Source organism: Corvus hawaiiensis, chromosome 17, assembly GCF_020740725.1.
Source record: "Corvus hawaiiensis isolate bCorHaw1 chromosome 17, bCorHaw1.pri.cur, whole genome shotgun sequence".
NCBI lineage: Eukaryota > Metazoa > Chordata > Aves > Passeriformes > Corvidae > Corvus > Corvus hawaiiensis.
In genome coordinates, this window is record NC_063229.1 from 11,869,006 (window position 1) to 12,445,721 (window position 576,716).

Consider the following 576,716-nt stretch of genomic DNA (forward strand, 5'->3'; position numbering starts at 1 on the left):
CTGGCAAGGGGGAATTGTAGCCTGTGTGCAGGATGGAGGACTTACCGACCACCCTTTCAGAAGGGGGGTGCAGGAGGGACACATCCCACTTGAATTTGAGGAAAGGTGAGAAGCAAACAGGGGATTCTGGGGTCTCACGACTTTTCTGCTCTTGGATGGAGGGGAAGGGCTCAGCCAGGGCTGGGAGCCCGGGGGGCTGCAGGGTGCTCTGCAGAGGGGTGGCAGAGGCTGTCAGGTGGCCCCATCCCCATATCCCCATATCCCCATGGGTGCAAACACCTCCTGTCCTGGTGATGCCTGGACAGCAGTTCCCCAGCTGTAGGGCAGCAGGGTCTTCCCTGAGATTTGGCTTGTGGAGAGGCAAATTCAGCCCATGTCTGGTGCAGTAATGCAGGGCTCGATGCTCAAAGGTTGAGTCCAGGTTGGTTGGGTTAAGTCCAAAATTGGTCCAAGATTAAGGTGTGTGCAGCACTTAAGATATTCTCCATAGATCCAGCTCTTCCTCTTGTGCAGGGATCACCTGAAAAGCTGGGCAGGATTTCTGTGCAGAGGGAGAAATGTGTGTATGGTCAGGCATCAAAATCCCACGAGCTCAAATGCCGCAGCACCTGCTCCTGGAATAAGGTTCCCCAAATGTGAGGGGAATTCCCACGTGTGTGCAGCTGATGGTAGGAACCACTGTTATCTTCCAAAAGGCTTTAAGTGGCTCAGGGTAATGGGGCTGTTTATATCCTCTTGGCCTAGGGGAGGTTTGAGCTTTATCCTGCCTTGTGAGCTGGAGAAATTTGTGTAGCTAACTTTCTGATCTTTGGGCTGACTTCCTCTCCTTTGCCTGCCTTCAGGAGACTGTTTCCCTCAATTCCTTCCCCAGCACCATTTCGCTGCACCCTCCTGCCCTGAAAAGATTTGATCACTGCTATAACAGAGGAGAGCAATGATGAAAAATGGTATTTTCTGAGCACATACCTGTTACTAAGGCTGGTATATGGGGGATCCTTCAGCCCTGCCTTTGGTTTGGCTGTGTCTGGAATGAGGGTGTTTTGGCGACGAGATGAAGCCCAGTTAAAGCCCAGCATTTCACTGGTCCACAGCAGCTCTTCATCGTGGACTCCCCCACAAAGATGTTATCCACAGGGCAGGGAGAGCAAGGAGCAACTCCTGGGAGGACAGGGACGATGCCACTTCCTATCTCCCAAGGCTTTCATTCTGTTTGCACTGACAACAGGCTTTTCTTAGCTGTGTCTCTGATTAGAGGTTCATCATGAATTTCCAAAGGCAGAGACCTGCTGCTGGGAATGCCCTTGGACTTCCCAGGTAGGTGCAGCCTCCCTCCTCCCATCTTGCTGGACTTTCTGATAGTGAACCAACAGCCACAGACATTGTCTGTATCACTCTGGTCCATGGGGAAAGCCCCTCCTGGCATTGCAGCCAGGAGCTCTGGGTCATCCTGCCCTCACTGTTCTGGGGCTCCTGACTATGAGCCACATTCAGCACTGCTTGGAACCTTTGCTTTATAAATGAGTGTGGAAAAGGAATGTGAGTGTGTTGCAGCTTCCTAGGAAGTTGTTCTGCAGCCTCTGCAGATGAACTCATGGTCTCCTTAGCTTAAGGCCTGGGTAAAGAACTAATTATTTGGACCTAAGCTTAAATCTGTATCCACAAAGATGGATTTGTGACTCTTGCCAGCTTCCCCTAGAGGATCGCAACCTCATTTTGTTCCTCGTGAACTTCTGCTGAGGTGTAAAATAACAACAATCTTGAGAGCTAAAATCGCTGAAGGATGGATTAAATTATAATGCAATCAGTCCAAAAGACCTTCTGTCTGCAAGGAGCAGCATTAGGCTGTCCCAGAGCAGGCAGCCTGTCAGGATTACCCAGCCCACTCTGGCTTTGTCTCCACCAGGAAACTGCTTTTCCTGGGCAGTGCAATTCCATTATCATCTGCTGAATGTTCCTCAGGAGTCCTGGCATCACCCTGCCCAGGGCAGGACTCACTCTGAGAAGGGTTCTATAAACCCACAACATAAAAAGGACAGATGGCAATGAATATTTTGAGGTCTGCAGCACATTCCTGGGGAAGGATTGCTTCTGACCTGCCATCTCCATGCGGACTTTAAATTGTAACTTGAGCAGAGAGCCCAGTCTGGAGTCTGTTAATATGTGTTTGGAGAGGATTTAGCATAGCAGGGCTCCAATCCCCACTGAGATTTTTGAGAATAAGCTCCTATAAATAACTAGGATGGAGCCCATGGGATGATTTTCAGACATTTGAAATACCCTGGCCCATGGCCTGGCAGCCCTCGCACAGCTTGGGGAGCAGCTGGGAAAGCAGGAGCTGCCTGGCTGCTCCAACCCTGCTGGGTCCTGGCCTGGTCCCCACTCTGCTGAGCCCTCACCCCAGCGGGTGACATGCTGCTCCTCCAGATGCCCCGTGCCACCACGTCTCACTGGCAGGAGGAACAGGGCTTATTTTGGGACTCTGAGCACCTGGTGGGATGCTGGACAGCGACCTCACAGCAAACAAGGCATCCCACAAGTGCCAGTGCAATAGATGTGGAGGTCCTCATGGTTCCTTGTAGCTGGCTGCAAGGCCTCTTGGAGGTTTTATCCCTCTTCAGGGCAGGTTTAAGACCTCTTTTCCTGCCTGAACAAAGGTAACAGGGGCTTAATTACCTTTCTGGCTTTGTTCAGTTTAGCTTCTCTTTGTCAACGAGTTCAGCTGTCTGTGAGGAGCAGGGGGAAGCAGGCAAGGGGGATGCAGGCAGAGCACAGCTGCTTTTGCTTAAGAAACCCTGCTAAAAAGACATCTATTTGGAAATAACCCAGTGTTGCCCTCTGCTCCATGCTCAGCCTGCTGGGAGCCTCTGTGTTGTGGGCTGTGCTCATTAGGATGCTTTGAGAAAAGTGGTCCTTGAGGACCCTGCCCTGGTACTCCCCTGCAGAAGGTAGGCTCAGCCTGGACGTCACCTTTTGTCCATTCACCTTTGTTTTTAGGCAATGAAATGTGGAGTTTCTCTTAAAAAAGCCCTCTTCTAGTGGCTGAAGTCTACAGGCTTACCTGTAGACCTTACCCAATCATTCAGGCTCCCTAGAAGGAGGGAGTCTGAATGATTGGGACTGAGCTTCCATCTGAAGAGAGGTGGCACAGCCAGGGACTTCCCAATGATTGGACATAATTTCCAATTTGGCTGAAGCCTCACTTGTTTCTTTGATAAGTCGAGATGAAAATATTTTGATTTTTGTTGGCTTGTTTGTTTGTTTTTATGGCTGTTTTGTGTTAATTTTTTGGGGGGGAAGAGTTTTCTGTGCTGAAATAGTTTTCTTTGTAAAATGTCAAGTTAAGCAGGTCCACCCCTCCCCCCCCTGCATGTGCAGTTGCCTCAGTGCCACCAGGGTCCTTCTGCAGCTGCACAAGTATAAGAACAAATGGGAGAGACAAGCATGAACAGAAGCAGAACAAATGGAAAGCTAAGATGCTCAGTGAAAAATTTAGAGAAGCATTTTAGGCAAGGAAAAGGTTGTTCCTTTTCTATTTGTTATATGCCTTGGAAGCGAGGCACTGCCTGCTTGCAGGGGGCTGGGTACCTGTAGCAAAGCCCTGCTCTCCATTTGCATGTTTCCTTGCATTAAGGCAGGGAAGATGATAAAATCCTTTTGATCAGAGGCTCTTAAATAGCAGGATTCTCCTGTACAAACATGTTTCCCTGACCTGATGTACTCAGGAGCGTGTCTTAGCCAGGGCTTGGGGGCTTTGCACAGCACATGGCTGTGGTGGCATCCCTCACTGGGGCAGGAGGTAATGAGAATTTCATGTCAGACTTGTCCCAGGTCCCCTGAGCCAGCACGGCCGTGGCACTGCAGCGATGTTTGGTTGTTCTGGGATGGATGTTTGCTCTTGGCTTCATGCCTTTTACACGAGCACAAATGTAATGTCAAAAGAAACCACTTTGGTAATGTAGTTGGAAGTTAAATATTTTATACAGTACTATAGGGATGTGATGTATCGCCTTCCTGACACTGCTTTTTGCCTGAGGTCTGGAATTTGGGGTAATCTGTGGGGCTGGATTCCTGCATCCTCTCCTCTGTGGTGGCTCATGTGCCTTTTTCACAGGGTGCTGAATTCCTTTCCGTCCCTACAAAATGCTAAAAGCAACTCAATCCCAGTTCCTGGTAAAAGGTGAATTCTGATTATCCGGTGGTTATTGTTTGAGCTCTCAGGATCAATAGCACTATGTTAAAGCAAGGTACTCACTCCTTCTCAAGGCACAGCGTGAGAGAAGATTTGTGATGATAAATGTACATCAGTCTGTGAGCTGGGTGCCAGGACCTCAGCTGGGGAGCAGCAAGGAGACACAGGCCAGGGAGTCCTCACACGAATGAAAATTATCTGTATGTCTGATTTGCACTCCATCCCAATCAATATGGTTTTCACAGACCAGGATTAGTTGGGTTGCCCTTTGTACTCTGAGGTAACTCTGACTACTTCATAAAGTAATGAGTTTGGCTATAGATAGCACAGGTTAATGGCATGGTCATTATGTACTCGGTTATAAAGCTTCCATGTGGCCTCAGATATTATAAGTCTGGCTTGTGAAGATTGGGAGTATTGTCAGAGACCCAATTCTGCCTTATTCCTTCTGCAGCCTGCCAGGGATTTTTGACAATCCACTTTTAGCACCTTCCAGCACAGGTAGAGAGAGACTTTATCTCCCTGAAGAAAACTGCTGGGTGAACACTAACTTGTTGGTTTTTATTTGCCAACATTTCTGAGTGTTTGGAGGCTAAAACAGAGCCAGGATAAGTACAAACCAGAGGGGCTGTGCTAATTCTCCAAACCAAGGTAGGTTTGAACTATTTTGAATGACGCTGACTGGACACACCCAGCCCAGCTATCTGTCCTTCCCATCCCACCTCCCAGCTAATCATTGTGCCTGGCTGCCCAGCTCAGTTCAGCAGCTACCGAGTGTTAGATGATGATTCTTTTGCATTTTTATTGCCAGACCTAAAGACAGATTTTTAAAAGTGCCAGTGACAGGCCAGCACCACACCAGGGAAGTCCATGGCACTGGATCTTGCTCACCAAGGCAATCCAGGAGCTGCTTACACAGCGATTTAATGGCTAAAAATGCCTCGAATGGCAGCTGCTGCTCTAAATGCGCCTCCTGTAGGGTCAGTGTGTGTGGTTTGGGGTTCACAGCTCTGCACACAGTGAGAGCCAGGCCCTAGGTTGTGAATTCCCAATTAGCTGGTGGGGGGACCACTTTCCTTTAGCTGCAGGTGGAAATGACCCTTCCTAAAGCCACTGATTGCTAATTAACACAAAACCTTGAAGCAAGGTTTCCCTTCCAGCCCTGTCAACTGAGTTCAGCTCACCAAAGCCTCCAGGCATTTTAGCAAAGGTTTGGGGTCATTTGGGTTAGGCTTGCTTAAAAACCACCTTTGCAAGGAGGTTGATGAAAGGTGTTGATGGAGACGTCTCTCCTCCCCAGTCCTCTGATCACCATCGAGAAGGGGATGCATGAGGGCAGCAGAGGGGAGGGCAAACCTGCCAGCAAGCCCTGGCTTTTTACAAAACCCCAGGGATAGCCAGGAGAGTCTATTAAATTTGTATCTTTAAGTCCTGGCCATGGCACAGGGCCCTTCTCACCTTCTACTCTGTGCTGTGCTATACTGTAACCTTGTACTGGTGTACCCATGCTGGGGACACTGCCCTTGTCACAGCCACCCCCCCACTGCTGTGGCCCTGCTTGCACAGAGAATTGCAGCAAAAAAAGAGAACAAAAATCTGTTCTCATTAAAAAAAGAAAGCAGGGAGGGGGAGGGCGAGGCAAGGAGCAGGAGAGATGGATTGTGCTGGGGCGCTGAGTGCGGAGCAGCCGTACATCAACCATGGCGAGAGGGGAGTGGGGGAAAATCCTACAGCTCTCTCGGGACAAGGGTTTGCTGCTGTGAAACGGTGCTGCTGCCCGTGTCCCAGGGTACCTGTGCCTCACCCTCTGCTCGGGAGCTGCTCCAGCCCCGCTGCTGGTGGGGGATCTCCAGTTCCCAGACTCTCAGGCTGGGAGCACCCAGCTCCCGTCCCCTCTCCGCTTTGCACCGACATCCAAATCCTTAATGTCTCATGAACTCTCTTTCCCCATGCAGATCGGCCCTGAACAGCAGCAGAGGACACCATAAATAATAACTGGAGCTCTGCTAGGTCCATCTGAGCAGAGGGCAGTGCCTGTTGAAGCCTGTCCTCTTTGGGTGCCCTTGCTTGTCCCCATCCTTTCAGTTTATCCCACATTAAGAGGAAATGCTGCTCCTGGAACTCCTGAGTGCTCCTGGCGTGGTGCTGCTGTTCTGGTGGCTGGAAGAAGCGTCGGGGGTATTTTCAAGTGAACTAGTTAAGGGAGCTACATAGCTGGGCTTGGGCTTCCCACAGGTGTCCACATGCCCCTGTCTGTCCCATCCTGGTCCTCTGAAGCGTTTTTGACCCTACTGATAAATAATAAATGCAGGGAAAGAGGCCAAAGCTCAGTCTCAGTCAGCACCAGTACATGGTAGTGCTGGGCAGAAGGGATGTGCACACCGAGGGACTGTGAAGGTGCTCAGCTGCACACAGGACCTCACCATGTCATCAGTACAGCTGAGCACATTTTTCTTTACACGTGGAATGAATTTGCCAGAAAAGAGGCCTTTGGGTTCTTTTACTTTTTAATATAAATATTTTTTGAGCCTAGTAAACATCTTGGCCAGTGATTAATAAAGCATTTCACCTTCCCAATGCCTCTCCTGCCCTCACCCAGGGGCTGTTTTGAAAGTAGTGCAGTATGGCATACAGAGTGAGGGTTGATCTTCTTGGCTAAAAAACCTGTTCTGTATTTAAAAAGAGATGTGGGGGTGGGCGGTGGGGATGGGAAGGAAAGGGCCTTGGTAATGCAAAGGTTTTAGTCTGGAGAACAAAGAAAAGTTCAGTTATTTCATTTATTGAAAAAAATCATAATCCCTGTGTGCTTCAGTTTGATCTGAACCAAATTCTATTTCAAATCTGACTTGGGAGAAAAAACCCCAACCCAAGAGCCTACAATAATAACTGTAATAGTAATTGTTGTTATTTTTAATTTTGGTACAAAAGTCCCTGGATTTAGGGGAGGGCAACTGTTTCCATCAGCTTAGGAAAACTATTCACATGGTCAAAGTTAAGCACGCAGCTAAATCATTTGAGGAACAAGACTTTCTGCAGGCAGATAAGAGCCTAATAACACGATGATGAGAGCCCAGCCTTCCACTGATAGCAGAAACTAATATTTGTGATGCAACAGTCTTGCATTATTCAGTAGTTAAAGATAATTCTAAGAAACAGAACAGCTTGAGAACTAGCAAAACTATCAATAAAATATTCTTAGCTGACTCCGGGGGGAAGTAAATTGCCATGTACAGGATTTGCATTCATCTTAATGTTTATTAAAAATGAGACAGCGCTGCTTTCCACGCGCTTGGCCAGAACAGCTCCACGGATCGCTGGAACTGTGTGTCCTCCTGGCCCCAGTGAGCCCCAGGATCTGCTGAGGCCTCACCAACTCATGGCATGCGTGCATTGGTGTTGGGGTGAGTTGGGGTGGACCCAGCTGTCCACCCAGGGCCTGGACAAGTCTCCAGGGCACCGTGAGTGATGGCTGCCAGCACTAATTGCTAATTGTGTGCCCAGCACTTGCTACTCAGCCCAGCAGCACAGTGTTTGTGCCCCCTCCTAGGGGTGAAACTGCCAGGGAGGAGCAGCCGAAGAAAAGCAGAAATGATGGTCCTGAAGGAGAAGTGCTGCTGTGCACAGCAACGCTGACATGAAGGGTTTGCACACTCACCTACAGCAGCATCTCCAGTTGTGACTTTGTTCCTGCACTTGCAGAGAAGGTGGAGAAATACAACTGGGAGAAGGAAGCTCGGGTTTCCTCTGCAAGCCATCAGCTGGCCCAGGGTGCTCAGTCATTCCTTAAGACCTTTTTGGACCCTTCCTGCTCCCTGGCAGTCAAAGGGCAGTGGGCAGGTGGAGGGGCTGGATGTCCTGATGTAGCAGTCAGGGGTGACCAATGTGTTAGGAGCAAGTAAAGACCCCTGAATATGCTGGAATTACAGTGAAGCACAAAGATCTGGTGCTGCAGGAGTGGAATCACCACCCAACTATTTGCACCAACAGTTTAGTGCAGCAGAAATGGGTTGCTTTGGGATGTGTGAGGAACCTGCACCACCTCATCCATAATCCAAACAACGACACGGGCCAGAGGAGAGCCACGCTCCTGCCTTTAATGAATGAATGCAAATTCCTGCAGGAGCACACAGGATCTCCAAAAACCCCACTGGTGTCTGTGCACCTGGACCCACACCTGCAGCCAGACCGCCCCTTGCTGTCTCACTGTGAGTATAAGGGCCATGAGCAGTGACTGAGCTTGGGGTGGACATACGGGGAAGGAAAATGAAATTTAAAAAAAAAATTAAAAAAAAAATAATAAAAAAGCAAGTGAGACTATTCAAAAGGGGGACTTTATTTTTATTACACTGGAGCCAGGCGTCAGTGCGCCAGTTCAGCTTTGATACACAATAAATCAGCAAACCTGTCACTCAGTTTGGAAACCAAGATTGCAGTGGCACTAAAAACACATTGAAAACATTTACTTTCTTCCCTTTTTTTTTTTTTTCCTCTTTTGTTTTTGGTACAAAAATGGTACAAACAACAATACAAAATATTTGTGCTGTTGACGGTTACAAAAAAAGGTTTCTGAACTGGGTTAACGGACGCAAACTTTTGCTTTTGCGCTTCAGCGTGAATACAGCAGAACAGCAGAAGTCTTCCTTGGGAACAACCACACTCATGCGGGCTGCTACACAGCTTCTCCATCGGAAAGGAAACATGCAAAATCATCATTAAAATAAAAAAAAAATAAAAAGAAAGTGCTCCAATTATACATCTATATGTTGTTGTTGTTTTTTCCCCTATTAGATTTGTAGCTTCAAGCACTAACTACGTTATGTACACTGTGTGTGAACAGTTGTATGTGGGGTTGGAGTGGACTGGAAAGAACTTTTATTTTCCCATGAAACCGAGTTAATTTGCGTGGGAGACACCTACGTTGTCTGGCTGCTGTTTTATACACTTGCATTCGTCGTGACACAGCATTTCCCCCCTCCCCCAATATTTTTTTTTCACACTTACAATGAAGAACTCCAAAAGACATCACAAATAAACGTTCTGTATTTTACCTTTAATTAATGTTTTTCTTTTTTTAGATTAAACAAAGTTGCAATCTTGGCATATTGTGTGGTACAGACGCTGCACTGACCATTACCATTCTTCAATACCTGAGCGTCCACCCTACGTGGAGCAGTTACAGGCGATACAGCCACCTCTGAAATCCCACCTCTAAAGACTGGATTTGGACCTGACTATCCCTAAAAACCCCATCACCATTGTAGAACTGCCAACGGCATCGCCTGGTCCAACAAAGAAGGGAAAAAAAATGGAAAAAAAAATACAAAACCAGAAGCAAAACCATGACTAGAATGTGGGACACCTAGAACAGAGTTGCCTATTTACTGTCATTATTACCTGCTGAATCTCCTCCTTGCCCTGCAAAGCATTTCTGCGACTGATGTGGCTCCCAATTTTAGGCTACACGATAAACAGACCACCAGGGCTGTGGGTCATGTTCTGCCAGGGGTGGCTATGGGTACAGCTGTGACATTGGATCTGCACGGTCCCTGGCTTGGGGATGTGCAATCCTCATCCTTAGGAGGTAGGGAGAGCACCAGACATGTCCGGCCCCAGTGCCCTGGGAACTCACTGTCCCCATCCCTTAGGCAGCAGGGAGAGCTGTGGTGGTGTCCCCTGGCAGGGCTATGGGGTAATAGGGCGGGACAGTGGTGTTTTAGGGACAGGATCCCCTCCACCTGCCTGAAATCAAGTCCTTCCCCACTGCCTTGTAGTGTACAAAGAGTGGGGATCACTTCTTCAGTTAGTGTAATGTTTTAGTTTAGATTAGTCAGGGAACAGGGACTCTGGTCTCAATGCACTAAAGCCTCCTGTGGCTTCTCAGAATTAACAGCAACTGCAGGCTCAGCCAAAGGGTTCTTTGCTCACCACAGCTCCTTTTGAGTCACCATCACCTCCAGCTGCAGCTGGTTGTCACCATGTCACATCAATGAGGATCAGAGGGGTACACAGTGATGGCAATCTTGTCAATGGGACCCCTTGGATTAACGTAAATTTCCTTAGCTGGATTACAAACCATCAGTAATATTAGGAAGCAGAGAGGTTTGTAAAAAGTGATCTGTTTTCATTGCTGGATGTGCCCCGTGCTTACCTTACACTGGTCCCACTGTGAGAAAAGGGGCCTGATGCTGCTGCTGCTGCTTGTGGGGCTGTAAGACTCAGGGGGTCAGGATGCAGGGAGGAGAAAGGGGAAGAGGAAAATAAGGAAGAGGAGGGAGAAGTCCTGCAGAGGGAGACTGAGCAGAACTGGGTCAAAACACAATAACCTGGTTGGTTTGATTTATAGGCTCATGGGATTGGAATGGCTGGATTGCAAATGCTGCAGAAAAAATATCCGCTGATTTAAAAAAAGTTGCCAATGGAAACAGGTTGGTTTACTTTTAATCGCTCAAACAGTTTTGTTTGACTTAGGTTGCATAAATGTTCTTAAAAACCTGAAATGTTTAGGCAAGCTGAAGTCAGACAACATCCCCTTCATGGCTAAGTCGCTCCTTTCACCGCTGGGGACTGTGTGCGCTGCCGATGGCCCGGAGCTGCTGTCCCACACCGCTGCCAGCCCTTTCCCTACCTGAAATCCTCATCCCAGCCAAAGCCACAGAGGATGTCAAGCACCAAGCGCTCTGGAGCAGGGATTGAGCTGTTGCTCCCAGGTAAGTGGTGCCAGGTGGATGGCAGGGCACAGCTCACAGCAGAGACCTGGCATTGTGGGATCCACATGAGCGTTCCAGGAGGCGCACGGAGCTGGGAGGCAATGGCACCAACCCAATGGACGGAGAACCGTCGGCATCACCCAGCCCTCGAGCTGAATCCTTCTCCTGTGTCGGTGATGAGGTTACGGCGACGGACACCAGCAGCAAGAAACACCAAGTGCTTTTTTATTATTCACTATGCCTGTGCCTGGGCAGTTTCTGCAGAGGTGCAAAGCCCCGGTGGTGAAATACTCCAGCCCATGGCTTTTCCAAAAGAAAAGGAGAAGAATCAAGAGCGCCATGGGTAAGGAACAGAGGCTGTGGGACCATGCAGCCTCTGTGCCGGGCAGCTGGGGACAGGCTGTGAGGTTTGCCAAGAGTGGTCAAGAGGAGGGGGACGGCACACAGCAGAAGCAAACCAAGACTTTCATGGTGGTCACACGAGACGACTGAGATCACAACTACAAAATAGGAACCGGAAAAGTGTCACGTGCTGCCAGCCTATGCCTGTGGTGTGACATCCTCACCTTGCTGCTGCCATCAGCGCCGTCCCCCTCCTCTGAGGTCCACACTTTTGCCTCCTGGTTTCCTCAAGAACCCTGGGTGAGAGTGAGTTTGCTCTCCAAGCCATGACAAACTGACCCATTGACTGACCAACTGACTGACCAAGACAAAAAGAAAGATCTCACCCTCAGTAATTAATAACATCCTGGTAATGCTGAAGTCCCCTCGGGCAGACTTTTACCACATTCCACTTCATACAAGACACATTTCAAATGCTCATTAATTTACAGAAATTGCATTTTATAGAAAATATGATACAATGAAATATAAAATGCACTAGGAGCATTTCAAAAATCTATAGAGACGATCTTGCAGCCCAGTTTACCCTCTGAAAGGCGCCCACTCATCACCACAAACTCTCGTCCTCTCATTCTCGCTCTCACGTGCACGCGCTCGCTCCCCCCGCCTCCCCCCCTTTAACTCTTAGCATTCAACTTGAGAATTAATAGAGATATCAAAAAAAGCATGATTATCCCCCGGATAATCACCTTCCAATACTGTGCACATTCTTGGATTTAAAGGAAAATATATCTAAGCACTTTTACAAGTTTTAGCGAACCCACTGCAAAATCGTCTGCAGAATATAAAACACAGGTAATCCAAGATTTCATAGCACATTAATTAAGTGGCTCATAATCCATTAAATGTGGTTTATATTACACATCCATGCAGTCTAAATCATTTTACAAACATTAGACATAAACCCACTAGTCCAAATCAGTAAAGGAAAAATGTAATAAAAAATGCTAATAACTATTTGTTATTGGTTAAACTGACCCTACATATAAACTAGGTAGTTTGCTACCATTTATAATACTGATGTTGAATTATGCCTGGATGCTGTGAAACCTCTTGCTTACTTGGCAATGCTTGAGCATATTAACCACAAGATACTTAACAGGCCCTCGTTGCACTTCTTCTCCAAAAAAACACATTTACTACAGATAGCAGCGCCTACCCATCAAATAGAAAGGACACACATTAGCTGAGTTACACGATGTTGTTGAGCTTTGGCTACTAATGCTCCAAGGCATTAATGTGGTACTAGACTAACTCCATACTTACGGATGGGAAGAGTGTGGGTAACCTGTCCCTGTCCTTCGCACTGCCTTGGCCGCGAGCGGAGCCGCCGCACAAGCCCTGCCTCAGCCCAGGAGAGCAGCACCGGTGCTGGGCATCCTCAGGGATGTGGGACACCACCACCACCACCTCACCCCGCCGCTGTGTCCGTCGCTCACGAGGTCGTGGGAGCCAAAACACGGTGATAGCAGAAAAACAAACAGATGGGCCTTTGGTCATGTCACGATTTACTTTGTAGGGTTTAGGCAAGGGCTGTCGGAGATTCCTGTTGCAATAACCAAAGGCTTTATCAATGCTATAGTTCTATGCAGCTACATTGAGTGTGACCAGGGGCCAGCAGAGCCCCCGGTCAGTATTTTGCATCTGATAACACTGAATTATATACAACATGATGACTAGTTCACCACCTGCTGAGGCTTAAAGATGGCTGTTAAGATTTTGACTCAAAACATCTTTCCCCCCCCACCCCAATCCTCTTCCACCCCAGAATGAATCACCCCCTTAAAAAAACCAACAAAACCAAACGAAACAAAAAAAGGCAAAAAAGAAACAATCTCCACAGTTCCTTTTTGTTAACTCCTTCCCAGCTAGAACTGGCTTAGGGTCACAGGGAGTGCTGCCCAGGATGGTTGTATGTTTGTTTTCATCACTCCTGAGATTGAAGGGAATCTGACACATGCACCAAAAGGCACTTTCAAATATATATATATATATATATTTTAAAAACAGTGCTTCTGTTCTAAGAAATTCAAGTTAAGACAGAGTGCCTTTCACTCTCTTTAGTCATAAAGCAGGTAAACGAGCAATATCCCAGCTGACATTAAAAAAACAAAAAAAAACCCAAAAAGAAACCTGCAGCAGAGACAAGTGTTCATGCGAGACAGCTCAATATTCTAAGAAAAAAAAAAAAAAAAAAGAAAGGAAAAAAAAGGAAAAAAGAAACCTCCTATATCACCACTAAAAATAACAATACAGTCAGCAGGGGATATTAATTAATAAAGCTGCCACATCTGTACAGTTCTTGCTCCTGCATCGGCTCTTTTTGTTAACGTTGTCTGTGGGTTTGTTGTTTTGTTTTTTTTTATTCCTAAACTTTTTTTCTTCTTCTTTTTTTTTTTTTTTTTTAAATTTTTTTTTTTTTTTAATAAGATGAGGTCAGTTTAATCTTCCTCTCCTCCCCCGTACATGTCCGCCAGCTTCTTGAACCTGGGCCCCCAGTCGTTCAGGTAGTCGTAGTCCTGGTCCCCGGAGCTGGAGGAGTTGAGGGAGCTGACGGAGCCGGCGGTGGAGCCGCTGCCCTCGTAGTCAAAGACGAGCAGGGAGTCGTAGGGGGGGGCTGTGGGGTCATTGTCGGCCGCACGCAGGCCCTGGGGGGGTGAACAGATGGTGTTAATGCCCACCACGGGGTTTGAGGGGGTCTGGGCTGGGGGGATGTTTGCGATCCCTGCAGCAAAGCTAAAAGAGAAAAATGAGGGTCCCAGGGCTTCCCAGATGCACCTCTGGGTAGAGACCTTTCAGCTGCCCCCAGCAGAAAACCCAGTAACTCCCAGTGTCCCTGAAAAGGAGTTGTATTGAGTGGCAGGGGAGTTATTTCCATTGTTGATCCTTTTCTGGATCTGGAAAGCTTTCTGTTCCAGCCAGTGTGCCTTTTCTGGGGTTGCCTGTTGAGATTTCCAGCTTAGCCAATGAAACAAAAACCAGCACCCTTCTTCTCCCACCAATATTTTAATTCTGATGATTTTCATTCCTTTAGGAAAACAAAATAAAAAAAGCAAATTCTGCAATTAGGGCAGGTGTGGGGTGCAGAATCCTGGGCTGAGGGCTGGGGAGTGTTGCTACTCCTTGCGGTGTGGGCAGCAGTGTAGGCAGGCCATGGAAATGGCCTCGGGATATGGAGAAAAAAAATTGCTTTGCTGCAGAGCCCAGCGTCAGGAAAAGCCTGGTGGAATAGCCCTGCAATAAAGCAAATGTTCCACATTCCCACCTTCAGAAGCCCTGGCCTTAGCGTGGGGAGATGGGAGCTGGTTTCAGCAGCAGGGGCGTGTGTAAGAAGAGCGAGTCTTCACAAGCATGGATGTGTGTAAATGTGAGTGAAGGATGGGCAAAGGGACAAAGGAAGAAGGGATTTTAATGATAAAAATGAGAAAAGCACAGCAGGAAATGCATGTAATAATAGAATTAAATGGCTGTAACATTTATTTTTCTGGCTTAGGAAATGGATAGCATGCTTTGCCTCGGAGGAAATAATGCATTGATTGGTTTGTAACCACTCCATCACTCAAAACTAAAACTGAGATAAGAAATACCAAATGGATAGATATTTGTACAGGCAGATAAAGGAGCAGTAATCTAACATAAAATAAAGCAGCCCTCTCTGATCTGAGTCTCTCTGTGCTGCAAACTCTTTGAGGCTTTACACCAAACAGAGCTTACGAGGAAGGCACAGACCGCTGAAATAATTACAAGTCCAGGAGCCACAAATGGCTCACTCTGCCCGGGTGCTGAAAAGCATGGTGTTTGTGACACCCACAGGACAGAAATCTTGGGCTTTTTGCTGGTTCAATGCCCTCATTAAGCTAAGCCCTGCATACTTTGCTCACGCCAATCCTTTCCCTGGCTGGCATCAGACTTCTGGTGTGAGCAGTAACACCACTTGGTCTGTGCAGTCAGGGAAACCTGACTTTAGCTGGCTAATCAAGCTTTGAAGATGTGACACAGGACCTCCTATAGAACATACCTCATTAATAAAATCACCAATATCCCCCGGATGTGGGATTACTGGTCTTATAGGATACTGCGGTTCAGCACCAATAGGTCTTTCATCCACCCTTCTGACTCCGGGTGTCTTGTTCAGCACGTGATCCATGGTCTCTGGCTGCTGGAGCTGGCTTAAATCGTAATCCTGTGACAAATGGGAAGACACAGTGTGAAACCCAGAGCTTTTTGTTCAGATCACCTACTCACTCAATGTGCAAACAAGTCGAGGGCTCTAATTCTGTTTCAGCTGAAGTTCGATGGCAAATCTTATCCCTGGATATATAGCACCTCTATCTAAATTACAGATAAATTTCACCTCTGAGTAACTCATAAAACTGACCTCCTAAGAGTGTATCTTATAAATCAGATCAAGTATTTAAATATTTTCTGAATATTTCACACAGCCTCTAAATATTTGGGACAAAACCCTGGCTTTTGTTTGTGTGTGCACAGGTGTATGCATAACTTTTTTGACAAAAGACATAATATAATGTAGAGACACAGTGTTGGTAGACATGTTATTGCAATTACGTTTCTACAGAAGTAAAAACATTAAAATGTGTATTGTATTTATGCATGTAGGCCTTTCAAAGTAATTATGCTCGTTTTGCTTGTGAAAAATCCCAACAGAATAGGTTTCTATCACGAAATGAGAACCAGGTAATATTTCATTAAAAATGTATTCATGTAGGTAATGGTGTTTTGCTGCTCTTCCTTTGCTGTTATTTTTAATGAATCCTTTCTAAAATATTTAAGCCTACAGTGTAGTTGCCTGAAACCAGATACTTCATGTTCTACCAGGAAAACTATCCTTGTGCTCAGACGGGGATGATTGAATCTCCAGGAGCAACATTTATAAATAACTTGACAGCAACAAGAAAAAAAGAAATGCTAATTGTGAGGATTTTTCTGTGGAATAAGAACTTTTCAAGATTTGGGTAAACTCCTGCCTCAAAGTTTGCCACGGCAGCTCTCACTGGGCTCGCCCGCTCGTCTTTGGAGGCCACCTGGACCTCCAGGGCAGGATGTGCTGTAGTGGTTTTGTGGGATCCCTAAGCACTGACCTGGAACCACGCAGTCCAATTCAACAAGCAAAAATAAAGCCATTACACAGTGTACAGTCACACAATTTGCATGAAGATCACATCTGAGAGTGTCCTGGGCTCTTTACTCGCATTTGGTAGGAGTAAAAAACTGGTGACTTCAACGTGAGTGAGCAAACTTTGCTATTTTAGCTGAGGAATTGGACACGTAGCAGTGGAAAAGCATATCTCAGGCCAGGGAAGTTTTCATGCAACACCAGCATCGGTGTCTGTAGGAAGAACCACTGGAGGAAATCTGACATGTTCAGGCAGCCTGTGGCTCAGGGCTCTGTCACCCAGCAAAGCTTTGCCACTGTGCACTTCGTGGTGAAAGAGAAAATCCCCAAATCTCTTTAGACACTTCTCACAAACCATGTCCAGAAATTAAAAGATATTAAAGGCACATTAGAGATGATTAAGTAAATGCAGGGAAAGCCCACGGAAGCTCAAGGCTCAAGCAAGCCAAGGCAAGAGCCTGCAGCCACAGGGCTGGGCAGGCAGTAGCTGCTGGCTGGTTTTATGAAGATCTCTGGTAAAATACACAATTTTAATGACTTAAATAACAGAAATACAATTTGAACATGAGTGTCAATTGAGTGATTTATAGTTCTTCCCCAGGAAATTGCCTAGGGGGTAGAAAAATCCACATGGCACTGGCCTGCTGGCATGGTCCTGCTTGAACAGGAGAGTGTCCCAGTAATATCCTGAATCTCCTGGACCTGCTGGCTCTCACCACACCAGGGAAGCCAATAAAGCTGCCTGGTCATAAATAAAGGAACACAATCCTTTGCATGAATTTTACTGAAGATAATGTGGTTTCTGCCTGTTTGAGAGTACAGACTGCACAGCTGCTCCTTGGCCACAACTCACGGGCTCTTCTCACCTGATCCTCCTCTCCACCTCCCTCTTCGTCGTACTTGAGGATGTTGTCTCTGACGTCGTCCTCGGGGTCGATGAGGAGCTGCTTGGTGTGGCGCTCCTTCTCCCGGCGCTTCATCCACACCACAAAGAGCAGAACCATGGCTGCAATGGGGAGGAAGCTGGGTGAGCTGGGACCTCCTGCAGCACGAGGCCAGGCTGAGAGTGTCCTAACATCTCACCTGCCCCTGCCCACTGCAGAGAACCTCACTGGCTGCTGGCAGGAGGAATAAAATGTTAAGCTATTGAATGGTCTAATTTTTAAAGGACAGATCAGTGAGAGCTGTAAATACTGTGACAGAATCCCACTACAAAGGTTTCTTTAAGATCCATCACCGAGGCTGATTGAGCTGATATATATCAGGAGTAAAACACAAAATCAAAGGAGAAGAAACCAGAAAGTGTGAAAACTGCAGCTTTCTGAAAATATTTGATCTAAATGCTGAGTTTTCAGGATTAGATTTCCACCTTTATTTTATTCAGGGGCATAAAGTAAAGATGGAGGGAAGAGAGCTGCACAGAAGGAAATGGGTACAGATACCCCAAATTTGTGCACAAGGGGCTGTTCCAGCAGCATGGCACAGGTTCAGCCCATTCAGGTCACAAGCCCTGACTGTGACAGTCTCTGCTGTTTACTGCAGTTGGCCAGGCAAGACTGATCTAGGGAGGCTGCACAACATAGGGTCCTGTAATCCAATTTGGCCTCCCTCATATTCTTCTTTGGTCCATGAAGGAGGCTCTTTAGACTTCTGAGATCAGATTAGCCAGGACATTAGCACATACATTTGGCCATCGACTTGGAAAGCAAATCTCAGATCATCTGAAATCCTTTCAAAAAGCAGGGCTAGCTTTGCAGAACGAGGGAGAGCATATCTGGTAGCACACAGCCAAGCTCCTCGGGCATCAGCATTCACATGCCAGGCTTGGCTAATCTCTCTCAGTACAGTAACAGAGAGAGATGAGCAGTTCTTGAATCATGAGAAATTTTTCCCTTCCTAACTTTACCCACAGGAAACACTGCCTCACTGCTCCACAACCTCACCCTCCAAAGGGACACCCTTGTCCCAGGGGCTGTGTGATCCCTGTGAATTATTGCATGGAAGACGACCTGGGAACTCAAATCTCCACTAACATAAGGCAGCCAGATCTTGTCTTCTTCAAGAATGTGTTAAATGTTTGTTTTCATTCTTGTACTCAGTAGCTGCAAATAATGCCATGAAGGATGAAGTTAAGCCTGGGCAGCTGATGCAGTTACACCTCCCACTGTCTGCCCTCCCCCCCCATTCTCCATGCAAGCCCCATGCTGAGCTGCAACGGTGGCAATTTGCAGGAGAAGAGATCAATGGATGGACAGTGGATGTGGGAACAAGTGTCCCACGTTCATTTCACCTGGGTCAACCCTCAACTGTGCCAAAGCAACGCAGCCAACACAACCAAACCCAGGCAGGATGCGAGATCCCAAAGTTCACAGGTTTTAGCTGAGACCAGACCCCGGGCACATGGATGGGCCATCCAGCTTGCAGGAGGAGGTGGTTAGGAGGATCCAGATTCTTCCTCCCAGCACCAAAGTGTTTATACCCAACAGGCATTCAGTGAAGTGAGCGAAGAGGACCAGACAGCTAATTACCGCCATTGTGTGCCAACTGGCGGCCATCCCTGCCTGCCAGCTAACAGAATTGTTTTCAGATAGTTCAGCATTTCTTTAATGCTTATCCTAGATCTATTCAAGAAAGAAAAAAAGGAAAGAATATGTAACTCTTATCTGCAATATAAAACCTCAGCTATTTAGCAGACTATTTGAACTCCTTTTCTCATTGTTCATTTTCAAGTCTCTCACAACAAGATACCTGACTGGTCCACAAAGACAATATTATAATGGTTACCGGGGTTTATCTTTTTATTTCCTTTTTTTTTTTTTTAATGATACTTTTTCATGCACTTGTGGAAAAAACTGTGTCATTAATGCCTTTAGAGCTACCTTGGAAAAAAAAAAGACCTTCAAAGTGTCAATGGTGGATGTAGTGCACTCTCCTTCCTTTTATTCACTCTGCAGAATGGGAAGTGCTATTACTGCTGTTAGAACCATTTTCGCTCTGCATGTAGTTTTCCTTGAAATCTATTGTCTTCACCCTTCACAATTTTTTACTGCATTGCTCTTCTAAATGTGTTATTTGTGCAGCTAATACATCAGGTAGCAAGAAGAAGAAAAAAACCCCTCTGAGCAAAGGTAAAGGCATAAACTTCCTTCACAGGAGCAATCCTGGATCTCTCCCCTTGCTTCTTCTTCCTTTTAGAGTCATCCAACTTTGACCTACTGACTCTAAAATGGACAAATAGCACAAGAAAATCCCCCATCTGCCTTTTTCTAGGCTATTGTTTAGAGGTCATGATATGAAACAGATACAAAGGAGGCAAAACACTGGAAGGATGTAACTGTAAAACTGATCATTGCAAATTACATTTTTCATCACTGATACAGTGCTTTGCAGCTCTCCAAGATAAAAAAAAAAGTCAATTAGAATTACAATGAATGTAAAAATAAGCTTTTGTAATAAAACCCGTAATTTAAAATGGGATAATGTATCTGAAAATGGAAAGAGGAATCTCTTAAATCAAATGTCCTTCAGCTGAAGTTAATTTCAGTCAATAGGATTTTCAACCGTTTAAAATTGTATTTTAGCACTGGATTTATTCAAGAGCAGCAAAAAGAAGACCTGTGTTAATCACCTCTGTGGCTCCAATGCAAACTTTGAGCCCAGGGGAAACAGCAAACCTGCACAGCAAAAGGAGGTGGGGCTGATGAACATCTACATCTTCATCTTCATCGGGGTGTGCGACCACAGTGCCCCAAAATCCACCCCGGCTGAAGGGGGCAGCCAAAACTGGGAACGAAGGGCAGGAACAGGAACAGGGATGCTCCAGCAGCTTGGCTGGGCTGGGAGAGGAGCAGGGTCAGCACAAACACCCAGTTCCTTGCTCACTTTCCATCCTGATCCAGCAGATCAATTACACACCAATACATTCCCACCACTGGCTCGGGATGTGGATGTCTGTCCAGGGATGACCCATTCTCCTAATGTACCATGTCATGGCCCCATTAGGTGACATTTGGAGCATACGTCGCCCTGTCTGCTCTCTGTTTAGATGCACTGGGGGTAAAAATTAAATGTGATTTAGCACCATAACTCCCATTAGCTTTAATGAGAGTCCCATGGATTCACCCTGTGTTTCTTGATGAATATTTACCTCACTGTTCATTTCAGTGCTTGTTTTTATCTATTCCTACTGTGCCAACTCCTGCTTGAAGTTATAATGATAGAATTTTTATTTTTAAGTGTGTGCACACATGGTTATTGGTAATGCTCATGGAAGCTTGGGACTGACAGCATTCCTGGGCAAAAGGGATAGTTTTGCCTTGAGTGAAGGGATGGCCAGTCTTTACCTGTGATGTATCCCCAGTCCTCCAGCGTCCCTGACAAATTGGGGATCCTTCCTCTAAAAACACTCATAATCCCCCATGATCCTCCAATCTGAGGTCATTCAAAAAGCAACGGGAATAACTACCATTCTTCTCTTCCTTGGAACAACCAGAAAAACACAGTTATGCACTGGCTCTGAAAGGGACTAGCCAGACCGTAATAACCAGTGTATCTGGTACTGGGAACCAGTATATCCACAGCCAGCCAGGGACATGAGAGCTATGGGAGAGCCTGACACAGGGATTTGGAAGGGGCCTTCAATCTTTTCCTGCAAAATATGGAGGATCCTATCACACTCACTACTTGCAAGTTGTTGTCGGGTGTAATAATGTTTGCAAAGCTACTGGAAGTCTTAGAAAGACAGGTCTGATGCAGGCAGAGCTCATTTTGCTGATGCTGCAGCGAAGGAGGTTTGAATGCAGATGTGTGAACCACCCCCACAGCCCAAGCTCAGGGATCTGCCCTCTGCATGGAGCGTAAATAATGCCAGCTATAGAAACAGGACAACAGGGAACAGGGAAACATGAAGGAGGATAGATTTAGAGCAGATACTGGGAAGAAATTCTTTACTGTGAGGGTGTGGCACAGGTTGTCCAGAGAAGCCATGGCTGCCCCATCCCTGCAAGTGTTCAAGGCCAGGTAGCACAAGCCTTGGAGCATCCTGGCATAGTGGAAGGCGTCCCTGCCCATGGCAGGAGGATTGGAACGAGATGAGCTTTAAGGTCCCTTCCAACCCAAAGCAGTGTGTGATTTTAGGGCAGGCCCTGTGGTACTCACTCAGTAAGATAATGATGCAGATCAGGATGGCAATGATGGCCCCCGTGCCCAGCCCCGCAGCAGCCACGGCCCCGATGGTGGTGCAGTCGCCGTTCTCGTCACACGGGCACACCTTCACCTTGATGACAGAGGTGTTGTACAAGGGGGGGTTTCCTGAGTCCGTCACAATGATGGGCACATCGTACACTCCTGCTTCCAGGTACATGATCCGCAAACTGAGCTGGGCATAGTCCCCTGCACACCCAGACAGACAGACAGACAGATGAAAGACACTGGTAAAACCTTGCAGCTGCACTTGTGCAGGGTTTCTCTGCTAGAGCCCTCTTCTGAGCCCTGCAGAAGAGGTTATCAACAACACACCTGGCCAGGACAGCTTCAGACCTCTGGCAAACAGTCTGGCCAACAACCAGCCCGTGCTTTGCAAAATACTGTGTGTTCTCACTGCTGCACTAACCTACCTGGATGCCATTTGCAAATCCAGTTGTACGTGTTCAAAACGGCATCAAACACAAATAGGAACACATGGATAATGCTTCCTGAGGCTGGGCTGCCCCCGGCCACTGGGCAGGTTCTACACTCACCCACGCTCCCACCTCAGGATTTTGGGAATCCACTGATGACAGGCACAGCTAGGTAAACCCATTGGGATTGAGCCTGGAGCTGTGAGGGCACAAGTTGTTGCCCCTGGTCTGGCACCCTCTGCCAGACCTCAGTGAGAGGGACCAGCTTTGAAGCCAAAATCAGCCCACAGTTCCACAATATTTTCCATCCTCTGCTGAAACTACCAATAAGCAGAGCAACTAGGGCCATTTGTGGCTGCACTCTGCAATATAAAAATCCTTCACATACTGGTAATCTTCACACTTACCTAGCCCTCCTGGTTCCATGGTAAATTAAAAGGCTGCCTTTATGCAACTATGGTCAGAGAAATGAACATTGATCCTGATTGTGGCTTATGACAATTACACTGGAGGAACATAAGGAAGACTGATAATAGCTTTTTTCCCCTTGGCCATTATGGATGATTTATACTCTGTTCACTACTGATAACTGTTCATAATTATGAACTGCATTAAAAAAAGCCAAGTGCCAAGGCTCTTAGAGTTATGCTGCAGGTCTGATACAAATCATTTCTGATTAACTATCTTGTCTATAATGTCAGCCGTAATGTGCTTTAAAAAATAAAAATCAGATAAAAAAAGCGAGAAAGTTTCGAAGTTGGAAGCCGCACGTGGGCTCATTAGTGAACCAGAGCCCAAATGTGCTCAGGATTGCCTGCCCCATTTACCATTGAGCCGTGTGATGGTCCAGTTCTTCCTCACCGCAGATGGCACACTTGGCAGCTCGAAGACAAAGGGCCCCACGTTTGGATCGATGTCAGCGTCCGCGGCTGTGATGTTGATGACATTCAGGTTTGGCTTCTCGCAGATCTGCGCCTCCTTTGGCAGCAGCTCCGGAGCGTTGTCGTTGATGTCGATTAGGTAGATCTGCAGCGTGCCGGTGCCGCTGGCGGGGGGAATTCCTGCACGGGAGACACGGACCTGTGACCGCCACCAGGGACTGGCAACACCACGGACCAGCCCCTTCTCTGCCTTCCATTCCCAATAAACCAGGATTTTCACCCTGCCTCCCTGGACCTCATTAGGGACATGCTGCACTTTCACGGTCCCTTGCTTTACGTGGTATTATTAAAACTTCCCCAAGCCTCCTAATGTTGCTGTTTTTCGCTCCTGCAGAACAGGAGGTTGAGTTCTGCAGATCTGTAGCCTGCAGCAGTGCCCCTAGACCCTGAAACTACAAGCAGGTGATGCCAAGTTGCTCCTGCAAATCTTGGTAATGGCTGTTTGGAAGAAGAAAAACCATTAGAAAGAGAGCTGACAAGAGGAAAAAGAGGGCTTGGAGGGGAGAAAAACCTACATAGTGTAACCCATGGGTCAGCATTTACTGTAGCACTTGCTGGCCAGTTTTCAGCTTTGAGACCATTACTCTGCTTCAAAGAAAGCCCACCTCTCCATTATGTCCCACACCCAGCCCTAGCTTTAGTGGTGAGAGGTCCTGCTCAAAGCCCACGGTATGAGCCATCACCAGACACATTGGGTGATGCCACTAACCCCCAGCAGCAGTGTTACGTCCCAATACACAGTTCCCCATCCTCTCCACATCTGTCCCAACCAGCAGGGATGTCACAGCATGGCAGTCCTGGTCCTCCAGCCCCTTCTTGATGGAGAGGCACATTTGTCTGACTAATGACCACTTACACAAAGTAGTATCTGCCCTGGCAGGGGAGAACAGCCTTCCCAGAAAGGGTGCAGTGCTTTTCATTTCTCTCCCCACACATTTATCTGGCAGCTCTGTGTTGGCCTGCCCTCTGCCTGCCTCTCTCCTCTGGCAGCATGGCTTCAGCAATTCTTTTTCAAGTTTGTATTTTCAGTTCTGGCCCTTCCTCCCAGTGCTAGATACAAAACTACACAAACCACTTCCCCACCAGGCTTCTGCTTCCTCGGACTTTCCTTCCTACATTCCTTCCTCCATTTCTCAAGGGAGCCTCAAAAATTCTGAAGGAACTCTGGAAATCCTTTTTTCATGGTTTCCACACAAGCTCTTCAATCATGGACTCTCATCCTTTCATCTTGGAAGCATGGGGTAGGTCTCCTTCTAAAACAATGTCTTTTGATCAGCCTTGAAAGCTTCTGGAGTGGCAGACAGCCCACCAGGATACTGGGGCTGAACATGAAAACTGACTTTTGGGACCAAGCAAAGTGATTTTACTGCATCCACGTTACCCAGAATATCTTCTGGGATAAAAGCAAGGCTCCCACTGTAACCTCTGAGACAGACTGAACACAAACCCTCAGTCCTGAGAGACACTAACTGGCACGTGGCTGACATAACCTGCAATTGCTGCACACACAAATGCACTTTTGTTGGGCCATTGAGTATTGTTGGGCTCCGAGTCCTGTTTTTTTTGTTCCTTTGTGCTCCTGAGTGCAGTTCTGGGGCAGTTTCAGGAGAAATGAACAGTAAACAATTCTTTAAATGGTGAAATATTACAAACTATGGCACATTTCACATTATTTCAGCTGTCTAATACGGAGAGAGCAAGGACATAAAGCAGGTACTGATGTATGATGAAGGATCTTTGGACTTTATCCTCAGGAGATGAGGACTGCAATAGTATCACTGACTCCAGTGGAGAAGCTGGTCTGATCCCTGAAATTAAGATTGAAATACTAATGACAAAAGGAAGAGGAATATACAGCCTCCACATGTACGTGTAACTGTTGCATTCTCTATCACTGCCTTTTTCACAGGGCCAGTGTCTGCATTCCCACAGCAAGGCATAAGCCAAGGTTTTCATGCTCAGCCCTCTGCTTCCTGAAACCTGTTGGAATATGATATATTTAAGTTCTCAGCTTCCCTGGGAGATTGGCTGAAACTGGCTGCGGGGTTCAAACACTGCCAGGCTCCACACCTGTGTGATCCAAGGGACTGTCTCCTCGGAAACCAGGTTAAAACTACGCTGTTGATTAGGATTCCCCTTTTGCCCTCCTTACACTGCAGCCAAGACTCTTCTTAAAGACAGTACCTCTGCACTGTAGCCCAGGGAGAGAAAGAGAGCACGTCCAAGGAGTATTTGGCTAAACTTCTCCTTTATCATGTACTGAGAGCAGCAAAAAGAACTTCAAGGAAAGAAGATGCTGCTGCTTCTTCAAGAAAGAGAGAAAAATCCCCCCCAAAACCCTTGACCCAAAGCTTTTCTTTGATGAGTACGTGATGCCGGAGAACCTGGAACTTGGGAGAAATGTGGTAAGAGTCTATTAGCCTAGATGGAACTTTAGCTGTTATCCTAAGCACTCTAGACAGAATTTTAAATAAGGTGTTGCTTTATGTGCATTTTGATGGCTGCAATATACCGGTGATAGATTAATTTTTCAGAATAAAGAGATTTATCTAGGCCCTCACTTTCTGAGCTGCTGAAATGATGGATGTGGAGGCACTGATGCACTGCAGCATCAGCATCACAGCCAAGGAAAGGGGTTAACTCCACATCATGTGGCACCAAGTGCCTGGGATTTGCAAGGTCAGATGGTGACGATTAGGTTGGCGGGTTCAAACTCTACCACTGCACCTGTGAACAGCCTTGGCCAACTCATTTGACCTGTTCTGCCCTGTGGCTTTTGCAGATGAAGACCACTAGACCCTTTCGGGAATATTTTGAATTTCACTGTTCTGGCTGCCTTCATGGAGGGGAAGCTTAGGATGGGGCTGTGGGGTGAGTCCTACCATTCAAGGCACAAGGAAGGGTAAAATGCACTTCTTGGTACAACTCCTCAGCACTGAAACTCTTCCATGAGTTTCCCTTGCCCCTGTGACTCGGGATGCAATGATTGAAGTGATGCATGGAGCCCCAGAGGGAGGAAGTTTTCATTAGCCCTGCAAGCACCACTGAATCTGCTCATAATGGCCATGGCACCTCCAGCCTGAGGGATCACACAAACACTGCCCTGAAAGCACCTGCAGAGTATGAGCAATATACTTAGGTGCTCACAGCCAAGCCCAGACTTAATTGTGCTGCTGAAGCAGGGCTCTGGTTTGAGTGCTCAGCACCCTGGAGGTGAGGGTGGGTGAGGGGGAGGAAGGCCTTCTCCTTGTCCTGGGAAACTCCTGAGCTTTTTCCAGCTGCAAGAATTGAGGAATGAAATACCAGAATGGCCACATTTGGGTGTGGTTAGCAAAGTTCATCAACTCCTCCTAACCAGGATTAGAAAGAGAAAAGCAGGGCAGCAGCACTGGGCTGCTCACCCTTGAGTGAGGCCAGTGCAGGAGTTTTCAGTGCTGACTGGACCAAAAGAACTGAGTGATCCTTAATGAGGAGAGAAGAGCCAACAGGACTTCTCCAAGAGACCTGGGTGGCCTCAGTGGCTTTGGTAATAAGCACATCAGCACTGAGATGATCGGATGACGGCTGCGCATCTCAGGAAGGCAGTGGCCAGGAAGAGCCTGGCTCCAGTGACAGCCACACCTTTATGAAAGCCACTGACTTATTTTTAATACCCTCCTGACATCCCATAAAATTATTTCTGGTTTCCTGATGGAAGGCTTCCTGAATGCTCTGATCAGTGCCTTTGGGAGGATTACCAGGACCGGTGTGCTTGGCACCCCTTGGAGAGCACATCCCTTTGACACTTTTTGAAGTTCAGGCTACACCGCTACACTGAGCTCCCCAAATCAATTTTCCATTTGTCCTCCCTTTCCCTTAATAACGCTCTCCGTATACTGCGCACATTTAATTTACTCCAGCAATTTCCCATCCCACTTTCACATTTTTGACCATAAAAACCTGGGAAAAAGATAACTTATACTGACAACTCTGTCAGGGCATCATTTCTCTTAATGCATCACATTAGAGTCTTATTGAAGCATGAACAATGTGAAGCCTGGGCTCACCGTTGTCAGCCGCCAAGAATGTGGCCTCGTAGACATTATTCTTAATGTAGTCTGACTCTCGATCAAGGACAGCAGCAGTAGTGATCTGACCATTTGTGGCATTAATGTTCAGCCAGTTTGCAGGATCTGACAGCTTAGAGTATCTACAGAGAAAGGAAATAAATACATGGCAGTCTTTTCACTGACATATCCTTAATATTGCTTGAAATACGTTTTTTTCTGGACTCCTGACCCATGATTCAAAGGACCTTTGGATAACTGGTTTTGTTGACAAACACAATGCTAATTGAGTATCCGGTTTTTGACCTTTACAATTATTCAATTTTTCAATTTCTTTAGTTTTAAAGGTTTTTCTTTCCACTAAGTGGCACTTACATGCCTGTTTCCTGCTGCTAGGAGAGGACATTTCCTGACATCTTGCAGATGAGGAGAAATGGGGTCTGCAATGACCACTGCATTCGTATGCCTGAATTAGAGAATGGATTCCTGCTCTGTCCTGCTCCTGACTTTGCCCTTCTGCAAACAGGTTTTTAAAGCCAAGGTTATCCCTGTTTTCTGCCCACCACGAATAAACAACAGTTTGGGAATACCACACCACCAGAGTCCCCTCCCAAATACTCAGTCAACTCACAGCTGTTGTCTATTCATGTCCCATGCAACCAGCTGAGAACATGGTTTGTTTTGGGCAAACTTTTCCTGTGTTCTCCAGATCAGTGTGTTCAGTTCATCTTTCTCACTTGCTTGTTTTCTTGCTTTTATTTAATTCATTGCTTTTGATTTCTACCTCTCAGTTTTGTACTGTTTGAACTGAGATGGACCATAACTATCTGACTGGAAGCTAATAAACGGGCAGACTAAAAATTGCTGAAATGAGCAAACAGAAGCTGAGCTTATTTCATGGGTAACTCAGACCTGCTGATAATTTGATACGATTATCATTAGATACACAGGTGAGAGCACTACTGGCTTCTGGTGAATATCCCTTTCCAGAATTGGGCTGTTTGAAGCAGAAACTCAAAGGGAAACTTGAGCTGCGTCAATCCATGTGAAGAGGAAAGCAACACACAGCTGGCACAAACCGCTGCCAAAGGACAGAATTACATTTCATGGAGCTAGACTCTTTGGGATGTTTTCATTCCAATATCACTGCTGTGAGGCTCCTGCCCTTTGTCTGTTTAATGACCAGGGATCCAGCCTTAAAGCTGGCTTTGTGAATGTGTCTGTGGCTAATGAGGATAACTTGAGGTGTGACACTGGCCATGCCAAGCCGTGCATTACTGGAGATGCTCCTGCTTCCTCATCTTCTATTTGTAAAAACTCTGTTTCATCAAAGACTATTTAGAGACTGAAAATTGTATGCAAGGCTCTAGCAGCTGGATCAGCTCTGCAAAGTGCTTATCATGGATCTGTAGGCTTAGCCTTTTGGGTATCTTTGTTCCTAACTCACCAATGCCAACTGTGAAGTAAAAACTAAAATACCTGTTTTTACATCTCACAAAGGCAGGACCCCAAAAACACCCCACTGCTTCTTGCAACACCTGGGCATTGGCTGTCCTGATGCAAAGGGAGAGAGACTGTACTGGGGTTTGGAAATTAAGTGCTGGTGGATGCACAAAATGTGTGTCCTGGAAGCCCTAGAAAGAAACAACTCAAGTAACTGGCTGTTCATATTCACAGGAAGCCTTACAAGACCCTACACGTGCCCTGTGCAATGACAGGAACAGCAGGCACTCGTTTGGATTACAGATCACCCCCCTCCAGGTTAGAGGGAGTACTCAATCAGAAATGAGTTGTTCTCTCCTCTGAAAACCAGCCTTGGTACAGACATCAGGGAAATAAAGACCCTTCAAAGGCCAATATTTCAAAAAGAACATAAGAAAAATGAGCTTGTTAGTTAGAATGGTCTCTTTCCTCCAAAGTCCCAATACCTGTCTAAAGACAACAAGATGAGGCAGTGAATAAACGATCATTTTCTAGACCAGACAGCTCCGTGCCAGGTGAAATATTTCAAACTCTTCCTGACACAAAATGTCACAACTGATGCAAGTTTAAGTGGTCTCAGCTGTGGTCACGTTGTATACTCAGGTTTTGCCAAAAACACTGCAGCCCTCACAGACTTAGCAGTGCTATTAGCCCTTACAGACTTTCTTAAAAAAGAAACCAATTTCTGTGGATGTAGAAGCATCCAAGAGCAGGAAATGCATTTCCTGTCTGCACAGATGGAGCTGAAATAGTCGTGAAAGTGTCACAAGGGCTCTCATTTTCACCTACACTTTTCTGTCAATTATTTCCTGGTGGGAAGGTGTGTGAGCTGGGATCCTGGACTGTGGATTCAGTCCCCAGTCTGCCCAGGTGGGACAAAACAGAGTGAGTGACACCTTCTTGGTCACAGCATGAATTAAAAGTCATCTTAAGCTGCTTGGATCAAAATCTCACTTTTACAAGGTTAACATTTTGCCAGCTGAATCCCATTCACAGGGAAAGCAGCTAAGGAGGAGCTTATGTTTGGCAGCTGCTCTGAAGAGAAAGGGAAGGTTGGAACAAATTGCACCTACTTGCCTACTAGCAGGCAAGGGGAGCATTAGTGAGATACAGACCAAGTGCCAATGGCCTGTGAGTGGGTGTTTGACTGCTCAGGCAATACTGAACTACTGACACTTTAAAAGCCTGCCTAGCAGCTGTTTGTAACCCCACCAGCCTTGCTCTGAGCTAGCGGACAGCTCCTCTTCCACTGTGCTTTTAAGCCAGGTTGAACCTAAATCCTCTGGAAGCAACACAAGGCATGATTAAAAATCCCAGCCATTCCCTTTGAAAAACCAGGCCTAGCCCTTTCTGTGCCTCAGTTTCCCCCCATGAAACAGAAATACTAACGCTGCCTTTTACCAAACCTCTGTGTTTATGAAGTGCACGAACCACACAGGCCAGAGCACGCTGGGCGAGGCAGCCCTGACCCCTGTAACAATGCAGAAACCTGCTTCATTTGAAGGTGTCACCTGCCCCACTGCAAGCCAGTAACACGGGATCCAGCTCTGTCTGCTCTCCTTAGCCCAGCTGCTCAGAGCCTGGCTTACCTGGAGCAGGGGGACTGTGAGTTTACAGGCGTGCAGGACACTGTGCAAGCACTCGACTGCAGGTGCCACTCCCTGCCAAGCATTTCATTCATATCCCACCAGTCAGTTTGGAAATTAGCTTTCAGCTGTAGGGGAGCCCCTTGGCTGCCTGGTGTCCCACCTTACTGCCTGCTGCATGAAGCGATCGGGATCCACCGCCGAAAACGTTGTCAGGACGGTCCCCGTTGGCACCCCTTCCTCCAGCCTGATTAACTTGTGGTTCGTTGGGAAATACGGTGCTTCGTTGACATCTGTGACTGAAATGGTGACTCCTGCTGTCGACTGGAAGGACATCTGGATGCCACTGGCCAGGGGAGCTTGGTTTGATACCATCACTGTCAGCATGAAAGCTCTGTTCATCTCGTAATCGACTGCCTAAAACAAACAAACAAACAGGCAAGTATAGAGCCAAGCAGAGAATAAATTCTACGTTCTGGATGGAAACTGCAAGATTAGAAGGCAGATGATATCAAAGTCATTGCCTCATCTTGTTTCCTCCTGAACTCAGTACTTTTGAAGGTGTAAATCCAGACCAACTTCAGCCTAGTGGAGGGTTTGGCCTTCCAGTGCAAATAGTTAAAAAAATTCCACAAAGGAAAAACTGCAAACAGCAGGGAGCATTTTCCCTGTGTTTCACTCCAGTGCTAAGTGGTTTCCAAAAGACAACCTGCCTGTGAGAGCTGAGCATCAAATGAACAAACCCATCCAGGGCTGCTCTAATGCAACAGGTGGAGCCTGTTAAGAGGGATGGGACAGGCACTTAGCAGTGCTATTAGCACTGAAAACTGCTGACTATGGAACCAGGATGGTCTCTGTGGACCCGTGAGCCTGAAGGGCTCTTTATTTTCCCTCTTAAATGAGCTTCTAAGTAAAGGTGGAGCGGCCAGGAAAAATCCCTGGTCAGGTTAAGCAGGTGGTCCTTCCAGTGGGACCTCTCATCCTCCTGCAAGGCACCTCGTGGTCTCTGGAGGTTGCCTACAGCTCTTACAGCTGGGTTTTGCTGCTGGGAGGCCACAGATCTTTTCTCAACACACTCATGAAGACAATGTGTCTCAGGAGCCAGACGGAGTGAGAAGCCTCTGCTGGCACGACTGACTGAGCCCAGTATAATAATAATTTCTAAACCATCCCACTAATTATTATGAGGGAAGTCACTAATCATCTGCCAGAGAGGCTTGAGTTATGCAGGATCACACCTCTGCTTGTTAAAAACTGCTTTGCCGTGATTTATAAATTTAGAAGCGTATCCATCCTCTCTAATACCTTCTCCAGAGCTGAGTCTGCAAAGCGCTCACTCAAGGTGTAAAACGCCACAGCTACACCGACTTGGGCAGGGATTTACAGCAGCAAAAGCTGGCTGCCATGTCCTGTTTAAAACCCAGTATTGTCAGGAGGGAAATCAAATCATAGGAGGCTACACGAGAGAAACAAATTTCAGGGGCAAAAGGTAAAACAGCGGAATCTCTACTCAATTGAAGTGCAAATGTTCCCGATGCTAAATGGCTTCCTGACAGGCAGGGCCAACATTTAATAAATAAAAGGAAGCATAAAGATTCCCAGTACACCCACCCGTGCTGACTCACGGACTTGTGCTGCATTCAAAACCAATGCATGGTAAAAGTTCCCATTTAAGCACTATTCAAGGCCTTGAAACAATTTGACTAATGCATTTCCTCAATTTCTTTTCACACCCCTTAAATTTATATTCCCCCAACTTTCTTCTTTTTTCTTTTATTCATGCTGGTCTGTTTGCTAACCTGCTCGCAGGCACTGTGCACCTCCCTCCCCACAGGGGGTCAGAGGCGGCTGGGGGCTGAGCTGAGCAGCTCCATGGGGAATGATGTGGGAAACTCCCTGCTGCTGATGCTCAGGACACACTGACCACACACAACTCTTCTAGGATGTGGCCTGATCCAAAGCAGTGGGGTTTTTTTTTCCCCCCAAAATGTAGGGCCATTCTCTCAGCTTCTTCCTCTTTCTTCTGGGAGCAACAAAACCAGGGCTGCAGAAAAATCGTGTAAGGAGCGGGGCTGGACCAGGATCAGCCACCCCAAAGGCTGTCCAGGAGGCATCAGTGTCCCCATACAGTGTCCACCACACTTCAGTCTGCAAGACAGAGCTGATCTGCCCCCATCTCTCCTGTGTCCATTGAGTTGTATTTCACACAGTTTTGTTGGGAAAAAAAAGGTAAAATCAAGAGCCTGTGCTGTCTCTGCAGTGTTTGGGCTATTGAACCCCATGGGACAGCAGCCCCTCGCAGCCAGACACTGTCCAGCCCTAAGGCAGAACTTCTTTCACACCTTAATAAGCAATTTATACCAGAACAATTCATACCTCTGCTCCCTAGAGCTGCCTCCCTCTGAGGATAACGGTGCACAGAGCACTCTGTGTTCCTCACACCACACTCAGCCCTTCCACCTCCCTGCATCTCACTGAAAATGCTGTATATTGGTCATCTGACGTGGTTCTAGGGACATGGTGGGCTTGGCATTGCAAGGTTAACAGTTGGACTTGATGATCCTAGAAGTATTTTCCAACCAAAATGATTCTTTCATTCTATGACAGCAGGCTCCTGAAAAAGCCCACAGAGCTGCTACATTTGGGCCAAGGACACATGGGACTGTTGCCTACTTTTCACTTTTATGTCCAAGAAGCACTTGACATGAAATTAAAAAGCAGCACTTTTGCAGATACTCCTTGCTGGATGTTTGGTGTCTGATCTGGCTGGGAAATATCCCCCTGGAGATGCTGCACATCCTCCTCCTTCACGAGCACCTCCGACCTGGATGCAGCAGAGCGATGCCGAGGGCTTGCCACGTGTCCTCCTTTTCTTGGGGTACTTTTAACTGAAGTGAACAAATTTGCCTGGTGTTATAGTTGATGCAAATAATAACTGAAGCTTCAGCAGCATCTCCATTATAAATTCACAGCTCTGATCCATGCAGAGTTTATAATAACATTTTACTTAGCTGGCTGCCACAGGGCAGCCACTGCTGCTCTGGGAGATTGTCTTCAGACTCTGCGGTGTCTCATCTGAGTGGGAAGTTTCTCTCTCCCCTTGATCAAGGCTTTCTTTGAAGATTAGGGTCTTGCACAGTTATGGAAATGGTTTGTAAAGGCAAGAACAGAAAAGGGAAATGTTGTACTTCTGGTGATCAGACTGGAGCTACAGATGGGGTTTTGTTGAGGGCAGCTGCAAAATGGTTCCCATGAGCATAATCTGAACTCCAAAGGGAAATCGGGTTTGGATGGATTTCTGGCCCTCCATTTCAGGCCCCTAAAATGCTGATGAAGTGGTGGGATTCTGCACAGAGCCCCACTCCCTGTGCTGTTGCTGTGACTCCTTTGCTTGCAGCAGGAGTTACGTATAAGCGGCTTTGAAGAGCCACGTGAAAATCCAGCCATGTAGGGTCTGTAAATAAATGGTTCATTACTTGACTTAATTTTTTACCTGTGTTTTCAACCCACATCAGTGATCAAACCAGCAAGAGACTGCTCCCACACCACAAAGAACAAGCTCTGACTGGCCACCCAGTCTGATGAGAGTACATCCCCCAAATCTTTAAGCATATTCACTTATTAACTGAGAACGACATATTTCAAAGAAGACGGTGGAATCCTAAGAGTCTTCCCTTCTTCACCATGAAAATTTAATCACAAGCAATTTCACTCATTCTCCTTGCTGCAAATACACCAAAAAGCCCCTCAGCCTGATAAGGCTAGGGAACCCTGGTGCCCAGGGGGATCAGGTGAGGTGATGTACTGAAGACATCCAATGCAATTTCAAGCTCTGGGCTCAGCTCGATGAGATTGGATTTTCATGTGGTTCTCTGCTTTGTGATCACTGTGGGTTACACAGCAGTGGAAAGTCAACACCAGCATCAATGGTGTCTTGACAAATCTGCCCTGCTTTTTGCCTGCAAGTTGTGAATAAGGGATGGTTCATTATGCACAAGTCCTTGTGCGGAAGTGTTGATCATGCAAATCCCCTGTTGTTCACTTTGATGTGCCTTTAAACTACAGTCCTGACACTTTGCAAGACTTAGAACAAGAGGTCCTTCCCTGCTTGCAGTGAAAACGTTGGCATTTCGATTTCAGACTGGCTGCTGATGTCAGTGGAAGTTAAATTTTTGCACTTTACTTAATTGAATATTTTCTGTTTAAGCAGAAAATATACAGTACTTACACACATATATGCAACCATATACACATGTCTAAGCTTGAAGAGGTTTCATAACGTTGCACCAGGTAAGGCTGTCAACCATCATGACAGAGCAGTAAAAAGTGATAAATAAGAGGACCCTGCTGAAATACCATCTGGCAGGTAGGATGATGTCTCCCTTGAAGTTTCAGCAGAGCAGCATCTGCAGACACACACACATAGCCCAAGGGTCAGGGAACAGGACAGGCTCACACATTCCTGCCAGCGTGACCTCATTGGCATTTCACTGATGCCATTTTTCCTAAGACCCAAACTGAGCACATTAGGAATGACTGCAACTTGTTTAGCTAATAACATGGAAACAGAGCTCAGCACAGAGCTATTCTTGGATCATGCTGCTCTTCAAACATTAGTATTTCTACCTATGTTGTTGATTAAAACTTTTTGTAAGGGAAGGCCAGACTTATCAGAAGGTGCTGTCTTTATCCACGCCAGCAGGTATTAATCCTTCCCATGTGCAGTGCATGGTGTATGTTGTGCAGCTCCTACACTTCTCAACAGCCTATGCGTGATGTCTTCGCTGTTTTTTGTAGTCAGAGGGAGCATCCACAGGCATCTTATCTGGGAAGAGCTTCGGGGAATGCTGAAGGGATCCAGTGATGTCCTGGCTGTGTGTAATGACTGCAGAAACACTCACTGGCCTCAAAACTGAAAAAGGAAGCGAATGCTCCAATGAAGATAAAGCCAAGTTCTTTGGAGGCAAGGAAGGAAACACAATTTGATATTTGCTGCAGGTATCTTGAGGCTTCCAGCTCTCCCAGCACATGGAGGGAAGACAGGATGGTGGATATTTACAGTCTGATTTCTTGGAGTCTTTAGACAAGATCCTTGGCTGATCCAATCTGCAGGGTGGCTTTCACTTGAGTGGAGCTGTCCTGAATTGAGGATCTGTCCCACTCGGTGTGTTTATCACTTAATACCTTATATCGCTTAATTTCCTTATAAAAGGAAAATTTCTCCTGCAGTTTTCCTGCCAAACAACTCAGTCAAAGGGAAGATTTCCTTTCCTTCTGAAAATTCACTCCTCCTGAGATCTCTCCTGCACTCCCTGCTTTCACAGAGGCTCACTTGACTGACCCAGGCAGTGAAACACTGCCCTTGATTCACAGCAAACAGGGGCTTTTCTGGCTCAGGAAGGGCAGGGCTGCCCAGCCCAGGCCTGTTCCCTCTTACAGAGCTCAAAGAGCCAAAGAGATGCAGGAGGTGGAGGTCAGGCTCGGGTGCTGGGAATCCCTTCAGCATGTGAGGCTTTTTGAAAGCTCATGGTGTGCTGGGCTGAGCTGGGAAACCCAGAACCAGTGCCATACGCTGGAGGTGAGAGTATTCAGGACTCCTACATGGAGAGAGATGGGAAACAACAGATCCCAGTACTTCCAGGCAGAGAAGGCATGAAAGAAGTGCAGGCTCCTGGCAATCCCTGCAGCTGTAAGGGTGACAAACATGGTGTGCTTTGGCCTCCCCCTTACCTTCACCACGGTGACCATGCCCTCGTTGGTGATGGGGTCTGTCCGGATGGTGAAGTGGCCGGAGGGGTCCCCGCTGATGATGCGGTAGATGGCATTCCAGTTGGGAGAGTGGGGCTGGTCCCGGTCCATCACTGTCAGGTTTGCCACCACAACCTCCACTCTGTTCTCAGGCACTTCTCCTGAATACTGCAAAAGAAAGACAGCAGTGGTCACAGTGGGAGCTTTCTGTCCATCCTCACACCTCCCTCCCCTCTCCCTTCCATCACCATGCCCACTGGGAAACCAGTCCCATTAACGGGACCATGCAGTTATTTGTAATGAGCAACACATCTCTCTCTAAATCTGATTTTCCTATTTTTCTCCTTTGAGTATTTTCCCAAAGCCTAACTTCACCTCTCAGCCCAAAGGAGAACAAACCCACTATCACACGGCTGCTGCACAAGATTCAGCAAATGCTCCAAGGAAACCAACAAAAACCATTCCTGGTATTCTTGCTCAGTTACATCAACCAGAGAGTTAATTGTCAACAGCATGGGAAAATGGCAGAATAAAATGTCTAAATTTTTTAGGATGACTATCTCCATTTATCCCAAGGTATTTTGCCTCACTCAGATTTCAGTGATGCCATTTTATTGCTTCTTCAGTGATTTCACTTCATTTTATTTCTTTCTTGCCCTTGATTTGAGTCTGTCTCATTATTTGAAGTGTTTCTTGTGATTTTGCCACAGCCTTTCCTGGTGCTTAATTCTCTCACTTAGCACTGATTTCCATGGAGCATGTCCCATTCAGGCACATCCTGACACATTAACTGCATTCTTTTCTGCTTTCCAGTCCCTGATTTATCACATGGCTGATCAGGGATCCTGGCCTGTGAATACTTCCAGTGTTTGGGGCTCAAAAGCTGCCAGTAAGACACATTCCCAAATTTTCAACTGTCCTCATGTCTCAGCATTGCCTATTAGCAGCACTCGCAAATCAACACTCTGAGTGACATATGGCAAATTAAACACTGGGGAAATGCCGGGAGCGGCTGGCTCGGTGTCTGCAACTGAAATCCTGGCCCCAAACTGCAGGAGCAGAGCACTTCTAAAATCTGGCCTTTGGTGTGCACAAATGCCAGGTTGTGTAAATGATAATAAATCACGCCTTTGTTAGCACAAGAGTCCGTTTCCCCTCCTAACCCATCCCCATCCTTTGGCATCTCTCCATTACGGATGCTTATATTTAGGATATATTATTCCACCGCTGACAGCAAAAATATTCAGTCTGCCTTATGCTAATGTAAACTTAAATTTGCCCTTTAGTGGTATCCTGAATGGCATCTTGCCCTCTTTTCTGCTATGCACCTGTCCTAAACAAGTTTTCATTAGTGAATGCAGATGGCATCTCTTTCCAGCCATGCCGAGTGGTGGGGAAGAACAGTGGGAAGCTGCAGGATAATTCTTATTCCACTACATGCTGCAGCTCTTCTTTGCTCTTTATTTCCCCTGATTTCACTTTTTCTTTACCCATTCTCTTGCCCAATTTGTAGTCTCTGCAGCACACAGCTTAAGCAAGGGAAATATATGGAAATTTATCAAAAGCCTCTTGAAAAATCCATTAGATTATGTCATATGTACACTCTACTATCACCCTTGTCTGAACTGAAGGAGATTAGTTAAACAGGATCATCTCTTCCTAAATCCACACTAGTTATTGCCCATTACATTAAATTAATGTTGTATGGCACAGCAGCAGTGACAAGCTCATGAGCCCCCAGCCTCTTTTAGGCTGCACTGCCGACAACAAGGTATCATATTGTAATTCCAAAGGAGTTAAACACTCCCTGAAACCATCTTGGATCTTCAACCCAGGACCACAGATTTTTTCTGTCACTCCCAGGCTTATGCCCTGCAGAACCAAATAGAATTATGTCATCAAGAACAAACCATCAGCTGTATTTAACCCATTTAAGAGGGCCAGTCCTATATGATCCCTGAACACCTTTAGCAGGTCATAACCCAGGGGCTGCCAACGAATTTGGGTTACATGGAGGTCCCACATAATGGATTTTACAGCAGCTCTTCCAACAGCCATCACATCTGTTTTCAGCCCACAATGACAGAGCTTACACATTTTAAAATATGAGGTTATGTTAACAATTATAAATACACAAGCACATGCCAATATAAAGCCTGGAGGAAGACCACAGCAGCCTATAAAGCTTTTCCATTGGAGTAAATACCACAATGCTCAGCACATCCTGGGCAATCCAGGAGTTCATCCACTTGTTGTTGACCTCTGTTAGGTCCAGTTAGGAAATTATCAGTCCTAAGCAGCACTGAGAGTGGCTATTGCCTACTGCGCTTATAAAGCAAAATGTTTTTCTGACGAGAACAGAGCACCTTCACTGGAATCAAAGGAGCCATCCAAAGCTATTCAGGGTAAGAAGCAAATCTTGGAGAGATGTGCCATGAAGAAAAGAATAATTTTCATCAGCTACAGATCATCAGCTACTGGGAATTCAAACTGCAGTCTGCCTTTCCTCCCTCTCACACTCCCCCACTATCATTATTATAGGTAAATGCTGTAATGTGTATTGTCCACAATTGTCTTTACCTTTAATAAAATTAAGTAATGACATTAAATTACACCTGCTAAAGGAAGGATGGCAGCTCAAAGCTACCCACACTTCTTTAATGTCATTCCCTCCCCACCCTGGAGTAATTCAGGATAATGAACATCTTTCACTATGCCGCTTTCCAGCATTCCCTCTGCTCTAAGTTCTCTTTCATAAGATTACAATTGATTTTCAAATAAAGAGAAGCATATCTATTCAAACAATGTAAAACAATGGGCAACAGAGGAGCTGCTGGAGTAAACACAAGATTGATAAAGCAGTGCTTGACCTATACCTGTAGCATTTACTCATATTCCCCTGTATTTCATTTAGCTTCACTTTCAACTGTTGCATTTGAAGTTCTTTATTTCCAGAGTGCTTTTTTAAAGACCATTCACAAGGATTTCTATGGCTGATTGTTACACACTTTGCTTCCCTTCTCAGATAAGGATTCCTTCTGAAACTGGCATGTTCTTAAATCCTTAAATTCTGTAGGGTCTTTTTTTCTTCCCCTCCCATAAAAGCCTGTGCTGGCAAAACTCCTTCTCCCACTCCTCTGGAGCTGGCCTCTCTGAAATCATGCCTTGCTGAAAAGGAAATAATTCACTCTGATTTTTGGGCTGGTACTAAAATTGGTTAATCCCAGAATTTGTCTTTCATCTCATTTGGACCTGACAGCACATAAACACACAGACAAATATAATTCTGGAGAAGAAAGGGGTTGATGTAGGGGACAAATGATAAATTCAGACCATGACTTGACTTTGTGCAATAAATCTGGAGTCTGGGCAGTGAAGCCATGCACATCTGAGTAAAACCAATTAGCTACTGCAGCCACTCCTAGGGAGGTGTGGGATTGAGACAGATGAACACAAAGATAATTATTCAGGCTTCCTTCTAAAGGGAGCTCCTTTTTTCCAACGTTCTTACTTTTTTCCCTGGCTGGTTTTGCTAAAAAGCTGTGAAGGCAGAGACTTGTTCGCATGAATGTCTGCAGGAAAGATCTTTCTGTTGTCTCCAAGATTTGCTAATGATGACACAATATTTGTTCCAGGCAGCAGTGGTTTATGAAGGCTGAATTGCCTGGAGAAATAGTGTTTCATGACCTATAGCTATGGATTAACACAGAAGAATAAGGGCATTTCAGTCCTCTTATTAGACTCTGAGCCCTTCCCCTGACAGCTATGGCTGCTGCAAAGTGCTGAATCTTCTCTCTGGGTCCCTTAGGCTGGGAGAAACCGAAATGAGAGTGAGTGCATGTGGTGGTGGGGAGTCCCATCCCTCCCCAGTTCCTGCTGCCAGTCTGCACTCAGGGAGCTCCACGGGCCCACGCAAGCTGTGGGAGCAGGCACCCAGCCTGAATAAAACCTGCAGCTCCTCACGCTTCAGGGCATCCACCCAACCCCTGCTGGCATCCCAGGCAAGGGTTTACCTTTCCTGCATGATATCTAACAAAGATGCTTGAAAAGCAGGGAAATTAATAAACAACTGCGGTCTGGTTGCAGCAATCTGTGTAAAATGGAGGAAAAAAAAAAAAAAGATGAAAATCTCCTAATAAATCATTAATTGTGATGTGCTTGCCCAACTGCAGCACGGAAACAAGCAAATGCCATCCTAATTGATTGCTTCTTATTCCATCTTTATAGGCCTGCATTTTTTATTGTGGGGGTTGAATAAGCCCAGAGGTGTAAAAAACCTCTAGATCGTACTCTGCGTATCTGCCAACTTGATATTTAGATCAATAACGCTCTTCCCCTCCCCCCCGCTATTCCTACTACCGGTAATTTAGCTTTTCTTCCTAGCAGACTAATTGCTGTTTTCTTAAGCTTTACTATCAATTCTGTGACCTTTAATTTCCAATATTGTTTGCTGTAGGGATGACTCTGCTGGGGCTGTGAGCTATCCCAGCCCCTCTGCGCCGCGTGGCTCAGCCCCAGCTCTCGGCTGCTGTGACAGTCACACAGGGACTGACTGCGAGGTTCTCCCTCCACTGTGTGCAAAGGAGACCATGAGCTGGCTCAAATCCCCACAAAACCCCTGTAAAGTCAGTCTTATTTTCCAAGTCAGGCTTTGAGATGCTCATTTCTGGTTTTATTAAACAACTCACTCCTGTGAGGTCTCGAGTGATGAGCACCGATGTCCTCACTCCTTTTTGAGGCTGCTGGGCATGACACCAGCCAGCAGTCTCTCCATAAACCTCTTGGCTGTTGATTTTCCAGGCTCATGACCACAATATCCCCTGCACTGCAGTGTCCCTGCTTCAGCTTCACATCCACGTGGATCTGCTCCACAGTCCATCCATGTATGCATTGGTGCTCCTTCACAAAGGAGCTGCCCAGGCTGCAGGCACTGCCTCATGGTGGTCAGGCAGGAGTCAGCCTTGCCCAGCCCAGTCAAGGAAGTGCATAACAACGAGCTCACCAGCTTCAAAAAGATGCTTTGGAAGTTTTGCCTTTGTCCTCAGCAGTTTGTGCTGTTAAAGCACCTCACTTGCCTGCAAAGGAGCCCTCTCAGCTCTGAGCATGGTGTGGTGGAGACAAGGCACCCACTGGTTCACAGGGAGGTTGTGCAGGAAGTTTGAGCGATGCTCAGCGTGGTCTCCGTGTGCTGGTTTCTTTTTCTTTGGGCAAGTTTGAAAAACAACAGCAAGGCTTAAAGTTTAGCACTTCTGAAGCTGATCCCAGGCTGGAGCACAGACAATCTCTGTCGTGTTCCTGCCACAGGTGACAGCCACTGGCTTTACACTTTGTCTTTATTGGTGTTATTTTTTCAAAATCTCAAGTAATGACTAATTCTGGATCAATATACGAGTTTTACTCTTTGAATGTGAAGACAAAGCTGGAGCAGAGGAGAATAAAGCAATACCCTCTCTTTCAGACACAGCAAAAGAAAATCCTCTCACTTCAGACTCCGGTGTGAGCAAGGAACGTGTAGGTTTCACCTTGGTTCAAAGACTCTTTGAGTACTTGCCAGGAGTTCAGCGCACATAATAATAAAAGGATATTAAAAAAAAAAGTAGTTTGCATGTCTAACAAAGAGCACTAATTTTTTTTTCATTATCAGATGTTACATTCTTTTGATAGTATGAAAAGATGCCGCAGGAATGATGACACAAGACACCATTCTGCTGCAAGATAACCATTTCCAAATAAATATATCTTAAGAAATGAGGTTTGAAGTTTGCATAGAAATTTAGATATTTTATAAAAATGCATTACAACACAAAGGAGCTCTTTACAATGTTCATATGAAAGGTTTAAAAAGAGATTAAAATTATGTCCTTGGAAGGCATATAGCCTTGTCAAGAAAAAAAAATTCTACATTAACCCTGTGTAGGAAAGTTGTACTTTATTTCAAAGGCTATAAAGAACCACTTTAATCAACCTGCTTGACTTTGGGGACTTGCACATCTCACTGAAACTCATGAAATCTGGCATAGTGTGGTTTCCAGAACACAAAAGCCTTTAATCCGTAAACCGACACTCTTGTACATTCAAATCCTGATACTAGCTCCTTGTTAGGAACTAAAATTGTGAATTTATCCAAAATGGGATCTCATCTCGTCTAAATGATGTAGCCTTTGCAACAGTGACCTTTAACAATGGTTATACCCAACAATGAAAGATTTTATGTCAGGAGCCAGTGGAAACAATATACATTAAAATTCTGATCTGATAGCACAGCCCTTTATTTTCCAGTTTTAGACAAGGATCCTTTGAACATTTCATTTGCTCTCTTGTCTAACATACCTTTGTTTTTTGCCTACGGAATGAACAGCAGGAAAAGGTGGCTGATACTTTTCTGCAGACTATCTGATTGTCAGGTATAATTAGTAATGCTCTTAAATAGAGACATAGATTTTAAAACAGCTGGAACAGCCTACAAAGCCTTATTCTTAAAAAAAACCCCTTATATGCATACATTTATATAACAGAACCTTTTTGCACAGACACATCATGGCTTTACAGTGCTTGACAGCCCTATGCTTCCCTTCAGCTGCAGAACCAAAGGCTAAAGTGACTTGCCTGTCTCCTGAGGCAGCCGCAGAATGGGCTGGAGCCGCGCCCTGCGCCGGGGCAGAATCCTGGGAACATCATTAATTCATGTGTTACTTGATAAATCCATTAGGTCAGCCTGGATTAACCTATCGATCTCCCCAGTGCATTGTCACAGAGCCCTGTGATCCTTGCTGAGCTGCCAGGATGGAAAAGGCCCCAGCCGGGAAGGCTGGCGGGGAACTGGGATGAGCTGGATCACAGCACGGCTCTTCCCAGGCTCTGAGCTCCACTGGGGAACCCAAACAGGTTTGTATGGGCTGGGGAAAAACAGGGCAAAAGAACAACCAGAAGCTCTACCACCTCAAATCAAACCACCACTGTTCTGGATACTCTGACCTCAAATTGCCAAAGTAGTGCCCCCTGCATCCCCCACCACGGCACGGGGCAGCTTCCACTGTACTTTTACTCTCTAAAATAACCAGCTCCCTAAAAAGAGGATGCAATTAATTCATTTGTTGGCATGTCAATCCTCGCATTTCCTTCTCCTTCTGCAAACTGCAAAGCAGCAAATAACCACGCTGCTTTGAACAACACTTTGAAAACATGTTTTTCCTGATTTGCATGTAAACGAGAGCAGCAAAAGTTGTGTGAGAGAGCTCAGCTCCTAAGTGAGAAAAATGTACTGCACAGGTCTGGCTCTGTATCTCTTGGTGAAATGTGTCTAGAAGGGGATGTTTCAATTCAGGCACCTGCAATAAAGTTTCATAAGGAAGGGCCTTAAGCTGATAAATCTGGTTTAGGATTTTCTTATTAACTGCCCATTCCTCATAATGAGTTTTTAATTTAATTTTTTTTCATATTTTAAGGCATATAAAAGCTGCTCATGTGCCTCTGGGATCTCAAGATGGGTATTTGGGAAAGGAAGAATTTTGAGAGTACTGAGACTGATTTTTTACATATGCTATAATCCTGGTATTGAGGTTTTTAACAAGTTTCCCGTGCAGCACAGCTCAGCCCTTCTGCACACTAACTCCTGCTCCAACCTCCTCTGCACTGCAATTGAAATCGCTGTTATTCCCAGATTAGTCTCAGAATTAGCACACAGGGGGTTTTTGCGTTTTTTTTTTAATGAGTAGATTGGAACTCCATCATCAGGCACTGGAAGATCCTCTAGTCTGGCCATAAAAAGGGTTCCTGACTGGACAGAGCACTCTTGTAAGGAGAAAGCCACTGAAGCAGGTGTTTTGTTCTAGAAGTGTGGTTTATTCTGTGGTTTAAAGATGTGATCTTCTGCACTGGTGCCACAATGGCCAATTTTTTATGTCCTTACTGATGTTTAAAATATAATGGCAATGTCTGCCAGTGGGGCGAGAACTTGCACTCACAGGAGATTTGTGCCAGGGTTTCTACAGGAAGGGATGGAGTCCCTAGAATCTCAGCATTACAGAATGGTTTGTGTTGGAAGGGTCCTTTAAAGGTCACCTAGTCCAACTCCCTGCCACCTTCACCTAGGTGAGAATCTGGCACTCTAGAGAAACGCCTGCCTGTTTACAGTAACTCAGAGCACAGGAAAGACTAAATTCAATGCTGTGTAATTAATCAGCCTTGCCATGAAAAAGAGGCTTCTCGCTGCAATTTTGTTTTCAACATTTCCTGTGGAATGGAGCAGAGAAATGCAGTGAGAAATGCAGGATATTGGGTCAGAGAAAACATGGAGTCACTCTCTAGTTCTAAATTTAGGAAAGAAAACAATATTATTTCTCCTTTATTTTTTCTTAAAAATTAAAACCTGTTACTGCACTATGCTGAGCAGTAGGAAAAACTCTACCATGCTCAAGAAAACTTTGTGAAGCCTTTCAACCATTCTCTGATTTTAACCAGCTGTTCTCTGTGTTGTGACCCTTTCTCCTATAGCTGAGAAGCTCTGAGACATCCTGGACAGTTAGAAAGTTTTGATAAGAGAAAACTCACTCACAACACTCCCAAATCCTTTGCTAAATCTCCCTTTTTTCCCCCCCCAGCATGTCACTAAAGATTTCATAAGTGAAATGTACTTAATGAAATTCCAGATATATATCCTCTTAAAATGACAGCCCTCAGAAGCAACTGTTTTTAAGGCAACAGAATATTGAAGAATTAAAAACCTGCCGACCCAAGGAAGTCAGCCAACCTCAGGAGGAGATTTATTTCAGTGCCTTGCAATAATGGAGTTACAGAATGTATTTAAATTTCTCAGCCTCACACCAGTGCCTGAGATGCTGTGGACTTTTAAGATCATGAAGTAATCCAGCACAAATGGGTGCTTGCCTGGGACATCTGGCAGACATGGACATGCCACGGCTGTGTGGACATCCAGCCTAACCAGGATTCTGCTGGGTAACTACATTCAGAGGACTGAATTGGGCTCTCCAAGGCCAGGTCTGGAGGAGAATTAGGATGTTTCATATGTAACCAAAAGCAGAAAGAGGCACAAAATCTAGAAGAAACCATTCAAATTTGAGGGAAATGCTACAGGTGGAAAAATGTCAGACAAGAAACGTGGGTAGATATGTGATATAGGAGTATCAGTGTCTGATTTCTCCTTGAAATTTTAGCCTGACTGATGCCCCAGAGATGATGAGAACAGCGTCTGATCCACACACGCTGATCTGGTGGCGGAGCCCTCGGCGATTTCCATGGCAGCACAGCACAGAGTCACAAGGACATTTCCCTCTGAGGTTTCCTTTAGCTCCAGAGATTCTGTCAGTCCCTGTCACACCTCACTGCACACAGGTAGCTCACACCTCCCTGGAACCTCCTTCTCCCTGGACAATTCCATGGAAAGCACGGGATGGGGATGTTGTCTACGGCTTCTCCCTCTAGATCCTGCACAGATTGAAAAGGGGAGGAGAAGGAGGAGGGAAATCCCTGCTAAAGGAGACATTGAACCAGGAGACAGCTCTGCTGCCAGAAGCTGCAAATGAGAGGGCTCACGACAAATGGGGGACAGCGAGCGATGGCTGATGGGCGCTGTTGTGGGCCAGGGGTTGTCTGTGCTTTGATAACATTATATGATATTATAATATTAATTAAAACTTTATAATGATATTATTAATATCATTATAAGATTAATTATAAGATTAACCCAGCTGCACAAACCTGCAAACCAGCAGGTTAGAAAACCCGAATGTTAAATCAATTGATGTGTCACATCTATGCATTGTGACTTATGCCCATGGTGCTGAGGATGGATGTGCCACTCACCCCCTGAGTGACAGCTGCTGAAAGCACTGCAGAGACAGGAGGGCCTCGTGCTGTATGCTCCAGGTGGAACATATGCAGGAAGCACATGGAATCTGTGCTGCTCCTCCTGGCTCTGCCTCCCGTGTGGTGCTGCAGCTCCGACTGACTGAGATTACACTCTCCAGCATGGAGAGGAGGTTGTATTATTCTTGATTTTACACCAAGTAGTACATGTGTCCAATCTGAGAGAGACCAAGAGAGTATTTTTTTATATTCCCCCCCCGCCCTTTTTTTTGTGACAGAAAATTGAAATTTGTAATGAAACTATCATTCTGTTTTTTTTTTTTTTAATCACTGGTCTCTGGCAATTTTAAACTCTGAGGTCTGAAAAATTCATTACCACTAACTTCCATCAAGGGTGTTCCTGAAACCAAAATTACTTAATCAACTCAATTTAGCTTCTTGTGTAGACCTAATTCAGAAAAACTTTATCTTCTTGAATTGTTATTGCAATTAATTTCCCCCCCCCCTTTCTTTTTCTGCAGCAGATGACATTTCAGTAATTAGATATTCTATAAAAATGAGTTATTCATTCAGAATAGCTTCACTTTTATATTTGATTAATCATATTACCACTGAGGTCTGGGTTTTGTCTCCAAGGAAAGTTTAATGACCTCATTTTAATCCTTCTTTTAACCACCAGGCAGGTATCAATGAGGAGAAATAAAATTATCTTCTTTTTTCTTTTCCTCTGCTTTATTTCACAATCTCAAGATTACATTTGATGCTTTTTCTGTGTGATTGACCCATTTACAAGAAAGAATCTAGCTGATTCCAATTAGGTTCAGGGCAGAATCAGGCTAAACAGAGTCTTGAACTGTGCCTTAATGCTCAGTGGAAAGGAGAGGAACCAGAACTGCTTTACCACGTGGCAGCCAGTTTAAAGCTCTGTACATGATTAATTTGGTGATAATTTGAAAATGAATGTACTGAAAAGAAATAAAAAAAACAAAAGGCACTGTAAATTTAGGTTTTGATTAATGGGGTCTATTAGGAAGAGACTTCTATCAAGGCAATCACATTTTTTTTTTAAATCAATGCATATATACCCACACAATGTAATGGAATAATTCATATAAACCACAGTTTATCTGGGAGTAGAAACTTGGATATGATTGATGACTGTTTGCCTTGTATCAGCATCTATCTATGCTTTGGATCCAGCTATATGCACATCTATATTTTGTATTTATACATTTACATCTCTGTATCTGTTTTGCAGACTCCACTAAGCAGTCTCAAAGGTATCTCATCCTTTCTGTCATATGTTACACTGGTGTAAACGCTCAACAGACATCACAGAAGAGGCTGATGCTTCTTTCATTAAGACATGAGGAATTATTGCTTTCTCATAAAGTGAGAAGTATCTTTCATTTTAGATGAAAGAGGTGATAAAATAAAGAACAAAAGTTGAGCATCCACAAGAGAGCAGGAAGCGTGTCCTGTGTTCCCTAGCACTGCACTGAAAGGGCCTCCAGGCACTCAGAGATGCTGTGCCTGTGAAAGACACAGAGCTCCCAGGGAATCTGCACTTGGAGCTGGGGATCACCCTCATTCTCTAACACAATGAGACTGTGTGGGCTTCACCCTTCCTCAGCTCCCTTAGACAGGCTTTGCACCGAGGTAGGGATCCATCCCCAAAGGTTAGTTTGACTCCAAAGGCAGATCCAGGTGTAAATAATTTCGTAACCATGGTTAATCTGTGTGTCTGCAGGTGCAAAGCCCCTGGAATTTTTGTGGTGAGTTCAGCACAGGCCTGAAACAGGATGGGAAGAATGAATATTGTTTCTCCTTGTGCTCTGTTACTGCTACCTCCCAACCTAACATCCTTTATCTAATTCATTGTTCACGGCAAAGGTTTTCACGGGGACATGCAACAAGAGGCAGAAAGCCCATTTCAATTTATAAGCACTGGGGACTTATTTAGGAAAACTAGACTGATTTGTGGTTTTTAAGACTTCACTGACTATATATTTAATGGAAATGCACACAGAATTAGGTAGATGTTCATGTACCCAAATGCTACTGGGCATATTCGATTCACTTGAATATGATAATTTATTTCAGTTAGAGGATGACAGCTCTGTAACAGCCCAGGCTTTGCTGGGTAGTTTGGCTGAGCCTCGTTTTGACTGGAAAATTGCAAGTGAACACAGTCATCTGGGAATTTCCATGAAAGCATAATTGATTTTTAACAATAAAGCCTGTCTGCAGGACTGTACAGAACCCCTGGGTTTGTCTTCAGCTGTAAAACACCACAGTCCTGTACATTCCCTTGCCACAGCACCTGGTCTTTCCCCTTGCCAGCTCTGACCTGTGCAATCTACTTGATTTCTGCCTCTTGTGACAACTGCCTCTAAATTATGCCACAGGCACAGTTTTGATGATTTAAAAATTCTGTATGATCTGGGCTAATCTACATTCAAATGTCACTGCAGACTTTCTGAATGGCGCAGGTGTAGTGACGGGGACAGTGAGATCTGAATGGACATTACATATGCAGCTTTAGTCTGTACACTGGCAAATCATGTACACAGTGCTCAAGATTTAAGCCCTTGATCTTTTCCAGGGTTTAGGAAGAGGGAGGAGACAGACGGACATGTGCCAAGGTCCTGGGAGATAGTAAGCTACCCACTTTCACTAGTTTTTCTTGGATCAGCCTCTTAAGATCTCTTTTTAGGAAGCCCTCGTAGGCATCCTGGTGCAAATTTCTGTCTGCAGGAAATCCCAGTGACATCCCACTCCTGCTGGGTTCTCCCTCCACAGTGTAAGATTAATTTGTAAAACATGAGCATGCATGTAAAAGGGATTTCTCATAACACTCCCATGTTCTGAACGCTTCCGGGTACATCTGCCTATAAATGTGTTTAGGAAACCCCAAGGCAGCCTGACGTGGATACCAATTTTGATTTCCTACAACCATTAAATACCATTTCTCCAAAGCAGACCTATTTGCATCTTTGCATCCCAGTCACTTGGAAGTCACAATCTCTCAGCCTGAAGGAAAAGCTGAGGGTTTTCCCTGCTACTTTGCTATTTTGAAACTCACCATTGAAAATGGAGCTCAGCAGGATTTCACTGAGGGGGCTGGAGCCCACGCAAAGCATTCACCCCACTTGCAAAAAAGTCACATTTTTACAGTTCACATCAGGTATTTCTGTGCAGTGCTGCTCTTGCACAGGTTGCTGCACAGCTATATTCTCTCCTCAAACAAACAACGAACGTGAGAACAAATGCATACGGAACAGGGAATACAATTTTGGGTTATGCTTGTATGCTTTGTTTCCACAATTTTGGCAAGTTTACAGAGCAGGAGGCTAAGTGAGAGCTACACCATTGCTGTGAAAAAGGAAATACTAGTGCCCTTGTTCAAGGCACTGAAACTGGATTACTATATCCAAATTGGGTCAGAAGAATGAAAACTTAGCAGAGTGTGGAGCACAGCAGGGTTAGCAAGAGAACCAGGGAAGGGAAGCTGAAAAGTAGAAGGGGCTGGGGGATCTTGGCTTGTTCTGCCTCACAGAATGATGTACACTAGTAAATCATGGGGGAGAGGGGAGAGAAAATGGGAAGGAAACATCAGAACAGGAGAAGGAAGAACTATTTCTGGTAAAGGACAACGGCACTATGGCAGCGATGCTCTGAGAACATCTTCACTCTCAAATTCCAAAGCACTTCTCGGAGTGGGCTCATTAATATCTCCCACAGTACTTGAGGAACCAGGACACCTGCACAGACAAAGGTCAGACATTTTTGGCAGTGTGGTGCCAAAACCAAGAAGCCCTTTTAACTCGGCTCTCTCTCCGTGTTCTTTTGTTCAGGAAGCACCGAGCTCTTTTCTGAAGATTCCAGCACTGCCTGATCCAGCCCAGCACGAGCCACGTTAACTCAGCCTCACTGCAGCAGCCAGGGGTGAGCCTGGTCTGACAATATTAATTAAATAGGCCAGTTAAAAACTGGAAAGAACTGCTTTTCCCAATGTGCTTGCAACAAGGACTTGCTCCTTCACTGATCAGCCAAGTCCGTGTTGTAACCAGATTAACCTTACCCAGAAACACATCTCTCCTGCTCCAGCACAGCCTCTCTGAATTCAGGTTACTCCAGACCAGCAACTCTGCTTTGAGTTCAGCCAGTCTTTGGCCAGGCAGCCTCTCCCAGGCCAGCAAATGCCACCAGTGCCCTGTGAGCTGGGAAGCATGCACCCATCCTGATAGTCCAGTCCTAAACCTTTGGAGCTGTTCCTAACTGGTGTCAGTGTCAGGCTTAGCGAGTGAGGCAGGGAAGGGGATGATGTCCTAGAGCTGCCTCTTTAAAACAGACTCCACTGGAATTCAGCTTTGGAAGAGGAGATTCTCAAAGCAGTGCCAAAGGGCAAATTTTAAAGTAGCTTTAAATAAGATGTCCTAAGGCTCAGGAGATTAAAGAACTTGAATAGCCCAGTTTCTTTCTTCTCTTTCTTTCTGCACCCCCTCTAATTTTTTTTTTTCTTTTTTGAGAGGTTGATTGCCAGGCAGGTTTTCCCAAGAATCCACAAGCTCAAGCAATCATGAGCACTTTAGCCCTGTGAAATAATATTTCCCTTACATGGGCTACTATAAAAACAAGTTCTGCACAGTAGGCAAATTTAAAATAACTTTTAATTAACATTTCAGACACAGAAGTCTGATCATGCAAATTCATCTGCGTCTCCTCTCTGCGCCTGATTGTTCCTGATTGAATATGATAAAAATAGACTTTGTATGAGTCAAGTGTAGGCATGGATTTCTTTCACTTCTCCTCCCCTCTGATTATGCATTTTCTCAGATAAAGTGGAAATCCTTGGATGGCTATTAACAGTATCATGGGTCAGACTGGAAAGGGCATCCTGCCTGAGAGGAGTTAAAGATTCCACTGGAATTAGAGGTGTTCCTTCTGTGAGCAAGAAAGATGCTTCAATCTTACATAAAACCTCACCTGAGACTATCCAGCATTGTTCTGTTTCAGCTGACTTTTAATCTCTGAAATACCAACACTAATTTCACTGCACCCCCTGTATCTGAGGTGAGCATCTGGCCAGAGGCCACGGATCTATATTAATATGGAAAAACCACAACTCACTTGCACACGGGAGATAAATATTTGAAGGGAGACTGAGGAATTTCCCCATAATTAAGACATGTCAGAGGACATGACCCTGTTATAAGTAACAAGGACTCTGGATAATGGAGGGCACAGTGATACCTTTATCTTACAACAGTAGAGAGCCAGTTTTCCAGTAGAACTTCCTATAGAGCCTTTGTAACACAGTCCAGTTAAAATCTTGATATTTTACAATAGCCGGTGACTTGGCAGATTCAAAACCCACCAAAAGTTCCACAGAATTGAATGAGCACAGCTAAAAACTCTCAAAGAGCCATGGAAAACTTGGGCATGGAGGATTTAAAATACCTTTTTCTATGGCATCTGACCCAGAGCCTGTGGGCATGGGCTGGCTGGGCACACTGAGGAGCCAGAGCTACCTCTCCTCTTGGTCAGGGAGAAGAGCTGCCTCCCTCCATTTATTTTTGCAAGCAACAACGTCACATGAAGAACATGACACTGTGGACAGGCTGATGTCCCTTATCCAGCCAGAAGATTATTCCCTGGGTCACAGTCCTGCATTAAATAATTAAAAATGCCCCAAACAGCTGCCTGTGATGTTTACAGCATTTCAGGGGATGCTCCACTCTTGCGGTGTCTCTCAGGAGACACTTCCCCACTGTTGGCTGCTCTCTGATGCTTCTCAGCACAGGCACAGTTAGCACTGCAGATCAAGGAAACATTCACAAAAAAGAGCTGGAAAGGACCAGAAGAGGCACCTTGTCCTCGCTGTACTCCAGTGCCTTGCAGCTCGATGCAGGTAGGACTGGTCACAACTATCAGGACTGGCCGTGCTGATGGGGACTGGCCTTAGAGTTAACAGCAGACTTGAGTTCCAAATTGTTTCATCCAGAGACTCTGATTTCCTTCCTCCCATGTAATTTCAGAACCCTTTGTTTGAGAAGGTGGGGCTGCTGCTTCTCCTGCCTTTCAGGTCGTGGGCCAAAGAATGTGAAACCCACTGACATCAATTTGCATGGAAGCACCCAGGCATTCTGGAATTTTACTGAGATATCTTCATTTTTGTACCTTTAAGGATCTTCTCTGTGATTTTATTGCTCTTTTACGACTTCTCATCCAGCACTACACTTTGATGCCAGCCCATCAGGTATTTTGGATGTCCATTCACCAACACACCTCTGCAGGTCACTGACTCTGCTGGACATGTCATTTTGGCATTCCTGTGCCTGCACTTCCACATGTCCATACACGCAGCCTCTCCCCCCTGCTCTGTGCTCAGCTACAGACGTGCCCTGACTCTCTCGACCATTGCAGTGGCTGTTTTCCTCTCTCCCATCCCGTTGTTAAATTTTACACAGCAACATTAATTCCTGCTGCTGAATACATGAGCTGTGACACCAGCGTGGTGCAGTGTCCTCCTGAGCTACATTCCCATCCAGAAACGATTAAGTCTAAAACCACCCTGGCTGAATGACAGGTAATTTAGGAGCGCTATAGGGTGGGCCTTCGTATCTGTCTGGGATGAATACAGCTCCTGAGTTCCTCTCATCTGGCAGCTTGCCAAGAGCAAGCCACAGTTTCAGTTATTCAGCCTATTTTTGTTTTTACAGCAGCATCTCAATACAACTATTTAAAATAAAAATATACAATATCTCTCCAAACAGTCCACAGACTTAAAAGAGACCATGGGCTTTCTTACTCTCTGAGGAGCTGTAGATTTCCTGGAAAGTGATTTTTGCTATTTTTTTAGAGGCGTTAAAATGCAGATTAGACTATTTCAGGACAGCGAGGAGATTCAGCTCAGGCTTAAAGAAACTCATCAGCCTGATGCTGTTCTCTCTGCCAGTAAGGGAAAAAACATATTATACTTTCATACTCACATGAAATTCAGCCTGGCTATACCCGGGAGTATATCAAAGATATTTGTTTCCATAGAATCAGAAAGTATTATTGTAAAACACCCTTGGTTTTCAACTCTTTATAGAGAAGTCCCATGTGCCACTGTGTAAAGCCCTTTGGCCCTTGCAAAACTCTTTCTTCGGTGATTGAAATTAGAGAAATAATGGTACACATCAACTCTGCTTAGAGGAAGAGTAGCACTTTCTAATCCATTTAACACAATTCTGTGGGTAATTCTCTTGATGGCTTTTATTCTTTCTAGGTTTAACACATACCAAGACATTAAATACTCAGAATTCACCTGAAAGCAGATTTCCATTATCCCACCTTCCATCAGCTTTGAGAAGCGTTTTGGAAAGCCATTAAAATACACCATATCTGGAGGGATGCTGCTCTGCTGAAGGCACCAATGTGCTCATGCAAGTAACCCTGACCCTGCTCACCCTGCTCCCCAAAACCTCACCTCCCAACCTGCGTCTGGAGACAAGGACCCCGCAACCTGGGTCATGTGAACAACCTGTGCTGAAGTGACATGGCCACTAGATGTCATTCCTTTTTCACTCAAATGGAGGGCAGAGAAGTATTTACCTGGCAGAATAAAGTCCCCCCCACACACCAGGGAGCAGCGGCAGTGTTGTGGTGCAAGGTCCCGTGGCCCCACAGACACAAACCTCCTTCCGGAGAGAATAATCCTGTCCTGGCAGGAGAAAAGACCACAGAGCCCAAGATCTGTGCTTATTTTTATGGCTCTTCATAATTGTACCATACTGAAGGAGATATTTAAGCACAACTTTACAACACAAAGCTTGGAGCATCCATGACGGACACAAAGCACACGTGTGCTGTTACATCCACTGGAGCAGCAGCACAGCCTGGGCACTGATGCCCAGACCTGAACACGTGTTGAATGCTCATTTTGCTGTGACTCAGGAGGAATTGAGTGCCTTTCTTCTCCTTAGAAGCTAGGTCCAAGTCACTTCATTAGAAAATGTGGGCAGTGTTTGGGAATTGAGCATGTCACAGCCCCAAGACCAGCTCCTGATGGAGATGGGAAGGAAGGACCCAGACTCCATAACTGACATGAATCCAATCTGGGTCCACAGGGGCATAAAATGGATGACTCTGCATGACTTCCTTGAGTTCTGTGACACATCTGCAGTTTGCAAGAGTATAACTAAGGGTAAACTTTGGTCCTACGCTAATAAATATTTAGAGACCCTTTGGGATGGAATGAAAATTCGGAATAATATAAATAATAAAACCATTTCTCCAAGGATATTCAGTGACTTGAGCACAAAGAAGTTAGACCTTCTGTATTTGGAAAGATTTGATGTCCATTTAAGATACATCACTTACTGCTTCTTGTTGACCCTCATATGAATACAGACAGGGGGTACACAAGCATTTCTCATTCATTAGCATATAGACCTCTGCACTGCTCTGTGGTTTCTAAATTTACTATGCACATTTCAGTCTACATCATTTCACCTTCCAATTCTTCATTTTTACCTTAACCAGCTCTAAAAATTTTTCATTTGCAATCTCTGTTTTTTCCCCCTTGCCCTCCAGTAATACCTTGGAACACGTGAGAACAGAAGAAGACTGTGCTAATAAAATAAAAGAAAAATGTTTAACTGATTAAAACCAGATGTACTGAAGAATGTCTACACATTTACTGCCAGCACACACAAATACATCTGTTAGAGCTAACAGTGAAATACAAATTTTACCAGCTACCTGTTACCATTTAGAGTACTTACAGCCCTCTTGAAATCATATCTGAGCTATAAACCCCAAATATCTCTCACTGCTCAGGATTTCACTCATAAGTATTAATAACTCTGATATGTCTACAGCCAATTGCTGTGAAACAACTGCATCCTCTTTAGTGCAATCAGACATGGGCTGTTTGCCACATTATTTCAGCTCCTTCAGCACCTTGGCCAAATCGGTCATCAAATAGTTTTGCTGCTTCATGGATCAGTCTTTTCCCTTTTTTCTTTTTCTCCCCTGAAAGCCTTTATTCCACAGCTATCCATCAAAGTTCCTTCTATCTGCCCAACCAGCTTGGAGAGACAGCAGATAGCACCATCCATGAATTCCAAACACTGTGGCCATGCATCACCCTGCTGATGTGTCGATACTCACAGTGCTGGTCGTGAATTCAGGGGGGTTGTCATTCACATCTGTCACTGTAATGATCGCTGTGGCGGTGTTTGAGAGACCATAGTTAAGATTTCCTTCCATATCTGTTGCTTGAACAATGACTATGTACTGCTGAACTTTCTGGAAAGAAAAAAAGAAGAAAAGGAAAAGATGAGAAACAAAAACGTACCCTGTAAAATGCCTTGATTTATTTTCCATGTACAAGTGCGATCTTTAAGCAGACTAAAAAGTTAATTGGATAAAAAATGTTAGTAAAAAAAAGATCAATAAAATTTTCTACAGTGTTTTTGAAGTGATTTTTGCATAGATTGGTGGACATCACCTGTCTCATGGGGAAATAAAAGTCTTATGGGCAAAATTCCCTGGTTGAAGCTGACATCTTCATTAACTTTTAAGCATTTTATGCAACATTAGTTTCTGTCTTCTGAAAACCAGTAAAAGTTTTGTTCATGTGTTTTCACTGAAAACATTGCTAACAACATTATACCCCCCAAATTGACATCAACACTTCCTGGCAGCCCTCCAGCTCATTCTGCTCACACAGTTTGATACCCACAAAGCATTAAAATGCTCTCCATGTTTCAATTCTTAACACAATCTTGGTAAATAAGGAGAATTTAAGTCCAGTATAGAAGAAAAAAATAATTCAGTGCAATAAACAGCAGTTCAGCAAAACTAATTTAAATTCCTGAGCACCCCTGAAACACAGCTCTCAAAGGAAAAAGCTCACAGAGCCAGCCATAAAAATCACACAGTGAAGTTCGAAGGGATGCTGTAAGTCAATGCAACTGGAAAATAAACCTGAATAAAATAGGAGAGGCCATCTGATGTTGCACGTGTACACATCTCTCTGGGACGTCTCTTTATTTAGGAATATCTGCCTGCACCAAGAAAAGTCTCCTGATCTTTACAACCGGCCTCAATAATAAATTTTCATTTAGATCTGCAGAATTTACTATTGATTACATGTCATGCTCACAGAGCACTTTACAGGCAGATAGGAAAGCAAATCTCCTCTCCTGAAATGTGGGCAAAGGGATGCACAAGAACCAGGGAAGGACCCAGCCAAAAGCTCAACATGAGCATGTTCCTTAAAGCTGCAGGTGGCACAACAGAGAGCCCAAAAAGTGTGTAAACCAAGTGGAGGCAGAATTTCATGCAGGAAAAGCTTTTTTGTGAAGTCAAGTGGAGGGACTTTGATGCAAGGAAAGACTAACTACTCCCAGAACACAGCTCAGGTACCCAGGGCTGCTCCTTCAAGGTACCAATGCTACAAGTGTGTGTAAAATGTCAAATGTCCTCTGAAATTTCAAAGGGCAAGAATTAGGTCAATTAGGTCTCTTTATTCCCATATAAATATCCTTGAAGTGCTGTAATTGGCTCGATTCTTTAATTCTTCTGAATTGCCAGAATAAGAGATCTGCATTTTAGCTTTATCTTGATTCCAGGGCTTTTAATTGACCTGCTAAATTGACAAGACATCACACTCAGGGATCCATCAGCACCTTGCAACTGGAATATATTATGGAAATGCACTTTCATTATCTCTTCCTATCTTGTATAATAAAACATGAGGGAGAAACTATTGTTAGCCCTTGTTTTGCCTCATGCAAGAAGGTGCCGTTCATTACTCCATTTGTAAAGCACTGCACAAAGCTGAAATGTCCTTATTAGTGAATGTAATTTCTATTTCATACTTAGCTTTTCCTTCCTTATTCTCTGTTATAGACAACCTGGGAGGCTGATGAATTATTTCCTAACAGGCCAAATACTTTGGTTTAAATCACAGAAGGTTTAAATTACAGAAGTGGGGAGGATACTTAAAAAAGTAGCAGCAATCAGATTACACATAAATGAGAAAAACGTGAGTGTGTGCATGTGTGTGTACTTACAGACCCCAGGTTTACAACAGACTTGTTTTATTTAACAAAGCACCATTCACTGAGCTCTGTAGCACAGTGTTAAATAACAAACCAAAAACCTGCACAAATTCAGAACACTAAATTAAAGAAGTTTAAAAAGAAAGATATCGATCAGATCATAACACCAAAAAAAAAAAAAAGAAAAAAGAAAAAAAAGAAAAAAAAAAAAGAGAGAGAAGGAAAATGGCCAGAATTTAGTAATGTGCCAATGTACCAGCCACAAAGAGCTGCTGTAGAAGGATAGGAAGAAGGAAAGGATGGTATCTCAGGACACCAGAGGCAGCTGCAGCCATCAGGTACACACCACAAGTGAGCTGCTGGGGGAATCCTACAGACATCCCCAAAGTTGCACTGTTTTCCATCAACTGAACACAGAACTATTGTGTTTGGAGCAAAAGCGAATTCTGACATGGAGAATGGTGTGGGAAGTTGTATAGAACTCAGAAATACGAAACCATAGAAACATCTAGGTTGGAAAAGACTTTTAAGATCAAGTCCAGCCATAAAGCCAACATTGCCAAGTCCACAAAAAGGAAACAGTCTGAGATCTGATCTGCCAAACCTTCAGGCACATGGTTGCCATCCACATCCAGTTCCATCCAAAAGGCTCCAGCACTGTGGGCATATAAGGGTTCTCCTTTCAAGTGCCTAGTTTTAGTTTATAACTAATTCAATCTCCAGTGAGATTGGCCCCAGCAGATAACAAATTACTGATTTTTTGTTTTTCGCTAGCTAATATTTTTGCTTTTGTGCATTAAGCTGATTTTATTGAACCATTCAATCAATTTCAATTTAAGCATGTCCTTCCAATTTGTCACATCATCTCCAGGGGCATCTCAGTTTGTTATCCTAATAGTATTATTACTGTTACCACTATTAAAAAAAAAAGGCAGCCTCATGCCCCCAAGCACAAGAGACATTTTTTCGATGGCATTTTGATCATACAGAATAATTCTCCTATTCTCTTTCTTTACAAAAATGACATTTTAAATAGCACAGGGCAGAAGCTACAGTGTAGAGGTAAATCAAAATGGTCCTAACATTTATTATATGTTTGCTCTGACGGTGATGCTGTGGAACTCAAGAAATGAGCCCGTGGACTAAGGGGGTCTAGACTAAAAACCCAGCCCCAATGAAGACTGTGGGAGGTCCCGTAGCAAGTATTTTTAATAAATCTAACAAACTTTCATGCTACAGAAAAGCAAATGTGCTGTTTCTACTTCAGCCAAGGAAAAAACCTCATCTTGGTAAGTGCAGAGCTTTTAGTCTGACCTAAAAACTAAGAAGGGCTTTTGAAGGAAAAAATTATGAAGGAAGGAATAATTAAAGGAACTGTGGCAGATCTAATCTGTCTGCTCTTCTTCTGTCAATCATCTGATACAGTGCCCCAAAGAAACACATCAGCTAAATTCCATAAGATGGGAATTAGTTGAAGAAATTTGTTTAGCTGGTTAATGGGAAATTAGTCAAGGGCTTGGTTAAAAAGGTAGCAGTGCAGGAGGAATGGCAGCTTGGAAGAAGGGCAACTAGATAATAGAAAGATGTGATTTAATAGCACAAAATACAGGATAATTCAGCAAGGCACCAAAAAAATAAAACTTTCCTAGAAGTTGTTTTATTGGGTGTAAGGAAGGAGGGCTGTCCCCACGTCTCACCAGCTCCCTGCTGCCGAGCAAGGCACGAATGCCGCTGGCAAACACCCTGTGTGCTCTTAGCACTGCACATCTGGCAATCCTGATTCCCTGTGCCAAGCACCCAGAGCTCATCGGGATGCTGAGCACAATCCAGGCTCACTGCTGAGCCCCCTGGATCCAACCAGGTGCCGGCACTGAAGAGCCCATCACTGGAGAAGAGCCTGGAAGAGCCTGGCTTGTTTAGTCTAGCAAAATGAAGGCTGATAGCAGATATGATTGCTGTCTATAAATAACATCAGGAGGATAAACACTAGGAAGGCAAAGAAGCAATTTAAATTAAAGGACACTGTTGACACTAGAACAAATGGGTATAAACTGGCCATGAATAAATTTAGGCTGGAAATTAGTAGGTCCTTCACCACTAAAGGAGTGAGATGCTGGAACAATCTAATACAGGGTCTGGTGAGCAAAAACATTCAAAAGAATGTATTAAATTAGGGCTAAATCCCCTTGGCCTAGGTAGGAATTATGACAAATTGAGCTAAAGCAGAAGGCAGATCTCTCAGCATTCTTTGTGTACAAACAACTTTCTAAAAAGAAAAAGAAGAAAACCCCTTTCAGTCCAAATAGCATGGAATGTTCATGTGAAAATGGTTTAAGGCTTAACACTGATCGTTATCACTGAACCAGCCCTTGCTGTTGGCACACACAAAGGACCAGGTGCCCCCAATAAAATTACAGTTATTGCAAGTGGCTCTCCCCATCGAGACAGAGGCTGGCACGGAAAGCACCGGCTCAAATCCCTGGCTGAGCTGAGCACAGTCTTGCTGAGAGAGGGTATAAACAAGAGTAAATCATATTCACAGACAGAGTAGAAAAGAACAAAGTATTTTAAAATCCAGTCCTAGTAATGGAGTGCTACCTGTGATCCCAATTTTCAAATGTGCACGCACAGTATTTGAGAAACGTGGCTATTGCCAGTTTACACAGGCAATTATTATACATCACACACGAGCTGGGGAACTGTGTATACCAAAGTCCAGAAATGCAGTAATTATGTGATTAAATTAATCTGCATTATGGACAAAGGGTTTGCAAAATTAGGACCTTCATTTTCAAAGCTCTGTACAAATATTGTCCAATTAATTACTACTTCCTGAGAAATGTATGACCAGCTAATTTTAGCACCACGTCTGGTAAAGCAAACAAGGTTACCAGGATTTAGGATGTATTAGCAGGAATCTATTGGTGAAGGAGATAGAAAATCTGAATTCTATTTCCTCCCATGGTTATCCTCACATCTTCTTTTATCTATGTGATTTTTCATCTCCCCTTAATTTTGCAACACCAATGAGATGAATATGAGATGTTCTTGTGACTTGTTTTCTCAATCAGTTTTTCGCATGCTAGTGAAGACTTGATGTTCACATTTTTGGTATCAGAGATGGCAAACACACCATTAATAAATACTGCACCAGAGCCTGGAAAGCCAATTTAAAAACAAATAAACAAACTCCCCCACAAGCCTCTGGGGTATTTGATTTTATGAGCTACCTGCGATGGCAGGGCCCCAGGCTCAGGCAGTGCTGGTCTGTCCCTGTCCAGCACGGCACAGTTTACTCTGCTGGGAACAGCCCTGTGCTCGCCAGGCTGCCTTTCTTCCTAGCAAAGGTGTTGGTGTGACAGCCTGGCCTGCGATGTGCTGGTCAGACTCTGTGTATTCCTGTGACCCTCTGACCAAACCAGCCACCACCCAAGTACCAATAAACTCCTCTGTGTCAGGAAGAGCCTCCGTCCCAACACCCACAGCAGTTTCATCCACACCTCCCATGTGGAGGAGCTGTTCCACTCACCTTCAAAAACCATTTTTTCTGATACAAATAGCCAAGCTCAGGATTTTCACTTGGCACTGGAGCTATATTGACATCCACCTTTAACAGGTTTCTCCTGGTGGCCTGATTAGCAACCAGCAATTAAACTTCTTTTTAACACTTTCCCTCTCTGCACCCAGACCCGTAACCTGGGGTATCTCACACCTTAAGGACTCATCCTCTCTTAAACTACTGCACTTTATGACAGTACATTAATGTGTTAGAATTTACACCTTTTAACCCATTTGGAACCACCAGACACACCATTAACTTTTCCAGCTTCTCCCAGGGCGGGTGTTGAATCTCCCACGTAAGGGTAAATGGGACCTGCTCCAGCTTTTAGCAGCTATCTCCTCTTTTGTGTGGCAGCTTCTGAAAGCAAAACAGCCTCTGGTGGTGGGTACAACACCCAGCAACAGTGAGCTGAGCTTTCCTATGAAAGCACGAGGAAGTGCTTTAAAAGTTACCTGAAAGAAAGCGAATATGATCTTTTTATCACACAGAGGTTACATCATCAAAGAATGCCAGAAAGCCTTTCAGGAGTCTACTCTGTTTGGCCTTTTAGTAGCGTGAGACCAAACAGTTCAGTGGCTGCTGCCCAGGGCTGCCTTTCCTTGTGTCATTCAGACAGGGAAAGTGGTGAAGTGGAAACCCTTCCTGCACTAGGTACAGAGCAGACCCCAACAGGCATCCCAAAAGCCTTCCAGCATCCTGGCCACATCTCCCTGGAGCCTCTCAGACAGAAGGTCTGTGAACCAAGCAGAATTGCTCATCCACCTCATCTCATGGTGAGTGCCAGGATGCTGCTGAACAGCTCCAGGAGCAGGGCTATTGACTGAGCATCTCAGCTCCGAGAGAGATCTGCCAGTTGTCAGGGATACACAGGGAAGCTCAGAAATAGCAACTCCAAGCACTGAAAAGCCCTGAAACAAAACCAGAAAAAAAGAAAAAAAAATAAAAAAGGAAACAAAACCTACCCACAGCAGATAAATAACTGGAAATGGTAACACAGACTGGGGATCCTGATGGATCATTTTAATGATTCTTTTAACAATGCCTGGTGCCAGCAATACTGTGCATAGGAAGGGCTGTATTAAACTGCACCAGAGGTGCTTTGAGTGCAATATGCTGCAATCACACTCATCTGAGATAGATACTTTTTTCTTTTTTTTGGAGTTTTGCCCCTAAGGGATTAGACATCAAGCCTGGGCTATCAAGGTTTTGAAAAAATACCCAAGCTGCAGTGGAAAATGTGAGATTTCAATGACACAACTTTTGCCCAAAGAAAGGGGCCTACAAGGAAAATATATCCACCAAAACCATAAAGTGACCCAAACACACCTTGCAGAGGGTTTGCCAGGCTCTGACCCCAGCTGGCCACCACTGATGGCAGCAGCATGTTTAGAAATGTGCTGTGTCCAGGATTAACAGCAAGGTAGGGTTTGTTATTAACCTGATACTTGTTCTAGATTTCAACTTGCAGAGGGTGGGCAACAGAGGCCACAACATTTCTTATCACATATTTCAGCACAGGCATTTGTCAAAACTTGAATGAAGTTACTCAGGTGCTATGAGCTGACTTCAAAACTATTATTAGAATTATTATCAAAATTATTGTCAGAAACTCTGTTATTACAGTATCTCTGTCCTTGGATAATATCAACTTTTCTGTTTAGAAAGACTGTCAGTTAATGAGTTTCTCATATGGTTCTCTCATTTAATACCAACATTAGAATCACAGAATCACTAGAAATGGGCATCTCTCTTTTCAGTGATCCAAACTCCAGATCAGATGTAAGTCCACAAGGAAGTGGGAGAGAAATAAGGAGACTGAGTTACCTGCTTCTGACAGCATGCAAGGGGATGGCAGTGAGCTGGCATGAGCTACAGATACATTTCATTAAAAAAAAGAGATGTGATGAATATCTTGGATAATGTATTTCGATTCTGACTACAGCCACTGTGCCAAAACAGAGGAGGGTTGTGATTAAGGCTGCAGGCTGAAGCCTGGAAGACCTGGATTTCTTTAGCATTTTCCCAAACACTCCCCAAGTGACCTTTAGCCGGTGATTTAATTTTTCTGTGCATTAAAGATATTGAAAATAACACTTCAAAATGAAATTAAAACTCTTTCTTATCTAACAGGGATACTGTGAGAATAGAAATCCATTTGTTGGCTGAAGCACTTGGCCACTGGGATGAGGGAGGCTGCAGTGCTCCCATCTCCAGCCCCTTCCCTCTGCATGGGCACTAGCACAGAGCTGGTGTCCATCTGCATCTGTCAGAACAGGAACCCCCATCAACACTTAACAGCCTTTATGCCTCAGAGATTCCATGTCATCTCACAAAGAGCACTTAAAAGCAGACCTGAGGAATAATAAGCCTTCTAACTTTTGGCTGAGGTAATTTCTGTAAAACCATGAAATTACATTTGGCTTTTCTTGGGTAGGGAGGTGAGCAATAGTTCAAAGTCTGGGTGGTCACACGGCAATTGGTGCTGCAGAGAGGTGCCCTTTGGTAAATACGCCAGCAGTAAATTGATGCTGCTTCCAGGTGGTTTCTGCCACACACTGACAAAAGGAGTGAGTGCTGAGACAGAAAAAACTCAAAATCTCAAGGCAGAGAAGGGAAAGTAAACAACAATCTCAGAAACATTTTTTTTTAAGTAAAAAACAACCTTCTTTGGACTTGTGCAAAGCAAATTCCTCCTACAGCGTGTAACTTCTTGGTGATTACCCAAAGGCCAGGCTTTAGGATAAAAAAATATCCTAGTTATGTCCATTGCACTCTTATAATCCACAAAACCTTTGCTGTCAAATGCTGCCAGAGCAATTTAATAAACAGGGAGAATGCCTTAATGTATTCCGAAACCTGAAAACCACCCATCATTAGCCCCACATGCTGTTTTCCTACTTTCTCTGCTTTAAGCCATTTAGCTGCTACAGCTGTTTTTCTTGTAAGCCTGACTTCTGTTTTTATCAGCCTGATTTGTTTTCTGGTATATCACGCTTGATTAGAAAGAGGAAGAAAAACCTTTCACAATTCAGGTATAACTGCCTTCTTCTTTAAGCTCTGTCAGGCTGGAAGCTTTGAAAAGATCATCAGGAGGATCAGTGTAGGTGAATAAATATTCATAATATTGCTCATTATTTATACTTGGTCTCATTTTTGAAGATAAGCTTGAAATTCCACACTTGTGACACCACTGCTGTAGCCAGACCTTTTTATTCTGAGGAACATGAGGTTTTTTAGAACCTATCAGTGCAGCAACTAAAAAAATAAAATCAATGTAATATATTCAAACCATTTTGTCTAATCCTGTATGGATACATGTGGCATGTACAACACTAAGATCGGGGATTTTAAAATTATTGGCAGTCAGGAGCACAACACAAGTCTGGGGCATCTGTACTGTGTTGACTCCTTATGGTCTGGATAAAATAAACTCATTTGGTGTCATTCGTTATTCATTGCTGAGAATTATTTTAAGAAAATAGCTTGGCTGAGTTCCTGCTGGCTGCATATCATCTGTGCCTTATGAATTGAAGGGAATGTCCAAACAGTGGAGGAACAGGTTATAGACACAAAAGCAGCTGATTTATTAAATTTGGCAGAAGGAAAGGTTAGTGGAAAACAGTCAAATAACAGAGAAGAGATTAATGTGAGATGCTCCCTATTGTATTTCTCTTAAGAGCTGTTTCACCCAGTGTGGGCAGGGTCATGTTGTGTCGATTTGCTGAGGGAGAATGTGATCGACAGCTTCTGGAAAAGAAATTCAGTTTGCTTCTGAAGTTGGAAATAGTAAAGGGGGCTTTTGTCAAAACCAGCTCTGCCTGCATAAGGCTTTGTTTCCCTGACTTGGAAAAGGGCTACATGAAAACAGGTGCAAAGGAAAAGATCTCCAACACTGTGGGAAAATCAACTGAAAGCTTAGCCTGTGAGCGAAGGATTTTTTTTTTTCTGGCTGGAAATTCTGACCCATGACAAGAAACAAAGGCATTTGAGCCTGAGCAATATTTGATCTTGCTAATTTTGTATATATTAATAATGTTAAAGATGTAACACAAAATAAAGACAGGCAGTTGATTCAATACTGTTGTACTATGCCTTGGTGTAGAAGGGCTACAATTCAGACTGAATCTAATGGAAAAAACACTTAGGTCCAGAGCAAAATACAGTGATAAAGTTTGTGATAACTTATCAAATGCTACACAGCTACAATTACTTCAACGGTACAAATCACTCACTGGGCAGGATCTAGGATTAATGGAGGATAAAGTGCTATACTTTTCTGGAGAAGGCATCTGAGCTTTTTTTACAAGCTAATGATCCTGATGTTTATATCTAGTTGTATTAGACAAATAGAAAAGAAAGATTTTTTATTAAACATTGTATTAATGGATTTGAGTGAAGTCACAAATGGGTAATTATGTGTACTCTTACAAAAGAAAGGCCACCAAAATGAAGAACTATTTGCAGAGAGCATTATTAACAGCACAGGGCTTCCCATGCAGCTTCCTGATGGTTGTCAGCACTCACTGCTCTCTGGAGTACAGCATTTGGGGAATGAGAAACTGTGATCCCAGGAAAATATTGACTGTTATATTGACCCATCATGGGTTTGCAATAGCAATTGGCTGCAGGATATTTGGGCAAACTTACTTTTGGGTTCCATTATACCCAAAGACCAAGCAGAGAAGCAGCACGGTGCGGTCTGAACCCCAGCCTCTGGTGACTCAGAGGTTTTGCAGATGCCTTTTGAAGGGTGCCATGGTCCAGCTCCAGTGGGGCTTCACTGCCCTCCAGGTACCTGCTCTCTGCTTTGGAGAGTACAACTCACTACACTGCCTGCTCAGAGGGCTTCAGACAAGAGATAAAACTGGGCAAGTGAGGAACAGGAACAAATGACTTAATGATAAACTGAAAAACTGCTGATAAACGAAATGATTGAGATGCCAGGCTGGCAGAGTGCCACTGCGAGAGCTGCTGTGATGAGCAGGGATGTTTTCCTTCCCATACTGAGCCTGTCAGCCTTAATCAGATCTGCCTTAGCAGAGTCTCTGTTCATCCAGGTGAGACTCCAAAGAGAGCAGTCGCTGCCATCCGGAGGAAAACTGCTCCATGTCAGCGGCCAGAAAGGGTCCGGTCAGAGCAGAACTCCAGAAAAAGCAGGTTGATATATGGAGTGTGAAATTAAATGCCCTGTTTATTAATTTGAAAGAGAAGGGAGTAGACCAAGAAGGATTTTTGATAGTCATAAACTGTCCCAGCTGTATAGGGAGACCTTTGGAAGGGTACCTTGGGCCTTTTGTGGTGACTGTGGATGACAAGAGCATGGAGTAGCAGCCATGAGCCACTGCAATAATTGAAGGCAAAATTTAATTTTCCCAGATCAGGGCCTTAATCAAGCAGCATTTAATTTCTATGCTTTTTGTCATCTAAGGGATGTGCAGGATCTTTGCAAAGTGTCAAAGGCCTTTAGGTGACCAGGAGCAGGTTCCATCGTAGCAGGGGAAATTTTATAAAGGAATTGGCACTGTAGAGACCCCCTTGACAGCCTCCCAGGTTCCTGTAATATGGAATTAACTTCACATTGCCACGAGGTATGAAAGAGGAACTTGCCAACCACCTTTACGTGATGAAATGCAATTCTTGCAGTTACAAAATTGGAGGAATGTAGCATTTTCTTGGCTATTACCTGCAAGAGGGAATTTCAGCACTTCAGCTCTCTCCAATGCTGGCCACATTTCCTCTTAAAAAACATTTATGTAGGGAAGTGATGAATTTCATACAAGAAGCAAAATGACCCTGAATTTAGTAGGCTACATTATCAAATACTCAAAAGTAACAGACTGAAATGAAAAATTGCAAAGCATAATTCTGCCAAGATAATTAATCCTTGTTAACCCATGACCTGATCATATATGATGCTGCTCTGACGAGCTTACTGAAATGCTACAAATAATGCCAGCATATTTTATTTTCTTTGTAGGCATAAATATTGACAAATTCGTACTCAGTAAACTTCTGCAAGCTGAGAATTATTCCTGTTTCTCAAATGGGGAACAGGCAGAGGAATTCAAGCTCTTTTTCCAGAGGGATTCATCCATTTGGATAGTCCGGTTGGAGATGCTGAATGCAGTTTTAAGCCATTTTTATGCACAAAAGTAAAACTGTATTGATTAAATCCACCCTCACAATGTTACTTTCTTTCCCCCCACCCTCAGCTCCGACCTGTTTCTATGTGCAAGACAGTCCTTTTGCTGAGTTGCACCAGCTCCCCGAGCAGCATTAGTCCAAAAAGAAACCTTTTGCATCTGTAAATAAACTGACTGAAAGTTCTGGGCAGCAATTCATTGCTTTATGCTCAGTGACAGAACCAGTCCAAAAATGTAACTGCAGATTTAGGATTTAGGTACATGAAAAAGTTGTTGTGGGACAAGCTGGGGTGTGGATTTACAGTGCTTTTGTCCATCCATAGGATCTGCTTCATGCTACCAATCACCTGCCATAAACCTGAGGTGTCTTATCCCACTTCAGGGTACCACGTGTGAGCTGGAATTTGTTCAGGCTATGTTAGTTGAAAGCAATAGTCCTTATTCCAGTACTGACAATTTCTGGCAATTACAAAGGAAAAGGGACACTGTGGGATAAAGAATTCCCTCAAAACAAACTATTTTTGCTTTGGTTGTGATGTGGAATTCAAATGAAACCATCTCATCTGTGGTTCATGCTCCAAAATCTCAGCTGCCTGTACAACTCAAGGGCAACATCCCCAAAACCGCACTGGCATTTTCTTCAGAATCCAGTTTAACATCTTACCCCTGTAGGAGATTTAGAAGGAGCTGATGAGATTCTAAGTTTAACACTCTCCAAAATACTGGTGAGATGTGTACTTTTGGAAAAGCAAATTAGTATTTCTCCTACTCCTACTGCAGTGTGCGATGTTAAGTTTCTGTGCAGCCACTCACCCAGGTTCAGGTGTATGAACTTACACTAAGTAAATGTTGTATGTGTGATGCTGTATTTCCTCCACTTCTCAGATAAAACCATGCTGAGAAAGTAGAAGAACCAGAAGCTGAGGTACTTCACTGCAAGAAAGAAGCAGGGCTGTAACACCAGGCTCCATGTAGGCGTGGTGAGACCATCCTCTTCAGGCATAATGCAAAGGGATTGAAGAGTCTGGTCCTTGGTGTCTCCCAGAAGAAGCTGGAGGCTCTGATAAGTATGTGTCAAGAATTTCGTGAGATGGATTAACTCCCTGTGGGGAGTAAGTTGAAGTCATAAAATGTATTTAATTTTATCATAAGTTGAACTCACATTTGTGTCCCAGAGTGAAAAGGTTTTATCTCACCCCACTAACGGCAGTGTTTACCTCTCTCTCTTGGTTAATGGGAGCTGTATGGATTTTTTATTTCTTTTTTCTCATAGGAAATGTCAGAACAGTCCAGATTTAGAGATGTATTATCTGGCAGCAGAAACCAAGTGCTGTCTCACACCAGCTGTAGCAGGTCCTTACTTTTAGCCGTTAAGGTCTCTAACTAAGCCATTAGCCCACGGAATCACTGATGGGAGCCTTTCCCATGGAAAACACAACACACACCACAGAGGTCCCATTTTCACCACTCTCTTTGGAACAGAAAATACCATCCTGGGCTGGCACCTTCTTTGGTCTAAACATTAGAAGGTGCATGTCTGAGGGACAGGAATTATCCCAGAGATTCTGCATTGCCTGTGGAGAGATGCCATGAGCCGGGCTCCTGGCATGATGAGAGGGCAGGAGTGGGCACAGAGGGATAACCTGGATGCAGGAGCATCTCTTCAGGCAGTTTTCCCACCTGCTCTCCTGCGTGCATCAAGCAGAAGCCCTCTGCCCTTGGCTGTGTGGGGCAGGCTGAGCACAGGGGACAGACAGGGAATTCCTGCTCTAACAAACCCTCCTCCCTCTCCTGGAAAGCTGCAAACAGGCCTCTGGCCAAGCTCCAGGGGCAGCAGGAGCTGCAGGGATGCAGGGTTTTAAGGGTTTGCTCCTGGAATGGCAGGTGGGGTACATTTGTCTGATGTTGCTTTTCAGATCCCTTTCCAAAGGGAAGGGAATGTTCAGCCCCATACCCAGGGGCTGGGTGTGCAGCAGGACTGGGCCTCGGGATTTTCACCAAAAGGGAGAAAAGCAAACAAACACAATCAGCAGATGGAAACCCTCAGATGGAAGGGGACATACTGGTTATTTATTTAAAGAGCTGTTAAGTCCTAATGGAAATTTTCGAGACCCATTCCATTTAGAACTAGCAGAGGTTTATTTAGCCCATATTTTCCGCTTGTTTTCACTCATTTTTCATGTTAAAGAACATTTGCTACCAGTACTCATCTCCAGCATCTTCAATTGTGTATTCCCCAGCATTACCCTGGTTGCTACAGAGACAACTGAGATGCCACAAACAACAGAAAGCTCTTCTGGTGCAGGAGCAGTGCTCCAAGGAGAGAAATAACCCTGGAAAACAAGCTATGTACCAGCCCTTGCACACAAACAGGGAAAAGGGGGGACATCTATGGGACAATCAATGTGCTGGACCCTAAGTCTAAACAAAGTATTTCCCCAGACCTGCTTCCCTGTTGCCTGTGCTGCTTTTCAAGCTGCACAAAAGCCATAATCCATATTCCTCTAGACTTGATGCCAAAGAACATTTTCTACCCGGATTTGAATAATGTGAATATATTAATTAAAGTTGATAATAGCTGATAATGATTTCCATCAGCAGTAGAATGTTGCTATATTTATCATTATTTATGAGATCACCGTAGCTCACTGTAATTTATACAGAGAAGACTTGAACTAATGTGACTTGACATCTTAACAACTTTTCTGATCACACCTTTAAAGCCACAGAACGTTGTTTTCTCGGACAACCAGATCGTTTCTCAGTATGGAAAGGAAAGTAAAGGGAGGAGATCAAGCCCCCCAGGTTTTGCTTTGATCAGCTTGCCCTTGAAAAGGAGTAGACTTTGAGACTGGCCACAGCACTGGCAAAAATAAAGGGACAATTTAGCATTTGTATTTATTATGAACGTTGCTTTGCAGAACTCAGATGTGGGCTGCAGACAGAAGCAGGGCTTAAAGTAAAGAGAGATGTGGGAGGGAGAACAGAAACTCTGCATCCTGTCCTTTCTAAAATTCCTCAGGAGCTGCCCCCCAGCTTCCCTATCCTGAGCAGCAATGCCCCAGGGGTTTGGGGCTGGCAATCCTCCCAGCTCCCCCTTGGACTCAGAGAAAGAGCATCTCCCCTTAGGCAGTGCTGAGGGGCCCTTCACAATGGGAACTTCGGCAGCAAGAAGCAAGGAGCATCTTGCGAAGGCCAGAGGAGGCAGCAGGAAGAAATCTGGAAGATGTCTTCTGCAAAGTCTTGGGCTGGATGGGTGGGCAAGGACTGGACTCTCCCTCAAGGAGGAAGAGAGGGGATGATCACGCTAAGGAAGCAGCCAAATCCTCACACAGTGGTGGATCAGTAAGGTCTATAACCCTGTGGGGTGGAACTCAGGATTGCCTGGCTCTCAATCTGGATGCAGGAGGCATTTTTCCCGCTGCTGCTGCTGTGCCTGGGCTCAGTGATGCAGGAGCATCTCTTCAGGCAGTTTTCCCACCTGCTCTCCTGTGTGCATCAAGCAGAAGCCCTCTGCCCTTGGCTGCGTGGGGCAGGCTGAGCACAGGGGACAGACAGTGGGGATCCTGGTGGGGAAGAACCTTCCAGAAGAAAGGTTAGAGAGTCAGACACTGAACATGAGGCACTCACAGTGCTTTCACAGTGCTTTCATGGTAGTATAACATAAAACCAGCTAAACTCTGACTTTGAAAATTCTGTTTTATATCAGGTCACTGGCTATAGACATGTGAGTGAAAATTCTGAAAAAAACCCCATCAAAATATCAAAATAAGCATTTCCTATAAAACAGGTCCTAGTGATACAAAATTTATAAAACATGAATTCATAAAATATGCAAACCAGATTCACTTTTAGCCAGCACGGCCAAAACTCAGAAACATCAGTAACTGACAGACTGAGGTCAAAACAGTTCATAGAATAAAACAAGAAAAAAAACCATCCAGGAACCCCCTAATCTCTCAAAGCTGCTGACATCACTGCTTTTGGTTTCAGGACAACAGGAATCTTCTTAAACATTTGTTGTTAAGGTAAATCTAAAATGATTGTCTAGCACAATGTTAATTACATTGTACAGCAATCAAAACAGAGACGCCGAGTCTAATGAATCCCTACTCTCACCTTTGGAACTGAACTGGAGTGTCTTGTTCACCTCCTTATTAGCCCATAAATATTCTAATTAGGAAGCAACTCCAGATGAATAGGATTAGCAATAAGGACATTTTAGACTAGGTACACAAGAGATACTCAAAACTCTCATGTCTTATCTAAGGCTCTCCTGACATTTATAATCATGTAGAAACGCTAAATTTACATAGCTCTGCCTAATTAGACATGGTTGCAATTATGTTTGCGGGCTTCCTTTTTTTCCTGCCCAAGTATAACTTACACTGTCGACACAGGAAGCAGGAACTGAATAGAAGCTCAGCAAGAAATAAAAGTGTTTTCTGCTATTTATTTTTTCCTGGTTTTAATTTGAAATTCATATTTCTAAGATGTTTTTTTTTTCCCGAGTCCAGACAAGTTCTGGCTGTTATGGATCCAAGTCCGGATCATTGTTGCTTTAGATGTAAAAAATGTGCTTTTTAGATCATCAGCATCTCAAGAGCAGGCACTAAACCAGGCCAAATTCTGCAAAAGGTGACACGTTCTGCCTGCAGCAGGTGGGTTGCTCGTGCTCTTGGTGAGAGCAAGAAACAAAGAAACTTGTTTCCTTTGAAAACTGTAAGGTCCCTGAAATTCTCATCCTGCTTATGAATTTTGCTAACTGCCCTGGGGTTTTTTGTTTCAGTCCCTCTTCCCTGCCTGAACTTGACATTTCTACAAGAATCCTGTGTTTATCTTCCTTGGCCTTCAGAAAGCTGGTGGGAAGCAGGTAATCCATCACGTTGTATTTCTGTGCAGCAAATGTTGGCATTATTGGGCAGAGATTTGATAAATGATGTGTACATTATAAAACTGAATTTCAATATATTGTCATTGATGCCCATAATCACAGATGGAGTTCTTTCACCTCAACTCAAATATAAATCAAAGTAAGTTATATGCACTCAATTCAATGTGCTTACAAATTCCTCTTTCAGTACTAAACCATAACCACGAAAACTCACCTGCACAGAGCTCAGGCTGCAGCCAAGGTGGATGGAGATGCCCATACATATAAACCCTCAGGACTGGAATATTAGGGAATTCCCAGGGCAAACATCCACAGAACCTTTCTACTGACTGCTAGATGTATAATTATCTCTACTCCTAAATACTTTGTTTATTAGAAAACCAGCATCTTCTTTGACTCCCACACCATGTTTCTAGCTCCATGCCAAAGATCAGAGAATCACGGAATTATGGAGCAGCCTGGTTTGGAAGGGACCCTATAGCTCATCTTGTTCCATCCCCTGCCATGGGCAGGGACACCTTCCACTGACCCGGGTTGCTCCAAACCCCTTTCAACCCAGCCTTGAACACTTCCAGGGATGGGGCAGCCACAACTTCTCTGGGCAAACTGTGCCAGAGCCTCCCCACCCTCACAGTAAAGAATTTTTTCCAAATATCTCATCCAAACCTGCTTTTTCAGTTGGAAGGCATTAAATGACTCATGCCAGCAGAGTCACACAGCCCTTGGAAGCCAGGCTGCCTGGTGGCAGAGGTCAGTAGCTCCAGGCAGAGCAGCACTAAAGAAAACTGTCTTAAAGACTCCTGAGGAATGAGAAAACAACCAAAGAACAGGAGGAAAACCTCCTGTTTCCAGCTTCACTGCGTGGGAGAGGTGGAAAAACAACAGTTCTGCTCCAGCAGGTTTATAGAAGCCAAAATTAAACAATTAGGAAACCAAGTCTCCTCCTTCAGCAAACTGAAGCGAAGCAGATCACGCAGCAAACTGACCCTTGTGAGCTCTCCAGGCTGTTCCTGCACAGCCCACACTGGGAACATCCAGCAAGGCAGCCCAAAAGCCCAAGTGCAGCCTCCCAGTGAATTCCATGCTCCAGCTCCACGGAGCTGAAGAGTGGGGGTGTTCCTGAGTATCTGCTTCTCAAAGGACGTACCCAGCACGTTTTCTTTGGCCAGGACATCAGCCCCATGCCTGCTTTCTTATCAAGCTTTCTGATCAGGGCTTGTATCGGTCAAGGCAGTCAGATCTGTGAGCTTCTGATGACAGCCCAAGGAGCTGAAACAAAATCAATAACCATAGAAACCCCATCCCATCCCCTGCTCTGCTGTATTTAAGATCAATCAATATGCATAAACGACCAGTGCCAGGCACATCTGCACTAGTTGTGCACATAATCAACTTAGTCTTGTCTCAGTTTAATACAATTTTCCACCATATTAGCAGCCTTTATGATATCCTGTCTTTTCAAATAGATGTGATTCAGAATCACTACATAGTTCAATTGAATTATTGGAGTCACACGCAGACCCACACTCACACCCCCCCCAAATCTGCTCTCAGTGACAGCCTCTCCTCACTCCACTGAGGATGGGATTACAGCCATGTGTAAAGTGTTTGCAAGGAGGTGACATCTGAGGCCACAGCCAGCTTCCACCGATACCTCTGGCAGAAGAATGTGTGTGTGTACGTATATTTAACAGACTGGGAAAAGAAATGAACAAACTTATCAAATGCCATGCTGAAGCATCCATTAAAAACTGCACACACTTTTAATGACTTGGGTGAGGGTTGCTGTTGCATAAATTTATTTAACGTTAATGTCCCTAGTTTGCTGTAAATTTCACACTGTGAAATTACCAGGGCAGTTCTAATGGAGCTGAAGCCTCCAGCTGCACTCCATGATAAAGGAGGAAATAATTATGAATTCCTCTGGGAAGCCAAAGAAAGTCAAAGATCTCCTTCGAAACTGCTCCCAGCTGAGCTGCTCATCAGCCAGCTGAGGAGGTGCAGAGCCGCTCCCAGCGCCGGGGGAAGTGGGATGAGCAGGACGCTCCCGCTGACGATGGTGCTGCCATCAACTGACATTTAATTTGGAAGGATTGAAAGCTGGCGTCTGCAGCAACTTCTGCCAAGAAACATTATGAACAGTCAAGACAGAGCATGGAAGTGGTTTTATGTTCCAAGTTCAGATGATACTGTGTAATTTTACATCTAATCACCTAGCGCGAGACATAACCGGCACACACGGCTCCAAGAGCTCGTGCCTGCAGCTCTGACAGATGCCTGGATCATCAGAGGATGCTGCACCATGTGTGTTGTTCCATCTACAATGGCATTCTCTATAACCCTTCAAATCCAGAGCTAACAGCCTTTGCAAGAGTTTACAAGAGCGGAAAAAGGAAACTCCTCTCTTGCACCCTCCTTAATCTTCTATCCCTACAAATATCTCTCCCTTTCATTTCTGTTTTCCCCTGTTTCTTCTTGCTTCCTCCACACCACCATGAGCTCCTTTGGCCAACAGTGCTCTTCCTGCAGCAGGAGAGCCCACCTGGACAATGAGCAGCTGTGGAACACCTGGACACCCCAGCCCCTGACTCCTCCCCACCACGATGCTCCTTGCCTGGCATCCTCCCTTCCGTCAGCTTGGAATTCAAGCCCAGTCATGAGCAAACCAATCATGGCTCACCTCTGAGTGCACCTCTGAAATGATAAAACAACTCATTCCTGGTAAAGGAATCAGAGAAATGTAAGAAACAAAACCACCTAATGGGGCAGACAGGCAGTATTTATTCAGTTGCTCCTGGTGCGTCACTCATAATAACATCTTGCAGTGTACTTCAAGCTTGTTTCACAAGAACAAATATAATTCTTATTTATAATGCAACAAAGGATAAAGCAGATTCTGATAAGCGATTCTCTGATTATTTCTTCAATAAAAACCGTCACGTCTTTCAGATTATTCTTTCATGTTTTATTCTGGTTTGGAACAGAGACAGAACAGACGAGCATCTCTGTGCCTTGAGTCACTTGGTTTATTTCCTCATTTACAAAACCTGGGGACCTGCTAGAGAGCACTTCAGTGGTGCTCAAGGACTTTTGGACTTCGTGGACTGGATTTGCAGCAGTGAGTAACCAACAGCTGGCTCTGGTTAGCATCACCCTTTATCAGGTAACTGATCTGTGAGATGATAACATGGGCAGAGAGAGTGAGGCCTCGGAGTTATCGCCTCGGATGGTGACAAAGGGCTCTCCTGGAATAGCAAACACCAGCCCTTCCCAACAAACAGCAACCCAAGATGCTGCTGGGAAGCCTGTCAGCAGAACGCCTGCTCAGTGCATCAACATGCACCAGTCATTGGCTTGATGTACCGAAATGGGTTGAAAAACGTGAAATGCAATGTGGTCACCTCTTTGGACTTTCTGCTTGCATTCTAATTTCTCTTCAAAATATGTGCCATATTATTTACTGTGTCTTCTTTTAAGGTAGCTGTCACCATACGACTTAGAAACTCCAAACATACTAAGAATGGGATTTTCTGTGTCAAAATGTCCCATTGAAATTCAGACACCTCCTTCTCACAGTCTGTGCAACACTGTGAAGCAAACAGGGCCCGGACCTTATTGGGAAAAAATCCCCAAACAAATGTTGTGTTTATGTAATGATGTATTTATTTAGGGCCACTTCAATCAGATACAGCTGGTTAGACTTGAAAATAACTGCATGTGAAAACGCAAACAATAATTTATGTAACTTTAAATGAGTTTTTGCAAGATGTTTTGATGCATTTTCCTTGAATGCTCCCCTGCACATCTGGATATGAAGTCTGTAATTTAGCTTTCCTTATTCCCTATGGAAGTTGCATGGAAAGGACTGTGCCTGTGCCCCTCTCTGAACTGCCCAGCGTCTGCGGTCAGCAGAGTAACACAAAATCCATTTCTCAAATGTGTCAGTCAGCCTTTGAAGATGCTGATACTGCAGGCAATGGTCACTCTGAGTTACATTAACAGCTCTTCCTGCAAACACTGGAATTAGTTTTCAGAAGAACATCCCTAAATACCCATTTTGATATGGTTGGATGACAGTAGTGGCAGAGACCATATAGAGAGCTGAAGGGGCCTGAGGATGAAAACTAGTGGAGAATATTATGACAAAGTGGTTTTTCATCACGAGACGCTAAGAGTGAAACTGCTCCCAAGGACGGGCACTTGAAAGCTCTCCCTCACTTGGAATTTATTTTTACATTGCAAAGCAGTCCTTTTTAAAATGGTTTTAATGGTCTGAGCTAGCTTTGACAAAAATTGATCTTCCAAAATGTCAAACATCATTTTAAAAGACCAATACCAATGTGACATTTTTGCATCTATTAAAACAAAAATACTGAATCTCTCCAGATTTTTTTTTCTGACTGGTAATTACAATTTAAAAAATTCAATATTTTGTCCTAATTGGGGGGGTGGAGAAAATGTTGTGGGGCGTTTCCTGCTTAATCAGGATAATTAACATAAATGACTGCTGATGCTTCAATTTCTGATCTGATGGATAGCTGAGAGATTCTCCTGCTTTCTGCTTTAGGGGTTTTCAGACATGTGACCAGGGCCAAAGGAGCTGGGGGTGGGCTACCTGTCCAAAGAACCATCAAATGTCCTGCAGGTTTCCCTGCAGGCTCTTTTTCTAGGGTATTTTGCTCAACTGCTTTGCCAAGAGCTGATACCCTGAAGTCATTAAGGCACCCAGTGCCTCTCCAGCTCTCACTGGAGCTCTGCTGCTCATCTGTAGGGCAGATTTTCTGATAGTGCAGAGCACTGGTAAGGCCTCCAGATTGTCTCTTTATGCTCAAATATGCTTTCTTTCAAACCACATCTAGCTGCTGATTTCCCAGCAAATACTGCTCATTACCTTCTCTGTCAAACATCGTCTTCTGATATCAAACATAGGGGGGGAGAGAACTGCACATAATTTAGAAATCTAGTAATGCATTTCCCATCACACTCCTCTGCATTGCCATGGCCACAAAAAGATGGAATCAGCCAAGATGAAAGCATTTTCAGGGCTGAAGTTTAATGGCTAAAATAATTGCAGAAACATACACATCTTCAAAACAAACCACTTCCAGAATGAAAAATGTGTGGAGTATCCTCTCATCTACTACTTCACATCAGCACAGGCTCCCCTGTGAGCGAATACACACAATATAGGGTAGGGTATTTCAATCACAGCAGATCCCTGTGGTTGGGCCAGCTCTGCTCTGCTGCAACCAAACCACAGGTTTTGCCCTGAGTTCAAGAGAGGAGGATGCTGCTCTTCTGATCACTCCGAAATTCACCTTCAGAAGGTGACCGACTACAGTGCCTCCTAAGAAGGCATTTTATCTGACATGTGCCTGCTTGGGCGGCACCAAACCCTCCCTTTAGAACAGCAGATACCTGGCAGAAAAGCTTTCCACTTCTACAGGAGTCACTTGCTGTTGACTTACAAATCCTGATTCCCATCCTCAGGCAGCAGAAATCAGTCTGGCCAGTCTACCTCTCTTTGGGCATCTGCCCAAACCTTTAACCAATAAAACAAGATTCTTCCCCATAAACTGAGGTGAATTCCATGTCAGGATGAATATGAAACTACAGTCTATTTATTTTTCAGACAGATGGATAAATAAGACTGGAAAAAGCAACTTATTGAACATCTGGATAATATGAGTGCCTGCATTTTTATGCAATTAATTCCCCTTCTCAATTTGAGCCATCAGATTTAAGGTCACTCAGTGACCTGTTCACTTTAACTGAAAATCACATTTATTTTTCTAGAAAGGTCTTTGGAGCAGAAAGCATTTTAAGTGCAAAAAATTAATAGCTTGAATAAAACATGATTGTACTGACATGTACTCTATTTAATGAGGATTTCTTACACAAAGTCTTCCGAATTTTTTAAAAACTGGAATAATAGAGCAACAATGAAAGGAAAATATTTAGCCTAAAAATTGGAAGAAAAATGGTGAGGTTACCATGACAAAAGAACAAACTGCCTCACTGCTTCGGCTCTGCTACTACAGGCTCCTAGATGCTTTAATGTGCAGTTCTGGGAAGAATAGCACACAGCTCCATCCTGCCTGCACGTGACACCTCGCTGGCCTTATCCACAAGCCCTCTCTCAGCCTGCAGTGAACGGAGAATAGCCCAAACCTCGGTACCTGATGTTGTGATTATTTATAGCCAGCCTAGCAATGCTCGCAAGTGTCTAACAAGAACAGTCCTCCCCTTCAAAGAGCCACCTTCTGCCACCTTTCTGGATACTAATTACTATAGAACTCAAGGAAACAGACAGTATTCATGGTGCAGAACAGCAAACGCCCAGATTTTGGTCCCTGTGCACACATTTTTGTATTTTTGGAAGTACTCCATCCTCTGCAAATACAAACTCCATGATCCTGACACTGTTCCAGATGAGATGTACTATAAAACCACTAGATACATCACAATTTAAATTATACTTTACAAAGCATATAACAGCCTCTCTGCTGTTTACACTGAGACCTTTCTATTTTAAGAATATTTCAGAATACAAGACTCTGTATCTGGTCTTCTGACAGTCACACTCCTTTGCATTCAAGCTGCCTTCTTCTTATGCCCAGTTAAGGAAAGTCACTGATGCAGCGTGAAACATCCCATAAACTCACTCATGCTCTGGCAAATGTTTTGAAGATAATATTTAAGTAAAAAAATGTAGCCAAAGATGCTCATAGGAATGAATACTGTTATTAAAAATAGTGCTAGGTCTAGAAAAAAGGAGTTAACAAAGCCTCTCTTTAAAATGCTAATAACAGACAATGGTCTGTGGATAAGTAAATTAGTGGAGCCAGCTTGTGTTTAATTATTTCACTTGACCTGATGCAGATTTAGACAATAATCCCTTTAGAGAGGGGAAGGGGCTGTTGGAAAGTATGTGATGTACCAAAAGAAAAACTTTAAATCTGCGTGAGCTGAGCAGGTAGTCTTCTATCTAAAATTGGAATGATATGCTCTTCTCCACTGTAAGACAAGCTCAAATAGAAAAAGAAATGCAGGTCTGAAGCAGAGAGATTATGCTAAGGACCTGGTGAGCTTTCCACTCCTATACTCAACTTTTTTTCCCTTCTCCCTATTCAGCTGGGATTTTACTACTGAATAATGTATAAACCAACCCACTGTAGTCAGAGGTGGGATTTCATGAGTAACTTGAAAAAAGTGCAACCAGACTGTACCAGAACTCTCTGAACATATTAAAATGTGTGTGAAGAAAGAAAAGGATCTATAGACTATTAGTATATGTGGAATTTTCTTATAGGAGAGGCTCTGAAGATTTCCATATTTAAAGGAAGGGAACTGATTAGGTGGGGTATCAGTCCTGTTCTTCCTCAGACTCTGTGATCGGATCCAGTTAAACTCAAAGCTTTGTTTTATCTGAATAGTTCAACCCCAAATCACGCAGCTTTTCAATTTGGCAACATCTCTTCAATAGCTCACCCAAATATGAATAAAAAGTCATTATAGTTCCACATGTGAGCTAGTACAACCTCCTCCAGAAGCTCCAGCATCTAAATGCTGGTGATACCAAAAGCAAGCCAGGTGTATAAAGAGAGTCTAAGCCAGATGGGAGAAAGAATTAAAAAAACAAATTGGGAGCTACTCTGGCAGGCAGTAAATAGTGTCATAGACACTGCCTGAGTGGGAGGAAACTCTTCAGCCAAAGGGCAGGACTCACTCTTGGTGGAATCAGCTCCATGGGAGATGTAAACTGGCTGCAGGTTTCCATTCACAGTCCAATTCTGAGGCTGGAGCATCCTCCTGTGCACATCTTCAGGAAGGACACAGTGCACTGGGAGCAGAGCTGAAAAACTGCACAGAACAACCAGACCAATAAAAGCAGCCCTACTGCTTTGTTTGATTTTCTTTATTAAAAATGTAATCTGATAGGGAACGAAAGGCCTTAGGACAGGACAGGGCCAAGACGAGCGCAAGCAGATCACACAGCCAGGCTGAGCTCACACTAACTCCCAGCCAAACTGTGCCAACACACTCTCAGTTTGTACAGCTAGCTGATCTCCAGCCCATTACACCTGTGTCCTGATCATCCTCCTGGCGTACCTTTTTGGGAGATAAATACCACGGCTGTTTTGCTGTCTGCTCATAGGACTCTCACAGGTTCCAAGCTATATACCAGCCTCTTTCTTTGGAAAGCTCTTTCATTCTTTAAAAGTGTCTCCTATTATATCCACTTTTTTTTTTTTTTTTCCTACACATGCTATTTTCTTCCAAGGCCATGGCTCAGAGCTCTTCCTCTATCAGTTTTACTAGTTTATCTAGCCATCAGGCTTTTTTAAAGGAAAAGTAATCAAAAAACCCTTTCCATACACTGGAGCTCTAAAACTGATTGTCAGCTTCTCATTTAGAGAGTTGCAGCAATCATGCAGAAGACCAAAAGGTACAGAACATTCCAAAAGCACCCATCAGAAAGACACACAGGCACTGCAATTTGAGGAGCTCGAACAGGGAGACATATTCCTTCTGGGAATTGTGACAAGGCTTCAGAACCCCTGGCATTATTTCCTTCTTATTTAAAACAAATGGTGTGATTTCTGTGACAAGGCTTTGCTCACATCTTTCCCACCCTGCAACAAAAGGCTATGAGGGATCCCTTAAGCAGTGCTGGACCAACAGTGCTCAGAGCAGATTTGAGCTCTCCCCCTCTGCTAACTTCTGGTATCTCAAATTACTGCAAGTGGCCCTCCACTGAGTGCACAACACACTTCCAAAGCACTAAACAGGGTTAATAAAATGAATCTTCTTCATTGATGAGCGGTAGTGCTCCTCACCATAATTTGCTGAAAAAGGTCATTCTTGTCTGTAATGAGAAAATGAAATGCACTGGAATGATGGAGCAAACTCAAATCAGCCCTATGTACAATGTAGAAACGTAAACCAGAATCCAGCATAAATCTGCTGGCTAAATTCAGCTTATGGCTAATCAGCTCTTCCTTTGACAGGATATGCTGCTGTGGAAATGGGATAATTTTATAACTGAATAATTTAACCAGTTTTATCTTTAAGTAATGATTTCAGGCATATTAATACATAAAGCTTCAGTATTTACATTTTTGTTACATGGCTCTGAAAAATTACAAGGTATCAGGGATAACGTAGTATTCAGTGATAAACGACGGGCACAGAGTGGATTTCATCCCTCAGAGTGACTTTGTGCTCCACAAATCCCTGGGATGGCACGTGGCTGACAGGCAGACAGCGAGGGCAGAGCCTGTGGGGCAAACTGCTCCTCAGTGGCAGAGGGGAACTGTTTCCTAATGAGTCAGAAACACATTAGGGCCAAGGCTGGGCGGGACAAGTAAAACACAGTCTGACAGAGGATGCCGAAGCATTTTACCTGCTTGTCCCTGCTAAGACTCCAGTAGTTCATGTCTGGCTTGAAGACATGTTCCACAAGGACTCCCAATCACCATTTGAATGCTGTGAGAAGTGGAAAAGCCACTTAACCCTGGAAATCTGTTACAGTCCTTCATCATCTCAGTCACTGGAAAACCCTTTGGGAGCCTGCAAGTCTGGAAGCTAAATACATGGACTTGGGGTCCAAATTCATAGAAATGGATGTGCCTCACTGGCAAAATAATTACTAATCCCTCACTCTGGTTCTCCTCTTGTGAGTGCAGCTGTGGAGGCATTTTTCTGCACATGTTTTAATGCAGTGATATGGGAAGTTCATCTTGAACAGGAAGATACTCATCGCTCCACAGAGTCTAACAACCTTGTTTTAGTTCTTCTCTGGAAAAAGTAATGAAAGGAACATGAAAACCAGAATCCCTCTCACTTTAAAGAACTCCTGTAATAGATACAAATAGCAAACAGGGTGAATGCTTGATGGTGCTCGTCAGAAGGTGACATGCTTGTAGCAATTCTGCATTACTCCTCCCTGCTCCTTGGAGAAGGCTAATCTGACTGAGGAAAATAGGAACAGAAGCTCTCAGGATGCAGTCAAGCCATTTAGATGTCACTTTCCCTCATTTTTTGTATTCTGTCAGTACGCACACACGAATGACAATCTGCCCAGGTAAACTCATCTATCACTCGTATGGTGTGGGATCCTTCAGCCTCACACTGCAGCCTCAGACGCTCCTCCAGCCCTGCCCAGAGGAGGAGGAGCAGCTTTGCAGAACATCACACTGATATGCAGTGAGGGAAATAATTAACATGGGCCATGGTAATTTAGAACAGAATAATCCCTTTGCTGTATTCCAGGGGTGGATGAAGGATTGAAAGCTGCTGAACTCCACTGTGAGAGGGAGGTTTCCTGGTACAAAAAGCCAGGCTTAGCCTGAGTTACCTGTTGGTTACACTTAGATAATTGGCTGGCTGGAAGAGACAAACCCAGATTAAGCCCACTGTATTTGGGTAATCTCAGACCAGTGGGTGTCCATCTGTGGGAATGTTTCACAGCAGTCTCAATGGCTAAAGTCATCCCTGTACCAGGGCAATGCCTTGATTACTCCCAGACAGCACTTGAATGAACAAGGAGGTTTTGAAAAGCTGTTGCAATGACCTGCAGATAAATGTACCCCAAATAGTTACTGCAGATGGTAAAAACCATCCCTGCTCAGTGTTTGGAGCAGTGTACAGTTGTTTTTTTTCTTTAACATAACATTTCAAATTCTGCACTATCAGAAATGTCTAGTTGCACCAAAACCAGAGTGCTGGAGAAGAAATCAACTGTCTCTGCTAATAAGAACAACTTCTCCTCTTCCCCACAAAAATCCTGCCATTTCATTCATAAATAAAATAAGCCTCTAACTCAGTTGTTGGCAGGCTCTCCCTTTTATCTTTCACTCACTTGAGAAGGACCAACAACATCACGTTTTTGGAAAGCCAAGTGCAGTAATCATAGAATCGGATTTCATGTATTTTTAAAAGCATTTGCAGCAGCAGAGATCCAATCACTTTTAGAAGAAATACAAACACACAGAAATTTGGAAGAAGTAACTCAGTGCTCCTGACTGCCTTAATTTCTCCAACACCAGATGATTGTGCTGGGAAGGGACTCCTTTCTAAGGGACATCTCAAAAAGTTAGCAACATTACACTACAAGCACCGCAGTGCTGAAATACTTATTATCTCAAATAACCCTGGAAGACATTTGAGATGCCTCAACATTTATTGGCCTGCCAGCAGAGCCTGGGATCAACCACCTCCTTTTCTCTCATTCCCTTTTTTTTTTCCCTCCTGCTTGCTCAAAGTTGGTGTTCATAAAATATTTAGGGGAAGCTCTTCAGAGGATGATATTGCCTATACTATACCCCCAGTGCAGGTTTACTGTGCTACGGAGACAGATATTCTGCCACCAGAGAAAGAAAAATTGGTGATGGGGTTGAATTACTGCACCAGGAGCACCATCAGACTGACAGTCTGGGCTTGATCCCACCTGGGACGCTGGGCTGAGTGGAAAGAACGAAGTAACACATGGAACAGAGCCGGTCACTTCTGCAAGGTTATACAGACAAATGCTACTTTTCAGGATGGAAAACAAAAATATGAATGTTTTGCTTTCTGAATGTTTCTGAGACCCAGCTGACCCTTTCTTGCCTCTTTAAATTTTCTTCCCAGTGGAAAAAAATAACCCCAGCTCAACGAAATGAGGAATTCAGATGTGCTGCTAAACGAAGCCGTCAGTTGGGCAGCATCTCCTGCAGTACCACCCACTTCTGCAGCAGCCTGCCATAAATTAAATCAGCAGCAATGGTCCCATCCTACCCCTGAACTTTGCCACAACCCGTTCACCTCATGCATTCACAGCCTATAATCCACACATTTTGTGCTCCCACCACCACATGATCCTTTCCTCCTAATTTTATGAAATCAGCTCGAATGTTCCTATGTTACTCTGATGTTTTCCTGCATTACAGCAAGCATCTGCTTTTAACCTTCTCATCAAAACCTGGCTGTCTGAATGTACTTCTGAACCTCTGATGACCCTAAATCCCTACCATTTTCCCTCTTAGTCCAAGGGATAGGTGTTCCTTTGTTCCACCCTTGGCATTTCTCACCCTCAGGCATCCAGGCTTACATCAGGCTGTTGCTAAACTGTCTCCCTTTAATAATTTTTATGAAGTACAGTCCAATTAACTTTATCTTCCTTGGGGATCCATTCAATTAAGTGCAGTCATAATGAGCAAGTGGACACAGAGCACTGTCACCGTATTTACATCCAGATTAATGGGAACCAGGTAAGATAACTTTAAAGCCATCAGTATTTTAATACTTTGACTTTTGAGTGTGCTATCTTCAGTGTCGGACACATTTAGGAAAGACCAGCACAATCTGAGAGGCTGAGTGTTTAATTGCCTCCATGGTTTGTGGAAATGGGGGTTTAGAAACAGCAGCAAAAATACATGACTTTGTCTTAAAATAGGTTTCTCGCGGGTCAAACAAAACACTTCTCACGACACAAAACAAGCTAAAACTTCCTCCAGTTCATTCTTTCATGGATTGAAGGTAATGTAGGAAAACAGCAAAAAACCAATATTGAAGTGGAGATGCTGAGAACATCAGGAAACCTCATTTAATGAGCATGCAACAGAAATGCTGAGCTAGGAACACCAGTTTCGAAGTGACTTTTCTCCCTTCTGAAAGACAAATGCTGGATCTGGAACATGGATCTGTCGCTCAGATATGGAATAGCTCTGGAAGTTATTTTTACTCCTGTTTTGCATTGCAGAAGCAAGGGAGAAAGGTCCAATGGAGACTGAAAACCTGGTTCTGTATCACCACAGCTTAACTTAATCATGTCTCAGGCACTGATAAATGTGTCAATAAGCATTTTGAGAAATAACTGGTATCCAGGGAATTTATCTTGGTTATAGTAGTTTCAGCTGAATAGGTCAGATTTGTTAACATTTTAATTTACACAAATATGCATTCCAAATATGCATTCGTCTCCTTTTCCTAATGACAGGGAAATGTCAGCAGCAATCCCAAATTCACTTCTCTAATAGCTTCCTCAAGTTTTCAGGAAAAACAAACAAAACCAAGAAAACAATCTGTGGTACACTAATAGGGGTGTTTAAACACAATTTTCGATTTAGATGCAATACAACTTTATGTTAATAAACCAGAAAGTTTTGCCAGTTCCAGATATAATCCTGAAAGTAGGAGAGAGAGCTGGGAATAAGCATGCCCTGTAGCTTCAGGGCAGCCCCAGGATTATGCCCAGAGCTGGTTGTTCTGCCTCAATCCAAGTGTCCCTTGCCCAGTCTTGTACTCAGCTTGGGACACTCAACACCAGATTTTCACATACACTGTGCCAGCTGTGACTTCCTGGACCCTGTGCACAGGGGAACTCACACGAAGCACATGGTTCCCCTGCAACTTTTTAAAATACTTCAGATGCAATGAGAGAAACACGAAAAAGGCAATCATTCTGCCTTATGCTTTCCCCTTAATTATTACCTGCCTCTTTTTTCAGCCGATTTGCTGAGATTAAAGCCTCTCTCCCACCAAGTTATCCCAATCTGTGTTTCTGAAATTAATATAAACCAAGGACCTTTCTCTGCCCATAAAGCCCTACATTAAAATGCTGGGCCTCACTGACGTCGGGGGGCAATAACAGTTCTTTAATTCCCATAAAATCAGCATTTTCCTGCCAGAATTCCAATTTCTCCTCCGAGTACATGGCCACCGTCCCCCCAGGTGTGTCCAGCAATCTCTCTGGCACTTGTTTCTCTGCTTCCGCTGCAAGCCTGCTGCAGGCTCCAGCACTGCCTGGGATAATCTACCTGCTTAAGATTCAGCCAACTTCCCAGCTCTAGGAATAAAAGGAGTAGGGAAAGGTCAAATCTGCCCTAGGCTGTGCTTGCAGAGTCTGCAATGTCAGGTGGGAAGGAGCAGGCGCTGGAGCTCCTCCTGCTCCCCCAGCTCTGCTTCCTGTCTTCATACCTGGAGAGCTCTCTGCTCTCCTGACCTTCTCCTTGGAAAGCTGTTTCACACAGTGTGTCCCCCCTGGGCCAGCTCGCCCTGAAACGGTGCCGAGGGCAAGCCCTGCACTGCTCCCAGCCAGCATTCCCAGCCAGCATTCCCAGCCAGCGTTCCCATCCCATCCTGAGTGTTCCGGCGGCTGCCCCGGGGCTCCACACGTGCTGCTGAGCTGCTGCCGGGGCTTTTATCTGCTCTCAGCAGCTGCCTTTGGGATTCCTCCCCAAGCTGCTGTGAAGCAAAAAAGCAGCCCCAGACCTGGGAAGGAAACAGCACAATCCCTGGCAGGGAATGTCTCCTGACTGGAGCCTGGCACAGCACTCAGCAGTAGGGCCAAAAGTGTGCTGCTGGCCTGAGGGGCACGGCAAAAATCTCCAAGGTGCTGGAGGCTTCACCCCTCAGAGTTTAGGTCCCAGGCCCACATGTGGGGACCCCTGCTTGCTCTGTGCCTGCCATTGTCGCAGGGTAGGAAAGGAGAGAAAGAAGAACAAAGCCGGTGCCTTCTCCCAGAAACGCAGCACACTGGGCTCTCTCAAAATGAACTCTTCCACTGGATGTGTGACTTCTGGGGACTGCCTGAATATAAATATCAGAGCCTCAGACTGTGCAAGTCCTTCTTCCCATAGTCTCTGTGGTCACTGCTCCATGAACAAATGGTCGTTTCTAACATGTAATCGACCGAGCTCCCCCAGTTGCATTGAGCAGGTGACACTCCATGACCTGCACAGTCCAATGGGGAACAAAACCAGAACTGAAGTTCTGGGGTTCTCTCCCTTTACACCCATTGACCCCATCCCCTCCTTCCCACTCACTCCATCCCACCACTGACACTGCATTGATTTTTGTTTAATATATGAGGTATAAATGCTTTGTCCTTGAGCTACACCCACAACCAAAGGAAGCAGGGCTTTGAGAATCACATTATATAGTTTACACTGACAGAGTGTTTTTTTGTTAGTAAAAGTGAAATGTCTCCTGCATTTGGTAAAGCTGCACATTGTAAAATGCCAGAAAGAAGAGGCACTAAAGGCAGAACATCACACAAACCCAAAATCATTGGAAGACATTTTACTAGTTTGGAAATGGCACAAGGACACAAAATGCTGAATGCAGGATGTGTTCCTTTTTCCAGGGATAACATGCAAAGAACTAAGCAAGACAGGTCTAGAAAGGGCTATAGATGCTTGGCACTTTATTGTCCCCCAACAGAAGGGGGAAAAATGACCATTTATTTATCCCCCTTTACCTCCTGGAGTATTTTTACATTTTTTGAGTTTCACAAACTTATGAAAGGAAAATATCAGCTCCAGGAGTTTGAAGATTCTCTCAGGGTTTCATCGACTGATATGGATTAAGACAAAAATATCACATCAAAGCCACGATGCCCTACAGTTGCTGCAGAAGCAAAGACTGTGATCTCCATACCTCAGCTCACGCTTTTAGAGGCTTGGGATTAAAGACAGAATTTGGGCTTTTCACGTCAGCAACCCTCAACAACACCTGGTAAGACAGTTTCAAACTCACCTCCCTGTCGAGTCCAGCAGCCACGGTGACAATGTCTCCTGTCTCGCTGTTAATAGTGAACATGTTTTGTGAGGGGCTCTGTGGGGTCTGGGTGACGATGCGGTACCTCACCATCCCGTTGGCCGTGGTGCCGTCGTCTGCGTCGTTCGCCGTCACTGTCATCACGTAGGTCCCTGGGAACAAGAGGAGAGGAATGATCGGTGTTATCTCATTGCAGAGCAGACTGTGGTCCCATTGACCTGGGGTCATGCATTTTGTTCAGAAATGCTATGGAATAGACATCCCACTTCAATCCAGCCAGCCAGGCAAGGCGAGGATTATGGAAATAGCAACACTGCTGAGACAGATGATCTGGAAGGATGCTGATTACACATAACTGGTAGACAGAGAGAAGTCATGTGAGGGTATCTATGATTAACTTCTAATTCTTTCAGTGATTGTAAGTTTTAGGGCAGCATTTTTTGTCCTGCAATTTCACAGATTCTCACAGGAGATTTTTTTTTCCATCCAATCACTGCATTCACATGCATTCAGAAGTACAGTTTAATACTGGAAAGCCCATCAGACTTCTCAGCAGTTTCAGAAGGACACTATCAACATGCCCATGCCCAGTGTAGGGAGAAACTGCCTGCTGCTTCCAGTTCTTGGAGAAACATCCACCTTTCTAGTCCCTCCTGGATTAAAAAATCCATTTCTGCAGAGCAAATACAACAGCTGCTGCCCAGCAGGACAGAAAAATCAATGATTTGGTATGTGTGGCCAGTGATGTATTGAATTGTTGGTTTGTTTCTTGCTAATCATCAGTATCTTCATTTGCCTTGCAAAAAACAATCCCTACTTTCTCGATACTGTCGGGAGTGCACTGATGCACTGACAGGCTCATTAGCACTGGAGTTTGGCAGCAGGGTGTTTTGCTAAAGTGGGAAATTATCATTATGAGGGTAAAAGATGTTACTTGATTGGATGAACTCCTGCAGCTGCATGGTCCTGTGACCCCCCAGAGTTCGTGGGGCCCAGCTTTACACTTGTTATACTGGTAGGAGGGAATGAGTAGCAGGGCAGGCACACACTGCTCACACAAGGCAATCTGCAACGGTGGATGAATCTAATGATATGAGACCTGAGAGGAGGAGTGGGAGGCAAAGAGAGACAGCGAAACCAGACATAACCTCATTTTGTGATCACCAAACCCAACAGCATCCAGGAAAAGAGGGAAGGTGCAGCTCCAACAGTGTGCATTTGGGAACTCTGAGCCAACGGATCAACTTATGAGCCTGCCATGCTGGAGAGATGCAATGTGGTCCCAGCAAGAACCTGAGCTGACATAAGATGGAGCCACACATGGCTTTACAAAAAGGGCTGAGTTTGTTCTTCTCTCTGGCTTAGATGTGAGCCACTGGTAGACCTGAGGACATGTGGCCACATCAGCATCATGCCCTGTCTCCTCTGGTACGCCCAGGTCCCCAGCCTGGTCACACTAGGAGCTACCCCACTCCCAGTTCAGGAATACCAGAGAGCTGGAGAGCTTGCATCTGTTTGCAAAAGACTTTAAAAGTACCCTGTGCTCTAAATGGGCAGATCTAGAAATGCCTGCAGCATTTTGTACCTTAGCCAAGTGTCTTTAAGCCACTCAACACATACGAAATCCCCCCAGGGACCTTTCCCAACTCTGGGAAACCAACGTTTCTCAGTATTAGCAAGAAGTTTGTATTTTTGCACTTGTGTGTGAAGTGCTTTGCTGATCTTCCATCTGCTTCAATCAGGCTCTTTTTGTTCTCGGTGGTGATACATATATTCCTGTGAGTTTTCTTAGTTCAATAAGAATTATAGATTGAAAAATAAATGAATGTGTAAAGCAAATCTTAATGATGAATACATTCCTGTTTTTCTGCAATAATCCTGATTCACATTTGTGAAATGAAAACAAACTATTCAACAGCTTTAACATTCTCCCGATCAATAAACTTCAGAAGACGGAAGAAACACTGAATTGAAACAAGGCTGTGCAAGCAACAAATTTTCTCTATTTTCTCTACAAGCATTCGTTTTTTGCTCTTTTGCAAAACCAGTTATCACTAGACAGCTGATACAAATAATGAAACCAACCCTTAGATAACTACAGGGAAAATGTACGGGAGAAATTTAAATAGGAAATATGCTGAATGAGATGTTTGATTTGGAATTTATGTTATCTTAATGCATTCAATACTGAAAATATCTCTGAACAGAATGTCAAAACCTAGGGCTAATGAAAACAGAAGCGGAAGAGGAAAACAGGATCTATTTTAGGACGTGTGCAGTCTGAGGATGTATTCCAAACAGGTGGTATTTCATGATGCGCTTCTAGCTCAAATAACCAGCTTTGAAAGTCATTTGGACTTCCAGGTTTAGACAAAGGCGCCCCACAATTGTGGTCCCTCCTCATGTGGGATGTCTCAGACTGTACTGTAGATTCCAAAACTAACCAGCACACATGTGAGATGGTGGGTTCCCAACTCGGTAGGGGAACCTGCTGGGCTGCAACTGTGGAAGGAGGGGGTGGGGGACAGCAGCTATACTATGGATGGAGAGCACAAAAGGTCTCCTTCACTCCTTTCCTGACCTTTTGGCTTCTTTCCTGCAGTGTAGCACTGGACTGAACGTATCTGCTCTAGCAAATAAGGATTATTTCAACAGCATTTGACCTACATCTCCATAAAGGGAGATGGGACTGGACAAATGTCTCTAAAGTCATGAACTGAGCACCACGGAGCTGTACTTCAAGAGGCAATCTGCTCCCTATCTCCTATCTTTAATTTCGATTATGAAACCCAGCCACAGAGAAAATAAAGAGAGGAACTTGGCATTAATTACTATCTTGTAACTTAATAAAATGCCCTCTGCAAAGGGCCCTGTGTGGCTGCAGCACTTTGCAGCACATGATGGAGTTGCAGCAGCCGCTTCCTTTCTGGCTCTCCCTGGGGCTGCCTGTCTGACCACAGTCTGCTGTAAACTGGCTGCTTCTCCCTCTCCACAGTCTGGACAGTGGCTGGTATCTCCTCTCCCTTTCCTATGTACACACTTTTCCCACCTGGCAGTGTTGACTGACAGCATCCCCTGTTCCCCGTGCTGAGGGCACCATCCCTAGGGACAGCTCCCGAGGGATCAGCTGGGGTAACCTACACCACTGTCTATGTTCCACTGGTTTGCTTTGCATTTAGCCTGTCTTTAAGAAAGATGTATCCTCCCGATACCTGCGTGCTGCAGTGAATGACATAAACATAGATCTGTGCACAAGAGTATTCAGCAGAACGATGTGGATATACACAGATAAAGTGTCTAACATCCTCTGGGTGCTGTATAAACTCCTGCACTATACTCAGATGGTTGGTGATGATTTACCTGCAATAAAAGTAAATAATGTCATGCTTCGATGTCCTTTGCATGGAGATACATCTTCATGTAGTTTATATTAAAATAAAGGCAATATATCCCCATATCCAGCCCCTCATACCACACAGTTTTGGCGAATATACAGTGGCAGAGAGAACAGCTCTAATGCACTCAAGGATTGAAGCTGGTATTGTTTGGGTTTAAGTGAGGAAGCACTGATTACCCAATCTGGCCCATGGGTTGTGTGTGTTTTGTGGAAATCAATGTATTAACCACACCATATTTACAGCCCTATATCCTACCCAAACAGAGATAGTAGTTTGTAGTAGCAGTTACTACAGACCAGAAACACTGAGCAAACTCCTCCAAGTCACACTCAGGACCCCCAAACTGGACTGTGCCAATTCTGCATCAGACCTGCTGGTGGTGATGAAGCTGCAAGAGTAGGTTAAACGAGTGTAAACAGGACAAGAGGGACTTTAGGCTTTCAGTGTCTGAGAAAAGCATCACTTTTATTTTTTCTGCTCTTCAGGGCTTGCTCTCAAGCACACCGACAATATTAAACGAATGCGTGAAGTGCCAAATTCAGAAATTTGCCCCAGCCTGTGCAGTGTATCACAGGATGAATACCCTGTGCAGATATAACAGACATATATCTGATATAACCGCATTAAACTACACACCTTGCCTAACTCAGGTATGTAACCTGCCGAAAGAAAACCATTTCTCATCAAATAAGGCACATGGTATGTTAAATAAAATACCAAACCTAGTACATCATGTCAATATTAAATCAAATTTGCTGCATGTTGAACAGCTCTTCCGAGCAGCAGATTGAATTACCATGCACAGCTAGTGATGACAAGATTACTGTGCATTAGCCTTCATTAACTAATGTGCAGAGTCCATATATCACCTGAGTTAAAATTAATGGATGGCATGACGAAGGAGATCTATCAATAAAAGGCAAGACCTCCAGAATCTGTAACTTCCCAATGCATTCCCTTTGATTCTCCCAGAGACCATAACCTCCCAGATGTTATTTTGTCAAATGAGATGGTTTTGTTTCTAACCATGGATAAGACATGTGAGAGAAATGCTTGAAAGCAACCCTTATGGAAAATATTCCCATTGGATTAATTAAGGTTTCCACAGGATAGGCAAAAAAATGCCTTACAGAAGCTGGGAGGATGGAAGCAAAGGGAGATAATTTATATCTGTATATTCAGTTTTGTTTGTCAATTTTAAAATGAATTGCATCTCCTTGAAAAGAATACAAAGAGATTTTGCTAGGTTCACCATATCTCATTCCATCTGTACACGTTAAGGAAAAAGAAAAGCAAAACAAGAGAGATAGCTGCCCTGAGCATGTGTAAGCAGATAAGCACAGTCATAAACAAATGTCCCCCCCCCCAAATCACTGTGGAATCTGAGAATCAGCTCAGTTCTTTGTAGCTCAGACAATCTCAAAGCATCCTGAGGACTGCTAATTCCCCTCACGTTGTCTGCAATCTCTGCTCTCCCATCTATGCAACCTCATTTCTCCATAAAGATGGAGCTTTCAAGAGTTTAAGGCACACAAACAATATTTTGGCGCAGTTGTGCTCCCAAAGTCTTTGTTACAATTGCTTTATAATTACCATTTTTCTAAGCTGGTTTGATATCCATTAGTTAGATTTAATGCATGTTAAAATAAAGAGCTAATGGGCACTTTTCAGGAAGCCAACAAAAAAGAAAAATAAAAACTCCTTTCATTTTGCCCTTTATCCCACATGTCACTGCAAAAACACATATTCCTCTCTGTCTTCTCCTATGATATAAACAGAAAACGCTAAAACTTCACCCAGTTTTTACTGATAATGCTTTTTCTCTATCCAGCTTTATCTCACAGTTTATGTTTTTAAATGGCTGGTAAATGGCTGCAGAATCATTAAAGGTTGGTTAACCTTCTCAGTCTAATTTTGACCTACAAGATACTTAATTTAATCATTCCCCATAGAAAAGGACGGAATCATTATGTGCAGACATGTGGTGATGGCCATATTACATTAGATCTTCATTAACCCAAGTTAATAATGGCTTTGTACTAATGGAAACTTCCCCTTACTCCTCATTTTTTCCCCCCAAATTGGAAAGCTCACTTAGTGAATCCTCTGCATCTGATGCTAGACAGAGAAGACAATAAGAGTTGTTGTGGGAAGATTAAATACTGAAGAACAGTGCAAAATTTACAACATTTCCTAAACCCAAAATTTTCCACTCAGAATAGTTTCCTGATATTAGTTTCCTTCTCCACAGAGGATGGGAATCTCATGCTTCTAACTCATGGCAGGCACGCTTCAGCCTTTAGGTGATTTCACTCATTGCAAGGAGGTCTCGGGGACAGAAGGACACACTAGAAAAGTAAAGGCATCAAAACCAAGTTCCAGTGACAAGTATAATGGGATCCTGAAAAAGTCCTCAGAGTACAACTGAACTTGCTGTAGTGTTAAAGACTAAAGCATTTCATCTAACAAATTTGCACCCTCAAGTCAAAAAAATTTAATGTATTCAATGGGTGATGTGAAACAATTTCACACACTCATTGTTAAGGGTTTCAAACGAAATTGGGTAGCTGACCCAGCAATGGTACTGAGTGGAGTCACAGAGGTGAACAGGAACATGAACAAGACATCAAGATGACAGAAGTGAGTGTGAGTACTGCAGATGTAATAAATTGCAAATGTACTTAAATTAAACTGCATCTCACATGCTCTGGATAAAAAACTAAATAGAAGCAGCACTTCCCTTCCGAATGATATTCCTTCCATCATAACTGATAGCTACTGTCATTCTCTTCAACGTAATTTTTGTAATCATTGGCAAATTTTGACCTTTCAAGCAGCTAACCTAATTCATAACGGATGTCACTTCCTAATTAGCAGAGACATTGGATTCTCAGCTTCAGACAGGGCAAGAGCCAACCTAATGAGAATAAAGAGAGCAAGCAGGTCTGGAGAGACAACAGAGAGAGATGAAGACACTGCTGTCGCCCAGAACGGAAATAAGACCTCCTTACTGTTAAAAATGGAATAAATACCTCCGGAGAGCCAACGAGCTGCACTGACTGCAGCACACACATGGCCCTTGCCAGATCTGAAGATCACTCCCCTCCAGCAGCCTGCAGCCTACTGAGACCCACTTACCCAAGAGAAATCCCACCAGTCAAATATCAGGATGGGCAAAAGCGCATCCAGCCTCTGAGCAAATGGTTCTGGCTGCATAAATTCATGAGGTGCAGCTCGGCTGAGTTCCTGCACATGAATCCTCTCGATTTCCAGGGCTAATTCAAGGAAGGGGGAAAGCATGACTACTTAGGACAAATATCCTGAACATTCCCACTGAATTGTGTGAACAGCACAGCCAGGTTTCATGCTGAACTGAAGGCACGTGTGACTCCAGACAAAATGCAGTCCCAGCTGCACAGAACCTGACACTGAACACATCCTCCACAAGGCTTCAATCCAATCCCTGAATTTTGACACTGTAAGGTAATACAATAGAATATAAAGTGGTGTAATATAATATAAACATTATTACGTATATCATACTATGCTATTTGTAGTTAAAAGGAGGCAGAGAATAGACTATTACAGTGTTCAGTTGTAACTCCCTCCTAGAGTGGTCTCAGACCATGATTTCCCTATTTTTCTCCTTTCGATCAACTTGGCCATGTTTTTTTTTTTAGAGGGAAAACCCACAAGTCTGGGGATTTGCATTTTTTTCTCACACTCCTATAATTCACCTCCTTTCTCTTGGGACTGGATGCTTCTGAAAAGGAAATTAAGAGCACAGATTTCATAACCAGTCACCTCGAAAGAAAATGGAAAGCACTACCATGTGAGTCTGCAGAACAACAATTTCTTATCTTAAAATTGTGCTCTGCTGAGCAAAAGAACTTGAAAAAGAATATTGTATATCCTAAATTTGTGTGTAATGTGTGAGAGAATGGAATCAGGTTGGACAAAGCCATTTTTAATAGCATATAAAGTGCAAGAGTAAGATCAGCACCTGCCCAGAGTGCAGAAGATGGCACTGCCATCGATGAATACATTCAATCTTGGGATGGATCCAGAAGTAATGCATCTAACCTGTGAAGAGCTCTGGGATGAATGGAAAAATCTGTTGAGTCCTACTCTGGCCCTCTGGAATATTTTACCTGTGCATGATCGCTCTGACACATTCAGCATTTGCATTATTTTAGCTTTTAGTGCTAAAAACCAGAACGTGTGGCAGCCCCATCCATGAACCTCCAGGTCCAAGGTGCTCTCTTGAACTAGGACCTTCCTAAATGAAGAGTCTAAAATTAACTTCCCTCCAAGCTGGAAAAAACATATTGAATATTTTGACTATGAGCAGCACTATGGCATTTTTGGAATGGGTTGCAGTGGCAGGAAGAGGGATTCACTCCGTGTCCTATTAATTTTTAAAAATGAAACATCTTCTCTTCAGATCTCAGGCCCTGCCACCCAGCAACAACTGCTCTGTTCCTTCACTGAACAAACAACCTGCAGCACACCCGGCATCTCTTTGTGAATTACACTGTCAGGTTGGAGAAGAGGAACAAGCCAGAACTGCAGAATCCAAATTCTCCCCATGAATATATATATGAATGCAACTATATGCCTTAAAAGATTAACTTCACAAACCTTAAATTGCAGTTTAATTTGAAAACTAATTCAGCCTCATAATTGGCTTTCTGTTCAAATCACTGAGGCTAAAGATTTAAATTCTTAATATTCAGATGACTTTCGAGTTTCTGGCCCCATCTGTGCATTAGTCCATGGTGTTAATCTCTGAGGGAATCTCTGCTGGCATAGAAATAAAATAAACAAACTGGGACACCAGTAGAATAATCAGCTTTTAAAATCCTTAGGTTTTTTTATATACTGCCTATTTTTCATGAGATTTCTTTAACTCAATTTGCCACATATAGATTTGGCTCCTAGCTATTTCATTTTTCACGTGGCATGTTATCAACAATTATTCTATCAGAGTTCCATGGACTCAGGAGGACATGGAGAAATTTTAAATTACAACATTTAACATTTCTCAGGTAAGAAATACTAATATTCCTTTATTTTGGAGGACTCTCTATACTCAGCACTCTTTCACACCACTCCCAAGGAAGGTGGTAGGAATTAACTATCCTACAGAACTCCAGAAGAATGAAGGGGCTGGAGTTTAAAAGAAGTCACTTGGACTTGTGCTGTTGACTTGAAAGGGACCAAGATGTATTCAGAGAGTTAGTGAAGTGGAAAGGATGAATGGGAATGGAAAAGGCCAGTCTGACAAGAACAAATTGTTTTGGAGAGATGAGTTAATTTTTGACAATCTTTCTGTTAAAACAAAATAGATACAACCCAGAGCAAAGCACTCAAGCCGCTGCAGAGCATTTCACATTGACCTTTTCAGAACTGAACGCTTCAGTTAAGTAAGACATCCACATCCTTCCGTGAGGAAGGGTTTGCGGTGGTTATAGCAAAACTAAGCTTCTGCAGAGATGGAAATAATCTTTCTCCATCACACTGTTGTTTTGTGATTAAATTCCCTTTCTTCTTTTATATTTAAGCATTTTCATGCTATCTTATTGAGCAATTTTTTTCCGGAGACTGTAGAGTTTCTCCTGAAAGAGGCCTCCCCAAGGACATCGCTGGGATCCCGCACTGGCCGGCAGTACAAGTTCAGGGGCTGTGCTCACAGCAGGCAGCAACTGGTGCTGTACAGGGTGGAATATCCCACTCCAAGCCCCAGGTCCTTCCTGCTGTAAGGAGCTGGTGTGATGCAGCTTGGAAATGTAGGCTTGGAAAAGGCAGCAGAATCCTCGCAGGGCAGGGAGCGCTGGGCAGCCGAGCTCTGCAACCTGTCCCGCTTTGTCAGTGCTTGAAAGGCAACGCGCAGCTCTGGGAGAGCTCTGCTGATTAAGGCTGCCAGAGGGAGCAGGGGAATTTCAGCTCCAGCTTGCAGCTGCATTTTTAAAACTTGGCTGTGTTCTTCACATAGAGGCAAAGTTCAAAGAGGCAGAACATTATTCAACATGAGTAAAACATGGTCTTTTAAGATACACTTTCAAACAGTGGCGCGTTAAATCAAAACAACTCGTGAAGGGGGAGAGTGAGGAAGAAAGATGGTGCTGTGGAAAAGGAAATCCTGCATCACTACTCCTGTTCTGCATTTTTGGAAGGGCCTGCATTTACACATTTCAATTGCCCAGCTACTTGACCTGAGGCTAGATAAGCTAGAAATGCATTAAACTGTTTTTCCAGAGAGTATCAGAAAAGGAAAGATGCAATTCAGTTTAAGAGCCAGCACATCTGAGGGTGTCCAGGGGGCCAGTTCTCACTACAGAGAACTTCACCAAGAGTGAGCTCCTAATTTCAAGAACACTATGCTACGGCTCAAGACAGCATTTCAATTAAGTTATTATAATCTTAACCAGCAACAACAACCTATTATAATTAATAATACTTGATGATTTCTTTTCTATTCCCGTCAAGGGTTGCTTCAAGGTGACTCACAGAGAGCACGCTCCTCAGGAACCCAGGCTGAGTGCTCTGCAGGCTGGGAAGCCCCTTCACTTAAACCCCATCAGACTGTCTAATGAGTCTCTTCACATTGCTGCCAATTTTTCCAGCTCCTGGACAATTCTGTACATCTGTATTCCAGGCTAAAGCAAACGTGCTTCTGTGGGAGGCTGAGTGCCCAGCAGTGTCACACCGTGCCGCAGGCTGGAGCCTCCTTCTGCATTCCTGTTTCCTTGGTTCACTCTACCCTCCTCTGGCTTGTTCACTGTTGAGTCAGTAGGTCACATCTTACTTGGCCACCCTCCATGCCCTGCCCTGGCCTGGCACAAACTGCGGCTCCCTGCCAGGCTCAGAGATGAGGCCCCGCACTCTGTTCCAGGTCACCACATCCCAGCCCCAAGCGGGGACCAGGCTGCGCTTGGTGGCACAGGATCCTGCGGAGGGACAGCCCTGCCTGCTGTGCACACACAGCCCTGCCTTTGCTCCACCCTGGACCCCAGGAGTGCTGAGACAGCACCACAGGGTCCTTTCGTGCTCACCGCAACGGGATCTGCTCAATTGATCCTGCTGAAGCCTTACCCAGGGCTTTCCCCACCGCTCAAGGTCACGGTGCCCTGCTCAGCCTCTTCTCAACAGCACATTTTTGATGGTCTTGCTCTGCAAAATTTCCATTGGTAGAGCTCGAGCTCCATATGTCCTTTTTTATCTGGGTTTTTTTTTTATTAAATCTGGGCAAGATTCCGACTGACTTCAAACAGCCATTGGCTGCTCATTCTAGCTGCCCTCAGAGTCAGCTTTATTTGGGATACTCTAATATTTTTCTCATTAGAGGTGTGCAAAATTATTAAGAACATTGCAGATACTGTCATAATCAAGTAATCCTGCATTTTTAATCACAGCCATTATAAATGGGCATATGGAAGATGTGAGAAATAACAATTGCACAGGATATCCAGGGAAGCATTTTCAGTCCTCAGGCATAGTTCAGCAGCACCAAGCAGAGAAAAATGAATGCTGAACTCCTGTAACATATAACAAGATTTTTTAGTTTGCTTGAAGCATGGATATTCACACATATGCAGATATTTTTATAGATGCATATACATATCTAACTTACTGTTGAATCAGTACTGAATACATTTTGCTGTTACCTCAAAGAATATGCAGTGTCTTTCATTTGTCAACCGCTGCCAGAAATAATCATGAATTCCGGTCACATATTTCTCCTCTTGCAATGGCTGGTGTGGTACCTCCTTAGTTGTTACAATATTCTGAGGCATCTTGAATTATAAAAAAGTTCCTAAATCTTTGCAAGATCTACCCTTAGCTAAATACACGCTTGTCTGTGCACAAAAGAGGGACACACAACTCTGAAGCAAAGGAGGAGTATGCAGATATTCCCTTTAACTCCATGACCTCTCTATCACTTTCTCAAAGGCACAAGATCATGTTTCTTGCCAAGCACACGGAATGAGGGCCTCCGATACCCAAATTCCTAGGAGGCTCTACAAAAGCAAGGAAGAGAAATTCAATACTAAAATAAACCTTTAAAAGAATACCGATTAAACAGGAAAGAGAGAAAAAAACCCCCCGACAAATACATCAAAGACAAATGTAATTGCTTTTGGATAAAAACAGATTGCTTTCTACCTTCCTGCCTTAAAGGCAAGCACTCCAGCCTGGGATAGAGAATACCAAAAATCACTGCTAGAAGCAGAGGCACGAGTATTTTATAGGCAAAATTATCCTTTTCTGATTTAATAGCTCAAAGGCTTATCTGGATTTCAGACAAGAAGAGGATGCAATTTGCTCCTTCTTTGACAGATGAACAGAGCTAGTTAAAACATTTGGGAACACTTTGAATATTGATCTGTCCTCGAATAAGATGTAAGAAATTTGATTTGCTATGGAAATGTTGTCTCAATCTTCAAACCTTGATATGCCCCAAAGTGGCCTTCAAATGAAAGCTGGAAAAAAAATCCGGGAAGATGCCATTAGAGCCGTCAGCTCAGGGACTTCTCACGTTCCCTCCTCCAAACAGGACCGGGATCAGGACTTTGAAGCTGGGACATCACCACCAAAAGGAATCAGGAAGGGAGCTGTACCTATTCTTTGCTCAGGAATAATGTCACTTTCTCTCCCCACCACGTGTCCCCCACAGCTGCCCATCCCTCACAGTGCTGGAAGACAATCAATCACGACTGTGAATCACCTTGTTAAAAACAGTGCCCACCGGAGACTTCCCTGTCACACCTCTGGCAGCAGAGCTGCCGTGATAAATGTTTACTGACACAAACCAAAGTCACGGGGTATTTCACCCCTCAGCTGGCAAACAACTGAGGAGAGAATCAAGGAAAAATCTCCCTCTGATTTCAGACTTCCAATTGTACTGGTGATACAGAACAGTTTATGTTCAAAGAACGGAAAGACTCATTTTAGTTACGCTCAGCAGTGAGCTAAACCAACCCTGCTCCCATATTGGAAACTGCAGAGTTACATCACACTTAAATAACAAATCAACAATAGAGTTAGAAACAGATTATTAAAGACCTTTACAGCTCTGTTTTTTCCAAGCATATAAATGTGCTCATGTAAAAGTCATCACTTTTCCCTATACTGCTTACATCCTCACTCATTTTTCACCCACAAATTTTCTGAAATTCTACCTCAGGTTTTTCCCCATTTTACCCTCTGTTAGAAAAGTCTGTGGGACAGAGGATGAGTCTGCGATTTCAGTGGGAATACTCCCGCTTCTGCAGGTTTGCATCAGGACCCAAGTAACAAAGTGTTTTCTTGAGACAGAGCCTTTGGAGTCTGACTGGATGCCAGATATTGAGTTGGCAAATGACTGAATTAAATATCAAGGAGGAGGATATTGAGCATTTGAGACACAGGGTCAGTGAAAGGCCACTGCCAGACTGGCTTTCAGTGCTCTGTAATTAGCATAACAGCCCTGTATGTGTGCAATGAGTGTATGAGAATGGCGCTACAGAGCATTACTCTGCAAAACTGCTGCTTTTACAAATTTCACAGCCAGGAAGGGACCACCAGGATCCAGGTTCCCTCCAGCCCAAGTCTGCACTTTCTCTTCATCCAGAAAAAGAGACACCAGATTGTTCTCACCTCCATCAGTCTTCCAGCAAGAGCAGCAAGAGCAAACCTCTCCCTCATCCCCTGTGTTCCCAGCAGAGGCCAAGCCACCACACCAGATGAATGGCTGAAAACCTGTGAAACTTGGGGACTTTTTTTCAACTGTACCTGGTTTGGAGCCTTCATCAACAGATCCATTATAGACTTGGTTGATGAACTCTGGCCTGTTGTCATTCATATCAATCACATAGATGTAAAGGTCAATAGGATTCTCCACCTTGTTTCCATTCATATCCACCGCATGAGCCCGGAGCTGGGAATAAGCACAGTGAAAGCACAATATCAGCAACTGGATTTGTTGCAGAATGAGAGACTGTTTTGCAAGGATTGACTTTACATCACAAATACTTTCTCAAAATTGAATGGAGCCAGTATCTGGCTCAATTCCAGGAGAAAGCTCTGACATGGTTTCCATCTACACTCCACTCACAGACAGTTTTTCAGAGCTTAATATAATAACAAAATAATGTTTTAAAGCAGTGATTGTCAGTGGAAACACTTTAACTGTGGTGTAGTGATACTATCTCCTTCACAGCTCACAGACCACTCTATTTTAATTTTTAAGACATATTGAACCTTGTCTGACGATCTGAAAAGCAAATTTTTGCTTAGTTCCAAATAAAGTGAGGAAATGTTTTTGAGTGAGAAGTTTCTTATGAGAACCTGCAGCCTTTCACACCCATACTAAGAGGGATTTATAAGTGAAGAGATTTCAGGATGACATTAGCAATGTTTATTCTTTGTTTAATCATGGTCTCCAGGAACAGCAACAGCTACCAACCCCATTGCTCTGCACACTAAAAGACATTTAAAAAGTCCCTTTTCTTCAAATAATGGGAGCCCCCATGGCACTAAGAATGAAATTTCCTTAGGCTTGAATAAAATATCCAGTGCTGAGGCATTTCAATAACCAGAGCCACAGGGCTAAGCCCTCAGTTAAACTGGAACTGCAGCTTCATCTTATTAGCAATAACCATCAGTAATAATGCCCAGAAACAAGAGCATCTGTTTTCCGAACAAAAGAGACAGATACAGCATGTCAAAATGAGTAATTAATAAAACAAAGCAATCAACAATAGTCTGGAACAATCAGTAACCAGGTGAAAAAAATGGATAGCTTTCTCATTAAAGGGAACAGATGGCTACTCTAAATGGTGTGTGGCTGAACGTGCTGCCGATGTCGGCTCCAGGAGAACTCCCGACAGTGAGGGAAGAGCTGCACCGCCCTTGAGCACGGCTGCCAGCGGGGAGGCATTGGCTGGTTGGGAGTGCTGCAGATTTTGGCCATCATCCCTCTTCATTTCAGCCCCTGTGAGCACTGCTGAACCTCCACCCTGCCACGAGAGCTGGGGACAGCACTCAGGATGGCCGTGTGACATCCCATGGGGCTGCTGGGCGGAAGAACCAAGGCTTCAGAGGATGTCAGAATCACACAATGGGCTGGGCTGGAAAGGACATTAAAGCTCATCTAGTTCCACCCCTCTGTCACACGCAGGGACTCTAGAGCAGGTTGCTCCAAGCTCCATCCAACCTGTCCTTGAACACTTGCAGGGATGGGGCAGCCACAGCTTCCCTGGGTAGCTTGTTTGTGCCAGGGCTGGCTGGGAGAGCGGGGTGAAGGACAGGGAACACACCTTCTGGTGCCATCCAGAGAGATGGAGGCCTCTGGTCGCTCCTAGCAGTTCCCTACACCATTGGGCTGCTGCTGGGAGTCAGAGCTGACATGCCAGGGAGGTCTCCAGCTCCTCTGATGCATGACAAATAAATGTGCTAATTGCATTAGCACTGGTTCCTGTCTTTCACTCTTGCTGTGCTGGTGATTGATGCAACTTTCCCCTTCATGTATGGTGCTCAGAAGTCCAGAGCTTAACAAAAATAACTGCACACCATTAAGATAGGCTGGATTAACAATTAATCAAGCAAAGAGAACAAACTGCCATGTGAAATGAGCTGGGAGAAAAACATTTTTTTTTTAAAAGGAAGTTAAGCAGCACGTTTTCTTTAAAGCCTGAAGAAGTCCAGCTTTGCTTTCAATATAGGATGTACCATTTGTATTTCATGACTTGCAATGCTCTTAATATCTGCATTTCTTTCCTGCATAGGAACTGCCTTGGCTCCCACCTGTTGAGCTATCCTTCATCATGTCAGATGGAGCAATTCAATAACTTTACAGTCAGAGGCCAGACTGTCTTTGAAAAAAAGTAATTCGGAGCTAAAATTAAAGTTATTATCTTCAAACTGAGGCAGCATTGAGCTCTCTCTTACAGCATTTCCAGCAGCGGAAATGGTTCCATTCAGAGATAAAGCAGAGAGCAAAGCTGGTATCTCCCCCCTCAGATCTGACTCTCCCCCTGCAAATTTTTAATTACATTTGATAGCTTTTGTTTGAAATCTCCAGGAGTAAGGGATTTCTCAGCAATGCACATCTATCTGCTTGTTGCACTCACTGAGCACATGTACCCATCAGCGCGTTACTGCCTGCACTCAAGGCAAAAACAATTCAACAAGCAAGACTGCAGGAATCTCATCAAACCTGTGGTGACATGCTCAAGTGTCACCCCTGTCCTGAGCCCAACACCAGCACTAGGCTGAGCTATGGGAGGCAGGGCAGTGCTGGGCACACTGGTGTGGTCACTGGTGTCCTGACTCACAGCATCTGGGGTTCCAGGAGGATGGCATCCTCTCTCCTGGCTCCTTTTTTTGGCCTGGCTTCAGTGAACATTTCTACTTTTTTCCTTTAGTGCTCGTTTGCATTTATGTGAACAACTCTCATGTGCCAACCCCTCCATATCTTCCACAACACGTTGCTTCTCTGTGGTCAGTGCCAGCCATGGCTGAGGGAGAAGGGAGTCCGGAGCCAGAGGGTTGAATTTCAACTCAGCTCAATGGCAGCTCTTGTTAAAAAGCATTCCTTGTTAAGAGACAATTCCTCATTAGAGACCATCCTCAGCAGAGAGAGCCAAGGAAGGAGGAACTCCAGGGGGGCAATCTGTCTGCTGGGAAACTAGCTGGGTCTCTAAGGCAGATCTATACTACATTTCCCTTCCTTAATTCATCTTCTCCCTTGTTCTCTTGTCCTACTTTTGGTATTCATGAAGCATTCTCAAGCTGGACAACACACTTTGTTCTGGAGTCATTCTTCAGTTGCTGAGACGGGGCTCATTTCTGCAAGGCACAGTCTGAGTCCATGTGGTGCTCCGTGGCTCAGACTGCCATCTGTGCCCACCTGTGACCAAGCCACCTCTGCCACCCCTATTTTGGTGGTAGAGTGATGGAGGGGAGGAAAAGCAGATGCATGGGAGTGCTGTGTAACACTGGGTAAGAAACAAAAGGTGATGGTTGAGCTCTGTCAGACACACACATCATTTTGAGCTGGAAAACACATCAGTGAAAGGTCAGTGAGCATCACCTGGGCCGCAGGACGCATGCCAGACATGGGGCACGCACAAGGATTCAAATGGGAGCTGGTGGGTGGCTGAAGAGACAGTTAAGAAACATTTATAAAGTTATTTTGAAATATTTACATTTTCCCCAAGAGGGAGAACATGACAGGAGTGAAGAAGGAATAAAATCAAATGAAATACCTTGCAAAGGGTTCTGAAAAATTAATACATGTAGCCAACTAATCTCTAGCTGATGCATCACTCTGCTGTACCAGCCAAGGAGCTGGCTCGATATTCTTTAACAAATATTGCTTAAAAGTATGACAATTATTGCTATCATATTCAGCAGCAGCTACCACAGGTCTCTGAGGTTTTCCTACTGACAGTTTCCAGTGTAAATGTAGCTGTTGGCATACAAATGATTTGGTATCATGATTATTGATTACACTGGAGGCTGGTGGTATCTGAAGGTAGTTAGTCAAAGTCAACACAGTGAATTGTGTTAAATATGAATATTACTTAGGCACTAATACTACTAATACAAATATACATTATCAATCAGTGACAGAGCCTTTAAGCAATAAGCATACAATGTCATGCCTAATTTGTGTGCTCTTAATTGTGATTAAAAGTTCAATTTAGAGCATTGTGCCACAAATGGCTGGCATTACTCAACATGGTTCAAAATACTGGAATTAGCTCTTGCATCCCTTAATTTGTAGTAAAATTGTTTTGTTCCTTTGCATTTAAAACAACTCTTTGTCAGTCTATAACCCACCTGCTCTGCTCCAGCCATTTCTGAGGGAGTATTCCATCAGCCTGATGCTGACAGTGCACACATATGTCTGTAACTGGATTAGAACTTGCTTCAAAGTTTCCCTATAATGCATATTACTTGAGTATCATAAGCAATGATTACTTACTGACATATTTATGCCGATGTCTTTTGAAAACAGAGCTGGAAAAACATCTTGGAAAACTAATGTATCAATTTTCTATCCTTTGTACTTGCCAGGCCTAACTGCAGCTTAATATGAAACCGGTGTCTCGATCAGAAAAGACATTCAGAGCCACTAATTCTGTCAGCAGCACAAACGGGACTTGGGGAGCGCAGTTAAATAAGGCCAAGAGAATCCATGCATATTAAATGTCACTACCTGCTGAAACTTATTTGGCATGCAGTGAACATTTTAAGGGCTGACTGCAAGGGAAGATGCAGCACACACCTGCTGCAGTGAGATGGCAGAGAGATGTGGGGAATGTGCCCCATGGCTGTGTGTCCCATGGCTGTGTGTCCATCCCATGGCTGTGTGTCCTTTGGCTGCATGTACCATGGCACTAATGATGCTGGGGTGGCTCCAGGGCATCACTCAATGCCCCCTGTGCAGCTCCACACCACAACATGGTGTTGGTTAAGTGGCTGCAGAGCCCGTTTCGCTTTTCTCTGCTCGTATTTTCAGCTGACTCTGCGTCTGGGATGCCTGCAAGGTCCCTGGAGAGTTTGTGCTCTGGTTTGGAGTGCAGACAAAAACAGATGAGGCCAAAATGCAGCTGAACTTGCGATCACTGGGAGTGCCAGCACACACAGCACCTGGGCAGGGGCTGTGACTCCCAGAGGTGCATACATCTCTGCATACCTCAAGCTTGGAATGATCCTCCCTAAAAGTTCACGAATGATCACAAAAACAGGGGAAATTCTGCTGCAGAACTCCTGATCTAATTAGAAAAAATCTGTTTCACCTTAGGGAGCAAGGCAGGTTTCATCAGCAGAATGGCTTGCTGAATGCAGGGAGAGTTAAAACACTAGTATTTTAAAAATGGTAGTCCTGAAGCAATACAGATAATTATGCATAAGAAAATATGTGTTGAAAATGTGGGAGTTAATGAAACAGAACTCTTGATATGTAGCCTCACAAACACTTGCAAATTATTGTTCTTTCTTTTATAATTAGTTTTTAGATTACCTGGGAACAAAAGCAGCAAGGACAACACTCGACAGTGACAGAGATGCTTAAAAGATTTGGTTCTGTTTGGGCCTGCAGAAAACCTGAAGCTGCATAGGAGCAGCAAGGCTGCATCAGACACAGAGCCCATGTCCTGCTGGGTCAGAGGGACCAGGGGTGCCTTGCAGCTCCACTGACATTCTCTACCCCAGCTGAAGAGCAAAGGTACTAATTCAAGCTAAAGGAAACTACAGCAGATGTCAAACCAGTTTAAAGGCAGCCAAGCTCTCCAGTTCAGATCCAAGCCTACACCTCAGTCACTGCTCTTCCAGCACTCACTTCAAACCTGGCTCCATGTTGCCTTTCCTATTGGTTAGGGACTGGGCTCTATGAAGTGGCATAAATTCATTGACTTCTTCAAACCTTCCACCAGCCAAGACTTTGGACTTTATCTTCTGTCTGGAAACTGGCGAATTTTTTTCCAGTTTCCATCATCGTTCATTCCTACTGTAAGCTTTTGCTCCACTGTTTGGGTCATTGCTTTGTGCATGGTGTACTTATAAATGCTTTGTAAAGGGTTAGTAAATGAACAACTGATGGTTCAAGAAACCATCAATCCATTGCTACTGAGGCTGAAAGATCTAAAGGTCATTTACAGCCACAACTTAAAATGTTCTCCATCACCTTCTACTGTTCTGCTAACAAAGACTTTTCTATCATTCAGTATTACTGTCTCTAAGGTCTCATAACATACTTATCAGTTATTCTCTCTGTAAAATACATCTTCCTGTAACCTTCAGAGTACGAATATGCTTATTTACATATGGATGCCACTAGTTCAAGCTTTCTGTGAGGAACAGAAAGGGCTAGAAATCCTGTGGTATGTATAAGGCAGACTCATCCCGTCACCTTTGACAAGACAAGAATTCAATTTACTGAATTCACCGTGACTGGTAGGTTCAGTTCATTTTTAAGGGGCACAGGGGTTGTTATGATGGAGGACAAAATCTGTTTCATCTCATGTTTTTGACTGAGAGTGTCTGATCGCAGACATCACAGCGGCTCCATCAAAAGTCTTAACTTTTTTATTATTGACTAGACTGTTATAATAACCTGGCACAGCTGAAACAATATCAACAACGCTGAGATGACACACACTTTATCTCAAATATTTCCTCTCCAAAACAACCTCTCTTCATATTTACCTAGGCACGACAAACAAAATAATTGTTCTTGTTCACAGAGGATAAAATAATTTTTCTTCAGATCTCCTTCTACCCAGGGGAAATCTCTTTTTCCACCCAACTAAAGAGGTAATCTATTTTCTTTATCCTTCCACCCCAGCCCAGAAGCTGTGTCAACATGGTTAACTGGATACCTGATAAAGCTGACAGAATGTGCATCTCCGACGGCGCAGTTCGGGATGAGGTGTCAGTGGAAGTGACCCGTGTGCTCCGCTGACATTGGAGCATCCCTGTGAAGGGCTATTACCACGCCAGGAGATGGGGCTAAGGCTGATAGCAATCCATGAAACAACCTTTCACAACCACTCCAGGAGACAACTAAAGCGCAGATGCAGAAAATGTTTGAAATTTTGCCGGGCTATCATGCAAGGGGCAACCGAGTTTTTTAGCAGCTTGTGGGACTGGATCTGCTGTGCAATTACATTGGGCAATAAAGAGGCTGGGATTTATATCAAAACATAGCAAACAATTACACTGTGAGCATTCTGAAGGTAGAGCACTTTATGAACTAGGATAGCACGAGGCACCATCACTTTTGAGTGTAATTAATCTTAATTAATTCCCTGATATTTAATATTAGCCTATATGCGTATTTAAAAACCTATCTGACACACCCCCATCATACTGCCTGAACATCTCCTGGTGAATTAAAGTGAAAAATGACTATAGCAATTACTGCATGTTTAGATGCAGTAATGATTCTTAAATTAGTAATTTCCCAAGACATGCTAATGTAGTGACTGGCTTCTCATGGTTTTGGGTGGTTCAGTCTACCCATAAATTTGCATGGATTTAACAAGCAGTGTGAAGTTCCACCATTTTAAACAAATGACTCTAACTTTGTGTCTGAAAAAGACATCAGTTTATCTCCACTTTTATAGAATCACAGAATTGTTTAGGTTGGAAAGGCCCTCTCAGATCAAGTCCAACTGTTCCTCCAGCACTACCAAGCCCATCACTCAACCATGTCCCCAAGTGCCACATCTACATGGCTTTTAACTCTCTCCAGGGATGGTGACTTCACCACTTCCCTGGGCAGCCTGTGCCAGGGCTGGATAACCCTTTTGGTGATGAAACTTTTCCTGATCTCCAACCTAAACCTCTCCTGGCACAACTTGAGGCCATTTCCTCTTGTTCTGTCACTTCTTACCTGACAGAAGAGACCAACCCCTAGGTGGCTACAACCTCCTTCCAGGTAGTCACAGAGAGTCATGAGGTCTCCCCTGAGCCTCCTTTTCTCCAGGCTGAGCCCCCCAGCTCCTTCAGCTGCTCCTCATCAAACTCACTCTCTACCCTTTCCCAGCTCTGCTGCCCTTCCCTGGACATGCTCAATGTCCTTCTTATGGTCAGGGGGCCAAAACTGACCCCAGAATTTGAGGTGTGGCCTTACCAGTGCCCAGCACAGGGGGACAATCACTGCCCTGGTCCTGCTGGCCACACTACTGCTGACAGAGGCCAGGTGCCATTGTCCTTCCTGGCCACCTGGGCACACGCTGGCCCACGTTCAGCTGCCACCAACCAGCAGTTTGCACTGGTTTGGCTGATTTAGCACGTCCCTTGTTGAACCCAGCAATTCTGCTTTGAGCTGGTGAGCCCAGCTAAAAGTCAAGATGTCTGATGCTCACATGGTAGGAAGCTCTTTCTTCCCTGTCCATCGGGCGTGTCACGTACATCCTGCCAGACACAGGGTCAATGTTGAAGACTTCCATGGGCGGCTGGTCAGCTCCCACTCCGGTGATGCTGTATCTGATATGGATCTCTTTGTCCTTATCGGAACGGATCTGGAGGAAATAACAGAGACAAGAATCCATAAGTTCTGGACAAAAGCCATAAGGATGTTTAAGCACCTTTAGAGATCTGAGCCTGAAGGCTGCAGAGGTGTAATACCACTGTCAATCTTGACAAGGGAGCTGAATGTCAAAGATTTGGCGAAAAGCCACAAAAAGTATATTCCACATAGTTTCAGCTGCTTTACTCTTCTTTAATTCCTGAGAAATCGTTGAAATTGTGACTTTTTGAGTGAGATGTGGAAGACCCTAAAATGCACAAAACCCACTGTTTACATATTACTGAAACCCCAGTCTCCTCAAAGTGTTCAAATTTTTCAGCCATACCCAGAGTCTCCCGGCCATTAATCACTTCTGAAAACGCTGCCTGCAAGCTCCCACATCGTATTCTCAAACCTGGTGACTCTGCACACAAATACTCCCATGAAATTCAAAGAATGGGGCTGTTTGCTCCTCTTTGTCCAACCCTGCTGGCTTGACAAGGACGAGCTGGGAACGCCCAGTGGGATGTTACCATTTCACTTGATTATTTGTTGAGGAAAAGCATGTTTTGGACACTGTTTCTGAAAGCCTTTCCCTCCCTCACCTTGAGAACAACACTGCAAGCCGAGTACAGCACAGCAAGTTCCATGAACCTTGGCTACAGAGCCAAGGAAAAAAGAAGGGAGGTTAATATGTTGTCCTAGCAACCGTGACTATCTCTTTAAACACAAATTTAATTTTCTGATCAAATGCTGAAAGAAGTTCTTGCAACAGCATGACTATTCCCAAAAGAAAGTGCAAGGTACAAATAAATTACCACCCCCTGCACCATCACAAAGTGTCTTGGCACTGTAAAAAGCGATGTGCATAAATTTTTCCCTAACAGGTCTATGAATACAACGAAGTAGTGGGAAGATAATAGAGCCCTCGTAGCTGAGCGCACGCTGGCAGCTCTGCTACGGCACCTGCACCCTTGGAGGGGCCTGAGCGAACTTAGTGGGGTGCTGTGTCCCCCAAACAGCCTCGATCTGGGGAGAGAAGGTCATTTCCCAAGGGAAGAGGAGGCTTTGTTTGTCAGGCAAAGGAACTGAGATGGGGCTGTGGGCTGCTCCACACTCCTCCCATGTGTGACCTACTGCTATTCCTTCCTCTCCTGACACAGGAGGCCGACAAGATGCTGAACGTGTCAGTGCAGGGCAATATCAGATCCCTGGCCCCCAGAATCTCCTTTGATAGCTTTGTCCAGATCTGCTCCTGCTAATGGCTAATCATGTCAGTTATTACAGACACCGCCAGGATTGATCCGTGTGGCACCTGCGCCCCTGGAGCTGCAGGTCAGGGAATAGAGACAATTCCATTTGTCTTCTCTCCAAGGATTCACTGCTTGTTACGCTGTTAGTATTGAGGAAAACTGATTGGACTTACACTGGTATAGTCACTTAAAAGAGGGCCTGGGGACACTGAAAGTGCCCTCATGCTGCACAGGCTGATTTTTCCAGGTTTATGTGGGGCTAGTGGGTATTTGGAAGAGAGACCCAAGTAGGCAGCCACGAATCAAACTTTCATTAGCAAATCTGGGGGTGAGGAAGGGTATATTAAAATCAAGCCTTGCTGCACAGCTGTGGTTTTGGTGACAGCAGCTGACCCACCAGATCAACAGCTGAAGACCACAGCCCCCCTTTTCAGAAGGTCGGCTCTGCCCTGCCAGAGGGAAGGGCTGGAAATGGAGCTGGTGGCAACGTCTGTGCAAATGCACAGCTCAAGTCAGGGAGTTCAAGCTCCAACTCACTGCATCCACACCTGGAGCCAGGCTTAAGGTAAATGAAAACAGGAAGACACTGCTGGACCTCCAGCTTTGAGCCAGAGTGGGGATCCCATCTTACAAATTAAAGACACACAGTTGTGTGTCTTTATCAGTGTGTGTCTGCACAGCTCCAAACAACCTGTAATGTAAATTTTCCCTTAACAGAGGTGGGAAAACCCCATAGCAACCCAATCAAGGCATCTGCACTTCTCCCCAGCCCCAGCCTGGCTCAGCTATGGCTGTGCTTGAGCACAAACACCAAAAAGCTCAGCAGTCACTCCAGGGAACCAAAATGGGAGCAGTTTTAACCCGAATCACAGAAGGGGAGAGCCTGTCAGTGGACATTTTTCTGCTCTATTTCCTGTTGCATATAGTACCCAGATCCCATTGTGATAGAAGCATTAGAAATGCATAGAGGGAGACAGAAACAGGGAAAAGGAGCCTGGATTTAAATATTCAGTGCTAAAGGCACTATATTTTATTTTGGGAAACGCAGATAAACAGAAGCTCTCGAAGAAAGCTATGTACAGTTTAATAAAGTGCACGCTATAGGATGTCCTTGCAGCACTTTTATTAGCATTAATAGGGTCTAAGCTGTCTGTATGTAAATCCTTGCAGATGTAGGAGATGAAATATATCATAAGACCCACACGACTTACCCAATTATACTGGGAGAAATCCATGACCTAATTATACCGCACTGAGCAAAACAAAGATGGGGGAAATATATTGCAAAGATTCAGCAATGACTCGTTACTTGCTGTTAATTGCAATCATAGCACAAGGGTTTGCCTGCTACCTGTACTTAAATCCATCTCCAGGAAAAATACAAGGGTGTGAAGTGTTCAGAAAAAAATCATGTAAGAAGTAGCACTTGTCACAGAAAGTTGCAAAGACCACTGACAATGAACCATAGTACATTTTACTACCAGGGAGATATTTATCACACACATGTTTTTTATATTGGAACATACAATTTTAGCACTCTTAATGAGATTAAAAAAAAAAAAAGATTTTTCAGTAATCCTGTAATATTTTGACCAAAGGTTTCATTTGCCTAATTCCCAGGGTGCAATTTATTAAATCTTGTTGAGAAGAGCATTATCTGAACACAATGCAAGGTTTACTTCTTTTGTTGAAACTGTTCCTGGAGCAGTTTACCATAGTAATAATAATAATAATAATAATAATAATAGTAATAATAATCCCCTCTCTATTCCCAAGGAGCTCAATAGGTCAGGAGTAAAAATTACTGGTTGGGGGAATTTACTGGTTCAGAAGGGAGTTATACTTTTTCCTTCATTTAGCCTGGGAAGTGAGAAGATGGTAACAGATCCATATGATAATCTTCTGACTGGAGAACATACACATGAATTTTCCTTTCATTTATCTCTCCTTTTATAATGCAGTCAAGAGGTATGCAGGGCTCTGGGTTACAGAACAGATGGCACAGGGATGGTTTTCCTTAGCTGCATTTATACATTTTTTACTTGGAGAACCCTTGGAGCTTTGAGCTTCTCCAGTGCCTGGCATGATTCAACTCTGCATATGATGATGTGAGCAGGATGAATGATGATGGCTGATGACTGTCATAAAAGGAATTTGCTTGCAAAGCAGCTTTTATGCTCTAAAAAACCCCTCTGGGATGGAGCTTGGAGTGGATTGATACACTGGTGAGGGAAAATGTCCCAGATCAAAATGCAATTTATGTTGGAAGACGCAATCCCTTGTTCCTATCCTACCTCACGAACACAGGTAGCATTTTCCATGCAGGAACCCTCACCAACTCTGACAGATACAAATGGACCATCTGGAAACTGTGGGATCAGCCACCAAAGCCCCAGAGGGGATCTGCAGCAGAGCCAGGCACCGCACTGCCATTGCCATCCCTCTGCTTGGCTGTGGCCAGCAAGGACAGGATGGCCTTGCAGCCCAGCAGAGAGTGGTTGGAGCTCAAATCATTGAGGCATCATCTAAAACCCAGCAATGGTTACAACTCAGAACCAGAACATCAGGACTCTGACTCAGCCCTTGTTTCTATAAAGCAATCCCAGAAAGAGAAGAAACGGTGCATTTTCACAGATGGGTATTTTCCACTGCAGGTTCTGATCTAATAACTAAAATGTTTGAAAATGATTTGCAACTCTTGAGATAATACAGGGCTAAGCCCTTCCAAGCTGGCCTTCTCCTCTGCAGCAAGGTCTCATTTAGACAGAAGAGCAGTGTTTGTGGCACAGGATTGCATCCTGCTTTTACAGATAACATCTGATGGTTCGTGCATCTCCATCAGGATTTACTAAAGGGTAGCTAAACCATTCCCACAAGCTTTACTGGTGAACAGAATTTCAGGTGATGAGCTCCTCTAAGCTACCAGATTTGAGCACTGTTCTCTCCTGTTCATCCACACCTGTGTGCTCTCAGCATTGCCCTTCTTGCTGCAGGGGTTTGAATTCACAAGCCCTCTCTCTCATCCTGGCAGTGGCAGGAACCACCAGAGATCCCTGCAATGCTCCAAAGCCAGGAGCAGGGGTGGTACGGAGTATGGAAAGCTGTGTGGTCAGCAGATTGGAGGGCACCAGTGAGACTATAAATTATACAGTTCTTGGAGCACGACATTGCCAGAAAAAAGTGTTGCAATGGAGACTGTTTAGAGAGCAGTAAAGAAAATGCCTAGAGGCCCAGGAAATGGGGTGTGTAAGGAAAAGCTGAATGAACAAGGACAACTGAGCCTAGAGAAGAGATGTGACCTTAACAACAGTACCTAATAACCTATACTGGGAGAATTTCACAAGGTGTCCATGGTCTGGGTTCTGCCCTTCCTTGCACTGTGCCTAGGAATGTATCTGGAGAAAGCAGAGCGGGACATTTATTCTCTGTTACATTTTCCTTCCACAGAACGAACCAGAAAATAAATTTCATTCGAAGTTCTCTGTCTTGCTCTACAACATATGGAGTAAAAAATGCCCTTCAAAAACCACTTAGTTTCCCAAATCTCCCATAGAATACTAGGCAACATTTGCACTAACATGACCTGGGGATACTTAGACTTGATTTTTTTGTTTTATAAAACCCATTATAATTATTAATGAACACATAAAATAATGTAAATGATAAGCAGTAAGTGTCTTTTATTATTAAGCTCTTAGCTATTTTGCCCATTAAGAAAACCAAATTAAAATAATTGAAGATTATAATCTGTCATGCATTCAAAATGCTCCATAGAAATTCAGACAGGCAAACATATTCAAAGCCTTTAAAAGAGCACACTTAAGAGTCAGTCTAAGCATTCCAGGATTGGCTCATTAATTTTAGTGGAAATATTTTAATTCAACTACTCTTACTGCTTATTGAAATCTTTGCTAAGGACTTACTTATTTATTTTTAACTGAATTTGCAATATGTTTAGGACTCATTTGTATAAAAGTTCTTAACTCTTATTTCACAGTTGTTTTAGAAGCCAGTAAAGAGACACATCTCTAGCCTTGTATTTCCAAACAAATTACTGTATGTTGCTGAAAGAATCACATATGGTTTCAATAAAAAGATGCAAAAGTGAAGCAGAGAAAAATGAAGATAGATTTGGAGACCCAACCAGGTGAAGGTAACATTTATTAACTTCTGTCTCCTTTTATCACACTTTCCAATGATCACAAGGTATGTCCTAGATGGAAATGAAAAAAAAAAAATAAATAAAATCCAAACCAGAAGATCCTCTAAAACATTTCTGGTCTTCAGAGAAAACAGTCTCTTCTGTGCCTTGCAAAGAGGATGCTTGGACAAGGCAGGGGCAGTTTGTATAAACCAAGCATTTTCACTAACTGCAGCCCTGGGTTTAACAGCAGCTTGTCCTGAAGCGTTCATCCACCCCTGGACAAAATGACCATCGTCTGAGCCAAGTGTCCATGGTGGTGGTGTTTGCAAACAAGGTTAAGTAGGGAAAGACCTCTACTGACAAAGAAAGAAGGGATGGAATCGCCCATTTGTATGTGGGGATTTCTTTCTTTCCTCAGCTGGGACTGGTTTCATCTCACAGATGATTTTTTAAAGGCTTTGCATCTTGTCTCAGATAAACAGAAGAGAAGCAAGGGTGAAATCCATCCTCCTGAAGGCTTAAGTATCCATCACATTTCCTGGAAGAAGAGGTGTTCTCTTTCCACCAAGAGAAGGAGAGAACCAAGGACTACATCTAGACTAGAGATCAAATTTTCCCATGGTTAAGATTCACTGCTGGGAGCTGAAGTTTCTTCCTCTTCTTTAAAATACCACTCCAAAGCCAAACTATGAAACGTTCCCTTTGCCCCAGTGGCTGGATCTCTCCCATGTCAGGTTAGATCTTCCTGTGCTCCAGCTGAAATCTGTGCAAAGTGATTTCTAGCGTATTTATTTTGACGATAAGACAGAACACAAGTCGTGCTCCAGAGAGATTAAGGCTGTCATTTTAAGGCATTAATGTAACTGATGATGCAGCCTGCATGAAAGAAACGAAGCTATGAGATGTCTGAACCCAAAAGAGAAGAACCTCTCCTGTGTGCCTGGCTTGTTGTGTGGTACCTGCAGAGGAGCCCGTTCCCATCCAGCCATTCCCATCCAGCGCTCCTGCTCCTTACCACGAGGATTTGCTTCCTCTGCACGCACCCTGCGAGCGCTTGGCTAAGGTGCTGCACCAAATGTTCTGCTGCTGACAGCTTCCAGCATTTCACAGGTCATTTGGCTTCCACACGGCTCCCTCTGTCCAAGGGCTCCTCTCCAACCCTGTGGCTCCCTTCAGGCCAATTACATCCATGTGGACACACTCCTCTGAAGCCTCCCTATGCCCACGGGTAGCTTTGATAGTTTTCACTCCTTCTCTTGCTTCCAAGTGTTTTGAATTGTTTACCAGGATTTTTCTCCTCTACCTGGATGAAAATGTAACACTGAGCAGATGGAGAACAGCATATAAATCAGGCTCAATAAGGAGCTGGTAATGCAGTGGGAGAGAATTTCTGCCTGCAACTCTGGCCAGTAACTGTGTGACCCCACACATAAGCACAGGATGAAATTGAACTTGTCAGACTCACGGTCTAATTCAAAACTACCATTATTCTGCTTGGGATAAAAGTGAAATAACAATCCTTTTGCCTAGGAAGCCAAATTTTGTACATGATGAGATGACACACTACAAGCACAGAGTACCTGGTGTGCAGCAGTACATCCAGACCAAGGATCTGCTGCAGCTTAACTCTGCTTTCCAACCTGCTGAAACTGCAAAGAATTTTTGTTTTAGCTTGAGTTGTCCTGACACGACAAGACTGAAGTCTGCAGGGCTCATGGGGCCAGTCTGCTCTGTGTTACTCTGCAGCTGGTCAAAGTTTCTGCGTGGTGACTTGAGACTGCCAGCAGCTCCTGTCAGGTCTGTCTTTACCAGTGGAAAACTCAGTAAACTGCAATTTTTTTGCATGGTCTTTGTGATTAAATAATTAAGTAATTTTCATTACTCGCTATTATGAAGGTCAAGAAGCCAAGGTGCCCGTATCAGGAACTGGCCAATGTGGATCATCCACATCTCATGGTAATTGATATGGCACAGTCATTTCTCAAGCAATACGTGCCCTTTTTCGGGCCTTTTGCAGCCTGAAAACTCCACTGTGGAAATGCCTCAGACTGTAGCAAGGCAAGAGAGAGGGAGGAGAGCAGCTCTGATGGGAAGATTACAGAACATCTCCACGTGACCAACATCTTACCACTGCCAGAACCTTGATAGCAGAAGCAACAAAACTAATTTTTACTACTCTTTCCCTTATCTCTCTTACAAGAAAGCAAATTCTTCACTGCAGTGACTGAAGGCATCCCAGTGGAGCTGATGTGCTGCTATCAGGTGAATTTTGGCCCTGAAGAACTGAGGCTGGTTCATACTGTGCAAGATGCAAGGGGCTGATACTGCCTGACTGGGATTTGAAGCAGATGCACAAACCCTCTGCTGTAGAAGATGCTCCATGACAAAAGGTGAGAGGAAATAACCTCTGAGAGTTCAAACCACACTGTTCTTACTCCTGTGACAGGCAAGAGAAGATCATCCTTCATAATCTATTTAAGAAGGGCTACGCACTGTTTCTTTGCAGAGGGTACCATCCTGCAGCACCTTCTTGCAGCTGGCCCCACTGCTGCCTGTGATGGCTATGCCTAAATGAAGACAAAGTCAAGAAAAACAAATCATGGCAGTGGGAATTTGTCCTCATTTCTTTTTGAAGTGCATCTCTCCTGAAGCCTTATGTTACATCATGTCTGCCACAAAGCCAGCCTGGAAAAGAGAATCCAGCACCTTTCTGGGTAAAAATGAGCAGAAAACTTGAGTGCTCAGTGCAGAAGATAAATAAGGGTAGCAAATATTGACCTACACAGGAGTAACCTGATCACTGTAACTAATGATTGAGGCCCTCAGCTGGTATAAATCAGTGTAAACTCAGTGGCTTCAAACAGAGGCATGCTAATTTATTTCAGCTGAAAATCCAGCCCATGGCATTTAAAAATTTAGCTGAACAGCAGAAGAACAAGTGAAGAATGATCTTCACACAACACACAGCAATTTACCACAGGCAACATTCCTCTTGGTAGGACAGTGAGCTTGGACACGGGGAACAAGCATTCAGGGGAGAACAAACACACTTGTGTTCTCAGGAAGGAAGTTTTTCCCAGACTCAAGGGATGTAATTGGTCTTAGTGTGTGTGATCTTTGCTGTTGTAGTGAGCTCTGGCTTTCCCAGAGGCATGCACTGAACTCCCAATGGCATGATGCCTCCAGATATTACTGATCATGGAGAAGTGATGCTGTGGCATGATTGTGAGTGCTGGTCTCAGCATAAAATAAAGCTTTTGGACCTGCCTGCAAATAGCTAACAATGGGAAACAACAATAAAACCCTCCAGTGTGTCTATTTTGGAGAACAAAATCTGCTGAGGCTCATGTTCGAGATGCTACTTTGGGATGCTTGCAGAGCAGGATTTAAAGCTCTGCAGCTCTCAAAGTCTCTCTAAAAAGTTTAATTATAGGAAAAGCAAACCCATTTGTCTGTTCTGTAGGGTGGATTACACGGCACAGCGTATACAGAAGTTATTTCAATGGTCAGTAAAAGGAAACACCAACATGAGGAGGCAGGAAATGAAGCTCTCTGTGCACACGGGAGCAATGCTAAAAGACATCAGTGCAGGTCTAGATTTGATGGTCCTGAAGGGTCCTGTCTAACCTGAGATATTTTATGATTCTGTGATTTATTGCCCAGTGAACAGTGTGAGATGTCTTTGGTCCTAGAACTCATCCTCTTTTGTAACACAGACAAAATACTGAATCCTCCATAACTTTTCCCTGATGGCCAAATTCTGCACACGGATGCACACATACGTTTCCTTCCACAACAGCTATGCTGGATATCCAAGAGCTGTACTCTTCCTTCAATGAACTTGCAGAGCAAGACACCACAAGAACTCTGTGGTCAGGAATGTCCAAGTAAGGTAACAGCAAACAGGCTGACATCAGGCTGGCACACCCAGCCTGCACACCTGGACCCAGCCCTTGCCCACATGTGGCATGCAGGTACACAGCAGCTACAGGACACACTGCCAGGCTCGTGCCAGCACCCCCTCTCCAAGCCAGCTCTCCTGTGCCCTCCCATCACCTTCCCACAGCCCCTGCCCACCCTGAGGGTGCCGCAGCAGCTGCAGCTCCTGCACCCACACCCTGAGTTCCAAGGGTACCTTTCCCTCTGGCGTGGGAACTCCAACACCCATAGTCTGTGCAGATGTGCCTCATGCATCAGGGATGGGAGATTGCCTTCAAGGAAATTACAAACCTGGCTGAACTCTGCTCATTTGGAATGAATTCACAGGGCTGGATTTTTGGCAAGTTTTTTGCTTTTGTTAACTCTATTTCTGTGCGGGTTTGATCTGAGACCCCTGCTTGCTTTGACTTGAATTCATGTTAGACTTATTCATGTGACTTATTGATGTATTTCACATCCACACACTTTTAATGCTAGAGGCAGACAGGCCAGCTTGAGGACATGGAACCATAAATGAAAAGAAAACCAAAGAAACCAGTAATTTCTGACACGTTACACAGCCTTTTCATATCTCACTTCCATTTATGGCACATCCTGGTTTTGGATTTAACTCTCCAAACTCACTAACAGTCCTGAAAGATCACAAACACAAGCTTTTCACCCTCCAAAAACCCAACAACAACAACTGCATTCAAGTCATCAAGGATTTTAGAGTCCAGCCTAGTCTGGGATGCTTACTCTCAACTCCCATTTTAATTGAAGATGCTCTGACAGACACATGGAATTTCTTGTTTAATTTTTTTTTCAGTATTATTAATTGATAATTTAATTTTTGATCTGGTGAATTACATGCATTACATGAATTCACCATCAGTGAAATGACAAGTTTAGAGCAGAATAGTTTAGGTAAGCAGATTGTCAGTGCTTATGGCTGTAAGACATAATTATGTACAGCCAACTGTGTAACGCGCTTGAAAAAATTATAAGCCTAGGCACAGAAATTAAAATTATTTCAAGATGAAGTTGTACAAATACAGCTGCAAAAAGCTGCAAAATCCTATTAATTTGTGCCAACTGTAGTGGGTAGTGCAGGGGGGATCCAGCCCCCACCTCCCTGCTGAAAGAAGTTTAACACTCAGTGAATAAAGGCCTGGGTGCTCAAACATGGCTCCAGAAGACTATTTCAGCTATTCTTTATGTACTCATAAACTTGTGGGCCGCAGCTGGTAACTTGGTATGATGACTCCTCAGCATGTCAGGGCAAACATTAAATGCTAAATTACCATATGTCAGCTTAGGGTGGTTAATAATTCTACTGCATCTTGGACAACTTGAAGGTTTTTCTGAAATTGCTGTCAAATCAAATCTTTCTTTCGATCAATAATGCAGCCCAATGAAATATACCATTTGCGGTGTCGAAAAGAATAGATTAGCAAAGTACTGTAAATGCAGCTGGCAAGGACAACAAACTGCATTCTCTTAGCTAGTGATGCCCAATAAGTACATCAATACTTCCAACGAGAGGACCTGTGTGAGGAAATGGTAGTGTCTGTTCATCACATACCTATTGCTCTGTTCTGTGCTCTTCTGGTTGCCACCAAAGCCCCCTGACCTCGTTTTCCCTGTGGATCTAACAGGCAGCAGGTAATTAGAGCAGCAATATTTGTTTTATGCCGCTGGGTCTACCAATTACAGCCAGGGGAATGAAATAGAGAACGACTGTGAGCATGGAGAACTCGTCTGACCTGCTGCTTGTTTTCCAAGCTGTGTAATAGAGATATCTCTGGCAATACTGAGGATCAGGACTAGCTGGCAACAGCCAAATCAGGTAGGAAGTGCAGAAATCTGCACACTGGGCTTATTTAGAGGGGTACTACCCACCCCAGATCGTGCTGCTTCTGCCACTTTTACTTTTAGTCAAGCGCAGCTACAACAAACACACGCTACTCCAGCAAGTAAAACAGATTGGAAAAGATGTTGTTTCCTCTGTGCATTTGACAGCATTGATGACACATTTCAAGATACTCAACACTAGGAAATCAGGACCAGATCTCCAGTTCAACTGCATTTCCTGTCAAAACACCTGAAACCTAATCAAATTACTCCTACTTTGTTTTCCTGCGCATCTTACTATGGATATGCAGAATATCTGACCATGGGCTCCTGTGGTGCAGCCACAGGATGCTGTAGCACCTATGTGAGCCCTGGAAATGATTTTTCCTTAACATCAACTGAAAGAAAAGGTGTTGCACTGCAGATGGCTTTGCTGAGCAGCACCCAGCCTGCTCCTCGCTCCCATGAGCAGCCCTCCAGGAACAAGGCTGGGAAGCCCTGCTCCAGTTTCTTTTTTTGAAGCACTAACAAAATCTGAGCTCTTACAACATCTCAGTGTTTTCTCCTGCTCTTTGATCTCTTCACTACATTCACAGTCATGTCAGATTTTATAGTTCAGTTGTGAGTCAGAAATATGTTCTCTGGGTCTTACAGATCCATCCCATCCAGCACAGACACCTTCCAAAGCCTTGTTGGAGCCTGGTGACAGCAAGAATGGACCCAAAACACAGTGGTCCCCAACAACCTTTAAAACCATCAGCAGTGAGTAAGCAAAACCCATTTCTTATAGCACATTTTTTGAGCATTTTGATTTTTGGTAATTCAGGCCACTCCATCCAATACCCAGCTGCAGATAGATTTAGTTGTAGCGGTTGTTCTCAGGCTGCAGGGCCCTGAGAAAGTGATGTGAAAGTTGCTGGTAGCAGGAAATTGCCTTCATAATACTTTCAATTTAAAAAAGTTGGTAATGACACAGGGAATAGGTCCTGTGGGAACCAGAAAGGTTGAAAATAATCCACCAGCGAAAGAATTGTGAACTGCTGACTTTGGGCATTTAATTGGGATGGAATTACAGGTCATCTCCCTCCATCAGTCCTGTGCACACTCCAAAGGTGATACTAAAAAGGAACAGATTATTATTATTTCATAGAGTATCTTTTCTTTTTTTAATCAGAGGAAATGAAAGGAAAACATTCTGCCACATACCCAAATCATGCAGCTGCTTTATAAGCAGTGCCTTGCTCTCTGAGCTGGTGTAAACCAGCACAGCTTCTCTTAATTCAGCTTTCTGCCCATTTCCAGTGGGTGCCAGGCTGACCCAGTATTTCTGTGGAGATTAGAGTGGGATATCGCTTCATGTTTATTTCTAGGAAAGCTCAAAGTTGGCTCTTGTGCCTTTGAGGAGCTGGATGTATGTGAGGAAATGATGTTTCTTCAAATTCTAAATCTTCAGGGCTTTTTTTTTTTTTTTTTTTCTTTTTAATCAGAAGCAGGAGGAAGATTTCCTGACCCTCTGAACTATCCCTGGGTTTGAATACGCTACACGGCATGCCTGTAAACACAAGAAGAAAGCTCTTGTGTGAAACTTCTTAAACTGCAGAGGATGACGGACGGCAAATAGGATGCAAGCCAAGGAACATGACAATTAGCACAGAGAAAGTTTTCAGGATTCATTCCATCAGTCAGCACTTAAGGAGGCTTTGAAGGGGGAAAAAGCATCCTTTTTATATTAATCCACTACTTCTGCACTTTCCCCCTATTCCATGGATTTAGTGCTTAGCTGCTAGATATCTATATGCAGAGCTTTATTAAGAGGAGCTGGTTTACTTTTTGAAGGATTCCACATCCATTAGTTCATAGAGAGAAAAGAGGCAAAATCATTTCTCCTGCTGCAATACCCACAGTTTAAATGACGATTTACTGTTCCCCAGCTTTTAGTACTTAAAGATGTGGATGAGAAAAGGGCTAGCATTTCTTGCAATGTATTTCTGGTCATCACCTTGCTAAAGACTTGGTTGTGCCACTGATGATAAAGTAACTCAGTAAAAGCAAAGGGAAAACCCCCTTTTTCTCCCCCTTTTCTATCTTGGCAGACTTCACATCTGAAGAGGCACCTTACTGTTCCAAGATAAAATATTTCTTTTTTCTTTAAAGAGAAAAAGTTCTCTCAAGCAAGAACTTGGGCAACAGCAGGGGACAACACCATGCCAGTATTAATTAGCAAATTCCAAATGAATCATGGTTTGTGCTTAGCAGGGTATGGTTGAAAACGATGTGAACTTTTAAAATGTTGTGTTGAGCATACTAGTTACAGCTTACTTTTTATATATTTTTTAATAAGACTAACAAAGAAAGAGTTGCTTTGGAAGGGCATCTTATTTCCTCCATGGCCCTGTTCCCAGGCATTTGTGCTCTTGCCCATCTCTTTATCTGAAGGTTGACACCCCCCCTTAGCTCATCCCTTTTGGTTTGAGGCCATGACTGGGGGATGGCATTTTGCCTCTAATTAAGAGGTAGCGTGCGGGGTTGCCCCTGCTGTGACCTGAATCACCTAGCAGGGGGTGCATGGTGACATGCCACACTCATCATCTCCGTGCCTCTTTGATCCTGAGTCTCCAGGACTCCAAGATGTGCCTTCCCCACTGAGGAGTGGTGCTCCAGCCCCTCCAGAGCTCTCCAAAACAGCACAGGAGGCAGAACTGGGCAGTGGCTGCACCTGGCAGCAGTGATGGACTCTAATCTTAATTTCAGGATTATTCAGGTTGTGATTAAGCTGGGGCACCTGTCAGTGCAAGGCTCATCAATTCTCTTTGATTTGAAAAAGTCTGCATCTGTGTCAGAACTTCAATTTCAATGCAGAGCTCTGTCACTGTTTTTCCACTCTCTCCCCTCAATATTGAGTTTAAAAGACACGGGAGTTGAGAGAAGAGACTGATGCACAGGTCTGGGGTAAGCAGCCATGGGAGGCTGTGAGCATTCATTCAGAGGTAGCTACAAGGAGAAAAAGATGCTCTTGGCAAGCTGAGAAACGTGAGATTCCCAAGTCTCCTTGTGCTTTCCCTTACCCTGGCAAACAGAACTGACAGTGCACAGAAGAGCTGGGGGCTATTGCAACCTAAAGAACAACTGCAACATCCACTGGGATCCAGAACATTCAGAGCTATTTTAATCAAATTACTATCGATTAGGGACAAACTAGAGTCTACTGAAGTTAATGGACACATTTCCATCGACTTCAAAGGGCTCTGAAACAGCCTGTAACCGAAAACAAGCAAGTACCAAAATGAGGAAATGCATCTGAGTCTCACTCTAATTGCATGAGATGAAAGAACTGTTTCAGCTGGAACTTTTTGAAACTGTTCTGCTCAAGACAGATGTCAAACACCGCAAATGGTCAAAAATTCCGCAAAGCTACCAGAAATAAGGAGAGCCTGACAGCAGCAAGCGTGGCCGGCTGAGGGTACCAGAGACACACAGACAGATGTATCAGCTGTACGGACACTTCTGGAAGACCTTCACCAACTTATATAGGAAAAAATCTCGGCAACTCTGTGCGTGCTTAGATATACATACTAATTTAGTTTTACTTTCCACTCAAATTTATTTTCTCTCAGAAGGAAGAGGTTTTTTCTTCTTTTTCCCTGGAAATGTCAGTGTTTAATTCAACACTACAAATGTAACATTTGTCCTTTTGTCTTCACAGGACCTAATCATCTTCTCTGAGGGATGAATATGAAATCATGACACAAGCAATTTGTTTAAAGTAGCCTCTTTTACTGCCTAGAACATTTTGTTGCCTTTAAAGCTATATATTTATGTGACAGCCAGACAGCCATTAAAACCCACAAACCTTAAGGTCTATGAGGTACAAAAGGGATTTCTTCTTTTAAATTTTGTAAGGGGAAAAAATCAGGCCTGAATACTGGGAGGTCATAACTTTACTGACCTTCACAATATTCGGTTCTTCCCAGAGCTGCTGTAATTAAGTGTTGAGTCAGTGGAAGAAATAAGGGTTTTTTTTTCATATTTAAGAAGCTAAATTGAGATGGCATTTTAAATAGCTTGTTAGGACCAGTAGCACCATATTGTTGTCAACTCCAGCATTACCCTTCTCCAGCTTTTATTCATCCAAGAGCCTTAGGAGGTAAACAGATAAATTCCACTTAAGGTCACTTGTGCCATGCTGGGATGGCAGTGGAGGCTGCAGTGGCTTTCTTGACCACCTCGTACTTGAGAAAATTTGGGGCAGTATTAAAGGAAGATTTTGGGTTTAAATACTTCACCCTGCCTAGTTCCCTCTTCCATCAACATTCAATGGGATGTTTTTCTCAAAGTGTATCAGAGTAAGTACCAGAATCTGCCTACATATATATGTGTATATATGTATGTATATATGTGTGTGTACATATATATATGGATGGATGACAATTCCAGCACCATTACCAATGAGAGAAGAGTACAAACATCCAACAAATATCCAGCTACCAGAGCCCTGATCAACAGCTCTTTTGCTAGAAAACACACAGAAGATTGTCCACCCAAGGCCCCAGTCCCAAGGCTTTCCAGACAAACTGTGGGGAAGAACAGGTGCAGAGCACAGCAGTAGCTGATGGGAGCCCTTTTTCCAGCCATGCTGCCATGTCAAACCACAATGTTCAACCAGGTGAGATGCTGTTCATCCTTCCCTTCATGTTGCTCCCAACCAAGCGTCACCTCGGTGGTCACCTCGAGTGTGTGACTGGAGCATGGGCTGAAGAGCTGCACCCTCCCCATCCCTTCAAAAACCCACAGCTGGGATTGAAAGACATGGTTCGAGCCCCTCTTAATGTCCTATTATCTGTGGATCACTGGCAGGGTTGATTATAACAGTTTGACACGGCTCCAGAGGAGCTGTTACAGTCTATTGTGTCAATAGGTACCCAGGGAGCCTTTAATCTGCAGACACATGTGTAAAAACGGCAGACTAAAACCACAGTTTGTTGGTTTTTTTTTTTTAAAGTTGTTACTGCTAAAGCAGTAAAAAGAAGCAACAGTAATGCTCATTGTAGAAATAAAAGCCCTGTCATTTTTCCCATGACAAGAGCACAAAAAGTCTGAAACCCAAGATTTTCCCCCTTTCAGTTGTAATATAAAAATGATCCAAAATGTTTACGCCAGGAGACAATTTGGAATGACTTGTTTTCCTGCTGAGCTATAATCTTGGTCAGCGGGAATGCTCCTGATGTGACTCAAAATGTATTGCTGCTGTAGTGTGAAGGAAAGAAGGGGTGAACTGTCATAATTCTTAAATTAGCAGAAACGGGTTTTTGTGTATATGATGTGTGAAAGTATGACAGTAAACATGGGGGGAAATTGTTTGTTTTTCTTGGAAACTGGTAGCTGGATTTGATTAAGGAAAGTGTACTTCCATGTTAGGTTCTCATGAGGTTCCTGGATACTGCAGAGACAGGCGTGGTGCGCAGGCACACACAGAGATACTGCAGTGGTACAGACAACATACAATTATCACTTACGAAGTCACAGGCTCCTGCTTTTAACAAGCACATTCTTTCAAAACACTGCTTTGCCCAGTGAGGTCTACGAGATGCCACATACCCAGAGCACAGAGCAATTCCAATTTGTTTTCCCAGAAAATGCTGTTAAAAATGGTTCACTTAATAAAGAATTCTGTTTACAAGCAAGAAGTTAGAAGATGCCTTGGAAACATCTGATTGCTCATTCTTTAAGCAGTATCTTTTTGCAGATACAGTATAATTTTCAAAAAAGGGTATGAGCTGCATAAACATTCAGGATCTTTCCTGAGAACATCACTGACTTTTCAGTCCTATTTCCACTTAGTCCCGACAAAAACACATCCACTGGAAGTTTTGCAAGAGAATAAACACTTATGATGCTAGCAATTAAATCCTTCCTTGTACAAGGGTCTTGATGTTTCTTTCCACTGACAGTCATGACAGAAGAGCACCACCATCTAATGAGAATTTTAATAAAAATTATTGAATGCAGAACTTCCCTTGTGTGACTTGGCACACTTCAGTCCTCAGGTCTTTAGGGGGAAAAAAGGCTGCATTGCAAAGCCCATACACTGGAAAAATATTTGACAGTGTGTTTCAAAACATTATTTAAATAGAGGCTTCTGTTCAAGTTATTAATGCCTTTAATATGGATTCTCATCTCCTCTTCTCTTTTTATTACTTTGTGTGTCTTTCTGGTTATTTAAAGGGTTGTGAAAAGAGCTGGTCAGCACTTCAGAGCTCCCACTGCTCGTCAGCGACAGATGCCGACCATAAAGTTAAAGCCAACACAAAAGAAAAGCCCAACACAGATTTCTTTCCTCTCCTCTCAGGGGAGGGAAGGCAAACACATCCATCCTTCCCTATCCTGCTCCTCCCAGCTTCCTACCAGAGAGCAACCCCGGAGCCAGAACCGAGCTTGATGCCTTATTTTAACTAAGAATATGGGGGAATGAACTCTTTATTAATCACTATCTGACCTGGAGCAGAATGCCTGTCCCATCAGGTAGTGCTAAGAGAAGCCCAGGAGAACATCCTGCATCCTCAGGAGAATCTGCAGGTGCTTGGGCAGCGTGTGCCCCCTCCTCTGGTACCACGCTGCCCTTTCCTCGGGGCAACAGCTGGCTGTGACAGCCTGTGTGTTTGATGGTCTGGATACCACACACATGGGAAAAGGGTCACGGTTTCCAAATCATCTGGTGGAGTAATGGGAGGAGACAGCTCCCCAGCAGCACGAGCCAGAACATCTCCGTGCTCTGACATCGCGTCAGGGCAGTGGGACAGGCACAGGCAAAGCAGTGATCTCCCGTGTCCTGCAACATCTGGTCTTCTCCATCAGACCAGGGGTAGTGTCAGATTGTGCCAAAAGCATCTGGGCTTCTTGTTTGCTTCATCTCCCACACCTTCAATCTGAACTAATTCAAAGCACAGATCAGCTGGTGAATTTTTAGTGATCGTGAAAGCTGGCAGCATTAAACAAACACAGCAGAACAGGACAGATACAGTCCAAATGCAAAAAAACCTTCAGTCCTATCTTCTAATATACCTACCAGGGCAGTCCCAGGCTCTCCCAGTAAGAGTTTCTTATCCTGACAATGCTGAATGTTTATGTAGCATTTTCCACATTAACGGCACAGCGAGGAAATAAAGAGGCAGACGATTCACGTTCACGAGTAAACAATGTACACAAGGAGAGAAAAAGCCCTAATCCATTTGGAGTCTGAAATCAGATCTCCAGAGATGCTTTAGATTATTGCCCTACAGGATGCCCAGAGTTTGTAGCCAACTTAATGGCTTTCCTAATACCAAGATGCTCCTAATGAATAACAGGGCTGGATGAAAAAACTTTTTATAAAGTCACTTACAACTGGATTAAGTGTATCAAGATGTTTTCTTTGATATTGTCTTGTCAGTTCATATCAAGTGACTCTTCCATGCTTTCATGTCAGGTAATTCCCAAGAAATTCATGGCTACAATCTAAAATAAATGTGTGACTTTCAAATCAGTGAGAGCTGAATGATAGGAATTTTAAACTGCTGGGATAAAACTGCTAGCTACTTCATAACACTCATGCTGCTTCCAGATTTAATACCTGCCTTTTCAAACACTATCAATTCACTTAATATGTCAGTGGGGAATCACATTACTTTATTTTATTTTCCTTTCTAAAGATCATGAACCATTTTCTCTTACAGAAATGTACCAATTACCCACATGCCAATTGTCCCAGCCACACTCTGATCTTACAGCGTGGACATTCAGCTCAGGTGCACACAGAGCTTTCTGATGCTACAAAAGAACCACTATGGGCTAAATTCCGGACTGATGTAAGCAGGCAAATTTCTGCTGACATCAATGGAACTGCACTCCCCAACACAGGTTCTGAGTTTTGCCCTCTGCCCTAAGAATCTGACAAATGCCGATGGAAGTCAGAAAGAAACCTTTCATGTGAAAAATTCCTAATTTAAGAAATTAGCAGAGCAAAGCCATGGGAAGAGAGGGTAGAAATAAGAGACCATATTGTTCCATTTGTGCTGGGATAGGCAAATTGTGTCTTACTCTGGCAGCTGGGACATTCGAAGATGGGGAATTTCCACTGGGGCATGGCCAGAGGTGTTGGTACTGCTCCCTGCCCTTGCAGGATCGCTTGGTATGAGGAGCAAAACAGGAAAAAAGGGAGCTAATGTTCAGGAAACAAAAAAATGTTTCCTTGCATCCAAGGAAACACTGAGGGATCAGGTATATGGAGGCAGAGCTTGGCCACTCAGCGTGGCACAGGGGCTGCAGTGTCTGCAGGGCACAGCGAGCAGTGCCAGAGCCGGAGGCCGCGTGGCTGAGCCTGCCCTGGCTAATTGGTCCTGCTGAGGGTTTGGGGGTGTTCTCCAGGGCACAGTGCCAGGCTAATGGAGCTGTGTGGCTGCTGGAGCAGGGCTGCAGCTCTGCAGGGCACCGGCCTGGGCTGGCCAGGCTGCTCACAGTACCACGGCTGCCTCACCTGTGCTGACATATTCCCAACTGTGCTGAAGTGAGCTCTGCCCCCTGTGAAGGTACAAAAGATAAAGGATAAAGGAGCTTCATTATTCCAAAGCTGCATCCACTGACCACATCCCAGAGCTACCAGCTTGTGCTACACCTTTTGCAAGCTCCCCTGGAGGAGGCAGGGCACGGCTCTTTGATGCAGGCAGAGCTGGCAATGCGGGAGCTCAGCAGCAGGTCCCTGCCAATTTATTTCTGGTAATGGATTGTCCCACTGTTCCAGCATTGTTTACACTGATTTATTCAGAGTATATCTGCATATATATTATACCTGCAGCTCTCACCAATGTTGGGTAGATCTTATTCTGCATTGATTGGGATGTGCTGGGAGATATGCCACACGTTGTTAGCACAGAGTATCACAATGTACTTGGAAATCTTTACCTTGAACTTACCAGTGCCTTTCAGCAAGGAAAACTCACCTGTCCTATTCTTTGGAGAACTATTAATAAAGTTCCAGCTTAGAATGTTACCTGCAATACCACTGATGCCAACACAGGTTAAAGACACAAATACTATTCTCAACAGACTGATGAGCTCACTGTGATATCCAAAGCACTGGGGGATATCAGCCAAAGAAATAAACTGTTTTTTAGACTTGAAATGTTTTAGGATTCAGGTGACACATTAAGAATTGAACTGTAGAATCCAGCAGTTCAAAACCAGAAGTGCTCTGCTCCTGGTGAATGGGCATCGCATGATATTCCCCAAGGGTAAGAAAAGAAGGAACAAAACCCTAGCATGAGCCCGATATTGAACCTGGTTATCCATCTCTGTGATAGTGTGGCAGGGAAAAATTAGGGAGAAGAGACGGGAAAGAAATCAGTTGCAGCCGTGTGATAAAGGAGAAAGATCTCACAGTATCTGCAGACTGGGGTATAAAACCTGTGTGAGCCAGTAGGGAAGATATTAATGAGCATCAGACAAATCTAACAGGAGGTATCAAAAGCAGATACCAAAGATGCAAATAATGAAAGAGTGAAAAAACACACAGTAAGAGAATAACGAGACTGAAACAGGTTTTGAATCTCTTGGACACCAAGTAACAATTTAATTAGCACTGACCTTCTAGAAGCAGCCACAAATCTGATTTTAGATAAGCAGGCTGCAGTGCTGGTGCTCATTCACAGAGCAGAATCCTGCTCATCCCCTCTCAGCAGTGCTGGAGACAAGGGATTGAGGGGACAACCTCCTCCTGAGTTTTCTGCCCTTCCTGGCAGAGCCAGGGCCAAGTGATAAAGCCCAGGGCACTGCAGGAGGCAGGGATGTGTTACAGGGATGTGCCACGGCTGGCTTGCTCTCCTACAGCCCAGTGGTTTCATGGCATATTCCTCTTATTAACAGGTTGTGCTAGTATTGATTCAAATCAGTGAGAGCTGTATTGATCCCCCCAAGGGTTTGACTCTTACATTGGAAGAACACTTTCAAAAGACCTGATCCTCCTTATTTTTCACGTTTATTCCCAAGGACGCAATAGGAGAGAGCTCGAGGCTTCCTCTGTATTCCTCCCTTTTACTGCTACACCTTAAAAACCTTCCAAGAGGCGATCCTTGGTTGGCAGCATCATTTTGGGCTGAATTTCTCCGTGTAAAATCAGCTGGCAACCTCTCAGCATGGCTTCCTTGGCCAAGTGCCCTCCAGGCAGGTTGGCAGCCCCTGTGGCCAGCAGCCAACCTCCCAGGGCTCCTGCTTGGACAGGGCCCTTCTGTGTTTTATTGGCCTTCATTTCATTTTCATTTTAATGTGATGGTAAAATTTTTATCTGATAATCTAAACAAGGTAATAATTTTGTGCTATAAAAGTGCCTGTCTTCTGCTGTTACTGTCACCATCGTATATTGGAGGGTAATACTTGCAACATTATACAAAATTGTTATTCTATTAAAATGATAAAATGGCAGCGGTTTTATTACATGAGTGATTTTGGAGGCACTGAGATGCCCTTTACTGCAGACAGGAATAATAAAAACATTATTCACCGACACATTAGGGAACAATCCTGTGATTTTGGAAAACAGTTGTAACAAACAAGTAAGTTATTATAGTGACATGCTCAGGAAACACAGCCCCAAATCTTCTCTACTGTAACTAAATAGTGCTAATAGCCAGGGACTCTGCCTGCTCTGCACTTCAGCACCCTGTCCCCGAGAAGCTGGCAAATCATAAAACAGACACTGAGAATTGTTCATGCACTTTTTGCAATCCCATCTAATCCAGGCCTTTGGATTTTAACCCTTTATTCCTTCTGAAGTCTTAAGGATTTACCATCTGTCGCTGCAGAATCCGTGAAGATGAAGAAGGGGAGAGGATTAAATTAATTAACAAATTCTAATCCTGAAACAGTGTTGGTGATGTTAGGGCTCTTTGAATTCTAATGAGGATTTAAAGTGACACTGACAACTTTCCCATTTAAAAAGGAGGAAAATAATGTCACATCCCCAGCCTCTGCCCACCCCACACAGCATTTTATCCAACAGAAAATATTACAGGGATCATTCAGTTATCCAAAGCACCTTCCCAGCTATGTCTGCAAGCAGGAGCAGAAACCCATGTGCACAGGCCAGAGCTACATCAGGCTGTTGCTTGAACATTGTCAAGGTTCTATATATACTATTATACATCCTCCAAGTTTTTTATAAGGTAATTCTGAATCAGGTAACACAACCTGGTATATCTGACTGGCCAAGAGACAGTTGGAGGATTTTATTTCCTCTTCTTCTCTAACTCCAATGGATTTCCATCCATTGCCACCAAGAACTGCTGACAGTCTGTGCCTGCAGGAGATGAACAGGAAGGTCAAAACAACCCAAATAAGTGTGCCTGAGGTGTCTGAAGTCACCAGTGACTCCAGTCCAATAGGGAGAAAACAACACAGGAAAACAAAATTAAGCAGGGAGAGCTTCAGCAGGGAGAACACAGAGTTCCCCTCCTAATGTGTTTTGGTTTTTTCATAAAAAAATCAAGCATGGAATGAAAATTAGACCACATGAAGAAGCAATGCAGTGATGTACAACACGTTCTCTCTGCAGCAGCAATGTACAATGTACATTAAAACAACAGTCCACAGCCCCACATCAATTTAAAACCCAAGACTTCTGGGGAAAAGGGCAATTTTATGTTGGGAAGGGAATTTCACCAGGGGACCTGGGCCCTTTGCACGGGGAAGCAACTTTATATTTTCTGACATGGCCATGAATTTGGAAAGGAAACATATGGAAAGCAGATGACATATTTCACAAACTGCCAAGCAGATTCTGTGTGGTTTTAGAGAACGTGTACTCCAGGGAGTGTCCACAGCAACTTGATGGTCCTGATGGCCAACATTTGTTTTGCATCTTTATGCAGAAGAAGCAAGACATGACCATTCATCTGTCTCCTGTTTCCTTACAGGTGCACGTTTCTCAGCCATGCTCAGAGGACAGATGTTGCTTGCAAATGCCTTTTTAAAGGAAAGAAAATAACAGGAGGGAGGGGGAGAGCCCACTGGAGCAGCTCAGAAGCTCGGACTGCTCTCTCTCCCGGAGAGCCCCACCGGGCAATGCGGATGTGCTGGCTGTGGCATCGCTCCTCGGAGCTCGGGGTCTTTATGGGAACTGCTCACTACACTGCACACAAAATCAGCTTCTTATTCTCCATAGTGGAATAACAAAGTACAGGATTCATAATATCTAGACACCAGTGGCTACATTTTGATTTCCGAGCTTTTGAAACCTCTGTGCGCAAACAAACTCTTCAAAACAAATGCAAATTTGGCAGTTTATGCAGCAGTGAAAGCCACTTGGGGGGATTAAAGGCTGATGTACTATCAGCTGAGGAAATGAGTAGCCCTGAAACACAGAAATAGAGCTCCAACATTTGTATATTGATCCTCTAAAAGCTAGTGCTGAAAGTAGATTCTGAAGGACACCAATTCTTTCATTTTTAAGACTTTTTTTTTTCTTTCTAAGTAGGAGGAAGCTGAAGAGATTTGACTGCCTGCATGTTGTGAATCCGATTTTCACAAGCAGACCTTGAGTTTTAGAAGCACAGCCTGTAGCACACAAGCTCCCAATGGCACTGTTAATATGTACCAAAACCAAATCTACCGAAGCCAATGGGAGTCTTCAAGGCCCCCTCAAAAATTCAGCATTTTATTTACATTTTGCTGCTTGCTTTAGAGGACTGATTCATGACACAATGTGATGCATTTGCAGATACTCCTCCATCTCTGCATCCTTAAGTGATGGAGTTGTCTGAATCTTGAGTGTTTGTTCTTTACTAAGGATGGCTCACCTGCACATCAGGATGAGAACTTGTAGCTGCCAGTAAGCTTAAAAACATAATTTGGGAAACTACAGAAAAACTTAGGCTACAGCAACCTGAATCCCATTCAAATTAGCCTGTCTCCTTTGAGACAGCCTGCCAGCCTAGCAAGAATAAAAAACAACTTTCCCTTCTGTACGTTGTGCTGCAGAATGCTGTTATCTCTGAGACATTTTGTTCACTTCTTGAGAAGGCCTTATCAGGGAGGCACAGTATGTTAGAAAGCCCAAATAACCATGCTCGCAAAACGTGTGTGGGTATATATCCACTGGCAGGTCAGAAATAGATTTAAAAATACTTCCACATAGCCAAAAGAAGCTGGAAGATGGCTGGTAATTATATGTACATTACAAGTAGACTACACATGGGGGAGTGGAGTGTTAAAGCATTCATATAAATTATACCAATCAGCACAGAAAGGAGGAAAAGAAACACTGAGGACATCAAATATGACACTTCTATACCTGTTACACATGAGTACTAAATCATGGCAAAACAGTGCCTTAGAAAACAATGCCTAAAATGTCATCCTAAAATGAATTCCATCTATAGCTCTGCTGCCTCTCTAAATGCATGTGATCATCGTAATGATTTATGTTGAGGACACAGGATAAATTAGAGCGCCAAAAGACCCTATGGAATGTGAATACACGGGGAGATTCTTCTTCTGGAGGAAAAAAGGTATTGCCAAAGGACTGGGGTACCACTTATTGTAAAGATTTTTTAAATTGTGCGGTTAAATGTGGAGGTTGAACAGCTTCTGGGGTGTAATAAGAAAATGGCTTTATGAAATTTTCCCCCTCAAAGCAGAGCACAGTATACTGTATAGTGGTCCTGGAGTGCCTGACCTACATGCCAGCAGAGCCAGCACGACACTGTTTTGTTCAGAAATCTCCAGTCATGGTGCCTTGGGACAAAGGAATTAGAAAAAGAATTAGGATAATCTTTCCAGGCAGAAGATTTAAAGTCTGCTACAGTTATTCTCGATCGATCCCCAAAAGATTGCCAAGAAGTGTGTATCTTAAAACTGCTGCTAATTAGGAGGTTTTAAGACACTGTTATAAAACACCTTCTGCTTGGCTTGTAAGGGAAACCATTTAGACTTGTAGTATAGAGAACAAAACAGTCATAAAATGTTATTTGTAGCTTCTATTATATTACCATTACACTATATTATCACCAGCATAGTTACATACCTAACATAAAACCATTTAATGAAATGTTTGAACTTTCAGGAGACCTATTGGTAACCTTCTTATTTTCAGCAATGAGGCTGACATGTGTTGTTTGCTGCAATACAAACAATAATAATTACACATTGAGATGTTAATGGGGACAAAACCTAATATTTAGTGCTGCTGTCTGTTCATGACCACTCACACACAGTCCAGGATTAGTAATTTCAGAAGGCTTTGTTGTTGTTGCTTGGATATATAATTTATTTACTTAATTATTATTTTTGTCCTGCATGGGATTTTGAAGTTTAGACTAGAAGCAGTGACAGACAAGCAAACAGGCTGCTCAAATGAAGCAGGCTGCTCTACAAACTGGAGAACTCAATGTTCTTTTCATTCCTGTAAGAATGGAACAACATTTGAAAAGTTTTCATCATCAATTTGCACTTGGTGCAGTGTGGCTGTTCTAAAACATGTATTTGGAATATGCTACATCTAAATGCAGGCTGTGATGTTGTCTGAGCATTGATTTTATTAGCCTGGAAGGATGGCTAATCTTGCCTGGCCAAATCGCGTGACCTTTAACTATTTCTTAAGTGGGAGCTACAGAAAGCCCGTCCCAGACAATTACTTGAGATGTCAATAAGAAAGGTGAAAGAATAATGAAAATGTTTCCCAATTTTTTCATGCTTTTTCTCCTCCTTTTTGTTATTTGCTCTTTCCTCCCTGCTGTTTGTCTGGATCTCACTGGTGAGCCACAACTCTGCTTTTCAGTGTTGGTATCCAGACTCAATTTATGTAGGATGGTTACAGTCTTTGGTATTCACACTGAAAAACACCACAAACCACAACCAGATGTGAAAAACCAGTCAGAAATAATTGTTGCCCCAATAATTGATTTTTTGGGATGATTTATTCTATTTTCCGTTTGCTTGCTAGCAATGGCTCACAGAAAAAGCTTTCTTAAGACTTCTGTAAATGGGGAAAAGCGCTGCAGGTTTAGGTAAACACAGTTACGCCCGATCACAAGGCAATTACAACATCCCATTTCCAGTGAGTAAAGAGGTGCAGGCAGCAGATCTGACTTGACTTTCCATCTGAAAGCTCAGCTGCTCTGATGTCTTTATGTCTCTTTTTTTTTTTCACATGTTTTCTCATGATAATTTAGGATTAGCAGCTTTGAGAATCAAATCGGAGAACAAAGTTTCTTGAGCCTAAATTTAATTCTGGCTTGGTTCTGATCCAATGCCTTTGTACACTCACCAACTGTGCCATACAACATCACTGAGAAGAGGATCATTGAGTGATCTTTTAGGTCCTGCAAGTTTTTTTTCTTGTTGAAAAATGAAAAAAAAAAAAAGAAAGAATTATGTGGCTTCAGCACATTTCAAAATATTTGACTAAGAGTTTAATATTACAGGATTTATCTCTTAGATCCACTAAAGCGATTGTGTCTTAATACTGAATCCCTGAAAACACCTGGTATATGAGGGGACTGGGTCAAATTTTGGTCATGAGAGAGCAGAGAGACTGACAACAGCATGTCAATTACTGCAGCACGCCTGTGACTTACAGCTGTGCCAGCTTTGCTTTAGAAACCACTGGAGTACAAAAAGAAAAGAAAAAGACCATTAACACTAGGGGGAAAAAAAAAAGCACGCACAGAGAGCTGTTAGTCAACTCAAATGCAACAATCTACTGATCAGTCATAAATTCTGGGGCAAACCTCTCCTCCACCCTGAGCCAGTCCACAGACATGTCCCACTCCCTCCATGGCTATTTCCTGCTATCTCTCCCAGGGGTGGTGTTTGCATTAGAACTGTCACTGCAGGCGACAGCTTATTCCACTTTCCCAGTGAAATACTCCTTGAGGAGTGTCTGTGTGCAAATAATGAGGGTGCAGTAAATTCCCACCCCATCTCACCACATGCTCCCATTTGATCTCTGTTAAGCTTTTAGACACAACACAGAAAATACCCAGAACAGCCACCCCCTCCCCTGTGGGAAATGACCAGCCTGCTACAAGATGTGCCCAGGTGTTCAGCTGTGCCAGCCCCTCTGCACACCCCCAAGAGCACCATCCTGTATCCAAGCTCCCTGGGGCCCTGCACTGCTACACGTGAGCTGGGGATGGGTTATGACAAATGTGACACAACTTGATTTTGGGGCAGCTAGAGTGAGGAGGGAGATCCAAGCAGGAGCTGGGAGTCTACCTGGAGGAACATATTTCAAACTGGATCAAGGTTAATCCCGTTCCCAGTGCTCACGCACTGTAGCTCATATCATAGTAGAGAAGGAGGGAAAGCAGCAGAGCCTGCTGGATGTGGTAGCAGGAGACAGTGCTGTGTATTAGGGGGAGGCCAGAGGAGAGAAATGGTGAAATTCAGAGGGAACACTGCTTTCTGTGAAAAGGATTAATGCAAGAAAGCCACGGGTTTAAAATAGCCTAATTGACCCAGGCATAATGTAGTTCACAGTCACATGGTGCAAGTCAGGCAGTATTTGAATGCCTCCTCATCATTTAATATAATATTTCTGCTAATAGAATATTTAAATCCTATTTTATCAAAATCTCATCACTCAAGTGTAGGAGCCTTTTCCATTGCTGGAGCATACAGTGTTATAAATTCATGAAGGTCGTAATTATGAGTGGCTTCAACACTGCAAATGTGTTTGGCAAAGATATTATGCCCTTTCTAAACAAGATTTGAGCGACTACAGCCCACATTTGGAGTTACAGGGTTTTGCTTTTCATGTGCCTTGCAAGAAGCGGACTGTTCCCCTTTCTTCAAGATTCCCACTTGGACAGAAATGTCCCATGGCCAGGAGCTCACCCCAAAACCACCACTGCCACTTCCCCCAACAAGCAGGCACAGAGGAACAACCCTCTTCTCTCACAAAACAGGAGAAGTAGCACGTTCAAATCCTTATTTAGTTCAGCCATTTCACATCTGAATAATTAGTCGGGCAGGAGATCATTTCCCACGATATAAGGACTGATTACCCAAAAGTGCAACTCCAGCGTCCCCAGACCAGCACTGTGGCGGACTTGATGGCCACAGCACAACCCCAGCAAGCCTTCCTCTCTCTCAGGAGGTAATGCTTTTTTATCCCGTTTTCTTTCTTTGTTAGGGAAACAGCTTCTCTGCCCAGGTCTAAACTAAGGACGTTGCTCCAGGATAACCGCTGAGCTCTTGATGTTTCCGGCAGAACGCTCAGGTCTGAGCTGACCTCGGTGTTCCTGGGTCTCTTCCTGGCACTGCCTGTTCAGCTGAACCCCTCTCTGTGGTGCTGGGATTGTTCAAGGCTCAGGTCCAAGCTGGACATCTGAGCATGGCCCACAACACTGCAAAACACAGCACTTGGTACAGATTCCACACAGGCCAGGTTTGCTGGAACTGGTGGTAATGCCAAGTGCACATAACAATCAATGTTTCCCTCTCTGCAACACCTGGGCAATCTAAAAAAGATCCACTTTGGGCAGCTGAGCTGCTCTGTATTTGCATTATAAGCAAGGAGATGAAATTTCTGCAACAGTTTTACACAGGGCTGGCTCTGAGCAAAGGCTGTGGGGTGGGGAAGTGCTTTGGGGGGCTGTGACAAAATCAACTCTGCTCCCTCTGGCCTCATTCAGGGATTTCTAAGGCCTGGAAAATCAGCCTGGCTGCTGTCACTGCTACCCTAACAGAGACTGAAAAAACAGAATTGCAAAATGGTAGTGCCAAAGCCCAGGACAACCACTTCCATGCACATCCATCTCTCCCTGCAGGGACACAGCTCAATGCCTCCTGGGCTCTCCATCCTCATCCCAGCTTCATCCTCTCTCCTGTGGTGGGAGCAACCAGCCACTTGAATCCATCCACAGCCTTGGGAAGCCCTGAGCTGGCTCTGGTTTACTATTCTCCTTACAGGAAGTAGCAGGAATTTGTTTGGGAAGGAAAACAGATGCTTAAGAGAGTTATTCTTTAGCCAAATGTAAAATTATTTTCCGATAGGATGAATTCTCCTTCCATGGGGGAAACTGACCAAGAGCTTGAAGTCATCTGGATGAAAAACCAAATGGAAATAAGTGGCAGAGTCGAGATCACATTCACAGAGATTAAGATGATACATTTTTACAGCCTTGTGCTTTGTGCACTTTTACTGGTGCAGGAATAAAAAGTGGCCATGTGGTTTTCCATGCTCTCCATTTGCTCTCTCTGACCCTTCACTCTACTGGTGCGCATCACAAACAACACCACTTCATTTCATACTCAGGCAACCAAGTTCATCCACCAGTTACATCCCCCTGTATGTGGGGGTACACAAGAACAAAAAATACAAGTCCACATGGTAGCTGAGAAGTTAATGTCTACTATTTAGCATTCCACAGCACACTAACACATCTTCATATTTATTTTACCAAATGTTCCCTTATGTTCAAAAAGAACATAGTTTTTATACAACCCTAATAGCAAATTCCAATGATTTTCCAATTCTACAACTGCTCTAAGACTACTGAAATCAGTAGCAATGTTCAAATGGTTCTAACTGGATATTATTTGAAATGAATTGTCTTATGAATATCAGAAGGAACTGTTTTTATTTGAAAAGGCTCATTGTTAAATAAACTAGATATATTCATACCCAGTAAGATTGCCATGGCACAGCGTTAGGGGAGAACACCCTTTTCATTCAGATCTTAACTTCTGCACGCAAGTGTCAGGTCTGTAACTTTTCTATTTCTACCATCAATGGTAAAATCTGTCGTGAAGCACAATGAAAAAAATCACATTTAAGATAAGAAGATCTGCAGAAGCAAAAGGCAGCATACATAAAAGCTACTGCACTAGATTTTTTCTTCATGGTCATGACTTCTAGGTTGCTTTCCAGCAGGATATATCCTTAAAAGCCTTTTGTTCACACTCTTTATTCTCTTCTTACTTGCAAACACTTAACAAGAATCAAAGCCAACCAGACACACAAAGAAACAGCCAAAATGCTCAGATGCAAATAAAGGTTTGAGATATGTATTTTTTAATAATCAAAGCAAACTTCTTGGGTCTGAAGTAAAAAGTTCTAGAAGAAAAAAACCCTAAATCTTTGGTATCTAGCTATCAATGTTGGGCAAGGGGGCACAGGCTGACAAGTAAATATTGAATTATACAGAGCCTTTTGTTAATATTTATGTTCATGCTCCAGATAGTCTAATAGAATTGATCAGATCTCCACTTTAAGACAAAAAAATATCAGCATACTTTTCACAACTCGTCTCTCTGCTGAAAGGTGAGGTTTAGTGAAATGAAAATATTCCACAGCTACAGCATTTTGCTTACAGGAAAGTGTCCACAGTTTTGAGCTCTTAAGTCACTTCTTGCCAGAGAGACAAGAAAATTCAATCCATGAAAAAAATTCCTGAACAACTTGACTTTTTGACTGAAAAAATGAATACTGGCACCCAGCTTGGCTTCCCCAAACTAAAATAATTTCAAGGTGGTTTGTTATCTTCCCATTGTGAAGCAAACACAAATTCAGAAGCTTGGGAATCTCTTGCTGGATCAGGACGCACGGAACAGGTTCAGCCCTCAGAAGGGGCTGTGCACAGGGACCATGGCACATCCTGTGGAGATTTCTGAACCACCTGTGCTGAGACTGGGAGTGCTCTTGCCACAGCCACACCCCCAAAGATAGATGGAAAACTGAGTGGTGGGATAAAATGATCCAGGAGGGACTTGGAAAGGCAGACAAGGTCTCCATTTAACCCTTTCTTTGTAAGCCACTACCTCCAGCCAGCACTAAGCACAACCACCAGAATTTGATTGTATTATTTAAGTGGTTTTTGGAAGGCTTTTATATTTATAAATGTACCAGAAGAGAATTACAAAGAAGGAAGTGGAAGTTGTTAAACTAACAAGACAAAACCAACACTAACAAGACAAAAACCAACACAACCCACTGAGCTTTAGAAGCTGAAATCAATTGAAGCCTTTCCATTGACTTCAGTGAGCGCTGGATCAGGATTTAAAGAGATTATAATTCTGAAGTTCATCTCTGTTGCAGTTCAGACTTTTTCTTTTGTTTCACATCACATTAAAGATTCAGCATCTCTCTTCCTAATGCTCTGAAATATAGTATGATCTATAAGAGAACAGAAAACAGAACTAAAGGGGGGAAAAAACCCTCCCACACCTCATTAAGATCTAAAGTTTGTCCTTAATGTGTGTATGAACTCAGAATGAGTGTCTAAATGGAGACATTTTTTTCTGCTACAGGGTAAAGTGATTATAAATGTCTCTGTGCAAAAGCTTAGTGGTATTTTATGCAGCTGGCACTGCAGAGTTTGAAACAAATCCAAGAAAACAGATTGTATCTTTAAGGTTAGAAATCAAACTTTCCCTTGCTGGAGTGCACATTTGCTGGTAATGGGCTGGGCTCTGACACCAGCAGCTATGCAAACAGGAGCTCTGCCACTTCTAAGTGTGTTGCTGTCTGTATTCCCTATGGCCTCTGCATCTATTCATTTCACTCCCAAACCATCATTAAATGGACATTATAGAGTCATTTTTTGTAGTTTTCTCCTTTGTGTACTTACCATTTTTTTCCTCTAATACCCATTCAGAAGTGTGCCAGACATCTTTTCCTTAAGCTTTTTAACCTACATTCTCCTATAGACCTGCAAACAGCGGCGGTGCCTTTGTCAATCAGCAAAAGCAGCAGCTTCAGTTTACAGGTAGAAATAACCCAAGCTGCTAAACCTCAGTTACAATAAACCTCATGCAAGAATAGAGATAGCCTCATCCTGCAATTCTTTCCAGACTTTGGAGGTATTTCAATGCCAAGCACGTATTTTGCATATGTTCTTTCAAGACGATTGAATTGACTGTCAAAAGCTTAAGAAACCCTATATCACCATATAATGACATCCCACTTTGCCTCCACTGCTCAACCCTGCTCTCACCCAGTGAGACCAGGCTGCTCTGCAGGACTGCTGGGAACAGCAGGAGCAGGCTGCTGGATTCCTGGGGTAGAGCAGCCCCAAGAGCAAGGAGATTGCTCTCCACCCCACAAGCAATCTGTGCTCAAGCCGTTCGGTGATGTGTAGGTTAAAAACAGCCTCTCGAGGTTCATTTGACTCCCCCGCAGTGGTGGGAGCCACAAAGTGGTCTGCTCTGCATGATGAACTACCCAACGAGTGGCAGCTGTGTTCTAATTTAGCTCCTGACTAGTCCTAATGAATAACCTCATGTACAGCACAGGCCACAGAGAAAGGATTTGTCTCCTATTCCTAGCTAGAGGCAGATGAGGAAAAATCCTATTTTTGGCTACAATTGCTGTTTGATCTTCCACAAGCAGTCCTGCTTCTAATAAAACTCCACTCAACCACGCTCAGTGGGGACACCGTGCTGAACAGCGGAGGGCATGGAAGATGCAGGCTTGGAGAATGGAAAATGAGTCTGCGAACCAGCTGGATTTATGACCCACAGTTTGATCCAAAGTGGTCTGTGGCCAGCAATTCCTGCAGATGCTTTCAGCTCTCTCCGTGCTACTCCTGCAGATGGGGGGAATCTGTTCTTTACAATATCTGTGATTGCTGCTGACAAACTTCGGCTGTGCTGCCACCTCACCCCTAGAACTTGATCAGGCACACCCAGAAGCACATCTTCTGCCTTGGCATATAGAGCAGGGAGAGATTACACTCTTGCAGCACATTGCTATTAGTATTCCTTACATATTTGTAAACGTCTGGGTTCTTGACTGTGTCAGTTTAATACACAGCCCCATGACTAATTTCACTGGAGCAGCTCTGTGATTACAGTCTGAGTCAGCACAGGTACCAGAGTAGCTGCACAGAACCCATGGGATGCCCTCATGGGAACATCCGTGTAGGGTACTGACCTCAGCACATCACCTACTCCAACATAAAACCAGCTCCATAAATTTAAGTTTTCCTGGAATGCATTAAGGTAAAAAACAAGCAGGTTACCCTAAAAGTTTACCCACCTGGCCTATGACCCGGGGAAGGTGAGAGCAAATATACTGTATCTCCCTGCTGGCATAATTCAGACCTGCAATCTTTTGTCACAGATACCTGCTCAAACACGACCTTGACTCTGTTCCTGGCAGCTCTGTGCCACTAATAACTGATAGACAAACAGGCATATTTACTTGATGTTTACCTTTCTCTTTACCTCCCCTGCACAGGCTGATGCTCAGAACCAGGCTACCCGATTAGTTCTGCTCACCGCAGTAACCCTGTGGCCCTCATTAAAGAAAAGCTTTCTGAGAAACTCTATCCATCCCATTTTCTATCATCAGTCCTTTGTGAAAACTGGATTGAAAGCACCTTGGTGGTAAATCTACCTCTCCCAGAGGTAAAATGCAAAGAGCAGAGAATGATGCTCACCAGCAGAGAGAGGAAGTGATTAAAGGACAGAGCAGGAGAACAGAGGATGAAATGCTGGCTCTAACAGGAGATGCTGAGGATAAATATTGAAATTCTTCATTTTCAAAGAAGTGCCTTTGTTTTGTTTCCTGCTTCAAGGAAATCTAGATCACTAGTCCCAAAAGCCACAGCATGAATTAGCCTGATGTCACTCAGCAATCAAAGACAGTACCCTACTTACTGATGGTGGGAACTGCACTGATCCTCCAAATATATTTCAAATATCTAGATCTTCCTGTCATATTTACTATTTGCATAAAATGATATTCTCCTTTCAAAAAAATAAAGGAAAGAATTGTGGGGGGTAGAAAGATTAAAGGCAGTCTGTCAGTCTACCTCTGCCTGGTTTGTATTCTCACTCAAGTGTATAAGTAATGCCTTTGATTGCTTCCACGATGGGGCTGGTGTCACCATGGCATTTGAATCACAGCGTTTTCTCTTTGTATTGCTTCTGTCAGTCAGGAACAATAAAGAACTTTTTTGTTAAAGCCTTTAATTTCACGTAGTAATTACCTATTTGATCAGACAAAAGGTGCTGTGAATGAAAGTCATTTACTTGTTTGATGTGACTGAGACTGAGTGTCACTACAGCTGCGAGACTGTCAGAGAAAACACTAGTGGCTGATTAGATAAGCAGTCCTGCCTGGAAAAAAATGGGTGAAAATGGAATGGGGGAAGAAAAGTCAAGTTCTACCTCATTTAAATACAAGGAAAATGAGAAATGCCTCAGAATATAATTAATGTAATTATCAGAAGATGCAACTTCCCTACAGCTTCATTGAGGTCAACTTTCCAGCTACTGGGTTAAACACCCTCTTCGCTCCCTCTACTCCATCAGCCAAGGCTGATTCACAAAGAAACCAAGGATCTGCTTGGCACTTGCTGAACACCTGCTGCTGTTCATGGGCACATTCACACTGCAGCAGAAATCGCGCTACAAGGACACGAAGAAGCATCAGCTGCTCATGCCAATCTCCTGCTATTCAGATGAAGGTTTGTGTTTGGAATCTGAGGTGTCGTCACCTTGCCAAGATGAGCCCTTAGGCACCTTCTGGGGCACAGAAGGAGTTCCAAGACACAGTGGGGATGGCTTCAGTTTGTGGAGTTCTGCTGGATTTCCCCAATGAATTATAACAAAAACGTGAAAATCTGTGAGGCTTAGCTGGACACTCAGCCAGACCACAGTCCTGAGAACCTCCCTCCCAGTTTCAGTTCTGGCTCTAGCACAGACCCAGCCACAGATGGGAGAGGGACACAGACTTTGTCTTCAGATCTAATGCCCTACCCCACCCACAGTCGTTTGCCTCCCAGGGTCCGTGCTGGGCTTGGGTCTCACCTCTCTGCACAATAATCAGGATTTTACAGAGAGAAGGACATTTTCTGGATGTGAAACTGATGAAATAGAACCTGCAGGATGAATTCACTCTTCTGATCATCTCGACTTCATGCCAGCAAAATATTCATTGCACGGCAGCTGAATCATCTCTTTCCCTTTTGTACACAGAAATATGCACGAGGCAGGCGGCTCCAGCTCCCAAAAAGCTTTTCCTTCCCTCCCCTTTCTTCTTCTCACCCTCCATGAAAGCAGCAAACAAGGGAACTGCAATTTCCAATAGTTCCTTACTGGTAAGTGTGATGCAAGAGCAGGCTAAAATGCAGGCTCTCATCTCTGCTCACTGCTGGCCTCTCTGCACTAGCTGGTTAGAGCTGCACATGTTTAAAACATTAACTGGAAATATTTTATTCTGTTGGATAACGTATCAAACAACATTGCAATGAAACTTTCAAGAGCTTAGAAACTGACTGGAGGTACTTGAGAGGTCTTGTGGACTCCTTCAGCAGCACAGCCCAAAAAAGCCCAGGATGGGTTTTTTCTTCCATAAGTGACTCAAGACAAGTGACTCATGTAGCACAGAGGCTGAATGCCTTAATTTGTCTTTCTACACTCTCAAACAAGGCAGAAGATAGAAGGTAAAAGGGAAGCCCTCAGCTGGCTGACAATCTAATACTGTTTAGTGCATCCTACATGCAAGCCTACTGGAGTGATGTATGCCACGCTGTGGGAAGGCTGGAGCCCCTCTGGAAGAGTCCTTGTAGCCTCTGGGAGCAGGAGGATGCGTCCTCAGTACCTCATATGGAGAGGGGAACCTGTGCCTGCCCCTGCCCTGCCTCTGGCCAGCGCTGCTCGAAGAACTCGTCTGTCTTGGGTGATCTGAGGTGTCCCCTGCCTTGTCTCCACGCCTCACTCTTGGGGCAGTGGCTCTGCTGAATGAAGGGGTTCCTGCACAGGGGTTTCTGTTTCTCCTCAGACTCCATGTTCTCAGCCACAGCTGGGAATTGCTTTTGAGGAGCTGCTGCTGCTGCACCATCTCCCGAGGAATGGCTCTAGCACTACAGACACTCTCACAAAGGCAAAGCCAACACCACAGGGGCAACAGTTCCCTAAAAAGCAAACAGACTATTTCCCTTTACAGGCTGCTTTCAAAATCTAATTTCACAGCATGATCAGTTACTGCATTGGAATGACTTGCTTTCTTATTCAAATAAAATGAACATATTAACAAATAATACTCATAAAATTCACTGGACAACACAATGGAAAGAACTACAATGCATGAGGAACTACATTACAGAAGCTACATCACCGCTTGAGTTAGATGCAATATGTATTAACCCAGAGAGCCTGTATATAGAATTAAAGAAATCATCTAATTTTAAAGTAATATTTTATTCAATGCATCCCTCAGTGCATGTAACTGCTAAGTGAAATGCATTGCATGCTCTACAAACACATCATCACCTTGTAAATAAAATACTCATGATATTAAAACTGATATCACATTTATTAAAACCATTATGCAAAGAACAAGGTTGGGTAGCTGAACTGCTGAAGGCAAGTGCCGGCTCTGGCCTCGCAGATGTGCACACACTAAGCAGCCTGTGGCTCCAAAACACTAATCAGAGATGTCTTTTCTAAAGGTGAGAGTTCATTCAGCTAGAAAGAAATCCACATCTTCCGTGAGAAGCGTAAGGAAACGTGTTGGAGTCTTTGGCAGAGCCATGCAGGAGGTGAGGGGCCACGGGCTTTATGAAAAGTGTCCCTGCCCCAGTGCAGGACACCAAGGCGTCTGCTCTGTTCCACATGAGGTCACTGTAAGAGCATGTTAAACCCCTCACAAAGCTGAGCTATTTGCTTTGATATTGTTTCTTGCTTCCAGTCTAACTGTAAATTTCAACAGTAACATGTTTTGGGATCAGACCATGACCTGTTTTCTCAGGATGGCAGAGGTTGGAGCACAGGGAGGATTTGGTGTCTCGCCCTCACAGCTCTGCTGTGATGGCCTAGGGATGCTACAACCCCCAGACTGAAAAGCAAAGCAGTCACTGATTTGAGAGTCACAAAGTGGATATGGAGGGGCTGAGCAGAGGCTGTGTGCCAAAGAGAACCTGTGCTAAACCAACTGGGTGATGCCACCTTCTCCAGAGCCAGTTCGTGTGTCTCTGGACCATCCTTCTGCTCCCTTGCAGACTGTTCTTGCTGCTGATTCTCTCCACACGTTTTCAAGATGTTGGACAAGTTTTTCAATGCAGCCACCTTTACCATCTTCTCTTTTTCAAAATCAAGCATTGCACTACTAATTAATCTGTAGGGGATAGGTCTGACTGATTTAAAAGCACAGCTCTATTGTGAATACTTGAAGCATATTTTTAAAGGAAAATCTCAGAAATTTACTTTATGCTATTACTTCATTCTAGCCTATGACATTTTTAGCTTTGCACAAAGGATGCCCCTCTGCAGAACCCTGGCAGTTCAGCTGAGTTACACATTATAAAATCCCTCTATTTGTCACTGCCTTCAAGCCTCTTCAAAACGAATCCTGGTTAGGATATGTGAATGCAAAATGCTCTTGTTTCCTAGTGAAATGCTTTGAAACGCGCTGTAGGAGAAGCTTGATTTTACCCTTCCACAGACACAAAGAGGAGTTCTTGCCTTTAAATGTTCTCTCCTGAAAGAAGAATTCACACAAACCACATAGAGCTCAGGCTGCTAAAAAGGGAAATACAAACTCTTCTCCATCCCTTTCAACAAATCTCAGCATAGAACAGAATGAAATGAAGCATACATTCAGAAAAAAGGGATTAAAGGAAAGATGAGGGGAAAATCCTTTTAAATACTAATATTCACCCAAATTAATCTCCAATCACATCACAACAGAGACAGGCCCTCGACAAAAAAAGCAAGAAAAAACCCACCTAAATATTCTCCATGATGGTAACCCTACATCTTTCTCCAATCAGTGTTACAGAAATCTATACTTACATACCTATACAAACTTATCACCAGAATCCCAGTGCAAGCTGTGATTTTGCTACATCGGTACCATATGCTGTGCTCCACATCTGGGGATGGTAAACCTGGCATCTCCTCATTTATTATAAACTGGTTAGAGATCCAACAGGGCTGGATTCTGGGCTAGTTTTTTAATTCTAAGCATGACTGAGCAACAGAACTAAAACATCTCATTTGATAACGCAAGTTTAAACTTATGCACTGCATGCACGAAGGTATTAATGTTTTTTGACTGACACTGTAGAAAATGTGCCTGGACTGACTTTTTCACTGGCACCATCATTAACTGCTCCCTTTCATGAGTCACACGCAATGCCCTGAAATGCTGGGGACTTTCTGGTCAGACATTTCTAATCTGATCAAGAGAACACTGTGACATTTCATATGGCAACACACTGATAAAAGCTCTCTGACACTTCATTATGTAAACAGGTATAGCTGCTAATTAATGAATTACAGTGGAGAAAGAAACTGTTGACAAGGATGGAAACTTGGCCCAAAATCTCCCCTGAGTAATGCTCAATCAAGTGAACTAAGCCCTATTAACGCTCGCTGGCAGGTGCAGCTTTAGCACCTGCTGAAGAAAGTGGATTTTTTGCAATATTCACATTTTTTCTCTTCCCATTTTCCACTTACTAAGAATTCTCGAGACGGTTTTGCTTTGTTGCCATGCAGCTGATATTCTGTATGTGCAACAGCTCCCCACATCAGGCATGGAAGCAAGGAGCTGAGGGTCAAACTGTTACTCTCTGAAAGGGACACGTGGTGCCACCTTCTCGTCACCTCCTGCCATCCGCACACGGCAACGCGCTCAAAACACAGCGGAGCCGCGAAGCCAACAAGCTGTTCAGACACGGCTTGGCTGCAGAGGAATCTTGGGGAAATTAAAGACTGCTTGGATTCTTGTAGAGTTTTCACTGTTTCCATGCAGGAGCGAGCAGGACAAATTTAGGAGGCCGTACGGAAATCTTTGGACGGCAGTAGGGAATACACGTGAGCAGTGGTGAAGTGTTGGAAAGCAAAGCATGAAAACTGAAACCATGCTGGTCCGAATAAGGAAAAATTACTGTCTCTTAATCATACTCCAGGCTGCCTGGTTTTTATGGGATGCTATTCCCATTTAGTTTAGTGGTACTGTTTTACACATGATGAGGATTTCAGAAGCGCAATTAAAGCTTTATCATCAACATAAAACCCAGCACAGTTTGCCCAGTACTAGACTTAAAAAACACTAAGTACTGTACTCTAACCAAGAAGAAAGTGGTTATATTTTCACTACATATAGCTTGGAAACCCGGGGTTGAATGAATATGAGAATTACAAACCAATATTCCAGAAGCACCACTGAACTGTATTCTAAATAAAAGCTATTCAGAAAGTGGGGTTTTTCTTTATCTGCAGAAAATTAATGAAGAACAAAACCTACATAAATATTAAGAATCTTAATTTTGCCAAAATAGAGTCACCTTTTGAAAACTAGGACCTTTGATTATGAGAAGTATAATACTACTGGTAACATTACAGAATGTGAACACTCGAAGCAAGTTTCAGTTTGGCTGGATGTTATTTTTAAAACTAGATTTTGTAGAAAATCTATCAGCCCAAGTTACCACCAGCAACATCTTAACAACCCCAAAGCAAATGCAAAAAACCTAAAGTGGAGGGATTACTTGGGAGATTTGGGAGAGTCTGCTCAGTTCTCAAATATACCCTGGATTTCCTTCCTGACTTTTGCAGAGCCATTTAGGCTCCCCCAGCATCAGCAGCACTTGCATGCCTGCAACTCAGTTGTGAACTGAAGCCTGAGAACACGTACTACTAAATATCTGACGAGAAAATCCAGGTAGCTAGAGCTGTAGATTCAGCCACAATTCCATTTTTAAGTCAGAACTGGAGCCAGAGGAAGAGAGGCTGGACCTTAACGTTGCTGGGTAATTTACTGCTTAATTTCTATCAGTTTCTTGTTTTAGACTTTACCAGGTGCCAGGAATAACTGGTTTTGTGTACTTGTGGTAAGAATGTGCTATGCACTGTTTACTATCCGAGTGCAGTTAACAGCAGCTTGGATTTATACAACATTTTCACGTTTCTAACTAAAGCAGATAACTCAGCAGGACAGCGAGCCAACCTACCCATTACAAAACAAATAAATCAGTCCTAAGATCAGACTTCAAAAGCAAAATGGTAGATGCTCCACGAAAATCTCTGTAGGCTGAGGTTTCCACAGAGCAGGAGCTGAGCAGCTCCATGGCTGCATCCTTGGGCAACACATCATGGTCTCGGCCAGTACAGATTAATGAACAGCAGGAATGGAAATGCTAATAATTAAGAAAAGGTTAAAATGTTCACACTGTCTGAGAATGATGCATAAAAGGATACAACCGCTAAAAATCACTGCAGCGATGAAGAATTTTTTTTTTCAGAAACTAAATTCCAACTGGGAATATATTAAGAACAAGAAGAAATAAATTCTCAGGGTAAAAAACCCAACATAAAACAGCAAGTGAAAACCAGTCAGCTCTGTGGAATGGAGGCAGTATCCACACTACAAACTAAAGCTCCATTCGGAACCAAAAGCCATTTGAAAAACAAATTTAGGGAAACATCCAGACAAGACAAATCCCAAAATCACGATAAAAATCAGACATTTTTCCATATGAACAGTTTGTGTTCAAAGCAGCATTTGTCCCTTAAAACTCTACTAATGTAGCTGTAATTCAGAGCAAGAAACTCAGCCAAATTTTCCAGGCAGGTGTTCAGTCCCACTAGTTATTCCAGCAAATCCTCAGACAAAGCCTGTGCCACCCTCTGCCTCCCAGAGATTCCTCCCATGAGATCTGTACTGGTGGACCAGTCCCATCCTCTCTAGGCACACTAGATGTATTTACACACAGCATTAGTTCAAATCTATTATATATATATAAATATACATTTTTAGGGGTGGGATTTGTTTTATCTTTAGAATTCAGTACACAGTGACACACTAAGAGAGACCACTGCCTGAGAATTGTACCAGACCTCCCATCTCCACATTACTTCATCCTCCAAAATTTGGCAGTCACATCCTGCTACCCATGAACTGTTTTTAGCAACAAAATGTAAGGAAGCAACTTCCTGTAACTAGAAGAAAAGTAACACAACGAAGAGTGATGGCCCTTCTTCAGACAGGGACACTGAGATTTTATCATTGTCTTTTGCTGACTATTGCTTTCATACACTTGTCTGAGATTACAAGCTTAGCCTAAGATTTTATTTTTACACACTGAGTGAATTTCCACTTGCATAACAATTATTATGTGCAAACCACTAGCCCTGAACAAAGAAAACAGCATATAAAGACTTTTCCTTAAAGATAATACAAACATTGCACCAGAGAAAACCTAATAGGAGAACAGGGCCTGTAGAACATGGGTTATCCCCACCTGTACAAGAGATCCTGTCAGCAACTGGTTTTGTAATCACCACAGATTCATTTTCCATTTGCTTGCTGCAATTATGCTATTGAAACCTGCAGGTCTGGGTTTCTTTTCCCTTCCCTTACTCTAAACAGAATTCATTTTTAATGTCTATTGCAGAAGGCCAATATGATATAAAAACCCCAAACATTTCACTACTCATGCACTCTTATTCATAATATCACATCAAATTGCTGAAGTAGTACCATATGGTGCTTGAGCACCAAGCCAGAACAAGTTGTTCAGCTTGTCATAATCTCAAAAGCTGCATAAAACTTAAATAATTTCTCTATGAAGTGGAAGATCTTTGGGTTTAATATAACTCATCAGAAATGGATTCTGAATTTTCCTCCTATTATTTCCCATGTTTTCTCTGATTCACATTCCATTTTCCAGTGCAAGCTATCAGTATAAGTGGCTACAACTATGGGGCTGAAAGGCTTTAAAAGCATCCTGTCCATCCTTTCTTCTTGATCATTCATCATCAAATTGAATGGATAAATAGCTTTCTCAATCAGACAGACATATAATTATAAATAAAAAAAGCTCAATCAGAAAGACTGAATGGAAAAGATTAATGAAATCTCCCACACTTTGATTCAGCCCTTAAAGCAACACCCTTGGTTGTGAAACGTGTACACTTCCACCCACACTGTCCTGTAGGAGAACACAGCAGCCTTTCAAGAAAACTGGAGTGGTGACATTTAACTGGTACACAAATCCACAGAGAGACAACAGTGGGAATGCTCCAGGTTTCACCACAGATTGCTCTGTATTTACATTCTCAGTTTCTGGAGACACCACAAGTCTAGGTGTTTGTGGGTTTCTTATTTTCTTAAAAAATATTTCTAACTGAGAAAAAAGGTTTGAAACTGAAGGTACAAGAGCTAGAGACAGACAAGACTTCAGCCAACCTCACAGTTTTCAGGGATTGTGACTGACTCCTGATCCCGAACGGCTGAGCAGCAGTGCAGGGACCACCTGAGATAAAGGAAACACATGGAAAGATCTCCCTGGGAACACACTACAGCAAAAAAGAAAACGTGAAAGCAAGACCCAAAAAGGTGGAACAGGAGACAAGAACTGGAAATGAGAAGACACAAAGAAGGGAGGTATATAGGCTGCAGAATTGCCCTGGAGGGGAGGGCATTATGGAACTCCTCCAATAGAAGGCTTATTTTAGCAGCTGCTTAATCAATTGAAGAACAAAAAGGAGAGCACTAAATCAAGGAGAATTTCCTAGCCCTTCCTAGCATATATGTTCAAGCCTCATCCCATATGGGATTAGGATAGGCAGGAACTGCAGGCTGGCACAGGCAGTACAGAAACAGATACTGCACAGCCTTTTGCTTAAGAATAAGACAGAATGGGGATATGTCTTCTGGAGCTATCATGGATTGGGAGTTTCCAGAAAAACATTTCTGTAATGGTTACATATGTGATTGTTCTTTTTCTTCTTAGCTGTATGGAGGAAAAGTGACTTGTCACCAGCCCAAAGGGAAAAGGATTTGGCTGCATGGATGAAGACAGGATGCGTTGCATCTGTGGCTTCACAGAAGGAAAGGAACAGCTCTTCAAAAAATGCAAGAAGCACAGAGAATATCCAAGATAAATAAATGAAAGGAATCAGTCCCACTTCTCTGGTGAAAATATGATGTCACAGCTCCCAGGCCCTCCACACTACACAGGCAGTATCAGCTTGGAAGGGGCAGCAGCAGTCTGGTGTCCCTGCCATGGTGGCCCTGGGCATGTGGCAGGATCTGCTAAGGCACCCAGCTATCCCTCAGACCTTGAGGGAATCTCTATTAACAAGGACGAATTCTTTGCTGTGCCTGATCATTCTCTGCACACTGCTGGAGGAAGGAATGGAGCTCCTCCAAGAACTAACAGTATTTTGGGTACAAAAAGGAAACAGACTAAAATACTGAATATGAGCTGCTTTGATGTGACTTGGTGGAGGTCTTCTATCAGCAGAGCCCCAAGGGAATATTCCAAGCAGCCCAGGGGAATAGAGAGCCAGCCTTGCTGGGGGGCTGACTGGCACCAAGAGCTCAGGCGACACAACATTTTGGGTTGATTAAATGCTGAAAGTGCCTTATCCCAGAGAAGAAAAAAAGAAGAAATGAAAAAGCTGTGGTGTGGAATTAGCATCTCCTTTCCAATAACACTACCTTTTTGTGAATACTTAGCTTCTGGAAAACTGATTTTGATATGGCCAAGGCAGACAGGACTTCAGAGGAGGATGCTGAGAGAGAAGATGACCTGTGAGTGACACCACCCATCAACCTGGGCCAGAAAAATCTCCCCCATCAGCATTAACCCCCCAAATGCCTGATGCAGAGTTACAGCACAGATGCAAAGGGAACCTCAAGTTTTCCTTAGTTTAGGATCAGACCATTCAGCATTTACTCCCTTCTTTCAACAACATCCACACTTGGTGCTCAGTACTTATGAATACCCTCTATCCAATTAATACCCCATTAAGCCGCCCGCCCGCGGTGACTTTATCCTCAGACCACTGTATGGCAGCTTTTAACTCCATAATACCCTGGCATTATTTTCATATTAGACTACAAGGGTTTGATCCAAAGCTCATGGAGGTTAATGAGGGCTCATTAAACTTTGAATTGAGCCCTAACTGCTCAGCAAACATGGAGTGAAGTGAAACAGTACGTGTCAGATGAGATGACAGAGGGTGTAGTAAACTTTAAGGCGAAATATTGAATGCTGATGGTGACAAAGGCAGGCAATAGCAGGGAATGTGTGAGAAAGCAGCCGTGGGAGAGAATTATGATTGTGTTACACTCGATACCAAGCAGGACAGATTTGTGCCTATATAAATAGATATGCCTGGTCTGACTCTGATGTGATTTTTGTCATCATATGGTTAGACATAGCATAATATTGACACTATGGCTTTCCTTCAGATTTTAGTTTTGAATATCAGCTGGAGAGTATGATACTAGAGACTTGAAATCAGTATGACTCCTTCCCTAATTACTGATTAATCAAGAGCTAAGGTTGCCTACATAAAGATTCATGGGGAGAAGGAGGAAGTTTCATTAAGAACAAGAGGTTAAAAAAAAAGGAAGGGAGGGGGACATTTAACGACTGAATGGATACAGAAGGAGGAGAAAAAGAGCTGATTTCCTAATAGTATGTTATAACTGAATGTTAAATTTTGTATTCATGTCTAATTAAAAAATTAAAAGAAAATGTGTTAATGCTTGCAGATACCATAGGTTATGGTTCAAAAGGAAGTACGGAAAGTTGTTGGGTTGTTTTTTTCCAGTGACTTCAGAAATACATATATGTTGTGTCATTCGGTCCCTTAGGTGCTCAAAAGACACAGCAGCTGCTGCTTCATAAATTCTGAACTGCCTTTTCCTTTAGCATACAAAAACCTGTACCATAAACATAACACTGTCTGAAAAATATTCGGTAAACCCAGACAGTTGTTCGAAATGCTTCCTCCGATATTTAAATTCCTCTCTTAACAGGAGTTTCCCTGCAAAAACAGATGCTAACGAACAGTGCTTTTGCCATTGAGCTGAATGGGAACACTTTGGAGCAGCATTTTCCTTTTTTCCATGGAGACATTACAGGGTGCATTTCCCATGACTGAAAGAAAACTGCCACCTTGCTTCTCAATTCTTTGCTTTCAAATAATAAATAACTGCTATAATCTTCCATAAAAGACTTATGCTCTGATAATGTCTGATTCTTCTACTGTAATTTCTTTTTGTTAGAGGCAGTTGAATGCCATTTACTGGTAAGTAAATTGTGTCATCACTTCACTGCAAAACACACCACCGAAAATTTAAGCTGGCCCAACATTTATTTTTGTTTTCCAACTCACACAAATCCCTTCCCAGGGCTTGGATTAACTAGCAACACTTTTAAGTACAGATCCTTAATCTTAGTTTCCTCTCCTCTCTCTATATTAATATGCTCCCTTCTAATGATGTTACTTCAGAAATAACTCCAAATAACTCACAGTGTGGTCAGAAACTCTGCCTTTTAGCTGCTGTGCCTTTTTTCAGTGACTTGAAAATATGGAAAATTTGCCATTCCCACTGAATTTTTCATAGTCCTGCAGTAATGGGGGCACTGCAGCTCTGCCTTTTCCACAGAGGAGTTTAACTAGCACAGGGGCACGTGGACTGCAAGTTTCCCTAAAGGTTCAAACCACAGGCTCCATGTCCAATCTTTTCACAACACAATGCATGGCTTTCATTTTTTAGACAGAAAAAACGAGCCCACATAGCTTTTCTTCTTCCTTAAACTGTCCCCTATTTAACAAGAAAATGAGCTTCTTTGCCTAAATAAATGTTACAGCTCACAAAGCCTCGAAGCACAAATAAAAAAAAAAGTCAACTGCAAAGCAGCCCAAAAGGGCTACAAACACAAGCACAGATGCAAAACCCTCCTCAGGTCATGATGTTTTGATTAAAATGAGCAGAGATCACAAGTGGAAGGAGGAGCCAGGAAGGCGACTGTCCCAGCGACGCCACCAGCACGATGGCATTTAGGTGTCTCTTGATATTGCCATGAGAAACTTTTAGGTTTAGGAGTTTACAACTTGAGTCACAGAGGATAAGTCCTGGTTTCCAAAACCTTATTCCCAAAGGGGAATTACTCAGGTAAAACTTTGCAAGGTGAGGGCATGGCCAGGTGGTTTGTTATGAGAAGGGCATGTACATGGCATGACTTGTTTTTTGGCAGTATTTATATATCTATGTATCTACATACACACACATCTCAGAAACTGTGCACAGACCTGAGGCAGAGGAACATTAGATGAAACTTTTCTAGGACATGATCCTGCTGGAATAACAGCCTGTGCTGAGCCATCATCCCCCTGCTGCCACCTCCCCACTTTGCCTCCTGATGCCCAGGAGCAGAGCAGGGATGAAGCACAACGACACAACAGTCATGGAAGGGTGGGTGACCCCTCCAGCAACATGAAACACCACCACAAGCAACACCAAACCCTCTCTTCACTCTTTTGCTGGCTTGCTCTCTTCCACAGGACACCTAAGCTTTGGTCAAGTCCTTGGTTGTCCCCTCCAGCCACCTCTAGCTGAACCCTGTACCATGCTCCAAGAGTCACCTGCCTTCAGGTCCTTCACCAGCACTCATCCCTCATGAAGCATGAACAGCTCCTGCTCTCCCCTAGAGCCTTTTCCCCATGCATCCACAGTCAGGGTCAGCTGTAGTCAAACCCACCTCATTTGTCCACGGAGAGGAAGACAAAACTTCCCTCACCTGTGGCTGGGCCCTGTTCCTTCTCCCAGGTGAGCTCACCTGCCCAGCAGCTGCAGGGGCTCTTGGGGGATGCATGAGTTGGTTCATGGAGGGGAAAGAATTCAGCTCTCTTTACCCAGTGCCAAAAATACGCAACCAAGGTCTACTGGGTGGCTTTTCAGGGCAGGTTCTAATGTCTACTAGGAAAAAAAAGACATATGCAAAGGCTGATGTGTGTGCACATCTGAAAGTGTGCTCTCTGTACACTACTAGTACACTCAGAGAAGTGTAATTAAAATTGGGAATCTAATAAAAACTATAAATGTGGCCAAAGAGGTTAGTACTGCACAGTGCTGGACACATTAATCCAGTAAGGCATTCTTAATGTCCTTAGTTTCCAGTCACCAAATAAATTCTGAAGAGCCACCAGAGTTACTTAAAGGCTCAAATTTAGGCACATACTTAAAATCTCTGCTGAACAAGGGCCAAAATGTTCAGTACCACCATCTGCAGATATCCAAATTGCCTTGGGCAAAATGTTTCCCTTAATATGATCCAAGGTTTTGTTTGTTTGCTTTTTAAGTTGTCTAACTGTTCACATAGGAGAAAAATGTCCTTTAAATTAAGGAAATTAGCAACAAATATGAATGTTATTATAAATATGGTAATTATTAAAAATATGGTAAGAATTGTGGGAAAGGACAAACTGCAAAGAAATGGGGCCTTTAATGAAACTGGTAAACTACTGCATATCCACTCTTTGCTGCCCCATCATGTAGCTATGGCTTACATCTTTCATCAGCCTGCATTAGGGACAGCTGAGAAAGGATTTGGATGGTGACACCTTTATCACTGAAAATCTCAGCTGTTATAAATAAAACAATTAACCACAGCAGTGAGAGCCTAAAATTAGCCCAAGAGTAAATTCTCTAAAATCTTAAAAGCTGACATCTGAAATTCCAGGGTGCTGTATTTAATTCTTCATTGGTGCAGACCATCAAGAACATATGCAATAGTAAGGGAATAAAAAGTGTAGATTTTTTTTTTCTATCTCATCCCAGCCTGCTACAGTGAATTTCAGCAACAGCCTAGCTGTCAAGGTTATATCTGCACCATCATTCTGCAAATCCAAACTCACACCCACACAGCACCACTCTGTCTTCGGGACTCCATTTCAACTCATCAAGGAAGCCAAGTCCCACAGTCACCTAATGTGGGTGATGAGTGTTAAAGAATGAACTCCTGCAGCAAAGAGGCAGATTGCAAGTTCTTTGTCTGTTCCTGTCTCAGCTTTTTTCACTATTAGTGTTTTACTTTGGAAAAGGCATGAGCAAAACCAAAGCTCTTTTCTAAGCAAATTAACCAACCCACTGTTTTTGTGTACACTGTCTTTACAGATTTCCAATAGCTTTCGTGAGCTGTGTGCATTAGCTCTGACTGTGCCTTCCTGCCTTTGCCTGTTCACGTAATGACAACCAGCCCGAATGGCTATTACAGTTATCTCACTTTCTGGAGGGGATGGGAGGTAATGATATGTTGCAATATGTGCAACGGGGTATTATAGCTAAATACTCTTTGGAGTGACTGATGAACTCTTTTGCAGTATGCCTGGTATGACAATTCAAGGGGTAGTTATCCTTCTGTGCTTCCTGAATCTCTTGCTCCTGATGTGAAGCTGGAGCTAAAAGGTGTGGGCTGGATGGGGGTGGTGGTGGTGGTGGAGAAATTGCTGGAGAGCCAGCAGAGAGCAGAGAAGCACCTTTGCATGGCTGTGAAAACAGACCTGCACATTAAGAGACCCAATGCACAGGTGTAGCAGTGAACTCAGACATGGAGTAATGTGACTGAATATAACCATCAGCAAAAAAATTCCGACTACTCCATTAAAACCCAAGTCCATTATGAGATTCTTCAAATAACCCAAGGACAGGCCCTGATGCTGATAACTGGAGAGTGGTGCCCATGGCCATGGCAACAGCTCTGTGGTCTCAAACAAAGCCACTCAGCTTCCCTGCCTCGGCCTTCTATCTGTGAGAGAAAGACCATCATCAGTGATGCAAGCAGGCTGAAAAAGTCAGATCCTGCACAGAAAAATACCTAAGCAAATGCTATATGGATCACAGCTGGACTTCAGGATCTTAAAGATCTTTCCCGACCTAAAAAATTCTATCATTCCATGTCTCACACTTACAGTTTGTATTTAACCAGCAGTCATCAGTAGTAGGGTCCCAAATCCCTGCTAGTATATCCCACTCCTCTGCCACAGGGGATGCTGAGTGACTGCAAAACAGTTTGAAACATCAACCACAAGGTCAGACCACATGTTTGTTATCCCAATCTCCTCCCAGTCTGACATGGTGTACCCCAAATTAATGACTTGAAGTTAATCAGAAATATTATCAATGATTTTTGAGACTTCTGAAATGGCATGCTGATACTTCCCAATCAGTGGGAGCAGTCTCACTGCTGCCAATGGCTTCTGAGAAGCTCAGTTTTTATGTTATGTGGGAAATTAAAAATGGTTCCATTTCCTTCAAGCAACTGGGATGCCGTATTCAAAGGAGATTTATCACTCCCAATCACATGGCATTTTATGATTTAGTGGGGCATTTTTCTACTCACGTTACTATTCCCAAAGCATCCTGGAAAATGGCAAAAACTCAAGGGCAGCTTTTTTAGCTGAACTGGGCAATAGGAGTCCTTGATATCTGTCTGCAAAGTGTCAATCACCTTTAAATCCGAACCTCACTTACGACGGTTCTCCTTGAGTAAGTGACAAGGCCAGTCTGGCAAAATGAAATTCTTCAGTAATACATTGACAAACTCAGAACCACAGAGCACCAAATTCCCCTCAGTCTGGATTTGAATGCATAAATAAATAAGGCTCTTGCATTTATTTCTGCTAGAAGATTGTATTATTCCTTTCTGCAATTATGGAAAAATGAAGAGCACAGGCAAGATTTAGTGTCTGAGTTTTTGCTGCAAGACTTGTGTCAGTAGAAAGGCGTTTGTGCTCTTGGGAATCAAAGTGAGATTCACCCATTTGTGGCAGGTGTTTTAAGCACTCAGCCTAACAATCTACCCACGCATGGCACTACAGCAATTCAACGACTAAATTAAATCTCTGAATATTAAATTAATGATGGAAATCTAAAATATTAATATATTCTAATTGAATATTCTCCAATAAATTATCTAGGCATTCTCAGCAATTTGATTTTACTTTCATTTCTTAAGGAACTTTCAGCTGCATAAATACAGCTATTAAAGCAATTCAAAAAGGGAACATTTTCTGCTCAGACAAGAGAACTCTAAACACAAAGAATCTAAAAATTTCTTTCATATGATTGATTAAATCATAGAGCCCAAGACAGCTGAATCATTAAATGACTGCTTTCCTTCAGTCCCTCTGGCTTTAGCAAGGACAATATAAATTCCCTATGGGTCTGAATACAAGGAAATACAATATGTATAATTACAGTATAGGCTTGAATGCTGTTTAAGAGAATTTTAAATGGAGCATTTATGCTGTAGCTGCACTTTTCAATCCATAATGCTGGAAGTGCGTGTGCACGGAAAGCCCATAAAGCACTGGGCATCTGCTTCCTTCGACCTAGATTCCCAAATGGCACACGCTGGGGTAGCCCCACCAGCTCTGGCAGAGATGTGTGATTTGCATCAGGATCTGCCCTTCTGTTTTTGTGAATGCTGGAAACTGAGAAAGGCATCCTCAGGGAGAATGCAAACAAAGGGATGTCCTTTGAGGAGTGCATATAGCATGGAGTAGGTTTAGGAACTTCCTTCAGACTGCAGGTTTTAAAGGAATTTCAAATGGACATGTCAAGAAAGTAGCGCTGTGTGGTATTTCCCTTTCTCCACTCATTCCGTGAGTCATGTGCGAGTCCTGGTTTGGTAACTCACACACACAGAGGAGAGCTCAATACCAGAGCCAAGACTGTGGCAACACTAACATTTAATGAACCATTTTCCTGCTCATCTTTCTCTCTTTGCTGTCAGGTTGGTTTGTGGTGTGAAACTGCAGTCCAGCCAAGAGCTGTGGCAATCTACATCCTCGAACCAGCTTTCAAAGAAAGGTTGTACCTCTCTAGAGCACCACAACCTGCACAACATCCCATTTGCTCTCTACCCTCTGGGCTTGCTCCTTCTTATCTTGGTCTGATTGTCACAGTAAGGCCAAATCCCCTCATTCCTGAATTTCAGCTGATGATGCTCACAGGGCATCACGAAAGTGAGGTGCACTGAGAGCCAGAACCAGCCATTTTTTTCTCTGAGTGTGTGTGTGGTTGGTAAGGCAAAAGAAACACCTGTTCCTGTGGAGAACAAGGAAGATCTAGGTCTATTTGTAATCAAGGCTGTCTGCGTCTCTCTCAGGAAAAGTAAGGTCTGATGTCCTTTGGGAAGCATTTGCAAGGCCTTTTCTCAACAAACCTTCTCTCACCACAGACAGATGCCATCTGTCTTGCAGCTGGGAGCTAATGGATTCTGCACTGCCAATTTCACAGCAGTGAGCAATGCTGTGATAGAGGAGGCAAGAGGGATTTCCTACAATAAAACTATTTAAAACTGTGCAAAGGCACACGCTGAAACAGCCATGAGGAGCAAAGGAGATGGCAACATTGAGGGCTCGTGGTCCAAGCTGGCAGGGATTTCACAGCTCAGTGTGCCTTCTGTGTCTCCAGCACCAGGATTTCAGACTTTGGGAGAGATGTCTCACCCCTTTCCTGCACCAGGGTGGGCTGTGGCTCACAGACAGCTGGAGAGTGTGCTATCAACTTTTTTTCATATTAAATATTCAATGTCATTGGATAGCTTAAGATGTGCTAAACCCAGCCAGGAGTCCAGCACACAGTTTTGCAGTGCATCAAGAGGAGCTCTCTGCTTCCTGAACGTTCCCTGTGCTGCTGGAAACCCGACCTGACAATGACACCTCCACTGAGCAGCAACACAAGAGTCTTCAGATACATTATATTCTGCCAACTTTCCAAGCCACTTCACGACTTTCTGATTAAATTTACATAAAATTCATCCTTCCCTCTTATTCCCCGTTACACACATCAGGTTATTTCTAGTATTCTTGTGGCTGAGATCACCAGCCCTCGGATACGGGAGCCCATGCTGTGCCTGTAGCATGCAATCAAGGCAGTTTGTGACAGCACCAAGATCCTGTCTTGGTCATCCTCGGGATTTTCATGCTGGTGTAATGAGAACAAGTTGTTTATTATAAGAGATCTAACAGGAAAATAATACATTTTTCAGTTCCATGTTTAATTAAGGCAAGCTGGAAAAATTAGGGTCTATGAAGTGCAAGATGGGAGGCTCTAAGAGCTCTGGAAAGGTCCTGGAGATGAACTGAAAGTTTGGAGCCCTCACAAAGGAGAACAAAGGTGCAGTGGTTGATAGAGGAGCCCATTATCTAAGCATGTCAAAGATGACCAAAGGCCAATTCTGCACATGACTTGGTTTTTTAAAATGAATTATTTTCATGCAGCCCATTGAGATGGACCAAGACTTGCTTTGAAAACTGAGTCGAGATTCACATTAGAAGCAGCTGGAGACTGACTTGTGGATCCAAAACTGAGATTCTTCTTGAAGTTCAAAAGAGGATGAATACAAGATAAGCTAATAGATAATTAGATAATAGATAATTAAGAATTAGCTACGCGTGTAGCTAAAAAGGATGAGTCAGTGAGAAAATAGACAGTGCTCAGCAAGGGTGCAACTATTTAATATATTATCTTAGCTGATCAGTGTGCCTGCATGAGTCATTTGCTTGGAGAAGGAGGGGGATTTCATATTGGTTTTGTATTTTTAATAGGCATTTTTATGGACTTCAGTTATAATAATGAGAGTACCTGACAATTAGTAATGAAATTAGCCTCACTACAGTGAAATATTTCACAGCATGTACAATATTATTCCTACTACAAAGGTGGAAGTGAAGCAGAAGGAAATTAAACCCAAGATTGTCATAAATGTTTCCAAAATAAATAAGCATATATCAATAAATTTTGATAACTGTTTTCTCAGCTCAAAGACAAAAGCAGAATTTACAAAACATTTTTTTATATTAACAAATTATTTTTAGCTTATAAACGTCAGATGTTTATTTAAACTCTTCGAAGAGTAAGTAAATCTTTTCAGCAGCCAAAACTAATTAGAAATTCCTATTATTATTTTTTCAGCTATTATTTTTCTGAAACACATTTCCTAGTTAGTGTGGTTGATGTATATGAACAGACACGGATGTTCCTCTGAAAGAAAAAACCCTGTAATTAACTGAAGGGATTGTTTGGCAGGGATAATGTTTCTTTTTTCTTTTTTTTCTCTAAAAACTTTTTCATTTAACATATTTTATCAGAATGAAATGGTTTAATGAGCAGAGAATTATAGTTGATCCCAGCTGAACCAGATAGAGCTGCCTTTCGAGGTATGTGGCTCCCATCAAGCTGCATTCACCTTTGCTATGATTTAAACTTCATTCAGGCACAGCCATGCTAAAAATACTGACAAGTAACTAATCAACTTCCATAAAATGGAATTTTTACCTTCACAATAGGAAGCAGGAGTAGGAGGGAACCCAAAAGATTTGCCTATGCATTTTAAATTAGTCTGACCTATAAAAACGCAAACAGCAAGTGGTTCTATGAAAATGTACTTCTGGTAGGGTTTTTTGGTTTTTTAATTTTGAAATTTTTCATGCCATCCCTTCCTCTCCTTGGAGGAAGCCAAAACCAAAGACAGCACTACGGAGGGACTGGTTTCCATTAGTTATACCTACAAAATGCAAGCTCAGGCAGGGCTTTCTGGACCAAAAAAAGTTCAGTGTCCAAGAACCAGCAGTAGGTTTGAAGGTCTTATATAAAATAGCAGCGAAAACTGTGACAGACCTGCTTCTGTACAAATGGGATCTGAGCTGCAACTTCACATGTGCACTTCTGGTTCCAGTTTGTGAGCAGATGGACACAAAAATATTCAGTGCCCAGTGAGCAAAAGCATGGGAAATCAGATCAAAACTGTTACCTAGATCTAGGAGACAGCAGAATGCTCCAGGGCAATCTGAAGATTATGTGGATGGAAATAATCAGATAGTGCTGGTCTTTGAAGATGTTGATTTGTCCTATTCTGGATAATTAAAGAGCAAAGTCTAACAGAGGGAGCTGTAACTCCTGATAGGAATCACCCAAGCTTCACATTCAGGCACCAGGAGAAAGGCCAGATGCTGCAGAGGAGCAGAAAACTCAACCCAAGGCTGAAACATCAGGGGTCTCACGCTTAATCAAGCTGCACTCTTTGTATGATCTTCCCTGTCATTACAATGCTTTCTGTATGTCAGGTGAAGAGGAAAACAGCCCTTTGTAAGCCAGTTTGGTTTTTTTTATTTCCCATCCCATTTTTACTTCATTTTCAGTGTTTCCTCTAACATCTGTATTCAAAAACTGCAATGGAATATATTGCTGAAAATCTGGGAGTTCTGCATTTCCATAAGCCAGGTTATCTTTCCAAGGTTACTGGTAGTCTAAGTGATGAATATAAATTCTTCTGTACCTATATAAAATTTATTATTTGTCATTTCCATTAATATTAGAATTTTGCATAGTTGAGTCCTTCTGTTTCATCTCCAGACTGTAGGGTAAAAAGTGCCACAGGGATTTCAGTCCTTATAAATCAACAAATTTGCCATGGTAAGCTGGTGCCAAGTTGTCCTCTCGCTGTCTAGTCAAAAATCAAAAAAAACCAGTAGGGAATAGAAGAGAGCACAAGTTCATTTTGCAAGTACTACCCTTATTTTTCACAGGAATTCAAGATTTATTCTAAATTATTAATTTAGAAAGGCATTTTTGACACATCAGGTTATTCTCCTCTTCAGACATTTCTTCAGCTTAGTAGGATAACACATTAATGGGTCACTCCATACCCAGCACTGCTGACCATGCAAAGACTCCTTGGCTTCCCTCCCTGTTTTTCCAGGGCAGACATAAAACCACTTGCCGCCTCGTACTTTTTTAGTCCTTACTGTACTTCCCTAATTGCACAGAGAAATGACACCAACAATCCAAGCTTATCCAGTCCTTGGTGAATTGGGAACCATGCCCCTTCCTTCCTCCCAGACACAGGCTGTGCACAAGAGTATCAATATGAAACAGGTAACGATGCAACTCATGAGAGTCCAGGCACTGCTTCAAGAGGACTAAATGAACTTCCTGAGAAGGGATGCCAAGGACACAGCACTGCTACTCAAAATAACTTCTGAAATTCTATAATTGTTGCCATTTTCTTCCAAGGGAAGAGCTGCAAATGTCTGCCAAGGAGTTTTTTTTGTTTTTTGGGGTTTTTTTTTTTTTTTCAGCTAATCATTCGGCTGCTCTAAAAAACTGAAACCAGCACCCACAAGAGGAATAGCAACACGTATTTGTATTTCACTAACATTTATCAACAGCAACAATAAATCAACCAAATGTCTCTGTAAAATACTCCTTTTCTCTTCCTTTTCTTTTCCTGTCATCCCATAATCATCACAAAAAACCACATGGGTAAACTTGATCTCAGAGATTATCCTCGTGAAGAAAGAAAGTAGCAACACAGGGAGGCTGCGGGATCCATCTGCAGCGGCGGCAGGCAGCCAACCTCCCCCGGGCCGCCGCGCATCTGTACCGGGACCGGAGGGAGGGAGGGAAGGGCAGGGAAGGATGCGGCGCCCTCATCGCTGGGTGCCACCGAGCCCAGCTTTTACACCTGCAGCCGTTTTTTGGATGAGAGCGTGGGCAAAGTGCCATCCTGGCAGCAGCGCCAGTGTCTCGGGAGGGACTGGCTGGAAGGAGGCGATTAGGCTGCTGTCAGCTGGGGAGGGAAACTGGGGCGAGGCGCTTTGGAGCAGCATGGAAAAGGCAACTATTCCTGCAGGAGGGAGGAAGAGCAGAGAGCCTGTGCTTTGAGCCAGGCTTCACCAGACCCGCCACAAGAGCACCATTGTTATTAGCACTATTATCACTATTTCTTATTTTAACTTACCCGAACCAGCTGCTGCGGGAAGGGCCCTCTGGAGTTTTCTGGCACGTTGATGGGTGGGATGACCCAGTCCCGCTTCTGCCGCCGCAGCCCGTTGGCGCTCTGGTGCTGCCGCCAGGGCAGCAGGGTATCACTCTGCTGCTGAGCCAGCTCTCCAGGCAGTGCCTTCCTTCCTTTGGGCTGTTTTGGAAACAAGAAAGTAAGGCCAGTTAGCTTCTTCCTTGCTTCTTAGGACCTGTCCCAACAGTGATGTAAATGGTCATGTGGAACAAAGACACAATGTGCTTTATGGGCAGCTCTGCTGACACTTTGTTTTCACAGAACCACAGAATCACAGAATCACCTAGGCTGGAAAAGACCTCGGAGATCATTAAGTCCAACCTATGGCCTGACAGCACCTTATCAACTAAACCATTCACAAATATATGGAGCTGTAACTCCCAAGTCAAGATGCCTCCCAGAATGTATCATCTTCATTACACCACCTGCAAGGGCATGCAGCAAAACACTGGAGTAAAGAAGTTGCTGCAAATTTCCTATAAGTACAATTTACCAGAACACAAAAAATGGGAGAGGATTCCTTTACAGCTCATGTCATGGGTCAGATTTATAGTCTGGTATTGAGCACAAGCAGGGCTACAAGAACCTGCAGTCTGTGGTTCAGCAAATTCTGCCACACCAACCCAATGCCAGCCAGAGGAAGAGTCAGCCCCATGGCTGCAAGGGTGCATTAGTTCAGATTCTTAGTGCTTCATAACAAATGATCTTTTTATGAGAGCTGGGTTTTAAACACAAATCCCAAAATATACACCCCACATTGCCTGGGAAGTGTAATGCATCGCAGGCACAGTAAATTTTCATTATTTGGTGTGACTTTGAGTCCTTCTTTGTGGTATTTTTTTAAACTATGGATTCTCTGCATAGCATACTTTGGTGTTGGAAATGTTACAGAGCTATGGATAAAAATGGAAATGGTGGGACCATGGTTTTGACTTAGAGCAACCGGCTCACTATCAGAAAATTTATGCCTTATAGAATGATGAATCAATGAAATGTAGATTTGGGAATGCTCTTCAGAGGTTACGCAGTCCCAATACTTAAATACTCTGTGGTCTTCTAGGATTCCAGCAATTACTTTTGAAAGTCTGCAGAAAAGATAACTAGCAAGGGCTTTTGTTACCATATGGTGACCTGTATTCCCACCAGAAAATGTTTAAACTTTCATAAATCACAAGACTGCAAGAGACATTCTCTTCATTTGAGGTAAGATCCAGTGGGAATACTGTTCTCTGAATTTTACAATTTTCAGCTTTTTTTCTCAAAAAAACCCCCTCTCACCCCAAAACCAATGCCCCAATACACAAGAACACTGCAGGAAAAGCTCTGAAAGCATTTTCTGAGGCTCCTGCCATTTTAAGCCACATTCACTGTTTGTCTTACTCCAAACATAAAAACCCAAACACCCTCCAAGCAGATATCTGTAGGCACTGATTTCAGTGGGAATCATTGCTTCTAGTTTGACGTAAATCCATCTATTAGCACATTTCAGTTCCTGATTGGGAGGCAAAGAAACAGGCAGTCACCTCAAGACTAGGCAGTGTATATGAACTGAACGGTGTATGAAAGTTACACTGAGATGTGACTCCAGAGCTATGTGGACCTTCTCCACAAAGGCTGGAGATGCTGAGAGCTGGGCACAGCAGCAAGGAGCCCATTCTCACTGCTTGATCATGGCTCTGATCTCTGTTACCTGTGGAGGGCAGACATCAGCTGGCTACAAGGATTGGAAGCATTTGTGCCAAAATGCAACTATTTTTACTGCAAACCTTAAAAACAAGCCTGTTCCAGAGCTGAATTTTCACAGAACAAACAAGTATAGTCTTTTCAGTCACACACAGAGGCACATTTCTCAGGTCCTGTCTCACACTCGTGATGTGGGTTGTGTTCACCTAAGTGCTGTTTACACACCTTCAATGAGATCACAACACCATGCTCAATATTTAGATGTTGCTCTTAAAATGCTCACTGAAGTGTGTAATGAACAAAGAAACAGAATCATGGTGTGGCAGTGGGAGGCTTTCTTGGGATAGTCAGGATATTGGTAGGCACTGCTGACCTCTTCCTTCCTATGGGATGCAATCTGCTATATCCAATAGAGGTTCCATTTAAAAAGGGTTTTATTGTCAAGAAAGGTATCTTTTCTGAACACTGATGAAAACAATGTTATCTAAAGAAGACACCCAGAAATGCATGACAACATGAAATACGACTATGAGACATGAGCCACAGAAAAGTGGATATCCCCTATTTTTTTTAATTGGCTTGTGATTCCCAAATGGAAATCCTTTGAGAGCAGGTATTTGGATCAGTTTATGTAATTGGCAAGTGAGCATGGGGACAGATTATGAAAGGATGGTCAAATAATTTGTGCTCTGCTGAGTTTACACAGTGGAATGAGTCTGAACTAAAGACAGACTTGAGAATTAACATGAATCCCAGAGCTCCGTGCATACCGAAATAATTAGTGTCAGCTCAGCAAGGCAATACCAGCCTTTTTAGTCTGTATGAAATACTTGCTGGCAGGTGACTAGACAGTGACTAGCTTGCTTGTCACTCTTGATGATGTTTTCCTACATTAGAATAAATCATCAACATGACTCTGAATTTGATATGTAGAATTTCAAAGCATCTTGCAACAACAATTTTTTTTTCCTTTTTTAAACAACAGTTCTCTTTTATCTTCATTTGTTGACAATGCATTCTCATGACCTTAATTTCTCTGGTGTTGTTTAAATATGTTGTACATGTTTTCTGCTGTTTAAAAGCTGTGAGACAAATGCAGTAACAAAGTCTGGTGAGTATAAATGCCAGAACTATTCAGATCTCTGACTGAAACATCCAAGAACATATCTGGAATAACAGCATCGTCTAACTGTGAGCCCCAGAAAACTCTTCTGTGTTTTTGAGTTTACAAGAATCTAAAGTTCAGCTCAAAAGCAGAGAGTGACACCAAATTCAATTAATTCTAAAATACAGCTTCCAATTCTGGTTTTGCTGAATAACAGTTTTTACTGAGATTACAACTGCTCCTTCTCTCATGGCCTCACTGGCCATATGCTTTCCGGAATCTCAGAAACATTTTTGAAAGAGAAAGTATTCCTCTATCTTTTTTAGTGCCACCAGAACACAAACTGTCCATAGTCCTTCAAAAATTCCACTCAAGCACCTCTAGTGCTGCTGCTTTAGGGTGGTTTCTCTCCCATTGTTTTTGTGACTCTTTTATGTATGGCACAAGGGTGATGGTGTGCAGCACAAGGGAAGGCAATGCATGAAACACGTGCCCAGTGGAAAGTGAAATCCACTCTCCATTCCAAAAATTACACGGTGACATTTATTACTTGTTACAACAGGATCAAACTCCAAACTTTTCTACTTCTTTTGGAGATCTCTTTCTCTAGTGCTAGCACAATATCTGTTTCTTTTTAACTCACTTTCTTTCCCGTGCCTCTGCCTTTCCGTGCTGGGTCCTAAAGTCCTGGTCACAGACGTGGATTGTTGCTCTGTCCCCTCTATAATTTGCTAGCAGAGAGAGAGGGGCAAAACAAGATGCGTTCTAACCTAAGACTGTGAGTCTCAAGGTCTTTAGAGCCCCTTCATGGTCGCCAGCAACTGATGCCTTTTCTTGGTCTTAAAATCAAGAGTCAAACACGGTTAGAAGGGGAAAAAGGGATTTTACCTTGGTATTTATTTTAAGGATCTTTAGGTGAACTACATCTAGGTTGAATGCACTGAAATGCACACTACAATGCACACCCCTAAAAGATCTGGTATAACATTACAGGTCTTACTAATTAGCATATCCACCAAAAATTCTCCAGTGAGAGGCTTGAGTGAGCCCCCCTCCCCAAGGAACCTTCCCCTGGATGGTTTTATCTTAGTTTACAGAATGTGTTCTGGAGAGGACCTTGGGGTCTGGGGCACACTAACCTCTACCTACGAAGCTTCTAAAATGTTGAGTCTCTCAGCTTGACAAAGAAGTCCAAGAATGTAGGCAAAAAGCACTAAGAACACAGAAGTTGTAAAAAGGTATAACAGTGGTATAAAAGAAAAGGCAAAAAAATCTTCATGGCATTACAAACACAGAACATGTGAGCACAGTCTTTGGTAATACAAAGATAACTAAAGGAGGACATAAAATAGATAATTCAGTAATTACGCCTGTCTATCACTTTAGGACACTGATAAGCTAGAGAAAAACAGCTGAGCCAAAACAGATGAAAACCTTCAAGATCAAGGTGAAAAAGTAATTACAGTGTGAGATGAAGAAAAACAATGGGAGAAGAGCCCATGCTGGCATGTAAACTTGTTAGGAGAGTTTGGATTCAGCAGGATCTAATGCCTTAGTATTTGTATTGGGGCCGAATCTTCCAGAGCTTGCTCATGAAGCTGAGCAGTCCTGTGCTGGCTGCAATATTTAAAGCCCGAATTCTGCAAGCCTGGGATTGACACTTGGCTCTGAGTTATCCCATGTCTCTTCCAGTGGGCTTCTGGCCCATAACTGTGACACACATGGACAACACCAATGCTGGCAAATCATAACGCAGCCATTGCATCTTCTGCTGATAAATGCTTCTTTGGAACGTGCAACTCTAATATTTGTTATGAGCAGTTGTAGGGCAGGGGAAGAGCCTCTTGGAGACCATCCTCCCTGAGTTTGATAAGGCAGTCATGCTGAAGAACTGAGGATTCACTGCAGCACAGTGTGGCAGAATCTGCCCTGCAATTCCTCTTGCTACTTTTTTAGTTTGGGGTTTTTTTGGCTATTAGCTGAAATCAATTAAAAACATACTGAAGTCAATCAGAAACCTTTCACTGAGATGGCAGATCAAGCTCTCAGAAAGCAATGGGAGGTTGGAGGAGGTGCAGCCTCACCTCTAAGTATTGTGAGAAGAACTTTCTTCTCCCAGGCTGCTTCACAGAAGGTGTAGGGGTGTCTTGGAGTCCATGTCAACAGCTTCAATGGCCTCTTCCAGGAGCCATTTCCAGTCCCTTTTCAGTCTAGAATTGCCTTTAAGGATGGGGAACACAACCTGCTGCATTCGGAAGAGGACACAGAGCTAAACACCAAAGGGACTGTCAGATTTCAAAACCAGATTTAGGACACCTTACTCCAAACTGGTGTGGCTGTAGGGTGCTTCAACTAACTCCACTTACACTGATGTTGAGAGCTCAGGGACATTCCTTGTCTGCACTTGGCACTGAGAATAAAGGATGAGTTGGAAAAGCCATCTAGCGAGTCTATAAGCTCCTATCAGTGTTGGTCTTGGACTCGTCAGCCTTTCAGTTGCTGGGAGACTCAGACTAAACCCAACCTCTGCTCGTAAAAGAGGTCAAAAAATAATCCCCTGAAAGAACAGGACACGTGGGATGCCAGCAGCCCCTCCAGCTCTATCCTGCTCGTGACAAGAAGGCTACGAGCCGCTGACTTTTCACTAGTCCACAAATAAAACCAGAGTGTGTGAAGAAACACCAGCTTCCACCTTCCGCTACACTTAGCAGTAGCCAGTCTCGCCAGCTGGCTTGTCTCCCCTCCCAGCCAACCTGCCTTTGATATCCGTCAGCCTCTGGCTACGGAGACATCTGGAAGTTATTATCCAGCAGAGCGTATCACAAACCCATTTACATAATATAGTATCATATTTTGTGTTCCTGCTTAGCTGAGCATTTTGGATCACTCTAGTGTTTGGGTAAATAAGCCACCATTCCCTGTATAGAAATAACAAGTGAGTCTTAGGGTACGTTTGGTGGAGATTAATAATTTCATAGAGTTCAACCTGAAAAACGAAATGCTCCAGATTCAGCCCTAAAATATATTATTCTTGCACTTGTAATAAAAAGTACCTGCAATCGAAGTAGAGGAAATAATGCCTCTATTTCCCAGGTATCAAAATTATTTATGATTTAACCTGTTTTATTTATATGCCAGTCTTATTATTTTCATAGGATCTTTAACACTTCACACTACACATTCTTCAGAAAAGAAATAATACTTGGGTTACTTTGTTTCTATGTCACTCGTAGGGTTTAACTGAGGCAACGTGTTTTTAATATATTTTTATCAATACAAGGGGATACAAAGCCACCTTTAGTCCGTTGCTCAAACATATTTCCCTTCATCTCCTATATCAATATACATTTTGAAAACTGGTTCGATTTTCTACCAGGGAAAAAAAAGAATCTATTTAAAAATATTTAATCTGAAGCATTTTTGCTTGTTTCCATGGTAGCTGCGGAAAGGACGGGAGAAAACGATATTTACCAAACAGAAAATAAGACAATGAAAATAGAGCTTAGTTCTTTAACAAAGGGAACATGAGAGCGCTGCAGAATAAACATTTGCATGAGTTCTGTTCGAAGGAAACAACATTTTGCTGACATCAGGGATGGCAGTGGAGGACGAATGAACCCTTTTTTCCCAAAATGCACCATTTCTCCAGTTTTTGATCTTTCAGTATAGAAAGATATTCCATTTTGTGTTCTCATACAGTAGAATGAAAGGGTTGCAGAACAAACAGCAAATTTATTTATTTTACGGTAATTGATTCCTTTTTTATTTAGGTCACTGCTGAATTCGCTGAAGTTGGAGACAGGAAAAAAGTAGTTTTAAAAAGATCAGACTTTTTATTTTAGACTTTAATTTATTATAGCTGTGCTATGTGAAGCTATTATTTAGGAAGTGCACAGGTAAGGAATCCATAATCTGTTTTTCTCCTTATCCACCCTCTAGAACTCTGTGATGACTGTGTGTATTAGCTTTATTTACTAATAGTTGTAAGCTGTGGTAAATTTAATCAAAGATAGCTTCATGTCACATCCCATTACCATCATGGCATAAATTGCCATTCATGAATGATTTGTGTCAAAGAGCTCTGAAAACTATTGTTTTAGCAGCAAGATGTTCCAACATGCACAGCTCTTCAGCAGGGGCATTAAATTAATGTGTTTGCAGAGAAGCCACTAATTGACAATGAGATGGGATTTTGGCAGTACACTTCCACTTTAAAGATAATGAACAGCGTTCAGACACAGAGAAGAACCCCCTCTGCTCCTAAAACTATACAAGTAATTTCTGGTATAAACAAGAATAGAGGGAACCAATCCTGACAGGATATTTCCAGGACCCAAGCAAGCTGTTTGATCATCATGACTTCCAAAAGCAAACAGTGCAATTGCAGCGTTTGTGACCTTTATCAAATCTGGCTACGTACAGTCAAGAATGTTATGTTTGGTTAGGAACTCATTAAACAAAATTACCTCTCTATTTATAGAAACCATACAAGTACAGTATAAAACATTTTAATTAAATCAGCTAGTTAAGCAAAAATTCATTACTTTTTTGTTTTTATCAGCTAGCAGTGGGGCTGCATAGAGTAGTTCACATTAGAGTCAATTAGTAAGAAAAATTGTCAGATTTGGCAAGTGCATGAGCTTCCAGAACACATCAGCTGACAGAGAAGAAAAAGTCTGACTAAAAGCTAACCAAGTTACTGCCCTCAGAGGAGGAGAATGAGCCACGTAACACACACAAATGCATCAGCCATGCCAAAACCTCTTGTTCCCAAGGAGTCAGTGTCAAAGCTCTACATGCCGTGTTCCTTGAGAGCTGAAAAATGAGGCATGCATGCAAATTTAAGGTTGTTAGGTATCTGGCTGGCTTTGCAGGCTTTGGAAAATTTTACCCGATAGAAGTAATAAAATGTGATCAGCGTGACCGAGGAATCAAAATGTTCCTTGGTTTTGCAGGGCTGCAAAGCAAGAAAAAAGGTGAAGAAGAGTAGCAGGTAAAACCAGGGAATTTTTAAATAGGGAGAACACGACACAGTGGCTTGTGAGTCAGGCAGGAGAAGATCCTTTCTTTGCAAAAGGTGCAGCAGGGCCCTTTGTGGGTAACTGTAATTAAATGCTGAGTTAAGTCTGGACTCCGGTGAAAAGAGATGCATCAGCTCTGGGCATAACCTATGTGGTTACCACAGAAGGCTCTTGTTTAAAAAACCCAACAAATACATGTTATTCTCTATGGTCAGAAAACCTAACAAGGTTGGTGAGGGTCCCATGGACACAGGCTGCAGCTAATGCCCCTGGGGCCAGAACGGGGCTTTTCGGGTGCCTGCTGACCAGGCTGGGACAGAAAGTGTTGATTTTCCAGCAGAATTTAACTGAAATTCAGAAATCTCCTGAACTCACCCACACCTTCTGTTGGGTAAGTTATCACCAATTTAAGCTGAAATGTAGCCCAGTCACCAGAGCACTTCAATAGGCTTCGCTTTTGTGCTGCAGTCAGGATGGGCACGGGCAGCACGCTCACTTCGTTACTGAGCAGACACAAATGCCCACGGGATCTCTAAGGGATGGGAGTTTCAGCTGGGAAGGAGAGGCAGAGCTGTGCTCAGACTTATTCTGTGGTACCACACGGATGATTAGAGGCAGCTCCTGGCCAGTGCACTGCTGGCAGGGTTTTAAATGATCTTCCTCTTCCATTCTCTGGAAGAATCACGTATCAAAGCAGGTACATTAGAAATCCATCTGCCTTTGGTGGAATCTTTCATGGCTCCCACAGGTTTCCAGCACCTGTGATACTCTCCTTGTCACTGTCAGGCTTTGAATATTGCAAGAGCCTTCAATGGACAGAAGAAGATGACATCATCCACAAAGCACAGCTCTTGATGTACTTTTCCTCCTCAGTTTAAGGCTTGAACATCTTATCCCAACTAGAAAAGTTCTGATGAGGTTGTTTCCTTGCAAAGCTCCCCACATCAACTTGACCTTTTCACACTCCCTTTGTAAGATCTAATCTCACAGTACTTCTCAGGTAGGATTGTTTAAGAAACATCTAAATTACTGTTGTACTCTACCTTCTAGTGTTTACAAAGAGACACTTCTATCTTCCAGTTAATGTCATTCTCATAATTTGGAGAAGCCATACACAATGGCTTCAGAACCACAAGTACTTCTCAAGAGCAGGGCTATTAAATCACAAAATACTCATACTTGTTACCTGTAGGTTGGGAATAAAGGTGGTAGATCTTGCCACATACTATACAGTGAAAACCACTATTGCAGCTTGGAATTACCTCTCTCATTCTGCACCTCATCTTGAGAAAAATGTAGGAAATATCTGGGCTAGCAAGCTGAGTTCTTCCCCCCCCAATAAAACTTCTAACAAATAATTGAAGACATGGTTCCAAACCACATTTCTTTTGCTTCCAAAACTCAGACTACTATAAGTGCTCTTCATCACAGAAAGAACCAGGAGCAAGTCTACCCCTTAAAAAGCCTGTGAAAAATTTTAATCCCATTTTATTTTTCTAAAGCATGAGGTTCAAAAGATACATGAATTAAAATAATCATAATGAATTAAATGTAACAATACTCCTCCTCTTCATAATGTTTGCAAGTAAAAAGATCACAAGAGATTTAAAAGATCACAGGCGCTGCTGCTACTTTAGCACAAAGCAAAAGTAATTCAGTCTGGTACTTCTCCTCAGTGCTAGTGTGAGAATTTGCCCTTTCAAGTTATCCTTTGGTTATTTCAAGAGGCTCTTGAGAAAAGACTGTTCTTCTTTTTTTTTTCTCCAATTCCAGAGTGCACCTAAGAAATGCTCAAATTTGACCATGAGGACACATTTAATTTATCTCCATTTGCAAGATGAAACTTAAGCCTGAGTTTAAATGCTTTGCTGGGTGGGGACAGTGTTTGAGATCCCACTCCTTGCCAGGCCTTCAGGCCACCCTGCCCTGCTGGACACCCATCCCTGGCTCCTCTCTTCCAGCTGGACATGCCACAGGGTCACTACCTCATCCAACAATCCAGGACCTGGCCTCTAGAGGCTGGGAGGAACCAAAACTCTCCTTCACACTGAGCTTGTTTCTACCAATCTGTCTCAGCTTCCTGGGCCAAAGGAAAGATCCTGGACACCCAAAACCCCTAAAAAAAAGTTTATTTTTATGGGCGTGCCTGCATGAAGTAATTTTTGTCTGTACTCAAACTCATGTTTACAAGCAGCTGTCAGCAGATTATCACACCGGTGAAGGTATTGAAGGTATTTTTAGGATATCCAGTCCAAAATACTTTTTTTCAAGTGGCAGTCAGACTTCAGCAGTTACCAACAAAGAACATGAAATGGGAGGTCAAAAGCTTTGATCTGGCAAGGGCAAGGCACACATCACAGGCAGGAGCACGCAGCAGTCCACAGGGTTTGTTTTATCAGAAAAAACTTATTTCTGCGTAGGCAGTTCAATCCTTAGGACTTCTTTATGTTTGAAGGAAGACAGATCTGGAGTGAATTTCACTTACAGATGGTCTTTCGAGCACGGCTTTGAGCCTGACCCTTGGTATGATGCTGACTGCTTAAGAGCTAAATGCAGCAAGTGCAGTGCTTGGAAACTTCCCGTAGTGGGCTGATTTTCCAAGGCAATGAGCACCTGTGTGTCATAGCTTATCTTGGCTTCAGCACAAGGCAATGGGATTCAGCACACCTGAAAATCAGGCCAGGGAAGTTCACGTGTTTTCACAAACACCACACTCGCCTCGCAATGATTACATGTGAGATGTTCAAATTCACGTAAGTATGAGGTCAGGCAAGTTCAGCAGATGCATCTTCATTATACTTGCACAATTATCATGAGCAGTCTCACTGGTAACAATTATATGATACTAATTTATTAGTCATCCTCTTTCTCATCTTTTCCACTGATCTGATTTGTTAAAATCCCAGTGTCTCACAAGTTATCTGAAGGAAACGGGAATCTCTGTATGTACCCTCCCTGACAGATAAATCCAGGTCTTGCTTCACTGATGAGATACAGAAATAAAAATCATTCCAGCTGCCATTTTGCTGGATTTAGTTACTGCCTTGGATTCCCCACAGAGGTAGTGAAAGAGAACAGTGTCAGTCTAATGACCCAGTACTTAAAATATGCATCAGTATTGTCAGAAAAAGGCAGGATGACAACTAAAACCTCCTTTTTTCAGGCCTTCTCTAGGGATAAAACAGTTTGATGGGGCAAACTCCCATCACTCTGATACCATAGATAACATCTCAATGCAGGAAAAAGAAGGAAGAAAGGAAGGGAACACAGTTTTTCTTGTTTCCTCCAGGTGCCCCCGCTCCAGAGCATCAGGGAGACCGGAGTCATTGGAAGCACAGCTCCCACTGAAACTCTGATTTTCTTCCCTCAAGGGAAGGCTCCCCAGCCTCGTGCAGAGCATCTTGGCTGCACAATAACCCAGGTCATGAATGAGAGCAGTGCTGAATAAGCCTTTCCTTGCCCAGAGACCTTTGTGCTTGTGATCAGCAGTACTTGGAATTTAAAACCTCAGCCAGGTAAAATACCACAGATGATTATTTAAAGGCTTTAAATAAAAGAAACCCTCTGTCTGTAAGAATCAGCTTTTCACATTCACATTGTATGGCTGTGGACTCATAGCTGGGTTATGAAAGCAGCCCAAAATAAGATGAGACATAATAAAACGCAAGCTGGTCTTAAGAAAGAATTGATTTCTGACAGCAGTTCTCAATGTTTTAAACACTAGCTGCAGACCTCATATACTTCCAAGTTTAATTGCACAATTCCCAATGATTTAACATTACAAAAATTTACATATTTCCATGCTCAGAATTTGAAAAGCTCAAACAATGAGAAACTTCGGTTGACATAAACATGATTCAAAGAAAACAGTATTTTGTTTTTCTAAACTAAGTCACTGGCAGCAGATGACTGACATCCTACATGTGCTGAATATATCCTGTACCTCTAAGCTCTTCTGCTGTGAATTCCTCTCTATGCTGTATTTCTATGATCTGGATTTTAACTTTTCAGGTGAGAACTACAGAAAAATAGATGGCTAAATAAATACACAAGAAAATCTGCCAGATGTGCCTTAGACACATGAAAGGACTGCAAATTAAAGAAAACAATCAATATAAATGAGAGGGTCAGAACTTCAGATGGGATGAGCCAACACAGGCAGTGGAGGAAGTAGATTTTCAAGGAATCATGAGGAGGAGCTTGGACTGATGGACACAGAGGGCAGGGGTGGGGTGAGAAGGACAAATGATACAAATTTCTACTTGTGCACATGGAAGGACTCGAGTTTCTGTGACTAAAAAACAGGACGCTCTGAAGACTGCAGTCCTCAGCAATGTCACTGTTCACAAACAGAATCTTCATTTTTAGACTTTTGGTTGAATCAATATCCAATTTTTCAAAATAACAGCATGCACTCTTTGAAAAGAAGACTACACAGCTAATTCCAGATAAGTAAAGCCTGGCTTTACTTTCTTTTCTTCTGGAGCATTATCCCACTCAAGTTCATCTTTCGCAAATGCTGACACAAGCCACAAAGACTTTATATTATTTCATAAACCAGCATTTTTTATCTTTTCTTTTTGCTTTTTGCTTTTCTTCTCTCTTTTCTCTTTTCTTTTCTCTTTTCTTTTCTCTTTTCTCTTTTCTTCTTCCCAAACTTCACCCATAGCCCAGACTGATACTTTCAATTGGAAGAACAGGCAGCCAGACAAGAACAGTAGAATAAACTTTATCTTAAGTATTTATTGTTATGCTGGAATATCACTCATCATCCTCTGGGGTAATTCAGCACTCTTGTGGGAAATATGTGACCTCATTTGCATTTTCTAATTGAATTGCTATCAGGTTCCCTGCAAGACTGAACAAAGAAGTTCCTTGAGTTACTAACATTGCTTGTATTAACGAGAAAAAAAAGTTTACATTCAGGTGTTTGCTGGGGAGGAGGGGAAATGTATGCTTCATGTATCATAAAATCCATTTTTAAAGTATTTGCCTTCTTTTCTATCATTTCATCCTACTAGCATGACACTTTAACATAGTAGTGAACTCTTTCATTACAGTGGTTTTCACTGAAAACTGGCAGGTTTGCCCAGGTTATTCAGTCATCTAAAGCAATCAGCACATTTATAAGGCTGACACTGTGAAAGAGGGGAAATTGTCACTGTATTGGGTCCCTCCCCATTAAAATGTCAGGTTGCATCAAGAGCAAGGCTCAGCTGGGGAATCTGGGGCACAGGAATGGACACCAAACCTGATTTTGCAGTGAAAGCACACAAGGGGAGGACTGTCCCAACAAGAAATATCTGCTGCCTTGGAAGCCCTTGGCCACCACTCAAGTGCTCTCAGCCTGTTCCACAGTTTTTCCGTCTTACATATCCTGACAAGAAAGGATCACAGACACAAAGGATCATTTATTGATGGATTAATCCTCTGTGTTCTCCTGGAAAGCAGCCCACTGCCCCCACTGTGCAGGCAGGCTCACTCCTGGACCCCCAAAACCTCAGCCAGTATCCCAAAAACATCAGTATCTCCTATAACATTTATTCTGTATTATAACCTCCACAATAAACCAAATATAAACCAAATATCTAATAATGGCCATTCCAGGAGGGCTGGTTCTGATGCAGCTTTAAGCCCTGGATATTCATGAACTAAATTCTGATTATCCTTTCAGAGGGGGTTCTGAGGGGCACCAAGTCCCCCATCACGAGGGGCTGCTCTCACTGAGGGCCGTTGCTCATGGAGAGGAGGAGGAACATGGCAAAAGGACTTTTTTTGTGCTGTAGGTGCCAACAGTGATCAGCAGGTGCAGTAACTGAATTTCCTGCCAATTATTTATAATGTCTGGGAACTGTTCAGCATTTTTGCAAAATCAGTCACAAATTTACAAAGTAAAATGGAAATGAATGGATGCACTAGAAGAAAACTGGTCTCTCTCTCAGGTCACCTCCTTTCTCTCCCATATTTGCCATTTCTATATCCCGAATATAACAAAACAGTCTGAAATGTCTTTAAAAATATATATATAGTCTGCTTGAGTCATATTATACTATACTAAACCAAATGTGAAATCTGCTTCTAGTAAAAGCCATAAAACATGTAAGGGTCATGGCCTGAAACATATTGAACTGGTTATTGTAAGGTTTGGGGTTCTTTTTTCAGGACAAACACTATTATTTTTTAAAATAATCTCATAATCATATTTATTTCTTTAGTAAACAAAGGATTATTCTGCTTGCAAAAACCACAGGCATTTAAATAAAACACAAGTCGGATGCCTGCTACAGGGACGCACAATAACACTGCTTATGACCTTGTCATTAGTCTTGTTTTCCGTATTTTTCCAGCCTCAAACTACACTCTAATAAGGCTTTTAGAAAGGAGGGATATGAATTTTAAGAAGCTTAGCTCTCTGTTTCCAACCAGAGTTCAGATTACATTAACATTAGATGAATTTCCAACCAAATATTCTACTGAAACAGAAATGTGTGCTTATTCAGGTTTTTTTTTTCTGCTACATTGAGAAGAAATTTAAAGCAGTATATAAGACATCTTACTTTGTTCCTTCAATATTTAATTACTTTTACAAGGAAGCAATATTTCTTTGGTTAGAAATGGCAAATAGAGTTGACATAACACACAGGGCTTAATTACATCTTGCACAAGCCCAAGCCTTGCTGAAGAGCAGCAGAAGTGTATTTATATGACTCTAAGCCCTGCAAAACCTTAGGGGTCAGTCCACTGGGCAAGTGAGAGATTTAAGTCTGTCCAAGTCCTTTCCTTTTTCTCTCACACGTGGCAAAAATTCTCCCAAACGGCACAGAGTCACATGGTGGAATTCTAAAAATTTGACACAGAAAGTCTCTCCTCCTTCCTCCATCCTGCCCTGCACTCTCTGTCCAAGCACTGCAGAACTGAGGAAAGGAGAGGCCAGTCTTGCTGTCTGGACCATTACTGCCGTGCATTAATCCAAGTTACAGGTACATCCAAGAGACCCCACCTGTCCCTGAAGAAGCCATGGCTGCTCCCAGGACTCATACCTTCATCCTTACTCTGCAGGTCTTCAAGATCCAGCAATAAATCAAGGTCTTGAACCAATTCCCTGCCTAATCCTGCCCAAATGTCACCACCCAACCAGCCCAGCATTGTGTTGTTTGAGTCAGCACCAGATGAGATACCTGCATTTACTCCGTGTAGTAAACGATCTTCAGCCCAGACTAACACTGAAAATGGAAAGGTGAACTGCTGCTGCCAAAAATTATACGGACGAGGCAGGAAAGTGCCAGCTACACCAGGGGCAGACCAGAAGAAATGTGTTTCATGGGGCAGCCCCCAGTTCCAGTGGCTCTGTGCAGCCCACCACCACGCTTCACTGAAGGAACACTGCACTCAGGCTGCCACACAGGGACAGAGCCCTCCTGCTTTTCAGCTGTGCGTATGGAACTAAAGCAGAAAGAAACCATCTGTACCCTTCTGACTGAAACACTGGCTCTGGCTTCTCTCTGTCGGGGTGGGCGAGGGGAGATGCTGGCACTGAGCAGAGGGGACGTTTGGCACCGCAGTGCCACGTTGTGCTTCGCTGCCTGCATCGCGCACGAGCACGTGTCCCTTATCAGGCAGCAGCAATGCTCCCTGTCCTTGCAAGGGAAGGAACAAGCTCAAATCTCCCCTCTGGAAGCTGCGGGGCCATGCAGATTGCTCGCAAGAGTAACTGTGAAAACCAGAGAGATGAGCAGCAGGGCAGAGCTGCCAGTGCATGACTCCAGGCCTGTGCTGTCACAAAAGGAATCTGAACTTACAGCCATCTACAAGATGGTTGACTTTGAGTCTGCACCCTTCATCTGCTGGTTTTACTAGGAGTCAAGAGAGATTATCAGCAGTGAAGTGCAAACATGATGCACATGACCTGCAGTGTATAACAGACAAGTGGTCGCTTTAAAAATACAGAAGTATGAACTTAGAGAACACTTCCTTCACTGGTGACCCTAAAGCATTTCTGTCAGAGAGGTTCAAGGATCATTTGCAAGGAATTTGATGCTGCTCATGGTATTTCCTACTTGGACACTTCCTTATGAAGCACAGACCAGGCAACATGAACACTCCGATACCGCGTGAACCTTCCGATGGTTTGGGGCAAAGGAAGAACAAAGTAGGAAAAAGAGCTTTGAAAAACTCTTACCTTGTGTCCATTGTGTTGGGACTTCTCTGCCACCAGAAACCTGACCATGGCCTCCCATCTGCCCAGGGTCTGGGGGTCCCAGGCGGTCACCATCAGGATCAGCTGCTTGGAGGGCACCTGCAGGTGGTGGGCAGCGTACAGGGTCCCGTCCGCCCTCACCTTGAAGTCCAGGCTGTTGGTTTCATACCGCACACCCTTGTTACCAGCACAGTTATTAAATTTTACTAGAACAGAGAGGAAGAGATGGGAGAAATGTGTGAGATTGGCCTGATAAGGAAAGCAATCAAATACAAGTTTCAGACATTTAATTTTCACTGATGTCTTCTATATCTCTAATAACCATCAAGGAAATGATTTAACTGTTTCTTCGACCTTTCAGGAGTGCTCTTGTGCTTTATCTCTGTTCCCCAGGGAAGAAGTTGTAAGCCATTTTTAAAGTATTTGATACAGTTTCATTAGATCTCAAACACAGCTGTTCCCCATTTCTACAAGTGGATTTCTCCCTTGTCGCCATTATCTTTTAAATTCAACTGGAGTCTATTACCCACGCTGTGGGTATTTTTTTTCAGGAAATGTTCTCCATTTCCCTAACCCTTCAATAACCTACTTACCACATAGCCTATTTGCACATTCTTAACTGAAATTCAAAAGCCCATAACAATTCCATTATCAGAAATATAGAAAAAACAACAAAAAAATTAAACACAGAAATAAAAGTTTAAATCATTCTGGAGCACACATCTGCTGCTGGAACTGGACCCCCCCCATCCTGAGCTGCATTCCCACCCTGGCCAATCCCTCACATGTTACAGCTACTGCAAAAAGGAACTGTTAAACTGTGCGTCATAAACCATAACATGTCATTTGAAAGCCTACTTTGTCAGATCAAAGCTCCCCACTTGCTGATATTTTTATTTTCGCCTTTTTTTTTTGGTCAAAGTCTTTCACAGTCTAGTTTGAAAACTATTTTTATTGGCATTATGATACATGTCACATACATTAGACCCAGAAAAAACCAACCCTATTATATGACAGAATTGACAAATCTGATAGAAATTGAACCTGCAGCTAATAACACAGGAAACAAAAAACTTTCTGCCATTCGAGTAATCCACGGGGCGGAACACATGTGGTGAAGGAAAACATATTGCACCCGTAAAAACATCTCAAGTGAGTGAGAATGGATGCACAGCCCTCCAGCTCGGATTGTTAGGCGGGTTCTCATGCTGAGATGCTCCAGCCTGCCCCGAAATGAGGAGAACCTTCTTGGCCAGCTCTGGTGGGCTTCAGCAGGAGCTTAATTCCTGCAGAAGAAGGGCTGGGTAAGATGGATCCTACCTAGACTGGCTGTGGTGGGACAAGGGATGCAGGGCACTCCAGGAGGAGCTTCTGGGACAGTTGTACCCCAACAGTCCCTTTCCCCTGCACCAACCACAGCTCTGCAGTGCTGCCCTGAGCTGAATTGAGGACGAATTTGGATCTAAATAAAGAAAAAAACAACCACGGCACAGGTGAAAGAAAAAAGCAGCCAGGAAATGGCTCAACCCATCTGGCAGTCAAAGCCCCTGGCCGCATCAAAGTACAGAGAAATAAGGAGCAGACTGTGGCAGAGGAAGGGAAAATCCTTCCCCTCCTTCCCCAGACTGCACCCCACAATAACTGGGGTGCTGTGATCGTGTCACAACTGTGCATCTACAGAGGCTTTCTGTGCTGTGTATTTATTTAGACCACACTGGTATGTTTTTATGTGTGTGGTGGGAAGTGTTACCAAATGCTGCAGCAATTGCTGGGCACAAACAGCGAATGTCACACATTGATTTATAGAAAATAAGATGGATAAAGTTATCTAGCAGATAAAAAAACCTGAAAGCCCTGGATGAGGGTAAGCACACACACGGTTTGGTGGCACCTACAAGAACCGGGACAATCTCTGAGACCTGTGAGGGGAGATACCCCGGACCTCTGGGACCACCCTGCTGGGAGACCACCTTCATCTCTCTGTAATTTCTGCAAATCTCCCCTGCATTCACAGCTACAATAGATACGTGTGAACATATCAAGTGCATCTTCACTTCTAAATGTTATTTATTTTCAGCTCAGCACCCTGGGCACTGTTAGAAACATGGCACATCAGCTGCACCCCTTTGCTGTGTAATGGCCACGCAGAACTCAAGTTCCAACCCTACTCCCCAAGTACCCACGTATCATATACTGAGAGACACTTAAAGAAGGGAGAAAGGAGTGATATGATAATGACTGCACATTAAAAAACTCAGAGCTTACTTTGATTTTATTGAGATTAAAAGAAAGCCCTACAGTGTACCAGTAGTCTGAGAGAAAAAAACCCCAAACCCTTTCTATATGTGTAAATAGCGATTTCAGTATTCAAAGTACTTAAACATCTGCTTAAGACCCAGCTCATAGCTCCAAGATGCTGCTCTGGTGTCATATGTCACTGTGTCGACTTTTATGCTCCATTATCTAAAAATGGCTACCTCGTAGACAAAGTCCCTCTGTGACTTGCTAATTACTTCCATTAGTTTAAAACAAACTTAACTAGAGACGGAGAAAATCCTGAGAGAAATTGTCTGATTTCTTTTTTTTTAACAAGCACCGTCTCTGCTCCACATTGCTCCTCTCAGGTAGCACAGGTAGGTGAATGCTCAGCAAGGGATTAGCACAAGCAGCTCCTCTCCTAAGAGCCTTTAGGAACTGCAAGAAAGGCTTCAAGGACACAAAGATTCCTCAGTTTTCAGTCACTCTGCACAGCACCAATGGGCCCTGCCTCACCTGGGCGGCTCTGCAGGAGATTTCAGCCACACAGGGATGACCCTGCTCAGCTCTGTCAGGCAGAGGAGCTGCTCTGGCTCCAGGCACTGTTCATACACAGCATAGGAAACACACTGGAAATGCAGGAGAGTTGAGCTTCCTTCACAGGGAAGGGCATGGCTTAGTGGTGGGGTTGGCAGTGCTGGGTGAACAGTCAGACCCAATGATCTTGGAAGTGTTTTCTAATCTAAATAAGTCTGTGATCAAAAATCCTAAATTATCCTCTTTGCTGGCCTTTGAAAATAAGACCTTGGGATGTTTACATGACTACTGAGCTGCACTGTTTTATACATATATATCTATATATATACACATATACACAAAGATCCACATAATCTATAAATCTCATTTAGATATATTTATATATAAAATATTTTCCCCAAATATATATGTGTATAAGTTTAGGGGAGAAAAAAAATCAAGCTATTGTTCTATGAAAAATAGCACAGATCAAGGAAAGGAAATCTCACCCATATTTTCAAATTCCATCTCTTACACCTACTCTTTGCTCTTGTGGAGGCAGAAATTAAAATTTCATTCAGTGGCAGACAACTTGTGCATTTTTTTTCCCTTTTTCTCCTTTAGAAATCTCCAAGTCTACGTAATTTGCAGTTGATGCAACTCTTGACTTTCAGATAATGCAATAAATAAATAAATAAACAAACATTGGCTGTGTTTACTAGGCTTAGAACTCTCTGTGGACACAAATCAATCTTTCTTTGACCAGTTTGAAGCCTAAAGAACACTGCATGAATTTAACATTCAAAAGCTGCAGCATCAGTAATTAGGATTTCAGATAAACAGCAGAGTAACACATCTATCATTTTTACAGGATGGTAAAAAAACCCCCAAGTTTTTAAAAAATACGCTGGAAAAATGCTCACTGATGCTTATCGAAAACTTACGCTGAAACCAGCATCTAATGCCTGATGAAAGGAAAACCAAGAAGGCACCCTCATTAACAGGCTTTTAGGTTTAACCCTTTACCCTCATCATTTTTAATTGCTTCTCTATGAAAGGAGGAAGTACAACAATTTGATAAGCTGAAACAGGTACTGAGTGACGGGCAGAGAAGCTGCAGGAGTCTGCAGCAAACTGCTGGGCATCTGAGAAAAAAAAAGGTATTTTACTTCAAAAAAGACACAGGGTGAAAAAAAATTCAACAAGTTTTGCATTGTTCTCTTTTATTATTTAGCTTGTTAGGCTGGCTGGACAGAGTCAAATGATCAAGCCAGGATCTTGAAAGATGTAGGAATACACTGAACTTCTTGCCCCCCAAATGCCTGAGAGAAATACTGAATTTAATAGGACTATAAATGGTATAAACCAAAGAATTCACTTTTAGCCATATCCTTCTGGATTTTCCTTTAACTTCTCCTAGTCCATTAAAAAGTGCCCCCTCTGGCAAGCTGCATAGGGCTGGAAAAGCAGGAGGGATAATACTCGTTTATTAAGATAAACCCCCTGGCAGGACATCATCCCACATTTCAGGACATGGGTCCCTTCAGGACTCTGTTTTTCACCATGGTTTTGAGGATTATCTCTGCAAAAGATGTTTCTTTCATGATGAACTTTAAAGCAGCAAACACACAGCAGTACTTGCAGCAGAATCCATCTGCTTTTCAAGCTGTGTCTCTTGACCAGCTCCCTTACACCCCATGCACTGTGATAAATCTAAGCTGCCAAATCCACCCCTCACACCCCTTCTGTGAACATCATTAAGGTGAGGACAGCTTAACTGCAACCTTTGGGAATTTCTGATGTCTGGGTAACCTGCAGAGTCCTCAGCATGCGTGGAAATGTCCCTCTTGTGTGATCATGAGCAAATCACTTGTATTCCTGCCCTGGAACTTCTGGCCCAACGCTCCCAAATGTCTGCACTCATCCATCTCCTCTGGCTTTTGCAGGGGGTTCAGTCCTGGCCAGCATTCCCTGCATGTCACCACACCAGAAATTAAAAAATCCCAAACATATCCTGTGTGGAGAGGCTCCTGTTGCCTAAGAACAGGCATGAAACCATTCAGTTAACCACAAAAATGCACAGGCACATTACAGCCTCACAAAGTGATTTCTCCATTAAGTGCTAATGTGAAGCAGAGCGTGCTGTGCCTTGTTGGGAAGCTGCATTTATTTGGCAAAATAAGTATGTAGCATAAAATTTTACATGGCCACGTTTTCGAGGCATCCTCTTTATGTTCGTGCAATACCTCTGCGATTCTGTGAGAAAACTGTTTTATAGCAGTGGGAAGCAACTGCAGTGGAGTGAATTCCCCACAGCCACTCTGGAAACCTAGAGCAAAGCTGGGATCTGAGTCCTGAAATTCAAACAGCCAGGCCACTGCCTCCATCACCCAGATACAAGCGAAGAAGACAGAAAAAATCAGAAAGATGGACTTTGAAAAAGCTAACAGAGGCAGATCCTTCTCCCTACAAACTACTGGGCATTTCCAAATTAGTGCAGGGTGAAAAATTTAAGGGATGTCACACAAATTATTGCAATTGTTGCGTGAAATGGAGTCCCATGAGCACATGTAAATACATGATGGAATTATTCTGGGACTGAAATATCTTGTCTAAAACGGCAAATGCTGAAATGGAGGCAAGAGGATTTTAACAGAATTACAGAGTCATGAAGGCTGGAAAAGACCACTAAGTCCAGTCATTAACCTAACCTTGCCCGGTCCACCCCTAAACCATGCCCCCAAGTGCCACACCTACACGTTATCTGAGCACTTCCAGGGATGGTGATTCCACCACTTAATCCTGTTCTACTGCTTGACGACCCTTTCAATGAAGATATTTTTTCTCATATCCAACCTATCCCTCCCCTGTTGCAACTTGAGGCCATTCCCTCTTGTCCTATCTTGTCCTATTTTTTTTCTCTGTATTAAAAAGATGGATGTGTCCAGGTACCACAGGCATTTTGACCATTCAGAGATGGTGTTTCAGCGTTTTGTGGAAATTAAAACTGACTTGAGCCATCACACTTACACACAGTGCTACATCTAAGCCTGGACTCCTGTTTCTATCCCACTTCCACTTATAGTAAATCCCACACTATCATACAATACACAGCCAGATTTGCTTCCTGCAGCTCATTAAATGCTCAGAGCCCTTCTCCTTCTCTGCAAGAAAAACAACACATACATAGGAAAAAATGATGGCTGTAAAACCTGATGGAGACAATGTGTAATTTTCATCCTCTCATTACTAATTTTATAGGTTACATTTTCCACCATGTCCCCATAAAAGATATCAGACTAATAAACTCCTAGTGTCTTTATTTAATATTTATAGCACCATGGGAGAACCAAACTCTACTGGTAAAAGGGAAAAACAGCAATTCAAACAGCTGCTTCAAAGACTAATAAACACATCCCTAGTGATTGAGCTTAAGAGTATACAGTTTAAAAAAATGCTTTGGTACAAAAAACTGTAGGAAATAAATGGAAGGATGTCGGTTGGTATATGAATGTATATAAAAATGTGCATGCTCACACCCTCAGCTGCACAAAGCATTGATTATTCATTAAGTGTTCTTGGAGTAAAAAACAAATATAATGAATGGTTTGGAGAATTAATGAACTATCCCACAGTCTATCATCTGCTGAAAACATTCAGCATGATTTAGCGTGTTCTTAATGTTATTTTCTTGCAATTAATGGAACAGAAATCTGTGGCATTTCTACCCATTTCCCAAATCTCAGGTCAATGTGAAACATTATATCCAATTTTCCAGTGCATTATTTACGATCTCTGAGCTATGACTGCTAATATTTGCCTTACTGAAACAATAGCAAATTATCATAACAATTTACCATATGTAATTATGTTAAACAGAATCTATCTTTATTTATCTTCTTGTAATCTTCAGTTACAGCGAATCCTCCTATTCAGAATATGCAATAATACAACATTCATGACATTCCCAACCTATTACATGCTTGTTAGAAGTGACTCCATGTCCTACTCCACTGGTGACACCTCGGAATCAGCAAACGAGTAGCAATCTGCCTCCAGCAGAAACTCAGGTAGATTTCAAAAGGGACACAGAAACATTTTATGTTTAAAGGCACATTTTGAATTTGCCCTCTTTAAGTTCCAAAGCTCAACCCCCTCCATGATCCATGTGGGGTTTAGGCACACACCAGTGAATTCCCGACTACCTCATGCTCATCTGCAGCTGTTTTGCTTCCACAAAGCCAGGACCGTAGGTCTTATGGGGAAAATGGCAAGACTTTTCTGCGCATAAGTAATTTATTTTAAAAACATAAAATACTTCTGTGGGCTTGATGGGACTACATGGAAAAGTCATCTTTTCATTTCCTGAGCCACCTAAATGCTTTCAGCACCTTTTCCAGCTTTATGTTCACTTTTATCAGCTCTTGCTTGCACAGAATTTCTGTTTCCATGGCCAGAGAAAAAGAAAAGGAACAATACATTTCAACAGACAAATAGGGATCCTTTAAAAAGTCACTCTGTCACGTGTGCAGTCAGCCAGTAGCAATGAGGAGTCATGGGTACATTAAAAAAAAAAAATCTAAATCCCATTCAAACAAAACAAAAATCTAAATCCCAGACACTGAGTGCCTCCTTCAAATTCCCACCTGTGCCATTTTTCATTTACTGGAAGCCAATTCAACTAAAATACATGTTTTTAAGGAAGAAAAAAATGAAGAAGTATATTTCACTTTTGGTTTGGAATTGGAGGGGAGTACAGACCCCTGGAGAGAAGGACTATAGAACATGATAGAAAAGATGAATCACTCTGGCAACAGCCAGCCAGCCATTAATTTTCAGCAAGCCAGGAGTTGGTCCAATTAAGCCAGGTTCCTTTCTCTACATTAACATGCTTTACTCAGTTTTTTTCTGAAGCTAAAACATCAGCTCGAGACCCCAAAGGCTTTTCTATTTAGGATCAATCAATCTACCTTGCTGCACTGTAAAACATACACTGTCAGCTCCGAGGCGAGCTCAAAAAAAGAGCAACGGTAGAAAAATTTGATAAATCGGCATGTTCTGGCAGTTAGTAGAGGGATTCTTCCTACACTGCAACTTATTTTTATCTGATTAGAAACAAGTATTAGTAAAGGGAATATTCCCCTCTATTCTCTTCCTGGTATTTAGCATTGGTTTAAGAGGGTTTTTTTTTAATCAGGTTTTTTATCCCTGATTTTCTACATTCAAGCCAGAAGATTCCTGCCACAAAGGCACAGAGATACTACCCAGATTTCAAAGGGCAGTGAGTTTGAATTGGATTTGCAGGATGTGGACTCACATTCAAGCATTTTCTTCAGCACAGAAACATGAACCTGCATCTATTGGTGCTCATGTTAAAGAAATTTTTCACTGCTTTCCACATTTTTATGCTCAGGGCTTTACTGTGAATATGCAACCTCACTTCTGGGTTTCCAGCACCTGCTCTATAGGATTGCTTTATTTGGGATTTCACTGCCCATTTGAGATCCACTAACTCTCCCTCAGCCTTACTGAGGCATCTCAGGAATGGTTAATTAATACATGAGCCAGGGACTGACGACAGAGGTAAGAAGGACACTTACAAGGTCTGAAGTTCTCTGCTGGGATAACTCAGAGGGATTGCCCTTTTCTTTGGTAAATGCCACAGCAACTCTGCTGTTGGTTTCCGTGTTGTTCTCAGCATCTTTATCTTTGGATAAAAACCTTTCCTAGCAGTTTCAGCATGACAGTCCCCCTCTGTTGCTAACAGCAGTGTAGACAGAAAGCCACTGGGATGTGCAGCTGATGTTCCAGCTTCAGATTAAAAGGGTAATAAAGAGAAGCCTGGTTTGGGTAATCCTGCAAATACCAACTGCACCACACTTTTGTGGCAGATGCTGAGTTTTTACAGGCAAGCATTTTTGTTCTTTGCTCTTTAAATTCCACGTGTCTGTAGGATAGTACTGAGATTCACTACAGCACTAATGAGATCATTTTGCAATTAAAGGCTAAGTAGAAACAAACCTCTCACCACTCTACAGGAGAGTTTGGGTTCTCTGATTAAGCAGCAGTAAATAAACCTGTTTCACTCTTGGTCCTGGTGTACACCAGAGATTAACTCTCCAAACAAGATGGACTGATTGACCCCATGGATTAATCAATGAGTTTCCCAGCTTCAGATCAAAGTGCAAGTTGTGGGAGTTACCTGCAGTAGGATATGTTCTAATTATTATTACCAGCACAGAGTACATAAATCCCAGGGCACTTTATTTGGAGGTTTTACTCTTAGCACTAATGATCTCCACAACACTCTCATGTTTGTCAAACTACCAATGTGGGAAAAAGACTTTAAACACCACTATGCATTTCTCGAGGAAGAACTGCAGGTTTTATGGAAGCTTGGTGTGATCATTATAAAGGGTGGAGCCTGTGTAATGGTAGGGTAATCTCTATTGTAACAGCTGCTCTCCCATCACACCTGTGGGCAGCAGCATCCCTGGACGGAGCTATTGGGAGGCTGGGACTGTACTGGAGACAAACCCCATGTGAGGAGGCATGGAGCCCTCCTGGGCAGAGCAGAGAGCTCAGCCCTGCTGGTATCAGGAACATCCCGAAACTGGGAGCAGTGATGGGAGATGGGCAAGGACACAGCTCCTGCACAGCCACGCCCGCCAGCTCCCACCTGCCCCACTGACAGAACCTCCTGGCCTTGGGGGGCTTTCCTTTCTGTCACACATCTCTTTTCAACTTGCCAGAAGTGTATTTGGAAGACATGGGGAGCTGTAGGAAGATTTTTAGCGAGGAAAAAAAAAAGTGAACGGAGGGCATTTGCAGCCTAGGAAAAGAAGTTGAAAGAGATGCTCCAACCGCAGCTGTGTCAGACAGCCTCGGGCTTCTCTCTCCTCACACTCTTCAAACAAACAAACTCTCAACACCTAGAAACAGAGGCTGCACATGTCAGGGGAAAAAAAAATCAGACACACCAGTAAAGACACTGAACTCCTTACGGACTTGACTTGTGTGTAAACACTGACAACTTTGGGGCTGAGTGTTCTCATCTTCCTCAGCCTGGCTCAGGTGTGAACACACACTGATCCAGGGAGTCAGATCCCAGTGCAGTAAATGAATAGATGTTTCAGGCAAGAATATTAGAAATGGAAGACTTTGTTACCTGGAAGAGTCAAGGCTGGGTAGCTATATTTAACTTGCAGCTGCTGTGCACCTCTGCTCTTCTGCCTGCACAAAAAGCAGCAGCAGTCCTTTACCTTCAGCTCTAACCTACACAAGGCTGCACATTTCAAGAGAAATTAATATTATGTAGAATAAAGCACTGTTTGCTACCTGGTGGGCTCAAGTGCTTTGACATTTGGACAAATTCAGAGAGTTTTATTTACAGACGGAGGCTCTGGGCTCTGTTTCTGGCAGATGATCAGAGGGAGCAGGAGGAGAACAAGTGGCCTTGATGCCCAAACTGCACTTGCGGGGGTAACAAACTCTGGCCAGTGTCAGAGCTGCCAGGCTGCAGAGAGCCAGAGGATCCTGCCCCGGGGCTGGGCTCCAGTGTCCACTGGCTCCACAGGAAATTCACCCACAGAGCAGGAAATTAACTGGAAAAGCAAAACCACAATAAAACACAGATCCAGGCAGGCTGGTGGTGGTCATCACTGACCCAAACAGAACCTCCCGGCCTCTGCAGCCACCCTGGAACATATCCTGACCACAGCATTCCCGCAGCCACAGAGCTTGGCTGCTGTTGCTGCCACCGATGGAGTCACAGGGATGAGGTTTACTGTAACTTTCCCTTTCCTCTTTTACACTCATCCCCTCTACCCCTTCTTACTACAGTGGTGTCCAAAAGAAAGGCTGTCCCCTCACCTGAAGAACAACCTCAGGATTAAACTAGCAACCTTGAAATTTTGCAGGGCTCAGTCCCTTCAATTAAAACCAAGAGAGACTGAAGCCAGTAAATTAGAGAATGTGACAAATGCAGCACAAAGCACTGAAGATCCCAAAAGGTATAAAATTTAGTGTTAAAGTAAAGAAACAATAGGGAAGTCCAAGACATTTCAGAGTGTAGTGAATCAAATTAAATTGCCTGAAATTCCACATGGAATACATTTGACAAATTTCTTTCCCCCTCTTCAGCTTTCTGTTTGAGATGAACTGTCGTCTGGCAGCTTCAAACGTCTGGCACAGCTTCAGCTTCAGTTTGCTGGGGCTGAATCCAAACACGAACCTGAACTTTACCAGTTCTGCTCTTTTTGTAAACATACTTGCTGTGGCTGCCAAATGCTTTCCAAAAGCACACAAAACCCAGAATCCAAAAGGAAAATATTGTCTTGCCGCAATAAAATTTGCATTTTAACACCTATGGGCAGGAGCCCATGGTCAGGCAGAGCCCACCTTGTCCCACATTCCTCCCATATTTTGAAAGGCAATGGTGAGTTGGGGGCTGATGTGGGAGGGATGAGTCTCCCATGCACCCAGTACAAGCCCAGCTCCAGCCCTGGCAGCTCCAGTGACACTTCTCCCTCCAGGGCTGCAGGGGCAGACAATAATAATAATAATAATAATAATAATAATAGTACAACAATTAGCAGTAGGATTCCTCAGACGTGCTGGGTAAGACAAGCAGTAAAATGTCATTAAACACGTGTCACTGATAGAGAAGACTGGTTTAGATTTCCCCAGTGGGTAGCCTCAGAACAAATTCATTTTAAGGTAGGGAACTTCAGCAGCGGAAGAGACGGATATAAAGAGGGTTATGATCAAATTGCTCCTGAGAGCAGATAGCATCAGCTTGGATATATCAGATTTTTTTTTCACTTTGCTTTTAAAACATACTTGGTTTCGCAAAATGCTTACAACACACACTGCTTTGACACAGGAGGTGATTCTTCAGCAGCATTCCACTACCTCCACAGATTCCCTCTTTCTTTCTCCCTTTAAAACCTTCTAAAACACCCAAGCTCCATAAACTAAAAAAAGCTGCAGACAGCTGAACTGAGCCCACCTTTAGGCTGGAGAGCAGCAAATGACAAAAGTGTCTGAGTTCTGGCACAAGACACAAAGGCAAACAGCTGCTGCTAGAAAAGCATATTTTACTGTCCACAAAGTCTCAGCCTCACCTCTGAGAGCCACGTGGCGTTCCACCACTGCCCAAAATAGACAACATCTGGTTTGTACAAACACTGATTTATTGCTTGTCTTCACTCCCCTTGGGTTTTAATTATGAGTAGATCTTGTAACTATTATATTTGTATTTGTTTTATCCATCTAGATATTTTTCTACACTATTAACTATAAACTGAAAGCTCTTTCTAAAAATAGTACAAAAACACACTTAAAATATGCATATGGCCTTTATTAAGGAAATCCCTATAATGAATTTTTAGATTAAGTAAAAGCACCACTGAAACCACTGATTAGCAGGCAAGCCTGCACCTGATTTCACGAACAGTATGAGATTAAGAAGTTTCTTTTTATAACAATAAAATCCTAAAGAAAACAAGAATACAAAACTAAGTGCTGCTCTTAATGCAGTGTGGTGGCAGGTAAAAATCCCTCCTTACTGCACCACTCTGACTGCCCCCAGGGCCTCTTTGGGGCTGTTGAGCCACTTCCAGCGGTCAGGTGTCCTCATTTCAAAGCACCTCCATGGGGTGGCACTTCCTCAGCAGATGGGACAGATCCCCTGGGTAAGGGTAACACAGGAATGCAATTGTTGGAAACCTTCCTACTGAGACTTTTTTTTGGCTAAATTTTCTGTTGGTTTTTTTTTCTTTTTCCTGATAAAACTCTTGATCTTTCTGGGAATAAGTTGATTCAGAAATGACTTTCTAATTTCTATGGTTGAACAGCTACCACCACAACAGAACATACAGTGCAATAAATAAATACCACTTGCAAACTTCAGATTTCTCTGCCACCACATCATCCATCAAAACTAAAGCTGTAAAAAAAATAAAAAAAGGATGTGGAAAAACCCAACCAACCTTTCTCCCCATCTTAAAAAAAGCCTGGAAACTATTTCTGGAAATGTCCTAATGTTTCTACTGAATGACTGAGTCTTCTGAAAATGTTCAGTGGTCCTACACAGACCCTCCACAAGGACCAGCAGATCTCATCTCTGCCAGCCTAACACACCCACTGGGCAGCTCAGGTCCAAGCATTTAGGCAGAATCCTGTCCTACTCATGGCACAGAAGTTTTGGGAATATGATGAAAAACAGAAATTGCCCCAGATGTCTGAACTGCTGAAATTGGAAGGCAAAAAGGGCCGATAGCTGCGTTTTCCCTCCCCCAGTGTCAGCACAGAGCACAACTCGTGTGCTGAAGCAGCTGCAGACCAACAAACCCTCCAGGTAGAGCAACAGGAATGCAAGAAATATCTTGGCTCTGTATCTGTTGTTTAATTAAAAAGTTTTGCATGTAAACAGATACCTTATCCTCTTCTAAATCCACACTGACATCCACTACTCATCATTCTGAGGCAACTGCTAGAGGAAACACGATTAAAAAAATACCATATTCCATGGAAGTGATCTCAGAACTGCCCATCATCAGGCCGTCTGGTCCCCTTTCACACCAGCTCAACTGTGAGAGCTTCAAGCTGAAAACAAAATGTCAGGCCATTTGAAGACATAAAAGTCAGTTATGAGGGCTGTAATTTTATTTTTTAATTATTGATTGAGGGGTTGAAAAAGAAACATTGTCTGGTTGGTATCTTTTAAAGGTTAAATGTGATGAATGGTATCAAGGGAAGTCCTACCAAACTTCGATCCCCAGTTCTTTTATCAGCTACACAGATATCAAGGCTGGGTTGGATGGGTTTTTTTGAGCAAGCTGGTCTGGGAGGTGGCTGCTCAGGGCAGTGGGATTAGAATGAGGTGATCTTTAAAATGCCTGTGCAGATGTGAAGGGCACTGCTGGCATCAACCCCACGAGGACACTGCACTGGCTCTTGTGTCCTGTTACCAACACAGGGAGCAGCCCTTCAACACTTTGCAGTCACACATTTGCAGTTTTTTCCAGAGCAGGCCTCAGTAAGGACTGTCAGCTACCACTGTCAGTGGTGTCTAGCTCAGCGTAAACACTTCGTTAGGAACGTGATGAGATTACACCCTCAGGTTTATTCTAAATACTAAAATAAATCTTTGCACAGAACAAGAATGCACTCATTTGTACTGCAGTGCTATGACCACGGGTTTTAATTTTTACTATTTAATTATTCATCCTGGATCAGGTCTCAATTTAAGCTAATATGCAAACATGAGGGAGAAGGGGCACTTGTTTATCTCAGTTTTTGCCAATTAATTCAAGTTGTTCAGTAATCACATTACTTTTCTACAATGCGATAAGGAAGGAAAAAAAAACAACCAGCAACCATCCAAATAACAAAAAAAGATTCCCTTTATACAAAAAGCAGGATATTCTACAAAATTTACTTGCATGAATAGACTCCAATAAACCAATTAAAATACTCATTTATAGGGATGGCTCATATTATTGACTCAGCCTACAAGGGAAATTTTTCTTCTTTTTTGCCTTTAATGTCTACAATATTACCAGTGAATTGACCTAATAACAGATTATATGATGGAGACTGGCACAAGTTTCCTGAAATTGTCCTGGAAACATGAAATTGTCCTAAATTTCCCTCTTGTTCCATGTGGGCAGTGGTAATAAATGGTACATCAAGCAGCAATTTCATGTCTATGAACTGGTGCTATACTTGAATTAATCAAAACCAAAGCTTCCAACACCCCAAGTGTCTGCTAAAATTAACCACCTACAACCTTTTTTCAACAGAAATCTCGGGAAAAGTTGAAGTAAGAAACAAAAAATATTATTCAGTCCATAATTCATACAGTTTTAGTGGTATTTCTGACCTTTAAAACAAAAAGCACGAACAGCTCACCCAGACCACTGGGCAAATAGAAGAAATAACAAGAAAAGCCAGCAAAGAAAAGAGAAACTACCCAAGAGGAATCCTCTGCAGCTCCAAAACGACAACATTTCTACTCTGTAAAAAAATAAAATGCCATCAAAACTTCACCAACCTCTCTCAACCCATCTCACGATCAGGTCATTACAGGGAGGAGGGGACAGACACTGAGCTCCAGTGAACCCCAACCAGCCACACCAATCCTGATCCGTATCTGTTACCTTAATGTTTTTCTGAATGTCTATAAAAAAATCAAACACAAATGAGCAAATCTTTTTGTTAAATCTGCCTGCCACAGGCAAGTCCTATCTCTCTGTAGGTCTCTCCCTGTGGATGCACCTCAAAACACCATGGACATGGATCCCATGTGGTGAAGATGAGGTCTTGGGAGCACCCCAGGAGCCTCCAGCAGAGCACAGGGATGGAGCTGGGATGGAGGTTGGGATAGGCACCATGCTGATGTGCTCCTTCTGTGTGCCTGTGGCCAGGACACCTGCCTGGCACACACCTGCAGCTCCCTTGGCTTGAAAACCACTCCTTTCCTCCAGCACCGAAGGGACTGAAGCTGTGAAATGGAAAGGTACAGGGGAGCAATGCAGCCATCTGGGCAAGATCCATCCTACCAGCAGCTTCAGAATAAAAAATACAGGCTGTCTTGTTTAAAACACTGTCCTTTGCTCAGGCAGCCAGTTGGGTATCTGTGCCACACACCGCCCCTGTGGAGGGGGATATTATATGTTCGCTCCCTACCCTGTTATTTCTGGCTGCTTAAGCAGCAAAGGACCAATATCCTGTTCAGCTGTGCTCAGTTGGTGCAAGAGAAATCAGTGAGCGATGGCTCTGCTGCTCACTTCCCACACCTCGTCCTCACGTGGAGCTGCTGGTTTTTGGCAGTGATTGATGGCTGGTACCAAGGCCCTGTTACCAGGAACCAAATGGGTTTTTCTTCATGAGCTGCCCGTTATCACGCAAACTTTATGAGCTTTTAGGGTGGAAAGCTTATCCTCTGGAACAGACATTCCCATCTAAAACATCTCCTCCTTTCTCCCGTGATTTGCTGCTCATTTATCTTTACTGGGAAGCTGGTGTATCGGCTAGAGACATCTGAGGCTCTTGTTTCTGGAAAAGCCAGTCACGGAAACCTAAGAAATGAAAAGCCAACACTCCCACCAGCATATTAGCTGGTTTAAGACTACAGTTAATGGCGTGGCAATAATAATTTCACATTAAATTTCATTTACATTTAAGTCACAGTGGACTGAGCAGTGGTGTACATATCCATCAACCAGTTTCCAGTGCCCACCAATAATTAACAGTCTCTGTTCACCCTATGGGGGTGTTTTCCAAATCCAGATTGACATCCACCAGGCAGACTGGCTCTCCAGACAGTATTTCCACAAAAACCAATTTGCACCTGAAACCCAGCACAGACAGCCATTCCTTCAGAGATCATTTAGTTCCTTTCCAAAAGTCACCTCTCTGTTTCTGGGCACAGGAAAAACACTCTGGTTTTGATTTGAAAGGGAGATTCAAAATAAGCAGTGCCAAGTACCTCAGACAAGGCAGGGAATCACTAAAGGATTAATGAATTTTATTCACCTACTACTCAGCACCCCACAGAAGAGCCACAGAAAGTGCTTGTGCCCTTCTCCAGCCTCTCATCCCAGTGCTTGATGGTGACTGTCTCGAAAATCCTGGTTCCACTGGGCATTATCCATTGTCTGGATTTCAACTCAATGTTTAAAGGGGAGACTGAAGGATGAAGGTCCTGGACTGGCCTAAATCATACTTGGTATGGATTCACATCGCTTGGCAAACAAAGCATCACTTCATCTTTTGAAACTCTATCTGGTCTACCAGGGAACAGAGAAGAGCCAACCCAGCCCTGGCCAATTCAGGGCCACTCTAAATCATGAACATCCAGAGGACTCACAGGCAACTACACCACAGCCTCCTAAGCAGGGTTTATCTCCATTATTGGAATTTGGGCAGTTTTTCTGGCACTGTTCACCTGGCAAATGAGAGCCAAAAGATGATCAAGTCTACAAAGAATACTCCAGGAAAAGTGAAGAACAAAACAGTAACTCTATTGTTACATCCTGCTTGCTCCAAGCCTTAACACTGAAACTACACGTTATTTAGTGATTTATTCTGCTTAGTTCCAGCTAGATTACTAAAACATTCTCTTAGCAGCAAGGCAGGGTGTGGGTACACAAGGTCAAATCATGCTTGTTTACGCCACCTTTTAATTTAGCTGATTTGAACTGAAAGGTTTGCTCTGGAGATGAATTACTCCTCAAGAGGTTTCTTTAAAGCAGCGGATTTTAAAAAATTTTGAAAAGCTTAAGGCCTCCTAATACATGTGACTACTTTTCTGTGCTTCTGCCCTGGAAAAAAAAATTATTGAAGCAAAAACTCTGTTTCTTCTAGTAATGAACAGTAAAAGCTTGTCTGGGGGAAAAACCAGTGATTAGATTGTGAATGTGTGTTACTTCCAAACATAAAGCCCTTTTGCCTGAGACAATATAAAGACGCTAAGATGCAATGTTTGATCATTAATTTTGGCTAACACTACACATTAGTGTTGCTGCAGTCTTAGATTTTCTCCTTCTCCCCTGGTTTTAGACAGCCTTAATCATGCTTACAGCTGATCCTAATTGCTGAATCCTATCACTCTCCACCTTCTCTAAAATGCTCAGGGCAAAAGAAATAGTGAAGATTAATGACAGATGTGTAATTAGAAGAAAATGTAAAGATCTTGTGTTAATAATTCAGAAATAATTTGATAAATATGAAATCCTGAAAAGCTCTTGGAGTAAAAGATGATGGAACGAGTGCTGTGGCACAAAGCTGAGCACATTTGTATGTGCCACACTCCTTGCCACTGGAAGGAGGGAGCTCACGCCCGAGTGTGTGGGAATGCAAGGGAGGCTTCAGGAGCTTAATGGGATTCAGCATGGAAGACCATCTGTTTTAATTGAGCAAGCTTATTCGTGCAATGCTTTGCTCCACTAATCTTGTTTAGATTAATGTTAATGTTCTATTAAAAGGTAGTTTATCATCCCACAATACTGAGTTAAAGAGATCCCACTCATGGAAATGTTCTCAGCTCTCATGGAGGCACAGAACTCCCTCATTACCAGGCTATTGATCATTTACAGCACAACTATGAGGCTGGGAACCTTGGCTAGAAATAACCAGAGGTCTTTTGTCCAGTGAGGGTAAAGGCACAGATAAACAGCTCTTATTTAATTAATTTAAAATACCAAAGACCACAGTCCACAAAATAATCCTCAATTATGCCTCTGGATATCTACAGGAATGATAGTTTGGCTAAAAACACCTTTCAGGCTGTAACAGAGAAGTGTCAAACTGGGATGGGTTTTTCTCAGTTACTTTTCTTCCTGTGACACGTCTTCTCACCATAACCCTTGGTCTCTCCTTGGTGTTTGCTTTTAATGAGAAAGCAGGAAGCTGAGTGCTAGTTGGAAGCACACCTATCATTAAAAATGCAGACACAGGGCAAGACAAAAATGTGTAGCAATCACCTTTTGTATATGGATCTCAAAATCCCAAGTTGTAGGAAGCATTATTATAACCTGAAGTTTTGCTGGTTGTTTTTTTTTTTCAAATATGGCAGAATCTGAAAATGAACTCTTGCATCCTTCATGAGTGAGAATAATGCACCTATGTTTTGGTTATTATTTTTAGAGGCTTTATTTTTTAAAACAAAATCATGTGCCAGCCAAGAAATGAATCATTTCATCATTCTTTTGGGGTTGGGTGCTGGAATAGCAAAATGTATTACAATCTACCTATATTTAAAATGTTTATTTTGTACAGCTTCTACTTCTCTGGTGTCTATAACTGCAGCTGCTCAATACCACTGCAGCACAAATCAAGAAATAAAAGAAGCAACAATTGCAGCCCCTACCCCTCCTCCCCAAATTTCAAGTATGGCTTGAAAGAGTCCACTTAAAATTTTTATTTCCTAAGGGAACTTTTTATAATTACATTTTGGACATACGAATAAGGAAGATGAAGGATACCAAGCGAAGATGAAATACATCTGAAGAAATTCTTCACATGCCATTCTAAAAACAATAATCTCACAAAGCAATAATTCAAGGGAGATTTCCTCCCTGAACACCCAAACATGTCAGTCATTAATTACAACTCAGAAAAGCTATTCTGTGATACAAAAACATCACCATTCCTTCTCTGCAAAACTGGGAACCTGAGAAAGGGGAAAGTTTAATGCTTCATCCAAGAAAATCCAGCTGATAAACTGAAAAACACTGCAAGCAACATCAGCTGCTTGTTCTCACACTGGCTGTAGGGATGTCGGCAGCTCCCCACTTTAGCCTGGGGTAGGTTTTAAGCCTCTCAGTAAAACTAAACCTGAAATTAGCCCATGCACTAACTTTTGAAAATCCCACCTGAGCAGCCTCCCAAGTACATGAATTATGTCAGACACAAAGGCAATGTCTCATTAAAAGAACCACACTCTGAGATGAAGCCCTCTCTGATTGGTGTACTCCAGCGAAAACAGGACTGGCTGAGGACACGTGTACGAGCCACAATTTTTCATGGGAATGCTGGAAGAGACTTAAATGAAGACCTTAATTTGCAGAGTGGAATTGTTAATGTTTCCCTTGGAAAGACAAGACGCATTTCTACCTCTAACGAGCGATATCCATCCATAGCTAACGAGCCACACAACCTCCGAGCGAGCGCTGACAACTTCACATGGGAGGCACACGAGCCAGAGATTACACTGGAAAAGTTGATAGTGCTCAGGGTTAGAAATCACTGATTTCCTGAGTACTCGTCAAGCACCCATTCAACGCTCCAGGCTGTGTCCAACAGAAATTACAAGTGACAAAATAAAATTAAAATACCCATCTCTGCCCCCATCTGTTTTCAACATTTTTTGTCCTTTCCAAACAACTTCTTGTGTTGAGCTCCATCTCCCCAGCCTGGCTGTGCTCCACAGAACCATCCCTTCTGCAGAACAACTCTGGACCAGGGATGCAAGGGGTTTGCCTCATTAGTGCCTTGTTTTTAGGGCATTTGCCACATTCTGGGGGGCAGCTGCCCTGGCATAGAATGGGATCTGTATTGCACAAGGCCCTGCATGCAGTTATAAGGCTGCCTCCAAGCACTGTCCCCAAGGGAAGGGAACTGGGAGACGCAGCCAGGCACTGTAAGAAGGCTGGGGCAGAATGAAATTGCATGGGAAATGTGAAAGTGCAGTGCAACACTCAAAAAGTCACAGATAGCAGACAATTCCACACTCTATTGTATTCCATCATCAGCTGCATCCAGCATTTATGTGTTCCATCAGTTTTATCTTGAGGCTGAAGTTACACTGCGCAGTGCAGGGGGGCGTGGACCTGCCTGTCCTGCTGGGCTCTGTGGGAGAGGAGGTATCACACAATCCATGTAAAACCTACCTTTGCACCTTCCCTGAGATTCCCTGGCTACTTCCCACATTTCTGTGTACAGAGGGGAGGGAAAGATGCTCCACCAGCGTCCTTTGGGGTCACTCCCCTGCAGTGACAATGCTGAATGAGGTGCCTGTGGGTGGAGCAGGCAAGGACCTGCACTGACACAAGAGGCACAAACCTAAAATCCTCCTTTGGTCAATAATGCAAAGCAGAACATGACTGGCATTTTTTCCCCAAGAAACACATTCAGGAACCTGTGCCTAAGCTGCACAGGCTGTTAGCCAAGGCTCTGTATCTACACATGACAAATTATGAATTCATCCATTGTTTGAAAGTTTTGAATTCACTGTTGGTGGTAAACTTTTTACTAGAACACACAGATGGTCCTGCCTGATCTTGTTAATGAAAAACTCTCACACAGCTACAAAAACAGACGTGATCATCTGTTTTTCAACATTCTGAAAAAAATCTACAGAGGTGTAAGGTGCTATACAAATGAGAATAATTAGCTTGTGCCATCTGTGGACATTAAAAAAACCCAGTGTCTGTATTCCTGTGTTTTATAATGATAAGCATTATGTCTTCAGCAAAGTACATACTTAATAACTTTTCAATTTATTGTGACCTTCTGCTCCAATTTACTTAAGGAACTATAATACTAGCTGTGCATCACACCTTTTTCACCTTATAATTAGCAAGTAATAAAAAATGCTATTAAAAAGTAATAAGTCTGAAGCTCTCTGACAACTCACTGATTAATTCTTAAGATTTTGAAGTACGCTGGAACATACTTAGCTAAAACATCAATTTTACTCAATTTTCAGCCCCGCTAACGAGTGTTGGTGCATGATGGAGTCTCATAGCTCACTCACACCTGATGGCAGCAGGAATTGTACCCCTCAGTGTTACATGGCTTGATGACAGGGTCACACTTCCCAGGTCTTTCTAATCCGAATTTTGCAATGAGCTGAGCTTTGTCCTTGCACATGCAGTGCTGCTTGTCTGGGCTCTCTGGCAGCACGGGCACAGCACTGCAGCAGCCTGGGAATGGATGCCCTTAGCATCCAACAAGGAACAGCCAATACAGATGAGTGCCTTAGAGGGAAAACAGGAAAAATGATCAGCATCCAGGACTGGATTTCACCTGATTTTGTATAACATCCCCTGGAGGGATTTAAACATGCTGAGGGTGCAGAACTTCTATCCCTCAGCCTCCATAAAAATGAGAAGTGACTAGGCAGGCTGGACTTGCAGGCTGTCCTCGCTTGTTTTCACAGCACTCCCACGGCACGGGGAGAGACTGTCATTATTGCTGCAAAAGGGTCATTTGCACACAGAATGAAGAGCAGGTTACACAGCACTGCACAAGCTGTCCCCAGGCTGGAGCCTGGCTAAGGAAGAGGAAACCCAGCCAGGAGGGCTGAGAGTGGAGCCCACATCACACAGATGTTTGCTGGACACCAGGACCAGATACGCTCGGAGAAGCTGCTCCCCCAGGTTCATTCTCTTCTCTCCCACAGCAGGCACTGGTGTGAAACATCCTCCACGTGCCACTAAGCTCCTCTCTCTGAGGCCTGCACTCTCCTATCAATGGGTTTCATTTCATATTAAGTGAAAGCAAAAAATGTTCAGTGGGCAGCTGCTGATTCCATGGAGTGCTGAGAGCTGGCACGCTGTCACCTCAGAGCCAAGCAGAGTTTGCACTGCTGCCACTGCCATTCCTAGTGCCCTTCCACTCATGGACTTGTCTTACATTATTCCCACAGATAAAAAGGCAGCCAGCTTTCAGCCTCCCAGCTGCCAGGGAAACCTGGTACTTTTCTCAACAGCATTTTGTACACAGAGCTCCAAAACACCCCTGAGCAGTGGGTCAACAAATGCCACGTTTTGTTATTATTTAATGGTTTATCATTACTTTGTTAGATGTTGGTAGCAGACCCCAAGGTACAATGCAAGATCCAGGATGTGCCCCAAACAGCCTGACACCTAGAGAAGATTAAAATACAAAATACATCCTGTGCTCACCTTGTAATCCTAGCATGGACACCTGTAGCTGCAAATATACAGATGCACAGCCCTTGCTCTCTTATCTGTTACGTGTTTTAATACCCGCAAAACCCCTCTCTCTACTTGTATATGGCTTGAAACCAGGACAGGTGAGTGAGGGAAGAGACAGCAGCAATGTAAAGCATTTTCAGTTGAGAAGTCTCCACTCCCAACAAAATTTTGTGGTGTAACTCATTTTACAAAACACCCTGCACTTTCTAGGGTTTCTTTTTAATTTGTACTTTCTGATTTGAGCTACTGCAATACTGACTCACCTACTGTCTTTAAAACACTCATAGATTTACCTAGTACAGATGGTTCAGATTAAAAGTGTGACTAGATCATCTTACAACACCAACTCTTTCTTACTCACTTTGTAACTTTCCTAGGGGCATGGGTGAGTTAGTCAGTCTTTGCTCTCAGTCCAAGGACTTGGAATTTCATCTTCTAAACCTTTTCTTCAACGGACCCATTTCCATTTGTATTTCTGAAATACCTCCAATTTTCCCTCCTCTGATGACATTTATTTATACAGCAATTATCTGCTGAAGGTTGGAGAGTACCTGCCTTTACTTTTGCTGTTGTACTCATTTAAGCTGCAGCCTCTCCTAATTAATTTATTTAAAAATGGTTTTTCTAGGCTCCTATTGGATAGAAAGCAGCATAACTCTACTCTGAGATGACTTGGAAGAGCCTGCATGCATTGCCATCTCCTAAGTGCACTCTGAAGTCAAATCAATTCACAAAGTCATGTTCACAAAATGGGAAATGATAAGAAAAGAATGAGTTCTGTTCTACAAATTACCAGCAATTCAGTGTGGTGCTTTAATGTCATTCCTATTCTTTGTGGATGTCACCGAATGCACCAGGCAAGCAAAATGCTCATATGAAATTAAGACACTAAAATAAATGTTTGCTCCTATGTTGTAAAGAACCTCGTAAACGTCAGAGGTTTTTATTTCATGCACACCACAGCTTGTAGAGACACAGGAAACATTTGGTTCTAATGGGAAACTGATGTTCCTTTCAGTACCGTGGTGCCCATTAGTACCTGTCTGAGCGATGTTCTGCTGCCAGGCTGAGCAGCCCCACACACCAGCTGACCAGGACAGCACACACACATCCCCCCCCCTTCAGTTCTGCGTTGTTTCAAGCGCCAAGGGAAGAGAAATTCTCATACTTCTCAGGAACACTGTGTGTAAAGTCTCGTGTCCCTTCATGCTGTTACTCCATCAGTCAGACAAACCCCTACTCACTGTATTCCCACATACAGCCCTGAGTCCCCCAACTTCCTTCCCTCGCCTCCACATCCTTCATTTCATTCCTGTCTACTCGACAGAATTGTAACTTGGAATGTACAGACAGCTGGGAGGTGAGGAGAGATAGGAAACACATTTGGGGTACAGTGGGTTACTGCAAGTAGAAGAGAAAAGGAGTCTGAGGCCAGTGATTCATTATTCCTTCACTGCTCCACTCATTCCTGAAATTTTGGGGTGTACCAATTGTACTTAGATGAGCTTGGCAGAGTACAACTACCCTGTACTGTGATTTAAGCTGGATACTGCCAGCATAACAAGGATATATCACATTCTCTCAGTATCTCCTGGTACCAGCAATGCTGTAAAAGCCCAGTGCAAACACACCGGGCCAGACTGCCGAGAGAGACCAGCATCTCAGCAGCTCCTGCTGAAACATGGGTTAAAACCCCCTAAGGGCACGGTATCAGAGATGCTCCATTCCCATTACAACACACACAGACACACAGTCATCCTCCAGTGGCTCAAACCTTGCAGTAGACCGGGTAACTTCATCAGGTGATTCAAAGGTGCTTCCACCCTTAAAAATCTGGTTTCAGCCATGAGAAGGCTACAACGGAGCAGCCGATCCCAGGGACCTGTGGAAATGGAGGTTGATCCCTTCTCACTATCCAGGAATTATCCTGGGGAGAAAAGGGGAGGGGAAGTGTTCTGGCAGGAGCTCAGCTTGCTCAGAGGCAGAGTCCCCTTTGGAAGAGGGAAAGGCATGCTCAAGGGGGGTGCTTTTCAGGCTTGGAAATGCTAACAAAATTTTTCTGTTTGATTTTTGCCTTTACACCAGTCAAATCAAAATTAAGGGATTTCCATGTGTGATACTGAACACACACTTTTGCATTAGGGATTTGTGTTTTGTAAATTATACCCTTTAGCCATATCACTAGTCATTAACCTAATTTAAATTTCAATAAGGAGATTCTCCGTTTTTGTCATTAAAATTAACTAGCTCCTCATGCGCAGATACAATCAGAAGGGTGAGGTGAGAGGATATCACCAAGTAAGTCTGATTAAACCCACTTTTTATTCTGCAGCTCCCTGTACTCCCCTGCAGTGATACAAAAGCATCTCCCAAGCGACTTCCCCCGGCTGACGGATAAGGTGTCACAGTATCCCTTTGCAGTGTCTCAAAGGCCACTCAGTGCCTGCTGTTCCTGCTAAGTGCAGGCTGCCGTGTGCTGCCGAGGTTTATACAGACACTCACAAGTGCCTTTCTACACCGGGTTCAAATGCAGGAGGTCATTCCAGGAGTTACCGGTGCCAGCAGCAAAGGCGGTCTCTGGGAACAGCCCTGGTGGCTCACTGTGCCAGCCTGTTGGGAATCTGGTCTGAAGTTCTGTGATGCTCAGAAATTTGCCATCAGAGCAAATTGTGCAGTGACCCCCTCGACCGCTCGCAGCTCCCCGGGGGCTGGGGATGCAGCTGGAGTCAGGTAAAGGAGTGGGGAAAAACTTTATCTGCCCGGAGCCAACGGGATAGACCTTTGTGAAAAATCAGTGAAGAGATGCTGCCAGATCCAGAAACATGTGAAACAAGAAAATGCACATGTGTGGGAGGCAGAGTTGGGATGGGAGAGGTGTCCTTGGGGATTCAGGATGCCCAGCTGAAGCACAGATCCCTCCAGCTCCCGGCACCAGAACACGGAATGTGCTGCATCTTGGGAAGAACTGAGCATCACAAACCAGGACAGAGAGAGGTCGAGTTCCCCCATCAACCTGTGCCCTGCAGCAGAAGCCAGAGGAATTTCCAGGCTTATTTGCCTCGGAGCATATTTTATTCTTTTGCAATTCCTCCTTCCAGAAGTAGCTCTAGAGCCCAGGGTCAGCAACACCAGCCAGCAGTGACTGATAAACTGATTGTTGAGAGCAGATACAAAGACAAGACTTTTTCCAGAAAAAAACTTCCTCTGAACTAGAGGACATGCCAGAAGTGAAGTGACTCAGATTTTATAGGTCCTGATGATGTAGTAGAAAATTAACAAGATTGTGTATTTCACAGAAAACAGGTAGGAGAGGAGGCTGAAAAGAAATGTTATTTTAATTGGATTTTTTTGTTCTTTTGTTATATTCATCACCTCAACAATGCCTGCAGTACTTAAAATCTTCTGGGACTTAAGAAAGCTCCATTTCTTTGATTCCATTCTCATTTGAAACTTATATGAGCAATATTATTGGTATGTAAGAAAAACCATATGTACAACAGCATGCAAAGAACACCCTACACTAACTGGTATAGGGTAAACCCACACCACACAACCAGCAACAGATGCAACACAAGAATTCTAAATTCCAGTCAAATGAATCTGAAGATTAATTGCAAAATCCATCAAAGTACTGTGAGGAAAAGTAGTAAACTCTACATAAACATTCAGGGACTTTTGCAAATTCCTGTAGCCTATAATTAGATTTACTGAAAGCCATCAAATCCGAGACTCCAGCGCAAATACAGACAGTTTCTGTTGTTTTAAGATGCGCACACAGATACATGAAATGTGCCTAATTACCCACAGTTGTTTTGTTTCCCTATTTAATTTCAGCAGCACAAATCCACTCAGCGCTAGAGTTTTGCGTTCATTGGAATAAATAACTGCAAAATCTGAATGTCTACAAAGTTAAAAAGTAAAAGACAAAAATGGAAAATAGTCATAAGCACCTGATGAAGCTGTTTTGCTGGCCAACTCAAGGCAAGGATTGTGGTGTCTACACCTCTCATATAATCTATATCCAGATTCATTAAATTCTCATCTTTACTTTTCTCATCACAGAGAAAAACAAACAAAAGCCCTTAATCCTGCAATTTCACCCAGATGAAGAGCTTGCACAGAGCCCTTCCAGGTACTCAGGCTCTGCACCTGCAGCAGGGTCTCTGAAGTCTGCAGAACCAAACCAGGTCATTTCCAGCTACAGGATCTTTAGGAAGTATCACCAGTTTCCCACAAATCCCCAACCCTCTTTACTGAGGAAGAGTTCTAAAGGAGATTTTGGAAAGCATATTCACCTTCCCATATGCACCCACGTTGCACAAACAGGTTGCCTGAGTGATGAGGAGACAGCAGGGATGCTGCAGTGCAGATCACACCCTGTGCTCCACTCTGTGCTTCCCTATCAAAGAGGAATTCAGCTCGTCAGCATCTGCAAAACAGATGCTGAATCTACACCCAGAACAATGCAAGACTTGCTGCATCTCATATGCAGCTCATGTCTGCATCCATGTGTTGGAATAAATGCATTAGTACCTCTAATTAATGCACAATTATGCATCATTTTAAGACTAAAGTCACAGGATGTTTAAATACACATGGACACTACAGACAATTTAGGAACAAAATTACGGATGACATTCTTCACCCTTAGCTGCTCTATGCAAAATATTTCCCAAATTTGAAGAAAGAAGACACTAATCTGTTTGGTAGCTGAAGTAATTTTAGAATTAAGCAGAACACTTTTTGTTATTGTTGGTACTTGCATGTTTAATTTTAGAAGAGTAAATCATGCAATTGAAGCTTTGACATAAGAAGTGATTATGCTCAAATGCAGCTTTCCATGCTATGATAAAATATGGAGGGATGATTTCAGAGTTCAGTATTTAAATAAAAAACCCCATGAATTTTAGAAACACAGAATACTGTATAACAAAGAGATACTGGGACCATATAATGTAGGCTGAGATGCTCTCAAGCCCCAGAGCAACCCAGGACTGAAAAACTACAAATTACTTTGAGCCATTACAGCCATAATAAACTTCTTCCACACAAAACTTCTGTCTTCCAAAGAAAGATGACTAAATCTCCCCTCTATTGCCAAACAGATCTGAAAAACTGACAATTTCTGCTCCTTTCTTTAGCTCATCTTTCCCCCTTATTTAAAAGAATCAGCGCTGCTGATTTGAAGTAAACTGATAGCTCCACAAGATAATTTTTTATAAAACATTCATAATTTCATATTGCATTAATAGGCTTAACATAATCTCTTAGACTTTGTTGGAAATTAGACCCTAAGGGAATTAGAAGCCTAACTCACCTTGACTTTCCATTGTATTTTGAGTCTAATTGGCTTAGCATCTTTTGAAAATTCTAGTTTTAATTATTGGTTACATTAGTTCTTGAAGTTACAGCCGAGTAAGGAAAGTGAATGAAAAGCTGCTTATCCCACTTTCTAGGCAGGGTAACAACCTTGCAAGCACATCATCTGATCCTCTTTTGGAGCAGCACTCCAGTTTCTCCAGGTTGCCAGATGCTTGGAGCCATGACCAGAATGAAGCTAATCCAGTGCTGCTGCAGAGATGCCTTAAATTTACCAGATTGCATTCCCCTACTGCCTACAAACTTCCCTAGGCAGGTGTGACTTCAGATTTGCCACCACCACGCCCCTCCTGCCACACAAAAAAGACTGGCATTTATTTATCACTGTTACAGGACACCAGGATCAGGCTGTAATTCACTTTTATCCAATATTGATTTTTCTACTCCTTCACCTGACCACAGTTTCGAAAAGAATCAAAATGAGACTGGATCCCAGAGTAAGGTGCAGGCACATCACAAAAGGTTTTTAAGAAACATTATGGGGTTGCCTCTGTTTGTTTTTTTTTTTTTTCCAGAAGCAGAAAGCTCTACGTTAAACCATTTCCAAACAGATGGGATGTAGGCTGAAAGTTAGGAAGGTTTTATCACAGGTAAGAAGTGGATATAGAATGTTAATGTGGCTTACACCTGATTTGTTAAACTAAACATTAAGCTAGAGATCAGGTTGCAAAAACTGGTATGGGGATAAAACATTTTCCTACTTTATCTGCCCAGTGAGAGCCAGGCTGGATCAGCAGGGGCTGAAAGCTGGTGCTGGGCAAGTCCCCTTTGATGGTGGCTGCCAATGTGGAATTACAGCTGGCTCCGACGGGCGGGCAGCCAGGCTCGGCTGGAGCTAACTGGCAACTTCGCAGGCAGTTTCATTTGCTCATAACATGCTAAGCAGAGAAATAATTTGAATCAACTATACATAAATGAGATGGGTTTTAAGCAAAAAGGAGGAATAAAAAGAAGAATTCACTCAAAGGTGCCTGTGCCTTTGGGTTATTACAGCAAATAGCCAGGGCACATATCCATAAATGCAGCTGGAATCTAATTTTAGTCTTGTTTTAAATAATAGCACATTCACATATTTCACTGGCATTTCTCCCAATTTACATCCCAGTAAATTGTACCACCTCCATTCCCTGCCTCCCTCCAGGAGCAGAGTTACCACAGGTCTGGGGCTCCTAAAATCCCTGCAGAGGCTGCACTTCTTGGGTCAGTCCTGGCTCCACACCTGGGAAAATGGATGCTTGCCTAAAGCACAGGCTGTGATCCATATGATCCATATGTACCACGGCCCCAGGGCAGAGCTGCTTTCACAGAAGGGAGGAGAGGAAAGAACACATTTGTCCCTAAAGCTGGCAATTTAAAGCAGTCTCTCTGTTGATAGATGGTCTATCTTTTTGTACAAGCAGTGCTACAAGACCAAGGAGAAATGCATGTGGGGAAGGCCTGTGTTAGAAACCATCTCTGTGTATAGATTATTGCTATTATTATTAGCCTCTGAATTAGATTTCATCCTGCAGAGATGCCACCTTAATAAATCTGAAGATTGTTTTAAAATGTAAACAGTTGGGTGGAATGTGTGAGCCCAGGAGAAAAGCAGAACGAATCTTCAAGCTGTAATGAAAGCAAGTTAACTTCCTGCCTCTTTCCGGCCTTATCACTATCCATGGCACAACTGTTAGTGTGGGGGGCCAGATTTTTGTTGCCATTACAATATGTATCATTGGAGGAGGACATCAGGTTTTGAATGCTCTATACATTTTCCGAATCTGAGCTTCTCCACATTCTCTTATTCCTCTCATTTCTTTGGCTGGGCCACGTGCTCCTCTGCTGGGAGCCTGAGTAACCTTTGTGGAAGTGTGGAAGAGTCAGTCAGTTAACAGGGAAAATACTGAGTGGGCCAAAGTGTGTCCCAGATGACCACATTACACATTAAAATCCCAAATACCTCACTCCTATGTATTGCAGTGAGGACATGCAAAATGTAGGTATAAACACAATCATTTTCCAATATTCTGTGAAATGTAAAATCTTCTGGCCATACTTTCAGAATATGACATTTTAAATAGCAATCCTACTTCCAGAGGCATCTGATTTCCACACTCACTGAAATGAGGCTTTTCACATTTGCATTTCCTATTGGGAATTTTCCCACTGGGTGCTTCTGTCACCAACTTGCAGGTAACAAGGGAACATTACCTATTTAACTTGTTCTGGGTAAGGATTTGAGGAGTTAAAATGAAGACTTGACTATCTGTGTCAGAGAACTGTCCTTAAACTCTGTGCCAGAAACAAACAATATCCTTTGTCCCACTCTCACACTGCACAGTGCTGGGTGAGGGGAGCTGTTACCTGGGGGATGGTTCGAAGGTAGAGCAAAAGGTCAGTCCTGTCCTACTGAGCACAAAATTAAGAGAACAGACTGCAGATGGGCAAGGAGAGGGGTAAGGGAAGAGGCTTGAAAAAGAGGATATATTTTATCAGTATGTCTTTTTTCCCCCCTTAGTTCTTATAAAATGACAATATAAAAGTGCTTTTTTTTCCATCCCTAAATTCCACATTTTCATGTTCTCTAGGTTTTCATTGCATATTTATGTACTGGTTTCCATGTCTGCCCGGTTACTTTGCCTCTAAACTTACAATAGCACAGATCTCCTGAGAGATAAACTGCATTGATCCTAAAATATACAGTTATGAATATAGTTTTTAGCAATATTGGCATCAGAGAACATCTGTTTACTTTGAGTTAATCAAGATTAATATTTTATCTTCTGTCTGGCTGAAACACCCACCTATATGAAGCGACTTGCTTCAGCTGTAAGGATGAAATCTTCAAGCAACATAATATTAAGCACATACCAGATTTCTGACAGGGTTGTATCAGGGTAATAGATGATGAAGACTGAGTGCTTTGCTTCATAGCCAATCCCATCCCAACATCCTGAAATAACTCGGAATCTATGAAAGGCACTCCCAGCCATACAGGGGATGCTCATACAGACAGACAGCGTGGCTTCATGGATACCTTCCAGTGATGTAAAGAAAAGTTGAGTCATATTTGGAACTTTTCTTCCAACTCTCTGTTTTAACAGTAAATATGGCACAAGGCAGCTGAGGGCAGACAGGGAACTCTCATGGCCTCACTGACCCATTTTCTCTCAAGCAGTCTCTGCCAGGCTTATGGAGAATTCCATTAATTCCTCCAGGCAGGTACCCATCATTAATATGGGCAGTCTGGAGGTACGATTTCGAAGCCTGAAATTCCTGCTCTTGGAAAACACGTCTGTTTTGATCTTTCTATGCAGCCAACCAGTAAAAATGTTGCACATATTTTCTGTACCTATCCAAAGAAATTTATCTTTCACACCCTACTTCATGCCATATGTTGGAAGCTGAAAGAATGAAGGATTTAGCTGTCAGTCTCTGAAGGCAGTACAGGCCCTCTTCCAACTGCACACGGCGTCAGATCTCAAAGTATGACATTTCACTTTAGCTTCTGTCAGCACTATCTGCAGTGTATCACTGGTGCACTGTTGAAAATATTCTTGATAGGCAGCTCATATGCGCTGGATAAAGTGCTCATTAATCTTGCCTTTAAAGAACTGAGAAGTTGGGTGGTAAATCCTTAAGAGAACGCGCCCGGCTCCCGCATGGAGTGGATGTTCTCGCTGTATTCCCCAGCCAGCAAAGGGAGCCTTCAAAAAGCCGATTCTGAAGCGGTTTCAGCTCTGTTTGTTTGCTTCAGGTACATTGTTTTTCCTCACAGAAAATCTCCTGCCTCCCAGTGGGTTTTGTGTTGCTGCCCCACTGGCACACGGGCCATGCTGCAGAGTGCCAGCCCCGCCGGGTACCAGCCGGGGGAAGGGTTTTGCCACCCCCACATCCCCCTGCAGTGGTGGCACCTGTGGCTGGTCACCAGCCTCAGGGTACAACCCTGTCTCACAACAAACAGAAATAATCCTCTCGCAGGCACAGTGGAGGTGCATTTTGAAAGAACACTTCTGAACCGCCTCAAGAAATGCATGCATGGGGTGATTTTACAACTTCTCTTCCCCCCATGCTTGAATATTTTGGTGTTTAACAGGAACTGTTCAGTCTGCAAGAACCTGGTTCTCTGACAAATATTTTAAAAATGCTTCCACAAAACAGGGACACTTCATGAAACATTTAATGAAAATATGGATTTTTGCTTGTTTTTAATCCCTTCCCTATTAATAAAAGATCGGGTTTTTTAAAGATTCACTCTTTATTTTTCTCCCTCTGCAACCTTATACAGCAGAAGCAGGCAGTAGGTGAGGCATTTGCCAACAGCAACAGGAAAACAATAAAATGAAACAGAATAATACCCTGCCCCCACCCAGCTTCCCTGAACAGAAAATGTATGATATGAAATTTATTTTGACAAGGGACTATCAATCACTTCCTTCAATTTGTTATTACTGCTAAACTATTTTATGCTTATATTGGCGCTCATATAAGAGAGTCTGGCTTCCTAGTGCAACACACTAAATAGCTGAAAAGCTGCATTTCAAAATAAAGCCAAACCCATGTTTTGGATGAAATCTTCCAGTCTTCCAGCTTAATTCTATCAGGAATAAAAAGCCAAAAAAGAAAACAAAATCTCAAAGAGACCAACCACTCTCTCTCAAGACAGACTTATCCTGTAAGCGATATGCATAATAAAAGAATTGAGTGTCACTTATTTTAGCATTATTCATCATTTTACTCTTCAAATACCCCCACTCTAGGTAGCTATGCTGGTTAAATCCTGGCTTGCCCACTTACCAGTCACTACACTACACAGTCACATAAACCTGCAATGATCAGCCACAGCAGAGCCTGCTGAAGCCTCAAAATCTCTTAATTTCAAACCAGGCTGGAAGGAAAGTGGCTGCACCAACTCCGAGTCTACCTGAGGTCCTGCAGGAGAGATGAGGAGAGATGTTCCGTGATTCATTCACAGAGAAGTATGAATGAATCAAAGAGCTTACCCCAAAATGTTCCTCAGACTCCATTCATGAAACAGCAGCATCCCACTCTCAGTAGTGCCCATGCCTTTTTTCCCATGATAAAGCAAGTTTTGGTCTACATTTGGCTCTTTGCACTTATTAACGTGCAAAAATATCTACATCGTGATTTCATATGAATGGAAAACCCTAAACCATATACACTGTACCAGGGGACCTCTCTCAGCACTAACATTCAGCCACCACCTCTCACAGCCTGGTGTTAACTCCCCTCTGCCAATACCTTAACACATGTACCCTTCACAACCCGTCTGCTTTGGAGAAATCTGGCCGAGGAGAAGCTCTGGCAGTGCCTGTGAGCTGTGCCCTACGGCACACACGGGATACTGGGAATAATCCATGGACAGCAGCCTCTCCAGCAAAAACATCCTTTCCCCTTGTGCCAGCTGACTGACAGCTCAAGCCCTGTAGCTGTGCTGCGGCTCTACCAGGAAAAAACCATCTCCAAGTCTTCACTGAAAAATGCTCCACTTTCATTCCCTTCTTCCCTTCCTAATTTCCAGGTCCCAAGACCATCTGGCGAGAATAATCATTGGGCTACCACAGGTGTCAAATGTGCATGAGTAAAAGGGAATGCTAAAACCACACCTCCCTTGGGAATCCCACTGCAGGGAATTTGGTATTGAGCCACCAAGCCCCTGAAGCCTTTGCTCACCATGAGCTTGAGAAAGAAGGGACACAAGTTCTGAAGGTGATCACCTGCTCAGCCAAACTCTTCAGGATGGAGCTTTGCCATACTTATCACCTAGCTGGGATCACAGGGAAGGAAACACAACATTTCAGGAATATCAGCAGACAGGACCACATCAGTTTGAAAGAACACTTTAAGTGACAGAAAACATCTGCTAAATCCATGTCTCATTATCACCCAATGACAATATTTTTGTATTCTGCCATGTGCAAGAGGCTCAGACCAGCCTGTGAGTGGTACATGAGAAGAAAAGAGTGAGACCTCACAGTACAACTGCTGCTGATGTACCTCCTTACTAAGTTCACAGAATGTCTGGAACTGGAATTTGGAACAAATGCCACTTAGCCCTAGAGAAAGTAGTAACAAACTTGTATAAAAAGTCTTTTAAGCAAAATCTCTTGAAGCCTCAGACCTCTATAATAAATCTTCACAAACTCCATCTTACAAAGGTCAAACAACCAAGCAAGAATTTGACTGATGTATAAATTTAGTGACAGATGCTCTTGTAGGCTCAGCGTGTTTGTGCCAGAACAATTGTTCTGGGCATCAAACTGGCATTTGCACACAGTGATCCCCTGGAACGATCACAGCCTATGGATGCACACTGTGCAGAGACTTCCAACTGCAAATTTGCACACACACCTTACAAAAAGGCAGAGCTTAAATAAATGCCCTCAGCGCTTCGCTCGTGGTGCCTAGTTGTGTATCTACCTACATGGATGGTTAAATAGAGAAGACAGAGCACCAGAAGATGATTGAAGAGTTCTTTGGAAAAGCACCTGTATGGGACTGTGCACATCAGGTGGGTCTAACATGCCTGAGACAATTTAATTGTACCACACAAACCCCGAGCTCTGTGCCATGTTCGAGCGTGTTATCAGCACCTAAGCCATTTGCGGTGGAGCAGAACTGAAGAGTTTATGTGAAAGCTGCTTATGTGGCCAGCCACTCGAGAGTTCTCACTTTAAAGTACCATGAAATAGGCACACTATTATGGGAATTAGAGACATTTCTCAACAGAGGCCAGCTGGCAATCACAGGGAGACCTGGCTGCAACTTCAATGGGATTCTGCACATTTTGTTTGACCCACCACACACCTGGAGAAACCCAGGGTGTGCAGTAGGTTTGGCTCCAGAGGAAAAGTCTCTGTGAAGACCATACAAGACTCCTGGCAGTGCTTTTGAGAGGAAGAACCCTGCACGCAGGGATGTTGGAGCAATCTCTGGATGCTGGGGAACATTTCATCAAGCTGCACTCATGTTTTTGACTCACTACTCTTTTACTTACCAGAAACATTTGGAAGTGTTAGAGTTTCCTCTGTGAAATTTAACTCACAGGGAAGGCTCTCTTCTGACACATCCCAAATTCCAATCAAGAAGCTGTAACTTGCTGCAAGTGCCATAGAGTTTCCTATTAACCTTCCAGTGGCTGCCATCACAACATGTTACAGAGGAGATTCAGCTGCAAACTACCACAACAGGTAAAGCTGGCTTGAAAAATTCTGAAAGAACCTGAAGAATAAATGTTGTGTGACAAAGCTGCCATAAAACATTTTGACTTCATCAAAATAAAACCTTACAGAGGGAATATGTAAACATTTCCAGTCGAAATTTTTCAGACATGCAATCACACAAGACATTTCCGTTCCTTTTCTGGGAGTGAAATTCCAAAACCCTGCTGACTGAAAAGCAGTTTTAAAAACACCTTGGTAACAATTTCACTAGCCCACGCCAGCAGCTGTGAGGGTTTAGGCAGAGGCAATGGGGACCCTCAGCACAGAAGGCTGGGACATTTATCCCTCCCTAAATCTGCTGTGCTCCAACTAGAGCAGCTACTGCCTTATTTTCCACTATGACTCACCACAAATCTAGCACTGAACACAGCACAGACACACTATTTAGAATGTTTGGCATTATTTGTCATTTCTGTGGCGTTTCATATGAATTTCCTTCCAGAATATGGTGGATATATTAATGATGGGGAAAGCTGTTTTAACAGCAATTCAGTATTGCAATAATGCTTTTGTTTCCAAGTATTTTCATCTCAAGACTACAATTTCAGATAATTAAACATTTTACCACGCCTGGGAAACAAGTAATTACTGTCACTTCTATCTAACAGACTGAGGATCTGGCAAAAACCAGTTGCTGACTGAAGTGAGCAGGGAATGAGATGTTGGGAGTTGCTGCACAGGATCAAACCTGGCAGGAATCTCTCCCAGCATGCTGTTCCTTACCTGGGGCAGAGGAAGACAATGGGAAAACAGTGGGAAAAGTGGGGAATTCATCCTGACCCCAGGAACTGCAGATCAGCTCAGTTCCAAGCAGTTTCAAGCTGTCTTTTATTTAGCAAGTGTGGTATTTGGAAGCCGTGAATGCTTTGCAGCCACTTCAATGCCATATTTCCCGTTGAAGATGCTCACTAAATTCTTAGTGTCAGTGACATCTTGTGGCAATGAACTCTTTGCTACAGCATATGGGAAATGCCAGCACGAGGGAGAGGCAGAAGCCCAGGGACAGACAGGATTCCGGACTGGAATGTCCTCTTGTGTCCCTGTTTGTCCCAGGCAAAGCTCAGCCCCCAGCAATCCAAGTTTCTAACCCTGCTCAGGCTACAACCCTTTACACAAAGGGCAATCCAAGTGAAAATTATAGAAGGAATTTTACCAACCCCTGGAACCAGACATGATTTTTCACATTTCTTGTCCTTTGTGCCGCTTGAATGCTTGGGCTTCTGAAGTCCATATGAATCATTCCAAAAGCTTCCCAGCTCAGAATGCAAATTGGGCATAAAATACATTTAAACAAATTGTTTGAGTTCATAAGGACTGAAATAATTTTGTTTTCTCTTTTTCTCGTTCTTTCTTTTGTAGAATGAAAAGGGATTAGTGCATGTCCAGCTATCTAAACTGAGGTTTTTTAGGAAAAAATGTTGACAAAGGAGAATGTATATTTTTATAGCTCTGAAATCCATGCAGAAAATAAGTACTTCTGAGATAAATACCGCAACTTCAAAAAGTATTTGATGAAGCAAAATCAATTTTCTTTAGCTGCATTTTATTTCCTTCTGTTCTAATACTTTCTCTTTTAGACTTTCTTCTCTCATTTCATGTTGTTGGTCTAGTGAGTCTAAAAAAACCCACGAAAAGCCTATAGCTGCTCCACAGCCTGCTCAAGCAAGTGGGACTCTTCTTTACTCTCAGCAAATCTGAGGCCAAGCCCTTTGATAGCCTTAACCAGATGGGTATTTTTTTTTTTTGCATGATGGTTGTTTCTCAAACACTCACAACATTCAGCTTATTTACACATCTTTGCACATGTCAGCACTTTGCTGTCGGTGGCAATTCTGTATCTCAGCACTGCTAATCCAGGTTACTTGCCTGGGATTTTAAAAGTTGGGGAAAAGAAGGATCCTGGCCAGAGAGACACAAGAGAAGCCCAGCAAACTAGAACAAGGTAATTAGGTGTGTTCAGGTTGCTAAAGGTCACAGTAAATGACTCGTTTCCGAAATACGTGGGTGATTTCATCCTAGTGAATGCACAGACTGGTGGTGTAAAGTACAAAAGGCAGACAACAACCAGCCTTTTACAGCCTGATGAGAAAAAGGGTAGGAGAGAAAGAAATTTTAACAGGCAAATGGCACAGCTTTAGATAACTGACAGTACCTCTCAGTATCTCTCATTTGAAAAATTGTCTGAATGGTCTGGCTCAGTGTCTAACACAGATTTTGGGCTCTGGAAATCCCACTGCTGTGTGCTGCAGAGAAACAGAGATGTTCATTTCTAACTGCAGTCTCGTCTCAAAGAACATGGAACGTTCTGGAAAAAGCACTGGACAAAACCAAAAATTTTTGTCAATTACTATTTAAACATTTGTTCAGCCTCCTGCCTGCTCTCCTGATAATTGTTTCCCATTTAGACAAGTAATTAAAAAGCAATTGTGCTATTTTACACGTGTTACCACCAATTTGCTTTTCTACTGCGTATCTGAAAAAACGCAAAATGAAGGCACTTGAGCCTGGATTTAGACACCCAAAGTTCCACCTGAGTCTCCACACCTAATGTCTCCTGTTAGAGAGGTGTTTCTGCAGACCCAGCAATCAGGAGCCAAAAAAACCTAAAGCCATGTGACTGTGGGCCCCTGTGCAAGCAACTTGTTCCAAAAACACAGAATCACAGAAAAGATTGAGTTGGAAGGGACCTTTTAAACACTTTTATCTCTGAGGGCCTAGGTCAGCAAAAGGGTTCCCGAGCTGGGGCATCACTTCCATACATGGTTTCAGTCAACATTAGTTCACTGACTGGATTTAAAGCCAGGTTGCTGATGATTTATGTCATGAACAGGGATAGCAACTTCCTAAAAAAAAATATATATATATATATATATCCATAACCTGATCCAGAGCATCCCTGCAGAATTCAAAGAGCTCAGTCCTTCATCTGACTCAGAGAAGGTTTTATACTAAACAGTTGTAAAATACAGCTTTAGTAAAGTCTCTTGTTGAAAAAAAACCCTCTTAAAAATGGAACTTTTGCTATGAGGTACAGATATCTGAACTAGATAAGGAAGGGTTTCTGAGTGCTGAGGGAAGTGTCTGAACTGCACTTATCAGAAATCATGAAGGAATGTAATCCATCCCTGGAAGGGCTCCTAGCTCACAAAAGGCTGAAGATGAAATGTTGGTACCACAAACCTGGAAGTCCCATGCCTTCAGAAAGCCAAAACTCTGTGGATGCTTTTCACTCATTTCCATGCCAGATCATGTCTGTTTTGCATGTGTTCATCCTTAAACACCAGGGCACCAGCTGGAAAAGCCAGACACCTCCAGAGTGAGAGGTTTGGGTGCCTGCATGCAGCAGGAACCACAGCAGCTGCAGGGATGTGCCTGAGCCAGGAACCAGTCCGCACTGCCTGCCTGGAGAACACTGTGAATGTGTTCCCTGATCCAGAGGGACACAACAAGGGTGACACTTCATCTGCTCAGACAACAGCCAAGATTTGACCAGAGCATCAGCGTCAAAGAGAAACACAAAGTAAACATGTGACAAAGAGAAAAGCAGCATCATTTCCTGAAGAACGCCAAATCCTATGAAGCCACCCACAAAGCCTTTCAGGAAAACTCAGATTCCAGAGTCAAGGCAAGCATGTTAGCCTGGCTCAGTCATCTTCAAGAAGGCAAATCATTGTAATTCCTGTTCAAGGCAAAACAATTTTGAACTCACTTTCTGTCAGGCACCTGAGCACAAATGGTCTTATTTCCAACAGCAGCAAGCACCAAGGCTCTCAAAAAGAAGAATGGGAGCTGTGATTGCTCACCACTGCTGACAATCAGGTGGCTTGTAGTTAAGTGTCTACATCTGCAAAAGAAAACAGCTGGCTCACAGGCTTCATTTTCACTGCAAGTGCAAGCTGGGGTATTTGAGTGCAGACAACAGCCTAACGCCTTCCTTCCAAAGACTTGCAGCCTCCAGCAAAAAATACTAAAAGCCTTGCACGGGTAATGCTCCTATTTGCAATTTGCAGTTGTACCTTCCTAAATATTTTAAAGGTTTGACATCAGCTGTAGGCATAGGTACCCAAGGAGCGCGTGCCTTCTGCACTGTGGGGTCCCACGGGATCCCGGCACCAGGCAGCTCTGTACTTACACTGCAGGGAATACTGCTGACTGAGGGCCATTTGCTGTGCAGGACCGAGAAGAAACGAAAAATTTCTTTAAATAAATTCTTTTAAGTTGGATCCATTAGGCTGGAGCTCACTTAGGCTGTGTATTTTTACTGTATTTGGGGTGGGGCTGTGAGCTGTCAGATAGGCTTAATAAATCTTTCCCCCATTTAGTCCATTTATTTTAAGAATCAGCTGCTCAGTAAAATACAGAGAAGGATCACTTCTCCCCAGGAAAACAGAATCAGCATTCCTTGCTCTGAGATCCTGTCCTTCACGCACAGAAAGAGTGCCCATAAATCCAGAATGGTGGATCTGAGAAGCTGAAATAGGATATATTTGGATGCCTTCCACTCACTGCAGCTATATTTCATAACCACTTGCAGTGCTCACTAAATTTTGACATGGCTGCTCTTGAAAACACACTTCTCATGGGGGGAATAATTAACTGTGCACCTTCTACCCACTCAAGAGGTATCAGGCTGAGTGCACTACAAGCAAGATCTGAAATCTGTTGCTACTGCACTGGAACTCTTATGGAAAGAGAGTTCAAAATTCTAGGCATGATAGCAGTTCAGAAATATTTAAAAACACAACCTGGACCCCTTCTTTGCATTCCCATCAAGATCTCAGTTGCCATGTTATCTCCCTGATCAGTGTCAATGTTTCCGCTTCTTCCATCCAAACGAGGAAGAATTGTTCTGCGAATAGGGAATGTCGTGACATCTAAACCAAGCTAAAGAAGAAGGATACAAAAATTTCTCTTTTAAAAATCTTATTTTTTGGGGAAAAACATAATAATTTCATCACCTACAGCACAACACACTGGTTCAAAGCCTGACCTGAAGGAAAGTGAAAAAGAAGAAAGTGAATGCTGAGAGGGGTGTCGGCTGCTATACCTAGGAGAGAAGGGATTCAAGTAATGAAGGGAAATTGGGACTGAACATTGAGATGGAAGGGAAATTTGTCATAGAGGGGCTTCTTAATGCAGCACATCACTTCAAGGCATGCTTTGCCTCATGAAAAGATTTACCATCTCTGAACGTGTGTACTAGGTGCTTGACTTCCTCTGGCTTTTGAAAAGAATTAGATGCTCTAACTGTCCTCTACGCCTTTGGAAGTTTTCTCCTCAGACCCTAACTAATCCTTATTCACTTCACTTGGTCCATTTCCAGGCTGAAAATTAAGCACTCAAGTGCTTTGCATAGGATTATGGCAAGGCTGAAGTTCCACCATGTGAAACATTTCAAAGGACAGCATCCTGATAAAGGCACCAGGGTGCCCAGCCAATCCTGCTCTTCAGAGCAGCCTGCAAAGAGCAATCCAGCCCCTCTGCTCCCTTTCTGCTTCTTCTATCCCAAAACCCCATTATGTAATGACAAACCCATAGTTTCAAAACAGAGCTGCGGCTTCTGTGGAAATTGAAGTTTTTCCTAAAGGGAGGATTTTTATGCTTTAAGTACAATAGATACTCATGTAACCATGAACCACCATTTTAATTTTTCTTTTTGCCTCATCGAGTACTTACTGAGCAGAAGGTACTACCTGTGATAAATGCTACCTGTCAAGACTTTACTTTGATCATGCTTCAAGAAGGAAGGATTTCCAAATCATTTGCTTGGAAATTTTTAATTCTTAAGTGGGTTGTTTGTTTGCCTCAAAGGAAGCACTAACCTATTTTACATTGTCAAAAATCTATTTTTAAACAAAATTTTCCTTTGTACTTAAAACATTCCCTAAAAATACTTCTTAGGCTCAATTAAAGTGAAGTAGATGTTTAAACCACTGTCTGATTCAGCAGCTCTGTCACTGTACTTATCCACTGCCTATGGAAGGATCAAATCTGGCCAATGGCTCTGTTCACCTGAATTAGGGTGTTGAGTTAATACTGTCATTTTTCATGGCACTAAAGTCCCTCTAACTGTGTCAAATCACAAACAGGAGAGATTTGTAGGTCCTCTGAAATTCTTTTAAAAGTCACAAGCAGAGCACAAGTATTAGAGCCCTCTCACTAGCCCTTCCTATGGTTTATATTCACTGTCAAAAATAAAAGTAGGAGGCTTGGTGTGGGAGGTGGTTTAAAAGGTCACCTCTATAGCTTATAGAAAGGATTTGCTGTGCTTCACTAAGCCCCAGACACTGTGCTTCAATTTTCCCAGTTAAATTTGACTTTGCAGGACTGGGCAGGAGGGGTGCAATTTATACAGCGTGGTCAGCACAAAACACAGCGTGATGCATCACAGGTGAGCACTGCCAGGAGCAGCCCTGGGCCTGGCTCTGCAAGGGACAACTTCGCAGGGGATAAACCAGAGCAGCCTGTTTTCCTTGCAAAATGAAAGATTTGGAAGTGCATTGGAACCCTGAGCTGTCATACTGTGACTGGGAGCCTTTTTATGGAAAAAGGCAAAAAAATAGCCAGGATGGTGTTACAAACTAAACATCACCTGTGAACAGAGGGATCTGAGCACTAATATTGCACTAAGATTTTAATCAGCAGTAAAAGTAATGGAGACTTTGCTTTTTCCATTTGGAGGATGTTCTTTTCCACTCCCTCATCTCCTGTCTGAGGGAATTACTCACAGGAAACACAAGAGCTAGACCTCTTTGTTTTGCACTTGCTGTTCTTAAACTCAAGGATTTCATTAAAATCCTTTCACGTTAAAAAATGGAAAATCTTTTGAGGAAGGGAAAATAATAAAGCTTTTTCCCCCATTTTATTTACAGACACTGCTAAGCCTGCTTAAGCTACTTTTGCCTCGCTGTCTCATACCTCGACAAAGCAGATGTGAAGAAGGCAGATATATAACAGTACAGCACACACAGTAGGGCTGCCAACTGTCAATAAATTTATGAACAGTTTGGAGATCTACAGGAGTTTTCTGAAAATTCTTATTCTTCCAGTAAAAACTGGCAAGCTCTCCTTGATCTTGGCTAAGAAAAAAAAAAATTACAATTTGGGAACATTCTGGTCTACTTACACCTGAAAAAAACCCCTCACACAAAACATAATCCTGATGTTGCTGGATCAGATCAATTCTGCATGGAGCTCTCTTTCAAATTCCTCTGATGTTGGAATGGATAAGAGTTGCTGATATTTAAAAGCAATTGGCAAATGAATTCTGCAGGATACTGAAAACTGAGCAACAGAATGTGAATGCTGTTTTGTTAACCATTAAAACAGAAATACTTTGTTTCTGAAATAACTTACTGACACTGGAGTTTTATAAATAACCAGCAAGAATTACTTTTATGACTAATCCCACAGGATAGTTTCCTTTCCTTTGCCCCAAAACTGGGAAGGTTGGTATTCAAATGCTAATCGGCGCAAACAGCCACGAGCTTCATTTTCACTGATCAACGTGAATGTGCAAGATCTGTGCTTCCAAATGCACTGAAACTGTTCTGCATAACTGGCTTAATATGCATGAAATTATAGGGGCATCCTACAAATTAGTCATCGTGTGCTTTGTACTTGCACCTGTTCCTGTGTCTTCAACCTGCCAATGGTTGCTGTGGGGCCAGTGGGCAAAACCCCACACCTGGATATCCAACACACATAAACCTGGGGCAGGGGTAATTACAGAGGTCAGCTCGTGATCCAAAGTCATTTAACACCCCAGGCCCCAAATCCTACATCCAGGTTTAGTCCCTCTCCAGCTTTATGGGTTGCCAAGGTTTTATTTAGGGAAGTGCAGCAAGAACATTATCAGAGAGGAGCCTTGCCTACAAGTTTTTATTGTAACGGAGTTGAATTTATTCCAGCTGGCTTTCTACAAATGCAAATAGGGCAGCCAAAGATTCTACATTCAAGATTAAGCAGAACTTGAAAGGCAGAAAGTATGTCTGCCTACAATAGCATCTCATGAGGTTCCACATCTCTTGCTATGGTTGAAAAAATAATGAAGAATCTACAAAATGTCCATTCTTCCCAGGAGCTTTCCTGGTCCTAGAGCTAGAAGGAAAAGATTTTTCAGGCTCATGCTATCTGTCAGGCTTCATAACCATTCTGAACACTCACTTCAACCATTAACCATGTCTTAGCTATGCTGTTTCTATCAGCTACTTTTATCAGCAATAGGTGCCAAGGCCAGGAGCATCCCAGGGTAGTGGAAGGTGACCCTGCCCAAGGTAGGGGGCTGGACTAGATGATCTTTAAGGTCCCTTCCAACCCAAATCATTCTATGATTCCATCAGGGATTTAATAAAATCAAACTAAGGAACTGAGGCAGTGTCATCTTCTTATTTTTTTTAGTTTGGGTAATAAACATGAGCCTTTCATAACTGTCTACTTGTGTTATTTTTGAAATGTGTTTACAACATATAAATTTGAATAGAACAAGTGAAATTAACTGTAACATTTCCTAGAATTTTGCATGTTCCCACCTGAGCTGGGGACGGAAGCAGAGAGAGAAACAGCAGACATACAAACCCAGACAATCATTCTGGTGGGGGAAAAAATTTGCCCTGGATAAAGCTGAGATTAAGTGAATTTCTGCAACTGCTGAATGACTTGGGAACTTTATTCACTTTAACGTACTATGAGCTGTCATTCCCATCTTTATACAAAGACACAGTTTCTCAAAAGCAGCTTGCAAAAGTATTCAACATTTTCTGTAATTTCTAGATGTATTTTTCTCCTGTAAAATGATACAGCTGCATGTTAACAGGAATAACAGAGACCTCTTGGATCTCCCTCTTTTCTGTTTGTATGTATTATTTATGGGGAGCACTGGCTCCAACCTTTGCATTTAGGCCAACACTTGCTATTATAAAATATTATTGTGACCTTTTTTGAGTTCTTAACACTATTTTTTTGCAGCTAGCCTTGGAAACTCAGAAAATGCCCTGAAGGCTTTTCCTTGGTCCATGAAATTTGTTTCAGATTTGAGGGGTAATGATTCGAAAATCTCCATTTTGTTCTCTCCCTTTGTCAGCACCGTTTTGGCAGTCTCAGATAACATCTGGACACATGGAAGTGCTGCAGCCACGGCAGCAGCACATTTAACTGGCCTGCAAGGGCTGGGATGTGAACTCATGTCCTGGCTAGGTGCATGGTCCAGGAGGAACACCAGTGTTAGCACATCCTAAAGGGGCTCTCCTCTGTCCACAGGGCCACACTGTGCCCTGAGAGTGCAGAACTTGCTCTTTAGACAGACCCCTTTGAACTCTGGACTTCCCAGTGCCACCACACTGGAGTGTTGTGGATGACTTCACCACACCACAAGATCCTGGGAGCCCGGTGGTGCCTTTTGCCCCTTTGTGCACCGGAACAGGCACAGCGCTCACAGCAGCTCAGCTCTGTGTGCTGGGGATTCCCCAGATCCCCGTCCTACCACCAGCACAGCACCCCCAGCTCTGGCCCTCCTTGGTGGGTCCAGGATGGAGCCACAGCTCGAGCTCCCCAGCCGTGTCCCAGGGGCATCACAGGGGGAGCAGTGGCTCCGGAGCCGTTTCGCGGCCGGTTGTACCCACGACAGGAACACTTTCAGCTCCAGTAACCCTCTTACACTGCAGTAGGGACAAGATGACAAATCTGATTATATTAATGTCCGTTCTTTCACCCAGCTCTTCAGAATTTACAAGTTCACCGTATGCTTTAATGGAAGAACAACCTGCCTTTTTTAGGTAACTGTTGTTTCAGTTCTAATGGATTCAGCCCCTCCATGCGTGCAGTGCCATGTATACAGAGCAGTCAGCTCCTGTATATTCATGGACAACAGTCCTCTTGGCAAAACCCTGAGCTGTGTGCCCAGTGTCTGTCAGGCAGCAGTTAAGGGATGTTTGCAGATGGGAGTTCTCAATTTAGGGGCATCTGTACCCAAAGTTTAAAAGATGCTCAGATGTCTTTTTATTGATTGTGTCCAATTAACATCAGAAGTCTATATATATAAAAAAACAAGGAGGGAGGAAGAAATATATAGATAGACACAGTCTTTAATCTATCTTATAGATAGATTCTCTAATCTATTTTGCTGCCTCACAATCTAAGTATATTCCATTGCATCAGATTTGTAATTTATTATTATTTTTTAGAATTTCAGAAAAGATGCATTATTCAGTTTGCCAGCGAGAGAAAACCCACACCAGGTGCTGCAAAGAGCTACTTAGTGGCACTGTATGTGATTTGTAGGTAATTCACATTAAATTGTATCTCCCATTCCACTGTGTGGTACAAGAACAAAAGATGTGCCAGCAAAAGTGACAACAGAACATCTGCATAGAGAATCTGTGAGCATGGGACGATAAGGCACATTCTTCCCACACAGCTCTTGTGGAAATGTGGGTGACCTAAATCCAGGGTCACACTTTGACACCACTTATGTCAATGGGACATTGCCACCAAAAAGGACAAAAGATGAATTTCTCTATTTCTCTCCTGATTACACTGAATATAAACCCACAAAATACATGGGAAAGAAGGGTGGTGGAGTTGTTTTTCTTTCTTTACATTTTTAGGAGGGCAAAATTACAGATGTGGACTATTTTTTTTTCTCCTGATATGTGGGTGTCAGGGCATTGCAGCTTCTTCTGCACCTCATGAAATACGATTTTGCTCGTGTTTCCTTGACACTGTAACAAAAAGCCAAGTGGGTGGTATGGACTGGATTCCAGAAGTGCAAAGTCCCATTATGTTTTGTATTACATTCAAATGTGGTCTGGAGGAAATGAGAGACTTTATTCTGCAGAAGGGACAGATTTTCACTCCTCAGCCTCAGTGTGCACGCACCTGCACCTGTGTTCCCACATCCAATAACACCAACCTGTGGAGGAACCCCAAAATAAGCACAAAAAGCTGCAGAAACTGTGTGCCATACTAATCCAGGAGGAAATTCTGGGCCATGTAGGTGTGAGGTTATTTAAAGGATTGCCAAAAAATGTCAAAACGTTAGCAGATTTCTTCTTGCACCTGCTAAGTGAGGGTTTGCAAATACCCAGTTTTCAGCACATGTGGAGGTAGAGTTGAGGCACAGGTACATTCTGAGCTGGGATAAACACTGACTTTTTGTTCCTCTCCTTATATGAAGGCAAAAAAACCAGAATGGTATCTTATCAGAAGGATTTTATAGAGACCCAAAGCACAACAAGACAGAAGTAGAAAATCCAGAGCAGTGGAACGGCCCTTCCCAGCATGAACAGCAAAGCCCTCAGCCATTCCAACAATTTTTCTCTGAGGAATATTTGGTCTAGAAAAGCAAATGAGAGACATCCACCCCCGGGTGGGTGGCACCCGCCTCATCACATCCACACTGGGGACTCTGCTGCAAAGGAATTCCTGGTTCTTTCTATCTCCCTGGTGAGAAGGAGGAAGAAAGCAGGATCCCAGGGGGAACGTGAGGAGGAACATTGCCATCAGCCCCCTCACACCCCTGGCACAAGTGGGCCCACGTGCCTGTAAGATCTCAGCAATGGCCATCGCTGCCCCCAGGTGCAGCAAAGGTTTCCAGAAAGCCCTGTGAGCACTGTCAGAGGAACAATCACTGCAAAACTGGAGTATTTTTTTGAGATTACTCCTTTCCTCACACTGCTTTCATCAAATACATAAAGATCAAATAAAGCCCCTAATTACAGTATGTGTATACATGCTGGCTCACACTTAACTAATCCCCATATTAACGAGTGCAGGATTTTAACGTCTTAATTCGAAGAATTCAAGTCTTTCGAGAGCTTTTCAAAAACACCAGCAGTTGGGGTGCCTGATGTTCTTCCTCCTGAGATTCTGTCACTTAGAAGATATGTATAAAAATGCTCTTTCCCAAAGCAAGGCCCCAAATGAAATTTCTGCCCCTAAAACCATCCTTCATAATTTGCATGTAGTTAAACACTTTCCATTTTTTGTCAATTTAAATGTTATTTACAGTACAATGCTGCCTGGTTTTAATTGAATATTTAAATAAATGCTTTCTAATACACGAATGCTCAGTGCCTGCAATAGGAGGAGGTAACCTTGCTATAGAAGATTGTGTCCTGCTTTGGTTTGGAGTTTATTTCAATGATAAAATAACCAAAGGAATGTGTTTAGCCATGTTTACTCATATATAATTGAGAAGGCCTGTATCTAACTTGCATGAAAACTCATCAAATGAAACTGTTTAGGCAGGAACTAATGTGCATAATTGGTCTAAATGAAATTTGCAAGCTGCATCCTGTCAAAACCCCTTCCCTTTACCATATGAACCCCTCTAGCCCACTGCATCACGTGTGCCACTTTTGTCAGGTCATGTGGGAAGGGAATCTTTTGGATGGAGAAAAAAGGTCAGTTCCTGTAAGACAGATAAGTAAGAGGAATAAATTCCCTCGTGCTTGAGTATTAATTACTTATATGTGAAAAATAAACATGTCCCATGAGTCTAAATGATCCACTCATGTTTGTAAATGAGCTATCCATAGAGATTATTCCCACAGAAACTTGTGAAGACCTAATCTTGCAGTCACTGAAGTCAACAGCAACATCTCTATAAACCTCATTATGCTCTGAATTTGTCAGACCCATAATAAAATACTACAGTTTTATCATTGCAGGATAGCATTTCTCAAACTCCAAACTCACTGTCAGTTTCTCCAAGGTATGGATACCCAAATCCATCCTTCCAGAAATGATGATTTCATCAATTCCTTTCAAAGTGCACACACGCACACACAGACACATAAATGTTATTTAAAACAACTGATTTTGGAGGCTGCTCTATCCAAGGCAACACCCAGTACTAATCCATATGGATACATTTTCAGAATAGCTACCAGTACACAGGAGAATATCCAAATTAATTCCTTGTAGTAAAATTCACAAAGGTGCTGTCTCCCTTAAACCACTGTGGCTACAAAATGAGTAACACTTAAAACCTAAATGGTGCCACACATTCCCAAGTTCACCACTGCTCTGCTTGCTGGAGCTGTGCAGATAATTAAAAGACACTCTAAGTTACATAAGAAGATTATTTTTTTAGGAAACAGTACTTTAAAAGCTTCAGTTTGCTTCCCCAGCACTTAGCTATTTGTTTTGTTTCTGAGAAATGTTTTCTTTTAATAAGTGCAGTTTTATATGGATTCTACTGCTTTAATGTAAAACACATGAATATGAATGTGCAGTATTTACAGGAGATTTCCCCCCTGCATGCTGCTCTATTTTGTCATATTGTCTGCAGTAGATATGTGATTTTTATTTTCCCTTTAGCAGTGAGGTAATTTGCCCATGCTATTTGCTCTGTGGGCATCCTCATAACACATTCTGAATTTATTTCGTGATGTCTCCTGAAAGCACTGTGAATCCAAGACATGCCGAATCAAACTAATGAAGTAATCCCTGCACTAACAAACCCTCCCTGTCTCAGCTCTGTTAGAAGCAAAAAGGACGTAAGACTGATCGACAAATATTAAAGATATAATTCTTTTGGACTTGGTCCACATGTTCACAAGATAATGAGACCTTAACAAAGACACAGAGACTCATAGGGAATATTAGATCTGACGTTTCACTTGAGGTGAAAATCGCCAGTGCTCCTAATGACATCTTTTCTTACCAGGTACAAGGAAAAAAAGGACGGAACTGTAAAAACTTGCTTTTTACACAGCACTGATTTTGATCTTATCATGCCAATCTTCATTGAAGAATTTTAAAGTGAATACAATGAAAAGATGGGAAGAAAAAAAAACTGAAAGCAGAACAAGCTGCTGGTAACTCACTAAGAATTCCTTTAATTTTAAAAGCCATGAAACAACCTCACTGATACCCCCATTATTCCCTAATTTGTGGCTGGCTCAGGCCCCTAAGATTTAAAATGCTCTCCAGGAAGCAGAGAGGTTGAATGTAAAGTGAGAATGTGCCTTCTCCAAGTCAACGCTATTTATCTCAAAATACTGAGGGGGTTAAAACTGGTTTACATCAACCTAGACATTTCCATTCCTCAAGCTGCATCTTCAGCTCAGTCTGTGACCTTACAATGCGATGTGTCAAAAAGAAGAGGCATCTGAATCTTTTATTCCAGCTGTAGTATTGCGTCCTGCATACATTTATACGTTTTGTTTATGCTCCGATGTCACATCCCATTCCACATTGGTCACTCAAACACAGCTGCCAAAAGTTATTTTCATTAAAGCCTTTCAATGTGTTGGGAGGGGAAGGAGGTCAGGTTCTGAGATGCCTTCTTTTTTGTTTGCTTGCATTTTGCTGGGGTTTTTTTATTAGAAGAGAAAATATAAGAATGCAGAAGAAAGGAAAAGATTCCCAGACAATACCGCAGAACAAGGGAACGCCATGGCAGATATTCACCCCAGGAAGATAAAAGAGACATTCAAGCAAAAAGTTCCATTTCACCTATTTATTCTTAGCAAGAGATGACAAGAGTTGTAAAGCAGTAATAATAGTAACTTCACTGACTCTGAGGCTTTATCCCAGTAAAAGCAAGGGTCCCCCACTGTAAAGGGTGTAGAAAAAGGTGGTGAGATGTCCTCACAGCTGGATCTGTTCCCAATCCATAGCCAGACTATAGCAATTAGCCCTGAGGGTCTCCACGGAGCTCCAAAATCATTCTTGAGGCTTCATCTCCAAAATCACTGTGCACAATGGCCCAGCCCAGTCACAGTGATAACAACGTGTTTAATTTTAGTAACTTCGTTAATAGATCTGCAATTATGGGCCATGTTCTTTCTTCTCCTCACCCTTGCAGGGAAATTCCGAAACATGGGCGGCCCTATGAGAGAGCTGGAGAGGGACTTTGGACAAGGGCATGTAGTGACAGGACAAGGGCATGTAGTGACAGGACAAAGCAGGCATGGCTTTGAAAGGTCTAGATTCGATATTAGGAAGAAATTTTTCCCTGTGAGGGTATGGAGGCTCTGGAACTGTTTGCTTGGAGAAGTTGTGGCTGCCCCATCCCTGGAAGTGTCCAAGGCCAGGCTGGATGGGGCTTGGAGCAACCTGGGCTAGTGGAAGGTGTCCCTGTCCTCATCACATCGACCCTCTGTCAACACTACCTTTCCCATTCAAAAATAAAGCTCATTGTAAACTGGAATCATCTTGGAGGATAAAAAGGAAGGAAGGACGGAAGGACGGAAGGACAGAGAAAGAAAAAGAGATGGTGAAAGGGAAAAAGGAAAAATGGAAGCAGACAGCATCAGTTAAAAATGGAATCTTTGCACATAGTTCAGCACAGCCTTAACATGACACACTCAAAGGTCTGGGACGTGTTTGATGCCAAATGACCCCAGTAAATCAGGAAGCAACCTTGCTCTCTTTGCCAACACGAGCCTCATGAAGGATGAATAAACATCAGCTGCTGTGTTATTGTGTTTGTGTGCTCAGAGTAATCTTGAGGTATTATTGTGAATCCTTCCAGACTGTCTAAGCCCCTATGAAGGGCATGTTATAAAAGGCATTCATCATCTGCTAAGAAGCTACATCTGGGACATTCCAGCTCCTAGGTAGTCACTAAAACCATTTAACAGGGAGAAATGGCAATCAGGAAGATAATCAACTTGTACCACCCAAGAGAGAAATCACCCAATCCCTCTTCTGAACATTCATGTATTCTTAAAGAGATTAAAATCTCCAGTTGATTATTAAGTAAAGCTACAGACAAAGAAGGATAAAAATATTTTTTAATTCTTCCAGAATATTAAAACACAATCTGGAATGATGAATATCAATAAGAACCCAAAGCAGTTTTATTGGTTATGAAAAACCGGACTGTTAAATGCTGAATTGGAGAGGCTAAAAATCCCCAAATCAATGCTTATTTATAGCATCATTCCCTTGGTAGCTGTAAATAGCATCATTTTCACAGTTATAAAATGCACTAGCATGTGCTCTGATTCATTCAGCACAGGTCATTAGTTAGATCCAGGACAGCAGATAAGCACATGCTTTAAAAAAGGGTGTGTCTAACTCCCAAAACCTGGCCACTGTATACAGTAACATCTTAGTGTTTGAATAGTATCCTCTACTTCAGAAGATAATTTCTTCTGTCTTGAGATAACTATAAATATACAGTTCTTGACAACTGTTGGTGATTCTTAATTACTTTTGTTGCTGTTAACATGCTGGACGTATTCCAATGAATTCCATAGCCTAAAATGGAAGAACTGTTTATCCTAAATTCTAAATTTTTATTGTGAACAGAAATATCGATCTGCCAGCAAGAGCAATTTTATTTACTCAGTATCTGTAAGAACAGGCTTACAGAAGTCATTTTAATTATTAAGTCTATGTTCAGCAGTTATATGTTATGTACAAATCTTGCTTCTTTTGTTAATTTTAACAAAAAAGTCCACTCCGTGCCTGCTGTGTTCTTTTTCTACAAAGGCATTTAAAAGATTAGTCTTAATTATGGGTTTCAAGATACAACGTGGGAAGGAAAAAACCAACAAACACACCAACAATGATGGATGGACTGCATGGCTTTCTGCTAATTTCTCAGCAGGCACAACCCCTGTGGCATTCAAAATACAGACGAAAAATGACTTCTAAAGTTACTGAGAGAAAACTACCAAAAAGTGAACTTATGTGCTGTGTCACAGGCTGAATCTTTGAAATTTCCTGTAGCCATATATCAGATGAGGTTTTTGGGGGGTTTTCAAAGATGATTTTGCTGGTGCAAAGATTTCTCCCAGTGCTTTGCTTCAGTGAATTATGCATCCAATCAGACTCATTTCACTGAGTGTTAAAAAGCCAACTGGTTTAAGCATTTAGCAAATCCCACCAGACATCTGCCTACATCCTTGGGGAACTGAATCCCTCCAGACAGCTGGATGAACACTGAATGTGTCCACACAGCAGTGTCACTCAAATAGGGACACACATGCATGCACACGGTGGGGACAGAAGTGCCCATGGCGCACACAGCCCTTTCTGGACCTCACACATTTGGGCAGATCAGGAATTGCCAACCAGTGAGTCATTTCACACACCTGCAGTCATGTAAATTCCTCCATACTCTAAGGGAAGAGCAGTCACAAACATTAACAAAAAGATGGTGAGGACGGAGCTATGTAAACACTCCCAGCTTTGAACGTTTTTGCTGCTGCTCTGTCCTTACCACAGATGAGCACCTACAGCTGAAGAACGTGTGAACACCCCAGTGGCCTGGTGACAGCTCAGGAAAGCAGCTCTCAGTTTGCCATCCCCAGCCCAGCTCATTTATGGGGCCCAGATGGACTTTCCTCCATGAGAGATGCTGTGTTATCCGCTCCTCATGCCCAGTCCCTTGGAGCCCAGCATCCACCCTGCCTGCTGGAACTGAAAGGTTCATCAGCCCCTCTATTTGTCCAGGATCTCCATGTGCTCATCTTCTCCTCTCTGCCCTTTTTCTCCAGTTCAGCTCAGTCTGAATTTCATTACAGCCTTTCTTTCCAGTGCCTCACTACATCCACATTCATCCACATTAACTCTGAATGGCAAAGTCTCACTATCTGTTGGGAATGCTGACAACAGATTGTTTCATAATTAATTGAAAGGCAAAACCTGGACATTCTCAATCAATGCTGATGGGAATTACTTTGTCCAGCTTCAGTAAATCAGCAGTGCATGGCACAGGGAAACCAATGCTCCAGTTAAATACTAGTTATTTCTCTGAGAGCTAAACATACAATTTTAAATTTGTGCTTATTTTAAGAAACCTTTTAAAAGCACTGCTTCAGTGGTGAGTAGTGTAGACATTTGGGGGTAGATTATATCTGGTTAAATTAGCTAATATTTGCCTTCAAGCCAAGATTACATAATATTATAGTTTCCACTTTCAAAGTCAATGTGGATGTGCAACAGGGATCAGACATCCGTGGTATACAACTACCCTAGCAGACACATGGAAAAGGGGCTCTTCTTTTTACAGCACCCATAAGAATTTGAAGATCAATTTGTGCACATGTAATCACTTTGGTGCCCACGTCTGTGACACTCAGGACATGGTGTACAGTGTTTTGCACCCAAGCTCCTGTTCTACTGGGTACGGAAGAGACTCTGGTTTGGGCTGAGCTGAAATAACTCTGTAGGAAGCTATTCCACAGACATGTTAATGCAGTTTCTATTCGAGTGCATCATGTGAACTGTAACATAGAAATGGCCCTTTGAGATGAGGCCAATGGTCTATAACCTCCTCCTCAGTTGCAGTTCATCCCACAGCCTCTCAGCAGTCAGTACAGGAGGTGCTAGCAGCACAAGGACGTTGCTCATTATCCCCTTAATTAGAGATTACTCTGAGGAACAAAGGTTTATAGTCTGTACTAATCCAACTCTGGCCATCTTTCCTACCTAAGTAATCAGGGCTCTCCCAAATCTTATCAAGCTTTATGTCCTGTAAGACGTAACACAGGGGGATCAGATCGAAGGTCCTGCTATGAATTACATCCTATCCTTGCCAACGGCCAGTATGAGATATTGGAGATACTTTATTACATAAACAAACATGCATATATTTATATATACATCCATGTGAGCATGCCAGTGCATACAACTAGAATGTGCATAATGCATATGAAACAAACTTTTAAAAAATGGACAACTTTAACTCCTTCAAGTGATCCAACACACATGAAAAGCTGCCATCACACATGTCTGCAGGGAAAAACAAGTAAAAGCAGAACCTGAGCAAATGAACCTACATAGTTTTGCAGGTTGGTTATTGCTCCTGTGGCAATGGCACCCCAGGCTGCAGTGTCAGCAGTGCCCCTTAAGCCCTGTCCAGGAATGGCCACGCTCCAGAGCCACGTGTGTTGAGGGGCAGGGAGCAAATAATGGCCAGGGTTTGGAATGGACAGAGAGAAAGGCCATGATGCCCTTTATTATTTCTTTTCTTTTAGCAAGAAATTGGGAAGAAGGGATGTGTTACACAAAGGAATTCAGCACATTTTTTTCATTCTGAGAAGCTGACAGAGCAGCTACATTTTCAAAAGGCATCAACTTTTGTAAGGAACAGAGGACTGAAATGTTTAACCATTTGAAAGGCTCCCTACATCACAGTTTTGCTGCTTATACTCTTGACTGAACCAGGGAAACTAAAGAAGGTGTATTCTCTTAACACAGGTTCAAACCAAACTAACACAGATTTCAACTAATACTTTTAAAATGCTCCCTTTATTCTGTTCAAGATACTTTATTAAAATACAAGTTAATCTCGCACTATATATTAGAGCATTGTACCTAGTGACAGTATAGTAAAGGATCTGTCAGGCTTTTCATTACAAAACCCTATTCTAAGCCACAAAAAGAAAAAAATCCCTCTGGGCTGAACCTTAGAATACAAGAAACTTGAAAGAAATCCATTTTGTGGTTTTTGAATTCTAAGAGTGCAAAGAAAATTGATTTAAAATGTTTAAGCAACTGTGCCGTGCTTATACAACCCAAAAAAAGAAACTTCACGTTTCCAAACAAAATCTTGCTAGTTTATTAATCTCCACCATAAATCAAGCAGACTTGCTTTTAAAGTTAATGTACTCTCCTCAAAATCAGAAATCTTCCACCCTTCCCAAATGTATTCTCTATTAATGAGAATTTGTAGAAATGCTATGTATTTCCCAACAAACTCAGGCAGGCATCTCACAGGAATTATCCTGGATACATCAAGACTGTGCTCAAATGGGTAGACATAAGTGATTTAAAAAAGACATAAAAGAAAATAATAGAAAAGGAAGAATAATGATGACAGCAACTCAGGATATCATATGAAAGCCATCTGATTTCTGCTGTTGAAGGAAGAAGGGATATTTACAGCATGAGTGGCTGCTTCCTCACTGCTCCCCTGTTTTGGAGAAGACTGAGTGGGACTTTCAAAATGTGTAAATTGTGCAGTAGAGGGGTGTGGAGTTTGCTTCGCTGCTATGGGGGTGTCCGTGGATGGCACCTCTGAGGCAGAAGAGCCACAGCAGCCGTGTGCAGCTCACAGACACCACTGCCCCTCACTGCTGGGAGCACATCCAGAAAGGAGCTTTGGGGTCTGGAACCCTCTGAAATTGCAATGCTTGCAGTGGAGAGACATGAAATATTCTCAGCCCACCAGTCTCCAAATGTGGACCCATTTTTGCAGCTGGTGGTGCAGTTCTGTGTGGTAAATGCTCCTTACCATGGCAAGGAACTCAGCTCACCTTACTGGTGCTTTTCCATCACCACCAGCACAAGGCACAAGCCCCACATTTTCCTTCTCCTTCTACCTGCTGAGATTTAATCCAACACCAGCCAATCACCATGCCTGGAGCTGCAGGATCTAATTCACTGCTCTCCTCTGCTGATAAACACAGCTTGCCCCATGGCCCAGAAAAACCCTCTTCTCCTCTTGGGACCAAATGTCCTCCCCTCCTCTCCCTCTGCTTGGACTCGTTTTAACTTTCTGTGTGCTGGAGCCAGCATAACCCCTGCCCTGTGATCAAACTCATCACAGAAGCTGTGTTTGTTTCTTCCCTGAAGTTCTGAACTCCTGGATCGATGGGCAGGTTAAAGGAGGCAGACATTGACTCCTGGCAGGGGAGCCAGGGCTGGATCCTGACTCAGCCCTTGTACTGACACGCTCCTGCTGAACTCAATGGGAGTTAATCCGTAAAATGACTGGCTAGAAATTGAATCAGGATGTCAGAAGTCAGTTCTTTATCTTCACAATCCAAAACCTTTATTAAGTTCTCACTCAACCAAAACTTGGCAAAATCAATGGGGCAAATCTTAAAGCGCTTACTCGGTTTTTACAGCGTTAGGACTAAAGCAAATTTCAATTGAGTAGCAGCTTATTCAAGACAAGACCCAAGAAACAGAGCGAAAACCCTGTGAGATGGCTCAGAAGTAATTTGAAGTTTTATCCCCAATACCTTTTCCTCTCTAAGATGAGGAAAATGGCATATTTGCATCACAGAAAACCTTTAGAGGTGTGCTCTTGCCAAAAAACTTTTGCAAAAACCTTAGTTCTTCCTTCAGCGCTGCTTCCACCAGTGCTGTTGCTCACCCATATAACACCTTCTTTTCACCCCTTCCTACAGCATGAACAAATATTCTTCACGTTCCCTAACTCATTTTTGGGGTAGGAACAGAAAGGATGAGAAACTCCTGGTGAGGCGGATTTATAGCTGCAACTGATGCTCTCGTTTCTGATTTCCATGCCAGATTAGCAAACCATGCTCTGCCTCATTTACCCTTTGTGCCTGTGAATTGTATAGTGCACGATATTGTGAGGGTTCTGTCTAGTTGCATTCCCTGCAACCTCTCCTCTCCTTCCCCTCTGTATGTTAGAATTTCTGTCTGTTGGTGACTGAGATTTTGGACTTTTTAAATTCATCTTTTTTCAAGCTTGTCAGTAATAATCACCAACACGGCCAAACTAAATTCACTGGTACTAAAACTACTTCTAAGCTTTCTGGCAGGGCCAGGATGGAGTAGAGACATGAAAGCACCCATGGATCCTGCAGAGCTGTGATCCAGCTCCCACATTTTAGGTACAGTCCCTAAATCCTCCAGCACAGCATTTCTGCCTCATGATGTGTGAGAAGGCTTGTAACTGGCTATATCAAATTCTGTACCTTTGATACTACACTGGAAAAGGTGCTGATAGAAGTTCAATTACAGAATCCCTTGTTCAGTATGTTTGCTCAAAGGACAACAATGTCTTTCTTCATTTTACAGGTTTATTTTACTGCTCTGAACAAGGTTGCAAGGTTTGGAACTGCTGAAATGGAATCCGTCCTAAATAATCACAAAACGCACCCTTTGAGATTTAATAATCTTGTAGAATAGCAGTATTTGTGTACACCACTGAAATAAAATGGGAGCACAATCATCCCCTGATACCATTACAGGGCTGATGGAAGTCATTCTTGAATTTAAAGGATATTTTATGCAGATAACTCTACTAAGTACATAAGGAATTTAGGCACATAATGTCAACAGTTTGCAGAGACGAGAGTTCATTCTGAAGTGAAGCAGCTCATTTATCTCTCTCAGTAGTGCTCTTTGCACTATCCACTTTAATTTTCCAACAGAAAGGTGAATAATAGAATTATTCAGATAATCCTCCACAACCCCTCCCCTGGTCCCAAAATCAATACAAACTTTGATTTCACTTGAATTCTCTCCCTAATGTACAATGAAGATGTAATTCAAATACTCCCAGGAATGCACACTTCATACAATATGCAGCATTACTGCCTCACATGGCCTTTGATTTGGCATTCTTTTAGCAACCTAGGAGCTGCCTGGATGCTCTTTCCAAAGCAGACTAGGCAACAGGAGCTCTTACACTACCTCACCTTCATTTAGCAGCTGATATTAAAAACCACTGAAAAGACAATCATTATTCTTTGTCTGGTTTCCAATTTATTCTGTAGCTGAAACTCATTCCAGCACAAAATCTTCCATCCAGCATGGAGGCAAAGAACTACTTACAGGTTAAGCTAGAAGGAAATGTTTTAATCTATGGATTGCTTAGTGTTTATACATTTGTGGTCTGACAGACAACTGCTGTCTTTGATTTAAAACAAACAAAGGAGAAAATGAGCTATGCTATGGCACTGTTGAGTTTATTAAAAAGCAGGACTAGGCGAGGCAGTAAATTTCTCCGTGCCCCAAGTTCCAGGATCCTGTATCATGATACAGAGCTATCCTCCTGGCTCGCACTGTCAGCAAGACCAGATGGGTCTGATTAGTTCCAACCCAGAAATACAAATGGTTGACAGTCTGTACGAGACAACAGGGAACAGAGAATTCAGTGAAGTGAAATGCTAGAAACCTCCAATTGCACACAGATATTCGCTGCTCCTCAGGCTACAATAAAGGAAACGCCAGGAAACGAAGAAGTTTGGCCCGCGTTCAACAAGCGTGCTGAGCTAAAAGTAGATGGCAATCCACTTACTGCATGGTTTCCTTTGTCTAATACATCAGTTACTTAAATATAGTTTAAATGCTAAATCCTGGTGCTATACAGACTGGAGCGAGGGGAGGAGTCCCCTGATCAGTGATATGGGCATAATTATGCTCTCTGCTGTCGATGGAGCTGAAAGTCCTTGAGGACTAAGGCAATTTTTTCATTTATTTATTTTAGTGATGAACAAAATCTGCAGAAATGCACACCTCGCACTTACAGACTCGCTTAGGAATTAGAGAAGCAAAATATTAAATCTGCTAAAACTGGTATTAAGAGTGTGGCATCCTTCAAATTGCTGCAGTTCTGCAGAGCTGCTGAAATCCTTCCCTGTGACAGGTGGAATTACAAAAAGTAAATGATAAATTCTTAATAATTGCGGAATACTTGTTTTGTTTCATAAGCTTAAATTACTTTTAGAGTGTTGCACAGGAGGGAAGGCCCATCTGCCTCTGAATAGTCACATGAACATTAGGAGACAGCAATAACTGCAGCAGGATGGATACTTGCTTAGGATTCAGTATATCAGAGCAGGTCTCAATTCCCCATTCTTCCAATCAGTCATTTCCTCCCTGTGCCATCTGTATTCCTGGAGATGCACTGAAGATCAGTGCTCTGTATTTGAGATCACGTAAATACCTTAGAGAGAGAAATATAATAATCTGTTTCAAAAAAGAAAAAAAAAAGGGTGCCTCAAGGACAGCCTGGGTAAGCTCTGCCTAGCTGATTTAGAAAACACTTTAAAGATTCTGATAAGCTCATTAGTACCAATGACTAGATATATGCATTCAAATTCCTGTAAATACAGGAGGGCAACATCATGGATAAGTATCTTCCTTCTTCATTTAATAAAGAGCTCCTAAGGACCACAGATTTCAGGATGTCTGGTTTCCTTCCGTGCTCCCTCCCTGACAGCAGTGCAAAAACGGAACAACTGTTGTTTCATTTATTCTTTCCTGGTAGAAATGGGAATCCAGTTAGAGGAGTGTGAGGGTGACACTGTCAAAATCCCCATCTTTTGCTGGGAATCTCAGGGTAATTTTCTACAATGAGGTTATCCTTCCTTCAATACAGACAAGGAAAGCTGGCACGGAGCAGCTCGAGCTGAGAAGCAGTTGCAGAGAGCTCAAGAGCTGCCACTCCAGCCACCAGATGCCTTTTCACAGGGGCATAAACACTCCATCACACGGTGCTGCACATTTGTAAATGTAATTCCCACTCAATCAGCATGTTAATTCCAGCATGATTCATCCTTTCCACCCAAATAAGTTTACACTGACAGGTTTGTCAGGTACAGAAATATAAAGAATGACTGGATGTGTGGTTCCTCCTCACTCGATACAACCAGATGGACCAACAGGTGAGCAGACAACAGCCTGGGGCCAGAAAAAGGCTTGCAAATACCCCTGCAGTAAGCAGAATGATAACAGCTTATCGCCTTCATTTTTCCATAAATTTTAATGTACACACATGGTTTTAATAGGATTCTTTTAAGAACCTATGGCAAATCATGAAACCTGGTATTTCTGCCATGACCAGCCCCTGAAATGTTGTCAGCTCTACCCAGGAGACAGAGGTGTTACACAAATCCTCCCCAGTTCAGTGACAGTATCTCTGCCAACTTCAGGGATGCACAACCCAGCCTGTGACTGTAAGTCTTGTGAAAATTCTCTTAGCTTTTTGAGGGGCTCCAGCCTCGGGAAAGATGTGACATCATTTCATTGCTCATTAAAAGCAAAGTGGATTTTACTATTCCTCCCTGTCAAGAAAACTTGAAAAAGTCATCTCTGAACGCTCTGAAACTGAGATACAAATATAAACAACGTTAAATGTGTCAGGTGCCTTCACATCACTCTTGAGTTTGGAGGTCTGACGCCTGTTTTCCATCAGCGATACTATGACATGCTTTTTCCCATGCAAAACTGCTTTAAAGTCATAACTCCGCTATTTACCTACACCACTATTGACCTACTCCACACGGGGGTTGCGAGAACGACTGCAAACGTTTCCACAGTGTTTTGAATATGTAAAGTATTGTATATTTTAAATATTATTCTTATTTGCATGACTATGCAAACAAGCTGTATCCCGGATCTCAATCAAAACGAGGCAAATGAAAACCCAACTCTGTAATTGAAGGAAGCCCCACTAACAACAGGAACGTTAATCCAAATGCTGTGCTGCATCATACTTCAAATGGTCAAGTAAATTCTTCAAAAAGAGTAGATATGACTACCTGCATATTCTGCCTAATTATTTAAATGAATCCTTAAGTTTTTTCTGTAAGTGCAGGGAATCTGCCACTCCAGCAATCCCAAACACCACCCCTGAACACCTGTGCTCACACACAAAGGCAGCAGAACTCTGCCATTTATCCCTGAAAAGACAACAATGATTTCAAGATCAAGGGCTTGCATCTAGCACATCAGTCACAGGAAAATATTGTAGAAAAATCTTTTAAAATGCAGAAATGGTTCTTCTGAGTGACATCCTTCCTTCTTTAAATCATTAGGAATGGTTTAAAATGGGCTGCACTTTATTGGCTGCCACTATTGCTATTCCATCGAGTGGTATCAGAAGCTGTTTAACCCTGTCACCCTGGAGGAGGATGAGGTAAGTTCTGCTCTCAGAACAAATGAAAGGCAAACACCACAGGTTAGAGGACATTCATACACAAACAAAAGGCCCTACCCCTGCTTTGGATGTGTGCTTTCTGAGGAACCACCTGTAGGTGTCTAAAGCTAAAAGGTTTTCCAAATCCTGGTATGTTAATATACACGTACGCTGAAGGAAGAATCCTTGAGAGAATTGGTTTATATTGAAATCACAATTTTTTTTTTTACTTTTTTTTTTTTGGTGGTTTTTCTATCAGAAATACAGAGAAAGGCCAGAGATGAACTAGAACCCTGTCTGCAAACTTTACACCTGATTTGCCCTACATTTATGGGTGGCCTTAATCTGGAACCCTGTTTTGGGCCTTGTCTTGAATTATTCAAGAGAGAAGCACTGTATAAATCTGAGTTTAATACAGCCAGGGGGATCTCTCTGCCATGACATCATTACTATCAGCACAAGAGAGGGGGGGCTTGACTGGAATACAGAGATGGAGAAATGCCTGCAAGAATAACAGTAATTATTATAAAAGGTCTTAAATTCAACTGCAGGAGTGCTTGTGGCAAGTAGCTGTAGCTGCACAAAATGAAATGTGCTGCCATAAGCTGCAGCAGCTCCGAGTGCAGGATCTGACTTCAAAGGAGCAGAGCAAAGGCAGGAGGATGCATGGAGATGGGGAACTGGGCTGGGGGCAATTCCCAGTGCTGCTGAGCTGCCTGGTCCGGCCTGAAAAACTTGGAAAGACAAATTACCTCCTCAAAGAGTTCTGATTTATCTGGTTATTTCAGTATGTTCTGATTTGTGTTTCACCCCTCTTCCTTCCCGAAGCGAGGGAGAGAAGCCACAGCTCCATGTGGAGCTCTCACTTCTACTGGCCTCTGCTCATGGGAAGTGAATGTAGGAAAACAAAAGCTGGCACATTGCACCCTGAAGATGCAAAATCTTTCAGGCTACCAGAGAACCAGCTTGGCACCTCCCATTAAAGTGGTCCCATAATACCCAAACTCATTCATCCAACACAGCTCCTCCTGGCTGCAGGGACTCCCAGACACAGTCAGGATGTGTTCTGCCTCAGGTAGATCTTCAAACACCTTTTGTCACAGCTGACACCACACAGGCTGTAGATGCTCTCTTCAGGCTGCATGGGGATTTCTGCACACTAAACCCAATGCCACTTTCTTCCTTGGTGCTGAGCAGGAGAAAAACAGACGGGAGAAAGGAAACACTTATTCCAAGAAGCTACTTACAAAATAACCATGGAACTACGTGCTGGGGAGAAAAAACTGTCACTTGCACTGATCTCCTGAAGCTTCATCCTGCAGGATGAGGACAGGAAAAGAAAAGAGCACAAGTAGGACGTTCAGGAAGAAGCAAAACTGCAGGGCTACACCTGTAGTATCACCTGAGCTCTCTCCCAACAATAACCAGAAGTCCCCTTTGGAGAGAATGAATATAAGTGTCTCCGTCTGGAGCAATCCAAATATTGCATCCAAATGTCCAGAAAAACCCCATGTATAAAAGAAGTTTAACCCTGGTGCTACCCATGAGCTGCCTCTGGTTGTGATAAAAATTCAAATCCACACCTACGGGAAAGCAGGGAAGACAGATTTTGTGTTTGACCTCAACACAGTCACCCACAAGCTAATACTTCTACTTTACGAACCTAACTGCACTTCAACTGCAAAAGAGAAAGATGGAATAATTAAATTTAATTCAGGAATCCAGTACGAGGAACAGAGGGATAAATCTTAATAGGAACATGGGATTAATATCTTAGCATAAATAATAGTCTCAGGAATTGCGTTTTGATGATTCAACAGTTCTGCTATAAATAATTCACATCAATAAAAGAGAGATAACATCAAATTCAGTTGGAACATTGGTTAATCTGAGCATAAAGTGAAGGACTTCACTCAAACTAAAGGACAGCTATAAGTAACTGCTCTGCTGTATGGGAATCAGCACTGAGTATTTTCTGCACATTCACATGCGTTACAAATTGCTTTCCAAGGTTACAAAAGAGTATCTAAGGGGTGAAGAAGGATAAAAAACCTGGCAGTGGGCACAGCTTAAAGGCCTACATTGTGCAACAGAAAATGAGCGCAGAACAAACAAGTCTGCTGGGTGATCCTCTGTGTTCAACGTGAGAAATACTTTGTCATTTCTAATTTAGAAAAATATCTGTGTTCACCTGCAAAGTGCAGTGACAAGGAGGGTATCATTAACCAAGCCCAGGTATCAGGACTTTCTGGTTGCTCACTTCAGTCTGACTTCACAGTTTCCACCTTGATAGCACAATCAGAGAATGGGCCACCCACACTAACAAAACCCCCTTGTTCTGAAAAGAATAAAAAATATACATTAAATAAGCCATGGAGCAAGAAAGTCCAAGGTGGGGGGTGGTGAGGCACAAAGGGATAAATAAATGATCTGTCCAGTCTCATAGAGAACATTGGGGTAGGGCTTGGTATCACAGCCAGGTTTCCCAGGTGCCAGGATATGACACAGACTGCAGAGTAACCTTCTCCCTGTCCCTGGGCTGGAATGTGATCAGCAACAGGATCAATATTAATAATGTATTTGAAAGGCTTATTATTTTTCAATGGTGCTCTTCACCCCAGGGAGGTTTCCAAAGCACTTTAACAATTATTTATATATGAGAGTCAGTTTTCCCAAAGAAATGCAGCCATCCCTGTGATCCAAAGTGGCAGCTGTGCCACAGTGCAAAGCAGGAGGAAAACTGGCTGGGGCCAGAAACTCAGGGAAGGGACTGCACTGACTAGGAGCTGCGGGAAGTATTTAGGTAACAGACTGCAAGATTTAATTACACAAGTTGGAAGCTGGCCAGCAGGCATGAACAAATGTTTTCAGTGTTGTGTTTAAATATTTTAATTTGCTTTTTTTATAGATGTTACTGTAAAAATAATAAAAAATGGAAAAGGGTACTTGTTAGACAGAGCATTCCCAGCAAATGAAAAAAGTTGGTATTTTTATCCCCCAAAACTATGTAAAATATATTAAAAGTTCAACTCCTATTGAGATTTCCTTGAAAAGAGGCACAGAGCCTTTGCTGTAAAACACACAACACCATCACTGGAAAAACAGGCACCACCATCACTGTCAGCAGTGATTTAATTTTTCTATCTTTAACCATAATAAAACCCTCCTTAGGTCAAGGTTGCCTTGACTTCAGTAGATCATGGCTCAGACCCTGTGTCCTTATTTCATTCAGTAACTTTACTTACAAATCCCTTTTTTTTGGTCATCCAACTCCTTCCAGTGCCTTTTTTCTTAACGAGCTGACACTCAGTATGTCAGATTAAAACCCCTCTGTCTGCCCCACCTGTGTCCCTTCACACACGTGGAAGCAGAGCCAAGGTCACCAAGACATCTGAGATCTTAATTAGCACCACAGGGCCCTTGGAGCTGGCCAGCTGAGGTTCTGCTGTTCATCACAGCCCTGAAATTACCTTTCATCTCCCAGGCTTATGAAGATCTGAAACCCTGGATGTGGGCAGCTCCGTGACAGACCATGCATCAAAGGCATGCTACCATGAGAGCCAGCACCAGCGGAACACCCCCATGTATCACCTTGGAAATCCCTGCTCAAAGCTGGATATTTCTCCTCCTGGACCAAAGGCTGTTGTTTCCTGACAGTGCTAGGATGGATTAGCTTGGAGAGAGAGGTTTAGCCTTCTGTGGATTGGTATTAGGGTAATTAGAGATACCTGTAAGTCCTATCTGCATGGAGAACAGAAGTATGCAATATTTGGTACATTATGTCTCAATGACAGATGAGGCTGGGATCAAACAATGCTAAGCATGCACAGAGCCCTTCTTACTGAGTATGGGTCAATAACTCATAATTATGCACAAATAACTTGTGTCAGGGGTGATTGATAGCACTCCAACCCACTCACAGAAGACTTCACGGTTGGGCCAGATCACATCCCATAAATGACTTAAGTAATTTGTTTGCTTTCAATTTTTCATCTCACACTCAGCATCACCTTGACATCTGTCTATCACTTCAGACTCAAAGAACTTCTTTAAGGAAAGCCTTTGTGTGGTGAACTTCATTAGACATCAATGGAATCGTAGCTCTTTAGTGTTTTGAATGTTTTGAACATCTTGGGAACGGGCTTGCAAGGATGTGGATGTGCCAGGACAGCAGTCAGGATACACTTTTAACCGTGCATGCCATGGGGTAATTTAGTTTTGCTTGATACTGCACAGTGTTATAATATTTTATTAAGAAAATGTAAAGACAATACCTAAACTTATAGGAACACATTACCTACCGACAAAACCTAGCTTTTCAAGGAGTTTGGGTATTTTTTTTACTTTTGCTTTTTAAAAAATCTTTTCCCACAATTTATTTCATTATGGCCCATTCTGTGTCTCTGTTCAGTGCTCAGGCTGTAAAAGACTTGGATTACCATAAAAAAGTTTTTTTAGAAATCAGAAATAACAACCTACTTGTGTGAGAAGCAACATGAAACATGTTGTGGCTGGTTCCTCAGCAACAGTACACGTCACATTTTCCATGGATTTGGTGCCCAAATAATACATGCCTGTAATATCCCAAAGTTAGCAGTCCTTTCAAACAAATCTGCTGTTCTAAATACAAACGGAGAGAATTTCTTTCCAGGATCCCAATTTTCAGTGTCTGTCACAGCTGAATGTCCTCTTGTAACATATCCCATCTCCCCTGCCTGATGCACGAGAGAGAAACCTCTGCCACAGGCACTTCCCTCATGGTTTCACGATTCCATGTTCAACCAGGCTTTAGGTTGGAAGGACAAGCCTGGATTTAGGTGATGTCAGCAGCACATGGAAGGTTTGGTCAACAAGACTGCCTGGGTTTCTTCCCCTCCCACCTCCCTCTTTGAAAAAAACCTGTGGAAATCCGAAGTAAAGGATGGCGGAGGAATAGAGGAGGGGAAGCAGCAAGATGAGAGAGCACCCACCTGATCCCTCCTGAGTGCTTCTTGTCTCTGCTGCCTGTCCTGCCTCCACCTACCCCAATCCTGCCCCAAAAGACCCAGGAGATGATGAGACACATCTGTTCCAGCTCCTCCTCCCACCACAGGCATTATTCCTGGATGTCCTGCTCTCCCTGGTGCCACCCCCTGCCCGCTGAGCTGAGGCACCCAGCCATCGATGCAGGAGTGTCCAGAGGTGGGGCTGGGCAGGAACCACAGCCAGGGCACCCCAGGGCCCCCAAGCCTTGGCCCCATTTCAGCTCTGGGCTGTTCCCAGCCCTGCTGCAAAAACACCGCTGGGACCACCTCCCATCTCCCTTGGAGCAGTTGTTTACGTCTCCCAATTCAGACCTGAACTATGAAATATTAAGATGATATTAAGGAGAATACAGAAAAGTCTCTGAAAATAGACCAGTCCTGTAGCCACAGCTTTCACTGTTCTTCATACATTAATCAATAGTTCATATTTAATTAATTAGCACCAAGTTCACTTGGTGATGAAAGTAGAATTTCCATGAATAGGAAAATAAATTAATGTGAAAATCCAGCTACCAGGCTGTTCTAAAGACTCTCTCCCACTGACTTACATGTGATAATAGATGTCCCTTCTTTATATTATTAGGCTTTTTGAGCTTTTTTTAATTTTATTTTTTTAGAGGGAAAAAAAAGACAGGTCTTTTTTTTCCCCACCAGCTGGGCAAGAAATATCTTAAGCTCTTATTGCAGCAAAGCCACCTGTCTGGTTTAGTTAGATGGTATCAGCAATCTGTGGATCAGCACTGACTTAGGAGAACACTGAGGATGCATCGTAACTGCTCCAGACAGCACTTGAGTCTAAAAGTACAGAACATTTACCAATTAGAGAACCAACCCAAAGCATTTATTTCCAACCAGAAATTTAATAAACTGCTCATATACTATGGAGTAAACATCTCTACTGCTGCCGAGCAAAGTATGTTTAATATTCAGAACCTATCTGCAACATTATCGTGTTCTCTTCATTAGAGCATCCGTTTTGTTAATTAGCATTTGCTCATGTGAGTAGTCCCCTTGACTTTAATTGATCCATTTTCATGAATACACAGAACATAATTTTATAGTTAAAGAATTCAGTTCCTAGTGAATGGCAACAGCCGCTGTTCTCGAAGTTTAATTCTTACCATAATAAGGAAATAAAAATGAGTACAACACTTTTCATCAGATAGAAGAGAAATGTGTGTAAGGCAACAGTGGAAACAAGAATGAGTCCAAGACAAGATACCTGGCTATCAAATCCATTTTCCTTGCTCCCTCACCACAGCAAAAAAATGCGGCTAAGAAACACAAAATACTTGGCTGGAGATAAAGTTGTTTCTATTATAATGGCAACTCCTTCACTAGCACTGCTTGTGTTTTCTGAAAAGCCAAGAAGCATCTGCCCTTCAAATGTTTGGAGTTAACAGACCACGAGATGATCTGCTGAGAACTGAGGTTTTAGAAGAAAGAGAAACAGCACAAGCCCCATCTGTTTCCCAAGGATTTGTTCTCAAGCTCTCACTTCTCATATATGCTCTGTGCTTACAGCCGAACCTTCTTGTTTACACTCCTTTTTATTCTTCAAACTAAAGGCTTCAAAACGAATTAAGGATTTTTTTAAAGTATCCTTAGCAGTAGGATGGTTCAAGAAGATTATTGTAGCTGAAATTTGGGAGCTTTCTTTAGGATGGTAATTGAAGATGGAAGCAGTGTTTTTCTTTCAGAATTCCTTATCACATTTCAAGAGTATCAGATTACAGATGTAAACAGAGATAAGAGTTTGGGTCACAGTGAACTCCAGGCTGACAGAGTGGGTGCAGGCACTGTATTGCCTCCATTTGTACAAACCTCTCACAGCCCTGGCTGGAAGTTGTTCCCATTTCACCATGGGCTTTATGTCTTTAATTTTATTCTTAATCCAGAGTCTGAGGACACAGAGCATGCAATCACCAATAAATCTTTAAGTTTATGAACTAAAAAGGAGTCACTTTAACTAACTCAGAGAGAATTAATATGTTTCAGGAAGCAAGGCAATTTAGTGGGCTAATTGCTGTGTATATTTTTTAGAGGCCACCTTTGAAAAGGTGCCTGCAATCACCAGGTGCCTTTAGAGCTTTTTCATGTGACTGATTAGAGCCACAGATCTAATGGGGTGCAAAACCATGAATGAGGAATGCTGCTCTTTCAGATGAACTGCGTACACTGTGACCTTGCCATTCCTCAATTTTCATATATAAGTTAACATTCTTTTAACAATATTCAACAAATGTTGAAAGAGACAGAGCTGAAGTTTTGTGAAATTGAAAAATAGAGGCCTCTTCAGCCAGCACCTGCACCTAATCTGGATAACCCAATAAAATATCACCCCTTTTTTCCAGAAAGGCAGTTGTTTCCCAAGAGACTGACATCAGCTTTGGTGAGACAGCTGACCCAACAGCTGAAACAGCACAAAGGTTATGGTCAGCATGTGAAACCCTTTTCAAACACATCAGGATTTTGATGCTTTAAAACTATTCCAAACCCCTATGAAGAGAAGAAAAGGAGAAAGCAATCTAACGTCTCTTTGAAGATTCACTACAAAGCTATTTCCTTTAGTTTGGTAAAGAGGTAACTAGCAGACCAAACCAGAAAAACAGTTCCTTTCATGCGACACAGATGGATGACCTACCAATTCTGTCACAAACCACATTGTGCTTTGATATATTAACTGTAACATAATATTTATCAGCTAGTGCTACAAATTGCTTTGAAGATGAAAAGACCCACAAACCAGGTTTGGGTGGTTTTGAACACTATTTAAAAGATGTGTTTTGAAAACATTATTTTCTCCAATGAATTCTATTAAAAAAAATCCTGCCAGGATGGCATGGGAGCTTTGGGGGTGGAGGTGAAGGGATGGAATTATATGCAATTAGCAGATATAACCTAATGCACGTGTTCCACCACCTCTTTACCTGGCAAAGTCCCACTGACCACCCTATGGAGAAAAAACCCTGTGGATGGGCACTGCTCCATCACATGGGAGGAGCAGCATCCCTCTGTAGTTTGCAGGTTCTCAACCTGCAGCACAGGGAGGCTGGAAAACAGAGCCCTTGGGTTTGCTCACCCACCTCAGTGGCTGCTTCATGCACAAGACACCATTAGGATTATTTTTTATTACTACATTTATCATAGGTTATGAAATAACATCCCATTCCTTGCCCTTCAGGACCCAAACACTTCAATTACCAAATTCTTTTACCACAGAATGCTGGTAAGGCACAAAGCATTCACTGGGAGAGAAAAATAGCAAAACACAGGAAATTATTTATATAGCCAATAAAGGAAATCAATTAATTCAGTGAGACAGAAGATGGTAAATTACCATGTGAGTTCATGTAGGCAATGGTTATTATCAATAGCCTGTTGAGTAACTGCCTTTGCTCCTGCTAGAGGAGGATGTGACAGGATGTGCTCTATCTAATTTAGACACTTTGCAGTCTGCATCATAAACATATTGATTACATCACTTAGGGGTCAGGTAGACAGACAATAAATCATTGTTCAGCCAATATATTTAGTCCACTGCTTTTGATAACTCCATGAAGGGTTTCCAAATCTCACATGCAATAATTTTACCTGGGTATGTACTGCATGTACTTCAGTTTTTTGGACACCAATATTCATTCTCGCTGATTTGGTTTTTTTTTTCTTTCTTTTTTTTTTTTTTTTTGCTTCATTATCAGCAGAGCCAGACTTGATGGTGTCACTGATGGGGAGGGGGAAGAAGAGGGGAGTGCAGATGTTGCAATCAACTTTATGCTGATGAAGATTTCCTTATCAGGAAGTCTGAGAGACTGCTTTGGTAGGTAGCAAAGTGGGTGACCAAAGACAGCGTGAAATGTGGATTACAACTGAACACACAAAAGGAAGTGGCAGCTGCAGTAGAGAAAGCAAAATTACAGTGAGCTGAAGAATAGGAGAGGGGAAAGTTGAGCTTGCAAAAGTGGTTCTCCTGCTGGAATACTAAAGACAGATCTGGTGGCAATATGAAGACCTCCAAGAATATTCAACCCTTACAGAACTGAGCTTTGCATTGCTGTTTTCTTCCCAATCACAGGAGGGGTGTATTGTTTCAGTGAAAGGATGACACATGTTCCCTATCTGTAATGCCCAAGCATGAAAGTCATTCAGAAAAAGAAAAACCACCAGTGACTGCAGAGGTACCCAGCGAGCCACATGGAGCTCAGTTTAGGCTGGGCTCTCATAAAAGTAAAAAGGTAGTTTGTCTGTCTACTGTTATAAAAAATAGTTAGTAAACTCCTCCCTTGAATTATTTTTAAGCAAAATCAGAAGGAGAATTTTTCTCCTTCCCAGTGGAAGATCTGATTCTGAAGGAAAGACACAGAAAGAAAGAAAAATGGGAATAAAAGCAAGGAAAAGGAGCAAAACCAGGTTGGCTCATACTTTTCCAGACCATTTTCTGGAGAAAAAAGATCTAATGCCCACATCTGATTGTTTCAGTATGATTATTTAGCATGATTATTAGTTAAAGGAGCTCACAGTCCTGGGCTGTATCCACAGCCCTACCAGTGGGTACTGAATGACCTTGCACACACTTTTCTGCCTCAGTTTCTCCAAGTGTAAAATAACTGCACCGATACTGACTTCCTGAAATGCTTCATTGCCTCAGTACCTACTCATGAAAAATACAATTACAAGAGCTGAGCATAATTATCAGTTTCTGAGCTGTCTCTGGAAGGTGGTGAGGTGAATCAGCTGAGTCAGTAATGAAAAGCCAGGTTTCCTCCTCAGGGTGTTAGAGGAAATTGTTACCTGAAACACTTAGGACGTCACCTTCAAAAGAATTCAGCTCCCCAGAGTTCCAATTTCTGGCCCATTTTAGACACTAAGAAACAGCTGCATTTCCAGGCCAGCTTCTCCCACAATGGATCCCAACATTTGCACAAAGGTTCTTCTTAAACTCCCCCAACTTTGCTTCACTGCTGGAAACGGGGACTCGGCTTCTCCTGAGAATCCCTCCATCCCTTGTGAGGACCACAGAGCTGATTTCTGCATCTGAACCTGCATATTTCCACATGGAAAAAAGGCAGCACATGCCAAAATGTTCCACTCTTGCTCCAGAGAAAAGCCTGACCGCATGACAAATGAGCATGGAAATGGCTGTCCTCCTCCTGTGCCTGTTTTAATCCTACAGGCCAACTCTGATCAGGGAAAGCTCCAACAACAAAAATTAATTCTCACAAAAAGACACACGGAAGACCTCGGGACAAAAAAAGGTGTTTTGTGTTTGGTTTGGTTTTCTGTGTTTTTTTTGGTTTTGGGTTTTTTTTGTTGTTTTTTTTTACCACAGTGTCTGCAGGGTCTTTATTTCAGCAACCGTTTTTACCCTGGAAGGGAAATGTAGTCTGGGGAAGGAAGCAGCATTTAGTCACTGTCTGGGTGTACAGGATACGTGCGTGCCCATGCAAGTGTGTAAATCTGATGCTGTCAGCAAAACTTGCTGTCTCCTGACAGACACCCCCCGTGCAGCCTTCAAAACTCCTACAGTCAATCCTCTCACCTGTCAGCCTGAAAGATAACCTGGAGTGCTCTTCCCTTCTCTTCCTCCACGAAAACACCAGCAGAGGTACAGTTCTGTCACTTGGAAATATGAAGATTCTGGGGTTCTCCAGCACAGCCTCTCTCCGAGGGGTTATTTGAAACATTTTTATCTTCCAGCTCGCTTAAAACTCTAACAAATAAAACTAAATGATGGTGTTAATTTTATCTGCTGCTCCATGTACTGCTGCAGTCTTCAGTCTTCCAACTGCGGTCCAGCCTCCAGCGGCGCAGGCAGCGGAGCTGGAGCAGTGGGCTCTGGCTGGCTTTACAAGATGCCTCAGCTAATAATCTGTCAATTTATCTTCCTCCACTATTCTCTACTGCCTTCCACGGGGGGGGGGGGTAACAAAAAATGTTCCCAAAGCCTTTTTATTTTTTTGGCTGCATACGTATGTCTATATAATTATCAAAGCATCACTTAACGTTCGCTAAGACAGATCGCGTCATTGAACAATTCATTTTCAGCACTGCAGCCTGGTATGACTGGGCCTTTTGGCATAATTGAATCCAGACTACTGCTGTCAAAACAGGGAATTTATGAATAATAAATTGATTGTAGCCAGCAAAGCTAAGTCTGAAAGATAGTGGGTTATGTCAAGGAATAAGAAGAAATTTAAAAACACAATAAAGATTAATTTAGAATCAAACCTGCAATGCTTCCATGGTGGACAATAAAGCAAATAAAACTGACATTCTTCTATGACATAACTTACAGTTATGCCACAAAGTGCTTATGCTCACAGACAGAAATAAGTGAAGAAAAAACACCTGCACACCTAAAATGTTAGTGCAAATATGAGATGCAACGTAATAATTCAACACTGTGGATGTTGTCACAGCCCTGATGGTTTCTAGGTTGGGTTATCACAGTTTATAGAAGAGCTAATGTATTTTATTAGATCAGCTGATAAGCAGAACAGCAGCAGGCAAGTGTTCTGGCATGGAATGTGTTTGTGAGATCTCTGAACTTCAAACAAGCACGCTTCAAGGCTTCTGTACCACCAAACGGCAAAAACAGAGATACAAAGGAACTCCACCTACCAAAGAAACAGCCAGAATTAATGGCCATAACTGAAGGCAGAAAGTAAGCTGTAGGGTGAGACTGTCTTTACAGCAAAGGCACTTAGGAGATGGAACAAAGGGTCACAAGGAGGAACATGTTCCCTATCCCAACGCTTTGAAATCATGATGAGCTGCCTGTCTGCAAAGAGTATTTTAACTGCACAGAAGTTACAGGAGCAATGGAGTCATGGGGTAAAATCCTGCAGCCTGTGATCTGTAGAAAGTACTCTGTGACTTCTCAGTCCCTCAGGGCCTTAGACTGTGTTAACCTCTGCCTGTCCTGTGAGCACCCAGGGCTATGCAAGTCCAGGCACCACATGCAGCTCATCTGCTAAGAGGAGCTAATTAAAACAGCACTGCTGGTTCAAAGAGGGGACTCCAGCAATTTCTACATCTCCTGTTACTGCTGTTGTCTGGGAAATTGTTTTCCATTTAACTTTCTTTAGCTTGTGTCTCTGATCATAGACTTCACAACCCCACTAAGCCTCCATTGCTGTTTCCGGATTCCTCTTGAATTCAGAACGAGCCTGATTTGATGATCTTCAGCACTGCTTCAATCATTGTGGAGGAGCGTCTACCAGGGCAAACACCTGCCCAAACCTCCAGCTTTCGACACTTGCTCTGCACGTGCTGGCCAAACTCCCTGCACATCACCTGCAGGTCAGACCACAGGAATGGCAGAGGCATGGACTAATAGGAGCAGATGGTCCTCCAGCTTAATGGTTCCCAGGGAGCCAGTGGACTCAATGAAGTAATCATTAGCAGCACATTATGGTGGTTTCATGACAAATTGTCCTCCAGGAATGTAAAAAGTTAACACAGGATCAAGACCTCTCTTCAGAAGTTTGCCATTAACAGATGGTCAATTATTCTACTTTTAAATAAAATGAGTAATCATAACTGAACTCAATTTACACAAGACACATAGAAAGTTCCATAACTGCCTCAAATTCATCCTTCTCTTAAAACAAAAAGTTCAAATAAGCTAAACAAGAAAAAAATGGTATGACCTGGATCCACCCTTGTTCACACAGCAAACTGAAAGTAACCACTTCCAACTCGGTGGATTTATGAAGATGGGTGCTAAAATAAGAAAACTGCTGGGATGAGGTCTTCTCTGGCAACATTCTGAATAAACAGTACTGATGTTTTAGCTGGGGCATGTCCTGATTCCTAATAACACCCAGGTTTCCAGCCCCGTATTCCCAGCCTGGATTCACTGCAGTCACATCTGCAAAGCACTGTAGAAACCTAGAACACCTACAAAGCTCTACATTTAAACTGTGAATTTGAAAAAAAAAAACAAAAAACAAAACCAAAACCAACCAACTCTGCCATCTGCTAGTAAATGAAACCAGGGGTTTATTGGCAAGATTTTCAATAAAGAAATGGTTCTCAGAACAAGACTGATTCCAATGACAAGATACAGTAATTGGGGCAAACAGATAAACTTTCAGTCATTGCATTGGCTACCAGCCTGAAAACATCTGTGGATTTCAATGCTCAGGTCAATTCAAAGGGCAAAAGTCACAATTTCAGGATAGTGAAAATAGTAGAGGCTTTCTGCAAACCTCTGTTGACTTTGCTAAGAGCACAAACTCTCAAAAAAGGAGACAGAAAACCTATCTATACATTTTTACGGATGTCTGTATTCAGAAAAGAACTGCTCTGTGCCCTGACCTCTTATCATAGCTGGTCTTACTATATTCTTTTTCAATAGTATCGAGTGCTTCTATCATTATTAATAAGACATGTTGATATGACATTAATAAGACAAGCTAAGTTCTCCCCCACAGCCTGACAGAATACAGAGTAGCTGATAGGCTTATGTTCTTCCAGAACTGATGGATTTTCTTATTCCCAAGTCTTTCCCCTGCCAACTGCTCTCCCTTCTCATCTAAGAGGCCTGGAGAGAAGCAGGACAGTGTGGATGGGGGATGGAATCAAATGTTGCACAGATTTATCTTTGCCCACCTGGTCCTCTCTTCCCTTCCACCCACTGTGGAACATCAGGATGAGGCAGTGACAAGGGACTCCGTACCCCACGGAAGAGCTTTGTAACACTCCCCCCCTCAGCAGACTCTCTCTCTAACACACATATGTTTGACTTCACTGAAGAAGTTGCCAGGGAACCCAGCCATGATGGAAAAGCAAATCTATTCAGAAGGAGGAATGACACCTTCTCAAGGAAGGACCAAAATAGGATTAATGCTGGTTACACTTCCACCATCCTTTAGAAGAAGATATTAAAAGTGCTTTGCAAATCAACAGCCTGCAACATCTCTCTTGGATGGTTAAGTACTCTTAATTTTCAAGGTCAAGCCTCACACTGTATCACAAAGACAAAAACTACAAAAGAGTCAAGAAACTCTCTCCCATGCAGAGGATTGTGATCTATTTTTTTCCTTCTTTCTCTGGTCCTGTTTTTGGGGTGAACCTCAAATGTATAGCCATCAACAACATAGAGACACTTTCAAGGAAATATTTCAAGGAACATCTTTTCTTCTCAAAACCAGTTAAAATGTACAGATGAAACCTTATTTTGGATACTGTAATGCTCATCACATTTCAGCCCTTTATGCTCTGCAGCTCTAAATGCTGCTGGTCAAATTTTTACCCTCTTTCACACTGCAGTAAATCTGGGCTAAATCCACTGATTTAGCTGGAATTACTTGTGTTTCAAGCTCATCTCCTAGAGCATGAAAATGTTATTTGTGGTAAAATGAGTTATTGTATTTTTCTCTCCATTAACACTGATGTGTTTCATGTAGCAAATACTGGACGTAGCCACTGTGTGCACCACCGATGATGAGGGAAATCAGTAGAAGATCAGAACTTAATTGTTAAATGATCTTTCAGATTGTCAGAAAATTAATGGAACACTGTGGGCCATGTAGTGCATGCCTTGGAAATCTCAGTGCAAGTTCCCAGCTCATTTAAATAATTTCAGTTTATACATTTAATTTGCTCTTTGTGCAGACATTTAATTTGCTTTTGTTTTGTTTTTTAAAGAAAAACACCACGTATTAGGAATCTTTATGCACGCACATGTACATACACAATTTCCAAGAAAGTGCTATTTTCAAGCAAATTATATGAAATGTAAAATTAACAAAATGCAAATAATATAAACAATCTAAATTAAATATTAAAACAATGCTATATTTGAATGACTGGATTTTATTTTCATAAGAAGCTCAACTATAAAGCATTCTTACCAATGCAACACCCAGCTGTTTGGTGTTTAGCAGCAGAATAACATTATTCTAGTGCAGCTGCTGTTATTGTTTGCTGTATTTCTGCCAACTCGTGGAAGCCAGAGATGTTCGTCTCTCAGAGAGGGACAGCGCTGATGAAAGCTCCAGTTTGACAGATGCTCCCATCAACAACTTTGTTCCTCTGATTGACTACACGGTATTTTAGGCAAATTAACCTGTCCAAAAAAATTCTTTATTGCTATGCTTGTGGCACAGATGGAAATATGAACTTGACAATTCTGGGTATTGGCTTAGCAATTAACTGAGATGTTTCAATAGACTAATGAACTTTCATTCAAAGCATGCTCCCTGTCAGGAGAAGAGACAGGCTGTTGTTTGAGGAAGTGTTACAGAATGTCAAATAGATCTTGACAGTGATGCTACTATGAAATCTGAAATATTAGAGAAGCACAGAAAGGAAGTAATTTAACACCTTTATAATCTCGGGTGATCTGAGATGAATCTTTATTATCAAAGTCTGAAACTCTATAGCATTTTACAGTCCTTTTGCTGTAATTCACACCCTGGATAATAACAGTTCTCAGTCACTACAGCTGTTCCATTTTGAATGGTCACCCGTTATAGAGGGGAAAAGAAAAAAATCAAGCCATCATTCTTCTGTTTTATGAAGATACTAACATCCAACTAAATAATTATCTAAGAAACTATTACAGGCAATGCAAATTATCTGAAATAGTATGGTAAAAGCAGAACTATGCATAATTAGTGTAGACAGATAAATATTAAAATCATTTATTTTCTTGGGGAGAAACAAATGGAAGGTTCTAGGGCAGGCTGAAGAAAACATACAGAAATGACTTAAAAACATGCATTTGATAAACTGAATCGACATTTCTGGAATCCAGCTTACACCATGTATGTAGTGCTCTTAATGCAGTAACACTGGACAAATCTCATCCTTGATGGCATAATTCCTGCACATTTCCAGGATGGGGGACAAGAGGAGCAGGCCAGAGAGTAACATTCTGCTAGATCAGAACTGAAAATCTGATGCTTCTCCCAGCTATATTTTTCAATCCAATTTATTCAACACAGGCAATCTAGTCTTTAATTTTTTGAGAGCTGCATTATATTTATATTTTTGGGGAGGAGCTAAACCTCTTCCATTACAGTCAGGTACCTGACGCTGGGTAAAAACGTGCACTGTGACAAAATATAATCCACTTTTCCTACATACCTTGTAAACAGCTTGAATCTCATCATAAAATATTAAAGCCTAATATTGCAGTTGGTTGCTTCTGAGTATCAAGACTTGGAATAGCCCCAAGCATGTCAAACACGCATTGGAAACGGTACATTTTTGAAGCAAGGCAACGTGTTAACTGATATTCTGCAATATTTAGTCTAAAGAACTTTGAGTGGTTCTTAAAATTCTTGAAACCATTAACTGCTTGATGACCTAATAGCACTAAAATGACCAACAAAATTTAAGTGGGCTTTTTAAAAAGTCGCCAATAAATAAAATAATATGAAAATACTGCTCTGCTGCTGTATTTAATCATACAACAGGAAAATTGCTTCTCCTACTTAATCTAACTGCAGTATTCCCACTGGTTTCAAACTAATTCCACATATTAGCTTGTAGCTTGGACAAGTGCCATACTAGAGTGATTCTTTGAGCTGACAAATTAACAAACCAGGTAAGATGGGCAAACAGCCCTGACCTGTGACTGCCTTCATCTTCCAGGTATACCAAGGGCAAGGTTGGACTTCTGGATGCCACTCACTCGCTGCTCCAGAGCAAAGCCCAACCCCTCCTCCACACAAACAACTGGATAAATCATTTATCCTGACTCCTTTCTCAAACTGTTAGATGCTGCTTACTTCTATTCCTCTTGATGGTCACAGCCACAAGTATCATAATTAATTATGCAGACTATTATTGTACATGACATACCTGTTTTTTACATTTAACCACCAGAGCAAACTGTTTAGCTATGACAAATGGGAATACATGTTTCCAGTGCTCTACTTTTCATTAAAGAAGAGAATCACAGAAAACCAGGCTATTTTTGTTGACCAGAATCAAATATGAATGTTTTCTATCCACGGCCTCATAGGTTCCTCCCAAAATTTCGTGTTTCACACAATTTCCCAACACCAATTTATGAACATTTCTTTATCTCTGGAGATATAATACAAAACCTAAAGCAGTCAGAAGGCAAATATACATTTAAGCATCTTTCAGCTATACGTGATATTCAGCAACACGTTCCTCACCTAAACTGCTCACCCTGATGCCATGAAGATTTTTTGCCTTTTCTTTTATACCACTGCTAGACCTTTTTACAACTTCTGTGTTCTTAGTGCTTTTTGCCTACATTCTTGGACTTCTTTGTCAAGCTGAGAGACTAAATGTTTTAGAAGCTTCGTAGGTAGAGGTTAGTGTGCCCCAGACCCCAAGGTCCTCTCCAGAACACATTCTGTAAACCAAGATAGAACCATCCAGGGGAAGGTTCCTTGGGGAGGGGGGCTCACTCAAGCCTCTCACTGGAGAATTTTTGGTGGATATGCTAATTAGTAAGACCTCTAATGTTATACCAGGTCTTTTGGGGGTGGGCATCGCGATGTGCATGGAGGTGCATTTGACCTGGACGTGTGCACCTAAGGATCCTTAAAATAAATACCAAGATAAAATCCCTTTTTCCCCTTCTAACTGTGTTTCACTCTTGATTTTAAGACCAGGAAAGGCATCACCCTGATACCGCTGAATCAAGTGATGAAACACCAGAGTTCAGAGCTAAAGGGAACAATTCAAAGCAAAAAGGGTTTGGGGAAAGAGACTCAGTGAGGAATTACTCCAGCCAGAACAGGGAAGGTAGGCTGAATCCCTCAAGAGGAACAGCAGCCCTGTTAGTAGCAAGTGGAAGGTCAACAGATAGCCCTGTTCAGAGGAAAAAATAATGGGGATCTCTTTGTTTAAAGGTGGTAGAAGAGCAAAAAACTCTGAGGACGTTTGGCATCCTGCTGAGATCAGTGCAGTATTTGTGTCCCAGTGCACCTGGTTTATATTCTCTAGCACAGGGGCTGGGGAGCAGGATGTCAGGCTGGAGCTCTCCAGAACCGCTCTGTCTGTGAGGGATGTGTCGTTGAACAGGGAGAAGTGGGCAGACGACCTATTGACTACACAGATCAATTCCTTTTGTTCTCCTGGCCCATGAAACTCTGCCAAATTTTAGTGCCAGTAAAATCATCTGAAATTCCCTTTTAACTTGAGGATGAGGTTTCCGGCTCTTTAAAGCAGCCTGCTCTGATAGCAGGCAATGCAAAGACACTGCTGAAAGAACACTGCAGGGAAAGGCCAAGAAAAGTTCTGTTTGCCAGAAAGTGGAGTTGAAAGGCTTGCCTTGGGAACTGTAATCAAACAGCCAGATTAAAGCAGGGCTGGATCTCCTGAAGTCCACAGGAATTCTCAGGAAGGCCCCGCTCACGCCCCGAGAAGACAATGAGTCAGCAGCTGCTCTCTCTGCTTGAAAAGCTCCTCTATTTCTTCCTCCATTTAGTTTGTATCAGACTGAAGATCAAAGAACTGGTTACTGTCACATGCCTGGTACCTCCTGAAGCACAGGGTACGTCAGAGGGCAGAGGAATGAGCTCCATTACACAGGAGGAGAATAAAGGTGGGGGACTGGAGAGGGACTGCTGATGTAACAGCAACAGGGGAGAACTGCAGCCCCACACCTAGCAAACAATGGGACTAAGCCTGTGTGAGGACAGATCCTGGATGCATTCTGTGGTGCTTTGAAGTGATGGAAAGAGAAGAAGGCAGCATTGCTTGAATGAGGAACATATCTATAGCTATATAAACACAAACATATATACATCAAAATATTTACAGCTGTATGCTTTCGTAAATCACTGCGCTGCCTTCAGTCTGCAAAACATTGCTGGTGATTTCAACAGCTAATTACTTGGTATTTTCCCCCTCATTCTCCTAGTTTTTTATTCACTATAAAAATGACAGTTGTAACTCCTATAAAATGTTGATTCAATTCGAGACACTTGGTAAATTTACCATCACCATTTCCAAAGTGAGATTAAGGAACGCCCTACCAACCTGTTCCTGGTTTATAAATAAATTGTACTTCCTGACGCAGAAATTAAATGTGTTGCTTGGGTAAGGTGGTGAACTGCAGCCAGACTTACATTTTATGGAAATCTGTGACAAACAGGCTAATAAGGATTCTTTATTTTTCATCTACCAAGTTCCATCTTTCTGTATGAGCAATATACTATGTAGGAGATGACTCTGAGCTTTTCTCTGCAATAAATCTGATATATTCTCCCTTATTTAACTATTATTTAACTACTGACTGTTCAGAAGGAAATCAGACCATTCTTAAAGCTGAACCCTAAACAATCTTTCTCTTTCATTTTTCACAGCACAGCTTTTTACTTTCTTGAGTCATCAAACTGACAACTACAGTCCCATTTTGGTTGAAATGGTAAAAAGGTGTTTCAGTGCTTGCTGCTGCCCAGTCGTGATAGCTGTGGGTGTAAACGCTTGCCCTTGTTTCAGAATTGGGAGTTGGAGGCTGCATCCTGCCCATCATATTTAATTATCACCAGAAGCTCTCCTCCTCCTCCTGCCTCTTCCAATGATGGAACGTAGCGCATACTACATTGGTGAATTTTTTAATGTAGGCACCATTTCCTTATTATGGTTTGCATTGTGCTTAGCACAGTAGGACTCTGTCCGTATGTGGCATCATAAAACAGTAAGCATAAAATAATAGTAGTAATTATCAGTAGAAAATAATTAGATGAAAAAGACTGTGACCTCCCAGTGACAAATCACATAAAACCCCAGTACATAAAGCATTCAGGATTCTTAAAAGCATCAGCACCAGCAGAAGTCATGCTGGTGATAAAGACAACGCAAGAATCCATGGATGGAAATATTCTAATGCCCTCTGGGAGCATTTCCATCCACTGTAGACACGTCTGTGCTCTTCTGTATTGGGGAAAGACAGGCTCACCTGGAAGCTGGTGAGTCACCCAGAAGGAGCATCTCTGTCCGCACCAACTACACACAGAATGGGGGCAGAACGGGGTTGACTTCATCACCTCATCTGGAGACCAATGCTAAGGGATTGAAGCTCTCCCCTCTGAAAAATGGGGCATGGACTGCACGACAGAAGCTTCTTAAGAAAGGTGCTTTATGCCACTGAACCTGCAATGTTTTGCTCTGAACCTCTGTTAGGCAGCAATGCCGTATTATGAGAGGTTTCTCAGCAATTCAGAAGATGACACATCAGGAAGCAGCGTGCACCTTGCAGAGCACTTAATGTTCAATTCAGACATTCAGAAACAGAATCTTTGAATCTTTTCAGAGAGTCAATGATAAGCCACAGCAGCCACCCAGAGTCCTGCCCAGCATTGCTGGTGATGTCACTCAACACAGCTCCCCTGATTACAATCACAGTTAAACACTAGACTTGAGCTGAGGATCCATCTCATGGTTTCTTTTGTTCAGAGGTCTCTATATACTTATTTCTCATTTTTCAGCCAGGCAACATGAAAACACTAATAGAAAAGAAGCATCCCCACAAAGGCGATAATGAGATGGCAAATCTAGCGATTCTCCTGGAGCTCCTGTAAGCAACAAAAAAGGAGCTGTTTGAAGTAGAGGTTTCCGTCAGAAACACAGAGGGTAATCTTTTAAATACTGCATTTATTCAATAAAAATATTTCAGTGAGGCTGCACAGGCTACATGCTTGCAAGGGAGCCTCTCCAATCCTCTGGGTAATGAGTCCACAGTCACAGCTCCAGCCTGGAGCTCCAGGATCACGCTGCATCTGTTCTACAGACAGAAGGTGCAGGAGGCTTGACTCCAGCAGTTCCCATCTCTGGGGCAGAGGGCATATGTGGCTGTGCCACTGCAGAACAGCTTCCTCCATCTCCACTGACCTGGCTCTATATCAGCACTTTCTCTTTTCCCTGTAATGCCTAGAAATGACCTATTTATTTGACGTGCAGCTCAATGCCTTAATAACTTTGCCATTAGGGATGGAATTTGCATCCTCACTAATGCTTGGACTGTGGAATTATCAAAAATACCATTGAAAATATTAATGATTCTGTCACTGAATGGCACATTTTTAATGGCACCTACTGTATTAAACCAAGTATGCTGTGAGCAAAAAGGATGTTTATTGAAAAGAATGTTTAGTTTGCAAAGCTTGGGTGCTGTCCAGCCTGACTGGCTGTATGCATTAAGCAAATCCCTGTCCAGAGATTACAGCACAATTTCCTCTCATTAGTGTGAAGTGAGTGACATTTTGAACTTTTGTGGGAAGACATGTTTCAAGAAATCAGAGAAGCTGGTGTCTGGAACGTAACCACAGCGTCATTACTGCCACTGTGCTGGGTGATAACTCAATAGCAGCTATAAAAACTGACCTACAAGAGCATCCCTGGAAATGGTTCCTTCCCGGGAGTTACAGCACAGCCTGAAAAATGCACTTTGTAACTTGGTATAGAGACTGTTAACCAGCTATGGTCTCTCATGGCCATAACTCTTCTATCCCTTGAACACTGAGAAGGTGGTAATGAATCTCTCCCCAAAGATACAGAAAATACATCCCTTTACCAACTTCCCTTCTGGCGATGGGAAAGAGATGGTTTTGCCCAAGTCTGTGGGCTCTGCTTTGGGAAGCAGCAGCTGGCTTGCTCACTTCCACTGCCTCAGAGGCATAATTCCCTTCTTCAGCTGGAAAGCAGAAAAAGCTTTCTCTCCTTACTCCCTCCTTTGAAAAACCTCATACACAGAGTGCTGTGAGGGGAGGACTGCTGGTTCTCCACTGCTTCCCCAGAGCCCTGAGCTGCTGTAACTCAGCTGAGCACCATCTACTGAAACAATCGTTTGTTTATATTAAACCTTACTTCAAACATGGTAATGGTATCATTTTATATTTATACAGAGCTATTCATCCCAGAGGATCCCAAAATGTTTCAGCTACTTATGGGCAGCAGCTGTTTAATAGCGGATGGTATGACTGCACAGCAGTGCCGGGCAGGAGCAGGCAAGAGCTCCACATCCAACAGAAACTGCAGGGGGAATTCAGGCAGGTGAAACTGAATTACCCAAATTGCAATTTAGCCAAGACGCCTGGGGCTAACATCTCTCTGCTCACAAAATGTTGCCCTTAACAATTCGGAGGGCACTCATCTGTTGACAAATAGAGAGAAATGTCTTTGGGTATTCATGCAGCTTGCTCAACTCAAAAGCAAATTGAAAATTATAATAAAGCCTGTTCCACATTCTTCATTCATTAAAGCTGTGTTTGTGCCACGTTATTTCTGGGCACATTAGCATCTGCTGGGAAGAGCTCATTAAATGACCATTAGCCTGCTCTCCTCTCCTTCCAAGACAGTGCAGGAGCTGAAAGTCTGTCCTTCTTCCATGGCACCACACATAGAAGTGGCAACAGGACAAGATTTCATTTTGGCAAGACAGATAACAGAGAAAGTTTTTTGTTGGAAGCAGCTGTGAAATAGAAGGAAGAAAGTGCAGGAAAAAATGTTGCTGAATAGCAAGCCTAGGAAAAAATACTGCCACAGTCATCAAGGAACAACTGCAATCACCCACAAAACTAAACAAGGATAGCCTTGGCCACCGATCTACATAGATTTGCCTCAAATTCACAGACCAGTGGTCCATCAACAAGTCAAGAGGTAGCTTAGGGTATTGAAATGGCCCTTAAAGTAATGGTGCTAAAGAAACATTGCTTGGCCCCAGAGTTTTGCCAGGCCCATCTGTAAGGAACACAGCTGCAGCAACTGGAGGCGGCTGCAGAACTGACATAGCCTGAGATCCACAGAGGAAAAGTTGTGGAAACAGCTAAGTTAAGGAGAGAATGAGAAAGAATCAGATTTGACATGGGAAGCACCAAAACCCAAATCAATTTGCAAGTTCTCATGGTTTCCACAGTACAGATCAGCTCTGAGACAAGCTAGAGGTGACACATTTACATTGCTTTGCTCTTCTTTTTAAAACAAATTACTTCTCACTCCTACCAGCACAAAACATAAGAGCTGGAGTTCACAGACACAAAAGTAATATTGCAGCTGCAGGAATGAAAAAATGGGAAGAACCTTCCACTCCAAAAGTAAATAAAAGAAGTTAAGGGCTAAAAATTGTATTTGGGGATTTTTATTTTATGGAAGGCTTTCCTGGTGGAGAGAGTCCATCAGGGCACTGGTTTTATGGCCTATATGAACATCACTGCCTCTTGTCTTCTTCCTCTTTTTGATTTACAAGGAATATTTGATTTACGAAGATACGGATTTGCAAGGAATTACAAGGAATAATAAGGAGTAACAGAAATTGTCATACAGGAACAGGGCATTACAGTCATCTCCCTTCTTATCACATCTGTGATACTCTTTCAAAACATCCAATTTGAAGCAAAGTTCAAAAGAGTCTGTTGTTGGCAGTCATGGAATAATCCAACAACCATCCTCATGACCACTTAGCAAAATTTGCAGATTTACCAGGCCAGGAGATGATGCCTTTCCCTGGATTATGGCTATTTGGTGCTTTAGCCTCATTTCTCAAAGAACCAGTATTAAAGAATCTGTGTCTCTGTGCTCCCCTCACGCACTCTCCTCCAGAAGCTCTGTTTGAGCCCACTTCAGCTGACCTTGCCAGAAAGAGAGATCTCAACAACTTTTTTCAACAAGTTCCAGAAAAGACTGTGTTGAGTACCTCCACCCATGAGAGCTGCAGTGCGAGCTCAGCTCCTGCCAAATTCTCAGGCATCCCCTGGGACTGAGTCCCCACGAATGCCCTGCTCTGCTGCCACAGCACAGGCTCTGGAGCAGGGAGCTCCAGGAGATGTCCCAGCAGGAAACCAGGCTCCAGCAATTCACGTGCTGGTATTTGCTAATCTTCCTTGTCGCAACTGCTCCGGCCAAATAGGTTTGGGAAACTTCTCAATGATGTTGTGTGTCAGCGAGTTCCACAGACTAATTAGACACTGCACAAAGGCTTTTCCTTCGGGGTGCCTTGGGTTTCACTGCCTATCCCCCCCTTCCCTGCAACCCAGAAGGAATTAAATAGTCTACATCGCAGACAGTAATTACTATCACCTTCTCCTCTTAATTGATCTGGCTCTAGTGAGCAATAAGAAATTAAAATAATTAGCAGATATGCCTAGTGTTCCTGAAGCCCCACCTACACTTTGTAGTCTATTTACTTTAGAATCAGCCGGGTCCATCGCTTTCCCTGCCTCACCACATCTGACTCGCCAAGCCTGGAGAAGTTTCCCAACTCATCCATAAAACCCAGCTGAAGCTGCTGCAATGGACGAGTGCTCCATCACCAGCCCTGGTGAAACAGCTCTTCCTGAAGGCTCATTTGGAGAGCAAGGGAGGCTCAGTGCTCTCCTGTCCCCTGGAGAGACAGAGCATTATGGGGAGGTTTTCATGCTGTCAACATTTATACATTTGCTCCACTTCCACAGAGAAACACATAGGTCCAGGTTGGGAAGAGAAGCTAAAGTCTTGGAATAAAAATAGCATATTTAAGGGATTAATTTCAGTTTTGTTCCTAGTGATTGCAGCATTGCATTAATTAATGTTCCATCTTGACTGCTGAGCACGGACAGATTTATTTTATTTTAATAGGAGGAGAGAGCTTTGAGCACCATGTGGTTTTTCCCAAGCACTTGCTCCTCCAGTAGCTAAATGTGGAGATACCACTTAAAGTAAATTGTGCCCTCTCTCAGCTCTTTAGCAAAGAGTCAGTGGTTTTGGTTTTTTTTTAATTTTTCCTTCTATGCACAAATAATCTGCATCTATTGCCCTCCTTTCAAGAAACAAGAGAAAATCCAGACCCCAGCAAAGTTCAATCTTCCCCTCCCTGTACTCTGTAAATTTAGTCAACAATATTAATCCACATCGAACAATTCTGCAGAGTACAACAACAAGCTGGTTACACAGACAGGGATGCATTCGGAATATAAATGAGTTCCTGTTATTCTCATTCTCTTCAAGCCTGCACAGTGCTGAAGAAGCCTGTCTAATGTCTCTTAAACAGAGAAAAAAAAATGAATTTAAAATATTTTTGACTATTCTGCTACTACTATTGTCTGTACTCCTGAAGGAGAGAGTTTCTTGATTTGCCCTCCCTCCTCAATTAAAGGCAGTCATCAAAGATATGCATTGACCCAGTTGTCTTGACAATGCTTTATGATTAAAAGACTCAAATACCTTCAGCTTATCATGCATTTAAACACATAATGAAAAAAAAGAGTAATTTAACATTCTGCAAGTTTGTTGTTTCCTTATTCCTTCTACTTTGAAATTCTTTTATTAAAATTTTTTTTTATTCCTATTGCAATGCTACTAATGAGGGCAACTCCTATAATCATTGTGCTAGGAGCTGTACAAACAAAAATAATGATAGAATATGCTCTTATTTAACCTGCATTCACACAGTATATTCTCCCACCCTCAACTCAACATATTGTGTAATGGTTGGACTAATGCCTATCAGGGAAATGGTGAACATTTGTGTGTATTTAAGTGAAATCAGGTCATAGTCTGTTCTTCCTGCACAACACTCACTGAATTAACACACATTACATTTCCCTGTCTCTTTTTCTCCAACACATCAAGGGATTACTGGAAAAAAAGAAGAGAAGATCTTGGCTACCTTTCAAAGTAGGCTCATCTGTCTGTTTGTGTCCTCTTGAACAGCACCAGGTTGCATAAGTTAATGTGGACTGTACTCCTCCACTCCTGGCTTCAAAGCATCCCTTCCACCAAAGCGCTCATTAGGGAACTCTCCGACCCTTCACCAGTAATCTCGATTCCTTGCTCTCTTCTAGCACTCAATACAAGCAGCCTGCTGCCTTTAACATCCAGGGAAGCCTTTCTATGTATCCATATGGACACAGGAGCGAGGATGGCACTGACAGCCACAAGTGTCCAGTGCCTGCAGGTTCCCTTCCACTGGGTCAGCAACAGATGTGAAGGCAAAGATTGACAGAAATGTTGGAATATTGACTGTGAAATAAAACGAGCTCTAGGGCTGAAGATAAATTCCTTCATTAGAGCCTCACCCTAGACAAAACCCAGTTACACTCTGGCCCTGCAACACTGTACCCTGAAACAAAAACCCTAATGTAACTCAGAGCAGACATTTTCACAGTAAAAGCTGACTGCTGCTGTTATGCTGAACTGTGACAAAGGAGTGTATCTTCTTTTCAAGGCCTAAATATTAAATAGTATTTTCTTTGAAAACTTTGCTTAAGAAAAAAAAAATCCCTTGCTCTCATTTGAGCTAAAAATTTTTCTTGGTGTTTTCTCCTGGGCTCTTAGAGCTCCTTTATCATTTTATTGTAAAGAAAGAAGGAAGAATTATGGTAATTTAATGTTTATTCTTCTTTGTGAACCACTCTCAGCTCTTCTGTATAAATAACTAAATGCTCTTATTAGTCCTAACATACTGAGAAATACATTCTATTTGAGACTTCTCAGTGTGAAACCTATGGCAAACCAACTTCTGTCTCTTGCCCTTATTTTTTCAATAGGAGTCTGGTATTTCCCTCTAGTTTTTATTCACCTGCTGTTCCAGCAGCAGCAGCATCCCTCCAAGTACTAAGAATGGGGAAGGACTATGCTCTTATAGGGATATCAATGTTCTTTTCTGTGATCACACAATCCAGCCCTTGCACTCATTTCTGTCTATCAGCAGACACAACCTGCTCTGCCGGCTCCACTGGGCTGGGCACACACCATGGGAACGTGACAGGAGCTGATGCCACTACTCCTAAGGATACTGCTAGAGATGTTCCCTGGATCAATCATCAGGAATTGCAAAGCCCTGGGAGGCTCACATCACGCAGCCATACCTGTGCCAGTGGGGCAGCCACGATGAGAACTGCACTATAACACATTCCTCTTGTTTTAATTGAAATGAAAGGCTCAGGAAAGATTGTAACCTGACATCTCCAGATATCTGTAATAGTAAGTCAAACTGCTTTCCCCCCCCCCCCCCCCCCAAGTCTGAAATTTTCATGCACTTTAGGCTAAAACACTTTCAAAAGAGCAGAAGGACACTGAGGTTGCTTGTGAAGTCAAGGAAGAGAAAAACGACAGTTCGAATTTTCAATGGATTGAACTGCCCAGTGGAAATCTCTCTCACTTCTCACTAACGAGGTAGAAAGCTGAGAAGGAACTGTGTTCCTCACTCAAGTGAAAGAGAACATGAAAATTAAGTACAGCATCTGCTTCAGCATCGGCTCCAGAGACCTCAGCAAAGAGGAGCAGAGATCAAGCCAACCTGAATTTCAGCATCAGCTCCAAATGTACCTTTCTGCCTTAGGGAAACTACAGTTCCTCTACTGCCTTTTTTTTTTCCATCCATAAAATGATGATGATAATATTAATTACCTGAGGAAGTTAAGCTGAAGTATGGATTTTATTCTCACATATTTATTCCACATTATTACGGCACATTTCTGTAGAACTATAATAGCAGGAACGTTTGAGCTTTTCTAATCTTTACCACACTACAGCTGCATTTGTAAGCACCCAGAGCTCAAATTGGCAAGTATTTGTTCTCTATTCTCATATTGATTTCAATAGGACTTCTGAGCACTAAGTGTTTTCAAGAGCAGTTTACATGCACAGGTCTCAGAGTAGCACATTGTCAGTGAATGGAAAGGAATACACGGTAAAAAATAACAGCTGCAAAACATGGGGGGATGTTCTGTGTCAGATGCAAAAATCTGCAAAAGAAGAAAACTGTTCACAAAAGCTTTTTTTTTTTTTCTATGAAGTATGGAGATTAGCAGACATTAAGCACAAATATGAAATATTATACATGTATCTCTATAAACCCATGATTTTCTGTCTTTCTAAAACTGTTCAGAATGGAAAGGAAAACTACACAAATGACTTGTTGATTGCACTGTGAATCTAAGAATTCTCTAATTATCGCTGACATCTCCTCATAATTTCAGAAGCTTAGTTGTTTAAAAAGAAGAAAATCAAATCCTGACACTAATAACTGTATCTTTCAAGTTATTTTCCTCCTCTCAGTACAGTAACTGCTTGTGTGTGCTAATAGTTCCTTTTTTAAATTTTTAAGATACTTTTACAAACAAATGCAAATATTGATGATGCAAACTCTTAAGAACCGTAATCATTTTTCAGCAAGTACATAAACCTCTGGAAAAGAAAAGAGAAATCTGGGCTTGGGTAGCACATGCTGGGGCCTCTCTGCATTTTAAGAAACTCCCTGTGCATTTGAGGTGGGAAGTTGGGAATTGAGGACAGCCAAGCTCCACGCTCCTGCCCAGCTGTGTCTAAGCCTGGGCCAGATGAACTTGGGATGAGGTCTAAGCTGTCGTGCCAGCACACCTATTTATGAAATCCCTCCTGGCTCAACAGTCTGGGCCAGTAGAAAACGTAACATCAACCACAACCCACACTTCTTGTGAGGCCAGTGGGATGCACGGAGATGTCTCCCATCTTTGGAGAATACAGTTTTGGAGGTCAAGGCACTCTGCAGCATTAGTGGGAATGCAGGGATAATGATAAATGCTCTCTGTCTGGAAAAGAGTTATTTAGTACATGCCAGAATACAGCAGTAAGGAATAGACACCTTCCTCTCTCTGAAAAACATTCCTTTCCTTTCTTGCAAATCAGTTCTTAATAAGAAACTTGCACAAAGAAAGGTGGCAGCATTCTTCCTTTCCACGTTAAGGAGACTAAGCTCTGAATTCTCATTTTGTGGAGAATGTTCCTTTAGAGACATGATGGCTATAAAATTTTTTAAAGAGACATCACTTCTGCATAGCACAGAGAGGTGAATTTGTATTGATGTTTACAAGATGGTGCCACAGAAAAACTCCCACAACTGGGCTGCTGCCCAAGAGAATTAAACGTTCCATTTTTTAAAGAAGACAGTTCCTCAAGAACATCACTGAGGCTGGATCACACAAAGGGGGAATGCCATGAACTCCCAGTCTTCAGGCTGATCAAAATGCAACTTGTGCAGAAGGGGTTGGATGAACCTCAAGTGCACAGCTGCTTGTTTTACAGTTTCATTTTTTACATTCTGAAAGTTTATGTGATCTAATTAGCCATTTTATTTCACAAAAATACATTTTGGCACTGTTGGACTTGGAACAACTCAAAGGCAAGGGGTTTCCTTATGGGGGAGGCAGACAGGCACATGGAAAATATGCATTAGGCTTCCATTTCAGAAACATTAGGATGGGGAAGCAGAGCTGAGCTACACTTGCACGGAGATTACTTCACCGATTTGAACATTTCAGGTGCTATAAATATGTTTAAATCAAGCTAAGAAAAAACTGACAATGCCTAGCAGGAGTACCTAAGCATTATTCCAGCTTAATGAAAAGGCTGAGGAAGCAAGAGGCAGGAAAAGCAGAGTGCACTCAGCCCTGGGTTATCTGCACCGCTGACCCCCAGCCCACCGCGACGTGTGGCAGCACCCGGGACGTTATCACAGAGCCATCTCCCTCCCCAAAGCCCTCTGGTTCCTCATCACACTCTGCCTGCCCTTTCCTGTAGCAGCTCCTCTGCCTCTGATTTTATCTGGCTCCCCGAGAATGTGGATTATGATACTTCTCATTTCCAAGCACCGGTACTGTTAAAGGGTTATCCAAGGTGCGGGTTTTGCCAGGGAAAACACAGCAATTACGTTCCTGTGTCTGTAGCTGTTCAGCAGCACCAACACCCCAGGGAAGACATCCTGGCCACAAATATATCCAAGACATCTGGATAAACAAAAACGTCTCATCTCTGGAGCCAAATGTCAACCAGGCACTTTTTAAAAGCACCGAGATAAAATATCTGCCAGTGCTTAGAGAGCTGATACAGACCTGCTCACTACTTGACCCAAAGCAGCTCTTAAGCAGGAGCTAAGATGCATCTTGCTCCCACATAACTCTCTTCTGAGAAAAACTTTTTTTCACAGCCAGAGAACAAAAATATGCCCTTCCTCCTCTGCCTTATCTTTGTAATGTGAAGGAAAACCACCCAAATTAAAATGCCTGAATTGAGACATTTACCAGGAGGTTTCAAAAACAAGGCAGAGCCTCTTGTTAACATCTTACTCACTGTTTTCATGCCACCACTTGTGATAAAAGCAAAGTATTAAGGCATAAATTAGTCATAGAACAGCTGCATACTTAATACATACAGTCTATTTAACTCCCAGGGTCTGTGTGGATAATCTGCAGTCCTACATTCATCATGACGGGACAGAAAGTATCAGGGAAGGGCTGACTCTCCACAGCTGTATTCATCCAAAAGCAAAGACCCCAGCAACAATCAGGGTATATATGCTGTGGCTGTGAACCCCCACCAGGGATGTGGGATAACCAGTGCTTACTTCCATCAATTCTTGCACTAAAAGTGCTATTTGAGTGACCTGAGGCAAATCATGAAACTGCAGAGCATCTTGAAAATGTTCGAACAATAAGCACTTTGTTTAAAAGGATCTGTGAATGCAAACACGTCTAATCTACTGAAAACCTCAACCTTTTCTGCTTGTCCTTGCTTTAATCCAACCCCCAGGAGATGACATTTAGCCCCAGCTAACAGCAACTGATAATAAGGATAAAATACCTTTGTACTTCAAATGCCCATCTATCACTATTGAAAATATGAATGTCCCTTGATGATGCAAGAAGGTGCATTTGTTTCTCTTACAGTGTTGATGGATTCATTTCTTCTCATTAGAATAGTAAATCTCATTGTGTATCTTATTGCCAGCAGCAACATGATTGGCTCCCAACCTGGATGAGGCCTCCCATGTCTGACAGTGTACATGGATTTGATGAAAGGCAGCCCTTACAGAACAACTGGCTGATCATGGGGAAATAGCACTATCTTACAGTCAAAAAAATATGGCACAGATAATAAATGATGGGGCTGTCAGAAAAATAACAACCTATGCACTTGAACATGCAGATGAGGAAGGGATCAGAACTTCTCCTATCATTTGACCTGCTTTTACAAGATGCTTGTCCAAAGTCACATCAGTGTGCTGGCCCCTAAGTCTCAACTTTCTTGGAAAACACATCAAATGCACATTCACTAAGCACCTTCTATGACCACACTTTAAATACACTTGTTAATTTACCTATTAATCATTTATGCAGGAGTAACTCAAGCACATTGGCACAGAAATGTTGGTGTGTAGTGGTGCACATGCAATATCCACAGGCTCTGGGCATTTATTAGATGTGGTGATGTGCTGAAATGGTTTTTCTACACTGTAATCAGCTCTGCTCTGAAACTTCTCTAGACCAAGGAGGTTCTAATTTTCCTGTTTTCTTTTCATACTTTACAAACTTAACCATCAATTGGCAGTTCTTTGCTCTCTTTCCTAGCTATATTTTTTTTTAGCAAAATTTTCAGAAAGACCATGCAAACAAGCATTTTTTAAGAGACTAAGGATATTTAAAGTGTCGAATAAACAAAACCCTTTTGAGTGAAGAACAGAAAGGTTACTCAGGACAGGGAAACTTTTGCAGGAGTCATGATGTTTTTCACCTGTGAGAAGGGGAGTGGTGATGGGTTACCTTGTATTCCTCTCATGACTGAGTGCTGGAAAAGAGTTGCAGAATGAGGCCAACTTGCCAGCAGAGACAAGACATTAAGAATAGAATTAACTGCATGGGATGGTGTGCCAGGAGTTCAAGAGTCCTGGCCCACACCAATTCCAGCCCCGTGCTTGGCAGGGCAATTTTCAGCACCGAGTCCCACACACACTCCTCAGGCAGCTGGATGTATTTCAGCTGAAGGATGCAGCAATGAAGACTCAATGCCATTAACATGTTACCAGTGGCACTGCATGAAGATCTGCTCTGTTATAATTTAGGATAGATGCTTAATCGATTGCCTTGATTTACTAAGCTTTACTGCTTTCTAAATGAGCAGCAATACATAACACAGTTTTCAGCCTGGTTTTAGGAACCTTGATCATTTACCCCATTAAATCAGAAGGAGGAATACAGGCTGCTAGTGGGAGCATGTGCTGATTTTTATATGCAATTCTCTGACAGCAAAACACACTGCAAAAATGCATTTGCTGTTTCAGCTGACATATAACACAATACTCCGAAAGAAAATATTAGCTTTGCCACTGCTACAGCTACTGATATGTCCCCTCAAATTTAGTACATGCAATAGGCTGGAGGATAAAAACATCCCAAAGATACCACAAGAATTTATAAGTCAATGATCTGCTTATGAGGAATGGAGACTGCTGATGCAAGCTGTGGTCTTACTGATAAAAAAATGGATTTCCCGTAGCATTGCCGATAGCACTGGGAACTAATTGGCCTGAGTTTGCTCCCACTGACCGTCCTGTGCTCATCTGGGCTTGCTCTGGAGGACCCAATCAATCACAAGCCCCAGCTGCAGCTGACCCGTAGGCAGCCACAATTAAAACTCAGTTCCTACTTACTTAAAGGTAGAAAATGAATTTAACCTGATCTAAGTAAGGGAGAGAGTGCTTGAAACCACTCGCAGTCCCTGAGATGTTCTATCACTTCAGACAGCCCTTTTCCTTTTTCAGCAGAGCTTTTCATTGCCTGCAGCCTTTAGGAGAGCTCACACACCGTTTTTGCAGCTGGTTCCTCTCCCAGGTGCAGGCTGGATACATCAGGATGCTCCAGCAGCCCAGGATCCTGGGGATCAGTTACGTGATTTTTAAGGAACTCACTGACTGGCTTTAATCAATGCTCTACCTAAAACTAATTATGTGCTGGTGCTCACAGCATTCTTCTGGGCATTTGACAATTCATTTGCCTATGTGCCACAGAAAAGCAATCCACAAGAAAAAACCCTCTTGGAACAAGCCATGAGTCACAATACATTTAGAGGCAGGTTGAGCACATCCTTGGAAATGTGGACACTTGGATTATGAACCTGGATTTAATCTGGCTCAGTGGTTTCTAAATGTACAGTACATACACGACACAGAAACTGCACCAGTTTAGTATCACCATTGCTCAGACAAAAACTGTACTGAGAACAGCAGGTCAGAGGGAAGTCAACAACAGTTACACAAAAATCCCACCATTAACAAATAAAAACATCTCATAATGGCTTGTATTTACTAGCTCTGTATTTTCAGAGGCCTTTTTCAAAAAATAAAAACAAAAAATTATTTTCAATGGAAGCTGACTTTCAAAACATTTTCCACTATATACTCAGCCAGGTACCCCCAAAATCTCTTCTCTTCTAATGTATTTTTCAGGCTGAGCAGTTTCATCGTTAAGAAAGTAGAACTTCTTTTCTCAAAAGGAATGAGTTAAGGGAAAGGCAAGTCATAATTTCAAGCTGCTCACATTTTTGGCCAACTTCAGATCTCTTTGTACATTCCTGTCTGAGTGCTCCTCCCCACATAGAGCATGAAACACACAGCTGGTCAGGTTAGAGCAAACAACTGAGCAGTCGAGTAAATGGAAAAGTTCCTCTCTGGAACAGCAGGAATTTGCTCTGGATCAGTATCTGTAACACATCTCTTTGACTTAAATACTGCTCATGGACAGTGTTAGCATTTAGGAAAACAGAAATTGGTATTTCAAGTAAAACTAAAAAGATGCTAAAACGCTGGATAGACCAGCCTGTTCTCTAGCTAATAATATGCATTTGTTCAGCCAATAACATGCATTCTCTCAGTGCTGAAATCCCTTCTCCTTTGTAATAGTCTAGAAAAAAATGGTTTCCTGTAAAATGTCACGTTTTTCTAGCATCAAGTGTGTGTCCACTTTTTAGCTCCATAGAGCTAAAACATAAAGTGTTTCCAATCACAAACTTACAGGAAGTAATTACTGTTTAGATACAACAGGACAGGATGACAGCAATTCAATTGTTGCCCAAATCATAAGATTTTAAATTCCATCAAGCATTCATTCTGGTTTTGGTGACAGCTACAGTTGGGCAGAAAGCCCAACAAGGTTAATTGGGCAACAACTCCAAACCAAACACTTACTATAAGCAGAATTCTGTTAAAGTCAAGTTTCTGGGCTCTGTTACTTTCTCTGCAGAGTGAACATCTACACAGTACAAACTGGAAAAAAATGCAAAAGACCAAACACTGAAAAAGACAAATTACTTCAATTTTTCAAAACTGTATTTCAATTATGACCTGGAATGCAGGGAATAAACATCATTTAGGCTCTACTTCCTTTGGAAGAAAAGGGAGAGCAAATACTTGTTGCCTGTTACTTGGGAGAAGAGACCAACACTGTTGTTCTCTGCTACGTTGTACTTTCAGCAGACATCTGGAAAGTTGAAGTCCCCCATGAGAAAAAGGGGTAGGGATTGTGAGACTTCTCCCAGCTCTTTATAGAATATTTCATCCACCTATTCATCCTGGGTGGGTGATGTATAGCACACTCCCACAAGGATATCTGCCTTGTTGGCCTTCACCGATTCTCACCCATAAACTCTCAAACTTAACTCAGCACCGTTAAGCTCTGCTCAACAGCTCATTAAAATGTAAGAAAAACCAGACAAACTATGGGGAAAAAAGCCATCCTCAGGACCTGTGTTTTATAAGATTCCAGCACAGCAGTGGTGAAAACATGAGAGCTGAATTCCTAAGGAAAAGCCTCCTGCCTTTGGACCAGGACCTGGTGCTGCAGTGGCAGCACAGCACAAGAGCAGATGTCTCCCCCTTACTTCCTGCTGCTTCTCCCTGCTTGGTGCAGCCAGGTCTGGTTTTGTCACTGCCCATCCCTTCAGGACAGAATCACCACTCTGCTGTCAGGAAATGCAGGTGAGACAGAGCACCCCAAACAGCTTATGGAAAACACTCCTTTCTTCCAGCCCTGTTAATCTCTCCATTAATGGAATTCTGCTTATTCCACTGTTCTTTGTGCTTAAATCCCTTGGGCTCCCCAGGCACTGACTGCTAAATTATGAAATGGTTTTGAGAGCTTTGGTTAGATGTGCCATCTCGTTACACCACAGCCTTTTATAGGTATGATAAGGGGAAACTCCAAGCCCTGAGGGTGCTGCTCTCCTGGTCCCTATCCCATGGCTCTTTCAGACCATCAGATTTTAAGTAGTATTTGCCCAGAAAAAAAAAAGGGCTTTTTTCTTCCTCATCTTCTTCTCCTTGTTTAAAGTTTATTAATACTGTCACATCAAATCTCAATGCAAAGTGATGCGAAATGTCGTACACTAAAAATAATGTGCTGGAAATGGGTCAGTACTGAAATATTTGCACTCTCTACAAACTGGTCTATTATCTCCTCCAGTTTCAAGCTCTTTTAACCCAATTCTCAAGTATACCAACACGACAGGGAGTTAAATTCTGATTAATTTTAAGAGAAATACAGACAGAACTGAGTATTTAGGTCACTGTTAGTGAAGTTATTTTGAGGGGATTTCATCATTTTTGTGTAAAATAATGAAAATACTTTCTTCTGACTTTTCCCCTCCAGTGCTGACAGCTCCATAAAGCTGACAAGGTGCCCATGAGGTACTCACAGGGAGAGGAGAGGCAAGAGGAGCACGAGAGGAAGAGCACTGTGGAATCCTGGATGTCGGAAGAGACGTTGGGAGGCCATCTGACCCAACCCTCCACTCAGATCAGGGGAAAAAAGGGAGAAGAATAACGGAGAAAGATGGCTTGAATGGCAAAGATGCCTCGGGAAGCAGAGAGGAGAGCTGTCCCAAAGCTGTCACTCATCAGCTGGCAGAAAGGACACAAAGGGGAATGTAGCTCTCCCTAACTCCACTTGGAGAACACAGACATAACACACTAGCTGTGGGGGATTATCAAACCAGCAAATATGTGTTGGTAAGTTTACATTGTTAATATAACCATGTACTTATGTGCTAAGGTGTAACAGTGGGAAAGTACCTCTGCTGTAAGAGATGTGAGCAGTTTACTGAAATAACCACAACACAGTCAGCAATGTCCAAATAGCTGTCATCTTTTCAGTAAATAATTAGCAGGAAGCTGGAGTATTACTCTGGGAAGTAGCCGGCTCGGGCTGTGCTGGGTACTGAACAATGACACCCTCACAGCGAGGACAAATGCCCATTCCAAGTTATTTACTCCTTTACACTACACATGCACATCCTTCGAGGAATGGCTTCAATCCACCTGGCACCCAGAAACGGAGGAAGCAGTGTCATAACATTTTAGAGTCTAAAGTGCAGGCACAATGTGCCAAATTGAGGTAACAGATGGGGATCCAAACATTGCTAAGTGCTACCTAGCAATGCAGCATATGCAGTGCCTGGAAATCATGACATCATCTCGTGAATGAAAAAGTCTTGCACTAATATTCAAATTGGATACTTAATCAAGAGGAAATACAGAGGTGAGCAAGGAGGAATGGTACCAAAGGTAAGAGATATAACAGTGCCAGGAACAAAGATAATCACCCTGGTCCCAGTGAATGACAGAAGCGTGGATACTTTGCAGTCCTCATCTTCCCCCCTTCCTGCTTCAACAGCTTTTGGCACTTGGCTAGAGACAACCTGTGTGATGGTTTTGTGTTGAGAGTTTTGGAAGGGTAGGCTGGTATCCACGAATTTAAGATAGAAAGCTAAGCAGACTTGCAGAATACATCCACCTCCTGGAAGCTAAACATGAACTGTACAATTGGAGGGTCCTCAGCTGGATTATTCTTCTTAATTGTTAAGTACATATCAATTCTATGTGATCTTTTATTTATATTATTTGGGGGGATTTATGATGAAGAGAAAAATTGGTACAGAATCACGAACACCCAGCTTGAAAATTCTGGCCTTCAGTGAGAAGATGAAAACACTTTTTACTGATTCAACTTTCATTCTAAACTCATGTAATTTAATCAGATACGTTCACAGCTAGAATTGCTGCATGCTGGAAATCCTTCCTGGCAACATAGAAGCTACCATTTTACCACTCCACAGATAATTTTCTCATTACATTATATACTACAGTTAGGAAAAGCTCAGTTATATTTACAAGCATACAGTTCAATCACTGATTGTAAAAATATGCATAATGCATAGCTAGCTTGCCCAAGTAATTAATGTGATTATGCATTCAAAGCAGGTAAGTCCAATAATTGGGTTGCTGTGCAAGCTGTGCAAGTGCATGCACAATTCTGCACACCTAATGTTTTGGGAGGTTTGCCCACTTGGGGAGATTCTGAAGTTCTGTTTTGCAATCACAGCCTAGAAAATAAAAATAAGATTATTTCCTGTGCCATAAACTGACCTAAGCACCAATGCTACTTTCCCAATATAATTAAATGTTAAAAGCCTTTAATTAAAGAATATAAATCAGAGTGAATAATGTCAGACCAGAGTAGCTTACCATACAAGCTGCATCCAGTGCTGAGAGTGCACAAGAAGAAGGCCATAAAAATGCCATTCACACCTTTTAATTGGTACATTTGAGCATTCTTTTTATTGCTCTGCCAAACCAGCAATGGTACCACTTCCCTTCTGCAAACATTTTCACTCTCCAAACTTCAATCCAAGTGCTGACGATGACAAATGGTGGCCCCTGCTTCCCTCAAGCCCCATCCAAAACAAAGCAATTCTTTGCCCTGGAACGCCTGAAGCATACCTGGGCTTGGAATTTAATTCTCTTTCATATTGTATTTCCTTCCATCTCAGGCTCTTAGATAGGGATTTTTATTTGTTTATGTATTTTTTTGGGGGACAGCAAACATTATTGGTTCCCTTGACACGGCTGTTTCGTTGCACGCTGAGATAACACGGGGAAGAAGCTGCTGTGGATAAAAAGTGGGAAAAAGAACTGCATTTTTGCCTGCTGAGGGGCAGAATCATCCCTCTCTCTTCTTGTCCTTCCCCCTCTGTGCTCTCTGCTCCCCAGCAGCAAAGTGATGGGTATCTATATATTGCTGCTGTAATAATATATTTATGGATTGTGAACACAGAAAACTGCAGCAGGGTAAATGCAATCAGATTTACAGATAAACTCGAGGCCTCTATAAACCTGGACTTCAATAGAAATTAGAGTGAGAGAGAGTGGGGGGGAAAAAGGTTTTCCGAATCTGAATGCTGAGATTCAGCTTCAGCCCAACAGTATTTAAAAAGATTTTGTTCCCACTTTCTACAAACAGGCAAGCATTCAGGGTTTGCAGCTAACATAGAGGAACACAGCAACAGATTTAGAGCTCGTAAATAATTTCCAACTGTGTATTCAATTTTAAATTTCAGTTTATACTGTCCTGGGTTATTGCGTAAGAGTCAAATACAGAAAAGGAAACTTAAACACGGGACAATACAGAAATTCAGTACTAAAAAATTCTGCAGTAATTATGATGCAAAAAGAAAACAAACCCTGGAAAGATGCACCAAAGACTTGTACAAATAATTTCAAATATAGAACCACTCTAAGGATTTTGCGGTCAAATCTTTAATAAAGAATTCCTCAAAGAAAAATATTTGAATTATTTACTCAGCCCCGAGGAAATGAATAGAGAATAAAGCAGATGAAAACAAGTAATCAGAATGCTTCTTTTAAAGTTGTGTTCTAATAGTAAAATTTTGCTAAATAATGGGAATGAATATCCTCATAGCTGTTGAGTATGCAGTAACAAGTGGGCCAGCTCTCCCTCCAGCCCTGCAAGTACAATATGGGTTTACATCTGGTCTCAAGAAGCACCAGGCAGATCTCAGACAGTTTGGCTGTCAGTTCAGACGAGCACCCAGCAGCTTGGGTTCTTATCCAAGGCTTACTCAACCTACCTGAACCTTTCGGGCCAGCAAAACGGAGCTGGCACTCTCATCAGCACAGGCGTCTGCCTAACATTCCTGGCACTCACTGCTTCCAGTGGGGCTGGAGATACTGCAGGAATAATCCTTCTCTTTTGACATTTCCTATTGTCAGAGTGGCAGGAGGCTGGAAGTGTGGAGATGCACAACATGCAGCATGAAAGAGGAAAGCATTTAAACCACCTGAAGCAGAATTTGCAGGGAAAGCCTGGTAGCCAGGAGCCACATTCTGCTCTTTGTCATCTTCCCATAGGGTTAAAATCACTTAAATATTTTCTTTTTTTTTAGCGTTTCTGATCCTGAGGAGATTATCACACAAACAAGGTGCTTTACAGTGGGAAGTCTGAGGGCCAAATGGTGCCTCTCTCCAGCATCTGAGGCGTGCATCCTACTGTGTTCAAACAACACTGCTCAAGGCACTCAAAGCAAGCGTGGGGCAGAGCCTGTATGGTACCTGGCAGATAAAAGGGCTGGAGCAGCTTCACAAGCAGCACCTTGACTTGCCTTTGCAGCTGGCACAGCAGTCCTGGCTCCCTGGTCATCCACATCAACAGGGGGTGGATGGTGGCTGTGGGGAGCCACCAGGATCTCCACACAAAACTGAGGATGGAAAGGCTCTGCTGCACTTGGGGGAGCAGTGATGGGCTGGGTAATGCTTCACACACCAGCTGATGGAGCCTGCCCTGAATGGCACAGGAGGAGCACATCTCTGGAGAGAGATGGGAACTTAACTGAGGAAAAATGAAACTGCCTGTAAGGGAGGAGGTGGCCTTTTCAGCACAAAGTGTCTCTGAAAAGTGACAGCTTCTTTGTCAGTGCCTCTTATGGTGATACCAATGTACCACCAACCATTTGCAAAGCACCTGTTTACTGACCATAAGGTACATGAAAAAACTGCTCCCCAGCCAGCCTGTGATTTCACACTAATGGCATAATTCAGAGAAAGCTTTCAGACAGCATGTGAACAATGAGAGCTATTCCACACCTATGGACTTTCTTGGTAGTGCATAAATGATAAAGTATCCTTTATGATCAGCTAGGTGATCCTGGCAGGATTGGGCGAACCACCTGAAAAGCTGAAGTAACAGTTAAAACTAAACCTTTAAATGAAAAAAACCCCCAAAACATTCAATGATTTGATTGTGCTGAGAGGACAAGAGCTTTTCCCCTGGAGATGGGAGACAAGATTTTCTGGCTGGGAGAGCTCTGCTGCAAGCAGCACGCATGGCCACTCTGCTGGGCTGGGCAGCCCTGTCCAGCAGCCTGGGGGAGCCTCTGCAAGCCAAGAACTCGCAGCTCTAATCTGAGATCTGTCACCATTCACTGCACAGCCTTGGGCAAGTTACTTAACCTCCTTGTGTCTCAGTTTCACCATCTGCAGGACTAGGCTAACACTGACTTGGCCAGTAGAGAGGGGCATTCAGGGCCTTAATCAAGGGTAGCTGGAGTGATTAAATTCCAGCTGCTCTGTTTGTGGCTGCAAACTCACTGCCCAGCGTCAGGTCCTGGCACTACGGCACATGAGCTGGGCACGGTGTCCTCGGAGGAGGGCAGGCAAGGAAGGCGCTGCCACAGCACAATATATGGGTCAGCATCCTCAAACTGCAGCTGCCAGCATGCTGACTTGGCATCAGCCTCCTCCCAGCCCTTGGCTGAGGCCCACCAGAGAAATCCCATCACTCCCAGCCCACTGGAGAAGGGAACACAGCCAGGTCATGCCTCCAGACGGAGCCCCAGTGAGAAAAGAGTGGACTGCACCTCCACACAAGGGAACTGGAGCCAGGTACATGGTGCCCTGACTGTGATGGAAACACAAAGGCACAGGAGTTGTGCTCCATCTGCCCTGCGGAAGTGCTGCCGACCAGCATCCGAACACCCCTGGCTGCCAGCCCAGGCAGGAGTGAGCACAGCCTCAGCCCAGGCAGGAGTGAGCACAGCCTCAGCCCAGGCAGGAGTGAGCACAGCCCCAGCCCAGGCTGCCTGAGACTCGCTCAGGGCACAGGCTGGGTCAGTCCCACCCAGGAGCTGAATCATGGACCGGGGCCACCAGACAGCACCAGAACTGGAAAACAGAGGGGTCCTGCATGAAAACCCTTCCCAGTTAGAATTTAGTTTTTGCTTATCCCACCATACACCCTCTTTAATCTTGAGCTCAGTGCCTGAATCCCATCAGACTTCTCCCCACTTCAGCTCACTGCATCTCTCCTCATCTTTTTGTTCTGTCAAATACACATCCCTTCTCCATGCATTCCCTCACTGGCCATCAAACAGCCAGAAAAACACAGTCCATCTTTTGGCTCTCTTCCCATTTCAAAGAGGTTTTCATGCCCTTTTCAGCATTCATAGGACTATTCAGGATAAGAGGATCCATATATATATAAAAATAGGTATTAAGTACATCTTGGAAAAAACATCAAGGCACAAGTGATTGCACAAGTTGCAAGGAGACTCTTTTAACAGGAAAGGGAAACTATTTCACCTGCAATCAGTAATCACTGCATCAACAAGACACAGCAAAACAATATGGTTATAAGTCAACCCTATAAATCCACGAACCAACTAAATTTCCAAGATACATGCCTAGAATTAGATGACAGAAAAGTAAATTTTACATAGATAAAGGAATTTCTTCTTAAATTTTCTTTCCTGGGATGGCAGAGGGAGGGTGAGGACAACCAGTCCCGTATGTACCAAGAACCATGATTGTGTTGGCTGGTACCACTGTGACAGTGCATTAGGGGTGTCAACAGCTGTCATCAACCCTTGCCACATGAGATTAAACACTCTGTTGCTGACTCTGAACCCCAGCAGGAGCCAGCCAGAGCTTTGCCAGAGCCAACACCAAGAGAAGATTGCAGTATCTGGCTCTGAGCTTTCACAAACAACTTTAATTCTCCCCACGTCCTGTGACCTAGGTAATAAAACAACATTTAAAACTCAATTAGGGCATCTCAAATACGGATCTGTGATTTAACATGCAGACACTTGTGGTACTGCAGATTTAATATGGTAATGACTGAACAGATGTTTAGGAAATTGTGTACACTGGCAGATGCTGACTGACAAAGGATCCCTGTTTCAGGTGTTTGGCTTCCATGGGTTTACACATGACTGCCAAAAAGTCTGTTCCCTGCTCCAAGAAGAGGAACTACAGAAGCCCCTGTGCTTTGCATCCATGGCAAATTAAAGTAAAAACTGAATCTCTCCTCCATATACAATGGAAGTGACTCAGCTTCCTCTCCCTGTGCTGCACAGGTGCAGCTACCACCACTCCTTGCACTCTGAAGAAGTAACTCCAGACGTGCAGAGGAACTCAGATCAGAGCTGTCTCCAAGTCAGGCAAGAAAACACACAAGCTGTTTTTAAAACACCACATCCTGTAACTGCACTTTCTTATCAAGTGATGCATGCCGCTGGATTACAGGAGACTGCTCCCATTAGGAAACATAATTCAATACAACAAAAGGTGGCAAAATTGAGCCTGGATTGATCAAGAAGATTTAACTTCAAATTGACAATATTGCTGAGCAGCGAGGCAGGGAGCACAGGCATAATTTGGTTTCTGCAGCACCACTCCAAATGATGGCTATCAGTATTCCAATCAGTGGCTGATGGTTTTATTTCCCCCATGAGTTTCTCCAGGTCATCCCTGACAGTTAGAAAAGTGCTTACTCGCTTGGGCTGCACTGAGCAGATGGGTCCTGATCAGAGATTAGTGCCGGAGCCGGGGGTCAGCGGGCTGCCAAAAAACCTCATCCGGGGGCTGCCTATTGCAGTCACCCCGGGGACAGCAGTTTGCTGACCACTACAGACAGGTGACACACTCAGCAATGCTACTGGACATGTCCAGGTCTCTCTACAGTACAGCCAGTGCTCACCTGATATATAATTTATAACCCTGCGACTTTGCTGCCTGGTGTTACAATATCACTCTTGCCTTCAGGTCACTCGGTATAGACTTCTGCAGGAAATGGAGGGCACACAGAGGTGGTGGCAGAGAATAATAAAAACCCAGACCATCCTGACTCTGCCCAGTCCCCACAACTAACATTTTTCAAACCTCAGATCAGCATGACAACAGGCACCTCTTTTCATAGGTTTATTTTTATCCCCCCTCCCCAAAAAAAGGGAAAACAAAAGAGAGTGGAAAGATTAAAAACATCAAAAAGCTGGTGGGGTTGTAGAATGCAAGCTGGTATTTCAGGGCCAGGCTTCTGGGACTATGGCTATGCACAGCATCCATTTTCTTCCTCCTGATGTGGTTCAAAGGGAAGTTTTGTCATTGACTTGATTGTCATGGAATTTATGCACACAAAAACCAGAAACAAGCCCCAGCTTTACAGTTGTGGACTCTCTAAATGGTGCTCATTTTTACTAAAACATGAGGACCAATTCTTGCCAAGCACTGTGTCTGTACTGTTTTTGACCTGGTGTTTTCCCAGTTTCAGTAGGGTTTTGCTGCCACAGGAGGAAGACAATGATAATGTTATGCCGTAAGATCCTAGGGCAAAATCACTTTTCCCTGGGAAAGGTGATGAAGGAACAAAGCTGAGCTGCTTTGCTCTTGTACTGAACACCATTTCTGATACTACTGCAGTACAGCAAGAACTATTGTATGGACAAGAGCCAAGCATAGAGTACATACCATACAAACCAACCACAGGGAGCCCTGCCCTCCAAATCTGTGTCTATACAGAGAATAGGAAAAGAGAAGGGGAGAAAAAAAAGTCGATGGAAGTAAGTTGCTGAAGGTAACCTGGAAAGTCACTAACAGAGTGAGAACCACAGCCTCTTGACCCCTGTTTTAGTGTCTTCAAAGCCATCTGCACCGTAACAGCAAGCGACTGTCAGCAGTCACCTTGTTTCAGGGAGTTGAAAAATAAAGGAAAATATAACAACCATTTTACCCTTCCCAAAGAAGAAGACAATCTTATTTTCCCAGATTACAGCATCCTATAAAGAATGGGTGCATCCTATGAAGAATGTTGCTTAGATACAGTACTACACATACAAAAATAGGTTCCTAACTGTTCTCAAATTATACAACAATATTAGTTTGGGGACACTTTTAAGTCTTACTTACTTGATTCCATTTTAATCTATTTTCTCATATGTGCTTTAATTTTTATATGCATTTAATTATGCGATTCTGTAACAGAACTAAGTCAGATCTCAACCCTACAAACAGTTACATGCATGGTTAACTTAACATACACACAGCCTCACTATGAATGTATGGATGTCAAATTGGAATGACCATGGTTTCATTGTTTCCCATTTATAGTGATGTTTGCCTCATTCATTCCTATTATTCTTTTATTTCGTTGATTTGCTTTGACATTCATGCATTTATTTCCAAGCCAATACAGCATTTGAATGCAAAAGATAAGACTCTTCAGGAATTTAAGGCAATGAAAATGGAAGATCTGGACTTCTAAAAGAGGAAATTTGGGAAGTTATATCAGAGAAGCACATTAAAACCCAAAAAATAACAAAAACCTCTCTTGAGGTTTCTTTTATGGTCACAGCTTGAAATCTGTTTGGAATTACCATGATGGCAGCATAGCTCCTGTCTTTGCAGTGCAGTTTTGGTGTGGCTGATGGATCTCTGAGGTTTGGGTTCTGAACTCCATCCTCTTATCACCTAAGCATGGATACCCTTCAGCATCTGTATTAGGTAAAAATATTCAGGTATATTCCCAAAACCAAAGATAAAAAGGATGTTACACATCCTAGAGAAGCTGCATTTTAATATTGTACCCTACTCTATTACCACAGCAGTGATTGGTTTGGATTCTGAGTCCATGGCAACACTTGCTGCCTCTGAGTCCTAAACCAGCCAAACAGCATCTCCTGATAAAAACCTTCCCTGATGTTTGCTGCAAAATCCTTGTCCACTGCAAACAAACACATCTAACTACATTTAGGACTTCAAATGTTTTCAAGTATTGAGTACTGTGGCTTCAAGCAATTGCACAGCACAATCTACAGCAAGTGCTCAGCAGGATTTCTTTGGAAAAGTACCAATGAACTTTATTAGACAACATGCTGCACTAGCAGGAGCAGCACACGTGGTTTAAAGACTTGAGAACAAGCTCAGTTCCCAAGTACATTCTCAATTTAGGCTTTGTACAAATGTCTTGTTCCCCTCAATTTTGGCGATACTGAAACCTTCCACACTTGAGGCGCTCATTTCTTCTTGCGTCAGTTATTAAATAACCCTGGTCCTCCTCAACACATGGGCAATGCCTCCTGCACACCAGCTCTGTTCCCACCCACTCACTGTTGGTACAGGTGACCCAGACCACCTGTCACATTACGTGGTAATAGCTAATGTCATGTTTTGTCCCAATAATTACCCAGAAACTTGCTCTACTTCAGCGGCAACAACAAATAACCCAAACCCCAGCTCCAGCCAAGGGCCTGCTGTGCAATAAAGCTGTCATATTTCTGTTCAGATCTGCCCTAAAATCAAGTATGTACCTCACAGGAAGCAACAGCCCTACTATGCATGTTCAAATGAATTGTTTAACACACAGGCCCCCGCCAAAAAGTTTTCCTGTAACAAACTGACTGGGGAAGGCTGGATAGATTTTGGATGGGAGGTCTGCTCACTGCTGCTGCACAGGGAACTTCCAGCAAGTGCCAGACACAGAAAATTTGAAACTGATTGGAGGGAAAAAAAAAAGGAGACATCAAAAACCTTCTTGGACAAACACACTGAAGCACTAAAAGCAGGTGTGTGCACTCAAAGGGTGAGGGATTAAAGCCCTATTGCTGTGTGCTAATTGAAGCAGGGCTGGGCTGCTCACTCAGAGTCATTGGGATGTTAAAGGAATTTTTTTCTCTTTGCTTCATCAGATGGTCCTAAGCAGTGACTATGGTTTGTGGGAGAAGCCCCAAACAGTGTCTTTCTATCAGCATCACTAGCTAGAAATTGAGTGGACCAAAGCTACTCTCCACATTCTGCAGCTTTTTGTGACATCCCTGTACTGCCTTTCCTTGCTGTGGTTACTCTGCACTGACACTCAACTCAAGCAGCACTGATGGTTCAGTTCATCCTGAACAAGAACCCCCAAACCTGCGAGACACAAAATTCCCTGTTCCCAGAACTTTCACCTCATGTTGGCTGCAGAAATGAAAAATGAATCATTACATATTTCTCTTTCCCACTCTGAAGGTGAGTTTTTCAAGCCAAACCCCATCATTATTTGTGCATTGGGGGAAGGTTTTTAGTGTAGTTAATAAAAATGTAGGTTCTAAAGCACAAGTTACAGCAAATAGAAAAAAGCCTGTGTCTATGTGCTACCATATACCAGCCAAAGCTCCCATGACATAATACTTGCCACAATTACTACTCTGAGTATCCATCATTTAGATAGACACCTTGAACCTGTGTGCTAGTAACCTTTTAAAACAGGATTTGCTTTTGTTCCTTAATTGCCAAGAGATTTCAAAGCAATCACATTCTACTGATGCAAACTCTTGAGCATACAGAGTATTTACAAATGTTTTTCTTATTCATGAGCTACCTTGTAAGCAAGAATGTGTTTGAACAAGTATTCCTGGAAAATGAAAAATAAGTTACAAATATGATTGTTCATTAATGCCATATGCAATATTCAAAGAGTTCTTCTTTCAAAGGTGTTTTGAGAATGAATTCATTCTTTTGTGTAGTGCTACAAAGATGTAAAATATGCAATACCTAAGTGTTAGGTATTATTATACTACCAGTGTCTAAGCTTGTGGACCCTCTTGGAAACACTCATTTTTGTACATGTGAGAAGAGACAGCAAAAGCAGCTTGAGAAAAGACAGTTGAAAATCTGCCTAGCATATTTTTTCACCCAAATATTGCTTTTAATGTATAATCAATCTTTATGGTCTGTTGCTGCAGGGAAGGTGTAATAGAATCAAGTTTTCATAAAATTGCAAGTTGCTTGAATCTTTCAGAAACAAGATCATAACATTCTTCATTCCAAATCAATATCGATTATTCCTTAAGTTACATATAAATTGCTTTTAGTTGCAGACATTTCATGTCATACAAATGCAGTTAATAATGGGAAATATCCCTTTCACCACACTAACAATGCCATCCTGCTTGCGGGGCTCATCTAGTGAGAAAGGTTATTCCCTTCCTTTCCTCATTTGCTATTTTAAATATACTTTAGCCAACCTCTGTATCCTGTTTTACCCTTGTTACAGCTGATCTGTGCAGAACTTTCAAAGAATAAAGCATTTTGTGACACACAAGTTGCAGGTCTTGACCAAAAGGCCATTTCTTTGAGCTGGTATTTCCCCGCTGAAGAATTGAGCCCATTCTGAAGGCACATCACCCAGATTCTCTCGGCAAGAAGCAGAATCCAAATTATTCACACCAAGGAATGAGTCACAAAGCATGCAGGAAACAAGTCAGAGGAGGAGGCCCAACATTGGAAGTGCTGCATGGGCGGACTTCTACAAACAGCCCTGGAAATGCACACACGGGGTGAAAACATGAAAGTGAAATCCCTGCTCTGTTCCATCTTTCTGCTGTTTCCTCTCTATTTGCAAAATATACTTAAAATATAAATAAAAATTGAATAAAAAAGCCACAACAGTGAAATTTCCATTCTCAACAGACTGGGGATAAGACATAGGGCAAAGAGCTGGAAAAATAAGCCATTTGGATAAAAATTAGGGATTCAGCACATTCCTCCTTGGATGGCTGCTCAGCCCGAATGGTGCCATTCACTGCATCTCTGCTGGTGCTCTGCCACTGCAGTTTTATGTGGGGCCAACACAAGAGTCTGACCATCATTTTTCAGGGTTTATTTCTACAAAAGGAAATACAAAGCTCTCTCTGCCATAAAATGTTTTGCATTATCTTTCATGGCTTTAAACCACAAAATACTCCTTACATTTTATCTCAGTGTTTAATGCTTTTTAAGTTTACATTTGAGCTCTGATGATTAACTTTAAGAAACAAAGTAAACTGCGTGTGCTTTTTTAGCCCCTAAGGACAGTTATTCCTTCAGAATGTAACTGCAAAGATATTTTTACATTGTAGGAAACCAACTATAATGTACATTACAGCTCATTTTCCAACACTGGATTGCATCATAAATATATTTTAAGCTGCTGTGTTGAAATTACAGTGGAAAATTAAAACAAGCATAACCCATATTATTTAAGATGAATTTTACAGCCAAATAAGAACCAAAATGAAACAAAAACACAGTATTTGCATCCAAGAAAATTTGGTAGAAATAACATAAAAAAACCCCATTATGGCTAAAACCTACTTAGCAAAAAAAGTAGATGAAAACATTTGCCATCTGCTGAGAACATGGAACTGGTTTCCCCATTAGGAGCTGCAATCTCAAAGCCAGGGATTAATATCCACAGCAGGGTCACCTCCTGAGGGCCAGAGGAGAGCGGGAGCGCTGCTGGTCCGCAGGAGCCTCGCGGAGCGTGGCGCTGGCACCGCACCAGCACGAGCCTGTCCCCAGGAACCTGGCCTGGCCACACAGGGCTCCTCCTGCTCTCACTGGGCTGCAAGCAGAGCCTGCTAATCAGGAGCTGCAGAGCCAAATGTCAGCAAGGCTCTCCAGCTCAGCCAGGATCGAGGAAAGACAGAAAGTGGATAGAAATAGCTGAGTCTGGGAGTTTGTTATGGTTTGCCTGTTTGGTTTTTTGCCCATTAAATATGGAACATTAATTCACCTGAAGCCCAAATTAATTATTGTGGCTGACAATCCTAACAGGCAACGTGCTGAACTATGAAGGCTGAGAAATATTTCTTTTAAAACTGATGCATACTTGGTCAACATTCTATTCTCCTTTTCACATATCCACAGATATACTTAACAGATCTATAAAAAAACATGATACTAATTACTGCCTTCAATGAGAGATCCTGCTCAGGGTTAACAGTGCATGAACATATCACACAATGTGATTTTCGTGCTTTGTGCCACGTTCAACCACAGGAGAACAGAGAACATTGTCATGATGAGGAGTATGTAATTAAAATATATTGGCCTTGTCTTATATGCTGATGTTGGTACCAAAGACTAGAACGGTAATGAGGACTTTGAGTCTCAAGACACAGTTTAAGAACACTGAGACCTAACTCTGTACAGGAGCTTGATTTTTAAGTTGGTAAATCTGCTTGCTGCTGCAGCAAAACAAAAACCATGGCTAGCTCCAGTCTTTTCGCAGAAGGATGGATTTCTGTCCTGACATCAAACTAAATATTTGTTATTTAATAATAAATTATCAGGGTGAATATTTTTTGCATTTTTCATCTGTGTCCTTAATAGTCAAATATAAATTTTACTTTTTTCAGTTCACTACCTCTAAAATATCTTTGAAAAATGACCAGAACTGGCATTGTCAGGTGTAAATGTCATCAGATACCGGGATTTTACAACAGTGTGAAGTATTACAAAAGATCATAATCAGTACAAAGTACTGTATACATAACAGCCATTTCTTGCCTCCATCAACTGTCTATCTTAACAATTCAGATAAACCATGGAAAGCAGGCAGTGTCTTGGTGGTCTTGCTGCCTTTAAAAAGTCCATTACCACAAGCAGGCACCTTCTCTTTCCTAAAGGAAAATGTTAAACCCAATTCCAGCAGATCCTCAACCAAGAGTTGATAGTGAAAGTGAAAGTCAAGCCAAAGTGGCAGGACCAGAATCCCAGCTTCCTGACAGAGATGCAAATGACCCAAGCAGATGCACTAAAACAGGCCCCAAGGCATTAATGATACAATAGTAACAATACTAATTATGGTGTTTCATGGGGCATTTTTGAGAACATAATATGCACTTCTATAGGAAATTAACTGTTATTCACCAATTAATGTGGTGCTGGGAAATGGGATTTTACCAGTCCTGCTGAAGTTTAAAAGCTGGATTTAAACCTGCACCTCAGTGACATGTTTTCTGAAAGCAGAGAGAGTTCAGACAGATTTGACAGCAATTTTATCTACACAAGATGCAGGGCTGAGTTTCTCAGCTAAGTCGCCTACAGGGAGAGCAGAGAGGGACGGGAATTTTGTCGGGTATTTCAGAGACCGTGTGAGATTCTTCTGTAAGGCTTATCTCTCATCTCCCAGCTAGACCGAGGGATCTAAGAAATCCCTCTCATTCAAATCAAATATCAGTCCAACTCCTATTGTTCCTGCCCTTATTGGAGATGCAATCCCCCTGATAAAGAAGGATGTGCAGTGCTTCTTTAAGCACTTATCAATACTGCCCCTGCAGCAGAGAGCAGGCTTGCCTAGGCTCTCCACCTCTGAGCAGCACACACTGACAGAGGCTGGAAAGCCTGAACTTATGAAAAACAAAGTATTACTGCAAGGCTGTGGGTGGTTTTTAGCTACACTTTCAGTCCACAAAGTCAAATTCAGAGGCTTATCTGAGCAGGGAGTCTCATATCCCTGTCACACAGATGCACAGGAGCAGCGAATATCCTGTAGCAGGGCAGGAGATTTGATCAACATTTCCATACTCATTTACAACCCTCAACACTGCTGATGTTCACCAGGCTGTTCTGAGGCCCTGATTCTCTGATGTCCCCTCTGGACAACATCCTCAGGATGCCCCAGCTCTGCACAATCCCTGCGTGGGTGAAGCAGAGTCCTGTTTTCCAGAAAACTGCCCAGGAATGATACCACCTTAAAAGGTGCAGACACACAGGTTCATCCTTCAATCATTCAAGAGAACATTAATACAAAATCATTTTTGCCTGGGGGCCTTTGCAGATACCAGGTCAAAAGAAAAGTCTGCAAGAAGGGGAGTGGTGATGTCCCCCGCAGTGCCCTCTCCCTCCAGCAGAAGGGGCGAGGGATTCAAGGACACACATAAATTGCCTGGCTTGGGAAGAGAGACCTACCTGTGTCATGCTACAGCAGAAGCACCTAACTCACACATATCATCCTTTAAAAAAATCTAGGTAGGAGACCTTAATAAATTTGTGGCTTTATTAAGCCTGGCCATTCTTTCTAAAGCCCATCCCTAATTTTCTTTTCAACAGCTCATATGTCTGGATCAAAGAAAAGATGGGTTTTAGTGTATTTTAAAAACTGCTGAGCTTGGAAACTGTTCTTAAAAATTACTAACTGTATCTAGCTAAAAAACTGAATCCCTTTTCTTGAAGTTTGGAAACAAGTCTCCTTGCTGCCCCTAGAAATAGCGGGGAGGAGAAACATTCCCATCTCCAAACTTCCACCAGAGCAAAGCGTGCATGGCAAGTAGAGGCTGTTGTGGTTAATTACTTCTTCATGTGCACAGACAGATTGGTCTGGATAAAATGCCAGCACTGCTGACCTCTGCCTGGCTCCTGTTCCCTCCCTTCAGCAGGTGCTCCAGCATCAAGAGGTGCCAGGTCCCTGTGGCAGGGCAGCTCCAACTGCTTCGTCTCCATCTCATGGAAAGCCATATGGAGATGACAAAGCTGCTTCTGAAAATAGCCTGTAGGTACAATAATCTGCCCTCAAGCCAGCCAAACTCAACATTCATTTTTATTACCAGATTTTCTCAACACCCTCTGCTAACAAAAAAGTTGCCTCATCACCTTTTTTCGAAGAACTTTCCTTTTCAGTTCCATCTTTCAGACAGGCACACTAATCATATTCAAGGCTAGACCTGCAAGTAGGATGTAAATCACTTTACCAGCTCAGCTGCCATGTATTTAATAACTTATTAACAGTTGCAGGAGGAAAAAAAGGTGTGATTATATGGGGGGTAGACGAAGAGGGAATATAATTTCCAGGAGTTATACAGGACTTTCCATAAATTTTTACAGTGTTATGGTGGAGGGAAGCCCCTTCATCACGTTGCAGGGGCTAAAACTGGAGCCAGAGTTAAAACCATGTTGGTGTTTGATGCCCCTTGGGCATAGGAGGGAATTGCTGCTTGTAAGCAAGAGTGAGTGAAAGGAAAGTCAGTTTGCTGGGGGAATAAAAAGGAAAATAGGAAAAAAAAAAAGGTTTTGTTTGTCAGACAGAGCTGTACAATTGTCTGCAAATGCCAAGGAGGGAAAAACTCTCCGAAGACATGTCAAGCCCCTGATCCAGCTGTCAGTTGTTCTGGTAGGCAGCAAATGAAGGCTGGCATGTGAGATGGATCCGCACGGTGCCTGCGTGGTGCAGCCCTTCCCACCCTCCACCCAGCCTCCCCAGCCAGAGCCCAGGGAATGTGCTATGCAGATTTCCCTATTAGCATGATTGACCTAATATTGGATGACTCTGTACCCAAGTGCTTATGTGAAATAATAAGCCTGGCTACTGAGCAATTATTAAATACAAGGAATTGTTAAATCCTTGCATTGTACATATTCTAAAGGAAATTAATCATTTTGAACTCTGGAGAATACAGTTTTATAAGAAGAGAAGAAATAGCAAATACACAATAGGGTATTTAAATGCTAATACAGTCAAACAGTTTAAAGCATAGCATACATTTTAATATTGGTTTACGGAATACTAATTATGCTCTCCTAAGTAGCAGTAAGTAGCATTTATTATGATTTGTTGAAAGTATTGATCCAGATGGTGACAACTGCAATTTCCCCTTCTCACAAATATCCTTAAAAATACATATTATCAGATTACCAAGTCTTCTTAAAACATGTTTTTTCTTGGAATATTCTGCTCCAACTATCAGCAGCAGCCTGATACGTTATAGCCCAGAATTATTTCAGCCCAATTACATGAGGTGAAAAGATAATGTTTGCTATCCACAAGCCAAAATTTACTGTCCTTTACTCAAAGCTTTGCATGTTTTTTGCATCTGGTCACACAGTAGCCTATACAGGATGGAGAAGAGTCTTAAACATCCATTCCCTGTGTTCTGTCAGCAGAACTAACCTATTAAACCAAATGGACTGTGCTTTGGGATGCTCTGAGGTGGTGCTGAGCTCCCCACTGACCTGAACATCATCCGTGGGTGGTCAGGCAGCAGGGGCTCAGCCTGAGCTGGGACCAGCTCAAGGCACCTAAACCACCTGTGCAAAGACTACAGAGAGCACAGGCACTTCCACAGCCCAAACAAACCCTTTGTGTCCATGCTCACTTTGAGAAGCACCAGCCTGTGAGCCACCCACTGATTTTAATTAAAAGAAACTCTGCTAAAATATGGCAAATGAGCAAATTCAACCATGCTGCTACTAAATCAAACTTGTCTGGGATAGAAACCAGCACAGGATTTGTTCCCTGGCCTGTATGATAAAGCTCTTCTAAATACATCGAGCAACAGCTGTCACGAACACAAAGCAGCTAATTCTTAAATACATATTTTAATAGTAATCTTCAGTTTGATTAACATACAATACCTGCTGCATTAAATGCAAATTAAATATGCACTTAGTAAATTCAATTTAAAGCTTTTCTGTTTTCTTTTATCTGTTACATCAAAGATAGCAAAAAAGTAGTGGCTTTATTTTTTTCATGTGCTTCAGAAATATAATGTGAATAGAACTGACTTAAAGGGAACATGAATGCGAAAGTAGATTAAACTCTATTAACTTTTACAATTTTGCTGCAGAAATTGTTTCTCTTGATATTTTAATTTCAACTTTGCTGATCATGGAAACAAGCAAGGTCAGGACCTTTGCTGTTGTTCCTCAGACTGCACAGGACCACTTAGCATAATTCAAGCAGTTGTAAAAAATTAGTACTGCACGCTACGATAAATGGGTTTGTGTTTGTATCTCTAATGGAGCAGGATTAGGGTAAAAGAAAGTACCACTTCTGTAGTTCCACTGAAATAAACATTACAAAAGGCCAATTTACACTTCCAAGATTATGTGTAATGACACAATGTTTAAGAAATTATTTCAGTCTAGCATTGTTCTGCCACGTAGCTGTAAGTAGGCCATTCACTAAAATATCCCAGCCATCTTTCTCAGCAGCAACAAATCACAAATGTTTTACAATTTATTTTTATCACTAAAATTAAAGAGAATAGTGCTGTGTTTACACTGTCACAAGGGTAATGTATCATGGCTGAGAAAGTAACAAAAGAACCCGAAACCGATGAAATTAGCATCGTCTTCCCTATTAAAACTCACTGCTAGAAACTTTACAACCCAAAACGTCCCCTTTTATATCTGTCAACTTGATACTAAAAATCCCACAAACCAAACAGATTATAAATAGTCCTCTTGTAATTTGCTGCCTCTGATGAGCAGGTGAAAATTCACACACACACACAGTTTTTATACCCCCCTTGACAGGCTTTCAGTTTGAAACCACAACTTTTCCAAGTGTAAAGTTATTCGGGTACACACAATTAACATGTTATTTTGTGGAAGCAAAATGGCCAAATCCCTTTCCTACACTCCCACTCCCAGTACCTCCTTTTGGAGGAGAAGTTAGTCATGGCAGGTGATGCACAGAGACAAAATGGTTTTCGAGAGATTGGCAAAAAGCTTTAAACTGAATATCCTGTTTGATTATGACTTCATGCAACTGCAAGTCGGTGTGATAATGCCAGAGCCATTCAATCCCAGTGCTGCTGGAATGCTGCCAAAGTAATTAAGGTTGCTGACTTGGCCATGAAGCTGGGAATATACACACAACAATTTTACACCCCATCATACTGTGGTAACGGGTACTTGCACCCACAGAGGAGGGAGAGACAACTGTAAAGTGTGGTCTAAGTCAATGCACAGAATTTTTATCAAGAGCAAACGGCTCTCAAGTGGGAGGGTAAAACCCCTGCAACCAGTGCAGCCCCAAAACTAGGGAAGTGTTTGGGTCTTGAGGAGCCCAGGGCAGGATTTTTTCTTTCATGTATTCACTGGAATGCCCGCAGAAGGAGCACGCACCAAAATATGCTGAGGCACAGCCTTACAAACCTGGGGATGCAGATGTAGGAATGTACACTCAGTTTACGTATCTCCCAGCCCAGCTCCACCTGTCTTAGATTCCTGTTTAAACTTCATGTTCTCCTCCCAAGCACTGATTCCCAGTGAGGCTGTGTAGGATTCACCAGCCCAGCAGATGGAGTGGCAGCAAGCAGGGGTATGGAGGGCACAGCTCCAAGAACACCTCCAAAAGCAACTCTCTAAGTCTTGCAGTGAGCACAGGAGACAAACAAGCAGGTGCTGGGGCAGCCTTTGGGAAGGGCTGCATGAACACAACCCCAGACCCACAATTATTGTACAGCCAGGATTGCTCTGGGCTACGTGACCAGCCAGTCTGATGAGGGGACAGCACAGATCCACAAACACGTGAAGGGGTGGATTTTCAAATGGAAGAGTGCAGAGTTTACAGCAGCAGAGCTCTGCACCAGCCAGCAGCCTTTATGCACCGCTTAATATAATTATCAATATATGGAGGGAAAAAAAAGAGGGAAGTAAATGAGGAGTTGCCATAGCAACTGTTACCTCCAAGGAATGTGAAAGATGTGGGACCACCCTCACCGAGGGAATGTTTTATTTATTGTTTCCTATTTTGAATGTTCAGCAAAGTTCTGCTGCTGGACACTGCTGCGCAGGCTGGCGACCTTCGCTGGGCACCACCTGCATTTCGTTGGTGGGTTCTGCCTGGAGAGAGGCCCCTCATTTCCAGTGCTGACAGGCAGGACCAAAGGCAAACTCTCCCATCAGCACAGCAACATCTGCTCCTAATTCAAGTGCCTGCTGATGGTCAGCACTTCCCCTGCTAAATTACAACATGCCCCCAATTTATAAACTGGCTAAATAACTGTTACAAGGAGAAAGACAGAGCAATGCACTCCAACCTTTGTGATGATAAGCATGTAAGGACCCATGGGTTTTCCTGTTCGTTTGTGGATTTTTAACCAGGCACTGGTTTTTGCCCTGAATCACTATTTCTCTGATAGCTGAATGTCCATGCAAAGTATTTTGAAGCACATGCCTAAAACCCATTTGCATTAACAGGACAAAAGCATGTGTCAAAACATTGAGCTGTGCAGAAACAGTGCCAAAAACATGATTAAGTAAAGCATAAGCTTAAGCTTTGAGGAATTCCAGCCTTTACACCATCAAACTTAGGCACGTGTCTATGTAACATTGCTACTGCTGGACAGAGCTGAAAAATTGGGATTTGGAGCAAGGGGGGAGAATATCCCTATTTCAAGATCCTGCTCAGTGTCCAGGACACAAAGGCACAGCAAAAAGAAATTAACACATAGCTTACATATAACTTCATTAATATAATGAAATATTGGAGGTCATCTTCAGAGAATACAGCAGTTTGCAGATACCCTGCTTTTATGAATGGATCCCACAAGAGAAGGAAGTAAAGGGCAAAAAGCAAGATTTAATAGCAGTAGGAGTAGTAGGAGCAGCATCAAATAACCCAACCTAAAATTCTATGTAGCTGCCTCTACAAAACCAGATTGTGTTCATGAACTCAGAAAATTATTTAATTTCTCATCTTTGTTGAGGCTAAGCTTTGTCCCTGTGACATCAGCAGACCAGTCCTTCTCCATATCTATTTTATTTCCCGTTCAGCTTATGCATTTGCCTATCTATTCCTGCTGTAGTGTCCTTTAGAGATGCACTGTTAATTCTGCCAACGGAGACAACAGGACCTTCATTCCCACTATCTACCATTTCCTTGAATAACAATCTAAGTCATATTTCTAATCCACAGATAATTCACTAATATTACATTAGCACAGTGCCAATGCACTTACATGTAACATGAAATATAAACTTCTAAAAAAATATCAATATTATCACCTGGAAGTAGAAACAAGATGACAATGCTGAAACACAAAATAAACAAAAATTAAAAACCAACAAAAAATATAACTTCCTCCATTCTCTTGTGCATCTCATTAAATGAAGCAGACTGGATTTAAATCAATCAAAGTCTGAGCTAGCTTTAAAAGGTAAAAAGAATGCAAAAATTCAAGCTTACTCTTGGAAGCAGAGACACAGAATTCAAATCACTCTTCTAAAAAAATTCTCGTTTTAGAAGTGTCATGTATTGAGCAGCCGTGTCTGAACAGTAGCTGACAGTGGCAGTGCAACATTCACTTGGTTGGGTTAAGCCACATGAAAGAAAGAAATTCACCCTTACTTTTCTACCTTGAAAAATGGAGATTTCTTTTTTCCTGCCCCACAAGGAGTGTCCTCAGGAATGGAATGGAATGGCACAGAAATTCTACGTGTGTGGAAGCGCACCAGCAGCACAGCCCAGACGGCAACGGCTTTGCCACCAGCTCTGCTCTTCTTCAAGGCAGAGGGAGAGACAAGCAGCAGGAGTGTGAGGTGAGAGGGTGGGAGCAAGGAGATGTTCATTACAGGACACTCACTCAACACACTCTTCCCTCCAGGCACAAGATGGCCAGCGAGGAGCAGTAACAGCTTTCGCTGTGACAGCAGCTGTGGCAGTAGGAGCTGCAGCCTTAAAAAAGACACATCCCTGTTTTCTCTTTTCCTAGTGTTTCCTGTCCTAACTTCCTAGCTTGCTTTGCTGCCAAGGCTAAAATAACATCACTCTGTGCATCACATCATTTTAGAGAGAGCTGCAAACTCCTGCGCTCGCCCGCCAGACGGGAGCTGTGAGCCCACACACGGCGCGAGGACAACTCTCGGAAAAGGGCTGACAAAATGGGAAATTTGGCCCTTAAACATGCCTGAACTCCTGTCTCAGTATCCAGGGTAGAGTGGAACAGCCCGAGGGAGAGGTGCTCAGCCCACTGAGATATGTCCAAATAAAACACACCCAGACCCCTGAGCGAGTACATTTGATTATTTTATCTGAGCAGAGGCAGTGGCAGCAGGAGAAGCCACCAGCACCCTCTGCTCCTCCCCAGTCCTCAGGGATGTGGAAATCAGGATGATCTGCTAGGACATGAGAGAGCTGAGCTCCAGACTTACACAAGCAGAAGGGAAGGTGTGTCAATGACTTTCACATTTTGAACTCTGTGCTTGTGGGTGACACAGAGAACAAAGAGATCCTTCAAGCACAACATCCTTCCACAGCTCTGCTCCTCCCGTTTAGCATCTCACCACTTCTCTCACAAATGCCTGAAATGGCTGTCCTGGATGAGCTCTGATGGAAGGCCTTGTCTGACACAACTTTTTATGTCCCACCCTGACAATTTTTTTTTTGCAAGTTTTGTTGGTTTTGGCCTCTCCTTCCATGCCATTTCAAATAAGGAAAAACAGAGATGGGGAAAAAACTTTAAAGGCATGTCAGTCCAAACAGAGAATCTGCTCTGTTTGCCAACTCGGAAAATCAATTATTCATGTTATTCATGCAGCCAAACTTGTAGGCAGAAAGGGATTGTCAGCTGAATTTCCTGATAGGACACCACAAATGCCGCATTGTCCAACAAACCCTGCGCCAAAGGTACTGACCCCAACTCCAGGCTCCATTAGGGGTGACTTCCAGCCATGCCCATCTCTGACATCTCCAGGGATGGGCACAAGAAACCCTTCCCTGACAGACCCACAGCTCCATTAGACACAAGCAGCCACAAAATCACTCAGGAAGGGAATGAGTGGACCTCCACTTCACCCCACCCTTATTTCAGCGTGGGGCAGAGCTCCAAGGGACTGCAAGGCAAAGCAACACCAGCAGCAGCAGAGAGACTTCCACCAGAGAGGCTCACACAACCACCAGGTCTTTTTGATGTCACACACACTCAGTGACTGATGATGGCAAAAGTGGGTGTGGGGAGAAGTTGTCAGGATTTGATGGTTTAAGTGAAAGACACTTCAAGGGAGAAGAAAATGTTCAATTATAAAAAGGCCCATTTTACTCATGCACTTTAAAATGGCAATAATCCATTTGATGCCAAAAAGAAGAAAGGAAGAAAAGAATCAAAGAACAATAAGAACGATGCTCTGGCTTATAATTGTACTGTCTTCTCTACAAAGTCTGTAGTCCTTTTTCTTCCTGCTCTATCCTGAATCTTCCATAGCTGCAAAGCCCTCAAGCTACAGACAGGTTTCAGTCCAGTAAGACTGTCTGTGGCTCATTACAGCTGAAGATCCATGATGAAGGGCTGAAATATCCTCGAGTTTGCACACTTGAACAACACTAGAGATAAGAACAAACTTTAAAATCCTGGATAATCCTCACTTTACTAATAAGCAATTTTATCTAAATCCTCCTTTAAAAAATCGTGCTTCCCTGAGTGATGCTGGGGGAAGGAAGTTGCCACGTCCAATTTCCAGCTCTATTCAGCCAGTATTAACCTGAGCTCCTGCCGAGTCATGGGGGCTCTTTGGTCCTCCTCATCTCAGCTGCCAGGAGTTTCATCCTCATCCTTTCTCCTGACAATTTGAGGTTTAGCTCTCTCCAGGCTGCCTCCCTATGGTGCCAGGTATCCCACTCCCACTGGTTGCCCTAATGCAGGCTCCCATCTGCTGTATCACAAAATACTTATTCTCTCAGCACCCTTGGGAGGCAAAGTAGTGCAATTATGCTTTTATGGCTCTGAAGCTGCAGAAAAGGAAGGTGAAGAGATAAATTTGCAAAGACACTTTTATTTTGAGGCCCTGAGCTTTGACTAAACAAGTTCATTATTTGAGTACCCAGAGCAAGCCCCACAACATCCAGTGAAACCCCGAGTCTCCCTTGTCTCCATTCACAGAGAGGCTGTTTTCCCACCTGGCATTTTGGGGCTAACACACTGCACCAGGTGAGAATGGATCAGGATTCTTAAAGGAAGCAAAGCTTTATCCAAAATATGACAGTTAATTAATCAACACGTTCCAAACCTTTCACTGAATGCAAAACATTCCCCCAAAGGACCCTCCAGCAAGCATCGCCTCACGGCAGGACACACACACACACACAAAAGAAAAGCATTTTCTTCTTTATCTGTGCCCAATACAGTCTTATGAGAGAACTGCTCCATGATAAGATCCCCAGGAAACTACAACAACATCCACACAAACCCTGTCACAGCCCACAAGCAAACTCTGAGTCCAAGTGATGCACTTCTTCTAACAGGAGGAGGCTAGAGCGGGTCTTGGAGCCCAAGTCCAGAGGACAAATTCAAATAACACAATGCACAAGTTATTAATCCAGAAATGAGCCCAAGAAGCAGCTGTTGAGCTGTGTCTGACTGCTTCAAATTTGTCCAGGCAGTCGCAGTGACACGGCAGCACAGCCACACTCACACATCTGACTTATGAAATCCTAACAGCTCCACGGGGACCTACCCTTTGGAAAGGGGGGGGAAATGGGCACCACACAGCTTGTCCTTTACAGGAAGCAAACAGGGGCTTTTCTAAGGTGAGGCAGGAGAGCTGTGAAATGACTGAATTGTTCTGTGGAGGTATGTGCTGACCTGCAGAGCTTTCAGTGTGTCACTGCAGTGGCAGTGCAGTTGTTCAAATGAGAGCTGGAGCACAACTACAGCTTGAAAACATTTTCATCGTGGAAACTCTGCCTGGCTTCAGTTTTAATTTTGTGCCCTTTTTAGAGGATTAACTGTGCAGCACAGGACCGTACTCCAGCTGGCTCTGCTCTGGCAGAGGCGATCCAGCAGCAATGCGGGACGTGGGATCTCAGCAGGATCTCCTGATGGTGTGGCACATTGTGTCCTCACATGGCTCCTGGAGCTGTGTCCCTAATTAATGCAACCACATCAAAAGAAGTGCACTCATAGGTGTGCAAATGTGGTTGGAAGGTTTTCAGGGTGGAGAACAGCACCACAGCACCTCATATGTGAAAACCTCTGCCTGCCTCTCTCTGCCCCAACCCAGTTAGCTGTAATTGTAATACAGGGGATGAAAGACAATAATTAGTTCTGAAAATAAATTGAGTACAGTTAAACAATCTCCTTGCTGCAATCTTCAATTAAAAAAAATGAAAGGAAATGAATGAATAATTCCTTTCCTCCTCAGGGAATAAGGGAAACCAGATCTTCAGAAATAGGGAGTATAAACAACAAGGCAAGATCTATTCCCAAACAAATTCATCTACAAGGAAAATACATTAGAAGGTTTTTTTCCATTAAAACATATTTGTTTCTCAGCTTATGAACCAAACAGAGCAAATTGCACATACATTTGAAATTCTACATTAAAAATGTGTGCAAACATTTACAATAATCAAGATGACTGTGAAATGTTTGTGCCAAGTGTTTCAATAGCTCTTCCTCGTTTGAAGATGGTTCATATCCATCACATGGGTATTGGTTCCAGGCCCAGTGTTTCAGCCTGAAGTACTCAAACATCATGAGTCAGTTTCCCTCCAAATCATTTCAGTGACTTAAAATGAGACACAACATACATAATTCTTGGGTTCATTTGAAACTACCTTTTATCTTACAGGAATGTACATCACTCATTTTCAGGCTGCTTTTTTCTAACACTAAGAAGGTACAGAATTTACTACAAAAATTAACACATTAAATGTGAAAAGGGCCATGTTCTCACATTTATGTTATTCCATGAACTGGAGGGTTAAAAGACCATTTATGATGAGGGAATCTTGAAGGTCAAGTTTGCTGCTCCTTGATTGTGAAGCTGATTTGAAACCTTCCAGACTCCCACTCAACTTATTTGGTTGCAGGGGTTGAAATCCAGCAGGCAGTGAACCAGCGTCACCCCACGATGACACTGGCACTGCATGTGACACTCTTCACCCTAAGTTATTGAGCTGCCAGGTAAACAATGCTCCTGGCAAGGGGAACAGATCCCTGGAACATGGCATGTCAGGCTGCAAACACACCTGGGCAAGCTCCTATTGCTGCTTAATCTGGGTTATGCCTTTGCACCGACTTCTCTTTTTAACATTCTAACTTGTTACTTTTGCTTATGGCATTTTCTCAGCAGCCATCACCACCACATCTCCTGTCCAGCCTTGCCAGGCTGTGCCACCTCCAGACTGCCAGAGACAGCCACGCTGCCTAAACATGTCAAACAGCAAAATTGTTACATTGCAGCCTAAAAGAAGCTTTCACAAGCTTAAAACCTCACAAGCTTAAAGCCTCACACCCAAACCCCAACACACCACCACACCAACCCTCCAAACAAAATGAAAAAGAAAGTGCCAAAAGCTCATCATGCATAGGAAGTAAGTGAATGAAGAGTTCTGCAGAGATTTTATTTAAAGTCAAATGCTCTCTGTCTCCTTGATAGGCAGAACCCGTGCCTCTATCCTTCCAAATACCAGCACAAACAACATGAAAAGCTGCCCAGATATTTTTCTTTAATCTGAGCCTTAAGACAACCTATTGTCAGTTCGGTTTAAAGCCAGAGAAGCTCAGAATCAAAATATTCCTGCAAAGTAACCATTCTGCAGCCTGTTGGACAGCAGTATTTTAAAAAAAGGAAAGGAAAAAATCTCACCCTTACACTCTCCAGTGTTCGTAGGGGAGCGCTGCATAGAATTGTCACAATAAGTTAATATGACAGTATAAAAGCCAATACTCACCCTGGGATTACACAATAAATAGACTCCATTAAACTACTCTGTAAACTCTCCTGTGAGAAATTTCTCTTTGATCCAGAACTTAATAGGAATTATTTAATCATAATGAGATGGTAATAAAACAGCATCACCTGAATAAGCTATTTTATTACCTGTTTCATAATTAGCTCTTCTTCATTATAATTCTTTCAGATACTGGAAACTATGCTAAGGCACACAGAAAATACAGAGGTGATTGATGACAGCCAACGGGGCTTCATGAAGGGAAAATTGTGCCTGACAAATCTGGGGGCCTTCTGCAAGGGGGTTACTGCCATGGTAGGTGAGGGAAGAGTGACTGACATCTACCTGTGCTTGTGCAAAGCATCTGCCACTGTCCTGCACAACATCCTGGTCCCTAAACTGAGAAGAGATGGGTTTGACAGGTGGGTTTGAGCAATTTTGCTGGGTTACTTTTCCTTACCACAGTTACACAAGGCCCTGCATTGGCACCAAGGAAGTGACAGCAAAATCCAAGAAAAGCAAGATCTCTCCTGAATTTGTGTTCACAACCAAATCCATGGCTTAATGCATCTCTACTGATGATGTTAACACACTTTTCTTTCAAAGACTAAGAAACTTTGGTTGCAACTTCTGTGAGAAAGAGACGATCTTTTGTCTTCTCCAACCTTGTGCCAAACATCAAGTTCCTGCACCAAAGCAGGGTTACATGAGACCTTAAAAACAGCAAATTCATGACACAAGCTTGGAAAAACAGGACACTTTTTCAGCAAAGCACATTGTTGAGTATAACTGGACAACTGTTACTGAAGCTTTCCAAAAACTACCTGGCACACACCACACAAAATTTTACTCACATGAATGATTTCAAATTGCCAAAGTTACCAGTGGACAGTATCAAGAATCTTTAAAATAGCCTTGAAACCTTGAACCCTTAAAAGCCCTGAAATTAAGGGCAAAGCATGTGCATACACTGACCTATTTAAAAAATAATGTGACATAATAATAATAATCCACATTTCTGGAGAGGATTTTTGACCACACAGATTTATAACCAGATGCCCTCACAGAGCATCCCACAATTTTTAGCAACTGTACACCCTGGACAGATGCACATCTCTCAAACAAGACTGAAAAAATCAGTGTTTCACCTTTGGTTTTCCTCTACTCAAAAACTTTATTTAAGGATATGAAATCTTGCCACTACTATGAATTTCTTCTCCCTGTCCACACCTCCCTCATGAGTATTTTCACATAGATGCCGGAAAAGTTAAGAGTATTAGAATAATTTTGTAACACTTTGGTATTGCTAATAATTTCCTTTAGTGCAATATGAAATCCATCAGAGTACTTTTTTTTCTTAGAGCTCGCTTCAAGACCTGAAAAAAGCATTAACAGATAACTTGACAATCCTTTAAATGCTGTTGAGCTCCTAACACAGAATTCATGCCAGAATCCAAAGCCCTGGCTGTATACATGGGAAGTGTTAGGCAAGTTTCACTCCAGTAAGAATGTAATTGAATTAAAACACATCATTTGATAATTTTGCAGTTAGTCACCGAAATAAGCATGTAAGTAATTTCAATTTGCAGAATAGTCCTCTGAGTGGAGTAGTACAATTTGGTAGGGAATTATTTTTAGGAAATTTTGAAAGACAGCACTATTTAAAATCATATTAAAGATGTAACTGAAATTAAAAAAAAAGTTGTACGAAATTCTGTCAATATCTCAATTTGTGAATTAACCAGCTCTTGATATTCAGCTCTACTAGAGTGATTATGGGCTATGGCCAAGAAGGGGCATGTGTGATAAATATCTCTTTTTATGCCTTCATAAAATGCTCTTCTAACATGAATAAAAAAAGTACATAAACAATCTGTGATGACAAATTAGCATTTAAAATTTCTAGGCTATCTAACCTCCTCTGCACGTACTCCGAACAAACACTAATAAAGCGTTCATCTCTACAATGAAGCTGTTTGGGTAGCTAAATAGTAATGGAGCAGATGCTTAATATCAGCCTTTAAGCCTCAAAATGTACAAATACAATTAATTGCCAGCCCAATTTTGGAGGCTGAGTTGTTAGAAAAAGAAGTGTCTTTGCAATTCTGACTGTAGGCAGAATTATTTTTTTGGAGGGGGGGGAGAGTGGTGTATTTTTTTAACATAATTAAAACCTTATTTTTAGCGCAAGTATCACCTTCACTGCTGTTCTTCCCACCCCATCCACTGGTACTGAATTCTTCTTACTGAGATTCTTGTTGTTACATGGAGAAAGTCAGAATTTGAGCAACATGGATTGTCTTTTTTAAAAGGACAATTGCACCATTCAGCTCTTCACAATGTAAGCAGTTTGAGGTTATCAGTCTGTTTGCATGTGTTTTCACTGCACTCAGCACAATGAAACCCTGACCTTAATTACTGGCTATCATCATAAAACCACCACGGTTACTACCACCAGCACTGAGTCAGAAGCTTTGTTTTATACATGATTACTAGCTGGTGAACCTTCCCTGATCAAACTGAGCGGAGCAGTGCTGAAAATAAAATAACCATTTAAAATAAAATCAGTTTTCATAGTCTAAAGTGCTGCTGGAAATAGGACAATATAAGCTGTTCATTCCCGACACCGCTGCTGCGAGTACAATCTATGGTTTATAATTAACAGATATACAATACTTTTCCCCTGCTACTCCTTTTTTAAGCTCTCCTACATTTATGACTGTGCTAATTCCCAGTGGAAGTGCCTACACTGCAATGCTGCTGAAACTCCCCTTGTAGCACAGTCCTGCTAATACACGGCATTGATCCAGCAGCAATTGCTGGCTGGGTGGTAGAAAAGTTCCACACTCCTGGTCTTAATTTCCCCCCTGTGCCACAGGGTACCTGTTTCTGGGGCCGTGGGATGGTTTCTGGGGATGTGTGCAGACCCCACTGCCAGCAGGGATGTGCTCCTGGTACCGCGGGCACAGCACTGGGAGCAGGAGGGTTCAGGGCTGTGCTCCAGCTCTGGCCCCGTTTCCCGTGTGATGCAGACTGGGGTAAAAAGGCCACATCAGCACCAAAACCAAGGCAGGGCAGCCTTTCAGACAGGTCAGTGGACTTTTGATAAGCAAGGACACCACTGATGCACTTGGATCCTTACCAGTTTTTCTGCCTTGTGAAGCCCTTCGGAGAAGTGATGACACCCAAGCTCATGGCAGGTGAAGGAGGGATGGAGAAGGATTATTGTAGCCACACCCCTTTAGGCTGCACATTCTAGAAACAGAATCAACTTGCTACTACTCAGCGTTTGGCCCACAAGAAAAAAAAAAATCAGCATGTTTTAGGGAGATCTCTTCCTATCCCCGCCCAGTCGCACCTCTCAGAGGGAAAGAAAGGCAACCCAGTAAGATTGAATTACACTGTCACATCCATCACTCTGAACTCTATCAATTTCTTTATTTCTTCTGTACAATGAAGAGCGAAGTACACACCTTAATTTTGCTGACACTAACCCTGCTCAGTAAATAAGAATTCTCTATCAATATTTACTTCCCTCTGCACAAGGCAATAAACCACTGCTGGAATTCAAATCTTCCTCGCTCCCTTTCAGAGGTGTCGGTTGCCCAGAAAAAAATCAATCAGCTGTAGCAGTCACTCCTGAAGGGTTCATAATAGCTCAGCTCAGGCACTGGACAAACCTGAAGATTATCATCCAAAAGCTAGTTCGCTCTGAAAGACATTTCTTCTTAAATTTATCACCAGCTACCTGGGACAGGCATCACACCCTGTGCAGTGTATTTAGCAAGGCTCAAGGAAACACCCAGACACCACAAACTGGCTCAAAGGCACCTCCATCCCAACCACGTGGAGCTCTGATGGCCAGAGCATCCTTCCAGCTGTGGCTCTTCAAGAGTCAGCTCAAAACAAGCCCAAAGGCCAGCACACGGCAGGCTGGGGGTTACCAGTTTGCTACCTGGAGAGACAGGAGCAGCCCACAGCAGCAGCAGAGAGCCTACAAAAGCTGCTACAGGCAGCAGCAGGGACAAGGGTGGAACACACAGAAAGCCCCTGGCTTTCAGTCATACCAGTGTTTTGGGGTTTTGTTTGTTAGATTTTTTTTTCCCCCCCATCAAATACAGTTTCCAAGGGAAGCTTTGCCCCTGCCAGAAGGAGGAGGGAGAGCAATTCAATTAATAAAAACAGATTACCTTTTACCAAGTTAAATAAAAGCCAATAAAAATGAAATACCAATGCACATGGCAGATTTATGCTAACCACTTCATTGCAAGGCAGGCACACCTGGGTATGATATTAAAAAAGATCAAATTAAACTTTTGTGACTGCAACAGCAGGTGACAGAGCAGCACTTTCCCTTACAACATCTTGTGACTATAAAGTATATCCTTTCCTTCTGCCTGAGCTCACTTTTCAACCGTCCTAAGACAAGTAAATACCATTTCCTGCGCTTCTCCACGACCTTGCATGTACCTGTGGCAAAGGGGAAGAGGGCTGACACCAAAACCAGTTCCAAAAGCCAGGAGCCGTTTCTCAGGAGTATTTCTGACCAGATTCCAGAGCTACAGCTTCTACTTAATGGAAAGACTTTGGGTTTGCAAAGTGACACACTGCTGCAGCAGAAGTTGTGCTGTAATAATGTGTCTGTAATGAAAACACAAAGCCACGTAAAGGGGCCTTTTGTTTAGACACTATGAACAGTTTGACATCTTCCATCATAGCCAGCACCATGTCAGAATTCTTTTATTAGCAGAAGTCACAAAGATGTAGAAAACAGTAAGATCTCATATTATGTAAATGCTAACTGGGGACAAACAGCTTCATGTCTAACAACAACAGCAGGCACTATAAATGTGGCTGCTTGAGCTGAAGGGTATTTAGCTTATTATTCCTGAAAAGTCATTATTACTTTAACCTTATTTACACACAACATACACCAGCTGAATGCATCACATTTTTGTTCATGCTATGCACGAAACAGTGCATTCCCTGTTCCCCATTCCCTGGAAATGAGATTTTTCACTCCGTACCATGGCACAAGCACAGTCTCCAGGGCTAAGATGGAGACAACCAACCAAAGGCTGCAGATCTGGGACTCAGGAAAACCTACGGAGTGCTGAGAACCAGCACTACCGAGCATGGGAGTTGCTGGATTTTTAGCAACCCACCATCAAACGTGCTGTGACAGCAGCTCCCACAGCGAGTGCCTGCACGGGCGCCCACTGACTTCCCTGGGTGTTTACTACAAGAGTGGGGCCTGAGCATCAAGGAAAGAACCATTTCCCGCCCCCGCCTCGATTTTGTGAAACGTCTAAATTCAATTAGTTATGCTTTCTCTCTTCTTCCACAGCCTATGCAGTTGATTTTACACTGTGACAAATGCAGCCTGGCTTTGAATTTCAGCAGTGAAAGTTGACTGCCCAGATGTGTGCAGAAAGCAAAAAGCAAAGTGATGCAATTGTGGCCAAGGTGAATTAATTTAAATTTTACATCAACACTTGTAAAGCAGCTTTTTAACACCACTCACCTTGGCTTTTCTCCCTCCAGAAAGAAGCACCATTTTAAGCAATCAGAAAATCCTCAATTTCATGTTTCTAGTTACGTACACAACATTTTCTATTTTATATCATCACATCACGGAGAGTTGTTGGAGATTAAGCGTCCGTTTAACTTTTAGCACAACAGCAGGGCTGTTTGATTCCAAGGCAGGATGTCCAAGATAACAAGCTGAGGATGAACAGTCCTTTGGCACGCTGGGTACTTTAAACGTTCAAATGACTTTGTGAACTGTACATGGAAAATAGTCCTGAGGAGGAGGATGATGATGATGCCCAGGGTGGAGTTCTGAAAATCACCACCAACACATTTTTGTCCTACAGTATGCTCCTCCCTCATGCTAAACTTGCACTTGCAATCAGTCCAGCACTGTTGGGACACCAAGCACACAAGCCCCAAGCAGCTGCATTGATTGAGCTCTCCTGCTCACCTGGGTTAAGCAGAAGCAAGGAGAAGTCACATATTTTGGGGCCAAACTGAGAGCAAAGCCAAGAACACAGATCCCAGCAGTTCCCTGACCTTTTGCAACTGTCCTCCTGTTCAAGTGAGCAACTACAAACAAGCACTTTTAGGCCACACTTACAAGCTTTGCAGTACAATTCTCCATTTGCCCTTTTATGTGAGACTTAGTATTAAAAAGGCTCTTCGAAAATTACTTTTGTCTATTTAATTAATCTTTTGCCCATATAAAAATCTTAAAATGATTATGAACACATTCAATTTTACTTTCATTGATTTATCTCCATCTGATGACCTATTTTATCTTTTATAAGGCTCACAATAGCAGAACTGGGTCATAAGGTAAGTGATACAGCAGAGTAATGTACATTTTGGTGAACCCTGTTATTAAACCTCTCATTCCTCTCTGCTCTGTTCCGAATGAAGCCTATTACAGCAATTGGACCTGGACTGCTTGGATAAAGCTCTGTCAATTGGACTGACTCAACCTAATTTTTACAGCCTTAACCCTGACATTCAGTGCACCAAAACCAATCCCACCAAGGGAGCCCCACAGTGCTCCTGCATGAACGTAGATACAACCAAAGTGGCCACAGCTGCAGGATGGAAGGTTTTAGGAAAGACATGGAGAAAATGAGAGGAAAAAAAGGTCCCTTGAAGCCCAGTGGGGAATTTCAGAGCAGAACCTGCAGTGAGGCAGGAGCACTGAAGCTGGACTTTGCAGCTAGAAGTCCAAGGAACTGAATCAGCTACGTAAAGGTCTCCACCACCAGTGACAAGTGTCCTTGCAAAGCTCCGAGCATGGAAACAGCCTGGGATCGTCCGACTTTGGACTGAGGATGAAGCTCAGGAAAATCAGTGCCTGTGAAGGGCATTATTTGGTTTGCTGCTAAGTTCCCAAGTCCCTGAAGTCAAGTGCTGCAGTCTGAAATCAAGATAAAACGAGCTGTATCTACATTGCTGCAGGCTGCTTATCAGCAGCGTGGAGACATCCCAGAGACTCATTATATACAATATACATGAAAGATGTGGAAATAGTTTCTCCCAGTTTATTGTAGTATCAATGTCCTTAGGTGATAAATTCTGTCTTTGTGAATACTATTAAGAATTCTGGCAGGGGGAGCCTTCTGAAGACTTCTTTTTCCAGGTGAGATCCACCTCAATTAACCCAGTGAGTACAGGGGAGATGAAGTATAGAGGCTGCTAATCAGAAGTTGCTTGAATTTCATTTCAAATAGAAATTCATCACCATGGGTGAATTCACCCACTTCAGAGGGCTAATAACATTCACAGCACGCTGGCATCCTTGCACAATCAGACCTTTAAGAGAAGTTGAAGTTTTGCATCCAACTTGATGCTTCACTGGGAGGCTGCCATTCTCCAGCATCTTTCATTGGCTGTATCTTGTATTTTTATATTATTTGTGAACACATTCATCTGCTAATAATAATTTAAAGGGCAATATTTGAAAGTTATCGCTACATTTAATATGCTCTCTCGGTTTAGATGAATTGAATGCTCAGTTGCTGCTGCTGTACCAGTGCATTTGGTATTTAACTTTATGCAATGATGATAATGGACCATCATGGCACTGAAAATGGGATCCTTTTCTTCTTCAGGCCTAGTCACAGCTCACCCTATGAGATGGAAATACAGTATTTTTACAGTAACCACCAGTCTGTCTCCTCTTGATTTACAGACCAGAAACCCAACAAAGTCTTGCTGAACACAAATATTGAGAAATACAGGTTTTCTCAGCGTGCAGCCCCCACAGACTCCAGCATGACCCTGGCTGGTCAGGCAGCACAAAAACAGGGATGTGGGGGTCTGTACCTATGAGGCTCCCTGCCTCTTTTCCTCCTTTCCTGAAAACACTACCAGAACAGGCTTGCATCCATCCCTCTCTGCTCCCACAACTTCTTGCTCTCGATCCCAAGGCTGCACCTCCAGAGCACTCCCACCACCTCAAGCACGTGCAGGGACCAGCAAAGCCTCTTCCCTGAACACAAGGGAAATGTCTTTCTGCCACTTCTCAGCTCTGCTGGTACCACAGACAGAAAGGGAAAAGTTTACTTATCCCTACTTGATTAAAATTAATGTTACCCCTGAACACCACACAGAGGTATTATTACCCAACCGAGTCTTCAAGGAAAGAGAAAATCCCATCAGCTTTATTTTGTCAATCTTTGCAAAAGTCTGTAATTCTTTTTAATACCTTCTGCCCGTTGTACTTGTGGAAACCGTTAAAACTGGAACAGGTCCCCAAGTAGCATGGAATAGCCACAGTCACAGAAGATATTCTGAGAACATGGAAATGCTGCATATCCTCATTTTATCTCTCATTTATGAAAGAGCTTCAAGAGCCCCTCTCTAGAACTCAGTGAAGAGGGGAAAAACCTTTATATTCACTATGCAAGAAGATGAGTCTTGAGATGTAAAACACCACAGACACTCAAGTCTTTAGGGGGACTTTTGGTTTTTTTTTCTTATTTAAAACACTATTTTTTATATATACACTACTATAGACACATTTATATTAGTATACAATATGTATATATTAGGATATTTACATACATTCAGTAGGTAGTCAAAAAGAATTCCAGCCCTAAACTTCAAGAATCCATTCTGTTTCAACCCATTTTCAGGATAAAAACGTACAGCTTTTCTGTGGCAAAACAAAGAGAACTGTTCTCACTGCAGCAATCACCAATTAACAAAATTACCTTTTCACAATGGTTGCTGCCTCATTTACCTTTCACATCCTTAGTAGTGTTGCATTGTCAGACACAAAAGAAAAATGGATGTTACAGGTGTTCTTTAAAACGCAGTAATAATGCATCTCAGAGAACGTGGCAGTTCATGAAATAATGATGCCACAAGGGTTCACAGTGGAGCAGGAATCGTGTATGATCAATTCTAATCTACTACAGGTGTGACTGTCTCTCTTACTTAATAACAGCAAGACAGGATTGAGAAAACAGGAATGTTTTCCATTAGGAAGGGAAATGGAAACTGGCATTTTATGCCGGGCTGGGTTTCGAGGTGGAGACACAACTCTTCATCAGCCAGAATCCTTGAGAAACCCAACCAGTATTGTCATTCTGACAACAAACATTGCAGCCTCTTTCACAGACACAAGAAAGCAAATGCAGTGATTATATTTAGTTTTCATACAAGCTAATGTGTACTATCTGCCGTCAACCTTAACGTCAGGTTATCAGAGTACCTTTTTCTTGTGCAATATAAATAATTAAAAGAAATGCTCTTATCATGCAAAGCTTTACTTCATGTCTCATGCATGTGGTACCTTTCAGATGTGTTTCAACTTGACTAGAATTAAATGTTTCTTTTGTAAAATCCAATTTCTTAGCTGTTTTTAACCAAAGCAGTATCTGGCTGGCCAAGATGTGTCTTTCCAAGTGCTTGCCTGCTCCAGGTTGAAAGCTCCAGCTGAAGGAGGTCAGTTGGGTTCAAGATCAGGGTAAGTAAAATATTTGTATGCATTAAAACAATCGGGCAAACCTTTTATTTGAAAAGGTGTGGCATCTGCACAGTTTTGAGCAATGGCTGGGAATTTACTGGAGGGAGCTTTGAACACAAGAGATGCCCTTCCTCCAGCCCTCTGAAAACTGGGATGTTGGATCCCACACCATCAGCAAAATGCTGATCTGTATTTCACTGTTCAATATTTCATACAGAACAGGTCAGAGCTCCAGGGGAAAACACAGATCACAGCCATGAAAGGAGGAATGGGTAAAGCAAGAAGTCAGGTAAAGAATGGCTAAAGGTGGGTAAGAGGTGAGGAGGACAAGACTGCCAGGAAGGGCAGAGGCTGGAGTAGCAAAGGATATTCACAGAGGTGAAAAGGATGAAACAGGCAGGGAGCTGGTAGTTAAAGATCACAGAGTCCAATCAAATGGTCTCCAGGACATCCCTAATTAAGAATGGAGTCCTTCCTCACCTTCACCAGTGCCAGCCTGGATGGAGGAAGGCAATCTTTCCACTCTGTCTGTGATTTCATTATCTTAAGTGCAGGGGCTAAATATTCACAGCTGCAAATGGACTCTGTGGGAGCTGCAATCTGGTTGTGTAAAGTGCTGTACATTGCTAAGTAAGCTGAAAAAAACAGGTCCAAGTCATCTCAGATTGGACACCTGAAATTAATGGGTAGTTTTGACCTTAATCTCTTGTTGGTCTATTCAATCCTACAAGGTGGGGGAAAACTGGAACTCTCTTAACCTCACACGGAGTTTTAATTCAAAAAAAAGAAACGCCCAGGTGCTTATGATCCAGTCAAGTACTAAAATGATGAGCACTACAGAGGAACCCAAAAGGAAATTAATAGTTTTGTCTCCAGAACATGGTTTGAATTACAAGCAGAAATAAGGCATAGGGGACACATTGATTAATGAAAGGAAAACAAAATATTGAATAGCCTCTCATTAACTGAGCATCCTACTTTCTGTGCACTGAATGAGGCCAGGGTCCTGGGCAGAAATAGCATGAGACCATATAAAGGCTTCATTGTAATGGAGATGCACATAAGATGCAAATAAAGGTTGCACAGACAATCTCAATTTAAGGATTTCTTAAGGTTTGTGTGCTCTGTTTAGCTGCTTTTCTAATATCCTTTAATGCAGGTATTTTTGTGTGTAACAACTTGCTGAGAAACATGCTTTGGGAATGCTGAAAAGGCTGAATACTTCCCCCAGATAAATCAATTGCTAACCTCACCTACACCAGTGCCACTGGAAAGTGTATTTGACACATGATTTATACAGATGCAACACTTTAAACATCCAGGCACGCTCCTGGTGCTTTCTGATCAGCTAATTCAAATAACCACCTATACAAGAGCCCTTTGAATTGACATAAGTGTAAGGGCACTATTTTTACACGACATGAAAAACAACAGTGTCTATTCAATTAGGGAGAGGTGCATGTTTAAAGCACATTTTGCAAACTGTGGCAGCACAGTGTTATATGTACCATTAAAGATACTCAGCAGCAACGACTTCTGAACTTGGTAATTTTCCTCTTAGTATGGTCATAGTAATATACTTTTAAAATGGAAATACATTTCAAAGAAATAGCCCAGAGGTTATATATATGTGGAATATATCACTGAGCTAATCACAGTAAAGTAATATCATAGGCAATATTAAACCCCCAGTGATAACTGCCCCAGGTATTTAAAGTAGCAGTGCAGAAAATGCTGCTGTAACCCAGCCAGTGCTCTATCTGAAACTGAGACTATGCATTTTTCTCCTGATTTAAGCGCTTTATACTGAAACATGCTGACTTCTTCTCACCTAATTTGGTATTATAACTGAATATAGATGTACTCTTTACTTTCCAACTGCTTTCACTTCCTTAGTGGTAATTCCCACAGCTGGTGCTTTAAAAGAGCAAAACCAGGACAAATGGAGGGTTCAAGGCCAAGGCAAGGTGGTGCCTGCAAAGTCTTTGAGGACAAAAGTAATGTGTTTAATTAAGCACAGCAGCCTGTCCACCCCAACCCCTCTGCCCAAACTGATACAAATCAACATGCACTGGGCCCATCTAGACATGTTTTATTCTTTCTCTCAAGGTGAGGGACCAAATGAATTTCACCCCACTTCCTGCCTCTTCTGAGGTTCAGCCAGCACTGAAGAGCTTTAGTTGTGGCTGATTTATGCTACACTTAAACCAGGAATGTAGTTACAAGACCCTCTGTGCCACACCAGCTGCCACCTGCCCTCACGCTCCCCGTGTGATCCTTCAACGAGGCGTCTCAGGAGATAGAAAAATGGGCCACTTGAGTCTGAAGAGACTCAGCACTATTTCTAGAAGCTGGGACATGCTGTTGTGTGGATTTGTTCAAAGAGAAACCCACAGCATTCCCAGGGAGGGGTGACAGGATGGATGCAGCTGAAGCACAACAAGGCAAGCCCTGGCAGTGCCTCCGGCCACGGGCACCATCACCAGGAGGGACCCACACAAACACAAGCAGAGGCAAGGCCCACGGATGGGTAACGTTCCCAAATGTCCAAAGGAGGGGCAATCACTGCTTTGAACAGCTCTGCAAGTACTCTCAGAAATCCTGAAGTGCTGCTCAACCACTGACAGAACAGCCAGGGTGATAAAAGCAGGATCTGTGCCCTGGATGAACAGCAGTGAAAGACTTCAGAGAGTGTCTGAGCCCAGAGAGAACAAGGTGCTGCTCTGGAAGAATGCACACGAACAGGAAAAAACAGTAAACTCTAGCCCAATGTACCACCTAGCTTGCTAAAACCTGTCTGGAAGGGCTCCCCATCTTCCCAGGCTCCTATTTCCCCAACCCAGTCCCTTACCAACACCATCTGCCCCCAAACTATCTGACACTTTCTAGAAGCAGCAAATATTGGGTGGAATTTCTTTGCTCTGGTCAAAAGCATCAGACACTTTCATTTGGCTTCTGCTAGGAACTGAAAATAAAACAAATCTAATTACAAAGCCAGTGTAAAATGCTGATGTACCGCTGCATTATCTGAAAGATGGTTATTATAATCAAGACAGCTCTGCTTTACTCTGCTATCTCCTAATGAGAGACACTGGCAAATGTTATTCCAGATTTTGTGGAGAAGGCACATTATTTTTTACATTTCGTTATTTTTTACTCTTTATGTATAAACTGGATTACACGTACAACCTGACACAAACACCAGCTTTATTGGCTCTGCTTCCTGTGAGTCAAACAGGCACCTCTTGCAAAGGTAAGATGTTTAAAAATGTTTTAATATGATGCCAGTACAGGTATTTTTCTTGTTCAGACTGAAAAGTCTCTTGACTTGCTGCATGAGGAGTGATGAACAAAACTGTTGTGTGTTTAAGCACTCAGAAGCATTTGTCTCCTTAAACAAGACATTATAATCATTCCTTTTGTAGCCTACTAAAATAACATTCCAGAAAAACTCCTCTCTAAATAAGGATAAACAACATGGTGGCTTGATCACAGCAGACTGCCAGAACAATCACACTTATAATCTTAGCACTGACAGCACATTTAGCAATCTCAGTTACAATTACTTGGTCTCATTTCACAATATCCTCGGGATGATGATTCTGAGAATGCTGAGAGAGAACTCAGGAACTGTTTCCAGAGATACAAGCACAACTTGGCAATACAGAACAAGGAAAGCCAAAAGAAGTCACTTTAAAAGAACAGTATTTTTGAATGAAATATCCATTTTTTAAATGCTTATCCGTGAGCATTTTTTCTTGATATCTACTTGAAAGAAAATAAGGTAGAAGTTGGAGAGTTCTCTGCATGATTTGTGAAATGAAGCCACCAGGCTACATTAGAAGCCGTAATACCAACCATTTTCCTAATGTTTAGTCCTTATTTTTATGACACCTATATCTGCCACTAGTAAATACTGCAGCATCCGAGGTTCTGTGTCTCATTTCTGTCCTTTCATACAAGAGCTCTCTCCAGTCTGGGAACCTGATGGGAAGTTGGGAGCGTGATTTGTTACATCAGATCAGAGCAATAGCTCTTACTTCAGTAACAGTCATTTCTGAGATCAATGAAAGCAGATACACGGTTTAAAATAATTTAAAAAGGGAAAATAGCCTGGCATCGTATTTTTCTTAAGCCAAATATTCAAATATAACCAATGAAGTCTGAGAAACATAATCAAAAAGAAACACCTTCTTCTATATTAGAAATGCTCCAAACTGCTGTCTGTGTTGTTTCATCATTTTTTCCATTAAATCAGACACTTCTTCTAAATCAAGCCCTTGGGGAGCAAGAGACAAAAGTGATGAGAATGCAATGTGTGAATACAAAAGTGGAGCATGTGTTTTATAACTAACTCTGTTCAGAGATCAAGGGAAATGTCACTGTTTATAGCCATCAGGAAAGAATCAATGTAATTATATTAGTAGTATCAATTCAGGTCAATATTCTAATACAGACACCGTAAAGCCACAATTACAATTTACATCTGCATCAAGCAGTGCATTTACCTCTTAACCTTATGTAAAAAAAAAAACCAGAACAAAAACCTCTTTTTCCTTCTCCCACACACACACATCCTCATTATTTCAGTCTTGAAACAAGATGTAGCTGAGTCCCTCAGATTAAGTCAGAAAACAACACAGTGCAACTGGATTTGCTCTGAAACCTCAGAGATCTGGGTTCAGGAGTGAAACCAGACCATCAGCTCTTTAAGGCTTTGAGACCTGGATGCAGTAAAAACCTTCACTGAATTCCCAGATTTGGAGCAATTCCCACTTAAAAAAGAAAGAAAATCTAATAGCATTGCACCAGGATATTTTTCTCCACTCACTAACCCAGACACTGTCAGCTTGATGCTTTTTGGGAGGGCTGAATTCCAAAGGAACCAATCTCTGCCATTGTCAAAACAAAGTTCTTTCCAAACCAAACTCTGTGCAAGAAAAATCGTATGCTAGCCCTTAATCCTCTCTCCATGTTTTTTACTATGGAGGCTAAAATCATAGCTATTACACAATAATATTTCTGTAGCACCATCAAGATGGGTTGAGATGAACAAGCACCAGACTGCTTCAGCCTGTCTGCACACTCACAGGCAATTTAAATTAATGTGGCTTTACCCAACAACAACAGAGGAAAAAAAAAAAAACCAACATGAAAAAATGTGATATTCTTGATTTTCCTCTGTTCAGTCTTTACCCATAGTCAGCCTCAAACTTGAATCTAAATTAAAAATGTTTTGCACACAAGTCTACCTCCTCTTCAAGAATCTGCAACGCCCATTAAACATGACAAAATTCAGAGGTAAAAATGTCCTTAAAAACTCAGAAAGGACTGAAAATCTGTGACAGACTTTACAAAAAACTTAAGCATAAGAACTTTACTTGCTCAGCAGGCATCCAACTTTTCTGAATTCAGAGAACTTTCCTGCAGTTTCAAAATGGAGACACTTACCTAGAGAAAAACAAGAACAACAAAAAGTATTAAAGGACACATTAGGCAGAGTTAAAACTTCTGGGAAAGTTTTGCTTTTTAAATTATGAGAGTTCGCTGGACAAACTTTCATTATAGATTAAAATTACATCTCATAAATACTTTATTATAGAAGGTTTCATTGATAAACAGATATCAAGTATTAATATACCATTAATGCATATTTTTCAGAATGGCTAACCAATTTTAAAAAGTTCAACAAAACTGGAAATTGCTGATGCTTATCACAACTTTCTGCAGGGATTTGTTAATACTCTCCATTTAGGTTTAATCAACCCCTTGCTCACCACCTGGTAAAACAAGCCCCAAGCCCAGACTTGTACAAATCCATACACACGAGGCAAGCTAATATCAAAGTAAAACTTAAATATTTAAGGTTCAAATTCAGGGTGCAACCCAATCCAATCATTTTCAAACACCAGTTCCATGTCTGGAAACCTCGTCTCAGCAATGAAGATCAGCACCTTCAGAAACAGGACGTGGAGCAAAGGCTGAGTGCAGCGAGGCAGAGCATAAAACAACAAAAAATTCACCGGGAAGAAGAATGGGGAAGAAACTTGTAGGCAGGAAATACACAAACCAGGTTTAATTATCTGTCAAACCTGCTCATTTCCACTCCTGCCTGTAAAAAGCTTCCCTGTAACTCCAGTTACAGAGCACATTTCACACACCCAAAGTGTCCTGTGATGGGAGCTGGCAGAAATCTGGGAGAGGAGCTCAGTGTGTGTGGGGCTTCCAGTCCTTAATCCTCCCATTCCAGACAGGATTTTAGCACAGACTTAAGTCCCAGTGACTCAACTGGACTTATGCAGGTACATAAAGTTGAACATCAGCTTAAGGGTTACCTGGAAGGAAAGTCTAATGGCTTACATCACTTTCACCCTTGCTCCTCCCAAACAAGGTAATAGTTCTAAGTTTTAGGGAAAAAAAGGGGAAAAAAAAGAAAAAGTAGAAAGTCTGCAATGCTATTTTGATCCTTCTAAGCCTTCGGGACAAATGCTTTACAGACCTTCTAGTCTTACAGAGTGCAATTTATAAAGATTAAAGATTAACATTTATAGAAAAATGCCTTTCCTTAATACTGTAGGGATGCCATAAAAAGTAATACTTTTCATTATAATACCACTTTATAGTACATGAGAGCTTTAGTACCCCACAGGTCTTTTCCTCCTCAGTATCTGGAGGGGAAAGAACACAGATTGTAAAAAGTAGATGCTTCTTTCTTTCTTTTTCCAGCTCAGCAAATATATATCATTACTTCAGACCCTTCAAGGTGAGCTTTGTTGTGAAGAGAGATAAGGCCCAAAGCAGAGGCAAGGCTGGAACAAAATTAGTCATTGTATATGCATTTTTATCCGTTTTGACAATGTAGAATTTTAATGAAGGAATGCTACAAGGATTCTGCTCTGAAACAAGCAGTTTAATTCTCTCTGTAATTCAGAAAGCAAGTTTAAGTAATGACTTTATAATTCTTAATTATCATGGAAGAATCCTTTTTACATTCTCTTTTTCTTCATTACTCCAGTATATCCTACCAGAAATTTAATTTTCATTTTCAGCTTCTGCAATAATATTTTTCATTATTTGGCAAATAAAACACACTACAATGAACAAATTAGAGAGGGGCACATGCATGAAATGGCATCCTCTAGATTGTATTTTTCTGTGTTGCATCCAAGCAACTTTTAGTATTTTGCAGTGGTTGTAACAAGTGTTATTTCAGCCTTTTTTTCCCTGAATGTGACAGCTCTGCACTCAGGGCAGCAACAACAGCCTGGACAGACACCTCTGCCCAGTGACATCCTCACTGCTTTGCCAGCTGCACTACCAGGGACTCCTGGCTGCTGGATCCCCTCTGTCCCTCCAGGAGAGCAGACCAAGAGCTGAAGTGACAGGATGCATTTACAGCTGGGATGAGTACTTGCAAAAGTCTGTTCTCGTTCCAGCTACGAGGGATGAGACACAACCCACCCTGCTGTGCCCAACACAACCCAGCCTGAGATTGAAGCCAGCTGGAGTTGGGAGACTTGCTTCCAAAATCTGGCTCAAATTTCCTCTGTTCTACATCAACCATCCTGCTAAACCTTGAGAACTTTGACACTCAGCTTGTACCCAATTTGGCTGAAACTCCAGTAGACAATAGACAGCAAGCAGCTCTTCATCTCTGCCCATGTAAAAGCTTAAATTTAGTACAATAACATAAAATAAACCCCAAACCCTCAGAACTAATTATCTGCAATATGTATTCTTATTTTTATATGATTTTGGCACTTGCCATCAAAATACCACGCTCATAAAAAATAGATTTGCCTCCTGTACAGATGATCTATTACCACCACTGCTCATGTTATTTCCTCAGAAGAAAATGAAAAGCTCCATTTGAAACTCACTTAGCAGCTGGTTATTCTGCATTTCATACAGAAAGCAGCACCCGTAAAGGTGAAAATGAATAATGCTCCGTTTGCAAAGAAGTCACAAAAATTCAAATGCAAGACTTATCCAGAGCTTTGATACTCCAATCCTCTTAGAGAGTTTATAAAGTAATGCTCTGCACATTGCAAAAAAAAAAAAAAAAAAAAAAAATTCCACCCACTGTACAAAACCAAAGGAAATTCACTTTATAAAAGAAAAACAAATTAAACAAATTTGGAGGCCTGGCAGGCCTGTAATTCATTAGGAGCAGCCCTGGGGTCCCTTAGGAACAGCCTCACACACTCTGCAGAGTACTTAGAGACCAGAATCAGCTGAAAACTTGCAAATCCAGAGAATGGTTCTCTGTTTAATTCATTTTAATGCTTTGCTTGGCTTTGACTGTTCTCTCATATTCTGCACCCAAAAGTTTGTCCTGCTCCTGTCTCCTCACCAGACCAAGCCCCCTCTCACTGTGCAGCCTAGTTTGATCTTCTCCAGCCTCAGCTTCCTTCACCCACGCCAGCCCTGCCCACCTCCTCAGCACCCTGCACTCTGGCCATCTGGATGGGGCTTGGAGCAACCAGGGTCAGTTTTCATGGACCCTGTTTCCCCTGGCATTTCTGTAGAGCATCAGCTCCAACATCAGTGCCTCCCTAGCACAGAGAGTCAGAACAAGCCACTCTGCAGTACAACAACAGCAACAACAAAAAGGCAGAGTGAACTGGATCTCTCTGAATGGCAGGGGTGGGTTGGAACTAGATGTTCTTTAAGGTCTCTTCCAACCCAAACCATTCCAGGATTCTGAGATTCTAGAAATTAAACCACTCCCTGAAGGATGGCCAACCTGGGCAGCACAGACTCAGTCAGCTCCCTGCTAAGGTAACCCAGCCTGTCAGAAGTGAGACTGAAAGTGCAGCAGAGCCAAAAGTAAGTGCCAAAAGCTGCTGTGTTTTGTAGAAAAATTCTCTTCTCAATAAATATTTTTCTGTGGTTTTACAGTTTTATAAAAAAAGGACTGAAGTCCACATTGGAACTTTTTCTTCTTCAACAGAGCTTGACCACAGGCTCAGAAGCGAAGAAACAAACACATCCTCAGACAGCAGGGAAGCTGCTGGGCGTGAAGTTTTATTGAGAAAAACCCCATCAGGGGAAGAAGCTGTGTGGAACACAGCGGACTCGGGCTGGAGACGCCGGCAATAAACATCTGAGCTGAGTTTCCAGTCCAGTGGCAGTACAAATGGTGCTGAACACCCCTCACAGATATGCCTGGTCTGGCTTGAGCCTGTCAGACTGAAAACTTGCACAAGGATTTGTATGCAGCATCCCAGATTACCCTGGAGATGCTGGAGCTATCACAGTGTGGGGTGGATTTCTAAAGCAGCTCGGCCAAGTTTAACAGGCAGAGACAGGAAAGCTTTGGGAGTCAAGACACACACACACGTATCAAAGACACAATCCCCAAGCAAAAGCTCCTATTACACCTTTATGTGCCTACAATATGGAAAACACTAGTTGCATTTTAAATTTTTAATGCACCCCAATGTTCACAGAATTTTTTATTTTTGCTAAAAGGGAGCTTCTAGGCAATGTTGCTGCTGGTACATCTTAAAACACAGAGATGGTACGTTTCAACAACTGCAACGAATTGGGTGATGCATGTCAAGAAAGTTAGACTGCTTCTGGTTGCTGGGGTAAAATAGGTCAGGAGAGCTGAATACAAGGAGACTAACCCCTACTGACAGGAGAAAAATCTAACATTTTGGGTTGTACCCCACATTTTTCAAGCTGTCCTTCCATTAAAGCATCCAGCACAGGCAGGAAGGACAGAACAGTGTGACATGGTATAAAGGTGTTCTGGCATCTCAAATAGGTCATAAAAGCACTGGGGGAAAGCAAAGCTTCCAGGCACCTCGTTCTCAGCCAAAAGGGAATCATCCACTGGAATGAAATGAATTGTTGGGGATAAATGTGGTCAGGGTCAAGAGGAACAATCCATACTAACTGCTCTCATGTCTGAAACATTGTGGAGCACAATCCAAACAAAGACGACCTACAGAGAGGGCTGGATTATATTGAAAACATGTTCCTGCCAGGAAACAAAGCACAAACCAACCCATTCTCTGAACCTGCAGTGACTTGAGGGAAAACAAATAGATTTTAAACCAATCTTGTTCTAACTCCTTAAATTCCTCTTCAGTAACAGTAAAGGCTTAGCAACCATTACAAAAAAAAAAACACCTTGGGATTTTTGTCTGTCCTGAAAGATCTTCAGTCCCCAGAGGACAACCTGTACCAAGACATGGTTAAGTCTAAAAAGGAGCCCCATTCCAGCAGCAATACATTTCTGTCTTCTGTGGAAGATAAAAAATGAGCTCAGGGGAATTTCACTACTGTGTTAAGAACTGACAGTTTACATGTAATGCCTGATTAATTTGTCCCTGAATCAGACTTCTGGTCAGAAATGGGTCAGGTTGACCAGAATTAACTGTTAGGAAGGGAAACGTGGATAGGAGGGCTGAGTGAAGAACTGCAGCATCACAGGGAATCAGTGCCATTTTTCTCTGGAGGAGTGTGTATTCCTCCAGAGAAAAATAAACTACTCCACAGTTATGAGACCACAATGTTCTACCTAACCTACAAAAAAATTCCCTTTCTGCTTAAAGATCTATTAATTTTTCAACGTCCCATTAAAAAAAAAAATAAAAAAAGGGAGGAAAAAACCATGTCAGTCACAAACCCCACATCAGTTTTCACCACCACACCTTGGCAGACATCCTCCCAAGGAACATGCACACAAAACAGACCCCTTTGTAACCACACTGACACTCTGCAAGAGCTGCTCCAGCTGATTCTCCAGAGAGAAATGATACAAAAACGAGCCAAATTACAACAGGACTCTGTACAGCAGGGCAGCATAACATACAATTACTGTAACCTTGCCCTGAGGCATCTCACAGGAAGATAAAAAAAATAGCCTGCATTTAAGTATTTAACAGTTTTCCTTAAGAGAAGAAAAAGAAAAGACTCATTTTCTTGCTCTTTCCAAAGCAGGCAGCACTGGGATGGATTAATCACGCAGAGGGAAACTGAAGGAGGGGTCCCCTTCATGAAGGACAGGTTTGTTGGGCAGATGTTTGACATGGAACACAGTGGATTCCCTCTCCTACGGATAGGAAGGAGGACAGTGCAGAATTGCAGCTCATTAATAAATGAGATAATGAGTGGAGAGAAAGCAGCCACTCCCTTAGTCCAGAAGTGACCACGCTCCAGTTTGGGGTAACTATCAGGGTCTGCAGAAATCGGCTCCCTACAGACTGTTGTCAGGACCTTGAGTTATCCCTGACACCATCCCCGTGGTGTCTGCCCCTCAATCACAGCCATAATTTGCAGCACATCCCGAACCACTTGTGCCTGAGGCAGGACAAAATGGATGGCACTCAGGTATTCGTGTCAACTATTGGAGACTCCACAGCCCATTTCCCAACATTAAGGGAACACAAGGAGACTGGAAAGAGCAAGCAAAGCCTCCAGAACTGGGTCTGCTGAGAATCAGGCTCTGCTATGACAGAAAATCTTGTAGGATATAAGTCATGACATGGACTAATCTCTTAATGAAAATCTAATTTAGTTGTTTCTCCTGGAAGAGATGTGGCATCCTGCTTCCACCAAATAGGAAATGCTCAGTTATTAAGCTGAATTAGCTAATTCTCCCTTGGTACTTACTTTGGTCTCGTTCAATAATATCCCCAACATCACCTTAACAGTTGAGCAACCAACCGAGAGAATGGCATTACTCTTATTACTCTTAGGTACTGCTTAAGCAAAATAAATCCTTTTTTTTTCCCCCTAATTGGTAAAAAGGAACTTATCTCTATGGATAAGCATCACCCTGTCTAGACAACCACCGTAAAGTCTCCGCTATTCCACCACTTCAGTTCATTACACACAGATGCACAAAAGCCTGGGTTTGAGAACATCAGACAGAGAGATGCTCCAGCACTTGGTTCACATCTCTGAGAGATGCCAAGTGAGCCTCGGGAGCAGTTTTGTGTTTGAAGCAGTGACTGTGAGCGCAACCTTCATCTCGTTTTACCAGTACCTCACTGGCACCTCAGATCCTGGAGCAAACAGCCTTAAATACAAGGCTCTGGACGCACAGCAATGCATTCAGGCTTCCTCCCAGTCCCACCAGTACTGCACAGCAGCAGGGCAGCAGGAAGAGCAAGGCAAGCAATTAAATGCTTTTATTGCTGACCAAGTCACAGGGATCCAAAGGGCTGGAGCAGGCAGGAAGCCAGCTTGGGACCCAACAAAATGCAGATTAGGTTTTGCACCTGAAATTCTAAGCAACCATCAGCTGTCAAATAAAAATGCTTGTGAAGGATATGCCAGTTCACTTGGAAGCCACAGCTCAGAACTGTGTTCGGTGACCACAGCCCACAGACTCACCTGCAGCTATTGATGCTGCAATTCAAAAGTGGACCCAAAAAACACACACTTGTGCATGTCAGCCACACCAAACAGCAGGAGGGGAAAAGAGAAAAGCACAAAAATAAAAATACACCTTCTCTGATCCTTTGAATTACACTGATTACCCCTATTTTTTGGGGAGGAGGGGAGAAGGAAGTTTTGATACTGTGTTACTGAGACACACATCCCCTGAGTTCATAGGTGTTCACTGCTAAGGAATAACACTCTAGCCAAAGTTATCACATTAAAAATTAATCTTGCCAGTTTTCCCTCTATAACTCAGCTGCTCTTTGGAAGACAGCTGTAACTACAAAAACCAGCCTGAGAAAAAACATTTACAAACATGGTACCTATTAGCATAGACATCATCTGCTATTATTTCTTAAAAACAGGACTTTCTGTTGCAAAGATTGCCCCACAGAGAAGCTCAAAAAAAAAAAAAAAAACCAACCAAAAACCTTTCCTCCTTAAAGACCTGAAGATGAAGAACCCAAAACTCTGTGATACCTCTTAATGCAGCCCCATCCTCCTCAAGAGCAATTTTATGCAGAAAAAGCCTTTGATGCAAGAGGAATTAGAAGGACAATATTAACGAGAAAAATTAGATACTATTTCATCTCATTGTCTCCAGTAGTGCCATTAATGGCACTTAAAATAATGATAATTCAGGATTATTTTAATTACATTTCACACTTTTTCAGGGCACACCAATGAAGGGCAGGGATGAAGGAGCAGTTCATTGTGGTGGGCACTGTCAGAACTGCCCAGCACCCCACATGAAGGATGCACAAGTCAACTTCTCACCCTCACTATCAATTCCCTGTTGACACCTCTAACTCAAGGGCTGTCAACTTCTAGAATCCTGGCCAAATTCCAGCTGGATAATTAGATTGTGTCTAAAGTGCTTATTTATTCCTGGAGTTTTAATTGGATAAACACATACATTTTCTTTTCTGGATAGCCATGAGTGTTGCTGAGCACTTTTCTGTACTTTCAGAGTTTATGCCACAGTTGGCTCACGTTGTTCCAGGTCAAACCCACTTGATCATCTTCTGATTCTATGCTGGCAAATCGTCCACAGATTTATATCAACAGAAACTCTAAAACTAAAAAGAACAAAGTATTTTGTGCTTCTTCAAAATTAGATCATAAAGCACTTCAAAATCACATTTTCCCCTTCAATGTTTATCAATAATTTTGAAGCTGCTCTATCCTCAAACCTAACAGCAAATTAATTCTTAGTGTACCACCAGCAAATTTCATGCAAAATCCCACAATAACAGAGCCTTCAGTTTGATAAAAGACTGTCATATGCCAGTTTGGTTTTTTCAGATTTCACTTCCATGCTCTAGAACAATGTTTATCTCCAACCATCAGCCAAACATTAATCATTTATATTCCCATACGGACACAAAGCTGGAAGATGTGGCCTCAGACACACAGGCAAGTGTTCACAGCTTTTTGTGGGGTGGGAGGTTGAGAGGCACAGACAGGAATCCAAGCTTCCACTTCACTACTGCAGACTCTGAGCGATGAGTCAGAGTCCTCAGGAAACTTTCTGGACTATCTAAAGAACTTCAGTCCCCAACAGACTCCTAAATTGGATGCCTGTTTTGAGATGTGTCAGTGTCTCATGTTTTCAATTGGATTAATTGGAAAAAGTGTCTACAGCTGCTGGATTTCCTGGGAGGGGAAACCTCATTCTCTACCATTAATTTCTACAGGTCCACAATGTTTTATGTAATCAGACAACTAAGACACTAGTTTCTACATAAATATTTTCATAACTTTGACAATTACTTTAAAATAGGAATAAAATGCTCAATTTGACTGCAGCTTATTTTCCTATTCATAACACATTAGGTATCTTAGGAAATTAAAAATTGATCCTTTGTGCAGCCAGCTTCATACTCATAATTAAAAAGCAGATTTTGATGTACAGTAGGCACATCAGACAGACAATTAATTGCCTTTATACCACACGGTACTCTGTTACAAATGTCTGCACCAAGAAAACTGAAGATACCATTTCTACTGGGCATTACTAAACCTGTTAGAAATACAACTGAGCAGAGCATTTCTGCTGTCCCTCCCTACCCCCAGATATCCTGCTGAGAATATATTTAGCCTGCAATGGCTAAAAACCATAAATGTTGAATCATCATCGTATTCTGGATGATCTTCTTTTAACCTAATCAGCCTAAAGTAGGAACAGTCCTGCTGAAAAGTGTGTGTTAATGTAGCAGAAGCATCATCATGCACATCAGGTCCAGCAGATAAAAGGGCTCTGAGGCACATCATTCTACAGGAAATGAAGCGTCAGTGATGAACATCGGTTTCTCATTTTAAATATTAAAACAGGCCATAGGACTTTGCCCTTTCTAACTGGGACTGAAGAGACAATTTGAAAGGTTAATTAAATGACTGACACATAAGGGCGACATGGTGCAGGATCTGCAAAGTAAGGTCTGCCCATGGAAATACATGGCTTTCAGTGTGCAGGCAGCAGCAAGAGCAGGACCAAAAGTCACATCAACAACATAAGGACACTCGGGAAAGTTGAGGCAAATCCACTAATGGTGTGCAGTCACCATGCAGGAGTCGCAGCACATTAAATCCCAGTGGGAACGCTCCCACGGGAGAGCACAGACACCCCCCTGGCTTTTAGCGCTGCTTTTCTCCTGAGCGTCAACATCCACACGCCATTTAATGTGCTTTAACTTGTGCTGCACACCCACCACAGGAAAACTTTCTGGAACTTCTCAAAGCAAGCAAGGCTGGTGGTTTTACAGCACACATCTCACAAGTGCTGTTTTTGTTTTCTCCACAGCCGAGTTTGCCCTGACAGAAGATTATTGGGTTGTGGAGGCATTGCTGGGCACACAGCAGACGTGATGGAAAGCACTTCAGCTCCACCAGTTCTGTCCTGAGAGCTCTCTGCAGCCCAGACCCCACAAGCCTTAGCTGAAATAAAACACAGCAGAACTTTTGTGTTTTACCTAACTTGGATACAGGACTGGTAAACAGCAGCTGAGCTGGAAACTCAAACTCTGACTGGGCTTTTTTAATATCTGTACCTTTATCCCCATAAAATTCAAAAGGAACTTTACCCCTGCCTGCAAAGGCAGCTGCACATCCCCTGGGCAGCCCCAACCCTGAGCATTTCCCATGAGCAGCACAGACCAAGGCAGGTGCATCACAGGTCAGCCCTTGCAATCACAATTCCTAGAAGTGTGAGTGAATTTTAAAATGAGGCAATTTTGACATTTGGAACTCAAATTTATATAGAATTTATGTGCATGCATATACACAACTTCTCCCTTAGTTTTATCTCAGTATGTATTAGTGACTGATGAATAAACACAAGGAATAATTGTAAGATTTCATACACTTTTACATCACTTATACAAGTGACAGCTATTTTAGTAAGATTCAAGCCAGCATCTTTACAAAACTTTTTTTCTCCCTTCTTTTCTCTAAATTTTTCTCATTTTTTTTAAAAACATGCTGGCCAAGAAACTGAATTCCACACAGAAAAGACTGAGATTTTTCATCCAAGTCATTCAGTAGGGAAAAAGAAATCCATAAATTTATTTCAAGCTTGGATTCCTACTGCAACATCTTGAAATGCTCAATAATTCTATTAAAGCTTCGTAGGTGAGAAATATAATCTGCTATTCTGCTACTAAGGCTCCTCTATTGTAACACAAGCAACAGGAGCAATTCTTTGAAACAATAAACAAAAAATCCACTCAAGGCATTAAAAATAATATTTTGAAAGAGAAAAAGAATTAAATGTTGGAAACAATCATAATTATGTTTTAAAGAGAGGGTTTGATTGCATAACTTCGGTTACCCAGGGCATAATGATTACCAAATTCATAACTCTTCCCCATCAGAGAGAAATGGGAAAGTCGTAATAATCTAAAAAATATTACAGTATCTTTCTCTATTTGGAGTGAATCAATGATATTTATAGCCCCAGAGGTATTGAATTTCTTTTGTATCAAAGAACACCAATAATAATGTACAAGTCCATTATGGAAGTGCATATCAAGAAAGTGAGCACTGTCTAAGATTACAAAAAGGGAGAAAGTCAAAACTCAGCCTGTGATCCCAAGAAAACATGTCAATCTTCTCCCACCACATGCAATGATCAAATAATCTTGCATGTTTGTAGCTCACTGTATAAAAATGGGATGAAAAATGGAGACTGGTAACTATCAAGACATTTTACAGATGGAAAACTTCACAGCCACACTCCACAAAAAAAATATCCTAAGCAGATTAGAGTTGGTTAAAAAAAAAATTTAAAAAATTAGAAATTTTATATATATATATATATATATATAAAACAACAGAAGGCAGCAAAGAGTTTGCATTGATTCTGGAATCTAAAGTAATTCCAAGGTACAAGCACTCCCTAAAAGCAGGATGAGAAAAGAGACTGGCAAAGAGGGAAGCACCTGGCCTGTTAACTGCACAGACCTCCTCAAGAACAATTTTTTGCTGGCAAGAAGAGCAGTTTCACTCTCTGGTTGCTCCCTGGCTTTATTCTCCCACCTCTGAAGAGTGTCCTCAGGCACCATCCAGCAGTTACAGAGGGACCAGTGGGAGTCATTAAAGTAATTAGAACTGCTTGAATGTCAGCAGCAGATGATGCCATGGAGGACAACGCATCCCTACCCTACTGTTAACATGAGATGTTAATTTTGTGAAATCTTTTCTTTTGTGTTCTGCTTTCTATGTTAACTATATAAAGCAGAGCCCAAGAGAAAAGACCTACAAAGATCTTGCCAAGCAAGGTACCCAAACGGGCCTAGTTACCATGGCATTGGCATCCAAGTGTTAGTAACCACAAACCACCGAGCACCCTGTGTTAGCAGGACTTTTAAATACTTAGTACAGCACTCAGCCAACTCAAATAATGGGAATTTAAGTACATATAAACTTAGATTTAGCTCGCTACTTTGGAAAAATCAGCATCTAACTCGATCCCTGTTTTCAAGGATGAAAATAGCACCTCAGCTGAAGGCTATCATGGGCACGATGCAAATTCCAGACGGTGCTAAAATCAAGCTCAACACATGGGCCTCACACCATCCTGGGGCAGCATATGCCACGGAGTCCACCACGGCTGCTACTGAGATTGGAGTCAACCAAGACAAGTTCTTTCAAGTGCTTTAATAAAGGAGAAATTTCCTATTTAGATGAGCAACAGATATTTGGCAGAGCTAAGCAAAAAGTGTTGCTGGTATTACCAATAAAAATTACAAAAAACAGGCCCAGTGTACTTTAGATAGCCAAGGAGAAAGTGTTCTTGCCCCCCAAAATTTTCTGAGTGAAAGCATAAAACAGGCCTATGGAATAGAAGCGGACATACCAAGTCAGTACTTCATGAGCTATAAGCAGCATTGCTGACCCTCTAAAATAATAACTGATTATTGTGCAATTGTGAGAAGTCATTTCACTGTGAAAGAAAAAAGATCCTGGATATCAGAGAGGGCTAACACTTAAATCTATATGCAATATGAATTCATTTTGTTTCTCTTTATACTTTGCTATTCTTAGACAGGTAACGGCTTCATGAGACCTGATTTATTGTCCATGTGTATCAAAATAGGAATGTGCTCTTACGTTTCAAAGCATTAAATGAGATTTACTCCACAGTAACTTCATTCTGCCTTACCGAAGCAGGATTTGCCATGCCCGGCACTTCTGCCACAATAGAAAATCTCCTCCAAGAAATGCAGAGCTTAGTGGAAAAGTTACTATTACCAGTGTCTTGATACTTAATATTGACAGCCCAGGCCAGCCAATGTAACTGGTCTATGACTAGAACTGTCTGGAGGAAAGAATGGATTAGAAGAGAGGAAACAGCAAAATAGAGCTTAAAAGAGGTGAGTGCTGTCCTCAGTACACCCGAGGACTCTCAGCATCCCAGGCTGCACCCCTGTGGTCCCCTCAGCCAAGGCTGCTCCCTGCCCAGTGCCAGGGCAGGAGGGGATGGGCACAATGCCAGTTTGGGCTGGGGTGGCTCGTTTTTTTCAAGATAAGCTATGGGCTGTGGTTTGGAGTTGTGCTGAAAACAGTGCTGATCACGCAGGGATGTTTCAGTCAGTGCTAAGCTGGCCTTACACCACTGAGGCCTTCTCTGCTCCTCACCCCACCAGCGAGGGGGCACACGAGGAGTCTGGGGGGACACAGCTGGGACAGCTGAGCCCGACTGACCCAAGGGGTATTTCAAACCCTATGGGCTCATGCTCAGCATACAGAGCTGGGGGAAGGAGGAGAAGAGGGGATGTTCAGAGTTCAGGCATCTGCCTTCCCCAGCCACCGTCACATGAGATGGAGCCCTGCTTTCCTGGGGATGGCAGAGCACCTGCCTGTGGGAAGTGGTTAAAGAATATCTTGCTTTGCTTGTATGCACAACTTTTGTTTTCCCTATTCAACTGTCTTTACCCACAGGTTTTCTTTCCCATTCTCTTCCCCATCCCACTGCAGGGGACGGCATTAAACCGTGACAGGCACAAACTGAAACACAGGAAACTCAATTTAAACATAAGAAACCACACAATTTCCACAGGTAACTTCCAGCCTCAACAACTTCATGGTTCTGTGATCTCCAACACATTTGTTTTTCACATATATGAGCATTACCAGCACAATATTTAATAACTGTATCCTTAGCTACATATAGATTTTGAATCCAATTTAAGAGAATGATAAAACATCCTAGATTTTAATAGGTCGTCACAGTGACAGTCAGGTCAATACAATCCCTGATTCATTACTCACACTGCTTCCTTCTGTTCTCAGAAAATAAATTGTGCCAAGAGAACATGTGTTTTATATCATTTTAACTGCTCTCTCTGTGTGTGTATATATATAAAGTTATTTCACAACATTTCTGTGAAAGAAAGACTATATTTCCCATATTAGAAAAATCATGGAAACTTGGGGACACAGCTTATAATTTTATTTTCCCAAGGTTATGTGTAGTTAGGTAATAACTGACACCATATTAATGGAAACAAACTAAAATGGCAACAGTAGGAAAGCCTCCACACAGCACACACCCATGAAGTACTTTATTAGCTTTGGCAACTCTTTCAGCAACTTACAGCTGAAGTGAAAGTTCAGATTCTTATTCTGAATGCCTGTACAGTCCAGACCCTTTGTCTACGTTTTGTGTCAGGTGTTGCTCTGTACCTGTTTGCTTCTTGTTTCACTGCTCCATGAAGTTCTGCAACACTAAATGATATGGAAATAGCTACAAAATTATGCAGCTGGAAGTAGAAACAAGCTGTGTCCATCACTTCAAAGATGTGCACTCATGAAGCGATGCTGCTCCATACAAGCAGCATTTCTGTTCAGATTTCCTGTGTTTTAGATACTCAGGGATGGACCAGTACCTACTACAACACACCACAACAGCTGAACATTTTCATCCTGTTCTGCTTACGATCGAAGCTTCTTTTTTCTCCAAATCCCAGATCTGAGAGTTGCATGTTTTGCCTACAACAGGACCCAGCAGCATTTAACTTTACCTAACTATTTTCCTACTAATATTATTTTAAAGAGTTTATATAATAACAAGTGGACTATCCAATATGTGCTTGATAATGGCTCAGGCAACCTCTGACAACAGGGTTATCACATCCGTTTGATAAGCTTCATGGGAATCCATAACATTCCCCTGAACTGTCACCAAAGAACAGGTTGCAAGGGAACGAGGTCTTCCAGAGGAGCATATTATAAAGGCAGCTTTTATGATACACATTAATGGAGGTCAGAGGCAAGGCTACTGTTCTCATTTATGAAGGGAAAACACTAGATCATAATGATGCCATAAGGATGGGGAGAATAATAAAGTCATTTCCCTGGTTCAGGAAAGATTAGCACATTTTACCCAGTTAAGTTCTTTTCACTATAAAAGTACTGCCTAAAGGTGCCTTTAAGTATAGATTTGCAGACAGTCAGGAGTAGGTGTGTGTATCACATCAATTGCAGCAGGTGACTCTTTACCTAAAAGTTATTAGGAATAAATACCCCATCCAGAGCAGAAAATCAACTCAATGCTCATGGCACTCCTTGATTGAGAAGATGTGGCTCTTGAGACCAGGGCAAACAAACAGCTCCAAAAGTGGACCAAAGCCTAAATTACAGTAAGTCTTAATTCCTGGCTTATATTAGGAAATTTTACATGGTACTAAAATGCACAGTGACAGTTCAAGCTTCATTTTGAGGCTGTAGATACAAGCAGCGACCCATGCCTTTGAGGTTATGTTAACCACTGCTAAGTGCGTACTTGTTACTCATACAATTCTTCTCTAAATTACTTAAGATAAAGGAAGCCAAGAAAGAGCCAGGTAGAATCAAACACGATTGCTTCCTATTAAATGGCTGTCAGTTCCACAGATCTCACCAACCTTGGATCAAAGGCAGTCACACTTGGACACTTTTCCTTTAATAGCTTCATTCATGCCTGGGCAGCACTGGGAGTCTTTAGCTGTGTTCTGATGCTATCTCAGCACTTGAATGAGCCCTGCACATTGTGCTGCTTTGCACCCTCGTTCAGTTCTGAAAGAAGCCTTCAGTTGGGTAGAGAAGCACACAAAACTCAGAGAACATCTACTCCCTCACAGGAGGTGGCAAGCCCAAGCTTGGTGCCATTTAAATTTGGAAAGGAAGAATGCAGACGTGTACAATATTTAGAAGACTTCTATAAAAATTGAGCATTGTCAATGAACTGCCCATAGGCCTATTCCCAGTGCTACCCCAGCTCAGAAACCCCATTTGAAACTGGCCACAAGAGCCATTAGAAGAAGCAGGTCCTAAATTGAGAGCAAGTCACCAGCTATTACAGCAGATTAAAGCTGTGTTCAACAGTAAGGTTAAAGCATGATGGCAAAAGTAACCAGGTCACAACTGTGGCCCTCAACCTAGAGCAGTACAACTCCCCAGGAGCAGCTGAAAATTCTTCTTGAAGAAAAGCAGAATTATTGCCCTAATTTAGAAGGGCCCTCAGACTGGCAGAGGTACCTGCCAGCACTGTGATCTCAGCTCTATCAGATAAGCAGACAGGAGAGCACCCCAGTGTGTTCCATACATACACTTTATTAACTTTTACCTAAAGGTATTATAATTTGGAGGCCAGTATGCTGGGTTTTCCCACTTAAACAGGACAGAAAAAAGCCTGTCCCCTAAATATTCTTCTTGGCCATTCACTTCCGTGCCCCGCAAGAGAACGCCCACTCTGCTCCCTCAGCATGCACCCTGCCAGTGCTCCATGTCTATGATCAAAGTTTCTCTTGGATTTCAGTGGGGACTTGGAAGCACAACCTTTAGATGTAAAAGAGTGTTAAAATAAAAAATAAAAACCACTGAACCCAAACCCCTCGTGTTTTGAAGACATACAGTAACTCCAAAGACTTGCCTAATACATGCACCAAATTTTACACCTCCAGGCTTTAGCTTATTAAATAGGGAAAAATGTAAAAATGCATGACCTTGATGAAAGTACCATTCTTTTCTGCTGTGTTCCCAAGTTTCTGAAGTTGGGGGACTTTGTTCTTAGCAAAACTACTTTGGTAGCAACTCTGTCTCCACTGGATGAAAATCTGTGTCATGGAAAACCGACCTAGTTTGGATCCACTGTCCAGTTCTGCTCTAGAGAGAACTCTGATTACACTCAGAGTTATTCTGCACTTCTTTTGAGGGTTGAGGCATTCAAATTAGCTATTAGATCCTTAGCAACGATCTTGCAGCTCTTGTGCTAACTCAGACTAGCAGATGTATCAAGGACTATAATTTCTAGCATTACACAAACCAATTAACCTTTGCCAGCGGTACGCACTGCAGAGAACTAAATATAATAAAACATTTTAAGAGTATTGTTTAATTCATACTCAGAGCAGTTTCTCAGAGGTAGTTATGAAATGATATGCACTGAATCACAGCATGTTACTACGATGTTCAGTGTTGCTCTATAAGGTTCAAATTAGACTCCCTCAGCTCCAAAAAACCATGCCCAAACCCTGGCAGCTGTTTCACCTAGGTTAGCTAACTCTTCTGCAGATAAAGCCAACAAATAAGCACAGAGGGTACATGGAATTTCAAAAAAAATTTAATCTACATTTTAGAGAATCGTTCACTTCTACCCTGAGCACACGTATATATTTATATGTATTCAAAACTTTACTCATTTTTGGATTAACAAAGAATGTGTATCTTTAGTCTTTCAGAAACTGGAAAGAACAGCGGGTAGAAAAGATGTGTGTTTAACAAATGCCATTCTCAGCCTCTGAATTTGTATACAAAGATGTGCATGCAAGGCATTCATGGGATTCTCTGTGAAAAAGACACCTGGCAGTGCCAGATAAAATGTCTTATTGGTATGTATCTCATTGTATTGACAAAAAATATGCAATATACTTAATAGCCAAAAGATGAAAACCATCAACCCTTAACGTTTTCCTTCTGTAAACATCTTTAGAAAACACTGAAATACATCCAGGCTGTTCAAATAGGAGGCTCACACATCCCCAGGACCAGGAGGCACACATTTGGTACGACTGATGGCACACCTCCCCCAGAAGTTACACTGCCTGCAAAGGCAGACTGGAGCCTGATGAACCAAGTGGGTATTTGAGCCAAGAGCTCATTTGAACAACCTGAAGCGTGTATGCTCTCAAAGCAGTGTCAGCACACAACCTAGAGCAGATTTGCCAAAAGGAGATTAATCAATTTCCTCTCTTTAACAAGTAAATTGGTTAAATCACAGTGATATCTTTGTGTCTTACTAAAGGTCTATATAGGATGTCACCCTTCCTTAACAAAAAAAGGTTCTCATCATGCTTCATCTCTGAGTGAAAAACCAAAAGCACTCCATGTATGAACTCCACGTTGAATTGCAGAAAGCTGATTTGAATTTTAAGATTCAATATAAATTATCTCCTGCATGCACAGAACTACACAGAGCACTATCATCAATTATATGGGCTCAGAACATCACGTGGTGAAGTACCCAGTGCATAAATGGCACTTTTGGGTGTGTATGTTTTCCCAAATCAGCCTTGTTTTAATTGTCAGAGGGATTATCTTGCTATAACAGTCTGTTCTGTTTGTTTTCTTCATGTTTATCAGCTATGAAGTGAAATTCCAATAATTGAGTCTATTCAGCTTCCCAGCCCCTCTTCAAACCACTCCCCATCTTCAAAAAACAAACCCAAAAACAACCAAACTAGAGGGGGAAAAAAAAAAGCTTCCAGCTGACCACTCAGGAGTATCTAATCTAACAGGAAAAGGTGAATCCTATATGACATGCATTTTGTGGTTGGGTTGATGGGAAGCCTGAGGGTGCAAAAAAGGCAGACCAAAATCCTTAACAAACCTATAAAGTGAAAAAAGCAACATCTGCCTATGGAAAGATAGGAAAAGCAGGGTCTAATACAGACTGACACATCATAACTAGTGTTTATGTATATTGCCAAAACCATTGCCCTCCGAAATTTCTAAGTAAATTTCAGTTTTAGTCTCTTAATCAGTTCAGCATTCTGCTCTTGTTGAAATGTCTTGTCAAAAGGCATTACCATGACTTAAAAACTTTAAGTTCAGAGGAGCGCTAGAGGAATTTAAGCAACATCTATGAAACATGGCACTTCTCATCTTAATTTTAAAACAGTTTTCACTTTCATGATATGAGGCACTATGTTCTGTGCCCTCAAAATTTACACCACCTCCCAGGGCTGAAATAAGAAAGTGTGTTGAATAATTCCTCTCTTATCACTTACTACTGAAGTGTAAAGTAAATCTGCTGCTGTTCAATAAAATTCCTCCTTGAAATCGCAAGTCTCTCAGTTACTCTTTCTGTCTCAGTGGCATTGAGTATTCCAGGTCACTGCACAGGTTAAGTGAACAACCTCACAAATGCAGAAATAACACAAACTGAGATTGTTCCAATTTCCCCACCGTAGCACTTGAAAAAAAAAAAAAAGAGAAAATAATCAGATCTACCATCTCCTTCCAGATCTGCACCCCGTGCCTTTTATTTATTTAAGATTTTTGTTCTTACAGCCTCCTTAATATGACTGGCTCTGCCTCAAGTGTTCATTTCGAAGGCAACTGCTCTGATCCGCAGCCTCCCCGCTCCCCGAGCATTCCTGTCGGGAAGGGCCTTCTCCAGGGCCAGTCTCATCTCATCAGAGCTTGGTTAAAGCTCTCTCTGATAACAGATTTGCTGAGTTCTGACACTCAGCATTCTGACACTTGGGGTTGTTTCCTCACCCCCCTCTCCCCACTTTTTTCCCCTCTGTACTTTAAGTAGTTCATTAACCCCACATAACTGCCAATTAAGAGATTTTTTTCCTTGAGAAGGAACATTCTCTCTATGAAACCCACTTAATTACAGAAAAATGCACAGCTTAAGTATAATAACCTCCTCTCCTGTTAATTCAGCTGTGGTGAATTTTGCATGCTCTATTTTATCCTCTGGTTATGACATAAGGGAATGCTGAAAAATACTTCTTTTCTTTCTCTTGATTTTTTTTTTTTTTTTTGCTTTAAAATTTTTTTTTTCAAAAGTTCCTGCAAGTTGGGTAAATCCTGAAGGCTTCACTCCTTTAGGGATTATTCCCACAGCGATCAGAAAGCACAACTTTGGGAACTGCTGTAGGTGTGTATTCTAAGAGAATCCACAGATCCCACAACTTTACTTGCTGAATGCTCACAAATACTTTATGTTTTTCTCCTAGACATATTCCTATAGAAAGAAAAGTTCTCTTCCACTCACAGCATGCTCATGAGCCCAGGGAATGTATCCAGGCTGACACAAAGATGTAAGTGAACAGGTACAGGACTTCAACCAAGCTCATTCCCAGTAGGAGGCAAATATTTTAGTATCCTGTTCCCAAACTCCTGAAGAGACATATGGGACTATTCCCATAGCTTAAAGAGACTTTCCCTGTTGATCAGCAGATCTTCAAAGGACCAAGCAGCAGAAAGGCAGGAAAAAAAAAAAGATTCACTTCTACAGAAATATTACTATTTTTGAGACAACTTCACCTATTTGGCATAATTTGACCAGATGCAATGGCAGAAAGGCGGGGGGTTTTAACAAAGCAAAGCTAGTTTCGGTGTAAGAGCATGTTTCCAATACTAGAAAAGCCACTGTTCTTGAGTTTGCTGAGTCTGATTCTCAGCTGGTATAAATTGATAATGTTGCTCTGATGTGGTTCTTTTTATGTCTGCTCTGCTCTCTGCAGTGTTCTTGGCACAAGGCGATTGCGGGGTTTGCTGCATGACCAGAGAGCACACGATTGATGGTGGGAGATAAGCAGAGAAATTAAAACTCATATTTAGCATTATGAACTCTGGAAAGAAATGTATGCAGATCAACAGTTATCAAAATACAGCCTCTAATAATAATAGAAAAAAGATGATACCATTTGAATGCATTTATTCACACACAGAGCACTCATTCCTGTACCTTCCCCTGGATGCAGCAATACAAGGGACAACCAACAGAAATTTTAAGTGGGATTAGGTGTAATACCCTTCCCATTAACTGTTACATGGGAAAAACACATCCAGCTCTTGTGCTGGCTCCTAATTTCCACAAAGCTTCCAGTATCCATCTACCCTGCACAGTTTCCTGTGGAATGACTCTCCCTCCTCCTCACAGCTGCTACATCTGCCAGCAGGTAAGGAAGATTCAAAGTGGTGCTTGGTCAGCATGACCTCACTCAGAGACAAAGCAAATGAGCTGAACACCTGCCCAGCGTGTTCCCTGTCAGCCAGAGCCCAAAGTAGCTCCCGAACTCCAGTTCCTACCGAGCAATGCAGCACACAAATCACCAGGTGGCCCTATTATGTAGCAGTCATTACCAGAGACATCCCAGCCCTGCATAAGCCCCAGCTTTCATGCAGTGCAACGCTGCGTGATTATTTGAATAAAAATGTTTCCCATGGAGACAGCTCCCCGTGGCTTACACCTTGTTGGGGACAAAAGAAGCGATCTGGAGATGCTGTTAACCTCTGGAAAGATGTGAGAAAGCGCAGCTAAAGGCAGAAAAGTGAATGGCTGCAATGACTAATTGCTTAGTGCAGAATCCGCCGTGGTTACCAGCATATAAACTCTGCCTTGGGGCAATTCATTTAGGGCTTTTCCCCCTTCAGAGCCTGAAGTGGGATAGCCAAGATGGGAACTGACCCTGTACACAATTTGTAGGAGGGCATCCTGTATGAAAACAAAAGAATTTGTCATACAGTATCTTCCCAGCCATTTTACTGGCAATAGAAGCAATTTGTTTCATATTTTTGGTAATCAGATTTTAGCTCAATATATGTGCATATAAACAATTCTCACTGTGTATTACAAGTTTAACTACTCTAAGCTTGGATCTTCTACAAAATTATATATGCACATAAAAAAAACCTTCCTATTCTTACATCCCAATTAAAAAGGAACATATTTTCAAGTGCATTATCTCTCTCCTGTGGACCCAGTCACTAAAATGTGCAGCAAAAGCAGTTGGATTTACAGCCCTGGACTACCTGGAGACAAGCATCAAATGACTTCAAAAGTGGCACCAGCACTAGCTTTTTATACTGTCAATTTACCTGTGTGGGTTAATGTGAGCAGTCAGTGCATAAAGCTGAACATTTGTGTAAATCTTTACTTGGTCAGGACTTGGCCAACAGTTGCAAAAGTAGCTGCCATAGTTAACGTCAAGAAATTTTGAAAGGACAGGATTATGCACAGTTAAGTACTTCCTCCTTCAGGCTGTAAAACACCAACAAAAGAACAATGCATCCCTGGGTCTGTCCAGATGTGCTCCCTCCAAGTCACTTGGCACACACGGCGAAGGTGAGCTCATTTCCCCACGATCAGGAGGCACTGATGGAACACAGAGACCACTCTAACTAAAAAGAAAACCTCCAAGGGCCAGAGATTAAATTCTATTTGCCTCAGGTCAAAAGATCTACTGTAGTCCCCAGTGACCATTTGTGTACATCACAAAGCCTTTGCACAACTCAGCAGAACTGGCAGCCACAGGAGGAGACTTCAGTGCTGGAATTCCAGAGGGATTTCAATGCAGAAGTGAGATGTTTTAGCTCAGATTAAGAAAGCTTCTTCCTCATTTGCATCTGCCTGTAGCCTGCCTGTGTGAACCTGAAGCATGTCAGGGGCAGCCAAGAATTGCACCAACACGTAACAAGAAAATAGCAAAACATGAATTTATCATTCCACCCTCTTATGTCAAAGGGTCCCATCAGAGCAAAACATGAGATGTACTTCAGTGGAAAGTCAGGTCTCAAAGTGAGCTTCTTGGATTACCTCCCAAGTCAGAATCTTGCCCTGTGTATAAGATATAAATCACTAATATTCTCTCATGTTACAGTAACATTTTAATTGCATAGCATATTTTAATATACTCAGGTTAGGTTTTAGCTAAGTTGACTGTGTTTCTTGATTTCTTTGTGGTATTTAGCCATTTATTACAAATTGACATGGTTATTTCTCAAAGTTTCATTTGCATATCTTCATTTCCTTGCTTAATATAGACTCAGAATTTGATGAACATCTGCAGATACACAGACATCTCCACATACAGGAGACAGAACCTTAACATCCAATGCAGATGTCAGTGCCCTAACACAAGAAGTAGCATCCCAGCAGCAAAACAAAGCCAAAACAAGTGTCAGAAGAAAATCATATTAAAATTCATACCAGCACTGCCCAGAGAAGATTCAACACTTGCAAGTATATTGGTATTAGACAATACAGAACACGCATTATGACAGAAGTCTTCCCTTTTTTATGCAAGTGCTCCTACCAGAAAAAAAAAAAAGAATGCATCTGTATGCAAGAAGTGGATGTCAATTCTGATACACATGCTTTATAAGAACATAAAATGAAAATGCACTCTGCTTGCTCTGCCCTGCAACACCTGTTAATGCTCCCATCTCAGCAGTTATGAAAATCAAACCCAGAGAAATAACCAATGATTTCCAAACCTTCACTTGAATAGAAAATAAGGTTTCTTTACCATTACACTGTAGTTTCTTTGATTTTTTTTTTTTCTTGAACAACACAAAAAGAATAATGATCCTACCAATGAGGAGCCCTTGTAATACCTGTGGTTCATTAAGCACCTCAAGTTCATGCTGGCAGAAGATACTCAAAGCCATACATGTTATCCCTCTAACAGCACTATCCTTTACATCTCTTTTATTTTTATGAAAAGATATGAAAAGAAATCAGAATCTACTTGAGGTCACAATGATAAGCAACAATACCTACACAAATTAAGTCACACCCTTGTTGTCCGTGCTGAGTAAGGGCTGGAGTGCCCAGCAGGGATTTGATCATGGTCTCTATCAGCCAACTATGCTGTACCCTTACTCAGACATTTAGCTAAAAATGTTTCAACATTGGCCATACTCCAAATGTGGTTTTTTTCTGACTCTGGCTTTACACCCACAAACCACCCAATGTTCACGTTTAAGAAAAGGAATCTTAACATTTGTTTATACTTTGCTCTCTCTGTCATCCCAGGAAAACCATCTCAGTGCACATGAAGTTGCCTGTTCATTCTCTCCCGTATTTTTTGCACAAGCTCAAAACATGATGGTCTCACTCGTGCTGCTGCTTGGAGACCCTGATGGGTCCTGCTGTGGAACAACAAAGTCAAAATGAACTGGGAACTTCCCAATCCCAAAATCCTTCCCTATAAACACAGGCTCCAGCTTGACCACATGAGCTGGCTTGTAGGCGTTGCAAGGTTGGGTGCTCCAGCTGGATAAAGAACTGGGGTCTATTTTTAGGAATACAAGCATGACTTCTTCTTGCACACAGCCCTAGCGGAGTCCTCACTGGCTGTTTCTCAGGCTCAAAGCAGAGTTCCTTAGAAATCTCACCTACAGAAGAGCAAGGGGGAGTGTTGTGCATAAAAATAATTTTAAAAAGTATCTGGCATTAGGGTTAACAAATACAACTCACACTGACTGGTCTGGGAAAACAAAGGCTAGGCCAAGAATACACTGTGGGACAGAACAGTTGTTACATAAAGAGCTGCTCGTGTTCTCCAACTCAGCTAATGTAATGGGGGAAAAGAAAGGAAGTGGAAAATGGTCCCTGTCATAGTGCAGCTTGTCCCGGATAATGAGGCTAACGTGGAAACTTGTAATGTAGGATATTAAAAGCTTTAATTATTTCCTTTCCCCCCAGTCTGATGGCATCTACCTGTAGACATCAAGCACGACCTTTGTCAAACCCATGCCTCCCTCCTCTCGGCACACACCTGCTCCTGTGCTGAAGCTTCCCGAGGAACCCCAGGGCTGGGGACATTCCCTCCTGGAGTATGTGAGGCACGAACACTGCACTGCAATAAAGCAATCCATCAGCACACAGCTCCCACCACAGCTCTGCCAGGCCTCTTAATAAGCTGTTAGTGACAACCACTCCGCGTGTCACATCCACAGTGAAAAGCAAATTACGAGGGATCAAAAGGTTTCTATTTGAACTCGGTGATTCCCAGGAAAAGTCATCATCTCCTCTCCCCTGGACTTAAAGTTAAGTAAACTCAAAGGAATCTGAAGGTTCATGTTTCCTAATGATTTTATCACATGAATTATGGGGCAGGAAAGCTGTTCCATATGCTCCAATGTTCTTATATAAAACTATTCCCAATACAACATTTTCCTCCTATGACTTGTTTGTTGTTGGGCTTATTATTTTTATTTTGCAGTTCATTCTCAGGACGTGCATATTCTCTTTGAATAACAACTTCAAAAATGAAACTCTGCTGTTCGCAGCAGCAATCACAGCACATTCCATTAAAATGGAGCTTTTAACAATATCTGTGATTAAATCAATTTTGTTTGCCCTTTTTAAAATACTCTGGAACTCTCAGAAAGCATACTGTATTCATTTATTTCCAAGCCAATGTAGCAAATACAAATGAAAATAAAATGACATTATATATTTTGGGAGATTAGACATGAAAAAAGCACATGTAATTAACTGTACCTGGCTGGACAGTAAATGACAAACAGCTCCAGCCTGCCTTTGCGTATAGAACTCTTGATTTTCTATTTTGTGTAATGTCTCATAACAAATAACAAAACATTCATGAAAATCAACATTCCTGCTGCATCAGACCCCAGGATTACCTACTGAAATATCTCCTAGAGAAACAATTAAAAAAGCATCTATTTAATCTACTCAGAAAAAGAATATTTTGAATCATGCCTAACTGTTGCAACAGGTAGGTTTTTAAGTCTTAGAAGTAAACTCTGCAGCTCAGAAGCCAAACAGATGTTAAGCCAAAACAACACTACCTGAAATTTTCCCCAAATAATCCATTAATCATAGTAATACAGGAGAGTGGCAGAGAAGTAATAAAATTATCTGTTACAGAACTGATTCACAAAGGAGGAATGACTAACGCATGACCAACACATGACCAGCTACTCTGATTAGTGCTCCTCAACCTGATGGGAGTGGGATCAGACAGCAACAACATCGCAGTAACACAGCCAAAAAAATCCTGTCACCTCAGCTGCCATGAGGCAACATAGCAGACCTTTGCTATAAATCAGATGAATTTGAGTCTTCAGGTATTTTTATTTTAATAACTTCACCAGCAGTGTCTTCTTTTGGAATTAATATATCTGCCTTAGTGGTTTTTAGTTTTCCTTGTAAAACAATGACAGCTAATAGCAAAGCACTGTCATGTATCCTGACTAAAGGTAATGTATATGTGACAGCTGTGTGATCATCAGTAGGAAAGCATTTCCACAAGACAAAAGGAATAATTAAAATGAGCCTGCAGTCCTGGCTTTGGATTTAAATGTTTTAATTTGAAAGAACAATGGCTCCTTGAAGCTCCTTCCCTACCAGCTCTGACAGCCTATCATCTCTTAACCAGCCCTAAGTAACAGTTGTGCAAGTCTGAGCACCAAACAGCAGATTATGCCTGATAATCCTTAAAACAGCACCACTGCTTCCAGGAGAGCACTGGAGATGAACCCAGCTTTGCAACCTTTTGAAGCATTTATTCCACTAAAAAAAAAATCCTTGGAAATGAAGCTAATGAGAGAAACAGCGAGCCTGGATTTTATTTAGGTGTCTTTTCACATGCAGCTACTTGGTGGTACCGCACAGCAGAGCCCTGAGCACCCTGTGTGTGTGAGAGGACTAACACAGAGTCTTCCACTGCTGAGGGGCTCCACTTTCCATCAAACAACCACCCCAGAACTCATACAGGCTCCAAGGCAGTGGGGATGGCACAGGGATGTACCTGTATTCACCTCTGAGTCAGGTGATGTGAATAGCAAAAGATTTGCAACCACAGCCCGACAAGTGTTTGGCATTGAAACACAAGGCTCCACTCAAGCAGCAGCCAAAGCTTCTAAAAGTCTGATTTTTCCATTAAAAGCCAACTTCTCCTTCCTATAGAAGATTCTGCTTGAAAACAATTTGATTTATCTGGATTAACAAATGTTTTAAAGAAAAGAACTTGCTTTTTTCCCAAGACAAGGTGTAAATGAACTGTTTCCAACATGTTGCAGAATTCCTCTCCTATCAACTCTTCTCCTTCTGAAGAGGATCATCCTCCCCCTGATGCTGGTGGCTCCAGAGCCACACAAGCAGGAATCTGCTTCAGATTAAGGGATTCTGCATTTTCCCACTCTCTTTTGAGACAGACGTAGAACGACACAGTAGTAAAAATGGCAATTATTTGCATGAAAGGAGAAACTCCAAGTCCACATCAAAAAATACAAATGTGTGCACGTCCAGAGTGTGTTTTCCACCGAACTGCAATGCAGAAGTCAACACCCACAGGAGCAGTCCCCATGACCACACTGCCCCAGGAGCCAGACTGAATAAATAACATGGAAGACACATAAATTGATCACATTTCAGTGACACAAGTGTCCCAGGAAGAGTTGCAATTCCAAAAGTTTTTGGATCCTGCTTCCCCTGCTTCTCTGCTTGCATCCTTTTATGAGAGAGCAAAACCAAACAGAACAACACAGGTTTTTAATATAGCAGATGTTTCAGAGGGAAAGGTCAATGATTCAATCAAAGATTGAACCTTGTCAGCCAGCGAGGCAATGTGTCACCTGGCTGAAACAAAATAAAACATCCTACCACTGCTGAACTCTCTTTAACCACACAGATAAAAGGCATTCTTTTCCAAATTTAGAATATATGATTCCTAAAAGAAAACACTGCTGTAAATATTTCCTTTAAATAAACACTTTGATTTGACAGACTTACTGGTGGTTAAAAAAAATAAAAACATCACAGGGAAGTAGAAGAAGAAATAACCAATCAAAGTATTTTGCTGTGATTTGGGATTTTGGCTTCATTTAGATGTTTTAACTTTTCTGGTGCCTGAATTATTTATTTCTTCTCCCCTTCAGGGCATGCACACAGTGTTTCAAAAACAGTAAGAAGAGTAATATCTTCTTTTGTTTCCTACTCAACTGAACAAGAACCAGAGTAAGACCTTGGAGAGCCTGGGGGACAGGACTAAAGCAGCAGACAGAGCTGGGAGCCGTGTGGGAGAGGAGGCGCATCCCAAACCAGGGTTCTTTTTGGGTTTTGGGTTTTTTATCTGCATCCTCAAGGTTTCTTTCTAAAGATCTGGGTTGTCCTGCAGGATTTTGGAAGGGGCCTCAGGCACTGCCACGGTGTGAGCATTGAGCGCTGGCTGTGCTTCCCCAACAACAGAACTACCACCAGCTCATTAGAGCCCAACCCACAACTCCCACACCCTTCAATGGGTTAAGATTTCACCCTGAAGGGTTCTGCAGAAGCCAATTTCTCTGGTTTTCCACATATATTGACTAGTTCTCAGGCCAGTGTTTGCCATGGCTGCTGCAGAGGAGAGCTCACTACGATAAACATTCCCCACACGTTAGTGAAATACAGACACCCAGATCTGCAATAAATTCGCACTGAAGGTGATAAACCATAACCACAAGCCAGCATCAATGGAAAGCCAAGTTTCTCTTACTCCAAGCATGACACTCAGCAACTTTTCAAGGGTTCAATAAAATAGAAAACTCTCCCAAAGAGTACTCCACATATGTAATGTTTTCCTTTTGCTGAAAAATGCATCTTATTGATTTATAATGTACTCTCAAGGAGAACAAAACCTAGTCTATAAAAGTAAAATTTAGGAGAAAGCACAAGTGTTGTAAAGGAAACTCCATACCATTAGTGACAGGGATACATATTCTCATATTTTCTGATGGACACATTGTGCTCTAACGTTGTTCTCTTCACATAAATAGGAAATAAAGGACAAAAAATGCAAAAATAAGTGTTAAAGGTAGTCAGTACTTCTGCTGTAACACAATTTAAACAAAGCTTGCTATTTAATAAACTGGAAGCTGTTAAAATACATTTATTAAAAGTGTTACAGAATAGGATGTGAACCTTAAATATGCATTTGAAGAAACCAAGTTGTTTGCTCTTCTTGAAACTGAATTTTTTAAATAATTTACCACATTTTCACAGGACTGTAATCAAGACTTGAGCATCTCCAGAACAGTATTGCTTTTGTTTTTCTTCTCTTAACATCAACTCCTATTTCGATAAATTTTTGTTTACAAAGTGTTTTATTGACCTAAAGTGCAAGGAGTAGTTCAGGATGGGTATGGGAAAAATGTTTTTCATTCTTGTTATTCCATCAAAGCCATGTTTATGTGTGTGCAAAGGAACAAAAATCATCTCTACCTTGGGAAGAGATCTGTGTTGATGTTATTCAAGCCTACACTGTAACTGCATTTGTTCTCATAATAACACAATATAAATGTGTTACTGTGTTTAGCACATCAGCACACCAGAAAGGGCTTTTATTGTAAAACAACCCAGAGCAATGCCAAAGAGTCTGCAGATAAAATAGCCCTGCTACTCATTTCCTAAGGAAAGTTTATTTAAGTTTACAACTGTAGTGTAAAGGACTAGCAAAATAATTACATGTGAGAGAAGGCCATGCTTTCCGGCTCAAAGACATGAAACATCACCCACAAAGCCTCACCCTCTTTAAATACAAATATATAAGGTATAAATCTCACATTGAAGACTTTTTGTAGGAATTTTTAGGTGGTATATTCCAAGATGAGAAAGGTGTAACTCCTGAACTCGCAGAGATCTTGGTATATACGGCCCTGACTGGGAGTGCTTTTAATTATTCTTGATTTATGTTACATGCCCCAGAAGACACACTGAGAATTCTGGATAAGCTGTAATTCCAGTTACTCCTGCCACCCCTCCCAGTCTGTCCAGCCTCTGCTGTTCATGGCAATTCACACTGCTATAGAAATTCTTTAATTTTAACAAGTTAAAAGTCAAGGGTGCATCAATCCAGCAGCACTGCCAAACAGATCAGATTAAGAATGCAAGGAACAGCAGTATCTGCACTTGTGGGAGCACTAGCTTTGCTAAATAAATACAATCTGAAAACATTGCCAAAATTGGAAGCCTTTGAGTCTGCAAGGTACAGGGAAAGCTGATTCATCTGCATCCTCTAACAGGTGAGAGAAATTAATGGAATGCCCCACTGGAAGCAGGATTCCTCTACCAAATGAATTCCACTCAGTGTTTTCAGAGGTGGTTGGTTTGGTTGTTTGGTTTTTTTTTTTTTTTTTTAATTTAAAACATACATTTGCGCAGTTAAATTCCCCACAAACAGCATAAATTTCATAGTTGATAACATCTGTAATTAGACTTTGAAATTCACGCTGCTATTAGCTGGCAAAAGTTTTGCCTGAAAACACCATTTAAGCTGTTCTCATTTTTTCAAACTATCAAATCTGAAAGCCTATTACATGAGATGAATTTTTCTTGAAGAATAAAACTAAATTGAGTTTATTTGAAAGATCAAACTGTAAGGACAAGATTGAAATAAATGTTTGGTTGCATCAAACGACCTGCTCCATAAATCAAGCTCAAAGAAGATTATAAACAGAGAACATGCACCAAAAAACCCCCCCCAGACTCCAATTCCTCAGATTTGACCTAAGAAAATGAAAACCATAAGAAGGAACCTGCATGATTAAAAGCAAAGTGGCTGCCAGAGAGCTGAGAAATCATCAGCTAAAACACATTCCCTTAGTCAAAATTCATATCACGGAGCACTGCAAGTGAGGGATATCCCCAGTGCCAACTTCAGGGGTACAACACCAGAGCCCCATTATTGCTGTATTTATCAGGAGCAGTTTACATCTGACCTGAAGACATGCCAAGAGAACGGGTGCACCTTTAAATGTTCTCCAAGGGCTGCATAAATCAGCATAAACTGCATAAACTCCCCAACAGGAGCTGTAAATCCAAAGCCTCCCTCCAAAAGCCGTGGCGGTGCTGGTGCTTTGGGATGCTGGTGCAGAAGGGAAGCAGGGCTATTTTAGTTTTCATCCATGACTTTGTGCCAGCCACAAGTTTTGTTGCTTCTCTAGCACACTTTGCTGTCTACCTCTTGCTTCTAATGGCTCCTTTTGCCTTTTAGCCAGGCTTTTCCACAGATCCTGATAGTCAGTTAACTTTCTGCTCGCTGAGTAAACTTCCCAGGATCTTTTACAGCACATTGCATTGTGCTTTAATGTAGAAGAGAAATAAAAACACCCTAAATCCTTGTTGCAAATCTTCATTTTATAATCCAAATGAATTTTTCACAGACAGTTTCTCTGTATTCAAGTAAGATGTTGATACAGAGATACTGCACTAGCAGCGTTATCTACTTTATTATGTATGGGTGGACAATGTGTGCTGGTCCAGGAGTTGATCCCAACAGCCCCACACACACACAATACAAGCAGTAAATTATTTACAGGGTATTTTTCCATGGAGTGAAGTGCTTAGCAGAAGAAGTACTTCTATTTGAATAATTAAAAAACCCTTTTTCCTCTCTGCCCTGCAAGGCTGGATCCCAAGTCCTTAGCCTGGACCCCTGTTTCTCCTCCATATGGTATGTTCAATTACCATTTAGTTTTCGAGTGCTAATAGTGGCCCATAACTTCAAGTACTGCTATTCAGAGTCAGTGCCTTTTCCCTGATTAATTACTATGGAGAGATGATACCTCTGGGAATCAAATACATCGTGTGCTAAACTCCAGAATAGACAGTTCTTGTCAATAACACATCCAAGCAGCTTAAAACTTCAATAGCCTGGTTTCTTATATACTGTAAGTGGTGCTGAATATTCAGTTTTATTTCTGTTTCCCTGCCAGTAGGAAATAAAGAACACACTTTTAGCTAAATGAGAACTGAAGTGCATTGGAAGAGTGCTATAAATTATATGCAGGCCACCAAATAAAATTCAATTTTCAGGTAATGTGAAGGTGTAATGCGTCTGGAGAAGCTGTTTTGCATATCACACACGACAGCAGGCAATAAGGAGCGGGGAATGACTAAAACCTGATCTGTCACATGCAACTCTTTGATTGTTCCCCCTACTTTACCTACTCTAATCGCGCTGTTGCAGTGTTGATTCAGAACACGGCGGCCCATGAAAAATGTCACCGTTCTGTCGATGTTGCGGATCCGCTGGCAATTTCAGCAAGCACTGGATGCACATAAAGGGTGATAAGGCACTATATCCTGCCATGCTCAGCAGGTTTTCCATTTCCTCCTGCAATTACACATCAAACTGTTTTAGCTTCACAAGCTTCGGCACTATAAATGGCCTCAAGGCAGAAGTCTGCTCCGCACACTGATGAGTCTATCTTCAAAGCAGAGTGCAAACTCAGGTTTTGGGGAGAGAGATTTTTTTTTTTTTTAAATACCCTTTTTCCAGAGCTTTTAAGAGTTTACTTAGAGATTATACCTACCATTATCTCCGTGTTCTCCAATTAACAGGCAGTTTTATATCAACATTAACTGGAGCTGCCTCTAAGAGGAGGTGAAATCCATGCATACACAAGAGCAAGCCACCGTGTGCACAAGAACCCTGCTCACAGCATGACGTCTCTACATAATGGGATTTTTCTTTAGCTCCGCCTTCTATTTCTTCCTACAAGACTACCTGGAATTCCAGACAGGCAGAAGAATCTGGTTCCCAAACATTCAAAACTTTGTCTCTCACTACAGCAATGCTGCCAGAACTGTATCTTTCTCCTGTTGCTCCATTTAAAGCAATTCATACATTCTGGTATAGATATCTCACACTGATACTAACAGGGAAACAAGGCAATGTTAAAAGTTATTGTTCTCAATCATTCTGGCACTATGATCTGCTCAAATTCAGATATTTAACCATATAAAAGCAGCAAATCCCAGGATGAGCAAAACAACTGCGGTAGCATCCAGGGACTCAGGCAGAGGACAAATCCCACCCAGAAATCACAGCTCTCACCTACTCACACTTCTCATGTCAGCCATGAGAAGTGGGATACTGCAGAAGTCATAATCCCAGCAACTCATGACTCATGAAAAACACACAAAACTCCTTCAGGTGCTGCCAGCTGTAGGACATGCTGGTGGCTTTTCCCACAGCCCATCCCTGGGATACCATTAATGCAATATCGGCACAGAGAGAAGAAACCACCACAGAACACAGTTCTCCTTCCCTACGTGTCCCCCCAGAGTCACACAGCAGGGACCTGAGCCACTCAAATGACACCCTTTGCCCAATGACAGCAATGACAATGAGACGAGTCCTGGGACTGGCCTGAAATAATAGTTGGTTTGTGTGCCCTCCACCTCTGAGACAGCATGACAAAAGGACTGTCAGAGAAAACGTGCAGCAGCAGCTTTAGCCACTGAAAATGAATAGGAACAAACAGCTCCTTGCACACCATAACTGACAGCTTGTTCCTGTGCCTCTCCAATGACCCCATCCGTGAAGAACATGGACCTTTTATAATATGCCTCAGGGTGTATTATCATTCATTCCCAACCTTTGAAAAGCTCAGCTGTCACTGTTGCCTAAAATGGGCTTTAGGATCTTTTATAAAAATAAAGAAAGACAAAAAATATTCTGAACTAATTATGTTTAACATACACTTAATTTTGTTATTAAATCAATTATCAAAGCATTTGCAGGTACGTCAACCCTTCCAACCGGGACTGCAGTGCATCCACTCTAAAACAGGCTTCAGCTTCCTCAACAGCAAAGACCTTTCAGGAGGGAGTTCAACAGCTTCAGGCAGCACATCCAAAGCAGCAAAATCCTTACTCAGATGATCCCACTTGTGACTCCAAGATGCCCCCATTTATGCACAGAGAGCACACACAGGACTCCAAAAACATCAGCACTGTCAACCAAACCAGTTTCACTGCCAGGACGTAGAAGACAGCAAGGAGGGCAGAAGAGGGTGTTCAACACCTTAATAAAGCTTTGAATATTCCTGTGTTGGTAAGTAAAGCACAAGAGCAGTGAACCAAGTCAGTAATGGGCCTAAATGGGAGCGGAACTGCTGGCACAGCAGGAAACTCAAGTCAACACAGGGAAGATTTATTTACCTATTTGATGGTGATCTACACCTTGGCAAGAGCAGCATCTGCCCTGAACGTTTATCATCATTGCTACCTGCATCTCTGACTCCTCCTTTGCCGTCCCATGATGAGATACTTCCTTGTACTCACTGCAGAGACATGTTTGGCATTGATTGCTACATGAACTTAACTACATGCTGTTTGTAATAAAATGACTATTTCCTTATTTCTTGGCATCTTCTCTTAGGTGGCACTGCTACAATACTTGCTGTAATTCTCAAGTGCTGCTCCAGATTGAAATCTCATCCAGGATAGGAAAAACCCCTTCAAAATTCCAAAAATAAACAATTACTTAAGTGTGGCTGGGCAGGCTCTTTTGGTAATTTTTTTTGGCTGTTGTCATTTTTTAACTCTGAAGATATTTGCTGGTACTTCCATTCAGAACTACAAAGAAGAGAATTCTTTGGACGAAAAAAATGGATGAAATTCTGCAACAAGATGCAGATGGAGGACACCAATGTGAAATAAAGACCATGCTGCTATCAATAGGAGGACTAAGTCGAACCAATTTTGTATGTATTAACAGCTGTTTCTGCATAAAATCCATTTGCAAAGAAACAAATCAGGACTCACTAATTAAATACTTGTTTAAAAAAGCCTCATGAAATGTCATTTAACAGGGACTTCTCTAACCAGTGCCAAAACCAAATCCAAACCAATGAGAGCCACACCACCCTGAATGTGTTGAATGTGAAGTGGGTCCAACCTTGTGAAGGAGACCTCAGTGCTGTTTACAACACATCCTCCCACAGGAAAGCTTCGCTGATTAAGGAGAAAAATTAAGCCCTGAAGATCTCCTCATGAAGAGGAGTCCAAACAAGCCATGGTCAGAATTAAGTGGCCTCTACTAAATTTAGATTATATCATCTGTGAATAACCCTGCTCCACCACAGTTAATAGTGTGGTTGCTGCTCCAACTTCTTTTTAGTTGTGGATGTTGGTCAAGTTGGTATCAATCAGCATAAAGCACAAGAGCATCCTCCCATCTCCAGCTTCTCAAAAAAGCTGTATTTTAAAGAGTCTTTAATGGACTATTAAATACAGAGGAAAACTTCACCACGATCACTCACTTAACCAAGGAACAACGAACATTTTCAAGCAAATCACTCACCAAATCTGCATCAGTAAGTGATTTCAGGGAGTAGCTTTGCTCATGTTATCCTAATGTGAGCTTTCCCTGATCCATCTGCAGTATATCTGCTGGAACAATTATGTCAAGCACATGGAAACAAAGCTGGCAGGAGGAGGGGACAAAGAGACAGCAAACCCCACCAGCTGAATGGGATGTAGAGTTACAAAGACAGCACCTACATGAAGCTGCAGAGACCAACTACTAAATGTTCAGCAAAATAAAATGCTGTTTCTCTGCTGTTTACATATTATGATTATTTGAAATTCAAGTATGCTTACAGAACAGTTCAGCTCCTTCAAAGCATCAATTGCAAGAGATGATGCTCAAGTCATTTCTATTACCTTGACACTGTTGACAAGTGCACCACTGAACGATTTTATCACTGTACAAACTCATCATAACCATCAGCACACCACTACTGGTAACGAAAAGCACTTTATGAAGTGCCCTGTGTGAAATCTAAAATTTGATATGGCTCCTATCTGACAGCTATCCTGTATTAAACTCACCTTCTAACTACTGTTAAAGCCAAGCAAGTACCCACGTAGCCTTGGATACCTGCGCTGAGAATAATTGAGCAGATGGAGTCCAGAGAAGCTAAACAACACTGATATTAAGAGCATCTAAGTTCATACAGAATATTTCCTCCAAGTACAACGTGTTATCTTCAGATGCTACATCAGCCCTTTATATGAATCCCGACAGGCAGTGAAGATTCACATGCGGTGACACCTGAAAACAAAAATTAATGCAGGTGGTTTTCCTGCCTGAACGTATGTTCTGCAGCAACGATACACAGCTCTTAATCCTGCTAAGTGCAGCACACAGTAATGCTAGGAAATTATGAGTGCACAGACATCTTTATGTTTTGCCTACTTGGCAATCTATGTTTTCTGTACACAGATTTATTTGTACGTGATCCATATGCATACCATTCCCAGAGTTTGTGTAAAGCCATACTTCAACAGCAAACAAAATAAAATCACTGCAGGTGCGGTGAAGGGCAAAAAAAGGGAAGGCTGGCACACAGTGTAATTCAGACAAAGAGCTCGAATTGAACCTAAACTCCAGGAAATAATAGAATTGGCTCCAAAATCAGACAGACCGCTGATACTCAAAAAGTAGAGAGGCTTTTTTATTTGTGGTTGTTCTTTTTTTTTTTTTAATTATCATTACTTGCTTCTTTCTAGAATAAGCCCCTTTGGGTAGTTTTTGCTACTGAGGAGACATCATGCCAACAAAATAGGCAAAGTGTGGATAGCTCCAGACCTGGCACTACTGGGTACCTCCAGCTGCTCAGTTCATGATTCTTCCCTTCAGGACTCAGTCACCTCTGTGTGAAACACGTTCTTCATCTTAAGAACATCTAATCCACCTAAAGGTTATAAATGATAAAACAAGGAATCAAAACTGAGGTACTGCTGGATGAGTCAGGCAGCGGATCCAATTTGCATCATGCAAGCAAACAAAACTTGGGCAAACTGAAGCCTGGAGAAACAACGACACCTTCAACATGTGCATTTCTTGCTGTTTAATCAGAACTGTTTTCATTTCTATTTTTTGTGTATGTTTGATGCAATTACTGGAAAAGTTTTTAGCTTGTTATGCAGGTTGTCAGAAGAGATGATCTAACAGTGCCTCCTGGCCCTAAAATCTATGCATCTTTGATATATTTCTCAGGAGCTGGTGAAATATTACCCTTACTTTTAAAATGCCTAGGCATACACTTCTCTGGCAATCTGCAAGGTATTACTCACATTTCATTTACTTAATGCTCTATCTTCCCAACAATTTGAAATAAACTTTCTATGGGGGAGGCATGTCAGTGTATGCTCTCTAGTACTTCTCTGAAATTAAATTCTAATTGCAGGGTGTTATCTGCATCAAACTGAGCCTTTTAAACTGTAATATTCAAAAAAGCTAAACAGTCTTGCTGAGATGAATCCTCCCAAAGAATGGCTGGTCCCTGCTTCTGTCCATCTCACTCTGGCTGTGACTGACTGGATGGACTCAGAAGATGATCAACCTCCTGATCCCACTCTCACAGCCAGGGCAAACACCACAGTTTCATACAAATGTGCTTTTTTCTGCCCACATACAGCATGGGTACAGAGACAGATTGGGACTGGGAGTTAAATACAAACTGATTTACAAGGGAAACGGAGAAAAACCCAAATCAACCAACAAACATGTTTTAAAGCTGGTCTGAAGCCTCCATTTATTGAAAAAAAAAAGCTGGTTTGTAATGCAGGGTCCAGTCCCCTTCTCAGCTCCTAATACCACCGCAGTAGGAAATTTGCAAGTTAAAATACATTTCTAATGCACTGAAAACATATGCAAAGCCACATTTTTAAGCCATTTCCTCCCCGATTTCCTCTCTGTGGCAGCTCACTGCTGCACTTCTACTATTTCATGAGCTTATTAATATTGCAGCTGTGCAACCAGAGTTACTATAACCAGGCCCAAACCAAAGCTCCACATACAGGGATCAGTTTGTCAAACTCCCCATGAACAACATCTATAACAGCTGAATTCAAGTTGCCCTGAACACTTTCCTGCCAGCAGCAGGTCTCTGCCTTATTAACTATTGACTTTGTTTCAGAGTTGCCCAGTAAAACTGCATTTTTAAACCTGATCTGCATCAACAGGAGCTGGCCACAAGCAGAAGAGTTTTCTGACTGCAGTACTGGAAATGATGGAAATACTTCCTTCATAATCACAATTAGACTTCTCTTGAAGTTAGGCTACTTTCTGTGATCAGCAGCTTTGTACTACTAACAATGATTTCTTTTTATTCTATACAAACTCCCAAAATATTTCTTATCTGTATCTTATTTTAACAGAACTATGCTACAAAAGATCCATCACTGCAAACATTTAAGTCCATGACTGCGATTCACTTCAAACATAGCCAATGGCCAGCTGGAGGTTTGTGAGACACTTCCAGGTTCCCCTCAGGATTTATGCCTGTAAATCCATTTCTGGCACCTTTCCCACCTTTGGCCAGTATTCATATCCCATAAAAAGCAGCAGTCAAAGGCAGAAGTAGGATGACATCAGTGCAAAATACCTCCTGAAAGCCCTGCTCTGTCCCCATCAGAGTGAATCAAAATGCAGAATTTACCTTACTTAGAATCCCATAATTTTGTAGAGAGACAATTTCCCATCTCTTTTAACTAGTCTTTTTTCCGCTTTGAGTTTACCAACTGAGTAAACAACTTAATTTTAACCTCCTCTATCGTGACTATATTTCATTTAGAACCATTCCTGAACAGATTGTTCCCCTTCTGTATTTTCAGTTTGGGGACTTTCAAGTTGAATGACGGTGGTCAAAAGACATCACAAAGCCTGAAAATATCTTCCCAAGAAAAAAAAAATGGCAATGAAAAAAAAAAAATAGAGGGAGGCAAGAAACAGAAAAGAGATGGGTCTAAAATGGCTTGGGGGGGGGGGGGGGGTGTGAAATCAATCTGCTACAGCTGTGGGTCCAAACTGGGGCCAACAGAAGAGGTTCTCCCTTATCAGGAGGAATATCCCCATAACACCCCTGGTTTTAATACAAAGGCCCAGGCAAAACTTGGTAAGCACAACACTCCCCATTAGAGCTCTTTCTCTATAAAAGAATATCTTTTCTAAAAGAGATGATCCAGATTGTGGAAAAAGCTATACATCTTTTCAATAGATCCTTCTCTTTTCATCATAAAAGCGAGCTCCAGCAGCTCTCCCATGGAATTCACTGTGAAATAAAATTTGCAACCTGGCAGCAGTGTCTGATGAGCAATATACAATCCTTCCTGAAAGGCCCAGGAGGATTCTATTGTTTTGAGGCTTAATTTTCAATTTGCATCTTTAAAAAGGTATGATTTCATCCAAATTCACTGGTCTGCTCATTTATATTTATCTGTAAGAGACCACATTTTAGTTCCTTTGAGAAGAAGCACAGTAAAAAAATTTTATGTTCAAAATTCTAAGAGCACTACTCATATTTCTTGTTTTATTGCAATCTGCTTGGACAGAGATGTGACTAATTTATTTTGAAGGGCCTGATTCTGCAGGCATTCCACAGTCAGTAATCCCTTTGTGTTCAGCATGTCAGGCAGCGAAAAAGAGGAGTTCAAGTGGCAGAAATCGGCACAGTTTCATTACATCAGTGGCTTTAGGCTCATTTACACCAAAAGAGGATAAAGGCCTATACGTCACAATGAAAAATACAGAGATATTTTGCCCCACACTAAACAAGTCTCTTCTTAACAATGACAACCTGAAAATGAACAGCAACTGGAATCAATTAAAATTCATCACAAAGCACTGGTACCTTGCTTCAAACCAAACAAAAAGTTGTGCCTCGCAGCCTACAATATCTCGGGAACGTTCACGCCAGCTCCCTTCAGAAAAGGCTCTTGACTCTGCTTCTATAATGAACATCTTAAGAACTGTAAATGCAACATTAACTGGTGGTAAAACCTTCAGGATACACAATGATTTTGAAAGAGAGCAATTAAACGGCGAGTTATTTTGAACCCGTGTCCCCATTTAAAATATTTTCCCCGTAGCCCATCTGCCAGAGAGCCTTTAAGGCAGACAGGAAGATGCAATGCCCATCCCAGAAACCCGCTATTGCACTAACGCTTCCAAAAGGCCCGCAACGCCGACTATCATGAGCCTCATTAAGAAAATGCAAGTTGTTCCACTATCCTTAAATATATGAGTTCCATGGGCATTGTGCACAGAAATGAGACTGAGTTCCTACAACAAACACAACCAAGAGCAGCACCACGCTCTCCACGCCTGCTGTGAGGCCAGACATGAAGCCAAGGTCCTGCTGATGGAAGCCCAATCCCATCCTGGCCATTTGCAAATTTTTTTTGCATGGAAAGTGTTGGATTTCAACAAAAAGAGAGAAGAAATGATGAGAGAGGCCTTCACAGCTCTCCCAGCAGGAATGAAAGTTTCTCTCTCATTCACAACTACCAGATGGCAAAACAACTTCCAAGAGGAAGATGAATTTTAAGGTTGATATTTTTACTACACATGTTCAATAAAGTAAATAAAGACTGTAAGGAAATTTATGTAACTCAGAGGAGATTTCCTCAGCACACAAAAATTCAGGAATGAATTTAATTGCTGTACCTGAAGAAAGAGGAGAGATTACTAGTAAAAATTCATTAACCTACACAACATTCACTTTATTCACCTAATCAACGTCAGACAGTGGCAGCTATTTTCATCAAACCACAAAATACTCCAAGCAGCACTCTGGGATGAAATCCTCACCTACTGGAAACAATGGCAATGTGATAACTTTGGTCTGGGAAGGATTAAAACATTTGGATTCTGTGTGTTTACAAAGACTGATGAACACGATTCCAGACTGATTTCTATTTGAAAACTTTCCCTCCTCACCTTTGGCATTTCCTCTACAACACTTTCCAACACCTTCATTGGCAATCCCCTTCTGAAGGCAAAGAAAATCAAAAGGTCAAAGCCTTAATTTGTACCAATCGTAGTGTGCGTGACTAAAAACGTACTGCTAACCTTGACACTCCAATAATTGATGGCCCAACCTCATTTGGAAAGCAGTAAAAACAAATAAACAAAATCAAGGAAAATTCACTTTGTGGTTCTGAGAACCACTGTCAGCAGTGACCTCAAAAACCCTGCAACATTTATTTTTTCTTCTAAATCCTGGAAATTAGGTTACTAGAAAAGCCTCCCTTTAAAACTAATAAATACAATACAAAAAATTACACAAAAAATGTTGGAAAACTGGAAATTAGCATATATCTGAAGTCCTGGTAACCAAGAAATTAATAAAGAACTTGAAAACACATCTCCCTTCGCCAATCTCACAAACATCTGGAGACTGACTCATGGGTTTTGGGTTGTTGGTTTAGCACTGGTTTTTTTTTATTTCAAGGTGTTGGCACAACTCTGATGTTATGATTTGGCCAAATTATTCCTTTGGAGTAAAAGATACTAAGGAGAATAAAACAGATTAGATAAACACTATTTTTATATATTTCACTAACTTTCCCAGTCAATGTTGTATTTGTGAGACATTCCACACTGCAAACTTCAAGTAGATCTCTAATGTAAAGGCATTAAATAAGTGAGAATTGAACTAACAGAGCTGAAGCATTCAGCAAAACCTATCACCGAGGCTGCTCCATCTGCTTTTACTTATTTAGGAAACAGCAGGTTTCACATATTTGAGATGAAACGAATGAGAAAACATTACAGCAACATAACTTCCCTCAACTGAAAATATCCACCTAACAGATTTTAAAACAGATTTCTAATACATGTAGGAAGGGTTCCCTGATTTTTTTTTAATTGGCTCAGTAAAGTACAAAGATGTTTCATTTCTCACAGGTTTACTTCTGTAACACTTATTTGTTTAACAGTTTTGCAGCAAAAACGGTGCTGCCAGCTCATGCTGCTTCTTCCCACATAAAGTTGCTAGAACCCATCCTTTAAGAAAATAATAAATGAAACGTGGGCCCTGATGGTGTAAAGTGTTTACACGGGTGCTCAATCTTGCCCACAGGCAATGCCAAGGAGCAATTCTTCAGGCCTGTTTTCCTTCCTGCCTTCAGCAGCCCTCTAACACCTCTGATCTCCTGTGCATCCATCCATGTGCTGCTTCCCACCTCTCTGGCTACGTGTGAGCTGCGCTCCCAGCAAAGTTTGGACTCTCTGACCCAGTGTTCCAGGTGCTGCAGAGCCCATCCTGCCCATGGGATCCTTGGCACTGCTTGCCCTTTCCTGCTCTCCATACCTGCTGTGCATCACCAGCCTCAGCTGTTTGGGAAAACCACCCTTGATGCTGGTGCTGGATGCTCAGTTCTGACCTCCAAATCCCCTGAAATCCATTTCCAAACACCACTACTTCCATACTGCTCCATGCAGCCTGTGCCAGGGCTGCTTCATCAGCCAGACAGCCCAGCCAGTGCATTTGGGCTTCCAAGGCTCCTCTGCAGCAGGGGAATTTGATGATAAAAGTCAAGATATCATTAGTCCTGTGCTTCCCTAAGATAACCATTCCTTTAGTACCATATATATACACACATACAGGCATATATAAATATATGATCTCTCTCAGTGCACTTAGTTGAGCTGCACTGAGTCTTTTGACTTCAACTCAGCATAAACCAACTACAAAAGGTCCCCACTCAAAAAAATCTCATGCATCCACAACATATTGCACACCATGGACTTTTTGAAGCACCCTAATCTCTGACTACATCTGCAGTTTTCTCTCAAGTGAGCTATATACACGTAAGGCACTAAAGAGATGATAAAGGAACAGTAAAACGACAAAACTGGAGGAAAACCATAAAGGAGCAAATTCTCCTTCAAGCCATCCCACACCTGACAGCTTTACCATCTCCCTGTGCAATTCTCATCAAGAATCATCATGTGGCTTCTTTGCAGCTATCATAATTACAATTAAGTTTCAAAGAATTACCTCCAAACCAGGTGCTATCTACAGTTTTAATGTCACTGGCCATTTCTGAAATGCTGAGAAGCGTAAAATCTTTCTGATGTTGAATGTGACAGCAACCCACCATTGTGACAGAGTGTGCTGTGAAAATTAAATAAATTAGCTCAATCTTCCAAAGATGGTATTGTCAAGGATACTGAGCCACTGCAATGTTATTGCCTACATGGAGGGGGAAAAAGGGAAAGCTCACTTTTCAAAGTAAAATGGAATTCTCTTGTTCTTACTGCTACACAGAAGATTGAGTCAAATGAATGGAATCAGGCAAAAGAATAAGCCAGCAAATATCTTCTCACTGTCAAGCTGCCAATTTAAACCAGCTTGACATTTGCTACAACTCCATAAGCTTTCTGGTCAATAGTAAGTGAAAGCAGTACTTATCCCTAACATTTTAATTTTCCGTGGTTGCTAGTCATTTATATATTTCAAGAAAATAATTTTAAAAAAACAACATGAAGATCTCCATATTTTCTAAAGGTTGCCTTCTGTAACGTTCATATTTTACTTTACGGAGCAAAACCAATAGTTGGGACCATATAAGCACTACTTGAGTGGAGAGCACCAACTGATAGAAGTTTGGACCTGCAGTCTGGCATCCCATTTTAAACCAGTCCTTCCACTTCAAAAGTGGGGCTCCTGTCTTTCTGAACCTAACACTGCCAGGAGTGGAACCACAACTCTCAATGCTAGGGTTGGCATGAGCTAAATTAATTTAAAAAGCATGCAGAAATAATTTGCCTACTTAACACATCAAAGCCAATTGAAAAGTTGAATATTTAACTAATGAGTACATTGGCATTTCAGAACTTACTCTACATTGTGAGGAGTTATTTGTGAAAATAAATTCTCACCTGAAAGGTTACGCAGTAGAGTTTTCATTTTATATTATAAATCATAAAATAACAAGCATAAACCTGCAGTTTGTTCCAACAGGGTTCCAATTTTGTATTTTGATCAGGCTGAAACAAACACCTCTGTACTTTGCGACGAGCATGCCATCAAATCACAACTACTGTTCCACACTGATTTTACCACAGCAAAATTTACTATTCAATTTTACTGATCCTTTGACCGTTTCCACAAAGCTATCTGGTTCTAATATAATCTCATAATAAAAAAAGCCAGCAGTGAAACCAAACAACTCTCCTACCTTGATAAAAGCCTCAGCTTCCCCCTGCTTCACAGCATAAATTCTCCCCCAGCCATTTCCAAGGAAAAAACACTACTACTGTGTAAAACTGCACACCAGAAGTGATCATCAAATAGGACTGACCTTGATTCTGGCAGAGCACTCAAAAGGCTGACCAACACTCAAGTCCATACATAGTAAAAATGAAAAAAGAATAAAAAACCCAGGAATTAATTATCCAGAGTTTACAAAGCATGGGGCTAATTACTGGCAGCACACCCATGGGCTGCAAGATGCTCAGTCATGATCAGCATCTGATGGTGCTGGTGAGGAGGATTCTGTGAGTACCAACAGCCCCATGGTTCTGCAGATGGGACAGTAAGGGAGGTCAACAAGACAGGATGAGAAGGAAGTCAGATCAGCCTCTAAATATGTCTGTGCTGAGGTTAAAGCTTCAGCACAGCACCAAGCAGCTGTGAAATGCTTCATTTTCAAAAAATTATCATGTACTTGCACATCTCTCAAACTCTCCATGAGCCATCTAAAGCCTGTGAGGTGCACAGGAGTTGAAACATCGAATGGCCAAACATCAGCTTTTATCAGCTGCACACTGAAGAGCTGCACCTCCCATGCCCCCTGCATATATGAAGGCAATACAACATCATCCAATTTTGTTTTGTCATTTTTCTGCATAACTTAGTGAGTTAAACATGTATTTATCTCCTTTGCAAGTATCTCGCTAAAGGCTAAAGCTTGTGTTTATTTGTACAGACAGAAGATACATTTCACAACTGAAAAACATGTTTGAGGCTCAAACAAATGCATTAGTAACAAGAAAAGGGCAATTGGTTGATAAATGGGAATATTCTATGTAACTCCTTTAATTGATATATAAATTTTGCTCAGAGGAGGTGAAGGGATACAATGGCAAAGGATGAGCTGTACCTTGTTTTTTCTATCCTGCAACTCTATTAGACCATTACCTTGTGTATAAGGCAATTCATTCAGGACTCATTCTGCGGCATTCAGGTTGTCCCAAGACCCATAACATTATTAGACAGATCAGTAATAGGTTAAATTTCATAATAAAGCCCAGAGTAAATTGTGTAACAGATCTGAGACTACAAATTTAACACCAGCAGCTGCTACCAATTCTAATGTAAAACTTAATTTCATTTGGTAACAAAACTGGAAAATATGGGAAAAGAAAGGCCACAGCCAAATAGTCCAAAGGCAACTATTTTTGCAAGACAAGTGATAGTTTAATTTACTGGCCATGGTGAGTTTTGCAATGAAACAAACTGCAATCTAATTACTCGCTGCAAAACAAGAGCCTGATTTGATTTTAGGAGAGGTTCTCTCTAATTCCCTGTTATTGTTTTGTCACTGTAAACTTAGATATTGCTAGAGGGCTAGCAAGTTTAATTTTCAAATCAATCTGTGATTTACACACACATCCTGCCTGGCGTGCATGCTTAATGCGCACATCCCCAGGCAGGACTGGGGCACAAACGTACAGAACTGGAAGAATATCCACCTACCTCATGTCTACACACATGGATCTGGGGGTTAAAAGCAATGATTAAAGAAAGCCCTCAACCACCTGCATAAGGAGAAAGGGAAGAGAAACTCCAGGGCCCAGAGAATACAAAGCACATCAGCAAATAAGGAAATCTTATGCTCTATTTCTAGAATATCTCTTAAAACCAGTATGTATTAGAAATTAGAGCTATTTTACTTAAGTTACAGAAAGTAAAACAAGATTTCTACTCAGAACCATCTCTTGCAAGTGATGTTAAATTGTTCAGAAATAAAGAAGTTTACAATTTGTCTGAAACTTATTTGAAAGCCAAAGAAGAGCTCGTCAGTTCTGTCCCCGCATGCTCCTACTCGATTGCTCTGGATGTGTAAGTGATCCCATGCAGTACCAGCTGCATTATTTAAAGCCATTTTACACAGCTCCCCACACATACACTCTCAGTTTGAGAATCTGCAACACGATTCCTGTGGAGGGCCTCGAAGGTGTATTCTTGGAGAAAACTGTCAAGGCAGGAGCAGAGTCCTTGGCAGGAGTCTCAGGAGCGCTCGAGGAAAGCCGGGCATCCCCTGGGCTCACCCAGGGCTGTCCTGGAGAAGCTGCAGCTCGGCCACAGCTCCCACAAGCACGGAGCAGGGCTGGCATTCCCCAGCTGAGAACAATCCTCCTCTGGGAATGGGGCAGGCTCAGCATCCCACCCCACGGACAGGATCCCACCGGGAGCTCCACGGACAGCACCTGCAGGAGGGAGCTGCCCTGGGAGCCCATCCAGACCAACAGCCCAGGACAACCGAGATTCATGGAAAATGTCATCTTCAAGAGAACGAAAACTGTCTTTTGACTCGGAAGATGAGAACTCAGGGGAGTTAAATTAACAACATAGCACAACATTTTACCAAGTAATAGCACTATATTTTTTCTTTTATGGAGCACTGCTCGGGGCAATATTTAATCTCTTGAGTTTAATGAACTTTTAAAACTACTCAATAAATACTCAAAGCCATGACAAGTACAATCATAAGATAAATTTAGTCCTACTCCAGTGGACTATATCACTTTTTGTTATTAAAAAATGTTAATTTTAATATACTAGGGGACTTCATTTCTATAAAATAAGGTGTCAGGGTTTCTAAACTCATATCACAATAGTTAGTTTTCATTAAAGATGTTAAGTACGTTGTCATTTTTAATAAAAATACATGGTGAGCCCTTCTTTCTGGGCTAATAATAGAACTTTGGATAAATAGTCCTATCCATAAAATGTTCCAGCTCTCAGCAAGGCTTCCTTTAGTCACTATAGAGGTTAAGATTTCGAGAAATTACTTGATGAATTGAATTCATGTAGTAAAAGAATTTGTGATGGACCTCAAAGTGAAGCTAATTATTGCATATTAATGCATTATATATGTAATATAACATTACACACATAACAGTAATGTATTATGTTGTGCCTATAGTGCATTAATATGCAGTTAATATCCATGCTAGAGTAAACAAAAGGACACTACAGCTATAAAAACACTAAAATAAAACAGAGCCACCCTCAGAGTACCATCACTCCCAAATAATGTCTGTAAGGTCTGTTATTCCTGTCCACCTACATCCAGAAGAAAATGCATTAAAAGAATGTAAAAATTTCAAAGTGAAACACTCAAAAAGTAGGAAGCACTAAAACTGAGGTTATGGATGTAGGTTGTCAGTCATCTCTTAACTTCAGAGTGTTTTTATTTAGCTCTGTAAACAGTATCTGCCTGCAAGTGTTCAAGAGTAGCCCCCAATTCCCTGTCTATACCTCCCTGCATCAAGATGGAATATCAGAGAAAAAAAAAGCATCAGGAAGGTTTGGTCAGTGGCATGAAAGTATAAAAAACCAGAATTCAGCATACACTGCCACACCCACACACTCTGCTCCAGACAGAACAGCCAAGGACACCGTCCATGCTGCCTTCATCCATAAATATATCACTCCTCAAATGCCTTTAAAATTGACTACAGCTTTGTATAAATGCTCTGAGTTATCAGACATGAAGTACTAAGTAGTCTTCCTACTTATTTTTCATTACTTCCCTGAAAAATGGAGAAAATCAACTGCTACAATTCTTTTTGAAATACATTTCTGAAAATCTGGGTATTGATTTAACCTCTTTCCTGCCACATTTCTTTCAATTCCCAGAAGCATGCCTTAGTAAAACATCCCTATTAGCTTGAAATAGCAGCCAGGACGTACTGTGAAAGTTATGCAAGAATTCTTCTCATGGTAAGGAGCTCCCCAGATACAATAATGTTCTCCCTGCTTTAGCTTTGCACATATCAGAAACAATTACATATCATCTTTCCTAAAATCAAACTTACTGGCCTCCCCACAAAAGAAAAAAAAAAAAGCAAGATTTTTCTTCTATAGAATATCTGTCTGAGATCTAACTACAAACATCCACTGCCTTGCCTTCAAAAAGTTCTGTGTGGTGTCTCTCAAGCCATACAAGTGAAATTGTACTGAAAGCATCCATGAAAACCAGTCCAGGTTACACAGGACTCATTTCACTGCTTCCTAATTTTTTTCTTACTCTGATAAAGAGCTTTCCCCATTTTTACAGGACACAGGAGGTTGTCATTTTGGTCCACTGCAGGGATGACAGAAGTGCCTGTGCCCAATCAGTCACCATGGAAAAGCTGTTGGTGTTCCCAGCAATGCTCTACCAACAATCCAGAGGGGCCACGCGCCCGCGCTGTCTTCATCACCTGCTATTGTCAGAGTTAGTGCTCTCCAGGAGCCAAAGCCAAGCACTTACACTTGCCCTTTTCCCTCAAATAAACCTCCTCTGCACCCTCTCCCACGTTCCATGGCATTGGTTCTTGTCTGTTTGTACGAGCTGCTCCAACAGCAATGGAAAATGCTGTAACACGCATCGTACCTTGGCCTCTCTCTGCAGCTCTGGGGGGATGCTTACCTTCATTAGATGACCAGATAACTGAAAATTCTGGAAAAAACTTAGGGTTTTTTCTCTGAAAAGGAGAGTAAAGAGCTCTCAAAGGCTGGGACATCATATACTTACACAATTAACAAAATATTCTTGGGGAGAGTAGGGGAATTATGAAAAGACAGGACTTTTTCACCTATCCACAAATCCTGGGTCTCAGAATTAGATTACACAACTTACTTTTCTAATGAACTTCCCCATTCTTCATTAGTTCCAATATTTATATAGGTTCTTTCAAGAACAACAACATAGTGTGAATTTATTGGTCTTCTTTTTAATGAATTCTTCTCTTACAAGGAACCCTACAGAATGAGGTTGCCTTCAGCTCAGCTGCTCCAGACAGCCACTGTACACATTATTACCACCACACTCAACCAGATATGCCTCCTCTTATAAGCTCCTGACACCTTTGCCACTCAAAGCACACCATAATATGAACAAATGAGGTCATAAAAAATGGTTCTGACATATAACTAGTTAATTCACACATTTTGTTCTGAGGGCTGAAATTGCTTTTCCAGTTTTATGAAGAGACTTTAGGACTGGAGAAGAGAAATTGGGTGGTTCTATTCGCTCTTCTCTGATCCCATTACTCAGTGAGCAGAGCTGTCACTGGGAAAGCTTAAACACTACACATATTTACTGTATTAGCCATACTGTACTGGACATTTCATATATAGCTCAAAAAGGCACTTTCAAACTTGCCAATTATCTTTGATGAACATAATGTTATCCAAAGTAATTGTGTACATTCAGTGCAGTTTTTCTAAGGATTTTCTTCTCTTTAATACATTAGAAGGTTGCTGTTCATAGCTGATGATGCAGCTTTGTCAAAATGGAGCCAACACCAACAAAAGCAGAGCACAAAAGGCAAGATGACCTTTCTGCTGTACATGCAGCAACTAAAGTGAAAGAATGAGATAGAAAACCAGACTAGGAAAAGACCATGCAACCAGGGAGAAACTTTACATAGGAAAACTGTACTTGATTTGCCTTCAAACACAGTCACAACCAAACAGACAAAAACTTTATTATTTTGCCTTTTCTGAACTGAGCTACACAAACCCCTTTGTTTGGGGGCTGCAAGGATGACTCTGCAGATTCATCACTGGAAAAACACCCCATCCTCAGGGTTTGCATTCACTCTGATTCTGTTCCATATGCCAAGTTAATTCAGATTTCATCAGCCAGCCCCAGCCCACACACTGCCTCACACCTGAGCTACCTTGAAGAGTGGTTGTGAACAAAAAAAAAAAAATAAAAATCTGTCTTTACCAAGTGAAATCCATTTTTTTCCAATTTCAGATGGAGGTTTCCAGTCTCGTAGGAGTAATGGGACACAACCACTGACATTGTAATTCAATAAAGCAAAAAGAAATCATATCTGTCAGTCCATCTTTGGATCACAGGGCCTCTTACTTGTTCCTCCTAGCTGACCTCTGCAACAAAGCTGTCAGCTTGGAAGAGCTTAATATCTTGAGAAGATAACCCCCTTAAATTTCTTCCCTGGCTCACTGACATTCTGTCAACTAGGAGAAAACCTGGCCCAAATTTGGGATCGCTGGGATTTATTTCAGCTTTCTGAGCAGCATGCCAATGCTGTGTGCATCTGCCCAGGGTAAACTCCCAAAGAGCCTGATCCTACAAACTGTCAGGAGTCCAAGAACTTTACTAATGCCTCTCAGCAGCACGCTGCTTGGAAATTAGGAGAAACTTCTGGGCAGAGAAGGTTTAATTCTCTTTAATTTAAACACATAAATAACGCCAGACTAGAAAACACCAGTGTCAGCCCAGCTGCACCTCTCTGCCTCCAAACTTTACTGGCATACTCAGAAGAACAGGAATTTCACTGTCCTTCCCCAACTGGAGTGGCTTGCAGTCCTCCTGGACCAAAATGGGCAACACCACCACAGATATGGATCCAATTTCAACCTGCCAGAGCTGAGCATCACCAACACTTAAACACACTGGGAAGTGAGATGCAAACTATGGAACCTGCCAGTCTCCAAGGTTCTCCTTGTGCTCTTCAGAAGTATTTTATGTTAAATTACAGCAGTGTATTTGTATGTCAGACCACAACCTAGAAACCAGGTGCTGATAATCTGCCTTGGAAAGAGCTGAGACAGAAACAGCATTTACTTCTTGCACAGGGCTGGAATATCCTGTCCCACGGGCAGTGCACCCATTCCAGCATTATTTTGCTGTCTAATGATGGGAAAAATCTTCTGAGGGAAAACCTTCATTATTCTTAAATTGTTATAACACACAAGCACTACATGAAGTTAAGGAATTCATTTAGGCTAAAAGATGCTGCTACTACTAATTTTAACTACTGTGAGAGAAACTCAGATTTTGGTTCATTAACATTTGGGCAGTCAATTCAGCTACAATCCAAGCTGAGGCTTTTCTTTTCATGTTCCGACATTTCTGGCCTTCTTAAAGCCTTTGCCAACACAATCATTCACAGTCTTAGGACCAGAGTCAGTATTTAGTTATCTGAAGCCCATTTAACCAAATTTTCCACAATCATTTTCCAGTAAAACACAACTTTTAACTCTTCCGCCCCCCCCCCCCCCCCCGCCCCAAGATGAGCATTTTCAATCGCCTTTTACACGGTTGGAATTTCAAACACTGAGTGGGTGCTAAAGAACCAGGAGTGAAAAAACTCCAGGGAAGAGACTAACAATCAACTCAAAAGACATTATTTATTAGAGCATATCAAGTGAACATGTATAATTTGCAAGTTCAGCTGTAAAGGCTGACACCTGCCCTTTGCTATGTTAACAGTAAGGTACAAAATCCCTATCAGCCACACTAATATTGGCACTTAGCATGTTTTTAAAATGCATCTAAATCTAAAATCTGATCAGATTTATTGTAGGACTAGAAGAACTTAAATTTAAACTGCCTGCTGTTGGTGCCATGAAGTATTATTGCCTGTCTTTGCTGTGCACAGACAACAATATGAAGGATTTTGGAGGGGAAGTTAGCAGAGGGTGCTGCATGATGTGCACTTTTTATTGCCTTAAAATTTAATGTATTTCTGACAAGGTGCATGGAAACACCATACATTTTGTGGATCTAAGAACACCTGAGTAACATGATGGTCAGCCTCTGGCATTAGGCTTTGCACACAGATGGGTAGATCATTACATCTCTATCAAGGAATGGGGCACTACAAACTTAAGCAAAGGCATGGGATGAAGCAGAGACAACAATGATGAATATATGAACAGTGTCCACTCAACCACTGAGGCAGTAATAAAGGTATTAATTTGACTGCAAACATTAAAATATGTACAGTAAGATGGAGTTTTGAACAATGCAGTGTGGCATAACCTTAATACAGTACATTAAAATCATTCATTACAATGAATAAATAGCTTAATGAGATTTGAAACATCCAGCACTCTCTGTGTAAGCAGGTGATGAAGTGAAGCCTGATATCAGCACCACTGAACATAAATTATGCAAAAGTAATACTTTTAATGTCATCTATTCACTGGCATTGTTGCTTTTGTTAAATATTCAAGTGTACATCTTTCTGGGACAATATCAAATTAGTCTGTCTTGGCATTTACAACAAATTTCCCTGCAACAGCCTGATTTGCATAAAAGTAAACAGAATAAAACTGTGCACATGTAGTGTGATTTCCTTCCCTTGGTTTATTTTTGTGAGGAAGAGAAATACATCTTACCAGGGCTAGAACATCTCTTTGTTTTGTTGCTTTTTGTTGCTGGTGGTGTATTACTCCCTCAAAGTCAGTTGCCACATTAAACATGGTATTCCATGTGAAACTGCAGGGGTATAAGATGAACTGCTGGAGCACTTTTCCCCCCTAGTAACTTAAACAAATTATTAACAAATCAAGCCATTTTATTTAAATTATGCACCTAACCATGTAATTAGTTAAGTAAAAACCACTTAAAGCACATTTTTCTTCCCATTTTAAACTGTGATGTTGGAGCTGTTCTATGCTAAAGCAGAAAGAAAAGCAATTACTCTAACAATGATTTTTTAAAAGGCTAGTACACAGGTTCTGTGCAGCATAGACAAGGCTGTGGGTTTTGTTTAATGATCACTTATTTCTTTACTGCGTACAGACACAGCTCGGAGTTTTGGATTAATTTCAATAAATATAAAATCTTTATTCTAACTGTTCCAAAGCACTTGTTATTTACATTTGGAAGTGCAGGATTACTCATGCATGGCTGCCTGTCAATTAATCCAATATCACCCTGCGGATTTTCCCATTTGTAATTGGAAAATAGAGCTTTCCTGGTTCTCTGCAGAAACAACAGCCATTTAACTACAGGTGGTGCTCACTGTGGCAGTGCACACATTTCTTCAATGTTTATACAGAAAATAAAACCCCTATTTCCTCCAGAGATAGTAAAGCATTTTGGGGGGTTATTTCCCTGTCTCTGGTATTAAAGTGAGGTTTTATCAATGACAGAAGGCAGAACAGCAGCAATGGGTGAAGGAGATTAACAATCTTCCCAGCATGGCGTGGTTTAACCCTGGCCACGGCTCAGACTCCCCCGGCGGGATGGGGGAGAGAATCCAACGAGTAACAGTGAGAAAATTTGTGGGTTGAGATAAAAACCCTTCTCTCAGTGGTGCCTGAGAGTCACTGATCCCCTCTGCTGAGTCCCCACAAGTTCCAGAAACAGCAGGAAAGTGACCCAGAGCAGAGCGCTCAGCCAGGTCACCCCACGGGAGAGGGTGGCAGGGGATCTGCTGACAGTCACACAGCCAGGCTGCATGAAATCAAATGGAAAAGCTGGTGAATTACTGTGAACGCTGGCTCCCAGAACTCCTACATATTCAATGCAAAAGAGAAGGAATAAAGATTAACCGAGTGTATATTCCCTATAGTGTCCCAGGGAACTTGGGTTTTCACCAAGTTCAAAATCCAGCAAGTTTTACCATAGGACACCTGTTCATCAGCTACAAAGTTGCCTGCAAAAACTTATCAGCATGCCTTTCCAGTCACCCATGACTACTCTCCCAAGCCTCTTGGATTCTTAAGGTATTTATAGCCAATTATTCAGATCCCTTCTTAAGTCATTTCCTACAAAAGATTCACACAAACATCTTAATCACTGGATATCTTCCAGGCACTTTCAGTTTTACGAAATGCCATTACACTAATCAGTCACAGTGCTACAGCTGGTATCAGCAATCATCCAAATTCAAGGGGTTTGGACTCTAAAATACAACAGCTCTGACTGTCTGACTCAGGTGGAGAACTGTCCTTCACAAACAGCAGGTGGGGCATTCACTTTCAAGGCACACACAGCAATATAACATTGCATGCTCCACAAAACCAAATACCATTTAGTGTACAAATTCATATGAAGGAAAAGGGAAAAAAATCTCAAAAAATATGACTCAGCACTAGAAATTTCATTCCAGAAAAGTAATTTTGGGGGAGATAAACCCACAGAGTCCAACCCTGCTGCAGGATAAATAGGTGTTTACTTTCATTCAGTGCAAGAGTAATCTCAACTACCACAACAGCATTAACATCACCTAATTACTCATCAAATGCAGGAGCAAAGCTTGCTGACCCAGCCAACATATTTCTTTTTTCTTGATGTTCACCATGTCCATATCTCTGCAGCACACAGCAAGACAAAAGTGGCCCAGCAGCTGTCACAACAGGGGCTGTGGGCTCATGCTTGCAAAATACCTCCCAACCTGATTACACGCTTCAGCAGCTATCACTTCTCAAAATTCAATAGAAATTAATTTCTCGACAATGAGGGCAATTAAAAGGTCTGCATACTATAAAGTAAGAATACCTGCTGACACACCAGCTATGGCAATAAAGCTGTAAACAAAGCTGGAATGCAGTGATATTAAAAGGAAGACATCAAACTTCCACGGTCTGATTATAGGTCTGTTAATACAGTTAATGAAACAGTTACTGGTTTAATACAGTATTAACTTCAGCACAGCTTGTGGTACAGTAAGTTACACATAACAACTAAATTTTGTCCTCTAATTAAAAGACTTAATGTGAAGTAAAAAAAGAAAGCCTTCATTATATTTGTGGTAAAACATCATTGCTAAAAGGTTCCAAACAATCAATGCAATCAGCAGTTCTGGAGCTTGTTTGAGGCCTTGTTGTCACCACTCAATATGAGTTGCTTCAACCTCCAGCCATGCTTGAAATCTGAGCAAAAAAAACCCAAAAAACAATGGTCATCAAAAAAATATTCTGATAACTCACAGGACCAACTGCTGTGTCTGTGAAGCAGCAATTTCCTGAAAGCAAGTAAATAGAGGTTGCCCGAAATACTTCAGGAAATTCAGGAATGCCACAGTGATGCCTGAACAGGAATGGCATGAGAAGCCTTCCTCTTAGCGAACTTTAATCTAAATTAAACAGTTACCTTTCTAGACATCAGCAGCCAAAATTAGGGAGTAAAACAAAGAGCAGTTTTGTCAGAAATGGGCTGAGAAAAAGCTCCTGCTGACCATCGGAACAAGCTTCTTTTTGCTGACAAATTCCTTGTGCCCTAAGCACATGTAGAAGTGAAAATTCCTACTCCAAATAAGCAGTGCCTGGCTACTGTAACTCCACTGGCAGGTATAATAAAATCAGGTACCTGTATTTAAAAACAGGCCACATGGCCATCACCACAGAGGTGATGTATTTGCCCTTCCTTGAAAAACCTCCCCAAACTCCTGAGTGCTCACCCTGAACATCTTTTGGTTTTGACATACTTCCTCAGTAGCTGCCTGAAGAAAGCTCCCACCATAAGATGACAAAAATAAAGGCAGGATGACAAAGTGCCTTTCCTTACCCCAACAGCTGGCTTTAACTAATTTTCAGTTATTGAACAAGCTTGCACAGGTGTGGAGTGTTTGTGGGAAACTTGGTGGCACGCAGATAAATGAGAACAGCAGCTTCCTGCAGCTCACAATCAGGCAGAGGAGTGTCTGTGCCGGCTGCCACCGCGGCCGTCACAACAGAAACCACGGAGTGTCATCAGAATTCAGGTGGAGTTCGCATTTCCTTTCCATAATCGCTTTATTAAGTGCTTTTCAAGATATCTATGCTGCTGCTCTAGCAGCCCACAGCCTGGATTGTCTCTGGCCACACATTTGAGCTTTAAATCAGAAGAAATTGTATGTCAGATGCAAGTTATGATTTGGGAGGAAATAACCATATTTAGTCTTTTTCTTGGAGAATTGAATAAGCAAATTGAGGTGGTTTTGCTGAGCTCAGGCGGGTTCCTGGCACAGTCTGTCACATTTGACCCATAGCCTTGATGCCACCACAGCTCAACTCTATTTTTTAGTGGAGTTAACCCACAAGTTGATAATAGTATTACAGCAGAGGAAGGAAACTCTGGTGGTCACAAGTGAGAAATGCTCAGAGCCAAAGACCACGCTGGGAAGCTTCAGGAAATAGGAGGCTTAAAATCCATACACGTTTTTTGCAAGTAGTTCTTCAAGTTATGTAAGAAATCAGGCCTCTAACATTTAACCTTCTTGTTGCAAAGGGTCATGAAACAAAGATTTAAACTGCAGTCTAGACTGGAAAAAACACCAGCTGCCCAATAAAAACCCAAAAAACCCAAACAATTTCAGTGTTTAATCTAGAAAACACAACACAACGGTCCACAGAACTGTTTGGGATGCAACTTCATTTCCACAAATGAAAGTGAAAGCATCGCCCTGAAACTGGGCTAAACAGGCAAATGAAAATTTCACTTGCTAAAAATGGGTACAGTTAAAGAGGCAATCTCTTCCCCAAAACCAACTGTAAGTTTACACTGTCTTTAATCTGGTTAAGTGCAAAAATGAAGCAGATTTTTCCACGCCTAGTACCAATGTGTGCTTCAAGACGTTCAACCAGGAGAAGTTCTGCACCAGGGACAGATGCTCTCCTGCCACACCACCTGGCTCAGGCTTGGTGGCCACCCAGCCCCAGGCTCAGCTAAATCCTGGCCCCATTCCTGTCACAAAGTCACTCTCTGAGGGGTTGGAGCCTTTATTCACCAGCTCTCACTCTGCAAACACACACTTAAGCAATAATTAGGTTTGCAAATCCTTATGCTTAGACTTATGGCTTTTCTCAGTCTGAGTAAAGCAACACCTCCAAGATCTCAGGCAACCCTGGAGACCTCAGTAAACAGGACTGGCTTCTAATAATATGCAAGAAAAAAGGAAAATTTTAAGAAATAAGCCTGATGAGAATAGCAGAGTCCTCTGAATAATGAAGTGATGTCAGCTGATAGCAATCATTATTCTATTCCAGAAAAATTCCTTTACAATTTAAATACCACGAATACCTCTCTGCCCACAAAGGACATTCCACACCTGCTTTTTCTGTTCATTTCATTCATCAGCTTTTCAATTTTTCTTACTGAAACACAGACACAACTAATTAAGTGCTAATATCACAACGAAGGACTGGGCAAGACCAAAAGTCTACCTCAAAATTCCCTCAGAGAAAAAGACCTCTTCAGGTGATCAGATTGTGTGAAAATTTAAAAGAGAACTTCATATAAATTAAGAAGCATGTTGCCATTTCAGATCAGAGAGCAGCCCCGTGAGTAAATTTAGCTACTGGTAAAAATCACAGCATTGCTGTAACAAGACAATACTCTGAACTCAGTCATTTCCATTTTCTGCATTGCAAAACCTACATATGAAATGCCAATATATTATTTTAACATGAGTTAAAACAACATTTCCTCTGGTCAGAGAGGGGCGTCTTTTTGGTTTTTTTTTTTTTTTTTTGTTTTTTTTGTTTTTTTTGTTTTTTTTTTTTTTAAATAAGGTTTTGCCTGCTGCCTCAATGCTCCAATGTCAAACAAAGTATAAGATTGTTAAAGATTTCTCCCTTTGGTAGAAGCATTTTCCTCTTATGCCCACCTATAACCCTTGCAGGTACTTTATTATTTTTGACACTTCTACTTCTTGCCAGCAAAATCTGTAACAGGGTAGTGAAGCTGCCCAGCTGGTTGAAAAGTTCCTGGGAAGTCAGGGAAAGAGACAAGGGACACTCAAGCTTTGTCTCCTTAGAACAGGCTGAAAAGCTCTTGATGCAACACTGCCTACTCAGAACTGCCAGAATACAAAGAATACAAAACTTTAATTATTTATTTTACAGAGGATTTCTAGATTAGACAATGAACATGAGCTTTAAAATAACTATCTTTTATCTTCAGTATTTATTGACCCCGTCTGTGTGTGAATTAACTTAAGTTCCCTCCCCAAAACCCACCTTGACCTAAGATACACTTGTAGCCTGGGCAGGAGAAAAGCTGAATCCATTTGGCTTTTATTTTTTATTAAGCTTCCCTTATTTCCATCATTCTTTCTTCTCAAGGGGATATAGACAAATCCATTTTTCTCTCCTTGTTGCTTTCAAAGTCTGAATAGATGTTTCATTAAAAAAAATCATACGAACTGTCGTGGTTCTTGGGGCAGGGGCAAGACAGCAGCAGGTTCTTTACCTGGCCTTTCTAATGCCAAAAACCCAGCACAAAGACAACCTGAAACAGAGCTGTGCCCACTCCATTTGCAGGCACAAACACTTAAATGGCCCCCTTAGCCCAGCCATACATACCTGGACATTCTGCACAAACTCAATTAAATGCTCCAGCGCTTTTCAATATTTTCCCACTTGTCAGTGTAAGGAGATGTGTGCACACAAAAACCTCTGCCTCTTAAGCAGCCTTTTTATCTACTCCCATTACTGCAGTGGCAGTGCTGTGTTTTGTGACCTAACAGCACAGTGCTACAATACGTGGCAATGATGAGCCACACTCTGCATTTCCATGTTCCAGGGTATTAAGGTTGGGTTTAGATTGGAATTTTACAGGTTTCCCCCCGTCCTTAATAGGGAAAGCCCCTTTTTGGAACTTTTCATCTTTGAGATTTTTCCAAGAGGCTCATAAGATATCAAAATTACAAAACCTCAAATCCAAAATTTAGTTTAGACTAAGCAACATGCCAGCATTTTTCTGTCCTTAACAGAACTAGTTCACAAATACCAAGTGAGATCTGACTTGAGGTCTCTGACATTTCCCCCTCTGCCTTGTTTACTAAAACACAGATCTCTTCTGACAGGACTTCATTGGTTTTGCTTTTCTTCTTTCTTTTCTGAATTAAGTAAAATTTCTGCTATGGGCCCTATTGTACAATTCATTCAAACAAAACTATTTGCACAATGCTCAAAAGCTCCTTTTTTAGAGCTGGGAAGCAAACCAAAAAGGAACTAGGTCTGTACAATGAGATTATTAAGGAAACATTTGTCTTTAAACCACCTGAATCCCCAGTTTGCTGCTGTACTGTAACACAAGGCTCATTGCTTTCCCTCTGCCTGCCACGCAATAGGTTGTGGAGTACCACGGGGACTAAAGTAAATTCTTTGTTATGTCTGCACAAAGTAGTAAATGAAGCATGCAGCTCAAACCTCTCCTGCAGCGGCCAGATCCTCAGTGCTTTTCTTTTTGGAGTGGGAGATTTAATGCTATTTTCTTTTCCATATGCTTCATCTTTCAGCTTTAGCATAAAAAGGAAAGGGAAAATCTAAAGGCTTCGTTTCGCACTAACTGCTCCCTTCAGATTCTGAGACACATCTTGATGAAAGCTCATTTGTGATGGTACAAAATCAAAAGAGGAAGAAATTTCACCCCATGAGATGATACTTAAAAGGGAGGGGGGGGGGGGGGGGGAAGACCTTGGAAAAGAAGTTCTTTATTGAGTAATTAGCCATAATCTTAGATAAGACAACAGATCAAAGAACTTTTCTTAAAAGAGTTGCTGTACGAAAAAGGCTTTTGGCAAGGGTTTACAAATAATGCTAGAAAAATTTAAAAGCAGAAACACTGGCAAACTTTTCCACCAAAATTAAAACTATCCATGCAGTTGGTATCTGCTCCATTTCATAATGCAAAATTGGTGTGGGAAAACTCCAGAGAAAAATAAGCTCTTCCCCAAACAGCAAGCCCAAGGAGGTCTCTGCTTTTCCAGGATTTCCAGCACTTACTCGGGACCTGCATGTCCAAGCTAGATCCATGCAGCTGGAGCAGGGGACACAGCCTGGGGGGCCCAGAGCTGGTCCCCACATGCTGCTCCTCAGCTTTAACTTCACAGCACATTTCTTTGCCCTCTCCCTCTGCTAACTTTTGCCACCAGCTTAAACAAGCAAGATTTCAAATCCTAAACAATTAAGAATTCTACATTTTCCCCATTTGGAAGGAACCAAATTACTAGTTTGTGTACCTGTGATCTACACTGCCCTAAGAGAGCCCACCTCACAAGTACAACTTCAATAAATGCCATCCATGAACTACCAGGATGCTCCCATGGGCACTGATATAAACTCTGGAAACACAGCAGGATGAGCTGTGTATAAGCCTGCTGGCCTGAATAAAACATTAAGGGGAAAAAAAAGGGAAAAAAAAAAAAAAAAAAATCACACCCTAAACTTGACATCCTCTTTTCATCCACATCCCTACTACATCTGAGTAACTCCCCAGTCCCAGAATAGTCACGCTCAATTCATGAGCTAACACTTACCGACTTGCCAGATGCTTTACCTCAGATGACAAGTTTTGTTTTATATATGAAATGAAGACTTAAATCAAAACCCAACTATAAATATTTTGATGAGACATTTTTTTGTCACATTGTGAAAACCTAATTAAAGGGCTCATTACATGTGAGAGTGAGTGCTGTCTAAATAAAGCTGGTGCTTGCCCTGGGCTTGTTATAAACCCAAGCTAGAGCATCCACCCCTATTCCAAACCCACACAGGGCTCACTATCCTCTCCAAAGGCTGGGCTGGAGTGTCCCTGATGGGTCTGTAATGGTTTTCCTTGACAAGGAGTTTGCTCAAACCACTGGATTAGGGGCAGCATATTCTCCACTCAGTGGTGAAACAATCCCAGGTTCCACACGCAGTGGAAGGGCTGGGGATACAGTGAGGAACTGAGCAAAATCACCTTTCCCACAAAAATTTTATCTGGACTTTTGAGACAGATTGATGGCAGATTGTTCTAACTCAACTCTTTTCAGTCTTTTTGTGCTGTAATTTTGTGCTGTTCTCAAACATTCAAAAACATTTCAGACAAAAGAAATAAACACATGCACTCACTTGGATGGCAGTGGCTTTCTTCCTAAAATAAGTATTTCTGAAAAGGCATTCACTAATGTTTTGTGAAAACAAAACATTACAGCTGTAATTTGTTTCTTGCCTTTTTTTAATAATAGATTTTTAAATCCTAACTTCAAAAATACTATTATGTTTAAGCTATTATGTTTAAGGGCATGCCTGACCTCCTTCATAAGCGTTCTGCCCCTTTCACACAGGTTACTATTAAGTTTCCAGAGGTGATTTGCAGTTTATGGCCAGGAGTCACAGCCTGTTCAGAGTCACTTACCAGCCATGACATACCCAAGCACCCTTCCCTTGTACAAAAGCACAGTGATACTGAGCAAGCAGTGATCTAGACCATGGATATCAAACCAGAAATGATGAATTTTGGAACATTTTTCCTTCAGATAGATCTTGATACACATTTTATATTTTGTAGATCTATTACATAAATAGTTTCAGCTGTTATTGACATGCTTCTACCGCTGGAAGATTTTCATCAATACTGTTTAGAGCAAATTAATTACCTAAATGTTAAAAACAGGAAATACAATGCAAGTTATGAAACAAGAACTCTTTGATCTGTTTGATTAAATGGAATTAGGAATCCTACGTCTGCTGCCTTAATCTAACTCCTAGAGCACTGAGAAACGATGAGCCAGGCTGTGGACCAATGGGACCAAAGCAGCCTTTAGGTCATTCATTAACAACATGGCACATCTTGGTGGATGCAAGACAGGATTGTGCCTGTGACTGGAAGTATAAAATCTAAAACCAGAGATACACATCCACACAGAATTTTTAATAAAACAGGCTTTGCACTACAGGAATATATTTCCACATTTTTGCAAGGTTTAATCTCACAAGTTTTACTGAAGGAGGTGATGCGAGTCAGGACCCAGGAGTTACCACTTGACATGTCTTGTGGTTTTTAATTGACTATATCCGACCTGAAGTTTCGATTTTTTAAGCTAAAAGGATTCAAAGCAAAAAGGATTTGGCCAGCTGGAGGTGCAAATGTTTTTTGGTGCATCGGAGTATCTTGTACATACACCAACAGGCACAGAGCAGGTTTCTGTTCTGAGTTCCATACCTGGGAACATCAGGGCTTGTTTTGGGCTTTGGTTGTTTTGTGCTCTTAGCATCCAAGCTGTGCACTTCTTCTAAGTGATACACTAATAACATTATTGCTCTTAACGGCATTTTTTTTATTATATAATTATCCCAGAAGCCTTACAGCCATGGAAGATATATGTTCACTGGCATTTAATTGCTTTATCATCACAACTATAATCACAAATGGGGGCCTTCCAGAACTGAGAGCCAAGAGAGGCTTTTACTTACTCAGTTCTACCTGTCACTGTAATAAACACTCCCTGGAAATCTCCCCTGTGCTGTATTTTAAAGTGTTACATATCCAAGAGCCTTATTTATGTATTTTGAGTGGGTGGTTGCTTTTGTACAAAGCTGTTTCCATTTCTCAGGGTGAAATGCGCCGTGCAGGGGGATGAACAAATGCAAACGTGGGTTCTCCCACACAGCTACTCATGGCACAAGCCTGGAGGGAAGCTGGGACCTTCCAGGTGCCAGAGCAATGGTGCTACCTGTGCTACAGGTGTTTGTGCACCTTCCCAGCACAGATGAACTTCCCCCCAGAACACTGCTTGCATCCCACATCCCATCCCACGAGGAAACTCTGTGCAAGTCAGTGAAAGGGGCAGGGGATATTCCTATTTCAGCAGAAATACTGCATGCAGAAAAAAAACACAAAATCACCTGCAATACTTATTTCCATAGTTAAAACAAAGCCCCTAAAAAAAAAAAACCAAACCCCCAAAACCCCTTCACAATAATGACCTGAAAAAGACAGGATTACTTTTAAATTGTGAATGGCTTGCTTAAAAAGTAGCAAACCTGTTTCAGTTCAAACCTCATAATGTTAAAGAGCTCAGTTCTTGGGGTTAGAGCCTATTCTTTGATGCTGTGAGTATCTACTTTTCCTAGACAAGAAAACTGGGAGAACTCTTTTCAAGGCTATTTGAAGGTAAAAGTTATTTTGCATGAAAGCAACAATTAATTAGCACTCAGCAAGGTTCCCTCTACTCTATGCTGTGAAGTAAAAGCAGGTCACTTCTGCAGCCCCTCACACCTGTTACAGGTCACAGATCCTTACCTGAACACAGTATCTTATTTGCTGTTTCAGCACCTCAAGGTTAAAGCCTATTTTCTTTCTAAATATAATAGCAATTAAATATTTTTTTAGCATAACTGTATCAAGGGATGGAATCTGAGATGCTTCTGTTTGAGAGCTGAAAAATGCAATCACTGCTTACAATTTTAAAAACTAAGCATTTGTGCTGTAAGTTATGCTCCAGAGCCCAAGACAGTGTTTGTTCCTCTTCATATCCCTTCTCCTAGAAGGACCTTTAACAGGAGGGCCACCCACAACTCACCCTTCTTTAAGCTCTTGCTTAAAGAAGATCAATTCTTCCCTGTCTTTCCTGACTGAGACAGGGGGCAATCTCCATTTGATTAGTTAGGACGGCTGGCTGGCAGATTTAAATTATTTGTATATCAGTATTGATGCTGCTCCACATTTAGTGTAAATGCAATTATCATTAGGGCACTCAGAGCTATCAACTGAGAGTACTTTGAGGAATGTCAATGCCTAAGCAGAAATAAATGCATGCACATGCACACAGGTGGACTCAGAACGAATCCCCAGGCTCTCTTCCCCTCCTTTGGCCATCAAATTTCTCCTCTAGGCTCTCTGCTCTCATTTTCTCACACTTCTTACTGTACAAGCTACTTGAGAAAAAGCAATCCAATCCGTGTAAGACAAATTTAAACTGTAACCCCCCACCCTCCCTGGAGCTGTGATAGTTCTGAAGTTAAAAGGGTGCTCTGCTGGGATGGCAGGCAAGGCTCCAGTCCTATTCCCACCAACATCCGCGAACCTTGACTTCACCTCTGGGAAGGGACTCAGTCTGGGTCATCACCCCACACCCAGGGTGTAACTACACTGGACAGGAATTGCAAGGCTGATGGAGAAAAAGAGCTGGAAAGGAGAATTTGAACTCTTTGGATGCTGACCCTCAGTGAAGATGCGGCAAAAGGGCAGCTCCAGTCACAGCCCCAGCTCAGGCAACAGCAAAAGTGAAGATCCATGGCCAGGACATCAAACCATGATAGGAAGAGGGAAGGGGGAAGAAAAAAAAAAAAAAAAAAAGATGTGATTTTGTGCAAGTCTCAATGAAGACTCATCTCAATCTCAGCTTGAAGAGGACAAACAGCATTCAAGGGCATTTCTCCCTGCCCCTGCTGACCAAAGGGAGTTCACCAAACTAACACTGGCTCCATGTCTAACTTCTCGTGGCAATGACAGGGGAAATCAATCCCTCAGCCTGGAAAATGGGGCAAGAGCAGTTCCTGCTCCCCATGGAGCTGGGAGGCCAAGAAATCCGAGATGGATGGGCTGCAGGGCTGAGATGGATCACTAAAGGAGGTCAGCGGGCCAGTGCTCCCTGGGGTACAGAGGTATCGCCAAGCTCTTTCCTAAAAATAAAAATAAAATTTCTTCCAAAGAAACAGACCAGCAAAGCCTAAAACTAGATCCCACAAGCTGGATTCCTACCACTTGAATAACCTGGGTGAAAGGAAAAAAAAAAACCAAAAAAAACCAAATAAAACCCACCACCAACAAAACAGAGTAACTAAACCAAAACAAAGACTCAAAGCTTGCTCACTCTGTTCTAACACTTTACTCAGGGAAATGACAGCAAGCCACAAATACAAGATGATTTCCAGCTACGAATAAAAAAAAAAAAATCACCCTGAAAAGCAAGAATTTAATAAAGCCACTGGAGCTTTTTTCATTGCACTATTAGTTAAGATTTTTGAATACATAAATGAGAATTATTTGACTGACAGCCTCTTTATCAGTGGTATAATCAGCTCTCTACTGTTGGAATAAGTCATTTATTTCAACAGTAGAAACATCTATTTTAGCTGTAGAAATATAACCCTATTTATTTCCAATATGCAAAAGTAACCCTTGGTAGTATAAACTAATTTAAAGAGAAAGGCGATTTCTTATCTGCAGAAAGCAGCAGCAACACCAGCAAAGGACAATGGTCTGCATTTTTATTAATGCAAACATTAACCTTCTATTGCCACACTTAGATTTCTAGCCTCAGAACAATATTATCTACAATGGAACTAAATTTATGGTAACCTAATTTTATCATACATTATTTAAGTATCAGGACATTTACCTATTAATCTCTCCTTTTCCCTCCTTAGTGTTAATATTCCCAGCCTGCTTACAACTTTCAAGGGCAAGTCTGCTTCATCACCAGCTGTCATCGTTAAAAAAATCATTTCTTGTATTTATAAAGCAAATGTAAAGTAGTAAGCTCTGTCACAAAAGCTAGACAGGGAACATACTTTTGCATACAGTCATGTGCTGATTCCTACTTGACTGAACACGATCATATTTTTAGGTTCTATAATTAATAGCTAACAGCTTTAAAAGTCTCACTAAATATTCATTATTGGAGGAAAAAAATTGAAAGGTCTAATCCATTTTAAATGGCTCTGACAACTGCCATTAAAGCATCCTCGTGCAGCCTGTCACAGATATTTATATTCAGGCAGCGCTGAGATGGATCGTAGGAGTCCACATCCTGTGTTGTTCTTCCTCTGTTAAGGATAAGTAGAGTAAGCGTCAAGTGTTACAAAAACACCTTACACATTTAACTCCTATCCAAAAACCACTTCTCTCTGTATTTCCAGAGTGACAGGGGTGCACCTTCTGCAGTGGTTTGAGTTGACTTCCAAAGCTCACCTCGTTCCAACCCCCTGCCATGGGCAGGGACACCTTCTACTGGACCAGGTTGCTCCAAGCCCCATCCAACCTGGCCTTAGACACTTCCAGGGATGGGGAGCCATCACCTCTGGGTAACCTGTGCCAGGGCCTCCCCACTCACAGCAAAGAACTTCTTCCTTACGCCTGGTGTGTGTGAAGTACACAAGTGCCAACCTTTCAGGCTGTATCAGGTATCAGCTTTTTATGCTGCCCACAGGGCCATCAAGAGGAGCGGAGAGACAACACAGGAACACAGAGCCACCACTTCATTTACTGCTGCTTGACCAGTCAGCTCAGGCAGAGCTGACTCCACCAGGAGCCTGAAGCTGGCACAAATGATTCTCCTGAAGGTCTAAAAAGATGCCGCAAATGTCAGTCCTGCCCCTTAACAATGAAGCCCATGCTTGCATTTTCACAGCAATTAATACTTTTGCCTTGTTGCTTAATATAGGTTTCCAAAGCCAAGGGTTTAAAAGTTCATTTTACAATTGACTGAGATGCTGTTTGGATCCAATAATAAGCTTTGCTTAACCTTGAAATTGGCTACTTTCAAGTTTGATGAGAAAGCATTATATATAAGCAACACATGATCTTTTTGGTGTATATATATTTTTCAAGGATTACATTTTAATTTTATTCCTTTTCTCATGAAATCACTTGGAAGTTATACTGCAAAACTCAGGCAATGGGTATAGCTCCCATGAATGCAGGAGGCGCAGGGTCCTGGTACAAGCAGTTTAAGCAGCATGGGTAGCTCTTAAAATCAGCATGTTTTCAGAAAGCTAAACTGCAATTTTTCAGACTGAAATGCATGACTGGCAGTAATCCATAATCCTGACACAGTGTCATGGGTGCCAAAGGGCCTCCAATGAGTGCTGCCTTTGCATTTTTAAAAATGTTTTATGAGCTCAAGACCCCAGAATTAAGTATCTTTACTTCGCAAGCAACCCGCCATCTACTAATACTATAGCAAAACCAAGCCAAAGAGAAACAGCCAGTCAAGCACAGAACAAAGGATCTCTAACCCATAAGTAAAAGTCTCTTTATCCCCAAATCCTCCACTTTGAGTCCTTGAGTGTTAAAAGCTAAGAGCTTTCAGCTTCGAGCCCATTACCATTTGCTCTTTTTTATCTGCACCAAATTGCTTTTGTTGCAAATCAACACTGGAAAAAGAGTAAGGCCAACAGATGAGCCTACCACATGTACAGCTGATCCTCACAAATGACCAGGTTTCCCATTAAGGAGACTGTAGAATTAAGCAGTAAGGAGATATTTACAGGGCCAGCAGAAGATGGACTGTTTTATAGTGAATTAGCGCCCCAATCAATTTCCTAATTGCCAGGCCGTGGTGTTTACCAACCTGACTCCAGAATTACTTAATTCCCTGCTCCAAATAAAAACACTTAACAGACTATTGGTTATTTTAATAAGCTGATGCAGCTCCATTTAGCATAAGGGCATGATTTTTTGTTTATTTTCAAGGAATATGGAAGCATGGAGCTCCTTACAGTTATCTTTGTCATTGCCCTTCTGTCAGTAAAGCAAAGAGTAAAGCAAAAGGGCGAGGCTGGAGCAGCCTAATCAGGATTCTTCTTCTCCAAATGCTGTCATAAAAATCAAACATTAGTTTTTAAAGAGAGTTTCTGCTGTGATCCTGAATGGAGAAATACAGAGCTAGTCACAGACAGTATCTCATTAACATTTCACAAGAACTGTGCTCTGGAACAATTTCTCCAGGTAAAAGACGTAGATGATTTTTTAAATAAGGTTAAAGATACAAAAATAATTAAAAAAAAAAAAGTAGCACCATATCATGTAGTCTCCCAGATGGAAAATTTCCAGAGTGGTTTACAGACACCTTATGCATCTTTTTTCAAGCTTTGTAACCTCAGTATTTCTTTAAAAGAGATTAAAATCTCATCACATGAACTAAGCAAGTGAGTGAGACTGAACTAGATCAATACTGCTCCCAACACCCTCTGAAGTGTCCCTCCTGAAGGGAAAGCAATGTCACAGCTTTGTACCAGCCCTGCTGTGCCTGCAGCAGGTGCAGGACACCCCTAAATCCACACAGCACCAGGAACACCCAATAGTGAGTGCATCTGAAGCCCTCGGGCACCTCAGCACGCCGAGGGGCTCTAGAGAGATGTGGAGGAGTTTGGATGAGCTTACAGACAGGGATATTGGTGCCCTGGCAGCTGTAAGCAGCAAGGACATCTCTGCAAACACAGCCAAAGGTCAGTGTGACACACTGGAAACCTGGTGACAACTCTGCACCACTGAGCTCATGGCATCACCTGACCCTCCTTCTCCCGGCCAGGTCTTGCTCTCCAAGATGAGAGTGAAAATGCCCAGTTTTTGCAGTCACACAAAGCTTCAAGAGCTTTTCACAACAGCACAGATGTTCATCATCATAATCCCAGTCATTTTTAGACACTGTGCATACAACAGATGCACATAATCCATGTCTGCAATCTACATTCCCATTGTCTGCATTAACCACGAATCTCAACCTTGCAGACAACCTTAAAGGAACACAAAGGCTGTGAGAGCAGACCCTTCTTGGTTTATCCAGTCAGGAAGCAGCAACCCCAAATCTGTGGAACAGCTTTAGTTTCATCACCACTGCATTACTGAGCAGCAGTGCCATGAGATGACCTCAAGGTGCCACACAACTTCAGTCATTCTGTGATCCCAGATCTCAGAAGGACTGCAGATCCTTGTAAAGGGAGTGCAGCTGCTCAGGGCTCCTGTGGGACAGTTATTTCCACACCTCTGCTTTATTCTTCCAGACCTTCTAAAGCAAGAAAAACTGGAGTACTAAAAAAGCTGTAACTCACAATTCCATTCCTGTAAGTGTTCTCCCACCAACTCCAAGCACCAAAACCTCAAAGAAACCTTGCTTGGTGATTCTGTAGCTCACCAGGTAATGTCAGAAAGAACTGAATTTTACTGTGAAGTGATTGTATCAGTTAGCTTTCAATATTTAAAACCTAAAACCTAACCAAGAAATGGACTCATTCCAGCTTTGGCTCCTTTTCTTATGCCTTCCCTCTGCTGGTATCCATGAGATCTCACAGCTGGATTAGTGCTCCCTTAGTCCAGAGACAGCACATCTTCCTGGGGGTTTGTTCTGTGCCCAGCAATGACACCCCTACAGTGCTATTTCAACACAATACTGTATGAATTATTGTTACTTAATATCAGCATACTAAACCTGGAGCAAACTGATTAAAATTCAGTGTGTGTTACTGCCATTAAACCATCATTACCACCCATCCCTCCCTCTGAGGTTAAGTGTCTGTCCTGCTCTACCTCAGGATCCCTCTAACATCCCATAATGATTCCAACTGGGACATCACACAGCATGTTAATTTGAAAAAGAAGGGAGAAACACTTCAAAGCAAGAATAATGAAGAATTAACAAAAATTACAGACTAAAAGTAAGACAAGTGAGAAGTATTGGTCCCAGAGTAGAATTTATGAGTAGTCCAGCAGCTGGCATGTGAAGTTTCTGCCCATAATGATTTTCAATGTCCTAGCTATGATAAAACTAGAGAAATTAGAGGCAGGCAAGAATAATCAGGCCAAATGATCCTTTCCCCACCAAAACAGGATGGATTTAAAATGCTTTAAAAAAAAAGCATCCCAACATTCAATAGGAATACCTTTTACCCTGACCTCTAAGTACATTTAGTGAAAATTTAACTTCTCAGTGTTATAATTTACCAACAGAAAGACACACAATGAAGAACTTCAACTGTTCTCTCTACTCAGTGCTACATAATCAGAGGAACTTCAGATACAAAGAAAGCTCAAAATTTTTTTTAAGCAACTGATACTTCCACCAGTGAGAAAAAGGTGGAATCACACACACCAAAACTGTATTTGAAATTAAATTTACACATCAACTGTCAAACTTATTGATCATAAACTGAGATGGCTACTTGGAAATTCAACCATAGCTATTCCTGAAGAACATGCTTAGACACTTACTCGTCTTTAAGGAAATGCCAGTTCTACTCAGATAATGTAAATGCCTGGAATTGAGGCTTCCTAAAAAACTCCCACAAGTGACAACAAGTTGTGGATGTTTACCTTACACAATGCCTGTTCATCACTCATCTTCAATGTTTGATAACCTTCTCTCAATGCTTTCATCAAACCTGTGGGTTTGACCCCAAACCAGTTCACACATTTAAATTAACATGCAAATTATACACTTAGATCACCTCAAATTTGCCTTTGAGGGATGAAAATTGTCTGACAAGCTCTATGATGACATTTTAAGAATGATGCAGCTATTTGCAACAGGGCACTTGAGATGAGAGAAGGCAGCACTCAGCTACACAGTCATTCTGTCTGTGTTGATGTCTGGCTAAAACCTCATCCTGGATGAAAAAGGCAAAAATTTTAATATCCAACTCCTAATCATTATCACCTGCTAGAATAAAAGTTTCAGGTGAAAATTATATTGTTAAGTCCAACAGCTGGCTTTGAAGATTTCAGTAGCACCTCTAGCTGCAGAGATAATGGAACACCCTCCTGGAAGATTCAGAAAAAAGTTTTAACAATAGAAGTTCCAACACCTTTTTCTTCCAGGTGCCTCTTGGACAGCTCCCTCAGAGATCCAAAGAAGTGATACAAACCGCCAGGAAAATTAGCATCCTGAAAGAGCTGACAGACACAAATGTACTGTGCAGGTATCTCTAGCAGGTATCTGAATTTATGATAATCCCTCTCCAAAGCACTTCTGGAGTCAGCAGCATGCAGCCTGACATCAGGGCTTTCAAGTCAACAGGGAGCAGCATGCCTGGCTGAAAATAGTAACTTTTGTTTCATTGCACTGTGTCACCACCCCAGGAGCTCGATATTCTGTGATTAGCACCGAGGGAAATGCTCCCTCCACAGAAGCAGCACCGTCCACATCCCGGGGAACAGGCAGAGATGCAGCTCAGGGCACTGCACAGGCCCCAGGTCACGATTAAAACATCGTCGTTCGGATCACTGCATGTGCCAGAAGCGATCTGGATATTTTACCTTCCTAGTAACAGACTGAAATATGATTGGGGTAGGATTTTAGGAATGATCTCACTTCTTTTACAGCGAAGATCATGATTCTTGATTTCAGGAAATTTGCATGACTAAAGCCCATAGGAAAGTCAGACTGCAGCCTCTCAATCACTGACACACAGCAGCAACAGCAGGGCACAATCACCAGGTCAACAGACAGGCAGGAACATTTCTCAAGAGATTTGTACTCTAGAAAAAAAATACAATTGCTCTATGTGCACTCAAGCTGTCCCCTTTTTTTTTAAGCTTATCTAATTACATCAATACAAATACCTACAAATCTAGGCCTATTTCAGTAAAAATGCAATTATATTTCTTTTAACTCAAGTTGGAAAAAAACCCTCAAATGGATTAGAAATATTTTTTCCCTCCAGTAAAATTAAACTTCAGGTAAACTGCTAGAATAGTTAATCTTAAATGTCAAGAAGCAATAGGAAAAGCGTCGTTTATATACAAAACCAAATTTTGCAGAGTCCTAAATTTAGAGCTTTTGAACATCTGTCTTAACACACAGTTAAACTTCATGGTTACAAAAAATTTTAAATTCAAAATTTTCAAAGAATTTATTGTTTTGCATAATTAAAACAAGTATTACTTATAGCCCCCTAGGGTAGACATGGTGATCCACAGACAATCAGAGTTTTAAGAGATTATGGGTTCCAGCTGTTTGCCTTGCCTGGTAATCTCCCTAAGGTGCTGTTTCCTCATGATACCAGTAATCACTTTTCATGGGTTTACATAAAAGGTGCTGTATATCATCAAATCAAAAGGTTATTGCTCTCTTCTTGTCATACTGAATATGTGGCTTAGCACTAAAAACAAAGACCCAAAATAAAATGGGCATTTTTACATTACAATTGACCTAATGCTTTTTATTCAATATATAAAAACAAGCATTGAAGTTGCCCATTAACAAATTGGCTTCAATATTTCATATCAAATCATGTAAATATATTCACATTGTCAGTAGCTGTGCTTGTCCAGTACTGCTGAGCTTTCAAGTTATACTCAGGCTGAACAATACAAATCCATGACTTGTCAACATTCTTCATCTAATTAGTTTCACTCAGCAACAAATCTCAGTCATCACGTTTATTAAAATACAAATGGTTCTTATACCCTGTTGAAAACTGTGAGAGATTTGATGTGGCAAAATATTGCCATGGCAAAAATGCCTTGTAAGATCTTTTGAGGTTGGAGGGGAAGCTCAAGCATTTCTTTTTTTTTTTTTTTTTCTGCATCTGACAGAAACAAACCTTCCATCACACTTCTGAGGCACAGAAGTAGTCCACAGTTAAGTTCCTCTAGTTGTGAAAATAGCTGAAAACAAGAGGTTTTACTGGAGGGTCCTCTCCTCTGCTCTGCAGCTTCTCTGGCTGGAGTATCCAAGCTGACACCAGTTCCCAGCAACTGAGTGACCTTCACAGAATTTGGAACTCTCCATAAGCCAAAATCAACCATTCTAAGCCATTTCCCACTTTGTCCATCTGGAAACCTGAATTTCAATGAAGTTATGTTGACTTATAGGAGAAAGGAAATTGAGCATTAGGAAGCACCAGCATGGAACAGTTTGTGTTGGAAGGGACCTTAAGGAGTTACCCTTGGGGTGATGCCTGGGCAATGAAAATTGTTCAGGGCCACAAAAATCTAAATTAAAACCACCAGTGTTCTGTTGATAGGCAGTGCAGTGCAAAAACAAAGCCCCCAGCAAATCACCCCTCCCTGCTGCTGGAAACCTGAACATACAATTCTTGACTCAAGTGCCACTGCTGCTTCTTGCAGCCACAAGTCGTTTACAGCCCCTGCTCCATTAGCCTGTGGCTCATAGGAAATATTTACTGCTTCCACTCAGAACTTCAGCATCCCTCAGCACATGTTCAGATTGCAGCTTTGTTTACTGCAATGTTTCCTTTTTAATTTTTTTTTTTTTTTTTTTCCGGAACTCAGCATTATCGTCTTTTAAAAGAGCTTTCAAATAGAAAACCTGCAATATAATACACAGACTGTCTCTGAAGGAGTGGGAAGGACAAAAAGAGTTTGGATATAAAATCTAGGGAATTCTGTGATCAAAATACTTTCACTGATGAAATTAGCACTGCATACATAGCAGACAGTGAAGAAGCTAAGCTTCCAAAGAGCACAATAAAGACACTTCATGAAAACACCTTTTTATTTACATGGAAGATCTATTAGTATCTACAGTTAATAACTACAACTACATCTACTATTGTCCAATCAATTTTTAAAGTAATCCTTGTAAAAACAACCCATGTACACACATCTCTTGCACTATCTGCACAATCTTTATTAAGCCCATGCCTAGGACAAGGACCATCACTAATGTCTCTGAACATTGATAATATTAATGAAGATTCTGGAAGCACTGCTTTTTTGGTACAGGTGAGGGGTGTCAGAGGGAAGCTCTCCACTTCCTCATGCAGTAGCTCCTGGGGACATCTTTATTAACATTAAGCTACACATCCCATGGTGAAGATGCCAGAAAATCCAGTTACAGCAAACCAGCAGCCAATACAAGCTGAGGACCTGACACAGGCAGGGTGGGGAGAGACATTTTGAACAACAAAAAGAATCAAATAACAAGGATTTTCTAATTTTGTATCTTCCATCCATCTATTTTAGCATAAATAACAATCCAGCTCCAATCAATGAGGAGCTCTGTTGTTGACTTGCTCTGTTGAGAGCCAGAGTTTTGCTCATGATGTCCAAGCACTACAGATTAAAATACAGATTTTAATTGTTTTAGGGTTTCCCCCAATCACAAGTATTTACTGATAATGAGCTATACTGCTTGGTTTTGGCAAAGGCAGCAAAAGCACACATTCTAAAGTAACCTGAAAATCCATAAAGCAAAACTAGCTGTCTTAAATTGACAGATCACAATAATTTTGTCATATAAATGTCTTCTGTGACAGTCACACAGGCCACATCCACCAGCAACTCCTGAGAGGGAGCACAGGAAGCCCTAAGGACCTGTCAAAAGGCCACAAGCAGGAGCTGCAGAGGATAAAAGCCAATGCTGAGAGCATCAGTCCTACATCCTGAAACAACTCTGACTCCAGAAATCCCATCATCCCTCCCTTCACTGCCCTGCTAAAACAAGGGCAAGAAGTTTTATGACCATCAGGCACAGTACAGCATCTTTTTCAACATACTTTGGAAGCAGCAGGGGAAAAAAAAGCAAATAAACAAATAAAACCACTCACCATATTTGGTGTCAGTCTTTACTGTCAATGCAACTAAAACTCTTCAAAATATCGAAAGCTCCACAAATGTTATTAGCAGAAATTTCACACTTTTTTAATGGATATTTACACTTCGAGGCAGTCTTTTAATTACTTTTGTTATTTGCATCTGATGACTCTGGGAAATGTTGAATTCAGATATGAGACTATCAAGGACCGCTGGATGACGTCCAATAAAAAAACTGAGATCAGCCTAGTTAAATTAGCCATCTGTCCTAAATAAACACAAATCAGAACTACTTTTTAATATTCTTTCAACCCAATCTTAAGTGAAATAGGGGCTTCATAGAAGGCAGCAGTTGTGGCAAGGTAAACTCCGACGAGATTTGCATCCATCTGATTGATGATGGATCAACTCTAGCAACAAATAACCCACCCCAGATATGGCATAAGAAGACCACATGATAACAACCAGATTTCAGCCTTTAAATTGTGATAGAAATGAATTAATGAATTACATTTGTACCAGTTACTGTTCTAGTTAAATTATTACCAGGAGAGTGGATTTATAATGTGCTGGTTCCTGTTCTCATTACAATCCATTCTCACGAGAACTTATAATCAGAATTTTAATGCCTCCTTCATTCTGGGAGAGACAGCTGTAAAAATATATTAATTTGACCTTTTCAAAATTTTGTTATTTGATTTGGTGCCGATTTTTATTTGCTCCTATCTACAGCTCTTATATTTGATCATATCTATAAAAATGAGTATAAAATGGAAGTATGTCAGTAAGTCAGAAGAGTTTTCTGCTCATTTTTTCCACCCAACCTTACGACACTCCTTCGATGCCATACACAGGCCAAAGTCACTGCCTAAAGCAACCACTACACTTTAAATAATGTTTCATCAATAGCAGAGGAACAGTGATATCCTAAAAGTATCAAGAAATACAATAAAAACCATTCCCAGTGGACCCTTCCAATAGACATTCCCAGAGGATGACCCACATTGGACACCCAGCTTGAGACAAAACCAATCCCCCTGGAGACTCTCCCCTCTCTGCACTACAGGAGCCTTGAGCACTTGGATTTCAACACAAAGGTGGTTTTAATCCCCCTAATTGTCTCTGTTCATGACAACACACCAAAAAGCTGAGCTCCCAGGGACCTGGAATTAAACCAGTCCACTTCCACGCTGAGAAAGCCCCAACAACCTGTGCCTGGTGGGCCGCAACGAGCACAGGCACAAGGCTGAGATTCCAGGAGTAAAAGGAGGATTTCATCTCTTGCCAGCAGCCCACAGGGACTGCTCCCTCTCGTGACCTGTGCGCAGGCTTGGAGTCATTACACCAACCCTCTGCCCACCTGAATATTCCTTGATGACTTCATCTGAATTAACCTTAATTTCATGGCACACGAGGAGGTTAACAGAAAGCAGATTTATCAGACAGCAGAACCTGACCTTTACTTCACACCCAATCCTGTACAGTCTCTCTGTTGTACCTCTGAATCTGGAACTGTGCTACAAAGCTTTGTGGTACCAGTGACAGGCTGAGGACAGCTTCAGGTGACATCTCAGGAAACTACTCATCTGCTTTTACAAGTTTTGGATGCTTTATGTGACACCAGAGCCTAGAACTCTTAATTTTTTTTTAATTGGAGTCTTAACACCGAGCAAGATAGTATGTCACCTTCCAATCACTGGGTTGTTTTTTTTTTTTAAACATTCCTTAGGGTTCCACTTATCCAGAATACTATTTAAACTACACCAAGGTAGTCAAGTGAATGCTATCCAAGAAACTGGATATGAAATTCAACTGCACAGCACATGCAGTAAACTCACAAGAAATTGTATTTCTGTCAGCATCAGGACTAACAGTTCATTCAGGACCCCAAAGTAAACATCGTAGGTCAGTACTGCTCCCTCTGGGAGCAAAGAATGAAACCTGTAACAATAGGTAACTCTTATTCCTTGTCTGGAGGAGCTTTCAGATTCTATCCAGCCTCCTCAATTCAATCCTTCTGTTCTCACAGCATCTGCAGTTATCATTTCCCCTTTTTATCTGCCTTGGGAGCAAAGGCTTTTCCTGTGCAGCTATTTGTGATTACAGATAAGCACACACGAAAGGTGGTAAGGGAGGAATACACGTGTGTGTATATATATATATTTACATACACACACTTTGCTAGGTCCTCAGTTCTACTTCAGATGAAGATAGGCACAAACCAAAACTGTGACAGAGTAACACCAGCAGCAGTGATGTAATGTAGGAACCTGAACTTCAGTGATTACACCGCTGATGGATTTGGGTTCCTGAGTTGCCTGGGTAGTTCTGAAAATTACACCTGTAACACCTACCACGTCATTACAGGGATAAAAGGTGTTGGAGCCAGACCTGACAGCATTTCCCATCACATCCATCACAGGGCTGACAACAATGACAACAACAACAACGTTCAGCCCCAAACAAGGACAGCAGGTGAGACAGATACCTCCCTGTCTCCAGTGATTTGTTGCTCAGAGGAGTTTGGAGACATAAGTCACATCTTTTATACAAGAGTGCTCAGCAACCAGCTCCTCTGGGTAAGATCTGGAGCGGCTACATACGCACACCAGCTAAGAGATCCCATGAACATCCTCCTCGATGGCAAAGCTATCTCTAGAAAGTTTCTTCTCCTCTGACCCAGTCACTGGAATCCCATTTAACTTCCTAATTTCAGATGAAATTCACGTGTACTAATTCTAAGAACACACTGGGACGGTGCCTTTTCTGCAGTCAATGAAAAAGCCCTGAGAGCTGGAGTTGTGCTGTGCAGAGATGATGTTTCTGTGACCATGTTGCTGCTCCAATGAAGGTAATAGCAGACAGTGCTGTTATAGTGAAGCTGCTGCGACCTTGAAATGTTAATTCCCGGTGACTCTGGGGATTGGAGATGTCAGCGTGGCAATGTTCGTGGCTTCCACAGGGGATGGAGCATGTTCACAGCTCTGCTCTTACAGCAACCCCTACAGTTTAGTGCACAGAGTGGAACTGATGCCTGTCTCCATAGAGACCTCCTGTCCTGCTTTTGAAAACGGAAAGAAAATGGAAACTATGACAACAGACAAACCTGTGGGATGAGAAGGCATAAACAAGCCAGCAGGAAGCCCATGGTAGTACACTGAGGCCAGGCTTCTTGTTTTCCTTGTTATCCAATATTAACATAAACAGATAAGTGAAGTACTTGGGAACAGAGCTGCCTGCAGCACCAGCAGAACCAGAATCCACCCCAAGACAGGGGCTGGGCACACAGCTGGCTCTGGCATTCCAGCTGATGAGGAAACACGTCCATTTCCATCCCACCAAACCCCAGCACTGCAGTGTTATCAGTGTCATCTTCCCATCACACATAGACACAAACATTTTACTATTTAAGGCACTGATGGACTTATCATGACATCTTTACTCAATATCACTTATGTATAGAGATGAAAGTGATGTAATCAGCTGAAGAGGACAAAGTTTAAATATAAATCTTAATTTACTGCACCTTCAAGACAACTTAAACCAAACCAATCTTATGGCACAGCTCCTGCAGACAGATCCAGGCAGAAAACACCCCTGCCTTCTCTCTATGAGCTATTCCTACACACCTCACTGGACTGAAAAAGCTTCTCCACTTAAAGGCAGAAAAATATTCAAGACTTTTTAATAGAAGACATCCCTATCTAAAGAGCACCCTTGGTATTTGTAAAGCATTTTGCAGAAGTAATTTGCTTTAAGGATGATAAAGTCAGCTCTTCATTGTTTTATTAGAAAGCATCCAGAAGGTCGTTACCTCCAGCACACAGAGGGATTCATCTCCTGGATTGCAAGAGAGATGCCAACGGGCAGCTGTTTGGCAAGTCCGGGAAGAATTAGAGCTTGTAATCAACTTCTGGTCAGTTGGTTTTTTTCACAGCTGTAGCCTGGATACATGGCCTCCAACTACAGCTTTTAAGTAGCAGCACTGTAAGATTTTTGGGTTTATATCTGCAGTATTTATTCAGTGACTCCTACCTTACACACCCACACTCATTTCCTACAGAGGAAAAACCACAGCGCCACCACCAAGGTGAGCTCTCAGGGTAAGGCAGACACCCAAAACAAGGCTCTCTGTTAGAAAAAAACCCTTCTTTACAGGGCCTCTCCAAGGCCAAGTTTTCCTGTGCTATCTCTACATAAATATCAGTGCTTGATATTTGCTCTTTAGATGTTTAGCTATTTCACTGACTTGGCTCAATGAATTCATTAGCATTTCCCCAGCTTTCCAGTCACACACATACTCTCTCAGCCTCAGTTTAGGGGATTACCATCCTCTGACTCTTCCCAGCCTAATGTTGCAAAACCCAAGTTGCCTGGCTTGAAGCAGGGCATTGTCCAGAACTGTGCGTGCAGAAACATTTCATACTCATTCCATTGTCAGTAATTAAAATTGCTGTTCCCATCTGGGACAATCTTCCCTGAGTTTGCAACAGAATCTCTTTGTCTGATTGCACTGATAGATTGAGATGATGTTCTCCTCATTATTATACACTTCAGATAACAACTAAGATGGAAAGGGACTACAGCTAACAAGGTCAAATTTTCATACAATAAACAATATATTGCATAAATATAGATTTATCAAATCATGACCTGGGATGCCCTTTTGTGGGTACATGCTACAGTGCAAGGACTATTTTACAGATCTAGGAATGCAAGGTTCATCAACAGGTAAAATAAACACTGTAGACAACTTTTCTATTTTACCAGTAAAAGGAACAAAGCTGCATAACTTGCTATAGTTCCTAATTTTAACACGAGTCATGTGAATCTTTTATTCCTTTTTTTAAACCACAGCTGTTCAGGTTTGTGCAGAACGAGATGTCTGTTCCATAAAAGACGTACAAACTGCTTTCACTGAACAAACCTCCACCCAAGGAAACATGGAACAGAGTTAAACATGCAGATAGACATTGCCAGGTTTGTTTAACAAAGCAGCACCAGCAATGAGGTTATTTGATGTATGAATTTATCCATGAAATGCCACAATGAGAAAAGGAAGCTTAATCATCTCTGCCACTTACAGAAGAACTGTACAAAAACCTCCCAAGGCCATACATGTAATTTCTAGACCCACAAAAAGGGAGTGTTCAGGGCAACCCTAAGATCCCCACCCAGCAAGAGCCTGCAAGGAGGTAATAGTGTGTAGCCAGGGAGAGATGCCATGCTAGAGGAGAAACCCATTATCAGATCTGAGCCACATTCCAGAATGCAAATCCAAACACAAATGGTAAATGAACCATGACAGACTCATTTTTCGTGGGCTCACAGACAAGGAGCTATTGAGGCAGACAACACACAGCAAGAAAACTTCTATTTTTGAGAGAAGTGCTCCTGCTCTTGCAAGTATTACTGAGAGGCCAGGCATTGGAGGCCAAGCAGCCCCCCTTCCCCACCTTTCTGTTTGTTACTAAAGGTCACTTTTATGGGCACGGTCACCAGTCAAACACCTGAAGGGCCTGAAAAGCACACAGCGATCTGTGAGCACACCTTCCTGTAAATAAACTCAGCCAAAAGCTGTAAACAGCTTTAATCCTGTTCCAAAAATCCCTCAGAGTCACAGACCCCCATAGACTGCAACAGTCATTTGATCAATCCCTTTTCACAGCATTGAACAAAGGGAAAATACTTCAGTTATTGTTTCATGTTTAATTTCATTTGTCAACAAGTTTATTTACTATCAAACATTAGAATCCATCAACAACGTGACTACCCTGCTAAATCATCACCACCAAAGGCAGCCTGCTGTACCTTTAGCAAGCACAGGAATTTGTTTTCTCAAAAGATAAAGCATTTTTCAATAAGAAGAGGACCTCTCAAAAAAAAAAAAAAAAAAATTCAGGCAGCTGAGAAGGAGGTGAGTATTTTACTTTTTCTACCCTTCCCCCTACTACACACCAGCCAAAGATTTAATTTAATTCAGTTTAATTCAAAACAAAAACCATGCTTGTGTACTGACTTTTTAGAAGAACTAAGTATCCAGCAGACATGAGTACAACTGGATTTGTTTAATGCAAAATCATCCCACATGTTAGGGAAAAAAACCAAACAAGAACAACCGTAATCCACAAGTTTGAAATGATCTGTGTGAAGTTTTTGCTAAGATTCAGCTCAGGACACACCAAGGGTAAGATTCTATCACTACCAAGAAAAAAAAGTTAAGAGTCTCTCTCCATTTTTAACATTCTCATCCCACCACCTTTTAATATACTTATCCACAGAAGAGGTGCATGTCTGAATGATTCGTGATCTGCATTTTGACAGGAATTTTGGAGCAAGTCAGCAGCAGAAAAACTTCAAACTGCTCCTCTAACTCACACAGGCAAAGGAATTTTCACTCCACAGTACATCTAATGATACTGCAATAGATTACAGGCCAACACCAACACTGTGAATATCTTAAATTTGACTTGTGTGTGCCATGGAGGAGTCCAGAACAATGCAGTTGCTTCTGTTAATGAATGGTCCATCTCAACAGTCAAGACTTGTCTGATATGATTTATGCCTGTTGATCTGTGATTAACCACCACAGCAAGATTTACTGCAGCTCATTCTATAACTGGAAGTAAATTGACTGCATATAATAAAAATAAATTTAAAAAATCCCCACACTAAAAAAATCTGTAATAACAAGTATGGTATAGACCACATTTCCTTGGAGCTTTTGTGAGAAACGTGCATTTGTCTCGTCAATCACAGAACTGCATTTTCACGTCAATCAATCACTGCATTAATGTGCTGCTCCATTTTCCACTGTAAACATGCATTTACTTTGTAGAGATTGTTACAGAGGGGGGGAATCAGCACTTGCCTCTCAGAGGGTGCTGCTTGAAGAACTGAGAAAGTCAATATTTATCTGATGAGAGGTAAAAAAAAAAAACCTGAGGTAAATTTTCTCACTAGGAGGGAGATGGAACAAGGAGCAGCTGGTTTGATGGCTGGGCTCACACTGCCACATTCCTCAGGCACAAGGGACTCCAGTCAGGAGCACCATGACATGGATCTGGTACTTGCACAAGCTGGTGCACACCAGAAACACCCTCAATCTACCCCAGATAAGGCAGCTTTCTGTTCTCACTCTTTGCATCCAGCTATCTTCACAGTCAGCTTAGCTGCAGGTTGGAGGCTTGTGCCTTATGGCCTCTCAATAAATCTCCCCACTCTTCTACACTCCAAATACTTATACACCAAAGAACTGTAAAACAGGCTTATGTGAGCAAATGGTGGAAAGCCTGCTTGCCTTCAGGAGCCAAGAAGGCTGTTTATAATTAGCAGCAAATGCATCTACAGCGTGTAACTGACAACTCTCTATCCAGCAGAAATCAAACTGTAGTGCCAACAACATCCAGAATAAATAAAAACCCTTCATGAAGTTCACACAGAAGAACCTCAAGACATGTTTTTATGTAAATGTACATGTTGTTTTACCATTATTTTCATCCTTCCCTGCAGATCAGCCCTCTTATATAAGAAAGAAACAACAGATACTAAGAGGGGTGAACTCCATCAAGATGACTTAGATAAATGCAACAAATTCCCAAATAAGATCAGAATAGCAGATAGGAAATCAACAACCATAGTGCATGTGTGTGAAGGCAGCCCCAGGGCAGCTTTAGTTAACATCTCAGCAAGTTACACAGGGTTTACACAACTGTTTACTTTCCAGTACAGCAACAGCTCCCTCATCACATGCTACCCACACCTCACCCCAAAGACACATTCCCCAAACCCCACAGGCTTCTGTACTCTTCAGAGCACTTGAAAAAGCAGCAGCACATTCACACTTCCAGTCTCACCTGCTCAGTGCTGATGCTTTTGTGGTCAGCATTGCTACAAGCAAAAACACTGCCCACCACTTTCACCAAAACCAGCACAGTCCCTTCTACACAACCACAAAACCTTCACTTACAGAGCTGGAATTCCACACAGGTCACAACTGACAGGCCAGGACATGAGCCAGCTCCCTTAAAGCTGAGTTTTAGGTGCCAAAACCCTGGGAAGGAGAGCAAAGCCACATGCAAGGAACCCAGGTCTTTCCTTGCAGAAAATAGGCATCTAAATACAAAATACAGACAAGACAGCACACTGAGCACCTCACCATCAAGATCTAGCAAAGACCTAGACAAAGAAAACAGAATTCTGATTCCTTGGGAGTGTTCTCACCTGTTCCAGAGCCACAGCTCCTGCCAGACATGCAGCCTGAACCCCCAACTTCCCACAGCAAGCCCTAGCTCCCAGCACGCCCTGGCCTCCTTACAGCCAGGTCACACACCTGCAATCCATCACCCAATAAAGCCACAGCTGCCCCCAGTTTGGGAGGGGATGCTGGTTCCAGGTGCCAATGTTCAGCCTTAGAGCAGGGGATCACTGCCCTGTATCTGCTCAGAGCTTGCCTGGGGGGGTTGGCATCAGCCCGTTAGCAGCTGGTGGAGAGAAGATTAAATGCCTCTGGAGATCCTTGTGCTCTGCTGAGTAGGGAGGATGCTGGGAGGCATCAGGAGCAAAATATTTAAAGAATTTTAGGATTAATTATGAATTTACTTGAGGAGGAAGAGGTGTCTCCCATAATTTTGGAATTACACTATTGAATTCTACCCCCTTTAAGTTTATTGAGCTACTTAATTGTTACGTGCCAGAAGGTCAGAATCACTTCAAATGCTTAGGAAAAAAGGGTATTTTTAACCTTTTATTAATGCGTTCTTCTGTTCTTATAGGATAGAAATATGAAATATGGCTTCATTTGGAGGAGTAGAGAGCTCATTCATGTGGGAAGCATCAGTATGTTGTTATAATGTGCTTTTAATTAAGCAGACATTGCACAGCACTTGGTAAGATCAAGTCAATGCTGCTAATGTTTCCTCTGCTATTGCCCCTACCCTGCAAAGCATAATGCAATCAACAAAATCAACTGAGAAAATAACAAACTTTATTGAATTTTCAAATTTATGAACAATAACAGACCCCAAAAGCTCTTATATGCCAGTAGATGGCAATCTTCAGATAGAGTAAAATTGTGTCATTAGCAAATGCAAAATTTCAAATTAAAACTGTAGGAGAGGAAAAAAAACTCAACTCAAGGGCTGAAATTCCTCAGAAGTTATTCAGAATCACTCAGGTTTCATTTTATAAAAGATAAAAAGAGAACAGAGAATTTTTTTTATCGGTTTGGTTTTAATTTTCATTCTAAAAATTAACTTTTTTTTTTTAGACAAGTTAAAGAAAGAGCAGTATGGAGACGTACATTAGCGGGAAAACTGAATCTTGTATTCTGGACAAGTGAAATATCTGAGGTTTTCACTGAAACTCCTGTGTCTTGCTCCCTGGGGAGTCCCTCACAGGGCCAAAAGCCTGGCCAGTTTTACTTGGGCAGATGTGGCCCAGAGCCCACAGCTGGATATCCACCTTATTAGGGACAGGGGGGAGAGACCCGAGTGATGGAAACGAGGGAAGTTTGAGTATTTTTTTGCCATTAGGAAATAAAACTGTGCACTCAAATTTTGGTTTCAAACTCAACTGCATCCCCAGCTCACGACACGTGGCCAGCACATCACCAGGAATGCACAAGAGCACACTGGCCTATATTTAATTCCTGCTCTTCAGAAAAGCTGAACTTGAAATTCTGCTTACTGTTGTTTCTTGATATTTTAAGACCTCAGGACATCATGAAATGTGATCACACTTATAACAGCAGAAGAAACCCAATAAACAGTTTCAATATCCATGCTGATCCCAGCTCAGTGTGCAACCATGGGAGGGCTGGGAACTCGAACACCACTCTGTTGTGTCCACTGATAAAAGAACACATTACAACACATGCAATGAGAATATTTTTCCTATCTGACATCATACTTTTAAATAAAAAAATAATAACTATAGGATGTAAGTTAAAAAAATAAGTATTTTTTACATCCAAAGCTGTATTTGTAATAAAAATTGCAAATTCACTGCCTGTGATCTTCTTTAAAAAAAGAAAAAATCATCTCAGACATAGAAACCTTCCAACCTGCTACCTGAACTCTCCAAAGGAAACTCCTGGCCTCCAGAGAACAGAAGTAGGACAAAATCCATAACAGCTGGAGCAATTTTCTTGGAGTTAAAATTAAAAAGTCTGACAGTGTCATAAAATACAAGATCTCAGAAAAAAAAAATTATGCAAAGGATGTTATTAAAGTAAGGTTTATGAAGTTTGAGAATAATTACAGATAATGTGTATTTATTATTCCTGCAGGATCAATCCGTGGCACAGATTTCAATACCAGAAGCCAAACGTACAGATATTTCTCATGTCTGTAGTTATCTTTGCTCTCAACTCCCACTCATCTCCCCACTGACACATTTACTGTTTCCATTTGTGATATATCAGTACCCTTCATTTTATTTATTTCAGTTTTCTCTTTACAAGAAAAAAAAAGAAGGAAGCTGATTTTAATCTTTGATAACACCCCCTCCATTTCTGACAGGACCCAAATCCAAGGAGTAAAAGCCCATGTCCAGACCATCATACCAGGCTCCCTAAATAATGGCTGATCCATGTAAAGAGCACATAATAAACTCTAAAGAAATGCCTCTAAAGCCTCAATGTACTCTACAGTCAAGAGGAAAGGGCAGATTCTCTGTTTCTTTGAGGACAACTATCCCAGCAGGCAGCAGGGCAAATGAAGATCTCTGAAGATGAAATACTGTCTATCTCACTGGGTTCAGCTGCGAGGCTCCCTCTGCAGTACCAGCACACAGCCCTAGACAGACCTAAGTGATGCTTCAGGAGCACTTAACTCCTGCAAGCTCCATATCTTTGCTTCAGTCCTTAAATGAGAATGCAAAAGGCCTATTTTTAATTCTGAAACCACAGTTTACCTTGTTAAATAATATAAAAGGCGCCACTATATAAAACACAAAATTCAAACATGCAGGGGCAAGAAAACCACCAAATAGAAATTTCTGCAAATAAGTTTCCCTTCATGTCAAACACAGAACTTTGTGACACTAAGTTGCTTAGAAAAATAACTTTCAGTGGATATCTTCATCCTTTTTTCTGGCATGTGAAGAAGTTTCTAGGCACAAGTAGGACACAGGACAGCAGAACACATTAACTACCCTTGTGGCCAAATTATGCCCAACTCAAAATTCACCTTCTTTTCCTGCATTCTCCACCGGCTTTGGGTTACCTGGTCACACGTTTCCACTTAAAAGTATGATGGAAGCAGGGACCTGGGAAAAAAGTTTGGTTTTTTATTTACAGTTATATATATAGCTGTAATCCTACACACCAGTTTTGCTTTCTAAGCATGATTCCCCCCCCCCCCGAAGGAAAAGAAAAAAAACATTAAGTAGCCAGGCAGGCAAAACCTCACTGTCTTCATTTGCTAAGAACAGCACCATGACTGAAGTTAACACCAACTCCCCAAACGTGTTAAGAAATTTTGCTACTGAATGATTTCTTCTTATCATTATACCATTTAAAAGTTAATTTGATCAAAACACACCATTTAAACATGTCCAGGCTGTCTCTAAGTCTTGCACCAATTATCCTGCAGCACTATACCTCTTCAACGTTTCCAAGAGAAACATTACCACCATAAATACCCTCCTTCATGCTGGAAATATTCCTACCTGCACATCCTATCGTGGCACCTAAGATCATTAGAACTGACTAATTAAAGAGAAAGAAATCCATTCCAGTTTGAACCTTTGAAAATGTAAACCAGCTCAGGATTTGACCCAGAGCTTAACTAGCAGATCCCACAGTGCTGCTCCCAACCCCATGAAACCCTAAAGCCTGGAGACCACCATGCTTCTAATGAATAAATAAATAAATAAGTGCCCGGGGCACTTCCATCAGCAGCCAGCTCTCCTTGGAAATACAGCACAACATCTACAGCCAGCATGACATCTACTCCATCATGCAGGCAAGAAAAAGTCAGGGCTCTTGTACACCAACAAATACCCAAATCTTCAGCCTTTTCAATGAGCTGCTTCAAAATACAGAGCTGCTCAATGCTATTTCACTTCCCTCCTTTAAATCAGCAGGTATGCCAATGATGGGTAAATTTTTCACGGAAAATGGGGGACAAGCAATGAAGAAGGGAAAAGGAAAAAAAAAAAGCCCTTTTCTACTTCTGAAAAACTTTTAGAAGAATTATTCTTGAGGAATTAATGGAAAGAAACTATTTTTTATACACAGTATTAAGTGATTAAAAGCTTGTTCATCACTTTGCTTAGTTTAATTTTAGAAAGGCCTACTTGCAGATTCTTTGAAATGCATAATTAATTGATAGCAGCGTGGTTACATCAGTACAGAAGTGAATGATAGATGTGAAGTGGTTTTTCCACAAAAAAACACAAGCAGCACAGGGCACAATTACAATATCCGATTCACTCCGCCCTCCAATGAAGCTGTTTGATCTGCACATCTGATTGCACAATCGTCCATAAATATCCCTTGCATTAAAATTCTGACTGGTTTGCAACTCGTTTCAACTCGTGTGAGATTCTTTTTTTGTCAATTGGATCTGACAGAAAAATTAAAATAATCCTCTTTTACCTCTGCATTATCCTTTAAGTACTTAAGTTTTAATTATATCTCAAGTCTACCTGAAGACATTTCAGGCAACTTCCAGTAACGTGTATAAGGAGTTGAATACAGTGTAAAAGTGCATGTAATTTCCAAGTCCCCAGTTGTTAATGAAATCCCAAACATTCAGATTTTAATTGAACTAGATAAAGATTAAGAAGCTTAGCAGCAGCTGGCATTGCGAATTAGTTCTCAGCAGATTTTTATGTTGTACTCTAAATCATTGCTTTTATAATCTTTCTAAATTGTCCTTTATCTTGCTAATGCAGATATGATTCTCAGAAAGCATTAGGCTTCCACTGTTCCCATTGCCTATAAAATCTTGAACTGTAAAATCTTAATAGTCTTTTTTTTAATAAGTATTATGATCTATATGTATAATGTGCATTCAATAAAATCTTACTGTAATTAGAAGAAAAGTTTTTAGGTTTTTTTACGTGACCTGTTTTACAGATTAGATTTATTAAATAGCATAAACTGTTGGAGCTGCTTTAAGACCTATTTAGAGCCGTCTGGCATCAGATGAAAAAACAGTGCTAGACCCAACGCTTGGGGCTCAGCTCTCCGGGAGGTTCATTAGGAAGTTTCCTTCTCCTTCTGGTTCAGGGAGCTCGGCATAAGCAGTTTTATGTTGCCTAAACGCCTGACAATGTATTATCAGCACTGATCAAATAATGTTTTGCTTGCAGGGCTTTCCAAGGCTCGGGAAAAGGATTCAGACTAACACCAGCGTTCATCAGCTGCTCCCCCTCTCCACGTCCGCTACCCGCACCCCAAGTGCAATGCTGGGAAGAGCCCTGCACACACCAGGGCTTTCTGCAGGCTGCAGACTCTGGAGGGAAGGTCTGTGTTTGAAATTACCATGACAAATGTGCTCTCAGGACCTGTTCATGGATTGTAACAGCTCTTACGAGCGTTACAAGTGCAGTTATTACTTGCATAGTAAAAGGGGTTATATTTATGCATCTCACTTGAGGATGCACTGTTTTTATTCACACTAATGCAGATAAAATTGGAGTTCATGCTTTATGGGGGAAGTGTGGGGAAAAATAAAAGAAAAAGGATAAATAATACTACTACTACCATCATCAAAAAGCAAGTAACACGTCCATTTTTCTCCTACATAAAAAAAATTCTAGCTGTTTTTCCAGCTAATAGTATTGGTCTTTCAAGTCTGTTGGTAAATGACCAACTAATGCAGTTACGTATGCACTGAAGAAGAAAATTATGAAGAGATAATACAGCCAACTGGCATTAAAATTTTGAACAGAATGGAATTTCAACAGTTCTGCTGAGGTCTTTTAATACTAAGAATCTTGGCTGCTCCAATTTTCTTCCAAGTAAAGGAAACATTTGGCAGAATAACAAACATGAATGTCAGAAGAAACGAAATATCTTCACCTGCACTTGATGACTTACTTATTTATTCGTTAGAAGCATGGTGGTGTCCACACTTTAGTGATGGCACTTCAGTGTGTTCTGTCACTCTGGCCTCTTCCCAACTGCATTCTCCCCCTTCCCAGCTGCACTTTTCCCTCGGTGCTGAGCTCCACGGTGCCATCCTGCCCAGAGATCAGGATGCTCCAGGGCAGGGACAGCAGCACCACGATGACAAGCACAGTGATCATCAGTCTGTACCTGGCTTCAAAGGATTATGTTTGGTTCAGCAAGCTTTGAGATCTTTGAATGAGAGATGCTCTAAGTAGCACTAAGCAATTTTCTCTCCCTCAAACCAAGATGAAGCCACGAGCTCCTCACGTCTCCTCAGGCCCCTTGTTACTCTGCCATTTCCCCTTAGCAATCTTCTCATTCCAGACTCTGACATTCTGGCAGCCCAGCTATTTTCAGAAACTATTATCTGAGTTTGAAATTGTGATTTTTCTGCTGGGTCTTTTTTCCAAGCAAGCATTTCTCTACCTAAACTTCAGCAAACTTCCAAGTAGATTCCTAGATGCAGCTCTTTATTTTTTTTTGCCATAAAACAAACAGTTAACTTCACAATGCTGACTTCTCATTTAAGCCATTTTCTGAAGTACAGCTCTCAGAGTGACTTCAGTACTTTTGCCTCAATTTGCTGAGCTTTTTATAAAATCTTGACAATTTTTTTCCTAACATTAAATAACACATTCTTTGGATGTTCCAAGTTCACACAAGGTTTTCTGATGCTGCTGCTGATTCCAAGGTGCCCTAAATTGAGCATTTATCGAAAAGCTTGTTATGAATTTTGCCCTTCAAATTACTCCAGTAAGAGCAATGGAACTTGGCTGCCAAATTGCTTCCAAGGCTGAAGGGTTTCTTTTGCTTCAAGATAGCCTGTAAATAAGAACTTCAACTTTTTTTTTTTTTTTTAACACAAAATAAATTATGCAAAAGAATTTGACACCAAAAGGAATTTTTTAATGGACTTTATTGGGAACATTCCTTAAGAGCCCATCATCCCCCCTGTGGCTTTATCCTCAAGTTTCTTCAGAATTTACCAATGCACCTTGAGAACAAGAGTAGCGAAACCAGAAATCTTTCATTTAGAACAAAAATGAGACATTTAATTTTCCTAAACATACAGAGAGGCATGCACAAGATTAATCATTCAACAAAATGTTTTTCTTATTTCATGAAAATACGCAGGGTGGGAATGCAAACAAATTATAATTATTTGGACTCCTGTTAAACAGACTAGTGAGCCTTATAATTAGTAACATAATCACTTTAAGACAAATACACTAAATAAAATAATGGATCCTCGGCAGTGCTCCACAGAAAAATGTTAACAATTTATGCTTTATTAATTAGCTTGTTGCTTTGTCAAAGTTTGGAATTCAGAACCTCAGTTGCCATCTTTGTTGACTGGAGGATTTGCTCTTGGTTGAACAGAGGTGCAAGAGCAGAAAAGAACTTCCATGGAGTCCTCACACAGCTCTAAGATCTGCTCGTGGGGATGTTGATTATCCAGGACAATGGATCAATAGAATTCTTGTATTTCAATCCTCTCCTCCAAACACACCCCACCAGCCCCAATTGATTTCTCTGCTGGCTAATGACCAACCCAGATGCACACTGACTTGAAAACGACTGACCAGCACTAAAGAGTGTTCTGGCCACATCCAATGAATCACAGGGACTGAAAAGAGCTGGATAAGCTATTTTTCTGATATATAACCACAGATGCAACTACTTCTATTACTCAAATCATAAGGCAAAGAATGCTTCATCAACTGACTGCCGGAGTCATTGGAATTAGCCACTCAAGTGCCACTTGCAGGCATTAAAAATTCTTCAGAAAATTTCACATTGAGGTGTGTTCATGTGTTGCCCTACATGGAAAAAAAGGGGAAAAAAAAGAGTAAGGAGCTGACACCACAACATAGACAAGGAATGGCTGAAGCAGCTATAAAGGGAAGGCAGAAGTGAGGCAGATCTGTGCCAGGCCAAGCAGTTCAGGCAGGAGCTGGGGCAGCAGGAACAGGCTGAAGCAGAGAAGCTGCCACATTAATCACCAACATGCAAGCCAGGAAAGGTGCTCCAGGATCAAAAGTCACCACGTGCCAAGGTCACTTCAGAGAACACAAAAAAGGTTCAGTGATGATCTCACATTAAAAGTTCATAAGCCCATCAGAGGAATTTACTAATGAAAACTATTTTATCTGAAGAGGTCTCCTAAGGCAAATCACAGGTTTCAGTGTCTCCACTGAGAAGCAGGAAATTACATTTTAAAACACCACAGAAAGTTAAAGGATTTATAAGCAATATGGGAGTCCTTAACGTGAGGTCTCATATGCACAGGAGCCATGTGAAAGTGGGGACTTGCAGAACTGGGCTCTGCAAAAGGCTCAGCATCATTCAGAAAAGATCTTCTGAAAGAAGAGCAAGTTATTGTAGTCCTTGATAGAACAGAAAGTTCTTAGAAGTGTTTTTGCCTTTTTCACAGCATCACAGAATAACCAAGGTTGGAAGGACATCAAAAAATGGGCTGGTGCAACCTCGGAATTTTTATTTGTTGATCATTCAGTAAATTGTCTATCACTTCAATGAGAAACACAAGCTCTGACTTGCATCCAGAGCTACGTTTTTTGTTGGTAGAATGATTTCAGCAATACAGGTCCCAAACATAGCATTCAATACTTTTAAAGGTAGGAATTTAGAATTAGTTATAAAAAAAAACTTCCTTCAAAAGATCTTCCGAAAAGGCACATCACCAGCAGGTACTGCCACTCGAATTACTCGACTGGAGACAAACATCCCACACCACCATCCACAAAAGTCCGGGTGCTCTCTGGACACACACAACAGCTTGTGATTTTTTTTAATATTAAATGTAAAAGAAAATCCTTTCCTATTTCTGTTTTGCTCTCCCTTCTACTGTATGAAAACAATTTGCCTGCTTTCAGACTCTGGCTGTGATTACTTTGTTTTCACGTCATCTGAATGCAGTGAAAAATCTCGGTCACGGCTACCAAGATAAAAGCCAAGAGAACTCATTTGTTGTCCCACGCAGACACGAGATGCCAGTGACACCTGTACCACCAGGAGGGCAACTGCATGTTGGGAGTGAACCTGCTGCCTCCACAGACCCAAACACCCCAATCCCACTTCATTCCTTTCTCTAATAATGGCACCAGTTTCCTGGACAAACACATCATGGCACAAGAACAGATCCATCCTGACAGCCAAGGCCAACTGTATAATGCTCATCTAAGTGGCAATAAGATTCATTAATTAGGTCGCTGCTTTAGAGTGTTGTTCCCCTGCAGCTATGTTCTGCTCAAGGGTATTTTCAATAGTATTGAATAGATGAAACAATTACTAAGCAAAATCCACTAACGGATGGCCAGAGTCAGATTCCTCAGGCCGTGCTTTCAAAGAGTGTATATACACATTTACTTGAACGAGTGACTGAATTTAAGGGAAAAAGACAAAGCAAAGCAAAGGAAAATCCCAGTGAGGCACAGCCTAGGTGTTCTCCACTTTTAGAGGCGTGATCTCTAAACCAAAACTCCCCCTTAGCAGACACAATTAAGATGTAGAAGGGCTACAGGGTACCTGATCGCACATGCAAATCAGGCTGTTTGCTATCTAAAGACACCTTCTTAACGCTCACAATTAATGGCAGGCAAAGAGAGCTTTATCTGCAATTATTTGCCCTCTCTACTGACAGCAGTATAAGCAACTTGTAAAAATTGTAAAAACTGGACTCCAGCTGAGTGTTCCCTGTTCAGGTTCCCTGACTTGCAGGCTACTGTTTTATTCCAGTAATACTATTTTTATAACATGACATAGTTCTACGCATTTGAATGAAATAAACACAGCACAAATATTTTGGCTCTACTGTAAACACGTGAAAATATTTCCTTGTGAATTGTTGGGTTGGCTTTTTTTTCCCCCTTTCTGCTGCCTCAGTTACTATGATGTTCAGACTGTGCCTCATTAAAGTTGGGAGCAAAAGTAAAAAAGTTTTCAGCACAAGCACTATTTTCAAAGTTCAGGATATCTGTAATTCTAACTGATCTTCCACCTGGCATTAAATCTTCAAAGAATGTCAAAAAGTATCTTAGAAACTTGAGATGCCTGGCTGTATACAGAGAAGGAACAGATGCACCTCTGTAATTTGCCCATAAATAAGTAAAAATGAACCCATCAACTTTTCAGGGATACTTGCATGCAAGCAGGCAAACACATCCTTTTTTCCTTTTTCTTCTGTGTTTGTGGTTTATTTATTTATTTTATTTTTTTTACAGTTTTAAAATATCTTTTGAACCAGACCTTACAGGGTGCTGGTAAAAACTGCTGTGTTTGTTTTTAGGAACTTACTATGCAGCAGTGCCATCTCATAACCTTCTGCTACTGCCTTTGGCCTCCAAATTCAAGGGGACCCATCTGTGGCAGTAAAACACACATGCACCAAGTACATAACTTCTCCCAGAAATAGTGAAAGCTCTGTCTGCAAGAGCTTTCTTTAAGGTCACAGCAAGTCAACTGCTGAAGAGAAGTTATCACCATAAATTAAACTATTCCTGAAACCCAGCAGACTCTTAACAACTCTCCTAGTTCCCCCTGCTCCTTTTCATCTCCAGTTTTAGGCATGCCTCTGAGCAGGAGTGCACACCCTTCTCTAAGCATTCATCTAGCTGAGCAAAGAAGAGAAAGAAGAGAAAATCCATAAATTTGAAAGACATTTAGTTAAAGTTTTTAATGGCGACAAATTTCAAAAGACAGATCTAAGAATCAGGTTGTGGCCAGTCCAAGACCACTTAGAACATCCAAATTTGAACCTTCATCTTTATTCTTTGCAGATTAATAAACACATTCTGACTACTGTTCTTCCAACTGATTTGACCAATTTATTTAAAATGTGATGTAGGAGTAGTGGACTAAAGGATGTGAATTTTAAAAAATCCTTTAAAGTCACCTGTGCAGAAGTGACACAATTTGTGGCTTGCAAATTCAGAAGGAGTCAGCTACACAAGCACAGGTGAGGAACTCCCACAGCAGGAAATCCTTCGGGCTGATGGTATTCCCGAGCTTACAAAAGTGTCTGGGTGGGTGATCAGATGGGGCATCACGCTGATGCTTTGTTCTCTTCAGCAGGCTGTGCTGGGTTCTGTAATGAGCCTCAACGTCGACACCTGAATAACACATCTAGGGAGGAATCCTTTCATTCCCTTATCGAGAAGGCGCGGAATGAAAAGAAACAAAGAAATCAGCTGGTTTCTGCTAAATGTTCCGGTGCCAATTATGAAGTTGAGAATGGAGTAAGAGGCACATCAGTGGCTGACAGCACATGAACGCTGCCACTGCAGATATTATTTCCCCTTATCTCATGTCATGATACTGGCACGCTTTTTCCATTTTCCTTGGCGTTTTCTACTCCTCCTTCAGGACTGCACAACGAGACAGGGAAAACTTCCAGCGCTTCAGGAGCAGCTGTGCTGACCTGGGCAGTGTCCCAGGGTTGTCTGTCTGCTCTAAAGGCCATCTGTGTGACCACTGCCTCCCACCTGGCTCCAGAGAGGTGTAAGCTTCCATTTCTCTTCTATTACTTCCTCCCATTCACGGATGTTCAAGCTTGAAGAATCTTCTTTTTCAATTATTCAGGTCTAGCGGGTGCCTTTCTCCTGCCCTTTCTGAAAACACCCACGTCCTTAAAGACGACAATAACACAGAAACCCCAAACCAAAACCAAAAAATAACACACCAAAAAAGACCTGAACTGATGTCTGTATCACCCTGCTCTAAAACATCATCTCAGCAGGAGACTGAACAGCCACCCAAAGGCATCTACTGTTTGTTTTATTAATTATTGACTTCAAGATAAAAGCTGGGAGACTCCACACATGGCCAGGATCCCACTATGCCATTTGCTTTATAAACTCAGGCCAGGAAAATGGTGATCTCCATCTCAGAGATTATTTGCAATCTATGAAAAGATCAAGGGGTAGATACAGAGGAAGACACGTGCACAACTGAACCAGGATTAGTCAATAAGTAAGAACAAAAAATTACACATTTAGTTTGCGGGTTGTTTTAATTTGAAGACATTTATTTCTGTCACATCCTTACAGAACTAATAGTAATTCATCGCATGTACACCTGGAAAGGAGCAGGATGTCTGATACCTGACAGACATTCACCACTTTGCCACAGGTTATACACAAGTCCTCCACAGAGAGGGCTACAATATAGAATGTATCTCACATCTGAATTTGAGGAAATAGTTATGAGCAGTATTCCCCTCCTTCTATAAGCTTTGATCAAGGAGACTCAAGAAATATGTTCTACCACGCTTTGATTTCACTCAAGGGCTTTTTGTTATTTAAATAGTGAATAAAGATGACAGGCAAATACTCTAATTAGCACAAATATCTTGTTTCCTGAAACTTCCAGCAATTTTTAAACATCTCTTGCTCAGTATTACTACGAAGCTCTCCATTCCCAACCCCGAGCTACTGCGGGTCTTTTGTCTGACACAAAGACACTTTTCTCTTCCATTTTTGGGAGGAAACAAGGCATTCCCACCTGCACCATCCCTGCCCTCCCATATGGGAGCAGACGGGCAGTGGGACTCCTGGATGCTCTCACATTCCAGAGGGTCAGTGGATTCTACCAGGCTAAGGCACATCTGCTGGGAGTCACTCAATGCCCACTCGCAAAGCTCAAAGGTCAAAGCATATTTCGTTTCACTTGGTAGCTCCCTCCAAGGGCAAGACCCCCACCTGTTGGAAAATCCATCAGGGGTCTTACTAAACCTCGAGTGCTTTGGTTCTCTGTCAAAATCTTGATATTCCCTTCTTCCGCAAGGATACAACAACCTCTGTGGATCATCAGGACTTTATGACAAGAAGGTTCTTATATTTGGCTAAGCATATGCCAAAATGAATCATGACAGTCTTTATTAATGCATAAAAGCCATCACTGCTGGACTGCCCTCAGCCTGAAGCGTGAGGTGACAGAGTCCTCGTGGCATCGAGAGCTTGTGATAATTGAAGTCTGAAAACATTTCACAGAACAGCTGAAATACCAATTTATATTTAAAGAATATATTGAATTACCACAGATCACACAAAAAGGGGGACTAGGACTTACATATTTTGTTGCTGGACTTTCAGCTCAGCATTTTACGAAAGGCCATCTCATTTTAACCTAGATAAGTTGGAAAGATTATTCAACTATTGTCTTCTCTGGAAGACTGCAGCTCTGGTGCTAATAAGGGAATTTAATTAGATGGACAAGCCTTGACAGCAATCCGTTTCCAATACACTTAGTATTGAAATAGGTCTGGGAGTTCCAAGATTTGTAGAAGAAATCCACTACTCAAGTTAACATGGAAAAATATCTGAAAGTTTTGACTAACCAAGATGTAGGCTCTTGTTTTTCTGACTTTATTTGTGAAATACATCACATTACAAACAATTACACCAACAGATGAAACCCCTGTTCCATATGTACATGCGATAAAGTTTGAGCAGAATTGATTTTTCCCTTTGCACTGGTAGATCTCTAAACTAATTCCCTGGAAATCAGCTGAGGACAACAGCCCATCCAGCAGTGTTTCCACACAGGACACTCACGGTTTCACCTCCCCCCAGCAGCACCCAAAGCCCCAGGACAGAGCAGGGCTGCTGAGCACAAGGGCTTGGTACAACCCCAAAATGGGATCTCTTTTAGGGTACTTACAACAGAAAAAGACATGCACACAGACAAAAGGCACAGAATAATTTAAAAAAAATGCACAAAGCCAGTACTTTCTAAAATTGTAGAGGGAACCAGGCTGCCAGCAGGCTGATGAAACACTTGAGATAAAGTAGCATAATCAATAACAATGCTGCACCTTTAAAACCAGCAAGTACAACACGATCAATTCATATCTTGGTGAAGGAGCGTAATAAAAATCTGCAACTACAATAAGCTAATTTAATGATACTTTATCAAGCGCTCACATTTCCAACCACTGTTGTTCACGGCAGAATGAAGCCTGTGTAAAAATATGTCATGAGTCAATATGGCATTCTACTGAAGAGAAAAGACCCACATCATTAAAATCTTAAATAAGCTTTCATTAAATAAAATACATGAAATTAGCTCCTTCAAAAGAATTTAATTAGTCAACACATGCAGGTTGAACTCACAATCTGCCACTGTGGTCTTTTAAGCCGTTCGTTTTCTTAAAGCTTTGTCATAAGAAGGACATTTTTTATTGTTATTATTTTTATAATATGGTGGGAAACCACAGTTCCTTTATGAAAAAAGACAAAGTATCCCTTGCAAACAGCAAGACACATTTTCATTGCTGCTCTGTATAGAGCACTGCCTTGTTAAGGCAATTTCAGTCATTTTACGCATCTTCATTAAGTCAGAGATACGGTTCAGCTTTTCACAGAGAAAAACCTCAGCAGCTGCAGAGAAAAGGAGGGACAACAGATTCTTAAACAGAAAAGAGAAATTACCAGTTATCTAGCTTGAAATGAAGCCTCTGGGAAGCCCCATCTGCAGTCTCAGTCATTACAAATCACAATAATTACGTGAGCTCTCAGCCCATATATAAAATTTCAATATCTATGAAGAGCTTCAATACTGCAACGTCCACAACACAGAAACATTGCCAGCTCATTTTGCCAGGCTTCAGGCTACTTGTAACACCGAGAGAAGATGAATCAATAAAATGTTATCAGTAAAACAGTTTGATTCCTGCACAGTTAAGCGCATGGCCACTTCTATATTTCAATCCCCTCAGGTCAATATAATTTTACACAGTTACCCAATTCTCAGCAGTGAAATGATACTGGTAGATGTTTCAGATATTCTAAAGCGCTTATTTCTACATGGGGGTGAAAAAAAAAAAAAGGGAAAAAAAGCATCTCTTGTTTGCCATCTGGTTGAAAGTTGAGTTTTTAGACAGGTCTTAAATGCAACTCTTTACCCCAGCTCCAGCAAATTAAGTCCCTCTGAACAGCTCCCTCAGCCAGATCCTGGGTATCCTATTCACCCAGTGCTTAAACAGACATTTGGGAAGAAACACAAGTCAAATCTGGATTTGGCCTTTCATTTGAACTAAATCTGAGACATGAAATAAGATGTACTTTCTGCCTACTCAAGAAAATCAGTCCATTTAAGCAAATTGAACTATTCACCAAAAAATTCTGCTAGGTTAGTCACCACAAGGGCTGAAGAAACTCTAAATGCTGCTGACAAAGACTAACTGCACAGTTAATACAACATTTTGCCTCATACCCAGGTAATTCTTCATGCATACTCTGAACTACCAGCTTCCCACCTGGGTCTGCAATGAAATAATGCCTCAGGTTAATCACACACCTCCAGAGAGCTGCATTTTTTGCATAAATAAGAGCAACAAGTGTGCTTCCAAACCCAAGGAAGAAATAATCATGTCTAATAAACTACAGTGCTCCAGAGAGGGAATACTCACAAGGAAACTCTTTTTAGATACAGGTCCACCTTCCTTAACTTGACAACATCCTAATGACACAGAATAAACCTATTTTTGGACCAGCTATGGGCACTGTGAAGTCAAAGGGAACTGATTTCAGCTGGACAGGACCTTAGTCCCAAAAAGCCAAAACAACCCCTCAATTTTATTTCATTTCATTTCACCACCAATTTCATCTCTTTTGTTTCCTTCACTAACTCTTGCACTACAGACAACACCAGTGCACTCAAAGGCAGAAAGTATTTTTTGGGATTTTTTTAATTGTAACACAAGACTGTTTATTCCCATATTCAGTTCTCAGAAAAAGGAATTAATATTTTAATAACAAGAAAATTCATAAAGCACCATCTTTTCTGCTGTCACAGCTCTTTTAAAAGGCTTAGTTGATCTTCAATGCTTAAAGGGTATTCCTATAAAGGAAATATCTAAGGGACAAAGTTCCCTGATTTATATGGTGCAATTCCCTTGCCACATATGTCTCATTGGGAAATTACATGGATTTCCCAAATACTGGCACTAAATTTTTTAGTAGTTTAAAAATTAGCAGAAAAGGCCCAATTGCTAAGAAATAAAGCACACAAATTTATGGGAAGATAAAGCCACACTAACCCATTAATTTTTATATTTTGTTATATCACCAAAACTGTTCTCATTACTTTCTTCTGAACAAGTTTCATAATTGCAAATTCTCAGACAGTAAAACTTAAGTGATCTCCATACTCTGCCTTCCTCCTAAATAATGAGCCAAGCACCACAGACACACACAGGAGGAAGCAGCCTGTCTATTTTACTAGAAGACTGAGCTCATGAAAATCCAACTGCATCAATCCTTCTTTTATTATTCTTTCAAACTTCCCAAATCAAATAACTTTCTTGAGCTTGGCTAGAGCCTTCTGAATAGAAATTCCACTGGGGAAAGAGGTTTTAGATTAACAGCACAATACATTCAGAAATCAATAGATAAACCCTCTGTGCAGCAGCTCTACCCGAGTCCATGAGACTGAACTGGGGCTCAGAAAATAGAACAAACCACTCAGAAACGAATTTCCTATCTGCCCACTTTTGGTTTTGCACTGAAACCAGCAACATGAACTTCACCTCTGTATCACACCCAGAGAATTACTGCCTGATGTTCTGAATCAAGAATACTTTTTATTTGCAAAAATATATTCAGCTTTGTATTAAAAGCAGAGGGTTTTGTCTGGTGGTGCTTTTCTTTTTTATTTTTAAACTACACAGTTAAATCTGAAAGGCAATAATGCAACTCCAAGATAACCACATGTGGGGTGCCCATCCTGATATAATGCAAGCCCCTTAAAGCTATAAAACAATGTGATGAGAAGTCAGATGAGGGAGAAGGGACAGAGTGAAGCTTCTAAACTTACGGTTAAAATTCTTTAAGCCTGATCTCAACTTCACTCCAACACCTGGCTTGGACAGGATCAGCTTAGATTGTTCTCTATGCTGGAAGCAGGATGGCTTTTACTTGATCTGTTTGACCTTTTCTCTCCTCGTTAATAGTTGCTTTCTCCATTTGCCAGAGTCCCTTTTGCAATCATGAGGGCTGGAGGGGAAAGGGTAAATCAGAGGGAGCACTACTTGGCCAAAGACAGTCGGACCAATTTCACTGCGAGCAGCAGTCGTGGAGCCCAACTGCAGAGCCCAGCAGAGCTGGCTCTGCTTTGGAAATACACAAAGCCAGCAGCTGCCAGAGAACAGAAAACATGCTTCTGCCTCTGCCCATGCGCCTGTTACAGCAGTCACAGGCATCCCAGCTCTGTAGGATGTGAACAGGGCACAGCTCACCACAAAGGGCATCTCCCCTTGGTTCAACTCCAAACCTGCCCAGATTAGATGAGAAATGTACCTGTACTGAGACACGAAGGGAAATGGATTTCCCCCACTTTTGGTAAGCTGGAACAGCTTTGATGGCACAAGCCCCCAGCCTCACTGGTGCTCCTGTTGCGTTATATTCATTAAATCCTGCATTCGTTATTTATTATCCTGCATTTCTGTAAGGCAAATCTAAAGAAACGTTGCCATGACAAACACACACAGTGGAGTTTTCATACTAACTTGATCCCCATGATGTCCCTTCCTTCCATTAAAAGAGCCCCACTTTAGTGTATCTCAACAAGACAATCAAAATATTTTCAGTCCTGCTGCCGTGAGCCTCACAAAGGGACCAATCGCCAAATCCAAAAATCCTCTGCAGTGAAGCAGAAGAGCTTTACACACAGCCAGACCTCTCAGATGCCATGGGCTAGGATACCATGTTATAAGGCTGTAAAACTATGGCCTGTGGCTCCAGTCCAGCTTGCAGAGTAATTTAATCTAACTCACAAAGAGATCAGGAAAATGGCCTCTGCTGTGCTGAATCAGCAGTGCTGGAAGCCGTGCCACCCTCTATCAGCTCGTAAGAGAGTGCTTTGTCCACGGTGCCAACTCTGTGTAGAGCAACTATTGGGCAAAAGAAAGGACCAGCAGGAATATTATGTGCCAGATTTTCAGTAGATGTAAGTCAGAATACTTCCAATGACTTAAGGAGCTGCACCGATTTACATCATTTCACGATTATAAGGATTTACATCCACTGGAAGATTCACTTCTCTTTTTAGGTCTTTTAATTAAAAGAATGGTGTAGTCTTGGCAGTATGAGCCTTCAAGAGATTGAGATTTGAGAAGGATCCTGAAAAAGTTTTAGGCTCAGGGAATGGCAATAAGCCATTTTTAGTTTAAAAAGGTACAGTGGCCAAATTGAAAGTCACAGGATGTATATAAATTCTGATCTATACACGAGCAGTGTACATAAGCATATATTTTCACTCTTTACACTGGAGCTCCCTAAATATAACAATGGCAAAAGAACAGCAATAAATGAAAACTTTGTTCAGTCAGTCTGGTTATATATCACAAAAAACTATCAGCACAGATGTTATCCCTATTTATGAGTCACAACAAGCGCCAAAACAAATGCCATGTATTACTTAATTTTTTCTCCTAACTGCAAGTGCCAAAAAAATGACTGCCACTGGGATTAGGAAAAAACACACAAGTGGAAGAAACCAGGGGGCACTGCTCCTGAGGAAGCAAGCCAACTAGGCAAAGTTTGGTTTGCTCCGATTTCCAAATAAACTCAGAACGAGTACAACATGTCTTGTGACCTCAGAGCAGTTTCTGTTGCTCATCTGCTTACCTCTCAAAGAAAGATCCATTATAAACTTTGTAAAATGTGCCTAAAACCACCCTCAGAAACATGCATACATCTCACTTGTTTCCTGTAGATGACCATGATGGGGAGAGAATAGAAGGAAAGTGGGAATCTGGTACCTGAGATCCTGAAATGGGGAACAGATTGATGCTTTAAGGCTGAAAGTGAGCAGGACCTGTAGGTATGGCCACGGGCAGAACTACACAGATGCTCTTCAAGCTATTTCTGTGGCACAGTGACCCACTCCCAGCCCAGCTGAGCCCTGAGAAACACTTAAAAATAGGCCCATAAATAAACAGGCCACTGTTACCAGTGGAGTTCAGCTGATGTGTTACACAAGAACTTAAAAATAAACTGGTCAAGAAGCCACCTCAGGAAAGCAAAACTGAAGCCCAAATGCCTCTGTGTTGAAGAAATGCAGCCTCATTCCATTGTACCTTTTTCACCACTCACCTCTAAACAGGTCAGTTTTAAATCTCCTTCTTCCAACGAGTCCAATTTAAGCGTGTTCTTCAAAGGCTTCTGCAATTTTAGGAGTATTAAATTTTATACCTCCTAAGCTATTTATTAGCCGAGGAAGTATTTAATTGACATTCACCATATATTAACTCTTTCTGAGCATGTGTTACAGATTTTGATATGTAACCTTGAGGTTTTTTCTTTACTCTTTGTTGCTGGGTTTGTTGGTTTGTTTGGTATTTTGTTTTTCCTTTTTCAGGACAGTTCTCCTAAGAAGAGATTTCTCAGTGAGTGGATTCCTTACAAATTTCTCCTGGAAGTGCAGACAGATACACTGCAATAAAAGACTGCTCACAAGGGACCCCGATGCAGATGAAAGGTCAAAAAACCACTCAGACTGTTAATAAACTGTTGCAGAAATATTGCCTTTGCTTTAAGTCTCCAGCATATGCACCATTGATGGTGTTGTCCAGACCCAACAGGAGCCCTGGCCCAGCAGTTTTGTGGGGTCCCCAGGGCTCCAGGCATCCACATCTCTTTATCCCTCCCATCCTTATTTTAATTTTCTATTTTTTTTTTTCCAGAACAGCCCCACTCCACAGATGTTGAACTCTCCCTCCTACAGGTACATTGCAAAAGGACACAACTGCTGCATTAACAGAACTTTGCTTCATCATCACATCTTCCAGCCATGAAACTTACTCTATTATTGCACAGGTAAAATCGGCTGTGCCACCATTGCTTGGTTCTGCTGCTCTTTAACAGGATACAGACAACATTATGTCTCAATTCGCAGCAGAAAAGGAAAATAAAACTTTTGTTTATTGAAAATACCAGGAAAATTCATTCTGGTCAAATGCCTCATCTCTGCCAAAACACCACAGTTAATTCAGCACTCACAGGAATTGCCTCAGTGCCATGCCCTGCCTGTTCAGTGAGTAAGGAGGGTTAAACCTCTGCTAACACCAACCCAGGCATTTCTAACTGCCCACACAGCCCTTCTTTGGGGGCTTCACAGAACTGCTTAGGTTGGAAATGCCCTCTAAGATCATCAACCATTCACTGACCCACAGCCCCAAGTGCCACATCCTCATGGTTCTTAAATCCCCCCAGGGATGGTGACTCCACCACTGCCCTGAGCATCCTCTTCCAATGTTTAACGACCTCGACGGTGATGAAATTTTGCTACTGCCCAACCTAAACCTCCTGCCTTTCTTCTTATCAGGAGGTCTCAAAACCACCAGCACAATTGGAATAGTTTGCTTGTTAGCAGATCTAGCAACCAGCCTTTCAACTTTGAATTTCTCTTATATCTGAGACTCCAGGCAAACAAAAAAAAAAAAAAGCAGAAAAATCTTTCAGTAAACTTTGCACAGAGATAATCAATCTCCTATTCAGTTATTTGAACAGGCATCTAGAGTTTAGCGTTCCAGAGATCACTGAACTTGTCCTGATGAGGGTCTCTTCGTGCCGTTTGAAAAGAGGATGGGGAAATCTTTGGATGCAATCCAAACATTTTTGATAGTTGCAATCCTTGAATATTTCATCACTCCAAATCTTGCCTTGACCTATTGATTCTCCTTCATCCTATCAACCATACACATATTTTTCTTCATCCTTAACCTGTCCCTTCTCTGCACAGGCAAAGGAAAAATCCAAACAACATGAAAAATCCTTTTTTTTTTTTTTTTATAATGCCATTTACCCACATTGCTTTATCCTCTAAAGAGAGCCAAAAGGAAGATGAATCAACTGAAAAATGTTCCGAAGCCCATAAAAAGGTAAACAAGTGAAAGTTTAATTTCCAAAATAATTCAGGCACAATATAAAAATATTTAAGGCTTATGGAGATGAGCGGTTGCCTTTCATGTGTAATTGTGTAAACCTGTTTTGAAGGGAGCAAAGCAACCAGCCAGCAACATCAGGCTCCTAAAAGACAAGTAGCAGGGCACACAGGGTCTGAAACAATGACTTTCTCTGCCTCCCCAGGGAATTACTTTTACTGGGAGCAAACCACTGGAAATTCTCTAGCCCAGCTCTTTTCCCCCTCTAAATTGAGATGCTCCAGAAGATTTCAGCAGAGAGAATCTCTTCCTCCAGCACAGGGAGCAGCAGGCATCTGCCTTTCCTCAGTTACCAAAACACACAGACGTGATGGGCAAAATTCAACAGAGATCCTAAACAGTAAAATATTTAAGTGTGGGCTAGGCCTCCTAAAACAGTCTGTGAATAATACAGATCTGTAAAAACAGGCAGTGCAACATCCAGCTGGTTTGTGTAGGGTGAACACCTTGCTTTCCACACCTTCCAAGATGAACTGGGAAATGGGAACACAGGAAAGGTGGAAATCCCCAGCCATCAGTGGAAATGATTATACCACATACAGGTAAACAGTGCCATTTACTGCTTCAACTTTAATTTAATCCCATTCTTTCAGCTCACACTGGGATTGGTAACATATCTGTCAATAAAAATGTCTTTTATTAGCAGACCTCCAGCATCCAGAGGAAAGCCAACCTGAAAATTTTGTCCTGTAGCCTGGACACACCTCTGGTCCTGCAGCTGAGTTGGGGCATTTAAACAACCCAGTGGGCAGAGAATTCCAGCAGTCCTTCCCCTCCAACAGCAACAGCATTTTATTTAAATTCCCTGAACCTAGCCTAGGCTTTTAATGTAGAATGTCTCTAGATGGTGAAAATTCAAAGATCCTAGTGTCTGTAATTCCCTTAAAAGTCAGGAGAAGTACTGACAACTGAAGACATTTGGAATTGTGTTCCTACAGATCCCAGATAGACGACATGAAGGCTTTAAAGGCTCAGTTCACCAAGGCACCATTTCAACTTTAGTTATTGAAATAACTTTACCCAGAGCATGTTCTGATGGTGCATGGTCAGAGCAGAAGGCTCTGTCACATGGGCTCTGCCACAGCCTGTTTTGAACTGGGTTTGTTCAATCCTTTATTAACAGAACAGATAAAGGAATGCAGCATATGTCTGTTACATCTGCAAGCCATGCACGAGCAGGATGCAACTGCAACGCTGTTGGATGGCAAGACAAGAATGCAAAACAATCCCAACCAGTTAGATAAGGCTGATGATAAAAGAAAATAACATGTAATTCAACAGAAGAGGAGCAAGGTAACACGATTCAGCAGGATTAATCTACTACACATATAGAAAATGACTGGGTAGGTAGCAGTTCATCAAAAAATGATGTGGGAGGTTATACTGGATCACAAGCTGAACATGAGTCAACAGTATCATACTGTAAGAAAAAAAGCAATCATCACATTAGATAAATCTAGTGGAGTATTGCCTGCAAAACAGGCAAAGTAATATTCCCTGTCTGTTCAGCACTGTGAGACGTGGCTGGCAGTGTCACATCAACCTGGAGTATCAAGTTAGTAGCAAAGATAAGGGCTCAGAGGAGGGAGCCAAGCACGACACACAAGAGGGAACAAATGAGAGGTTCAGCCTACAGAACCTGAAAAAAATATTTTCAAGTGTGTTGGGGGGAGAAGAATAATCAGCAACTGTTCTCTGTGCCTATGACAAATACAAACAGGTTTAAATTGCATCAAGAGAGCTCCAGCTTAAACACAGAGGAAGGGAAGCAATGTAATATAGTGGCTTTGGTCCCCACCAACAGATCTTCAAGTCCCCATCAGGGACAAACCTGTTCCACAGGAGCTGCTCATGCTCTGGGGAAGGAGTGTGCACTAGAATCCTCCTGGACTCCTCCAGCCCTGGTTCTGAGTGCAGGAAACACCAACACACAGGTCCAGGAGACACCACAAACAGCTCTCAGTGACATCTGTGAGACTCACTGACAGAACTGCGGCATTTATATGGAATTATCTATTCACCCCCACTGACTAGATCAGGAACAAACAGGTGATTAAATTTAATACTTTAAACTAGTCCTGACTTGCACTTTATCACCTGTAGCAATTTCTTTATTTTCCACCATCTTCCCAAGCTTGTATGTTTTTCTTTCATATACCAATAGTTCCAATATGCTTTTCTTGCTACATGGTGAAGTAACAGACATTTGTTTCACTGACCTGCCTTCCATGACTCTCTAGACATGAACTGACAGAGAGCACTGATACACAGCTTTTTGTAATCTTGACTGTTTCTCTTTGGATAATTGCTACATTCATAATTATTTTAAGAAGGACTGGAATTACTACAAGACAAACCCAGTGTAAGAAAATTTTAGACTAAAAGTAATTTTTGTGACTAACCTCTGAACTGCTAGGAAATTGTGATTTATAATAGGCATAGTAATAGCCTTTAATGACTGCAGCGCTTCTGGGTATCAATGAAAACAGACTGGCTCCTTTCAAAGCAGAAAGGGCATCTATCTTATTTTTTTTCTCCTTCATGGGTGGCCCATACATATCTTCAGGGTCCTCAGAGGAGCTTCCAACACCCCCACTGTGCGTTGCACACAGTGGCTGCCATTACCACGCTCATGTTAATGGGCTGCAGCTGATGCGACCCCTCCGAGCAGCAGCACAACCAGCACAGGCTGAATTACTGCCACTGGCTCTCTGTTACAGAATGCTGGCAAGTGGGGAGGAACAGCAGCAGCAAAGTAGTGAGGGCACAGCAAAAAATCATTAGGATTTTGTATTGGAAGGGAGCAGGAAACGGGAATCTGGATGCTGCAGCCTGGGGTCACAAGGCACAGGGCAGCAAGCACGGCTGACTGTTCCCAACGACAGTGCAGCCCATATGCCAGAACATTTGCCACTTCCCACTCCCTCTGTGCAACTGCAATCCAAAATTAATAAATAAATTAGGGATAATGAACATAAACAAGAAAAATCGCAAGCCTGTGGCAAAAAGAGATCCTGTTCAACCCAAGTATTTTTCATGTTGCAGAGAACTTGCTTAGGAAACAAACATCCTCCTGAAAGAAACGAAGTAGCCAGTTATAAGACAAATATTTTGGGAAAACAGAAACTCTGCATGTTCTCTTTCATTCTACTAAAACTAAAGAGGAAACTGAGTGCTTTTTCAATATAAGTGTAACATTTCCTTATGCCAGGAGACAAACTCTGCCTAGGTTAAGTCTGGACATTAATGGAAGCAAACAGCTGAATGCTGGTCCCTGGTGTTTCAATTATTCTCTCTTTAGAGGTTGTGCTTCCAAGAAATTAAAGAAGCACGATTTCCCAGTAAGGATCATGTTTTGCAGGCTGTTGCAATGTTTTTATTTAAAGCTGTTTGATTTGTATTTGCAGAAAAGCTCAGTTCATCCCTCTGCCTTCTCATCTCTTCCCCTGCAAAGTGCTTGCCAGGGTCAAAGCCCAGTGGAGGCTGCAGAGCTGCTTGCCCGAGTCCCTGCTCAGCACAAGGCCAGCCAGAGCAGGCTCCAGGACCATGTCCACTTGGGTTCCAAGTATCTCCAAGAACAGAGACTTCACAGTGCCTCTGAGAAACCTCTCACAGTGTGACAACCCTCACACTGAAAGCTTCTTCCCACATTTAAGTGCAAGGTCCTGCACTGCAGTGTCAGTGCCCATTTTCTTCTGCCCTTGCTCTGTGCATCTCAACACACTCTCACAAGGAATTTATACACAATGACGAAGTCTCCCCCTGAGACCTCTCTTCTCCAGGCTAAACAATCCCAGCACTCTCAGCCTCTCCTTTCAGAAATACTAATAAATAAATATTAAAATAAAATATCAATATATCATGGCATCCTGAGCAGTAAGAAAACCCTGCCATGGCAGGGCTGGGCAAGGACACTTCTGGGTTTTACCTGGAAAAGCAACCCTGGGGTTCATGTAGGCACCAAAAGGAAAACTGAATGTGAAGCCAAATCCTCTTCAGAAGCTTTGGCTAGAGCACAAAAGGTTTACATACACAAAAAGGGATACAGATCAATTCCTCCTGCAGTGCTCCACATCAGGATCCTGGAGAAATCTGTCTGGAATCACTGGCACAGGTTCATCCCAACCCCCTTGTCAAAGCGCTCAAAGCTGGAGTTCCCAGAGGCAAGGACTGGACTTTGCTTTTCAAACATCACTTTATAGTCTTAGTTCTTACTACTTCCATTTGCCTGAAAATAAAAAATTCCACTTGATACAGCAACGGCCCTAATTTTGAATATACCAGTAACCTCAAATCAAACAGAAACTCCCTTCTTTCCTTATGTTACTCAAATTCATTCTATGAGAAACATTAAGCAGCAGATTTCCAATGAAATCTTATCCTCTGTAGTTTTAATCTCTTCTTGCCCTTCAAATAAGACTTTTAAGTATTATCTATACTGCTAAAATATTCTATGAGCTGTGCACATGGCCCATGCTGCTGTTGAACCAAGTACTTCCCCTCCTTGAGTTTGCAATGAAATAAGCTCCCTCTAAAAAAACATGAGACTCATCTCCAGAGTAGAAATTAAGGCAGAAGGAGGCCTACACATAAATATCAATGAAATTAGGCAATGAGAACTGGCATTAGGTCAATGAAAATTAAGCAAGAAAATATTTCACTGCTAGAATAAATAAGTTTGAATTGCCACATGCAAAAACCGTAATTTCCAGAATGCTTTCAGCATCTGCTCAGGGAGATCAGAGCTCATGAGCTCTGTCAGTGTCAGTCAATTCCTGTACAAAGAACTGACTTTAAAATTAACATTTTCTAACCTTAAAAGACTTAAAACGATCAGCTTAGAGTTCAAAACAACAGGTATTTCACAATAAATAACTAATTGATACTGTTCCAGACATAGCTTATTTCCTAAAAGCCTAAGCATAAATAAAGAAATGAATAAATTATTCAACAGAAATTATTGTTTCATTTTCTTCCTTAATACCTATTTAGAGTGCCTAATTTGAAGCAGCGCAATTCTCTAACAGACAAATCCCTGAAAAAAGAGAGAAGCTTCAAATCTGTTGTTGGAGAAGCAGATTTATTCAGATAAAAATCAGTTAACTCCCCAGAATGCAGAAAAAAGTAATTTTGCTTGGGTTTGAGGAATTTGGTTCAAAGCTCTGAACTAGAAAGCAATATATACAGTTATTAAACAGTGTAAGGGGATTAACTCTACAGAGTGTTATTGACTACTCCAGTCTCATTAAGTGCAATTTTATTTAGATAAAAATGTCATCTTAAACATCATTTTTGTGTCAGAAGTTAGATCTGAAGAACAACATTAAAAATACATAGGCATCAGCAGTTCCCCGATCTGCAGCAGCTCTTTCTGGGGTCTCCCCTGGAACTCATGATGGAAATTATGGTTTTGATTTGCAACATGCCCATCACAAGAAGCTGCTTTTAAAAGAAGTTGTCCTGCAGAATGCAAGAAGTGTTTTCTGAGAGGCAGTTTCACTGGAGCATGTACAAGCTGAACGCAGAGAGCTGATGCCTGTCTGCCTCTCCTTCCTCCAAGAAAGGAAGGAAGGAAGATCAGGGAAAGAGTTCTGGGTTCCCAATGGATGTTCTCCTACTTGCAGATTTTATTAGAGAACTGTGAAGCTAATTACATGTACAATAACTTCAGTAACTGCTTTCCATGCGGAATCACAGACCAGAAAATAATGAAAACATGAATGGAAAAACCTCTCTGCTTTTTTCAACTGGCTGTTCCAGGAGGCTGCAGCAGAGCTGCTGCAAGCACCGAGCAATCCTCAAGAGGTGCTCAACAACCCCACCAAACACCAGAACAAATCCCAACATTCCTCAGGCTCTTCCCTTTTCCGAAAGCACCTGTAGGAGACACAAAAGAGCACCTGGAAGACACAGGCACGACTGTGGGCAGAGGAAGCCTCACACATCCCCACATACTCTCCAGAGACAGACCTTGACCTGCCTATGGGAATCAAGCTCCTGTCAAAATAGCAGAGGGGTACCTGGGAATTTTCTGGACTCTAAACCCGGGAAAAGTGGGAAGCCTACACCATCTACACTGTTCCAAACTATCCCACGGGATTGTGGATGCTGGGGTTCTTTGGTCTACACAGTCAATGCTTTCTAAACACTATTCACAGCCTTCCTAAGTTTTAATATTGGATGTGGTGATGGCTGAAAAGGATGGAGGTTTTGAAACCTCAATGGGGAGAACAAACAGCTTTGGACCGTGAATAACATCCTACCTCTAAAAAACTTACAAGAGATGGTCTCCATAGTGAACTCTTATAAAAAGAAAAAAGAGGTACTTCAATAAAGCTTGTATGAATTTTGTTTGTTTTTAACCAAAAATCATGCTAGTAAAAATCCTAGAATGGAAGCAATTACATTTTTATGCATTTGCATGAGCTTGGCTACCTTTGGTTTCATACACTTGCTTAGAGCAGAACATGCTGGCAGAGTTTATTCATCTTCCCTTATGAAAATAAACTGTGCTGCCACGCAGTTGTCCCCAAACGTAGCTGCCTATGCAAGTGAAGTTACCCTGCTCCATCAGCACAGGCCTGCTTGGGCTGGGCAAAGAAATGTGAATCACTGCAGATGAAGAGATGCACAGAAAAACAAAAAAGTGGCTGTGCCTCTCACCTGCTTGTGTTGTCTGCTGTGAGTTGTTTTGTTTAGGTGTGTTTGAGAGGCGCTGGAGCTGTGGTGGGACTACACTGAAGAAATAATACATTCAACACCCTGATGCCATTCCACCCACTCCCAGTTGCCACAGCCCCACTGCATGCCAATTAAACCTGAACTTCTAATTTTGAAAAACGTCTTTTTTTGTTAATTATAATCTTAAAAAACACTACAAAAAAAAAAGGGCATAAAGCCAATAGCAAGAATATCATATTGCACACCACTTTCAGTATCCTACTCCTTCTTTCCCTCCTTCCCCAAGAGGCCACTGGTGATCATCACTCCCAAGCACTGAGTTCACATCAGGAATCAGATCCCCTGGGACACTGCTGAACTGAAGTGCAGCCCTACATGCCCCTGCTCCCTACCCCTCAGGACCAATGTTCTCACCACCATCAGTTAAAATGAATAATTAACAAAGAGGAAAAGATCCCTGTGCCTCAATCGTCCTCTGCCATACTGCAGACATGGAGATCTTTCCCTTAGGCTAAAGAAGAAAATTCTTAGTGAACATATCTTAAACATTATCATGCATCAGTGATCAAGACTAAGTTTATTATCCTGCAAACAAAAACAAAGACAAAAAAAGTAGAACAGATTACACCCCAGTAACTTTCATTAAGAGATGCAGTGATGGCATTTCTAAGGAAGGCAATGGCTCCACAAATCACCTCAGCTCACACCCCATCATCAGGCCACAGTGTTGGCAGTGATGTGCAGTGTGTGGTATTTGTGGCACTACTGGGGAAAACTATTTTAAGTCTAATTAACATGAAATTTTTAGAATGCAGATGCTTTTCATTTATACATAAAACAAAATGCCGTGACATTTCTCCCATCCATTTATCATAAACAAGTTAATTACTGTGTAACAAATAGCTCCTGCTAGAATCTGTATGTTTTTGAGCATGTTAGAGAGCTGACTCAGGCAAATAAGATGAACCACAAAGTAGTAGCTAATAGCTTACGGCATACTTATAATAAAACAATGACTCTGTAAAAGCTCTTGTTGTCAAATTAAGGCTAAGCTATTTCCATTGGAATAAACCAATTATAAGCAGTCATTATCTGTTTAACTTGATTCAAACCTAGAATACTATAAACACTTTCATTTTGATGCATTTATAACAGTGCATACATTTGAGAGCTGGATGTTGCAAAGCTTAAAGGGGAAATGCTGAGTTTATTGCCATGCAGCTCATCCTGAGCCATGGAACATCCAAACTTCCCCGTGTGGAGGAATTTCACCACCATGCTGAGGTCTCCATGCTCCCTGATTTCTGACGGACAAACCTTTAGGTATAAACTGGCCCAGGACTGCCCACCTCTCCTTCTAAGGACAAGGTGAGCATTATCCATAAAAATCTCACGTTTGCTCCATGAAATCCCCCAAGAGCCATCCCAGCTACACGCACGCTTTTTCCGCCCCCCAAATTCCATGAAAGCACTGACAGGTGAATTCCTGCCTACATTTTTTTTTCCTTTTTTTTTTTTGCTCAGGCAAACAGTCCCATTTGGCCTGCAGATGAATTACTGAATGCTGATGAATAAGATGGTGGTAGCTGGCAGCAAAGCTTTGCGTGGTAAGATGGTGTGAAATAGTACATATGTCAATCTATCAAACATGATAATGTAAGCAATCTGAACCCATTTTTGGTCTGAACTATTGTACAATACTTCACCCAGATGGAAGAAAGAGATAAACATTTTATGCTTCAGACACATCAAGTGCTAGGAAGTAAAATTAAATCTAAACTGGAAAACTACCAATTTTACATGCTAGAGTATATATAAAGAACAACACAAGCATGAAGAAGAATTTTCTCGCCCATTATTGTATAAATTAATTACATATATTTGCTTCCTATGATAAACAACAGCATGTATTTGACTGTAGATTAAAAGGTGCAAAGATGATAGTTTGCTTATTAGCAAACACAGTGCTTGCACTTTTTTCTTCCTCCTTTTGTTGAGAAAATGCTTATAAATCATAGAACTTGTGACAATGTTACCAGGACATGAATCTTACAAGTGGGGCATGGATACATAATGTCCCCAGGGTGAGTTCAGCCCTAAATCAGAGGCAGGTTTGCCATGACTAATGTAGAACTACAACTGGTCCCTAAAGGATAAAATCAAATAGAAATATATTTTCATTCAAATCAACTTGACAGCCTGTGTAAATATAATTTCATATTTAAAAATTATCAGTTAAACCAGAAATGAAATGACAGCCAGTGTGCTGTTTTTAAAGTCCCAGCCATCTAATGCCTCGAAACAGACCCTTCTGCTCCATCCCTGCTGTCTACCTCCATAAACACAGCACAATATATCAAGCACTAAACTTGAAAAACACTCTTCTGAGCAAAGGTATTTATGACATGGCTTTCTACAGTACTCAGAGAACATTGTTTTATCAAGTAATTTGCAAAGCTAAAAGAGCATGAAATCTACTCAGTTTCCAGACTGGCCTGCAAGGCCGCCTTCACGTTTGGGAAAAATTGCTACAAAGTGTGTGAACTACTGCTGTTTGGTCTCTTTAGAGTTGCATATTCTTGGGCTTGTCCATCTCAATTCCCTCTGTGGTTACCCTTCAAACTAAAAATAAACTCCCCAAGGTCTACTAATTAATGCCAGGCCAGTCAAGAGAATTCCTGAACAGCAACACTAAGACAACTGGGCACAGAAACAAAAGTGATTGCCAGCTCATGCAGAGCAAAAATGTCCAGTCCTGGATTCTGCTGAAGCCAGAGAGAGCACTGACAACTCTCCCTCTCTTCTGAGAAAAATCAAAGTAAAGGAGCAGGTGTTTGCTCTGGAGGAAGACAGAAATCCCAGCTTTCTGGCAGAGACACATGCATGTGAGCAAAATGTGCTCAGGAAAACACTGCAAAGGGTTTATAAAGCCTGGAGAGGAGCACCAAGTCCTGATGTGCTCCCAACTTCCTGGGTTGCTGGGAGGGGATTCTGATCTTCAAAAACGCTCTTGGAATAAAATATTTTTCTGTATCATGCAAATATAAAGTTTAATTATTTTTAACTTGAAAGGGAGACAGATCAATACACAGGATAATCTATTGTTATTTGGATTACGAAGACATCTTAGAGTTTACAATCACAAAAGTGGTTATAATCCTGCAATTACTATAAAGCTAATTGGTAGTTTCTTTTTGCCTGTGTTTTCATGTTGTCAGTGGGGCAGTAATGAAAATGAATGCCACATTTGTGAACAGAATGTCTGTAGGCTTGTTTACCACATTTCCAACAACAACGTCTGCTTTATCATCCATTTCAAAGCAGAGATAATTTAGGGATCTTTGAATTTCATACATAAAAATACTTTCTAAAATATCAGATGCAGAGTTCCTTCAGACAGGGTGGGAGTGGGAGACTCAAGAGTGAAGTGATGACCTCGCATAGTATAACAAACAATCCACCTGAAGCAGACAGCATGCAGACTTGGAATGATTCATCTGTATTCAAAACTGTGCTCAGGTAAACCACTTAGTGTTTCATCCTCCTACAAACATAATTCTGCAGACAATTTCACCATCAAAACCAGCATCTTTAAGCCTCCTTTCACCTCCTGAAAATACAGTTATTGCAGAAGCTATTAAGCTTTTTATTCCACTTACCTTTGAGTAACTTCTGCCCTTCATTGATGTTCTGGGAGATGAATGCTGTGTAGTCTTGTTCTGAGAAGCCAGGCTTGCATGTGGGTCTAACTGTAAGATCCCCATTGTGTGCCTGCAAAAACAAAACAAGGAAAATGCACACCATGACTTTTGTCATTTGGGAAAACGTTTTGCACCCAATGATGAAGTGTTTAGGCATGAGCAAACCTGAACAGTAAAGCAGTGTGCAAGTAGAAGTTGCTTGTGTTAGAGTGCCTATCTGTTGGAGGGGATCCATACTGTAGCTGCAAAAAATAAAATGGGCCAGCAATAGTTGCCTGACTACAAGAGAGCATTGTTTGTAGGAAGGCTGGAATACTGGGCACTGTCAGAATAGGCGAGGAAACAAAGAGCAGCAATTCATCAAGGCGCTGTGCTCGAACTGGAGACAAGCAAAGGCCTGATGTTACAACATCCAAATCACTGAGGTTTGCTACTGAGAAACTGGGCAGACCCCAGGATGGGAGAGGGAGAAACACAGGAGCCTGCGACCTGGTGAGGACACCCTTCCTTCCCCTTCACCCTGCAGCAGCATCCCAGGCTCTGCCTGCTGCTGCCTCTGGGACCCTCCAGGCTCTGCACTTGCCCCGGCAGTGGGCGGGGATGGAGGGGATCCCAATTAAAAACGTAACCATGCACAGTCTCGCGCACAACGTGCCAGCCCCCAGAGGGAAGCAGCCAACTAAACACTCAGCTGCAACTTTGGACTGTGCAGAGGATCCAGCCCCCGCCACAGGGACAGGGCAGTCCAGTCACAACAGCCGAGGTTCCTTGGGATTCCCCGGCAGGGAAGGTCCCAGACCCCAGCTCCAAAGGAACTCGCTGACAGCACACAAGCCCGTGATTTATGCCTAGCGAGTGCCAGGTGATTTACGCACTAACAAGTGCTGGTGGCAGGGGATTTCTAACGCGCCCGGGCTGTCGGCAGAGCCAGCCAGAGCATCGCTTAGCGATGCTGGCGGCACCTCCGACGCCTCCAGACCCAGCAGCGCCGACTGAAGCCGGGGGACCGGGAGCGGCGCTTCCCCGGCAAAGTGCAACTCCAGGCGTGCACCTGCCTCCCCGGGGGAGAATCGCAGCCCCCCTGGGTCCCCCGAAACACTCCTGCACACAGACAGCGCTGCATTAGACAGACGGAAGGGAAGCGGAGAGAAGGGTCCTTTCGGATGAGCTTAGTAAGCAGAACACAAGCCAATGCACTCGGCTTAAAATCACGCTCGGGAGACGGATGCCAGCTACTGCATGGGAAGCGCAAGGAAGCGGCGGCTCTGTTGGACTCTGACCGCGGCGGGCAAGATGTTGCCATTAGGAAACATTTCAAAGGGTCTCACCGAGGATAGCGGGCTTTGAATCTGAGATCGCCCCATTATTAGAGCGGTGCTCGCTAGACGAGAGCGCATCGGGGCTATTCCTGCGCACCCACCAGCCTCCCCAGGGCTCGGGACATCCTCACAGATTCAACTTGGCACCGGGGGATTGAGGCAGAGGAATAAGCGGCTCTTGTTCCTGCAGCCAGCCCAGCCCGAAACCCAGCAGCCACCCGGCTCGCTCTGTAACACTGCAGCCACGCGTTCAGGCGCTTGTTGATGTTCTACAGAAACCTCTCAATTTCAGGCGGCGTGTGAATAAAACCCTAAAAATCGCGAACTTTTCAGAGCATCACCCCCCAGCACGATCCGGGTCCGCTCGGTGGGTCTAGGGGCTCGTCAAAATAAAAAGTTACGGGCTGCAGCGCGGCGCAGGCTCCGCGGGGCTCGGCGGGGAGCGCAGCGCGGCCGCGGGGGCACCGCGGGGCTCGGAGCGGCTCCGCGCCGGGACGCGCCGCTGCCCCCGAAGTTTCTGCGGCGAGGCCCAGCGCGGAGGGCAACTTGTGCCGGTACCGCGGCGGCACCTGAGTCCCGGCTCAAAAAACCAACAATTTAAAACTGCACAGCGGCGATTTAGAATTTAAAAAGGGGCCGAAACGGCGGAGCAGCGGCAGGAGCTGCGCGCAGCCACCACCATCCTCACACTCGACCGCGAAGTTGCCGCGGCGAGCGCGGAGGAGCCGCGGCGGGGATGCTCCTCGCCCGCTTCCCCGGGGCGCCCCACTTACCGCCGCCGAGCCCCAGACGGGAAGGAAGAGCAGCAGCAGCAGCAGCCGGCGGCTCGGGCCGGCCGTCATGTCCCCGGCGGGCGGTGCGGTGCGGTGCGGTGTGCGGTGCGGTGTGCGGTGCGCAGTCGGGCCGGGTCCCGCAGTCGGGCCGGGTCCCGCAGCCGCCCCGCGCCCGCCGCTCGCTGCCCGCTCCGGGCTGCAGGTGAAGCGCCCGCCGCGCGCCGCCGCCACGCCCCGCCCCGCGCGCGCGGGCACGCGCCGCTTAAAGCGACAGGCACCGCCCCCCGCGGGAGGGGAGCGGGGCGGGGGGGAGGAAGGTGATGGTGGTGATGGTGATGGTGATGGTGATGGAGGAAAGGGGTTCGGCGGTGTCGCCGCCGCCGCTTCTGAGCTCCGCGCCGTGCCGAGCTCCGCGGCCCGCGGGAGCCTCGTCAGTCCGGAGAAGAAACTTACATGTGTGAATTGTCGCGAAAAGCTGATACATTCGTGGGGAAATAAGCAAACAAACCAACCAGCCAGAGCGTCCAGAGATGATGGAGGGACATCATAGAATCACCAGGGTTGGAAAAGAGCTTTAAGGCTGGTTAGGGCATGGTGGTGATGATGCCAAGGTTGTGGTTTGATCCCCGCCATTCACTCAAGGATTGGACTTTTGGACTTGAAGATCTTCTGTGTCCCTTCCAGCTCAGATTCTGACTCCCTGACCATTAACCCAGCACTGCCACTGTCACCCCCAAACCATCACTCAGTGGCACATCCAGACACCTCTGAAACACCTCCAGAGATGGTGATTCCACTGCCTCCCTGGGCAACCTATTCCAATGCCTGACCACCAGTGAATATTTTTTCTAATATCTAATTTCTAATATCTAATCTCAATCTGCCATGTCTCAGTTTAAGGTCATTTCCTCTAGTGACCTCTTCGTGTGCCCACAAGCGAACAAGTAGCACTCCCAGGGGAAAATTGGTACAGCCCTGGAAAGATGTGCTTAGTGGGCAAAAAACCAACATGCCCAGGTGAAAACCAAGTGTATCCCATGAGGAAAAATAAGTGTGTCCACAGAAAAGATCTTTGTCCAGTGGTTGATGAGCATATCACTTGAGGAGAGCAGAGCCCAGAATGTGAGGGAAGGGTGGCGTGAGGGAGTAGTAGCAAATCTACAAAAAATTACATATTGGGGAGGAAAAAACTGATCTATCCAGAGACAAAAATCCCAGGATAGGGTAGAGAAATGAGTAGTGCCAGAATTGCCTCCTCAACCGTATCTGTGAACCAGCCTGAGCCTGGCCCTGCTTTTCTTGGAGGGAAATAGGCTTGTCAGGCCTAATCCACATCCACATTAGTAGCAGAGAAAGCTAACTCCACTAAACTAGCAAATTCCTGGTGTAAAAATAAAGGCAGATCAGTGCAGGGGCAGAAAGTGAAACTCCATCAGTCTCACAGAAAACTGAAAGCAGCGGTTTCAAGCAGAGTGTGGCTCCTGCTCTTTTCCTACAGCACGACCCTGGCACCCAAACCCCAACCTCTGCCTCTCCAGCTCAACGCCACAGATAGGAATTCCCAGGCACGAGTGTTTTGTGCATATAAATCCGACAGCAATTTGCATAAATAGATGCATATTATCTGATGTACGTGCAAAATCTGACATTGCAGCTGAAAAATCCGGCCATTAAACTATTCTGTTGGATTTGCACGTTTCCCAAGGAATGAGACACATCAATCCACTGGCTGCATCTTTGGCTATTGAGTAGATTTAATGGCATTGTTTTAACACCTAGAGACGTTAGCAAAGAACTGAGGCCTCATTGTACTGAGCTCTATAGACAAGAATAATGAAAAGATTGTTCCAACCCCACCAGTCTTAGTGGATTATGGGGTTTATTTTGTTTTTAAATAAGTATTTCTGAGTTTATTATATAACATGAAATAAATCCCATCATTGTATTGAATTTAATGTAGACCCTTTCTTATGAAGCACTTCCACAGTGGCAGAAATAATCGAGTGACACTATCACAGCAAAAATAAATCCCTATATATCTAAAAAAATCTAAATTTTTTTCCTTTTATCTTTATCCTCAGTTTCAAAGCTTGAAGCAGATTGTTCCAGGTTTAAGGGCAGTAGCTATTTAAATAAAACTACAAGTACTCCCTGAAGACTACTGAGGATATTTTGGATTTGGGCAAAATACACTGTGGATGTTCCTTTTTGAATACCTATGGCCAGTTATTTTGCCTCTTGCTGGACTACAGCTGTTGCTGTGCAAGTGCTCGCTCTGCTTGATAACTTTGTTAATATGACAAGTTCTACAAGTATTGTCAAAATAAGTCTGACACCACAACAGATTGTGAAGAAAAGGCAGAGCAGTAGTGAAAAAAAAATAGAATTCTTCAACATGTTTACAGTTGATTTCTAATCTGATGGCAAATTGATTTTTTTCCCAAACTAGTTTGCCATCCCGCTTTTCTAAGCTGTGGTAACAAACTCTGTGCTCAAGGAATGAGGCTGCAAATGGAGTGAATTCTCAGTTGTGTTTCCAGTAACAGTGCCCGGTGTGAGACAGCAGGTGCCTCCCAAACTGAGCTGTTTCCAGAAGGAGCAGAGGAGAATCCAGATCCATGTTCAGACAGTGGAAATCTCTGGTTTATGTGTGTGGTTGCTTTCACTCTACCATTTTCCTTCAACTTTTGACACTCCAATTAATTTTGGAAGGAATTACAGTTTTTCTAACTGATTAACTACTATTTGAACTACCTCCTTGTTTGGTGGCACATCACATGAAGTGCTCATAAAATGTCTTCCTTCAGATCTTTAAGGAAAATTAAAATATGCCACTTACATTTTTGTACCTACTGAATTTTTCCCAAACTTTAAGATTGCAGGCCTGAGCTGGGCCTGAACATATGTTATTTGGGAGGGTTTGCTTCACTTGGAGTCTGCTGGGAGACTGGTTAGGAATTGGTGTTCTGGCACAAAAAAGAAATAGGAAGCTCCACCATCTAACACAGGAATGCTACAAGATGTGGGTTTGGCCGGATGAAGACATTTAAGGGTGTACACATGCACTGTAAATCAACTTGCTAAACACCTCAAGAGCAAAACTGCTGATCCTAGGAGGCAACTTTCTGTACTGCACAACACTCAAGAGAATAAAGGGCTCATAGATGAGACATCTCCAGAGCTGACTGTGCCAGGATAATGAGGAGCGCAGAGCACACGAGGGATTTTTCCCTCCTTGATGCACACATGTAATTCCTATTGACAGCAGTGGGAGTTGCACATCCACACCAAGGGGACAATAGAACCCTTAGTGGTGGAGATGAGTATCGGATGTGAGCTCTGTGACCACGGAGAGGGAACCAGGGAGAGGGAGGTGTGATCACTGAGGGACGGTACAACATACAATAAAATTGTCAAGCAGCCATCAAGTATGTGAAAGCATGGGAATAACAAATTAAATGGACAGGAGGTGAGAAAACAGGGTCTCAAGAGGCTTTTGCCTTCCTAGCTTAGGGCTGATATCTGAATTCCTTATCTGGGAAATATTCCTGCTGGCTTAACCCGTTTAATTCTCTGACAAGTAAATATTTCTCTGAACTTGAGTAAATAGTTGTGGCCCAGATGCCAAGGATAAAAAGCGGTTTTATTAAAAAGTGCGATAAACAAGAAGAAATTAAATTAATACAGTGTGCAGGCCTTACTGTAGGTTTCTTCTGTGTGATCTGATGATTCTTGCTTTTCAAGCAGGAGAGAGCTGGATGACCAGTGGTTCAGAGTCATTATTACTAATTTGGGTTTGTGTCAGAAGCAGTAACAAAGGACACAACAGGAAATAGTGATGATTCTAGTTTGATAGATAATGGCAAATTATGTGTTTGTGACAGCAGTTCAAAAATAAGATGTATGAGAAAGGCCTTCAGATTTAATCTGCATTTGGGATCTTTTAGGGATGCGTAGGGAAGAGGGGACAAGATGAAACTGAACAGTGAAGTGAAATGTAAATCGAAGCTATGGAGAAATTAATGATCAGGAAAAGAAAAACTTCTACCAGATCTTGATGGAAACCAACAGAAGAAGCAAAGGATGCTCCTGAGTGGGAAGACCACAACCACAGAAGGAAAATAACTAATGCTAAAAGCCAGAGTTTGGTCCATTTATGTAAGTTTTTAAAGTAACAGCAACTGGAACTGCATGAATGGTTGGGCACAGCTCAACATTCTGGATTGCTTATGATCTGGCTCCAGTACAAAATCTAAAGACAAAATGATGAATCACAGAGGAGAAATGACTTGAAGAAAGAATCCACAAGAAAAGGCTGCACTGAACAGGAATGGGATATGCTTTAGTCCAAGCTGATTCCATCCCTGCACGTGCTCCCTGTGTGCTGGAATGGTGGGAATGACACAGCTATCTCCCTGGTTAAACAGCTCTTTTGAAAGCACATTTTCAGTCCTGCCAGACAGGCTGCAATGCCAAGGAATTTTAACCTTCTTTCTTTTACACTACCTACTCATCCGCACATTGTGGATCCAAGGGATTCTTCTTCCCAGCTGGTCATGCGAGTGGCAATGAGGAAAACACAACTTCAGAGGCCCTGTACAAACCCTTCCTGCTCACTTAATTACACCGGCCAAGGGAGGCCAACTTTGGTGCACTCTGACCTCCAATTATGAGGCACACTGTGGTCTCCTCACTGAGCTGTGCAGGCATTAGTGGCAGCATGCCAGCAATGGCTATATTAAAATCAATTTGAGACTCCCAATTCTATGTCTCTTTCACCTCAGGTGAGGTAACACACCTTATACTGATGGAACTCTTTGTAAAATATTGTAAAACAAAAGTGACCTATGCAAAACAAGTAACAGTTCTATTCTTTTTTTTTTTTTTTGTATTCTTGCAAAAATAAAGGAAAAAGAGAAAAGCAGACTGAGAGGCTTAATAGATCTGTATCTTTGCAGTGGATGGAAGTTTAAAGAAGGGGTATTAAAAAAAAAAGCAGAAAAATAGAATTAGGTTTATTTTCAGAGTCACCAAGGAGAATAAACTGCAACAGCTCCCTGACACAGCAGGCAGGCAGCTCCCAGGCTGCTCCATGAGGCAGTGCTTGATATTCATGGAAGCAATGAAATCTCACCAGATATAGTACAAAAAAGAGATGAATAGCCAGTCTGTGATTTTAAAAGCAGGAGGAAGGCCACAGATTCCCAGTTTCCCCAAAGCCTTCAAAAACTTACTGATTTTAAGACTCTCCTCATGTGAGCACCTGTTTAAGCAATATCGTGCCATCACCTCAGGAACAGAGAGTTACCTGAAGAGTCATCACCTGCTTTACCTGGAACAGCAATGGGAGAAGAGAACATTATCAAGTACTATAATATAATACAATATAAACCCAGGGATTTCCTCCCCACCCTCTCTGTGCACCCTCCTCAGCAGCTCAGGAGGAGATGCCTTTTCTAAAAAGTCCTGTGCCTGTGATTTCCTGTGCCACTGGAATGCTCACTCTCACACATTCAGTGAGATACCAGGGGAAGGGGGCAGGATCTGTGATCCAGCATCTGACCTGTGAAACTCTACAGGATTGTAATTTTTACTCATCACACACCAGAAAACTCTGAATTAATATCAACATAAATAATATCTTTTTTAAGTGATTGCTGAAGGAAAATTAGAATTTTTCAAATGTGCAGTTTGTGCTGTTGTTATTGTTTATAGCAGCAAATCTCATCACCATTGCCTTCTTCTGATAGACATGGCCCCATATACATTGAAATGTTCACAGTAATAGAACTTATTCCAGTCCAAACCTCAAACTAAGTTACCCTGCTACAAGCACCAATATTAATAAATGATTGCTCTTTTTACCTAGCAGAAACCTGAGGTCCAGATCAGCCTTTCTAATATCACTGACACTACATTCTTTTCTCCTTGATCAGTAAAAAAATATGTTTTCCTCTGCACAGATTGGTAAAGCATAAATAGAAATGATGTTCTCAGCTCTCTCAGCCTTTTGTGGCACCCAGCTTGTTGGTATTCCTCACAAATATTTTTTCCTCACAAATATATCCAACAACAGTTTTAGCACTGCAGCAGATCCTCTAAATTGTGTGTGTGTGTGCGCCTGGTAAATGCTGAGGCAGAACTCCTCAGAGAAAGCCCCAGTTACCTGTTTAATACGAAGTAATTTTCTGGGGCTGTCAGCATTTTTGGTCAAAAACCACCTGGAAGACAAAGCACTTTGCAAGAGACAGCTTTGACAACCTATGGATTTTAATAGTGGAATTGAAAGGATAAGAAAAGAAAACTTGAAGAGAGGGGAGAGGGAGAGATGTGCTCTTGCAAGAGATTGCTTTGTGATAAAATATCTCACACTCAGAGTAATGCAACTTATTTCCAATTAGGAAAAATAGTGAGAAATTTACAGTGTTTGCCTCCTTGCAGCTCCTGTCAAGTTAAAGATGTATATGAAATTTATTTAAATGTCTGAATCCGTGATTTAGCTACAACTGAGGATAATAATATGATGTTCTACTAACAATATTACATTCCTAAGTGAAATAAAGCCTAGAAATAAAAGAAAGGGAACTATATAGGAACACCATATCCGTGAATAATATGGACTGACTGCAAGCCAAGAATAATAAAAACCAAAGTGTTCCACACATGCATAAACAGAAAGGAAGAGAAAGTGTAGAGTCACAGGGGTTAAAGTTTTATTAGCTACCATTGGTAGTCACCACCTGACTCCTGCTCAGCTGATAAAGGCTGTTTTTGATGTTGGTGGAGTTCTGTACATGAAGTAACTGCTGCTTTTGCCAGTGTCTAGAAATGCCTGAACTCCAAAGATTAATTTTTCAAGTTCATGCATTCATCTAACGAGATTATCTGCGTTTATCCTATTAACTCTGACCAGCAGATCCTGTGGCCTCACATCCCCTAATCCATTCCCAACTGCACACAGGCTTTCAAGTCAGACTGGAACCGTGTCCAGGACACACAAACAGGTGCTAAAAATGTTGGTACATCCAAGATTGGGTAACCCCCAGATAAAGAGTGGTTTTGGTCTCTTTGAGAGAGAAATCTATGGGAGATATTCCTGCACCATCGTCCGGTGTGAGCTACAGGCAGACTTGTGTTCTACTAAAGCTCATTTTAACTGATTTTGATTGTGCTAATCCATCAACAGGAAATGGCAGAATCATGGAACAGGTTTGATTGTAGGCCAGAAGCAGCACAGGATTAAATGGGACATTCTTAAGGTTTTAATAGTTACTACAAATTATGTCTGGTGCGAGTTGTGGGCTGAATGTGGTAACCTGGACTTCACCTATGCAGATATTTCACCAGAAGAGTCATTTGCAAGCTGATCCTTAAGTACTTTATGAGAGATAAATCTAATAACCTTTCTGGGAAAACCTCAGCAGGATGCAGACACTGTAATAATCCATATGCAAGCTACCACATTGTATTGTGTGCTGTCAGACAACTCAATTATTTTCTTCCAGATCTAACATAAGCTTCTGTTTAGTAAACATGATGAGAGTCAAACTTTTACATATATATATATATAAAGTGCTTAATTTGCATGCAAAATTGCCCTAAGTATGTATGCAAATAGGAAAACTCATGCACAGATGACTAATTAAGTGCATTTATGTGAGAAATTACCCAATGCACGCATGGAATCTCAGTAATTGTACACACAACTCTGTGAGCCATTGCCTTTGCAATTTGGACACGTAACTGATTGAAAAAATTGTTTCTCAGTACTCTGTTGGAATAACTGATGTGGAGCACACGGCCAGAAGTAGGACAGCTGAGGGGGCTTTGGGAAGAAACTGCAAAAGCTGGTGAGGAGCTTTACAGTAAGAACAGAATTTGCCATCTCTGCTGTTACTGCTTTTGTATTCACTTACAGCCATCCTGTGCTAATCTGTGGCTTGAAGAGAGTCATATCTGTAAAAAACACTCAGAAAAATAAAACCAGTGTGATGGCACAAGAGATGGTGCCATTAAAATTAAAGTCTGTAGCCTGCTGTTGCCTGTCCAGTATGTGTTTTGAAAACAAACAGCAAATTTTACTTTATGTGTCTTGATCAAGCTGCCTTTTGTCTCATCCAAGCAGGCTTTGTAGTATGACAGCACAATATCCCTCTGGAAGGTTCAGGGAGTTTTGGTGAGAAAAGGGGTGTCTATCTGTCTGTTTTAATTTTCCAGGCATTGATGTTATTATAAGTTCTGTTATCTCTAAACACAGATTAGTTCTCTTTATACCCCCAAAGTTAGAAAGTTCATGCTAACATTGTTAAAATTCAATACAGAGAACAAGTTCTTTCAGTATGATGTGATAAACATCCCTGACTTCAATGTCCTGCAGAATAAAATACCTGTCCAAATTGTTTGGATATGCTCTGGCTCCTGAAAGCAGGGAACATCCTCAGCCTTCTTTGCGATAGTCTCCTATTTTCTGGTCATTGTGTTGATATTGAGCATAACAGCTAGCAGAGCACCTGTTTATTTACCCACAACTCGAGGTCAAACGTTTCAATCAGCCACTAACACAGGCAAAATGTCTTTTTGGGCTCAGTCAAATAAGAGGAACAGGCACAGGGAAGGGGGGGGGGAAGAGGCTGGACAGGGATGCGCTGGCGCTGCCTGGCTCAGTCAGGGATGCTGTGCTGCAGGGACAGACTCAGCAGCCTGGTGAGGCTCTGAGCCTGAGAACTCAGGCAGGAGGGAAAAGGATGCGCTGTTGCAGGTTGGTTTGACTCGGAACGAAGTTCCTCAGATTCGATTTCAGAAGGGAGGATTTGAAGTCGACTTCTGCCACTAAGTGGTGCTCTAAACAGCGCAGCATCTTCTGGTGTGCCGCAATTCACAGGGACGAACAATTCACAGCACTGTCAAGCTGATTAGACTGATGCAGACACTTAACAAGTGTCCATTACGCTGATTTAATCCTTCTGTGCCACTGGATAAATCGGGGGGAAGAACAGGCCAATCCAAAAGATTAAAGAAATCCAAAGATTGAGCTCTGGTATACAGTATCTGAAGTGGAGGATTACAGAAAACAATTCTAGTTTTCTTTAAAGCTTTGTCTGGCTTCTTTCCATTCCTTTTTAATTATTACTATTGTTTTCTCCAAGTTTATGGTTGTTAGAACTTGAAGTACTTACCAAATAATACTGAAGCAAAACACTTAATTAATACTTGCAATTGTTCCAGAATTTATTTTTAAAACAGATGCTCTATCTTTTTATCAATTGAAAAAAAAAAAAAGGTAGAAAATGTTTTTTTCCAGAGTACATATCAACACGTAGATTTTATCCTTCCCACTCCCCAAAAAAGATGCAATTTAAAAACAGGGTGGAAATTTGGAAGGAGAATGCAAGCTTGCAGATTCTGTCTCCTCGGTCCCAGGAAAAGTGGAAACACAGCAGGCAGAGGAGCTGTTTTGGCGTTTTGACACCCTTGTTGTTGCCCACAAAATTGGGTTCGTTACCTGGTGTGCAACAAGCCAATAATTACACACTCCAGAGAGAGACACTGATTATTTATTTGAGAGTTGTGCAAGCCTGGATGCTCCGTGTGTTCCACAAATCAAGCACCAGCACTGGGCTTGCCATTATTTGTACACAGAAATTCGGATTTAGTGACTTTCCAAGAGCAGCCCCTCTGTTATGTTTGGTTGGTATTTTCCATCCAGGTTACATAACCCCGGCTGACACCTACACACGCTCAGGGGAAGGGTCTGCACCTGGGCAGGGTCTGTAAGGTGTGATTTTCAGTATTATAATGAACATATCCAGCTCTAGGATCCATGGACCTTGCATGTGTTGCTAAATTAGCAATTCATACACAGACATACATAAATATCTTGATTTTAATACATCCTTACAGCCTGTTAATTCCTGGATGTCCTGGCTAAGAAATGCAGCTGCTCTGGTTCCACTGTTCAGGTTTCCTTCCTTGCTGATTAGGCTTGGAAGTGCACAAAGGTCTTACATGAAGGAACATGGTGATTTAAGGTAATCTTGACATATTCCACATTTTGCAGTGCTGAGAGCCCTTGCCCCAAGCAATTCTGCAATCCGTGGTGCCTCTCAGGCGAGGCTGCAGCAGAGGACCCTGGGGAAGGATCAGTGGGCAAGGCTGTGCAATCCCAGGAATGCCAAGGCTCGAGGCTCGAGTTCAGGAGTCAGGAAGCTTTTGTCCTGTTTAATAGAAGGAGGAGGAATTTGTTTAACCAGAGTCCATGAAGAAGTTCACTCCTTTTCTCTGCCATGGGGCTGTCCTACAAAATGAAGAAGGGATGGAGGAAAGGGGTGGATCAATGAACACTCAGCTTCTTGGATGGTCCCTTGGTGGATTTCTTGGCTCGTCAGGGAGCAAGTTCAGTGCTCTGTATTTGCTCACCCATCAGGTGGTGTGTCTGCAGCCAGGCCCAGCTCAGCCTTGGCAGTCAGCACATTTTAGCAGATCTGAGGACCCTAAAACATTGCCTTGCACTGAAACCCAATGAATATCTGCCTATGTGAGCTGCTCTGCTGAGCAAAATCCTTTAAAAAAGGAGGTGGAACTTCTGGGGAGAGGATTAGTGCCTTTTGTGAACTGTATTTGTGTGCAGGGTGCTGGTTTATTCACAACATTCCCTGAGAAGTGCTTTAAATCAAGAATCAAAAGCCGAAAGGGTATCAAAGCTGTACAGGAACTGATTACTACTATAAATTTTGCTGAAACAAGCTGATGCTTTGCTGATTCTTTGGTCTTTTTCTGGTAAAAATATGTCAGTGTTAACTCACAGCATTGACTTCTCTGTATTTTTCATTTTTGTTCCATGAGATTATTTTTAGCTGCTGTGCATTAGCTCTGCTTCAGAAAAATATTGAGGTAGAGGTTGCAGGTTCTTCCTGAAAAAAACAAATGATTTATTGATAGATATAAAACAATAGCTGTATATCCATAAAATTAATGTCATATGACCCCTTCCCCTCCCTTTTTGAATGGAGTCGAGACAGATGTTAGAGACAGATGTGAATTTCTCAGGAGAGAAAGGAATATCACAGGTAAATCAACTTTATACCAGAAAATCTGATAGAAATGAGGAAAACAGCTGTAAAATAAGTAAATTCTTACCAGGAGAAGGAACCATTTGCAATTTTAGGGGAAGTGGCCAAAGTACCCAAAGCAACTTTGCATGAGTTATTTATATTATAGAATAATTTCTGAGCTCCAAACAATGGTAAGGAACAGTAGCTCTCCAAAATGTCCTCTAGAGAGAGCAGCAGAGATGCAAAATTCAAATGCCATGAACAGGGTCCGGTGCAAGTCCAGAAACAGTGTGGTTCTTCTGACATTTACATTTTGTAGGCATGCATTTACATATTTAGAAATAAATTTAGAGTGGTCTACAATTTCCCTGGGAAGTTTTTGAGTTTAGCAAGTAGTAGCTTCACCACCAGAAATCCTGGCCCCTCTGCAATCATCCTCAGGCTTTCCAAGATTTAATCAGTGTATGCAATTTTTAATGTCTTTCTTGTGATGCAAGAATTTTCCAATTCTTTACAATATCTTCCAAGTGTTGAAATCCATTATCCCAAGGCCAGCTCTGTGTGGTGGCTTTGGCCTGGCTGGCTTGTCCCTCTGCCTTTCCCACTGTTCATGCACTTCCTTCTTTTATTTTCACAGACTTTTTCTTCAGAATAAATTCAAATGTAAGCAAACGTTCTGAGCTGCTGAAATCTTACTGTTGTATCTCCAAGAAAATATCACAAATTCAGTAGCAGTGACCTCAGTTCTTCAGCTAAATTTCAAATTCTCTTTCTGGGAGCAATTTTCTTGTATTCTGTTAGCTGTAAATTTGGCCTCGGATCTTGCTGTGTACAACTAACTCTGGTTTTTGACATCACCATTTATGAACGTGTTGGATTCAAAGAGTGAATATGTTCAATTTTCAGCTCCTTTTGTCCTGTTTATGCAGGGTCAGACACTGCTCCCACAGTCCCAAGGGCAAACATGGAGGTCTTCCAAAAGGATCGTCCCACCTATCCAGCTGCCTCCTACTGGGAAATTAATCTAAATTTTTCCCACTTGTTCCTGGCTGGACAAGGAAGGAGGTTCAATATGAATGTCTTCATTTAGGAGACATGAGTCACACACACTGTGAACCCTGTCATGGACTGGTTTACCTCCAGTAATTATTTGGAAAAAACAAATTCAACTACTTGTATTTAAAGAACAATCAAGGGAAAAATCTGAAAATGTGTCTTCGTATTACTTAGAGACAAAGATTTCTCAGTGTTAGTTGGATTCACCAAAAACTTGTTTAAATATTAGACATAATTCCCACAGTGGTAGAAATGGATAAGGATCTTCAAAACCCCAGTTTAAACCTGCAGGAAGCTTTCTGTTAAGGAAAAATAGGGATAATATATTTGGAATATAAATGAAGCAGTGGGAAGGTTTTTCCCCTGTGGAATGTGTACATCTTGTTCCTTATTCTGTGAACTACAGACCAAATATTGATTACAATTTCAAATAAAATACAAAATGTCATTTATGCCAAGTATCATAAAAAACCCGATATCCCCTCATCTCTCAGAGTTTGTGAAGAATGGAGACAATAGCATTTCCTCACAGAAACTATAAAGAATTTAAAGAGTAAGATCAATATTGTAAGAGGAACTTCTCCGTGTACATATCCAGCTGAATTCCCAGCAATATTAAAGGAAAATATTTGTGTTGAACTCCCTGCCTAGGGCTTTAAATTGCTGTATACTATCATGCATTACGGCCTGCATTAATTATCTAATTGAGATATTTATATGGTCATCAGGCAAGTGAGGACCTGGAGAGAAATCCCTAATTAAGACTTTGGAGTTTGATAAGAGGCTTCTACTGTGCGGTGATAAAACACTATTTTTGTCTTATCTTATGAATGTGTCAGGGCAGATTATGTTAAATGCTACCTACATGCATAATCAGATGACATATCTCTGGCAAGGCCCACAGATAACAGTCTGCAAATTCACATTTATTATTTTACAGTTCAGACTGTTAAAAGGAGAACAAAATTTGTAGATCGAAAAGTACAGCAAGTCCCTGGCGTGTCACGCCACGGGTGTTTTCCTTGGGGTTTGGGGACAGAGTGTTTGGGGTGTGATGAGAGGCAGAGCAGCTGGAAGCCAGCACCTGGAACCATCCTGTTGGCTCTGTACTGCTGAACTCTCCAAGCACTCCCTTCCCGCTCCCTGACACGCTTGGTATTGGTAGGTGGACTTTAGACATCAGACATTCAATTATGCCAGAGGAATCCCTGTCCGAGTGCTCTGTTTAACCTTCATTACCCTCCCAGGGAGAGGGGAGCAGGGCAGGGATCCGGCCATTCAACTCTCCGCATCTCATTTCATTCAGAGTGCACTCCCCGTTTCTTGGCATTATGAGTTTGTTGTGAATGCTGAATATGTAATGCAAAAATACCAGCAGTGAAGATTTTTTTTTTTTCTTGACAAGTTTTATGGGAAAATTCAGAGCTGCTCTATTTTTTGCATGCAGCCTCCCCATCCTTCTCTCTCATCTGCAGGGTTGACTCAAACAATAGCATTCACTTCAGGATCTCTTTCCTCATTGGGTGCTTTGAGATCTCCAGGAGGATGGTCAGCTCTACCACCAAAGCAAAAGAAAGCAAATTCAGAGAACAAAACATACATGACAATTGTTTTTAATATTTTTCCTCTTGCCATCATCCAACAGCGCTGATATCAGTGGCAAATCTCCTGCCATATCTTCCATTGTTGAAGCCTCACTCCAACAAGGAAATGTTTACAAGCTTTATTTATATGCATATATTCATACAAATAAATATAAAATGTGTATATGCCCTATAAAGCTATACATTTACACACACACACACACTAAATTTAACACTGCAATTATAATTTGGGCTTATTCAAAACCTGCATTTTAAAACTTCCACAGTCTCCTACCTGGATAATATCTTTTTTCATTTTCTGCTATTTACAGACATGCATAATACAAACTGACAAGTGCTAGAGCTGTGGAAAAGAGGCGAGAAACAAGGACCAAAGGTCCTTGCTAAGTAGCAGGATGAAAGATGGCTTAGTGTAATTTTGCAGAAGGATTCAGTTTTACAGATTTCCAAACAAGAAATGTGGATATTAATGGAGGTTTGCAAAGAGCAAACTCAATAACAGTCCTAGTCAATTAAAAGTACATAAAGTATTAATGTGTTGTACCCTGGTTTGTGTTTAAGGGGCTGTGGAGACTAATGTTTAAATCCCAGGAGAAAAAGCCCAATCCTGTGCTCAAACCCCGTATTTGGAGCTGTCATCCATTACCAAACATCACTTCATTACTATGCAAAAGGTTTGTACATGTTTCCCAAAACATGGATTAGGTTCAAGGATTTAGGAGAGCTGAGTTTATCCAGGCCCTGTCTCCCAGAAGCTCAGAGAGAGCTCAACTCCATCCTCTCAGCTCAGTGTCTCCTTCTCCCTGTGCAAACAGGGGCTGCGGGGCTGCCAGGTGGCATCGGGATAAATCCATCAGATTCCCAAGGACTGGATGCTGCTGTAAGGAGGATCACTGAGGGCTGGAGCTCCTGATGTGCTCCAGGTCCGCAGCTCTGCCCCCTGAGAGCTTGGGAAACATGGAAGATTAATTGGAAGCACAACAGAAGAATAACTGTTCAAATGCTGCACACACCTGTTTGAGGCGCAAGCCAGGAGCTTTCCCAGAGTGATGGCCCAGGCATGGAAAAGACCTGGCCACAACAACTGGCACGTATCTAATTTCCAGCTTGGAAGGAAAAGAAGAAAATCAACCACTTGTGAGAACTTTATAACCCCTCTGCATCTTGTTTAACCTGATCACTGCATGTCTAAATAGGTGATGGAATGAACACGACCCAACAAAGCCTCTGGGGGTTTGATTAATGGAGTGCCCCAAAGTAAAATAGTTATTCTGAAAAGCTGAGGAGAAATGCAAACTTTTAATAACATTTCCAAATTATTTAATCATACAATCAGGCCTGACCTTGTTCAATATGAAACTTCATTACAGCCTGGAATGTTAATATGGAGTTCCAAAAGCATCATAAATTACTGGTTTCTTCAATGATGCATGGGCCTGTCCTGCTGTGTCCAACTGCAATTTTAATATTTTCTTAAGAAATGAAGAATTAGCAAATAATGGCATGATCCTGAAATTACTGTTCTAGGGATCACAGTTTATTAATTGGCTAAAAAGGATAAAGACATTAGTCAATTCCATAGATAAATGATTTATCTACTCCTTTTTTTTGGGGGGGGGGGGGTGAAAACCCTAAATTCTTATTTTTGAATAGATCCATTAATCATCAATTCAACTGACCTACCTTTCTGCAACATGACAGCTCTGACAGTCAATGAAGGAATTACAACTTGTAACTGGCAATTTTACCATCAGGAACATTATTTTGTATACAGCTAGCACCTTGTAACAACTTAAAAATGGTATTCACTATTTGAAAAGGGCAAAATAAAACCACTTGCAATATTGACTGACAGAAATCCTTATGTGGTGCTTATCATTTAACAACAGAACAAGAAAAGTGAGTGGGAATTTTAAATGGCTTAAAAATTAAGGGAAACTGAGAGGCTGCTGCACTTTTAATTCAAAAATGCATTTTGTAAATGACCTACAATAGCGGTTTGTTTGGAATTAAGAAGATTATTGCTAGAATCTCGTTGGTCTTCAGGAATAGTCCAGTTCAGTCCCCCAATTTGATGGTTCTGTAGATTTCAATAGGATTGGATTGAAATATAATGTTCTGTGCTCAATCACTTATCAAAGCATCATAAAACATTGGAGTGGTTGTGCTGTGGGTCAGATACTGGCCCAGGAAACCTTTCCCTTCATGTATTAACACACCTGTCTTTGCTGAGGTCTGAGAGTCAGCTTTGTGCAGAGTATTCCAGACATGAACTGTTTGCTGTCAGCACTGAAAAACAACAGCACAGGCCTGGAAATAAAGCAAATCAAACATTCTGCAGCAATTAGAAAGCAAAATTGCATTTTTTCATATGATTTTCATATAATGAACAGCATGGAAATGTGGAGATTTAAGCAGCTCAAATGCTCAATTAATTCAGGTTCTATTATCATTATGGCCAGCACTATGAACCTTTCCACCATCCCTTTCCCCCCACCTAAATCTCTGTTTGTAACCTCTTCTGCATTCTTTTAAATCTCTATCAGGTTCATTCTAAAAGCATTTCGTGTAAATAAAACACACACAAGACAGTTCAGCTTTTTTTCTATGATGCTCATCCAAGGCTTTACTTGCTAAGAGCCAGAAATACTGAGCAATATTGTGCAGAAATCTATAATTTCCTCTACAATAACCTCAGTTTGCTTTATATATTTTTTTTTTTTAATTTCTTTTGGCCATGAGACAACATCAGGAGTTTTCATGGGCAACCCATTGCCCGAACTAATTGGTTGGAAATCACAGTAAGCAAGGAATTTTCATTGTTTTCAACCACAATATTAAACAACTACTCAGCAGAGGGAGAGAATAATGGAGAATAATTATTAACTGAAGAAAATATTCAGAACACATGGTAAAACAAACAATTAGGCCCAATTGTGGCAGTTCTGTGAATGTTTTACGCCGCCTGTAATGAACTCCCATTTGAAAGCTCAGTTTTACACTGGGCAATGGTTCAAAACCCAGAGACACATCAGTCCCAGGCAGGAGCTCAGAGAGAAGTGCCAGACTGTAACTGACTGACAGCACTTCCCACTGCAATCTGGGGTTGTCTTCGAGAACTTCTATTCAGCTCTGCTTCAAATCAAACTTCATTTAACTAAGGAATTCTAGCAAGGTCACAAAGCAAGAAAGGCTGCCTGCAGACACCAGCGATCCTTTAGTCTGTTGTACAATCACACATGGGAGATTTACAGAGCAGAAATGCCAGATACCTTCTGTGGCAACAACCTCATCAGACAGAACTGCCACAAAATCCAAAATGTTGAATTTGCAGCTACTGAGCCATGGCACAGTCTGTTTGCAAAGTCCACTACTCAACAGTGTGGCTGTGCACTCACATTTATCTCAGAGCAAAAATATAACTGGAAGAACTAATAGAGGGGAAAATACAACTCGACAGTGCACTGGCAATTACAGAGCTGAGAATTAAAGCTACAGAGGAAAAAAAAAGTGTTTTGGTGATGAAAGTCATCTCTAGAGTTACAGTTAAGACAAAATTTATTGCCTCTGCTTAACATCTGTTTTATATTTATTCATTCTGATAAAAAATTATATCCTGGATCCAAAGCCTCAGCTTCCAAAGTTGCAGAATGAATGTTAATTAAATATTTGATATAAAGTCTTTTAAAAACCCACAAAAATTACTCAGTTTACTTAAAATAGGACCTAGCAAAATACAGTGTGGTATCAGATCCCATAATGAAGTCTTTCAGTTCCCTTGAACTCCCTACGTTTAATGTGAAATATAAAGGACTAACTTTCATATTTGTTTCCCTCTGGTATAAACAGACTGTGTAATGAGCTGCTGTGTGATAGGAGCTGAATGTCACTCAGAAGGCAACACACTGGTGGCTTTGCCCCTCTTAATCTTCACCTTATTTCTGAGATGTTCTTTCCCTTTTTCATGGATGCTCATTATGTATCTGTTACTCATCCACTTTTCTGGATTTGAATAAGTATGGACTTCTAGATATGACATAATCTACCAAAAACTACTGGAAGAGTGAATATTGTTTGCTGAAAAGCCTCATGCTCCTGAATAGCTTGTCAGTCTGCTCGCTCCTCAGAGGTCTGTTTCCCCATTAGTGCACACTTCCCCAGCTGAAGATTTAAAGGGTTTTTTTCCCCCACTGTTACAATAAAAAAAGAGGAAAACGAAGCAGGTGGTGTCTTTCTAAAGTCCAAGTGTTTTTTAATGAACGTTCTCTATTTCTTCAAGTGCAGAAATTTCAATTCTGATTAAAATGAAAAAATTACAAGCCATTACAGACAGACCTCCATTCTCCAAAGGCTCCCCTCTGAATACACAATATGTTTTCCTATATAATGCATGCACCATATTTCAATATTAATTATAGGAAGGTCTCTTTGGGGTCACATGCTAATTATATCTGTTTAGAATTTATCATGCTACTTCCAATATAATGTGCTGTCATTGTGTCCTGTTGTTTTTCCTTGCCTGAGGCAGAAGGAAGCTACAATAAACCTGAAAATACTGGCAAGAAATGTTCATTTTAAAACATATGGGGTGAAAGCTGCACTAAGGGCTCTGCCCAGTGCTCATTGAAATCAGCAGGAATCCTTATGTTAACCTCAAGGGAAAATTATTTGAACCTGTTAAATGTGTACAGTTCTACCTGAGGAGCTCTGTGCATCTCTCAGTGTAATGAAATGGTTGTGCCACAACCGACTGTAAATAATCAGGGGAGCATCCAGCATCATGCCAGGGAGGATATGCACAGAGGAGTTTGAGCTCTCCTGATTCTGAGGGGGTTAGACTGGTACTAAATGGCCACAAGATAAAGAAGAATCAAAGCCTCTGCTCCAAATCATCTCGAGTGTGTTTGATATGTTCATCTACAGTATTGTGTGATCACTGGGTCTGTGCAGAAGGCAGTGACAGTGGGGATTTGTTCAGTAGCCACTGTATTACAGTCCTGGATTCAAATACCTCACATTTTAAAAATTCTGCCTCGTTACAAGCACTGAAATATCAGCACATTTGCTGATAAACACTTACTGTGTTTATAATTTTCTTTTATAAGGACTGGTATAAGTCTGTCAGCATTATCAACCCAAGGCATCTTCTCTGTGTGAGGAATCCTCGAAGTTCCCTGCACAAATCACAATCACAGTTAAATGGTGCCTCCTTTATGCCACCACCTTATGAACACACAGCCAAACTTGCAGCAGGCAGCCTTGCCACCTATGTACAGTTATTAATGCTGAAGATTTGCATCTGCTTTCAAGAAATAGTAGGATTAAACACGGATAACACAGAAAAAGTCCAGGCACCAAGATAAGCATCTTGTCCTAAATTATATCTCTCATGTTTCCTAGCCTTCTAAGTTGTTAGTGCCACATTACCAGGCAGCAATGACACAAATCAGACAGTCAGTGACTCAACAGGCAGGAGATTACCTCATCCAAATTTCCACGCATCCTTTCAACCCAGTTGCTGCCAATGTTGGTCCTTTTACCTTCTGTGACTTTCTGTGCCTGCATGAGGACTTTTCTAAACACACCTCCCAGTGTATTTGTGGTGCCTGTAAGTAGCCTGACTCCTAGAAATAAGACTCACAAGATAGAAACATGAAATGACAGTTACATGTCTATATCTCACTGGGGTTACCTTTTTTTTTTCAGTCTCTAATGAGATGTTTCCAGAATAAGAAAAATGGTAACGTCCAGCCCACTAACTATGTATTTTTTTATTGATAGGTCTCAGCACAGAGCAAACCAATATTCAAGGGGAGAAAATGAATTATCTGGAGTCAAATGTAATTTTATTTTGGTATGCCAACAATCAATAGAAGAAATGCACAGTCATTTCAGTAATTGCCACAGCTTCATGACAAATACTTCCTAGAAACTCCTGGCTAGGTGATCTCAGCATCCAGTGTTACTGAGGGGTATCTTTAATGCAGGTTAGCTCAGACGTTCAGAGACACATGCAAATTATGCAAGCATGTGTGCTATTTAATTTTAATATCCAAGGTCATGAGTCAGATTGTCTCGTGTAAAAATCTTGTAGTGGAAAACAAAGCTTAAGTGTGAGAATTTCACATTCCTTACCTGCATAAAAGGTAGAAAATCCAATTAAGTTGTTAAAACCCCATATGAAGATCTGAAGACACTTCTCCCAAGGTCTAAAGGCACAAGACCACCCTCCACATGGATCCTGTCACAATTAGCTGTGCCTCGTGAAGCTGCCGAGGCAGCTGTAAATCCTGCTCTGAAAACTGCTGAGCAAAACCGAGCTCCCCTCAGGAGCTGCTGCTCCCTCACCTTCTGCTCTACTGCTCAGCCCAGGGGACTCTGTCCAGCATGGAACACCAGGAGAGGAGATGCAGCATTCCCACCTGGACATGAAAGAAGAGATGTTGTTGCTGCAATAATGGTCTGGAATTGGGCTGCCAAATCCAGCAGTCCACAACTGAGCTTCCAAAGGTTGGGTGGTCTGGGCTGTGTCCTGTGGCAGCAGCTCAGGGTGTACAGATGTATTTACATTTGTAGTCTCTGATGAGGTGAGGAAGAATTCAGGCTCAGGAATGATGGAGGAGAGATGGAATGGCTGCAAGATGCTTCACAGCTCCAAAATGTGAATGATGTGGCTGATGGAGTAATAACTGATCATGAGTTTTGACTGGGGCCCACAGTAGTGTTTTGGCTGTTTTGAAAGACTGGATATTGCTCTGCTTGTGGAGTTCATGGCATTCTGAGGGACTTTTGAAGCTCAAGGAGGCCTGATATTAGTCTGTTTTTAAAATGCCTTCAGGGAAACAGAGCAGTGGAATCACCAGTTGTGAGGGGGATTACAGAAGAAAAAAAGTAAAAAGCGTATTTTTCAAATGTGCATGACTTATTAATTTACTTTCTCTGAATTTTCCACAAGGAATGAAATCCTGTTTTACTGAAATACTTTGGGATTTTTTCCCAGTGGCCATTTGTCTCAGAGTTTTCAGTTATGCAGATCAGACACTCGGGAAACGGAGAACATCTTCATTTCCCTTTTTGTTCTGAAACAAGAAATATTCTTTATGGCATCTGAGGGAACTTCCAAAGTATGAAAGAGACTTTAAATTATAATTTCTCCTTCAAAGAAAAGCTATTCTTTCGTATAAAGGGAAAAAAAGAAAACAAAACAACAAAACATTTGAAGAGTGTTCAATCAAAACAAACTTAGCCTTGAGTGTTGTTATGAGAATAGAAATTTCTTCTGCCAGAAATCTTTCCTACAGGTAATGCTATCTTTTTCAAATGTAACAGAAAGTAAAGAGTAAGGTTCCTACTTGTAGCGTAATTAGCAAATCTTGGAAGAAGAAAGGGAATAAAATATTTTGCACATGTTTTTGCAGGGTAGGAAATGGAAAGGATAAAATAATTCTGGTTGGAAAAAAACCCCAGCCCAGGCATAATTGTACATTAAAGAAACATTGTCGTGTACCTGTCCCTACAGGAGCAACGTGCCTGCGGTTGGTCAGACCCAAAGAAAAGACACTGGGTTCATTAATTTGAGATGAGAGTGAGAATGCCTACAAAGGAACAGACAAAATAGTTTCCCAACCTCCTGCTGGGAACGTGCAAGTTCAGGGTTGCACACAATTCCTAACACCTAGGAAAGAAGGAGTGGTTGTTTCACAGGGACGATGGGTAAATGCAGCCAGGATGCTCAGGTTTGTTCCGTGTTCACAGTTGTCTCAGTCTGGGGTGGTGACTTTATTTGGCACAGACACCCGAAGTATTCCTGGTAAAACCTTCCTTCAGTCCAATCTGACCCACAGCACCTTCACAGAACGAGTCTGTCTCCTGCACTCAGCAGCAAGAGGGATCCTTTGGAGTCTGCCCAATTCACATCCCTGCTTTGCCACAAACTAATCCTGTGTTCTAGTACAGGAATTGTGGCATCACCTCTGCCATCTTTCCCACACTGACCTGATCTTCCTGCTGACTTCCACATCTACTTATTCTGACTGCACACACAGAATAAGTAACAAAATGTACCAAGTGTCCAAGCTGACCTGTGCCTGCAACTCCATGGTTGCAATAACTGTGTTTAAGCTGAAACACAGCTCTTTTCTGCAAAGCCTACAACTTTATGCTGTTTTCTCAACCCATTTTTAACTGAGGTTCCTCATTTTATACTGTGACCACACACTACATTTGTTCTTGCTAATTAAACAGCATGACTAAAATGTGGATTGCAAATATAATAATCTGGCTGTTCTTTCCTGAAATGGTTGTTCTGTGTACCAAGGGATGTTAAATTAAAAAAAAATCCAGTCTAGTTGTGTTTGGCCACATGTAGCCACATTAGCTCAAAAAAGACCAAATAATGATTGATTAGCACTTACATATTCAAAGTTTTTGTGATCTTCCATTTCTCTGCCCCCATGCTACTGAGTTTGAATTGCTTCCCTACAAGCCTGTGCATAGCAAAGTACAAGCAAATATTTTCAGAATCCATCTCTCACCCTCAGGATCCACACTTGATTTTGATATAAAATGTTATTAACTTTAGCTCCCAGTACAAAAGGTCTTGATCAATAATTGTTTCTACCTGTCTATCTTATTTCTGTGTATCTTCTAGGACACCTTTTGGGCTGCTGCCAATACATTTTGGTTTGTAAGCACATAACAGTGTATCATACACCTCAAATCTATGTGGGTTTATCTTATCTTTTCATTAGGTAGAAGATGGGGTTTTTTATCTACATAGATTAGATTAGTTTAAGGTCACCCTGAGAACAGAAAGAAGAGAAGAGAAGAGAAGAGAAGAGAAGAGAAGAGAAGAGAAGAGAAGAGAAGAGAAGAGAAGAGAAGAGAAGAGAAGAGATAAAGGATAAAGCAAGGAAAAAATAACAAGGGCAATGCAAGCTGTTAGAAAATGGAACCCATATATTCTAATGTAAATCATCCTGTATCACATCTAGCCACCTCTTCAAATCATTCTTACTGATTTTTCAAATCTAGGAATACAAGAAGCAAAAGTAGACAACCTTAAAGAGGATGCTGTGAACACCTGCCCATCCTCTGTCTCTTGACAGTTCTCCAAAGACACATTGTCACCATTTGGCCATAATATTCAAAAGATCAGGTAGTACAGCCAGATGATCCTAAATACCTGCTTAAATTGATTAAATAAATATTTAAATTTTTACCTGGTCAGTGTTTAATTCCTGAAGAAGCAAAATCACTGCAGATTATTGTCTTTATTGTCTTTATTGACCACAGTGGAAATACCAAAACCTGTGGAAACAACACAGTCACAGAAACTGATAGTTTCTGATCTTGTAAGGTACTCCACAAGTATACCAAAATAACTAAAAGGGGGGTGGAAATTCACTTATTCTGTCAATAATTCAGTCCCCAAAGATGGTAAAATCAGCAGAAAATAAGCAGTCTGGCATATTCAGTGGCTCCATATCTCACCCTTTCACTCAACTCAAAAATAAAACTCTCTTGCTGCATTCTTTACTTGTTAAAAATCCTGAACTCGAGAAATTTTCACCACCCATGGTGATACCACCAGGTGACAACTCACCCTGGCGTGCATATTTACCAAGAGCTGTGATAAGAAAAACAACTTCCTGCAGCACTATTGTGAATATATTTTAAAACAACTCTCCTTTGGTAGTGGAGGAAGAGCTGTGAGTGAGCAACCACAGGTAAAGAAAGCAGGAGCCCCTCTGCCACCTGCACAACTTTAAACATTCACTTTGAAAGGACTGGGCAGGAACTCCACAAAGGGATAAATCACACTCAACAGATCGAACGGTTTTGGTTCATAAAATCTATTCCTGGTGCATAGCTACATTTTAGCTAATTTCTGGGTGATTTACCTTCACTTGCCAATCTGCATTTGGAACATTAGTGAAACATTAAAAATTCTTCAGGGTAAAATAAAAATCAAAGGAGATTTTGAGTGTTTGGAAAACAGTACGGAAAAAGAGGAAGTGGTACAGAAGAAGGAGCATTGTGCCTGGAGGTAGCAGGGGAGGTAACTCCTCTCCTCTCTATTCTCTTGATAAAGGAACTCTCTCCCTCTCAATGTTCATTCTCCTCATTTAACATTCGAGGAAACTTTCTGAGACAAAACATTACATGAGTCTTTGAACTCTTCATTGTTGAGAGTCAGTCTCTGACTCACCAGAAAGGGCAAAGATCTCCCTTATAAAAATGTTGCTACCAAGACACAAATATCATCAGCTGGCTAATTGGGTGGGAGGGGTGAAGGGAGCAAAAACCCTGCAATTGGATTAGACTGCATCTGTTCACAGGGATGGAATCCACTTCTGTAAATCCACTTCTGTAGCCAGAGTTGTTCACGGCCTCAGGGAATTTTCAACCTGTAACCTCTGACTCAAGCTTCAATGGATTTAATTGGAACACAGCCCTAAACAATCATCAGGCACTGATATGGTTTTACAACCATATATATTTAAGGCCCTGATGCTTGACATGTTATGTTTAAAAGAAGTTCTGGAAAGTGCATGATTTCTATTAGATTCTCCCTTCTCATGATCTACATTGTTTAACAAGATCTGCGCTAAAGATGGAATTTTGGAGGCAGAGCGAGTGGGAGGCTGTGAATAGTTTATTCAAAAAAAAGTTAATTAGAACTGAAATTATTCACCATTTTGAGTCAAGCTTGGCAAATATCTTGGGCTGAGCAAGAAAAAAAAGAAAGTGGGACATCGGTGACCATTCACAAAACTTGCAATCAGAGATCTCTGCATCCCTACCTTGTCCCAGGGACCATGACATTCATCTCACACAGGGACACGTGGGTTCAAGTGTTCCTCCTGCTTGCTTCAGAGCAGGATCTGGGGAATGCAGCCTCCCATTTCCAGGTACAAGCTGACATCATCAGCAACAAAGATTCATATCTCTTATGAAAAGAAAGAAAAAATGGGTGATATTTTGAAATATTTAACTGGTTGGTCTGAAGCAAATGAGAGATTCCAAATTTGGTTTTTTGTTTGTTTTTTCTTTTCAAGTGGAACAAATTAACTCCCTCCCTTCCCTTAAATTTACCTTCCTTTCCAGGGTGAGTCTCCTAATTCCAACAAATGGACTTCTCATTGTGGTCTTCAGGGGGATTCATCTCACCTAATTTCAGGTCCCTATAATAGACAAAATACCTTTGAGTTTAACCCTCCTGAGATCACTTACTCATCTAAGCTTTTCCATATACCTGCTGCCCAAACAGTGAGTCCCATGTAGGGGGTTTAATTTCCCCAGCAGACCAGCAGGGGTGATGAGCAGGGGGTGCATTTCCATGTCAGTTTTCTGTATTTGGTGATGTGAATCCCATCCTTGATGCAGCCCTTTTTCCCCACCTAAGACTTCTATTAAAAGCAAGCATAAAGCCCTTTCATAATCCTCTGTCTTTGCTCTGATACCAAGATACTTTAGAAAACAGACAAATTGGTAACCAGTTATTCTAGCTTTCCTTTTCATTCCATAAATGCAAATTAAAAATACTTATCTGCTGTATAAAGACTTGCCATGTTTAAATAACTATTATCCTTTAAATATATTCAAGTGATGTAGGAATCATTATTCTAACAGATAGAATAGGCATTAAATCCACAGGGGAGTCATTATAAGATGGCTATTTCTCTCTGTTTGACCGAAGCAGCAGTTGTAATGTATTTATTCAGGATTTAGCAAATGGAATTCAATTAGAACTGAAATGGTGTTAAATTGAGTAATTCCTATTGTATTTGTCTGACAGCAGGAGTGGCATGACCTGGAAAGTTAAAAGGAGCAACATTCAGCCAGGATCTCCATGGGCTGCAGCACTTGTTGACAGGATGTCACTGAACAGGGATCTATCCTGCTTAACTTCTTAATCACTTGCTTAACACCTGTAAGAAAGAATAAGGACCAACAAACATCTATGGACATTATGTGATAAAGTCCCACCTCAATAGAAATAATCTCATTTATTCATAGTGGCTGAAACAGAGCTTAATATTCATTGTATTACAGTTGTGTTTGAATCAAGTGTTCAGATATAATTCAATTCTAGGCAATGAGAGAGAATTCAGTATTATACAGTACCTTGTTTCTCTGGAAGAGTTTTTATTTAGCAGCAATGTGATTTTAAGGTATGCAGAAAAATATTGTCTTCTTTTTAGCATAGTATGAAGGCATAAATATTTTACACATTATTTAAGGTGTGCATCTGCACATACAAAATGTAGAAAGCTACAAGGACACGTGGGATGAGTATGGATGAAGAAGGACATAAAGAGATATTAAAGAGATATATATATATCTCATATATATATACATATATATATGTATATAAAGAGATTGTGTTGGGGCATTGCTCAATGTCATAAATCAAGGCAGGGATGTGCCCTCCCTATTTTTGTAAAACCTCTTTGACAGGAGCAGATGGGGCTGGGGTGGTGTTTCCTGTGATTTTCCATGAGGAGTGCAGCCTGATGCCATTGAGCACCAGGCTCATCAATAAAGGTGCATCTGCTGCTGCATTTGCTGGGCTGTCCCTCATTTGAGCATCTCTCACTCACATGCAAAAACCAGTCTGGGAGTGACATTGGCACATAGAGGAAAACAGAGAAAAATTGCGTGAGAATGGCCCAGTAAATTCAAGAGCCTTGTTAAGGAAATTGCCCTGCTAACAACACACTCAGGTACTTCAGCCACTGCCTCAGATCTTCCACAGTCAAACATTAAAATAGGGATCAGGCTAGAGGACTTTGCACATAATGGATATAGATTTTTTTTTCATTAGTGGCAAGCAAAACAATCCTGGTGTTTCAGTCCTGAGACACAGAATGTGACCTCAGATGATGCAAAAGATTTTATTTTATTTTTTACTAATTCTATGGTTCGGATCTCTCTAGCTCTAAGAACCTATATGACTTCACTCCCATTAGTATTCCCACCAGTTGCCAAATCTCTAATTCAACAAAATACTAAAGCTCTTGCTTAAAGCTGAGCGTGTGCTTTGCTGCTAGTGGCTGAAAGAGCCTGGGATGTGAGTTAGACTTAAAGGAAATAAAATGTCAGGCGAGTCCTCACCCACACCCACCGTGCTCCTGACGAAAGGGTTCTGCTGTAATTAGCATGCAAGGAACGGATTTTCACAGGAACAGAAGTTGCTCAATCAGGTCAATAGAATTCACAGTTGAATAAAGCTAGATTTTGTTTGTTCTTTTCAAAATGTAGATGTGATTGGTGATACTAAAAGGCATTTCTGAGAGCGTTTTGGTGAGCAACTTGTAGGGGACCAAATCCAAAGCTCCTATTGCAGAAAATGGGTCTGTTTTGTCTAATTTAATATATTTGCAAAGACTCTGAACCAAAAATTGCTTCTGATGAGTACACAGTAAATATCCATGATTAAATACGGAAGTATATCATTAAGTATAGCATTTCTAAAAAGCATTTTACGACTTCAAGCTCAATTCGCTGAACATACATCCATGTGATTTTAATATATAAAGAATTATACTGTTTAGGAGGAAGAATTATGCCTTTAGCTGCTCTCTAAAATATTCAGATGTTCAGAAAAGGAGGTAAACATATGATAAAAATCCCACTGGACACCACAGTCCCACTTGGAGCACTGGAAAGCAGATGGTGTCTTTAAAAACATGACAAGATTGGTCTTACAAAAAACCAGATGCTATCCATTTTCCAGGAAAGATCACTGGTAACTAATAAGTTCACACAATAAACTTTTGCTGACTCAAGAAACATATGAAAGAGTTTAGAATAAAGAAAATTATCTAGAATATTTCAAGGGAGAAATAACCTGAGGCTCAATAAAATTATTTTTTTTTCCCACAACAATTATCAGCTTCACAGCAATCCAGTCCAATTTCCAAGATGAAAGATGAAATGATAAAAGTCCAAGGAGGTGAAAACATCGCCTAGAAATTTAGGAAAAGAAAACAATACTGTCCTAAGATCCTTAAATTAAAGACAAATCTGGAAGTATAGAAGACAAAACATTGCAAAGCAATAGGAGATGCAAATCTGGATCATAAATCGAGTTTAGTTACTTCTAAGTCCATAAGTTTAGGAGCACAGAGCAGTTTCTGGGAGAGCTGCCTGCTGGCCCCTGTGTATGGCAATCACCCCTGATTTAGAAACATTTACCTCTTTGTAAAATGTTGTGTATGACTCCACATAGAAAGAACAGAAATATTATATTATGTTATATTATATTATATTATATTTTTAAGATTACACCCCTTTTTTCCCCAAATGTATCCTGAAAAATTAAACCTGCACTTTTTTTTTAAGGAATGTATCAATCTGTGTGGACTTCACAAATGCAAGACAAAGCTCACAAAGCCAAATTTTATAATTAGATGTTAAAAGGGAGAATAAATGATGAGAGACAATATAATGTGAGTTTTAAAGACATTTCCAGATTTCTTTTTATACATTCAGAAGGAGGGAATCCATGACTGTGAAAGTCATCTGATCCCAGCAGGAATGGATTTTCATTTGTTGTTTCCATGTGCAACGCTGGGTCATTGGCCAGTTGTGTTGTTGCAGGGGATGAATATTCCTGAAAAAAAGTGGGATATGGACACAACACAGAAAATCCCCTGAGGAAAACACTCCACTCACATAGACTGGTGCAGTTCTATTAATTCTGACACAGTAATTACAATATATATAATCTAAAAAGCATCCAGGTTCTTACCTCTAAAAATGTTCTGATGTGTCACAAGTGGGGCTGTCCTGCTCTTTGTCACTGAGATTCATCCAACATCTCAAAACAATATTCCAGGTGGGAAAATGGGATGCAACACCTTTGGGAAGCGTTTAGGGCTGGGACATAGGGAGCACAATGCTCTGCTGGATATTGCTGCTACCCATGGAATGATCCTCAATCTGGGTACTGTTTTTTGGAGTTTTGTGGGTAGATTTCTATAAACAGATCTCGAGCCTAAGCACAAAAGGAAAAGGAAGTTCTATGACAAAAATGCCATTCCCATTTCTTTTGGGAATTTACAACTGTTATAGGAGAATAATAATTCCAACAGTAGAATGTTTACAGAGGATTTATAAAAGAAAAACTCCTAACGTGCGTGAAGTGCTCAGATATTCCAGGAACATAGGGAAGAACATTTAAAACAGGTATTTTTCAGGGCCATAGGCAGTTCATACAAACACAAACCAATAAAAGGAAAAAAAACTGCAGAAGAAGAAAGAATGGACTTTTCACAGAAGCTTCCTGACTGCCACATTACAGTCCTGCAAAAGTAATTTAAACTGAAAATCATTTCCATTGTGAACCTTTCACAGGGCCTGGTTTTGCTTCTTTCATAACAATTCTGCATTTGGCTCATCTTCCCCTCCCTTCTTTCTTTTAAATCACAGTCAAACTTAGATAATATAAGTTGAAAATAGAGAGATAAAGACTTTCTGCTACATTTTTCTTATTCAGGTTAGAGGATAATTCTGTTTACTTGGTTCAGGTAATATTCCAGTTGTATTGCAAGCTGCCGCTGACGAATGAAAAATTGATTTTTCTTCTTCTGAAGTATAGCCTACATGAGCACCTATAATCTTCATGCATTTACAGTGATTTTAAAAAGACTCAAATAGTACATAAGTGTGTTAAAATCATAAAATGTTCTCCAGACAGTGCTGTCTTTGGGCTCCTTCAAGCTGTAATGTCTGCAGGTGCAGAACCCACTGCAGGCTCCCACACAGGGGTGGGGGCTGCTCAGCTGGAGCTGCTGACAGGGGTGGGAGGGATGCAAACTTCCCAGTTGTGCTCTTGGATACTCACTGCCAGCTGTAGCACAGCTGCTCCAGGAGGCCCAGACCTCCTGGAAGCACAAGGATGTGCACCTGTGGGGTGTCACTGTTCACATTTATGGTTGCTGTAGTCCCTGTTAGAGCTTTTCTCAAAAGCAGAGGACAGGGCAGACACTGCTGCACATTTAATCAGCTCAGACCGTTGGATGGGAGATAAATTTTTCCTTTCCTGGAGAGCAGTGGTTTTCAGATCTGTTAATTTAGGCTTTTTCACCTGTTAGATCTGAATTTTCCCATTTAGGGACTTATTCTGTGTTCACCAGAATGAGGTTTCAGAGATTCAGAGCCAAGTGTGTGAGGTGCTGAGAAAGAAGTGCTAGATCTTTCCTTTTACCTCATTGCTTCCCAGTCAACTGAGTTTCAAATCCAGCTTATTAAAACTTGAGTCATGAAAATTACTGACTCTTCGCAAACACAAAGCTTTGAGTTAACTTTTTATTCACATGTCACGAAGATACTATTTATCAACTTAATTAAGGTGTAGAGAACATCAGACTCTCATTTTTCTTCTTAGCAAGCAGGTTAAAGAATGTAAAAAATTATATTAACACACTTTGGGAATTATGCCATAGTAAAATATGGCAGTGGCGGGGTTGTTCTGTGTGTGAGAAACCTGAATGCATTGAAAAGATGTTTCCCACGTGGGGCTGTCACTTTTCTCCCTGATGTGTCACAGCCTGAACAACAACGGGGTTCTTCACCTGGCTTTGCATCTTATCACAGCATCGACACCACTGCAGCCCTTGTCCTGCCGGGCAAGGAAAAATGGCCCAGCCTGGGACAGAGGGAACGGGGCAGGCACGTGGGAGCAGCTCATCAAATGCTCTGGGATTTGTCCTCAAGGGCAAACTGACCCCTGGAACCACCCTGGTGTAATTGGAGTTAGAGCTCTACAGCTCCTCACGTGGAGAATCTTATTCTGCACTCAAAGTACCTTTTCTTTGTGAGTCTTCTGTGGCTTTGAAAGGTACAATTATACCCATAAAGTTACACTGAGGAACTTCCCCATGTAGACAAGTCCTTACAGAATGCCAGCCTCATTTGCTTCCCAATCAAATATTACAGCTTTAAAGCTATCATTGTTTCATTTACTTGTTTGGCATTTACCTTCCTTTCGATGCTGATATTGCCTGACATATTATTCAGTCAGTAGTTAGATAGAACAATTATTCCCCTTAACTGCTATTAGAAATGCCATCTATCTCTTTTTGTTAATTCCTCTGCATCAAAGTTATTAACTCTCCAATCAACTCATGTTGTAACTACTGCACATTTCACTGCTGAATGATCTGTATTTGCACGAAACCTAAAAGGCAAACCCTCACTCTTTTTCCAGGAGCCAATCCTCTTCTCACTCATCAGGATTCTTTCCATCTTTTCCTTATTCCATGCCCACAGCTAAACAAGTTAAAATAATTTTATATTACATTATCAGAGAGACTGTTTTGTGGGGTTTTTTTTCTTATACTATCAAGCAGGTTTACAAATGCAGAAGAAAAACCTTCAAAATATTTAGAAAAACATTTAAAGAATTCGTTTATAAACTACCTGTGGAGATGCACATTGCAGCTGGTGACACAGATTGCCTGTGGCACTGGCTTCCTTTAGTTCCCACTTATTTCAGCAAATAAATATGGTAATGCAAAAATCAGGGCTTGAATGTGTAATCTCTGGACTTTGTAAGCCAGTTTTTGTTTGTGTCACTGCAGTATTTTGAGTATTGTCAAAGGTGGATTCTTGCAAAAGGTGTGAGGTGGTTGAGCAACCCACAAATTTTAACCACAAAGTGAATACCCTGAAAAGTAAATCAAAAATGAATGAAAGTATCCAAGTTTATGAAATAATTCAGGAGTTAATGTGTAATCTTAGCTTTAGAATAAGCTTTAGAACACTTTCCCAATTTAGGGAAGGTGTCCATGGGCATCAGTTGATTTGACTAATCTGAAATATTCTTAGCAAACCCACAGAAACACCTTAATTTCACATTAAATGTCTGCTGTCCCAAAAGGCTAGTTCCTTGCTGAGCTCCCAGGTAGCAAAGAAGTTTTGTTTAGAAGCCCCTGAGGCTTCAGGCTGCTCTGTCCATGGCTGGGAGGTGAAGAAGCCAAGCCACAGCTGCCCAAACCTCCCCTTCACACCAACTGAAATGTGCTGGGGAGTTGCCTAAAAGGAGCTGCTGCCTCAGGTTTGCCTGTCAAACCTTGCAGCAACATGAGGTAATGGAGCAGAGCACAGGAAAGGAAAAAAAAAATCATCCTGCAATCCCTGACGTGTTCCTCAAACATAATTTGATGGGATTTCCCAGGGACTGCCTAACCAGCTCTGCACTCTGGGCTGATCCATGGTGAGAGCAGCATAAACCCTGCATTAACAGAAGTGACAATTCAATCTCTTTTTAAATCAGATGTCAAGAAGAAGCTTCATCATGACAATGCAAAGAGACAGTGATGGACAGCCAGGTATTTATTAAGTTTTGCTACCAAAATGTAGTACTCAGTGTCTCAAAAGGTGTCTCAGTTACTCTGGGAAGGTAACTCTGCCTTTTGGGGAGCCCAGCTCTGTGTGACCTGACCTTCCCCGTCCCTAACCGGATCATTCAACATAAAGAAATGCTATATCCACTTTACAACTTCAGCAAGGTGCGAAGCAACATCTTATGATTTACTGTCTTCCTTTGCAGTGAGGCATAGCACAAGTGCCATCCATCTCTGGCAGGGAGACTGTAATATTTGCCCCAGCACAGACATAAATTCATGACCTTCTCTAGACATTAAATATCAGGAGTTCTTGAGTGTTACTGCTCTTTATCAAAATAAAATCCTCTCCCCATGGAAAAGGGACATGGTAAATTAATAGGAAAACAAAATTGCTCAACAACTTTGCCAAACTAGGGTATGGTGACCAAAAACCTGTTTCTTATGAAGACTGAAAGATGAAATAATAGCCCTGTTGCATTCAAAGTACTAATGTAATCAAACAATAACTGCTGCTATTAATGTGAGAACACCTTGTCAGGTGCTCTTCCAAAGCTCGTCAGAAAACCTGTGACAGGTTTTGTTGTGACTTTATTTAACACCCTAGTCACTCACTCTGTCATCATTTGCTTCTGACTTGTTACTGTAGGTGTTCCAACCTCTTGCACTTCGATGTTTCACAAACTTTGCCAGCAATTCATTGGATTTGCCAACCAACTCTAAACTTGTCAAGTTTCTGACCATAACTTAAACTCACTTTTCCTCCCTCAATAGCAAAACCCAAGGAAACAGAAAAAATACCAACAAGCCCAAACTCAAACCCATCTCCAAAATGCAACCAGTGGATTCTGGGCAGCCTGGGATGAGCTCACTGCCCTCTCAGCAGTCCTGCCAACTCTCCCTTTGGAAATCCTTGGACATGGGCTGGTGGCTCACACCCTGCAGCAGCACAGGGTACAATGGTTCATTCACACTCTGAGGGGTGTGGACAAGGCTGGTTTGTGCAGAGAAAGCAGAGAGAGGATTTCGCCTTCCATAGGCACTGATCCCTTCCTCTCATTTTCTCCTCTTCCCTTACAATGTATTTGAGCGTTTTAAATAAAGCTTCTCCCAAACTCACTCATCAGGAGTGTACAATCCCAGGAAAGAATTGGATTTCATTTGAAAGGCAAAAATGTCCTAGAACACACTAAAATCATGTTAGACTTGGCACTTTCTGAGTGCCATGAACTGAACCATGTTTTGGATATTTTGGGGAGAACAAGGTGATCTGAAAATATTCCACAGACCACATCCTGAATTTCAGATGTAATGAAGAAAGAGCAAAGTAGAAAAGTAATTTGTCATTTATTCTCAGGTGGAGGGCACTTGGTCCAGGACTCAGTAGGAGTTCCAGGGCGTACAGATAACATGGCTTTTTATCAGAATACCGTTTCACAACTGTCTTTGTGTTAAACAGAGTAATTAGTGCATTGGGAGCCCCAGCTCAGAGGCATTTCCTGTACTGGGGGACGAGTGCCTCTATTAGTGTATCATATCTATAAAATCCAATTGTATCCAGGGCTGATGCCAACAGCTCTGGTCAAAGACCTTTCTCCTGAGGACCCTTCTCCATTCCTTTCTTCTTGTCCAATGAAGATATTACTCCTTGGGTACTAATTATACATCAGTGAGGTCTAAATTATCTTCTTTTTCTGCAAAGGACAGACAAAAATGGGCTCTGTACCCCACAGTCCTAGGGGCTAATTTCCAGACAATATTGCACCTTTTCTATGCAGCTCTTTTTTTTTCCAGGTGCTTCAATACTGAAGTGTTGCTACACTGTGTAAATTATAGTTTGCAAATGAGCAATGGGGACCTGCACAGTGATTTAGAAAACAAAGAGTGTCTTTTATCCTGTGGAGAAAATAGAGATGGAACAGGCTGAAGGCCATGTGGTAACTGGAGAGGCTAAATTGTATGCTGAAGTTATCCATTTTGTGTTCTAAGTCACAAAGAGGTTAAATATCACTGAAGTAAGATGGTGTAAAATCTGCCCAATAAATGGAGCTTGAAGCAAAATATGTCTCTTCTTTTGTTTATGTTCTTCAAATAAATTGTATAAACAAAAGCGAATATATCAACAATTTATGCTCCTGTGTGGAGCCAGGAACTCAAAACAAACCCAAGAAACTGACTTGTGCCACTCCTTTAAACACACATGGAAAGAAAGGCAATGACTCTTGTTTATGAAGATTTATGTGACAAGAGAACCAAAGAGAGAAGGCAGAAGGAAGCACCACATACAGCTGAGGAGAACTGGCAGGCTCAGAAAAACTTAATGAGCAATTTGGGGCCAATTAATGACTGGAAACAGCCAGAAGTGATAAGCAAAAGAACTTTCCAGTGGGGATCACAAACGCTGCATGTTCTTTGTGGGGTAAAAAAAAAAAGAAAAAAGACTGCATCAAGATGATCTGCATTCATCTGTTTCTCTTGTTAAATGAAATAATCTGCAGCATCTGAAACTAGATTAATCCTTTAGGTACAGTGTCTTAACACACCTCCACTCATATGTGACCTCTGTGCCAGACCAAAATAGATATTTATGGCATGAATTATGCATAAATATATACACATACATATGCATCCATACATGTATACAGGACTATGATTTATTCATTACTCTTAGACATTCTGGATAAAACAAGTGGAAACCAGTAGTGGAGGAGATGCATTTACACTGACAGAGTAAAAACCGATGCACATTATTTATGAAGCCTTTTCTGTCAAAGTGTGTTGCTTTTGATGATCCTACTCGAGTCAATGCCTCCGTTAGCTGTCAAATGAGACACACACCAATCTCCTGCTTCTCTGAGGGAGAAAAAAGGGCTCCCAAAAATGCACACCTTATTATAAATAAACATCAAGGCATGGTCAGATAAAAACACAAGCCTTGGTATATGTGTTTTAATTGGCACCAGACAAAAAAATGTACCCAGCATGTGTGTGCGCAGTCCCACAGCCACAGAGTGGGATTTGCAGTTTGGAAATCAAGGTTTATGTTTTCATTTCTGTTGGCACTGAAGAAGGCAGAGAAATAACTGCCAGAAAACTGGAAAGCAGAAAAGAGAAATGTAAAGATATTCCTCTTATTTGTCAGAAAATAAGAAGTTCAGATGCATCTTGTCATCGAAACAGTTTTGTTCCTAATGCTTCATTTTTCCTCCTTGTAGTTGAAGACTATTATAGAAACTAATAGAGGTGGGCAGCAATCTGATTTTCTGTTGTGTGTGTCATTCTGAGATTTTGACAGGCTTTAGGTTTATATAATTAAACAAAACAAAACCAGAAAAGAAGTTTATTTGGAATGAAAATCTGATTTGTGGGTAGCTGAAATGTGCCATTCAGGTTCCAGAGATTTACATTTTCTAACAAGATAATCCACTTTCAGTTTTTCACAAAGAGAGCGATCAGGGCTTGTTTTTCTGTGAAACATGTTATTTTGATTAATGAGGAAAGATGGAAAAACATTTCACTGAAGTATTTTTGTTGGGTAGAATTTAAATTTTATGTTATGCAGGGACTCTGGCTCAGAGCACTGATATATGGCACTACAAAAATGAAGGAAGCTCCATGACAGCATTAAGTTAATTCTGGATTTACTCCAAAACCCCTAAGAGCAATATTTACTTCTACATTTTTAATAAGAAAAAATGTGCACAAGGTACAAAATATCCTCAGAATCACTAATAAGAAGGAAGAACAAACAGAAAGGAGGACTGAAAAATATTGCAGAAAGGAAAGGACCCACACATGAACCAACATTTTGTATGGAGTTTAATGAAGCAAACATTGGAGGTTTGAAGAGATGACAGCAAACATCCATTTCCTGTATTTGTACTACTGCAGTTTCTAAAGAATCTAACTGGAGATTTTCAGATTTTGAGAAGATATGTGACTATTACAGCAGGAAAGGTAATTATTTCTGCCCTCCAAATTTGCAGGTATTCTTAAAAAAAATTAAATCCTCAAAAGTTATTCTTTTTTTATCACTGACCATCTTTCCCATAACCTCCCAGAGAAAGCATCCTCGAAGATGGAGTTGTGTGTGCAAATCCAAATATAATTTTCAGTCAAAGTAATCAATTCTTGGGCAAAACTGTGCCTCCAAATTGCACTGGATCAGATCAGAGCAATCCCACTAACCCATGAAAGCTCCAAAACTCTTCTCCCCCTCAAAACTGTAACTATTGTTGAAATCAAATGCTGAGCTTGACTTTTTGACTCTCTGAGTTGATCTTGCATCTCCATCAATTTAAAACCATTTTGCACCAACTTTTACACTGCCAGGGCGTGGCTTTCTAAGCAAGAATCCAGAAGTACACATTCCTCTGAACCATCAGATCAGATCTGCTTCCCTGGGTTCACAGTGACAAAATTCCAGCAGGCTGCAGGGGTGCATGATGGAAATACACACCACGAGTCAGGACCACGATGTCTGAAGGGATTAAAGAAACCCAAGTCTTTCCTATGTTATTCCCACCAGCCAAAGATGGAGAATAATTTGTAGGACACCCAAACTCCACAGAGCTCTGCGGCACTCAGGGTACAGAAGTTCACTGAGGGTGAAACGACATTTTTGATCTTTTTGAAAAGAAGTCTTAGGTGGGTGTTGGCAATAACCTGGTGAGAGACAACGCCCTTCTTTACTCAGTGTATCAAAACCATTTGGGAGCAATCACACATGCAAAAATTATCTCTCTTTGGTTGGCCATGTCCTGTTTTCAGTCCACTCAGTCACAGAAACAAGTCTTTTTTCTAGTGATTCATGTTGCAGGAGTGTTGTAAGTGAAGCCAGATCTGACTAGCACAACTGTTTTCCTTTTCTTCTTGCAGACTTTGAGCTCAATAGGTCATTTTGTGCTACAGCTAATATTTGTTCTGCATAAATTTCATTCAATTTAATAAATATGATTCAATAAATATAAAGAAAATGAAGATTCATTTTTAAATAAACTGAAAGTGAAGATTAGTGAGTGTGGAAGCATGCAGGATTGCTTTATGTCTTAAAGGTAGGAGTTCCCAGAAATTTTAAAATTAGAAGTGCAAGGATCTCATCAAATTTTGCAGTCATAGATGTGCTCTCACCTCATGGCACACAGGTTCCTGCAGTGGAGAGCCTCAGTGACTGGCAGGTCACATCATTTCTCACCTCCCTTAAAATGCTTCTTTTCATCCAAGAAAATTTTATTAATGGGATTCAAATTAAAAAAAAAAAAATAAGCAAACTTCATATGCTTGTTGGGACCAAGTATGGCCTTCATTTTAAAGGGACTAAAGTCAGCTGAGATTTTATCTGATGAAAATGGAGAAGCTGAGCAAGTCTGTCAGTTGTTTACATGTCTAATGACAAGAAAACTTATCATCTAGTGCCAGCTGTGAACAAAACCAAGCAATTATCACCTCTGTATTTAATAAAGAGAGAAAGAAAAGCTAAATAATAACTGTGGACTTGTTCTTCCTGCCATGTCAACAGCAACAACAACCCCCTGAAGTAGTTACCACGTACTCAGGAAACGCTTTCAACCCTCACTGTGGAACTTGCAATAGTATTTGAATTTAAGCATATGCATAATGCTGAATTTTAGAAACAGCAAATAGTACTTTCCAATGGAACCCTCTCTATTTTTAGTGTTTTCCAGAGAGTGTGCAGACTCAGAGAGGAAGGCAGCAATATTTACAAAAATTTCACCATGTGAGAAAAAATGTTAAGGAACAAGTGTAAAACATGAAGAAGATGAATGTAAATGTCTTTATAAAATACACCAAGGCTGTTAATTTTCTTATGGCCAAAAGTACTTGCTGATGACTACAGGGAAAAACTTTCTAAAAAATTAAGAGTTTGCTGGGAACAAGAGATTGATTTGTGTTTGCTAACTTGGACTAATGAAAGCAACTGCCAATCATGCTTGTTAGGAAGAAAATGTCTTGCAGCAGCTAAGATAGAACTAAAAAGTTAAAAGGCAGTTCAGTGCTGGGTGCTGGAGGTATAGAATATGCTGCATACAACAATCACAGCCGATAAAATGTGCCTGAACTACCCCAGGTGTCGTTAACAAAACGTCCCTGAGCTGCTCTGAAGTCAATATTGTCGCTCACACCCACATTAGCACAGCGAGGATTGGGATCTGTCCTTGTGCCCCAACACCTCAGTCAATAATACATCTGGTTTTATTTCACATTCCTGGTTTGAGATCACAGATGCTGCAGAACAAACGGAGGCAGCGACGTTATTGGCCATGAACTGTGTCCATACATTACTGGGACTGCTGCTATCATGTGACAGGACTGAGAAGTGCTGGTACAGGGAATAGCTGAGCAAATCAAAGCAGCCAATAGGTGGAAAATCCCAACGGGACCACAGAGGATTTGCTGGAAATCTCTCAGCAGCAGACAATGAAGGCAACTGTTACTTGGAGACAGGTTGCATTGCTGTTTGGGGTATTTAACAGCATCTCGTACTTTTAAGAGTTATGTTTGTATTTTATTTGTTTAAACAAAGGCCTTTTTTTCGGTAGATGGATTACTTATCTCAGCTCTTATCATTATACTCATGGTTATCTGGTTTTACTGGAAAGCCTTTTTAATTCAGTGAGACTGCTCGGGCTGTGCTGCGTGGCACTAAGTGTATTTCTCTTATTCCAAATAAGAATTTTCATCAAATGTCCCATTTCTCCCAGCTACCCCATCCAGTCTGTCAGGAGCAGTCTAAACACTCAGTAATTATGAAAAACCTACCTGCATTAAAACAAAGAACACTTCATGCACTCTCAAAAAATCAGACTGGATGTTTTTTTAGATGTTTTTCATGGGGCGCAGCAAGCACCGCAGCATTTTATTTATTGCCTTGTTTTAAGTTGTGTTTTCCTCCCAGAGTGGTCAATAAAGGACTTGCTTGTCATTCTGAGCCTTATCCAAGCCCCTAACTGACCTCGCTGGGTTACCCACTCCCACACCAGTGTGGGCTCCCTTCATCCTTGACAGCCATTGTTTCAGCTCTGTGTTCTCCAGTCACATACAGGACTGCCTGTCACAGGAAACATTAATCTTGTTCCCAACCTCATTAGAATAAACAGCAGAGAAATCCCATCCACAAAAAAGTCCATACCTTCGAGCGAGGGAAGAATCAGCTCAGAAGGAACTTGGTAGGAGGATGTGTGGAGAGAGGAAAAGAATTTGCTTATTTTTGGATCATGTATGATGCAGAAAAAAGCACAAGGGACTACAACACTGCCTGGAAGGGCTGCTCCCCTTCCTGCAAGTGGAGGAGCTGATGGAGCAGGGGATATTCTTCATGGCTCAGAGCTGAGCCTGCAGCCAGGGGTGGCTCCACATCCACGGATTAGGATGCACAATACATGGCAAAGGCAGAACAGGCTGCCACAAAATGACATCAGTTCTGTAGGCTTCTTTAGAAAATAAGTGAGGAATAAGGATAAAAACCCTGCAAAACAAAATTCAAGCCACGTGTAAGAAAAGCAGGTCCATAACAGCTGCCTCTGCCTGTGCACTCCAGGTCAGCCGAGTTGGGGGCTGTTTGAGCAAAGACCACATGAAATAAGTTCATCTTTTCTAATGTGCTGTTCTGGGGCCTGATACTCCTTCGCTTCCTCCTGGTTTTATACCAGATAAGCAAAACCGTCAAGTTTTAGTCATTGAAGAATTAGGCCCTGTGGCTTCTAACTATACACAGGACTGGGACAACCTCCTCATCTAATCCCCAAAATAGTCTCTAACAGGTAACAAAGTCAGAAGAGAAGTGCAGTTTAAGGCTGAATTTCATTACATAGCAGCATATTATCATACTGCATAACATTTTATCAAGTCTACTCTCAGTTTCACTATTGAAAAGGCTTTTCTCCCCATTCTTTCTTTCCTGATGCCAGTGATAACTGAGTTTGGCTTTTTTTTTATGCCGGCATGATAATTTTGCAGTGATCTTTCATAAATCTCAGCATGTTCTCAGAAAGTAAATGATGGCATAATTTATCACTATTGAAAATGCATTTTTTGCCATGACAGTATAATTAGACATTCTTTTCAGGAGACATATTAAGTATATACCAATGTGTTAAAGCTACTCTGCTGCAGATCCATTTAGCTGATTTATTCTTTGTCTCTGCCTTCCTTGCCTTATCATGATACCCACACAGTTGTGCATTCTTATTGCAAGAATATAAAAAAAAAAAAGAAGCTCAGGCAAGGAAGCAACACATTGTAAGAGAGAGTATCCGTAGGTTAACTAATTCAAGTGGGAACAGGATGCAATTTGGCTGCACTCTTGTACCAATTCAGAACGCATTAATTATGCAGTGATCAAAATAATTTTCCATGCATAATGCTGACCTCATTCACTAGAGGGCAACAAAACCCAAGTTTAAAAAGCCTCCACCTTCTACTTTCAATGACAGAGCACTTTTAATGAGATGCGGCGTGGATTTCATAACAAACACCTTGTTAATTTTACATAAGTCCAGAGCTCCTCCTGAGCAGCCAGTCAGGCTGTGGCACAGGGAGGATCGAGGCTCCCAACAAGTGCCAGGAAGGTGTTGTTGGAGTCACAGCCCCACAGCAGATGGGTGGGTGTGTTCATTTGTTTGAGCACAATAGTCTGGCCCAGGTTACCCCATCGAGCTCTGTTCCACAAACCCCCCTGGACCCTGTATTGCTTTTGTAGATCAAAGCCTCTGGGTTTATCCAGAGATCATAAAGATACCAATGTTCAAGCCACTTAAACTGTGGCAATGAAAACCTCTCATCTATCTGGCTGGGCTTTGCTTTTGATCAGGGAGGTTTGGGGGCTGTTTGCTGCCTGGCTCTGCCCCTGAGCTGCTCCTTCTGCCGTCACCTTCTCTCTCTGACTAAAGAGAATGAATATTTTCATGCTTAACCAAACTGCAATAGAAACCCTTTGCTTGTAATTTTTGAGGATGTTTGTTAGGAAGTCTGAAAGAGTTGATACTATCTCTGCCAACAGTCTAACAACTAATTAGTTTACTATGGGCCACCACGTTAGCTCTGCTAATTTAATTTTGAAAAGTTCACTCTGCATAATAAAATCTGGTTGCTGGATCTTCTCCTCCAGTTGTAAATAAGAAATAGCTATTACTGTTATGGTCTGTTGAAAAAGGGCTTCATACACTGTGAAAAAATGATTACACAGACACAGACCCAACCAATTGAAAAATAATTATGTGAATTTGTCTTTTGTCCTCAGATGCAAGTAATGGCTAATGCAAATAAACTGCCAGAGAAGTATTTTATGTGCTTTTTATAGCACGAATAAGAATACATTTAACCCATTTTTGATGAATAGCTAACTGGTTTTTTTTCCACTGGTTTTGTTAGAGAAGATGATTATTAGGACCAGATACAAATTCTCATCTCTTAAAGCACTTGCTCCCAGAAACACATCCTTGGCCTCTCCTTTAAAGGGGTTCATGCCAAGAGGTGACCAGAGATGTACAGATGCATTCCGGTGTTTTAGAGGCAGTGCAAAGATTAGGAAGGGGTGGAGGATGCTCAGGAGGGGGGAGATGTACAAATACATTTTTCTATTACACAGTTGGCAGCCCCTTGGGAAAACAAGTCTAAGAAATGTGCAACCTTGAAATGTGTGCACGCTGCAAGGGATCTTTTCAATGTGAACCCTGTGTTGGGATTTTCAAAGCCCTTAATCATTTGGCTCTGCTGGGGAAGAGGGATATATGGAAACTCCTAAACAAACAGAAAGGTTTGATTTTGATGCCTTCTCCTCACAGAAAGGTGGAGTGGGCTGTCCCTGCTACACCCCCTTGGCAGGGCATTGCAGCCCCCACACTCCGTGCCTACTTAACAATATTCTCCCTGCACACAGTGCAGCATGACACATCCCCTTCCCACCAAAGTATTTAACAATTTCCTTTGAAATGCAGATCATTATACAAAAGCAGAACTAAATAAAAAATACTCCAGAGAGAGAACAGATTGCTAGATATAGATTAGATGTGCAGCCTAATCCTTCACACACATTAAATATTTAACATAATCACACCACAGGTGACAGGAAGATGTCTGCATTGTTTAATTAGGCTTAATTAAACATAAGGAAAATCTAATACTAATTCAGGTCTAGCTTTTAAATTGATTACAAAACTCTCTTTTTAAGGTACTTTGGTATCTGGAAAAATACATTCTTTCGTTCATTAGCTGGGGAATCCTCTCCATGCAATGCTCAAAGCCCATGAAGAGACGATCTGTTGTGCTCAAAAACCCATGGATGAGAGTAACTTTTCTCCACTGGGGTAAGGACAAAGCCAGAGGACTTGGCACCTCCAGCAGGCTGTAATGCTGAGCTCTTTTGGCCATATTTTGTATAAGCCATTACACTCGGGACATCATTTTTTTCTATTACCTCTTTTATGGTCTTATTGTTTACAAGAAAATAGATAGAGCATTTAATTATGAGATGGACTTAATGTTCTATAACAACTCCTGTATGCAATACATTGCCTCTGGAGCTCTGCTCACAACTCACATTAATGCGACAAATGAAAAAACCCAAACTAAACAGTGTAACACAGAAGATGTTTTGCAAGAGGAGGGTGATATCTAATGCTATGAATCATTCCCTGATAATATTCTCACATCTCCCAGTTAAAGTTATGGTTCAGAACTGTGTTTAAGCACAGATGAATACAATATGAGTTGTCAAAGAACCAGGGAAAATTTATGCCTTGCTGTTTTGTTTCCCAATCATCTTATTTAGTGACATTAAGTGGAACAGCCTGATAAAGGCCCAACCTAAAAGGAATATCCTCATGACTGGATTAAAACTTACAGTATCATTTTCTCTAAAAACTAAAAGTTAGAAAGGATTAAAGAAGTGAAGCCATAACCATGCTAGAAATGAATTAATCAATCCAGTGAGCCCCAGCTTTGCCAGGCAGCAGTGATCAAAGTCAGTTCCAGAGATCACCAAACTCAGGGCTGCCTGTTGTTGATGTGGTATCCTATATATCATTGATATCCTATATATTAGATCAATTAATTTATTGATGCGGTACTGAAACCAGAGTGCTACAGCTCTATGCTTTTATTGATAGTTTGTTGGTTTACCTGATGCTATGGCTGCTTTCCTCCTCCTCTGGTTTCTGGGTTACTGCAACAAATTTTTTTGGGGGGAGGATACAGGTTGTGGAAATGGTAAGTGCAGAATTTTGGTTTCCAGATGTGTAATTCTCTGACCATGAGAGCTGGACCTCCTGTCATCAGCCTCACTGTGCAGGCGTGTGCTCATCTCACAGACAGGAAGGAGGGGTTTGTACCATGAGTATGCACAGGCAGTAGGTTCCTGGTCTGGATTTGTGGGATAGAAATTTAGGTCTCTTCTTTCTTTAAAGAAATGAGATCCATATTGAATTGCTGCTATGAGTTTGGAACAAGAAATAGCAGAACACCCATAAAAGAGTTACAACAATAAATACCCATAATGCAGGTAAGTAACAAACTCCTGGTCACACACAGCAGAGAACTGGGTTTTTTTGCTCTTCTCTGGCAGAAAGAGGTTGAGGTTTTTGCTTTTTGCTCAGCTAACCTTTGGCATGTATTGGGGGTGAATCACACCCTGCTGACCTTTCTGAGTCCTCAGGACGTGCACTCTGACACATTTCTGTCTGCTGTGTTTGAAAACACAGCTGGTGAAAGCAATAACCATATTCATGGTGAAGTGTCTTAGTCACTATTGTGCCAGTCAAACTGGGGTTTATATACAGAGAATAAGGGGATATGCTCTGGAAATTGCCACACTTACAACAGAGAACAGATAATAAGCTCACAGGAAACACATTTTAAATGAGGGGCAGAAATCAAGGGAAATTTCTACTTTAGGCAGTTCTGTTCCAGAAATGGGAAAAAAATGATGGAAACAAAATTCCATAAACAAAGATCAAAATGAAGGCTGTCAATCAGAGGGGAAAAAAAATCGGAGGGAAGTACTGTAACAGGAGGAAATAATGGAAAAACCGAAAATGAGTGAGCAGCACAATCATTCCACATATGAAGTATATGGTATTTAAATTCTAGACACAGGAAACTAAGCCTTGTGGGCTGAGAACTTTTTCCTCACAGGAGCTGGGAGGCAATTGGGAGCATTAGCACCCAGCAGAAGGTATCCAGCACCTGAGGGGAGGAGATGAGGCCACGGGGGTGATTAATTCCCACTTACACAAACTCAGCTCAAGGTTGATGTAGTGCATATATATATTTTAGGGCTCTCCTCTATAGAAGGTACATTGATAAACTAGAGACACTACTGAAGAGAGCAATAAAAATGATGAAGTGGACACAGTGTTTGTCCTAGGTAGTCAGGCTGAATGAAATGGATCTGTGTCATATGGAGGAGCAGTGACAAACAGGGGACAGATGGGTTGCAGGTGTATAAATGACTGAAGGTTACTGCCTGATGCTCCAGCCAGAGATTAGTGCATTTCCAGGAGTTAAACACAAATTCTAGAAGGCTGTGATTCAGTCATAGCAGTCTCTAAGGGTGCCAAGACCATCCCACAAAAATCCCCAAAGTAAGATAATCCATAAATATATCAGTGGCAGTGCTTCCCATGTGTCCTGCCCTCTGGAGAGAAAGGAGAGGCACTGATCCTTACCAGGAGGGATCCCTGGCTAATCCTGTCCTCCCCAAGCCTCACCACAGAGTCACAGTTGCAGGAGGGGGGGCACATCCACAGACCTGGCTCTAGCACCTTGTGCTGTCCCCAGTGATGCAGCAGCAGAGTTCCCTCCAGGCCAGAAACTCTGGCCACAGCTTGGGCTCAGGTCTAAGCCAGAAAAAGGAAGATGTCAATAAACAACTTCATGTATTTTTCCCTGTGATGGGCCCAGTATCAGCAGGGAGCAAGGGGAAGAAATGATGGAGCAGCAGCACTGAGAGGTCTCATGGGTGCAGTAGCAATTTGGATGCCTGTCCTCACTCGTAGGTAAAGTCCCAAATATCTCCAACAACATCCTTTTAGATATGTTTGTGTTGAATATACACAATCAGTGCCTTAACACAATGATTCAGCTTTCTGTTTCAGAATATGCCACAGTGTGGGGGGGGTTTCACCTTCTAGAAACTGTTTCCAGCAAGAAAAGATCAGTGCAGAGGAAACGACACATATCAGATCTCACACATCCTTTCGTAGGTTGATTTCCATGGTGTGTAGGCTTCAGCTTTACCACAGCCCCTCCCTGGAGGACATCTGGAATCCTCAGCTTTGTACCAGAGTTTCAATAGGGGAATATTAATGTTTAAACTATAATGGATCTGATTTAATCTGATTTCATTAACATTTTATTAACAGCTCTGTCTAGGCAGTCATTTTAATCATTTAACTATACTTCAGGAGTGGGGTGGGAGGGTTTGAGCAATTCAGGGGAAATGACAATTCAAAGTCAATTCAATACTGCAGTTTTTCTCAAGCACAACTCATACACAATCCCAGTTCAAGTCAGTTGCCCATTACCAGGACACAGCATATCCTGCCCTTCCTGCCCACTGTAAACCCCAGGAATGACATGTGCTGGGGCTGTGCTAAGCCCCTCTGGCACATAATCAAATTAATATTTGTCATAAAACCCCACAGTCTTTCAGACTTCTGAAAATAAAACCAAAAAACCCCCGAGCACCAATGTTTATCACAAAACTCTTATTAACGTCAAAAGTTACTTCAGCTGCTGACGCACTTTGAACTGTTGAACTTTGTGTTGGTAGGAGGACCAGATATAGACCCCTGGTTTTCTAATTACTGAATCACAGACAAGCAAACACTTGAAAAAGCCCCCTTGGCTCTTTGCTGCTGTTTGGAGGCAGCTGTGGTGCTCCGGTGCCTCCCCGTAGAAGGCAGCGAAGTGCAAACACACCAGACATTGCCGAGCAGAGAAGCTGCTTCTTGCTGGCATCAGACACTGCCTTCAGCAGCTGCTTTTGCAGCCACCATGATGTGAAGCACGGGCCTGAGGAGAAGAGGAGAAAGTGAGCAGCGTTTCACTTTGGGTGCAATCCAGCTCCTCAGCTCGGTGTGCGATTTGCAAATGAACGACAGAATTTCTCCACATCATTGTTGCAAATAAAATCCAATATAAAATCCTCTAAGACACAACATACGTCAGTACTTCATAGTTAAACTACCTCCAGTTATTCTGAAGCTCCTAAGCTTTCAGCATTTCACAACACAATCATTTCTGGATCACGGAGAGAAAAAATTGTGCATACTATACAGCACTGCATCAAACCCTGACGTTTTTAAAGACTAAAGGACTTGAGAAACAATCTTCTGCTCCCTCCCCCCCGACACAGCAACAAACAACCAGAACTCAAACATAAAATTAAATACAGTTTATCTCCTCCATGACATCTCTATTATATACACAGAATTGGAAGAAGTTTACAATAATAACTTTCCCTCTCTAATATGATACTTATTTCAAGCACTTGGAAGCAGAAAATAGCTCAGAACATTCTCGCTCTAAGCCTGAGACCTCATTTCTCTTCACATTCCAGCCTTAGTCGTAATTCTTATCCTGGTTTATTCAAGAGCAAGCACTCCATCTCCCACATAAATTCTTCTGGATTTCCAAGAACATTGATGCCAGCTGAATGTGACTGAAATAAGTAAACCGTGGGTTCAGTGAGAGGGCTCTGATACCACCGTGGCTTAGTTTAAGTCTGAAATTGAGGAGCAATATGGTAAATTCACAAAATGCAGGCATCTCTGAAGCATTCTATTTAAGGGTTTGTTCAGGTAAACCCAACCAAATTGGTGCCTTGAGTTTTGTACTTAGGAAAACAATTTTTTCCTGTTGTCCCATTACTTATAAGTCAGAACAGAAATCCCAGAGAGCCAAGTGCTCCTTCCAGACACTTCAGCACTCAGATCTGCTCAGCTCATCCACTGTTTGTGATGTCCTGAGGTTTGCAAACAGCCAGAGGACTCTGAGCCAGGCAGTTCTGACCTGCCTCCACCCAGAGAGTCAAAGGATGTTGTTGCTGCATCATTCTTTTAGAGCTTAACACAGCTTTGCTGCTCAACACACCTCTTAACAAGCACCACCACATATTAGTGGGATGTTGCCAACACTGTACACTGTCAAATTAATGCTGTTAAACACAAGGCCTTTGTTTACAGTGCGAAAATAAGCTGTTGTTGAACAAACGAGAGGGTAAACATTTACAAAGCTGGAGAAAAACTTGCACAGCTGATGCTGGGCTGAGGGTGTTCTTTCCTTTCTTCTTTAAGAAAAACTGGCACAAAATTATTCCAGTGCAGTCACTTGAATTAGAGTGAGTTTTCATGGTTAGTTTTCTTCATGGGACTAAGAGAACTTGAGCAAAGCGCCAGAAGGAGCAGAGCTTTCGGAAAATATTGAACTTGAAAGCAAAGATGCTCTGTGTAAAGATAATGGGCTCATGGAAGAGACATCCCGATAACACATTTACATGAGGACTGGACTGAATAAAGCACAGAAAAAAGAAGAGACAGCACATCACCCTTAGAAGGAAGGTTTGGCTCCTTAACACCGCTACACTCCTTCCCATGGAACCCTCAGCAGTGGTTCTGTGGTGCCTCCAGGGAAGGAAAACGTCACCTCATATCCCCACAGGTATCAAAATCCTCCAAAAGCAACCCAAGGCAAAGGCTCCACCATGAGTGTGCTGGCTCAGGGAGAGCTAAAACTGAGCAGAGTGGTGGGAAGCTTTGAGCACTCCCATTTTTCAGCACATCTTTGTGAGCACCTTGGGTCTTTCTAAAAGCAGAGGCTTTGTCTGGGTCTTATTCAAAGCAGTTTTCTGTTGTGACCTCATTTAAGTCAATTGGACGTAAAGGAGCAAAGTAAAACAAAAATGTAGGAGCTGTATTTTTAGCAGTTTGAACTTGGACCTACTTTAGTCATCATAATTTTGAAATTCAAGTTCATCACCACAGAGAGTGTCCATGGAGGATGTTATTATAAGGAATGAACAGAGTCCTGTACTACTTGTCATGCCCTAAGCTTACTGTGCTGATAAAATTTATCCTGCCCCACAGTGCATTTGTAATCAGGAGTAGTTATAAAACAGAAATATAGTTACTTCATACAAATACTTCTTTAAGACAATCACTTCCTAAACACAGGTGAACTTTGGGAAACCAAAGGTTCGGACTACTCCATTCAATTTATTTATAGACAATAACTTACAGATATTTGTATGTATGGAATACCATCAACATAAATCAGCTCATAATATTTTGGTAGTGATATCAGTCTAATTTGAATTTTATATTGCACAGTAGAAGTGAATGCTAGACTTGATTTTTTTAAAAGTAATTAATGAGCTAAGCTACCTGAGAGAAAAACAAAATGATGATTATAATTAGAAGTGTTCCATGGCTGCTACCAACTGCTTAGATATACTTACAGGTAGCATTTTTAATTAAAACCCTCTTGATGCTGAGACATCTCTCTGTTCATTCGTTATTAAAAAGTGGGACTTTTTTTGCATTAAGAAATCCCTTAATAGAAAAATAATAGAAAAAGTTACATGTAATTACATTCTCTGTTCTATTTGTGGTGAGCAGTTCCTGTGAGAAAATGATCTGCAGGTGTGTAAGAGTAAGAAGTGCCAGCTCTGATTTCACTTGTTTGGAGTATTCCACCTGGAAAGGATTTGGGATTTAGGCTGGCATTCTCAAAGGAGCCTGAAAGGGTTGTGGGGGTTTCAGGGTGTCTAACGCCCCGGGGGCTCTGTGAAAATGATATAATTTGAGGGAGAGAGGAGGAAAAATAAATCACCCCAAGTTACTCTACTGAGAACTGTAAAATCACAGGGAGTTTTAAGCACAGTCCAGGGTTTGTGACAGTGAGCCTGGGATATGTGAGAGCCTGGCACGGACAGGCTTGCTGTGAGTGAGGTTGAGCAAAGTTTTCCCAGACAAAATAGGTTTCAAGCCACTGTTTGCAAACAAAAATTTCAGTCATTCATGAAAACCAAATCTGTAATGCTGCAGCAGTGTTCAGCTAGATTAGTTACCTGCCAAGACTCTGTTATTCCTATTTCCAGTATCAGCTTAAATATTCTACATGCAGGGGGAAAAAAGCAACCCTCGAGCCCCATTTGCCAAATTGCAGGGTTGGCAGTGAACGTTCTGGTAATACCAAGAGGGTTTCTTTCTGCTACCGCCTGGGCAAGGCTGAGTGTCTTTTCTCCTCCCACACTGAGTTGTGCCTCTCTCAGATGGGGATGGCTGTCCCTGATGCTCACATTGTTGTTGATGCAGTTATGTTTAGGCTTCTGAAGCCCATTAACTTGCAGTCATGACATGGCCTAATGGAGAAGCCCTTGTGTGGATGCAAACTGTCCCACCTCTGGTGGCTTCACTAAACTGCTGCTGGTTTACACCACAGCAGAGTCCCATCTCATACTTTGCATTGTTATCCTTTGTGAGCAATAGCAGTCATGTTAATGAGCTCCAGCAGCAGCAAATTGTGCCTCCTGCTTTACATCAGTGCCAAAAGGTGAAGGGGAAGCTGAAATGAGGGATAATTAAGTCCAGAAGTGCATGTTTGAAAGACCAATAGCTGCTTCAGATGATCTGAGGAGCTGGGAGATAATCCATATTCCCACCAAAATCCCTCTCCTGGCCCAGAATTTGGCTGTAAGTACAAAGGACATAAACCAGCCTTCTCTCCTTCTCCAGACTGATCTTTTATAAAGCAGGGGATTTATATGCATTTGCTGTGTTCAATCACTTCATGATCATTAGGTATGAATTTCATTTTTTAAAAAAGTATTTTGAAGAAGTACCTTAAAAGGCTTTTGGACATGACTTTGAAGATGAGTCACAGAGTGCAGGATGTGTGTTCCTGTCTCCAAAACCACTGGGAACTTTGGAGCCAGAAAAAACAATATCACAGTGGGAAGTGAGAGAACCTGTCTGCTTTGATAGCAGGTGCCTTGCTGTCCAGACTTTGCACATTGGAGAGTGTGGGGACAGGATCACATGTACTGAAATGCCAGAAAGTCAAAGTTAGAGAGGATAGGAAAAAAGGAAAATAAATGGATTAAAAAAACCCTACAATATTGCTTGCTTTGGGGAGACAGGCTTGTGGAAAAGAACAATGAGTGAATAAAGCCACCCTGCTAAGTTTAAAGTGCTCTTTTGATAGCAAGTATGCCACTTTCTCCTGTGGGAAGAATAAAAAAAGACACATCTCTGATGATTTCTTACTGATTTAGAGGGGTGGGTTTTGCAGATTAATTATGCTAAGTTTTGGTTTTCTTCATGAATTACAGCATGTCCAAACTGTTCTCAGCCACTATCAGGGATTTGAGAGTTTGGCTGCTTTGATCCAGGGCAGCATAACCCAGTAGAAGAACTACCTAGGCTGGAATTTTTATTGCTCCGTCTAAAATGCTTTGCTTGCTGCTAGAACAGAAGCAGAATGCTGGACAGGTGCATAGATTTATGTTTGTATTGACCACTTTTGACCTGGATTTGACTAGTGAAATTCCAATATTCATAATGTGGAGCCCTTGGCCTGATTTCTGAGATTCTCTCTCCTTCCAGTCACATGGAATATGCTTCCTTATTAATCTGGATCCCAGTGACACTCAGTTTGCACACAGAGCAGTGAGTTTTTGGCCACATTTCTCAGTAATGTTGTGCTCAGGAACACAACAGAATATTCACCTTTTTCTCTGCACATCCACCCCCTGATGTGTGGCTCTCATGTGACAGGGAAAAGGCAGGAGTTAAATACTGAGACTAATAAAGAAATACATTTATTGTGCATACCTGAAAGTTAAGCAAATCTGATGTGAAAAACTTCAAGCTGTTTCATTTGAAGTAAACTGGTGTGCAAAATGCAGTGTGGTGTCTCTGTCATTTATACCCTGTGCAACAGAAACCCTTCAGAGACATTAATTAGCCATGCATGACATTTATGTGCTGAGGTGTGCGTTGTAACGTGGTGATGCAGGTAAGATAAACTAAACAAAGCTAAAATCTGAGGCTGTTTAACACCCTGCTGTGAATTATCTCTGCAGCCTTATTAAAGTGGTGCACTGTGTGACAACAGAGCTGATCTTTAACCTATACATCCTTCAACCATGTCTCTGTCTCAGGTAGATGGCTTAAAAACAGGAGTGATTTAAACACAGGTAATTTAAAACAGGTAATTAAACATGTTGGAAAAAGGGAGAAACAACTTTAGGCTGTAACTGGTTAATTAAATGTTTTGCACAGCCCAGGATCATGCTATGATGGTTCCACCATGAATGGATTGAAGCTTCAGTATTAGAAGGGAGACTTAATAAAAGGGGATGGCTATTTCTGGGTCTGATTAGGACAGAAATTTTCCTGTTTTAGTCAAGCAAATGAAAACTTGACAAATGAAACTTGTGCCACAGATAAATGTGGGGTGATAATCTTCTATAGATTTTTGTACTCCATTCCTTCTCTGCTTACTGATGAAATAAAAAAAAAAACAGAGGGAAGGATATCTGAGCCACAAGGTGAGAGTTCAGCTCCACAGCTTCCTCGAGCAGAAGGATTCGGCCTGGCTTATTATACGGGCTAAAAGTCATAAAATTTGAATGGGCTTTCCAAGGTTAAAAGATGTGAAGTTTCGGGCCAATCTTTAGTAACAAGTTTTCAAAGGCATTGAGGGAGGTTATGGACAGGGGCAGTGGGTGAAGGAAAAGCTATTGTGTTATGCACTGCTCTGCTGCCAATCCCTCTCCACCTCACTCCTCTTCTCCTCTGGAAGTGCCCCAATGCTCAGGGCTGTGTGGGGGCAGGGGCAAAGGGCACAGTGGCAGCTGGAGCTGCGAGTGCCACCGAGCCTCCGGAATGTCACTGCTCGCTTCAGAGTGCACTGCACTCCTCGTGCACAGAAGTCTCTGTGAAACTGAATTCTACTCTGAACTTCACTACTTGAAAAGGGGATTTGCTCCTCAGTCCTCCACATCACAGTCTTGTCTCCATTGTCCGTGAAATCCGGAGAAGCTCGCTGCCCTATTCAGACCAAAATGGCAGCAAAGTATGCTTATGATATCATTAGGATATTTATACTGATTCCAACATAAAATATCCCTAGAACTACGGATAGCAAACATGCTTTTTTTTTTTGGCTAGAAGTCAGGTTTAAATCCAGGTCTGTAACACAAAAGCAAGACCAAACATAAAATACCTTCTGCCTCCCATGGATTCTTCACACAGGTAATGTATGCACCTGGTCCTGACTTTCAGAACTATTTTTGTGAACACCTTTGAGTTTTAACAACCACACCACAAAAGAAGATCTAAATCTAGTTATTAAAAAAATACGCCATAGAAATTTTCTAGACTATGCCACTCATCTTAAAAATGAAAAAAAAAATTCTGGAGAAGGGATACAATCAAAAGTAGTAGAGCAAGCTTAGCATTCTGATAACATGGGTTCAAGGCAAAGGTAAAAACCAGTTCATTTATTTTCTTCTCCTCTGAACCAGCTGAAATTCAGAGCCCTGGTTTTCACAAGCAGACCTGAAGAAATCATCAAGAGCAACTTCCCTTTGGAGTCATTTTTCATCTGGGGCAGTACTAAATTACCTCTCCCATGCCACCACACAACCGTGTCAGTAACAGGACTCAGAGTGAGCTCCCTACGCTGCTCATTTCCTGGAGAGTTGCTTTTAGGGGGAATCAAGGTCCAAGCAGCAACAAAGGAGGAGCATAAACTGCTTTTGTATTGTAGCTAATGAAACCTAGAAACTATGCACCGTGATCTTAAGTGGATTTCTAAGACATATTGAAAAGTTCTTGGAGAGTAAATGAGGCATACAGCAGTCAGCGGTGGGGACAATGGCCACCCAAACAGACAGCACAGCCAGCCATTAAACACTTCCACAGACAGAAGTAGAAAGACAAAGCATTCACATGACAGTTTGTAAAGAAAGTGGAGTGGGATTCAAAATAGTCAAATATTCAGTAATGAAGGAAAGCATTTGCTTGTCACCCACTGCATGACAGCTGCTGTCATGGGCATTAGTGAGCTGTGCCAGGAATTCCCAGAGTAAGGCTCTACTCCTGCAGGGGGAAAATTTTTTCTTGGTTTGTTAATGTTGCCTGACGTTGTCCACAAAATTAACTACAGGCAAAAAACATCCCCAGCGTGTGTACATGTAAGGATGAGATTTGCACACTAAATCAAGCAGTTACAGGTCCCAGGGTTGTTCCCATGCAGCACTGAAAGTGTGAATAACTTCCCAGGAGAAGAACATCACAGCTACACTGTGAACAGACAAGTCTTATTGCCAGAAGTAATGCTCCTTTATTAGAGGAAACGTGAGAAATGGGGAGTGAGAGGGAAGAAGCTTCTGGGACATTCCTCCATCAAGTTAGATTCATGGGCCTTAATATTTGGGTGGTTGTTTTTGTTTTGTTTTGTTCCTTTTTTCTGAGTACTGGTTGAACTAATAGGTGGCATTAGCAGTCCTTGCAACATTTTTTCAGATCTTCTCCTATTCTGTCCAGTGTCATCCCCTAAAATCTCAGTTTGTATAGGACCAATAAAACTCTAACGAGTTTGGCACCTAAAAATCTCTGATGATTCATCCTGTGCTGGCTTTGCTCAATGCAACAAGAAGCTAAAGGACTTTCACTCTACCCTTGTCATGGCTGCCAGGGACTGCAGCAGTACAGAACACAAGATCTGAGAGAGAAAGTCCCTCTGGCAGAGTCCAAGTGGCACAGAGAGAACAAGGGAAGAGACTCAGTGGAATTCTCAGGGACAGGGAGCTGAGAGAGATGAGGACCCCGGGGGAAAAGGATGAGTTCTGATGTTGATTCCACTGAATAATCGTTCAACAGACCTCTGTGAGCCATTTGGAAACAGGACCTAAATATAAAATAATACACAGTCTGGAAGGGAAGGATATGGTTTCAAATAGCCTTTGTGAGCACACTGGAGCAGTTATTTTTCATAGTAGAGTGCAGCATGGATTCTCTCTCTATGGGTGTGCTGGGTGAGATAAGTAACACTTCCAGAGGATCCAGGATGACTTTCCTGAATGCCATTTTATCTCCATCATCACCAGTGTAAGTTTCCCAAAGCCATGGCCACAGCCGACAATCCCAAAGTGCAAAGCCTTGCATGAAGGGCCTGTGCCAGCCCCATGCCTGTGCCTCACACAGCTACAGCCTCAGCTGCAGATAAACACCTTTCCTCAGTTCTAATCTCTTGTGCAGACATTTTTACAGTGCCACGGCAAAGAGGTACAAGGAACTTTGTGCCACAGTGCCAGGATTTGCACTGACAGGGCCCACTGCCACTGGAAAAGGTCCACATGATGACCTGACTGCACAATACAGTGTACACCAAAATCACAGGAGCTGCAGAGGGGCAGGCTACACCCAGTAGCAGCAGCCAGAACAAGCAGATTACCAGCAGCAGCAGCATATATTGTAACATATCTCTGCTTTTCCTGTCACTAAGCCATCTGAAGCATTTGCTGTAGAATTATTCTTACATCTCTTCTGTTGATAAGCTACTTAGCAAGGTGGAGTTGGAGCTAATCTGAGTGCTGTGTGAGAGATGTGATGTGCTATTGCACTGCGCTGTTCCTTGATATTTGCTCGCCTCTTCCCAGGTACCTTTTGTGAATTGCAGCTGCTATCTCAAAAGTAACTCCTTGGGCCCATGCACAGGTAGTAAAAAGACCCTGAAAGCAGAAGCATTTCCTGAGCAGAAGGAGGGTAAAACACTTTCTCTTAGTTTGCATCTGAGAGCAAGGGAAGGGATTTGGTGTCTTTAAACAAATTTCTTCTGAACTGCACAAGGAAGCAATAAGATCCTGCTTTGCTCAAGTTTGATAAATGACTTATTAATACATAAAATCTATTTCTGAAGGAGAAAGTTTATGAAAATATATCAGGCACCATTCCTGCAGTCATATGACTGATATTGCCCAGAGCAGCCAGTGTCTTGCAATTATTTTCTTCTGTAAATCTTTTGACAGTCTAAAATAACTCAATCAGGGGTTTTCAACCACCAAAGTTTATAATTTCAAGGTTTTCCCCTCCTCTAATCAGCAGTTTTATAACCTACTGCTCTTCCTTCAAAAAGAGCTGGTGATGATCAGTGTTTATTCCAAACCATTTAAGAAGGCAGCTGTTTATTAAAGTGCCAACAGCTATGATTGATTTCTGATGCTCATGAGTGCATCTGTTTTCTAGTTAATGACATCATTGCAAGCAAATAGATACTGCAAGCTGAGGCTCTAATGGAGAACTAAAGCAGCCATGCCTTCTCTATAAAAATAAATTGATTTCGCTCAGAAAAAAAATCTATTAATATGTCAAATGTTCGAGTTACATTCCTGCCAATTGGCATTCTTATATGCAACTGGCATTTCCTCAAAAAAGAATCAGTGGGTTAACACTGTTTATATCAAAATCTTTAAAGAGAACATCTGTTAGCTGAAATTCCAAAAGTAGTGACTGATTTATGATCTAGTAAATCACATCTGTACAGGGTAAAAAAAAGACTGAACCGCAGCGAACCCAACATCTGTCATCAGGCAATTACAGGCCTTGAGAGTGAATGGAACATGGAAGTACTGCAGGTTAGGAGGGTCCCCCTTAATTCTCCTCTTTTTGTGGTGTTTGAGATAAGGAATAAAAATGAGTATACTCCAAGCTCCACTGAAACTTGCAAAAGTAATAGCTTTTTAAACCTCATTTCTTAGGACCGAATTTTATCTGGTATAAACCAGCTCACTTTTTACTGGCTTTACCTTTTCCTGCCTCCTCAAGAATGCACTGCAGGCCACAGTGTTGTCAAGAAAGCATTGATGGTATCTCCTTTTAAGAGTGTCTTTTTAATATGTTTATTTTTCTTAGAGAAAATATAAAGAGCATATGTAACCATTTCCTTTGCAATTCCTTGTCTGCATCAAACAGGGAGGTGGAGTGAAGAGCTCTGCTACCTCCCCACCTCCTCCTGGAAATCTCTGGGAAATGGTTCATATTTTATGGCAAACAGGGCTTGATGTGCTCAGAGAACAAGGCCATGGCTCGGAAACCCTGAATTTGAAGGGCCTGTCCTGACCAGAGCTTTCGCTGGCTCTCTGTGATGCGTTGAGAGGTAGAGAATGGGCTCATCTTCACCAGGGCTCTGCCTTGGTGCTGGCCCTGCTCCATCTCCTGGCACTTTCTTCAGGAGTCCCTTCCCAGTCTCTCTGCTCACTAAATGCCTCTTTTGGTGTGTGCACATTTTGCCTGACTCTGCAATTTGAATTGAATGACAGGCACTAAACCTTCAAAAGTAGCCATTTAAAGTTCTGCACACTGGGAAAAAAAAGGGTTTTTTTTTTAAATATCAGAAATAGTGAAATCAAACTTTGAGGCCTGAAATAAAGCCTTCAGTTGTCTTGGCTTTTGAGCCCTTTTTACTTCTGCCCCAGCTCTTGACCCGAGTATCAGCAGCTTCTGAAACCTGGAAATATTATTCTGCAGCAATGCCTGCTTTCTCCCTGTTATTTCATTATCTCTGTGTTTCTTTCTGCCCCCATTCTTCCACTGGAGCACCAGGGAACAGCGCTGTTCTCCTCACAGAAAACAGGAGATGTCCTGCTCAAAGCCTAATGAGCCCAACCTCATTCAGGTTTAAATATTTAACTTTGAGACTAAATTTAACCCTACCCAGCCAGTTTTCATTCTTTGTTATTTTCTAACTTTTCTCTCCAAAAAAATAACTCTGAACCTCATACCCTTTCCTAACTTCACTCACAAATCCAATCCTCCTACAAATAAAGAGTGTCATTCCCTATTTCCTCTTATGTCTTGAAATAATTAGAGATGGATAAAGAAACAGCAGAAGGCACTGGTGAATCCCTTGACTTGAAATCTATGGCAAAGCCTGTCCATGTTTGCTCTTTTGGTTGAGATGGTAAATCCCTTCATTTTCCCCAAAAGAGGCTTCTTATAGCACAGTTTGAGCCAAAAAGCACCAGGTCCTTATGGGAGAGCTTGGCATTGGACATCACTATTGCTTTATGTAACACTCTGAACCCTGCAGACCCTTATCTTGTCTCATTAACAGCTCCATGTGATCAGTCCCCATCAATAGTGGGATAATCAAACTGCATTTGTTCCAGAGAGATGTTTTGTGTAGTATTATTAATGTTAAATGTAATCATGCACCTTACAATGAAATGCTTCAGTGTGATCACAGGTCTGACGTCTGGAAGCCTGACTACTCAGTTTAGTTTTCCAGTAGGGAAATAAGCCCAGGGAATTGCCTGGGAAATCTCATCCTGTGCCTTCAGGGAGTTTTGAGACATGAATAACCTTTCGTGTGATTACAGTGGAAATGTTTAACATGGAGGGTAAATAAATATTTTGCTGAAGGTTTAGATAATTCATACTATCACATCAATGGACTCATTTTGCAATGTTTGATACCATTTCATTATGTTAATTAGACAACATATTCAATAATGAAAACAAGCTTCTTACAGCCTTGGAACATGCAAAAAAAAAATTAGATCTGTTTCCTCATGACTTTTCTTTTTATAGCTATTTTTAATTTGCTCTTCATGAAACTTAGGGGAGGAATTCGAAACCTTGACCTTTCCTACAACAGCTTAGTGCATTATGCTGCCCTTACTCCATGGGTAAGTGCTTTTCTAAGCATCCCTGATGCTGAATTTGATATCCTAAACATTTTCATTAAGCTCATTTTTTGGGGCATGCATTATCACGTCAGGTAGCCGAGCAGCGAGTGCAGGTCCTGCTGTGATTGCGCTCAGTGAGCGTCCATGTGCTCGGGATACGCAGCAATTATCCAGCAGAGCCCTGGGAAAGGTGCAGTGCAGGAGCATATTGGACGAGTTATGGCTGGGGAATTACCTTGCAGCAGACACAGCAATAGCATTAGAGCTGATTAGATTGTTTGAGGAATTATACTGACAAGATTTTAAATCTTGTAACTTCGCTGCCGTCGCTTCCCGACAACACTAAGGTTTGGGTTGTGGGTGATGGACACACAAGCAGAGTAAGATCACAGAATCAGAGTCAGTTAGGTTGGAAAACACCTCTGGGATCATTGAGTGCAACCTATGACCCAACATCTCCTCATCAACCAGACTATGGCACTCAGTGCCGCATCCTTGTTCCTTGAACACCTCCAGGGACGGTGACTCCACCACATCCCTGGGCAGCCCATTCCAATGTCTAACCACCCTTTCTGTAAGGAAATTCATCCTGATGTCCAACCTAAACCTCTCCTGGTGCAGCTTCAGACCATGTCCTCTTGTCCTGGGAGAAGAGGCCAACCCCCACCTCCTGGGTAGGAAGGTGCCCCTCCATAGGAAGGCTCAGCAGGGCAGAGACAGAGCTTGCATTTCCACAGGGATTTCATGGTAATGGTAATCAACAGATAAAAACACCAGAAGGACTGAAATGTCTTAAGGAGACTGAACTGTAAGAAATCACGAGCCATTAATTCAGCTACTTAGAGAACAATTTAGGATTGTCACTTATTTTCTGTCTCATTCTCAGATGACATATGACCGTGGTTTCCGAATACAGCAAGCATTTAAACATTGACTGTATAAAGAGAAAACACTCTCATTATTTCAAACCTTTAGGGAGGATAGTTTAACTGCCCAGTTTCATCTGATTTTGAGGTGGGGAATTGCCAACTCTCCTCAAGCAGCTGACCAGGGCACCCGACAGATGCGCTCAGAATTAGCACATTTTACACTTTCAATGTTGAGACTTGAATAAGAAGCAATATATTATTTCTGCAGCTATCAAATTAGTAAAATCTTGTTGGTTTTGTATGTTTTTTTTAATTCTTAGTAAGGAAAACGCACAAGTTCAAGATGAGAAGAAAAATGTACAACAAGGTAAATGTATTAATGTGATCCCTAAAGCACCCAGCACCATATGCACATGTTTGTGAGGGATTCTGCTCCAGTGAACAACTCAAACAACACATAATTTCTCTGATCCTGCTTGATCCCTGGAGAAACACTTGCAGGTCGCTGTTTAAATGAGGAGAAAATTGGTTATAAATCAACTTAATATTCAAATATATTAATCCAAAGAGAACCCAATTTTGTGTGAAATGGTAGCATTTAGAGAGGAGTATAAGTAAATCTCAGTAAGAAACCCCCTCGAGTTTAATCTTAGCTATCATCCAAACTGATACTGTCTTTCTCACTTTTCAGGTCTCCAAGTTTCAGCAGGGATACAGAACACAAAGGTATAATTGATCATAAACAAAATACTTACATTTTTGTACATGTAAGTATGATGGAATATTTGATCTTCCTTTTCTTGTCTGACTTTGGATAAAGTATAGGCTATGAAGAATAGCTGTTACATGCAATTTCTGAGGCCTTGCATTTCTTCTGAAAGGAAATGGTTTTAAATCAGAATAAGTTGACATGGTTGCTTTAATGTCACAACTTCTAACTAGCAAGAATAAAATAAATGTTTGAATTCAATAACATATTTCTCTCTGTTCTGCCACGTACTGGCTGAATGAAAAAAACCTTGCAATTGTGTCCTGCACTGGTACACAGGAACACTCACCCCCCCTCCTCTCCCCAGGAAGCTTGGTAACAGTTGTACCTCTAGAAGGTTTTTCCTTGCATCACAAAACTATCACACAACTCATCCCAATCAAGCTGTGTTCAAAACAAAATGAGATGCTTTCAAATGGTGACAGAGCTGCTCCTTTCCATGGCTTAGGTGGAGAAGCAGAAAAAGTTTCCTGACCAAGATCCAACCCCTCGTGCACGCAGTTACCGATAGAATTTCTCGGGAGAAGGATTTAGTGAGGGAGCTAATCCTGCAAAGCACTGTCTCTACTCAAGTGGAGAGAGCTTGCCAGGGATGCTCAGCATCTTATAGAGCAGACTCCAAGTGACAGCACAAGAACAGAATGACTTCAAGGTCAGAGAGATGCAGAGAACGTAAATCTCTGCACGCTCCAGACACGGGCTCTGCACAGTGCCTATATTTCACATTAGAAGTTGCCACATCATTTTTATAACAATTTTTGGGAAGGAGAGGGGGAAAAAAAAAAATCAGCAGAAATAAAAAGCAAATAATCTTCAAAGACAAGAAAGTCAAGATTCCAGAAAATATGTGTACTGAATCAGAGACAATTTGGACTCTACAGCTTTCTCATTAGCTGGAGGACAAATTCTCCTCTCTTGTCCTGTTACAGAGTTAATGAGTAAGGTCAGACTGAACTGAAGCCAGCACTTTTTTATATCAATATGCAGCATGTTGGTACTGAGGGATGTGCTTTTATCTCTAAATGCAACAGAATCTTAAAAACATTCATAAAGCAACAAACAACCCAACCCCTGTGGAAAATCCAGACCAGTACTGGAGTGACACACAGCTGCTCCCAGTCTCTTCCCAGAGGCAGAAGATCCAGTGATTGAGGCACACAAATAGGGCTGAACATCTCATCTCACCACTGATTTACTACATGACCCTCCCCACCTCCTTTCAAGCAAATTATGCAGTCCCTGTCACTTTTTTTTACCACATGGTCAGGAAAATACTATTCCCATGTTTCTCTAGCCCACACAAATTGTGAGAACCAATTATCATTTGTGAAATGCTTTGAATATACATTGTCTGAGCACAACTAAGGGAGAGAATGGTAATTACTCATAGTTTTCACTTTCCAGCACATTTAAAACAATTTTCCGTGCCTCAGCTGAAGTGATCACACCCAAACCTGATCTCCCTCAAACCACTGCTTTCAACAGGGAAACATTACAGTGCAAATGTGTAAAACAGACCAGGGAAGTCTGAGAGTCTTCACTAAATATGCTGGCTGTTAGATAAGATGAATTACAAAGTTATTCTCTTGAGCATTTAAATTTACAACTCTTATCTAATTGAAGCCATTCACATACAGCTTGTGTAGTGTCCCGTGGATAATGATGAACTGAAGTGTGCTAAATACTTGAAAAGCAAAGATTTTCCTCCCTGAATGAGAGGGAATTGTATCTACAAATACATTTATACATACTTGTATATAAAACACAGCCAGATATATGTGAGTTTATAAAAACACCAGTGTTACAGAGAAATCAGGTATCTATAGTAACAAGATGCTGGTATTCTAATGTCACTGTGCTTCCTCATAATAGGACCATTAATGAAATAGTTGTTTGATGTTCCATCACATGTAATGATGGCTTTTTGTGCCCTAAGTAGACAGCAATACAGATGTGTGCAGCTATGTTGTTATCGCCAAAAAACTCCTCAGCAAGGCCATTAGAAAAACCCATCATTCCAGCCTCGCTTTCTTTGATTTGTAGTCGAAATATTCCCAATCTACACTTAACAGCAAAAATACCTGCAATTCTGAGAATGCAATGGCTTCCCACTCGCTGCAATGTAAACAAACAAACAAACAAACAAAGATAAAAATCATTAACCTGATGAAAACAGTTCGTTTGCAGTATGGAACTGTTGAATGAGGATAGTCACACCCTATCACGTTTTAGGGCACATCATGCAAACTTGCTGACTCTGGAGTTCTCTCTCATTCCCTGGAAAATCTGTACTTCACTGGCATAAAACTCTATGTGGATTTTTTTAATCCGATAAGAGAGAAAGTCTAGTTTTGGGTAAGGATTATTCACTACAATATCCTTTAATTTTTTTTTTAAATTTATATTACTACTTTTTCCTATGCAACCACTGCTTTTTTTTGTTAGCAGATAAAGCAAAATCCACTCACATTTGGACAAATATCCTTGACTGATCAGACTGTCTTATCCTTGGCTGGCTGGAATTTACATGTTGCAAGACAAATGCCTTCCTTTCTTTCTTTTGGTTGTAAAGTAGAAAAAAAGTCAGCTTTAAAGCCTCAGATGTGAAGGTGAAATAAGGTTCTCTGTGGCTCATTTGTACCAACACACATTAAGAGTGTTTAAGGCTGGGCTCATTTCCACTTTTCTACACTCCAAGGCCTGATGCCGTAATTTCTGGAAGAGAAGGAGCTTCCTGCTGTTCCCAAGCCCTAAACTGAGGAACAGATCAGCTCATGGAGTATTTACGACAGCTTATTCTGACATGTAAGGCCTGGCAGCATCATATCTTCAGCTGGACTTGGAACTTCTGTGACAGGCAGGAACTTGTTCAAAAATATTGCTACACTTATTTTAGGTCTGTGTTAAAGAAACGAGAGTTTGAAAAGGATGTTTACTGCAGATGGTGGATTATAAGGAGTCACACACGATACAACAAACTGTTTTTAACAAACAAGTGGTTTGTGTCCTATTTTCCAAACAGGTTTATAAGGCAGGCTTCAATCTGGCTCTTAAATTCCCCTTTGTTTTTAAAGTACTACTTCTCAGCTTCAAGAAACGATAACAGCACCTTGAAAACAAAAGCCAACATATTCAGACATCCGTGCAAAGATAAAAACAAACAGTTTAGAGACAGAACAAAATCAGTATGTGCAATTCATACAAGCGTGTTCCAAGGAGAATGACATTACAGAGAAGTACCTTTCAGCCTGCAGGATGTTCTCAGAAGTGTCACACTTCTGCCTATTGTCTCTGCATGGTGATGGCTCCTCCTCACCCACACTACAGCTGCAAACCCACTTTGCAGTTATGTGCTCTTAAATTCAGTGCCCTGAGCAGACTGGTCAGCTCTTCTAGCAGGGAAGAGCACCAAACCTGCTCCAGCTTCCATGTGATGATCTAAAGGGAGCCAAGAAGATTCAGCAACCTGAGCCCTTCCCATGGTACAGGAGCATGGGAGAGGCTCCTTTTCCACAGCTGGCAGGAGGGTGCCCAACCTCAGAGCTGGGCAGCCCTGCCACTGAGAGAACTAGGGCATTAAGTGTCTGCAGCACCTTCTGGCTGCAGCTCCTCGTGACTGTCCTCACACACTTATTCTGTATATTTGGCACAGGAGTTATCCTATTATATTTTTATCCGCTAGAGAGTTGATTTTGGAAGAGTGTTAGAATACTGAAATTAATGTTTATTAAGGAGGACACACTTTTTATTCACTGTTCTACTGCACGTATGTGTATACATTTCTGCAGGAAAAGGCAGTGACCATGTTGTCAAAGCAGAAATGTGTGAAGAGCTTTTAGAACAAAACAAAAGATGGATGTCTTGCTATGTAAAACACATCCTTACTAAGGACATTTTCACCTTGAATCCCATCAGCCCTCACTTTCAGATGAATTCTGTCATTGTTTGTGTGCATTCAAACAGCAAAGGATGCTTTACACAGCTACAGTTTTATAACTGTTTGCCCTTGGCCCAGGCCCATTGGAATAAGTAGAGCTGGTAAACATCCTGCTCGAACAATGTATTTCTTTTGTTACCTGAGTTTAAGGTGTAATGAGTCAATTTTTTTTCTGAGTAATTATAAAGCATTCTCGATTTTCAAACCTTTATGACATATAGCGAAATATGACTTACAGCATAGAAATAATAATAAAAGCTCTCTAAAAGTTTATAGCCTCCTGCATGTTGTAAAAATGCCTCACACGTTCGTTATATCTCCCACTAGAAAATTATTTCCATGGTGTGCTTTCATGAAGCTGGCGACAGTTTCAACACCTAGGCTATTGAGAAGGAAAACTATTATTTTCCTTTTGATAGACTGAGGCAACCTTTCAGCCATTTAGCAGCTGCGACATTTTCAGACACAAAGCTACCCTTTCCTTATAGAAAGGAAAAATTAAAGACGTGATGATTTGGTTTATCAAATATGGGTAACTAAAAAAAAGGAGGTTTGGTGGTGAAGGAAGTATCTGTCCAGAGCACTGAATTACTGGATTTGGAACACACAATTAATTTTAAATACAAAGCCATCTTTATAATAACTTCATAACAAAGTTATAATAGCATTAAATAATACTTTGTCCAAAAGCCTGAAAACAATAATATAGAGTCTAATTGATAAGAACTCAAATTCACTTATCTAGAAATTTATTTAACCCAGGCACAGCTATTTTCCCCATCTATAGGTACAAGGAGAGTGTGCCTTTGTGTGTGTCTTTGCAGAGGGAAGAGCACTGGAAGGGGTTGGACACAGGGAATTCTAATGCCCAGTATGGGATTAAAGGTTGATAAAATGTGACAAAACCATATTGAAATATATTGCTGCTTTTAGTTACATTTGGAAAAGTTTTCAATTATTCTAGCACAGGACCAAATAAAATTCCCAAAGGGGATGTACTCATATAGTACATTCATCCTGAAGTACTCCATTTTTACTGCATAACGCAGAATTCAAGATTAATAACTTTGCACCAGCACTAAGTTCAGTTTATTTTCTTACATGCTTTCCTAAAATCCTAAACACAGCAAGTAGGTATTATAATTATCTCTGTAGAGATTAATTGTTATTAAGACTACCCAGTTCTGTCATGAAGTGTAAGTATTTTCCTTGAGTTAAGCCAGAAGTAAATCACAGCATTACATTTGATGTAATTTCAGTGAGGTGTTTGTGACATCCCTGAATTGCAGGGGGAATATAAAAGCAAAATGTTGTCCGAGAGTGGTTTATTGCTGTGAAACTCCTCTTTGCATCTTCGTTTTCTGCTTCCACACCTTTTTCTTCTCTCAGAGAGCTAAATAATGTGAGATCAGGAATTCTGCAGTCTGTTTTCAAACAGGGCTGCCTCTGGGCCCATGCAGGTTCCTCTGGGTGGCTGGTCTAACCTGGACAGCCTTTCTTGCCCTTTCCTGACATTCTTGCCCATCTCAGCTCCCATGACCACGCGGAGACTGCAGAGCCGAGCCAGATGTGCTCTAATGTAGACTTGGTGCTCTGAATATCCAGATGTGCTCTAATGTAACTGCTGCTCTGAATAGCCACAGCTCACTGAGAGCAGCAGACGAGCTCAGCTCCTGCCAAGGGAACTCGCAGTAGCCTGTGCTCCCAAGGCAATCATCTCAAACAAATGACATTTCTCCCCATCAACATTATTAAAGCCTTTGTGTCATCAGATCTATTTATCACTGTCTGTCTTCCCTTTCTCACATCACACATCTTGGTCTAACCAAATTCTTAAGATTAAGCATCTCTCATGAGGCAGCAGTTACAGCCTTCCTGTCTTTTCCAGCTATACACACATAATTAATAATAATAATAATAAAAAATAACTGTGTGCAGCTGGATGAATTATTCATAAATATATACCAAAATGCTTGACGTTATCTTCATACATACCCAAGAAAGATGACTGTGTATATTTCAAAGTCATTTTTCTGTTAGATAGAGGAGTAAGGGTTTTGATGTGTGCACAGTTAAGTAAAGTCAAGTGAGTGTAATGCAAAGCAAAACTTTCCCAAACCCACAGCATTTTTGCCAGAGCACAGAGCTGGCTGTGCCAACAGGAGGCTCTGCACGTGTGCGCAGTGCCCACAAACACAGACTCATTGCTGAAGCTGTGCAGACATTCCCGCTTCCATTTCTTCTTCCATCCGTGCTCCTGACAATTTACCAACGTTTTTAAATATAACTACTCACTTCCCTCCTTTCTGCAGAACTGCAATTTTGGAAACTGCCTAAGTAAGTGAATTTTTTTCCTGTTTCCATTATACTGGGATCATTTTAACAGAGTAGAAGAAAATGCCACATAATATTCTGCCTTACACTTTAAAATACAATTATAGTCAAAATGTGAATCTAAAAATGGACTCATGGGACCAAAGTCTCAGACACTGTAAACTGGCACAGATTCATTCTCTTAGGCAGAACTGGAGTGTATTGCTGAGAATTTGACATAGCAGCTTTATATCAATGAATTCATTTAAAACTGCAGCAGCTTCCAAGGAAAGAGTTTTCCTGTTCACCAGCCTGATAAACAAACTTGTAAATTTAGTATCAGAGTCCTTGATATTGTGTAAGTGGCTATAAATGATTCTGTAGTCAATTAACAATTCTGTTACTGATATATGAGCCAGATTTAAGCTAAATCAGTCTCCCACGTTTGCACGACCTTGGTTTGTGCAGCAAATGCAGCTCTGAATTCAGGCAGCATTTTACCCTGGTAAACCCCAAAATTTATCACTAAACTTATGGACTTGACTCTGGACCATAACTGCACTTCATGAATTTTTATTCCTTAATTTCTCTTGGCTTAAAGAAGTATTTATTTATGCAGACCTCCCACTAAATTTATGGGTGTCCTCCAGGGAATATGGCAGGAAAAGCAGAGCCCTTCCCGTCAGTGGCCATGACAGCACAGACACCAGGACAGAGGCTACACTGGGGGATAGAGCCTAAAGCATAAATTAAGCCTTTTTTAGATCTGCAGGATGAGTGGACGTGGCTTTGTCCCTCCTCTGAGTAAATCTAGTTCATCTCTAGCTCAAGCTTTCCTGCCAGGTGTGTACCAACGCTAAATAACTTACACAGAACATTGCCTGCTTTTCATATGTTTCTGACTTTCACAGACAGCTCACTAGCAAATTTCTATCTTACCACCACTAGGAATACAGAGAACAATTCATATTAAATAAAGAAAACTCAGAAAAAGTCAAATGCATTTTTATATCTTTCTCATGTCCGCAAAGTGGGACCTACCTAGAGCTCTAATATCTCTAGACTTCGACTGCTAGATCCCTAATACCAATACACAATAGAAACAGGGGAAATATCTAAGTCAATTTTTTTTTTAATGTATTTAAAACACACCAGTGGTATCTTTGAGTGAGATAAACCAGTGTGTCTCCACTGACAACAGTGGAAGCTGAGGGCTGCTACACCATCACAGATGAGAGGATACAGAAACTCAGCTGGGTAACATTGAGAGCAACTCTTTAGCACTGCTTTGTATTTCAGAGGCTCTCCTAACTCGACTTACCAGAACAAGTGTTCTGTTTATTAATAATTCCCCCCATTTCTATAGAAACAACCAAAACAAACAGAAATTTCCTACACTTTCCATTGCTCAAGTTCAAATGCATGACTGTACAACTAAAATAAATACCTAGGAATATTTGAAAAATAATATAATTATCTCCAAAATGTGCTAATAGTCCTAAAGCAAATGGGGTTTTATTGCATTTGTTACTTGTGACCTCTTAGCTCAATAATTCAGCAGAAGGTGACTGCAACCACTTTCCATCTAATGGAAGGAGTAAATGCTGTGTGGTGTGTGGGTATTTCTGCAAATCTCAAATAATTGTTTCTTTGCAACAGAGGAAGTGATACTAGACACAAAGATGCACAACCAGAGGGTTGTGTAGCCACAGGAAAACACGAGTTTTGTGAAAAGTAAAGAGACCCTATCCAAAAGTCACAGCTCAGTGTGGAAAAGGACTTGGCATATTCCTCAGAAAGGAAAAACACATGTCAAAGCAATACCTTATGTATTGAAAATGGATAATCAATATGAAATATCACTAACAATCAATAAATAATTGATTTTTCTAATGGAAACAATTCAGAGAGGCCCAAGTGCCCTAATTCCCAGCTCACTTGCACTAACAGGCACCAGCACAGGAATGTGGCACTCAAACCCTAGCTCCTTTCTCACTGGAGAGATCTACCAGTCCACAGTTTCCACCCCAAAAATGCACTGTCTAAATGAGATTCTGGCCCAGTAACTCCTCCTTCTTCCTCTGATCCACTATTGCTGCCACCAGTTTGGCATCACAAATTCACCCAATCACAAACATACTTTCTAGACCATTTGTTCATGTTGTATTATCACTTTCCCTGTGTCTTCCAATTAAAAACTCCAGAGAAAGTTAGTTTATCTTTCATCCATTTCCCAAGACTGTTTTCCCTGCCCCTGAAAATTTCTGCTTCTTTAAACTCCATCAAATAATATGGCTAGTTTGGGTTTTAGATTGTTGTTGAAAAAAGCCACACAAGAAGATTGTGGTAATGGAGACCCCAGCTGACATCTTCCTTTGTAATGTGTTTCATGTGCCCTCAGATCTTTTCATTAAATAATTCAGTGTCTGAAGGGGGGAGGACAGGACAGGGAAGAAATTGATTTTAGAATTCATCATTAAATGCCCTTGGATTTTTTCCTTTTTGCACTCCCTTTGTTTTTCTAACAACAGTGTGGCATTGTCTGTGGACAGAATCAAAGACAGAACATCAGAGAAGTCATATCATTGGAGGGTTGGTGTCTATACAAAGTTTTAATATTTAAAACCTTATCATATAAGGTGTTTTCTGGCAACTCTTCATGGAACCTGATTTCTTTTTCAGTGCACAAAAATATCCCCACAGTCACGCACACACAAAAGAGGGATTTTTTGTTAAGTGCTCTCCAAGTGCCTGGGCTGGGATGGCCTTTCCACCTCCGCTGGCTGGCAGGTCAACTGCCTCACTGCAGCACTACCACGGACTCCTGAAAGCATTTCCAGCTTTATGAACAAACTGATAGAAAACACTTTAAGTGTGACCCTGCAATTACGTTGCATTGAGCAGGATCAGCGCAGTTATTGCCTCCTGCAATCTCCCCTTTGTCAGTTCAAATGCAAAGAGCACTGATAAACGTTAATGGCAACCAAGTAATAGTTAAGCCTCAACACTAATTTTTAACCTGACTACTTTGGTAATAAGTCCAGGGACTGCCATTTGAAGATAATGAGACAGGTGTCAATGGCATGGATGTGTTTGAATCGCACAGAACTACAGGGATGGCAGAAGAATCTGCAGAATGTCTGAGTTAATTCTATAAAGGTCCATGTGTCCTCCATGATGCTAAAAAAGTCTTGTGAGAAGCACTCACATTTTTTTGCCTGAAGTAGAGAGAGGGGAATGGGAATCCTTTCTGAGTTAGACAGGTCACTGGCACGATCATCTTCAGTCTGGGTTTTCCCCCATTCTGTATTCCAGGAAAATTTCTGGTCCATATTGACACCCATGACCGAGGGATCTCTTCCAGCCGCAGCCTATGCCATCGCTGTGATGGAGCTGACACTGCACTGCCCCACTGGTGGGACCCTGTGCTGTCCCCACCTCGAGGAGTGAGTCCCCTGAGTGGGAAGGTGGGCTCTGAGCAGCTCAGAGCTGGAAGCATTACAGCCAAGCCATTGTTCTCCGTGGATGAGTAGGGGACAAAGAAATAGTTTTGCCACCTAAACCAGTGCGGCTCCAGCACGAACAAGGCTCCTGCCTGAAGGGTCCTGGGTACATTGTCACTTTCTGGTCAGTTCCATGAGGCAAAATCCCCTCCATCCATTTCCCATAATCAGCAAGTTCCTGTCTCCATGTGCAGCTTACAACCCATAGTAAATACCCCTGAGCCCCACGGGATCTCTGATCTCTTTCTGCTGTGCCTTCCAGCCTGAATGCCAACACAAAGGCCTCAAGTCTTACTTTACACAGACCCTAGCCTATGAGGTTACTTCTCCAAGAACTTTCCAAGCTAAGAGGTATAGAGGAATTTAAATCCTGTCTGTGGTGTAGCACGAGAGCTCTGAGTTATAATATTCACTTACATACTGTATCTGTTTTTATCCATCTGTGTCAATGACAACACACAGGGAGCCAACAGCTTCAGCTATAATTGGTGAGAGTGTAGGTACAAATAAAACCCATTTTTTCTCTTTAGTATATACAACATATGGAGCAGCGCTGTGGGGTCAGGAGAATTATGTCTCAGTGTTCGTGGGCAGGTTTCTGACGGAGGTTTTATTTTTTGGTGTTGCAAGCTTTCAAGGAGTTATGACATTATTGTTTCTTTTTGGAGTGCCTCGATTGAGATCAAAGTTCAGGGGTTGTATTATGTTACCCAAAGATTGCTTTGCTCCTGTTCTTTCCAAAGAATTGCATGGATCTGAGCTGAGCAGCTTAAGTTGCAGCAAGCCTTGGCTTCATTTTTGCTTGCAATAATGAAAATCAGGACTAATGAAACACAATTAAGCTCATGTAAAAGAGAAGAGACTCCAACCCACATTTTTTTTCCTTGTTTTCCTGCCATGTTGTTTACAAAGTGGTTAAAAAGGAGTTACTGAAAAGACGCAATTTGTTTCAAATTGTTTTCATTGTCATATTTTCTTTCACTGCTCCTGCTTGCCAGGCCAAAGACTTTCAGGGTAATTCTGACTTCAATGCCCTTTATACTTATCATATAACTCCACAAGGGAATTATCATATGCAGGGTAATTAAGCATCTTTGCTGATGGTGGGCTTTGACTATGGCAAGATTCTTAACAGTACTAGTCTTATTTTCTGAACTATTTTGTCATTTGCTAATTAGAATCTGGCCTTAAGGTCTTTCAGAAACATTTTCCTGAACTCATCTTATTATCCAAAACTTTTCTCTGAGTTTTCCTCGCCAACATATGGCAGCTAATTGCTGATGTATATATATTCACTTACAGCAGAACCTTTGTCCTTAGTGAGCAGCCCTTTCCTACAGCCCTCTTTTTCTCCAATAAAAAGTTGAAAACTGTTGCCCTGAGAAGGACAGAGAATGGATTTGTTGTCAAAACCAGCAGTAGCCTGTTGCTATTTTAGTGTGTGTAAACTTCATTCTGAGGATGCTGTATGGGAATATCCCGAAACCCCCTAGATAGGGGCTGAGATCTGAAACCAGGGGTTGCACACAGCTGAGAACACGTGTGCTGTGAAATAACAAGATCACTCCAAGGTGAAATCGTGACTTGGAAGCCTTGGAGCAAAATTCAGGGAAATGGAGCAAGATTAAGAGTTTAATTGTGTGAAGACTCTATTTTGTTTTACTTTACACGCATGGATTTTCCCTGTAAAGCTAAAGGACTACTTGAACATTTAAAATTAAGCACACAAAGTTAAATGCTTTTCTGGATTCAAGCCAGACTGCTCGGCAACTTGCTGTATTATCCCTCTAGAGAGCAGTTACTTTGTCTTTTGAAAGCCAATTTGTCCACCCTAATGAATCACTTCTTGCCTCTGACCTGTGTTTTGTTTCACTGGTTTTTACATGAATTTTTATGAGATGAAGAAACCATCCCTGCCACCCTTCAAACACTTCTGACAACCCAAATATTCGGCCCAGAGTAGCACTGAATCCACACTCCTGGCAGGATGGAGATCCATAACATTACCTCTGGAGCACAAAGTATGAAGTGCATGATCACACTGTCTTTGCCAAACTTGAGCAAAAAAGGCAAACACAGAAAACTGCAGCTCAGGAGGATAAGAAGGGAGGTGAGTCAGCCACCAGCCCAACTTTATCATGGCACGATGTTCCTGTTCAGCTCTACAGAAATACAGAACACAAGAGAATATAAAGAAAAAACATCACTAACAGGCTTATGTACTTCATAAACATACCTAAGAGAACTGCAGCTCTGCAAACAATCTGCCTATGACTGACAAAACATTTATTAAATCAAACAAGATGCTTTTGGCACTTCCAAAACAATTGAAATGAGAGGAGAAAGGATGAAGTGAGGACCTGAGTGAAACGATCTGGAAGCAAAAGTATCAAAAATACACATGCCACAGGACCCTCTAAACGTTATTTTCACTCATTTTCTAGCAATTCATTTTGCTTTAACATGGGCATAAAAATTGATGACAGCCCAACTCTCTTATACACTGATTATTTCTCATGATAAAATAAACATTGTCCAGTTCTCAGCTCATTCCTTACTAGAAAAAAACATCAGATAGTTGCAAGGGACAACTGTGCTTTTCCAAAAGGAGAAAGAAAAGTTTGAACAAACTAAAACACCTTTGACAGGATCGGGCCTGGAACCGGGAGTGGGGAAAAACTCGGACTGGCTCAAGGCTGGGATACGGAATGGTGAAAAACCTGGACTGGATTCTGGTCAGAATATGGAATGAGGAAGAGCTCAACCAGGCCTCTCAAGCGCCAGAGAACTGAATAAAAGTGTTCAAAAAACCTGTCCCTTGGCAGCAGCAAAAATTGATCTCACCCTTTCCATGCCGCCCTGCGCTGCAGAGACACAGCCGGGGTGTCAGTGACCGCGCTTCCCCTCCCATCGGGGCCGAGGCAGAGCCCCCCGCAGTGGGAAAGGCTCTGCTGGAAGCTACAGGAAGAGTAAGGTAGAATCAGGATGTGAATAGATATTTTAAGAGCTAAAACAATCCTCTACCTGATTTAAGATTAGACCTGCATTACAGCTCTTTGGGTTGACTCTTCCCATTCCCCTCTCTGGTTCTTACCAGAGCACTGAAGCTGATGAGAACTCAGCTGGGTTTTCCCCATTCCAGCTCAGGCAAAGTGGTAAACGAATGACAACACAATTCTGTGTCCTTTAGGTTAAAAATTGCTGCTTGGTTTTCTATAAAGTAATTCCAGCACTTGGTGCATTTTTCAGGAGAGGCATTTAAAATCTGTGGGAGCAACACCCATTCTATCAAAAAGAGGAGACCTTTTGCTTGCATTAAAGCAGCAAAACAACTCCAGAAACACCATCTGAAGCAGAAGCCTCCAGCTCATCAAATCTACTGTACATGCATTATATGCATCACTACCCCTCAGAACAACAAAATTAGCCCATGGCTATAAGAAAGTGCAAATTGGCAAGGCGGATTTTATCCTTTTACTCTGTCCCTGACTTGTGGAGGAGAGACAAAGCAGCTGTTGTAGGGACCATACAGGATCTCAGGCCACAGGGAGAGTTTAGAAGAATCAAACCCAGGGGTGCAGACAGAGAACTGTATCTTGCCCAGTTTAATAAATTTGTCTCTCTAGATTGGATAATTTGGTTACCTGCAAGAGTTTTCACTCTGACAGTCTGAAGGAAGTGTCACGAGTGTGTCCATGGCTGAAATGGATACTGTAATACTAAAAGACATTTCATATTTTTGGCACAAGAATGGTACTTAATTATTTTAAGCTATTACATTGCACCATGCAATGGCAGGGGGAGCCAAGATGATAAAATACCAGCTACAAATTCTGAGGTTTATTCTGCCCACCTATTTTTAGGTATTCAGGTTGCTATCAGCTCTTATACCATTTCCAGGGGAAATAACATGACAGACCAACAATTCAGTGGAGGGACTCAGAGCAGCCTGTCAAGCTCAGACTGTCAGAAAGACCCAGTTTGTTGATATTCAAATTACTAGGGAGCTGGATGACCTGAATGTGGCTCAAAAGGCAAAAAAGAAATCACCTACCTGAATAACCAAAGGAAAATCGTTGCAGGAGAGGTTTGGCGCAAAGTAAATACTAATGAACTTATCTTTTTCCTCTCTACCCAAAGAAAATCAAAGTAATATTCAAGATATTGAATTCCAGCAAGATACCCTTCTGTACAGACTTCCCTCAGATGGAAGCTAAGTAGCGGAAAAGTGACTCTGGAATTCTGTTTCTGCAGTTTCTAAATCACACCATTTCATAATGGATCTCTGAAACCTGTGATCAGATATGGCACTTGCAGCAAATTCTGAAAACAAGCATATTTCTTAGGAAACAAGAAGAAAAACCTTGCAGAGGTTAGCAGTAAAATAAAAGGAAGGAAATGGCTCTCAACCTACCTCAAAAATTGTATATATTTTAAAGTTCTCTCTATGCCTCAGCACAAGTACACGTAACCTTTCATACCTTCATTGTTAAGATTTGCCAGTTAAGAAAGTGCTATTATCTGTCTTTTATAGATAGGGAACAGCACACAGGGAGCCTGACTAACTTGTTCAGTGTCATAAAGGGATCCTGCAGCAGAGATGAGAATTAAACTTTGTTCTCAGAGCTCTCCAATAAATGCCATTGTTCGTGAGTTCTTTAAATAAAAAGCATGTAACAGGAAAAAAAGAGGAGGCAAGGGAAGAGGGGTTTTGTATCATTAGAGATAAAGAATTGGAAGTGTTAGGAGGAAGAAAACTCAATGCAATTTAATGTAGGAAATGCTATAAGGGACTTTTAATGAATTAATTAATCTGACCACTAAAACCAAACCAACAAACAAAACCTAAGAGGGCGGAATATTTCTAATTAATTTTTAAATGGAAAACCACATTTTTAATGTGAAGCAGAAAATCAAGCCTTTTTCATTCCCAAATAACGTTGAAAACATCAGAACACGTCATCAGGTCTTCATAGCATTTAAAGGGAAGTTCTTCTGATTCAAATTTATCCGTTCTACAATGTTCAAAATGACCAGAAAATCCCACCCTACCTGCATTTATTATGTTACCACTTCTGTGACAATAAAAACTCATCAGTTAGGAGGTGCTCTATGGGAATGCAAGGTTGAAGAGGGTGTTTTTCAACTTGAAATAATCAATAATTTAGTTTTGATCAATTCTAATTTCTGTGCAAATCAATGTGGTAACCCTGGCCCATCTATTAAGTGAAGCCCACGCTGAATGAACTTCCTCACACAAGCAGTCTAAATTAAATTCAGACCTGTAACTCAATACTAAAGGGAAAAATTATCTGTGACGGTCAAAAGCTGGACTCAGTGACACCACTCAGGAGTGGGGCCCACTGACAGAATTAGGAACACTGAGATGTCAAGCGTTCCCCCAATATCCCAGGAGCAGCTAAGCAGCACAGGAGGTGATGCACTTTTGATACCTTGAGTATTTTTAAAATATATTGTCTGCAATATGGCAATTTCCATAAGAATTCTGTTGCACAGTATGCATTTATTTATGCACACCACATATTCATGCCTGTCAGATGTCTGCGTGGAGATTTACTTTAGTGGGTTCCAAATGATGCCTCTTTTACTGGTGTTGAAACACAAACAGCAAAGCTTCTCATATTTTAAAATCATCCCCATTAGCACGACCTCCTTAAGCAGTTAATTCCTGCTCTAGGATATATTTGTAGCATGGCTGGGATATGGCTTAAGGAAAAAGATCCTACAGAAATCTGCAGTCTGGTCTGTCTCCAATTTTCCCTTCCTGCAAATATTTTCTGTTTGCTTCCTCATTATTCCTCAGTGAGATTCTCTGCTGTAACATAATTCACATAGAATGGTTTATGTTCGTCGTCGTCATTGCCTTGGAAGACTACAATTAAAATCTTTCCCTGCTCCTAAATGTTGCCACTGTTGTGTGTTCTCCGAGCGAGCATTGTAAATGAACTATGAGGAAGGGAGCTCACACAAACAGAAGAGAACAGAGAAAACAAATCCTGTGCACTTTCCTCCTTAAATCACAATAAAGATCATAAAACCCCCACGAAAACAAGGGAATAATCCGCAATAGATCAGAGCTTACACTGACAAACTGCATGAAATCTTCCTTCTGGTGTTTCCTTCCCCTCCTTTAATTTAGTTGTAAACTAACTTGGAATAAATTCTGGAGTCTCCAAATACGCATTGAGATGAGTGAGACACAGGGAAAAATCTTCTTAGAAATAATCTGTATGTAAGGCTGCATTTTCCAAGCAATACTCTGACTTCATGTCCCCATGAGAAAGACTCCGTTCATCATCTAAAAGGCTGTAATTAATTGGGAAAAAAATAACTGAAGGCGATTACTGGGACACACATGGGAGGTGAGATAGACTATTAAATTTATTTCCAAGAGGAGATGTGGAAAGTATTAAATTTCCTTGTCCAAGTAACCTTAGTTAATATACATTGATCAACTACTGCTTCAGATATGTACACGGCCTATCAGTTTATCAGCATCTCAAGGTTTTGTGCCAATTGTTCTGACATGTTCTCAATAAATATAATAATTGCAAAAAGGACAAAAAAAAAATAAATGGGAAGATCCATCTTTCAGTGACTACTACCACCTCAGTAGATCAATATATGTCATAACATTCTTATCACTTGGAAAACAGAAATCCTTTTATGGCAATAAATCTTTGGTATTTTAGTTATTAATTTAGATCAGTCATGACGGACCCATGAAATTTCAGACAGGCACAGGAAAAAAACCTAAAATTAATCCAAAGTAAATGTGAAAATCATGTGATCTTATGTTAAAACTTTCACCTGTTTCATGGGTTTGAGATTTTTGTCCAGATTTTCAATGCCTATTTAATGGGACAGATTCTGGTTTTACCTTGTGATGGAATTCTGTAAAGTAAGTAAAATGAAGCTAATGTGCTGTTTTATATTACTGTCAATCAGAGAATAGTCAAACCCTGTTTTCTGGAATTGGAACATGACAACTGTCATAGCAAACAATAAAATAGTGCCAAATACAGGGTAGATTATTGCTGCTGTAAGCCATGAGCAATAGCAGGTGTTACAATACAAAGTATTGAAGTTTTGTGGGTTTTTTCCATATTTACACACTAGATAATTTTTTTTATCTAGTCGAACTGGATGTTATTATTATTATTGTGGTTACTGTTATTATTATTATTTTTATTTCTATAACTATCTATAGTTAGTGACAAAATCCAGGTCATCTTGACTTTTAATATTGTAGCCCACTCAGTATTTTTATAGAGTGATAAATTAAACATTTTTCCTTTAAAGATAAATTTAACCATTGGACTTGGTGATCTTCAAGGTCTTTTCCAACCTAAAAAATTTTATGATTCTATGACTCTATAGATTAACTCATTTTCCTGATTAGAGTAAACACTGATAACCACTGTCTGGTTGTGCTAAATCATGATTCAGGAATTTCTGTCATTGTTTGCCAATTCACACAGAACATCAACCATTCTTTAAAAGTTACATATGTACAATTCACTTTGAGCCTAGGAGCTGCTGCTTCGACTGGGAAGGCCAGAAGAAAGCTTGGATATAAAAAATATATATAGATTGTGTATGTTCATGAAAAAAAGATGGCATCAAATATAGTCAACTTTTCTCTCACCCGAGGCTTGGAATTTATATAGGGCATATTTCAGGGAAAGGCTGTGGTTGTATTTCATATCTGGCTGCACCACCACAGCTGCAATACTAATCTTTGGCACAGGGGAAAGCTGTCATGTCAGACAAACTCCAGCTGTCCACTCCGCCTGTCACTTCCTTCAGCTTCAAGTTTGCAGCAGAGGGATGGAGGGGTCTGTGAGCACATTAGCAGCAGGACCCGAGGGACAGGAGCAGGACAGGAGTTACTGAGCAGGGAGGAAGGTGGGCAGAAAGGGACACAAGCACATGAGAAGTGAGAAAAGCGTTAAGAGAGGGTAGGATGGGCAGAAAATAAAAGCCTGGACAGGGAGTGGAAAGAGAGCAAGATGATAAAGAGAAAAGCCACTGGATGTCCCTTAGGGATATTTGCCTTTTGGAGAGCAGAGGAAGTCGATGAACACTCGTTTTGGAAAGCTCTCAGTGTGCAGGTTCCTTTAAGGTAAAAGCTGGATGGCTCTTGGCTGGCTGCCATGTGACTGGAATGATTCCTGCCCCAGAGCAATGACATCAGGACATGCATGATGGACTCCACCTGATGTCATCGTCTGGGGCTTCCAGCCATGTGTCTCTCAGGAAGTGCAAAGCTAAAATTTGTGGAAGGCTGTTCAAAGAGAAGAGCAAGAGGCATTTGCCTCTTGAATGTGAGACATCCTTTGAGCACCCTCATCTCAAGGTGAATAAAACCTTAAAATTCAACACATAGGTGTTCTGGGTTCATTAATATACAGAATAACGCTCACAGGAATTTTAGGTTCAAGTTCCCTCCAAGTTTATGAAAAATCTGGTTTTGGGATGTTTCTCCATTTGGCGGATACAGCCATGAAGTGCTGACAGAAAGAAAAGCCAGGAGGCCTGGAACACTCCCTGATAGCACAGGCATAACGAGTGACAGAGGCCAGGCAATATCCCCTCCCAGCCTGTGGGGAATTAATTGCAGCATTTTCATACTCTATAGATGAATTTTTGTGGTTGGGAAAGCTGGGAGAGATTTTGGAGATGGGTGCTACTACACTTTGTTATAGGGGTAAACATCAGTCCCCCTCAAAGATATTACTTCTTTATTAAAAAAGTCTTTTGAAAATATATGTTCATTCATTATTCAGTCTAAAATAGTTCTGAAAAGTATTTTCCCTCTGTTCATATCGAGGTGGATATAGCAGTCATCCACAATCGAGGGCATCTTCGTCCAAAGATAATGGAACAAGTAGCCCAAAGGCTGTTATTGCCCTGCACTTCTTATCAGTGGTCCTGCAGCTGGTCTTGAGGGAAACAAAAAAAAAAAGGAATAAAAAAATTTGCTTTGCTCTGAGAATTAAACTACTGAACATTCTTTGCAGCTTTATACTTAGTCTAGTACTTTCTATTTCTCTTAGTTTGATAAAACTTTGGTCTATAATTAAGCTCCCCAAAGCATCACCACAGTTTTCAGAGGTCTGGAATATACTGTCATAAGTCTTTTTGGGAAATTTTAAATTGCTTTCCAGTCTTTTGTCAGAAGTTGTATGTATTATACCGCTGAAAAGAGTTTCTTTTCAGTATAAAAAAATTTTCTTAGAAAATAATGGTATCCATAATGCCATTTAATTTTCTTTCAAGAAGGGTTCTCCCCTTCAGTTTAGCTTTTGTTTAGCTTCTTTTAAGATTTTCAGATTTGCAGACGTACAGTTTTGAAAGGCTGCTTCATTACTTTCTTCCCTCTCAATCATTTCATCAACTGATCATACGATATACAATGAAATTCAGATTCCAAGGAACAAATGAAAACAACTTCTAAAAAACATGAAACTGATAATCAAGAGCCAAATAAATCTTGAACCTACTTTTAAGCTCCAAAGAAAGCAGAGTGCTGTGCTTTTATAATTCTGTATTTCTGTTCTCTTTGCCAAAAGACAGGAGATTAATCTGACAGGGGAAATGACCACCCGTGGGCTGTTCTAGGATGTGGCACAACAGGCTCAACAGCGCTGGAAAAAGGGACAAATACTGAACCTGCCTCATTCAAATTAGGTGATGCAAACTACAGGAAGGGGTTACAATCACAGACTTTTCCTAAAATAACAACAAGCATCTCTCTCAACACTTTTGTCACCCCTCTAAGAATTTGCGTCCGTAGTTAATTTTCAGTAGTTCCACAGAATCCCAAACTAACTAAATCCTTCCAGTGGTATTTTAATTAAAACATGAGGATCACATACAGAATATTTTAGCTAATTTAAGACATGTTCACAGTGCTTTAACTGAATTTTATTAAAACCCACTGCAGGTGTATTTAAATTTTGCAACTTTATTTTTGTCTACCTTTTTTTTACTGTGAGTGATGTTTCAAGGGCATATCAAAAACATACCAAATCAAAAAAGACTACTCAGCAAAATGAAGTTTTTCCCGTGCTGAGTAATTAAAGCACTGCAGGTTTCCATGGCTCTGTATGAAGCTTAATCCTTGCTGAAATTTAAAAGTAAAAAAAAAAAAAACAAACAGCCTGTTTACCACCATTAGAGAAAGACTTCATTAACTTTGGATTCTTGACCCTATTGGCAAGAAGTCATTAAAAATCTGCAATGGGGGAGGATGGTTTTGTGGTCAGAGGGTGGCTACATGTTCAAGGAGTAACCACAGACATTGGGCTTAAACTTTCCTCTCTATTTTAACTTCTGGTTGTCAAAATAAGGATGATAATACCTTACTAATGTCCTGGAATTACAGAATGCCAAAAGATCTGCAAGAACTTGAAAAGGAAAAAAACCCAACCATCAAGGCTTTAAAATTTTTATAGTACATCTAAAATTAGCTGCATATTTACTAAAAGCAGCTTGCACCTCAAGGAACTGAGTTCTAATCTGAAATAAAGAAATTCTGAAGAATATAGTTAATCATTACTCCAGGAAACTGGATGTTGTGAGGTGACTGTATTTATTATGAAGCATCTTTTATGTCTTCCTATAGATTGGAAGGAATTGTTGGAAATTCCACAAAATGAAACCATAGGCTGAACAACGGTCATTGATAAAGTTAATATAGTTTAGTGTGTTGCAATATATGAAAACCCCCACAAATTTTCTTCCACAGTTTTTCATTTCTTCAAGTCTAAATTAAACTTCCAGCATCGTATGCTGCATAGAGCCTGGAGCTGCCACTAATATACCTGTTTCCACGTGAAGAAGCAATTGTTTCTCAAGAAAAGATTGTGAAGCCAACAGAAAGAGAATGGGGATGAATTTGGTAAAGTTGTCCAAAGTGGAACTCAGCCCTTTTTGCATGATGTATCCTGCTTTGTATTCTTGTGTCATATAAAATTCCCATAATCTATATATGTTGCCAGAAATATACAACAAAAAAAAAAGAAAAATCCCTTGCTTCTCACACATACAGTAGGTCTTAGCAAACCCCAAATCAAGCAATGAACAAAATTTAATACAAATCTGCCCTTGGGGGTTTTGTCACTTGCCATTGTTTCCACCACAGCAGTCAGAGCCACCCGTTCCACGAGCACTCACAAACAAGTGGCAGTGGAAATAAACACCCCTAAATCTGTGCAAATTGCTGAAATCCTGCCATTTTAGTGGTGAACACTGGCAGTGGAAAAGGCTGGGTAAACAAAATGTTAAAAGACGTTTTGCTTTAATTTGGTCCAACAGAGACGGTAAGAGAGCGCCCAGACAATAAAGGAAGGCATGGATTAGTCACACACTTTGTTCAGCCGATGCCTCTGCTCAGTTAAACTTGCCCTTCCTGACCTGCCTTCAAGACGTGTTATCATATTTTCTCTGAGTATTATTTTGGAAAAAAAAACCAAGACAAGCAATTCTTTTTTATTGATTTCTTCTGCCAGGTTTCTTGATGCAGAAATATATTTTATGATCAAACTTCAGCCTTTACTTTTATGATAGTAAATAATATACAGAGCATCTTTTGCTATTTTTGTAAGGAAGAATTTGTGCACATGTGTTGAAGGAGGTAGAAGAAATGGGTCGTTTCAAAGCATTCAAAGTTCAATTCTCTATGTATTTCCTGTTCAGTTCCTTCAATCTACTTAACAATAATCACCACCAGAGGTTAAGAGTCTAGTATTGCCCAGAAGGTGAAAAAAAAAGTGAAAATCAACTTCTTCAAAACTTTCCTTCCTAATTGCCAATTAAATATTAATTAAGTCTTACTTAATACATAGATCTGCAATGCAGCTGAGTGCCACCAGAGCATGAATCACAGCTCTCCAGTGACTGGCTAATGAAGTCACCACTATGTCAGCCTGCACACACAGGCACAAAAAAGTTTATGAAATTAATTCATAGTGTAGTTTTAACATCTTGAAAAATTGCAAATAACCTTCCCATCCTGCCCTTCAGGATGTCTGCAGACATCCCTGTGTTTTTAATACTAAACAAGGGCTGTGTCTCTCTGTGAGGGCTCTCAGGACAAGGTCGTGTGGTTTCTTGTCCTTGAAAGAAAAGGACTGGCTAAACCCCCAAAAATGTGTAGCAGGTACATACACTGTCACCAAGAACTAGAGACAGGTTTGATGGCTCACAGAAGAATATTTGAGAGATTTGTTTAAAGAAATATAGAGAAATCTGCTCTTCCTTTAGGCGCTGATCATGTGGACTATAAAGGAGCCAAAATTAGTTAATACCCACTAGACGTATTTATAAAATAAAGGTAAAAGAGAGGGGTTATACTGAAAGCCCATCTTTTATTTTGTCAGGGAATGGGCAGGGATGGAAGAAAGGATCATATGCAGCACCTGACTGCTACAGAATGTGGAATCACAGCACTCATCTATAATTTACAAGTTACTGCAACAGTTCATATACAGCTACTTCACATAGTTTTCACCCCAGCAGCCAGAGTAATGCTGACAGAAGGTTTTCTCACAAAGTGAGGATGGTCATTAGCTATTTCTCTGGAAATTCTTAAAAGAAATAAAAATATATAGAAATATGCAACCCTACAGATTTTTGTGAGCAGGGCTGACTGACAGAATGACTTTGAGACCACTGAATTCTTGGAAAGTTGTATGTGGTGTTGGTGGGGAAAACAAAGAACCTGTTCAGATAGAAAAAGGGAGAAATTATGAAGCAAGGTACAAACCCAGATGTTTATCTATACACAAACCCAATACAAATGGAATAAACCATCATTTAATCTAAGTTGATTTGCTTTTGAAAGAAAATTCTGCAGATAATTTCTTCAGGGAAACATGAACAAAATAACTGTTTATTCAAATGGTGGCTTCTTTACTTGACAGCAGTTGTTGAGTGTGAGGAACCAGCAGACCCCACCATGCTCAGTCACCCAGTGCTGGTTGCACATTAGGAACACAATAAACAGTGAGGAGAGTGTTTAATGCCTTTCCTCGTAAATGGAAAAACATAGATTTTCTCTAACAAATACCTTGGGAAAAGAAGCTTCGTGTTGTCAAATATTGAGTAACTTAATCAATATGCAGCACTAAAGAAAGCTGAAGCACTCTAAAATACCATTACCTCAGCAGGTATGAAAAGCAAGATTTCAGCCTTTCAGGTTTTTCAGGGGGGAAATGCAGCAGGATTAATTTTTCGTTTCATGAAAAGGACTGTCACAATAATAACTGGCCTCAGCAGAAGCTCTTATGTGCATAACAGAGAAAATCATGAAGACTACACACCTAAATATCTAAAATCTGTCTTGGAAAGTCCTCCCTTTCTCAGCTTACAGAAAACAACATCCCTGTATTTCTGTATAGAAAAAAATACGCCTCAACATTTCAATGGTGTAGGAATGCTTAGAAAAACTGTAAATACACTATAAATACTGAGAAAAAATAATATTATTTGTTTATGATACTTTTCTAGCTTGAGATTTGCATTTAATGTCACTTAGAAAATGCAGAGGGAAGTGGAGATGTCAGTTTTCACAGTTTTCTGGTTTTAAATACACATACAATGATACAAATGTATTTTCTCCAGTTTCTCCACCATAAATTCAGTATATTCCCATTTCTTAGACCAAACTCCAAGTATTTCCATGACAGGTACTTTGGTGACTTTGGTGAATCTTCTCTTCAGTTCTGCTTTTAGAATGTTTCTATTTTGAAAAAAAAAAAAAAAAAAAAAAAAGTATATATATGTATACACACACTTTCTGGATCAAGGATCTTTCTCTCAGTAAGTGAGCTGTTGTCAAGAAGTAGCAATCAAGCAATCAAGTAAATAGCAAGACAAAATCTTTGCCTGCTGCCAAAATTCTCAGCTTCAGGACACACTAAGTACATAAGGGAGGTGAAGAGAAGGCTGAGATCATTTACATCTTCCCAGTTATCAAAGAGATAAGTTCACTGGAGCACAGGAACTCTAAGGAAGAACATACCCAATTGTCATGGGATTTCCAATAAAATTCAGACAGTCCACCACAGCCTTTTCCTTGGCATGACTGAGCTCTGCTACTCCAGTGGTGCTTTTGCAGGTTATTGAACAAGCATCTCTCCTGCCCTTGTACAGCCCTGGATTCTGTTATTAAATGGCATCACAGCTTGGCTTTGGTTTGGATTTTGGGGCTTCTCCAAGATTCTGCATAGGAAGAAGGCTTCAAAGCCTGCTTTGCTTCCTGCTGATCCACAGGGTCAAGCACTGGTGAGTGCTTTGGGCCAGGACTCAGGGGTAAGAGCAGCACACACAAGGTCAGAATTGACAAAATCCTGGAGAACCAGCAAATTATTCAACAGCAGAAGTGACTCTAAAGACAAGAGGAAGGAACAGGGATGTCTCTGACTTGCCCAATGAGCCACTTCCCAAACCACTGCTGCTGCACCTACTTGGAACGTGCAGCACCTCTGCACAGTCCTAAATCAGCATTGCTCTAAACCAACATCTTAAACCTCCACAGAGTCATAAAACACGGCATAAAACATGGTGCTACAGCTCGAGCTGACCTGGAAGCTGATTTGTTCCAGGCTTCTCAGGTGCCTGGTGCAGCCAGGGACTGCCAGCTCTTTGTCAGCTGCTGTCCGTGGGGGATTTTCCAAACCAATTGCAAGTTAGCCTGGAGGCCACTGCACCTGCCCTCCAACCAAATCATTTTCTGGTGAAAATTAAGATCCGAATCGCTGGAGACTGCCAAATGGAAGGTACAGCTCCCCACACATCATTTTTCAAAGGCAGAAAACAAGCCAAATGCAAACTGAGGTTAATGCAATATATACAAGAAGGAGAAATAAGATTAAATGTGATGTATGTGCCAAGAGGCCTTCTGCAGGCAAGGGAAGAAAGAGAATAAGGTTAACATCTTTGATTTTTCTCCTCCCCATCCCCAAGAGCTGAGAGGAGTCTTCATAGCATCAAGGTCAATTCTAATCGTATTTCCTTATGCCTCACAGTTATTTCATTACCTTCATTCCCATTTTTTAAACTTCACAGCAAAAATATTTTTTCCAGAAATTTCTGCAATCCAGGATCAGTTAGATATCATAGCAGCCTATTTTAAATAATTAACAAGCATGAGATGTACAAAGAAACCTCTTTAAACAATAGCCACCTGCAACAAATTCTGTAAGAAAATGAACCCTTTTCTTCTTCTGAATGATTGCTGCCTCTCATGAAAACATTAGCGTTTTGCACACACAAAAAATGATGTAATTAGCAAGAACTTTCTCTGTTTCTGTTCTCATTATTGCTGATTACCAAAAATTATCAGGCAAATAATGGCTGCTTTCTCTTCTTGTGATCAATTTGTTCACCCTCCATCTGATTTCTCTGGCAATGAACTCGAATGTAGCCTCTTGTGTCTGTGGCACTTTGCAAGAGGGAGAAAATGGGGGGAGGGAGAGTGAGAGAAATTAAACAGCAATTATGTGTAAAGTGTCAGAAAGTATTTAAATCATCCGTGCCAAATCAGAATTTTACTTCAAGCCCTGCAATTTTTAAAAAAAATTTTGTTAAAATCATAGGTCCTAGAATCTGATTAATCCAGACTTCATTTATTAATTATAAAAATAAATAAAACAGCTTCTCACATAGCAAAAAACATGTTCTCAATGGAAGTTTGAAATTACTAAAATGCTTAAAAGCTCCAAATAAAGTCACCCCCCAAAAAAATCATAAAAGAGAGACCTCAAATCTCATAATTTCAAAGGCACTCATGATTTTGGGGTGATAACATCCATTTTTCAATAGTAGGGCAAGACTGTTACCATGGCAGCTGGCAAGAGATGGGGATTGCTTCCACTTGAATACCAAAGCACAGCCAAGTTTTCAGCAGTTGCAGAAAAAGCTATCTGGGAACAGTGTGGGAAAAAAAACCTTACAAAACCACCCAAAAACCTGTGCTGAGTTCTACATTACCAGAGCTATTGCTATTACTATGCAACTCCCCACTTTAAATCTATTTGGCACAAACCCATGCAAGCTGCAGACAATCTTTGGGCTGCACAGACACCTCCGTATTTTTCAGGAGAAGTAGGAAAGATTTCTCTCACTTGAAGCATTTAATACCCTGAAGTTGAGGGTAGAGCTGAGCAGGCTGATCTTCTGCCTGGGAGGACACCCCCAGCCCCCTCCAGGGAGCTCTTCCCTGAAGGCATAACTGCAGTTCCCATACTTAAGGCCAGGCAAAATGATTTGCTTTTCAAAATGATGAAAAAAAAATACTATTCTCAGCCTGAGACTTTGCATTTTAAGCTTTAGCCTGGAGCAAATTATTAAGGCAGAATTACTGTCTAAATCCTTGGAAATAGGGGTTTATAGTGAAAATACTGACAGATCCATAACTATAGCCATGCAAATACAGCAGATAAAAATATGTATAAATGATAATGTAATTTAATGGCTTAAAGAATTTTTACTGGGGAGGAAAGGAACGTCTGCTTTATTTTGACAGTGTAAAATGTCAGAGCAGAATCCAAGGATGTAGCAGAGTCATACTCTATACTTCTTGGAGATTATTTGACAAGAACAATTTCAGTGTTCTATTTAACGCACTTACGACAAATTTAAGTGATGAATTGATGCCTGAGAGACAGTGTGGCTGGAATTAGGAGAACAAATTTTCTTGTTATGGGAGCAGCTACAGGCCAGCTCAGTGCTGAAAGGCATACTGAAAGTTAGGTAAAGGAAATCTGAAAAGAATATTCTGTCAGTGGAAGTGAAAGTGGAAAGCTATATATTTATTAAACCGTAATGTCACCAGGTTAGACTTTGAAGTAGCTGAGAGGCACTGACTCCTCAAAGTCTGTGGATACAAGAACAGGATCAAAGTCTTTTTGGAAAAGTCGGTTTGCTAAGAAAAGCAAACATTACTGTACAACTCCAGATGTCACTTCTAGTCAAATATCATATTATTTCATTGATCTCCTCTAATATGGAGTAAAATTGAGCAAACTGCTCTATAAAAATGAACCTTCATTTAATAACAGTGGAATGAAGTCTGGCATCATTCTAGAGGTCTCATTTTTTGTATCGTTTTCCATGCTCAGTAAATAGTTACAGCCACACTGAAATCTGCAGTTACTGGAGGTCAAATTCCACCAATGTCCCAGACACAGCAGTTCAGGGGAAGAAACACACCCATAAAGAATATTGAACTGAATATTTTTAAAGCATAATGGCAGTGAAAAGCAGGGGTTATAAAGTGCTGCCCAATCTACATCCTCAAAACAGCCACATTTGCAGGTTTTTGGAAAGAAAGTTTGGCCACCTGGTGAAGGAACAGATCAGGGGACCTGGACCCTATTATTAAATCTCTCCATATGTAGCCTTAGCTTAATATTTTACAGGTTTTTTGTCCATCTGTAGAAGAGAAACTATCCTTCCCTCACAGTGTTTGGAGAAATATGGACATGCCTGTGCAAGAGATCTCCCGCTCTGCTCAGGTGCCCCTACGCAGAGGATCTGCAGGCGTGGATATTTAGGTGCTGACATCCTTAAAAACACTGCTTGTGTAAAATTGGGGTAGGAATTCGAGGTGAATACAGGAGAAACTGCTGCTGTCACTGCTTCTTCTAAGCTTTATGCATAAGTGATGGGAGAAGAGAGGATGAAACATTGAATATGTTTGCAAATATCGCCAATGCAGATGATGTACATTTTTTTCTACAGTTTTTGTATTTAGAGTTCATTGCAGATGGAGAGTTATGCCAGATATGAGGACTTAGTAAATGCAATATGAAGAGTAGCCTCTCTTAATTCTGAAGAAAAGTAAACACTCAATAATTCAGGTATGATCCCCACAAAATCCTGTTGTGGAGTCCATGGAGTCACCTGTACGTGCTTGTGGACTTCATAAATCTTCTAAACCAGACTATGCTTAAACTATTTCTTGATTTCTCCCTACTCTCATCCCTTTTTCTCCTACTGGCTCTTCCCACTAACATTTAGCTTCACCCACTGACATGATAGTCAATATTTATACCGTTTGGAAAGAAAAGAAAACATGTCTGGCAACTTAAAAGTCAAACCAAAAATTCTCCCAAATCATATAAATACTTATGGAGCTGAAATCAATAATTAAAGCAAGAAAAATCTATCATTACGATTTTTTGTAGTTCCCATATTACTCTACTTTATCCAAAGCCACGCACTAAGTGATCAAATTAATCGGAGGCATTTAGAGCAAGGACCATGTGGCAGCTTACAAAGCATTGGTTGTTCACAATAATTTGGACATGGCAAGTAGCCAGAGGACTGCTCACAAACATATGGTTATTTATTTCCACTAAACAGCCACTAATACAGCCTGTTTGCTACATTACTTGATAAATATAACAAGCTTCAAAAACAAAAAGGACCACAAGTGCACAAAGCAATTAATGAAAACAGCCCAAAACATCATGTAGAACCACCAGCATCCTGAATCCCTGTGTGATTTTCTAAATTCTTTTTCACTGTCACTCAAGAGATCCCCAAAGACTGGCTCAAACTTAATGTACTGTAGCATGTTTGACTCCTTTGTTTAATCACATCTGAAATGGCACCTTCTGGAGTGACACCTCAGCTGAAAGAGTTTAACTGTTGTTCTGAAAACAGCATTGATCCATGTTTTGCTTTCAAGGCTGGAAGAGGTGTCTGTCTGTGTAAAGAAAAGGTGAGGAAGTGAAGTCCATGTAAGTGGTGACAACAATGGGCTGAATTTATTGTGGTGAGAAAGAAATTCACTTTAAAATGTATTTCATCATTTCAAGTCATCCCATGAATTTAGATTCTTTGCTCCTTGCCAGGTGCCACAAAACAAATCCTTAGTTGCCCATGAAATGTTTGAAGCCAAACAAAATATTCAATTTTGAATGAAAATAATACCAGCAGAAAATATTAAACAGAAAACCATGTATGGTTCTTCCCCATTATCCAGATCACACCACCTCTGTTCACAGTCCCCAAAGCAATCCAGCAACTGCTGCTTCCCAGAGTCAGCCAGGGTTTTGAGGTGGATCCATCGAGACCTTTTCCTCACTGTTAGCAAACCAAAGCTTGTTTATTTTCAGGATGCAAACTGGGCTGATTACCCTTCTGGAACAGAAAACTAGAAAATGAACCAGAAGAGATATATAAAGCTATGTAAAGCAGCAATTTCCCTCCCAGCCATGTTCTCAGGGGGAATTTCTCGCTTCAAGACCTGGTCCCATGGAGTCTCTGGGACACTTCTCCTTCCATCCCCATGAACGCTGGAGCTGTAACTTTCCTTCCCTTCCCCCACCTCCATCGGCTGGAGCCACCCATCATCTACAACTCCCTGATTATCTGCTGCCTCCAAAATGCCCTACCTGATCCAGGTACAGCTTTCCCAAAGGAGGGTAACACATGTGCTGAGGGAAAACAGAACAGGCGCTTTTTGCCACCTAGCCCCACAATTTTGAAGGCAAACCCCAAGAAATTCAACCCATTTTATGGCTCAGTTTTCCTAAAACAGCTCTGCAATGAAAGATGGGACCCACCCCTCTGCTGGGAAGCTTCTGGACCACCAGAGCAAGTTGTCTTTTTTTTTAAACAAACAAATCTTAGGTGAGAGGAGCAGTTGTTGAATTGTGGTCTTAAATCAGAGTGATTCCCTCTGCCAGGATCTCACTGGGGATCATCAATAGCTCATCTGAGAGCGCTGCTGTACAAATCATCCTCATCCCAGGATCTGTTGTATGCTAATGAAGAACTCTGACTTCCCTGCTCAGTTAGGCGAGATTAAGTGACAGGATTTACGGGCAGAAAATGCAGCCAGAGGGTTCAGATTCTGAGGCTGCCAGAAGGATGCAACAGCCACAGACTAATGCTTGAATTTGGCACTCAGGGAGGATAAATGTTTAAGGATAAACACAGGGACTAGGTTACAGAATATTTTCTCTGTATCTAGAATAACTCTATGACCTACAATGTCACAGCCATTTACTTCTTCAGTCTTTTACAATATACTAATAGCTGCTGAAAAATAATGGCCAAATACTTTCTAATAGGAACAGATATTTTTCTGTAAGAAAACTGAAAAATAAATAATGATAAATTGGTAAGCAAAGTATTATTTTACCCTCTTCTAATGGAAAATAACTGAATGTCATTTAAATAGTATTTGATGAAGTATCCTGTTCTTGACTGAATGTAGAGAATGTAGAGCTTCCTCATAAATTGATCCGTTTCCTGGGGTTTAAACTCCACCAGAAATTTTACTGGGTAAGAGAACTGACAAAGCCTTATCCATGGTAGCAGAAATAATACTGCTAATTATACCAGAGAATAAGCTGTCATTTCAGAATTTGCATATACAGAAGGCTCATTAATAGTGATTTCTAACTTTCTTTACCAGCATTCTCTTAACAAGTGCCGTGTCCTTTGGAAATGAGGAAACAAAGACAAAAGAAGGGAGACACAGGATGTCCCATTTTCTGCCCTGAGCAAGGAACAAGACGACTTTGGCAGCAGCAGATAAATCTTCAGGTTCCCACCCTGAGGGATGTTATTACCCAGCTGAGGAAATACATGGGCAACATCTGTGAGGATTGGACAGTGGACATGAGCCAAACCTTCACAAAAGCATGAGACATCCTGGAGAAGGAGAAGAAGGGAAAAAAAAGAGAAACTTGGGATGCCAAAGTGCCAATAATGTTTGCAAACTAACGCCAGTGTAGCACACAGTAGGACTGCAGACAGAATTCAAAGCACAGCCAGAACAGTCAGTGACCTTCCTAAATTATTCATAATGTGTCATTTGTTTGCAGCCTGAACACTTACTCGAAACTCACAATCAAGATTTGAATCCCACTTCTGGTTTTGGATAAACAAAACCGATTTTTCCGTGACCCACTGAGCTTAATTTGAATCTTTCTATGGAACTTGCCTAATTAACCCATTGGGTATTTTCCTGCTCTCTCTTTAAACCACTATTGACGTTTGTTTTAGTGCATCCACACATGGGACCACCCATCACGCTCTTCTTCGCTTGTAGAACATGCCAGATTTAAGCTCCAGTGAAAATAAACCAAATAATTCTCATTTCAACAAAACATTTTTAATTCTTGGAAAGGATGTACCTCAAGCTGACCTCTGAAATCCCAACAACTCAATTTATTATGTCAAAGCAATAGAAAAGGAGATGGTAAAGATGAAAAGAAATCAGGACATGTAAAAGTAAAGGTGTTCTGACCAGAGTTAAATAGCTTTGGGTACAAAGATCTGTACACCTAATATGAAAAGCAAGGTCAGCTCTAGGGTGTGCTTTACACAGCTCCTTTTGAAAGGTTCTGGTATCAAAGCCAGCATGGAAGCACTACTATGGATAATTTTCCTCACTTATATTCCTCCTTCCTTAAGTTCAGCTGGTTTTTGGTGACCTTGATGACCTTGGGAGGTGTCAGTCAGGGTGTGGGTGGTGGAAAGCAGGCTCAGGCTGATGGAACTCAGAAGACGACTTGTGCTGCTGCTGACTCCCCACCCTCTCTCCAAGACCTCCCAAACATCAGGACCTTCCTGCAAACCAAACCAGTAGTGACAGATCATTATGCAGTAGCACCCCTGGGTTTAGTCAGGACTCTCAATAATCCAACTTCTCCAGAAGGCCAAAGAACGTCTTTGTGACCAAAGCAATGTGACTCATCAGTGTTTCTGGGGCAGCACTGAGTTACAGCTCACTGTTTTCCACTTTCACTGAAGGCTGTCTGCCTTAAGATCCTGAGGTCCTTTCGTGCAGAACTTCTGAAGACAAAGATACTTTGTAAGGAAAGCCTCAGTAGCTGATTCTGATGACAAACTCCCCTAAATCTGAGGTGCACTATTTCCAGTAAGATAGCACACAAGTCCCACACTGCCTCCCTTCCCTTGGGCTCCAACAGTTTCCCCACAAACTTTAGCTATTCAAAAGTAATGAGTCTCCTTTCTCACCACCATGTGGTTTCACTTCCTTTCAATTCAGTATTACTGGAATATGTGAATGGAAAATATTGCAAATAACTTAAAGACTTTTTCCCCCTCTGAGATTTGTCAGTTTATACCTTTTTTCACTAATTATCAACTATTAGCATGTTCATAAATATATTTTACTGAGATACATATCTGACTTTCAAAACACAAGTGCTGCATCAAACACGTACAGCATTTCATCACACATCAAGTTACAAGACAATTTGATACCATTTCATTCTTTTATGCTACCTCCCAAATTCAATCCAAGGTTTCTCTGCCTTAAAAGGCACAATTAGTTTAAATTTCTGGAAGTGAGCTTTTTTTCCATTTTTCATATTTAAATTAAGTTCCCTTGAGATGGACGAAAAGCAAGGAATTTTTATCAAGAGACTAATAATATAACCAGTGAAAAATCTGAGCATTTTTATATTGAATTTATAAATCATGCTAGCAGTAACCAAACTGTTTAAATAATACATAGAGTTTAACTATAACATACTTATTGGCATAAGTAATTTTAGTGCTTTTTAATGTAACAAATCACTCAGAAAATATTCTCGGTTAATCATTAGCATACTCAAGTCTAGAGAGAGGTGTATATATTGTTCCCTTTATGATTTGGTAGGAATAGCTGAGTCATAAAACCTCACACTGTGTGCCACTTGATTTACAATTTCCTGAAGATGTTTGGGTACCCTGACAACGTATCAATTTATCTCTGTACTATAAGCCACACTCTGGAGATAGAATAGCTTGTAATTAAACTCGGGAGCAGGGACTAATTAAAATATACATGTCTGAGAGTGCATAGACATGTATTTGTGTTTATTATAGAAACAGTGAAAATACCCTCTAGCACAGATACGTGTGAGATGAGCCTCTTCCTCACCATCAGTATTTGTTATTCTGTTTATCACAGAAACAGAACACAAAAGTGGTGACTACACGAAATTACTGGGGGTAAGGGGGTTTAACTTTGGGGGGTGTAACTTTGGGCTGTGGCTGAGTCAGGCAGTGATGCTGGACAATTTCAGGGTCTCATTCTGCAGGTGATGGCTCATCCTGAGCATCGAGCCACCATTTGTCCACCCACCCCTTCCTAGGTCCTTAGGAAGCAGCATCTCTGCAATGTTCAGAGGGCTTGGAGCTTTTCTTTGTAGTGTCCCCTGTCCCCTCCTACAAAGGAGCCACCCAAGGGTTACACAGGGTCTGGGTAAGAGAGATTTCCTGAACAATGAGGTGGAATCCACTCAGAGCATTCCGTGTGAGGAAGGACCAGAGCTCAGAGAGTTCAACCCAGACACACTCCATTGTGAGCCTCAGTTACGTGAGATGGCATTTTAATTAGAAGGGGTCAAAGCTGAGAAATTTGTGTCAAGCCCCAGATGTGAACTTTCCCAAATTACTATAGCAGTAAAAAGTTGAATTTCATGCTGTTTTCCAATCCCATCTCTCATTTTCATGTTGGAAATACTTATCTATTAGTATTACCATCAACATTCACCCAACTTCAAGGCATTTCCCCTAAAATTTCAGGCATACACTGTATTCTTCTTGCTGTTTCAGTGACAAATTCCCATTCAACTCATGCAGTCATTGTACTAGAAAAGCACAGATCTTTGAGAAAATGACAGTTTAGGGTGGGGTTTTTTTGCTTTCGTAATGTTGCTACTTTGTTGAGCACCAATCATTTACCCACAGCATTATAAGACAAAAGAAATAACTCAAACCCCAGTGGATATATTGGAAACCTGAGGTTTATCAGGACCAAGGTGCCAGCTTCATGTGCAAGTCTGCAGCAGGGCAAATACCCTAATTCATCACATTGTGTGGTTTTTATGCTGCTGTATAAAATTAATTGGCTTACTCTGTTAGGGTTATCTTATGATGAGGTCCTGTAATTAAGAGATTTGAGATGAAATAGAGGGTATGAAAAAGCTGAAAACTGCCCACTAGCTTCAGTTTATTTTTTATGACCAAACTACTTAGATTATCAATTAGCTTGAAAAGACTATTTCTTTTTCAGATGTTTAAATATTAAAAAGGGCAGAGTCCACAAAAAAAAAGAAATAGATTAAGGCTAAAACAAATGTCTTCCATATGAAAATGAAAAGGATTAGCACAGACATTACAAAAATCACATCATTCATGTGTCACAATTGCTGGAGATTATTTAACTTCTGAACAATTGTCTTCACACATTTGAGTTTAGGAGAAAAGCAAGAGTAGCTCCATTAAGGTCTTTTCCTTAGAGAATTGTTTCCTCCTAAATAAAAATATCTACAGAGAAGCAGGTGGGAATTACAGGACATACTTGGAGAGCAGAGTGGTTGCACCTCACACAGGAGTATGCCAAGAAAGAGAACCACAGTTAGTGGTTCCCAAATTAGTTCAAGAATCCGTATTTCTTCAATATTTTAGTATTTCTAGTGCATGTATTTCAAATAAAGTGATGGGTCCCTAAAAAATTCCTTTATAATCTGCTGAAAGGGAAGTCTGGTGCTCTTAAAATGTCACGTGTAAGAAGGAACTCACTCAAGTACACAGACGTTTCACAGGAAATTCTGCCTGATTGATTTCAGGCTGATAATACCCCCAAACTAGGCTTTATTCTACACTCATCTGTAACTTTACTGCTCTCTGACATCTAGGGGTGCAAAATGACCATTTCTCTATACTGTGATAACCTTTCCACTGTGATTCTCTTCATCTGGTAGTGAAAAAACATAATGAATTTGCATTAGAAGTTCTAGGGGACAGGAATACTTGTCTTGATTGTTTTTTAAAGCATTAGGGGCACACCAATGACTCACCAATAAATAACATTAAAACCTTAAGCTCACGCTCTGGTAACAGGAGGCAAAAGGGTGTTAGTGAAGTTGTTCCAACCCTTTCACCTCACCCAACTGAGACACCAATATTTTTATTGAAAAGCTATGTCATGCTTAAAAGACAAATCTTTCAGCTGTCATCTTTTCTCCTTGGCTAGAAAAACCTATTGTTACCAACTGTGAAGTTCCCCATCCTTCAAGTCACATCTACGGCTCCAGCAAGCCCAGTCACTTTGTCCAAGTTGCTCAGCTGTCGGGTCTTAATTTCGGAGTGATTGGAGGATACACTCAAAATTTCTCAGGGGACTCTCATGACCTTGTTATATTAACCCTTCAAATGGATATAAATTTTATTCCACAGGTCAGTAGACATGGGTTCTATTCTCAGTTCTGTGATTCTAGAAAAAATAGAAATAAAAACACTGAGGGCCATGGTTTTCCAAAATAGAGGCATTTAAGGAAGGCTTTAAATCACTGTGTGAGCTCCTGAAAAAAGTGACCAACAAACAATCCCAGAATCTTCCTGCCATGAATGGGAATTGAAGGAGAATACAGGAGGCACATTCTGCAGGCAAAGTGGCCACACTGATCCATCCCTTGTCTGAATCCCTGTCCCCCTGAGGTGTGTGTGGGACAAGCCCTGCTGGATCCCAAGGTGTCCAGGGCTCTGGCAGCTTTTAGCTGCCTGATCTACTTTGGTTGGAATGGCAGCCACATAAGGGGAAAACCACTCATTTTTACAGATAATACGTCAGGGTTTTTAATAAATATTTCTTTGCTTGCCTTTGGAACAGAAGTCACTTGGAGACTGTGTTCTGGAGAGATGAAGCATCCACAACAAGGCTTTCACAACACAGCTCTCTGAAGCCAATAGCCCAGCTAAATTCACATCATGAAATGAAATTCTAAGCCAGATTTTCAAAAGACTGTTTTGGTTTAACTCTACACCCACAGAATTCAACAATAAACCTCCCCAGTCTTAGGGGGCGTAGTTTTAGGTCAACACCATTCAATTTCTTTCTGCATACTTTTCAAAAACATGTACAAGTACTTCCCCCAAGCACACTCAGAGATTTTGTCTCCAGGAGCTGCATCTTAATATTGGGGCAAATTTCTGTTTAAGGGATAGGAAAGATACTCTAAAGCCTTTCCTCTTCTGCCTTGTCTGCAAGTACACGCATCCTGAGGACAAAGGATTTATCACAAGCTAAAGAGGAACATTTTTGTGGGTGCCCTTTGACAAGAGGTACCAACACTACACTGCACAGGGACAAAATAATACAATTTAGGCTATTGTATTCTTGCAAAGGAGAAGGTTAAAGAGGAGATTGAGTTTTGGTGGCTCAGCTCAGAAGAAGGATTAGCAAGGGAATGTTGTTGATATTCACTGAACAATATCTACAGTTGCTTTTTGTGCTGTATTAATTTTCAGCAACAGAACAGCAGCCAGGAGAAATTTTAAAGGAGAGCCCTAAATGGCTGATACCTCTATAAGATCCAAGTGATTGCCCACAAGAGATTACAGAGGTGCATTAAACATGTTAAAAAAAGATAAAGTCGTAATAATAGTATAAGTAGCCGAGGACAAACCCCCCCCCACACAGTGCAATTTCTTTTTAAAAAAGATGTTTTCTTGAGATGTCTGAACTTGAAAACACAAGCAGTGGGCACAGCCCAAATTACTACTGATCGTTAAAAATCATAGCCAAAAAATACCAGAAGGGAAATGTAGTAAGATGCTTAATAAGCTTAAGCAGAACACTTGTTTATGCATTTATCTCGCTTCAAGAAATTAGATTTCTAGAATATCTGCTATTGGCCATAAAGTATTTTGCCTCCTCTGTTTCAGAAATTTAATTTAGTCCCATTCTTAAATATTCAGCATGCATGATGGTTTATTTCCTAATCTACCATGAAAGAAACTCAGAAAATGTTTATATTCATCTATTCTTTTGTGGGGAAGGGAGGTAATCACAGCTTTGTCTCTAATGTGGTTTCATGCTTTCCTTATAGGCATTATTAGATTAACCCGATAACTCTCAAACAAATTTTGCCACCAGTGATGATCCAAAGACATTTTCAATTATAACCTTTCAGTATTATACATATCATGATTACCACTTAGCAGATGGAAGAACTGTGCAGTAAAAGCCTTCACTGAGGAAGTTTCTCATATTGATGTTGAACACATTTTCACCAAGATTGATTCAGAGCATAAATTTGTCTGTGTCCTTGGTCTTTGCTACTGTCATTAGATAAAAATGCCTTGTTTTGCTGCTATGTTTTTTGCTGTCAAGAAAACAATATTTAATTCTTTTGAAGTACAGGGATGATATCAAGCAGATTATGCCAAATTGACCTGGTTTTTTCCTAGCAAGACCAGGATCCAACTTTCATGTTTTGCCTCAGCAAAACAATCACTCTCAAACTGTCCTGTGGTTGTTTTTTGTGCCACTCCAAGTTCTTTGCAGTGTTAAATTAACTGAATGGGTCTTGTGAACAAAAGCAGTAGAACAAGTAGAATTTTCCTGACAGCATGTTGGCCTCCTTACTCGAGGAGTTTAAGAAATCTTGTGCTCAGGCTTTCTTTTTTATCTCTTACCAGGCAGAGGCTGATACCACGACTGTTACTCAGTCTATTCCCACCTTTCTCCTTGAACGGCTGGAGCTGGGTGTTAGTAAGCAGCTCTGCCTGATGGATTCTCATTAAGCTGCAGCTTTTGAGGAGGTTTCACTGCAGCTGCCATTTATCTCACACCTGAAAGGATCCACTTCCTGTAAGAGAGGTGGGTTTTAAGCCTCCTTTTTCTGTCTCCAGCGCTTTCACTCGCTTTCTGAAAACTTGTAGCAGATGCTGTAAGTTGTTAGGAGCAGTCATCAAACAGAGAGATAGACTGGGGTCTGCACAGAGACTTAAAAACCCAGGGCTGGGTATGGGAAGGTGCAGGGAGATCTAAACCCTCTTTGGTGTCAGCAGAATTTTTGGACACTTGGTACATAATAGAATCTGGTTCCTAAGGCAGGTCAGACTGGAAACACAGTAATCTTCATCCTGGTGCAGCTGAAAACAAATACCTTGCCTGGCTTGTATAGCCTCAGCCTGTATTTTAGGCAAAATCCAGCAACTAAGGATTTTCTTCAGAACTATAAATCACAGGAAAAAAAAACCCAGCAAGGCAAGCCAGTGTTCCTTGTCTGAACCCCAGTGACATCCTGTAAGAAGTCAGAATCGATCCACAAAGCCCTCTTTTTTTTTTGCTTTTCACTTTATAACTCCCACAAGCAAGCAAGGAAAAAGAATGGGACAAAATTCAAGCAATAAATGGATGTTTGCATTTTAATTTACAAACAGAAAGCACAGTGCCAACAAGCCAACATCATCTGCAGTTATTTGACTTTTTTTGCAATACTCTTACAAAAGTTTAGCCAGTCCTCTGACTTTAAATGTTTGAGAAACACAGACTTCAACTGTTATTCCTGGAATTATGATGGTCTCAGAAAGAATTTAAACAATGTTTATGCAGTTAGCAGCTGTAGCTATCACCCTACTGCTCTCTCACAGCATGTCAAGGACAGCCTTCTTTGAAAGGTGGTCCTGGTATCTTGGGGTTTCCATGTTTTAAAGAGAGGTAGATCCCAAGAAGGCAGAAAAATCCTTTTCCCAGTAAAGCAAACATTAATTACAGTCATTATAAAGCTCCATGACCCAGGTGAAGCTGGAAATCATCTCTGGGATCAAGGCCACAAACTTGCAGAGGGTTATGCATATGCCTTATTTTATGAAATGATGCTATTTCCCTTTGGCTTCAAGGGAAATATTCACTGTATAAAATCACACAGATGTCTAAATCTGAGCTGGACAGGTTCCCAAAAGCTGAACAAAGAAGCCAAGAAGATGGACCAATTACATAGCTGAGAATACACAATTCTAAAAGCCAGAAAGAGACAATTTGGTAAGAAAATACGGAAATAGTCTTTCATCCAGAATTTGAGAATGATCAGCATCTAACCATATAAATACTCTGCAGAATGATAGGTTTTTACCTTGTACACCTAAACTTGTTTGTCGCATTATTCAGAATTGATCAAAAAAATTTGCTGTGCCTTTTTGCTCCTTTTCCCAGTGTATCACCAGGGATAGATGGGATATGATAAAGAATAATTGCTTGCATATAAAATGCACAGTTTCAAATGCTGGTCTTTATTTTGGGGTACAAGTTATACCTCCATCTGCACATGAATTGCTGGTGCAAATATTAACATTTGAATGGAAAATGACCTGATTTATGAGCATCTGCCAGGTTACCAGCTCTGCAAGTGCTAAATCCATATCCTCCTTTCCAAGGGTAGGCAAATTTGCTGAAGCTGTATCTCAGCCAGGATAGAAACACGTTCCTTAAATATCTCTAACCATTGATGGTGAGGTGCAATTCCAAAATGCTGGAGATGGCTTATTCTGGAGTAGAAATAACAGAGGTTTGGTGCACAGGTAGATTAAAGCAATATTTAGGGATTTGCATATCAGCAGATCAAGAAGTGTCTGAGGCCTGTACATGAGACAGACCTGTGATGATTTAGCTTGTGCTAGAAAAGCTTTATCAGGATACCAGAGAGTTGTCATAAATATTAAAAATTACCAAGTAGGGAACACAACCTGTATTCAAAGCTTTACTATTACAGGCAGATAGTATAAACTCTTCTATAAATCCATTTCTAATTAAACTTTCAAGGAAAAAAAAAAATTACTAAGCCCATTTATCCAACCTTATTAAGATTATTTATATGTTTGTTTCAAATATTACATTAACAAATGTTGACAGTTTTCCAATTAATAAATTAAAGCCTGCCAATATAAACAAGCAAAGGGAAACAAAAGACAAGATTATGAGAAATCATTTCCATAGCTCCTGAGCACCTTTTAGAAGAGAATAAAGGCTATTATTGAACAGTCAATCTGTACTGACTCAGAGCAAGAAGAAAGGGATGAACATCTCTTTTCTATTGGTTTGATATCCCCAGTGTGTTTTGGGGCTTCTTTTCCTTTTTAGCAAACTATTTAACCTTGGCAGAACACACCAAGAACACAAAGGCTGAGACAGAGAAATATTTCACTGCACATAATTTAGGAAGGAATGATGATTGTTGCCAGTTTTCATCATTTCAGCTTTTTTGAGAGCCATCTGATACATGTTATTAATAGTCCTTAGGAAGAATATGTTCACCTCAGCCCAATGTAACCCTAAAATGAACAGTCCCCATCCTGTTCACACACAGACAGCTCTGAAATGTAAAACTCCATGGTTGAAGATACTTTATGCTGAACCATGCTCACTGAACTCCCAAGGGAAGCAGAGGGGAAATGTCCCTCATGCTGAAGCAGAAAGGCATTGCTTAAGCAGCCAAATACACAGGTAATGCTTTCATCTGATGGATTCATGTGCCCCTAAATAAATGGGAGAATCTTTCTCTGATGTAGGGCAGTGGCGAGTTCTCCTGAACCCCTGAAGTCTGACTGGCCCCTGAAGTGCTCCAAACAGAGCCAGCAAGGAGCTGTGCTGGGGAAGGCTTGGCAATGATAGAATTCAACACAACACACAGCGGCACGGGGCGAGGCAGAGCCTCTAAGGAGGTGGTTGTGACATCCCACAGGGTAAAAGAGAACATACTCTTCATTCGGGTCCTGGCACCACAGAGACCAGGAATAGAAGAAACGTCTGTCAGTTGTCAATAACAAACTGAAAGCTGTCATGAACCAAGGTGCTGGGAAATACAACTGAATCATTCATTTAGGTAACCACACAATAAGTTTTGCTCCATAAATTTCTCATAGTATTTCTTATTAAATCAGAAATTCATGGAGAAACACAGAACTTTAGGATATTGGAAAGATTACTTATTTTAAATAAACACAAATGTGTATTAGAAATATAGAGATGCAGAAAGACCAAGGGATTTGCTAGAGACAGCAAAGAAGCCCAATTGCAAGAAGTGAACTTGAACTACTGTATGCAGGTACTTCACCCACAAACTTCATACTTTCTGTCTGTGATGTCAAACAGTTTAAAGTAAAAAAGGTCTTATAAGATCTTTTTAGCGTCAGTGAACATTGTAGAGGAAAAAAAGAGGGTATTATGTATATTCACGAGATTCTAAATGCATTTTTTTTCCTGCCTGAGGAGATCTGACACTTGATTAGGCTAAATCAGGTGATGCTGTCAGACAGACTTCACCCATACAGAGACAACAGTCATGTACTGTGACTGTGCCCCAGTTAAAAGTTTTCTAGTCTCAGGGGTGTTGAATTCCTGAGGTGAGTTGTGCTACTAATGAAAGAATCAGCAGATATTGCAGTTCAGAGCTTGTGACCTCCATGGAGGATTGGCTGTTCTCACAACCAAAGACCAAGAGATTTTATCTGCTGAATGCAAAGACGTTATCATTTATCAGAGCTGATATTATTTCATTCCAAACAGAAGTAACAGTGTGACTCCAAGGTTGGTATTTATTGTGCAGAGAACATGCAGCCATTACTGGGAGCCTTTCAAACCAGGCCTGGCAAATTACATACATTGGGAATTTTGGGTTGTTTCACTCCTGTTTGTTAAATCATTAAGAACTGGTTCTGATCTCCCAAAAACGTATTTTTAACTCAAAATGCTGGTATGCAATTTCTGAATTGTTTATGAGCTGCACCAAGGGCTCGATGTATTTCTCCAGCGATCCCGTGGGCTTGGGGCGGAAATCCGTCTTCCCTTCCACATGGACAAAGATGGCCAGCTGCTTCAGGTCCCACGAGTTGAAAGGGGGTGGGAGGAAGTCGGGGTCGTAATATTCAGATTCTTTAAATCCCATTTCAGGGACGTGTTCCAAACAAACTGGGTCAATTTCTTCAGCTCTGAGGATGAGTTCTGGTGGTGTGCAGGGAGAGGGGGGAATGGGAATCCTTTCTGAGTCAGAGAGGTCACTGGCACCATCATACTCAGTCCCGGTTTTCCCCCATTCTGTAATCCGGGAAAAATCCCATCCGGGTTTTCCCCCATTCCGTACTCCGGGAAAAATCCCGTCCGGGTTTCCCCCCAGCCTGGATCCCGGATGGAATTGACCGAAGGCGAAGGAAAATCCCGGTTTTTTCATGGCTCCCCGTGTCCGGCAGGAGCCGGGGTGTGCTGAGCTGCACCCTCCACCCGACACTGCAGCACTGGAACTTTCTCCAAGAAAATTCAATGGTGCCATCCTGAGAGAAGACAAAACTCAGCAACAAACAGAGCAGTATCTCACTTTTAATGTAGCAAATATACGGTACCTTTGAATTACAAGATCACTTTCCCATGGAAATTCGAAGTTCTTAACTGGACAAATTTTGGAAAGCATGCACTAATTATATCTCAGATATTTTGCAGTACTTAATGTATAGATGGACTCATTAGAGGAACATGTTCATTCTTGCTTAAATCTTTTCTCTGAGCAAGTACGTTAAGATACAGAAGACTGAAATCTTAATAAGGTAAATTCGTGTATTTCCTCATATGAATAAGAAAAAAATGCAGATTTACCCTGACAACTGACAGCTATAAATTTCAAAAAATAATGACCTCTGTTAAATGAACTACAGCACTAATGAAAATAACACAACCTCCAAAACTCCCCAGTCATACAGAACTGCGCAGCCCTGACATGCCAAGGTGAGCTTTCTCCCCTCAAAATGCTGATGCAGTTCTCTGCTGACCCTCGAAAACTCTGCCATAGACTGGCAGATTATTTCATTGCTCTGAACTGACTCCTGAAAACATCATTTTTTCTCTGTCAGTTTGGTTCTTGACTTCTCTGCTGAGGTTATCAACTCAGTGTGCAAATATTCAGTGATTTTCTGGTGCATGCGCCTATTACCTCCCCAACTTCTAACAACCTCCAGGCCACCAACAGCCACGAAGAGCATCCAGTCAAAAAAAAGTAAATATTTTGTAATCTGATCCATAACAACCAATCCAAGCATGAAATAATTCTCCAGATGTAGTTAGAACTGTATAAAGCACAAGATGGAAATATTCTCATGTGCTACCTCACATGTTTGACCTGAATCTCATTAAACAGGAGCAGGTACAGCCACGGAGCATCACAGGGAACCAAGGGGCTAAGGCAGCTCTCACAGCACCTAATGATGTAAGAGAAGGTATCAAAGCAGCCTGGACACCCCCAGAATAGATCTGCTCCCATCCTGATACCACCAACTTATTAGAGATTTTTGGCAGCCTCACTCAGTTACATCAACAGATCTCACTGAGTCTAACTTGATTTGTTATTGATTTCCTAGAGGGTGTATTTGAAGCAGCAATTTTAGTGATCTTTGGAGTGGAAATACAGGGCAAAGAGAAAGCTTTGCTTATAAAGAGGGACTCGAGTGTGTCATACTTCAATAAACTGAATTCAGGGGATTTTTCCAACAGAAAATCTGCAGTTTTGGGGGCAAATGCAAATAATTTCAGACACGTTATCTGCTTTACTAGAAACCTGAACTACTTCAAATTCCAACACCTGACTGTTAGCAGATCTGAAAATAGGTATCTTATCTTAAACCTGGCATATTTGTGACAGCTGTCATATATTTGCTGACATATCAGAGATTGAACTGTGGAGCTGCTGGAGCAAAAAAATGAAGCTGGTATAGGCTGAGCTAATAATCCCCAGATTGAGCTGCAAGCAGGTTCTTTCCAGGTAAGCCATAAAGCAAAGTATGTGCTCAGCTGTTCACATCAGACCTGGCATTGTGACATCTACAGGGGAGGGAAACTGTGAGCATCCAACCTGAATGGAAAATTTATGCACTCACACTCGTGGAGCATCACGAGGTGTTACTAACAGAGGTGGATGGTGCATAAACTGTGGCTCAGGATTAAACAGTCTTTCAATCTGACTCCAGAAGAACATCAAGCATGGAGTCAACAAAATTTCACATGGTTACATGTGAAACATGGTTACAAAAAGCTCATGGTTACTGCAAAAGCTGCCACTGGATGAGAGACAAAAGAGATATGAGAAAAAGGGTCCTTTACCACATCAAAAGATAGATCTGCCATTTTCAAGGCTTCACCCAGAGTCTTACACACATATAAGCCCATAATATTTATTTTGGCTGTAAACAAATTGTATTTTTATATTAATGGGAAATGCCTTTTCTCTATAATGACCCCTAAGTACAGACTTCTACTGTGACCTCCATAAAATCGTCTGAAATCCAGGTTTTTCCTTTTTCCCTAAGAAAAGCCTACACACAGATTCTCATACCACAGCTTACTCTTTGTTATTAGATTGCTTATACACGCCATTATTTTTTGTAGAGTAGCATCAACATTTTTGATCATTAAACCTAAAGTAAATGTGTGGCAGTATCAAATGTGATGGTTTTAGATATGTGAGGTTATATATAGACAAAGATGGAGGGGTTGGGTTGCCTTTTTTAAAATTATATCTACTCTAGGAGCCTCTAACTTCATACCACCATGAGGATTTCAGATGGCAATTATTCTAAGTATTCTAATCATCAAACCACACACATTGGATGTATTTTGGAATCACCTGAAAACAGAAAGAGCAGCCTAGAACAGCTGTGTAAAGCAATAAACGAGTCATCTTTGCACACTTTTCCTCACTCCTCTCAATCCATTTTCTCCTGGCAGCTCCAGCAGTCACTGCCAAGAGAAGATGTAGGAGATACAACACATTTGTCCTTGTAAGCCTTTGTCAGCCCATTTCTAATGTGATAACCTATTTTGTTTGATTAAAATGCATGAAAGTAGCTTTTAAAGCACATCCTACTATGGACTTTAATCCTTCCTGACCAGAAGGGGGGATAGTGAAAATTTTTGTTGCTGTTTACTTATGCCAACACTCAAAATAACAGCAGTGTTTACATTTGGCTGGGATAAAAATTTCTCCTATTACTTGGCAATGTTTTGATTTTTTTTCAAGTTTTGAAGTTTTATGGAAGTTTCAAAACTAAGCACTGCAAATCACATTGATTAATACACCGAGCTCTGGAGGAAAACTGCCATGGCTAAGAGGAAATGCATATATTTATATAAACAACACCAAAAAATTGTCAATAAATATTTTCTAGAGTTTATTTCCTCAATTGTCTGATATGCCATGATTTCAGAGGCAAGTTTTCCTAGTTATATCAATATAAAAAATGGAAATAGAAAGTCAAGGCCACAGATCCTTTCCAGACACTAACCAAAGAATATACTATAACCAAAAAAAATAATATAAATTGGTACAGAGCTTTGCTTATTTCTTGTTACTTTAATGAAAGCTCCATTATCCTACAATGCCTTACTTGTGATCTAGCTCTTTAGAGAGTTGAAAAGGTCTTAATTTTTTATCCTTGAAATCCCACCACAAACTATTCCAGGATTTTCTGTTGGTGTATCTTCTCATTTCTAGGCAAACACATTTGCACTGAGTTGATAAAACAGTAAATAAAACAGTTCATGGTAACTACACATATTCTATTATTATAATTGCTCTGAACAAAGATCTTCAGCAATATTGTTATTTTTTAGAATAGCAGACAACATTTAATTAGGGAAGTAATTTCATTTTCTACAGTATTTAGGAGCTGAGGAATTTAGCCATCCACTTTTTCTGACATTCATGTAAAGACCTCTCTTAAAGTACAAAGAAAATCTGTTTACACCTCCTTTCTCAGTATTCTATGAACAAATTAGGCCACCATTTTCTTTAGGCAAGTACTTTGAGATTTCTGCAAGGCTGGAATTCTTTGTAGCTAAATGTGGATTTCACTGTTTCCTTCTGAGGACTTGCACTTTGGATCAGTTGCTCAGCTTTAACAGTTGTAAACCATTGGCTGCAGTGTATTTACTCTTGGTTTGCAGATGTGTAACTAAGATGGAAAATAAAAAATGAAACTAAAAAAACTAGTGGGAAAACAGCTTTATTTTCTTCTTTATTAAACTGACTTTTAACGACTGAAATTCATTCAAAGCTGCTTCCCTCTTCCCAGAAAGCTCGAGTTTTAGGAATTTACAGCTTAGAGAAAAACAAATTAGCTCAGAATTATAGCTGAAAAATCCCATTGTGGCATGTGATGTCAGGCTGCATCAGTCTTGCTTTATTCTATGATACAACTCACCAGGAGTGACACAATCCAAAGTGACTTTGCACAAGACAACATGTCAGCTAAAAAAACTGAAACAAACTACTTTTATCAACATTATAGCTTAGACAAGTCCACTTTTAAGAATGACAATTTACTACTTTCAAAATGGAAGGTAAAAAAAGGAAAAAGATAAAAGAATATGGCTAAAATGTTTATAAACCATACAAGAACAATATGTACACTAGAGACTCCAGGGATTTTATTAATTTTCTGTGTCATCTACACATTCTAGGGCAAACCTCACACATTTCTGTCATCTGCCCAGCACGTTTGTGCACACAAAGCCAATGAAAATCTAATTCAGTAGAAACACAAGCAATCATTGCCAACATACACGTGCACCCCCCACTTCCTAAACTGATCAGAAGCTGTTCCTCCAGAAAGGGCTGAGATCAAGGATCACCTCCAGTCATTCCCCTGTTAATGAGGTTCCTACATACACAAAGGCTATTTTGGAATATCCACAATGGAGTTTGCTCTGGTTTCTCTTGCTGTTCCAGGGCTTCTTGCCCACTGATCTTTGAAACAGGAAGCTCACTTTCCTCTTATCTCTTTGGGATGCTGCCTGTACTTTTATTAAGGTATCAGGTGTGATGCAGAGACTGGAATGGGGTTCACAGGACGGCTGGTCGGTCAAAACAGCAAGTCACGTTACCTAGTTAAAAAGTTAATTGATGTATTGTAACACTTCCCAAATATTTCTGTTCTTTTTTTCTTTTCTCTTCACGCGAACAGTTCCTTTGTGTCCTCCCTGCACCTAAACCCACAATTTCTCCAATTATAAAACTCAACTGAAGCCAAATTCAAAGTGTGTATTAGCACAGGCTGTGATTCCATGGCAGGGAGGTGCAATGGGCATCGGGTCAAATGTTGAGATGAATTGAGCTTGACATCTTTCAGGGACATTCTTGCACATCTGAATTGCAGAATGTGCTCTGTGCCAGCCTAATTCAATTGATAAGAGAGGCTTCACACTGACCACGACACATTTCCCACGTACAAGCGTTTAAGCACAATGGGATTTTCTTCTTAGAATGTTTCTGGAAACATAATGACTTAGAGATTATATTAAGAGCATAATACAATACAAGGCTAAAATCTAAGCGTTATCTTTAGCTTTCTTGGGAAAAGAGCAATTTTTATGTGTTTTAGCAGGTCTTTCAGAATCATTTTTAAACCAGTAAAGTTATCTCCACACTAAATATATTCAGTAAGAGGCAGAATCTGTCAGATATTTAGATACCTACTCTATATGGGGAAATGCAGGAAACAACTGAATTCTCTACAATCTACATGAACTCAGTGGAAAATGTCCCACATGGTGCCTAGAAATACTACTTGCTATTAAGACCTCAAATGCCAGCTATAATCTAGACATCTATAATCAGCCAATCAATATTTACTTTTCATAATAAAATAAGAAACCATTTTCTACATACCATCCAAAAAAAAAAAGCAAGCATTCAACCGTACAGACTCGTATGCCTTTTAAATTGCTGTCCCTATCTTTACTCCCACTTATAAATCAAAAACTAGAAAAGGTACCAATATGTTATGCATTGCACCGTAAAAATTTAAAATCAGATTAGAAAACATGGTTGCCATGGTACCTGAGAGCTACAGTTTCATGCAAAGCAATTTAACAGATGCAGAAGAATTGAACCTTACAGCAGGCATGGTATCATTTTTAGATAAACTTAAGAAGAAGCTGTAAGGATATTTCCAGATGGCTGGACGGCTTCTTGTTCTGCATTTCAGGAAGCTGCATCTCTGTGTTTGCAACTGCTTCAAACCCTCTCAAAGGGCTGAAATGTTCCAAGGATGAAAACTGGATGTTACTCGAGTCAATGGGGGTTTTGCCACTGACTTCAAAGAAGACAAGGTTTCCCCTTGGCTCTTTGAAGAAGGATGACAAAAAGAAGCATTTAGGGAGAACACTGACCTCGAGCCAACCAGGTCAGGCTAGCCCACACTATGGCCCTGCTCTCTCACTCACAGGAAATATTCCTGCAGCCTATTTTTACGAAAGCTGCTTCTCTGGATACCCTGTATTAAGTTTAAGGGGAAAAGGTTCACAGATTAATGAGAATAATTTCTATTTCACAGTATGATTTGCAGGTGTTGTACATATTCTTTCCTTTGTCCAGGGGCACTATTAAGGAGAGAGAACAAAGAAAGAAACATCGGGAATACTCTGGCACATAAAAGGCAGAAATAATAGGGACTAAAAAATACCTACTTTTCTATGCAAAAGACTTTTTTTTTCCCCCAAAAAAGGAAAAGTCACCTTTTTGCATTGTTCTTACAGGAACATTGCACTGGAGGGCTCCTTCTCCTGACATCATTGAAATTTGATTCACAGAGACATCTAAGTTGCCCAAGAAAAATCTACTTCTTTGACAACCAAGAACCACCTCGACAGACTATTAAATTACTCATCAGGAGTCTGGGCTGGCCTTTCAAATTGTTAAACACCTACTATTTTCTGTTCTGGCAGCAAATTGATGGTCAGGAGAGCAAGCTGGTCATTCTTCCAGATTTTTTTTTTTGACCTGGTCAAAAGCCCGTAAGTTCAATGCTTTTTAAAACTTAGTCATTTCAGCATGACTAAACATTAGAAAGGTTTAAAAAATCTGTTCCCAGCAGTTTGCTCCGTGTAATTTATACACCTCAGCCTGTGAGCTCGTTAATAGCAAGAGCTAAATCTGAAGATGAAAAGCTGCCTCCTGTTTTGCTGGGCCACCAAGAGGCAGTGCTCTGCCTCCCACTGCACTTCATTCCCTGATTTCTGGGCTCAGCCAGGAGGAGCAGATGTGGCAAACAGGCAGCTAGAAAAAAGGGAAATTGGCACCAGCTTCCTTCGGTGCTTTAGTGAGATTATTTACTCTAAGAGACACACTCCTAAAACCAACTTCTGATCACGTCAAGTACCATAGAGGGCTTTGTGCACTAAAAGAATTTGAGAGAAAAGCAAGCCAACAAACAGGGAATCTGCCCCAGACAAGTGCCTTGATTGCTGTTATTCTGCAGCCCAACAGGATTGCTGAGCAAGAGAAAAGATAAAGGAGCCCTTTGTAGGCACTTGCAATGACACAGCACACGTGTATGCACATCATGTACCACCTTTCACTGCTTTATCCTTTGCTGCTGGGGTTTAGTTTTGAAGGAATTATCTCACTTTGTAGCACAGAGGATTGCCAGTGGTTTCAGAAAGCCTTTTAGGTAGATATAACTCAGTTTAAAAATAGCATTTTAACAGAAAAGGAAAAAAAAGATACAAAATTCCCACTCCCTCAATGAATAATTTAATTTTACCAAGAAAAATGAGGTATTGTGTTCAGACAGCAGCACAATGTGCTGCAGTGAGTTGTAAATTGCTGAGGCAATATCCCAATGTCCTGACACCAGATTTGAAGGGCCACACTCTTCCCTCCTCAGATGTTTCCCTGCCACTCTGTACAGCCAGATCCCACAGAGCCACCTTCTGCTCATCTCTTCCTTCCCCATCAGGGAGGTAGAAGGTGAGGAACAGGGACAGCCACCCACAGCCACCAGGCCCTGCAGCAGGTTGGGTTCATTAGAGCCCTGGCACGGAAAATCTCCTCATTGAAATTCCCCTTCCTGCACCTGGAATGTGCTCTCCTCAAGGAAGCTGCACTCACAAAGTGACAGTGCCTTGCCTGCTGTGTCTAGGCCTGATTAAGAGAACACACAAAAACTTCAGATTTTTAATTCATTTCCAGTCTGCCAGGAAAGAAGAGCGGCCATCCGACCCACTGCCTCTCCCTGCAGACTCAGAGAAGTGATGTGGGATGGGAATTCCTTGAGTGGCTGCTCTGGGACAGTCCTTCCCTCTCTGGCTGTTTTCCAGCACTTTTTCCCTCCTATCTTCAACCTGTTTGCTGTGTCTGTATTTTAAAGCCTCGGAAATTCTGAGGAAGCAGGAACTGAGGTCCCAGGCCTGTCCCTTCTTGGCAGTGCCTGGCCGGGAGGCTGCTCCAACTCCTCTGCAGACCCAGAGCTGGTGGGACAGGGAGGAGGAGATGAGGCTGTGAGAGGTGTTTGCTGCAGTCCCATTTTCAGCAGAGCTGGAAGGTCCAGGTTAGCTGAGGTTTTTAAGGCACTCTGAGATTCTTCCATCACCCACAGGAGGAAAAGAAAGGGTATAAAAGGCTGACTTATTTAGGACCTGAACTGGAGATGGAACATATGAAAACAGTTGAGATGCCTTGAGACAGTTTTTGAAGGGCCCACCTATTTTAGTATTTTATCTGTTATTTTTACAGTCCTTCATAACTCCTTTTTCTGGAAAATGAGGCAGTTTGGGACAATGGAACTGCAGCAATGTAAAAGAATTTTCTTTACTAACCTTCACTGTGCTGATTTTGACAGCACAAACTTCAGCTTGTGGCAGACAGGGAGAGCAAATATGATGAGCCACCACCAAAGGAAGGCTGCTGTCTGCAGCCCAAGCATTCTCTTCATCCTAATGAATCTCTCAAGCCTCTGCTGTTTATATAGACACAACAAGGCTCAGCCTTACGTTTCTGGTTCTAATTAATTAGGTGAGAATACTGAAACACTTGATTTTTAGGGAAGGGCAACAAACATTTCAATCTTGACTCTTCCTTTCCTTGCTACCACTCAGCCTATTGAGAAAAATTATATAAGGTTCAGGCTATTTAATTCCATTTTGAAGAATGCATTCAACAGCACTTAAAAAGTGATACCATTAGCTATTCTTTTCCTCCAATATGTTTCATATTAACAATAAAGTATCATAGTGAAGAATGATTATTAAAATCTAAGCAATAGGGCTTTAGAATAAATGAACTGGCACACTTGACTAACCTTGAAACCTGCTTTATAGATTAAAAGTGCTTTTTTTGCCATGAACACTTCAGTTGCTTCACTTTCTTTATATTTTTCCGTATCTGAATTGTATTTCATTCTTTCCCCTCATACCCTTGCTTCTATTCAAACAAGGCAAGTCATTCTGAAAGCCCTGAATGTGCACCTGATCACTGAGTTTTCCTACTTTTAGGTCATCAACAATGGGCTCATGCTCACACCGAGGTTCTCAAAGTTCCATCAGTGAGCACACAAAACCTATGCTCATGTAGAGATTGATCAAATTGATCAATCAGGGCATTTATGCAGGTGGCACATTTTATTACTCAACTCCCATTTGAATACTGACCTCTATGTTTAAAACAGAATAATTTAAAGTATTTAAATTTAGGACCCATTGGTATAGAATATTGTGTTTGGCCATTACAGCATAGTGTGAATTGTGACAACAGTCTGTATTAAAAAACTTCTATCCCAACAAAAACTGCAGTTCTATTGGAAAAAAAAAAAGAGAGAAACCCCTAAAAAACTAAGAAACAACTCATAACAAGATATTACCAAAAGCTTTTAGTTTATGGGGCACAGGAGAGAGACATTAAAATGAAGATAAAATGGATAGGGTAGCACAATTATAACACATTGATAAAAGAAAAGAAAGAGGGGAAGAAGTGTAACAGAACTGGAAATAAACTTGCACCTTTGTGGTTTGTGTACGCACACAGCTGAAAGGTAAGCAACAAAAATTGCATGAAGAAACATAAAAGGCTACTTGAAACAAGATAACAAGCAAAATCAATGTAAAGCCACTTCAAGTCCAAAAAGAAATGAAAAAGAATAAAATAGAAATCAATGGTATTTAAAAGGATTAAAAACAATAGCCCATCCATAAAGCACATTTCCCTTTTGGTTTTTAATTGACTTTAACATCTAGAGCAAACAGCACAGGCCACTGTGCTGCAGATGGCTGCACAGCAATTTGTTCCTGTAAGGAAAGCTTTCAAATTTGTTAATTTATCTCATTAGCAAAACAATCAGTTTTATTTGAGATCAGCACAAAATCCTTTGACATTCTTTACCTGTGTAGAATAGGCTGGTGTTGGGTGGGAAGAGCACAGATCTACAGTTCTCCGGCAGGGCTGATGTGTTTATTTGGGATAAGTGTTCTGTTACATGCAGGCAGGGAAAGGGCCAGCACCCCTTCCTGCACAAAGCTGAGACAGTCGTGTTTGCAGGGAAAGGGGCCTTGGGAATCTCGTCCTAACACACTCCTCACATCCACAAATGAGTGTACTCCAGCAAATACAATTGGCTTTCCCTACCAGGCAGAGGATGGCTAAAAGCAATAGATCCAGGTAGTCACAGATCTGACATTTCTTTCTATTTGTTGCTCTTCCACTGCTCTGGCTCCTACTTCCCAGCTCTGATGTGTGCTGGTGTGTAAGAGGCGTGCATGAGGTGCACGGACAAGAACCCTCCTCTGCTCCCTGTCTCTGATGGAGCAGGGGCACTCTTGGGTCAAGGAAAAGTCAGAGCTTTTGGCCATTACAAGAAGGTGTGGGATGACAATAGGTATTTTGACAAGAAAGGGGGAAAAGAAATCACAGGAGGAGGGGTCAAGGCTCATAGTAAAAAGCTACAGTTCTTCATGGATTCTTACCTCAGGGTATAAAACTATTCCCTCATGGTCAGAGACCCACATTCTATCATGAAATAAATTCCCCTTTCATTTTATGCCAAGCCCCAGCTTATTTACAAGTCCATGTAGGCAGCTGATTCCTGGCACTATGTGGCCAAACAATGACTAATTGTTACTGACTTCCCAGATGGTCATTGTAATAACTGGAGAAGGGCAACCAACCCAGCAATCAGGTTTCATTTAGCTGAGGACAGCACAACAGCTGTCTTTTCCTTTCCTACACACTCAAGCAGAGCTTTCTGTTGTTCCAGCAGTCTCTTGAGCATGCAGCAAATAGAGCTCCAATGAGCTGGAAAGCCCTGCTTTAGATGATGCTTTGCTGAGTTCTCCCCTGCCCCTCCTTCCACGCTACTCTGCATTTCTCTCCTCTACAGTTGCACTGTAACTTTTGGTGGGGAAAGTGGCTTAAATGCAAGTGCTACCCCCAGCCTGTTCAAAGCATTTACATTCAAAGGTGTCTTATGAGAGAGTATCCAAAACCCACCCAGAAGTCAGAGCCTTTGCAAATTGACAATTCAGTTCAGTTGGTTCTCGCTCAGCTTGGGATGGACTGGTCCGTTCTGCAGCTCTGGATACCATTCTGAAAGAAAGGCATACACAGCTCAAATGGAAAGGCTTTTCCCGGGGAATATTACAGCCACAGAAAGCAAGAGAGGTCAAACCTTTGCCTGGGAGAAACTGTCTTGGCTCAAATAAGGCCAAATAAGCCAGAGGAAACTTTGAAGCAGAGACAGTCTGGCACATGCTCTGATATAAACACTGAAACTGGGATGATAATTCCTGGAACAGCTTTTGGCTGCAGCAGAATTAAAACTCTTTCAACTGTGTGTTTGCACTTCAGCAGAAAACCATTTCTATCCTAAATTTATCTTTGAATGTGTTATGGTTCCTGACTTCCAGACTGAATACAATTCAGCCAAGCGCCAATCTTGAAATGCTATCAGCTACTGAGTCTAATATTATCTCAGGTGAGAAACCAGATGTCCTCCACAGAGTTTTAATTTGTCACATTTCTTTCCTTGGTTTTCTAGTCCAGCCTTTTAGACCATGTATTTGGCCCAGTATTAGCCCAGGAGCAGCAGGTTTAACAGACCATACGTGAGGCAGGATGCAAAACTCGGAAAGCTGAGGGAAGAGGAGACTTTTGGCAGGTACATGTTAACCAAGGCTTGTCCTGACCCCAGTTGTCACCACTTTGATCCAGTTCTCAGTGGTGCCAGCACCAAAAGCCCACTGACTGCCTTCTTCCCGTGGCAGGATTTGGATCACCCTGCAAACCCTGTAACAGCAGAGCTCCTCTGCTCATCACATCGTGCAGCTCCACCACTGGAAACCCTTCCCTAACAAGTCTCAGGTGACCTACCCTACATTAGCCATTTGCAGAACAATTACACGGGTAAATGCTACAAATAGCTAATCCCAGCACGCTTTCCCCTTTGTTTCTTTTCCTCCTAAAAATATCAGACATGGGAAGTCAAGGCTTGTAGCACAACAGAATTCCAAGCTGCTTCTTTCCTTGTGGTTTTTAATTGCTATCATGTTCGAAATATGCAGATGTCATTACAAATTGTTTGTGAAATCCTTTCACTGGGAAATACTATCATCTAAATGCCAAAAGATGAATTTACAAATAATACAGTTGCTCACGTATCTGAAAGGGAATATGTTCCCCTAAACTTAAAAGGTAAACCACACCATTTTGGGGGGGCTGGTAAATCACTTTCCAGCTAGACACAATTGTTCCAAAAGTAGCATATCAGGTATTCCTAAATGATGAATTTCTAAGCACTTTTAATAAGACATATGACTTTTATACACGTTACTTTTTATGTAGAGCATTTCCTATGAAATCACATAGGTGTGTAAAACTTGTGTGCCAGAACTGGGATATCCTAAAGTACTTGAAATTTTAGGACTCAGAAATTATTCCACATCTTTTCGGCAATTACCCAGGATCAGGAATAGACAATGACTTTCAGTTAATAAAACAAAACCTTCACTGATATAAGAATTAAAAAATATTTACTGATGAGTGCTTTTCTTTCCATTTGATATCTTTATTTGTCATTAGTCCAAAAGTTTCTGAATTTGGGTCTGAGGAAGGTTTCTGGCATGTGAATCCCAGGAGGGGAGGTGAAAACCCAGGATATATGGGTTTTCTTTATGACTGGAATTGAATGTGAAATCTTCAACTTAGAATATGAACTTCTGCTGGCTGGGCAAAGAGTTTGAACTCTGAGTGTGAGAATGCAAAGCTTCAGCGTTAGACTGGCACAGAAAGGGCACTTAACACACTGTAGCATGTAGCTGTGTTTAGAGAGACTGTTAATGCCCAATAAATATTTATTTCTGCAAAACCATCTCTAGTAGGAGCCTAACTCAAGCCAAACATATCTGAATCTAAATATGAACATAACCTAATAAAATGTTTTCATTTTTAAATTATGCATTGCATTCAGGATTTTAGAATACATCAAAAATTCTCTTTGTTAGCTTGGATTAATATTTTAAAGCTGGAAGTATGACAAGGAGACAAAAGGAGTATTGTAGTGGATTAAACAAAAAACACCCTTGCCACATTAAAATAGCTTTTAGAAATAAAGGGACAGCTGTTCACAGGATGAAAAGAAGTTGGAATAAATGAAACAACTACATGATGCCTTGATAGCCTGATGTATGCACTCCAATGCCACAGATCTCTCTTTGTACAATATTTATATTTGTTTCTCAGTAAGATAAACCATGTTCTTATTATTCATTTGCATTTATGACTCGGTTTCAGAACAGCTCTCAGATCTCCTCCACATCTCAGTTTTACCTCTAAGTGTGATAGGAGAAGAAAAACAACACCTGTGCCCTGCAAAAGAACAGAGTTCCTGCAGAACATAAAGTAAGGAGAGGTCAGGCCACTTTTTTTTTCTTTAAGAAATAGCCTGAGCATGACTGTATATACTAATTTTACTTCTATAACAAAGGAAAAGCTAAAATTTTCTGCAAGAGACTTTGGATAAGTAAAATAGCAAATATTCTACCCTCTGACTGTATCTGACGACCCAAGGGAATGCTATAAACATTGAAACTCAAGGTAGGGATCTCTCACATCTCAGAGGCCACAACTCCATTAAATGCACACAGGCACGTGTGACTGCAAGGCAGAGAGGAAAATTAACATGGTTTCTGAAACGTAGTTATGTTGAACGTGACCCATGTTTTTCCCAGTAGGTTGATAATTGGTTTGATTTTAGGGCTAGCAGCTCACCCCAGGAGCTTCCTCTAAATCAGTGTCTCTGCTCAAACTCCTCTGCACATCAGAGGTGAGTGAGGTGAGAGAAAGTCAGGTTGTCAAAGTAAGGATAAGATCTTATCTGCCCCCCAGCTCAGCTGGGACAGCAAAGGTGCCCTTCTGAAGGCTCTCAAAAACCTCCAAAGAGCCCTGACACCCACCATGCAAAACACCCCCCAAACAGCCACGGGAGTTTCTCACCAGGCTCATGGTTATTTCTGCAATCACTGCAGCTGAGCCATGGGGGAATTCTCCACAGCAGAGCCCTAACAGCACCCTGTTGACAGAACTACTGCTAAACCTCCTCAGCTCGTGGAATTCCTATTCCTGGGGAGCAGCCCTCAGGGACTGCTTTCCCTCAGGAAGAAGGGGATTGCCTATTCTCTGCCAGGCTCGAGGATTGCCATGTCTCAGAGCTGGCTGGCAGTGGGGAGGCGAAGGTCTCCTCTGTCCTGGTCCAGCAAGGAGAGACAGGCACAGCTCGGGGGGAGCAGGTCTTGAGCAGGGCACTGGGTGAATATTCAGTGACTGAGGCACTGCAGGAGAGCTCCAGATAAAACCACCATCCCTTGTGCACCTACACCATAAACCTGTAATGCCCTGTCCCATGTTGGGGTGTCAGGGGGGAAATAATTCCAAGTAAAAGGGATTCTATTCTGTCTCTGCTATGCACCATTTCACCAGTTTACCCTTCAGAAACATTCCATTTTTTCTGCTAGCAAAATTCCTCCTCAGAATATTGATCTATACAGGCAGGGCCTGCCTCTGAACTTACTCATTAGAGAAGGATTAAGGTGGGCAAGAGAAAAAAAAAACAACAACATTCTTTGGAGTTTATAAGCAGTGTCTTAGAAATTAAGCACCAGAAATGTGAGTCATAGGGTGGAAGAGATCGATGGCAAAATTCAAATGAATGCACTTGCAGCTAACAAGTGATCCAAAAATGCTGATTCTCCCTGCAGGGCAAGTGCTGTGCTATAAAGGAAACAGAACAGAAGTGAATTTATCATACTGTTCTTCACTTGAAGCAAAGTGTGAATACTTGATAAGAAAAATGTATAAAGTTGAAAAATAAGATTAATGTAAAACAATTTTGCTTTGCTTTTATGTCCTCTTCCTCACAGTGAACAATGCTATCTACATGTTACTAGTCCACTATAAAACAAGAAAAATTTCAAGAGAAATCTCTAGAGAAGTCTTGAAGGCAAAATGGGAGTAAAACCCCAAACAAACAACAGACCTGCTGGCCCAACACTGTGTGCATGGCTCCTGCTTCATTCCTGCCTCCATGAGCAGGGAATGAGCCCGTGTGCTAATGAGAGATCCACACCTTATCGCTACCTGGAGCTCCCTAAACACACAGACTTAAGGCTGTTTTACATTCCACCGTGGGATAAACAGGATACAAGCTGCTCCAGGGCTGGGGAGTCATAAAGGCAGTGTAGAGTCCTTGGGTTTTTTAATATGTTTTTATTCTGCCTCCACTGGAGGTGAGGGCTGACTCCATAGCTCGATACCCTGCTGAACGACTTGGATGCATCTTTTTGGACATTGATTTTAATGTTTGGAGTTATTTTGCTGAAGGTCTCTCAGCAAGTGTGTGCTGAAAGAAGAATGATTAAATAACTGGCAAAAGCCTCCTGTTTACCTAAGAAATCCCTTCATGGCAGACACATCTAAAACCTTACCATTTTTCTGATTATGCGTGATTTAAGGTAAAACTGTATAAAGTAGCAGAGCATGGTGTGTCACTGGTCTTTCCCTACCATTTCAGTGTCACAGTTCTGCCACACATTTTGGGGAGCAATTTGTCACTGGCTGATAGTGTAATGCATGTGTGGCACGTTGTACCACGCCTGGTGCAGGGATCTCAGAGATTCAGTGAAAGGAGCACACGATAAACAGGTCAGGTTTCTGGACATATTTTCTAAACAGGAATGACAGAATTCTTCTTTGTTATTTTCAGATAAAGCTCGTTTTCTTCGACTCTGTTAGAAGCAAACAGCAGAGACAAAATGAATCCCAGACTTCTCTGGCTATATCTGCTTCCTTCCATTGAATGGTGAGAATGCATTGCCTCCTTTAGGGTCTTATTCCAGCTTGATGGTTTCCAGTAACACATTTCATGTCAATCCTAGACTTGTCTGAAAATTGTTCAAAGTATTTTTATAAAAATCAAAACAAGCTGAGCTATTCGTAAGTGCAATTTGTAAAAACTAAACAAAACAAAAACGCCAAAAAAAAAAAAAAAAAAAGTCTTTACTATCTTGTGGGCAATTACACAAAGCAGCTCCAATATGTAAATAGTTATAGGAAATATCTGAAAATATTAAGTAAAAAAAAAAAGTTACAAAATACTAGAGGGAGACTTACAGCTAAGAGGGACCATTTTGGTTGTCTCTGCTTTATGTCCACAAAAATCAAGAATGATTCCCACACCATGTCCATACCACTTGATTTAATTTGCACCTGCTCCGTTGCAATGTAATGAAGAACTCTTGCACTTTAGGTACTTTGGAAGCTGCAAGATAAAATACCAGAATTTTTCTAGAGCAAATTTTCATTTGTTAGATCATTTCTCTTCTAGCACAACTGAAGAATATTTTTATAATGAAAATATTATTTTCCTTTTTTTTTCCCAGAGGCAAATGCTTTTCTATTCAATGTTCAGTGTATGATGCAGATCAAAGATCATTTGTACAAGAATACTTAATATAATAAATACTTCAATTAGAAATACTAGTATGAAACAAAACTCTAGGTGCAAACATCTACTTAATTTATATGATTCAGAAATCTAGGGATGCATTATAAACACCCTGTGGGCTGTTTTTCAGACAGAACACCTCAACCAGAGCCATTGAGCAAGAAACACTGGAGGCAGAAATCACATGAGAAACTAAATGAGCGGGGGTTGATTGGTACAGCCACCACAACATTTAAGAAACAAGTTTAGATAAAGCTGGAGGGAAACTATGAAAATGCTGTGACATGATATTTGTGACCCCTGACTTTTTGCATGACTGGAATTGTCCTGGAATCCCATACCCTGCTTATCCCCCAATTGTTAATGGTTGATCTATTTAAGAAGGAGCACAAACCAACCCAGTATAAATCAACAGACTTTAAATGAGATCATGGTGTGTCCAAATCAAAGAATCTACGTCATGTGTATCTTCAAACCTGAAAATAATTTAGCAGATACATTAAAGAAGATCTGACTGTAGTTCAGTCTCCTCTGGGCATCGTGATGTAAACACACTTGTTCTGCATCACAAATAATACACCCGATCAATGCTCAGCCTTTGAAAAATCTTGAACAAAGTTTCCCTCAAAGTGATCAGAGGCAATCACACTGGGGGGTTGCTGCTTAAAAGCTTTTACAAGGGTGTTCACCGTAGATTTCACGTGGCTTGAATACCTGCTGTGGTTACCTAGAAATGTAGGGATGCTGCTGGGATGCATCCCATGCAGGTTTTGGTAGCTCTGAAGCTGGGTATCCACAGAGAACAGATCAGCTCCATGGGCTGATGCTGGAATGCCTCCTAGCAAGACAATTTTTGGAATTAAACAGCAGCACTAGGCTCAGCAATTACAAAAGAATGTCTACTAAAAGCAATCTGAATATCTAGATTTCCAGATTACAGAGACACAGACCCAAGGGCTCTGCTGGCAGCTCAGTAAAATCTGCAAGGGATCGACCCCCCTGCCTGCAGCACTCCCAGGAACCACAAACACATTCCAGAGGCACTCCCCGAGCCCCCAGGCAGGAGGAGCAGGGATTGCTGACAAATGGGTTTCATTTCTTTAGACACACACTGAACTTTACATTGCAGAGGGGGTTATATGCACAAATACCAACATAGCACTGCTACAGCCACACTTAAATCTAACCCTAAAGTGTCTTCTGGCTCAGTAACAAAACAGCCCTTCAGAGACCAACAGTGCTGTGTTTTGAAGGATGCATAGTCTAAGGTGCATTTTTTAGAAAATCTGGCCACTCATCCTGCAGCCTTCTAAGATTTGCCAAACTAAGTTGACTTCAAACAAGCACGATCAGCAGTCACTCACTTTGTGCTGATACAAAAGCAGAATTCAGCTCTGTGATATTGCTGCAGCTGGCTCCTACTCTAGTGCATAAAAAATTATTGATCAATTTGCAAACCACTTAGAGAGGCAGCCTGAGGAGCTGAGCATGAGATACCCACAGAAACATGACAATTCCACAGATACTTTAAAAGTACAAAGAAAGATAAAGAAATTTTGTGTAAGGTAAATAAATTTTGTGTAATATTAGCCAATAATTTAAATAATATTTAGATTTAAATAATAAAGATAGAACTCCAACATACAGAGAAACTTCTTTATAAAGGGGAAGGTTTGTCCCTGGAAGAGACCTGTCCTCAAAATTACTATTAATTCAGTTACAAAAAGCTTTTCATGTTTGAGGATAGCAGCTGTAGTAATGCCAGTCCCTTTCATGTCTACACTATTAAAAACAAGAGGAAGAATACTCATAAACTTAGAATATCAAACCTAAAATCTTGATCATAATTGGGAGTAATACTAAATACTCCCCAAAAGTTGGTTTGGCCTTGCTGTTTTATTCATGATAACCAGAAGCTACGGGTCAATTACAGAGTTCATAATCTAATACTACAGTTACACAGAAAGATGAGTTATTTCATTTACTCTGCCTAAAACTAAATTTACATCAGTTATCCTAAACAATGCAACATCAAACTTGATATACCAGATTCTGTCATAACAACCAATAATAAGTGGAAGTGCTTCCTTCAATAAACCTCCTTAGGTAATTTATTCCACAAATTCTAAAAACCTTAAGTTCACAATTATATTTATTGGTTAAATAATCAGTAACCCATCACTAAACTCAGCAATTCATATTTTCAATCAATGCAATAGTTGTCTAAAATGTTTTCTTTTGCTTCTGCCTATAATGTTGTACACTGGCACTTCTGAATAAGAGGTGCAGATTGTGGAAAGTTTTTAGTGTTATGATGATTTAATTGTCAATTATTAAGTTATTTTCCATGGCTAGAAAATTAAAAATATCACAAACTGTTGTAGAGATGTATTATTCTTCCAGTTCCCCTAAACCAACATTAAAATGCACTAGTCCTTTGCTTATAATTTTCAGAGATATTCTTTGAAATTTTAGAGTGATGTCAAAGATGAGAGATCCCTTTCCTTCCCTAAAAATCTGGAAATTTGGCTCCCCTCACCCATTCCACCTACTGGGCTGCTTTTGGCTCTGCCTGTCAGTCTTGAGACCCTCTTCTAAATCATCAGGTTCCTTGACTCTCTTCCTCTCTCACCCTTGTCCTACAACTTCTTTTCACCAAGACATATCAGGAAGGGTAAGGAGCCCCATTCCCTTCTGGCAGTTCAAAGAAGAACTCTGCAGGAAGGGGGATGATGGCTGAGTGTGTGGAAGGACTCAGTTCCCTCCTTGTATGAGCCAGCCATGCTCAGAGCAATGGAGAAGAGCACAGCAAGGCTTCTTTCCCATTTTAATAGGATATGAAATGAGCACAAGTAGTTAAAGTAGCAGCTCAAACTGAAGGTTCACAGAAGAAACTGGAGCTCGTGGATCATCCCACGATGTGCTCAGAGCTGGAAGTGATAAATGGGCTAACCCAGACCTGCCTGCAACAGCATCTCCAAATGCCACTGGAAGAAAATGTTCTCTGCTTAATTTTTCCTCCCAACCACTGCATGTCATGTTTGGAATAAGATGATTTTTCTTCTTCACAGGAGCCACCCTGCTTGCTAAGCAGCTTTGCCATAAACCAGGGAACAGAAAAGAATGAACCTCACTGACAACTTCATGCCTTTTATTGTGTGGTTTTGGTTTTTTTTTACTGTTTCAAGCCACAGCTCCCAAAAGGAGGTAAATACCCCACTGTGTAACTTTAGAAAACACCAAAGTTTCATTAGCATCTTTGGCCTGTTTGTTTAACAGAATTCCAGGAAGTCCTTGTACACAGGAAACAAGTTTCTCAGATTCTGCAGGTAAAGGTGAGGTATGAAAGGCTATGATTTTTTTACAATCATTATTTCTTTTAACAAATAGATTCTATTTAGGCCAGGTTTTCTGAAGAATTAAGACCTTTGCCTCACATCTCATTACAGATTCTTCTATGAATTAAATACTGTCCTTTCTTAAGGTGAGACGCAGCTGCTCTGACTATACAGACTTTGTTCAGTGGATATTGTGAAACTTCATGGTCCTGAATCCCAATTCCATTTGGATGTCAGGCAAAAATACTGCAGGAGCAAGGCAGGAGGCCTTGATGGTATGAGCAGGTCATATTCCTGTGAATGTCTGAACAGAGTAAAAGTTTATAGACCCTCATTTTCTTCAGCAGGAGCTTATCAGAATAGTTGGTGTTCAATATTTAACATCTTCCCCCCGCCAAATTTACACTTAGGGTGAAGGAGTGTTTTAAATAAAACATTAATGTACATACTATCAGTGGGAGGGAACAGAAAATAAAAACTGTCAAGATGTAAAGCCTTAAACATCATTATTTCTGTTGGTTTCCTTTATGTCCCAATTTTTTTTCCTCAGGATAGCCATAGGGTGTAACCTCTTTGTGTAATGTACTATTTCTTTCTTCTCCTTTCAGAGTTTTTTCAATTGATTTGGGAGAAAAGCAACTTTTAATGATTTTTTTTTTCTTTTGCCTCAAAGAAAATCTGTTTTTTTTAATATTCAGTAAAGATTTTCAACATCCAAAATCTGTCTTTAAGGTGCTTATTTCCCTTATATTTACTTTCTTGTTTGTACCATGCAGAAATTAAGATTGGTTAAATAATTCCTAATTTTCTATTGATGAAAAGATAAATTTTTTCACCCTTTAGAAAATAGCCTTAGAAACAGATTCCCTTCATGTTTTTGAAAGAAACACTTGGTAATATCCACCAGAGAAAAAGAGACATTGCTGATAACGTTTCATAGGTACCCCACCAAACCTTTAAATGCCTGATGAAATTAGGTAAAAATGTTTAGCTTTCATCTGGGCTGTTATAAAACCCCAAAGTTTTTATACTGTGGCAAAGTTTCTTCCCCATCTGCAAATTCTCAATACCAAACACAAAGAGCTGCATAAGCAGGAGCAAGATGAGGATCTCTCAGCTGATTGTATGGGCAGAACAGAGAACACACTGACACCAGAATTACTGTCACTGATTAGGGATGAGCTCCTGTGACCCACTGAACCCGTGCTTTTCCTTTGTCATTTATGCATGCCAAGGTTGTCTCCATCCTGCTTTAAAAAAAATTATAACAAAGAACTCAAAATGCTTGAATGGCTGTAATTTTCTACATAGAACTTATAACATTGTAGAAGAACTAGTGTGCAATCTGAATAGGTAAAGGAGAAAAAATAAATTGGTCTAGCAACATTTAAATGATGGCAAATGTAAGTTTAATATAAAACCATATTAGAACAATTGAGAATCACGAGAGGCTGATTTATTATTTATATAGCACACTAAACGTTATCTGTAAAGGAAATTGTGTAATATGCAGTAAATTAGACAAAGCTGCACTATAAATTGGGATTAAATCTTAAACTGGTTTTAATATTTAATGCACTATCATGACTCACATTTTCAATAATGCTTATTCAAAGTTCAGGAAGAAGTATGAAAGCAAGACAGAGGAGGAGCATTTGCCAACCCTTGCCTCCTGATGATGCAAATTAAATCAGATAATCTCTTAATTGCCAAAACCAGACAAAACTAGCACAGGTCCTCTATTGAGGACCTGATCCAAAACTCACCAGGGATACTGGAAAAACTGTCATTAAATTTGTTAGAGTTGAGGCCACAGTAACTGCACAGGGTGCAAGGAGGTGGGTTCTTGTACATAGGAGAATGTATTTGTTAAAACTTGTTTATTTGTGAGTTCCACCTGAAGTCCTGTGGGACACTGATTTCGAGGGTATTGACCTGCACGGCTTAGTCCTGCCTCAGACATTTAGTTTTTGCACTACTATGAAAAAACAATTGTCTCACTTACAGTCTGTGGCCTTAAGACACTGTGCAAAGAAAATAAATCAAAGTCCTTGACCGACAAGGTTTATAACTGAAGATGTCAAACAAGAGGCAGACAAAACAGGGACAGTTCAAGGAAACCATGACACAGCTTTGGTCAGCACTTTAGGCAGTGAGCTCAGCACACTGGCAGCCTGACTCCCTCAGGAGAGCTTTAAAGAGGAAATGACTTTGTTTCACTCAGGGTTAGAGGGAGTCTCAAGGGCAGCATGGAAAAGGCACCAAAATCCTACATGTACTCCTTGGGGCAGTTGTCAGGCTGGGGGATAAGTCAAGCTACAACCTCTTCATCCTAGAGGATGACAGAAGAAGTGGGGTATGGCTTTACGGAAGGAAAAATAATTAATATTTCATCAAGTGGAGAAGACAATCACAGAATCAGAGGTAATATTCCAGCAGCAATGGTCTGAATGGAAATGAGTGGGTGATGTTGTTGGTCAAGACCGCAGGAGAGGATTTGCACTACTAATCAAGACACAAAGTGATCCTTTATCTGCATGATACTTAATTTGTGGCTCACTAAGAATCCTATCATAGGTATTCTTTATGCAATAAATTGCAAAATATAAATATATTTCTATCTGTGCATACAAAGAAAGAGATGTCAGGGTAAAAATACACATATTTCAACTCCCCTCTATCATATAAAAACGCCAGATGTCTAAATAGATGTCTAGTATGTTGAATCACAATCTGGCCAATCTGTCTGACAGTGGAATAGTTGGAGGGTTCCACACTAAACCAGTTCTCCTTCTGTTCTGGACAAACCCTCAGGAGTTTTGTTTGAGTTTAATTTGACCTCAGCAGTTTAACTCCTCTGCACTGCTCTGTTTGATGCCCATCGCTCCCCTAAAAGCATCACAACCGTGAGTGGAGCAGACTTTAAAAGAAATGGTGTAATTTGCAGCTTAGACTTTACTAATCTTTTTAAGGCTAATGTGTTCTGCACAAGAAATAATATTTAGTTGTCTGGTATGTTTTGAGCTGCTTAAAATGCCTAATTGTCATTTTGATGAATGCAAAATAGGCATAAGGCAGATAAATGTGGTCCACAGTGAATTGGCATTACAAATGGTAATACTTCCTAGCACTGCTGCTGTAGGAAATATGGATTTTAATTAATATTTTCTTTTTGCACAATAAAGGGTCTCCTTATCTGCATGAACTTCAGACTGCTGAGCTAAGTAGTGTAGCTGGCGTTTTCCTTGAAGGACAAAGGTGGCCCTCCATTAACAACCTTTCTGGGGACACAGAAACCTGTGATCACCTGGTTCTAGGACAGTTTCTATACTAAAAGATGTTTCTATACTAAAAGATGTTTCTATCACAAAAGAGCCTTCTGGAGTCTCTTCAGCTCCTGTAGTTTATTTCTTTATTATCTTTAAAACTAGAGTTTGTTTGTGGCTAGTTATGATTCCAGTCACATGTGACACAAATTCAAAATTATTGTGTATTAATGGCACACTGACTGTACACTATTAGTGCAACATCCTGGCCCAAATAAACAACAGGAAAACTTACATTACCAAAAAAGTCAAATATATAGGGAAAAAACCTCAACAAGAACCCACAACACCATCTTGAATTCATGTATTTTGGAAATCAGTCCAATTTTCCCCCAACCCCAGTGTCAGTAAGAGTTTTAGACATTACACTAAATACATTTTTTTTTATTTATAACAGCCCCTCTCTTTACAGTTCCACAATAATATAGCTTCTAGATTGTACTTGTATCTTTGTGTATCTCCCCTCCCAGCTTTAATTTATCTCCATCCTTGTTACAAATATCTGAAAGCCAGCAGCAGTTTTTGGGAGTTGGCCTGATTAGGCTGCTTTTTATTATCTAGCAGAACTGGTAAAAGATGTGAGGATGTGTTTCATTCCCAAAAACTATCCAGTCGCTTTATCTGTTGTTGAAAGAAAAGTGACAAATTTTTGGTTTTCAAGGGAAAGGAACATTAGCAAGTAAGGATTTCCACGAAAAGCACACCATTCTCTTTCTGCACTATTAGAGCCCATGTTTATCAGAAATTTATCTATATATTTTCCCAAAGAGTACTGGAAGTAAAGGTTTATCAATTTCTTGGAAACACAGACTGTGAAAGAAACTGCTGTACTTCTTTTTGCTAAAGACATCTGATGTTCAGAAGGTAAAGGATAATAAATTAGAATTCCAGACATTTTCTGCACCTGCTGCCTCTGGCCTCAGTCCCAGGATAACAACTGAAATCATCCCTAACAGCACGAGCTTGACAGCAATGGGGACGAGACCCACTTGTCACTTACACAGCATCTCCCTCCGTAATTAGAGATTTTAAAGGATATTCCTGCAGGCTGGGATTCCTATCCAGCGTGGTACCAGGTGCACAGGGCCACAGGACCAGGCCTGACAGAGCTCCCCTGACTTCAAAATTTGGCTGGAAAAATCACACAGGGTGGAAATTGGGATACAGCCCCATCTCTGCTGGGCTATGCTTAATGCACAACTACAACCACATAGCCTCTCCTGTGGGAGAAGGAACTCTGGGAGTGCTCCTGTGTGTGTTTGTTCCCCAGATCAGCATCTGAAAATCCCTCTCACTGCAGATCAAGGATGATAGGATAGACAAATAGTCCGTTTAGATATTTCCAGGTGTGTCTCTCTATATATTATTACCACTCTCTTGGAAAAATGTAGCTCAGATAAATGTAAGCCAGTCTCCTTATGGAAGAACACACTCTGAAATATATTTCTGGTGCTGATTATAAGCTAAGAATTTTTTAAGAATATTTTAAAAAAATTCTCAGCAAGGACATATCCAATCTTTATCATTATATGAAAAAACATTATGATTTCCAACTTGGTATTATTTTTATGAGATCCATTCTTTCTTAATAGAAACTTGAATAAAAACTGGTCTGGCCAAACTGCTCTATTTTATTTCTTTTATTGTAACCATTAAATCAGCTTTCATTTCATTACTCTAATTGTGCCTGGGAGCAGCAACTGCCACCTTAAGGCACATAACCTAATTTAAAATGCTCACAGCTCATTCCACCTTAAAATATATTGCAGTACTTAGGTTCAGCACAGCAGGTCAAGCTATACAACAGCACTCTTGTGATCAGAGGACTTTTTGGCAGTTAAATGAGGAGAAAGACTGAGGCAATGTAAAAAAAAAGTAACATTTCTCTTGCTTAAAAGATACACAGTAGTTGACATAACCATTTTTTACTTGTACCTTAAGTGTCTCCAGAGGATTCTTATTTAGGTAGAGATTTCTCACATAAGGAGCATTTCTTGGCACAGCACACAAACATCTAATTCACTTGGATGATTTTTACTGTGGGAATTCTACATGTAAAGAGCCACCTTGCTGGGCTGTGAGGGGAAAATCCATAATGATGATGTATTTGTCTGTTTGTGCTGCTTGTGTGGGACTTTCTCCCACTGTTTCTGATCTTTATCTATTCCTGGTCTCCCTGTAAACTGCATTTCCCTCTATTTTATTGATGGGGAAGTGAGAAAAACAACAATTAAATAACTACCTAACATTACATAGGGGTGTAAAGACAAAGCTGGCATTTAAATTTAGGTCTCCTGCTTCCCAGGTGAGTGCTCCATATAAAAGGTGCGGTTGTACCTGCTCCTCCTTTCCTCTCTCATTCCACAGTGAGCAGACTCACATTCCCTACAGCATTATTTCTAAAAGACTTTCCTCTGGCTAAGGGATTCCAGCTCCTGTAAACAGGGCACAAGTTAAATATCCTGCTTGAGGAGATGTGGGGCAGATCTTCATCAGCAAGAGGCGCAGTTACAAACCTGAGTTGTTGTAAGGTGCAATAAAGGGGCAAACCAACATTTCCAGTCTTTAACATCTCTGAAAAGCCCAGGAGCACATCCCAGCCTGCAAAGCTCTGTAACCCAGGCCCTGGTCCCTACTGGACCAAAAAAAGCCAAAAAGGAGACAAATTCATGAGGGGAATCAGGATTTGTGTGGTGTGCAAGGTCCAAGGGAACTCAGTACAAACAACTAATAAATATCTGCAACCTGACTGTTTGCTTTGGAGGGAGAAGGGATATTTTCCTTTGTCTTGCAGTGAACCAGGCTGATAGGAAATAACTCCCCATTCTCCTTGGAAGTCAGCAGCTACAGAGCTGCTCATTTCACGAGCTCAACAGACTCAATTGCACCTCAAAGCCAGAGGCACTGATAAAAGACCAAGCAGTCCCTGGACCAGACATAAACAATGAATGGATCCAGTCCACTCATGAAGCTGTTTTGGATATGAGAGAGCAAGAGATGCATCAGTGGATCTTGACCAAAAACCCATAATAATCCTACTTTGACATGTTCTATGGTGTAACATCTGTATAAGTACTTGCATGAATACATATTTACATATTTCTAGATACACACATGCCGCACCCATCTATAGAACAGATTCTCAGGACAAGAGCTCATCTGTTCAAATATGTGTTCAAAAAAGGCAAAATACAAATTTTAAAACTTCCTCAAACCTTCTTTTTGCAGATATTTTCAAATAAGTTTTTCCCCTTCAAACAAATCAACATATTTTAAAAATTCTTCAGTTGAAGTGTCATTGATGAAATACTCCAGGCTGGGGAACTTCACTATGTGATAAGAATGACTGAGCTGTGAGCTGAGGCATCCCAAAATGACAGTTTTCAGAAAACCCTGGTTCTGTTTTCAAAACGTAAATTAGATGATTGAGTGGCATATGGTTATCCTGTTGTTATGACATAGCCGTGTGTATTTTCTCTGCATCATTAAAATTAGAACTTGAAAAAAGCACTCGTTTAAATTGGAGCATGAATAAAGCCCTAATTTAAACACATCATACATATAATGTGCAGGGATATAGATATACATATGCAGAAGCTTGATGCATATTCCAGCTGACATCAACCTGCTTCAGAGGTAAGGACACCACAGGTCACTGGAGAGACACAGTTATTCCAGCAGCCAAACTGCTGCTGCAGGATCAGGTCATGGACTTCACCTTCTCCTCAGTGCAGCAAGGTGAAGCCCTCCACAATATGACATCCTTTTATTTGAATTCCTGAGTCTCAACTGCTGTCTTTTAGTCTTTGAATTGTTTCTCATGATAGTGTCAAATTTAGTGAAAACACTTTTAGTGCTTTCCCTCAAATATTTTGGATCCCACTTGCACATGCTTTGATGAATATTTAATTACTTTTACAAAGTGCAACAAAGGTAATGAGGACATGAACCTGTTGCCTCTCTAGGTGCTTCAGGGGCAGAGGTTCAAAAACCTGCTACAATTCTACCATGTCCACACGAGTCCTGCAATTTTGCTCTCCAGATGAGGGACATGGGCATCTCCTGCCTCCTTTTTGTCTGTGTGCTCAATAAATACAATTTTAACAGAGAATTGCGGTACTAAAACCAGTGGATCATTAATTTTTGAGTATCTTCCCTAGATACTTTGTCTGAGCAGCTCTGGAGCAGAACAAAAACATCTAACCCCTGAGGATTCATTTTTACCACAGAGATTACATATGGTAAAATGTGTCATGTAAAATCTTTGTGATGCCCTGGTGGGATCAGGGCATTGGAGAGAATGCTTGTTTTGAGAGTGGTTGGAATATAAGTGAAAAATAACATTACCTGAAGAGGCAGATGAGCATGAAGGCTTTTAGGCCACGTTCAGGCAGAACTGGCAATCACTCAGGGACTGGCTGATGGCTCCTGTGATGCCGTAACTTTTTTGTGCATATTGGCAGCTTCCGTCTAAACTCAACTTTGTAGCCCAAGTCTCCAGCATGTTTAGAATTTCAGATGTGTGTTCTGAGATTCTGCGGTGTTTGCCAGAAAGACACTATATGATATTAGCACAGTTGGTTCTGAATTTTAAACCCAAATCTGATGTTCTATGACTCACAGCCTCAGGAAAGAATTAGATGAATATCTCATAAGGGGAAAGACACCGCCTGAATATCTTTATAGAGGAGATATGCTGAATAATAACCATTATCTCCATATGACAAGCTACCATTCTATTTAGGATATGGTGTGCTGCTGTACAAGCAGAGAATGCCACACAGATATTCATATCTGAATTATCTTTAATATACCTAGAGTGCCAGAAATCAATGGAACTGCAGCAGCACAGACCTCACTCATTGCTTTTTCTTTCAGTTCATGTCCAGGATGCCTCACTAATACCCCTGGACAGCCCACTCTGAAATCCAGGCTGCCCCAGCACTTCCAGAGTTGCCAGACAAAAGCTATCGCAGGTATCCTGCTTGTGCTGTAATCACACCTCTCGTCACAGCACTGCACCATCTCCAATTTGGAACCACACAATAAACCAGCACTTAAAATATAGAGGGTATTTACCAGAGCCTCAAGGTAGCTGGCCTTTGATTTAGAAAACCAGCACTTAATTTTCGTGTACATCTTTCCTGTAACAAAGTCCCTCACAGCACCTAAAAACAATTGATACAATGTGAATCTGGCCCCAAGTAGATCTGAGGGGAATTTCTGTAAATAAAGATATTTAGTACACTTGATTCTGAAAAGTCTGGGTCGTCTCATAGACTCTGATTGTTATCAAACCTAGAGTGACCTTATTATCAGGGTTTCCGGATTCCATCATGTGTTAGAATTTCTAGGATTTGCACTCTCTCTTCTATGACTCAGGAGCACAATAGTTGGCTTTGAGAAGTTTAAGTAAACTGTGTCCAAAGAATTATAACAGAGAAGTGAACAACAGCTTGTGGCAGCTATGTGTCCTAATTGGTGGTCCCATGTAAGTCAATCTGCTCCAAGCATCCCCATTATAATTCTTTTTGAAAGGCACAATAAATGCTTTATAAACTGATTATAAATCACAAATCCTTTAATGACTTACAAGAGGACACTGCTTTGCATGGGGAGGAGGTGCACTTCCATTTGGCTGACTTTACTGCCTAACATCTGGAACAGCAGGATTTATGGCACCTTCAGGCCATAATTCTGTGAAAGGAACATGGAAACAGCTCCTTCCGTTGTGCCTCTCTAGGAGATGCCCACACCAAACAGCTCAAGAGGAGCTGGGTTGATCCTCTGACTTATGAAGTGTTTTTTACTTGTTTTTTACAGAGAAAAACCTCGTGACATTGTCCTCAAATGTCCTGAAGTTCAGCAGGAGGATGTAATGGCAAATATCAATATTCAAATAACACGTAATTTGCTGAATTTAACACAGTGACATCCAAAATTGCAAACAGAAATGAAATACTCACAGTAACCTGGTACAATAGAAATACACAGTGTAAGGTTCCTTGTTCTGGAGAGTTTTTGTGTTCAATACCCGAAAAGGCCAGAGACTGAAAGAGAAAACCTGTTAATTTGTGTTTGGTGGGTTTTAGGGTTAGTGTGGTGTTTCAGCACTGCTTACCTCTTATTTCCTCCCTCCTCTACTCTTCCTTATCCCATTTTCTTATTGGATTGACGGTGAATCTCTGGCTTAATCTTTGTGAATAGGAGAACGACAATTCTGGAATATTCACTCCCTTGCCCTCCAACTTCCGATCACAATTATTGTGAGAAGAGAGGGAGCTGCAACAGAAATGGGTGTGTTTTAACAAATATCCAGCATTTCTGGCTCTGTGCCTTTACATCCCTGGTACCACTTCTAGACTATGCCCAGGAGGAGTTTGTGTGCTAATGCTTGCAGATTTGGCTTGTGAAAAGTGCCTCCCTAAATAGAATTATCCTTTCAACATCAGTCTCTCTCCTTCCCTGCTGAGCAGCATCTTTCATTTTTCACAAGGTGCAAAAAGAACCTACTGATGATAATGTCCTTTTGCTCCTCTAGAAAAGGAAGCTCTTAAGCCCCTCCAGCAAAACATGTCCCTATTTAACGAGTAACTGAATAAATGCAAATTCTATCGAGCTTTGCTTAATGGGCCAAGCAAGTACTTCAGTTCAAAGTTGAAGAAATCAAGGATGCAAACTTAGAAATACTCCTTTCCCCATGAAGTTCTGCGCACAATCAAGGAAATAAAATCAGCTGAAAAAGACATTCACAGATTTTAAAAAAACCCCAAACCTCTCAAAATTTCAGCTGTAACAGGCTGAATATTGTCAGATATGTATATAGATAAAGTGATTTTTAACTAAGTGGCAAGAAAGACATGACTTTTCATCAAAAATTAGGCTGGAGTGGAAACACTGAGTACAACCGTGCTGGTAGGTCAGGCTTTGCCAGTCCCAGGCAAACTACAGCAAAGCCTTCATGACTCAAATATTAAACTTTCAGAAAAGCTTTTGTTTCCTCCCATGCTGCTCACCTAAACAGAATGATTGGTAAACATCTGCAAAGGCACTGCTGGTTCCCTTTACAGCCCTCCTTAATCTCCAGCACCGTAATGGACCCACAAAAACAGTGACAGCTTGAATTGGACAGCTCAGGATCGACACTGCTGCATTACATCTTAAGAAATATTGTCTCCTGGGCTATTCAAGCTCCTTCATAAGCATCTGTGGTCTTTTTCTTCTCCCGAGAATGCAAGATTTAAGGAGAAAAGACTGGATTTTTTTTTAAAACAGTTCCTTAGTACAAAGCACCTGAAATGGGAAAACAGCAGCAGCACCAACTCCAAAACCTCTCAATTCTTACTGCACTGTCAGATCTGAGAAGTTGTGATGTTTTTCTCTCCTGTATATAGAGGACAATCCCAAAAGCACAAACAGCACCCATGGTCTACAATGGGTGCCAAATGGCAACCTTCTAATTCCACTTTCTTCTTCTTTATTCCTTGTTTGGGGTCTCAGACATTATTTTGAGGCTCAAGGCAAAGGTTTCAGGGCCCAGAGAATACATAAGGTGTAATAGAGAGCTCTCCAGAAAAGTGTGGCTTCTGGAGCAAGGGGAAAACATGAACCTAAACACTTCTAAGGGACAAAACTAATGGAGATGAAGTGGTAACAAGATTCAGTTGGATAGAACTAATTACTCATGGTAGGGGACGAGAGCAAGGGTTTGCTTTGGCAATAAGTGAACTTACTGAAAATAAGAACAACTAAATATGGGCTTGATTAGGGGAAAGATTTTCAAAATTCAATGTATAGAAGTAATTAGAAAATTAGGATGGGAAAAATGGCACTAAGTCCCTTGGAGACTGATTCTCCTTATCCATAGCATACACAGTGGACTAAAGCTCCTGTTTTCTGATCAATCTTGCCTTATCACAAAGACATTTATTTTCTAGTCATGAATGACTGGATTCAATTTAAATACAAGCTCACTTGTCAATTAAATTGAAACAGAAACTCTCCTGACATTCAGAAGTAAACATTAAAAATCACCAAGTGCTACCAGAGGCTGCCATACTTAAAACTCTTCATATGCAGGAACAGAATGTATTCTGTTGCTGGATTACTGTAAAATGTGAATTTCTATTACCTTGTGGGTGTTAAGTTAAAGAAAGAAAAAAGTTATAGTCCTTTCAAAAGCCTAAGGATTTAATTTTTTTAAATTCCAACAACAAATATTGCAATAGCTGTGCTATGTAGATATGCAAGGGCATGATGAATTATTGGGTGACTCTATTGAGTCACTTTTCATCTACACTTAAAAGCTGCCAATTCTTTATTAAGTTTACTTACTTAACCTACCATTTCATCCAGTGTGTAGTGAAGCTTTGCTGACACCTCAACTTAGTTTAGTTTGCTTAAGTGGAACTTTGCTACATTTAAATACACGTGCTCTTGGTGCCAAGTCCTTAGCTTATTTCAAATCACTGAAAATAAAGTGAGGTGCTGTCAATACCTGTACTCTGGGTACAATATTTGCTTATGAATTTGGTCTTGAAGCTGTACTAAAACAGCTTTTGAATCTCCCCCAGAGAAAATAAATATTAAAATTTTATTTCTCATAACTCCTACGATCCACAGAAAGTGCACTACCAATAGTGGAGATTCTCAAGGGGAGGCTCTGTGAGACAAAGGTCACATCAACCAAGGCCAGCCCTTCAGTCACCTGTTGCATCCCTCAGCTGTGAAGGACCCATGCCTGGGCTGTGCTGGTGCTTTTTGGTGGCAGGAGCTCTTTATGCTGCTCCTGCAGGAGGGATGCTCTTGGCTCAGTCTGTCTGTGACTGTGAGGGAATTCCCTTTAACATGAGCAGGGATTACCAGGGACGTGTCAGTGGAAGTTGGCCTCTCATGGGCGGCTTTACCCCTCGAGCAGCATGAGGTTATTGGAACTTTACTAGGATTTCTGAGCTGTCAGGAAGCAGAGCTATGACTCCCTTGTTAATAGTTAGTGCTGACATACACAGTGGGCTTGAAAAGCAGAGTGGTCTTAAACTGCTCTGAGTCTGTTATCACCAGGCTTTGGGGTTGTGGCTTGTGCCTTTTTTAAAGGCAGACCACCAAAAAGGTCACTTCACACATCCCTGTTTTTCATTAGTTTTGCATTTAGCAGGATTGTTCTTTATTCCTTCCATCCTTCTATTGAACCGGGGGGAGAGGAGGCACAGAGGGAAAATGACAAATAGGCTGCATTTGTCCCTTCCCTTCTGTCATTTGTTTCACGGCTAAGTGAGTAGAAATGAAGACAGCATGTTCCACGCCGAGTGCTGAGAGCACAGAATATGGCCTCCAGCTAGAGCACAAATAATTTCTATGCATGATGAATCCTTTCAATAACAAGGGCCCTGCTAATGTGGGATCAAATCACAGTCATTAGCTCTTGGCACTGTTCTTAAAATGATATAGAAATCCAAGCAGCATCCAGCCATGCTCCTGTGCCACACACACGAGCCGGTATTTCAGCTGGCAATTTACTTTTCTCATCAATGTGTTGGTATAATTAGGGGGGAAAAAAAAAAAAAAGCGCCATCTGATAGGATAAACTCCTCTAAAAGCAATAGGAAATGCTTAAGGAAATGATGGATCATTCTGAAATAAAGGGCTGTGGTGTGAATCTATTGATAGATGAATTGATTCTGGGACTGTTTTGAGACCTGTGGCCCTGTGTGATGGGTGATTTTCTATGGCAGGTAACAAACTATTGAATTAAAGCCATATATTCCAGTTCTTCTGATTTTCAGTCACCAGTGCCTTTTGAAACCATGGCAGTCACAGAAGGAGTCACACTTACTGCAGCAAAAAAGCTTTCAAACTGAGTTTAAGCTCTTTGACCGTGATCCAGAAGCTTCACAGAGTCATTTAGAAGCACTTCTTGTTGCCTCAAGCCATCTTTTTCTTTTGATTATTTTGTATTATTATTTTTACATAGTAGTTATATTCCTATTCTAATTTGTAATACTATTTTTCAGCATTTGATAGGTTGAAAAATTTTGTTAATATTCTGCAATGTGTAAATTATATATTCTCTTAAAATCCCCAAATAATTACTTTGCCCGAGTTAAGCAAACATAGTAGTTTATTTTATTTTTAAAAAGCACTTTCTTGCAAGATTTTTTTATTTATTTGCACTTACTTTAGGTAACTGTGCATCCATAAAGATATTTTACATTTTATTCTTAATGAATTTTTTTCATGAAAAGAAAACCAGTAATTAGTAAAGAGTTCTACTTTGATGGATGCTTCAGTATTCCCTGTGTTGCTGTTCTTTCGGGAACAGTGTATGGCAAAATAGATACTACTATTTTATAAATTAATTTCTCAGAAAATTAAACTTCAGCTTAATTCAGCTTGTGTTTCACATTCTCTCAGTCCAGGTAAAGGATGTCCCCTGCCCCCTGTATATATTTTTGGCAGTTAATCCACTCGAATAATTACAACTTTCATAAATTCTCACAGTGCTGTGGGGTTTGCTAGTATGATACAGTGCTGAGGTCATGGGTCTGGTTCAGAGTTTGTCAGGTTGAAATGGACTCCATTTGTTACCCAATTAAGCTGTAGAAAAACGCTGGTTAAAGAATTCCCTGGAAGTGCCAGCAGGGCAGTGAGCACATGCCCAGGCTGCCCACCCTGTCTGGAGGGAGCCCTCTGAGTGCAGCTCGGGCCTTTGCTGACATCTGCCCAAATCAAAGGCAACCTGACAATAAAATTGATCTTCTAGGTTGTGACAAAAAACCTGCTGCCCAAGGAATTCCAAAAATCCTTGAGGCTTAGCTAACTCCAGAAGCATCATTAACATGAAAAACCAGATACTTGAAGGAGGCTCTGCTAGTGATGCACTCTGGTCTAAATTCAACACAGAACACACTGCTGCTTGGAACTAGAAGACACCATCAGATGCTCAGATTTGTCTATCCCAGACTCAGACAGATGACACCCACTCAGGCCAAAATTCAACATCAAAGATAGAAGTCAGTGCAATGGCCCACTGATATCTTTCCCTATTGTTCTCTGAATTTTCTGTAAACACAGTGCTGAAGCAGCCTGTATCAAACTGAGCCAAAAACTCAAGAGGGATAACATTTTAAAGTTGATTCAATACACACTTTTCCTAGAAACAAGTTTTTTATGATGCTGCCATGTGATCTCCTCTGGAAGAGGATTTGTTCTTTTCCCAACCGATTATGCTGACTTTCTATGCAACCGTGACTAAAAATAGAAGACTTATTTTGGAAGAAAATTTGGAAGAAAATTCCAAGTGATTTTTATATTTGAAAAGAGAATGTAATTTTTTAAATGCCTTGACTTTTCCCTCATGTGAAAAAAACCCCTAAAAATGCAACACCTTAAAAACTAAATGATGACTCACCTCACTGCTGAAGTTATAAACCAACTGGACATCGTTGGTGACAACGACCGAAAACATCTGTGCTCCTTCTTCTGGGATTTACTACAAAAACTGATCAGTACAAGAGGACTCTAAGCAGCAGAAGGGAAATGTGGTGCCTCTAGACAGCTAATTGCACATTTGTGTCTAATGACAAAGCTTATAGAGCAATATAACCACTTCTTTATTTAGGAACATTGGATCCTGTTCTGGAAAACACCTTAGCAATCACTATATGTAGCTCTCCTCTGTTGCATATTTTACATGTTCCCTCTTATAAACTAGAATTAATTTGCTGTAATGTAATATGAAGATCAAAATTAGAACAATATTTTCATCTTCTCTTCAGTCAGTTTGTTTCATCTAAAAGAAAAATCACAGCTTGAGCTGTGTAATCCCAGCCAAAGATAAATCTGTTTATTATGGATCAAGACTTCCTGGGAAGCCATTTGGCTGAATTAAGCTCATCCTTCCTTTTTTGTGACAACTCATGTCATGACATTAAAGGTCGTGTTCCTTCCTTTCTGTCACTTTAAATTATGCCATCAATATCAAGAAGTGAATGTAATAAATGCTACAGAATTATTAAAATCATGCTAGGTGGCTGCTTTTCATACATTCCTGCAGCTCCTTTTATGATTTCAGCTAACACTTCGCATTCTTAACAGGAAAAACAGGTGCCTTGAATATAATAGGAAACAAGATGAGGATGAAAGTCTAGGGAGGAGGAGTAACTCAAATTCCAGTCACGCCATGCCTATAATCACAGCAATAGCACCACACACGCATTCATTAAGGAAACATTCACTTACCCTCTTTGCAATCACGTTTAAAATGATTTAGCTCAACACTCTATCCCCAAAAGCATACATCTGGACTAAAATAAGAAATAAATAATTTAAAGGGATAAATGTTTATTGAAAACATTTGCATCTGGCTCAATCAAGTGCTTAGTTGCTACTTTTCAGTATCACTATTTTACTTCCATGTTGTTCTTTGGCTTTTAAATGAGAAATTTAGGTTTCATTTTTCAAACCAAGCACCTTTCTGTTTCCCCCACCTTCTGGAAGAGAGTCCCAATCTCCTTGCTAGAAGATGACTTGGAGTTCCCCACTGGAAACACAAATTGAAGGAATAATCCAACTGTAAGCACACCATTTATGTTAATGGTTGTGAAAAACCAACCTGGAGGATTAACTGCCACACAGCAGCAGAATGTGTGTGCTCCCCTTGTCAAAGGAAACAGCAAGAACTCTGAGAGAAGGAAATAAAACAATATTTTTTATGTGGCTGCAGATTGAGATATGGCTCTTTCCAACAGGTTTAATTAGCATGGAGGCAGAGATTCCCATTTTGTAATTTCTCTTCCTTAATTGATTCTTAGTTCTATTTTTGAGTTAAAATTCTGCATCCAACTACACACATTACACATCCCAGGAAGCAGAAACAAAGTCATTTGAAGAACAGCTGAGCAGCTCACTACAACATAGATAGAGGTGACGAAAGGATTTGTTGTTTAAATAATATGAAATACACATAACAAGGGTGTGGGGAGCAGGAATATCAAGGGAGAAAACCATTCAGTAGCACTGGAGTTGGAAAGGCCAAGGGAAAAAAAAAATAGGACTGTAGAGCACAGCAGTGAAAAGAGGGATAAGAGGAGGGGAAGGGGGAAAAAAATGGCTGAGGCAGCAGGACAGTGAGTAAAGGCTGCTCCAGTCATCTGCAAAATAAAACTCCGCACAGACATAACACCTGGAGTCCACCTCAGCCAAGGGCCGCTCTGCTTATGATTTTCAAGTGAGAGCTGCCTGCTCTTTCCACCCAGTAATTATAGCCAACATCACTTTAGAAATTTAGATGCAAACAAAGCACAAAGAGCTTCTGTGTCTCCCAGACAAGCCTCACCTTCACAAAAACCAAAACAGATCCTACAAACTCTTTTGTGTATAGGTCAATTCAGGCAGTTCTTCTTAATAAAGTCAGTATTTCAATTATAAAGCCAGCAACTACTCACATGTAAAGTTTTACAGTACTAAACCCTCTGAAAAGTGACAATGATGCAGAAACATCAAGCTGCATTATGTTTCTTAGGTCTCAAAATATTTGGATTTCATTAGCTCAGCAATGAGGCTTCCAGTGTATGCTGATCATTCATTAATGCACCTCTCCTTAGAGAGGGGACCCAAGTCAAACATGTTCCTCCTAATTTGATTTGAAAGGAACATATATAATATATGTGAACTACATATAGTTTTGGACCTCAAGAAACAATCAGCAGTAGCTCACTGGGCCATGATATTCTGCAGGGAATCTTACACAATGAAGAGAAAAAAAACTCTGAATAATTTACACTAAAATCTGCTTGATTTACAACCTTCTGTTCTATCTCTGTGGGAGACAGCTATGGCAGTGAATCCTTACAGTAAATCTACATTTAACAAAAGAAGTTATTAAGATCCAAAGACTGGCCAGTCCAACTTAAGGAGAGAACTAAATCCCAGAGACTCCAAGAAAGAACACAGAGACCCGTTACATCATCTGATCTAACTACAGCCTGGCTAAACCCGAGTCACCACAAGGCTGTAAAGCACCTGACCCCGTTGTATCAGGCAAATACAGCACAAAGATTCCCAGGCCAAGGATCTTGCAATCAAAGTGAGAAAAGGATAAAAATGAGCCCAACAGTCCAAGGAAAGAGGAAGCAAAAGCACAGCATTTGTGAGCACTGCAGCAAGCCCTGCTGGTACTAAATTTCTTACAGCAGGAAGTTTGAAGGAGCACAGAGGAGGAGAGGAGCACATCTTCCTAGAGGTTTCCAAGGAGCCTTTGGCAAGCACAGTCAGGCTGCCCCAACATCTCACACTGAGCTGGGCAATGCTGGTATCACGCAGTGTTCAAAACACCAGATTTGAAAATTTCCACCAGTTCTGGAGGCAAACACAGACTCTTGGACAGGGAAAAATGCCCCTGAACAAGCAAAATGTTTGCCAGAAGACAGCAGGAGTAAAGGCTGAGCAACACCCTCAGGTGGTGTAACCCAACTTTTAGAAAAGATTCCTTCTTAAGAAAACTGGGGACATTTAATGCACTTTTGGAGCTGTTGGGAAAAAAAAAACAAACACCATTTAGATTCTTAAAATCCTACTGCTTAACAGGAGATGAATTATTGAATATTCATTATCTTCCTGAATTGGAATGAGTGCTGGAAAATGAAAAATCAGGAGATGGCAGAAACAGGGAAAACAGCCAGACTTCCTCTGTGTGAAACATATGTGTTAGTTTTGTTGAAAAATAAGAAGAAAGAAGTTCTTCAAATTGCAGCCCGGGGGTGACTATTTACACGTACAAACCTCACACCGAGCTCCTCCCCTTTCCTGCAGCCTATTCTTTGGGACCACCTCAGGCATTAATTACATAAATGACCCCGCTGCTTACAACAGGGTGCAGAGATCATCCCACACGTGGGAAGGCAGGAATTTGGCCTTGGAGAAGCTTCTGATTGCAGTGGGCTGTTGATAGTGGTTACCAGTGGAGGCACAGAGAAGTTATTCACACTGGGTAAGGGTTAGGTGGAGATCCCTGCTGGTTCTGGGTAGGAACAATACAGACAATAGCCATGAACACAGGAGAAGCATTAGTGATCCCTGAAGAGGTGGCTTTGGGAGGGGTTCTACAGCCTGAGAGAGTGGAAAGGTCCCTTCCAAGGCTCCAATCAGTGGTGCTGGGGGTTTTTATCCCTAGCTAACAAACTGAAATCTTAAGGATCAGCCATCAAGGATCAGCTTTGGAAAGGATGTTTATTAAAGCTCTTCTCAAAAAAAGGTGTAACAGATAAAAATAAAGCAAGTCTTGAAGGGAAGGAATGCAGGATATGGTGCTGAAGAGGATGCTGAGAAACACAACTAGGAATGACTCTGCTCAGGTAGAACATTTGGCTCATGCAAGGTTTCAATGGCCAAGTTTAGTAAACTGTTTTTCTCAAGGTACAGAACTTTATCAGAATTGTAGGCACACAGAACTAGAGGCATTCAGATGTGGCTGTCCCACTAAAAAACCCCCAAACCACTCAGAGGTGTTCCATAATTTTGTATTGGTGTTATAATTTAAGATATTTATGAGAGAGAGAATATTAGAATTCTGTATTTCTTATGAAATTAATTGTTTTATGCATTATCGTTATTCTGATTGGAAGACTGAGTTCTGGAATAGCCTCTCTCTCTTTCTTGGGCATTCTGATTATCTGCAGGGAAAAAGGACATGGGTGTTCTAAGGGAGATATGTTTAGGTTCTGCTAAAAAACCATGACAACCTTCAGAATTATTCACTTTCAAAGCTATTCCAGAATAATCTGTAAAGTAACATCAAATATTTCATACCATTATGGCAGAAAATGAAAAGTGTTCCATTTCATGCTTAATTTATTTTGTAATTATAAATCTGTTGGTAAACAGTACCATAATAGGCTTTGCTTTGTGCCTGCTTTATGCTTCTGAACTCTTGGAGTTTTAATATGTTTTCAATACACAAAACACGATAATAACTGCTCTTGGAAATGATTGGCTGGATGAGTTCATCCCTAAGTAAATTTTAGCATTAATCACATACACTTGCTAGTAAGGGACATTAGAAAAACAGATAGAAAACAGTGGCAATTTTTAAACATCAGAATAATAATAGAGGTAATATTTTCTAACTAGAACAGTTTAATATTAATTCTACCATAACAATAATCTTTTCAGAAAAACAGGAAGACAATTTTTAATTAAAACCACTTTTTGTGTAAAAATGTTAAACCAGCACATAGGTGACATCTCATAAAGCCTCAGTCTCATATTTTACTTACTCCCTCTGCTGTACTCCTGAAAATGAGAGTTTTGGTTTTCTCCTGACATATGAGTGAGTGCTTCAGCTTCCTGTTGCTCTTTTTGAAGTTTCACAATCACTTAAGATAGTGGGGGTTGGAAGTTAAACATTTATATTACCAAAATTACAGTGTGTTAATTCATTAACAGACAGCTTTTACTGCATTTGGGGAAGGAACACCTTTCATTTTGCTTCTTTGTGGCAACACATTCTCCTCCCTAAAGCAGGAATAAGCACTGTCTGTACAGCGACACGCAAGTCAATCATCAAAAGAGCCTTCCTATCTATATATGCAAAATATATGTGTAATTAGAAATCTATTTTGAACAATAGCCTCTCTTCTATGGCTCTTTGCTCGTGTCTGCATTCAGCCTTTATTGCTGAAGGGATCATCACGCCCTCTACTATTTGTAGCATACCCTGAGTAATTTCCCATTTGCCAAGCTGTTGACACCTTCACCCCCAGCTCCCACAAGAGCTATGGATTTGCAGAGCACACGGATATTGGAACTTCTATGCCAGCAGAAACAAGCACAAATACTTGCAAGGGATCAGGAAGCCTCCCTATTCGGTGACAAGCATTAGGAAATCCTGGCTTTGCATATAAGATAAGAAGTTCAGTTTACACGGCCTTACACACAAATTCACCCAGGCTGGTATTTCAGTTTAAGTCAAGAGGAAAGTTCAAGTAGTCAGCTCCTTTCTGTCATTAAATAATTTACCAGCACAACTGCTCAACACAGTCCAAGGCTCCTCCATCACCGCTCCCAGAGTGAAAAAGGAAACTCTGCCAGGCTGTGTTTGAGGAGAGCTGCTCCCCTTCCCAAGAGAGGGACTGTGTTGGGAATACAGATTTAAGGCCAGCCCAGGCAGGTGTTTATGAAGTCGGGTGAGCACTGTGGCAATTTCTCACTGAAATCTATCAGGACTGCATAATCCTGAGGGTGTGCTGTTAGGAAGGGAGGTGGCAACTTAGTGGTCACTCAAATCAAAGCATCGGCTGCACAGAGCGACTCCAACTGCAAGAGGGAATTCCCTCATGGCCTCCCTCTCCCACCAAACCTGCTCCTCAGAATCAGGCAGGAGGGGACTGCATAATTTAATAGTGCCATATATATTTAAAATAGTGTGTAATAACAAAAAAAGAATATACAGGTGTGTAGAGATAGAAACTGAAGTCAAAATTCAAGGAAGAAGTTAAAGTTCTTTTTACATAAACATGCAGCCCACAAAGCTAAAAAAAAAAAAAAAAAAAAGTCTTACAAACGTTGTCCTTGATTTGTAACAGAATATTTTATAGAAAATAATTTAACAAGTAATCTTTCCAGGCTTACTTCTTTCTATATTTACTGGAGGAGTAAATACCTCTATTTCATACTGATATCTTTCATACTGATGTGCAAACATCTGGCTTTATTTTTCAAATTCCAGTTTATATCCCCTACCTTTTGTCAAGACTTAAAACTGATTAAGATAATGCTTTAGTTCCCATTTTTGTTCTTAGAAACATTTTAATACCCTTTGATGTCAGGACTTTGGCCAAGCCGACAACTTGTATTTTGCTGTATTTTAAACTAACTTCTGTTATCCAGACTAAGGAAAGGAACAGCTACTTATAAGATTAAAATTCCATGTTAAACTTGTGCAGTGTAGTAAAATACTGATGTTTCAGAACTTGATTATTAGTTTAGGATCCAATGAAATTGTTTTCATTTATACAATTTATTTATATTTATTACTTTAATCAAATTATTCCACATATAACAAGAGAAATAAAAAATGAAATTGCATCATTTCAAAACTTGTCTATAAAGATAAACACATTTAGCAGTTATGCCTATATGTATTTATCTGCACATGTATATACAAACTAAAGCTATTAAAGGAAAAAGAGTATTTTACTGGGTAATTTCTTTGCAACAAATTATCCAACTAACTCCATGAAAAGTTATTAAAGTGATTCCAATTTATGTATTAATAAAATATGCAAAGAACACACATGCTATCTCTGTGTTTACTCAGTACACAGGGATCCTGATAACAGATTTTACTTTCCTTTGCTTTGTCATTTCTTTCCTTTGTTCTCTTCATAAGAATAGATTTAATTCAAAAAAGTCTTTATGGCACTATCTCGACACTATGAAAATGGCATTAAGAAGAATCTTTCAATGTAGGTATGAGGAATTTATTGGTATATTGTGTTTACAACAGTGTTTTCAAAAAAGGAACCAATCATTTATTTGGTGAAAGTGCTGGGAATTATTCCAAGGAAAAAAATATTTAAAATATGGAACTAAAAGTTAGCCCTGTCAACTTATAAAAATGTTTAGATCAGTAACACTGATGTGCCTTTAAAAATTTGGGGAATATAACCCTAAGTGTAGATTTCCAAGACTGCAATCTTGACCCCTCAGAGAGGACTTTACTAAACAGAAACACCAGGTTCAGGAGCACAGGAACCTGGATGCCAACGCTCCTCATTAACACAAAATGGGAATCAAATTTCCCATGTCTTCAGGCAATGCAACCCCCCCAAATTGTACCTGACCCCGGGTCTGTATGGTCAAAATGTACACAGGACTTCAACTGGATTAATTGAGAAAGGCTCTAGGTTTATTTTCCTTGTATCATCCAAGTAGAAGGTCATTTAGAAATCCTTTAGGCTGTGCATTTTAAATGATTTTGTCATGAGAAATTAATTTACAGGCTTATGGACTTTGCAGAAATGATAGATTTCTAAAGACTTTTTGAGCAGTGAATAATGAACTTTGCCAGCCTCCTCAACACTGACTGATTTAGTTTCCTGAATAAGTGAGGCGAATGGTGGTCTTATCTTTGTGCTGAGGTCAAGCAATTTCTGACTGGAAGCAGAAAGAATAAAAGACAAAAATTTCCACCTTCTAACACACCAGAACTCAGCACAAGACCAGATCACTCTCTCATACAGGAACACAGTTCCATCTGAATGTCTTCATCAGGAATTCTCAAGAATAATAAACAGGAGACCTTGACTAAAATCTGGCAATGCAAAGCAAGAATTTTATTTCCCCTCCACACTGAAAAAAAAGATGTTTAGGAATGAAAGTTGCTAATTTTCTTTATATTTTGAAGCAATTCCAGGGTCAAGTTTTCAATTTTTGAAACAAAAGCTCCTCTAACATTGAAGGCTTTGTATCTAAATGCTACAAACACTAGCATTTGGGAATACTTTTTTAATCCTAATATTTCCTTCATTAAATACTCTGCATCAACACAAAGCAAATAAAAGATAATTTATACCTCTGACATTAAAAGTTGCTTTAGAGAACTCGACAGTCATGAGAAAAATTAAATCTGTGGCAGCTGCTTGAGCTTGGTAATGGGCCAAAATCTGGAGAGCTTTGATTGTTATCCTAAATTCAGATCAGCCCAACTAAAGCTAATATTTGCTTATATATATATATATACACACACATATATGTATTTACATGTTTCTAAAACTTTTGCTCAGTTCCCACTTTACAGCTCCAAATGTCACCTGTTCCCAGTAGCCGCATCCCAGCCACGTTGCCCCCTACCATTATGCATTATAAATTCCATGATTCTTTAGAATACGTCAATTTATAGCCTCACTTTTGTCCCCGACCCAGCTACACGTTGATGAATGAGATCCCAGACTAGATAGGTAAATAGAAAGAGGGTGAAGGATGGGAGCTTGCAATGTATAATTTATTATAAGCGCCACAAAATACCAGTGCTGAGAGAAAACAAATTATTGGCTTCTCATGCAGTGACCATGAGAAGGTGATAAATATTTCATTATATAGAACTCATCAGACATTTGAATAGCTCATCTGTCCCATTTATGCCAGCTAAAATGAATTCAGCCTATCAGTGGCAAATGTATTTTTAATGTTTCTCTACCTTCTGTGGAAGGGGCAGCTAAAAAGTCCCTCTTCCCCAAAAATCACATTATTTATTTGATTGCACA

General features: G+C 41.8%; 1 protein-coding gene and 2 long non-coding RNA genes across 3 annotated transcripts; all 3 read right to left on the reverse strand.

Annotated features, from left to right (window-relative positions):
* Nucleotides 1-8,501: 8,501 nt before the first annotated feature.
* On the reverse strand, nt 8,502-432,180 carry CDH4 (cadherin 4). The gene is made up of 16 exons (XM_048321825.1): nt 432,023-432,180; nt 429,889-430,000; nt 180,031-180,254; nt 163,986-164,162; nt 108,143-108,298; nt 100,056-100,200; nt 86,863-87,035; nt 54,844-54,981; nt 35,839-36,024; nt 30,272-30,525; nt 27,041-27,183; nt 22,881-23,114; nt 21,593-21,826; nt 17,302-17,441; nt 15,317-15,481; nt 8,502-13,946 (listed from the first exon to the last, which is right to left on the reverse strand). Exons 1-16 carry the CDS (start codon nt 432,089-432,091, stop codon nt 13,740-13,742), a joined length of 2,757 nt encoding a protein of 918 aa, XP_048177782.1. The 5' UTR covers nt 432,092-432,180; the 3' UTR covers nt 8,502-13,739.
* LOC125334709 lies at nt 405,485-409,991 on the reverse strand. Its single transcript, XR_007207205.1, has 2 exons — nt 409,499-409,991; nt 405,485-406,406 (listed from the first exon to the last, which is right to left on the reverse strand). It is a non-coding gene; the product is annotated as an uncharacterized LOC125334709 (long non-coding RNA).
* A 22,790-nt stretch (nt 432,181-454,970) lies between the features above and the next one.
* LOC125334625 lies at nt 454,971-456,893 on the reverse strand. The gene is made up of 3 exons (XR_007207183.1): nt 456,831-456,893; nt 456,539-456,684; nt 454,971-455,042 (listed from the first exon to the last, which is right to left on the reverse strand). It is a non-coding gene; the product is annotated as an uncharacterized LOC125334625 (long non-coding RNA).
* Nucleotides 456,894-576,716: the final 119,823 nt, after the last annotated feature.

Excerpts from the sequence above, each read along its gene's own strand:
- CDH4 (XM_048321825.1), bottom strand. The coding sequence starts at position 432,091 with ATGACGGCCGGCCCGAGCCGCCGGCTGCTGCTGCTGCTGCTCTTCCTT. Across the intron at positions 164,163-180,030 it reads CCCAACACAATGGACACAAG|CCCAAAGGAAGGAAGGCACT; the intron begins GTAAGAGTTTTT and ends TTTCCAAAACAG. Across the intron at positions 13,947-15,316 it reads TTGGTGATTTTATTAATGAG|GGCCTGCGTGCGGCCGACAA; the intron begins GTATGTTCTATA and ends TCACCCCCCCAG.